This window comes from Haemaphysalis longicornis, unplaced genomic scaffold, assembly GCF_048455015.1.
Source record: "Haemaphysalis longicornis isolate Haplotype H1 unplaced genomic scaffold, Haemaphysalis longicornis Haplotype H1 scaffold_1, whole genome shotgun sequence".
Taxonomy (NCBI): Eukaryota; Metazoa; Arthropoda; class Arachnida; order Ixodida; family Ixodidae; genus Haemaphysalis; species Haemaphysalis longicornis.
This window is the reverse complement of record NW_027526203.1, coordinates 153,999,932-154,576,647: the sequence shown is the minus strand read 5'-3', so window position 1 is coordinate 154,576,647 and position 576,716 is coordinate 153,999,932. Positions and strand designations below refer to the sequence as shown.

The following is a 576,716-nucleotide window of genomic DNA, read 5'->3' as shown; positions in this document are numbered from 1 at the left end:
GCGCGGAGCTCGAAGACGGTGGGCCGAGCTCTCCTGCGCCCGGACCGCGTCTCCCCGTCTTCATCTTCCCTTCCTCCTGACGCTGACGGCCGGGGAAGAAGGAAAAGCCAGTTGTCTCCGTCGGTGGCCATCGCATGTGGTGGTGGTTAAGAGATCCGGTGCGCTCAGGCGTTCGAATTGCGCGGCGTCTCAAGGCGCCGCGCGACACGTGCATTTCATTTGTGCGCTGCTCGCCCCAGGGCCCCCGCCAGTTCGTGCGTCGAAGCGCCCGACACCTCCACCACCACTGTGAAACATAACTTCAGGAATGTTTCACATACGAAACACACACCACACACACTTTTGGCACGTGCACCATCGTTCCTTCAGTTTGACGACACAACAATCAGCACGGCCAGTGCCCCTTGACCCTGGCTGCAGGTCACCATGACAAAATAGGCACATTCCTCATCCAGCTCAATCAGAGTGAGCGGCCTCTAAGAGAAGGCGGTACGCACCGGCCGTCGTCGTCCGAATACACCCTTGCCATGCGGCGCACCCCGCCACACAGCAGTATCAGAGGCCCCTCTCCTCCTCGTTTTCTCGCTCGTGTTGGGACCGCTGCTGCCTCGTCGGCCTGCGTTGCAGCCACGCTGCACTGCGGTGAAGCTGGCTGACGCTTACTCCCCTTTTCGTCCGAACACCCCAGTTCAGCCGATCTTGGGCTCAGAGCGCCGTGCTCCACTACGCGCTGTCCGTCAGCGTAATGAGCAGACGGCTGCTTAGCGGCCACATTAAAGCTGACATGGAATGCTGGGGAGGCTATCTTTTCAGCGACTCCGGCAGCCCTCCCTGTAACTGCCTGGGGCTGCATTACTTGAGCGGCCGTGCCCTGATTTGCACTTTCCTCTCTCAAGTCGCTAAAGCTCCCCATGGCGATCACATTTTCATGATATGACATCTGGGGATCTCCAGAAGCACTGGATGCACTTTGCACGACACCGACTGCATCCGAATCCTCGCGTGATTCCCGCGCTGCTGCATCCTGCAAAGCTACTGGCCGCTCGGCCACGCTCTCGGAAGGTTCTCTGTCTCCGCACGCTGCGACGACGGGCTCACGCTCACCTGAAGCCAGCCCCAGCACCTTCGGAGCGCCCGATTTGAGAACTGCACAGTTCTTCCGCTCCTTTCTGTGCGAACCCTCGCGTTCGGCCGCCACTGAATCACCGTTCGCGCACAAAGCGCCGTTCTCCACCACACACCGTTGTGTGGCGCAAGGAGCAGAGAGGGACTTATCGGCCACGAGAATGCGAACATGCGACGCAGCTGAGGCTGTTTCTCTTGCTATCAGCTTTTTCGCGGGCATGCGCACACTCTCATTCACCTTTGACTGCCTGTCATTTCCCAATGGAGCCTCGCGCGTAACAGCCTCCTTCACCTCCATCTTCATTTCGGTGAAAGTTTCTACGCGGGATGCTTCACTATCCTGCTCCACCGTTGCAGGAAAACTGAACGCCCACGAAGAAACGTGCGCTACTATCCTATATTCGCCTGCCCCGCGTGACTCTGATCGTGCCGAATCCCGCGAAACATGACGCTCACGCACGCCCAGTGAATGGGTTCCACTTCGCACATCATACCGCGTACTGGCGCACCCCAGTCCGCTCTCTCCCTCAGTGCCGAACATTACTCGTTGAGCAATCGGTGAGGCAGAAACATTGTTAGCTCTCTTGAAACGTTCACTCTTCGAACGTTCCGCTGCTAACTCTGCCTCAGCGATCCTCAATTTCGCTAGCAATAGCGCCTTCTGCTCAGCGAACGACATGGCTGACCTGATCCTGACGCTCGCGGTCTCGTCAGCCCTCACACTCAGATCCATCTCACCATGCCTAGTTAACCGGCCTCCATTATCTCAGAGTCAGGGCTGCTCATAAAGCACCCCCTACATGTCATGGTGAGCCACGCACCCAGGATCAAGAGAGGCACTGACCTGCATAGCTTGGTGCCTGTAGAGATGCCGCATCGCTGCAGACGGGGTATCCATTTATGCACAACTCCTTCCGCCGAGGTGTCCACCAACAAATCCCGCTGACTTGTCGCCTGCCGACAGCTCGCTGCTCCGGCCGCTCCTCGTTCAGTGGGCTGCTGATGCCTCCACTGACCGCTGGTCAAGCTGCTTCTCCATCGCTCAGCAGGCCGCAGAGATTCCCTCGGTCGCCGTTGAGAAGTCCGTTGAGCGCCGATCCAGCCGCTTCTCCGACAGGCTGGCGAGCTCGCCGCTCCCGCCGATCTCGTTCAGCAGACCGCGATTTCTCCGCTAGCTCCGTCCGTCGAGGGGCCCGCCTCGCCCGCCGGCCGGCTGAGTCGTCGCTGTTGAAGATCTTGCCGACTGCGCCAGTTATCTTCGTGGTGTTCTTTTCCCCGGGGCTTCTCCTCCAAGCCGCAGCAGCGCTGAGGATCTCACCCCGGGTATCTTCAACCGACAAACTCAGCCTCCGATACAAAAACTGCACATTTATTTACAGCCCGGTGGGCGACTAAAAAACAGGACTCGCGCGGAGCTTGAAGACGGTGGGCCGAGCTCTCCTGCGCCCGGACCGCGTCTCCCCGTCTTCATCTTCCCTTCCTCCTGACGCTGACGGCCGGGGAAGAAGGAAAAGCCAGTTGTCTCCGTCGGTGGCCATCGCATGTGGTGGTGGTTAAGAGATCCGGTGCGCTCAGGCGTTCGAAATGCGCGGCGTCTCAAGGCGCCGCGCGACACGTGCATTTCATTTGTGCGCTGCTCGCCCCAGGGCCCCCGCCAGTTCGCGCGTCGAAGCGCCCGACACCATGTCTCCATAAGCTTGTGAGGAAAGTCGGAAAGCCATCGGGGAGACTTCTTTGCACCCGCAGGCAGGGGGCAGGTTGACCCGCTTTTTGGGCCCGGTCGGTGGGCCGCGGAGAAGATGATGATGATTGGTTTTTGATTCGCTAGACCAACCATGCCAAAGAACGCCAAAACACCTGTTAAGGGACACATATTGGTAGAAATATAATAAAACAAGTAATCAATACGAAAATAAAATTAGACAAACGCAATAACAATGGCTGATATAGAAGGCTAGTTAGTCACTACGCGCTTAAAGCAATGAGGTGTAAAAATTTGATATCGGCAAGAAACCTAAAGTGTGCTTTAGAGAGATTGTGGGGTCATCTAGTAAAAAGAATGCTCGGTGGAGCGGATTTTGTTGTCTGTAAATTCTGGGAAGTGTTTGTGTCATGTTGTGTAAAGTGCCCGTAATTGAATTAGAGTGTGAATAACGGATAGGCATCCACCGCACCAGCTGCACAAAGGTCTTAAAGAACCAGTGAGCAGGTAGGAGTGTGTTGCGTGTCTGTGGCTTACCCGTAGCTGTGCTATGGCTACTACCATGTGCACGTTGCTAGTCAGTTGTGTACGGTCCCAAGTACGGTTTTACAGTGTGCAATTCGTCGTTTGCTTGTGTGTCCCATGTTTTCTGCCAAGATTGTCCGAAGGGCCTTCGTACCAGTGGTTTTAGGTCAAGGTTAAGAACACATTGTTCGTCCATGCTGTCTCGGAGCGCTGCTGCAGCGGCATTCTTGTCAGCGATTTTACTCCGCAGTATGCTGGTAATTCCCAGAGCCTAGAAATCAATTACTTTTATATTCCAGTTATCGGCAGATACTAGAGCTTTAATGACGTGACTGGGGACAGCGTTCTCGGTTGGTTTAAAAAATGTAAGGCTTTCACCACACTTAGTCAGTCTTTAAAGATTTTCGGTTGTCGCGCTTTGATTTGCATAATACGTTGTACTGCCAATAAAAGGCCATATGCTTCGGCCATGAAAAATATTGCTATTTTTGTGAAATGTCTTTTAGTCGGTAAGGTTGGGGCCATGTGCAGCACATGCCCCGGCTGAAGAAGACTTGGAAGCACCAGTGTAAAAGGCAGTGTGTGGGTATTCGTGTTGTAATAGTCGGAGGTCCTGTACTGTACGTTTTCTGAGTGTTTTTTGTTTGTCATTATGTTTTTCTGTGTTATGTCATACGTGCCATGTCATGTCATGTTATGTCATACGTGCCATGTCATGTCATGTTATGTCATACGTGCTATTATGTAATGTCATACGTGCTAACTAGGAGCAGGCTGTGTATTTGTTGATCTTGCAATTTACCTATTCGTGTCCAGACTTTCTGAGTGTCGGTGTTCGAGTTTATGCATGTCAGGAAGGCGCGCCAACTCTCCCATGCACCATCAGCCAAAAAATCCCTCGCGGCTCACGCGCTTCCTCAGTACTTTTGCCCATTTGAAAGATGCAGGGTCTTTGAATGTGGGGTGCCAGTGAAGGACACCCCACGCCTTGTCCTGGCCTCTCACGCTCGCCTGCAGTTGTCGTTCCCCCAGGGCCTGCTTGTATTGCGCGGGGCACGAGACGGCTGGGTAATGGACTTTCTGGCGGCACAGAGGATATCCGGCGTGAGGAGTTGGTATGCTTCGTCCACGTGCAAGTGTGGTATCATTAAAAGGTGAAGTTTAGAAACATCTGTAAATGTACTTCAGTTTGGTTTTGCTTTGTTAAACTTGCTATGGGAAGGTGAACTGTTAGGGCTTTTCTCTATGTATGTTAATGCGGTTGGGGAGTGGTCAGTACCATATTCGTGTGCGCCGAAATACCGCTGTAGTGATGGAAACAGAGCTGCGGAGCTTACTGCCAAGTGAAGGTATGAATATGTTTTCTGTTTTAAATTATGGTATGTAGGCTGTTTTTTTTTCTGTTGAAAACGCATGCTACCGATGATGTTAGGAATTTCGAACTAGCCGCTTTCTGACATCTGTGCGGGAAGAGCCCCAGAATGGGATAGGAACATTGACAGCTCCTAAAAAATAAATGGTTCGGTAACTCGTCTACCACAGCCTCCAAACCTGAAATCTATAGCCCGTACTCAGGAGGAATGTAGAGTGAGTCCACGTTCACAACCTCTTAAATATAATTGTGCTAACTGTGGCAGCCTCAAGGACAGTGTTCAGATTGATGAGGTAATACGCTAAATATTTCCCGACGACGATGGCCACACCTAATGAAGATGTATCACCACCATCCATGTCCTTCCTAAATAGCATGTAAGTATTCAAGAAATTTGCGTGTTTGGAGTTTGAATGTTTCTTCTGGACACATACACCTGGCTGATAGGAATGCAATACCTTGTAGGCATCATCAAGATTTTCATGGAAGCCTCTACAGTTGCATGGGATGATATTTTCTCGGCTAGTTATGGACAAAAATACCTACTGCCGTGTGTGCGTTTGTCTGTTCATGTTTTCTCTTTCGGGGCTTGTGCACTCAGAGGGGGCTTTTTGGGCTCCTCTGTTACCTTAAGCGCCGCCGCCTGTTTCTTTCGCTGCGCTGTAGGCAGGAATGGACAAACGTTCATCTCGTCGTCAGATGTTCAGCGGGTAGCCGGTGGACGCCGCTCAGGACACCGGCGAGCTGCGTGTCAGTTGCACGCTGGTCAGTTGCAGCGTGTGGTGAATTGAACCAACTGCCCTTCTGTTGGCAATCCACCCCATGCATGCATCATTGGCCAAAGGGCAGAGGGATCCGCGCCAGTGATTGCCCAGAGTGCAGTGCTCACAAGTGGTGTACCCAAAAAAGTTCTGCGTGATGCAATTTATGATCTATCCTAAGGCAGAGGGGTCAGTATTGCCTTGTACTGATTGCAATCAACTGGCCTTCTTTCCGTAGGTCACGCCACGCATCCATCATCCAGCCAAGGAACACTGGGGCCACGCCAGCAAAGTCCAGATTGCAGCGCTCACAAGTGGTAGCGCACAACTGTTTCTCTGCATGGTGCATTTTCTGATCTACCCAGCCTTCGGGGTCAGTTCTGCCTTTAACCGACAGAGCAACTGCACAGCAACTGTGCTGGGAAAATCATAAAATGCATCATGTAGGAAAGCTGTTGTGCCTTACCACTTGTGAGTGGTAAGAAACAAGCCCATTGCACGAGGCCATCTGATGCTTCAATCATCAAGCCAAGAAGTACCACCATCTGCACCAGCGACTTACTGAGTGCAGCGTTTGCAAGTTGTAAGCTCCAACACCGTTTCTCTGAATGATACATTTTCATATACTCAAATATTGTGGGGTCAGTTCTGCCTTGTTCTATAAGCAACCCCTGCCATTCTGCAAACAGGCCATTGCGTGCATCCACCATCCAGCAAGGAGGACAGGTGTCCCCAAGTTGGACTGTTGAGAGAGCAGCGCTCACAGTGGTAAGTTACAAGACCGTGGCTCTGTGATGCATTTCATCTACCCAACTCCGGTGGGATCAGTTCTGCCTTGCACTGACTGCAACCATCTTTCCTTCTGTCAGCAGGCCATCCCATGCATTCGTCTTCCAACCAAGCAGCAACGTGGTCCGCACATCCAACTATCTTAAGTTCAGCGCACACAACTGGTAAGCCACAACATGGATGCTCTGCATGAGGGAATATCGGTCTACCCAAAATCCGTGGGGCCAGTTCTGCCTTGTGGTGACTGCAACCCACTGCCTTTCTATATGCCATCTACCCCATGCATCCATCATCCATTTACGCAGCACCGGTGTCCGCACCGACTGCCGAGAGTGCAGAACTCGCGAGTGGTACACCACAAAAATAGCTCAGCATGATGCCTTTTATGATCTAGTCAAATAGTGGTGGAACTTTTCTGCTTTGTACTGATTGTAACCGAATGACTTTCTCTCAGCCGGTCATTGTAAGCGTCCATCATACAGCCAACTAGCACGTGAGTATGCACGAGCTCCTGTTCAGAGTGCGGCTCTACCAAGGGGTAAGCTGGAAAACCTTTGCTCTGTGTGATGCATTTTATGGTACATGCAATAACTGCGGGAGATGTTTTGCCTTTCACTGCCTGCGGCCAACAGCCTAGTTGCAGCATGCAGTTTCATATTATGCAGATTTCTTAAGCAGGGCAGTCCATTTATTCGACATCCATCCAAGGATAACCAGGGTCCGCCTCAGCAACTGTCCGTAATGCAGCGTTTTCAAAAGGTAAGCAACAAAACAGCCTCTTTTAATGACGTATTTAATTGTATACGCGAATAATATAGGGTTACTTCTGCCCTGTTCCATTTACAAACAGTGCCTTTCTGTTATCAGGCCACCCCATGCCTGCACCTTTGAGCCGAGAAACACCACGATCCGAACCAGCGACTTCCACTGTGCAGCATTTTCAAGTGGTAAGCTGCAACACTGTTTCTCTGAATGATTCATTTAATGTTACAGCCAAATATTGTTGGGTCAGTTCTGCCTTGTTAGGTTTGCAACCATGCCATTGCTGTCCTTAGGCCACCCCATGTATCATTCATCCGGCCAAGGAGTACTGGGGTCCGTTCCAGCAACATCCCAGTGTGCAAGGTTTCCAAGATGTAAGCCGCAACACAGTGGCTCTGCATGATCCATTTTACAATCTACCCAATGCTGTTGGGTGCAGTTCTTCCTTGCACTGACAGCAATTAACTGGCCTGTCACAGGCCACCCCAGGCATTTCTCTTCAAGGAGCACCGTGGTCTGCGCCAGAGATTCCTTAGAGTGCAAGCGCTCCCACGCGGTAAGCGACAACAGGGATGCTGTGCAGGAGGTAGAGGAAATACTGATCTACCCATGGACTCCTTGGTCAGTTTCAGCGTGTGGTGAATTGAACCAACTGCCTTTCTGTTGGCAATCCACCCCATGCATGCATCATCTAGCCAAGGGGCAGAGGGATCCGCGCCAGTGATTGCCCAGAGTGCAGCGCTCACAAGTGGTGTACCCAAAAAAGTTCTGCGTGATGCAATTTATGATCTATCCTAAGGCAGAGGGGTCAGTATTGCCTTCTACTGATTGCAATCAACTGGCCTTCTTTCCGTAGGTCACGCCACGCATCCATCATCCAGCCAAGGAACACTGGGGCCACACCAGCAAAGTCCAGATTGCAGCGCTCACAAGTGGTAGCGCACAATTGTTTCTCTGCATGGTGCATTTTCTGATCTACCCAGCCTTCGGGGTCAGTTCTGCCTTTAACTGACAGAGCAACTGCACAGCAACTGTGCTGGGAAAATCATAAAATGCATCATGTAGGAAAGCTGTTGTGCCTTACCACTTGTGAGTGGTAAGAAACAAGGCCATTGCACGAGGCCATCTGATGCTTCAATCATCAAGCCAAGAAGTACCACCATCTGCACCAGCGACTTACTGAGTACAGCGTTTGCAAGTTGTAAGCTCCAACACCGTTTCTCTGAATGATACATTTTCATATACTCAAATATTGTGGGGTCAGTTCTGCCTTGTTCTATAAGCAACCCCTGCCGTTCTGCAAACAGGCCATTGCGTGCATCCACCATCCAGCAAGGAGGACAGGTGTCCCCAAGTTGGACTGTTGAGAGAGCAGCGCTCACAGTGGTAAGTTACAAGACCGTGGCTCTGTGATGCATTTCATCTACCCAACTCCGGTGGGATCAGTTCTGCCTTGCACTGACTGCAACCATCTTTCCTTCTGTCAGCAGGCCATCCCATGCATTCGTCTTCCAACCAAGCAGCAACGTGGTCCGCACATCCAACTATCTTGAGTTCAGCGCACACAACTGGTAAGCCACAACATAGAAGCTCTGCATGAGGGAATATCGGTCTACCCAAAATCCGTGGGGCCAGTTCTGCCTTGTGGTGACTGCAACCCACTGCTTTTCTATATGCCATCTACCCCATGCATCCATCATCCATTTACGCAGCACCGGTGTCCGCACCGACTGCCGAGAGTGCAGAACTCGCGAGTGGTACACCACAAAAATAGCTCAGCATGATGCCTTTTATGATCTAGTCAAATAGTGGTGGAACTTTTCTGCTTTGTACTGATTGCAACCGAATGACTTTCTCTCAGCCGGTCATTGTAAGCGTCCATCATACAGCCAACTAGCACGTGAGTGTGCACGAGCTCCTGTTCAGAGTGCGGCTCTACCAAGGGGTAAGCTGGAAAACCTTTGTGCTGTGTGATGCATTTTATGGTACATGCAATAACTGTGGGAGATGTTTTGCCTTTCACTGACTGCAGCCAACAGCCCAGTTGCAGCATGCAGTTTCATTTTATGCAGTTTTCTTAAGCAGGGCAGCCCATTTATTCGACATCCAGCCAAGGACAACCAGGGTCCGCCTCAGCAACTGTCCGTAATGGAGCGTTTTCAAAAGGTAAGCAACAAAACAGCCTCTTTCAATGATGCATTTATTGGTATACCCGAATAATATAGGGTTACTTCTGCCCTGTTCCATTTACATACAGTGCCTTTCTGTTATCAGGCCACCCCATGTCTGCACCTTTGAGGCGAGAAACACCACGATCCGAACCAGTGACTTCCACTGCGCAACATTTTCAAGTGGTAAGCTGCAACACTGTTTCTCTGAATGATTCAGTTAATGTTACAGCCAAATATTGTTGGGTCAGTTCTGCCTTGTTAGGTTTGCAACCGTGCCATTGCTGTCCTTAGGCCACCCCATGTATCCATCATCCAGCCAAGGAGTACTGGGGTCCGTTCCAGCAACATCCCAGTGTGCAAGGTTTCCAAGAGGTAAGCCGCAACACAGTGGCTCTGCATGATCCATTTTACAATCTACCCAATGCTGTTGGGTGCAGTTCTTCCTTGCACTGACAGCAATTAACTGGCCTTCTGTCACAGGCCACCCCAGGCATTTCTCTTCAAGGAGCACCGTGGTCTGCGCCAGAGATTCCTTAGAGTGCAAGCGCTCCCACGCGGTAAGCGACAACAGGGATGCTGTGCAGGAGGTAGAGGCAATACTGATCTACCCATGGACTCCTTGATCAGTTGCAGCGTGTGGTGAATTGAACCAACTGCCTTTCTGTTGGCAATCCACCCCATGCATGCATCATCTAGCCAAAGGGCAGAGAGATCCGCGCCAGTGATTGCCCAGAGTGCAGCGCTGACAAGTGGTGTACCCAAAAAAGATCTGCGTGATGCAATTTATGATCTATCCTAAGGCAGAGGGGTCAGTATTGCCTTGTACTGATTGCAATCAACTGGCCTTCTTTCCGTAGGTCACGCCACGCATCCATCATCCAGCCAAGGAACACTGGGGCCACACCAGCAAAGTCCAGATTTCAGCGCTCACAAGTGGTAGCGCACAATTGTTTCTCTGCATGGTGCATTTTCTGATCTACCCAGCCTTCGGGGTCAGTTCTGCCTTCAACTGACAGAGCAACTGCACAGCAACTGTGCTGGGAAAATCATAAAATGCATCATGTAGGAAAGCTGTTGTGCCTTACCACTTGTGAGTGGTAAGAAACAAGGCCATTGCACGAGGCCATCTGATGCTTCAAACATCAAGCCAAGAAGTACCACCATCTCCACCAGCGACTTACTGAGTGCAGCGTTTGCAAGTTGTAAGCTCCAACACCGTTTCTCTGAATGATACATTTTCATATACTCAAATATTGTGGGGTCAGTTCTGCCTTGTTCTATAAGCAACCCTTGCCGTTCTGCAAACAGGCCATTGCGTGCATCCACCATCCAGCAAGGAGGACAGGTGTCCCCAAGTTGGACTGTTGAGAGAGCTGCGCTCACAGTGGTAAGTTACAAGATCTACCCAACTCCGGTGGGATCAGTTCTGCCTTGCACTGACTGCAACCATCTTTCCTTCTGTCAGCAGGCCATCCCATGCATTCGTCTTCCAACCAAGCAGCAACGTGGTCCGCACATCCAACTATCTTGAGTTCAGCGCACACAACTGGTAAGCCACAACATCGATGCTCTGCATGAGGGAATATCGGTCTACCCAAAATCCGTGGTGCCAGTTCTGCCTTGTGGTGACTGCAACCCACTGCCTTTCTATATGCCATCTACGCCATGCATCCATCATCCATTTACGCAGCACCGGTGTCCGCACCGACTGCCGAGAGTGCAGAACTCGCGAGTGGTACACCACAAAAATAGCTCAGCATGATGCCTTTTATGATCTAGTCAAATGGTGGAACTTTTCTGCTTTGTACTGATTGCAACCGAATGACTTTCTCTCAGCCGGTCATTGTAAGCGTCCATCATACAGCCAACTAGCACGTGAGTATGCACGAGCTCCTGTTCAGAGTGCGGCTCTACCAAGGGGTAAGCTGGAAAACCTTTGCGCTGTGATGCATTTTATGGTACATGCAATAACTGCGGGAGATGTTTTGCCTTTCAGTGACTGCAGCCAACAGCCCAGTTGCAGCATGCAGTTTCATATTATGCAGTTTTCTTAAGCAGGGCAGCCCATTTATTCGACATCCAGCCAAGGACAACCAGGGTCCGCCTCAGCAACTGTCCGTAATGGAGTGTTTTCAAAAGGTAAGCAACAAAACAGCCTCTTTTAATGATGCATATAATGGTATACCCGAATAATATAGGGTTACTTCTGCCCTGTTCCAGTTACAAATAGTGCCTTTCTGTTATCAGGCCACCCCATTCCTGCACCTTTGAGCCGAGAAACACCACGGTCCGAACCAGCGACTTCCATTGTGCAGCCTTTTCAAGTGGTAAGCTGCAACACTGTTTCTCTGAATGATTCATTTAATGATATATCCAAGTATTGTAGGGTCAGTTCTGCCTAGTTAAGTTTTCAACAATTCCCTTGCTGTCCTTAGGCCACCCATGTATCCATCATCCAGCCAAGGAGCACTGGGGTCCATTCCAGCAACTTTCCAGTGTGCAAGACTTCCAAGAGGTAAGCTGCAAAACAGTGGCTCTGCATGATCCATTTTACGATCTACGCAGTGCTGTTGGCTGTATTAAAGGGTCAGTTCTGCCTTGCTATTTTTGCAACCGCTGCCTTTCTGTCGTCAGGCCGCACCAAGCATCCATCATCCACCCATGAAGCACCACGGTCGAGACCAGCGACTTGCAATGTTCAGCGCTTTGAAGGGGCAAGCCACAACGCAGTTTCTCTGAATGATGCATTTTATCATATACCCGTATACTGTAGGGTCAGTTCTGAATTGTTCTTTTTGCAACCATTGCCTTTGTGTCTTCAGGCCACCACTTGAATTCATGATCCAGCCATGGAGCACTGGGTACGGTTCGAGCCACTCGCGAGTGGGCAAGGATTGCTAGTGGTAAGTGGCAATGCTGTTTACCTGAATGAAAAATTTGATGATCTACCCAACGATATTTGGGTCTTTTCTGCCTTGCACTGATTGCAAAAAATTGTCTGTCGGTCAGCATGGTAACCAATGGACCCTTCATACAGAAAATTAGCACCGTGGTCTGCACCAGCTACTGTCCACAGTTCACTGCTTCTAGAAGTAAGCTGCAATACACTTGCTCTGCATGATTAATGTAATGATGTACGCGATAACTTTTGGGTACTTTTTCCCTTGCATTGATTGCAGCCATCTGCCTTTCAGCTGCCAGCCCATTTGTTAAACATCCAGCCAAGGAGCCGCAGGGTTTGCTACAGCGAATGTCCAGAGTGCTGCATTTTCGGTGTAAGCTATAGCAGCACAGTTTCTATGAATGATATATCTTATTATATAGCCAAATATTACAGGCTCAGTTCTGCCTTGATATTTTTGCAAACACTGCTTTCCTGACCTCAGGCCACCCCAAGCAACCATCATCCTGCCAAGAAGCACCACGGCCAGAACAGCGACTTTCACTGCGCAGCATTTTCAAGGGGTAAGCCGCCACATAGTTTCTCTGAGTAATGCGTTTTATCATTTACCCATTTACTGTAGGGTCGGTTCTGACTTGTTCGTTTTGCAACCATTGCCTTTGCTTGTTCAGGCCACCACTTGAATTCATGATCCAGCCATGGAGCACGGGGTACGGTTCCAGCGACTCGCGAGTGGGCAAGGATGGCTAGTGGTAAGCGGTGATGCAGTTTCTCCGAATGATGAATTTTATGATCTACCCAACGATATTTGGGCCTTTTCTGCCTTGCACTGATTGCAAAGAATTGTCTGTCTGTCAGCAGGCTAACCAATAGACCCTTCATACAGCAAATTAGCACCGTGGTCTGCACCAGCTACTCTCCAGAGTTTACCGCTTCTAGAGGTAAGCTGCAATACATTTGCTCTGCATGATTTGTTTTATGATGTACGCGATAACTTTGGGGTACTTTCTCCCTTGCATTGATTGCAGCCATCTTCCCTTCTTCAGCTGCCAGCCCATTCGTTCAACATCCACCCAAGGAGCCGCAAAGTTTGCACCAGCGAATGTACAGAGTGCTGCATTTTCAGTGTAAGCTGCAACAAAGTTTCTCTGAATGATATATTCTATTATACACCCAAATAATAAAGGGTCAGTTCTGCCTTCCTATTTTTGCAAATACTGCTTTTCTGTCCTCAGGCCACCCAAAGCATCCATCATCCAGATGAGAAGCACCACGGTCAGACCAGCGAATTGCACTGCACAGCGTTTTGAAGTGGTAAGTCGCAAGAGTTCCTCCGAAAGATGCATTTTATCATATACCTATTTTGTAGAGTGTGTTCTGACTTGTTGTTTTTGCAACCATTGCCTTTGTGTCTTCAGGCCACCACTTGAATTCATGATCCAGCCATGCAGCACGGGGGACGGTTGCAGCGACTGTCGAGTGTGCAAGGATTGCTAGTGGTAAGCGGCAATGCAGTTTCCCCGAATGATGCATTTTATGTTCTGAGCAAAGACTGTGGGGTCTTCAATGTCTCGTACTGACTGCTACCAACTGCCTTTCAGCAGGGTAACCCTTGGTTCCATCACACAGCCAATAAGAACCGTCGTCTCCACCAGCTACTGTCGAGTGCAGTGCTTCTAGAGGTGAGCTACAATACATTTGCTCTACATAATTTGTTTTATGATGGACACGATGACTGTGGGGTACACTCTGCCTTGCACTGATTGCAGCCAGCCAAATCTTTTAACATGCATCCAAGGAGCACCGTGGTTCGCACCAGAGACTGTCCAGAATGCAGTGTTTTCAAGTGGTAAGCCGTAACAGAGTTCCTCTGAATGATGCGTTTTATGATATAACCAGATACTGTAGGGTCTGTTCTGACTTATTCTTTTTGCAACCAGTGCCTTTCTGTCTTCAGGCCACCACTTGCATCCATAACCGAGGCATGGAGCAAGGGGGACTGTTCAAATGAGTGTCAAGTGTGCAAGGCTTGCAAGTGGTAAGCAGCTATCCAATTTCCCTTAATGATTCATTTTATGATATTCCCAAGGACTTTGGGGTCTTTCCCGCCTTGCACTGATTGCAATCAACTGCCTTTTGGTTTCGGTCGGCAGGCCACCTTATGCATTCAACATACAGCCAATTTACACACTGGTCCGTACCAGCTAATGCTTTTAGTGCAGAACTTTGATAGGTATGCTGCAATAAATTTTCCTTGCATGATGCAGTTCATAATACACCCAAAAATTGTATGTTGAATTCTACCTTGTTTTAGTTCCAACTACTCCCTTACTGTCGCTAGGCTGCCCCATGCATGCATCGAGGCAAGTACCACTGTCTGCACAAGCGGCTTCCAGAGTGCAGCGTTTTGTAGTGGTAAGCGGAAACACAGCTTCTTTGAATGATGAATTTTATTATCTAACCAATGACTGGTGGGTCTTCTATGCCTCGTACTGATTCCTACCGATGGCCTTTCTCAGCAGGCTAAACCTTGATTAATCATACAGCAAATTAGCACCGTGGTCTGCACCAGCTACTGGCCAGAGTTCACTGCTTCTAGAGGTGAGCTGCAGTACATTTGCTCCGCATGGTTTATTTTATGATGTACGCGATAACTGTGGGGTATAATCTGCCCTGCACTGATTTCTGCCAACAGCCCTTCTCTCAGGTGCCAGCACGGTCTTTCAACATCCAGCCAAGGAGCCACAGGGTTTGCACCAGCAAATGTCCAGAGTGCTGCATTTTCAGTGTAAGCTGCAACACAGTTTCTCTGAATGATATAACTTATTATATAGCCAAATATTACAGGGTCAGTTCTGCCTTGATATTTTTGCAAACACTGCTTTCCTGACCTCAGGCCACCCCAAGCAAACATCATCCTGCCAAGAAGCACCACGGTCAGAAAAGCGACTTTCACTGCGCAGCATTTTCAAGGGGTAAGCCGCCACAGAGTTTCTCTGAGTGATGCATTTTATCATTTACACATATACTGTAGGGTCGGTTCTGACTTGTTCGTTTTGCAACCATTGCCTTTGTGTCTTCAGGCCACCACTTGAATTCATGATCCAGCCATGCAGCACTGGGTACGGTTGCAGCGACTCGCGAGTCGACAAGGATGGCTAGTGGTAAGCGGCGATGCATTTTCCCTGAAGCATTTTATGATCTACCCAACGATTTTGGGGTGTTTTCTGCCTTGCACTGACTCCAACCAACTGCTCTTCTGTTGGCAGGGCATCACATGTCGTCTTCCTCCAACCAAGCAGAACTGGGGTCCGCACCAGCGATTGTTTAGAGTTCGCCCCGCACGGGGCACCATGAGCAATCTTGGTGACAATGTTGGCGACACCGCGGAATCCGAGCCCCCAAACATAAGCAGGATCCAACCGTGGCGATGTGTTGTGATGTGAAGGGTAGAAACCTCAAACAGTGGCCGTCGGAGCCCGGGTCAAGCTCCGGCAGATGGGCTCTCTGCCTGTTTACCAGGCAGGGAGCTCCGGGACATCTGTCTGTATCAGGGTAACCCGAGCGAAGGAAGTACCCCCGTCCCCTGCTTCTATACTAAGCTATATGGCATTTTCTAAACACAAACCCAAGTGTGATCGGCCGCCGAAAAGGGGCCGCACCAAAGTTTCTTTCCCACCACTTCCTAACTTGACTCCTCCGAAACCGAACTTCCCTCGCTCTTGGTGATGTAAACTCGAACGCCAGTAAACTCGAACCATCATCATCATCATCATTATTTAGAGTTTGGTGCTCGCAAGTGGTAAGCCACAACAGTTCCTCTGTGTGATGCCTTGTATGATCTACCCAACACAGTTGCTGTGCAGTTGCTCTGTCAGTAAAAGGCAGAACTGACCCCGAAGGTTGGGTAGATAATGAAGCGCATCATGTGGAGTAACTGTTGTGTCTTTTTGTGAGCTCCTCACTATGGACAGGGCTGGTGTGGCCCCAGTGTTCCCGGTGAGGCTCCGCTGCCATTCTGTCATCAGGCCACACCACTCGTTCTTCACCCTGGCCCTTTACACCAGCCGTGCTCAGGCTTTAAATGTATCCGTGTTCCCTCCTCGTCAAATACCTTGTGTTTGGCGCTCCTTGCCCATGTCGGCCTTGCACCAGTAAACTCGAACCATCATCATCATCATCGTTTAGAGTTCGGAGCTCGCAAGTGGTAAGCCACAACAGTTCCTCTGTATGATGCCTTCTATGATCTACCCAACACAGTTGCTGTGCAGTTGCTCTGTCAGTAAAAGGCAGAACTGACCCCGAAGGTTGGGTAGATAAACAGCGGATCATGTGGAGTAACTGTTGTGTTTTTTTTGTGAGCTCTGCACTATGGACAGGGCTGGTGTGGCCCCAGTGAGGCTCCCTTGCCATTATGTCATCAAGCCACCCCTTGCAATCATCATACAGCCAAGCAGCACCGCAGTCCATTACAGGAACTGTCCAGTGTGCAAGACTAAACCGCTATGCAGTTTCTCTGAATGATGCATTTTAGGATCTACCTAAAGACTGTGGGGTGGTCTATAGCTTGTAGTGATTGCAACCAGGCTACCCCGTGGGTACATCATACAGCCAATGAGCAGCGTGGTCTCGATGATGATGATGGTTGGTGTTTAATGGCGCAAGGCCAACGAGGGCAAAGAGTGCCAAAACAGTGGTTAGGTATGAAGGATGTAAAGGTAAACTCTAAAATCGTTTAACAAAACAAAAGTAAAATCAATAAACGACAATGAGGATGGCTGATGTAAAAGGCCAGGTTGTGATGGTGCATGGCATGAAATAAGGTTTAAAAAAAATACGCGTGATAGGAAATGGGGTGTAAAAACTTGATGTCACTAAGTGAAAAGTGCTTTGTACAGGAATCACTGGATCATTCGCTAGAAAGAGTGCTGGGTGTAGTGGAATGTGTTTTCTGTAGAGTGGTTCGAGTGCTTGCGTCTTCTTGTGTGGAGTGCTTTGCATGTAATGAGGACGTGAAGTACGGATAGGCCCTCCCCACACCTGCTACGCAGGGGTCATGGAGGTCCAGTGAGCAGATGGGAGTGTGTCGCGTGTGTGTGGCCTATCAGTAATCTAGCTAGGGCACGTTCGATGAATCTGTTGTGCGAGTCACTAGTGTATTGTCCTAGGTGTGGTTTTATCATGTGTAACTTTCCATACTTTTCGTGTGTCCGTGTAGGAGTTTAGGGATGTTATGAAGGAGCGCCAACTCTCTCGTTTTGCCTCACGGAGCACGCGCTACCCGAGTGCTTTTGCCCGTATGAAGGATACAAGGTTATCAGACGTGGGGTACCAGCCAAGGACACCCCACGCCTTGTTCTGGGCCACTCGCACTCGCCTGCAGTCCTCGTTCCACCAGGGCTTCCTTGAGTTGCGTGGGGCACCGGAGGCCTGGGGAATAGACTTGTCGGCGACGTCGAGAATGTGCACCGTGAGCGGTTGGGTCGCCTCTTGTACGCGTAGGTGTTTTATGGATGTGCAGTGTAGTTTAGATGTTTCTGTGAATGTACTCCAGTTTGCTGTTCTCTCACAGAACCTTTTATGAGACGGGGAAGTGTTTGTACCTTTGCCTATGTAAGTCAGTTAGGTGGGGAGGTGGTCACTACTGTATAAGTTTGTGTCCACATGCCACTCAAGAAAGGGAAAAGAACTGCAGAGCCAAGTCAAGATGTGAATAACTGTTTTGATGATGATGGTTTGATTTTATTGGCGCAAGGCCGACATGGGCAAAGAGCGCCAAACAGAGAGTTATTTGATGGGGAGACAACACGAAATAAAATCAGTTAAAAACTATGAGTACAGCTGGTGTAAAGCGCCAGGGTGAAGAACAAGAGTGGTTAAAAAAAATAAATAAGGTGGCTGGTGTATAGGACCAGGGGTAAAGCTATGGGTGGTATGAGATGAGTTGTAAAAAGTGAACTTCTGATAGGAACTTAAAGGTGCGCTGAACAGAAAACATGGCATCATCTCCTAAGAAGTATGATGGGTGTGGTGGAATATGTCGTGTGTGTAGTTGAGGGAAGTGTTTGCGTCGTGTAGTGTCGAGTGCCTTACATTCTATGAGGATGTGGATCACGGATAGGGCCTCTCCGCACCTGCTGCACAGAGGTCTTGGAGATCCAGTGAGCAGGTGCGAGTGCGTTGCGTGAGTGTGCCCTATCCGTAATCTAGCCAAGTAGACTTCAGTGTGTCTATTGCGTGTGTCGGTGGTGTATGGTCCCAAGTGTGGTTTTATTACGTGTAACTTGTTGTCGGTTTGTTCGCTCCAATGTGTTTGCCATGTTTTGCGAAGTTGTTGTCTGATGTGTGGTTTCACGTCGGTGTAGGGTAATGTGGTTATGTCTACTGTATTCGAGAGTGTAGCAGCAGCGGCCATTCGATCCGCTGCTTCGTTCCCGGCTATACCACAGTGGCCAGGGACCCAGCAAAGGACTAGTTCAAATTTGTGGACATACACAGACATAATACCCTTGACTATTAGATTTACAACGTGATTTTTTGAAGACTTTGTTGACGACAACGCCCGCACGACACTGAGGGAGTCTGTATATATAATGGATTGTGGGATGTGACTTTGAAGGATATGATTAACAACAAGAAGTACACCATAAGCCTCTGCCGTAAAGATACTCGTATTACTGTTAAGAGTTTTAGTGACATTAAGGCCGGGCCCATGTGCCGCGCAGGACACAGAGGTGGCAGTTTTAGAGGCGTCCGTATAAAATTCGGAAAATTGATACTTCTGCTGCAAATAGAAGAAATGCTGCAGAATTGCACATGTGGAAGCTCGGTTTTTATCTACATGTGTGAAGGATGTGTCGCATGATACAGGGCGGAGATGCCATGGTGCTATAAAATCTGTTTGAGAACTTTGTATGGTGTCTAAAAAGGAGACAGAAAGCTCTGACGCTTCCTCTCTAACTCTGTAAGAGAAGGGCGCAGAGAACGATGGTCGGTTTACGAGTAGTGCAGTCATAGACGTATCATAAAAAGCTGATGTAAAAGGATGGTGAGGCATTGATGAGATTTTAAAAGCATAAAGCAGGTCTGTGTAGGCTCGCTGACGTTCTAGGCTCCATTTGTTGCACTCTACATACAGACTTTCGACTGGACTAGTCCGAAAGGCACCACATGACAAGCGGAGCCCTAGATGAAGCACAGGGTCCAGCATTCTGAGGGATGTTTTAGTGGCTGACCCATAGACAACGCTACCATAGTCCAGTCGTGAGCCTATCAAGCTGGTAAAAACACGTAAAAGAAGTTGTTTGTCAGCACCAAAAGAAATGTGCGACAGAACCTTCAGGATAGTCAGTGTTTTTAAGCATTTACGTTTTAGTTGTTTTATGTGTGGGATAAATGTGAGCTTTTCGTCAAAGATTATACCTAAAAACTTGTGTTCTTTCTTGACAGGAATCGAGACACCATTGAGATGAATGTCTGGATCCGGCCGGATGCCACGCCTCTTGGAAAACAAGACACAAGTGCACTTCCCTGGATTAAATTTAAAACCGTTGCTGTCTGCCCAACCAGCTAGCTTGTTAACACCAAGCTGGACTTGGCGCTCGCAGACAGACAGGTTACAAGACTTAAAGGATAATTGAACGTCGTCTACGTAAATGGAGCAGGAAATCGATGGTGGTAGCGCCTTCCGAAGGGAATTCATTTTTACAATAAACAAAGTGCAACTCAAAACTCCACCTTGCGGCACGCCGTTTTCCTGCACATGAACCCTAGAAAGTGCAGTTCCAACTCGCACGCGAAACGTTCTTTCAGACAGGTAACTGGCAAGCTTGTTCATCATGTTACCCGACATGCCAAAGGACTTGAGGTCGCTTAGGATGCCATACCGCCACGCGGTATCGTACGCTTTTTCTAGATCAAAGAATACTGTCATACAGTACTGCTTATGGAGAAAAGCATCTTTTATATACGCCTCTAATGCAACGAGTTGATCGTTGGTAGATCGCCCCGCCCTGAAGCCCGCCTGGCAGCTCTCGAGAAGACCATTGTACTCTAAGAAGTACACAAGTCTCCTGTTTATCATCTTCTCGAAGAGCTTACACAGGCAGCTTGTCAGGGCAATGGGGCGGTAACTGGCAGGAGAGGAAGGGTCCTTCCCTTCCTTTAGGACAGCCACTACTATGGCCTCCCTCCAAGAGCGTGGAATGTGCCCCGAAAGCCATATTTTATTGTATAGGTGTAAGAGTGTTTCAAGAGTGTCTGGGTGTAGGTGCTGTATCATGGTGTATGTAATCTTATCTGCGCCTGGAGCTGAAGGTTTGCACGTGCTCAGGGTAGCCCTCAACTCATAGAGAGTGAATTCAGAGTTGTAAGAAGTTTTTGATTTGTCTTTGTCGTGTAAGGGCTTTTGTTCTGCAGATGTTTTGTGTTTCATGAAAGTGTTTGTGTAGTGTGCTGAACTAGACACGTGTTCGAAGTGTTGTGCAAGAGTGTTAGCCTGGTCTTCTAGTGTGTCCCCTGTTGTGCTAACCAGGGGCAGGCTGTGTGTCTGTTGTCCTTTGAGCTTGCGTATACGTGTCCAGACTTTGTGTGTGTCTGTGTATGAATTAATGGATGTCAAGAAGGTGTGCCAATTCTCTCGTTTTGCCTCACGGCGCACACGTTTTCCAAACGCCTTGGCCCGTTTGAACAAAATAAGGTTACCCGGCGTGGGGTACCGACGAAGGATACCCCATGCCTTGTTCTGGGCCTCTCGCGCCCGCCTACAGTCCTCATTCCACCACGGCCTCCTCTGGTTGCACGGGGCACCAGAGGCGTGGGGAATGGACTTTTCGGCGGCGTCGAGGATGTGTGCCGTGAGGAGTTGGGTAGCTTCTTCAACGTGTAGGTGTCCTATGGATGTGTGGTGTAGTTTCGATGTCTCTGTAAATGTGTTCCAGTCAGCTCGTGCTTCATTGAACCTACTATGGGAAGATGAACTGCTGGGGCCTTTACCTATATATGTTAGTGATGTGGGGAAGTGGTCACTGCCATATGGGTCCGTGTCCACACCCCACTCAAGACATGGTAAGAGAATTGCCGAACCAATAGCCAAGTCAAGATTTGAGTATGTATTGTGTCCTATGTTATGATATGTAGGCTGTTTATTATTGAAAAGGCATGCTCCAGAGGATGTAAGAAACCTCTCTATCAGGCGACCCCGGGCATCCGTACGAGAAGAGCCCCAAAGAGAATTGTGAGCATTAAAGTCGCCTGTTAGAATGTACGGCTCCGGCAGCTGGTCGACCAGCGCCTCAAAGTCAGAGCTCGAAAGTGCAAGATCAGGAGGGATGTAAATGGAGCATACCGTTATCAGCCTATTAAATATTATTGTGCGGATGGCTACAGCCTCAAGGATAGTGTTCAAGGTGACAGGGTGGCATGCTAAGGATTTGCGGGCGATTATGGCCACACCACCAGAAGAGTGGGTGCAGCCATCCCTGTCTTTCCTGTATACCAGGTAACTATTCAAGACATTTGTGTTTTTGGAATTCAGATGTGTTTCCTGGACACACATTAAACTTGGCTGGTTGGCATGCAGAATCTCATGCACGTCGTCAAGATTATTCAGAAGGCCTCTGCAGTTCCATTGAACTATGTTTTCTCTTCCCATTATTATGTGTTCAGAGCTACTGGAGTGTGATTATTTATGTAGGGTCTTTCGGGGCTTGGACTCTTGGGAGGGGCTTTCTGGCCTTCTCTACTGACCTGGACGTCGCAGCCCGTTCCTTCCGCTGCGATGAAAGCCGGAAGGGCTCCACGTCCATGTCGTCATCTGAAGGCAAGGGGGTCCTCAGCGGACTAGGCCCCCTTGACGTGGTACCCTTTCGGGCATTCTTTGCCTGCGCAGCCAGTGCCGAAGGCGTGGGAAGCACGACAGGTGGCACAGGCAGTGAGGCAGAGGAGGGGGTCGCTGCGACTGCCTCCGTCTCCATCTCCGTGCCCTTGCGTGTGCTTTGGGCCGGTGGGGAGGATGCAGTGGATGCAGCGGCATCCCCAACAGACGTTGCAACCACAGCCGCTGCTGGGTGAGCGAGCGGTGCAGAGGCTGGTTGGGCTGCCTGGGGCAACCCTGGGGGGGGCGGGGGCGGGACCAAGTCCGACTCGCGGTACTGGGTCCCTGCCGAAACCAGACGCCGCTCCGCCCCCCGGCGAGCTGCGTCGGCGTACCTGCCCAGAGGGAAGGAGGCGAACCTCTTTCGCGCCTCGGGGAAGGTGATGTTCTCGTTTACTTTCAAGGCAATAATCTGTTTCTCTTGTTTAAACTTCTCACAACTTCTGGAATAGGCAGCATGCGGTCCCTGGCAGTTCGGACAGGTGAAGTGCTCAGATTCACAGTTATCGGTTGGATGATCTTGTGCACATTTGGCGCACGTCAGTTTCCCACGACAAGAGTTTGTGCCGTGGCCAAACCGCTGACACTTATAGCAGCGGCGTGGATTAGGCACGTAGGGTCGGACCGGACATCTAACGAAGCCTGCGTTGACCGACTCAGGAAGCGTTGAGCGGTCAAACGTCAAGATGATGTGTTTGGTAGGAATGATTTGATCGTTTCGGCGTATGGTTATTCGCCTCACTGCCGTCACGCCCTGATCATGGAGGCCCTCGAGCAGATTGGCTTCAGTTTCACTTATAAGATCTGGATCAGAGATCACGCCTTGGCAGCTATTAAGGCTGCGATGAGGTGTGATCTTGATGTCAACATTGACCATGCGCGTTTGTGAAAGGAGGTTTGCGGACTGCTGCTTGTTGTCTACCTCAATCAAAAGTTCTCCCGTTTTCAGTTTCTTAGCCTTGTACGACTTCCCAACAAGGCTTTCAAGATACTTGGAGATAAGAAAGACGGACTGGGAAGTGATTGGTTTTGTTTTGTCAACAGATTCCATGATCAGAAAGCGGGAGAAATTATCGGGCTTTGGGAGCGAGATTGATTGCAACGCAGGAAAAGGTACTTCGGTGCGGCCCCTTTTCGGGGGCCGATCACGTCTGGGGGGGGGTTTGGAAAATGCCATATGATACATTGGAAAGCAGGGAGACGGGGGTACTTTCTCCTTTGACCTTATTCTGGTAGTCAAAGAGGTCCCGGAGCTCCCTGCCTGGTAGACAGGCAGGGAGCCCATCGGCCGGAGCTTGACCAAGGCTCCGACGGCCACCGTTCGTGGTTTCTAACCCTCCACCTATAAACACATCGCCACGGTTGGATCCAGCTTATGTTTGGTGGCTCGGGGTCCGCGGTATCGCCAGTACCGTCACCAAGATTGCTCAAGGTGCCCCGTGCGGGGGAATAACTGTTTTGTCCTACGATATACGTAGCTTGATTTTTGTTAAAAAGCCATGTTCCCAATGATGTTAGAAATTTTTAAATAAGGCGACCTCGGGCATCCGTGCGGGAAGAGCCCCAGATTGAATTATGTGCATTCAGGTCGCCTAAGACTAAGTACGGTTCAGGTAGTTGACCTATCAAGGCCTCAAAATCAGTTTTCGATAGCTGATAATCCGGAGGGATGTAGAGGGAGCATACCGTTATTAACCTATCAAAAATAATTGTTCGAATCGCAACAGCTTCCAGCATGGTGTTTAGGTGGATGGAGTGACACGCTAAGGATTTTCGGGCTACTATGGCACCACCACCTGAAGAATAAGTGCAAGTGTGCCTGTCTTTTCGAAATACCAAGTAGCTATTCAAGAAGTTAGTATGTTTACTATTTAGGTGTGTTTTCTGAAGACACATGAGACTAGGTTGATGTGAATGAAGTATCTCGTACACATCATCTATATTGTTGATAAGGCCTCTACAGTTCCATTGAATGATGTTGTCTGTTCCAATTATTTACATTTAAGAATGACTGGAGTGTGTGTGTGTTCATGTGTCGTCTTTCGGGGCTGTTACTCTGGGATTAGGCTTTTTAGGCCTTTCTGTAGGCGTGGAAGTCGGTGGCCGCTCCTTGCGGTGGGATTGAAACTTCGGTGTGGCCCCTTTTCAGGGACCGAACACGGTTTGGGGGGGGGGGGGGGTTTGAAAATACCATACGCAGGGTTCGTACAGGTTTCAAAAGCAAAAATTCAAGGGTTTTCAAGGACTTTCAAGGACCAGAAAACACATTTTCAAGGTCCCCATCTAATGTTTTATCAGGGATTATCTATAACTCTTCCAACACAATGCAAAAGTTTTTATTGCGCAATACCTAAGCACATTAGTGCACATTTAGATAGGTGCTAAAGGGTTCGTAAATGCTCCCCCAGCTTTATTTTTTTTTATTTCATGGCTGGTATTTAAAGTTTTTTCTTTTTTCTTTGCCCCCGCACGGGGCACCTTGAGCAATCTTGGTGACGGTACTGGCGATACCGCGGACCCCGAGCCCCCAAACATAAGCTGGATCCAACCGTGGTGATGTGTTTTTAAGGTGAAGGGTAGAAACCTCTAACGGTGGCCGTCGGAGCCCAGGTCAAGCTCCGGCGGATGGGCTCCCTGTCTGTTTACCAGGCAGGGAGCTCCGGGACCTCCTCAGCTATCAGGGTAAGGTTGTGGAAGAAAGTACCCCCGTCTCCCTGCTTTTATACTATGCTTTATGGTATTGTCTAAAACCCCCCCCAACCGTGATCGGTCCCTGAAAAGGGGCCGCACCGAAGTATCCTTTCCTCCGTTGCCGTCGTTAACCTTTCCTGAACCGGACCATTTTTCTCGATTTCTTGTGATGGAATCCCTCAATCCAACCCACCCTCTTGCATCTCAGTCAGTCTTCTTGATCGCCAAGTATCTTGAAGCCATAGTATGAAAATCGTATAAATGCAAAAAACAAAGGTCTGGTGAACTCTTAATTGAAATAAATGACAAGCAGCAGTCTGCAAAGCTTCTAGCTCAGACTAGACTGGTTGATCTTGACATCCGGGTCACACCCCATCGGAGCCTCAACAGCTCGCAGGGTGTGATATCCGAGACAGACCTCCTGAACGAAACCGATGCGGATCTCCTTGCCGGCTTGAAGGATCAGGGCGTCACTGCCGTGAGACGCATCACCATCCGCAGAGACGACAAGGAGATTCCCACCAAACACATTATCTTGACTTTCGACCGCGCAATTCTTCCACAATACATAAATGCAGGTTTTATCCGTTGCTCCATCCGTCCGTACATCCCGAACCCGCGGCGCTGTTTTAAGTGCCAGCGGTTCGGGCATGGTACGAACTCTTGCCGTGGCCGAACGACGTGTGCAAAGTGCGCGGCGCACGATCATCCGAGCGAGAACTGCTCAGCCGAAACTCTCACTTGTGTAAACTGCGGGGGGCCGGATGCGGCATACTCCCGCAAGTGCGAAAAATTTCAACTAGAAAAGAAAATCATCAACATCAAAGTCACTGAAAACATCACCTTCCCAGAGGCGCGAAAGAGGTTCGCCTCTTTCCCCCTGGGGAGGTACGCCGACGCGGCTCGCCGGGGGGCGGAGCGGCGTCTCGTTTCCACAGGGACCCAGTTCAGCGAGTCTGACCTGGTCCCTCCCCCGCCCCCCCCTGGGTTGCCTCAGGCAGCCCAATCCGTTGCCACGCCGCTTGCTGAGGCAGCAGCGGTTGTGGTGACAACCTCTTCTGTGGGAACCGGTGCGGCTCCCGCCTCTGCCTCCCCGTCCTCCAGTGCGTTGGAGGTTGCCGACCGGATGGACACCGGGGGCCCCGCATCGGCTCCCGCCGCCACCGCCCTTCCCGTGCCACCTCTGGTGCCCCGGACGCCCTCGGCGGTGGCAGCTCAAACAAAGGGCTCCCGAAAGGGGGCCAAGTCCGGGGGGCCTGGTCCGCCGGGCACCCTTCTGGCATCCGACGAGGAGATGGATGTCACGCCGTTCCTGCCTGCTACGCAGCGCAAGGAGCGGCCTCCGATGTCCAAGCAGACAGAAAAGCCTAAAAATCCTAGAATAACAGCCCCGAAAGACGACACATGAACAAACACACACACACACTCCAGTTATTCTTAAACTTAAATAATGGGAACAGAAAACATCACCCAATGGAACTGCAGAGGCCTCCTTAAAAATCTTGACGATGTGTATGAAATTCTGCATGCCAGTCAGCCAAGTGTCATGTGTCTCCAGGAAACCCACCTCAATTCTAAACAAACAAATTTCTTAAATAGGTACATGGTTTTCAGAAAGGACAGGGTTGGCTGCACACACTCTTCAGGAGGTGTGGCAATTGTCGCCCGAAAATCCTTAGCCTGCCACCCTGTCACTCTGAACACTGTCCTTGAGGCTGTAGCAATCCGTACGATAATATTTAATAGGTTAATAACGGTATGCTCCATTTACATTCGTCCTGATTTTGCACTTCTGAGCTCTGATTTCGAGGCGCTGGTTGACCAGCTGCCCGAACCATACATACTAACAGGCGACCTTAATGCGCACAACTCTCTTTGGGGCTCCTCCAGAACGGATGCCCGAGGTCGCCTGATAGAGAAGTTTCTTACATCCTCCGGAGCATGCCTTTTCAACAAAAAGCAGCCCACATACCATAACTTAGGACACAATACATACTCTCATCTTGACTTGGCCATTGGTTCCGCAGTTCTTTTTCCATGTCTTGAGTGGGGTGTGGGCACGGACCCATATGGTAGTGACCATTTCCCCACTTCATTAACGTATATAGGTATAGGCCCGAGCAGTCCATCTTCCCATAACAGGTTTAATGAATCCAAAGCAAACTGGAGTACATTCACAGAAACATCTAAACTACACCACACAACCATAAAACACCTACACGTGGAGGAAGCCGCCCAACTCGTCACGGCACACATCCTCGACGCCGCCGAAAAGTCCATTCCCCAGGCCTCCAGTGGGTCCCGCAGCCCAAGGAGGCCCTGGTGGAACGAGGACTGCAGGCGGGCGCGAGAGGCCCAGAACAAGGCGTGGGGTGTCCTTCGCCGGTACCCCACGTCAGATAACCTCATTTCTTTTAAACGGGCAAAGGCTTTAGGGAAGCGAGTGCGTCGTGAGGCGAAAAGGGAGAGTTGGCGCACCTTCCTCACCTCCATCAACTCATACACTGATACACACATAGTCTGGACACGAATACGCAAGCTGAAAGGACAACAAAAAAACAGCCTGCCCCTGGTTAGCACAACAGGGGACACACTCGAAGACCAGGCCAACACACTTGCACAACACTTCGAACACGTGTCCAGCTCATCACACTACACAAACACTTTCATGAAGCACAAAACGTCTGCGGAAAAGAAGTCCCTGCGTGATAGCAAGAAGTCGCACACTTCTTACAATTCTCCTTTTTCAATTCATGAGCTGAAGGTTGCTCTGAGCACATGTAAGCCTTCAGCTCCAGGTGCAGACAAAATCACATACACCATGATACAACACCTACACCCAAACACTCTTGAAACACTCCTACATCTATACAACAACATATGGCTTTCGGGGCACATTCCTCGCTCTTGGAGGGAGGCCATAGTAGTGGCTTTCCTGAAGGAAGGAAAGGACCCTTCCTCTCCTGCTAGCTATCGGCTCATCGCCCTTACAAGCTGCCTTTGCAAGCTCTTCGAGAAGATGATAAACAGGAGACTTGTGTACTTCCTTGAGTACAACGGTCTTCTCGAGGGCTGCCAGGCAGGCTTCAGGGCGGGGCGATCTACAAATGACCAACTTGTCGCCCTTGAATCATACATAAAGGACGCTTTCATCCACAAACAGTTTTGCACAACGGTATTTTTTGACCTTGAGAAGGCCTATGACACCGCTTGGCGTTACGGGATCCTAAGTGACCTAAAGTCTTTCGGTGTTTCGGGCCATATGCTCAACACCCTTGCTAGTTATTTGTCCGAAAGAACGTTTCGCGTGAGAGTAGGTAGCGCACTCTCAAGAGTTCATGTGCAAGAAAACGGCGTTCCGCAAGGTGGAGTGCTAAGCTGCACTCTGTTCATAGTTAAAATGAACTCCCTTGGGAAGGCATTGCCACCTACAATTTCTTATTCAATGTATGTAGACGACATCCAGCTATCTTTTAAATCATGTAATATGTCCATCTGTGAGCGTCAAGTCCAACGGTTTTAAAGTTAACCCAGAAAAAAGCACCTGTGTTGTCTTTTCCAGGAGGCGTGGGATCCATCTGGACCCAGACATTATCCTTAATGGCGTATCGATTCCTGTGAGGAAGGAACACAAGTTTTTAGGTGTGGTGCTGGATGAAAGGCTTACGTTCATCCCTCACATTAAACAATTGAAACATAAATGTCTAAAGGCTCTCAACATTCTTAAAATCTTGTCCCACCAGTCGTATGGAACGGATAAGAAACTCCTGTTACGTATTTTCACAAGTCTAGTGGGGTCTAGATTGGACTATGGGAGTGTTGTGTATGGGTCAGCCACTAAAACAGCACTTAAAATGCTCGACCCAGTGCTTCACTTGGGGCTTCGCCTCTCTTGTGGCGCATTCCGTACGAGCCCTGTACAGAGTCTTTACGCAGAGTGTGACAAATGGTGCTTATCACACCAGCGAACCTATGTTGACTTGTTATATGCCTCTAAAATTTCATCAATGGACAACCATCCTTTTAAACCGGTTTTTAATGATACATCCACATCAAAACTCTTTTTAAATCGCCCATCCATTCCTGTTCCCTTCTCGCTCAGAGTAAGGGACGAGGTCACTATTCATGAAGTCTCCTTTGTAGACACATTCAAGTCATCTATCACTGATCTTGTAGCACCATGGCATCTTCGTCCTGTTGCATGTGACTTGTCTTTCTTAAAATACAATAAGAACAGGACACCGAAAAGTGGGATTCTGCAGCATTTCATGTATGTGCAGGATAAATACAAGGCTGCAGAGTTTTTCAGCGATGCATCGAAAACGTTCACTGCAGTGTCTTGTGCGGCGCATGGGCCGAATTTTGAAGCATATAGAACCATGAATGTAAAGACAAGTATTTTTACGGCAGAAGCATATGGCATTTTTCTTGTTGTAAGTCACATAGTTGAACATCATATTCCTAAATCCATCATCTATACAGATTCACTGAGTGTCGTCCGTACAGTGTCATCCGGAGAGTCCTCGAAAAACCATGTAGTTAACCTTGTCTTGAAATCAATTGTGCTGGCATATTCTTCAAACCTTGAGGTGACTGTGTGTTGGGTGCCAGGCCACTCTGGCATCGGCGGAAATGAACTGGCGGATGAAATGGCCGCCAATGCTGCACTCCGAAACACAGTAGACATAATAACACTACCTTACACAGACCTCAAGCCACACATAAGACAACACTTGCGCAGAACATGGCAAACACACTGGAATGAACAGACAGACAACAAACTACATGTAATAAAGCCACACTTGGGACGGTACACATCTGACTCGCACAACAGACACACGGAAGTCGCCTTGGGTAGGCTGCGGATAGGGCACACCCATGCAACCCACTCGTATCTGCTGACGGGATCTCCTAGACCCCAGTGCGGCAGGTGCGGAGAGGCCCTATCCGTAGTGCACATACTAATCACATGCAAGGCACTTCACACAACACGACACAAACACTTCAGAGAACTCTACAGACAACATATTCCCCTACATCCATCTTTTTTCCTAGGTGACGGTGCCATTGTTTCCGTCAAACGTGTGTTTGAGTATTTGTCAGAAGTCAAGTTTTTAAACCTCATTTCCTATCACGCATCATGAAATCTGGCTCTTTACACCAGCCATCCTCACTGTCTTTTATTGATTTTACTTTTGTTCTTGCTTATTGATTTCAGTATCTAAGTTCTCACCTCTGATATTTAACCACTGTTTTGGCGCTCTTTGCCCTAGTTGGCCTTGCGCCATTAACATCCAACCATCATCATCAACCGTTCCTGCCTGCAACGCAGCGCAAGGAACGCGTCCCGACGCCAAAGCCTCCCGACAAGCCAAAAAAGGCGAGAGTCACAGCCCCGAAAGACGACACATAAACAAACACACACACTCCAGTAGCTCTCACACTAAATAATGGGAAGAGAAAACATAATTCAATGGAACTGTAGAGGACTTCTTAAAAATCTTGACGATGTATACGAAATACTGCATGCTAATCAGCCAAGTGTGATGTGTCTTCAGGAGACGCATTTGAATTCCAAGCACACAAATTTCTTAAATAGGTACATGGTCTTCAGAAAGGACAGGGATGGCTGCACACACTCTTCGGGCGGTGTAGCCATAATAGCCCGGAAATCCCTAGCATGCCACCCTGTCGCTCTCAACACCGTCCTTGAGGCTGTAGCAATACGCACAATAATTTTTAATAGGTTGATAACGGTATGCTTCATACACATTCCTCCTGATGTCACACTTTTGAGCTCTGACTTCGAGGCGCTGGTCGACCAGCTGCCCGAACCGTACATCCTAACAGGCGACCTTAATGCACACAACTCTCTTTGGGGCTCCTCCAGAACGGATGCCCCCCCGCACGGGGCACCTTGAGTAATCTTGGTGACGGTACTGGCGATACCGCGGATCCCGAGCCCCCAAACATAAGCTGGATCCAACCGTGGCGATGTGTTTATAGGTGAAGGGTTAGAAACCATGAACGGTGGCCGTCGGAGCCCAGGTCAAGCTCCGGCGGATGGGCTCCCTGTCTGTTCACCAGGCAGGGAGCTCCGGGACCTCTTTGGCTACCAGGGTAAGGTCAAAGGAGAAAGTACCCCCGTCTCCCTGCTTTCCAATGTATCACATGGCATTTTCCAAACCCCCCCCCAAACGTGATCGGCCCCCGAAAAGGGGCCGCACCGAAGCTTCATTCCCACCCTTGCCAACAATTGCATCCCAAAAGCCAGATAACTATCCGCGCTTCTTGATTGTTGAATCTCTTGACAAGTCAAATCCCATCTCCTCCCAGTCAGTGTTCCTTATCACCAAATTCCTTGAAGGCATCCTTGGCAAGTCTTTCCAAGCCAAGAAACTGAGAACCGGCGAAGTTCTGGTCGAGGTGAACACTCACCAGCAAGCCACAAGCCTCCTTACCCAGAATCGCATGGCAGATCTGGACATCAGAGTCACACCCCACCGTAGCCTCAATAGCTCTCAGGGTGTGATTTCTGAGCCAGATCTGATAAATGAGACAGAAGCCGATCTGCTCGAAGGTCTGAAAGGCGAGGGTGTGACGGCAGTGAGGCGCATCTCCATGCGGCGAGATGATAAGCAAACCATGACAAAGCATATAATCTTAACATTTGACCGTTCCACACTCCCCGAATCCATCAAAGCAGGTTTCATTCACTGTTCTGTCCGGCCTTACATCCCGAACCCGCGGCGCTGTTTCAAGTGCCAACGGTTCGGGCATGGCACCACCTCCTGTCGCGGCAAAACAACGTGTGCAAAATGTTCATCCCAAGATCATGATACAGATAACTGCCAGGCTCAACAATTAATGTGCAGCAACTGTCGTGGACCTCATGCTGCGTACTCCCGGACGTGTGAAAGGTTCCAGATGGAAAAGAAAATAATAAATCTCAAAATCACTGAAAACATCACCTTCCCAGAGGCGCGGAAGAGGTTCGACTCTTTTCCGATGGGGAGGTACGCCGACGCAGCTCGCCGGGGGGCGGAGCGGCGTCTTGTTTCGGCGGGGACCCAGTACCGAGAGTCGGACTTGGTCCCGCCCCTGCCCCCCCCTGGGTTGCCTCTTGCAGCCCAACCAGCCTCCGCACCGCTCGCTGAGCCAGCAGCGGCTGTGGTGGCATCCGCGTCCGGTGGGGATGCTGCTGCACCCACCGTTTTCCCCTCTCCACCGGCCCGAAGCACACGCGAGGGCCCGGACGAGATGGAGACGGAGGCAGTCGCAGCGACCCCCTCCCCCTCCTCACTGCCTGTGCCATCTGTGGTGCTCCCCACCCCTTCGGCACTGGCACCGCAGGCAAAGAACGCCCGAAAGGGTACCACGTCAAGGGGGCACAGTCCGCTGGGCACGCCCTTGCCATCAGATGACGACATGGACGTCGAGCCCTTCCGGCTTCCATCGCAGCGGAAGGAACGGGCTGCGACGTCCAGGTCAGTAGAGAAGGCCAGAAAGCCCCTCCCAAGAGTGCAAGCCCCGAAAGACCCTACATAATCACTCTCCAGTACCTCTATCACATCATAATGGGAAGAGAAAACATAGTTCAATGGAACTGCAGAGGCCTTCTGAATAATCTTGACGACGTGCATGAGATTCTGCATGCCAACCAGCCAAGTTTAATGTGTGTCCAGGAAACACATCTGAACTCCAAACACACAAATTTCTTGAATAGTTACCTGGTATACAGGAAAGACAGGGATGGCTGCACACACTCTTCTGGCGGTGTGGCCATAATCGCCCGAAAATCCTTAGCATGCCACCCTGTCACCTTGAATACCGTCCTTGAGGCTGTAGCAATACGCTTAATAATATTTAATAGGTTGATAACGGTATGCTCCATCTACATTCCTCCTGATGTTACACTTTTGAGCTCTGACTTCGAGGCGCTGGTTGACCAGCTGCCCGAACCGTACATTCTAACAGGCGACCTTAATGCTCACAATTCTCTTTGGGGCTCTTCTCGTACGGATGCCCGGGGTCGCCTGATAGAGAGGTTTCTTACATCCTCTGGAGCATGCCTTTTCAACAATAAACAGCCTACATATCATAACATAGGACACAACACATACTCATGTCTTGACTTGGCTATTGGTTCGGCAATTCTCTTTCCATGTCTTGAGTGGGGTGTGGCCACGGACCCATATGGTAGTGACCATTTCCCTACTTCATTAACGTACATAGGTACAGGCCCGAGCAGTCCATCTTCCCATAAAAGGTTTAATGAAGCAAGAGCTACCTGGAATACATTTACAGAGACATCCCAACTACACCACACATCCATAGGACACCTAGACGTTGAAGAAGCTACCCAACTGCTCACGGCGCACATCCTCGACGCCGCCGAAAAGTCCATTCCCCACGCCTCTGGTGCCCCGCGCAACGAGCGGAGGCCGTGGTGGAATGAGGACTGTAGGCGGGCGCGAGAGGCCCAGAACAAGGCGTGGGGTGTCCTTCGTCCGTACCCCACGTCGGGTAACTTCATTTTGTTCAAACGGGCCAAGGCGTTAGGAAAACGCGTGCGCCGTGAGTCAAAACGAGAGAGTTGGCGTTCCTTCATAACATCCATCAACTCCTACACAGACACACGGAAAGTATGGACGAGAATACGCAAACTCAAAGGACAACAAACTCACAGCCTGCGTCTGGTCAGCACTACAGGGGACACACTCGAAGACCAGGCTGACACACTCGCACAACACTTCCAACACGTGTCCAGTTCAGCACACTACACGAACACTTTCCTGAGGTATAAAGACTCCAGTGAAAAGAAGTCACTACACGACAACAACAAATCACAGACTTCCTACAACTCCCTGTTTTCACTACATGAGCTGAGGGCTGCCCTGAGCACGTGTAAACCCTCAGCTCCAGGCCCAGACAACATTACATATACAATGATACAACACCTGCACGCACACACGCTTCTAACACTCTTACACCTATATAACAAGATATGGCTTTCGGGGCACATTCCAAACTCTTGGAAGGAGGCTATAGTTGTAGCTTTCCTGAAGGAGGGAAAGGACCCGTCATCCCCCTCAAGTTACCGTCCTATTGCCCTGACAAGCTGCCTGTGCAAGCTCTTTGAGAAGATGATAAATCGCAGGCTCGTGTACTTCCTTGAGTACAACGGTCTTCTCGAGAGCTGCCAGGCAGGCTTCAGGGTGGGGCGATCGACGAACGATCAACTGTTAGGTCTTGACTCGTACATCAAGGATGCCTTCGCGCACAAGCAGTATTGTTTAACTGTGTTTTTCGACCTTGAGAAGGCATACGACACCGCTTGGCGTTATGGGATCCTTAGGGACCTCAAGTCATTCGGTGTTTCGGGTAACATGTTGAACGCTCTTGTCAGTTACTTGTCAGACAGAACGTTCCGAGTAAGAGTCGGTGGTGCACTCTCAAAGGTTCACGTGCAAGAAAATGGCGTGCCACAAGGTGGCGTGTTGAGCTGCACTCTCTTCATAGTAAAAATTAACTCTCTTGGTAAGGCACTGCCACCTACAATCTCTTATTCCATGTATGTAGATGACGTCCAGATATCCTATAAATCATGCAATATGTCAATCTGCGAACGTCAAGTCCAGCTTGGTGTAAAGAAACTTGCCGGCTGGGCAGACAAGAATGGTTTTAAATTGAATCCGGTAAAAAGCTCTTGCGTTGTGTTCTCCAGGAAGCGCGGTGTCCATCCGGACCCAGACATTCATCTTAATGGCGTGTCGCTTCCTGTGAACAAGGAGCACAAGTTCTTGGGTGTGGTGTTTGATCACAAACTCACATTCATTCCCCACATCAAGGAACTTAAAAATAAATGTCTCAAAACAATGAATATACTTAAGGTTCTCTCCCACCAATCCTATGGTTCCGACAGAGAACTCTTGCTTCGCTTGTATACTGCTTTGGTTGGATCTCGTTTGGACTATGGCAGTGTGGTATATGGGTCGGCGACTAAGACAGCCTTGCGAATTCTTGACCCAGTGCTACACTTGGGCCTTCGTCTTTCGTCGGGTGCTTTTCGCACTAGCCCTGCTGAGAGTCTTTATGTCGAATGTAATAAGTGGAGCCTTGAGAAGCAACGAACATACATGGACTTGCTTTATGCTTTTAAAATTTCATCGCTGAATAATCATCCTTTTTATCCTGTCTTTAATGATACATCAACATCTCTGCTATTTGTAAATCGCCCATCCGTTCCTCTGCCCTTTTCACTTAGAGTGAGAGAACGAGCCGCGGATCTCAGTGCTTCGTTTTTAGACGTGTACAGGTCATCCTTTTCTAACAGTTTACCGCCTTGGCAAGTTCGCCCTGTGTCGTGTGACCTTTCTTTTATGAGACTTGATAAAAATCGTGTTCACGAGCTGCAATACTGCAGCACTTTCTGTCTTTGCAGTTTAAATACACATGTGCGGAATTTTATAGTGACGCTTCTAAAACCTCCACTATGGTGTCGTGCGCTGCTCATGGTCCATATTTTAATGCAGCCAGAACCATGAGCGTGCACACAACAGTTTTTTCAGCAGAAGCGTATGGAATTTTACTGATTGTACGACACATTCTGGAAAATCAAATTCCCAATTCCATCATCTATACAGATTCTTTGAGTGTTGTTCGCGCACTGTCATCGCATACACCCCCCAAAAACCACATAGTTAATCTTGTATTTAACACTATCATGTCCGTGTATGCACAAAAGCATAAGCTGGTCCTCTGCTGGGTCCCAGGACACGCAGGGATCGCTGGGAATGAGTTGGCAGACGAGAGGGCCGCTGCTGCTGCACTCAGGAACACTGTAGACATTACAGCGATACCCTACACAGACCTCAAGCCACACATAAGACAACACCTGCGCAGAACATGGCAAACACACTGGGACGAACAGACAGACAACAAACTACATGTAATAAAGCCACACTTGGGACGGTACACATCTGACTCACACAACAGACACACGGAAGTCGCCTTGGGTAGGCTGCGGATAGGGCACACCCATGCGACGCACTCGTATCTGCTGACGGGATCTTCTAGACCCCAGTGCAGCAGGTGCGGAGAGGCCCTATCCGTAGTGCACATACTAATCACATGCAAGGCACTTCACACAACACGACGCAAACACTTCAGAGAACTCTACAGACAACATATTCCCCTACATCCATCGTTTTTTCTAGGTGACGATGCCATTGTTTCTGTGAAACGCGTTTTTAAATATTTGTCAGACGTCAAGTTTTTAAACCTCATTTCCTATCACGCATCATGAAATCTGGCCCTATACACCAGCCATCACCATCATCTTTATTGATCTTACTATGTCCAGTTTACACGTTTTATACCTACCTTTTGTGGTAATCACTTCTTTTCATTAAATAACTGCTCTGGCGCTCTTTGCCCTCGTCGGCCTTGCGCCATTAAACAAAAACCATCATCATCATCAGAACGGATGCCCGAGGTCGCCTGTTGGAGAAGTTTCTTACATCCTCCGGAGCATGCCTTTTCAACAAAAAACAGCCTACATATCATAACTTAGGACACAATACATACTCTCATCTTGACTTGGCTATTGGTTCCGCAGTTCTCTTTCCATGTCTTGAGTGGGGTGTGGGCACGGACCCATATGGTAGTGACCATTTCCCCACTTCATTAACGTATATAGGTATAGGCCCGAGCAGTCCATCTTCCCATAACAGGTTTAATGAATCCAAAGCAAACTGGAGTACATTCACAGAAACATCTAAACTACACCACACAACCATAAAACACCTACACGTGGAGGAAGCCGCCCAACTCGTCACGGCGCACATCCTCGACGCCGCCGAAAAGTCCATTCCCCAGGCCTCCAGTGGGTCCCGCAGCCCAAGGAGGCCCTGGTGGAACGAGGACTGCAGGCGGGCGCGAGAGGCCCAGAACAAGGCGTGGGGTATCCTTCGCCGGTACCCCACGTCAGATAACATCATTTCTTTTAAACGGGCAAAGGCTTTTGGAAAGCGAGTGCGTCGTGAGGCGAAAAGAGAGAGTTGGCGCACCTTCCTCACTTCCATCAACTCGTACACTGACACACATAAAGTCTGGACACGAATACGAAAACTAAAAGGACAGCAGACACACAGCCTGCCCCTGGTTAGTACAACAGGGGACACACTGGAAGACCAGGCTAACACACTTGCACAACACTTCGAACACGTGTCCAGTTCAGCACACTACACAAACACTTTCATGAAACACAAAACATCTGTAGAAAAGAAGTCCCTGCGTGATAACAACAAGTCGCACACTTCTTACAATTCTCCTTTTTCAATTCATGAGCTGAAGGTTGCTCTGAGCACATGTAAGCCTTCAGCTCCAGGTGCAGACAAAATCACATACACCATGATACAACACCTACACCCAGACACTCTTGAAACACTCCTACATCTATACAACAACATATGGCTTTCGGGGCACATTCCTCGCTCTTGGAGGGAGGCGATAGTAGTGGCTTTCCTGAAGGAAGGAAAGGACCCTTCCTCTCCCGCCAGTTATCGCCCCATTGCCCTGACAAGCTGCCTGTGCAAGCTCCTCGAGAAGATGATAAACAGGAGACTCGTGTACTTCTTAGAGTACAACGGTCTTCTCGAGAGCTGCCAGGCGGGCTTTAGGGCGGGGCGATCTACGAATGATCATGATGATGATCGTTGGATGTTTATGGCGCAAGGCCAACTGGGGCAAAGAGCGCCAAAACAATAGTCGATGATAGGGGTGAAACCTTAAACACTAACTAAAATCAGCAAAAACAAAAGTAAAATCACAACACGACAATGAGCATGGCTGGTGTATAGGGTGTACGAATCATCAACTCGTTGCGATAGAGTCATATATTAAAGATGCTTTCCTGCATAAGCAGTACTGTATGACAGTATTCTTTGATCTTGAAAAGGCGTACGACACTGCTTGGCGGTACGGCATCCTCAGCGATTTGAAGTCCTTTGGTATGTCTGGTAACATGTGGAACACGCTTGCCAGTTACCTCTCTGAAAGAACGTTTCGCGTGCGAGTTGGAACTGCACTCTCTAGAGTTCATGTGCAGGAAAACGGTGTTCCGCAAGGTTGAGTTTTGAGTTGCACGTTGTTTATTGTAAAAATGAACTCTCTTCGGAAGGCTCTGCCACCAACCATTTCCTGCTCAATCTATGTAGACGACGTGCAGTTATCCTTTAAGTCTTGCAACCTGTCTATCTGCGAGCGCCAAGTCCAGCTTGGTGTTAACAAGCTAGCTGGCTGGGCAGATAGCAACGGTTTTAAATTTAATCCAGTGAAGTGTACTTGTGTTTTGTTTTCGAAAAGGCGCGGCATTCGGCCGGATCCAGACATCAAACTCAATGGTGTCTCAATTCCAGTATGAAATGAACACAAGTTTTTAGGTGTAGTCCTTGACGAAAAGCTCTCGTTCATTCAACACATAAAACAACTTAAACATAAATGCTTAAAGGCCATGAATATACTCAAGGTTCTCTCCCACTCTTCATATGGGGCTGACAAACAACTTCTTTTACGTGTTTTTACCAGCCTGTTAGGTTCACGATTAGACTATGGAAGCGTTGTTTATGGGTCAGCAAGTAAGACATCCCTCAAAATGCTGGATCCAGTGCTTCATCTGGGGTTCCGGTTGGCATGTGGCGCCTTCCGGACTAGCCCGGTCGAAAGCCTCTATGTGGAGTGTAATAAGTGGAACCTACAACGTCAGCGAGCATACACAGATCTTCTTTTTGCTTTTAAAATTTCATCTATGCCACACCATCCTTTTAAATCGGCTTTTTATGATACGTCTCAGACTGCACTACTCCTAAACCGACCATCGTTCTCTGCGCCCTTCTCTTACAGAGTTAGAGAGGAAGCGTCAGAGCTTTCTGTCTCCTTTTTAGACACCATACAAAGTTCGCAAACAGATTTTATAGCACCATGGCATCTCCGCCCTGTATCATGCGACACATGCTTCACACATGTAGATAAAAACCGAGCTCCCACATGTGCAATTCTGCAGCACTTCTTGTATTTGCAGCAGAAGTATCAATTTTCTGAATTTTATACGGACGCCTCTAAAACTGCCACCTCTGTGTCCTGCGCGGCGCATGGGCCCGGCCTTAATGTCACTAGAACTCTTAACAGTAATACCAGTATCTTTACGGCAGAGGCTAATGGTGTACTTCTTGTTGTTAATCATATCCTTGAAAGTCACATCCCACAATCCATTATATATACAGACTCCCTCAGTGTCGTGCGGGCGTTGTCGTCATCAACGTCTTCAAAAAATCACGTGGTAAATCTAATAGTCAAGGGTATTATGTCGGTGTATGTACGCAAATTTGAACTGGTTCTTTGCTGGGTCCCTGGCCACAGTGGTATAGCCGGGAACGAAGCAGCGGACCGAATGGCTGCTGCTGCTACACTCTCGAATACAGTAGACATAACCACATTACCCTACACCGACGTGAAACCACACATCAGACAACAACTTCGCAAAACATGGCAAACACACTGGAGTGAACAAACAGACAACAAGTTACACGTAATAAAACCACACTTGGGACCACACACCACCGACACACGCAATAGATACACTGAAGTCGCCTTGGCTAGATTACGGATAGGGCACACTCATGCAACGCATTCGCACCTTCTCACGGGGTCTGCAAGACCTCTGTGCAGCAGGTGCGGAGAGGCCCTATCCGTGATCCACATCCTCATACAATGTAAGGCACTCGACATTACACGACACAAACACTTCCCACAACTACACACGCGACATATTCCACCACAGCCGTCATACTTGATGATGATCGTTGGATGTTTATGGCGCAAGGCCAACTGGGGCAAAGAGCGCCAAAACAATAGTCGATGATAGGGGTGAAACCTTAAACACTAAGTAAAATCAGCAAAAACAAAAGTAAAATCACAACACGACAATGAGCATGGCTGGTGTATAGGGCCAGATTTCATGATGCGTGATAGGAAATGAGGTTTAAAAACTTGACGTCGGACAAATACTCAAACACACGTTTCACGGAAACAATGGCTTCGTCACCTAGGAAAAACGATGGATGTAGGGGAATATGTTGTCTGTAGAGTTCTCTGAAGTGTTTGTGTCGTGTTGTGTGAAGTGCCTTGCATGTGATTAGTATGTGCACTACGGATAGGGCCTCTCCGCACCTGCTGCAGTGGGGTCTAGAAGATCCCGTCAGCAGATACGAGTGCGTCGCATGGGTGTGCCCTATCCGCAGCCTACCCAAGGCGACTTCCGTGTGTCTGTTGTGTGAGTCAGATGTGTACCGTCCCAAGTGTGGCTTTATTACATGTAGTTTGTTGTCTGTCTGTTCGTCCCAGTGTGTTTGCCATGTTCTACGCAAGTGTTGTCTTATGTGTGGCTTGAGGTCTGTATATGGTACGGTTGTTATGTCTACAGTGTTCCTGAGTGCAGCAGCGGCTGCCCTCTCGTCTGCCAACTCGTTTCCAGCGATCCCAGCGTGTCCTGGGACCCAGCAGAGGAGCAGCTGATGCTTCTGCGCATACACAGACATGATAGATTGAAATACAAGATTAACTATGTGGTTTTTGGGGGGTGTATGCGATGACAGTGCGCGAACACTCAAGGAATCTGTGTAGATGATAGAATTGGGAATTTGATTTTCAAGGATATGTCGTACAATCAGTAAAATTCCATACGCTTCTGCTGAAAAAATTGTTGTGTGCATGCTCATGGTTCAGGATGCACTGAAATCCGGACCATGAGCAGCGCACGACACCATAATGGAGGTTTTAGAAGCGTCACTGTAGAATTCAGCACGTGGGTATTTGAACTGCAAAGAAAGAAAGTGCTGAAGTATTGCAGCTCGCGGTACCCGATTTTTGTCAAGTTTCATAAAAGAAAGGTCACAGGACACAGGGCGAACTTGCCAAGGCGGTAAAATGTTTAAAGAGGATGACCTGTACACGTCTAAAAACGAAGCGCTCAGATCCGAGGCTCGCTCTTTCACTCGAAGTGAAAAGGGCAGAGGAACGGATGGGCGATTTACAAAGAGCAGAGATTTGGATGTATCGTTAAAGACAGGATAAAAAGGATGATTATTCAGCGATGAAATTTTAAAAGCATAAAGTAAGTCCATGTACGTCCGTTGGTTCTCAAGGCTCCACTTATTACACTCGGCATACAGACTCTCAGCAGGGCTAGTGCGGAAAGCGCCCGTCGAAAGACGAAGGCCCAAGTGTAGCACTGGGTCAAGAATTCGCAAGGCTGTCTTAGTCGCCGACCCATACACAACACTGCCATAGTCTAAACGAGACACAACCATAGCAGTATACAAGCGAAGCAAGAGTTCTTTGTCGGAACCATAGGATTGGTGGGAGAGAACCTTAAGTATATTCATTGTTTTAGACATTTATTTTTAAGTTCCTTGATGTGGGGAATGAATGAGAGTTTGTGATCAAACACCACACCTAAGAACTTGTGCTCCTTATTCACAGGAAGCGACACGCCATTAAGAGTAATGTCTGGGTCCGGATGGACCCCGCGCTTCCTGGAGTACACAACGCAGGAGCTTTTTGCAGGATTCAATTTAAAACCATTCTTGTCTGCCCAGCCTGCAAGTTTCTTTGATGATGATGGTTTGATTTTATTGGCGCAAGGCCGACATGGGCAAAGAGCGCCAAACACAAAGTGATTTGATGAGGAGAGAACAAGAAATAAAATCAGTTAAAAGCTATGAGCATGGCTGGTGTAAAGGGCCAGGGTGAAGAACAAGAGTGGTTAAAAATAAATAAGGTGGCTGGTGTATAGGACCAGGAGTAAAAGCTATGGGTGGTATGAGATGAGTTGTAAAAAGTGAACTTCTGATAGGAACTGAAAAGTGCGTTGAACAGAAAACATGGCATCGTCTCCTAAGAAGTATGATGGGTGTGGTGGAATATGTCGTGTGTGTAGTTGAGGGAAGTGTTTGCGTCGTGTAGTGTCGAGTGCCTTACATTGTATGAGAATGTGCATCACGGATAGGGCCTCTCCGCACCTGCTGCAAAGAGGTCTTGGAGATCCAGTGAGCAGGTGCGAGTGCGTTGCATGAGTGTGCCCTATCCGTAATCTAGCCAAGGCGACTTCTGTGTATCTATTGCGTGTATCGGAGGTGTACGGTCCCAAGTGTGGTTTTATTACGTGTAACTTGTTGTCTGTCTGTTCGCTCCAATGTGTTTGCCATGTTTTGCGAAGTTGTTGTTTGATGTGTGGTTTCACGTCGGTGTAGGGTAATGTGGTTATGTCTACTGTATTCGTGAGTGTAGCAGCAGCAGCCATTCGGTCCGCTGCTTCGTTCCCGGCTATACCACAGTAGCCAGGGACCCAGCAAAGAACTAGTTCAAATTTGTGGACATACACAGACATAATACCCTTGACTATTAGATTTACAACGTGATTTCTTGAAGACTTTGTAGAAGACAATGCCCGCACAACACTGAGGGAGTCTGTATAGATAATGGATCGTGGGATGTGACTTTGAAGAACATGATTAACAACAAGAAGTACACCATAAGCCTCTGCCGTAAAGATACTAGTATGACTATTCAGAGTTCTAGTGACACTAAGGCCGGGCCCATGCGCCGCGCAGGACACAGAGGTGGAAGTCTTAGAGGCATCCGTATAAAATTCAGAATAATGATACTTCTCCTGCAAATACAAGAAGTGCTGCTGAATTGCACATGTGGGAGCTCGGTTTTTATCAACATGTGTGAAAGATGTGTCGCATGACACAGGGCGGAGATGCCATGGTGCTATGAAATCTGTTACAGAACTTTGGATGGTGTCTAAAAAGGAGACAGCAAGCTCTGACGCTTCCTCTCTAACTCTGTAAGAGAAGGGCGCAGAGAACGATGGTCGATTTAAAAGGAGTACAGTCATGGATGTATCATAAAAAACTGATTTAAAAGGATGGTGTGGCATGGATGAAATTTTAAAGGCATAAAGGAGGTCTGTGTATGCTCGTTGACGTTGAAGGTTCCATGTGTTGCACTCTACATACAGGCTTTCGACCGGACTAGTTCGGAAGGCGCCACACGCCAAGCGGAGCCCTAGATGAAGGACAGGGTCCAGCATTCTGAGAGATGTTTTAGTGGCTGACCCATAGACAACGCTACCATAGTCCAGTCGTGAACCTATTAGGCTGGTAAAAACACGTAAAAGAAGTTGTTTGTCAGCACCAAAAGAGATGTGCGACAGAACCTTCAAGATATTCATTGTTTTTAAGCATTTATGTTTTAGTTGTTTTATGTGTGGGATGAATGTGAGCTTTTCGTCAAAGATTATACCTAAAAACTTGTGTTCCTTTTTGACAGGAATAGAGGCACCGTGGAGTCGAATGTCTGGATCTGGCCGCATGCCACGCCTCTTAGAAAACAGAACACAAGTGCACTTTCCTGGATTAAATTTAAAACCGTTGCGATCTGCCCAGACGGCTAGCTTGTTCACACCAAGCTGCACTTGGCGCTCGCAGATAGACAAGTTACACGATTTGAAGGACAGTTGAATATCGTCTACATAGATTTGACAGGAGATCGATGGTGGCAGTGCCTTCTGAAGAGAATTCATTTTTACAATAAACAAAGTGCAACTCAAAACACCACCCTGCGGCACGCCGTTTTCCTGCACATGAACCCTAGAGAGTGCAGCTCCAACTCGCACGCGAAACGTTCTTTCAGACAGGTAACTAACAAGCGTATTCATCATGTTACCCGACATGCCAAAGGACTTCAAATCGCTGAGGATGCCGTACCGCCAAGCAGTGTCGTACGCCGTTTCAAGATCAAAGAATACTGTCATACAGTACTGCTTATGCAGGAAAGCATCTTTAATATACGACTCTAACGCAACGAGTTGATCGTTCGTAGATCGCCCCACCCTAAATCCCGCCTGGCAGCTCTCGAGAAGACCGTTGTACTCTAAGAAGTACACGAGTCTCCTGTTTATCATCTTCTCGAGGAGCTTGCACAGGCAGCTTGTGAGGGCGATGGGCCGGTAGCTAGCGGGAGAGGAAGGGTCCTTTCCTTCCTTTAGGAAAGCAGCCACTACTATGGCCTCCCTCCAAGAGCGAGGAATGTGCCCCGAAAGCCATATGTTGTTGTATAGATGTAGGAGTGTTTCAAGAGTGTCTGGGTGTAGGTGTTGTATCATGGTGTATGTGATTTTGTCTGCACCAGGAGCTGAAGGCTTACATGTGCTCAAAGCAACCTTTAGCTCATGAAGTGAAAAAGGAGAATTGTAAGAAGTGTGCGACTTGTTGTTATCACGCAGGGACTTCTTTTCTACAGATGTTTTGTGTTTCATGAAAGTGTTTGTGTAGTCTGCTGAACTGGACACGTGTTCGAAGTGTTGTGCAAGTGTGTTAGCCTGGTCTTCCAGTGTGTCCCCTGTTGTACTAACCAGGGGCAGGCTGTGTGTCTGTTGTCCTTTTAGTTTTCGTATTCGTGTCCAGACTTTATGTGTGTCAGTGTATGAGTTGATGGAAGTGAGGAAGGTGCGCCAACTCTCCCTTTTCGCCTCACGACGCACTCGTTTTCCAAAAGCCTTTGCCCGTTTAAAAGAAATGAGGTTATCTGACGTGGGGTACTGGCGAAGGACACCCCACGCCTTGTTCTGGGCCTCTCGCGCCCGCCTGCAGTCCTCGTTCCACCAGGGCCTCCTTGGGCTGCGGGACCCACTGGAGGCCTGGGGAATGGACTTTTCGGCGGCGTCGAGGATGTGCGCCGTGACGAGTTGGGCGGCTTCCTCCACGTGTAGGTGTTTTATGGTTGTGTGGTGTAGTTTAGATGTTTCTGTGAATGTACTCCAGTTTGCTTTGGATTCATTAAACCTGTTATGGGAAGATGGACTGCTCGGGCCTATACCTATATACATTAATGAAGTGGGGAAGTGGTCACTACCATATGGGTCCGTGCCCACACCCCACTCAAGACATGGAAAGAGAACTGCGGAACCAATAGCCAAGTCAAGATGCGAGTATGTATTGTGTCCTAAGTTATGGTATGTAGGCTGTTTTTTGTTGAAAAGGCATGTTCCTGAAGATGTAAGAAACTTCTCTATCAGGCGACCTCGGGCATCCGTTCTAGAGGAGCCCCAAAGAGAGTTGTGTGCGTTAAGGTCGCCTGTTATGATGTATGGCTCGGGCAGCTGGTCGACCAGCGCCTCGAAGTCAGAGCTCAGAAGTGCATCATCAGGACGAATGTAAATGGAGCATACCGTTATCAACCTATTAAAAATTATTGTGCGTATTGCTACAGCCTCGAGGACGGTGTTGAGAGCGACAGGGTGGCATGCTAGGGATTTCCGGGCTATTATGGCTACACCGCCCGAAGAGTGTGTGCAGCCGTCCCTGTCCTTTCTGAAGACCATGTACCTATTTAAGAAATTTGTGTGCTTGGAATTCAAATGCGTCTCCTGAAGACACATCACACTTGGCTGATTAGCATGCAGTATTTCGTATACATCGTCAAGATTTTTAAGAAGGCCTCTACAGTTCCATTGAATTATGTTTTTTCTTCCCATTATTTAGTGTTGGAGCTACTGGAGTGTGTGTGTTTGTTTATGTGTCGTCTTTCGGGGCTGTGACTCTCGTCTTTTTTGGCTTGTCGGGAGGCTTTGGCGTCGGGACGCGTTCCTTGCGCTGCGTTGCAGGCAGGAACGGCCCGACATCCATGTCGTCGTCGGATGTCCGAGGGGTGCCCGACGGACCGGGCCCCCCAGACTTGGCCCCCCCTCGGGAGCCCTTCGTTTGAGCCGCCACCGCCGAGGGCGTCCGGGGCGCCAGAGGTGGCATGGGCGGTGCGGTGGCGGTGGGAACCGGTGCGGGGCCCGTGGTGTCCATCACCTCGGTACCCTCCAACGCACTGGAGGATGGGGAGACAGAGGCGGGAGCGGCACCGGTCCCGACGGAAGAGGTTGCCACCACAACCGCTGCTACCTCAGCAAGCGGCGTGGTGGCGGGTTGGGCTGCCAGAGGCAACCCAGGGGGGGGCGGGGGAGGGACCAGGTCAGACTCGCTGAACTGGGTCCCTGTGGAAACGAGACGCCGCTCCGCCCCCCGGCGAGCTGCGTCGGCGTACCTCCCCAGGGGGAAAGAGGCGAACCTCTTTCGCGCCTCTGGGAAGGTAAGGTTCTCAGTGACTTTCACCTTGATGATCTCCTTCTCCTGTTTTAATTTCTCGCATGTTCTAGAGTAGGCCCCGTGGGGCCCCTGGCAGTTAGCACACATGAGGGTTTGCGATGGGCAGTTGTCTGATGGATGATCGTGTTGTGCGCACTTGGCGCATGTCAGTCGACCACGGCAGGCGGTAGTGCCATGCCCAAACCGCTGGCATTTAAAACACCGGCGGGGGTTGGGGATGTATGGCCTGACGGGGCAATGAATGAAACCTGCATGTACTGATTCAGGAACTGTGGAATGGTCAAAAGTCAATATTACATGTTTTGTTAGGATTTCCTTGTTATCTCTACGAATCATGATACGCCTCACTGCTGTCACACCTTGGTCCTTAAGGCCTTCCAACAGATCGGTGTCAGTTTCATTCATTAGATCTGACTCAGAGATCACACCCTGGGAGCTATTAAGGCTGCGGTGGGGTGTGACCCTGATGTCGAGATCTGCGATGCGAGTTTGAGTCAAGAGATTTGTAGCTTGTTGCTTGTTATTCACTTCTACAAGAACTTCTCCTGTTCTGAGTTTTTTGGCTTTGTAGGACTGACCAACAATGCCCTCAAGAAATTTGGAGATCAGGAAGACAGACTTTGTGGCAAGGGGGTTCGACGGATCAACAGATTCGATTACCAAAAACCTAGCATAGTTGTCCGGCTTTCGGAAACTCGTCGTTGGCAACGGAGGAAAGGATACTTCGGTGCGGCCCCTTTTAGGGGGCCGATCTTTGGATTTGGAAAATTTGGAAGCCATATATCATAGTATAAAAGCAGGGAGACGGGGGTACTTTCTCCTTTGACCTTACCCTGGTAGTCAAAGAGGTCCCGGAGCTCCCTGCCTGGTAGACAGGCAGGGAGCCCATCGGCCGGAGCTTGACCAAGGCTCCGACGGCCACCGTTCATGGTTTCTAACCCTCCACCTATAAACACATTGCCACGGTTGGATCCAGCGTATGTTTGGGGGCTCGGGGTCCGCGGTATCGCCAGTACCGTCACCAAGATTGCTCAAGGTGCCCCGTGCGGGGTGCAAGTTTCTTTACACCAAGCTGGACTTGACGTTCGCAGATTGATATATTACATGATTTATAGGATATCTGGACGTCATCTACATACATGGAATAAGAGATTGTGGGTGGCAGTGCCTTACCAAGAGAGTTCATTTTTACTATGAAGAGAGTGCAGCTTAACACACCACCTTGTGGCACGCCATTTTCTTGCACATGAACCCTTGAGAGTGCACCACCGACTCTCACTCGAAACGTTCTTTCTGACAGGTAACTGACAAGAGTGTTTAACATGTTACCCGAGACACCGAATGACTTTAGGTCACTGAGGATCCCGTACCGCCAAGCGGTGTCGTAGGCCTTCTCGAGGTCGAAAAACACAGTTACACAATACTGTTTATGAACGAAGGCATCCTTTATATACGATTCAAGAGATACGAGTTGATCGTTTGTGGATCGCCCCGCCCTGAAGCCTGCCTGGCAGCTCTCGAGAAGACCATTGTACTCGAGGAAGTACACGAGCCTGCGATTGATCATCTTCTCGAGAAGCTTGCACAGGCAGCTCGTCAGGGCAATAGGACGGTAACTTGAGGGAGACGACGGGTCCTTTCCCTCCTTCAGGAAAGCTACAACTATAGCCTCCTTCCAAGAGTTTGGAATGTGCCCCGAAAGCCATATCTTGTTATATAGGTGTAAGAGTGTTAGAAGAGTGTCTGCGTGCAGGTATTGTATCATTGTATATGTGATGTTGTCTGGGCCTGGAGCTGAGGGTTTACACGTGCTCAGAGCAGCCCTCAGCTCATACAGTGAAAACTCTGAGTTATAAGAAGATGTTGACCTATTGTTATCTAGTATAGGCTTCTTTTCGGCCGTTTGTTTGTGTTTCATGAAAGTGTTTGTGTAGTGTGCTGAACTGGACACGTGTTGGAAGTGTTGTGCGAGTGTGTCAGCCTGGCCTTCCAGTGTGTCCCCTGTTGTACTGACCAGGGGCAGGCTGTGTGTATGTTGTCCTTTGAGTTTACGTATTCTCGTCCATACTTTCCGTGTGTCTGTGTAGGAGTTAATTGATGTTATGAATGTACGCCAACTATCGCGTTTTGCCTCACGGCGCACACGTTTTCCAAACGCCTTGGCCCGCTTGAGCAAGAAGAGGTTACTCGACGTGGGGTACCGACGAAGGATACCCCACGCCTTGTTCTGGGCCTCTCGCGCCCGCCTACAGTTCTCATTCCACCACGGCCTCCGCTGGTTGCGCGGGGCACCAGAGGTGTGGGGAATGGCCCTTTCGGCGGCGTCGAGGATGTGCGCCGTGAGCAGTTGGGTAGCTTCTTCAACGTGTAGGTGTCCTATGGATGTGTGGTGTAGTTTGGATGTCTCTGTAAATGTATTCCAGTTAGCTCTTGCTTCATTAAACCTTTTATGGGAAGATGGACTGCTCGGGCCTGTACCTATATGCGTTAATGAAGTGGGGAAATGGTCACTACCATATGGGTCTGTGCCCACGCCCCATTCAAGACATGGAAAGAGAATTGCAGAACCAATAGCCAAGTCAAGACATGAGTATGTGTTATGTCCTATGTTATGGTATGTAGGCTGTTTATTGTTGAAAAGGCATGCTCCAGAAGATGTAAGGAATTTCTCTATCAGGCGACCTCGGGCATCCGTTCTGGAAGAGCCCCAAAGAGAGTTGTGAGCATTAAGGTCGCCTGTAAGGATGTATGGTTCGGGCAGTTGGTCAACCAGCGCCTCGAAGTCAGAGCTCGAGAGTGAGACATCAGGAGGAATGTATATGGAGCATACCGTTATCAACCTATTAAATATTATTGTTCGAATTGCTACAGCCTCAAGGACAGTGTTCAAGGTGACAGGGTGGCATGCTAAGGATTTGCGGACAATTATGGCCACACCGCCAGAAGAGTGTGTGCAGCCATCCCTGTATTTCCTGTATACCAGGTAACTATTCAAGAAATTTGTGTGTTTGGAATTAAGATGTGTTTCCTGGACACACATTAAACTTGGCTGATTGGCATGCAGAATCTCATGCACGTCGTCAAGATTATTCAGAAGGCCTCTGCAGCTCCATTGAACAATGTTTTCTCTTCCCATTATGATGTGTTAGAGCTACTGGAGTGTGATTATTTATGTAGGGTCTTTCGGGGCTTGCACTCTTGCAAGGGGTTTTCTGACCTTCTCTACTGACCTGGACGTCGCAGCCCGCTCCTTCCGCTGCGATGAAAGCCGGAAGGGCTCGACGTCCATGTCGTCATCTGATGGCAAGGGGGTGGCCAGCGGACTGGGCCCCCTTGACGTGGTACCCTTTCGGGTGTTCCTTGCCTGCGCTGCCAGTGCCGAAGGCGTGGGGAGCACCACAGGTGGCACAGGCAGTGAGGCGGGAGAGGGGGTCGCTGCGACTGCCTCCGTCTCCATCTCCGTGCCCTTGCGTGTGCTTTGGGCCGGTGGAGAGGAGGAAACAGAGGGTGCAACGGCATCCCCAACGGACGTGGATGCCACCACAGCCGCTGCTGACTTAGCAGGCGGTACGGTGGCGGTTTGGGCCGCCAGAGGCAACCCAGGGGCGGGCGGGGGCGGGACCAAGTCCGACTCGCGGTACTGGGTCCCCGCCGAAACCAGACGCCGCTCCGCCCCCCGGCGAGCTGCGTCGGCGTACCTCCCCAGGGGAAAAGAGGCGAACCTCTTTCGCGCCTCGGGGAAAGTGATGTTTTCAGTGACCTTGATGTTAATGATTTTCTTTTCTAATTGAAACTTTTCGCATTTTCTGGAGTAGGCCGCATGTGGACCCTGGCAGTTTACACAAAGAAGTTGTTGCACGTTGCAGTTTTCGGCCGGGTGATCGTGCTGGGCGCATTTTGCGCAGGTAAGTCGGCTGCGACAGGTGTTTGTGCCGTGCCCGAACCGTTGGCACTTGAAGCAGCGCCGTGGGTTCGGGATGTAAGGCCGGACTGAACAAAGAATGTAACCTGCGTTGATGAATTCAGGAAGGGTCGCCTTGTCGAAGGTTAGGATGAGGTGCTTTGTCGGTATTTGTTTATCGTCTCTGCGGATGGTTATGCGCCTGACCGCTGTTACGCCCTGAGTACGAAGGCCCTCCAGCAGGTCGGGCGCGAGAGGCCCAGAACAAGTCGTGGGGTATCCTGCGCAGGTACCCCACGTCGGGAAACCTTTTATTGTTCAAAAGGGCTAAGGCGATGGGAAAACGTGTGCGCCGTGAGGCAAAACGAGAGAGTTGGCGCTCATTCGTAACATCCATAAACTCTTACACTGACTCTCGCAAAGTCTGGACACGAATACGCAAACTAAAAGGACAACAGACACACAGCCTGCCCCTGGTCAGTACAACAGGGGACAAACTGGAAGACCAGGCTAACACACTCGCACAACACTTCCAACACGTGTCCAGTTCAGCACACTACACTAGCACTTTCATGAAACACAAACAATTGGCCGAAAAGAAGTCTTTACGTGATAATGATAAGTCAACCTCCTCTTATAACTCGGAGTTTTCACTTCATGAGCTGAGGACCGCTCTGAGCACTTGTAAACCCTCAGCTCCAGGACCAGACAACATCACATATACAATGATACAGCACCTACACTCAGACACTCTTCTAACACTCCTCCACCTATATAACAAGATTTGGCTTTCGGGGCACATTCCTCGCTCTTGGAGGGAGGCCATAGTAGTGGCTTTCCTAAAAGAAGGGAAGGACTCTTCCTCTCCTTCTAGTTACCGGCCCATTGCTTTGACAAGCTGCCTGTGCAAGCTCCTCGAGAAGATGATAAACCGTAGGCTCGTGTACTTCCTTGAGTACAACGGTCTTCTCGAGAGCTGCCAGGCAGGCTTCCGGGCAGGGCGGTCCACAAATGATCAATTAGTTGCACTGGAATCTTACATTAAGGATGCCTTTATACACAGACAGTACTGCATGACCGTATTTTTTGATATCGAGAAAGCTTATGATACGGCATGGCGTCATGGCATTCTTACAGACCTAAAATCCTATGGTGTGACAGGTAACATGCTTAATACTCTTTCAAGTTACCTGTCCGAACGAACATTTCGTGTCAGGGTCGGTTCGGCACTTTCAAACGTTCACGTGCAGGAGAATGGCGTGCCTCAAGGTGGCGTATTGAGCTGCACCTTGTTTATAGTTAAGATGAACTCTCTCCGAAAGGCACTGCCGCCAACCATATCCTGCTTGATGTATGTAGATGACTTTCAAATATCTTTCAAATCATGTAACATAACCATTTGTGAACGTCAGGTCCAGCTTGGGGTAAATAAACTTTCTCGCTGGGCAGATGAAAATGGGTTTAAACTTAATCCTTCTAAAAGTACCTGCGTTGTATTCTCAAAAAGGCGGGGCATCCTGCCCGATCCCGACTTAAAACTCTTTGGTGACTCGATTCCAGTAAAAAGAGAGCACAAGTTTTTGGGTGTGGTGTTTGACGAGAAACTCTCATTCATACCCCACATAAAACGACTCAAACAAAAATGCCTAAAAACAATGAATATTCTAAAAGTCCTGTCTCACCAATCGTACGGTGCAGACAAACAACTCCTGCTTCGACTTTATGCCGCGTTGGTGGGGTCACGGTTGGACTACGGAAGCGTTGTGTATGGGTCAGCCACAAAAACAGCACTTAAAATGCTCGACCCAGTGCTTCACTTGGGGCTTCGCCTGTCTTGTGGGGCATTCCGTACCAGTCCTGTCCACAGTCTTTATGCAGAGTGTGACAAATGGTGCTTAGCGTACCAGCGAACTTATGTTGACCTCCTATATGCCTCCAAAATCTCATCAATGAATAACCATCCCTTTAAACCGGTTTTTAATGATACATCCACAACTAAACTCTTTTTAAACCGCCCATCAATTTCCGTTCCCTTCTCGCAGAGAGTGAGGGACGAGGTGACTATTCATGAGGTCTCCCTCTTAGACACATTCAAATCATCTCACACTGATCTTGTAGCACCATGGCATCTTCGTCCTGTAGCATGTGACTTGTCTTTTGTACAATACAATAAGAACAGGACACCAAGAAGTGGGATTTTGCAGCATTTCATGCATCTGCAGAATAAATACAGGGCAGCAGAGTTCTTCAGTGATGCATCTAAAACGTCCACTGCGGTGTCGTGTGCTGCGCATGGTCCCAATTTCGAAGCATGTAGGACAATGAATGTCAATACAAGTATTTTTACGGCAGAGGCATATGGCATATTTCTGGTTGTAAGTCACATAGTTGAACATCATATTCCTACATCCGTCATTTATACAGATTCGTTGAGCGTCGTCCGTGCATTATCATCCGGAAAGTGATCAAAAAACCATGTCATTAATCTTGTCTTCAAAACGATTATGGTAGCTTATTCTTCAAACCTTGGGGTGACTGTGTGTTGGGTGCCAGGCCACTCTGGCATTGGCGGTAATGAAGTGGCGGATGAAATGGCCGCTAATGCTGCACTCCGAAACACAGTCAACATGGCAACACTACCTTACACAGACCTCAAGCCACACATTAGACAACAACTCCGTAAAACTTGGCAAGCAGACTGGAGCGAACAGACAGACAACAAACTACACGTAATAAAACCACACTTGGGACAATACACTACTGACTCACACAACAGGCACATTGAAGTTACCTTAGCTAGATTACGGATAGGCCATACACATGTGACGCACTCGCACCTGCTCACGGGATCTCCAAGACCCCTGTGTAGCAGGTGTGGGGAGGGCCTATCCGTAGTCCACATACTCATACAATGGAAGGCACTTGACACAACACGACACAAACACTTCAGAGAACTCTACAGACAACATATTCCCCTACACCCATGGATGTTTTTAGGTGACGATGCCATGGTTTCTGTGAAACGCGTTTTTAAATATTTGTCAGATGTTAAGTTTTTAAACCTCATTTCCTATCATGCATAATCAAATCTGGCATTATACACCAGCCATCACCATTATCTTTATTGATCTTACTATGTCCAGTTTACAGATTTTATACCTACCTTTTGTGGTAATCACTTCTTTTCATTAAATAACTTCTCTGGCGCTCTTTGCCCTCGTCGGCCTTGCGCCATTAAACACCAACTATCATCATCATCAAGCGCAAATGCTCACGAGTACATCGTCTGCTCCTGCCGGAGCGCTCCTGGCCTTCCGCCCGGCAGCGGCTTTCACGAGCGTGTGTGCGCGTTGTTTGCCTGTTGCCACTGAAACAAAACGCTCAAACAATGCGCCTTCAACGATAACTACGATGGATGCTACCAGGGGCGTCTCTGAAAGGTAACAACTTTGTGACAAATACACAATACGCACACACGCGCGTGAAAGCCGCCGGCGGACGGGATGCCAGCGCAGCTCTAGAACCGGAAGTCGCAAGGAGCAGACGACGTGCCCCGTCAGCCTTTGCGCTCCTCTATCCCTTCTGGGCGACGCGATTTTTTGTTTTGTTTTTTTGGCAGGCCAAAACCGAGCGATACGCCAAAGTTAGCGACAGAGAATCGCTGCGACAGCCCGATCTTGCCGCTTGTCGCTGTCGCCGGTCACATCGCTTGCAAAAAAACGCTTCATGTGGTTATGCTGGCGACAAGCGATTTTTCTTTCACCATGTTAGAATCACGCGTTGCGACTAAGATTAGCGACGGAGGGTCGCGGCGAAAACCAGATTTTGTCGCTTGTCGCTGTCGCATCGCTAGCAAAAATCGCTCCATGTGGTTACGCCTTGATGGATGCCATCGACGTTCTGCGGAGGCACGCAGTCGAACGCGAATGTGTAAGAGCAAGCTTTGTTAGCGCTGTCAGCATACGAGGTCAAGAAACGCTAAGCACTGCTGACGGACTTCTTTACTACGGCTTAAACATCGAGTGCTGGTGGCAATAAATTGCTCTCGTTGAACATGGTCGTCTTCGTTTCACCCGTGTTCATTAGACAGCTGCGGTGCGGAGAAATCGGTTTCTTTAGTGCTCAGCGGGCATAAAACTAATTGCTTAATCGAATTTTGCCGGAAGATACCTAATGTAAGCTTTCCGCTTTAGCGGGAGCACGTAAGTGCTGCTACACACAGTCCGTCCACGTGTACTCCGCTCGACTCACAATCATGGCTATCTGTAGTGTCGTGGTTGCATCCCGCGCCCATACTGCAGAGTTTTTGTACATGAAAAAAGTCTAGAAAGTTCCATAGCACCCTTCCGCTGTTGGCCCGCCGCACCCCTCAACGCCGCGCCTAATGCTACCACTGAACGGACGAAAAGAGGCGTAACTTCGAACCAGCGCCTCGCCGGGGTGATGTTCACGGGGCATAGACGCAGGTTCAATTGTCTAACAGCGGCGTTTAGTATTGACTGAAATGAAAAAAAATAAAAAGTGGAAACCTAGTCTGCTATCACATTTAATGAGGCGTTGCGGAAAAAGCACCGGTTTTACGATGACACATGAACTACCGTCGGCTATACGAATTACATAGCCTAAGTGTTGAAACTCTCAATTCACACAATTTTCGCGGCCAATTTTAGTAGAAATTTCGCTTTAAGTGGAGAGGTAACTACATAGCAGTTGTTTCTGGGCGATGGGGAAGGCTTCGAAACCTCAATAACTGAAATGAACTGTAAAATCGAAACCTCGATTTTACGAAATTTTCGATTTAACGAAATTTCCGCCCGCAAGTACGACTTCGTTATATCGAGGTTTAACTGTACCCATACTGTAGGGTCAGTTCTGACTTGTTTTTTTTTTGCAACCATTGCCTTTTTGTCTTCAGGCCAACACGTGAATTCATGATCCAGCCATGGAGCACGGGTTACGCTCCCGGCCACTCGCGAGTGGGCAAGGATTGCTACTGGTAAGCGGTGATGCAGTTTCCCCGAATGATGAATTTTATATGATCTACCCAACGATTTTGGGGTCTTTTCTGCCTTGCACTGATTGCAACCCATTGTACGTCTGTCAGCAGGGGTAGGAATCGACCCTTCATACAGCAAATTAGCACCGTTGTCTGCACTACCTACTGTTCAGAGTTCACCACTTCTAGAGGTAAGCTACAATACATTTGCCCAGCATGATTCGTTTAAAGAAGTACGCAATACCTGTGGGGTGGTTTCTGCCTTTCACTGATTGCAGCCATCTGCCCTTCTTCAGCTGCCAGCCCATTCGTTCAGCATCCAACCAAGGAGCCGCAGGGTTTCCACCAGCGAATGTCCAGAGTGCTGCATTTTCAAGTGTAAGCTGCAAAAGTTTATCTGAATGATACACTGTATGATCCACCCAAAAATTAGGTAACCTGTCAGCCTCGTTCTGTTCGAAACCACTGCGTTTTTGTCATCAGGCCACCATCTGCATCCATCATTCAGCCAAGCGGCATTGGGGTCTGCGTCAGTAACTCCAGAGTGCAGCAGTCCCTAGTGGTAAGCCGCAACGTCGTTGCTCTGCATTACGCTTTGCATGATCTACCCAACGTCGGTAGGTTCACTTCTGCCTTGCACTGACTGCAACCAACTGCTCTTCTGTTGGCAGGGCATCCCATGTCCTCTTCGTCCAACCAAGCAGCACTGGGGTCCGCACCGGGGTCCGCACCAGCGATTGTTTAGTTCGGCGCTCACAAGTGGTAAGCCACAACAGTTCCTCTGTATTATGCCTTTTATGATCTACCCAACACAGTTGCGCTGCAGTTGCTCTGTCAGTAAAAGGCAGAACTGACCCCGAAGGTTGGGTAGATAAGAAAGCGCATCATGTGGAGAAAGAAACTGTTGTCTTTTTACTTCTTACCTCTGCACTATGGACAGTGCTGGAGTGGCCCCAGTGTTCCCGGTGAGGCTCCGGTACCACTGCCATCAGCCCACCCCCTGCAATCACCAAACAGCCAAGGAGCACCGCAGTCCATTACAGCAATTGTCCAGTGTGGAAGACTTGGAAGTGGTAAACCGCTAAGCAGTATCTCAGAATGCTGCATTTTAGGATCTACATTACGACTGCGGGTTTGTCTATGCCTTGTAATGATTGCAACCAACTGCCTTCTTGTCTCCAGGCTACCCCATGGATACATCATACAATTACCACAGTGGTCTGCACCAGCTACTGTCCAGAGTTCACTTCTCTCGAAGTAAGCTGCAATACATTTGCTCTGCTTGATTCGTTTTATGATGTACGCTATAACTGTGCGGTACTTTCTGCCTTGCATTGATTGCAGCCATCTGCCCTTCTTCAGCGACCAGCCCATTCGTTCAACATCCAGCCAAGGAGCTGCAAGGTTTGCTCCAGCAAACATCCAGAGTGCTGCATTTTCAGTGTAACCTGCAACACAGTTTCTTTGAATGATATATTTTATATACCTAAATATTAAAGGGTCAGTTCTGCATTGCTATTTTTGCAAACACTGCTTTCCTATCCTCAGACCACCCCAAGCATCCATCATTCAGCCAAGAAGCACCACGGTCAGACCAGCGACTTGCAATGTGCCGCGTATTCAAGTGGTAAGCCACAACAGAGTTTCTCTGATTGATGCATTTTATCATTTACCCATTTACTGTAGGGTCAGTTCTGACTTGGTCTTTTTGCAACCATTGCCTTTGTGTCTTCAGGCCACCACTTGAATTCATGATCCAGCCATGCAGCACGGGGGACGGTTGCAGCGACTGTCGAGTGTGCAAGGATTGCTAGTGGTAAGCGGCAATGCAGTTTCCCCGAATGATGCATTTTATGTTCTAAGCAAAGACTGTGGGGTCTTCAATGTCTCGTACTGACTGCTACCAACTGCCTTTCAGCAGGGTAACCCTTGGTTACATCACACAGCCAATAAGCACCGTCGTCTCCACCAGCTACTGTCGAGTGCAATGCTTCTAGAGGTGAGCTACAATACATTTGCTCTACATAATTTGTTTTATGATGGACACGACGACTGTGGGGTACACTCTGCCTTGCACTGATTGCAGCCAGCCAAATCTTTTAACATGAATCCAAGGAGCACCGTGGTTCGCACCAGAGACTGTCCAGAATGCAGTGTTTTCAAGTGGTAAGCCGTAACAGAGTTCCTCTGAATGATGCATTTTATGATATAACCAGATACTGTAGGGTCTGTTCTGACTTATTCTTTTTGCAACCAGTGCCTTTCTGTCTTCAGGCCACCACTTGCATCCATAACCGAGGCATGGAGCATGGGGGACTGTTCAAATGAGTGTCAAGTGTGCAAGGCTTGCAAGTGGTAAGCAGCAATCCAATTTCCCTTAATGATTCATTTTATGATATACCCAAGGACTTTGGGGTCTTTCCCGCCTTGCACTGATTGCAATCAACTGCCTTTTGGTTTCGGTCGGCAGGCCACCTCATGCATTCAACATACAGCCAATTTACACACTGGTCCGCACGAGCTAATGCTTTGAGTGCAGCACTTTGATAGGTATGCTGCAATAAATTTTCCTTGTATGATGCAGTTCATAATGCACCCAAAAATTGTATGTTGAATTCTACCTTGTTTTATTTCCAACTACTCCCTAACTGTCACTAGGCTGCCCCATGCATGCATGGAGCAAGTACCACTGTCTGCACAAGCGGCTTCCAGAGTGCAGCGTTTTCAAGTGGTAAGCGGCAACACAGCTTCTTTGAATGATGAATTTTATTATCTTATCAATGACTGGTGGGTCTTCTATGCCTCGCACTGATTCCTACCGACGGCCTTTCTCAGCAGGCTAAACTTTGGATTAATCATACAGCAAATTAGCACCGTGGTCTCCACCAGCTACTAGCCAGATTTCACTGCTTCTAGAGGTGAGCTGCAGTACATTTGCTCCGCATGGTTTATTTTATGATGTACGCGATAACTGTGGGGTATAATCTGCCCTGCACTGATTTCTGCCAACAGCCCTTCTCTCAGGTGCCAGCACGGTCTTTCAACATCCAGCCAAGGAGCCACAGGGTTTGCACCAGCAAATGTCCAGAGTGCTGCATTTTCAGTGTAAGCTGCAACACAGTTTCTCTGAATGATATAACTTATTATATAGCCAAATATTACAGGGTCAGTTCTGCCTTGATATTTTTGCAAACACTGCTTTCCCGACCTCAGGCCACCCCAAGCAACCATCATCCTGCCAAGAAGCACCACGGTCAGAAAAGCGACTTTCACTGCACAGCATTTTCAAGGGGTAAGCCGCCACAGAGTTTCTCTGAGTGATGCATTTTATCATTTACCCATATACTGTAGGGTCGGTTCTGACTTGTTCGTTTTGCAACCATTGCCTTTGTGTCTTCAGGCCACCACTTGAATTGATGATCCAGCCATGCAGCACTGGGGACGGTTGCAGCGATTGTCGAGTATGCAAGGATTGCTAGTGGTAAGCGGCAATGCAGTTTCCCCGAATGATGCATTTTATGGTCTACCTAAAGATTGTGGGGTCTTCAATGCCTCGTACTGATTGCTACCAACTGCCTTTCTTTTAGCAGGGTAACCCTTGGTTCCATCATACAGCCAATAAGCACCGTCGCCTTCACCAGCTACTGTCGAGAGTGCAGTGCTTCTCGAGGTGAGCTGCAACACATTTGCTCTACATGATTTATTTTATGATGGACACGATGACTGTGGGGTACACTCTGCCTTGCACTGATTGCAGCCAGCCCAGTGTTTCAACATGCAGGCAAGGAGGACCAGGGTTTGCACCAGCGACTGTCCAGAGTGCAGCAGTTTTGAGGGGTAGGCTGCAACAGTTTCTTTGAATGATACATGTTATGATATGCTCAAATATTAAAGGGTAAGTTCTGCCTGGCTATTTTTGCAACCACTGCCTTCTTGTCCTCAGGCCACCAATTGAATTCATGACCCTGCCATATAGCACGGGGTATGGTTCCAGCGACTCACGAGTTGGCAAGGATTGCTAGTGGTAAGCAGCGATGCAGTTTCCCCAAATGATGCATTTTATGATCTACCCAACAATTTTGGGGTCTTTTCTGCCTTGCACTGATTGCAACCCATTGTCTGTCTGTCAGCAGGCTAACGAATCAACCCTTCGTACAGCAAATTAGCACCGCTGTCTGCACCAGCTACTGTTCAGAGTTCACTGCTTCTAGAGGTAAGCTGCAATACATTTGCCCTGCATGATTAGTTTAAGGAAGTACCCAATAACTGCGGGGTGGTTACTACCTTTCACGGATTGCAGCCATCTGCCCTTCTTCAGCTGCCAGCCCATACGTTCAATATCCAGCCAAGGAGCCGCAGGGTTTGCACCAGTGAATGTCCATATTGCTCCATTTTCAAGTGTAAGCTGCAAAACAGTTTCTCTGAATGATATACTACCTTATTATATACCCAAATATTAAAGGGTCAGTTCTGCCTTGCTATTTTTGCAACCACTGCCTTCCTGTCCTCAGGCCACCCCAAGCATCCATCATCCTGGGAAGAAGCACCACGGCCAGAAAAGCGACTTTCACTGCGCAGCATTTTCAACTGGTAAGCCGCAGCAGAGTTTCTCTGAATGATGCATTTTATCATATACCCAGATACTGTAGGGTCAGTTCTGACTTGTTCTTTTGCAACCATTGCCTTTGTGTCTTCAGGCCACCGCTTGAATTCATGATCCAGCCATGGAGCACGGGGTACGGTTCCAGCGACTCACGGGTGGGCAAGGATTGCTAGAGGTAAGCGGTGATGCACTGTCCCTGAATGATGAATTTTATGATCTACGCAACGATTTTGGGGTCTTTTATGCCTTGCACTGATTGCAACCAATCGTCTGTCTGTCAGCAGGCTAACCAATGGACCCTTCATACAGTAAATACACCAGGGTTCGCACCAGCGACTGTCCAGAATGCAGTGTTTTCAAGTGGTAAGCTGCAACAGAGTTCCTGGAAGCCGCAAACCCAAGTGAAAATAGGCACCAAGCTAGCAAACTTAGAAAATGTGCGGGCACCAAAATCGACGTAACATGAAGTGTTTCTGTCGAGTTGTGTCGAGTGCCTTGCCTTGAATGAGTATGTGAACTACAGATAGGGCCTCTCCGCACCTGCTACACACAGGTCTTGAAAACCCTTTGAGCAGATACGAGTGTGTGACGTGTGTGCCCTAACCGTAGCATAGCAAGTGCAACTTCTGTGTATCTGCTGCGTGTGTCAATGGTGTATGGTCCCAAAAATGGCTTTATTACGTGTAACTTGTCTGTATTTTCACTCCAGTGTGTTTGCCATGTTTTGCGAAGCTGTTTTCTGATGTGTGGCTCCATGTCGGTGTAGGGTAAAGTTTAAAGTACTCAAGAGTGTAGCAGCAGCAGCCATTTCATCTGCGGTTTCGTTCCCGGCTATCCCACAGTGGCCGGGAACCCAGCTTACTGTTATCTCGAGACCTGAGGTGTATGCCGACATAAGGGCCTTAAACACAAGATTGATTACATAATTTTTGGAACGTCTTCTGGACAAAAGTGTACGTACAACCTTAAGAGAATCTGTAAACACTATGTACTTTTAAATTTGATGTTGAACGATGTGATGTAAAACATGTAAAATGCCATGTGCTTCAGCCATAAAAATGCTGTTGTGGGAGTTCATTCTTTTACACACGTTGAGGTTCGGCCCATGCGCAGCACAAGACACAGCCGTAGCTGTCTTTGATGCGTCGCAGTAATACTCTGCGCACTGATACTTCTCCTTCAGGAACAGGGAATGCTGCATAATGGCTACCCTTGGTGCCCTGTTTTTGTCAAACTGCAGGAAGGACAAGTCATAACAAACTGCCCAGAGTGGCCACGGTGCAATAGAATCAATGATGGGTGTCTTGTGGATGTGTGAAAATGACAGCCAGTTTAGAAGCTTCTGCTCTCACTCCGAGATGGAACGGCATGGATATAGATGGACGGTTTGAAAAGAGCTGCTGTGAGGATGCATCAAGAATGGTTGAATTAAAAGGCTGATTTGTCATAGACATGACTTTAGAAGCATACAACATGTCGGTGTATGTCCTCGGGTGATACAGGGACCATTTGTGACACTCTTCATAGAGGCTTTCAACAGGGCTAGTGCGAAAGGCGCCACACACGACGAAGCCCCAAAGTCAAGCATTTTTAGCGCTGTTTTCGTCGCCGACCCATACACGACGCTACCGCAGTCCAAGGCTTGTCAGCGCCGTAGGATTGATGTGACGGAACTTTAAGAATGTTCATTGTTTTTAGGCATTTGTTTTAACTGCTTTGGGTGAGGGATAAATGTGAGTTTACTATCAAATATTAAGCCCAAAAACTTCTGTACCCCTTTAACATGAATTACTACACCATTAATAGAGATATCAGGGTCCGCATGAATCCCACGCTTCCGGGAGAACACAACTCAAGTACTTTTTACAGGGTTCAGTTTAAAACCGTTTGTGTCCGCCCAGCCAGCAAATTTGTTCACACCACGCTGGACTTGGCGTTCGCAAATTGAGAACTTACAAGACTTAAGGGGGGACACGGGTCTTAGCAGCCGAAAAATTGCAAAAAAAGTCTTTTTTTATTTTTTGGAAAAGATTTTTTGGAAACAAGATTTTAAGATTCTGCAACTGTGTTCGAAATTTTGTGCCTCGTAAACCAGTATTTACAACGTGATATTGATGTATAGCGCGCATGGGAGCCGAATTTTCATTGAAGCCGGTGCGAAAACGCCGAATTTTTCACCTGGTGTGGCGGTCGACCTGCATGGCGGATCGCGGCAACATTGGTACCGTTTAAAAGAGCGCCTTTTCTTTATTTTCTTACCCCAAACGCCTCCGTGCAGCCATTGGTTGAATAAATAAACGGCGCCAAAATAACACCACAACTGGCAATTCTATTCGCTGAACGAAGGCACGTGACCAAATGCTTCCTGATTGGTAGAGTCTGGTACGTGCGTCGTCTGCTGTGGTAGCGAGTGCGTCCGAGGCGGCTCCATCTTGCTTATCGTGTTTGCACAACAGCCAATAGCGATGCCAAACCCCGTGCAAAAGTTTGCTACGAGGCACAAGTTCGGAAAAAAAAGGAAGCGTCAGTGTACAACTTCCAAAAGTGCCCTGCAGTTGTAGAGGAAAGCACCGGGCGTGACGCGCTGCCCGCGCCGAGCTGCGCAGAAGCCATCGCCGACGAGGTAGGCCTAACGGCTCCACGAGCCGGCGGAAATGCGTCGGAAAGCGGCCGTATTCGACGCGACACAGTGATGCTGCAACCCGAAGATGTGCTGCAGACAGAGGTGTTTGCCCGAGAGCAGTTTAAAGCACTCTCTCCAACTGCTGCAACTGAACGGAAATCAAACTTGGTCACTAGCGCCGACGACGCTCCTCCCGGCCCAACTGACGAGAGCAGCTTCGTGATTGCAAATTTGGACTGCATCAACGTGTTGCTGTCGGTTGTGAAGTGCAGAGTTTGCGGTGACAGCGTGACATTTACAACAGGCGAGCGGGCATACGGCCTTTCCATAAAGATGGTAATCGCGTGTGCGACGTGCGGTGATATTGCCTCGGAGTGGAGCTCTCCTTGCGTGAAGAGTGATAAGAAGGTGAATCCGTTTGTCGTGAACATTCTCGCCGCGTGAGCGATGCAGACGACAGGAAATCGCCAAACCGCGCTGAACGATGTGTTCGCTTCAATGAACATTTCTCACCGCGGGCTGCACACCAAAACGTGGCAAGGCTACGTGAAGGAGAAGCTTGCGCCCGCTGCGACTCGTGCTGCCGACAATCTGATGGCCACAAGTGCGCGGTCAGTGAGAAAGCTGTACGACGACCTGAAACTGGGGAACCTCGGTAACATTTCTGTTACATATGACGGGTCCTGGATGACGCGAGGCCACTCGTCTCACATCGGCGTCGGCGTGGTCATCGAACCCTTTACGGGATTATTTCTGGACTTCGTCACCTTCAGCAACTTTTGTGCTTACCAGGCTTGGAAAGGCTTGGCTTACCAGGCTTGGACCCCGCTTACCAGGCTTGGAAAGAATCACGTCTGTCAAAAAAACACTGAAAAGAAGGCTGGTGAGATGGAGGTGGAGGTGGAGGCCAGTCTCAACCTCTTTGAGAGGTCACTGCAGCGGCACAACCTGAGGTACACAATTCTGTCAGACGGCGGCAGCCGCACTTACTTGGCGTTGGTGGATGCCAAAGTGTACGGTTTTGTTCCAATTACCAAAGAAGACTGTGTCAATCATGTGAAGAAGAGGATGGGAACCTCCCTGCGCAACGACAAATTTTAAACTGCCATAAAATCGCTACTGGTGGCCTGATCAAAAAAGTACTCTTACCGTTGTGTTCCTTGAGCTTTCTAGTCCCTTTTAGGGTGCAGAATGCAACATTCAGTTAGTTGGGCTTTTTCCTACTGATCACGTAAGTAAGTTGTGGTTTTTTGGCACAGCAACCTTTCGGTTATAATGCGCCAGACGGAGGGTAGAATACCTAGTTAAGCCACGGTTAAACGATGTTATTCAAGGTGTTGTGAGGATTAAAAACTTTTTAAAAGGACTCAAAGAGGCACATAGCTAAAACCGGTGTAGAAGGCCGGTGTCCTCAAAAAATTTGAAAACGTTACTAATATCCACCAACGGTTCATCACTAAGTAAAAGCGCAGGGTGTAAAGGGATGCAAAAGGTGTATAATGCTTTGAAATGTCTGATGCGTGCTGCTTCAAGGTGTGGGCAGCTTATTAAAACATGAAGTACAGTAAGAGGATCTCCACAGTGGTCACACATGGGTTTCTGTTCTTTCTGGATCTGGAAGCCGTGTGTGAGCACAGTGTGACCTATTCGCAGTCGGCATAAAATAACCTCATAAAAGCAATTTCTGTGTCTGCAACTTTTCCATTCAGATAGGTATGGCTTCACTAGGTGTAACTTATTTTCAGTCTGTCTGTCCCATTGAGTTTGCCAGTACTTTGTAATTGACTTTCGTATGGTGTTCCGGAGGTCCTGGTAAGGAACCTTGGACTTCGTTATTGCACAATGCTTAGTATGGTATGCTGCTCCATCGACAGTTTCATTTTCTGGAATGTTAATGTGGCTTGGTACCCAACAAAAGACGACACTAACCCCTGCCGATATGAGGCAGCACAGTCGATTTTTTAGCATACCTACAGCCGCATTCTTTGAAGGGACAAGGGAGGTCAAAGCACGTATGGCGCTTAAGGAATCTGTAAAAATTGCCACTTTTTGTAGTCCATTTGCTATTACGTCTTCAATAGCTGAGGTTATAACAAAAACCTCTGCAGTGAAGACACTGCCCTCATCAGCTATATTCTCAGCTACAGTAACTGCCGACGAGTTTGCAAAAGCATAACCAGTGTGACCAGCAGTTTTTGAACCATCAGTAAAGTAGTGGCAATAGCTACTGTATTTATCCTTAAGTGCAAGAAATTCTTGGCGCAAAAGCTGGTGTGGAAAAGCTTTCTTGTCGTATTTTAACAGCGACAGGTCATATTTGACAGCACTATAGTCCCAAGGGGCTAAAGCGTCCGAGAAACTCTGAAGAGTTGGCGGGCATATCTTGAAAGAGTACAGAGTCATGTGCTCCTCCAAACGGAGGGCAAGAGGGCGTCTTGTACTTATTTTCAAACAATTCTCCAGCACAAGGATGGTCATTTATGCATGCTATTTTGGCTGCATATACTCCACTTAGGTACGCTCGACGGTACTGCAAAGGCCACTCATTGCACTCAACGTAAAGACTATCAACGGGGGAGGTACGATATGCACCTGACGCAAGTCTAAGGCCCAAGTTGTGCACTGGATCGAGTGAGGTGAGAACAGATTGGCGAGCTGACCCATAAACAATATAGCCATAATCAAGACGAGACCGTACAAGTGAGCCATAAATTCGGAGCAAACATGCACGGTCGGCCCCCCATGACTTGTGCGACAAAATTTTCAATATGTTAAGTGTCCTCATGCAGGTCATTTTGAGTGTCTTTATGTGAGCCCCAAACGTTAATTTGGAGTCATAAATGATGCCCAAGAATTTGTGCTCACTGTGTACTGGAACGAGCATATCCCTGATTTTTATTTCAGGCTTGGCATGAATACCTCGTTTCCGCGTGAAACACACACATGCACACTTCTCAGGGGAAAAGCGAAAACCATTTTCTGCTGCCCATCGTTGCAACCGATTGACCGCAGTCTGGATTTGTCTTTCACAGACTGATTGGTTACATGACGAAAAGGCAATCTGCAGGTCATCGACGTAAAGGGAGTACATAACCGGTCGAGGAATAACCTTTGCCAAGGAATTTATTTTAATGGCGAAGAGTGTCACACTTAGCACACTGCCCTGAGGTACTCCATTTTCCTGGCTGAAAGAACGGGAGACTGAATTGCCCAGTCTCACAGTAAAGGTTCGTTCTTGAAGAAAATCTTGTACACATGAAAACATTCGCCCTCTGATTCCCATTGCTGCCATATCCTGCAGAATTGCATACCGCCAAGTGGTATCATAAGCCTTAGCCATATCAAAAAAAGACAGCAAGACAAAACTGGTTAACGAAAGCATCTCGTATCATTGTTTCATGCCGAACAAGGTGGTCAGTTGTAGACCGAAACTGCCGAAAACCACATTGAAACCTATCTAAGTAACCTGAACGTTCGAGAACAAAGACCAATCTAAAATTGACTATCCGCTCAAATGTCTTGCACAGACAACTGGTCAACGTTATGGGTCGGTAGCTTGATGGACAGTCGGGTGGCTTGCCATCTTTCAGTAACGGAATTACGACAGCCTTTTTCCATGCTTTGGGCAGCCTACCCGTTTTCCAGATTTTATCAGAGTTTTTGTCAGAAGTCAAGTTTTTAAACCTCATTTCCTATCACGCATCATGAAATCTGGCCCTATACACCAGCCATCCTCACTGTCTTTTATTGATTTTACTTTTGTTCTTGCTTACTGATTTCAGTGTCTAAGTTCTCACCTCTCATATTTAACCACTGTTTTGGCGCTCTTTGCCCTAGTTGGCCTTGCGCCATTAACATCCAACCATCATCATCAGATTTTATTAAAGAACTTCAGAAGCACTTCTAAGCAGCTATCATTTAGGTGTTGTAGAAAAGCGTAGTGAATAAGGTCAGGGCCAACAGAAGTAGCCTTGCACTGAGCTAGTGCTCTTTTAAGTTCGTACAATGTAAATTCTTGGTTATAGTCTTCAGTGTTGTTACTAGTATTTTTAATCCTGAGCTTTTCAGCACTAGCCTTATGTCTCATGAACTCTTGTGTGTAATTTGTATCGCTAGAAACATCTGAAAAGTGGGCACCTAAAACATCCTCTTGCGTTTGCAACAAATCGTTCCTACCGTTGGTAGAAAAAAATGGTACCGTAAACCGTCTGTAGATGCCTTTGACTTTGCGTACATGGTCCCAGACTTTTTTTGCGGGAGTGGTAGTGTTTATTGTGCTTACAAAGTTTTGCCACGAGTTTCTTTTTGCTTCTTTTCTAATTTTTCTGGCAGCAGCTCGGGCAGCCTTAAAGCTCAGGCAGTTGTCCATGGTAGGGTACCGTCTGAACACACCCCAGGCCTTGTTTTGCTTTTTCCGGGCTTCGCGACAGGCACCAAAGCAGCCACGGCTTTGGCTGCTTAGGGATTCGGCCAGATGATTGTGGGACGGCTACTTTAATGGCTTTGACAAGTTCCTCGCAAATGTAGGCATTTGCTTCGTCTATGGACATACTGCTCATGTCAACTCCCTCAAAACTGACCAGATCCTTAAAGTTTCCCCAGTCTGCTCTCTCGAGCCTCCATCAGGGTGGACAGTTTTTGAGGGCTGGAAGTGGCTGCACGTCTCGCAACAAGGCGGGAAAGTGGTCACTTCCGTGTGGATCATTCACTACACTCCACTCAAAGTCCATCTCGAGCTCTGGCGACCCAACACAAAGGTATAGCGCAGAAAAGTTTCCCGTACCCGCAGAAAAATATGTCTTGTCTCCATTATTGAACACAAAACGGCTGTTATTCGTCAACCATTGTTCGATTTGTTTTCCCCGAATGTCGATTTTGTCACCTCCCCATAGGCAGTGATGGGCATTAAAGTCCCCCATAATAACAAATGGTGCAGGCAGTTGCTCAACAAGGTCATTAAGTTCCTGTAATGACACATTATCAGATGGTGGCAGATAAAGTGAGACAACAGTGATCAGTTTGTTGACATAAACTTGTGCTGCAATGGCCTCCAGTGTAGTGTCAAGTTGTATTGACTTTAGAATTGTGCCCTGAGCCACAACCAAAGCCACACCACCTGAAGCGCGGGTGCTCTCTTCTGTCCTTTCTGAGGAGGTGATAACTGCGCAGAATTTTATCATGTCTTTTGTTAAATTTGTCTCCTGCAACCGTCACCTGCATGAGCCACTTGGGGCTCATATTCGTCTATCAACTTGTGTATATCATCAATGTTATGAATTAAACCTCTACAGTTCCAGTGTATGAAGGGAACCCGCATTTTAGTTTTTTGGATAAGATACAATTAAACTTTTTAAAATAAAAAAAATTTTTTTACTTTTTGTCAGGTGGTTTCCTTGCAGGGGTCTTGGATGCGTTCTTCCCAGTACCTTTAGAAGGCCCGGGTAGGAGAGGTGTTGAGTGTTTTCCAGTGCCCCTTTGGCGCCCTGAAAGGGACGAGGTGGAGGGAACAGCCTCCATGGCCTCCTCAGCCGGAGCAGAGAGGGCCGGTGGTTGCACAGCCTCGGGGGCCGGAGCGCGTGCAGTCGGCTGTGCTGGCTGCTGCACGAGGGGAGACTGGGCAAGGGCAAGGTCAGCAGAGCTAAACTGCGTCCCTACCGATGCCCGAGGCGGCCCGGCTCCCCGGCGCGCCACCTCAGCGAAAGTGCCTTTTTGCACAAACGAGAAGCGCCTTCGTGCTTCTTGAATTGACAGACCTTCTTTTACCTTGATAGACATTATTTCTTTTTCATTTTGGAATTTCTGCCATTTCCGTGAGTACGCAGGGTGTGGCCCTGCACAATTGATACACTTTGCTTCCTGCGCCGTGCAGGAGTTCGCGTGATGATCAGTACTCGCGCACTTGGCGCACGTCTCTTTGCCCCGACAGCTCTGCAGTGTGTGACCAAACCTCTGGCACATAAAGCACCAGCGTGGGTTTGGGATGTATGGACAGACTCGATGGACTACATAGCCAAGTTTCAGGGATTCAGGAAGCTTGGTGGAGTTGAAAGTCAAGACAAGGTGATTAGTAGGGATGTCAATATCGTTACGTCGGATCATGATACGCCTGACAGCAGTAACATTTTCCTCTTGCAGGCCCTCTAGGATTTCATCCTCCAAGAGATCTGCGAGGTCAGGATCTGAAATCACTCCTTGGCATGAGTTTAGGCTTCGGTGAGCTGTTACTTTTATAGTTAGGTTTGCTAACCTTTGCATTGCGAACAGTGCATCAGCCTGGGCTTTGTTTTCGCATTCAATGAGGATACCTCCAGAGGACATCTTTGTAGCTTTGCATTTACCGCCGAGGACAGCTTCCAGTTCTTTAGCGACTATGAATGGCGAGGCCTTTCGTAGGGGGTACTGGCTGTCGGTGGATTCGATAACAAGAAATCTTGGAAAGCTTTGTTCTTTTAGTTGGAATGGGACCCTTGATACAGGGTAGCTTACTGCGGTGCGAACTCGTTTCCGAGCCCGATCATGAGGTGGTTTTGTTGTAGCCATAAACTAGCAAATAAACATTCAGCAGCCATGCTGGCCACCCACCTCGGAGTACAACACGGGAATGCAAACTTGCGTTAGCCATACGTGGCCACTATAACCCTGCATAAAGAAATCTAGGGTGGCCATTCACACAGGGCTAACCCTTGCCACCTCGGAGAGGAGATCGGAAAGCAGAAAAAATAGAGGACAGGAAAGATGGAGAAAGAACAGGAAAGCGAAAGAGTGGAGAGGGGGACAGGAAAGGGCGACTGGCTGATTCCCCCTCGGCCGGGTCAGTCAGGGGGTGCCGTCTACAAGAAGCGAGGGCCAAAGTGGCATGTTGCCTCCACCCAGGGGCCCTAAGGTCCACAACAACCTCGGTGTCGGCTCAGCCACCAGGATCCCCTTTTCCCTGGACATGGCTAAGCCACGCACAGCCTAAAGCGTGGGTGGGTCCAACCCACATGGGCTCGGGGTCCGCAGTGTCGCCACTACCGTCACCTTGAACGCACAAGGTGCCCCTGCGGGGCTACTGATTACGCAAAAAATCCCTAATTAATGTTAATTATACTAGAAACTAATTGGCACAGAAACAAAATATGTGCAGATTTGAGAGCAGCACACCAAACTACATCAGAGAGCCAAGTTTCATTGCAGTTGGTGAAAAAACAAAGAAAATAGGTTTAAGACCAGTGTCCCCCCTTAAAATATTTGGATGTCATCTACATATACCGAACCGGAAATGGTTGGTGGCAATGCCTTCCGGAGCGAGTTCATCTTAACGATAAATAGTGTACAACTCAACACACTGCCTTGAGGGACGCCATTTTCCTGCACGTATACATTCGAAAGCCCTGCCAGCCCTCACTCGAAAGGTCCTTTCGGACATGTAGCTAGCAAGGGTGTTCAGCATGTTGCCATAGACACCAAATGACTTGAGGTCATTCAAGATGGCATACCGCGAGGCCGTGTCGTAGGCCTTTTCCATATCGAAGAAGACTGTTATGCAATACTGTGGTTATGGATGAAGGCATCTTTTACATATGATTCCAACGCAACCAGTTGATCGTTGGTGGATCTCCCCGCCCTGAAGCCGGCCGGGCAGCTCTCGAGAAGACCATTGTACACTAAAGCCCGTTCTACATGGGGCGAATTTCGCTTGCGAATTCGCAGCTGCGGCACCCCTCGTGCACCAAAACGATCTATTCTCGTTGCTGTGGTGAATTTCCAAATTTTTGAAAGAGTCGAACTTCTCTTGTGAACGCCGCTTAGCATTTGGCAATATGTCGCAGCAGTGAAAATAGGAAAATAAATCGCTTCGCCGCACGCGGCGCCGCAACTGCGAATTTGCAGGCGAAATTCGCAGGCGAAATTCGCAGGCGAAATTCGCAGGCAGCTGGTCAGGGCAATGGGTCGGTAGCTAGCTAGAGAGGAAGGGTCCTTCCCTTCTTTTAACAATGCTACAACTATCGCCTCCCTCCAAGACTTTGGAATGTGCCCCGAAAGCCATATTTTGTTGTATAGGTATAGAAGTGTTTCAAGCCCCGCACGGGGCACCTTGAGCAATCTTGGTGACGGTACTGGCGATACCGCGGACCCCGAGCCCCCAAACATACGCTGGATCCAACCGTGGCAATGTGTTTATAGGTGGAGGGTTAGAAACCATGAACGGTGGCCGTCGGAGCCCAGGTCAAGCTCCGGCGGATGGGCTCCCTGTCTGTTCACCAGGCAGGGAGCTCCGGGACCTCTTTGGCTACCAGGGTAAAGTCAAACAAGAAAGTACCCCCGTCTCCCTGCTTCCCAATGTATCATATGGCATTTTCCAAACCCCCCCCCCAAACGTGATCGGCCCCCGAAAAGGGGCCGCACCGAAGTTTCGTTCAAACCACTTCCCAACTTGAGTATTCCGAAACCGAACAACTACTCTCGCTTCTTAGTAATAGAATCGGTTGACCAGTTGAACCCTCTTGCTTCAAAGTCAGTATTTCTCGTCTCCAAATTTCTTGAAGGTGTCATCGGCGAATCATATAAAGCCAAAAAACAAAGAACCGGTGAAATCCTTGTTGAAGTCAGCAGCCAGGATCAGGCTGATAAACTACTTGCACAAACCCGCATCGCCGATCTGGCCATCCGAGTCACGCCCCACCGCAGCCTAAACAGCTCCCAGGGTGTGATTTCCGAATATGACCTAATCAATGAATCTGAAGCTGACCTGCTGGAGGGCCTTCGTAGTCAGGGCGTAACAGCGGTCAGGCGCATAACCATCCGCAGAGACGATAGACAAATACCGACAAAGCACCTCATCCTAACCTTCGACAAGGCGACCCTTCCTGAATTCATCAACGCAGGTTACATCCGTTGTTCAGTCCGGCCCTACATCCCGAACCCACGGCGCTGCTTCAAGTGCCAACGGTTCGGGCACGGCACAAACACCTGTCGCGCCGACTTACCTGCGCAAAATGCGCCCAGCACGATCACCTGGCCGAAAACTGCAACGTGCAACAACTTCTTTGTGTAAACTGCCAGGGTCCACATGCGGCCTACTCCAGAAAATGCGAAAACTTTCACTTAGAAAAGAAAATCATTAACATCAAGGTCACTGAAAACATCACTTTCCCAGAGACGCGGAAGAGGTTCGCCTCTTTCCCTCTGGGGAGGTACGCCGACGCAGCTCGCCGGGGGGCGGAGCGGCGTCTGGTTTCGGCGGGGACCCAGTACCGCGAGTCGGACTTGGTCCCGCCCCCGCCCCCCCCCCTGGGTTGCCTCTGGCAGCCCAACCCGCCTCCGCACCGCTCGCTGAGCCAGCAGCGGCTGTGGTGGCATCCACGTCCGGTGGGGATGCTGCTGCACCCACCGTTTCCCCCTCTCTACCGGCCCGAAGCACACGCGAGGGCCCGGACGAGATGGAGACGGAGACAGTCGCAGCGACCCCCTCCCCCGCCTCACTGCCTTTGCCGTCTGTCGTGCTCCCCACGCCTTCGGCACTGGCAGCGCAGGCAAAGAACACCCGAAAGGGTACCACGCCAAGGGGGCCCAGTCCGCTGGGCACCCCCTTGCCTTCAGATGACGACATGGACGTCGAGCCCTTCCGGCTTTCATCGCAGCGGAAGGAACGGGCTGCGACGTCCAGGTCAGTAGAGAAGGTCAGAAAACCCCTCCCAAGAGTCCAAGCCCCGAAAGACCCTACATAAACATTCACACTCCAGTAGCTCTGAACACATAATAATGGGAAGAGAAAACATAGTTCAATGGAACTGCAGAGGCCTTCTGAATAATCTTGAGGACGTTTATGAGATTCTGCATGCCAATCAGCGAAGTATAATGTGTGTCCAGGAAACACATCTGAATTCCAAACACACAAATTTCTTGAATAGTTACATGGTATACAGGAAAGACAGGGATGGCTGCACACACTCTTCAGGCGGTGTTGCCATAATCACCCGCAAATCCTTAGCATGCCACCCTGTCAACTTGAAAACCGTCCTCGAGGCTGTAGCCGTCCGCACAATAATATTTAATAGATTGATAACGGTATGCTCCATATACATTCCTCCTGATGTTGCACTTACGAGCACCGACTTCGAGGCGCTGGTTGACCAGCTGCCCGAACCATACATACTTACAGGCGACCTTAATGCTCACAACTCTCTTTGGGGCTCTTCCAGAACGGATGCCCGAGGTCGCCTGATAGAGAAATTCCTTACATCTTCTGGAGCATGCCTTTTCAACAATACACAGCCTACATACCATAACATAGGACACAATACATACTCAAATCTTGACTTGGCTATTGGTTCGGCAATTCTCTTTCCATGTCTTGAGTGGGGAGTGGGCACTGAACCATATGGCAGTGACCACTTCCCCACTTCACTAACATATATAGGTAACGGCCCAAGCAGTTCTTCTTCCCATAATAGGTTCAATGAAGCACGAGCTAACTGGAACACATTTACAGAGACATCGAAACTACACCACACATCAATAGCACACCTACACGTCGAAGAAGCCACCCAACTCCTCACGGCGCACATCCTCGACTCCGCCGAAAAGTCCATTCCCCACGCCTCTGGTGCCCCGCGAAACCAGCGGAGGCCGTGGTGGAATGAGGACTGCAGGCGGGCGCGAGAGGCCCAGAACAAGGCGTGGGGTATCCTTCGTCGGTACCCCACGTCGGGTAACCTCATTTTGTTCAAACGGGCCAAGGCGTTAGGAAAACGTGTGCGCCGTGAGGCGAAACGAGAGAGTTGGCACACCTTCTTGACATCCATTAATTCATACACAGACACACACAAAGTCTGGACACGTATACGCAAGCTCAAAGGACAACAGACACACAGCCTGCCCCTGGTTACTACAACAGGGGACAAACTGGAAGACCAGGCTAACACACTCGCACAACACTTCCAACACGTGTCCAGCTCAGCACACTACACTAGCACTTTCATGAAACACAAACAATTGGCTGAAAAGAAGTCTTTACTTGATAATGATAAGGCAACCTCCTCTTATAACTCGGAGTTTTCACTTCATGAGCTGAGGACCGCTTTGAGCACTTGTAATCCCTCAGCTCCAGGCCCAGACAACATCACATATACAATGATACAGAACCTACACTCAGACACTCTTCTAACACTCCTCCACCTATATAACAAGATATGGCTTTCGGGGCACATTCCTCGCTCTTGGAGGGAGGCCATAGTAGTGGCTTTCCTAAAAGAAGGGAAGGACTCTTCCTCTCCTTCCAGTTACCGGCCCATTGCTTTGACAAGCTGCCTGTGCAAGCTCCTCGAGAAGATGATAAACCGTAGGCTCGTGTACTTTCTTGAGTACAATGGTCTTCTCGAGAGCTGCCAGGCAGGCTTCCGGGCAGGGCGATCCACAAACGATCAATTAGTTGCACTGGAATCTTACATTAAGGATGCCTTTATACACAGACAGTACTGCATGACCGTATTTTTTGATATCGAGAAAGCTTATGATACGGCATGGCGTTATGGCATTCTTGCAGACTTAAAATCCTATGGTGTGACAGGTAACATGCTTAATACTCTTTCAAGTTACCCGTCTGAACGAACATTTCGTGTCAGGGTCGGTTCGGCACTTTCAAATGTTCACGTGCAGGAGAATGGCGTGCCTCAAGGTGGCGTATTGAGCTGCACCTTGTTTATAGTTAAGATGAACTCTCTCCGAAAGGCACTGCCGCCAACCATATCCTGCTTAATGTATGTAGATGACGTTCAAATATCTTTCAAATCATGTAACATATCCATTTGTGAACGTCAGGTCCAGCTTGGGGTAAATAAACTTTCTCGCTGGGCAGATGAAAATGGATTTAAACTTAATCCTTCTAAAAGTACCTGCGTTGTATTCTCAAAAAGGCTGGGCATCCTGCCCGATCCCGACGTAAAACTCTTTGGTGACTCGATCCCAGTAAAAAGAGAACACAAGTTTTTGGGTGTGGTGTTTGACGAGAAACTCTCATTCATACCCCACATAAAACGACTTAAACAAAAATGCCTAAAAACAATGAATATTCTAAAAGTCCTATCTCACCAATCGTACGGCGCAGACAAACAACTCCTGCTTCGACTTTATGCCGCGTTGGTAGGGTCACGGCTGGACTACGGAAGCGTTGTGTATGGGTCAGCCACAAAAACAGCACTTAAAATGCTCGACCCAGTGCTTCACTTAGGGCTTCGCCTGTCTTGTGGGGCATTCCGTACCAGTCCTGTTCACAGTCTTTATGCAGAGTGCGACAAATGGTGCTTAGCGTACCAGCGAACTTATGTTGACCTCCTATATGCCTCTAAAATCTCATCAATGAATAACCATCCCTTTAAACCGGTTTTTAATGATACGTCCACAACTAAACTCTTTTTAAACCGCCCATCCATTGCTGTTCCTTTCTCGCAGAGAGTGAGGGACGAGATGACTATTCATGACGTCTCCCTCTTAGACACATTCAAATCATCTCACACTGATCTTGTAGCACCATGGCATCTTCGTCCTGTGGCATGTGACTTGTCTTTCATACAATACAATAAGAACAGGACACCAAAAAGTGGGATTTTGCAGCATTTCATGCATCTACAGAATAAATACAGGGCTGCAGAGTTTTTCAGCGATGCATCTAAAACGTCCACTGCGGTGTCTTGTGCTGCGCATGGGCCCAATTTTGATGCATGTAAAACAATGAATATTAATACAAGTATTTTTACAGCAGAGGCGTATGGCATATTTCTAGTTCTAAGTCACATAGTTGAACATCATATTCCTACATCCGTCATTTATACAGATTCGTTGAGCGTCGTCCGTGCATTATCATCCGGAAAGTCATCAAAAAACCATGTCATTAATCTTATCTTCAAAACGATTATGGTAGCTTATTCTTCGAACCTTGGGGTGACTGTGTGTTGGGTGCCAGGCCACTCTGGCATTGGCGGTAATGAAGTGGCGGATGAAATGGCCGCCAATGCTGCACTCCGAAACACAGTCGACATGGCAACACTACCTTACACAGACCTCAAGCCACACATTAGACAACAACTCCGTAAAACTTGGCAAGCAGACTGGAGCGAACAGACAGACAACAAACTTCAGTAAAGTACGTTGTTGGGCTAGTTGGTGCATGTCTCTACTTGAAAAAGGCGCTAAAAAATACACAACACGAGCACGAAGAAGGACGGGACGGATGCGCACTAACAACTGATTTATTGGAAAGGAAAAACAGGAGTATAAGTAGGTTGTCAATAAGCCACACACATAAAAAATAAAATCAGCGATAAAAGAACCAACAAGGCCACGGCAGCAGAAAATTCCACACATCATTACTGCGTGTTGTCGAGGAAGCGAAACTCATTCAAAAACAGTGATAGCGAGGGCTCGCTGATACAATCAGCGCGGAATTTTTGGATTAAATAGGCTTCACGCAGTTCTCTCGCCACAGTGTCACGACTTTTTCCTACTATCTGCGTATCTTGTAGTCGTGGTGCACATTCCTTGCCACACTCCCGGCAGTGATGGGGCAAGTGCGACCCAGTGCCGTTCTTCATTGAGAGGTCATGCTCACGTAGGCGTTCATTAACGCATCGGCCAGTTTGGCCGATGTAAAATTTTCCGCATGTCAGTGGAATCTTGTAAACGACGCCTACTCGGCAGTGGACGTATTGCACACCGTGCTTCTTTTCGCAACAACTAGTTTTTCTTTTTCCGTTGATGCGTTTGCACAGGCTCGCCAACTTGCATGGCGCTGAGAACACAATCGGCACGTTAAACCTCGAGGCCACTCGCTTCAGATTGTGGGTCACTTTGTGCATATAAGGCACTACCAGGGGTCTCTTTTTCTTTTCACTGTTAACCACAGGATTCGAGTGCCGATGCTTAATCTTCTTGAGTATCGACTCTGATACGACTGACAAAAGTGGGCGAGGATAACCCGCTTCCTCAAGTCGTGACAACTGGGCATCGAAACTTGCTTCCATGCGGTGAACGCATGATTTAACAAGAGCGCCCTCAAGACACAAGACACAAGACACTTCTCGAATTCTATTTAAGTGCCACCGTTGTGAAGTTTTCCGGAGATCTATACACGCAAAAAAAGGGAATTTGCATTGGCTCGTGTGTCGCCCCCATTTTATCCACTATTTTTTTGTCTAGTTTTGACCGGAGGTTGCAAGAGGAGGTGAGCAAAGACGCGGTCCTTAGGATTTTTAGATACGTAGAAGACTACTTAATTTGTTTAAGTAAGCAGGATTTGCTAACCTACCACGAAAGCGTGGAGCAGGTATTGGGGTCCTTTCGCGAAGTGGGAGGCAGCCTGAGCTTCACTCATGAACTTCAGACAGGGCAGAAGCTTAGATTCTTGGATTTAGACCTCTGCATAGCAAAAAATCATGTTTGTTGGATGTACTGCCCTCGTGCCACAAAAGGTCTCCTTCCGTTTGAGTCCGCCCATTCAAAGACAGTGAAGCGAGCGATTGCCATCTTGTGTCTTGAGGGCGCTCTTGTTAAATCATGCGTTCACCGCATGGAAGCAAGTTTCGATGCCCAGTTGTCACGACTTGAGGAAGCGGGTTATCCTCGCCCACTTTTGTCAGTCGTATCAGAGTCGATACTCAAGAAGATTAAGCATCGGCACTCGAATCCTGTGGTTAACAGTGAAAAGAAAAAGAGACCCCTGGTAGTGCCTTATATGCACAAAGTGACCCACAATCTGAAGCGAGTGGCCTCGAGGTTTAACGTGCCGATTGTGTTCTCAGCGCCATGCAAGTTGGCGAGCCTGTGCAAACGCATCAACGGAAAAAGAAAAACTAGTTGTTGCGAAAAGAAGCACGGTGTGCAATACGTCCACTGCCGAGTAGGCGTCGTTTACAAGATTCCACTGACATGCGGAAAATTTTACATCGGCCAAACTGGCCGATGCGTTAATGAACGCCTACGTGAGCATGACCTCTCAATGAAGAACTGCTCTGGGTCGCACTTGCCCCATCACTGCCGGGAGTGTGGCAAGGAATGTGCACCACGACTAGAAGATACGCAGATAGTAGGAAAAAGTCGTGACACTGTGGCGAGAGAACTGCGTGAAGCCTATTTAATCCAAAAATTCCGCGCTGATTGTATCAGCGAGCCCTCGCTATCACTGTTTTTGAATGAGTTTCGCTTCCTCGACAACACGCAGTAATGATGTGTGGAATTTTCTGCTGCCGTGGCCTTGTTGGTTCTTTTATCGCTGATTTTATTTTTTATGTGTGTGGCTTATTGACAACCTACTTATACTCCTGTTTTTCCTTTCCAATAAATCAGTTGTTAGTGCGCATCCGTCCCGTCCTTCTTCGTGCTCGTGTTGTGTATTTTTTTAGCGCCTTTTTCAAGTAGAGACAACAAACTACACGTAATAAAACCACACTTGGGACAATACACTACTGACTCACACAACAGGCACATTGAAGTTACCTTAGCTAGGTTACGGATAGGCCATACGCATGTAACGCACTCGCACCTGCTCACGGGATCTCCAAGACCCCTGTGTAGCAGGTGTGGGGAGGGCCTATCCGTAGTCCACATACTCATACAATGCAAGGCACTTGACACAACACGACACAAACACTTCAGAGAACTCTACAGACAACATATTCCCCTACACCCATCTCTGTTTCTAGGTGACGATGCCATGGTTTCTGTGAAACGCGTTTTTAAATATTTGTCAGATGTTAAGTTTTTAAACCTCATTTCCTATCATGCGTAATCACATCTGGCCCTATACACCAGCCATCACCATTATCTTTATTGATCTTACTATGTCCAGTTTACACATTTTATACCTAGCTTTTGTGGTAATCACTTGTTTTCATTAAATAACTTCTCTGGCGCTCTTTGCCCTCGTCGGCCTTGCGCCATTAAACACCAACCATCATCATTATATTTAAAGGGCTTTTCCCATGCAATGCTTACAACCAAACTTACATTTGTACTTCTTATGATACCTTTACACGCACACAAGATACCCGTGAAGGAAAGTTTGACATCCATCTAAATGCAGCCATACGGCTACAAAGGAAAGCTATACAGCTTTCTCAGAAACTTCGCAGTTGAAGAAAAATTCGTCCTGGTCCAGGATTCGAACCCGGGACCACTGCTTAACCGGAGCAGTCGCTCTACCAACTGAGCTAACCAGCTTTCCTGTGTAGCCGTATGGCTGCATTTAGGTGGATGTCAAACTTTCCTTCACAGAAACTTACTCCACCTTGGGGATTTCCCCTAAATCTGGTCGATTAACACAGGATACCTCCATTCATAAGCAGCACTGCATTACATTACTTTTTGATGCAGTACTTTAAGCTTCAGCAGGTGGCCAGCACAAAACAGAAAACTGTGCCGTCACGGTGATCTGGCCTACCATATGCCACAATCAGGGGTGAGACAGCTGGATCTGATTTGGGAGCAGTTTTTGGAGCAGCGAAATCTCGATTTTGGAGCAGAATAACCTTGATTTGGAGCAGAAAAACATTTATTATGTCCCCTTAGGAGCCTAAAAAATCAAAGTTTTGGCAACTCACGGGCGAAAAGTGCACTTTTTAGTCGGTTTTGAATTTACATAACACTGAAACAGCCTTTCAATATAGTTTTTTTCTACCCGAGTATCACAAGGTGCAAACTGCACTACCTTTTTACTATTATATCCATTTTTTAAATTCTTAGGCTCTATGCACAGACAGCGTGGAGTTCCATTGAAAATATCGAATCGAAGACGGAGGCAGTCGCAGCGACCCCCTCCCCCGCCTCACTGCCTGTGCCATCTGGGGTGCTCCCCACGCCTTCGGCACTGGCAGCGCAGGCAAAGAACACCCGAAAGGGTACCATGTCAAGGGGGCCCAGTCCGCTGGGCACCCCCTTGCCTTCAGATGACGACATGGACGTCGAGCCCTTCCGGCTTTCATCGCAGCGGAAGGAACGGGCTGCGACGTCCAGGTCAGTAGAGAAGGCCAGAAAACCCCTTCCAAGAGTCCAAGCCCCGAAAGACCCTACATAAATAGTCACACTCCAGTAGCTCTGAACACATAATAATGGGAAGAGAAAATATTGTTCAATGGAACTGCAGAGGCCTTCTGAATAATCTTGACGACGTTTATGAGATTCTGCATGCCAATCAGCCAAGTATAATGTGTGTCCAGGAAACACATCTGAATTCCAAACACACAAATTTCTTGAATAGTTACATGGTATACAGGAAAGACAGGGATGGCTGCACACACTCTTCTGGCGGTGTTGCCATAATCACCCGCAAATCCTTAGCATGCCACCCTGTCACCTTGAACACCGTCCTTGAGGCTGTAGCAATACGCTTAATAATATTTAATAGGTTGATAACGGTATGCTCCTTATACATTCCTCCTGATGTTGCACTTACGAGCTCCGACTTCGAGGCGCTGGTTGACCAGCTGCCCGAACCGTACATCCTTACAGGCGACCTTAATGCTCACAACACTCTTTGGGGCTCTTCTCGCACGGATGCCCGAGGTCGCCTTATAGAGAAATTCCTTACATCTTCAGGAGCATGCCTTTTCAACAATAAGCAGCCTACATACCATAACATAGGACACAACACATACTCTTGTCTTGACTTGGCGATTGGCTCCGCAGTTCTCTTTCCTCTTCTCGAGTGGGGTGTGGGACCTGACCCATATGGCAGTGACCATTTCCCCACTTCATTAACGTATATAGGTAAAGGCCCGAGCAGTCCATCTTCCCATAATAGGTTCAATGAAGCACGAGCTAACTGGAACACATTTACAGAGACATCCAAACTACACCACACATCCATAGGACACCTACACGTTGAAGAAGCTACGCAACTCCTCACGGCGCACATCCTCGACGCCGCCGAAAAGTCCATTCCCCACGCCTCTGGTGCCCCGCGCAACCAGCGGAGGCCGTGGTGGAATGAGGACTGTAGGCGGGCGCGAGAGGCCCAGAACAAGGCGTGGGGTGTCCTTCGTCGTACCCCACGTCGGGTAACCTCATTTTGTTCAAACGGGCCAAGGCGTTAGGAAAACGTGTGCGCCGTGAGGCGAAACGAGAGAGTTGGCACACCTTCCTCACTTCCATCAATTCATACACTGATACACACAAAGTCTGGACACGAATACGAAAACTAAAAGGACAACAGACACACAGCCTGCCCCTGGTTAGTACAACAGGGGACACACTGGAAGACCAGGCTAACACGCTTGCACAACACTTGGAACACGTGTCCAGTTCAGCACACTACACAAACACTTTCATGAAACACAAAATAATTGTAGAAAAGAAGTCCTTGCGTGATAACAACAAGTCGCACAGTTCTTACAATTCTTGTTTTTCAATTCATGAGCTGAAGGTTGCTCTGAGCACATGTAAGACGTCAGCTCCAGGTGCAGACAAAATCACATACACCATGATACAACACCTACACCCAGACACTCTTGAAACACTCTTACACCTATACAATAAAATATGGCTTTCGGGGCACATTCCTCGCTCTTGGAGGGAGGCCATAGTAGTGGCTGTCCTAAAGGAAGGGAAGGACCCTTCCTCTCCTGCCAGTTATCGCCCCATTGCCCTGACAAGCTGCCTGTGTAAGCTCTTCGAGAAGATGATAAACAGGAGACTTGTGTACTTCTTAGAGTACAATGGTCTTCTCGAGAGCTGCCAGGCGGGCTTCAGGGCGGGGCGATCTACCAACGATCAACTCGTTGCGTTAGAGTCTTATATCAAAGATGCTTTCCTCCACAAGCAGTACTGCATGACGGTCTTCTTTGATCTTGAAAAGGCGTACGATACTGCTTGGCGGTACGGCATCCTTAGCGACTTGAAGTCCTTTGGCATGTCGGGTAACATGATGAACACGCTTGCCAGTTACCTGTCTGAAAGAACGTTTCGCGTGCGAGTTGGAACTGCACTCTCTAGGGTTCATGTGCAGGAAAACGGCGTGCCGCAAGGTGGAGTTTTAAGTTGCACCCTTTTTATTGTAAAAATGAATTCTCTTCGTAAGGCGCTGCCACCGTCGATTTCCTGTTCAGTCTATGTAGACGACATTCAACTCTCTTTTAAATCCTGTAACCTGTCTGTCTGTGAGCGCCAGGTCCAGCTTGGTGTTAACAAGCTAGCTGGCTGGGCAGATGGCAATGGTTTTAAATTTAATCCCGGGAAGTGCACTTGTATTTTGTTTTCCAAGAGGCGTGGTATCCGGCCGGATTTAGACATTCAACTCCACGGTGTCTCTATTCCTGTAAAAAAGGAACACAAGTTCTTGGGTATTATCTTTGACGAAAAGCTGACATTCATCCCACAGATAAAACAACTAAAACATAAATGCTTAAAAACAATGAATATCCTGAAGGTTCTGTCGCACATCTCTTTTGGTGCTGACAAACAACTTCTCTTACGTGTTTTTACCAGCTTGATAGGTTCACGATTGGACTATGGTAGCGTTGTTTATGGGTCAGCAAGTAAAACATCCCTCAAAATGCTGGACCCAGTGCTCCATCTCGGGCTCCGCCTGGCGTGTGGCGCCTTCCGCACTAGCCCGGTCGAAAGCCTCTATGTGGAGTGCAACAAATGGAACCTACAACGTCAGCGAGCTTACACAGATCTTCTTTATGCTTTTAAAATTTCATCCATGCCTCACCATCCTTTTAAATCAGTTTTTCATGATACGTCCATGACTGAACTCCTTTTAAATCGACCATCGATCTCTGCGCCCTTCTCTTACAGAGTTAGAGAGGAGGCGTCAGAGCTTGCTGTCTCCTTTATAGATACAATCCAAAGTTCTCTAACGGATTTTATAGCCCCATGGCATCTCCGCCCTGTATCATGCGACACATCTTTTACACATCTAGACAAAAAGCGAGCTCCCACATGTGCAATTCTGCAACATTTCTTGTATTTGCAGCAGAAGTATGAGTTCTCTGAATTTTATACGGACGCTTCTAGATCTGCCACCTCTGTGTCCTGCGCGGCGCATGGGCCCGGCCTTAGTGTCACTCGAACTCTGAATAGTCATACTAGTATCTTTACGGCAGAGGCTTACGGTGTACTTCTTGTTGTCAATCATATACTTCAAAACCACATCCCACAATCCATTATCTATACAGATTCCCTCAGTGTTGTGCGGGCACTGTCGTCAACAGTGCCTTCGAAAAACCACGTTGTCAATCTGATTGTCAAGGGTATTATGTCTGTGTATGTACGCAAATTTGAACTGGTTCTTGGCTGGGTCCCTGGCCACTGTGGTATTGCCGGGAACGAAGCAGCGGACCGAATGGCTGCTGCTGCTACACTCTCGAATACAGTAGACATAACCACAGTACCCTACACCGACGTTAAACCACACATCAGACAACAACTTCGCAAAACATGGCAAACACACTGGAGCGAACAAACCGACAACAAGTTACACGTAATAAAACCACACTTGGGACCATACACCACCGACACACGCAATAGATACACTGAAGTCGCCTTGGCTAGATTACGGATAGGGCACACTCACGCAACGCACTCGCACCTGCTCACTGGATCTCCAAGACCTCTGTGCAGCAGGTGCGGAGAGGCCCTATCCGTGATCCACATCCTCATAGAATGTAAGGCACTCGACACTACACGACGCAAACACTTCCCTCAACTACACACACGACATATTCCACCACACCCATCATACTTCTTAGGAGATGATGCCATGTTTTCTGTTCAGCGCACGTTTAAGTTCCTATCAGAAGTTCACTTTTCACAACTCATCTCATACCACCCATAGCTTTACCCCTGGTCCTTTACACCAACCACCTTATTTATTTTTTAACCACTCTTGTTCTTCACCCTGGCCCTTTACACCAGCCGTACTCATAGTTTTTAACTGATTTTATTTCGTGTTGTCTCCTCATCAAATAACTTTCTGTTTGGCGCTCTTTGCCCGTGTCGACCTTGCGCCAATAAAATCAAACCATCATCATCATCACATAGATGAACCATTATTACTAGCGTGCAATACTAGCCCATCCAGCTATCGGGCCGCCCCTTCTGCAGCGTCGATCGTCCCATTCCCGTCGCTCGCAAGTTCGCTGTGAAAGGCAGCAATAACTCAGTGTTTTATAAGACCGCAATGAGTCCGAAATTTCACTTCAAGCACGCACAGCGCCTCACACTCAAGGCCGAAACATGGCGAATTCGCGGGCGCTATGTTGTTTTCGATTAACTTCCCGTCTTTTGAGCCGTGCAACTTCCCGCAACAGATCAAACGACTAAATGTAAACCCAGCCACCCCCATAACTAAAACCAAGGTACAAATTAACGAAGAGTGCTCTGCCCGAACCGCAAGGAACAGCTTTGCCTAGCGGCCATGTTTTCACATCTTCACACCAAGATGGCGGCGGCCAGTAATGTCGTTCCGGAGATACGGCGCTCCAAAAATTCCAGTTTTTTTCATCAACTTGCACAAGCGGTTTGACGCCTCAGTACACAAAATTATTTTTTCTACAGGACTTTGCAGTGGGTTTTGATGGGAAAATTTTAAAACCGCACGGAATGTAACATGTGGAACCCGACATTGTGACTTTCAAAAAAACTATCTCGGGGACAATTTTATGACTGTTTTTTTATAGAATAATCAATCAATTAAACCAGGAGGTGGACTCTTAGCCTTCAACCCAGCGTCTGGGCTAATTGTGACTCATGCGGCATATTCTCCCCTGGTGAGCCTGGGGAAACTTTACTGCGTTGTTGTTGCCCTAGCAACGCCACCGCCATGTTGGCCTTGAAGGCGTTATATTTGCCATGGCAACAATGCGAGGGCGCGCAGCTTGTATGAGGGAGAGGTAACGCTCTCCCCTCTCATGCCGGTTGGATTCCTTCCCCCCTCCCCGTGTCCCCCCCCATTCCCACCCGGCCACCGCCGCTGCCGCCGCCGGCAACCCGCTGCCTCCAACGGGCAAGCCTCGCTCCGACGGCATGACGCCACGCCGCTTGAGCAGTGACGACGCCAGCTCGAATATCACTTGAACACTTTATTCGTGTTACGTGCGCGAACGCGACGTGCGGCGAGAAACACCGATGACCAATACAACACAGACAAGGTTGTCTGTCTTCAAACACAGCACACGCACTACACAAGTCCTATCCTTCAGCTCAGCTTCACGTACGGCATACGAACGACGTTCTCACCTTTTGCTAACAGCACTCAAAGAGTCTTCGCGTTACGATTCATCCTGGTGTTCTTGGTGTCCATTTTGCAGCCCCGTAATGTCCGAGGGAGCACATACGAGAAATCGCCCACTACATGAGACGCGCGTCGGCCTCGCTGCTCGCCGTGCGGAAGCACCAACTGCGGTGACCGTTATCGCGCATGCGTGCCCACAGTCACGCCGGAGAGAAGCGGAAGGAAAAAAAAATGAGAGGAGGAGTGTTTCCCCAGTGCCACTGCCTCTAGGCGCACAATAATAGAACCGTAACTAGAAAACGTAGCATTGGCCTGATTAAACCTCTCAAACAGCATCGCCTTGGCGGTGTTGGAAAATTATGCTACCAGTAAGCATTTTCCCCCAGTGAAACTGACGGGAGCATTAAATTCCTTGGCTCTCAGACTGTTTGGAAGCAGTTTGGCGCAATTTTTGCAATTTTCAAGCTTTTGGAGCAGCCTGGTGCAGGAAAACAAATTTGTATCAAATCTGCGCAATATGCGCAGCTGTCTCACCCCTGCACAATGCTGATACAACCACATGGTGTGGCCCGCATAACTGAACTGCTGCAGGCATTTAGGTAGAAGAGCCAAGTGTGCCAAGCTCAGGAAATGGGCCGTACACTGTGGGCACTAAAAGGCACCGCAACCTCTGCAAGAAGCAATGTGCCAGACGGCACATGCAGCCATCACGGTCACTCGCACCAGTGGCGGATCCAAGGGGGGGGGCGGTTGGGCGATCGGCCCTCCCAAAGCCATCAACTAACCCACCCCATGAACTAACCCCCCATCAACTAACCCCCCATCAACTAACCCCCCTTGTTATACACCAGCCACCTTATTTATTTTTAACCACTCTTGTTCTTCACCCTGGCCCTTTACACCAGCCATGCTCATAGCTTCTAACTGATTTTATTTCTTGTTCTCTCCTCATCAAATCACTTTGTGTTTGGCGCTCTTTGCCCATGTCGGCCTTGCGCCAATAAAATCAAACCATCATCATCATCATCAGCCCCCTTGTTACACCCCTATGGACACCAATTTTTCGGCACGTCTAATTTTTTAGACCATGGAGGGGGACGCAAGGGCCATCGCTGTCCGTGGCGAGCAAAGCACCCCTCGCTTCTAACGTTTTGTTGGGCATATTGGCCAGGAGATCGTCCTATAGGTGGCGCCGCTTAAGTTAGGGGGCACCACGGTCAAATTTCTATGGAGGGGAAACAAACGACAAAAATACATGGGTTTCTATAGGGCACTGGTCAGTCAAACACGATTCATTTAATGTACGGGGAAATTATGCGCAGTGGGGCAGTGGAAATCTACGAAATACCCATCAGGCATTAGCCTGCAATGCTTTCTGCAGGCGGAAACCCAACGCGAGCTCTGGATATCAAATCTGAAATTTTGAAGGAACGTTGGACTCCGTCTGTAGTACACTTCAGCGCAGAGTGTTTCAGGCACATCTCAGACGGAAATGATAATAACAGCGCAGAAATCGCCACACACACGAAAAGCCGACACAAAAGGCTTTACAATCATTCGCGGCGGTGAGAAGACAGTGCCTTTTCGTCGGACAATTTACCCATGGTGAACACGACAAGCCGCCGAAAGTTGCAAGTTTTTCGAGAATTCCCATTGAACGTTCCTTACCGGGCACAAAAGAAGTTTATCTCTAGGTCACTTTTGAAGAACCCTGTGTACGAGTAAGTCCCATACCTACGAATTGAGTCGCGAGTCAGTGCGGGAATTTATAAAGGCCCCGCTTGCGAAGACGATTGATACCCCACACTCCACGCTACGCCGAAATGAAACTTGAACATGCTAAAAGATGCTCTGAAAATGTTTTTTTTTTTGCTAACAACCTTCACTTCAAAACAACGCCCACGAGAGTGGTCTAAAGACGCGTTCATTTTATTAAAAACGCGTACAAGTAACATCAGCGCCAGTCACCTGCAACGCTCACGCCCCAGGCCACCGTTAAAACAAGCTGATGCCCCTGCACGGGGCATCTTGAGTAATCTTGGTGACGGTACTGGCAATACCGCAGACCCCGAGCCCCCCAACATAAGCTGTGACCTACCGTGGTGATGTATTTTTAAGGTGAAGAGTAGAAACCTCTAATGGTGGCCGTCGGAGCCTTGGTCAAGCTCCGGCCGATGGGCTCCCTGCCTGTCTACCAGGCAGGGAGCTCCGGAACCTCTTTGACTACCAGGGTAAGGTCAAAGGAGAAAGTACCCCCGTCTCCCTGCTTTCCAATGTATCATATGGCATTTTCAAACCCCCCCCCCCCGACGTGATCGGTCCCCGAAAAGGGGCCGCACCGAAGTTTCCTTTCCACCCCTACCAACTATTAACGTTCCCAAACATGACAACTATCCCCGTTTTTCGGTCCTTGAATCAATAGACAAATCCAAACCCGTCTCCTCCCAATCTGTATTCCTCGTCTCCAAGTTCCTTGAAGGAATCATTGGGAAATCTTTCGAGGCAAAAAAACTACGAACAGGCGAAGTGTTGGTCGAAGTCAAGACGCAGCAGCAAGCCACAAATCTCCTGACCCAAACCTGCATGGCAGATCTGGACATCACTGTCACACCCCACCGCAGCCTCAACAGCTCGCAGGGGGTGATATCTCAGACAGATCTGCTAGGTGAAACAGAGACCGACCTTCTGGAAGGCCTGAACGATCAGGGCGTAACAGCTGTCAGGAGAATCGCCATCCGTCGCGACAATGTAGAAATACCAACAAAGCACGTAATCTAAACATTCAGCAGTTCAAAACTTTCTGAATTTATCAATGCTGGTTTCATTAGGTGTGGTGTAGGTCCGTACATACCTAACCCGTGCCGCTGCTACAAGTGCCAGCAGTTCGGGCATGCTACGACTTCTTGCCGCAGCAAACAGACCTGCGTAAAATGCGCCACACACGACCACCCCACTGAAAAGTGTGACTCCACCACCTTCACATACGCAAACTGTCAGGGGCCGCATGCGGCATGGTCCCGCAGCTGTGAGAAGTTTCAACAGGAGAAGAAGATAATCCACGTGAAAGTAACCGAGAACATCTCCTTCCCTCAGGCGCGAAAGAGGTTCGCCTGTTTCCCTCCGGGGAGGTACGCCGACGCAGCTCGCCGAGGGGCGGAGCGGCGTCTTGTTTCGGCGGGGACCCAGTACCGCGAGTCGAACTTGGTCCCGCCCCCGCAACCCTCTGGGTTGCCTCAGGCAGCCCAACCCGCCTCCGCACCGCTCGCTGGGCCAGCAGCGGCTGTGGTGGCATCCACGTCCGTTGGGGATGCTGCACTCTCTTTTTCGTCCTCTCCACCTGCCCAAAGCACACGCGAGGGCCCGGAGGAGATGGAGACGGAGGAAACCGCAGCAGTTCCCACCTCCGCCGCACCGCCTGTGCCACCCGGGGCGCTCCTGACGCCCTCGGCGGTCGTGGCCAAAACGAAGGGCACCGCAAAGGGTGCCAAGTCCGGGGGGGTCCGGTACGCCGGGTACCCCTTCCAAATCAGATGAGGTGGATGTGAGACCCTTCCTGTCTGCTTTGCAGCGGAAGGAGCGGGTCCCTCCATCTAAACCTCCAGAGGAGGTAAAGAAAACCCATCCAAGAGTCCAAGCCCCGAAAGACCCTACATAAATAGTAACACTCCAGTAGCTCTAATACATCATAATGGGAAGAGAAAATTCCAGGAAACACATCTGAATTCCAAACACACAAACTTCTTGAATAGTTACCGGTTTTCAGGAAAGACAGGGATGGCTGCACACACTCTTCTGGCGGGGTGGCCATAATCGCCCGCAAATCCTTAGCGTGCCACCCTGTCAACTTGAACACCGTCCTTGAGGCTGTAGCCGTTCGCACAATAATATTTAATAGGTTGATAACGGTATGCTCCATATACATTCCTCCTGATGTTGCACTTACGAGCAGAGTGTTTCAGGCACATCTCAGACGGAATAATAATAACCCCCGCACGGGGCACCTTGAGCAATCTTGGTGACGGTACTGGCGATACCGCGGACCCCGAGCCCCCAAACATAAGCTGGATCCAACCGTGGTGATGTGTTTTTAAGGTGAGGGGTAGAAACCTCTAACGGTGGCCGTCGGAGCCCAGGTCAAGCTCCGGCGGATGGGCTCCCTGTCTGTCTACCAGGCAGGGAGCTCCGGGACCTCTTTGGCTACCAGGGTAAGGTCAAAGAAGAAAGTACCCCCGTCTCCCTGCTTTTATACTATGCTATATGGCATTTTCTAAACCCCCCCCCCAAACGTGATCGGCCCCCGAAAAGGGGCCGCACCGAAGTTTCTTTTCCACCACTTCCTAACTTGAGTCCTCCGAAACCGAACAACTATCCTCGCTTCATCGTGATGGAATCTGTAGACCAATCAAAACCTCTTGCTTCACAGTCTGTATTTCTCATTTCAAAGTTTCTTGACGGTATTGTTGGAGGGTCGTATAAGGCCAAAAAACAACGAACCGGTGAAATTCTTGTCGAGGTCAGTAGCCAGGATCAGGCCAATAAACTTCTTGCTCAAACCAGCATCGCCGATCTGCCAATCCGAGTCACGCCCCACCGCAGCTTAAACAGCTCCCAGGGCGTGATTTCCGAGTATGACCTGCTAAATGAATCTGAAGCTGACCTGCTGGAGGGCCTTCGTAGTCAGGGCGTAACAGCAGTCAGGCGGATAACCATCCGCAGAGACGATAAACAAATACCGACAAAGCACCTCATCCTAACCTTTGACAAGTCCATCCTTCCAGAATTCATCAACGCAGGTTACATCCGATGTTCAGTCCGGCCGTACATCCCGAACCCGCGGCGCTGTTTCAAGTGCCAACGGTTCGGGCACGGCACAAACTCCTGTCGCGGCCGACTTACCTGCGCAAAATGCGCCCAGCACGACCACCCGTCTGACAACTGTAACGTTCAACAACTTCTTTGCGTAAACTGCCAGGGCCCACATGCGGCCTACTCCAGAAAATGTGAAAAGTTCCAATTAGAAAAGAAAATCATTAACATCAAGGTCACTGAAAACATCACCTTCCCAGAGGCGCGGAAGAGGTTCGCCTCTTTCCCTCTGGGGAGGTACGCCGACGCAGCTCGCCGGGGGGCGGAGCGGCGTCTGGTTTCGGCGGGGACCCAGTACCGCGAGTCGGACTTGGTCCCGCCCCCACCCCCCCTGGGTTGCCTCTGGCAGCCCAACCCGCCTCCGCACCACTCGCTGAGCCAGCAGCGGCTGTGGTGGCATCCACGTCCGGTGGGGATGCTACTGCACCCACCGTTTCCCCCTCTCCACCGGCCCGAAGCACACGCGAGGGCCCGGACGAGATGGAGACGGAGGCAGTCACAGCGACCCCCTCTCTCTCCTCACTGCCTGTGCCATCTGGGGTGCTCCCCACGCCTTCGGCACTGGCAGTGCAGGCAAAGAACACCCGAAAGGGTGCCATGTCAAGGGGGCCCAGTCCGCTGGGCACCCCCTTGCCTTCAGATGACGACATGGACGTCGAGCCCTTCCGGCTTTCATCGCAGCGGAAGGAACGGGCTGCGACGGCCAGGTCAGTAGAGAAGGTCAGAAAACCCCTTCCAAGAGTGCAAGCCCCGAAAGACCCTACATAAATAGTCACACTCCAGTAGCTCTGAACACATAATAATGGGAAGAGAAAATATTCTTCAATGGAACTGCAGAGGCCTTCTGAATAATCTTGACGACGTTTATGAGATTCTGCATGCCAATTAGCCAAGTATAATGTGTGTCCAGGAAACACATCTGAATTTCAAACACACAAATTTCTTGAATAGTTACATGGTATACAGAAAAGACAGGGATGGCTGCACACACTCTTCTGGCGGTGTTGCCATAATCACCCGCAAATCCTTAGCATGCCACCCTGTCACCTTGAACACCGTCCTTGAGGCTGTAGCCGTCCGCACAATAATATTTAATAGATTGATAACGGTATGCTCCATATACATTCCTCCTGATGTTTCACTTTTAAGCTCTGACTTCGAGGCGCTGGTTGACCAGCTGCCCGAACCATACATCCTGACAGGCGACCTTAATGCTCACAACGCTCTTTGGGGCTGTTCTCGCACGGATGCCCGCGGTCGCCTTATAGAAAAATTTCTTACATCTTCAGGAGCATGCCTTTTCAATACTAAACAACCTACATACCATAATATAGGACACAACACATACTCATGTCTTGACTTGGCGATTGGCTCCGAAGTTCTCTTTCCATGTCTTGAGTGGGGTGTGGGCACTGACCCATATGGCAGTGACCACTTCCCCACCTCACTTACATATATAGGTAAAGGCCCAAGCAGTTCATCTTCCCATAATAGGTTCAATGAAGCACGAGCTAACTGGAACACATTTACAGAGACATCCAAACTACACCACACATCCATAGGACACCTACACGTTGAAGAAGCCACCCAACTTGTCACGGCGCACATCCTCGACGCCACCGAAAAGTCCATTCCCCACGCCTCTGGTGCCCCGCGCAACCAGCGGAGGCCGTGGTGGAATGAGGACTGCAGGCGGGCGCGACAGGCCCAGAACAAGGCGTCGGGTGTCCTTCGTCGGTACCCCATGTCGGGTAACCTCATTTTGTTCAAACGGGCCAAGGCGTTAGGTAAACGTGTGCGCCGTGAGGCAAAACGAGAGAGTTGGCGCTCATTCATAACATCTATAAACTCATACACAGACACACGCAAGGTATGGACACGTATACGCAAACTCAAAGGACAACATACACACAGCCTGCCCCTGGTCAGTACAACAGGGGACACACTGGAAGACCAGGCTGACACACTCGCACAACACTTCCAACACGTGTCCAGTTCAGCACACTACACGAACACTTTCCTGAAGTATAAAGCCTCTTGTGAAAAGAAGTCCCTACACGACAATAACAAATCACAGACTTCTTACAACTCCCTGTTTTCACTACATGAGCTGAGGGCTGCTCTGAACACGTGTAAACCCTCAGCTCCAGGCCCAGACAACATTACATACACAATGATACAACACCTACACGCAGACACACTTGAAGCACTTCTACATCTATATAATAAAATATGGCTTTCGGGGCACATTCCACACTCTTGGAGGGAGGCCATTGTAGTGGCTTTCTTGCAGGAGGGAAAGGACCCGTCGTCCCCCTCAAGTTACCGTCCAATAGCCCTGACGAGCTGCCTGTGCAAGCTCTTCGAGAAGATGATCAATCGCAGGCTTGTGTACTTCCTCGAGTACAATGGTCTTCTCGAGAGCTGCCAGGCAAGCTTTAGGGTGGGGCGATCGACGAACGATCAACTGGTTGCACTTGACTCATACATCAAGGATGCCTTCGTGCATAAGCAGTACTGCTTAACTGTATTTTTCGACCTCGAGAAGGCCTACGACACCGCTTGGCGTTATGGGATCCTTAGTGACCTCAGGTCATTCGGTGTTTCGGGTAATATGTTGAACACCCTTGTTAGTTATTTGTCGGAGAGAGCGTTCAGAGTAAGAGTTGGTTGTGCACTTTCAAAGGTTCACGTCCAAGAAAATGGCGTGCCACAAGGTGGCGTCTTGAGTTGCACTCTCTTCATAGTAAAGATGAACTCTCTTGGAAAGGCACTGCCACCAACAATCTCTTATTCTATGTATGTAGACGACGTGCAAATATCTTTTAAATCATGTAATATGTCAATATGCGAACGTCAAGTCCAGCTTGGTGTCAAGAAGCTTGCCGGCTGGGCAGACAAGAATGGGTTTAAATTGAATCCTGCAAAAAGCTCCTGCGTTGTGTTCTCCAGAAAGCGCGGGGTCCATCCGGACCCAGACATTACTCTGAATGGCGTGTCGCTTCCTGTGAACAAGGAGCACAAGTTCTTAGGTGTTGTGTTTGACCAGAAACTCACATTCATTCCACACATCAAGAAACTTAAACATAAATGTCTGAAAACAATGCATATACATAAGGTTCTCTCCCACCAATCCTATGGTTCCGACAAAGAACTCCTACTACGGCTCTATACTGCTTTGGTTGGGTCTCGTTTAGACTATGGCAGTGTGGTATATGGGTCGGCGACTAAAACAGCGTTGCGAATGCTTGACCCAGTGCTACACTTGGGGCTACGGCTTGCGTCGGGTGCTTTTCGCACTAGCCCTGTCGAGAGCCTGTATGCCGAGTGTAATAAGTGGAGCCTTGAGAACCAACGGACGTATATGGACTTACTTTATGCTTTTAAAATATCATCTCTGAATAACCATCCTTTTTATCCTGTCTTTAACGACACATCAACATCACTGCTTTTTGTAAATCGCCCATCCGTTCCTCTGCCCTTTTCACTTAGAGTGAGAGAGCGAGCCTCGGATCTGAGCGCTTCGTTTTTAGACGTGTACAGATCATCCTTTTCAGACATTTTACCTCCTTGGAAAGTTCGTCCTGTGTCCTCCGACCTTTCTTTTATGAAACTTGACAAAAATCGGGTACCGCGAGCTGCAATACTGCAGCACTTTCTGTCTCTGCAGTTAAATACCCACTTGCAGAATTTTACAGTGACGCGTCTAAAACCTCCACTATGGTCTCCTGCGCTGCTCATGGTCCGAATTTCAGTGCAGCCAGAACCATGAGCGTCCACACGACAATTTTTTCAGCAGAAGCGTACGGGATTTTGCTGGTTGTACGACACATACTTGAAAATCAAATTCCGAAGTCTATCATCTACACAGATTCCTTGAGTGTTGTTCGCGCACTGTCATCGCATACACCCCCCAAAAACCACATAGTTAATCTTGTATTTAACACTATCATGTCTGTGTATGCGCAGAAGCATCAGCTGCTCCTCTGCTGGGTTCCAGGACACGCTGGGATCGCTGGAAACGAGTTGGCAGACGAGAGGGCTGCTGCTGCTGCACTCAGGAACACTGTAGACATAACAACCGTACCCTACACAGACATCAAACCACACATAAGACAACACCTGCGCAGAACATGGCAAACACACTGGGACGAACAGACAGACAACAAACTACATGTAATAAAGCCACACTTGGGACGGTACACAGCTGACTCACGCAACAGACACACGGAAGTCGCCTTGGGTAGGCTGCGGATAGGGCACACCCATGCGACGCACTCGTATCTGCTGACGGGATCTTCTAGACCCCAGTGCAGCAGGTGCGGAGAGGCCCTATCCGTAGTGCACATACTAATCACATGCAAGGCACTTCACACAACACGACACAAACACTTCAGAGAACTCTACAGACAACATATTCCCCTACATCCATCGTTTTTCCTAGGTGATGATGCCATTGTTTCTGTGAAACGTGTGTTTGAGTATTTGTCCGACGTCAAGTTTTTAAACCTCATTTCCTATCACGCATCATGAAATCTGGCCCTATACACCAGCCATGCTCATTGTCGTGTTGTGATTTTACTTTTGTTTTTGCTGATTTTAGTTAGTGTTTAAGGTTTCACCCCTATCATCGACTATTGTTTTGGCGCTCTTTGCCCCAGTTGGCCTTGCGCCATAAACATCCAACGATGATGATGATGAATAATAATAACAGCGCAGAAATCACCACAGACACGAAAATCCGACTCAAAAGGCTTTGAAATCATTCGCGGCGGTGAGAAGACAGTGGCTTTTTTTAAAAGAACAGCTGTTCCGTCGGACAATTTACCCGTGGTGAACACGACAAGCCGCCGAAAGTTGCAAGTTTTTCGAGAATTCCCATTGAACGTTCCGCCCTACCGGTCACAAAAGAAGTTTGGCTCTAGGTCACTTTTGATGAACCCTGTGTGTACGTAGTAAGTCGCGAGTCAGTGCGGCAATTTATAAAGCCCCGCTTCCGAAGACGATTGATACCCCACACTCCACGCTACGCCGAAATGAACCGTGAACATGCTAAAAGCTGCTCTAAAAATATTTTTATTTGCTAGCGACCTTCACTTCAAAACAACGCCCGCGAGAGTGGTCTAAAAACGCGTTCATTTTATTAAAAGCGCGTACACGTAACATCAGCGCAGGTCACCTGCAACGCTCACGTCGCAGGCCACCGTTAAAACAACCTGATGTTTCCAAGATGAAAGCGCTCATGAAGAAATGCCAGGATATGGCTCCGCGAACGAACAACAACAACAACAAAAAAAACGAGCATAGCACAATAACACAGAACGATTTCTTTTCAATTTTTCACCTGTTGCGCAACAGTCAGGACCGCGGTACTTACAGGTAGCAACGGAAAACACGCTCCTAGCGCGCACGACCCGTAATCCGCACAAAATAGGCAGCGCTACACGTACCACACACTGTGTTGTGTGAGTCGGTACCCACTGGTCATTAGACGTCGTCGCACGGAGTGCCGGCAGCGCATATAAGACGGGCAAGCTGACACGCAGACATTGATGGAACAAGCACAGGTAATTGAAGGCAAACCACAAGATGTACACAGTTTCACAACTCTATGGGACACACCGCACACCGACACAGACGAGCTAACTCAACGAGCGATAAGCGCACATTTCCCGCGCAGCCTTAGCACATCGAAAAAACCAGTACGTTTGAAACAAAACCTATCGCCGCGACACCAACACTCATTGGTCTAAACAAACACACGACCCGTGGCTGTCTGCAAATAAATGCCTACAAAGAAAGACGTTTAGGCAGGGAACGATACGGAGGGGGAATCTAGCCGCCGCCTCCACCACCCCCCTCTATTCTTTCCCCAGCACTCTGCACTTATTGGGCGGTTCGAATCAATACAAACCATGGAGGAAAAAAAAGCTTAGGAGAGGCCCCCAGCTATCCCCGTGCATTGGCAAAAGTGTGGAGGAAGTCACGTGTTTTCGGCGGCCATTGGAAGTCGCGTTAGCAACGGCGTCCTAGCAACAGCCCACCCGCCGTCCGCCAGTCATGGAGGAAAGGCAGCGCCCGCCTTGTCGTCCGATTGCGAAGATTGCTGCTTCGCTTTGGTGCGCTGTGGTCTTGCGGAACTCGAAAAGGATGCTGCGAGTTGCGACAGCTGCGCCGATGTGAATGTCATTTAATTTCTACTTGCAAGTGCACATTGTACCGCGTCAAGCTTTTGCTCCGGTCGCGATCACGACGCGCCTATTGAAGTGCAGATATCGTGAACGCGCCGTCCCGTCGTACGCGCGGACACCCGTGAGGTAGATTTTAGGGAAGTGATACACGGTGTGCAGTACGTAGGCGACTTGCAACCGAACGATTCGCAACTCAATTTTTTGGTTATCGCCGCTGCATGTACCTAGTTCGCTCTGGATTTCGCTTTTCAACGCTTCATACTACGAGGTTAGTGTATGAACGTTTTCAACTGATATCACCTTGAATTTATTGACACTGAGACAAGTTGAAACTTGGCAAAAAAAAGTTTATTGACGCCACCCACCCTCTCCTTTTTTTTACTCAATAAAGCGTTTTGCCTCCTCCTGCTCCTCCTCCTCCTCCTCCTTCGCAAAAAATTCTATCGAAGGCACGCGAACAACGGTAAAAACATTCCACAATTTTTTTAGCTTGAAATCTGCATGACGTGCTGCTTACCTATGTATATAGAACGGCCGTTTAATTGACTAGTCATCGCAGGGATTGCCAGTGAAACTGCAACGCAAACTTGGGCACTTTCCAGTCCGGTAGCCGCACGGCGTTCGCCCACTGTTTGCGGCGTTCTCCATCGCTTGGGAACCTATAAACGGCGGCGATTGCAAACAAAGGATGAATGCACACCAATATACAGAAACACTTGTCAGCGGAATGATGCACTAACCGGTGGAAAGTGACGCCCAATTCCTTGGGTACCGATCGCGACTTGCAGCCTGACACCGAGCATTGCGGCATTGTTAGAGCGAGCCGCTTCGCAAAACTGCTGCGGCCACACTGAAGACGTGTAACGGTGTAACTGTACCTTGGTAACTGCGCGTTTAGGTTCACGGTCACGCGCTGCAAAACGGCCTTCTACCTGCCTATCAGCTGATTTCCGCCGGCTCGGCGCTGGCAGAAGCAGACGAGAGAGGAAAGGTGGGGGCGTGGGCATGTTGATTAGGCGAGGAGGGAATTGGCAAAGGGAGAATCAGTGCTGTAAGGAGCACTTATGGGTTTGTGGAACGGTGGGTGGAAAAAAGACACGGTTGGGAGTGGCCTATCTGTGGACAGGGAATGACGCCAGAGAACAAAATAAAGAGTTGGTGTACTGCCTCAGGAAGGACATAAGGAAATTTAAAGAATCTGGCGAGGTGATATTAGTAGGCGACTTAAATGCCCACATTGAGGATCTAGATGGATATACGGACTATAACGGCTCGATGGTTCTAGATATGTGTGAAGAACAGCAACTAGTAATAGTTAACCGGGAGCATAAATGCGACGGGCAGATAACGTGGCAAAGCGGCAATAGACAGTCTTGCATAGACTACGGCCTGGTCTCGGAGCACACGTACGAGCGGTTAAACCAAATGACGATAGATGAAGAAGGAGAAAACAGCCTGGGCAGCGACCACAGGCGTATAATCCTGAAATTTGACAGTGGAGGGGCTAGGCAGGAAACACCGGAGGTTGGGCTCCCGAAATTGAGCGAAAAGCAGGTAGCAGACATTGTCAATAGCATCGAAAGAGAATTAGAGGCCGAGCCCACGAAGGTGTGGGAATATGACGAGGTTGTGAGTTGTATACAGAAGGAAATATATAACGTAAGGAAACAAAACCGCTGGAGGGGTAAAAGGAAACCACAAAGCTGGTGGGACAAGGAAATTAAACTGGCTATTGAAGAGCGACAACGGGCTTCTAGATTGCACAGAAAGGCAAAACAAATGGGATATCAGGATGAAGAGGTGCAGTTACGGTGGAGCCGGTACCGAGAAAAGAAATTTGAGGTGCAAGAACTAGTACAAGCAAAGATTAAAACTGCGAGTGAGAAATGGGTATCAGGTATATGTAAGAAGGATAAGACCGCCCCCCAAAAATTCTGGAATCATTTAAAAGCATTGGGAACAACGACTAAAGAGGTGCAGACTCAGATACAGGACGGGGACGGTAACGTTCTTCTGGGGGACAGCGCTTTAAAATACCTACATGGAGTCATAGCAAATACTTTCGGCCAAACACGCGAGATATCGGCTACCCGGACAAATGTGGCCAATAGAAGAGCGACAGATAAAGAATTTAATATCGAATTTTTGGACTGGAAAAAGGCAGAACACAGTGTTCCCAAAAGTACGGCAACAGGACCGGATGGTATCCTAATAGAGATTATCAACCATTTGGGACCAGCGGGAAAGACGCACTTGTATAGAGCCATCGAGCGCGCTATAAAATCCGAGAGGCTTCCCACGCAATGGCGCGAAAGGAGAATGAGTTTGATTTATAAAGGCAAGGGAGAGAAGGACAAGGCGAGCTCTTACAGGCCGATTAGAGTCACGTCAGTGCTCTATAGATTAGCTATACAAGCCATCAAAGTCGAGTTGTTGAAGTGGGTAGAAAGTAACGGTATTTTAGGGGAACTGCAAAATGGATTTAGGCCGGGTCGACGCTTAGAAGACAATATTTTCATAATAACCCAGACCATCGAAATTTCGGCAGCACAGGGCAGACCAACATGGCTACTGTTTCTGGACATAAAGGGAGCCTATGACAACGTAGATAGGGGATTGCTGTGGCATATACTGGAAGAAGAGGGGATTGGGTCAGATTTTGTGGGGCTGCTAAGGGCAATATATGAGGATAACAAGGCGCATATTACATGGGAAGGGCGTACAGGCACAGAGCCCGTATACATTAGAAGAGGTTTAAAGCAGGGGTGCCCCCTTTCGCCATTGCTGTTCACACTGTACATTAGAGGAATGGAAAGACGATTAGAGGAGAGTGGATTAGGCTTTGACTTGTTGTACCGAAGAAATGGAGAGTTGGTGGAGCAACGGATTCCGGGATTGATGTACGCGGACGATATAGTGTTGCTGGCAGATAATGCGGAAGACCTTCAAAAACTGGCCGACATTTGTGGTGATGAGGCAACGTACCTAGACCTACATTTTAACCCACAGAAATCTGCAGTCATGGTGTTCAACGAGGAAGATCATACAGCACCAATAAGAATTCAACAGGAGGCCATACCATTAGTAAATAAGTACAAATACTTGGGGATCTGGCTTAATGACGGAAAAAGCTACCTGAATGCCCATGAAGAACACCTCAAACTGAAAGGGAGACGAAATGCAGCAGTAATGAAACATAGAGCACTTTGGGGTTACAATAAGTACGAGGTAGTGCGAGGCATCTGGAAAGGGGTAATGGTGCCGGCGCTCACATTCTCTAATGCCGTATTATGCCTAAAGTCCGATATCCTGTCGGGACTGGAGGTTAACCAAAAGGCAGTCGGCAGATTAGCACTGGGAGCTCACAGTAAGACTACAAATGAGGCGGTACAAGGCGATATGGGTTGGGCTTCATTTGAGGCGAGGGAAGCGCAAAGTAAGATACGTTTTGAGGAGCGGCTTAGACATTTAGATGAGAAGAACTGGGCAGCCAGAGTGCACAGGTACGTGTACCTTAAAAGTGTGGACACCCAATGGCGGAAGAGGACGCGAAAGCTGGCGACTAAATATACCTTGACCGCGGCAAATAAACAAGGGGGGGCAGTTAAAAAGCAAGTGAAGGAAACAGAGACGCTCATGTGGAAAGAGAGGATGGAAAAGAAGGGATCGCTGGGAATCTACAAAGCAAGCAAAAAAGAGATCCGGAAAGAGAACTTTTATGACAACAATAAAGGTAGTGCGTTGCTCTTTGAGGCGCGGGCTGGCTGCTTGAGAACTCGAACTTACATGAGAGAGAGAGAGAAGCTCTTTATTAAAGGAGGAAAGGCAGAGAGGTTTGCCAACATGGGTACGTCGACATGCTACTCTGCAGGAAGGGGAACGGGGAAAAGACAGATGAGTAGTAAAAAGAAGAGTAGTAGGTGAAAGAGGGAAAAAAAAGAGAGGGTCATATAAAGGGACATGCGGCGTAGCATAGACTGACCGCTTAAGGGGGGCTATAAAGTCTCGGTGATGCCAATATCTTCAAGATACCCAAATAGAGCATCCAGGACTTTCCGTTGAGATGACGGAGAATGCCATGGTCCAAGTAGCAGGCTCAGCGTAATTGGTCCAGGGTGAAGACATGTGATCCTTTGCTCTAACCGACTCCTTGCGTCAATGTAGGCGGAGCACTCTAGCAGGACATGCTCGACGGTTTCGGGGGCGCCACAGTTGTCGCAATGTGGGCTTGTACTTTGGCCTATGCGATGTAAGTAGGCATTAGTGAACGCCACATTAAGTCGCAGTCTATGAAACAGTGTTTCCCGCCGGCGAGGTAGTCGTTCTGGCAGCCTCAGTCTTATCTGTGGGTCAATTGAGTACAGAAAATCATGATGATGTTCCGGAAGGGTCCATAAGCGGTTTCTTTCTGCTAGAGCTAGGGCCTTGGTCATAGCTGAGGCATCATTTTTTGTAAAGAAAATCTTTCTTTTGTTTTTCATTTCTAGGCCCCGGCGTGCAGCCTCATCTGCTCTCTGATTTCCTAGGACACCACAGTGTCCAGGGAGCCACTGAAAGGTTACGCGATGGCCAGCAGCGTAAGCGAGATGGTGTAGGTATTTTACTTCGCGCTGGATGTGGTCGTGGATGCTGAAGCAGCTAGCACGTCGGAGGCTTTGTAGGGCGGCTTTCGAGTCTGTGAATATGGTCCAGTGTGTCGGTGGCTGAGGAAGTATGTACCGGATGGCTTCTTTAATTCCATAAAGTTCAGCTAGCGTGGACGAAGTCGCTCGCTCAAGCCGGCATGACAGTGATTTGTTAGCTGACGGAATAAAAACTCCTGAAGAACTGCGCTCAGATGTTGCCGATCCATCTGTAAAAATATGGGTCGTTGCGGAGTAAAATTTTTGAATATGGGCAAGTGTAACCTGAAGTAGGACAGTTTGGGGTATGCGCTTTTTTGAATCAATTCCAGGTATAGAATGTTTTATGGTAACAGGGGACAAAGTCCATGGCGGAAAACCCAGTGGCATGGTCTGCGGTGCTTGATTTGGCACGGAGGCATCAATTGCCCTTATTGTTCGTCCAAAGCTTGAAGCGTCTTGATCCGCACTGCGAGCCAGGAAATGGGTTGTGGCATGTAGTCTGTACCTCAAGTAATTTCGTAGCGTCTCTTGAAGCCGTAACACATCCATGGGCAGGCAGCCAGCTCCTGCAAGGGTCCCACAACATGACGAGCCTGCAGGGAGGCCAAGGCACTTCCTCAGACAGTTGTTCCTTGCCGCTTCCAGCTGTTTTCTGCTTGTCGGGGACAGTGTCTGCAGGACGGGCAGGCTATATCGCAAGATACCATCAACATATGCCTTGAAGAGGAGCACCGCAGAGCGACAATCACTGCCCCAGCGAGTGCCACAAAGATATCCAATAATTTGGGATGCTGCTAAAATTCGCGAGCGTAATCTTTGTACTTCTGGGGACCAGGAGAGGTTTCTGTCTATGACAATGCCAAGGTATCTTTGGGTGCGTACGTACTGCAGAGGCCGGCCACTGAGGATTAGAGGGTATCGGTCCATTCTCTTGCGGGTGAACGCCATTGCGACACTTTTTTCGGAGGAAAGATGGAGTCCTCTCGGCGACAGGTATGCTGCTATTCTTGAAAGAGCCTTCTGCAGCTTCTGCTGTGTGATCCGACGCGATCTTGAAGCACTCCAAACACAGATATCATCCGCGTAGAGTGTGACTTTGACACCCCGGGGAAGAACGCGTTTAAGGTGAATAAGCGTAAGATTAAACAGCAGCGGGCTTAAAACTGCTCCTTGAGGGACGCCTCTATTTACGTCGTAGCATGGTGTGGGGCCTTCTTCTGTGCACATGAAAAGTTTCCGTCCGTCGAGATAGTTCGCAATCCATGCATATAGCCTCCCTCCTAAGCCGAGTGCAATAAGAGATGCTAGGATAGCATCATGGTAAACTGAGTCAAATGCTGACTTGATGTCTAAAAACACTGCAGTTGGGATATGGCCAGAATTTAGTTCTTCTTCTAAAGATGATACGAGTGCAATTATGTTGTCAATGGCCGATCGATTCTGTCGAAAGCCGTTCATTTCAGGGGGGTAAAGTTTCCTGGTTTCGACATACCAATTCATCCTTTTGAATATCATTTTTTCCATTAATTTTCCAATGCAACTGAGTAGGGCAATCGGCCGAAAAGAGTCATAACGTGTCGGTGGCTTTCCAGGCTTCAGAACGGAAGTAATCTTCGCTAGCTTCCAATCAGGAGGAACGATTCCATGCAGCCACGTAGCGTTATAGTACTCCAAGAGACGCAAGCGAGAGTGGTGTGATAAATGCGAAATAGCTTCATAAGTAATTTCATCGTAACCAGGAGAAGAGCGTTTTTTGACATCGGAAATAGCCGCATTAAGTTCTTGTATCGAGAACGGGTGATCTAACGCAGGCACAGCAGCTGGAGGGGGACGGAAATAATTGCTCGCTGCCTGCGGGAATCATCGCGTGTTATGAAAAGGCCTACAAATGTCAGAAATGATGAGGAGTATGAGAGGCTACGAGCCATTCGCAGGCGTGCAGAGCGCAAGGCTCGACGTACCAAAACTTTGGAAGACATGCAGCACGCACGTAGGGCGCAGAGACACGTGAGGCGCCATTTAGAGAGGTTAAACAGGCAGCGATGGCAAGAGTTTTGCGCGAAATTGGATGTTCGCAAGCCTTTGTCGCACATCTGGCGTGTAGTAAAGGGCATGCGTAACAACATCTCGCAACTACGCCCATTCAGCGCGCTGTCATTGCATGAGAATATTTCTCAGAGAGAAGCCGCTGAAGAATATTGCAAGCTGCTGTCTGCCACCACATCCGCAAGGACGCGCCCACAGCTCAATTATTTCCGAACTTACATGAGCAAATATTCGTCCCAGGATGAGACATGTGTTGTATGTGGCAGGGATAAAGAAACAATCGACCACATAGTAATAGGATGCCAAAAGATTCAGCCGGATAGAATTGGGGGAAAAGTCCTACTTCCTGAGGCACTGGGCTTCGCAATAGATGGAAACATTAACTGGTCAGCAGTAGGTATTACTAAGCAGCGGCTAGAGTATTGGTGGAAAAAAAGCAGGGAAGTCGATAAAATAATATCGCAGCCAGGGGTAGCGGCAGGGCAGAAGTAAAAAGAAATCCGAGTTGAGGGGCTAAATTTAAATTCAAACTACTAAGATAGGCTAGATGGCGCACGCCATCACCCCGATTCAAAGGGGAGGCCTTTAATCATCATCATCATCGACAAGAGAGGCGATACAGGACGGAGGAGGCGGAGAAGGTGCACCGAGAGAGAGAAAAAAAGAGTCCGCCATTCGACTTACAGAAATGGCGTTTCCGGCTGCGCTGGGTGTGACGTCAGGGCCTCTCCTAAGCTTTTTTTTCCTCCATGATACAAACACACGAAAATGCAGGCGGTCACTGCTCTTTTTGTTCCCCTCTCCTAAACGACAGCACGCGAAGAAAACGCGGGCAGCCGTTAGGGCAGTTCGGTCATTCGGTGGCTGTTACGTCCGCGCGCGATCAGCGAACTTAGCGGATCTTTTCATGCGAATATAACCAGATCAGTGTCGCGCGTATTGGCACGTGTATAGTGTGCGAAAGCCTGTGAAGGTATTATAACCCTGCCGCCTTCAGCGTCTACTGTGTGGGACTATGTTCAGTGGGGGAGACAAATTTTTGCATTTGTCGGGGGATCAGTACACCGACGCGAATGCCGTTTCATTCCAAACTGGAATTTCATTCGAACGCCGAGAACTAAACAACGTTGGAGACTTCTCCCCTCTGTTTCTTCATTTAGTAACTGTTCTCGTGCAACAGTTGTACGGATTCGCATAGCCATGGTAAGAATGACTGAGTGTGGCAGCTCTCATAGAGGGACGGCTGAATTTTAGGTAAGTAAGGTTTTAGTTCGGACTAAACGCTGTAAAACAGCGAGCAAAATCTTCTCGGGAAATGTGTACAGTTGGAGTAATTCTTTCCGATCAACATATACTCAAAAATGCTCCCTAGAATCGGATAAATGGCTAAATATCGTTCTCCAGAAATACACGGTACGTCTTCGGCCATGTGAAAAAGCCTGTGTCCTCTGCTTTGTTTCCCCTCTATTCAGTTTCTCGTTGGCGCCGCTAGGGTCGCCACTCTAAAATCTCCTCCCCACGTGTGCCCCCGACTGCGATTTGCCTTGCGCGAGCGAGCTCAAAGGGTGTGGAGAGCAAGCTGGTTCCCCGACAGGGAGCGTGTGCCGACGGCGTTTTGCTGCGCCGAAATTAGTGTTTTCTTGTTTGTCCGTTGTTGCCCCCTCAAAGGGGAATCGTGACGGGGCTGCGGCGTTCCGGCTCGCCCGGGAAGCTCGCTTTCGCGAAGGCGATGCCAGCGGGCCAGGAGGAACCGCAAATATCCAGCACGGGCCGCCGCCTGCTTGATTCCGGGAAGGCGACGTCAGCGGGAGACAGGAGTGGGGGAACAGCAGCTGTCCCGGCCGCACGCGCGCGTTGTTTTGAGGGGTGGCGTCGAGAGTGAGAAGAGAAAAGGTCCAATGGGGTCAAAGTAAACGAGAATCGAGTAGCCACGCCCGGACCTCTGAGGAAGTTGTACCACCACCACGGTGGCACCACCACCTCTGAGGGGTCTTCTTAAGAAAGCGCGAGCAGTAGCTATGGGCAGTCGGTTTGAGATCGTATAATGTGCAAGTCGCTTCCTGATGTCCGATGCTAGGTTCCTGTTGTCCGATGCTAGGTTAGCGGCGGCGTGTTAAGCCTAGTCTCCGGGATCGTGTGTGTCGTCGTGGACTTCAAGGCCACATTGGACTCCACACCCCGGACCCCGAAAAACGTAAGCGAATGCCCCGGCGAGGCCGTTGTCGTTGAACTTACGGTTAAGGCTAGCCACGCCTAGGGTTAGGATGTTCGCCTACTCCTACAGTACGATTTTTAAATGCAGAGCATTTCAGTAACTCATGATGTCACCCGCGTTGTCACGTCGTAGTCCACACCGTCGTTGTCCGCACCCCTCCCCCTACACTATATAAAAGAAAATACTATCCGGAGCCATTCGTTTACTATACTGCTATCGGGGCATTTCGATGGGTAAGCAAATGCCATGGGGTTCAACTGCGCCAGAGATTCTGCGTCTATCAAAAGCAGCAATCTTTATAAGCCGTGGTACGAGTGGTGTGGCATCCGCTAGTCCGTTAGTGCAGCATTCTCCACAGCCGTTCTCTGCTTACGTTGTCATATGCCCTTTTAATGTCCAAGAACGTAATCCATAGTGGTCTATTCCCCGCACGGGGCACCTTGAGCAATCTTGGTGACGGTACTGGCGATACCGCGGACCCCGAGCCCCCAAACATAAGCTGGATCCAACCGTGGCGATGTGTTTATAGGTGGAGGGTTAGAAACCACGAACGGTGGCCGTCGGAGCCCAGGTCAAGCTCCGGCGGATGGGCTCCCTGTCTGTTCACCAGGCAGGGAGCTCCGGGACCTCTTTGGCTACCAGGGTAAGGTCAAAGAAGAAAGTACCCCAGTCTCCCTGCTTTTATACTATGCTATATGGCATTTTCAAAACCCCCCTCCAAACGTGATCGGTCCCTGAAAAGGGGCCGCACCGAAGTATCTTTTCCCCAATTGCCATCTTTAACATTTCCTGAACCGGATAATTTTTCTCGATTTTTTGTGATGGAATCGCTCAATCCAACTCACCCTCTAGCATCTCAGTCAGTCTTCTTAATCGCCAAGTATCTTGAAGCCATAGTAGGAAAATCATATAAGTGCAAAAAACAAAGGTCCGGTGAACTCCTCATCGAAATAAATGACAAGCAGCAGTCCACGAAGCTTCTAGCTCAGACTAGACTGGCTGATCTAGACATCCGGGTCACACCCCATCGGAGCCTCAACAGCTCGCAGGGTGTGATATCCGAGACAGACCTCCTGAACGAAACGGATGCGGATCTCCCTGCCGGCTTGAAGGATCAGGGCGTCACTGCCGTGAGACGCATCACTATCCGCAGAGACGACAAGGAGATTCCCACCAAACACATTATCTTGACTTTCGACCGCGCAGTTCTTCCACAACACATCAATGCAGGTTTTATCCGTTGCTCCATCCGTCCGTACATCCCGAATCCGCGGCGCTGTTTTAAGTGCCAGCGGTTCGGGCACGGCACAACCTCTTGCCGTGGCCGAACGACGTGTGCGAAATGCGCGGCGCACGATCATCCGACTGACAACTGTCCATCCGAAACCCTCACTTGTGTGAACTGCGGCGGTCCGCATGCAGCGTACTCCCGCAAGTGCGAAAAATTTCAAATGGAAAAAAAGATAATTAACATCAAGGTCACGGAGAACATCACCTTCCCAGAGGCGCGAAAGAGGTTCGCCTCTTTCCCTCTGGGGAGGTACGCCGACGCGGCTCGCCGGGGGGCGGAGCGGCGTCTGGTTTCCACAGGGACCCAGTTCAGCGAGTCTGACCTGGTCCCTCCGCCGCCCCCCTCTGGGTTGCCTTTGGCAGCCCAACCCGCCACCACGCCGCTTGCTGAGGCAGCAGCGGTTGTGGTAACAACCTCTTCCGTCGGGACCGGTGCCGCTCCCGTCTCTGTCTCCCCGTCCTCCAGTGCGTTGGAGGGTACCGAGGTGATGGACACCACGGGCCCCGCACCGGTTCCCACCGCCACCGCACCGCCCGTGCCACCTCTGGCGCCCCGGACAATCTCAGCGGTGGCGGCTCAAACGAAGGGCTCCCGAGGGGGGGCCAAGTCCGGGGGGCCCGGTCCGTCGGGCACCCCTCGGACATCCGACGACGACATGGATGTCGGGCCGTTCCTGCCTGCAACGCAGCGCAAGGAACGCGTCCCGACGCCAAAGCCTCCCGACAAGCCAAAAAAGGCGAGAGTCACAGCCCCGAAAGACAACACATAAACAAACACACACACTCCAGTAGCTCTCACACTAAATAATGGGAAGAGACAACATAATTCAATGGAACTGTAGAGGCCTTCTTAAAAATCTTGGCGATGTATACGAACTACTGCATGCTAATCAGCCAAGTGTAATGTGTGTTCAGGAAACACATTTGAATTCCAAGCACACAAATTTCTTGAATAGTTACATGGTCTTCAGAAAGGACAGGGATGGCTGCACACACTCTTCTGGTGGTGTGGCCATAATTGTCCGGAAATCCTTAGCCTGCCACCCTGTCACTCTGAACACTATCCTTGAGGCTGTAGCAATACGCTTGATAATATTTAATAGGTTGATAACGGTATGCTCCATATACATCCCTTCCTGATGTTTCACTTTTAAGCTCTGACTTCGAGGCGCTGGTTGACCAGCTGCCCGAACCATACATCCTGACAGGCGACCTTAATGCTCACAACACTCTTTGGGGCTCTTCTCGCATGGATGCCCGAGGTCGCCTTATAGAGAAATTCCTTACATCTTCAGGAGCATGCCTTTTCAACAATAAACAGCCTACATACCATAGCATAGGACACAACACATACTCATGTCTTGACTTGGCGATTGGCTCCGCAGTTCTCTTTCCTCTCCTCGAGTGGGCTGTGGGCACTGACCCACTTCCCCACCTCACTCACATACATAGGTAAAGGCCCATGCAGTCCATCTTCCCATAATAGGTTCAATGAAGCACGAGGTAACTGGAATACATTTACAGAGACAACCAAACTACACCACACATCCATAGGACACCTGCACGTCGAAGAAGCTACCCAACTCCTCACGGCGCACATCCTCGACGCCGCCGAAAGGTCCATTCCCCACGTCTCTGGTGCCCCGCGCAACCAGCGGAGGCCGTGGTGGAATGAGGACTGTAGGCGGGCGCGAGAGGCCCAGAACAAGGCGTGGGGTATCCTGCGCAGGTACCCCACGTCGGGAAACCTTTTATTGTTCAAAAGGGCTAAGGCGATGGGAAAACGTGTGCGCCGTGAGGCAAAACGAGAGAGTTGGCGCTCATTCGTAACATCCATAAACTCTTACACTGACTCTCGCAAAGTCTGGACACCAATACGCAAACTAAAAGGACAACAGACACACAGCCTGCCCCTGGTCAGTACAACAGGGGACAAACTAGAAGACCAGGCTAACACACTCGCACAACACTTCCAACACGTGTCCAGTTCAGCACACTACACTAGCACTTTCATGAAACACAAACAATTGGCCGAAAAGAAGTCTTTACGTGATAATGATAAGTCAACCTCCTCTTATAACTCGGAGTTTTCACTTCATGAGCTGAGGACCGCTCTGAGCACTTGTAAACCCTCAGCTCCTGGCCCAGACAACATCCCATATACAATGATACAGCAACTACACTCAGACACTCTTCTAACACTCCTCCACCTATATAACAAGATTTGGCTTTCGGGGCACATTCCTCGCTCTTGGAGGGAGGCCATAGTAGTGGCTTTCCTAAAAGAAGGGAAGGACTCTTCCTCTCCTTCCAGTTACCGGCCCATTGCTTTGACAAGCTGCCTGTGCAAGCTCCTCGAGAAGATGATAAACCGTAGGCTCGTGTACTTCCTTGAGTACAACGGTCTTCTCGAGAGCTGCCAGGCAGGCTTCCGGGCAGGGCGATCCACAAATGATCAATTAGTTGCACTGGAATCTTACATTAAGGATGCCTTTATACACAGACAGTACTGCATGACCGTATTTTTTGATATCGAGAAAGCTTATGATACGGCATGGCGTTATGGCATTCTTGCAGACCTAAAATCCTATGGTGTGACAGGTAACATGCTTAATACTCTTTCAAGTTACCTGTCCGAACGAACATTTCGTGTCAGGGTCGGTTCGGCACTTTCAAGCGTTCACGTGCAGGAGAATGGCGTGCCTCAAGGTGGCGTATTGAGCTGCACCTTGTTTATAGTTAAGATGAACTCTCTCCGAAAGGCACTGCCGCCAACCATATCCTGCTTGATCTATGTAGATGACGTTCAAATATCTTTCAAATCATGTAACATATCCATTTGTGAACGTCAGGTTCAGCTTGGGGTAAATAAACTTTCTCGCTGGGCAGATGAAAATGGGTTTAAACTTAATCCTTCTAAAAGTACCTGCGTTGTATTCTCAAAAAGGCGGGGCATCCTGCCCGATCCCGACTTAAAACTCTTTGGTGACTCGATTCCAGTAAAAAGAGAGCACAAGTTTTTGGGTGTGGTGTTTGACGAGAAACTCTCATTCATACCCCACATAAAACGACTCAAACAAAAATGCCTAAAAACAATGAATATTCTAAAAGTCCTGTCTCACCAATCGTACGGTGCAGACAAACAACTCCTGCTTCGACTTTATGCCGCGTTGGTGGGGTCACGGTTGGACTACGGAAGCGTTGTGTATGGGTCAGCCACAAAAACAGCACCTAAAATGCTCGACCCAGTGCTTCACTTGGGGCTTCGCCTGTCTTGTGGGGCATTCCGTACCAGTCCTGTCCACAGTCTTTATGCAGATTGTGACAAATGGTGCTTAGCGTACCAGCGAACTTATGTTGACCTCCTATATGCCTCCAAAATCTCATCAATGAATAACCATCCCTTTAAACCGGTTTTTAATGATACATCCACAACTAAACTCTTTTTAAACCGCCCATCAATTTCCGTTCCCTTCTCGCAGAGAGTGAGGGACGAGGTGACTATTCATGAGGTCTCCCTCTTAGACACATTCAAATCATCTCACACTGATCTTGTAGCACCATGGCATCTTCGTCCTGTAGCATGTGACTTGTCTTTCGTACAATACAATAAGAACAGGACACCAAAAAGTGGGATTTTGCAGCATTTCATGCATCTGCAGAATAAATACAGGGCTGCAGAGTTTTTCAGCGATGCATCTAAAACATCCACTGCGGTGTCTTGTGCTGCGCATGGGCCCAATTTTTAAGCATGTAGAACAATGAATGTTAATACAAGTATTTTTACGGCAGAGGCATATGGCATATTTCTAGTTGTAAGTCACATAGTTGAACATCATATTCCTACATCCGTCATTTATACAGATTCGTTGAGCGTCGTCCGTGCATTATCATCCGGAAAGTCATCAAAAAACCATGTCATTAATCTTGTCTTCAGAACGATTATGGTAGCTTATTCTTCAAACCTTGGGGTGACTGTGTGTTGGGTGCCAGGCCACTCTGGCATTGGCGGTAATGAAGTGGCGGATGAAATGGCCGCCAATGCTGCACTCCGAAACACAGTCGACATGTCAACACTACCTTACACAGACCTCAAGCCACACATTAGACAACAACTCCGTAAAACTTGGCAAGCAGACTGGAGCGAACAGACAGACAACAAACTACACGTAATAAAACCACACTTGGGACAATACACAACTGACTCACACAACAGGCACATTGAAGTTACCTTAGCCAGATTACGGATAGGCCATACACATGTGACGCACTCGCACCTGCTCACGGGATCTCCAAGACCCCTGTGTAGCAGGTGTGGGGAGGGCCTATCCGTAGTCCACATACTCATACAATGCAAGGCACTTGACACAACACGACACAAACACTTCAGACAACTGTACAGACAACATATTCCCCTACACCCATCCCTGTTTCTAGGTGACGATGCCTAGGTTTCTGTGAAACGCGTTTTTAAATATTTGTCAGACGCCAAGTTTTTAAACCTCATTTCCTATCACGCATCATGAAATCTGGCCCTATACACCAGCCATCACCATCATATTTATTGATCTTACTATGTCCAGTTTACACGTTTTATACCTACCTTTTGTGGTAATCACTTCTTTTCATTAAATAACTTCTCTGGCGCTCTTTGCCCTCGTCGGCCTTGCGCCATTAAACAAAAACCATCATCATCAAAACTTGGCAAGCAGACTGGAGCGAACAGACAGACAACAAACTACACGTAATAAAACCACACTTGGGGCAATACACTACTGACTCACACAACAGGCACATTGAAGTTACCTTAGCTAGATTACGGATAGGCCATACACATGTGACGCACTCGCACCTGCTCACGGGATCTCCAAGACCCCTGTGTAGCAGGTGTGGGGAGGGCCTATCCGTAGTCCACATACTCATACAATGGAAGGCACTTGACACAACACGACACAAACACTTCAGAGAACTCTACAGACAACATATTCCCCTACACCCATGGATGTTTTTAGGTGACGATGCCATGGTTTCTGTGAAACGCGTGTTTAAGTATTTGTCTGATGTTAAGTTTTTAAACCTCATCTTCTATCATGCATAATCAAATCTGGCCCTATACACCAGCCATCACCATTATCTTTATCGATCTTACTATGTCCAGTTTACTCTTTTTATACCTATCCTTTGTGGTAATCGCTTCTTTTCATTAAATAACTTCTCTGGCGCTCTTTGCCCTCGTCGGCCTTGCGCCATTAAACACGAACCATCATCATCATCATAGTGGTCTATTCTGTGCTTTCGCAATTTCAATGCATTGCGTTATCACGAACAAATTGTCATCCAGTCACCTGTCTTTCACCCTAAACAGTTACCTATACCACAGCGCACAAGCGAGTCCAGGGGCCACGTGGCTTTTTTTACATCATCACTGCGGAAGCATTCAATACTCAATTACGCAAAAATATGGAGTTGGGGGTCAGTGCGAGCGAGATATGGTTCCAAAAATTTCACAGAAACACTTAAAACTTTATTATGGATCCTTTATTAGCCAAAAACCGGGGAGCTTGGCGCCGTTTCTGCTGCTCTTCCGGAGGTAAAGTGCAGTATTTACATGCTAAAACAGGATTTCCAAAATCTCTCCCATGACATCGCCTGTACAAAACGTTTCTGAAAAATCGGTTTGAGGAAGTTAGTCTCTGATGTCATTTTAGAAGCGACACATCTCTTTCACGCGCCTTGCCCCTCCGGCGTAGTCCTGCGCCGTCCGCATCCCTCCCCCATTCTCCTCGCCGCGCCGGCTTGGTTTGAGCAAATTCTCCTAAATCGGTGGGCTTGGCTGTAAGGTATTGCTGTCTTGCAGTGTCTGACATGGCTACTTCGGAAGTGCAAATACTGCCGCGTGTCTGTCTGTTTTCTATACAATTTAGTTTGAAGCCGACCTTGCGAGGGTCTGGACCCATATTTTAAATGCAGAGCATTTCAGTAACTCACGATGTCACCCGCGTTGTCCCGTCGTAGTCCGCACCGTCGTTGTCCGCACCCCTCCCCCTACACTATATAAAAGAAAATACTGTCCGGCGCCTGGTTTCGATCCCTCGACCCTGCGGGCGGAACCCAATGTACATGGTGCTCTACCCACTGCGCCACAAAGCCGACACAGCACGGGACGCTACAAACGCGCCTTATATCGTTAACTCATTCAAATTACTGCTGACGAGCGCTCTCTCGTCAGCAGTTGCCACAAGTGCAACAACATTAACGTAACGCAAAACTACTTAACGTCGTGCGCCCCCGGAAATGCTCTGCATTTGATCGTGCCCCTCGCGAGGGGGATGTTTCACTGCGTCGCCATGCGAACAGTTTGCCACGCTTTAGTTTCAGTTCTTTCTTTGCTGGGGTGCTGACGAGCGGCGCCACCTCCTCGCACTTCGCCGCGGGAGGATCCGCAGCGGGGGTGAGAGATGGCACTGGCGTCTCCGCGGCCGCGTCTGCGGCCTCCGCGGGCACCGGCGCGGGGTCATCGCCCTTCTTTAATTTTAGGAACTGCTTCGGGACCAGTCCTGACCTTGCCGTCGTACGCACAGCAACCAACTCAGCTGTCGGGCGACTGCTAGTTGGAACAAGTTGGGGGGGGGGGGGTTCACAAGAAAGGAATCATTCCGCTGCAGACGACTGCTACCGTTGCTGAGTCTGTCCCTCATCAAAACTGGGACGGCACGAAAGAAGTCCAGAATGTTAACCAAATGTTAAAAAGCTCCGTATTTTTTCGTAGTTCCCCTTTTGTGTATTTGTGGTATTTTTTGCTTGTGTAGTTATTGCCTTGCGTTAGCCGCCTATCGCGCACGTGCTCCCATTGCACTGCGTCCCGCGCGTAGCACCTGCGCACGTGTACCTATGTCCGCGCCAGTTTTTATTAAGTGTTGTCTGTCCCTCTGTAGTCTGGTCTGGTGTCAAGCTTCTGTAGTAAATCCCCGTGTTTAAACCGCGGCCGGCTTTGTAGATAGCGTACTGCCCACGCTCATCGATTCCGCGGGCCGACTTTTGTATTGCTTGTCTGGCTTTTTTAAATTTTTTTCTGACGCCAGTGCACGGGCTGAAGCTAAATTTAATCCCAATTTCTCCACTGTGTGCGCGCTGGATCTTCCTGCCATTGTTGTTATTTCGTCTTTTTCTCGGCTCGTTGTGCCTAACGACAATCATCTTTCTAGCGTCTTTTTCGAGTTCGGCACGAAATAAAAAAATAAAGGAATATAGCTGCGTGCACCGTTTTTACTCAGCGCAGCGACGGAGCTAAATAACGCTTGTGTGAGAGGTCGGCGCACGCAGAGGGAAGACAAACCAAAATGGTCACACGCCGACCGACGACCTTTCATACCAAGGGTGCACACGTATAACTTGTTCGTAGTACTTCGTACTGCGCATACACCGCTTTTCGCCCGGATGTGCGGCATGTACTGAAAGCCACGCGATCCGTTGTACGTATTTCCATGTACCACGATAGTACATGTGAGAATTCTGAGTAGCTCCAGCGACTTCGGCGCACGTGCATACGCGCGGGACAACCTCCCTGCAAAAATAAATGCCTACGTCGCGTTTTGTTTGCGCGAGCGGGCAAGGGGGTTGTGACAGTCATCCTCGCAAATGTGCTTGCAACAAACGACTGCGTAGATGTTCCTAGTCACTATTTCTCAGCGGGTCGCCGCTTTTTCACTGTAGTGATAACAAGCTCATTGCTGCTTTTATGAGGTATATTGAACACTGAGGAACAATAGCGCACCCCTCTAGTCTGCGCATTTCATCTGCACTTCACGTGTGAAATAGACACGACGCGAGCCCATAGCCATTCGCGCGCTTCCGTCAGCGGAGCACCCGAACTAGTAGTCTCGCGGCGAAGACTAGGAGAGATGCTAATGCGCGACAACTTCCGCGCCATCGTAACACGTCAGAAAGAGCTTCTCAAATTTTTTGTAGGTGTTTTGATCATTGATAGCGATAAAGCTGTGCAAACTGCCCAAACGTGGGTACAATGGTGCATGCTGGTACCTGTCTGCTGCGAGCCATACTGAAACTGCACCCGTAAATCGCGTTTTCAAATTGTCTTAATTTTTTTTTGTACCCATTGCTTGCTCAAATTTTGTAGCGTTGTGTGCGAGCAGACTTCGGATAGAAAGCCTTTTTGTGCTACATGAGTAATGTCTACGTTTGCTGAGACTCATGAGTACCGTTTTTCTAAGCTTCTGAAACCATTTCGAACTAAACGTTGATTGGATTCGTACCTCTTTTAAGCGCAATTCATACCTCTTTTTTCTGCCTCGTTACACCTACTGTGAAGCATGAAGCGAACGAGTTCTAGAACTATCGACAGTTTTTTCAGTCCAGTCACCAAGAAGGCCTTCCAAGTTGCCGTTCAAGACAGCCAACCCGAGACATCATTTCCAGCCCCTTCTTTGTTACACCTCGATGAGAATGACGGAAATTCCGAGTGCGCGCGGAATGCCGAACATGAAAGGGAAATACTGCGCGCCACGCTGTTAACAGACAGTGCAAGCAGAGGCACTTCATTAGTGGCGGGTTCATTGGACATTGGATACTTTGCAGACAAGCAAGTTGACGACTTCTCTAAGAGGCGTTTGCTAGAGTCCCATTGGCAGCCGCCAGAAAATTATAGTTTCCCACACTCCGTCCACAATAAAGGCGGCAAAGAAGAGAAGAGATACTTGAGCCACTCACACTTGTTAAAATTCGATTGGCTTGTTCTGTCGGACAGTCAGAGAGGTCTCTACTGCAAATACTGCGCATTGTTCACAACGGGAAGCGTAGGAGGCTACCAAAAAAACGTTCGTCTTCAAAAACTCGTGACGGGGTTGCTCACAAAATTTGCGAGGCTACTAGGCAAAGCTGGGGATCTTCCTCTGCATGAGGCCACAAGATGCCACCACAAGGAAACAGTGGAGGCCGGAAAAAACTTTCTTGAGTGTGCTGATGCACCAGAAAAAAATGTCGCCAACCAGGTTTCCAACCAGCGACTTCTCCAAGTGGCTGAGAACAGAAGCCGCCTGCTACCATATAATGCGGAATATAGGTCGAGGTGGAATATAGGTCGACCCCCTTACCTTGTAGCCGAAAAATGCAAAAAACATAATTGGGTACAAACCGTTGTTTTATTGAGACTATAACTTGTTTCGTCTCAGATTACTCATTTAAAACTGTCTGAAGTATCGTCGGACGACTGCTTCTGGCTCGCCGTCGCCCACACAGCAGGTCGTCCTCGGTGCAGTCCAGAGAATTGCTTATGCAGCACTTCTTAAACACTCGCAAGACCATGTCATCGTGAAGCGAGCGCAAAGCATGGGACACTCGTGTGCAGACCGTAGCGACCGCCAGTCTGTGCAGGCGGTCAGCAAACATCTTGAGGTATCCATTCATAGAGACATCGCACGACGCCAGCGGACAAAATTTGCCCCTTTGTACAGCAGCACAGGTGCACAGAGCAGCGCCCATGAAACGAGGCCTTCCGAGCGTTGCATACCGCGCTGCCCCTTCAGCTAACGCCGCTAGCAACACTTCTTTTGGTGATACCGAACTGGCGCAAGGCGGACACGTCATTGGCCTTGGAAAACCCCCAACTTTTCTTTTAAATGCTGCTGTGAACTGGCACCAAGTGCCTAAACTCATTTTGAGCAAGAAGAAAATAGCACGCACACATTCGCCGACAGCGAGAGAAGCAACAAAACAAAGATGGCGTCGCATCCGATTGATGGTGGCGATGGTGCCTTTGGAGTTTGGATGGGCTCGATGGGCTGCCCGGTCGCCAGATGACAACTGCCAAATGACTGGTGACTTTTAGGGTGACTTTTAGGCAAATTTGTCTGTAAAAAATCTCGACCTATATTCCGCATTATACGGTACCTATCGTGGAATCCATCATATTTCTGGGCGTCAAGGCATACCGCTGCGTGGACACAGAGACGATGGCATGCTCCTCGACAGCTCACAAGAGGCTTCGCCAGTCGCTAACGGGGGCAATTTTCGTGAACTTTTGCGCTTTCGGGTCTCCAGTAGCATTCCGATCGGTAGGCTACAGAACGGAACACCGTGACACGTGACAGAATGTACTGAGTGCATTTTACGTAAAAGCTTCTAGCACGCAGCCTAATTAAATGTCTGTTTCTCTCCCGGTTCCCAAGACCAAATCGCATGCTACATGTCCTCTCCGACTTCTACACTCGCTTTCCAATTTGCAGGGGACTAGGTTTGCAACAACAGCAACTCTGGCCTTTATGGGCGGTAAGACTCTGTCTTCATGAAGCGTCCACCCAGCTTGTGAAAGAGGGTCACCTATGATGATCATTGAGTAGGTGGACCAATGGCTAACTTATTTGAAACGAGGACAAAAAAAATAAGTGAAACCGTCGACCACATTCTTCACGAAGAGTAGCTTTGCAAAGAAAGTGTTACCATAAAATGTTTTCCTGAAGCGCTCCTGTAGTGTTCCTCCGGAACGACATGTTGAGTCGGGCAAGATCACTCTCTCCGAAGCTCAAAACTGTTTAATCAACCGGTTTACAGCCGGTCCCACATTAAGCCATCTGAACTCTCGTCCCTTTCCCCTTTCCCGCTAGCTACCATTGCAATTCCCTCTCCATCTCGACCTCTTGGAGTTAGTCACGTGAACTCCTGGCAAGATCATCATCATCACCACCAGCCTATCTACGCCCACTGCAGGGCAAAGGCCTCTCCCATTAATCTCCAATTATCCTGGTCCTGTGCTAACTCGCCCAGATTTATCGCAAAGAAGGTAGTAAAGCGTGAACCTCATGGCGCGTTTTTACACGCGATTCCTGCGTGTCCGTGTTGCGAGCGCGATACGCCCGCATCGACGATATCGCGACCACGGCACCTTCTACCTCGGTCAGAAACTGACGCGCGACAGGAGCGACAGTGGGTGGAGCTTGCCGACTTGCCCCAATGGGGAGGCGCGCGCCTCATGGCGGAAGTTTCGAACCACTCGAGACATCCAGCTGGCTCAGACAGATGTTTAGGCTTAGTACCCCGGCAGATATTGAATGGGCACTTTCACTAGCGGCGCGGAGGATGGTTTATAGTACCATTTTCGCCGCCATTATAGGCTCCTTTACCACACAAGCAACTTCGTGTGTGCTTTGAGCAGCGTTTTAGAGAGCTGTTGGACGCAGCCGAGACTTCGCGGCCAAAGCCGCCATAGAGTTTCTCACAATACTTACTAAGAAACTCTATGGAAGCCGCCGCCGGCCACGCAGCGTCGCGCTCCTGTGGCGTGCGTGGCGTGTTTTCGCGAGCAGCAAACTCAAGGATTCCCTCCTCTTCAACGCTCGTGGCGTTTTTAAAGAGCACGCCACATCAAGGAAGCCCGGCGAAACAAAGCTTCGGCGCAAGATTGGCACAGATTGCTTGAAATCAGAGTCGTTGTAGCAGGATGTAGCAGGATTTACCTCTCGGCGCAGTTAGGCGCAATTGGCACAGCTATCATATCACTGGGAGTGGAGGTGTGCGCCCAAGAGGCACCAGAACTCGCGCAACGCCAGGGGCGTGCTCCGGGACATAGACTTGCCCGGAACGCGGCTGACATTATGGGGCTAACAGAGACCCCCATCCCCATCCTCAGGACCACCCTAAAGGGCACCTCGATGTTTTTGACTTTCGAAGGCCCGCATGCGCCCGACGCCATTTACATCTGCGGCGTACGAGTCCGTGTGCAGCGCCTGGACCCCCACCTACGGCAGTGCAAAAAATGCGGCCGCTTCAATCACCTCACATCCGCATGCCGCAGCGCACCGAGGTGCGGGAATTGCAGCGGCCAACACCTAACATCCGCCTGCATGGAGCACACACAAAAGTGTGCCAATTGCAGGAAAAACCACCATTACTCGCCCCCCACGTGAAGGTTTTGGAGACGAGAAGAAAGCATCATTGTGCAGGCCACCTCAAAATGGCTGCCGCTCGGCGAGGCAAGGCGGCAATACTTCGCCTCAAACTGCCACGCCGCTTGGGACGGCAGAAGCTTCAGTCAGGTCCTCCAGGCCTCTCGCCAGGACACCCAAGCCCCCCTTCCCCGGGACTCGCTGTAGTCCAATTCCTGTCAAACGCCGCGGACGCGCTGAAAGCGGCGATAGCGATGCTGAAGCATGGCAGTCACTAAAACACGCATCGCCCCCAAGAGGCTGCCCCGGCCCAACATCCTGCAGTGGAATTGCCGGTCCCTGCGGAGGCGTCACGCAGACCTCCACTCCTTCCTGCTGGCCAACCGCCAGTTTGATATCATATGCCTACAGGAGACACACTGCCTCCCCAGTGAGCACAGGCTGCTGGGTACATCACGTACCACAGCGCAACAGCCTGTGCAGAGGCTTTCTGCTCCGCCGCTAATTTCCGCGAAGCAGCGCACAGGCCGGGCCGCTCCAAAGCGGCTGTGCACGTACGGAGCGGCTGTGCGGAGGTGGATCTGACGGGCTTCTCCAGCCCGCACATGGAGTGCACGGGGGCCACGATGAGATACGCCCGCACTGATACGACTGTCGTATCCATCTACGTCCCCCCCTCCCGCGCCTGGGACCCGTCAGAACTGCGCACCCTGCGCAACCTCTGCGGAAGAGATGTCGTCCTCTGCGGGGACCTAAATGCACACCACCACTGCTGGGGCAGCCGCTCAGTCACCACCCGGGGCCGACGAGTGGCAGAGCAATTGATGTCGACCGGCCTAAACCCTCTAAACACCGGGGTGCACACATTCGTGTGGAAAGGTGGTGTGTGGACTTGCATAGACGTCACCCTGGCCAGCGAATGGTGCCTGTACGACTGGGATCCCGAGCTGGACACCTGGGGCTTGGATCACAACCCCATTAAAGTCACGGCTCGCGCCAGGGGTAAACCGCGACGCCACACATACAGCATCGTTCGCTGGCGAAGAGAGCGAAGAACCCATTCTAGAAAGCATCTCGTCCGGACTCGCCGCCTCCACCTTCCAACATCAGGTGACCGAGGGCCAGCCGGTCCCCGATATAAAGCTTTTAAACCTGCGTGCTTCACGGCGAAAGGCGCAACGCCGCGCCATAAAGTGCGAGTCCGCGCAGGACAGGACCGTCCTCCGCCAGCACGCGAAGCAAATGAAGAAGAAGAAGGAATTGGGAGGGGATATGCGCCACACTGACAGGAGCGGCAGGCCAGCGGAAGGTGTGGCGCCTGCTACGCGCCCTCTCCCACCCGCCGGTCAACCCCAACCCCCTTTCCGCCATCTCCATCGAGCAGCAAAAAAGCACGGTAGAACTGGCCGAAGAGTTCGCCATCTTCTACATGCAGAGCGACCCCCAGACAGCCACAGCGTCAACAAGTGACGTCACGCCCGCTCCGGAGCCACGCGCGCCGTCCCCCCTCCTCCACTGGGAACACGCCAACAACGTCACGGCGGCCTTCGAAGCGCCCTTCACGCCGGCCGAGCTGGCGCGCGCTAAACAACACGCGAAACGCTAAAGCGCCCCGGGAGCCGACAGAATCACAACCTTGACGACAGGCAGCGCTCACGCCTCCTTGAATTCGATAACCACCATTGGACATCTGGAACTCTCCCTGAACAATTTGGCCTCCAACTCATTGCACCCATCTTGAAGAAAAACAAGCCGCCAAATCTTTTTTCCTCTTTCCGACCCATCTCCCTCACGAGCACTGACTCCAAAATTCTGGAGTCCATGGAGCTCGCTCGCCTACAATGGTATGCGCGGAAATATAATCTCAACCCTGAGCAACAGACGGGTTTCCGCAGCCAACGCAGCGCCATGGACTCCATCGCAGACCTGGACTCTGCACTTGAAAACGCCAAAGCGACGAAACCTGTCATCTTCCTTGTGCTCCTGGACATCTGGAGAGCCTTCGACTGCCTCCCGCATGAAACTATTCATGCTGCGATAGACCACTGCAGGATCACCGGCCAGATGCGTGCATACCTGGAGGCGTTCCTCCGAGGCAGGCAACTGCGTGTGCGGCTCTCCGGATGCACCAGCTCAGCCTGGCTCGTCGCCACAGGGGTTCCCCAGGGGAGCGTACTTTCGCCCTTCTTATTTAGTCTAGAGCTCGCCTCGCTACCAGCCGACGTCCTTAACGTCGCCAACACGCCCGTACACATGAGCATCTACGCGGACGATGTCGCCATATGGTGCACGGCCGCAACCAAACACCACCAGCGCCCCCGTGACACCACCCAGCTGACCCCGACTACCCTAGTCAACCGCCTGGGCCAACTCGGGTTGGAAGACTCATGCGAGAAAACCGCAGCGCTCGTATTCCATCCCACTCCCAGAAATGTGCGCCGGACACCACTGCTTCTTATCAGCAACACTCCCCTCCCCTGGCAAAAAGAAGCGAAATACCTGGGAATCATAATCCAACACCGAGTCTCATGGCAGCCGCTTGTGCAGAAGCTCCGCGGCCAGCTTATCACCGTGCAACGGGCCATCCGCTCCCTAGTTGCGAGGGGCAGGGGATGCTCACAGGAGTGAGAGTGAGCGCTGTGCGTCTACGACGCCGCCGCGGGCGTGTTACACATTCTGTACGAAAGAAAACAAAAGTTGTGGTTTTTTGGCACAGCAACCTTTCGGTTATAATGCGCCAAACGCAGGATAGAATAGTTATGCGACGGTTAAACGATGTTATTGAAGGTGTTGTGAAGATTAAAAACATTTTAAAAAGACTCAAAGATGCACATAGCTAAAACCGGTGTAGAAGGCCGGTGTCCTCAAAAAATTTGAAAACATTACTAAAATCCACCAACGGTTCATCACTAAGTAAAAGCATAGGGTGTATACGGATGCAAAAGGTGTATAATGCTTTGAAATGTCTGATGCGTGCTGCTTCAAGGTGTGGGCAGCTCATTAAAACATGAAGTACAGTAAGAGGATCTCCACAGTGGTCACACACGGGTTTGTTCTTTCTGGATCAGGAAGCCATGTGTGAGCACAGTGTGACCTATTCGCAGTCGGCATAAAATAACCTCATAAAAACGATTTCTGTGTCTGCAACTTTTCCATTCAGATAGGTATGGTTTCACTAGGTGTAACTTATTTTGAGTCTGTCTGTCCCATTGAGTTTGCCAGTACTTTGTAATTGACTTTCGTATGGTGTTCCGGAGGTCCTGGTAAGGAACCTTGGACTTCGTTATTGCACAATGCTTAGTATCGTATGCTGCTCTATTGACAATTTAATTTTATGGAATGCCAATGTGGCTTAGTATCCAACAAAAGACGACACTAACCCCTGCCGATGTAAGGCAGCACAGTCGATTTTTTAGCATACCTACAGCCACATTCTTTGAAGGGACAAGGGAGGTCAAAGCACGTATGGCGCTTAAGGAATGTGTAAAAATTGCCACTTTTTGTAGTCCATTTGCTATTACGTCTTCAATAGCTGAGGTTATACCAAAGACCTCTGCAGTGAAGCCACTGCCCTCATCAGCTATCCTCTCAGCTGCAGTAACTGCGGACGAGTTTACAAAAGCATAACCAGTGTGACCAGCAGTTTTTGAACCATCAGTAAAGTAGTGGCAACAGCTACTGTATTATCCTTAAGTGCAAGAAATTCTTGGCGCAAAAACTGGCGTGGAAAAACTTTCTTGTCGTATTTTAACAGTGACAGGTCACATTTGACAGCACTATAGTCCCAAGGGGGTAAAGCGGTCGATGCATATCTTGAAAGAGTAGGGAGTCATGTGCTCCTCCAAACCGAGGGCAAGAGGGCAGACCACTCTTGGTTTGTATTATCAAACAATTCGGCGGCACAAGGATGGTCATTTATGCATGCTATTTTGGCTGCATATACTCCACTTTTGGCTGCATATAGTCTGGAACATAATCGTAATTCATAACCAAGGTGACATGAAGGACTTGAAAAATTACAGGCCGATCAGCTTACTGTCAGTCGTCTACAAGGCACTTACCAAGGTAATCGCTAACAGAATCTCTGCAACCTTAGATTTCAGTCAACGTAAAGAACAAGCAGGGTTCCGTAAAGCTTATTCAACAATGGACCATATTCACACGATCAATCAGGGGATAGAGAAGTGCACTGAATATACTGAACCCCTATATATAGCCTTTATAGATTATGAGAAAGCATTCGCCTTGGTCGAAAACCTAGCAGTCATTCAGGCATTACGGAACCACGGGGTAAATGAGCATTATGTAAGAATACTAGAGGATATCTTACAATGGGTCCACAGCTACCATCATCCTCCATTAGGAGAGCAGTAAAATACCTATAAGGAAGGGCGTCAGACAAGGAGACACAATCTCTCCAATGTTATTCACAGCATGTTTACAAGAAGTATTCAGAACGTTGGATTGGGAACAGGTGGGAGTAAGGGTTAATGGAGAATACCTCAGTAACCTCAGATTTGCTGATGACGTTGCCTTGCTAAGTAACTCGGGGGACGAATTGCAAAGCATGCTTTCCGCACTAGACGAACAGAGTAGAACCGTGGGCCTGAAAATTAATATGCAGAAAACCAAAGTAATGATCAATAACGTCGGGACAGCACAGCAGTTTGGGATAGGGGGCGAGGGAGTGGAAGTGGTAAGCGAATATGTCTACTTAGGCCAACTTGTGATCCCAGATCCTAACCATGAGGCAGAGATAATTAGAATGATCAGAATGGGGTGGAGTGCATACGGCAGACATTCTCAGATAATGAATAGCAGCCTACCATTGTCGCTGAAGAAGAAAGTGTATGACAGCTGAATCTTACCGGTACTCACCTACGGGGCAGAAACTTGGAGGCTCACTAAGAGGGTTCAACTTAAATTGAGAACGACTCAGCGGGATATGGAGCGGAAAATGATAGGTGTAACATTAAAGGGGCACTGACACAAAATTTTGAAGGCGAGATAACTTCGGAGATAGATTGGTGGGAACACATTTACATCATCTGCAAAATATCAGCAGTGAACACAGCCTAGAACATATTTAAAATCAATTTTAAAGTGTGCGAAACGCAACCGAGCAGCCAGCAGGGGACCACGCGCAATCGACATCCTGAGAATATTGTGTAAATAAACAGCATCCAAACACGTCACGAGTTTGTGTTTGCTGCTTCCGCACTGCCGGCATTTTTCACCAGCTCGCCCGGCTCGCCGCTCCAATCGGAGGGCTGGAGGGCGGAGCTTCTGCTCTCGAGAACGAACGACCCGATCATTGGCGGCGGAGGCGCCGTGATTTCGTCAGCTCATCGGGCAGCTGGCCGCGACCAAAGTTCTACAGCTATTCCAAGCACTCTGTTTCTATTACTGTTTATTACCATTGGATGTGAAAACACGCCGGAGGCACGAAAAGCCCACTGAGCTAGCCGCACAGTCGCTGTGCAGGCGGCGGCCACGGCCGCGAAGTGGCCCAGGCCGCGAAGTGGCCCAGGCCAGCGCAGGTAGCTCGAGTGATACCTTGTTACCGCTGCACGAAATTGTCCCCAAGTCCCGACCATGGTGGCTTACATGAGAAAGGAGTTAATGATGCGATGGCGGGTTGCATTAAAAATTGTCATCTGCACCGCTTTCGAGAGCGGCACTCGAATATCCGCCGCAGTGCTAAGCCGAACACATCTGTAGACGGACCTGTAGGCAGACCGGCCGGCTGCTCCCAGCGCGCGTCTTGCCACCCACCGTCTCGAGCGTCGCGCGTCGTTTTTTAGCCGCGGTAGCAGTTGCACTCGCAGCGCCTGCGTCACATCCACGGTCGCTTTTTAATTAAGCGCCTCACAAGATCAGTACGTGGGGGCATTCGCAGAAACTGCCGTCAATGCGGATTCGACAGTGCTACGGCGGCTCTGCTCTCTGATATCCCTCCGACGGTCACGTGGTCAGCTTCATCCACGGAGCAACCCGCAGCACAGTCACCGCATCAAGTTTCATCGCACCACTTGTGCGGTGGTGCGAGGCGTGGTTTTGTGTCTGGCTGTTACGATGACCCGCCGCGGTGGCTCAGTGGCTAAGGCGTTGCGCTGCTGAGCACGAGGTCGCGGGTTCGATTCTTGGCCGCAGCGGCCGCTTTTCTGATGGAGGCGAAATGCAAAAACGCCCGTGTGTACGAGATTTCGGCGCACGGTAAAGATCCCCAGGTGGTCAAAATTAATCCGGAGCCCTCAACTACGGCGCGCCTCATCGCCTGCGTTGCATCGGCGCGTTAAACCCTACAATCAATCAATACTTATCGCAACAAAAAAAAACAAGATGCAAAATTTTTGTGTCAGTGCCCCTTTAAGGGACAAGAAGAGAGCGGAGTGGGTCAGGGAACAAACGCGTGTTAAGGACATATTAGTAGAGATTAAGAGGAAGAAATGGACGTGGGCAGGCCATGTAATGCGAAGGCAAGATAACCGCTGGTCATTAAAGGGACACTGAAGTGATTTGTAAACAATGCGGGATTACGAGCGCAAATTGTAGTACGGAGTCCATAGGCCGTGTTTCGACCACTCTGAGCGCGTTTACGCGAATTTATTTAGTAGAAAAATCAATTCGAAAATGCTGTCCTCCTCTCTGCACTCTCGCCCATTTTCTTTGGCATTTTCGTGTGACGTCAGCAGGAGAGGAGCTGGCAATTGGCTGCGCTACTGCACGGCTCGCCGACCTTCCGCGACCGAGTCAGTCGGCCAAGCGTTTAGTCCGCCGGCCGCCGACGGGTCATGCTAATTCGCTCGATCAGTTGAAACTAAGCCACAACACGTTTGGGAATGGAAGAATGCGCCTTTATTTACTTCGTTAGTTTGTACACTGTATCTAGCTCCAAGTCAAGGTCGCTTCACACAAGCGCTGCACAAGCGCACATGCGACGCTTCGCTGACTGGTACGCCAGTAGGAAAATATAAGGCCTCTTGAAGGGGGAGGAGAGTGAGCGAAGTCAATATAGGTACTAAGGAAATAAAATCAACTGATATTTTTACCGTACAGCGTAAAACTAGGGTGCGGGAAGCACTTTTTTGCGCTGGGCGAACAAGCAGAGCGGTCAGCAGCACGTCTGCGCATCTGCGAACACTTTCCCGTCTACGAAATGCAATTGCTAGACGTGAGCTATTGTGGAAACTCGGGGGACGCTTACGGCACGAGCGCAATACCACAAATAGTCACCTAAGCTGCTTGAAATACTAAAACTAAATAAAAGTGTAAACTGGTTATACAATATATACCTTATCTTTTCCTTCGCCGCCAGCGGCCCCCTGTGGCCTTGTTGTCTGGGGTGCTAGGTATGTCATCGCAAGTGTTTTGCCAGTCACAAGTTCGAATGGCCGCGGGTACATGGTTTTTTTTTTTATGAGTTAACTTTTTTGTTTTTCGCCGATGTTTTCTATACTGAGTTCACCTTTTTTTTGCGCCGCAACGTTCATTGCTCCACGAACTAGTCCACAGAACTCGCGCAGGCTGGCACTGCCGCGCTAGCGAGTTCTCGTTGGCGTGCTGTTGCCATAAGCACCGACTGCTTGCGGGCAGTGGGCACAGGCCAGAATCAACAGACCCTTGGCCTGGTGCGAACACGCTTGTTACGATACAGGCATGAGTGAGGCAAGCTCGAAATATGGGGGAAAAGCGCATGCATTTGTGCGTCTGCGGGGACGCGGAGGGCGTTCATGCACTGCATAGGCCTCGGCTAGTGAATGCTACGATTCCAAGCCGTCCTGGGAGGCTTATCTTATGCATTTTACAGCCGACAACATGGCAGAAGCGCGGTACTACGATTACTGGGATATTGAGAATGCCCATCCAACGACGCCATCGGATGTCAAACACGTTGCTTTACAGAACCGAAACCGAAACCGAAACTTGTTTGATTGCTAACCTTGGGAATCGTCCAACCACGGTGCCCCCTCCTCCCAACGTCACAGCTTAGTTGGTGCGGCCGCCGCAAACCGCGCATGGTAGTTCTTCTTCTTGCGCGCTTTGTAAAATAATTACCTATTTGTCAACCGGATAAACGATGAAAAGTGTGCTAATTTGAGCCAGTCTACGCAGTGCAAGCAAAAACGGGAGCTTGACAAATTCACTTCAGTGTCCCTTTAAGGGTAACAGAGTGGATCCCTAGAGAAGGCAAGCACTGCAGGGGGCAGCAGAAAGTTAGATGGGCAGATGAGATCACGAAGTTTGCGGGGATAAATTGGTCACAGTTGGCACAGGACCGGGGTAATTGGAGAATATTGGGAGAAGCCTTTGCCCTGCAGTGGGCGTAGATAGGCTGGTGATAATGATGATGACTCCACTTAGGTACGCTCGACGGTACTGCAGAGGCCACTCATTGCAGTCAACGTAAAGACTATCAACGGGGGAGGTACGATATGCACCTGAGGCAAGTCTAAGGCCCAAGTTGTGCAGTGGATCCGGTGAGCTGAGAACAGATTGGCAAGCTGACCCATAAACAATACAGCCATAATCAAGACGAGACCGTACAAGTGAGCCATAAATTCGGAGCAAACATGCACGGTCGGCCCCCCATGACTTGTGCGAAAAAATTTTTAATATGTTAAGTGTCCTCCTGCAGGTCTGTTTGAGTGTCTTTATGTGTGCCCCAAATGTTAATTTGAAGTCATAAATGATGCCCAAGAATTTGTGCTCACTGTGTACTGGAACGAGCAGATCCCTGATTTTGATTTCAGGCTTGGCATGAATACCTCGTTTCCGCGTGAAACACACATGCACACTTCTCAGGAGAAAAGCGAAAACCGTTTTCATCTGCCCATAGTTGCAACCGATTGATAGTCTGGATTTGTCTTTCACAGACTGATTGGTTACATGACGAAAAGGCAATCTGCTGGTCATCGACGTAAAGGGAGTACATAACCTGTCGAGGAATAGCCTTTGCCAAGGAATTTATTTTAATGGCGAAGAGTGTCACAGTTAGCACACTGCCCTGAGGTACTCCATTTTCCTGGCTGAAAGAACGGGAGACTGCATTGCCCAGTCTCACAGTAAAGGTACGTTCTTGAAGAAAATCTTGTACACATGAAAGCATTCGCCCTCTGATTCCCATTGCTGCCATATCCTGCAGAATTCCATACCTCCAAGTGGTATCATAAGCATTAGCCATATCAAAAAAGACAGCAAGGAAAAACTGATTGTTAACAAAAGCATCTCGTATCATTGTTTCAAGCCAAACAAGGTGGTCAGTTGTAGACCGAAACTGCCGAAAACCACATTGAAGCCCATCTAGGCAACTTGAACGTTCGAGAACGAAGACCAATCTAGAATTGACTATCCGCTCAAATGTCTTGCACAGACAACTGGTCAACGTTATGGGTCGGTAGCTTGATGGACAGTCGGGTAGCTTGCCATCTTTCAGTAACGGAATCATGACAGCCTTTTTCCATACTTTGGGCAGCCTACCCGTTTTCCAGTTTTTATTAAAGAACTTCAGAAGCACTTCTAAGCAGCTAACATTTAGGTGCTGCAGAAAAGGGTAGTGAATAAGGTCAGGGCCAACAGAAGTAGCCTTGCACTGAGCTAGTGCTCCTTTAAGTTCGTACAATGTAAAGTCTTAGTTATAGTCTTCAGTGTTGTCGCTAGTATTTTATCATGAGCTTTTCAGCACTAGCCTTATGTCTCATGAACTCTTGTGTGTAATTTTTATCGCTAGAAACATCTGTAAAGTGGGCACCTAAAATATCTGCTTGCATTTGCAACAAATCGTTCCCATCATCGGTAGAAAAAAGTGGTACCGTAAACAGTCTGTAGATGCCTTTGACTTTGCGCACATGGTCCCAGACTTTTTTTGAGGAAGTGGTAGTGTTTATTGTGCTTACAAAGTTTTGCCACGAGTTTCTTTTTGCTTCTTTTCCGATTTTTCTGGCCGCAGCTCGGGCAGCCTTAAAGCTCAGGCCGGAACACACACCAGGCCTTGTTTTGCTTTTTTTGGGCTTCGCGACAGGCATCATCCCACCACGGCTTTGGCTGCCTAAAGATTCGATTCGCCAGATGTTTGTGGCATGGCCACTCTAGCAGCTTTAAGAAGTTCCTCGCTTCATCTATGGACATACTGCTGATGTCAAGTCCCTCAAAACTGACCAGATCCTTAAATTTTCCCCAGTCTGCTCTCTCGAGCCTCCATCGAGGTGGACAGCTTTTTTAGGGCTGGAAGAGGATGCACATTTCGCAACAAGGCGGGAAAGTGGTCACTTCCATGTGCATCGTTCACTACACTAGACTCAAAGTCCATCTCGAGCTCTGGTGACCCAAAGGTCTAGCACAGAAAAGTTTCCCGTACCCGCAGAAAAATGTCTTGTCTCCATTATCAGGGGTGAGACAGCTGAATCAGATTTGGGAGCAGTTTTTGGAGCAGCAAAATCTCGATTTTGGAGCAGAATAACAACGTTTATCTTATGTTACCTTGGAAGCCTCAAAAATCAAATTTTTGGCTACTTGGGGTGGGGAGTGCACTTTTTATTCAGTTTTGAACGTACATAACACTGGAACAGCCTTTCAAAAACGATTTTCTACGAAAGTATCACAAGGTACAAACTGCAATAACTTTTTACAAACCATTTTTAAATTCCTAGGCTCTATGCATAGATAGCGTGGAGCTCCATTGAAAATATCAAATTAAAAAACTAAGCAATCGTGCCGAAATTATTATTTTTGTAATCCCAGACTCGGCTTTAAGCACAAGTGTAGAGCCAAGGCAAAGCTTGCGCAAAGTGACGTGACAGTCGGCGCACCATCCACCACCCCCTCCATTCCCCCTCCCCCTCCCCAGCCCTCCCATTTCAATTCCCACAGTGCACGTTCACTACGATCGTAATTTGAGTAACGTTGGTATGTTTAGCTACCTCCCTTTCGGCATTAAATTTCACTTCAGATAGATGAACCATTGCAATATTACTAGCTTGCAATAATAGCCTGTCCCGCACACACATAAGCCACACATAAGACAACACCTGCGCAGAACATGGCAAACACACTGGGACGAACAGACAGACAACAAACTACATGTAATAAAGCCACACTGGGACGGTACACATCTGACTCACACAACAGACACACTGAAGTCGCCTTGGGTAGGCTGCGGATAGGGCACGCCCATGCGACGCACTCGTATCTGCTGACGGGATCTTCTAGACCCCAGTGCGGCAGGTGCGGAGAGGCCCTATCCGTAGTGCACATACTAATCACATGCAAGGCACTTCACACAACACGACACAAACACTTCAGAGAACTCTACAGACAACATATTCCCCTACATCCATCGTTTTTCCTAGGTGATGATGACATTGTTTCCGTGAAACGTGTGTTTGAGTATTTGTCCGACGTCAAGTTTTTAAACCTCATTTCCTATCACGCATCATGAAATCTGGCCCTATACACCAGCCATGCTCATTGTCGTTTTGTGATTTTACTTTTGTTTTTGCTGATTTTACTTAGTGTTTAAGGTTTCACCGCTATCATCGACTATTGTTTTGGCGCTCTTTGCCCTAGTTGGCCTTGCGCCATAAACATCCAACGATCATCATCATCTGTCCCGCAATCGGCCACTGCTTGAACATTTTGTGGCGATGTAGCCTGCGCCGCCACTTCTGCATTGTCGATCATCCCATTCCCGCCACTCGCAAGGCAGCAATAACTGAGCGTTTTATAACACCGCAATGAGTCCGAAATTTCACTTCAAGCACGCACTGCACATCACACTCAAGGCCGAAACACGGCGAATTCACGGGCACCACGTTGTTTTTTATGAACTCCCGTCTTTCGAGTCACGCAGCTTTCCGCAACAGATCAAACGATTGAATGTAGAACCAGCCACCCCCATAACCACAACCACAGTAGAAATCGGCAAACAGCACTCTGCCTGAACCACGACCAACTGCTTCGCCAGGAGGCCATACTTCAAAATCTTCACCACACAAAGATGGCGGCGCCCACTAACGTCATTCCGGAGATACGGCGCTCCAAAAATTGTCGTTTTTTCATCCACTTGCACAAGTAGTTTGTCGCCTCAGTACATATTTTTTCTACAGGACTTTTCAATGTTTTTCGATGGGAAAATTTTGAAAACGCACAGAATATAACATGTGCAAACCCACATTGTGACTTTCAAAAGAACTATCTCGGAGACAATGTGGGTTTTTTTATTGAATGATCAATCAATTAAACCTATACGAACAGCACCATTTCGGGAAAATTATGTCGTCAGTAAGCATTTTTCTCCACTGAAACTGAAGAAGAGTTAAAAGCCTCGGCTCTTAGACTGTTTTGGAGCAGTTTGGCGCAATTTTTGCAATTTTCAAGCTTTTGGAGCAGTCCGGCGCAGGAAAACCAATTTGTATCAAAACTGCGCAATATGCGCAGATGTCTCAACCCTGCATTATTGAACACAAAAAGACTGTTATTCATCAACCACTGTTCAATTTGTTTTCCCCAGCTGTCGATTGTGTCACCTCCCCACAGGCACTGATGGGCATTACAGTCCCCCATAATAACCAATGGTGCAGGCAGTTGCTCAACAAGGTCATTAAAAAAGCCATGAAGAGAAAACACATGTTTGGTTCATTCAAAAGATTGCCTCGTTAGTATCATACTGAAGCCACTTTTAACGCAAACTTCGCTCAAATAGGCTTCAAAATTAGGAAAAAAGGGAATGGCCATGCGACCCACCAGCTCATTTCCCGCAACAGGACCTATGATGTCATTCGAGCCAGCTCTGCGATTGGCGGAATCCGACACAAGCAGACGCAAATAAGGTAGAGCTTAGAAGCTAGCCGAGCTTAAATTTAGGGCACATTCTTTACAAAGCAATAAGAATGGTGGAACAAACAGTGGAAGTTACATGTACACATAGAAGTACTGATGCGTACTGCTGTTGGTACTGCGCGCACTATGCTTGGTTTAGCTGCACAGCACTGCGGGGCTTGGGGTTGTCTCAGACGACACTGGCCGATTGACGCAAGCAACGGTGTCTTACGTGACCATATTTGTCGAGCGAGCACTGTTTGAGGGAACGATTATTTTCTCCCAGAACAAAAACAAGCCAGGTTTAAATACGGTCAAAAACAAACCAAAGGCTTGCCACGGTATGGCGACGCCATCTAGGTTCACGTAACGTAAAGAAACACGGGAACGCCACCGTAGGGTACCTGGAGGCCAGCACCGCCATACAGGGTGGAGACACCCTTTGAACGGTCCCGTGCCGCCGCAATTGGGCCAGCGTGCTCAACGCGTTGTTCTATTTGTTTCCCACGAGACCTAGCAACGCGAAACAGATAAGATGATTCAAACTTCGCCAGTAGACCACGTTGCGGTGATGATTTTAGCGTGGTTTTGACGCAATGACTTGCTTCGGCGGCGAGCGAGTGACCCAAAATGGCGACGCAAGCGTATACATGTCTCTACCCTGTACGACGGACGCGTCAATTAAGGTATTCTAGGCTGCAAAGCGGTCGGTTCCTGTGATGTCATTGCAGACCCCGAAAACAAACGATTTAGCGGGAAAATCAAAATTTTAACTTAGATTGATTAATGTCTCAGTGAATAAAGCATCATTTGCATCCGGACAAGCGCTGGGGGCACTATAAAACACGAAATCTTTCGAATAAAACAAACTCTTCATGGCTGGCTCCTTTAAGTTCCTGTAATGACACATTATCAGATGGTGGCAGATGAAGTGAGACAACTCAACCAAACACCATTCATGAATGATGCATTGCTTCAACCTTAGCAAAGAAAATCTCTTTGAAGTAATAAAGGCTGTGGTTAAGAGCAGTTCACTTGTCTCCGGTTTCACTCTTTGTAGAGCCACGTGTGCGAGTGCAAGTGACGTCGCATGTGTAATTGTTGTGGCTGTCGTGTGCAGCTCCGCTTTCCAACCACCTTCACAGGGTTGATTGGCGCGCATTTTTTGGGGCTGGGAATAGCTTTTCATTGCCAAGCACTATCAAATTTGCGTCCACGCTTGTGGGCATCACGGCCGAGTTAATATTTTCCATGCATGTTGACTCTCTCATTACAAGAAGCTTACTTCAAGGCTGTTTTGTTCTACAGACACAGCATTGCATTTCAGGCCACCAGAATCATGCAATTGAGAGGAAAAAGCATACCTGCCAGGTTTGCCGGGATGGCATTAGGGAGATCTGACCGGGGAGGGGTTGTAGCAACAACAGAATGGGTAACCTTACAGACCTTTTTTTATTTACTTACAACATAGCAGGAAATGAATGGTTTCTTTGTCCAAACTACAAACAAGCTACACCACTTAAGTGTTCGACGTGGCTGCCGCCACCCCTTTCAGAAAGGTTTGGAAATAGTAGTGCAAGCGCAATACAAAACAGCAGGAACTGAACTGTTTTGTTCTTTCGTCTAAACTAACAACAAGCTACACCACTGGAGACTGGCTAAATCTTCAGAACTGCCGTCCAGAATGGCCGTGCTTGTGCGTAAATGAAAGCGGCGGTTGGCACTGCGCTTCCATCAACAGTAAACTAACAATGGGACGAACAGGTTCACCGTCTGTGCATGGCCGACTGCGCTTTTTAAGCACTTCACTGATAACGATGCTGATTGGTGTCGGGTTCAGGTATACCTCCGGCGCATTGTGGCCAGACTGGGAAAAAGATTTGGCCAAAGACGGGTACGTTTTCGGGAGATTTTTGTTTCGGTCATACAATCGTACAAAACCATGAAAATTCGGGAGCCTCCTGGAAAATTCGGGAAACCTGGCAGGTATGGAAAAAGGATGAATAAAAGGCGGCCGAGACGCTCTTAAAAAAGATGGCTTACAGCAACGTTTCAGACTGAGATTTCCCAGATAAAGAGGGTGCAGACAATGACCTGCCCATCATGCACATAACTGTCTGCTTATTTTTTCGCAACTCATTGTTGGGCACTCATTTCCAGTAAAAAAGAAATGTGCGGAAGGAGGCAAGAAAACGTTAATCGCCAAAGGCAAAAAAAATGTGAGCGACACCAACACAGCAAAGGCTTCGAATTTTCTTTGTCATTCTGTTCCACGCGTCCAAAAAACTATTACGAGACGCATACTAGAGGGATGTATTTTTAATAATGAAGAAATGAATTCTTGGTATCAAGGCAGTGCTTAACAGATTGTTAGTTGATACCTGTCACGAGGTGAAGTGAAGTGAAAACGATAATGAAGACGCGCTCCACGGGGTATGCTCCAAACACCCCGAACATCATCGTTGTCTCCAAACATCGTCGTCTTGCCAAGCATCACAGATAACAGCTGCAGCAACGACGAAGGGATGCAATCACGGGGGGGAAGAGGAAGAAGACGTGTGTGGAATGCTGGGTGATCGCTGTCCGGCGTTCAGACACGAGCACATAGCAGCGGTCTTCGACAGGTGACGCCCACACCTACAGTCAGCCAGTGATCAACTCGAGCTTTGGGAGCCCGGAACACAGTTCACCCCAGGGAACCTCCATGCCGTGCCGCGACTGGCCCATACCGCCACCGTCACGCCATAACCGGACTGACGGTGCAACGGGACTGGACTCTGAAACTGTAAGCCGTGCGCTGTATTCTTTCTGGTAGTTGAACTTTTGTTGTAGTCTTTACCGAATTGTTAAGCTGTCCTCTTTTTGGTTATACGTGTCTTTGTTCCGTGTGTCTGTCGTGGGTTGACCGGTGTATAAATGTAGTTATCCCGGGTGGTTTTCTCTATTCGCTTCGACTAAGAACCTGACATAACACACAGACTAATCACTAGTCACACAGCCCTGCCCACAAAAACCACGATCAGACAAAACCAAAAAACCTTAAGGATGAATGCAGTGCTTGACTCTTTTCCCTTGCCAGACCCATACCTTGTAGCAAATCTTGTGTAGGGTCTAGGCAGCCAAGCTGGACATGGTGGCGGGACAAGCTGGCAAGGCTGGCTGGAAGCAGGCTGGCCACAGGGTGCATTGAACATTGATGCCCTGCAAGACAGGGTGCCGGCATGTGAAGTGGTGCTGTAGGCTTGCTTGTGGTATGTTTGCAGTGTTCTGTGTCCAGCCCATTTCTTTCCTGTCTGGATCCAGCAAGCACAGTCATTGAAAGGTGAGTCGTGAGAGTTCTTTGTTTGCCAGGCGCGTTTCTGGAAGGAGTTTATTCTCTGTGCCTACGCGATCAGCATGGGAGCCCAGGACATGCGGCTCAGGCCTTTTATGTTTACACTCGGCTCGGGAAGGGGGTGACAAACGGAGAACTTGCGAAGATTCTCGTGCAGGTGTTTTTGAGGCAAGAACTCGCCAGTATTCAGGATTTTGGAACGGGCCATTTCGAAATCTTCTTCAAGACTAAGAGTGCAGTCAAACACTTTTTGAACAACCCTGTAGTCACCCATGTTGAAGGGTTACCACTCCGGAATTGGAACGACTCCAAATTCATTCCACCTTTTCGAGATGCCAGAATGTAATGGGAATGAGAATAGAATGGAATGAGAATAGAATTAAGCGCCTCTTGCCTAGTATGGAATGGGGATATTTAGACGACGACGGCACATTTGCTGGCGCCTTCCGGCTACTTCTTCAGTCTGTGGCGATGACTGCGTCGGTAGATCTCAAAAGGAGCATCGGCTACGAGAACGAGAATGCATACCCGGCATCGCAAGTAACTGAAAGTGAACTTCGAGTAGCACAAGCGTGTCTGGCCGGTAACGCCATTAGGTCAGCTCTCCAAGCTTTAGCAGGCTTTTTGAGGTACAGCTTTCTCTGCACAACTGTCCCTGGCACCAATAGCTGACCGGCGTGTCTAGCATAGTACCGAGAATCGAAGGGGGGAGATACGAACGGTGCACATCCGAAGCTGTGGTGTTTCTCAGCACAAGCTGATGCTGCGAAATCTTGGAGCTAACGATACAAAGCGTTCGTGCATGCAACATGAACCAACGAGTCTGCTTGGCGTCCTCCTCCCTTCCTCCGCACCCGGCGTGCAATGAATGGCCCTGTAAGCCGCCCTGGTAGGCACCTCCCGGGAATACAACGCCAACCTGTCGACCGTCTGTCCATGTGTAACACCAAAACCAAGGCAGCAAAAAGAAAATTGCGGGTGAGGGATTTGCGTACTTGGCACCTGCCATAAATGAGCTTGGGATATGTTGCTGAGCTTTGTACCTCCCCACTATGCTACGGCAGCTACAGTAGGAGGCAGCTGGGATGTACGATCACACTAGATGACAATGCAGAACACACAGCTGCTGAAAGGCATTTGTTTCTAACAGCGCTCTCTTTTGCGAGTGGTTTGCTTCGATCCAAATGTGTGGCCCTCTCCTCCAGTTGCACCAAGCTTGTTCGTGGTTTGGTTGCTGTGCCTGTGTCCACGCGGCCTTTGCGCAAGCCTGGGTACAGAAGTACCTGATTACTGAAGCGTTAGTCATTGGCTTGAAAGTTGGAGCATAATCACTATTCAGGAAGAAAGGTCTCCCATCAAAATTTGGATGAGGTCCTCGTGCATATTGGGTGCGCGTTCATAGAAACAAACTGCCTGGCCATACTTCTTAATTTTGACAGGGCTCCCGTCACGATATGGTTCTGTCCCTTTAAATGAATTCATAAATTATGTTCTGCATTGAAGGGATCGGATTGGACTGAGGTAGTGCAGGGCAATAAACAAGTGCAATGGAGGTCTTACTTTACTTTGTGCATTTACTTTGTGCATTGTAGCAGTTTCTTACCAAGATCCAAAGACTCGCTAAAAAAAATTTCACATCACGAATGGTAAAAAAAAATTATCTCTGTAAATTATGTGGAAGCAATGCCCATCTCTTCATTGTTGACACTTTCTAGTTTATCAGAGCTGCTGCAGCCAAGCGTCACGTTACATTTGTAAACTAGAAAATACAGGAAAGAGGCCATTTCTAGGCAGAAGGAATTATATTCATTAGCATCTGCGTTGTTTGTATTGTGTTTTCCAACTGGCAGGGCAACTGCTATTATTTCTGTGCACATAAGATGTCCACGATTTTGCTCCAGTATGTGACTCTTAGGTGGTTACATGCTCATAAAAGAATTCTGTGCTATCTTCATTCATACACTGCAACTCGTCCGTGCTCATGGTGAGCATGCAGGGTGCACGTGTGACGCTTAGCATGGTAAACGTCAGGCGACGTCTGCTCAGTTGTAACGAGAATGTCTACTCCAGAATGCTTAAATAACTGAATCAATCGTGAAAAACAGTCAACTCAAAACAACCTGAAAAAAAAGAAGCACCCTCCACCCTAAACGAAAAAGAAGACAAGAAGAAACGAGTTAACTATTTTACATTGTTTTCAGGTTATCCAAAAATAAGTCTCCATGCAGAAGGTCCAAGAAAGACTATAGTTTCTTACACTTTCAAGAACACATCAACACTGCCATTGTTTTACAATATAAAGTAAATTTTTATTACACCATATCCTCAGCTTCAGGTGGTGTTGTCCTTTCTGGGTGACCTGTAAAACCAAAGGTGCAATATAATTAGCAATACGGCTGTGCTCCTTATATACATGATAGAAATAGAGCAAAAAAAAACATACATGGCAAAACCCAGGAACTTTGTTGCGTTGTTTCTTCATTTTGTGTTATTTTTTCTCCTACTGGCCCAATTTCAATTCTTGAAACCAACTTTCGTGAAAAACCTATTGAGCAAGGTTTTCCATACCAACTCTTATTACATGAAATGGCTGCACAATACTTTTTGCCTGAATGTAAATGTGGCTAAGAAATTTCTTCATTATTATTTTGAAGCAGCCAGTTTTTACTGACAGTCACAAAAAATCGGGGCAGATGGTGCAGAACTGTATGCGACGTACCACACAGTGTGAAGTGGTGTCCAATTTTTTTGCAAATCACTTGTTAGCCCAACTGGAACCACACCACCTACAGAAGCTGTAGTCGTCTTTGACATAGCCTTATAAATTGACGTGAACCTTTATCCCTCAGTTAGAACTGATATCCTTTTTTTGCTCCTTGGTGCTGTTTACAGTAAGAACCACATTTTTTTAGGAAAAAGGAATTGCCACCCAAAGAAAACCATTTCTGATTCAAAATAGCAATGTACAAGATTAGAATCATACTGCAGAATAAGAACGTATACATGTCCCCCCCCCCCAAGCTACCCCAGCACTTGCACCCTCCCCCATGCCCTCTGCCTCTTCCTTCGTGAAACTGGATTTGCCGGCCCCGTCAAGATAAAATCCTGCTGACGCCCATGCTTATACATAAGGAACCAATGAAGTGTGCCGCTGGCCGAATTGGTTCTCAATGCATAAATACGAGGCTGATTCAAAGAGAAACGATAAGAAAAAAGGGCACGGGTGCCTTCATGGTCTGTCCCACAACTTTCACTACAACTTGGAACGATATTTTGGCCCTGAGAAAGATATACGCCTCCATGCCTATTCGGCACTAGGCATGGAGCATCCAAGCATCAGCACTGACTCCCCCCATCTCCTATCCTTACTAATAGCTTGACACTTGTTGATTAAAAAAGTGCTTGTCCTTATGCGTCATCCCACTTGTAACAATGCATGCAACGACATTTAACGAGGCGAGGGGAACGCGCTGAAGGCATACAATACGCGTTCGCACCGTTCGGTTGTACGGGCAGGCTGAAGGACCCACGCGACGTGCATGCATGCTCACGCATCGGCTGGAAAGGCTGGTGAAGGAAACGTAAGCTCGGTGATCGATGCGGGTCTCCTACTAAAACATCAGTAAAGCAAGCGTTACGGGACAAACCAACGAGGCCAGAAATACCTACCTTCAGATTGGCCAAGCCGTCTTCGAACCACTGCGGTGTGTTGACGGCGCGATCGGGAAGTTGCCACGCCAGCTTGACGGCCCTGGCGCGAATCGTGTATTGAATCGTGGCGCCCGGCCCACGACTCAATACTTGCGCTTTATTACCGTGATTCGCCGCAACAAGATTGGTGGCACCGATCCATCCATGGATCGGTCAAAAGCGACGAAAAGCAGCCATGTCGACCGTCCGAACGCTTGAGACCACGTACGTTAAAAAACATAAAAAAAGTGTTTCTGACAGCACCCATAGATGGCGCTATATGGGTAGTGCGTATAGCAATTTCCGGTGGGACTTCACTACGTAGTACATATAGCATCGTCCCCAAAAGAAAGCACACCCGAGTCCCGACACTATTCGTGGGCAGCCTCAGTTGGTACACCGAATTCTTCACACCTCCTCGTCTGCTCCCGTGGTCGAGCGGTTGAGAGCCGGGCTTCTGTTTGGAAAGTTCATGGTTCGAATCCTAGCAAAAGTCTTTTTTTTTTTCTCTTTCGGCGAGGGTTTGATCAGTTTTTTTACAGGGTACAGACAGGGTGCCAGAGTACCCTGCCTTTCAACCTACAAATGACGTTCGACGGTAACCTCACTATCAAGGCAGCGCTTAAATTTGTTTTGCTTACAACTTGAATTCATGAACGTGCAGTCGGTACGCAACATGTTAAATCAAGTAGCAACTAAAGCAGTTGTGCGAGTTGCGTCTTCGTTTATCATTCTATCTTATTTTGTTCTGATTTGACCGTGATGGCTCGAGATACATTTCGCAGCATTTCAATATTTGCCCGCCAACATACTTCGCAATAAATAAAAACGCCAAGGTTTGTGTTTTTTTGTTTTTTTTTGTTTTTTTGCTAAAGCTAAAGTCTTGACAATTGCAGTTCAAGAAGCGATAATAACTGCTCATAAACGACTTCAACAGGATGGCATACGTGTCCAGCAACGTCCGCCGACGCAGCGACTGGCGCGCGACCTCGCCGGTCTCCTGCGGGCCCGCGCGTTGACGTCGAACGACGCCGACGCTCGCCCGACGCGTGATTTCGCGTCCAATGTGGTTAGGGCTTTAAACAGAAACATATGAGGGAAAAAAAAGAAAGAAAGATACTCGCGTCTCACATGATTTTGTTTCCCTCTTGCGAGAACCCGTAGTGGTCCGCATTCGATCTCTGACCTCCCCTTCAAGGTCCAACTAGACAACACGAGGAAAAAAATACATTCTGCGTCAGGTTAGGCATCGTTAGATTCTTGCCTTATATACATCAAAGGCGTGATGGTTTTGCCGTCGATGGTTCGAGATAACCACGCTAGTTTCGAGCAACGCCGCTTTCGAGCCACTCTGGGCCCTGTACGTCCGACGTATCTTTAAGAAATCTTGCGGGTACGTCCGACGTATCTTTAAGAAATTTTGCGGGTACGTCCGACGTATCTTTAAGAAATATTGCGGGTACGTCCGACGTATCTTTAAGAAATTTTGCGGGTACGTCCGACGTACCTTTAGACACAGCGTTCTTACTATCACATTTAGCCCCGGTGACTTTCTTGCACAGCTTAACCGCCATGCGGAAAAGCCAACTTTAACAGCTCGAGGCAAGGTGCGGTGGTCGTGGTTTGCGACGGGAAAAAAAAAAAAAAAGGAAATTCACTGGGGATATTTTGAGCGCGACAGAGAGGTCACCTGCATACAACCCAGTGCAGGGGAGGGGAAGTAGAGGGGGAGTGATAGGATAACGTAGAAAGAGAGAGAGCTGTCAGTCCTACAAACACATATGAGCACAGGTGCACGTTCTCCCGTTTGTACTGAGGAGTTCCTGTAGAACATGCTTTAGTTGACTGCTGCGTAGTCAATTAAAACTGGATTTTTGTGCGCCGCCGAACCCACAACGCGCTAAGATGGCACGGGGCAGCGTTGTAGACATCTTACTCGGGGATCTTTAGTGTTGATCGAAACATCGGGTACGCACAGTAATTTTTCGCCTTCATCGTAAATTCAACGCAGCCTTGGCTGCCGGGAATCGAACCCGAGACATTGTACCCCCTGCAGTCATGAGAGACCATGCGAGATCTGAGCTATCTGGCGCCTGAGAAATCTTATTAAGGCGATATAAAGCCGCCGTGGGTTATTATTTAGAGAGTTGGCAATACCCAGGAATGAACAGCTTCGGGCTACACATACTTGCTTATACAAAACTCAAAAATAAAATAAACAAAAAATGACTCGGCCGGCCCGACCCAACATACGATATGTTGATCAACACCGTATCAGCCGTATGTTGTGCACTAGCTGCACGCGTAATTTCTGTTCCTGCCTCGATGAAAAGCTCAAACGCGTCGTAAACGACCCTGTGGGCAGCCATAATCTATTTCACGCCCATGACTACAGCGCAAACTTTGCCGTGACCGAAAAGGTACAGTCAGGCTCAATTTGAAGGTTATCGCGGGAGCACCGAGCAAGCAAGACCAGAGCGCCGTTCCGTGGCACTTTTTTTCATTCGCGAATAGGAGATTATGCGGCCCCCCTTCACCCCTTGGCTGTTGCATAGAATTCGCTAACCCCCTTCTGCAAAGGCCGACTGCCGCAGTTTTTTTATTCATTCCTTTTTGGGTGACGTATCCGCGTTTTGTTCCTCGGTAACCTGATAATACCGAAGATAGCTCGGCATTGCAGAAGCAAATTACAATTTTTTTACACAACAATGCCCCAGCATGCCGGCATAGTTACCCTGAGAAGGCTGCGTATCAATGTGAAGTATGTCGATGACAAGAGAAAAGGATAAAGAAAAAAGAAACGAGCGTGTCCTTTATCGTTTTTGGCGGCAGTGCGCGCACTGCCTGAAACAGCCATGGGAGAAGTAAACCTAGCATAATCTCGTTGTGGCTGATGCTAAAAAGTGTCACGCTAAGGCGCTGTCGTCGCGCTGGGTCGATGCTCCCGCGATAACCTTCAAATTGATCCCGACTGTACGTTGCCGTTCGTACGGAGGTCGCGTCAGCCCGCCACCAAGCAAGCTCGGGAGCATGGAGGAAAAAAAAGCTTAGGAGAGGCCCCCAGCTATCCCCGTGCATTGGCAAAAGTGTGGAGGAAGTCACGTGTTTTCGGCGGCCATTGGAAGTCGCGTTAACAACGGCGTCCTAGCAACAGCCCGCCCGCCGTCCGCCAGTCATGGAGGAAAGGCAGCGCCCGCCTTGTCGTCCGATTGCGAAGATTGCTGCTTCGCTTTGGTGCGCTGTGGTCTTGCGGAACTCGAAAAGGATGCTGCGAGTTGCGACAGCTGCGCCGATGTGAATGTCATTTAATTTCTACTTGCAAGTGCACATTGTACCGCGTCAAGCTTTTGCTCCGGTCGCGATCACGACGCGCCTATTGAAGTGCAGATATCGTGAACGCGCCGTCCCGTCGTACGAGCGGACACCCGTGAGGTAGATTTTAGGGAAGTGATACACGGTGTGCAGTACGTAGGCGACTTGCAACCGAACGATTCGCAACTCAATTTTTTGGTTATCGCCGCTGCATGTACCTAGTTCGCTCTGAATTTCGCTTTTCAACGCTTCATACTACGAGGTTAGTGTATGAACGTTTTCAACTGATATCACCTTGAATTTATTGACACTGAGACAAGTTGAAACTTGGCAAAAAAAAGTTTATTGACGCCACCCACCCTCTCCTTTTTTTTACTCAATAAAACGTTTTGCCTCCTCCTGCTCCTCCTCCTCCTCCTCCTTCGCAAAAAATTCTATCGAAGGCACGCGAACAACGGTAAAAACATTCCACAATTTTTTTAGCTTGAAATCTGCATGAAGTGCTGCTTACCTATGTATATAGAACGGCCGTTTAATTGACTAGTCATCGCAGGGATTGCCAGTGAAACTGCAACGCAAACTTGGGCACTTTCCAGTCCGGTAGCCGCACGGCGTTCGCCCACTGTTTGCGGCGTTCTCCATCGCTTGGGAACCTATAAACGGCGGCGATTGCAAACAAAGGATGAATGCACACCAATATACAGAAACACTTGTCAGTGGAATGATGCACTAACCGGTGGAAAGTGACGCCCAATTCCTTGGGTACCGATCGCGACTTGCAGCCTGACACCGAGCATTGCGGCATTGTTAGAGCGAGCCGCTTCGCAAAACTGCTGCGGCCACACTGAAGACGTGTAACGGTGTAACTGCACCTTGGTAACTGCGCGTTTAGGTTCACGGTCACGCGCTGCAAAACGGCCTATCAGCTGATTTCCGCCGGCTCGGCGCTGGCAGATGCAGACGAGAGAGGAAAGGTGGGGGCGTGGGCATGTTGATTAGGCGAGGAGGGAATTGGCAAAGGGAGAATCAGTGCTGTAAGGAGCACTTATGGGTTTGTGGAACGGTGGGTGGAAAAAAGACACGGTTGGGAGTGGCCTATCTGTGGACAGGGAATGACGCCAGAGAACAAAATAAAGAGTTGGTGGACTGCCTCAGGAAGGACATAAAGAAATTTAAAGAATCTGGCGAGGTGATATTAGTAGGCGACTTAAATGCCCACATTGATGATCTAGATGGATATACGGACTATAACGGCTCGATGGTTCTAGATATGTGTGAAGAACAGCAACTAGTAATAGTTAACCGGGAGCATAAATGCGACGGGCAGATAACGTGGCAAAGCGGCAATAGACAGTCTTGCATAGACTACGGCCTGGTCTCGGAGCACACGTACGAGCGGTTAAACCAAATGACGATAGATGAAGAAGGAGAAAACAGCCTGGGCAGCGACCACAGGCGTATAATCCTGAAATTTGACAGTGGAGGGGCTAGGCAGGAAACACCGGAGGTTGGGCTCCCGAAATTGAGCGAAAAGCAGGTAGCAGACATTGTCAATAGCATCGAAAGAGAATTAGAGGCCGAGCCCACGAAGGTGTGGGAATATGACGAGGTTGTGAGTTGTATACAGAAGGAAATATATAACGTAAGGAAACAAAACCGCTGGAGGGGTAAAAGGAAACCACAAAGCTGGTGGGACAAGGAAATTAAACTGGCTATTGAAGAGCGACAACGGGCTTCTAGATTGCACAGAAAGGCAAAACAAATGGGATATCAGGATGAAGAGGTGCAGTTACGGTGGAGCCGGTACCGAGAAAAGAAATTTGAGTTGCAAAAACTAGTACAAGCAAAGATTAAAACTGCGAGTGAGAAATGGGTATCAGGTATATGTAAGAAGGATAAGACCGCCCCCCAAAAATTCTGGAATCATTTAAAAGCATTGGGAACAACGACTAAAGAGGTGCAGACTCAGATACAGGACGGGGACGGTAACGTTCTTCTGGGGGACAGCGCTTTAAAATACCTACATGGAGTCATAGCAAATACTTTCGGCCAAACACGCGAGATATCGGCTACCCGGACACATGTGGCCAATAGAAGAGCGACAGATAAAGAATTTAATATCGAATTTTTGGACTGGAAAAAGGCAGAACACAGTGTTCCCAAAAGTACGGCAACAGGACCGGATGGTATCCCACTAGAGATTATCAACCATTTGGGACCAGCGGGAAAGACGCACTTGTATAGAGCCATCGAGCGCGCTATAAAATCCGAGAGGATTCCCACGCAATGGCGCGAAAGCAGAATGAGTTTGATTTATAAAGGCAAGGGAGAGAAGGACCAGGCGAGCTCTTACAGGCCGATTACAGTCACGTCAGTGCTCTATAGATTAGCTATACAAGCCATCAAAGTCGAGTTGTTGAAGTGGGTAGAAAGTAACGGTATTTTAGGGGAACTGCAAAATGGATTTAGGCCGGGTCGACGCTTAGAAGACAATATTTTCATAATAACCCAGACCATCGAAATTTCGGCAGCACAGGGCAGACCAACATGGCTACTGTTTCTGGACATAAAGGGAGCCTATGACAACGTAGATAGGGGATTGCTGTGGCATATACTGGAAGAAGATGGGATTGGGTCAGATTTTGTGGGGCTGCTAAGGGCAATATATGAGGATAACAAGGCGCATATTACATGGGAAGGGCGTACAGGCACAGAGCCCGTATACATTAGAAGAGGTTTAAAGCAGGGGTGCCCCCTTTCGCCATTGCTGTTCACACTGTACATTAGAGGAATGGAAAGACGATTAGAGGAGAGTGGATTAGGCTTTGACTTGTCGTACCGAAGAAATGGAGAGTTGGTGGAGCAACGGATTCCGGGATTGATGTACGCGGACGATATAGTGTTGCTGGCAGATAATGCGGAAGACCTTCAAAAACTGGCCGACATTTGTGGTGATGAGGCAACGTACCTAGACCTACATTTTAACCCACAGAAATCTGCAGTCATGGTGTTCAACGAGGAAGATCATACAGCACCAATAAGAATTCAACAGGAGGCCATACCATTAGTAAATAAGCACAAATACTTGGGGATCTGGCTTAATGACGGAAAAAGCTACCTGAATGCCCATGAAGAACACCTCAAACTGAAAGGGAGACGAAATGCAGCAGTAATGAAACATAGAGCACTTTGGGGTTACAATAAGTACGAGGTAGTGCGAGGCATCTGGAAAGGGGTAATGGTGCCGGCGCTCACATTCTCTAATGCCGTATTATGCCTAAACTCCGATATCCTGTCGGGACTGGAGGTTAACCAAAAGGCAGTCGGCAGATTAGCACTGGGAGCTCACAGTAAGACTACAAATGAGGCGGTACAAGGCGATATCCCCGCACGGCGCACCTTGAGTATTCATGGTGACGGTACTGGCGATACCGCGGACCCCGAGCCCCCAAACATAAGCTGGATCCAACCGTGGCGATGTGTTTATAGGTGGAGGGTTAGAAACCACGAACGGTGGCCGTCGGAGCCCAGGTCAAGCTCCGGCGGATGGGCTCCCTGTCTGTTTACCAGGCAGGGAGCTCCGGGACCTCTCAGGCTATCAGGGTAAGGTTTGAGAAGAAAGAACCCCCGTCCCCTGCTTCTATACTATGATGTATGGCATTCTCTAAACCCCCCCCCAAACGTGATCGGTCCCTGAAAAGGGGCCGCACCGAAGTATCTTTTCCATCCCTTCCAACAATCCACAGTCCGAAACCTGACAACTATCCTCGATTCTTGGTTATCGAGGCAGTTGACAAAACAAACCCTGTTTCTTCAATGTCCGTATTCCTGATCACTAAGTTCCTGGAAGGCATCCTCGGAAAATCGTTCGATGCTAAGAAACTCCGTACCGGAGAAGTCCTTGTCAATGTCAAGACGCAGCAACAAGCCACTAACCTCCTGTCGCAAACCTGCATGGCAGATCTGGCCATCCGAGTCACTCCCCATCGTAGCCTCAACAGCTCTCAGGGTGTGATCTCGGAGACCGATTTGTTGAATGAGACCGAAGCTGATCTGTTGGAAGGCCTGAAAGATCAGGGTGTAACTGCAGTGAGGCGTATCACCATCAGACGGGACAATAAGGAAATCCCCACAAAGCATATAATCCTGACATTCAACAAATCAAAACTTCCTGAGCACATCAATGCTGGCTTCATTAGGTGTGGTGTACGTCCGTACATACCTAACCCGCGCCGCTGCTACAAGTGCCAGCGATTCGGGCACGCTACAACTTCTTGTCGCGGCAAAACGACCTGCGCGAAATGCGCCGCACATGACCACCCTACTGAAAACTGTGACTCTACTACCTTCACCTGTGCAAACTGTCAGGGGCCGCACGCAGCATGGTCCCGCAGCTGTGAAAAGTTTCAATTAGAAAAGAAAATCATTAACATCAAGGTCACTGAAAACATCACCTTCCCAGAGGCGCGGAAGAGGTTCGCCTCTTTCCCTCTGGGGAGGTACGCCGACGCAGCTCGCCGGGGGGCGGAGCGGCGCCTGGTTTCTGCGGGGACCCAGTACCGCGAGTCGGACTTGGTCCCACCCCCGCCCCCCCCTGGGTTGCCTCAGGCAGCCCAACCCGCCTCCGCACCGCTCGCTGAGTCAGCAGCGGCTGTGGTGGCATCCACGTCCAGTGGGGATGCTGCTGCACCCACCGTTTCCCCCTCTCCACCGGCCCGAAGCACGCGCGTGGGCCCAAACAAGATGGAGGCGGAGGCAATCGCAGCGACCCCCTCCCACGCCTCACTGCCTGTGCCATCTGGGGTGCTCCCCACGCCTTCGGCACTGGCAGCGCAGGCAAAGAACACCCGAAAGGGTACCATGTCAAGGGGGCCCAGTCCGCTGGGCACCCCCTTGCCTTCAGATGACGACATGGACGTCGAGCCCTTCCGGCTTCCATCGCAGCGGAAGGAACGGGCTGCGACGTCCAGGTCAGTAGAGAAGGTCAGAAAACCCCTTCCAAGAGTGCAAGCCCCGAAAGACCCTACATAAATAGTCACACTCCAGTAGCTCTGAACACATAATAATGGGAAGAGAAAATATTGTTCAATGGAACTGCAGAGGCCTTCTGAATAATCTTGACGACATTTATGAGATTCTGCATGCCAATCAGCCAAGTATAATGTGTGTCCAGGAAACACATCTGAATTCCAAACACACAAATTTCTTGAATAGTTACCTGGTATACAGGAAAGACAGGGATGGCTGCACACACTCTTCTGGGGGTGTGGCCATAATCACCCGGAAATCTTTAGCATGCCACCCTGTCACTTTAAACACTATCCTTGAGGCTGTAGCAATACGCTTAATAATATTTAATAGGTTGATAACGGTATGCTCCATATACATTCCTCCTGATGTTACACTTTTGAGCTCTGACTTCGAAGCGCTGGTTGACCAGCTGCCTGAACCATACATTCTAACAGGCGACCTTAATGCTCACAATTCTCTTTGGGGCTCTTCTCGAACGGATGCCCGAGGTCGCCTGATAGAGAGGTTTCTTACATCCTCTGGAGCATGCCTTTTCAACAATAAGCAGCCTACATATCATAACATAGCACACAACACATACTCATGTCTTGACTTGGCTATTGGCTCCGCAGTTCTCTTTCCTCTTCTCGAGTGGGGTGTGGGACCTGACCCATATGGCAGTGACCATTTCCCCACTTCATTAACGTATATAGGTAAAGGCCCGAGCAGTCCATCTTCCCATAATAGGTTCAATGAAGCACGAGCTAACTGGAACACATTTACAGAGACATCCAAACTACACCACACATCCATAGGACACCTACACGTTGAAGAAGCCACTCAACTCCTCACGGCGCACATCCTCGACGCCGCCGAAAAGTCCATTCCCCACGCCTCTGGTGCCCCGCGCAACCAGCGGAGGCCGTGGTGGAATGAGGACTGCAGGCGGGCGCGAGAGGCCCAGAACAAGGCGTGGGGTGTCCTTCGTCGGTACCCCACGTCGGGTAACCTCATTTTGTTCAAATGGGCCAAGGCGTTAGGAAAACGTGTGCGCCGTGAGGCGAAACGAGAGAGTTGGCACACCTTCTTGACATCCATTAATTCATACACGGACACACACAAAGTCTGGACACGTATACGCAAGCTCAAAGGACAAAAGACACACAGCCTGCCCCTGGTTAGCACAACAGGGGACACACTTGAAGACCAGGCTAACACGCTTGCACAACACTTCGAACACGTGTCCAGTTCAGCACACTACACGAACACTTTCATGAAACACAAAACATCTGCAGAAAAAAAGCCCTTACACGACAAAGACAGATCAAAAACTTCTTACAACTCTGAATTCACTCTCTATGAGTTGAGGGCTGCCCTGAGCTCGTGCAAACCTTCAGCTCCAGGCGCAGATAAGATTACATACAACATGATGCAGCACCTACACCCGGACACTCTTGAAACACTCTTACACCTATACAATAAAATATGGCGTTCGGGGCACATTCCACGCTCTTGGAGGGAGGCCATAGTAGTGGCTTTCCTAAAGGAAGGGAAGGACCCTTCCTCTCCCGCCAGTTATCGTCCCATTGCCCTGACAAGCTGCCTGTGTAAGCTCTTCGAGAAGATGATAAACAGGAGACTTGTGTACTTCTTAGAGTACAATGGCCTTCTCGAGAGCTGCCAGGCGGGCTTTAGGGCGGGGCGATCTACCAACGATCAACTCGTTGCATTAGAGTCTTATATCAAAGATGCTTTCCTCCACAAGCAGTACTGTATGACAGTCTTCTTTGATCTTGAAAAGGCGTACGATACTGCGTGGCGGTACGGCATCCTTAGCGACTTGAAGTCCTTTGGCATGTCGGGTAACATGATAAACACGCTTTCCAGTTACATGTCCGAAAGGACGTTTCGCGTGCGACTTGGAACTGCACTCTCTAGGGTGCATGTGCAGGAAAATGGAGTGCCACAAGGTGGAGTTTTAAGTTGCACCCTTTTTATTGTGAAAATGAATTCCCTGAGGAAGGCATTGCCACCGTCGATTTCCTGCTCAATTTATGTAGACGACGTACAATTATCCTTTAAGTCTTGTAACCTGTCTGTCTGCGAGCGCCAAGTCCAGCTTGGTGTTAACAAGCTAGCTGGTTGGGCAGACAGGAACGGTTTTAAATTTAATCCCGGGAAGTGCACTTGTGTCTTGTTTTCCAAGAGGCGTGGCATCCGGCCGGATCCAGACATTCAACTCCACGGTGTCTCGATTCCTGTCAAAAAGGAACACAAGTTTTTAGGTATAATCTTTGACGAAAAGCTCACATTCATCCCACACATAAAACAACTAAAACATAAATGCTTAAAAACAATGAATATCCTGAAGGTTCTCTCGCACATCTCTTTTGGTGCTGACAAACAGCTTCTGTTGCGTGTTTTTGCCAGCCTGATAGGCTCACGATTGGACTATGGCAGCGTTGTCTATGGGTCAGCCACTTAAACATCCCTCAGAATGCTGGACCCTGTGCTTCATCTAGGGCTCCGCTTGTCCTGTGGTGCCTTTCGGACTAGTCCAGTCGAAAGCCTGTATGTAGAGTGCAATAAATGGAACCTGCAACGTCAGCGAGCATACACAGACCTTCTTTATGCTTTTAAAATTTCATCCATGCCTCACCATCCTTTTAAATCAGTTTTTCATGATACCTCCATGACTGAACTCCTTTTAAATCGACCATCTTTCTCTGCGCCCTTCTCTTACAGAGTTAGAGAGGAAGCGTCAGAGCTTGCTGTCTCCTTTTTAGATACCATCCAAAGTTCTGTAACAGATCTCATAGCACCATGGCATCTCCGCCCTGTCTCATGCGACACATCATTCACACATGTAGATAAAAACCGAGCTCCCACATGTGCAATTCTGCAACATTTCTTGTATTTGCAGCAGAAGTATGAGTGCTCTGAATTTTATACGGATGCCTCTAAGACTTCCACCTCTGTGTCCTGCGCGGCGCATGGGCCCGGCCTTAGTGTCACCAAAACTCTGAATAGTCATACTAGTATATTTACGGCAGAGGCTTACGGTGTACTTCTTGTTGTCAATCATATCCTTCAATGTCACAAACCAAGATCCATTATATATACAGACTCACTCAGTGTCGTGCGGGCGTTGTCGGCAACAAAGTCTTCAAGAAATCACGTTGTAAACCTAATAGTCAAGGGTATTATGTCTGTGTATGTCCACAAATTTGAACTAGTTCTTTGCTGGGTCCCTGGCCACTGTGGTATAGCCGGGAACGAAGCAGCGGACCGAATGGCTGCTGCTGCTACACTCAGGAATACAGTAGACATAACCACATTACCCTACACCGACGTGAAACCACACATCAGACAACAACTTCGCAAAACATGGCAAACACACTGGAGTGAACAGACAGACAACAAGTTACACGTAATAAAACCACACTTGGGACAATACACCACCGACACACGCAATAGATACACTGAAGTCGCCTTGGCCAGATTACGGATAGGGCATACTCATGCAACACACTCGCACCTTCTCACTGGGTCTCGAAGACCTCTGTGCAGTAGGTGCGGAGAGGCCCTATCCGTGATGCACATCCTCATACAATGTAAGGCACTCGACACTACACGCCGCAAACACTTCCCTCAACTACACACACGACATATTCCACCACACCCGTCACACTTCTTAGGAGACGAAGCCCTGTTTCCCGTCAAACGCGTTTTCGAGTTTCTCACCGACGTAAAATTTTTACATCTCATTTCTTATCATGCATGTTGACAACCTGGCCCTTTACACCAGTCATCTTCATTACGTTGTGTTTTACTTTGTTTATTTTTACTAAAGTGTTCTTTTACTTCCATGTCACTTTCATGTAATCACTTTTGTTTGGCGCTCTTTGCCCTTAGTCGGCCTTGCGCCATTAAACTCTAAACATCATCATTATCATCGGTACAAGGCGATATGGGTTGGGCTTCATTTGAGGCGAGGGAAGCGCAAAGTAAGATACGTTTTGAGGAGCGGCTTAGACATTTAGATGAGAAGAACTGGGCAGCCAGAGTGCACAGGTACGTGTACCTTAAAAGTGTGGACACCCAATGGCGGAAGAGGACGCGAAAGCTGGCGACTAAATATACCTTGACCGCGGCAAATAAACAAGGGGGGGCAGTTAAAAAGCAAGTGAAGGAAACAGAGACGCTCATGGGGAAAGAGAGGATGGAAAAGAAGGGATCGCTGGGAATCTACAAAGCAAGCAAAAAAGAGATCCGGAAAGAGAACTTTTATGACAACAATAAAGGTAGTGCGTTGCTCTTTGAGGCGCGGGCTGGCTGCTTGAGAACTCGAACTTACATGAGCAAATATTCGTCCCAGGATGAGACATGTGTTGTATGTGGCAGGGATAAAGAAACAATCGACCACATAGTAATAGGATGCCAAAAGATTCAGCCGGATAGAATTGGGGGAAAAGTCCTACTTCCTGAGGCACTGGGCTTCGCAATAGATGGAAACATTAACTGGTCAGCAGTAGGTATTACTAAGCAGCGGCTAGAGTATTGGTGGAAAAAAAGCAGGGAAGTCGATAAAATAACATCGCAGCCAGGGGTAGCGGCAGGGCAGAAGTAAAAAGAAATCCGAGTTGAGGGGCTAAATTTAAATTCAAACTACTAAGATAGGCTAGATGGCGCACGCCATCACCCCGATTCAAAGGGGAGGCCTTTAATCATCATCATCATCGACAAGAGAGGCGATACAGGACGGAGGAGGCGGAGAAGGTGCACCGAGAGAGAGAAAAAAAGAGTCCGCCATTCGACTTACAGAAATGGCATTTCCGGCTGCGCTGGGTGTGACGTCAGGGCCTCTCCTAAGCTTTTTTTTCCTCTATGCTCGGGAGCGTTTCTGACAACGCCTCATAGATGGCGCTATATAGGTAGTGCGTATAGCGATTTCCGGTGGGACTTCATTACGTAGTACATATAGCATCGTCCTTCTTTTTTTGTGTATTTGTCCAGCCGCGCCGGTTCGCCAAAATGTTTGAGCAACTCGCCAAACTTTCCACCCTTCAGCCGAGCTGCAAAACGAAATGTTATTAGCAGCATGCTGCCCTTTTGGATAAACGGCACACAAGCACAGCTAGTTTTCTTGCCACGAGGCGTAGCAATACGAATGCAATGCCGGCACGAGTGCCGACAAGCACCAAACGTTCCCCACAGTCGCTGCGCAGAGTTTGAACACGGCCACTCCATGACATCTCTTTCATCCAGCGGCCGTGGTTTGAACCATGGCGCATTCAATGTTACGACCAGGCAGTCAGGCAAATTTAGCATGCCAGCTCGCGCATATCAACGGGCAACACAACCGCTGCGCAACATTGCACGGGCAGACTCGACCCGCAGCCACGGCCACAAACTAAAAGAAGGTACCATGCACAACGCGCAAAGTTGCGAGTGACTGCGTCTTGTAGAGAAACAAACAATCAGATATGCACGTGCTGACAAGGCCGTGCAGAGTCGCGGTTTGCAAACCGTAACAGCCCCGATTTGCAAACCATAACAGCCCCGTTTCACAGTATAAAGTGCACGCACCTGAACTACGCAGCACTTTTTCCTCCGCCCTAGTTACTTTTTGGTGGCACAGCCCAGAGCTCGAACACAACACCACAATGAACAGATACACGTGACGCACTGCCTCCAAAACGCTCCGCGCTTGGGTGCCGCCGATTGTTTCAAGAAGCCAAAACTTTTTGGCTGCGTCTGCTGCAACCCGGGGCTTCCGAGCCGATTCCCCCCGAACTGGCTGCTGCGCCCCACGGAAGTGACGTACGTCAACAAAAAAATTGCGTAATTGCATTACATTGCAATTACTTCAATAGTATTGCATATATTTTTGGCAGTGATACACTAATATTACAGTATCAAGATTTATTTTTAGCCTGAGCTTCTTGTCTTTTAATAAGACGTCACCTAGTCACCGTGACGTCATGAACATGCTTTGTAGATGTTTGCATTATATTTTTCTCTGCGAAACTCGAGTTTGTTATTGTTTTTGACACTCGCGTAGAAGAAGTGTAAACAAAGCACTTTTTATAGATTTACCACGGGTCTTACGGATGACCTACGGACGAGCGGCACGGAGAAGAGGCCGAATTCCATCGAAGAGCGAATTTTGGCCCCGTATTGGCATACGTACGGGTAGAGTTCACTCTAGTACGGGCTTGTCTGTTCTGAGTTTGTTCCGTTCCGGCTTCGCGCGGTGCCGAGGCAAGCAAGAATGTTACGAGCGTCGGCGTTGTGTGGAGTCGCTCACGAGTGGTGCGGTGCTGCGCTGTGTTTTCGTTTCATATGAGGTGTTCAGCTCCAAGCCTGTGTCACCGCGCTTGTATCTTCTGCAGTAATTCACAGTCTTCAAAGTCCGATGACTATTCGTGGCAGCAACGCGAAGTGCTGGTCAACGCTTGCGCAGAGCGCAATGTTTTTATATCAAATACATACGTATCAGAACCAAATGTTGCCCCAAAATGTTGCCCCAAGTACGAAGCATCGTGTTGCCTTCAAAACGTGACCGATGTGTGTGGTGCGTCATAGTTTTCCAGAGGTTTGTTTGTGTGAAGCTGCTGGCGCCGCAGTCATCGATGCTATCATCACAGTTATTGTTATACACGGTGTTGTGTCGGTATCACAACGCGAGGCAAATTTGATACTGCTCCGTACTCGACTTGCAAGTGTCCAGATTCGTGTCGCTGCAGGAGTGTATACGTGAATAATCAGAGCCCCATCAGCTAGCAATGGTGCGTCGCATTGACAGCGAGTTTTCGTTCGTTCGCTTCAACTTGCCGTGATCCCTGTCGTTACAAGCGTGGCCAAAAAATGCGCCGGATATCTGTCGTGAGTTACTGTGGCATTTTCCGTGTGTGTTGTGTTCGTGTGCTCCAAAATTTACGATGTCGCCAAACGTACGTGATCGTGCCCATTTATGACAGGCTAGGTGATGCGTCAGTGGCTTCAGCAATAACAGATGCTACGTGCTGTGTTGAACTGTTATATCTACATTCTAAGCATACCATCTATGTGACTCTGCGTAGTTGTTGTTTCTATTTGCTCTAACCTCAGTTGCCTTGTTCATCTTTTTTGCAGGGTATTTTTATTTACGTGTGCACGCAGCATATTAGCACAAAATCAACCTTACACACTTACCTGTACATGTCATAACCCTCTTTGTAATCACGTGTGCATGTGCTACTGTTACCCTGCAGTATTTCGTCAGCTACTGTGCATGCTAGCAAAGATTGTTTGCATGTCGTTCTGAACCATTGCTAATAGCCTGAATTTCCTTTAGTATTACTAGCATACCTTTTTCTTTCTCACCTGCTGGCTTCGTGTTGCTTTTAAAAGGAATGAATGATTTAACGCATATGTCGGACAAACTTGTAAAAAACAATACACGGGATATACCTGCTAAATTTCTCAATGGCACAAAGCACGTACACTGATCGCACAGGCTAAAAGTATGTCTAACGTGCTCCACACTCTTCGTCTGCCCCTCAACGCAGTCATGCTTGATTTTTACCCAACCGGCAAAACCACTTCTGCTCACTGACGAGCCAGGGTCACTGTCACGCCCACTTCACAACATATAGTGAAAGCAGTCTGTTCTGATTTTTACCCAACAAACCAAACCACTTCCACTCACTGACTAGCCATGTAGAGTCACTGTTAATAATTAAAAAAATCCAGATGTAACTGTAGCGATGGTGAAGGCGGTAGTGAAAGTCCGGGGTGGGCGACTTTGACAGCGCTTGTGGGTTTCAGTGCATTTGACTAAGAACGGCTCTCACGGGGTGGAAGCCCTAACATCCTTCTGCTCGCAAATCCATAAAATATTTCTCTGTCTCGTTGTTTAATGCAATGCAAAGTTGAGGCCATTGAAAAGCACCATCAGAGAAACATGAGAAAGCGTTGCTTTTGCCTCCGTGGAATGAACCAAGGTGGACCCGCTAGGTATATCTGCATCTAAGCATACATTGGGTGCTACTGCGCAGCCGACTGGTACCCGTTGGCAAACCTGCTTCCCACACAACAACACAAACACATGCCTGTTGCATGCGGCCTGTGCGCATTTTGTTTGTCTGCGTGGAATGGAATGGCTGTGCCAGCAGGAAATAATTCATGAAGCACTGCAGGGCAGTGCAACAGTCGCCAGAAAAAATTTCCATCAGCAGACTCGCATACTTGAATGGCAACTGGCAGGCTCCATGGTTCAACACAGTGCTGGCATTTAATAAAGTCTTTCTCTCTCTCTCTCTGGTAATTCCAGTGTGCCACCAATGCAACAAGTCTCTCCATAGTATCAGGAGATTCGAATATAGGTTAACAAGGACGGTGTGACAACTGTCGCCGTGCTGAAAAATGCCACAACAGGGCTGTATTGTGCACAGATTTTTGGTGCCACTCCCATCCCACCTAGTTGTGCCAGCTTCCAAGTTTACCTCGTATCATTTCAAATTAACTGACGTTTGCTGGTGTTTGATTGATAGATGCTAGCACCAGTAAAGTGTGTCTGCCATCTTTAGCACTAAAATCATGTTCTCAAGGGGAAACCGAGTTTAACGAGGTTGCGGACATGAAAACTGGCAGTGCTCATGGAGGTTTTAGCAGAAAAGTTGCAGCATGGCGTCGTGCTGTTTATGCTATGTTGATGTTACAAATCGCATGGTATTTATATGGGTCATACGTTTCAAACAAGGCACTAGCTGGAAGTCGTTGCTGTACCTTCCCTTTGTTACACTTTGTAGTCGTGCTCTTTGTTTGAAAAAATTATTAGAAATTAGCTAGTGTAATTACAATTATAGAACTAATTTTCTGTGAAGGAAATGCTGCCTTGTGCCGGCTAAAGGATATACACTGTTTTGGCTACACACATCATAAGACAAGATAGCAATGCAATACTCTACAGAGCCCGTGCACAAGCTGCTGCCTTGCATTGGTCTGACCCACAGAATTGACAGGAACAGCTCCCCAGGACTGATCCCGAGCAAAGGTTCTGGCTCGCTCATGCCCCTCAACTTCACAGAAGTCAATGAAACCTTGTTACACAGGCTGCGGTTTAAAGTAGCATTGACCTGAAAGTATCTGCACACAATCGGACGCGAGGACAGCCCAGACTGCCTTCTGTGTAAGGCTGTACAGAGACAATTGATCATTTGCATAGTGTTTGACCAAGGTATACTAGTGGGTGAAAAGACCTTGAAGCAGCCTTACTACGCTTGAATGCTTACGAAAGATTTTGGGCATGTGGGCTGACACGAAGAAGCAAGATCGAGCTGTCAAATCGCTGCTTGTCCTGTCTGGACTTTTGGGTCTAGGTGGTGAAATTTCACGAACTGCGAAACTTTTTTTTTATGGTCGGTAAATATCTTATGCGAATTATACAGTGATTTAGTCTGTCTCTGCGCCCCATTGCATGTTATACATGCTTTAAGTGTACAAAGTTCATTGGTTGATTTCACTGTCATTTCTCATACCCTCAGTATTCAGTACCTTCCTTGCCCCAGCGGGATTTAAGTAGCAGGCCCAAGTTCAGTTTCTCAGGCTGGCCTCTTCTCCTTTCAAAAATCTTTTACTCTCTCTACCTCTCTCTTGCCAGCATGCCAGGTGCTTGTAACGGTTTACTAGGATTCGCAACGATCAACATACGATAAAAATTACTTATGACTACTTTCATTGCTGAAGTTCACTGCGCTCAGTGTACTAGGGTGTTTGGCGCAGAATAGTAATTATGGCTGCAGACAGCCTATAGACAACCTACAGTTCTTAAAGCCCACATTGAAATCTTGCCACACACTCGTACTTGCCTTCACTTCGATAAGGCTGTCACAAATTGGTTGATCAGCTGAACATGCTGGAAGGGATGTTTCTCTACACTCTGAATTAATGTTTGATCAACGTGCATACATTAAAGGGGCCCTGAAAGGCGTTTTGAGCACACTGAATTGACTAGCGCAATCGTTAGATTGGGTCGTCAACATCATCTGTGCCAAGTATTACTCTTTTACGCGCAGCGGAAAGCTCACACTTTTGTTGCAAAGTTTGTCGCTTTTTTCTCACCCTTCCCTTCGTGTTTTTGGACGCCGCCATCTTCACATGTCTACGTCATCAATTCCCAGATGTTCGTCATGAGCTAGACATCCTGCTATTGGGCGGCTTTTTCACGCACTTCCGGCAAAGAGATGAGTCGTCTGCTCAGCGTCGGCTCGCCGGCTGATCTGCCAGCGGAGTGCCGGAGTGCTTGGACATTTTACGACAAACGAAACAAGTGTAAACAAACGCTTAACCGTTTGTATTGAATGCAACAGGGACATAACACGACATGGATATTCTCTTACTTGAGTACGTTCCATAAATAAAGCGTTGAAGCCCCGTGGCACTTCTTTCTTGCAATCGCAGAGAACGCCCTGAGCCGAATGCCCGGGTTTGACGCATACATTTTATTCAACTTCCAAACAATCCAGAGATGCGTTTCGAACGAACACAACGTCACAACATGCGTTGCAAGTCCGAACCGCGATTGACAGACGATGGGTTGCCTCCTCCTGCCCCTCGTTAATTCGGCACTCACCTCGCGCGCGGTTTGCGGGGACGAACAGAAAATCACTTTACTCTGGCGCACAAGCCGAGATGGCTTTTAGCCACGCACACTGCACATACCCCATGCAAGGTTGAGTGGTACGCCGCTTGAGAAAGATAATCCAGACCATGGGAAGCACTATCCACCCGCAGAAGCACAACGTCGCATTTCATCGCGAAACAAAGGCGTCCACAACACACACACCATCGCCTCCTGTAATGCCAAACGCATCTCGCACTTCCAAATGGGAGTGAGTAGTATGCCTGCAGTGCCCATATGCCGCGAGGTGGGGCCCCAAGCTGAACCGGTATCCCGCAACCGTAACTGACTTCCAGAGCGGTTCGTGCCTTGTTGCCAGGGCAACCGATATTTGATATTGTCAAAGAAATGGTGCTCGCTCCATCGCTAGAAAGCTCAGAGCCGTGGCAGAGCATGTTTTGCCAACGTTGCCGCTCTCCACCACGCGTCGCCCCAAGCTGAACTGGCGTTTTGTGCACGGGTTCTGTATCGGTTTAAAATGTCTCTTTCACATGCCGATTATTTGTCACGTGAACGGATGGTGGGGTGGTCTTAACCAGCTCGGAGCAATGGACACGGGGAGGCCGTTGGTGAGTTTGACATAACACACATTTAATGCACACACAAAAAAAACCCGGGCGGGGCGATGCACAAATGATCAACTGGTTTCTCTAGAGGCCTACATAAAGGATGCATTCATTCATAAGCAATACTGTATGACAGTATTTTTTGACATTGAAAAGGCATATGATACAGCATGGCGGTACGGCATTCTTAGAGACCTAAAAGTTTTTGGTATCTCGGGTAACATGCTGAACACTCTTTGTAGTTACATGTCTTCACGAACATTTCGTGTCAGGGTCGGTTCGGCACTTTCAAATGTTCACGTGCAGGAGAATGGCGTGCCTCAAGGTGGCGTATTGAGCTGCACCTTGTTTATAGCTAAGATGAACTCTCTCCGAAAGGCATTGCCGCCAACCATATCCTGCTTGATGTATGTAGATGACGTTTAAATATCTTTCAAATCATGTAACATATCCATTTGTGAACGTCAGGTCCAGCTTGGGGTAAATAAACTTTCTCGCTGGGCAGATGAAAATGGATTTAAACTTAATCCTTCTAAAAGTACCTGCGTTGTATTCTCAAAAAGGCGGGGCATCCTGCCCGATCCCAACGTAAAACTCTTTGGGGACTCGATTCCAGTAAAAAGAGAACACAAGTTTTTGGGTGTGGTGTTTGACGAGAAACTCTCATTCATACCCCACATAAAACGACTTAAACAAAAATGCCTAAAAACAATGAATATTCTAAAAGTCTTGTCTCACCAATCGTACGGTGCAGACAAGCAACTCCTGCTTAGACTTTATGCCGCGTTGGTAGGGTCACGGTTGGACTACGGAAGCGTTGTGTATGGTTCAGCCACAAAAACAGCACACGAGGTCGCGGGTTCGATTCCCGGCCGCGGCGGCCGCTTTTCTGATGGAGGCGAAAAGCAAAAACGCCCGTGTGTACGAGATTTCGGCGCACGATAAAGATCCCCAGGTGGTCAAAATTAATCCGGAGCCCTCCACTACGGCGCGCCTCATCGCCTGCGTTGCGTCGGCGCGTTAAACCCTACAATAAATCAATCAATCAACAAAAACAGCACTTAAAATGCTCGACCCAGTGCTTCACTTAGGGCTTCGCCTGTCTTGTGGGGCGTTCCGTACCAGTCCTGTCCACAGTCTTTATGCAGAGTGCGACAAATGGTGCTTAGCGTACCAGCGAACTTATGTTGACCTCCTATATGCCTCCAAAATCTCATCAATGAATAACCATCCCTTTAAACCGGTTTTTAATGATACGTCCACAACTAAACTCTTTTTAAACCGCCCATCGATTGCTGTTCCTTTCTCGCAGAGAGTGAGGGACGAGGTGACTATTCATGACGTCTCCCTCTTAGACACATTCAAATTATCTCACACTGATCTTGTAGCACCATGGCATCTTCGTCCTGTGGCATGTGACTTGTCTTTCGTACAATACAATAAGACCAGGACACCAAGAAGTGGGATTTTGCAGCATTTCATGCATCTGCAGAATAAATACAGGGCTGCCGAGTTTTTCAGCGATGCATCTAAAACGTCCACTGCGGTGTCTTGTGCTGCGCATGGGCCCAATTTTGAAGCATGTAGAACAATGAATGTTAATACAAGTATTTTTACGGCAGAGGCATATGGCATATTTCTGGTTGTAAGTCAGATAGTTGAACATCATATTCCTACATCAATCATTTATACAGATTCGTTGAGCGTCGTCCGTGCATTATCATCCGGAAAGTCATCAAAAAACCATGTCATTAATCTTGTCTGCAAAACGATTATGGCAGCTTATTCTTCAAACCTTGGGGTGACTGTGTGTTGGGTGCCAGGCCACTCTGGCATTGGCGGTAATGAAGTGGCGGATGAAATGGCCGCCAATGCTGCACTCCGAAACACAGTCGACATGGCAACACTACCTTACACAGACCTCAAGCCACACATTAGACAACAACTCCGTAAAACTTGGCAAGCAGACTGGAGCGAACAGACAGACAACAAACTACACGTAATAAAACCACACTTGGGACAATACACTACTGACTCACACAACAGGCACATTGAAGTTACCTTAGCTAGGTTACGGATAGGCCATACGCATGTAATGCACTCGCACCTGCTCACGGGATCTCCAAGGCCCCTGTGTAGCAGGTGTGGGGAGGGCCTATCCGTAGTCCACATACTCATACAATGCAAGGCACTTGACACAACACGACACAAACACTTCACAGAACTCTACAGACAACATATTCCCCTACACCCATCTCTGTTTCTAGGCGACGATGCCATGGTTTCTGTGAAACGCGTTTTTAAATATTTGTCAGATGTTAAGTTTTTAAACCTCATTTCCTATCATGCGTAATCACATCTGGCCCTATACACCAGCCATCACCATTGCCGTTAATTGATTTTATTGTTGTTTTGGCTTTAGTAGCCACTATTTTATTTTAGATACTTTTGTTTGGCGCTCTTTGCCCCAGCTGGCCTTGCGCCAAAAAAAAAAAAAAAAACTTTAACCATCATCATCTCCCCGCACGGGGCACCTTGAGTATTCATGGTGACGGTGAGCAGCGACACCGCGGACCCCGAGCTCCCAACATAAGCCGTGTCCAACCGTGGCGAGGTGTTTTTAAGGTGAAGGGTAGAAGCCGTAAACGGTGGCCGTCGGAACCTTGGTCAAGCTCCGGCCGATGGGCTCCCTGCCTGTCTACCAGGCAGGGAGCTCCGGGACCTCTTTGACTACCAGGGTAAGGTCAAAGGAGAAAGTACCCCCGTCTCCCTGCTTTCCAATGTATCATATGGAATTTTCAAAACCCCCCCCAGACGTGATCGGCCCCCGAAAAGGGGCCGCACCGAAGTTTCCTTTCCACCCCTACCAACTATCAACGTTCCGAAACATGACAATTATCCCCGTTTTTTGGTCCTTGAATCAATAGACAAATCCAAACCCGTCTCCTCCCAATCTGTATTCCTCGTCTCCAAGTTCCTTGAAGGAATTGTTGGCAAATCTTTCGAGGCAAAAAAACTACGAACAGGCGAAGTGTTGGTTGAAGTCAAGACGCAGCAGCAAGCCACAAATCTCCTGACCCAAACCCGCATGGCAGATCTGGACATCACTGTCACACCCCACCGCAGCCTCAACAGCTCGCAGGGGGTGATATCTCAACCAGATCTGCTAAGTGAAACAGAGGCCGACCTTCTAGAAGGTCTGAAGGATCAGGGCGTAACAGCTGTCAGGAGAATCACCATCCGTCGCGACAATGTAGAAATACCCACAAAGCACATAATCTTAACATTCAGCACTTCAAAACTTCCTGATCACATCAATGCTGGTTTCATTAGGTGTGGTGTACGTCCGTACATACCTAACCCGCGCCGCTGCTACAAGTGCCAGCGGTTCGGGCACGCTACGACTTCTTGCCGCGGCAAACAGACCTGCGCAAAATGCGCCGCACACGACCACCCCACTGAAAAATGTGATTCCACCACCTTCACCTGCGCAAACTGTCAGGGGCCGCACGCGGAATACTCCCGTAGCTGTGAGAAGTTTCACTAAGAAAAAAAGATCATCCACGTGAAAGTAACTGAGAACATCTCCTTCCCCGAGGCGCGAAAGAGGTTCGCCTCTTTCCCCTTGGGGAGGTACGCCGACGCAGCTCGCCGGGGGGCGGAGCGGCGTCTTGTTTCGGCGGGGACCCAGTACCACGAGTCGGACTTGGTCCCGCCTCCGCCCCCCCCTGGGTTGCCTCTGGCGACCCAACCCGCCACCGCACCGCCTGCTAAGTCAGCAGCGGCTGTGGTGGCATCCACGTCCGTTGGGGATGCTGCTGCACCCTCTGTTTCCTCCTCTCCACCGGCCCGAAGCACATGCGAGGGCCCGGAGGAGATGGAGCTGGAGGAAACCGCAGCAGTTCCCACCTCCGCCGCACCGCCTGTGCCACCCGGGGCGCTCCTGACGCCCTCGGCGGTCGCAGCCAAAACGAAGGGCACCGCGAAGGGTGCCAGGTCCGGGGGGTCCGGTACGCCGGGTACCCCTTCCAAATCAGATGATGACTTGGATGTGGGACCCTTCCTGTCTGCTTCGCAGCGGAAGGAACGGGTCCCTCCATCTAAACCTCCAGAGGAGGTAAAGAAACCCCGTCCAAGAGTCCAAGCCCCGAAAGACCCTACATAAATAGTCACACTCCAGTAGCTCTAATACATAATAATGGGAAGAGAAAATATCGTTCAATGGAACTGCAGAGGCCTTCTAAATAATCTTGACAACGTCTATGAGATTCTGCATGCTAATCAGCCAAGTGTAATGTGTGTTCAGGAAACACACCTGAATTCCAAGAACACAAATTTCTTGAATAGTTACCTGGTATACAGAAAGGACAGGGTTGGCTGCACACACTCTTCTGGCGGTGTGGCCATAATCGCCCGCAAATCCTTAGCATGCCACCCTGTCACCTTGAACACTATCCTTGAGGCTGTGGCAATTCGAACGATAATATTTAATAGGTTGATAACGGTATGCTCCATATACATTCCTCCTGATGTTTCACTTTTAAACTCTGACTTCGAGGCGCTGGTTGACCAGCTGCCCGAACCATACATCCTGACAGGCGACCTTAATGCTCACAACACTCTTTAGGGCTCTTCTCGCACGGATGCCCGAGGTCGCCTTATAGAGAAATTCCTAACATCTTCAGGAGCATGCCTTTTCAACAGTAAACAGCCTACATACCATAACATAGGACACAACACATACTCATGTCTTGACTTGGCGACTGGCTCCGCAGTTCTCTTTCCTCTCCTCGAGTGGGGTGTGGGCACTGACCCATACGGTAGTGACCACTTCCCCACCTCACTCACATACATAGGTAAAGGCCCATGCAGTCCATCTTCCCATAATAGGTTCAATGAAGCACGAGCTAAGTGGAATACATTTACAGAGACATCCAAACTACACCATACATCCATAGGACACCTACACGTCGAAGAAGCTACCCAACTCCTCACGGCGCACATCCTCGACGCCGCCGAAAAGTCCATTCCCCACGCCTCTGGTGCCCCGCGGAACCAGCGGAGGCCGTGGTGGAATGAGGACTGTAGGCGGGCGCGAGAGGCCCAGAACAAGGCGTGGGGTATCCTTCGTCGGTACCCCACGTCGGGAAACCTCCTCTTGTTCAAACGGGCCAAGGCATTAGGAAAACGTGTGCGCCGTGAGGCAAAACGAGAGAGTTGGCGCTCATTCGTAACATCCATAAACTCTTACACTGACTCCCACAAAGTCTGGACACGAATACGCAAACTAAAAGGACAACAGACACACAGCCTGCCCCTGGTTAGTACAATAGGGGACAAACTGGAAGACCAGGCTAACACACTCGCACAACACTTCCAACACGTGTCCAGCTCAGCACACTACACTAGCACTTTCATGAAACACAAACAATTGGCCGAAAAGAAGTCTTTACGTGATAATGATAAGTCAACCTCCTCTTATAACTCGGAGTTTTCACTTCATGAGCTGAGGACCGCTTTGAGCACTTGTAATCCCTCAGCTCCAGGCCCAGACCACATCACATATACAATGATACAGAACCTACACTCAGACACTCTTCTAACACTCCTCCACCTATATAACAAGATATGGCTTTCGGGGCACATTCCTCGCTCTTGGAGGGAGGCCATAGTAGTGGCTTTCCTAAAAGAAGGGAAGGACTCTTCCTCTCCTTCCAGTTACCGGCCCATTGCTTTGACAAGCTGCCTGTGCAAGCTCCTCGAGAAGATGATAAACCGTAGGCTCGTGTACTTTCTTGAGTACAATGGTCTTCTCGAGAGCTGCCAGGCAGGCTTCCGGGCAGGGCGATCCACAAACGATCAATTAGTTGCACTGGAATCTTACATTAAGGATGCCTTTATACACAGACAGTACTGCATGACCGTATTTTTTGATATCGAGAAAGCTTATGATACGGCATGGCGTTATGGCATTCTTGCAGACTTAAAATCCTATGGTGTGACAGGTAACATGCTTAATACTCTTTCAAGTTACCTGTCTAAACGAACATTTCGTGTCAGGGTCGGTTCGGCATTGTCAAATGTTCACGTGCAGGAGAATGGCGTGCCTCAAGGTGGCGTATTGAGCTGCACCTTGTTTATAGTTAAGATGAACTCTCTCCGAAAGGCACTGCCGCCAACCATATCCTGCTTGATGTATGTAGATGACGTTCAAATATCTTTCAAATCATGTAACATATCCATTTGTGAACGTCAGGTCCAGCTTGGGGTAAATAAACTTTCTCGCTGGGCAGATGAAAATGGATTTAAACTTAATCCTTCTAAAAGTACCTGCGTTGTATTCTCAAAAAGGCGGGGCATCCTGCCCGATCCCGACGTAAAACTCTTTCGTGACTCGATTCCAGTAAAAAGAGAACACAAGTTTTTGGGTGTGGTGTTTGACGAGAAACTCTCATTCATACCCCACATAAAACGACTTAAACAAAAATGCCTAAAAACAATGAATATTCTAAAAGTCCTGTCTCACCAATCGTACGGTGGAGACAAACAACTCCTGCTTCGACTTTATGCCGCGTTGGTAGGGTCACGGCTGGACTACGGAAGCGTTGTGTATGGGTCAGCCACAAAAACAGCACTTAAAATGCTCGACCCAGTGCTTCACTTAGGGCTTCGCCTGTCTTGTGGGGCGTTCCGTACCAGTCCTGTCCACAGTCTTTATGCAGAGTGCGACAAATGGTGCTTAGCGTACCAGCGAACTTATGTTGACCTCCTATATGCCTCCAAAATCTCATCAATGAATAACCATCCCTTTAAACCGGTTTTTAATGATACGTCCACAACTAAACTCTTTTTAAACCGCCCATCCATTGCTGTTCCTTTCTCGCAGAGAGTGAGGGACGAGATGACTATTCATGACGTCTCCCTCTTAGACACATTCAAATCATCTCACAATGATCTTGTAGCACCATGGCATCTTCGTCCTGTGGCATGCGACTTGTCTTTCATACAATACAATAAGAACAGGACACCAAGAAGTGGGATTTTGCAGCATTTCATGCATCTACAGAATAAATACAGGGCTGCAGAGTTTTTCAGCGATGCATCTAAAACGTCCACTGCGGTGTCTTGTGCTGCGCATGGGCCCAATTTTGATGCATGTAAAACAATGAATGTTAATACAAGTATTTTTACAGCAGAGGCATATGGCATATTTCTAGTTGTAAGTCACATAGTTGAACATCATATTCCTACATCCGTCATTTATTCAGATTCGTTGAGCGTCGTCCGTGCATTATCATCCGGAAAGTCATCAAAAAACCATGTCATTAATCTTATCCTCAAAACGATTATGGTAGCTTATTCTTTAAACCTTGGGGTGACTGTGTGTTGGGTGCCAGGCCACTCTGGCATTGGCGGTAATGAAGTGGCGGATGAAATGGCCGCCAATGCTGCACTCCGAAACACAGTCGACATGGCAACACTACCTTACACAGACCTCAAGCCACACATTAGACAAAAACTCCGTAAAACTTGGCAAGCAGACTGGAGCGAACAGACAGACAACAAACTACACGTAATAAAACCACACTTGGGACAATACACTACTGACTCACACAACAGGCACATTGAAGTTACCTTAGCTAGGTTACGGATAGGCCATACGCATGTAACGCACTCGCACCTGCTCACGGGATCTCCAAGACCCCTGTGTAGCAGGTGTGGGGAGGGCCTATCCGTAGTCCACATACTCATACAATGCAAGGCACTTGACACAACACGACACAAACACTTCAGAGAACTCTACAGACAACATATTCCCCTCCACCCATCTCTGTTTCTAGGTGACGATGCCATGGTTTCTGTGAAACGCGTTTTTAAATATTTGTCAGATGTTAAGTTTTTAAACCTCATTTCCTATCATGCGTAATCACATCTGGCCCTATACACCAGCCATCGCCATTATCTTTATTGATCTTACTATGTCCAGTTCACACATTTTATACCTAGCTTTTGTGGTAATCACTTGTTTTCATTAAATAACTTCTCTGGCGCTCTTTGCCCTCGTCGGCCTTGCGCCATTAAACACCAACCATCATCATCAACCATCATCATCTCAGGCAAAGCACTCAATATTTACACTACACACAACCGATAAACACTCAAACCTCTACAATCCAAAAAAATACAACTCACACACAAACCCCTAACTTAACAGGTCAATGTACAATTTAAATCAAAACCCAAAAAATTTACCATAAAGTCCTGCACTCTCAGTTCAAATACACTCCTTAATCGAGTTCTAGCTCATTTCTCTCGTATCACAACTCCCTAGTTATGTCCCGTACAACTACGTCCCTACTGGACGGGCCTACCCCGCTGTCGTCGGCGCTGACGAGTCGCACCCGTTGCGTGGCCGCGACCCGGTGGTAGCCGTCCTCCTCTCGCTTCGGTGCCGGAGTTCGATGCGCGCGGTCACTACGTGGACGGCGTGGGCTCCGCGCGTCCTGACGTTCCTCTGCGGCTACTTCCTGGTAGCCGCTCCCGCTGGATGTCCTTGATGCTGGCGTTCGATGCGCGCGGTCATCCCTTCGGCGGCGCGCTTCCTCGGTGGCTACCCCCTGGTAGCCGCTGCCGCTGGAGGTCTCAGGTAGGCTTGGCACGAACGTCGCCTTTCGGGGCCGTCGAGACGAACGTCGACGGAGCGTGGACGCTGGCCGCTGGTGCCCGACCGATGCCGCTGGGGCCACGAAGACACAGGTTCGTGGTGCACCGAGGATGACGGTGCCGATGCGCAGTCGGCCCGCTCCCGCCCAGGCTCAGATGACGTGGTCGATGGCCTGGCCGCGTCCCCCTGGCTCGTTCGTTGAAGCGCACGTTCTCCGGCCGCCTCCTGGTTTCTTCCGTTTCTTGCTTCCCGTTTCTCCTTGTGCGCACCGCTTTTATACCCTCTGGGCTCTCTCGTGGCGCACTCCCATTGGCTTCTCGCCTCTGCTATGTCCTTATATGGCCATCTCGCCACTTGTCCCCTGCGTGGCCTTCCCCGATTGGCCGACCAGTGTGCTGCCACCTTTTCCCAGGATTCCTTGGTGCGTCGGCGCTGGCGCTTGCTAATTGGCACGCTTCTGGCGCGCACTTTAAAATTCTCGTTCCTTTGTTCTTTTCTTCCATTTTTTCGGGGGTTTGATGCGTTCCCCTCTCAGGGGGTACCCTGACACATGTCACATGCCGCCGGCAGGAATTACCACCGCCACAAAATAAGACCCGGCACCAGCGGGGCCACATCTGATACGGCGCTTTTTGGATAAACAGCAATAAACAGTGCGCTGTGCATCCAAGGGAGCGAGCGCAGGATCCTCCCCGTGCGGCTGCGAGTTCGCCGCCGATAAAAAGTCGCGTGCCGCCGATAGCAAAGTTCTGCAGCAACGTAAGTACACCGCGAAAGGGCAAGGCCAGGCCGCCGCACACATGGGACCAGATTTTTCATTCGCTTTTCCAGCCTTGAGCGGAGTGCGGGCTTCATGGTGTCAACAAAGCTTGCCCGTAGCAGACGGCTGTGTGAGCAGCGCAATAGCGGAAGTACGTCACCGCGGAGGAGCGCAGCATCATGGGAGGGAAGGCTCGCTCGCCGTCAACAGCGGAGAGTAAGTTGAAAGGAGGAGGAAACGCTGCGCGACGATAATGCGCGGTTTTTGATTTACGATTTCTCAGCTAATACGAATCGCTTCAACAAAATTCTTGCAGGAGGAGATTGCTAATACATTGCTTTATTTGGTTACATGTACATCCACGCATCGGCGGAAGGTATTTCAGGACCCCTTTAAAGCATTTGGCATGGTTCTTCCTTTTTATCCCTTGACACCCAGTGCAACCAATGGGCTGGTCAAAGCTGTGGCTTGTCATATGTGTTTCCAGTACATAATGGTGCATTCTGCTTGTTGCCAAAGCCAACTGCAGAAGAGTTCTTAAGCCCTAATGCAGTGCTGGCAATGGTCTTTTGTGGGCCATAAAAGCAAACTGTACCGGTTGTCGATCAAATAAAGTGAGTCAATTTTAAATGTTTCTTCCCAATGCCTGATGTGTTTTCTTTTATGTTGTGTGTTTGCTTAGTCCTGTTGGGAACAGAAGGGCATGTATGGCTCATGTGTTGGCCATGAGACTAATCAGCATTTGAAGGTTCATGGGACAGGTACAAGTTGTACAGCTTTTGAGCAAACGGATATAACTATTACATTTTCGATTTTCTTGCAACATGTTACTAGCATACAACAATTACGATTTATAATTTAGCTGCAGTTTTTTTTACGACAACACTGCTATTGTGCTCATTATAAAATTAATAATTATTCAAGAACAGTTATACAATGTCACAGGTATTTCATTTAAATGTTGCTGGTGTTAAGACCCAAAAGATAAGTTTGTAATATAGTGTTCTGAAGCAGCACCATGAATATGAGGCATGCCATGGTGGAGGGCAATGAATAAACTTATACCACCTGGAAGTGTTCAATCAACAACAAGATCACTTGCTCACGGACAGCTGTGTTTTCCGCCTCCTTCACAAAAACTGGTATGCCCGGGAAACCTGCTGCCTCGTGTTCAGTAGTGCAACACCTCAGCCCATGGGCTGCTACTTTGAATTGGTGTTTGTGTTGACATTAAATACATTTAATGCTCTTAAATTCCGCATAAGTTTTTACGAGTGCCCTTCCGTGCGCATAGATTGACGGCCAGCAACAACAGCAGAGCTGTTGTTGCTGGCCGTAATGAGTGAAGTGAAGTGAAAGAGTCTTTAATGATCGCCGTAATGTGTGCGGCATTATCAGAAAACATCGTGTCATAGTTACTCGCGCAGTTTACCGCGCACGCGTTTTGCGATGAGCGTCCGGCATCGTCCTGGCTTGCGCGTGGCACTCGCAAAAATACCAAGGAAACAGTCACGTGCGTCCGCGGCACAAGGAAGAGCACAAGACAGCTCGCAGACGCCCAGCTCGCGAAGCCGGTTCTAGCGCGTGCCGACGCGTTCCACTCTTGGAGGAATGGGAAAGGCTGCGGACAAACGATCCGGGTCAGCCAGTCATGCATGGGGAAGATAGATGGATATGACGATGACTACTATACTGCCACAGTGAGAAGCGACGTCGCAACACATCATAGAGATAATATATAAACTGGTGTGTCATTCAGTGCTTACATAAAAAGAAATCCTCCAGCTTCGCCTTGTGTCACAAGTTTCACCAATTTTAAAGACGAAGCTTGTGTAACATCAAACGCGAAAAGTGACCGTATATATACGTGGCCGTCGGCGGGGCCACCGCTGTATGGACTATAATGTACGACTTGAACTCATTTCGCCAGAGCAGCAGCCAAATCCTCTCACCACGGCGCTAAACCGGCACCTTGGCAGAATGGAACCTTGCTGCCACGTGCTGCCATGTGCACGTGGCAGCACGTATACGCGTAAACGGATGCGCACACATAGCTTTACTGCTGGGGAACTTCAGCGTGATGAGCATACAGTCTAGCTACTTGTCAGAAAACGAAGGCCTGAGTGCTTCTTTCTTTTTGGGCAACAAACGTCACATGGTTGGCCGGTTCTTCAGCACTTGCAGTGGTGGGCTGTTGGATAGCTGCTGCTATGACCCGAAGCTACACACTTACAGGACGTTTGTATACGTAATTATGTGCAACAACGCTGTTATCAATTTGGTGTTGACAGGAGCTGTGGGCACAGTTTATGTGAAAGACCATTGTTGGCGCTACATTTGCTGCCCTTACCAGCGTGTGGTACAGAGCTGTGCTCTCGCTGTTTATTGATTACGAGCACAATTTTTACAACGGTGTGTGAAGTTGGTGAAATGAAGTACAGGGTATCTCCTAGATTGGTCGGTGCTTCCTGCTTTGGCGTGGTTCTTCCCAGGCCATCACTAACAAGGGTGGCAATGGGAAGCCAAAAGCCAAATTTTTTGACACTTTATGATCAGTACTTGTAGCACTGCAGTGTATCCCTTGCAACTTTGGAAGCTCGTAAAAGTTGGTACAACACGACCAAATATACAGAGTTGTAGGCATGACGAAAAGAGGCATTAACAGTGTTTACTCCAGACATCTTTTTGTCACATCCAATAAACTTTAATTCAGGCCTCTTTTGTACCAGCTGTGCTGATTTCACCCCCAAAATAAGGCACCTGCTGGTCTTTCTATGCACAGAAAGATATGGTGAGGTTGCAAAACATTTCAGGCTGCTGCGCCAGAACTATACGGACAAAAACGCTGGTGTTCATCGGCGCGTACTAGAGTGCACAAGAGCCACTAAATAAGCTTATTTAGTGGAAGATCCAGTGAGCACCAGTAATCTAGGCCCAAGAGAACTCTTGTCAAATGAGGGCCTTTAAAGGTGTATTCCTTCCGCCTATTCTTCTCCCCACAAAAGCCACAGATTCTATGATCTAAATGGGAGCGCAAGCAGCCTTCGTGCAACACTATTTAGACCTTTGCCGGCAGCCTCTTCAGCCAGTGACCACGTTTGAGGACACAGACCCATTCTTCTCGAGCCACAGCAGATCAAACCTAATGGCGTGAAATGACGCGCGCACACACCTTTCAAAATAAATATAAAGAAAGAAGTGCGGACAAAAGCCGGCGAACTTGAACGCGCAACGCAATCCTCCGAATCATCCACTCGCAGTGGTTTTGCCTTGCCCGCAGGTGCGCCGTAGATAACACAACACCGAACGACAGCCGATGTACCAAGGAGGAGAGTTATCAGCCTGCACTTACGGCGCGTAAACAATGAAAAGCGCAGCCGACCTAAACATGAGTGCCGGCACGGCCACTTTGCACGGCCGGCGTGGTATTTGGTACTAGTTTCGGCGATCAACAAGAACGACCAAATCTAAGAAATAATAACAAAAAACAGGTGACGTCACTTCCGTGGGGCGCTCCAGCCAGCTCCGATAGGGAGAGGCTGGAGCGCCCCGGGGGAAAGGATCCCCGGGGTGCAGCAGCCTTTACCAATTGTAGCACTCTCACGCACAGCGTTCCAAGTCAGCATAAACAAATACATTACTGGCGTACTCAAAACAAACAAAATATTCTTAATTGTGGGACTTTCTTTACTTCGCGTTCACTTAAATCGTGATATCAAAATGTAATAATGCCGTGCTCTCAGCACCAGAGTGCGAGCAAGCGACAAACCAGTGTGGCCAGACGGCACAAAAAACCTCGATTGCGATTCAGAATTAAGCAAAAACCATGTCAAAGCTTATGTTATTTATAATTAGATATCATTTTAATGCCAAAAGCTGCCGCTAAATTTGATTGTTGCATTATTGGGTAAAAACATACTCCACAGCAGCAGCGCCTTGCGGCACGACGAGCGATTCTTAAAGCTTTCAAATGCCATCTAAATGTTAGTAAAGCACGGCGGATTCTCAATGGCATTCGAAGCACCCCATTTCAGTCAAATGACATTTAGTTTAAATGACATTCGGACCCTAGTGTAGCCGGGGTTTTTAATGGCAGCTGCCCGTAATCACGTTGCTATTGCATCGAAGAGTCCAACTATACGCAGCTGCGATGTCTGGTTCCTGAATGTTCCTGAAAAAAAAAAAAAAAAAAACAAAGACGGCCTTGTAAAACACGCCGGAGACTACCCGAAGCTTTCCACCTTCAATTTTTATTTGAAATTGTTTCCTTTTTCCTGTTCTTTTTTAGATTTTTGCTCTTCCAATTTCGTCCTTTCTCTTTTTAGGAGGGAGGTGAATCCCTCCTCTCCCCTTCACATCAAAAGGAAATCCTTCGGGCGCCACTGTTCACACTCCTACACTGAATAAATGTCTTGACCAATTATGCATTTTCGTGCATTTACAAGGCGTTACATGGTTGGTCTTCTGGTAGTTTTGTTGTTTCTGTGCGTTTGTTATTTTAATTTTTGCGTTAATCACGTGAGGGGGGGGGGTTAAACACACCTCTGTGATTTCGATAGTTCATTTTATTGAATTACCTTACTTACAATGCTGACTAACCTTGCAAACACTGAAGAGCTGGACAAACATAGACACGCACGCGGAAGCGCGCGCACACATGAAGCGCTTCCTAGAGAGAGAGGAGAGAGAGATCAAACTTTATTTAAAGCGGCTAATGACCGGGCTGCCGAAAATGGGGTTCTGGTGGGCCTGGAATGCGTTCAGGCGGAAATTTCGCAGGTGTCAGAGCCCCGCACGTGGGCAATGTGCCGGAGGAGGCGAGGCCAAAGGATGGGGCAAAGATCAGGCGGAGGAGCGGCCCAGTTTTTCCATGAGTATGGAATGTGCCAATGTGGGATGGTAAAAAGTGTGGATGAAGAAAGTGAGGTGATCGCCTGGCGCGAGAACAAGTCCAAAAAGTGTGTTTCACGTCGGGGTAGGCACCACATACCTGACAGTGGGGCGTGTCATGGCTTTATATATGGCAACAAGATGGGAAGAGCTTAGTATGGACCAAAAGTATTATCAATACGATCAATTTAATCAATAACACACACACAGATATATATATATATATATATATATATATATATATAGATATATATATATATATATATATATATATATATATATATCAGGGTGTCGAACCGAAAAAAATACCGGTTCGGTTACGGTTCGGGTTCGGGTGAAATAATTTCGTTCCGGTTCGACAAAATCACGTACCGAACCGGTTCGCGAACCGGTTCGGGAGCTTGAACCGGTTCGCGAACCGGTTCGATGAGTTGAATTTTCACTACAATTAGAAAAAAAAACATTTACTAGTTTAAAACGACCGTAAAATCAAAACACAAACTAACATTCAAAATGGTGCTGCTCCCCAAGGGCAGTGGCGCAATTGCAAAGGAAACTTTAAACAATTAGGAGATATTAGAAAAACACATAAAGTGGCGACGATTTACCACCTTCTTTATCGCTCAGACTTTCTGTTGTCCTAGAAACTATTCATAAAGCCAACGCCAAGAGATATGATGGTGGGATATATTTTCTCTCCTTTCCTTTTTTGTTGAAATCGCAATTGTCGCTATACAATCGCCCATCACGCTAACCTTGAGGCCTTAAATTTAGTCTTGCGTACTGGCGTGTTCAAATACCAGCGCTTAATAACAATGGCGCACATTTTTTTATATTTGTAACAAAACAGAAAAATTCTACAACAGGCACATAAATACTACCAATGAATTAGATTATTTGGTAACCCTGAATAATTTGTTAGCTGGCACCTTATCGAATGTGTTAGCCACACTTTTGTTAAAAGTAAGCTTTAGTTACGCTCAGTCACTGCATTATTGCTCTGACCACTGCAATTCCTTTTGCGATACCGAAAGTGTGCATTACAATCAGTATGTCATCGTACCGCCTGAACCCCTACCATCGTTCCGTGTGCTACATTGCGGAATCTTATAACAGATAATGCGGTTACAAAATGAAAGGGAAATTTGACACGTGGAGCATGAGATGGGACTTTTTGGGTAGACGCTCTTTAATTCGTCCACAGCAGTACTCCCCTCCGGAACGAGTAGCAGTAGAAGCAATGTAGCGAGTTGGGCAAACGGCTTAGCAAACAGCTTAGCCACTGAGCAGCTCCTGCGGTCACACTTGTCAAGTATTAATAATTTGCAGGTGTCGGACCTTTAAAACAAATTATGAAATGCAAAAAGTTTGCACACATCGGGTGTGAGCTTTCGCTGTTGCGCAGTGGAGCACTCCTGCAGCCTGATTTCTCCAATGAAGTCGCAGCTAGGGAAGGGCAAAGTCGTTTTATATCACCTGCAAGCTGCCGAGAATGACATTTCGTTTGGTCAGCTTGCACTACGCTCGCGCCTCCAGCAGCAACAGACCAATGCTACATTGGTGCTCATTCATTTCCCCTGTTGTTACATAGAGCGTGATAGTGTTCAATTGTCTGGAGGGTAAAGTGCGCGAGCAAGTACGAAGTTGATGGTACGGGAAAGAAAAAAAGGCCTGAATTGCATTGACTGTGCAATATCAACAACAGAGGGTCGAACCGTTTCGGCATGAACCGGTAACCGTTATTTCTTTTTCCGGTTCAGTTCCGGTTCGGGTTCAGCGTGCTCAAAAAATAACGGTTCGGGTTCGGGTTCAGTTCCGGAAAAAATACCGGTTCGGTTCCGGTTTTCGGTTCGGTTCGGTTCCGGTTCGACACCCTGATATATATATATATATATATATATATATATATATATATATATATATATACATATAATGGTTGGCAGTCAAGAAATCCTCGGAAAGCAAAGGGGAGGATGTGGTAGGTCATTGAAACAGATACAGAATTTGGAAAGCAAGTGGAGAAAAAATGCCCGCCGGGTGGGATACGAACTCACGACCTCCTGAATACCGGTCTGCTGCGATGACCACTACGCTACCGGCGGGGCCATTTTCCCCTCCACTTTCTGGGGTATTTATGTTAAGGTATTTTTGTTCCCTGCGCTTGGGGGTGGTAGCCAGCGCCACTCGGACTACTCGGGGTGAAGGGGACCTTCTTTTTAACCCCCGGGCAGTGACTCGAGTGTCTACATGTCCAGAGTGGTCGACCAGCGTTGAACCCTCTTAAGCTCTTTATGGCCCCAAGACTGCCAGAACAGAGGCCCTCGCTATGCATGTAGCGAATCACAATATATATATATATATATATATATATATATATATATATATATATATATATATATATATAGCGGGAAACAATTTCTTGGACACCGGTAAGTATAATGAAGAAAATGAAACACGTCGAAAGAGGATAGGTTTTACCGTTTCGACCGGGGACCGGCCTTCGAAACGTTAAAACGTTAGTCACGTTACATTATTTTTTTAATAATTACATGAGAAAGAAAGAAAGAAAAACACGCGCCCAGAGTGGGGACCGAACCCACGCCTTTCGATTAGATCTCGAATGCCTTACCAATTCGGCTATCTGGGCGACTGCGTTGTCCTACAATTTCTGGGGTGTTTATATTTACTACAACTGTATCTGACGCTTGAGGGTGGTAGCCAGCGCCACTCAGACTATATATATATATATATATATATATATATTTATAAAAGTGCACCCTGTTTAAAAAACAGCATTTGTGGGGTAATGTTCATCATTTTGTGTTCGCACTTCATGTGACCATGACTGTACATGATTGTCAAAAATGCACGCAAGCAGCAGACATTTCGGACATCTGGGGCCCTATTCTCGACTGCACAAATTGCCGGCAATTCAGGCAATTTTCCGGAAGTCTTTTCTGATTGGCTTTCAATTTTGGTCACGTGCTTCCGGTTGACAAAGCGGTTGTGTGTGCTGTCGTCATTTTGACGTTTCATGTCGTGTACGGACACCAGTTCTAAAGTTTGCCTTATTTCTCGTTACTAAAGGCGCATAATTATTGGCCGGCAATGAAAAACCAGACTAAATGTAGCGGACATGACAACGTAAGCCTGTCTTTGCTATTCAATAACAATACTGCTTGTAATACACACCCCCTCTGTGATTGGCTGAGAAGGCGTGACGTATTTAAGCAGTTGGCGGGAACGATTACGTCATGCATTGGCAACTTCAGCCTGCGTAAAAGTGACGTAATGCTACGTAACAGCTTGAAAATGGCGGCTGTTTTTGTCGCAAAATACAAGCAAAATAGGGCACAATATTGCCCCGGCTTACGGCGCCGCGAAATGTGCGGCAATTTGCAGCAGGCGCAGTTTCGCATGCGCGCTGTTTAAAGCATGTTTCCTACCGAAACAAATTATAGTTTCAACTGCTTCCAAGTCAGCGATCATGGAACATACAAATAACATGCAGTATTTTGCTTTTATGTTTGGCAATGAAATAAAAATTATTTGTTTGGCGTAACCGCAACATAAGAGGGCAGTACAAGCCTCTCCATGACAAAGAGAACCCAATGCATGGCATTTGTCCATACTTGTCCTAGTAAGCTGTTGGGTCACATGATTGAACTCAAGAGAAAAATAACAATGAAAAGTGACAATTTAGTTCATTACAGCGCTGCTTGCAGTCGAGCTTGACGAATGAGTGAATCGGCCACATCGGTGCGCTCCGCGGTTCTCAGGCGTAGCGCTTCGCTGCTCTCACATGTCATAGAAGCGATGGTCGCGGTCGTTTTTTTCTCTGATAACGGCATAAACTTGTAACTTAGCAGCAGACGATGGCGTGGCGGCGGTGGCGGCAGGGAAGGTGATAACGCAACAAAGCTTGCATTGAAGCAGAGAGCCCAGCTATGTTAATAAAAGGGATTGAAACAAATAAATATATACGGTAAAAAAATTGTGTGATGTTCTTTAGCTCGGCATCCGCCTTTCGCTCGCTTTTGGATCAACGTTACTCGATCGCCTTGTGGTGTTGGCGCCAAATTTGACCTCCAGAAATGTGTTTTTCTCTTCAGCCTCAGCTACCGTCTTAATTTTTATAGTACATGTCAATTGTTTTTATATCTTTCTTGCACATTATTTGATACCTTGGTATCGATCTTTATGAGTGACTCGTCAAATTACACTGCATGTCGTCATAGCTATAGGTGCAGCACGTCACTGATTGCTTACGTCGTGCTTACGCAAAAAAACATGGACGAAATGCCGGCAATTTGTGCAGTCGAGAATAGGGCCCCTAGACGGGATTAAAGGTTGCTAGACGCTCCGCTGTTCTACTCACAAATTCTTTGATGATGTCCTCTAACCTGAGGGCCGGCGTTCTTTCCCTATGCATGTGCAAAATCAGGAGGTGCGACCATCTGTTTTGGGTCATTCGGTTGCGGAAATAAGTTGTTACTCAGCGCAGAGCACTAAAATAGTGCTCCCCAGAAGCGACCGACGCAGGTACGCACAACAACAGCTGTACATGTCGCACCACCTGCTCCATCAGCTCCCGAATGTTTTTCGGTTTGCTTTGCAGCATCTTCAAAATGCCCAGGAATGTAATGCAATAGGCATCATGTAGAAGAGTTGGTAGAAGCATAAACTGCGCCGAGAGTCTGCACAGGTCAATGTATGCACTCCCAAAGCCGCCCAAAGCAGCCTTTAGCCTTTAGCCCATCAGCTGTAAACTGACTTCCTATTCCATCCTATTTTGTCGCATGCAGCTCCTGCTAGCCTGCTGCAGTACAAGATCTAAACAGGGATTATACACTGCAGTGGACATACAAAGAGCGGGGCTCGCCATCGCTAATTCTTTTTTGTACACCCGAAAAACGACCGGACATGTTTGGCGCGCCATCAAAGCAGTGGCCACGGACGCAGTGAAACTCTAGGCCGGGGCGCAAAATCATGTCCTTGATGGCAGAGTATAGGGTTGGTTTCAGCTCTGCTGTCGGGCGCGTTGTACATTCCGACATACTCTTCCAGAAGTTCAAGGGTCTTGCTATGCACCCACCGCACGCAAAAGGTGAACTGCTGGTCACCATTCACATCCGTCGTTCCATCAGCGATGATACCGTAGAACGGGCTCCCCAATCTCCAAAATTCTCCACAATCTCTGGTTGTACGTTATGAGCCATAATTTCTATACGCTCATTCTGCACGTCCCAGCTCACCCATTTGTCTCTCTTAGCCATCCATGTCTTAAGGACCGGGACATCTTCCGATCTTTCGTAAAGCAAATCGTTGAAATCGAGAAAATTTCCATTCAGTTTATCTTGACCTCTAAGAGCTTGCCCTGTGCGACAGAGATAGCGCGCAGAGCTTACTATGGCGCGAAGTACTGCTCTGGCACGCTCCTGATGTTTGTTGCATTGCTGCGAAAGGAGACAAGTTTGACAAGTGTGGTGTGACAAGTTCAGGCTCACGGAGTCAACGTGAAATTGGGTCTTTTCGTGCGATTTGAACCTTTCGTAGCCGTTTTCCAATTGTTAAAACAAATCTTAACAAAAGCTCCTTCCATATTTCTAGCATTGTCCCCTCTTTTTCTTAAAATGTCTACGGCACTCGTGTCAAAAGACTGAGTCGCTCTTGTTTTGGTAGGACAGCCAAGAAAATCGCTCAAACAAGCCACGTTTGATCTACCTCCTTGGTGTTTTGGGAATCTGTAATTTTTCTGCCGGAAGTGACGGATGGTCGTTCAGCGCTGATTTGTCCTCGCTTGAACTCTCTCTCGAATTCTTGAAGGCGAGCTAATGCAGATCGCTCATTTCGTCCGAGCGGGTTGCTTCTGCCATCCGGCCAGCAGGCCGCGATGTTTGAGCTTCTACAAATGAAATAAAAGGCACTCATTGCTTCTTTCAAAGGCATTCATTGCTATTCAGCTTTTAAAATGTGCGAAATCAAGTTTACACTATTTTCCCGAGCCAATGTCTAACAAAAAAGGTATTATTGGCATAACTGATAGCCAAGACTTTTAGTTTGGATATACTGAAACCACTTACCTGCCGAGCAATCAGTTGACGGTGTTGACAGGTCCGGAGGACGGGCGCTGTCGTCAGGTAATGGTTGTGCATCATCGGCGTTCGGCTTGTCGGTACAGGATGAACCAATTTCTGAAAATTCGTGCCGTCCTCAACTGTATCAAAATGCTACTTCTAGAACGCAAAAAATTGTCAATGAAATATCAGTGATTACCATCATCGCCTGTGCCTTGCTCTGCGCGATGACACTGCAGTCCGGGGCTCAGAAGAAGCATCTTGTAGCGACAGACGAAAGCGTAGAAGCGAAGAGAATTGTTGAACGGAGGCATTCACCCAAAGGAACTCGTGCTGAAATAGAAAGAGCTGTGGTATATTCTGCCTTGACAATCTCAGCTTCCTGGGCATCTACGCTTTGGAGTTGGAACAAAGAAACCACTGATCTTTCTTCGGAAGCCGGACATTGCGTGAGGGCTGGGATCAAATAAGAGATCCATTAGTTTTTATACGCTGCCCACACCAAACACACGTCGGTATGATCATTGACTCAGTTCGTTTGGTTTATTTGCACTAACAGTGCAACATGGATGGAGCTATTCTGAACAAAACTCAGCGGTGAGAAAGCTCGGTCCTGCCCCCCTTTTCTTTTCCTGCTTATGTTTGTTCCTTCCTATGTTTGTTTCTGTTCCCTCTACGAAGGATAATATAGAAGCCAAAATATTTTATCGTTTAGAAAAGCGGTGACCCGTAATCCGGGGGCTATATCAATTTGAATAATGGGAACGTAAATGACATTTGTATTAGGAAATGTCGAGCAGCATGTGGCTCTTATAATATGAAAGCTATGGAGTATATTTAATTTGGTAATTCGGGTTCGGGATAGTTTATGGTCCACTTAAAAATTTGGAAGACAGCTCAAAGGCCCCGAGACCCCCAAAGTGGTGGCTGCCATAGACGTCGACATAGAAACGTTATTTAATGTTTGCAAAAAGAAACATTCGTAGCTTGACTTTGCTCCCCCCCCACTCCGCCTATTATAAGGTCAGCAGCTACAGAGTTGTAATACCACATGAATAAACGTATGCAAAAACAAGGCATAAGGACACATGTGAGAAAATGATGGGGTGCTTCTGTGACAAACTAAAGTACTAAAGTTCTCACACGAAGAGAGAGAGAAAAATGGCGTACAAGGGTGATAGCTATTCACGTCAAGGAAAAACCAAAATTTGCATGCTACAAACTCCTATACAACACTTATATGGGGTAAGTACAAATTGGAAACAATGGACATAAAAAAATAAGAAAGCTGGTACAGGTAAAAACAAATGCTACATTATTAGCGAAAATGGCGCCCAAACACTACGCTATACATATAAATGAAGCCCATCTTCGGGTGTAAGTCGATTTCCACTGCTCATCAAGATATCCAAAGTTTCGGGAGACTGTTTTGCATCAAGTGGTCGCCATAATTTGTTCTGTTGGATGGCGAGTTCAATAATCAGGTCATCTCATGTTGTAGGAATGCTCTTTAATCGTTAGGTTGGATATAGTACAAATAGCAAATGATCGACTTAATCCTTTAGCAACCCGCGGCTTCGATAAATTTAATTATAGTAGTTGTTCCTGCTGACTAAGCAAAACGAATCAACAAAGATCTAGTTCGCTGGTGTCCTGCAAGGTCGGATACAAATCGAAAAGCTTTATTTGGCAACCTAGATATTTTAGGAATATCTGTAACCGTCATTAGGCCCAAAACAAGACAACAATAGTTTACGTACGACAGGAACAGCCAATAAGAAATGAGTAGCTTTGTTTTCATCCGAAATAGGTCACTATTTGTGTAAAGCAATCCGGTTACTCTCGACAGTTGGTTGACAACTTGGTCAACGAGGAATTCCCAAAGCATATGTTCGGTAAACACCATTCCCAAGGTTTTAAAAGTGGATACAATTTCTACAGGACACCCACTCAAAACTAAATATGGGTTTTTATTGACATCTTTACATTTTGCCCGAAAAATAATTGCCTTAGAATTTTTAGTGTTGTTCAAAAGCCCATTGCAACAAGCTCATACGGCTTTCCGAGAACCTCATTTACCTCGTTGGAGTAATCTCCCACCAGCCTCTTCTGCGACAAACTCGTGGCGTATGCGTTAATTACGAACTTCAATGACGGGTCACTCTGCCCAATGTCTTTATTTTAATATTGAATAAGCCCCGCACGGAGCACCTTGAGCAATCTTGGTGACGGTGTTGGCGACACCGCGGACCCCGAGCCCCCAAAAATAAGCTGGATCCAACCGTGGCGATGTGTTTATAGGTGGAGGGTTAGAAACCACGAACGGTGGCCGTCGGAGCCCAGGTCAAGCTCCGGCAGATGGGCTCCCTCTCTGACTACCAGGCAGGGAGCTCCGGGACCTCTTTGACTACCAGGGTAAGGTCAAAGAAGAAAGTACCCCGTCTCCCTGCTTTCCAATGTATCATATGGCATTTTCCAACCCCCCCCTAAACGTGATCGGCCCCCGAAAAGGGGCCGCACCGAAGTTTCGTTCCCATCTCTTTCAACAACTATCATTGTCAACAACCGTGAATAACTATGCTCGTTTTCTTGTGATTGAGTCGGCAAGACCTGTCACTTCCATGTCCGTATTCTTGATCTCTAAATTTATGCAAGGCACCATAGGCGGCAAATATCAAGCTCAAAAGCTCAGGACTGGAGAAATCCTTGTTGAACTGAATGCCGAACAACAAGCCCACACTCTTCTTGCACAAACCCGCATCCATGATCTGGACATCAGGGTCACGCCCCACAGGAGCCTAAACAGCTCCCAGGGTGTGATTTCTGAGACAGATCTCCTGACGGAAACAGATGCCGACCTTCTCGAAGGTTTAAAGGATCAGGGCGTCACAGCTGTGCGGCGCATCACGATGCGCAGGGACGACAAGATAATCCCCACCAAACACATTATCCTGACCTTTGACCGCTCGGCACTTCCACAATACATAAATGCAGGCTTCATTCGATGCTCCATTCGTCCTTACATTCCGAACCCGCGCCGCTGCTTCAAGTGCCAGCGGTTCGGGCACGGTACAAACTCTTGCCGTGGCCGAACGACTTGTGCAAAATGCGCCGCGTACGATCACCCCAGCGACAGCTGCCCATCCGACACCCTCACGTGTGTGAACTGCGGGGGGCCGCATGCAGCGTACTCCCGCAAATGTGGAAAATTTCAAACAGAGAAAAAGATCATCAACATCAAGATAACTGAGAACATCACCTTCCCAGAGGCGCGGAAGAGGTTCGCCTCTTTTCCCCTCGGGAGGTACGCTGACGCGGCTCGCCGGGGGGCGGAGCGGCGTCTGGTGTCTACAGGGACCCAGTTCAGCGAGTCTGACCTGGTCCCTCCCCCGCCCCCCCCCCCCCCTGGGGTGCCACAGGCAGCCCAATCCGTCACCACACCGCTTGCTGAGGCAGCAGCGGTTGTGGTGACAACCTCTTCTGTAGGGACCGGTGCCGCTCCCACCTCTACCTCCCCGTCCTCCAGTGCGTTGGAGGGTGCCGACCGGATGGACACCGGGGGCCCCGCATCGGCTCCCACCGCCACCGCACCTCCCGTGCCACTTCTGGTGCCCCGGACGCCCTCGGTGGTGGCGGCTCAAACGAAGGGCTCCCGAAAGGGGGCCAAGTCCGGGGAGCCTGGTCCGCCGGGCACCCTTCTGGCATCCGACGAGGAGATGGATGTCGCGCCGCTCCTGCCTGCAACGCAGCGCAAGGAGCGGCCTCCGATGTCCAAGCCGACAGAAAAGCCTAAAAATCTTAGAATAACAGCCCCGAAAGACGACACATGAACAAACACACACACACACACACTCCAGTTATTCTTAAATTTAAATAATGGGAACAGAAAACATCATTCAATGGAATTGCAGAGGCCTCCTTAAAAATCTTGACGATGTGTATGAGATTCTACATGCCAATCAGCCAAGTATCATGTGCCTCCAGGAAACCCACCTCAATTCTAAACAAACAAATTTCTTAAATAGGTACATGGTATTCAGAAAGGACAGGGTTGGCTGCACACACTCTTCAGGAGGTGTGGCAATTGTCGCCCGGAAACCCTTAGCCTGCCACCCTGTCACTCTGAACACTGTCCTTGAGGCTGTAGCAATCCGTACGATAATATTTAATAGGTTGATAACGGTATGCTCCATTTACATTCCTCCTGATCATGCACTTTCGAGCTCTGATTTCGAGGCGCTGGTCGACCAGCTGCCCGAACCATACATCCTAACAGGCGACCTTAATGCGCACAACCCCCTTTGGGGCTCCTCTAGAACGAATGCCCGAGGTCGCCTGATAGAGAAGTTTCTTACATCCTCCGGAGCATGCCTTTTCAACAAAAAAGAGCCTACATACCATAACTTAGGACACAATACATACTCGCATCTTGACTTGGCTATTGGTTCGGGAATTCCCTTTCCATGTCTTGAGTGGGGCGTGGGCATGGACCCATATGGTAGTGACCATTTCCCGACTTCATTAACGTATATAGGCATAGGCCCGAGCAGTCCATCTTCCCATAAAACGTTTAATGAATCAAAAGCAAACTGGAGCACATTCACACAAACATCTCAACTACACCACACATCCATAAAACACCTACACATGGAGGAAGCCGCCCAACTCGTCACGGCGCACATGCTTGACGCCGCCGAAAAGTCCATTCCCCAGGCCTCCAGTGGGTCCCGCACCCCAAGGAGGCCCTGGTGGAACGAGGACTGCAGGCGGGCGCGAGAGGCCCAGAACAAGGCGTGGGGTGTCCTTCGCCGGTACCCCACATCAGATAATCTCATTTCGTTTAAACGGGCCAAGGCTTTTGGGAGGCGAGTGCGCCGTGAGGCGAAGAGGGAGAGTTGGCGCACCTTCCTCACTTCCATCAATTCATACACAGACACACACAAAGTCTGGACACGTATAGGAAAACTAAAAGGACAACAGACACACAGCCTGCCCCTGGTTAGTACAACAGGGGACACACTGGAAGACCAGGCTAACACACTCGCACAACACTTCCAACACGTGTCCAGCTCAGCACACTACACTAATACTTTCATGCAACACAAAACATCTGCAGAAAAGAAGCCCTTACGAGACAAGAACAAGTCGAATTCTGCTTACAACTCTGAATTCACACTTCAATGGCTGAAGGTTGCTCTTGCCACTTGTAAGCACTCAGCTCCAGGGGCAGACAGCATTACATACACCATGGTACAACACCTACATGCAGACACTCTTGAGACACTCCTATACCTCCACAACAGAATATGGCTTTCGGGGCAGTTTCCAAGGTCTTGGAAGGAGGCCAAAGTTGTGGCCTTTCTGAAGGAGGGGAAGGACCCCTCCTCTCCAGCAAGTTATCGTCCCATCGCCCTGACAAGCTGCCTGTGTAAGCTCCTCGAGGAGATGATAAACCGTAGGCTCGTGTACTTTCTGGAGTACAATGGTCTTCTCGAGGGCTGCCAGGCAGGCTTCCGGGCAGGGCGATCCACAAATGATCAGCTTGTTGCATTAGAATCATACATAAAAGATGCCTTTATACACCAACAGTATTGCATGACCGTATTTTTTGACATCGAAAAAGCGTATGATATGGCATGGCGTTACGGCATCCTTGCAGACTTAAAGGAGCCATGAAGACAAAATACAAGTTTGGTTTAATAAAAAGACGGCTTAGTCCTGATAACAATGATACCCATGTCATCGCAATCTTCGAACAAATAACGGAGATATTAAAGAAAACGTGTGAAGCAGTCGCGACCCCCTAGCCGATTTCCCGCAACTTTTCTATGACGTCACGGAACCTTGTTTGTGCGATTGGCGGCCGCCTAACTGACCTGTCGCGACGACACATGACTGGACGTCTGTAATTGGGCCTCTAGTTTCATTAGACCGCATCACTTGAATGCTAACGTGCAGTTAACGCACTGAAAATTATGTTTTATTGTTGGCCCATGTGACGTCATTCTTGCTCATAACACGTCACTGTGGCGCAAAATTTGAAAGTTTTTAAATACTTCTTGCTTTTTTTCGTTAAAAAAACATCTTTTGTGGCTGTAAGGGGGCTGAGTGAGATACTGAATCCTAGTTCTTTCAAATTAAACAAAGTTGTATTTTCTCTTCATGGCTCCTTTAAAATCGTATGGTGTAACAGGTAATATGTTGAACACTCTTGATAGTTACCTGTCCAAACGAATATTTCGTGTGAGAGTCGGGTCAGCACTGTCCAGAGTTCACATTCAAGAAAATGGCGTGCCTTAAGGCGGAGTTTTGAGCTGCACGCTTTTTATCGTCAAAATGAATTCTCTTCGGAAAGCATTGCCTCCATCGATCTCCTGTTTAGTATATGTGGATGATGTACAAATATCTTTTAAATCTTGTAACATATCCATATGTGAACGTCAGGTCCAGCTTGGGGTAAAGAAACTCTCTCGCTGGGCAGACGAAAATGGTTTCAAAGTTAATCCCACAAAAAGTACCTGTGTTGTATTCTCAAGGAGACGTGGAGTAAGGCCCGATCCTGAAATAAACCTCAATGGTGACCCAATCCCTGTTAAAAAGGAACATAAGTTTTTGGGTGTGGTGATTTGGTGAAAAACTCACATTCATATCTCACATCAAACAACTCAAACAAAAATGTCTAAAAACAATGAATATTTTGAAAGTCCTGTCTCACCAATCATACGGTGCAGATAAACAACTCCTGCTGCGCCTTTATACCGCTTCGGTAGGGTCTCGTTTGGATTACGGTAGTGTTGTATACGGGTCGGCAACAAAAACAGCGCTAAAAATGCTCGACCCAGTGCTGCACCTGGGGCTTCGCCTCTCGTGTGGTGCTTTCCGTACAAGCCCTGTCCAAAGCCTGTATGTGGAGTGTGACAAGTGGTGCCTGGAGTACCAGCGAATTTATGTTGATCTTTTATATGCTTGTAAAATATCATCAATCGACAACCATCCTTTTAAACCTGTTTTTATGGATACATCCACGTCACAGCTGTTTTTAAATCATCCATCTCTGTCTTTACCTTTCTCACTTAGGGTGAGAAGGGAAGCTTCTGAACTGTCAATCTCCTTTTTGGACACGTTAAGAACATCTACCATTGGCTTTATAGCCCCCTGGCAATTTCGCCCTGTATCGTGTGACCTGTCGTTTACACAATTACAGAAAAGCAGGGTACCACAAATCGCGATTTCACAACATTTTCAGTATCTGCAGCAAAAATACCAGGCTGCAGAATTTTTTAGTGATGCATCGAAAACTTCCATCGCGGTGTCTTGTGCTGCGCACGGACCCAACTTTACGGCCTCTACATCGATGCATGTAAATTCGAGCATCTTCACGGCGGAAGCGTATGGCATTTTTCTTGTTGCTGGTCATATTGTTCAACATCACATTGAAAAGTCCATCATCTACACAGATTCACTCAGCGTTGTACGAGCATTACCATCCCAAAAGTGTTCTAAAATCGCGTTATAAATCTAGTTTTTAAGACTTTAATGTCAGCGTATGCCAAAAATCTCGAAGTGATTGTATGTTGGGTACCGGGTCACTGTGGGATTGCAGGATATGAGACCGCAGACCAAATGGCCGCCGCTGCGGCACATACAAACACAGTGGACATTACAAAAGTACCATACACCGACCTCAAGCCATAATAAGAGAACACCTTCGCAGAACCTGGCAAGCCGACTGGAGCACACAGACATACAACAAGTTACACCTAATTAAACCACACCTAGGACCACACACTACTCACTCACACAACAGATTCATTGAAGGTGCACTAGCTAGATTGCGGATAGGCCACACACACGCAACACACTCCCATCTGCTCACTGGTTCTCCAAGACCTTTGTGTAGCAGGTGTGGGGAGGGCCTATCCGTAATTCACATTCTCATTACATGCAGAGCACTCCACAGAACAAGACGCAAATATTTCCCACCACTGTACAGACAACACATCCTACTACATCCAGCACTGTTTTTAGCGGATGATCCCATGGTCCCTCTACAACGTACTTTCAGGTTTCTTAGCGAAATCAAATTTTTACAGCTTATTTCCTATCACGCGTTATTCTTGCACATAGTTTCATGCCCTGCACTATCACACCCTGGCCTTTTACACCAGCCATCCTCATTGTCTCACTGATTTTACTATTTTAATCTCTGCTTTTATTGAGCAATCTTAGGGGTTACATCTTCAACCGTCATACATAACCATTGCTTTGTCGCTCTTTGCCCTAGTTGGCCTTGCGCCATAAACATGCAGTCATCATCATTAATATTGAATAAGAACGGTCCTAGAATACGGCCCTGGGGAACACCAGAAAATGTTTTCTGAATATTCGACTCGCAATTCTATAATTGCCACAAATTGGGAATGATGACTAAAATATTATTTCATAAGACTCAAAGCCGTACCTCGAATACCGTAGAATTCCAGCTCATGTGCAAGAAGATTGCGGTCAAAAGTTACGATTCAAAGGAAACAAAGTCTTCCTTTTTACACCAAGCGTAAATATCAAATCGTCAAGACAAACGAAAAAAAATATCATGTAAAATTCGTAACCTTGTGAAACAACCTTCGACTCCTTTACCGGATACCAGCCAGGCTTTCTAAGAAGAACTTTGTCAACTTTTCTCTATTCCTTCTCTGTTACCTTACATCAAGGTATTAGCGCAGATGAATCTTTCTTCTAAAAGTCTACAGCATCTCACAGATATTTATGTTGTAAATTCTATCTAAAAGTACTTGCCAAAGGCGTTACATGCTGATTTGAGTAAGAAGAACACACTCTAAACTTTTTTCCCTCCTATATACTCCCTAGAGGTTCTTTTTCGCCTGTCCTCTAGTGGTCCTCCTTGTAGGAGTTTTTTTACTACATGGAACAGGGAGGTTTTGTTTACCTCCTCAAAACAAGGCGTTTTTAGGTTATAGAAAGGAGGTATTTAGGGAGTGTTAAGAAATGTTCGGGAGAATTTAAGGAGGTCAAAATGGAGCATTCTTTACTTCCTGAAGGGCGTTTTTAAGTGATGTTTATGGAATTTTTAGGCGGTTGAATAGGAGCCTATTATGGCTCCCTTTGGAAGTACTTATGTTAGTTTAGGGGCGTTTTTAGGAGGTTCAAGGGAAGCATTTACTTCTTTTGAATGGAGTTTGGCGAAAGCGTGGGGAGTTTTGTAGGTCTTCCGAATGGAGGTGTTTAAGGCCACAAGGGAGAATTTCTAGTTCCCTGCGGGAGTACTGATTTCACACGGTTTTTCTCGATTTCAGGTTTATTTCAAACGAACTTTCGCAGACAAGTTTACATGGTACAAGGTGTACACAAGGAGGTTCCGAAATAAATACTTATGGCGACCTCATATTGGAAATCACAAACGATACATTGCTAAATAACACGCCAGTTAGGAATTGAAGACAGCAATACGATGCTAGTTGAACAAACCGTAGAAACCATATTACTACAAGAACTGGAAATACGCGAAAAACAAAGATAGGCACAAACACAACCGCATGGTAAGTGAAATCATTATAGAATACTAGCGGATCGAGAACGCGTCAGTACTTATCAGAACTTATCAGTACGCATCAGCGCTCAGTACACAGTGAAAAAAAATGGTTGCAGTGGTTTACAACAACAAAAAAATTCAGTAGGTGGTGAAATGAGCGAGAACTGTGTGCTGCTTGAACAAATTGTAGAAACAATAATAATACAAGAACTGGAAATACTTGAAAAACAGATAGGCACAAACACAACCGCATGGTAAGTGAAATCATTATATAATACTAGAGGATCGAGAACGCGCCAGTATTTATCAGAAGTTATCAGTACGCATTAGTACTAAGTACACAAAGTGAAGAAAAAATGGTGGCAGTGGTTTACAACAACAAAACTATTTTTCAATTTGTGGTGAAATGAGCGAGAGCTATGCAACGATTTGATATTGAAAGGTAACAAGCATTTCGTAGGTGGTAAAAGCACAAGAGATAAATGATGTAGGAGACAGACTGCAGTGAGATGGCTAAATGAGTAATATAAAGAACGAAAAATATGCTGCGGAAAATACCAGTGCGTTTTGATAAAGACACAAATGCGCCAAGAAAAGTGGCCGAGTCTGACGGGTTAATTGCAATGACATAGAACAGAATGGGTGGTATCGCTGCAGCTTCTTTAGAATGAGAACAAAAAGCCATGAAATTCGTGTTTTTCGGGTAATTTTTAGTTGATTCATTTCGCACCAGTTGCCAATATTATTTAGATAATTGTTTCAAGTTAAATTAGTTTGTTACTATTATTGCTTCACTGAAAGATAGCTGTATTATCAGCATACAGAACGGCCCATCAAATATCCCCTTTTCAGTAAAAAAAAGAAAAAAGAAAAAGTCAGAAATCTAATACGGAATTCTTTTTCACTACTATCCAATGATTACAGGATTGAAAACAAATATTAGTGAGCGATATTGATGCGATAAAAGTTAATTAGTTCTAAATCCTTCACACGTGGTTTGGTGCTGGCAAGGTCCAAAAAGGCATGTTCCACAAGCGTTAGAGCTCTGTATGCCTTCTTGGGATATTGAATGTTGAAAACCCAGAACGATGCAAACAGACTACACAGTCCTCCCAGTAAAGATGATGCAGTCAAGACACGCTGGCCATCGATGTGGAGGCTAACTTCCCCGTTCACGGAATGCAGGCAGGGAGTCAGAGGAACATCTGCCTGAAAAAGCAAAAAAAAAAAAAATGCCCCACACGTAAAATTCAAAACAGACGCTATGGTTAAATGAACCTAATAATTCGGTACAGTAATAAAATTGTAAGGCCAGGTTCCCTGCGAATTCCAGTACCTAAATTAGGAATGCAAAGGCTTCATAAAACCAAGTGCCAGTACATTAACCGTCGTGGCTTTGGCAGCGATAAAAAAGATATTACTTCCGCACAATATACTCGAGCACAACTTTAAATGACAGTGAAGATAAAATGCAAGTCTCTGTAGGTTGATAGATTAGTTTTTGTTTTTGACTGAAAAACACTTTGGTATTGCATGATTTTGTTAACTGCTGTCTCTTGCTTTAAGATGCCAGCTTGCATCTATTCAAGCGAATGGGCACACAGTTAAAGATGCAAACCCTTACACTGCCTCTCCCCTACCATGGTGGCTCACTTTCATAGAAAAAGTGCAGCTTTTTCGAGCTGGACGGCTGTTGCAAGCCGTGGCAATACTCACTTCTGCTAGAGGGGTCAACTTGGTTTCCGAATGCAGCCGTGCCTTGTACAGCACAGCCTATCCTGCCTTAAGATCTATGAAGTCATTCAACTCGATCATGTATCAGGATCTGCAGAAGAAAATAGTGTCAGCAAATAATGAATTCATGCCGGACAGGCGCCCACTGTTTCAGTTATACTTGCAGATACCTCCACCTATTTCCCTCCTGGTGTTACATCCAAAGCTAAGTTGTTACGGCTTGTCTCATCAAGTATGGTCATCTGTCACAACACAGCTAGTCACACAGGAAAGTCCTTCACTGGGTGGGTCAGAAAACACTTTCTTTTTTACAGTAGTGATAAACTAGGCGACTCAGTCATCCGTATTCTGACACCTTAATATTCTGTGTCACCGTGCTGACAAGCACGATTGGTGCATAAGGTCATTTGTAGCCGCAACCGTTACTACAGCCTTGTTAGCTAACGTAAACCTCGTTCATGGCACCAAATTACTTGCGATTGCATGGCAACCAAAAAAAAACAGCTGAAATGGAAACGCTATTCTCGCAAACTTACCAACGCGGCATGCCACACACACCTGCCTTAGTTAATTTACCGTGATTGTAGAAGTTTCCGTCACGCAAAACCCCACTGCACTTTTTGGAGCTGCAAGCTCCGTGTCAAAATCGAGTGTCAGATGAATCGAGTAATTGTTGTGTATGGTCTTACTATTGATTATGACAAAGTTATTACCAACAAAAGAAGAGTGTGTGCATTGTTCTTCTAAAAAATGATATCCTTTTTTATGCCCGGCAGACTTGTGTCATGCTACGGCAAACTCGGTTCTTTTCCATAAGGGCATGAATTTGTGTTTTTAATTACGTGGCCTTAGCTGGCGACTGACGGGCCCCGATTGTATACAGACCCCTCATTATCATCCGAAAGGGAATAAAAACATTTCGGTTTCGAACCACGTCGCCGTCGTGGTCCACACTAAATGCATTTAATCGTTCGATAGGCTCATAGCATCTTTTACGCATGTCACCGTTCCCTTAATAGGGTACGCTGTTAGATGTGAATAGTCGACTCAAGCGAGCCAACAACCCCACCGAATCTACACGGCACAGTTTTCGAAGGGGGTGGCCGGCTTGATCTGCGGCTTTCGCCGACCAGAGCGATAAGAATGAGTCAGAGCCTTGAACGAAAACAACACAAAGACCTATATTTGGACAGGCAAGCCATCAGGAGCGTTAACAAATAGATATTACAAAGTAGAGAAGTTAACTAAAAAGAGCACGAGCAGTTCGATGCATATGAGAGACAGAGTCCACAATATTCACCGACCGGGCCCGACGATGCACCGCTGTCGGAGGCGATTCGGCTACCTGAGTAACCGTCACGTTGCTTTGAAACGACTCCGCGCGCGACAAACGATTTCATCTCGAATGCCCTGTTACAAACCGGCCTACAAAATAATGCGAATGCATACCCCAAAAGCCACAAACAAGTACAAACAAGTACAATAAAACGAGTGTGCGCTTTTTTCTTTACCCGTGCGTGTACGTGCTGTGTGCGGCACGGGTACTTCGCAGTTAACCCTATCCAAACGTTTGACAAACGCATCGTCTGATAACAGACCACTTACCAGCGAGCTGTCCACAGCTGTCGCCGTATCCAAATGGTGTTAGCGGCCGTTCCTCGTGTGACAGGGGCACATAAAAATCTTTCCACCAAATGGCACTACTTGTCCTTCTCAAATAAGAAAAAACGATGGCCCAAGGCGAGGCTTTTTGGAGCTGCAAGCTCCGTGTCAAAATCGAGTGTCAGATGAATCGAGTAATTGTTGTGTATGGTCTTACTATTGATTATGACAAAGTTATTACCAACAAAAGAAGAGTGTGTGCATTGTTCTTCTAAAAAATGATATCCTTTTTTATGCCCGGCAGACTTGTGTCATGCTACGGCAAACTCGGTTCTTTTCCATAAGGGCATGAATTTGTGTTTTTAATTACGTGGCCTTAGCTGGCGACTGACGGGCCCCGATTGTATACAGACCCCTCATTATCATCCGAAAGGGAATAAAAACATTTCGGTTTCGAACCACGTCGCCGTCGTGGTCCACACTAAATGCATTTAATCGTTCGATAGGCTCATAGCATCTTTTACGCATGTCACCGTTCCCTTAATAGGGTACGCTGTTAGATGTGAATAGTCGACTCAAGCGAGCCAACAACCCCACCGAATCTACACGGCACAGTTTTCGAAGGGGGTGGCCGGCTTGATCTGCGGCTTTCGCCGACCAGAGCGATAAGAATGAGTCAGAGCCTTGAACGAAAACAACACAAAGACCTATATTTGGACAGGCAAGCCATCAGGAGCGTTAACAAATAGATATTACAAAGTAGAGAAGTTAACTAAAAAGAGCACGAGCAGTTCGATGCATATGAGAGACAGAGTCCACAATATTCACCGACCGGGCCCGACGATGCACCGCTGTCGGAGGCGATTCGGCTACCTGAGTAACCGTCACGTTGCTTTGAAACGACTCCGCGCGCGACAAACGATTTCATCTCGAATGCCCTGTTACAAACCGGCCTACAAAATAATGCGAATGCATACCCCAAAAGCCACAAACAAGTACAAACAAGTACAATAAAACGAGTGTGCGCTTTTTTCTTTACCCGTGCGTGTACGTGCTGTGTGCGGCACGGGTACTTCGCAGTTAACCCTATCCAAACGTTTGACAAACGCATCGTCTGATAACAGACCACTTACCAGCGAGCTGTCCACAGCTGTCGCCGTATCCAAATGGTGTTAGCGGCCGTTCCTCGTGTGACAGGGGCACATAAAAATCTTTCCACCAAATGGCACTACTTGTCCTTCTCAAATAAGAAAAAACGATGGCCCAAGGCGAGGCTTTTTGGAGCTGCAAGCTCCGTGTCAAAATCGAGTGTCAGATGAATCGAGTAATTGTTGTGTATGGTCTTACTATTGATTATGACAAAGTTATTACCAACAAAAGAAGAGTGTGTGCATTGTTCTTCTAAAAAATGATATCCTTTTTTATGCCCGGCAGACTTGTGTCATGCTACGGCAAACTCGGTTCTTTTCCATAAGGGCATGAATTTGTGTTTTTAATTACGTGGCCTTAGCTGGCGACTGACGGGCCCCGATTGTATACAGACCCCTCATTATCATCCGAAAGGGAATAAAAACATTTCGGTTTCGAACCACGTCGCCGTCGTGGTCCACACTAAATGCATTTAATCGTTCGATAGGCTCATAGCATCTTTTACGCATGTCACCGTTCCCTTAATAGGGTACGCTGTTAGATGTGAATAGTCGACTCAAGCGAGCCAACAACCCCACCGAATCTACACGGCACAGTTTTCGAAGGGGGTGGCCGGCTTGATCTGCGGCTTTCGCCGACCAGAGCGATAAGAATGAGTCAGAGCCTTGAACGAAAACAACACAAAGACCTATATTTGGACAGGCAAGCCATCAGGAGCGTTAACAAATAGATATTACAAAGTAGAGAAGTTAACTAAAAAGAGCACGAGCAGTTCGATGCATATGAGAGACAGAGTCCACAATATTCACCGACCGGGCCCGACGATGCACCGCTGTCGGAGGCGATTCGGCTACCTGAGTAACCGTCACGTTGCTTTGAAACGACTCCGCGCGCGACAAACGATTTCATCTCGAATGCCCTGTTACAAACCGGCCTACAAAATAATGCGAATGCATACCCCAAAAGCCACAAACAAGTACAAACAAGTACAATAAAACGAGTGTGCGCTTTTTTCTTTACCCGTGCGTGTACGTGCTGTGTGCGGCACGGGTACTTCGCAGTTAACCCTATCCAAACGTTTGACAAACGCATCGTCTGATAACAGACCACTTACCAGCGAGCTGCCCACAGCTGTCGCCGTATCCAAATGGTGTTAGCGGCCGTTCCTCGTGTGACAGGGGCACATAAAAATCTTTCCACCAAATGGCACTACTTGTCCTTCTCAAATAAGAAAAAACGATGGCCCAAGGCGAGGCTTGAAGCTCCGGCCACACCGAGCCACCGGCCGCTGCGCTGCGTCGATAGCACGGAGCATGGAAAAAAGAATGGCACGGAGGTTGTTTACATCCGGGCAGCCAGTCGTGCCGCCAGGGCAAGTTGAGTCGCTGCAGTCGGGTGCGTTGGCGCGCTGGCAGGAGAATTTCAATCGTCTATATATGCGCAAGCAAGCGAAGCAGATAAGCAGATGAACATTGCAATTGTTTGCAACGGCGAGAACTGTCTCTTTGTTATCAGCAGAGTTTGACAACACCTATCGCCAAAATAAACAGATTGAAACAACACGGCCGCGCCGTCTGCCTGTGATCGCGCTGGCTGAAGCATCTATACGGGTATACGTACGGTATGGGGTTTGTAGCTGCATGCAACCGTCGCGTCCTGCTTACTCGTTCTAATTAGCATTAGGCCACGGTTGAAGTGCTGATACACGGAAACAACAGAAGACTAACATGGCGACCGCCCGCTTGAGATGATTATCCCAGATGGGGAGTTTATTTTGGACGTGGTACTATACAAGGAACCGAACGCCATCTCACAAATGGTGCTAAGTGGTTCTAAATCCTCCCTTTTGCTACACGGATGGGCAACGGTACTACCATGGAGGTTCGTCCACATTTTTGGACCATGCCTAGGGAGTACATTTTTTTCTATAAGTACTTTTCAGGGCACATTACTTGATTAAAACTCCATTTCCGGCTAGTTTTAAGATCAGAACAGGCCTGAGGAACTCAAGAATTAAGGGCAACGTGTGGATAAATTGATAAGAGCGTCCTTTCCAACAACCAAATGGGAAATGGTGGCTACTTAAGCTCTCCACCTGCGTCAACGGACCCAGTGCATTTGTAGTTTAGCGTGTATAAGTGACTGATTGTCTATGTCCAAAAGAGGAACGCTAAACAGGCCTACAGGACAGATAATAATTGTAGAAAATGGTACATACCGAAGTTTACGCTGTGTGCCGGTCCGGTAGCAGAACCGGTCGCCGTCGTGCCTCCTGTGCGAAGGAATAGTGCAGCTTCGTACAAGCTGAAGTTGCTTATTTGTAACATACGTGTAGGTCATATTCTGCGACCCGCCGCAGGGCCGTTTTATCTGCCCGTCGTTTCGTGGTTTCCAGCCTCAGAAAGTCTCCACAAACTATGCTGCTCCATCGAAAAAACTGAAAGTTCCCCTCTCTGCAGCACCACCCTCAAAAGGAGACACGCCTTTGGCGCACTTCAAGACTCCATACCCAAAACAAACACACACACATACACAATGCCCTTGCCGGTTCGACAAAACGCAGGAAATAGGTGAGGAAGGCAGGACACACTGCAACAGCTGTACCTTAAGGATGTTTAACGCAGCCGCGGCATCGCTAAGTCTATTCTTCAAAGCTCAAGCACCTGGCTCACGTGCGAACCCTTCCACCATGCCGCTGGATGCGCTTCGCCGCCATACACGTTTTACGTGGAAACACCCCGTTCCTCGCCCCCTTCGGAGAGCTAACACGCCGCGCGCGAACTGCACATCTATAGGACTGCACACCTACTAAGTGCACACAACGCTCTTCTGGGTTCTAATAAGGGCCTATAAACGGTACCTCCGGCAAGGTTGTTGTTGTTGGTGACGGCTGGTGATGGCTGGTCTGTCCTTCGTTTTGGGTGTGCGTGAGCGTGTTTGAAGAAATTGACATCGTCATTTGTGCTCGCCATCTTCCAAAATGGACAAAGGAGTGACAAACCCGCAAACGGACAGTTCTGTGTGCGTCCGTGAAAGTTCGCGGTGCGGCAACGACTACGGCCAGGGTCTCGCACCGATGCGCTGTGTACGGGCGACTTTTGTGTGCCACTGGTTTATAAAAGTTGCGACCGTGATACACCGTGAAGCGAGCCAAAAAAATCATTGCGGCGGGACGTAGTATGTAATGTGTTGCCGTGAGGCAGTTCACCGCATTGACCGCTGCAATTCGTGTAAGCACCCGCACGATTTTAGATTTTATTGCAGTAAGCTAGACACCCACGAAAATTGCTGCAGACAGCGGCCAGAAGCATTTATTTAGGGCTGTGTTGCTTATTTTAACTGCACGCATCATAGTTTGCACCTATATTCGTGGTACTGTTTCGTGGTACTATATTCGTGGTACTATATTCGTGGTACAGTGTTTGTAAGCAGAGTGACTTAACAGTAATGCCTCTTTCCAAAAGTGGCCCCAGTGAGTGGCTGAATTTGCAGTTGCTATATGTGTGCGCATTAATTGTCATCTGTGTTTTTGTTCTTAATTGTTACTGCGCCTTCTGTCATCGTTGCGCTTCCTATACAATCTGGGACTCAAGAGTAAAATAATGGCCTTGTTTGAATGAAGCATGTCGTGTGCTTGCGTTCGGGTTAAGGAGTAACAAGAGCGGCCCACTGGTTCAGCACATCATTCTACGCTAATTACATCGTTCATCATTGCTCAGCGAGAACACTTAGGAAAGGTGGGACACATGGGCAACCGAAGCGAAACAGCTCAGTCCTTTTTCGTACCAAGAGCGTATCAACTGAGGCGAGCCAACAAAGATGCATGCAGTTAAAATGGGACGCACAATCAGTTTGTCGACAGCAGGAACTCTTTCGCATGATGGCACTGCAATACATTTTGGCGGCACTTGTGTGAACTTCGTACTTTCGCTCCCGACATTAATGAAGTGGAAAAAGTTAGCTTGTTGCCATTTAGGAATTGGCATAGCACAGCTGCACCCTCGTGTAGTCTTCAGTGTTCCAGCTTCGTGTCTGCCTTGGGATTTCTGTGCTTAATTGAAGGAGTGGGCACTTTGGCTTCTTTCTGTGACTTCAAATGAGGGGAACGTCCGTTGTATACACTTAACTAGGATCATGATTGCTCGGCTACCTTCTGGCCGTCATCCGTCTTAACACACGTCTACTAAGAAACATTTCTCGGCAAAATTAGTTTCCTTCTCGGTTGCCACCTGGACATGAATGAGCGTTACAAGTGTGTAAGGAGTGCCGACAGCCTGCTGAAAGCAGACTTGAATTTTGAGTTGTCAGCTTTCCATGTGATGTGAGGGGTGGTGGCGCAATGCACTTCTGACAGACGTAACGGCAATAGCTGTGCTACCTTTGCTCATGCGTAAAGTTTGAATATAAAGCTCTGGTTTGTCAATCAAACACTGCTGATTGCACTTGGCAGTTGCATGGTCAATTGCGATAATGCAGCTTGATTCAGCATTTACTGTTTAAACTCGGTGAGTGATATGTTGAGAATGGCCCTCACAGCCACTGTTGTACCTAGCTGTTCGAGGTGAAACAATTATCGTTTTCAGCATAACTGTTAAGAGTGTAATGCTGTCTCGGCTAGTGCTTGGTGCGAAGCTGGATCAGTCTTGCTTGCCCAAGACCACTTATCAAAGCCTGCTTAAGCCACCATGATTTCATTACGATGAAAAACTCATTTATTTACAAAGGGGGTGGCGAGCCAAGATGGCGGACTGGGCTACCAGCTAGCTTCATCGTCTTCCTCCTTGACTAGCTCTCAGTATTGTAAGGTGACATCTTCTTCCTCGCTGCTGTCAAAATATAAGGCGGCCAATATCGCAAGGCTCTGGAGGCCATATCATTTCCCTCTGTCGAAGATGCAGCCCTCTCTGCAAGTCAGTGAGCGTCACGTGTTTTAAAGCGTTTCAAGAAAGGTACGCGGGCCTCTTTAGTTCGGCGACTACGCCGTTTACAAGCAGTAAGCTGAACATGACATGGTTCAGACAACTAAGTCGGTCAAGTACCACGAATGGGCTGACTTAATGTGACAGCAGTTTCTTGCACAGTCTATGCTGTCGCTGAGGTGTCCAAAGCAAAACCAGGTCTCCTCGCGAGTACGAATTTCCTGATGTCGGCTGTAGTAGCGGAGTTTCGAGCGGTCCTGTGACGGCAGTATGTGGATACTAGTGAGTTTCCGAGCTTCTTCAGCAAAGCATAGGGTGTTTGATAGGCTGGCCTCGTCGTGAAAGAAGGGGAAGATGGTGTTGAGGTAGCTGGGGGAAAACGTACGTCAAGTGGTTAGAATGGGCTATAACCCATTGTCTCATGCTTGGCAGTGTGGTAAGCGCGGGTAATAAACGGCAAGATGTCGTCCCAGTTGTGGTCAGAAGAAACATACATGGCGTTCATGTTAGTGAGTGTCCGGTTGGTCCGCTCAGTGAGACCGTTTGTTTGTTTCTGATATGGCACTGAATGGAAGAATTGAGAATCGGACAGATGAAGTAGCCTTTCAACGACCTCAGCAGTGAACTGGCGCCCACGGTGACTAATGAGGACATGAGGTGGGCCATGTTGAAGTATACGGCGACTGAGAATGAAGTTCGTCACTTTGGCAGCCGTTGCAGATGACAATGGAGCTGTCTCACTATGGCGTGAAAGGTAGTCGACGCGCACGATCATCCAATGGCTCCCATTTTTTGATCGAGGAAAAGGGACCATCAAATCTATGCCCACTTTTTCAAGGAGTAAAGGGGGAGGGAATTCACAGGGTGGAGTCGTCCCGGCTGAACAGTCGTAGGGCATCTGTTGCGTTGACACTGGGGGCAACTCGCCACGTATAGCTCGGTCGACTGTCACATTTTCGGGCAAAAATAACAACGCTGTTGCGTGCGGTGAATAGTGCACGCACAGCCCCCATGCGCAGCTGTGGCGTAGTCATGCATAGCATGAAATACAGAAGAACACAATTTTTATCGCACCACTACGAGGGGCCGGGATCCCGTCGGCGAGTAGCTCTTCTTTTGTAGCAGGTCATTGTGAACACAGGAGGATTGGGTCTTACCATACAGCAGTAAACACTGCTTTCACTGAACCCAACCCAAACTTTTTTCCAGCATGCCAAACCCAAACTGGAACTAAACCAAGAAAAGAGAATAACATTTACTGGCTCACGACAAAGGAGTTAGAACATTTGTTCTTGGTAATCCGCAGTCAATGTCATTTGGTGCCCTCAATTTGGTAATCACCCATGCACTTTCCCCCTCAGACCAATCACAACACTACAAGCACGCTATCCATGGTCGCTAATTGTTACATTTTGGGTCTTAGTTCTTGTGTGTGACACTTAAACATGAAGCCGAATGACGTCTTTGAATAGTGATACATACATTTGCTTCTCCTAAGCAAGTGCAGTATATTTTTTCCCCATTTTTTAAATTTTTGTTGTAGATCTGTGGTAAAGAATGTAACAACTTATCTGCTGTTCTACTGCGTACTTTTCTAGCTTGCCTTGATCAGTGCTGAGAATTGATAATACCTTGTCAGGAAAATAAGGCCTACAAAGAAGGTAGCACTAGCAGAAAAATATCCCAAGTTTGCCTCCAGTGTATATTGCACATCCCATTCCGGCTTTCCTGTCGGCAAAACATCATGTAGAAAGCTTCTACTGTTGACAGCCCTGTGCGACAGATATAAACATAAAGCTGCCTCCCCATACTGAATGCAGACGTCATTCAAACAGCTTCAACTTCCACAACTGAGCTAATTGTCAAATGTGTTCATCATAAGAGTTCTGTCAGAGAAGTACCTATTTGAAAAGAGCTACAGTTATGTCCACTGATAAGCTAAAATAGCTTCTTCATTGAAATTATTTGCCACAAAAGTGATGAAACAATCCATCAGTTTGAATGGTTTGATTGTCAGCCGCACACCACAAAATATAGGCCTGTGATTTTCCCCAAAAGTAGTACCCTGGGGTAAACTTGTATGCGCACATAGCACTGTTACTAGTAGTGATGCCACAGGTTACCTACACTTAGTCCTGTAAGTGTATGTCAATGACCAAAAATTTTGTTTCGCCTAAATGTGCTATATGTTGTGTTACACGTGTTGTGTAAGTGAGGGAAGAAAAAGTTTGAGGACACCGAAGCATTTCTTATGTATGGAATGCAAAAGCACTAGTGTCCAATTGAACGCATGATCCTCTCCACAAGAAGCAGTTGGAATTTCTTGCCGAGAGTGGCTTATACACTTTCTGTAGTGCATGAAGCCGCTTGCATCCCGTTTCTTTCCTTTTTTTATCCCTCAGTTACTTTGATGCCCTGTGGTAACATTGTGCAATAAATAAATAAAAAGAATGCCACAGAGTGTTCCTTCAAGTGGGTATGTTCACATCACAGTCAATAGGAACTGGCGAATTGACTGTGAACTTTGACAGTTCATTTCATCGTCATTCGCCAGTCTCACTCTGTCGGTATGTGAGAATTTGGTTTGTTATGAGAGTAAAAGAATTGTCCATGAGCTTCTAACAGCGGTCATCATCATTGTCACCCTTTCAGAGTGAGAGTAAATGTTTATTGAAAGGGGGAAGAGGCCGGCCTGAGAAACTGTACTTGGGCCTGCTATTTCCAACTGGGGTGATATAACTGGGGACAAAACGAGAAAGGAATGAATATGGAAGGTAGGAGGAATGGCCATGAAATCGACAAATGAACTATATACAAGCAGTAAAACCAATAAACCTCACATACAATGGGGCGCTAAATCAGGTTATTAGACTACACTTTTCACCATATAATTATCCTCCATAAAAAAATTGAGACATTATTCTGCAGTCAAATTTTGTAGCAACCTAGAGACGAGAATCCAGAGAGGAGCAACTAAGAAATATAACCAGGGCTTTAACAGCTAGGCTTTGTTTCCTGTTGTCAGCCCACGTGCCCAAAATCTTTTGTTCGGATGGAGGGCGAGTGTCCACGCGTAGTAATGCTGCCTCAAGGTCCTTTTGTTCACTAGAGTAGTTTGACAAGCGCTAAGCAAATGTTCAATAGTTTCAGGACAACCACAACAACAGGCGGTCCTGGCGTCCGATTGTGTGGAGATCCTTCCAGGTCAGTGCTCCTTCAAGACGCAGCCGGTGTAGCAATGTCTCTTGATTTCTGCGAAGTCCAGGAGCATGAGCGAGCTAGAACGCTTGCTCTGGATCGAGCCTGTGACGCCGTTCATGTCGATTCTGTGGGCCAGACGAATGCAAGGCTGCAGCTTGTTTACGTGCTCGGTAGAGTATCGCGTTAGCATCTTGCCGTGTGATGGGTATAGCCAAGAGAGTTCCATTGTGGTGTATCTGCTGTGCTTCTGCACCTTCCAATGGGTTCGTGAGAATTTAGGGTGGGTATGTGAAGATGCAGCCAAATGCGATATGGTGAAACAGCCAATTGTTTCTGATTCAAGCTGTAGTCGTTGCTGGCTAATCCACCTGAGTTGCTATGTCGTCATGCCAATATTCATTTTACCGTGTCGTTACTACCGTAATGTCGGCCCTCTTTACGTGCCAAGCAATGTCGAAATCACTGTTCATTGAGCTGCATGTACCAGTTGTCCACGTTTTCTAAGTAAAAGCGACAATGCATTTACAAGGCCCACCTTCACCTGGAACCATAAAACATACTGTTGGCGGGGATCCGTACTGGGATTACACTCCAGACACTTGTGTATTATTCCCATCCAATCCCAAATTTTATTTAAAAAATCTGAGAGCTCACACTATAGCTGATTAGCGATCGCAGTGACATAGTTTGTCTCGGATGATAGATAGAAGTCAATCTGGCATAAAGCATGCACAGACCTACAGATGTGCATTTAATGTTAAGTTTAAGTGCAAGGAAAATCAACATTTGTCAGCCTGCTACCTTCAGTTGTTAAAATTATGCGAAATATGAACGCCTGAAATTGTTAAGTTGAATGAAAAGCATTAGAACTTACAATGATTGTTGTCTTGAAAAGTGTTTTTTCTCCTCTTGCTAGTTTCTACCTTTAATTTTATGCGTGGTTAAGAAAACTTCATCTAAAGTTTATTTAAATAGCCAACACGCCCCTTCACCATGTGTGTAATCGTTTCCTGAGTCGGTGCAGTATTTCATTCTGGGTCAATTTCCTGCTTGGAACTTCTGGTTATGCTAGGTGGCAAGTTGAAGGTGAACTTGAGTGCGTTTGGGTTGTGGGTGCCCAAGAGTTTTTGTGAGGGTGTAAAGGTGGGCAGGTGAAGGGCCATTTTGTAGTCTTCCATTTAATTAACATATCAGATTATCTGAATTCAGGAGGTTCGACTGGAGTATAAGTCGTCCCGTAGGTGATGCGACTAAGCAGCAGGGCCTGTTTGAGCTTGCAAGATTCATCCTCTCTGAGTACTGCGTGTTGGTGTCTTAGACGTTGAGTGAGACAAGCAAGTTGCGAACATGCTTTGGTGAGTTGGAGGCTAAGGGCAGCACTCGGGCCATCATGGTGCAAAGGAACGCCAAGATTACACAGAGCAGAAACTTGGAGGATAGGAGTGTCTTGAATCACCAGAGTAGAATTTGATGGGGTTTCGGCAGGTCTATCTCGCGTGCGTAAGCGAAACATGAGTAGTGTAGGCTTGGAAGCGTAGCCCTTTTGGTATGCGACATGTGTTGATAGTATCTATAGCTTGCTATATCTATAGCTGTTGGCTCCAACTGACCTTGAATTGTCTACAGTATGATGTTGTCGGCATAGAAAGTGTAATGAAGGTCTGATATTTGGTGAAGTCTTATGGGTGAGTGGAGTAATTAGCATTGCAAAGGAGAGGTGATATAACGGAACCTCCAGAATTTTTTTTCGCCTTTTTTGGATGTAACAGCGCGTGTTGAGTGAACAGTCCGCTACAAAAGCCAAACATGGCATAGGGATGCTGTCCGCTTGTTTAAGGTGCGTCGTGATTTGTGTATGTACCAAGTGTTCAAATATTTTGCCAACAGAAGAGGTACAGGCGTAGTCCTTAGAGGTTTGTGGATCTTCGGTGTGAGGGTGATATTTGCTCGCCCACTGTGCAGGCAATTCAAACAGTGCTTGTGCGGGCTGTTGAGTTAGATAACAAAGGTGTTTTTCTTTGTAATGAATTACTTGCTCTGGCTTGTTTTTTTTTTACACTTTCATCCTTTCATGCTCTTCCATTACCTTTTTTGGCCCCAATCCTCCCCCGAAATGAAATCCTGGATACGTAACTGGGGGCTGATAATGCCGCACCAAGAAATGTTTTTTTTGCACCCCCATGCTCACGTGTCTTTCCCTTACCACTATAAACTTGGGGTCCCTGTTTCGCAAACAATGCTGGGTGCATTTGTAGAATTCCCATCTTCAAAGGCCGTCATCAGTGGTACAACTGACAGCGGGGCATTTGGGCACACGTGGACATAAAATTGGGGTTTTGTAAATTCTCTCATGGTGAATTTATTTAGGATGTTCTATTATCCTTCTCTGCCACTGAAGTTTTCTGAAATATGCCCAATTACCAATTAGCTCATGATATTTTGCAGCAATAAATTCACTTCAAGTAAATCCTATGGCTAGCTTAGAAAATTTAGGACTCCGATCGGTCTGGAGGAGGAGAAAATAACTTTATTCGGTCGAAAGGGGGGGTGGGGGGGGGGTATTCAGTCCTGTGGTGTTCTAGACGACAGCCAAGATGCCTTGGCTCCTGGCTATGTCTTCCTTTGGATGGCCCACTGTTGGATTTCAGGCTTTTCGCTGTGAGGCACGGTTTCCCATTGCTCCTTACTAGTGATAATAAATGTTCCTTTCAAATTTTCGAACCCATCTCTGTGTATACTGGGGCGTTCCCATAGCACGTGAGCCAAGGTCGCAACCTTAGGGCAGTGTTTACATCCAGCGTTGTGCATTTCCAAATGGAAGGGCCAGTAGAGCCTTGGGTTGGGATAAGTGATCATCTGGAGACGTCTACACGCCACTTCTTGCTTCTTGGTGAGCGAGGGGTCAGCAGCCGGGTGGCTTCGTCTATCCCTTTTGTAGTTAACAAGCACGTCTCGGCAAGTACAGACGCGATCTTTGGAGTTGTCTGTGGAATGTGCGCTGGGGCTCTCGGTGGGTGAGATCTCGAGCAGCCTCTTTGGCCCGTTCGTTGCCTTGTAGTGCCGCATGTGTGGGGGTATACATCAAGGTGGTTCTGGTGTTTTGGTTCGTCTCGTGGCGGGTAAAGACCCTGCGCCTTGCTCTGAAAATTCTTCCTTTTGCAGATCGGTTGATGGGAATCGTTAATCATCTTCTGCACTTGGGTAGCTGCTATATAGGGCTAAGGCAAAGACCAGTTCTTCGTCCTCCTTCGGGTGTTTGGTTAGGATGGAGCAAGGGCCAAGAACTTTGCTCGAGCAGCCGGTGGCCGCTGAAACCATAGCTCCACGTGGCTGTGTAAATACAAAAAACATGCAGATTTCCTCAAGTTCCTGGACTCACAGCTCTCTCCGCCGGGGTGGAGATCTTGTCGCCGACGGTCTTCTCATATAAAATGCGCAGGCTGTCTAATATGTGTCTGCCGGCAGCCATCTTGGTGAGGTGCTCTAAGTGCACAGTGTGTTGCACGGCTTGCTCCTTGATTAGTTCATCGAAAGCGTTGCGCGCACCCAACGTGTCGTATTTTTCGTTTGGAGCGTACATGGGTATACCTAGGGCACGGAGCAAGAATTATTCAGGAGGCGCAACTGGGCTTGCTCCGGCGGCGCGATAAAGTCACGGCGCGGGGCACTGCACCGACGCGCCCTCTGTCTAGAGGCGCCAAAGGGAAAAAGGCTCGCCGGTTCAAGGTGAGTCAGTGCATAGCTGGCTGCCGCCGTGGGCTTTCATTAGAGTCGGTTTGCGGCGGATGAAATTATCGCGTTTCAAACATTTTTCGTAGGACGAAGGGGGCTTTGATTTTTTTTAGAACACGAACCTACAATAAAAAAAACATGTGGTTGAAAATCTAGATATGATTAGTGCCAGTGAATGATGATTCTTATCTTCAATGTCATTAGTTCATATTTAGACTGCCCTAACTTCGCCGCCCTGCCTGTGCAACATGACAAGCGCGCGCAAATCTGATAATCCGCCCGCGAGAGGAGAGAACAGCGAGAGTGAACCACTCGTGGCGGAAAGGCGGCGTCGGCAGACGTCGTCTGCTCCGGGATTCCTTCCAGTGCTTCTTTTCAAGCGCGGTACGGCTTGTAACTAGGGCAGCATTTATTAATAACTGCTTTTAAAATGTCCATCACTTCTATTATTTATCTTACAGGGAGAAATCTGGCAATTTTCACAATATTTTCTATGATATTACGATTTTTGTGAGTCGCACCCGTAGAAGAATATGTACACTATGGCAACTAGGGTGCCTCGATGCGCGCCCGCTCCGCGGAGGGTGGCGCCACTCTTTGAAGGGGTCGCCGCCGCCAAGACCGGTTCTCGGGAGGCGCCGCCGCCATTTTCTTGCATCCCGCCCCCGCCGACTGCCGCGCTAGGCGCGCGAAAAGCGGCGCTCTTCACAAAATCTCTTTGCAGAATGCCTGGGTGCTGCGTTCCCTTGTGTTCTAGCAGCGCTAAAAATCTCTGGAGCATGTTTCGTTTCCTAGAGACCCAAAAAGGCGGCTTCTGTTGGCGGTGAAGATCAAGCGGGACAAGTGGCAGCCGACGAAGCACTCCTGCATATGCAGTGCAAGTACCCGGCTTCTCAGCAGCGCCAAATCCATTTGAAGCTATTATAAGCTTGTCTGTATGGCTGCTTCTTGATACCAGACGCAAGGTTTTACGCGTTTATGTTGGAGGTTTCATCATGCTTTTGCGGCCTTTTTATATTTTGATTGATGCAAACGGACGTGGCCTCTTAAAGCGGGAGGCCGATATAAAACCTGTGGCGCTTTGCATCTTCAGTCATTTCACTTTGTATCACGAAATAAGGCGCTCGTTGTAAAAAGGTGTGCGACCTTTCTCAGTCCCGAAGCGTCACCCCGCCGCATCACGCTTACTTCAAAGCCCATTTTTTGGCAGTGTGAATGATATATCCCAAAGCGTAAAACTGATGATGATGATGGTTGTGTTTTTATGGCGCAAGGCCGACTAACGGCAAAGAGCGCCAGAGAAAAGTTTATTTAATGAAGTGACGTGGTTACCACCAAAAAAAAACCATGTCAATTGAACAGAGTAAAATCACTTAAAGATAATGGTGATGGCTGGTGTATAGGGCCAGATTTGATTATGCGTGATAGGAAATGAGGTTTAAAAAACTTAACGTCTGACAAATATTCAAACACACGTTTTACAGAAACAATGGCATCGTCACCTAGAAACAGCGATGGATGTAGTGGGATATGTTGTCTGTAGAGTTCTCTGAAGTGTTTGTGTCGTGTTGTGTGAAGTGCCTTGCATGTGACTAGTATGTGCACTACGGATAGGGCCTCTCCGCACCTGCCGCACAGAGGTCTTGGAGATCCAGTGAGCAGGTGCGAGTGCGTCGCATGTGTGTGCCCTATCCGTAATCTGGCCAAGGCGACTTCTGTGTGTCTGTTGTGTGAGTCAGTTGTGTACCGTCCCAAGTGTGGCTTTATTACGTGTAGTTTGTTGTCTGTCTGTTCGTCCCAGTGTGTTTGCCATGTTCTGCGCAGGTGTTGTTTTATGTGAGGCTTGAGGTCTGTATATGGTACGCTTGTTATGTCGACAGTGTTCCTGAGTGCAGCAGCACCGGCCCTCTCGTCCGCCAACTCGTTCCCAGCGATCCCAGCGTGTCCTGGGACCCAGCAGAGGAGCAGCCGATGCTTCTCCGCATACACCGACATGATAGTGTTGAATACAAGATTAATTATGTGGTTTTTGGGAGGTTTATGCGATGATAATGCGCGAACAACACTCAAAGAATCTGTGTAGATGATAGAATTGGGAATTTGATTTTCAAGGATATGTCGTACAATCAGTAAAATTCCGTACGCTTCTGCTGAAAAAATTGTTGTGTGCACGCTCATGGTTCTGGCTGCATTGAAATTTGGACCATGAGCAGCGCACGACACCATAGTGGAGGTTTTAGAAGCGTCACTGTAGAATTCAGCACGTGGGTATTTGAACTGCAAAGAAAGAAAGTGCTGAAGTATTGCAGCTCGCGGTACCCGATTTTTGTCAAGCTTTATAAAAGAAAGGTCACAGGACACAGGGCGAACTTGCCAAGGTGGTAAAATGTTTAAAGAGGATGACCTGTACACGTCTAAAAACGAAGCACTCAGATCCGAGGCTCGCTCTCTCGCTCGAAGTGAAAAAGGCGGAGTAACGGACGGGCGATTTACAAACAGCACAGATGTGGATGTATCATTAAGGACAGGATAAAAAGGGTGGTTATTCTGAGATGAAATTTTAAAAGCATAAAGTAAGTCCATGTACGTTCGCTGGTTCTGAAGGCTCCACTTATTACATTCAACATATAGACTCTCGACAGGGCTAGTGCGAAAAGCACCCGACGCAAGACGTAGCCCCAAGTGTAGTACTGGGTCAAGCATTCGCAATGCTGTTTTACTCGCCGACCCATATACCACACTGCCATAGTCCAAACGAGACCCAACCAAAGCAGTATAGAGCCGTAGTAGGAGTTGTTTGTCGGAACCATATGAATGGTGGGAGAGAACCTTAAGGATATTCATTGTTTTAAGACATTTGTGTTTTAGTTGTTTCATATGAGGGATAAAGGAAAGTTTTTCATCAAGAATTATACCGAGGAATCTGTGTTCTTTTTCGACCGGAATCGAGACACCGTTCAGTTTGATGTCTGGACCTGGCCTGATCCCACGCCTTTTGGAAAACACAACACAAGTGCTCTTGACTGGGTTCAGCTTAAAACCGTTCTGATCTGCCCAGCCTACTAGTTTGTTGACACCAAGCTGGACTTGGCGTTCGCAGATTGACATATTGCATGATTTAAAAGATATTTGCACATCACCTACATATATTGTACAGGAAATGGTTTGTGGCAACGCCTTTCGAAGTGAGTTCATCTTGACAATGAACAATGTGCAGCTCAAAACGCCGCCTTGAGGCACGCCGTTTTCCTGCAGGAAAACATTTGAAAGGGCAGTGCCAACTCTCACACGAAAGGTTCGCTCCGCCAGGTAGCTACGAAGTGTATTAAACATATTTCCCGAGACACCGAAGGCTTTTAGGTCGCAAAGTATCCCGTATCGCCAAGCGGTATCGTAGGCTTTCTCAAGATCAAAAAACACCGTAGCACAAAACTGTTTATGGACAAACGCATCCTTGATATACGACTCAAGGGCGACGAGTTGGTCGTTTGTGGATCGCCCCACCCTGAAGCCGGCCTGGCAGCTCTCGAGAAGACCATTGAACTCTAAGAGGTACACAAGTATCCTGTTGATCATCTTCTCGAGAAGCTTGCCCAGGCAGCTTGTGAGGGCGATGGGTCGATAACTGGCGGGAGAAGAAGGGTCCTTACCCTCCTTCAGGAACGCCACTACAATAGCCTCCCTCCAAGATTTTGGGATGTGCCCCGAAAGCCATATGTTGTTGTATAGGTGTAGGAGTGTTTCAAGAGTGTCCGGGTGTAGGTGTTGTATCATGGTGTATGTAATCTTATCTGCGCCGGGAGCTGAAGGTTTACACGTGCTCAGTGCAGCCCTCAACTAATAGAGTGTAAATTCAGAATTGTAACCAGATTTTGACCTGTTATTGTCATGTAGGGACTTCTTTTCACAAGTATTTTTATGTTTTAGGAAAGTGTTTGTGTAGTGTGCAGAGCTGGAAACGTGTTGGAAGTGTTGTGCAAGAGTGTTAGCCTGGTCTTCGAGTGTGTCCCCTGTTGTACTGACCAGGGGCAGGCTATGTGTATGTTGTCCTTTAAGTTTGCGTATTCTTGTCCATACCTTGTGTGCATCTGTGTATGAGTTAATGGATGTAAGGAAGGTGCGCCAACTATCTCGTTTTGCCTCACGGCGCACACGTTTTCCGAACGCCTTGGCCCGTTTGAACAAGATGAGGTTACCCGACGTGGGGTACCGACGAAGGATACGCCACGCCTTCTTCTGGGCCTCTCGCGCCCGCCTACAGTCCTCATTCCACCACGGCCTCCGCTGGTTGCGCGGGGCTCCAGAGGCGTGGGGAATGGACTTTTCGGCGGCGTCGAGGATGTGCGCCGTGAGGAGTTGGGTAGCTTCTTCAACGTGTAGGTGTCCTATGGATGTGTGGTGTAGTTTGGATGTCTCTGTAAATGTATTCCAGTTAGCTCGTACTTCATTGAACCTATTATGGGAAGATGGACTGCTTGGGCCTTTACCTATGTATGTGAGTGAGGTGGGGAAGTGGTCACTGCCAAATGGGTCAGTTCCCACTGCCCACTCGACAAGAGGAAAGAGAACTGCGGAGGCAATAGCCAAGTCAAGACAGGAGTATGTGTTGTGACCTATGTTATGGTATGTAGGCTGTTTATTGTTGAAAAGGCATGCTCCAGAAGATGTAAGGAATTTTTCTATCAGGCGACCTCGGGCATCCGTTCTGGAAGAGCCCCAAAGAGAGTTGTGAGCATTAAGGTCGCCTGTAAGGATGTATGGTTCGGGCAGCTGGTCAACCAGCGCCTCGAAGTCGGAGCTCGTAAGTGAAACATCAGGAGGAATGTATATGGAGCATACCGTTATCAACCTATTAAATATTATTAAGCGTATTGCTACAGCCTCAAGGATAGTGTTCAAGGTGACAGGGTGGCATGCTAAGGATTTCCGGACGATTATGGCCACACCGCCAGAAGAGTGTGTGCAGCCATCCCTGTCTTTCCTGTATACCAGGTAACTATTCAAGAAATTTGTGTGTTTAGAATTCAAATGTGTTTCCTGAACACACATTACACTTGGCTGATTGGTATGCAGAATCTCATACACGTCGTCAAGATTATTCAGAAGGCCTCTGCAGTTCCATTGAACAATATTTTCTCTTCCCATTATTTAGTGTGAGAGCTACTGGAGTGTGTATGTTTATGTGTCGTCTTTCGGGGCTGTGACTCTTGGATTGGGCTTTTTGGGCGGCCTGTCTGAAGGCTTGGACGTCGAAGGCCGCTCCTTGCGCTGCGTTGCAGGCAAGAACGGCACGACGTGCATGTCGTCGTCCGATGTCCTGGGTGTGCCCGTCGAACCGGGCCCCCCGGACTTGGCCCCCCTTGGGGGGCCCTTCGTTTGACCCGCCACCGCCGGTGGTGTCGGAGGCACCAGAAGTGGCACGGGCGGTGCGGTGGCGGTGGGAGCCGGTGCGGGGCTCGTGGTGTCCATGGCACACTCCAACGCACTGGACGATGGGGAGGCACGGACGGGAGCGGCACCGGTCCCGACGGAAGAGGTTGCCACCACAACCGCTGCTGCCTCAGCAAGCGGCGTGGTGGCGGGTTGGGCTGCCAGAGGCAACCCAGGGGGGGGCGGGGGCGGGACCAGGTCCGACTCGCGGTACTGGGTCCCCGCCGAAACTAGACGCCGCTCCGCCCCCCGGCGAGCTGCATCGGCATACCTCCCCAGGGGGAAAGAGGCGAACCTCTTTCGCGCCTCCGGGAAGGTAAGATTCTCAGTCACTTTAACCTTGATGATCTCCTTCTCCTGTTTGAATTTCTCGCATGTTCTAGAGTAGGCCCCGTGGGGTCCCTTGCAGTTAGCACAGATGAGAGTTTGCGATGGGCAGTTGTCAGATGCATGATCATGTTGTGCACACTTGGCGCATGTTAGTCGACCACGACAAGCATTAGTGCCATGTCCAAACCGCTGACACTTGTAGCAGCGGCGTGGGTTCGGCACGTAGGGTCGGACCGGACATCTCAGGAAACCTGCGCTAACCGACTCAGGAAGTGTTGAGCGCTCAAATGTCAAGATTATGTGTTTAGTAGCTATTATTTGGTCGTTTCGGCGTATCGTGATTCGCCGCACTGCTGTCACGCCCTGATCGCGAAGGCCGTCAAGCAGATCTGCTTCAGTCTCATTTATTAGATCTCTATCAGAGATGACGCCCTGGCAGCTATTCAGACTGCGATGGGGCGTGATCTTGATGTCAACATCGACCATGCGCGTTTGCTTCAAGAGGTTACAGGACTGTTGTTTGTTTTGGACTTCAATTAGAACTTCTCCGGTTGTGAGCTTTTTAGCCTTGTACGATTTGCCTACAAGGCTTTCAAGAAACTTGGAAATGAGAAAGACAGACTGGGAAGTGACGGGTTTTGATTTATCTAGGGATTCCATTACCAGGAAGCGCGAGAAATTATCGGGCTTTGGAATGGAGTTCGAAGACAAAGGTGGAAAAGATACTTCGGTGCGGCCCCTTTTCAGGGACCGATCACGTTTGGAGGGGGGGGTTTGAAAATGCCATATGATACATTGGAAAGCAGGGAGACGGGGGTACTTTCTTCCACAACCTTACCCTGATAGCTGAGGAGGTCCCGGAGCTCCCTGCCTGGTAAACAGACAGGGAGCCCATCCGCCGGAGCTTGACCTGGGCTCCGACGGCCACCGTTCGTGGTTTCTAACCCTCCACCTATAAACACATTGCCACGGTTGGATCCAGCGTATGTTTGGGGGCTCGGGGTCCGCGGTATCGCCAGTACCGTCACCAAGATTGCTCAAGGTGCCCCGTGCGGGGAAAGCGTAAAACTGCATGCGACGCGTTATGCTCGTGTTTCGCCGTGTTGTCTCAACTTAAGGCATGTTATAAATCTTGTTGTGCTCAAAAATTATAACATTTAAGACATTTATTTCGCTTATCATGCCATAAAAGTAGCGCATCGAGGTGAAAAGAAATGTGTCAATTACACCTCTATTTTGTCAGTCATGTGCGGATGTGAGCCGATACGCGTGGATGCCGGTTTGTTCGATTTGCTTGATTTCACGCCATGTATTCTTATTTCTCTGGAGAAAAAGGCACCTCTATTGACAATTTATCGTGCAGGCTCACTTTGAAGGATCCTGTGTTGAACAAAACCGTGCAGATGGATGGAAGGAGCTGAAGCCAAATGCTTTGCCAACGCCTTTCCCAATCAGAGGTCGGCATTTACCATTTTATTCACTGCGTGTTTTCGTATAAGTGCGTACATTACTTAAGAAATCGGTCCGAAGCAGCGAAAGCCACCCGGAGACAGAACGCAGCCTGAGCCCACATCCAACAATGACGAGGTGGACAACCCCGCTGAAGAACTTCACGCATCATCAGACAGCGGAAATCCTCCCCGAGTCAACTCACAAGAGACGTCATCGGTATCACAAGAGACGGTATCACAAGAGACGTCATCGGAAAACCTCCAACTCAACAGCCCAGGTGTCGAAGCTTTGAATGTCGGAATTCCAAACTCGGCAATTGAAACTCTCACAGCTAGTGAGACACAAAGGGATTGTGCTGAGTTGAAAAAGCAGTTGGCAGACCTGGAAAGAAGATACACCGTACTTCAAGAACATCACACACATGCTAAGAACGCAGTTCAAAACCCCAAAAAGCCAGTTCGAAAACATTCGAGTGTAATCATCATTACTTGTATTATAACTGCAGTGAAATGTGTTTGTACCATTTTGTATACATAATGTATTATGTATCAGCAGTGGAGGATGTCGTTCATCACTTTGTACATAGTGTATTTTTGCTTCAAGGTATTAAATGATTATTCCTACATCCGTGTAAGCCTTCGTGTTTAGATTGCAGCCCAAGGACGCTGGTTCGATTCTCGGCCGCGGCGGCCGCTTTTCTGATGGAGACGAAAATACAAATCGCCCGTTTGTTCGAGATTTCGGCGCAGGTTAAAGATTCCTAGGTGGTCAAAATTAATCCGTAGCCCTCCACTACGGCACCTCATCGCCTATGTAGCGTAGGCGCTTTAAACCTCACCAATCAATCAATCACGTTCAGATTGCACAGTGCATGCATGACACACTTTGCCGCCAGGCAATCCTATATATGTAAGTACCGAATAATAGTTTCAGTGGCTGTAAGCGTGCCGGACATTCGCACTTGAATATGCAGCAGTTCCCTGATGATGATGATAATTGGATGTTTATGGCGCAAGGCCAACTGGGGCAAAGAGCGCCAAAACAATAGTCGATGATAGGGGTGAAACCTTAAACACTAAGTAAAATCAGCAAAAGCAAAAGTAAAATCACAAAACGACAATGAGCATGGCTGGTGTATAGGGCCAGATTTCATGATGCGTGATAGGAAATGAGGTTTAAAAACTTGACGTCGGACAAATACTCAAACACACGTTTCACGGAAACAATGTCATCATCACCTAGGAAAAACGATGGATGTAGGGGAATATGTTGTCTGTAGAGTTCTCTGAAGTGTTTGTGTCGTGTTGTGTGAAGTGCCTTGCATGTGATTAGTATGTGCACTACGGATAGGGCCTCTCCGCACCTGCCGCACTGGGGTCTAGAAGATCCCGTCAGCAGATACGAGTGCGTCGCATGGGCGTGCCCTATCCGCAGCCTACCCAAGGCGACTTCCGTGTGTCTGTTGTGTGAGTCAGATGTGTACCGTCCCAAGTGTGGCTTTATTACATGTAGTTTGTTGTCTGTCTGTTCGTCCCAGTGTGTTTGCCATGTTCTGCGCAGGTGTTGTCTTATGTGTGGCTTGAGGTCTGTGTAGGGTACAGATGTAATGTCCACAGTGTTCCTGAGTGCAGCAGCACCGGCCCTCTCGTCTGCCAACTCGTTCCCAGCGATCCCTGCGTGTCCTGGGACCCAGCAGAGGACCAGCTCATGCTTCTTTGCATACAAAGACATGATACTGTTAAATACAAGATTAACTATGTGGTTTTTCGCGGGTGTATGCGATGACAGTGCGCGAACGACACTCAAGGAATCTGTGTAGATGATAGACTTTGGAATATGATTTTCAAGTATGTGTCGTACAATCAGTAAAATTCCATACGCTTCTGCTGAAAAAATTGATGTGTGCACGTTCATGGCTCTGGCTGCATTGAAATTACGACCATGAGCAGCGCACGACACCATACTGGAGGTTTTAGAAGCGTCACTATAAAATTCTGCACATGTGTATTTAAACTGCAAAGCCAGAAAGTGCTGCAGTATTGCAGCTCGTGGTACACGATTTTTGTCAAGTCTCATAAAAGAAAGGTCGCACGACACAGGGCGAGCTTGCCAAGGTCGTAAACTGTTTGAAAAGGATGACCTGTACACATCTAAAAACAAAGCACTGAGATCCGAGGCTCGCTCTCTCACTCTAAGTGAAAAGGGCAGAGGAACGGATGGGCGATTTACAAAGAGCAGAGATATTGATGTATCGTTAAAGACAGGATAAAAAGGATGATTACTCAGCGATGAAATCTTAAAAGCATAAAGCAAGTCCATGTATGTTCGTTGGTTCTCAAGGCTCCACTTATTACACTCGACATAAAGACTCTCAGCAGGGCTAGTGCGAAAAGCACCCGACGCAAGCCGCAGCCCCAAGTGTAGCACTGGGTCAAGCATTCGCAACGCTGTTTTAGTCGCCGACCCATATACCACACTGCCATAGTCTAAAGGAGACCCAACCAACGCAGTATAGAGCCGTAGTAGGAGTTCTTTGTCGGAACCATACGATTGATGGGAGAGAACCTTAAGTATATTCATTGTTTTCAGACATTTATGTTTAAGTTTCTTGATGTGTGGAATGAATGTGAGTTTGTGGTCAAACATAACACCTAAGAACTTGTGCTCCTTGTTCACAGGAAGCGACACACCATTCAGAGTAATGTCTGGGTCCGGATGGACCCCGCGCTTCCTGGAGAACACAACGCAGGAGCTTTTTGCAGGATTCAATTTAAACCCATTCTTGTCTGCCCAGCCGGCAAGCTTCTTGACACCAAGCTGGACTTGACGTTCGCATATTGACATATTACATGATTTAAAAGATATTTGCACGTCGTCTACATACATAGAATAAGAGATTGTTGGTGGAAGTGCCTTTCCCAGAGAGTTCATCTTTACGAGAAAGAGATTTCAACTCCACACGCCACCTTGCGGCACGCCATTTTATTGGACGTGAACCTTTGAAAGTGCGCAACCAACTCTTACTCTGAACGCTCTCTCCGACAAATAACTAACAAGGGTGTTCAACATATTACCCGAAACACCGAATGACCTGAGGTCACTAAGGATCCCATAACGCCAAGCGGTGTCGTAGGCCTTCTCGAGGTCGAAAAAGACAGTTAAGCAGTACTGCTTATGCACGAAGGCATCCTTGATGTATGAGTCAAGTGCAACCAGTTGATCGTTCGTCGATCGCCCCACCCTAAAGCCTGCCTGGCAGCTCTCGAGAAGACCATTGTACTCGAGGAAGTACACGAGCCTGCGATTGATCATCTTCTCGAAGAGCTTGCACAGGCAGCTCGTCAGGGCTATTGGACGGTAACTTGAGGGGGACGACGGGTCCTTTCCCTCCTTCAAGAAAGCCACTACAATGGCCTCCCTCCAAGAGTGTGGAATGTGCCCCGAAAGCCATATTTTATTATATAGATGTAGAAGTGCTTCAAGTGTGTCTGCGTGTAGGTGTTGTATCATTGTGTATGTAATGTTGTCTGGGCCTGGAGCTGAGGGTTTACACGTGCTCAGAGCAGCCCTCAGCTCATGTAGTGAAAACAGGGAGTTGTAAGAAGTCTGTGATTTGTTGTTGTCGTGTAGGGACTTCTTTTCACAAGAGGCTTTATACTTCAAGAAAGTGTTCGTGTAGTGTGCTGAACTGGACACGTGTTGGAAGTGTTGTGCGAGTGTGTCAGCCTGGTCTTCCAGTGTGTCCCCTGTTGTACTGACCAGGGGCAGGCTGTGTGTATGTTGTCCTTTGAGTTTGCGTATACGTGTCCATACCTTGCGTGTGTCTGTGTACGAGTTTATAGATGTTATGAACGAGCGCCAACTCTCTCGTTTTGCCTCACGGCGCACACGTTTTCCTAACGCCTTGGCCCGTTTCCCTTCCTTCGTGTACTCCGCTTACTTTACTTTCTGCTATGTTTACATGTAAACGCAACGACAGCAAGTTCACGGCGCCGGTATGACACGACGGCGAGAAGTTCCCGCCGTGTCACCTATCGTAAAAAAAGAAAGGCATTCACCATACCTTCACTAATCACCTCAAAATAGAGAATCCTTCCCCAAAACCTTACTATTCTGTTCATCGACCCTAGAAAAAATTCCCCCGCATTTCCCCGAGGGGGAGAATGTGAAAGTGCGAATGCACGGTTGTCGGCCCGCTTGCGGCGCTTGCCCTCGGCCCCCGCAGCCCACCGCCTCGCCGCCTTCTCTTCCATCTCTTCCATCGGGTTTGTAGTATCACGTGTACACCACGCAGTTATCAAGCCGCTATAACGCCGCTGAGTCGCCAACGCACGCCGCTGACGACGTAGTTTGAATGCGTTAAAGATATAAGGCGCGTCACTAACTCTGATATCAGCGTCGTGTCCGTGGCTTGGTCGGTAGAGCGTCGCGCTGCGGCCGCAAAGTCCTCGGATCGAAACCTGGCGCCGGATGCTGTTTCTTTTTTAAATATAGAGGAGCACTGCGGACGCCGACGCCGCCGACGCCGCCGCCGCCGCCGCCGGCGGTGGATGGTTTGGGGTCGCTTATAAAGTGCATTCGCACTTAAAAAGAATGTATGTCAAAAGTAAAGCCAAATCAAGCCCACACTGTTAGCGAGACCAGCACTATCAAGGCGCGTCACGCAGCAAACGCGCGCTCCGCGCCTAGCGGATGCAAGACAATGGCGGTCACGCTAGCAGACGACGCGGTTGTCCTCACCCTCAGCGGAGTGGGCGTGCATCGAGGCACCGTAATGGCAACGCGCTTGACGCGCCATCTGTTGTGCTTCTCCGCAGGCGGCATTTCCCCCTCGTCAGACAGTGACATTAACGCGCCACCCGCCCGGGCTGTCCCAGCCCAGGGGATTCCCCTCCTTGCGCGGTGGGCCGGAGTTGCGCGGTGGGCCGGGGAGACAGTATAAACCCCTTCCGCCATCCGCCGTGCGTTCCGCCCGGTGGAATGATTTTGGCCGGAACGGAACGACCGGAGGTACCGTTTATAGGCCTTAAGACGTGGAATATACGGGAGAAAGGAGTGGCACAATACAACTACAACAATTATCTTGCGCTGCTGCACGGCAGGACGGCATCGTTAGGCAGCGCCAAACCGCCACGCACGTCGGTGGGTGGGCTTACATATCGTCATCCACGCTGCTTTTACGTTGACGCGCCGTATTCTCCGTACTTTCGAGAGCTAATTGGTGATCTATCGCGAGAATGGTCGTCTGTCTGCCGCCGCGGCTTCTGGGGGGACCATTGCCCGCTCCGTCGCCCCTTCCGGTAAAACGCAAGCACGAAATCCTGATCGCGCCTTTCTCGTCAGTTCCACCCATAAATAGCACGCTAAGCAGGTGTATCTCATAAGACCGACAAAGCTGGCTGTAGCCTTTCAGCCTCGGTAGCACTCCTCACGGATCAAAGCAGTCATTTCTAGTTTGTTGACTCCACCGACTCTCAAGCGTTGCTTCACCCATTTACAATTGTAACCCTGCACAAGAAAAGTCTGGGACTGCAGTCGTAGGGAGACGAAAAAACAGCTCCCGCGTTCCTTTACCTCAGTGCAAGTTGCCGCCAACCAGACCAGCGTCAGCGTGTCAGTTCGGCAATCCGTGACTGTTGTCATATCTGTGAGTGTTATAAACGCAAAATTGTGTACTTCCACTACAGGGATAAGCCAAATTTATAGAAACTTGGAGATCCAAAGCTGCGCAACAAAGTGCCATTGAGGCAGGAAGTAGGCGGCCGAGCTGGGGGCTGTGGTCCCTCTGCCACACCGGTTCCAGCGTCCCTGGCCGCTTCAGTGGGGACGAGGGAAAGAACACTTTTAAAATGGTGTCAGCGGTGGGGAAGAGGAGCGCCGCAGCGGCGCAGGTTAAATCGGCTTCCCAGGAATGAAAACTGGGGGGTAGGGTTACACATATACTGCTTCGCATATATTGCACGTGTTATAGCACCGGTTGCTGTGATGCCTAGAATGGGGTATCGTTTTGATGCTGTAGTTTCCGTATTTCTGGTTTCTTTTGTTGTTCTTAGTTGAGCCCCATTGGTGTGGGCAATCATTCGTGAATTGCTGAACCGTCACTGAAGAATGTACCAGAGATTTCTGACGTAGAAAAGCCGCTTGGAAGCAGTTCCTCCGCCATCAGAGTCCGGCTAACTGGGTTAATTTTAAATTTTAAATTTACGTGCAAAGGAATCCTTTAACATTGGCTGATTTTCAGCCCTATCAGAACCACATCGTAAAAAAGCATTATTCAAGTTTATGAGGTCTAGAAAATTCTGTCCCCCCTCTCTGAACGCACCCTCACCGGCTCGTTCGCCGGAAGAAATCGTAGACTTCTTAGAGAATATTGCTAGTGACCTACCAGCTGCGATTTGCGACGAGGATTCCTCCTACAAGCCGTCGTAATGCAGGCTGAGCTGATTTTGAAGAGGTCACTAAAGGCGAACTGGATAGAGTGATTTCTTGCCTCTCAGCGTCTGCGCCATGATCGGATGGTATTACCACCGCAATGATAAAATTGTTGTATATTGAAGCTCCGGGAGATTTACTAAATGTAGTTTACATTTCACTTGGAAACGCATGGATACTACCTGAATGACGTTTGGCTTGCAGGATTTTGCCTTTTCTCAAGAAGCCGGAGCTCGGTTTTACTATTGATAACATTAGGCCGATAGCGCTAGCATCTACTCTAGTTAAAGTGATTGAGCGCGTTTTGCTTCCACGGAATAACAAGTTTCTGATTGCTAAGGACATCCTAAACTGGAGGCAAATTGGTTTTAGGGAAGGATGCTCCATTTGGTGGGCGCATATAGATTTAGAAAGTCGCATCCAGTGGGCACGACGGAATAAGCAGGTTGCAGTGTTGGTCACTGGATATCTCAAAAGCTTTCGACAGCGTTGGATATGGCATCCTCCTAGATCTCCTGGCTGATTATTCGTTCCCGTAGTACATCACCGCATGGATAGCGGCTTTTCTAGAAAATAGAGTTCTTTTGTTACCAACATGGCTACGCCTCTTCTCGTTATAAGCAGACGCGGGGAAGTCCCCCAGGGGTCTGTCATCTCCCCAGTGTTAGTTAATGTGCTCTTGAGCTCCATACCTATTCAACCTGATGCACAAACATATGTTTATGCAGATGATATTGCCTTTTTTTCTTCTTCGCTGAATATTCATTCCCTGTTTCATTCGCTTCATTTGTATCTGAACGGCCTCGAATTATGGCTGGATACTTTGAAATTTTCGTTAACTCTTAATAAGTGCGCCATTCTCGTGTTCCCCCTTACAGACCCAATATCGATTTCGTCATCCTATCGTCAACAATCCATTCGGCAGGTTGATTCACTAAAATACCTTGGAGTCATATACGACAGTAAATTGAATTGGCGCCTTCACATTGACCACATTGCAGCGAAAGGCTCCCGCGCTGTCGCTCTTTTGAGGGGTCTTAGTCACGAGCGAACGGTCTGAGAGCAGATACGCTCTCGATGATTTACCGCATGTATGTTCGTCCAGTCTTATAATTTGGGTGCGCTTGGTTCTCTGGCTCTGCGACCTATAAGCTCTCGCCTTTGGTGAAGCTTGAACGTCAATCATTGCGCTGCTGCTTTGGTCTGCCCGGTTATGTCCCGATTCGGGTGTTGTACTTACAAGCCGCAGTCCCAACGCTGATATCCAGGTTCAAATACCTAACAGTCAATGCATTCGCAAAGTTCCTTGAGTCCCCGTTGGCCAGACCACAGGCTGTTTTCCTCCAGCGTGCGATGTCGTTTTTTTGGTCCTATTGTTCTAGTCTCCGGCGTCCACAAGCCATTTTTGCCAATTCGTTGCTTACTCCATTAAACACCACCCTCCTTTCAGGTCCCGCCTTGCAGTTACCATCCACCCTAGTCAGGATTTCGCTTAATAATATTTTCCCGAAAAACGCTAAATTTCTCCCACCTAACATAATCATTAACATTCTCCTGGCTCACCAGTCCGAATACCCATCCCACGTGGTCATCGCAACTGACGCTTCAGAAAAAGACGAGAAGTTTGGGGTGGGTATATTCTCTCCAGCATTGAACTGGTCTTTTTCATTGCGATTACCAGATTTCATCCCCATTTTTTTTTTGCAGAATTCCTTGCCCTTCTTGCAATCCTGAAATTTGATTCGGCGAAATCTCCGTGATGTTACTCACCGACTCCCTGTCCGTGTACATGGCTCTCTCCTCAGAAACTTTACATTCTGTTCTTAAAACTTTTTATTCCTGCATCCCCGTCACGTGCGGGAGATTCGGCTCGTTTGGCTGCCCGGACACTGTGGGTTAACCCTCAATGAAACCGCTGACGTATTAGCTAAAACAGCCTTGGCTTACCGATCGTAGAGGTTCTTCCCCCGTTTTCTTGCGTGTTGTTGGCATGTTATCGCCAATACGTGTTGAATCAAGATGCCTCTGATCATGGTCTAAACACTTCTCCTGAACTTGAACATCTCAGGTACCGCTGGAAGAGAAGTATCGGCCAAACTCGCTTGTGCGAACTATCGCTGATTTCTTTTCGCTGTGGTGTGCGTCCACTTAATCGGTATCTACATAGGGCAAATCTGACAACCTCCCCCTTGTGCCACTTTTGTCAAGAATTCGAGTCCCAAGAGCGTTTCTTTCTTTTTTGCCGCCGATTTTCCAACCATCGGAGAAGGCTGTTGGAGATTCCCCTGCTACGTCTTGGACTGCCTTTGACTGTACCGGTGCTTTGGTCGTTTGGGGAGACTAGGCTGGGTCGATACCATAAGGACGTGTGCAACGCCATCCACTCCTTCATTTCGGAGACAGCTCGTCTGCAGTGTTAAAAATATTCCGATTAGGCTGACTTTTACCTAGTTTTCCTACTCTTCTCTTTGCTGTTTTTTAGTGTTTTTTCTCTCTCTCATGAACTTAAACCAAATTCTTCCTTCTGCTCCATGATTCTGCATCGCATGATTGATTACAATGGAAACATAACTCTTCTTGGCCAATCCCCCTAAGTGGGTATGCTTCATTTTTCGGGCCACCACCACCACCACTTCTTCCGGTGCCACTACCACGGGCAGGGGGCGAAAGCCATTCAAAGCAGTCACGCCATGCCCGTCTAGAGGTCGGCGCTCGCATTCAGGCCCCCACCCTGTAAACGGACTCTTTGAAGGCAGCTGAAGCCATGTTCGGGAGCAAGCCTTCGATCTCGCGGCTCCTGCCGCACGATGAAGACCCGACCGAAGAGATGAGCGCTCTCTTCGTGCGCCGGCGAAGCAAGAAACACATGGTACTCGTGGCCGCTGTTTGTTGCCTTCTCGTGGTCGCCGCGGTGGTGGCCCACGTGGCGGCGTTCAAGGTGCGGACCCCGCGTGAAGAGAACAGAGTGATGGCCCGGCTCAGGGACGCCGACATCAAATTCAAAGGGGCCAGCACACCTGGGGGCCGCCATCCAGGTGCTCCTGGAGAAGTGCCTACGCCTGACTTTCTGAACCTCAACTACAACAAGGCGCGCAGGTGACCGATGCCTACGGGGAACTGAACAAGATCTGAGGACACTAGCATAATGAGGCATGCATCCAACCAAAGCCCAGGAAAGGGCTTTCGGTCTTTCTCTTTTCGACTCTGGAGTAACTTGGACTAATTACTTTTTTTATTGGCTTTGGACGTGACGATGCTTCAGAAAGTCTTTCACCCAAAATCGGGGCCATTTCTCCAACCTCTCCTTGAGTTGCATTGGAAAGAACTTCTCGAAGTTAATAAATGTCTCTACCTACGGCGCTACTCTACTGAAAAGTTGCAGTGGAAATAACCGCTCAACCGGAAAAACAGCGCCAGTGCGCCACATTTTCAATTTTTATGGATATCATCTAGGCGCGAATTACTGAGCAAATTGTCTCGCTGACTGGCGGGTACACGTACCGATTTTGTTACTCATGTCTCTGCGTGCGCATTCAGGATAGTTTATTTATTTTTGTTTCACCATACATATGCGAGGCACAAATAATGGCGCTCATTTCGCCCAGGTTCATGAAGAATATCATATATCATATGTAGAACATCGCTAAAATTCACCCCGTAAATCTCCTGACATCAACGTCAGAGGCAAATATTTTATTAACCAGGATGCTGTTGTACTCTTTTATTGAGGAAACTCTAAATTTAAAGGGGTCCTGAAATATCTTCCGCCGATGCATGGATGTACATGTAACCAAATAAAGCTATGTATTAGCAATCTCCTCCCGCAAGAATTTTGTTAAAGCGATGAGTATTAGCTGAGAAATCATAAATAAAAAACCGCGCATTATCGTCGCACCGCGTTTCCTCCTCCTTCAATGTTATTCTTCGCTGTTGACGGCGCGCGAGCACTCCCTCCCATGATGCTTCGCTCCTCAGCGGTGACGTACTTCCGCTATTATGCTCCTCCGACTGCCGTCTGCTACGGGCAAGCTTTGTTGGCACCATGAATCCCGCACTCCGCTCAAGGCTGGAAAAGCGGACGAAAAATCTGGCCGCATATGTGCAGTGGCCTGGCCTTGCCCTTTCGCGGTGTACGTTTCTGCAGTTGCTATCGGCGGCACGTGACTTTTTATCGGCGGCGAACTCGCAGCCGCACGGGGAGGATCGTGCGCTCGTTCCCTTTTATGCACCGACACTGTTTATACAAAAAGCGCCGTATCAGATGTGGCCCCGCTGGTGCCGGGTCTTATTTTGCGGCGGTGATAGTTCCTGCCGGCGGCATGTGAAAAAGACATTTTGAACCGATACAGAACCCGTGCACAAAACGCTTCAATCATGTGACCAGTTCAGCTTGGGGCGACGCGTGGTGGAGAGCGGCAACGTCGGTAAAACATGCTCCGGCGTGGCTCTTAGCTTTCTTTCACAATCTCAAACGTCGGTTGCCTTGGCAACAAGGCGCAAACCGCTCCAGAAGTCAGTTACGGTTGGGTGATCCCGGTTCAGCTCGTGGCCCCACCTCGCGACATGTGGGCACAGCAGGCGTACCACTCACTCCCATTGGGAAGTGCGAGATGCGTTTGACTTTACAGGAGGCGATGGTGGGTGTGTTGTGGACGCCTTTGTTTGTGCTTCTGAGGGTGGATAGTGCTTCCCATGGTCTGGATTATCTTTCTCGAGTGACGTACGAATCAACCTCGCATGGGGGATGTGCAGTGTGCGTGGCTAAAAGCCATCTCGGCTTGTGCGCCAGAGTTAAGTGACTTGCTGTTCGTCCCCGCAAACCGCGCGCTAGGTGAGTGCCGAATTTACGACGGGCAGGAGGAGGCAACCCATCGTCTGTCAATCGCGGTTCAGAATTGCAACGCATGTTGTGACGTTGTGTTCGTTCGAAACGCATCTCTGGATTGTTTTAAGTTGAATAAAATGTATGCGTCAAACCCGGGCATTCGGCTCAGGGCGTTCTCTGCGATTGCACGAAAGAGGTGCCACGGGGCTTCAACGCTTTCTTTATGGAACGTACTCAGGTAAGAGAATATTCATGTCGTGTTATGGCCGTGTTGCATTCAATACAAACGGTTAAGCGTTTATTTACACTTGTTTCGTTTGTCGTAAAATGTCCAAGCACTCCGGCACTCCGCTGGCAGATCAGCCGGCGAGCCGACTCTTAGCAGACGACTCATCTCTTTGCCGGAAGTGCGTGAAAAAGCCGCCCAATAGCAGGATGTCTAGCTCATGACGAACATCTGGGAATCGATGACGCAGACATGTGAAGATGGCGGCGTCCAAAAACACGAAGGGAAGGGTAAGAAAAAAGTGACAAACTTTGCAACAAAAGTGTGAGCTTTCCGCTGCGCGTAAAAGAGTAATACTTGGCACAGATGACGTTGACGACCCAATCTAACGATTGCGCTAGTTCATTTAGTGTGCTCAGAACGCCTTTCAGGGCCCCTTTAACTGTTATCAGCAAATTAAGTATTTATGTGTCTCACATAGGCACTATCGCAAAACCACCCAAACCCCATTTCCCCAAACATGCGTTTACAGCAGAAGTCCGCGACTGTATATTCGGCTCACTATCGGCCACGGTCAGTCCTAGTTGTGGGCATTAGGTGAAAGTGGTTTTCACTTGTAAACGTGACCGTCCCGTCGGCAGAGTCCGAATGACCACGCCTTAAGCCTACTGCATTTTTAAGTTTATAACAATTCTTGCGCAGAGCTTGCTGGGCAGTATAGAGGGACATATACACAGATATAAGACGGCTTAGTGTTAGCCTACCATCACGCTTTGAGGTCTAACTCCGCCAGCAGGTGCCCCCCAGCTAAACATACAGTGAGTATAACGTTGCTGGCATGTACTAAAGATAACATTGAAGGCTGGGTGAAGGCATAGGACCTTAGGCCTAACATCACTGGCACCCACTCCAAAAATGCCTGATGATTACGATAATCCCTAATGCGAAATTCGTACGCAGCGCGAACTGCAGTTTTCTCAGTCACGCCGCATAGCTGTTGTGTCTCAGAAAGCGGTAGCGGGATAAGCGAGTGGACGGCGGCGCGCGCTACTCTGCCGTTATCTCACGGTGCGTCGGCGCCGCCGAGAATGTTGTATATCGTGTGTCAAGCTCCCAGGCAAATGTCACGTGCTTTCGGATGAGCCACGCAATGAGGACGACGACGAAGGACCCGAAGAACCAATGAACGTACAGCATGCAGCGCCTGCTGGGCTCATGTGCTCTTTGTGAACTTGAAAGAAGAACCATGCTTTCGTGGATGCGTGGTTTCGCGTTTTCTTCCTCGGGCGCCACTGCACGCGAGGGCGGTTTTCACACACGTGACTGGCGCGGGCTCCGAAACTGCCTTCCAGACTCATATGAAGCCCTCCAAGAACTTTGTCATCCCATGTCCACCCACCCTTCTGTCCACCACATTATTCACCAAATAACTGCGCTCCAAACATCAGGCTGCCAAGTCCGAATCGAGGATACCAGCCGCTCCTGGGAACCAAGCAGCTCACGTGGCTGCACAGGAGGCCCTTCTCACAATAGCCTCCGATGGACCCCCGGCGCCGCCCTTCTCGGACCACCCCTGGCCCAACTGGCCTGACGATGACCCCACTCTCGCTCCCGCAATCAGGCTCCGTAGATTCAAGCAGCTAAAACAACAACGCCTCAAGTCACTCACCCCTTCAGGCCACCTCACCTCCTTCCCCACCCTGACCCGAGCACAAGAGATCTTCTTGAACAAGTTCCTGACCAACACCTGTACGGAACCAGAGACCATTCGACAATGGTATTATCCCCAGCACGCCCCCATGTGTCCCTACTGCCACCACTCCATCGCAGCCGATCTTCATCACCTCATCTGGCACTGCCCCAAGTTTTCTCGATATCGTACATTCACTCCCCCGCACCACGACACCTCAACCTACATCGACCCAACATCCCTCTCACACGACACACTCTTCGAAATCGCCATTTATGCTACAAAAAGCGGCCTAGTCCGGGCAATTTAGCAGTGGTCTGCACGACTTCTGAAGAGAACCCTTGAAGCCGGCATCATAAGAACAGTGCTCCGTCCTCCCTTCCCTTCCCCCCCGCCCCACCTGGCCTTTGGCCTTCCTTTCAAATAAAGTTTACAACAACAACAACCTGAGAAATTCGCGACACTTCGCTCCTTCGTTTTCTTTCAGTCTTTGGTCTTCCCATCATTCGCTCGGTTACAACAACGTCCCCGTCGTCGCCGCCACGCCACAGCAGCGGCCGCCAAAGTGCTGCGCGCTAAAAATACCCATTGCACTCAACGTACCCCAACCAGCGGGTGCCGGTGGACGCCGTAAAAGCTCAAAGCGTGACGTTAGGACTGAGCTCCTTCACTCTGGCATATTCCCCTCAGTAGCTACCCTTCAACAACGGAATTGACAGGTGCCAGCAGAGACGCGCACACCGTCGTTGGAATTGGACCACGTTATATAAAAAGGAATGCTGCTGCTGCTTCGGGTGTTGCTGAGACGTTGCTGCGGGCTGAACCAATCAATCAATTCTGCCAATGAATTAATTGTACCTCAAGCACTGGGAATGTTTTCCACAAAAACCTGTGACCGTATTAGGAATTTACGGCGTACTCTGAAGCACTGCAATAGTGTTTACAAAAAGGGACAGAATAGCCCATACTTCAATGCCGTATTGGGGAACGGTTTAAAAACAAAGCTATGCTCGGTTCCGAAATATGACGTGGTTAGCGCCAGTCATCGATTTAACGGCTCTTTAAATCGCTAAACGCTAGCGCGCAATCCACGTGCGCTATATTTTTGCTGGAATTTTGTTGGGCGGGGAAGCAAAAGCAATTAATGGGGAAGCTTAGAAATTTGCAGGCATGTATAGACGAAAGCTTACTTCGACCCTGTGTCGATCTGCTCTTCACCATTTGGCTCAACTTTCTGACCGCTGTCGTTGCCACTTGATAAGCCACCAAGTGCAGCAATCACCTTAGCTCGTTCCGCTCGCTAGCCATCGCTAAGAGCATCCTGTCTGCCACCGGTCGGTACTTTCACCTGCGTGTGTACTGGAAGCCCACTCACGGCTACTCCGCCTGTGGACAATGCGTAGACAATGAATCAAAACTTGGAAAAAACACAAGAATGCACGACTGGGATGTGGATATTTAACATCACGAGGCTAGCAAAATATCATTCAAACAAACTACATTATAACCAACAGTACAATATCTGCGATAAAATTAAAGGATGCTTTGGTCTCCACAAAACATGGAACCTCCTGAACTACCTGATTGATCCCAGCTCAGGTAGGGCGGTCACCGATCGGAATATGTCCAGAATTTTAAACATGTATACAGGCCGCAGCAAGACCTCTTCGCGGAGCTAACACCACCCTATCTAAACACGGCACGAGGACCGTTCACCCTTCTTATACCGGCCAACCAAACGCCACGTTGGATGCCGTTATTGAAATGGACGAGCTGGGGGCCCCACCTAATGAGAGTCTGAAAAGAAGTGCTCCCGGCCGCGATCAAATCCCGTATAGTATGCTATTTTGATTTGCATGACAGGTTTCTGGAAATTCTTGTTGTTAAATTCAAAGAATATTGGTAAACAAGCAAACTTACAGCTGAATGGAAGAAGCTGAAGTGCGGTGTAATCCTAAACTGAACAAACCGCTCAATATAAGCCAAATTCGTCCCATCTTGCTCACGTCCTTTATAGGCAAACTATTGGAGATGATTGTATTGAGAAGCTACATTGAGAAACTTCCTCGAAGCTACAGCCCAACACGATGTATGGCTTCCTAAGACATCTTTCTAACGAAGACTTCTTAATCCAACTAAAGCGCAAAGTGATTGATGTGTATTATAAAGAAAACCCACAGGCAATTGACTTTAGACCTCAAAGGAGCCTTTGATAATGTCGTGCATAGCACGATCCTTGAGAACCTCAACGGACCCGGGTGTGGGGCACGCGTGTGCGAATGCGTACAGGGCTTTCTCACAAACAGACCACGGGAAATTAAGATCGGGAACGTCAGTTTCGTCGCAATCCAGTTCGGGAAGAAAGGAACGCCTCAGGGAGCAGTGCTGTTGCTACTGTTTAATTTGGCACTTATCGAAGCGTCCGGCCAACTCCATACAGTAGGAGGCGCGGAGCATGTGCTCTACGCTGATGACACCGCACTCTGGACCACCGGGAAGCAATCAAGCATCATCACCACAACCCAAAAACTACAAGAGGCGGCATCCATTCTAGACTATATTGCCGTAGCTGCGGTTAGGATTGTTCCCTACAAGTCACCGGTCATCTGATCCCTAAAGTTGTGAACATTTGCATGCTCTGGCTGTAGCTTCAAAATTCAGGAACTAACACTATAACGATTCGAAAAGTAAATTCCGCATGCAAACGAGTAATTACCTTAATAAAAAGGGGCGGAAGCTGAAACCGTGGTATGAAAGAGGCGGAGATAAAGATTATTTTCTAGGCCTTCATAACTTCTCGAATCATTTATACGACATCATACCTCCGTTTTTCGGCTCGTGAAACTGACATTAACATCATTGTGCGGAAAGGGTATAAACAGGCACTGAGCATACCACAATGTACCAATACGAACAGACCTGAATAACTAGGTCGCTATAACACGATGGAAAAACTAACGCAGACCTGCCCATCCGGGGCACCAACCAAGATCAAAGCCTCTGGTTGCGGTAGAGGTCGATGGGAATGGAAACACCGTCTGCGCAATGGCAATCCTGCCGTAGGTCTCCGTTTTAGAAGCCGAAGAAGAGGCTATCGACTTGGCCATTGCCCAGGTACCAACAATGTCCCCATCATCTACGTAGTCTCTGACTCGGTGAAGGCTAGCAGAAACATCACAACCGGGATCGTCCCCAAGAAAGCCCAAGAGATTCTGCTCACCCCCTCAACGAGGCATAGCCACGCAAGTACCATTTTCCACCTGCTTTGAAACCCGGAACACTCAGGCAACAGGGGCAATGAACAAGGTCACGCGGCGGCCAGCGCTCTACCCCACTTTGGCCCCAAGCGTCGAGCCCCTAAGAATCACCCTCTACCGCTCTGTTTCAGAAACACAAATTTCAATCAAGATGGAGCGTTGGAATGCATACCCGATAGCCTGATATCTTTCGCCGAAATCACTGAGCATTTTCGAGCTAGGAGGTGACGACTACCAGATTTTCATCCCAATCTCCCAAAACCGCAGGAGGTAACACTGAGGAGAGTCCGAACGAGCACACTCATGTGTCCAACCAGACTGCAACAGTTTTACCCGACCAAGTTCGTGAACTCCAAGTGGTAGTTCTGTGGCACCGACGGTACCGTCAGTCACATGGTACGGCTCTGCAGTCGTATTCTGGGCGTCCCGACCTCCCCTCCCACGGTTCCTCAGCCCGGCTCTCATCCTCCCTTGATTTCAGGACAGTCCAGACAGCCGACACCACAACAACCAACCACAATTCCACCAGAATCTCATTTCCCTTCCCTTTCCATCCCCTTTACCGTCCCGCTCCTAGGCTTTGTAGGCTTATCCTGGACAGCCTCTCCATCGAGGACCAGCTCCTGTTGGTCGACAGAGCCCAGGCCGCGTCTATGGCAGTCAGAATCCCCTGAGTCCTCTCTTCTCTCCCCATTCCCCTCTCCCCATCCCCACCCACTTCTAAAGGCCAATAAATTGCCGCTACCACCTCAATACGGCTTGTATTGCTCGTGCGGCAGATTCTAACCTTCCTTCGGCGGAACGGTTTCTTCCCGGAGTGCGCTGCGACACAATTTCAAAGAGCCCTCGTACGGCCCTCCTGCGGCACTGCTGCTTTCCCATTACGGGGAATTATCCGGGGCTCTTGCTCCACAAAGCACTTCCCTGGCGCGCGATCCCCGGCTTCCTCTCCACGGCTTGCGAAACTTCAATCTTTTGGCTGACTCGTGTCGCCGTCGGCATTGCTGTTGCCGTCGAGCGCCAAAGCTCCACCATTTTCCTGCCCTCCCTCCTTACGCGCAGCTGCCGGTCGGATCGTGCCAAACTCCCTGCCAATCACAGGCGCTCCCTCCCTCCGGAGAATGGAAACGGAGGTTAGCGCGTACCGTTTTTGACAGAAAAATGGGGCAGCTAGGCACACGAGGCCAGTTTGCCCAGCGTGTTAGCCTTCTATTTCTAGGTCTTCTTTCAAAATAACAGTGCTGCTTTCGGTTTCACTCGGGTCGGCAGTGTTTTCGACAGGCAGTTCTCCAGCAGCCTCGGGAATACGTTCGTCTAGGGCGTTCGGATCAGACTTGGTTGTTTCCCCGGTCAGTTTGTGTATGCGAACTAAGTCCTCTTGCACGATTACTGTGCTACTACTATTCGCTTCTGGAGTTACGACGGCCACAGCTTCGTCTCCAACCGAGACATCGGGGCGTGGCTCCTCGATAACTGGCTCTTCGACCGCCAAAGGCGTTGGTTCTTCTTGATCTGTTAAAGTTATTGAATCGTCGGGATCCGTAACTCCGCCGAAGTTGCCGAGGATGAGGTCGTGCAGTGGCCTCTCCATACAGGGCAGTTACACTTTCACTGTAATAGATACTCTCCACCTCAATCTGAACGACCGGCAACTGTCGCATTGGGCCCTCCACAAAGTAGACTGGGTTTGTTCTCATGATCACGGACTATGTCCCTTCGCACAATAACTGGGATGGTACTGGTGGATTGCAGAACGTAATGCTTTACCTCGTAGCAGAATTGATGAAGACGAAGACGACGAAGCACCACTCTGAGGCTCACTGCGCGAGCCTCGTGGCGAGCGGTCAGTGCTCCCAGGAACTCCGATCGTTCGGCCAGGCATAGCTGCCGCTGACCCGTCAGCTGATGACTTGTGTTCTAAATATATGTGTTTCAGTGGCTCGGCGTTTTCATTGCCTCGTGCTGCCACAGAATTGGCGACCATGGAGATCGGACATGGCTGACGACAATCACAACGCTTTGGATGCCCAGCTCGGATGCACCGCTGCAGATGACAGACATCGAACATCCTCCAGGGTGACGTGGCTGTAAAAATTAAATCACCTCGTGTCTGCGCTGCCTCCAGAGATCGCAAACGAGCTTCGCGAACTGATTGTTTCACCACCGGCGACCGCCCCGTTTGGCACCCTTACGAGTGAACTAATCAAGCGGACGACAATGTCAGAAAAGCGACGGTTGCAGCTTCTGCAATCTGAAGAACTCGGTGATCGCAAACCCTCACAGCTACTGCGTCGCCTTCAACAACTCCTTGGAGAAAAGGAAGCCACGTTCGATCAAGATTTGCTTCTAGAGCTTTCTCTTCAGCACCTGCCCACCTCCGTCTGCATGGTGCTGGCGTCAGCCAGCAGTTTATCCATTTCCCAGCTGGCCCAACTTGCCGACTCCGTCACGGACGTATCAACTGTTGTCGAACGTCCCGTGTTCTACTCATCACTTCCGGAACGTTCCGGGTCCACTAAATAAGCACCCACAACGCCGTCTCCACCTGTGCTGCAGAGCCTGCACGAGGAATTCCATGGTGAGATCACCAAAATATCAGATCAAATCGCCGCTCTCTCAGCCCAGCGCCAGTCCTCTCCCTCGCGCGGCCGCTCCTCCTCGCGCCGCCGTATGCTGGTATCATCGCAACTTTGGAAAAGCAGCGCGGAAGTGTACGGCACCCTGCGCTTTTCAGGGAACCTCCCCGGCGCACCACTTGAGGCGGTGAGTGATGTCAGTTGCAAAGAAGCTTGTTTTTTGTGATAGAAAAAACCACTGGACTACGTTTCCTCGTCGACACCGGTGCGGAGGTCAGCGTCATACCGTACTCAGCCGTGTTCCGCAAGAGCAGGCGAGCCACAAGCAGCTTACATGCCGCCAACAAGACTCCCATCGCCAACTACGGAGAGCAATCGCTGTCCCTCAACAAAGACCTCCGAAGAAGAAGTTCGATGGATTTTTCTTATAGCTGATGTGGCCTACCCTATTCTGGGCGCAGTCTTTCTGCGTCACTACAACTTGTTAGTTGACATTCACCGAAAGCGCATCATTGATGCTACAACGCACCTCTCTGTGCTTGGTATAGCATCGGAGTCGCTGAATGAGTCACATGTCCGTGATGACATGCAATCGGTACGTTTCTGGGGAGGGGGGGATTGCTGTCTTCCATACGATAAGCCAGCCTTATTTTGTTTTCTGAGCCAGACCCTTGGTGCCAGGAAAGCGGTTTCTATGATTTGTCTAGAGGGTTTTAAAGACACAATTGCAAGACCGATCTATCATTATTGTCATAAACCAAGTCAGGTCCACTTCACGACGAAGGTTTCTCCCATTGACGTTCACCCTCTCCCGTTCTGCGATTCCCGAGTCATTCTTTGCCTCCGAATTTTCCTTTCTCTCTCACAGAGTTAAAGGCCCTCCCCTTTTTCTAGACCCGTCTCTGGATGTCCATTCTGGTACCCTGGTGGTCCTCTGGTTGTCAGTTTGTCTCATGATGAAAATTGAACGTTGACGGCTGACTTATACGCTGTCCTGATCATGGCCTTCACTTAATTTTCTTCGGTGCGTGTATATTTGTAAAAAGGCAGGCTCTGAGATGTTAGGCTCATAATGTGTGACTGCATGCGGTTTACCATTTGTTCTCTCACTCCTGCTCTTCTTTTGGCTAGGCGTGTAATATTGCGGGAATTGTTTACCGATTTTTTTTTTAGGGGGGGGGGGGGGGCGACGGTGAGATCGGTTCAGCCGCTTAACTCTAGGGCCACGCCGAGCATTCTTACGTAACTTCTCTGGACAGACATCCGTGCCTATTGTAGGGGTTATTTCAAACGTGGCCGCGCCCGCCATGCTTCGTTTACTAAACACAGCTTGCGGCGGAAACAGACCCGCGGCAGTATCGAAAAGTAGTTCGAAAATTTATGCATTAGGCGCTATATGCAACGTTTTTTTTATTTAGTTTCTGCCCATTATTGCCGTCCTTTATTTTTGAGATACTGGCGTTAATCCTTTGCCTCCTGTTTTAGTTTGGTGGCACAATACACATGCCGGCATCGGTTCCGACGGAAAGCACGCCACAGAAAAGGTCAAACACGTGGCAAGTGACATAGGCCGAATTGAGGATGCTGTAGGTAGAGCCGAGGAGCGCAACCTTTTAGAAACCCTCCGCGGCCTCATCGAGGCTAAGGTGGAACAGCCAGGAGGACTTCATATAAGGACATACAATACGTGAAACAAGCATTCAGGAACGAGCTGGAGCGGAGTTACTGGGGAGCACTGGTCCGTAGTCGGGAGTTGCAGGTTGAGCACGAGGAACAACCTTCGAAACTTTTTCGGGACTTTGAGAGGGAGCGCGGTGCTCAAAAAAAGCTTTACCGAGGTTACATACAAAGGCGTTCTTGCCTCCGGGAGTGGGAAAGTAGCCTCCGTCTTCTCCGAATGCCGTTCCAGACTTTTCAGCGACGGCAAAGAGTCGGAACCCCTTCCGGAGTAAATACTGCGCCATATCCCGAAAGTGTCTGCGGATATTAGGGAGGCAATAAGCACACCCATAACACCCTCGGAGGTAGAGCAGACAATTAAAAAGCTGCAACAAAAAACAAATCCCCAGGACCACATGAAATTGTCGCAGAGTTCTACTTAACTTCCCGCAAAGAACGTAGCCCCATCCTAGCTGGTGTCTTTGAAGGCATACGGAAAGAGCAACTTGCGCCATCGCCCTTGCGGGGCAGTCATCTTGTCCTTATACCAAAAAAAAAACCGTTAACAGAATCCACCCTATAGATGTTAATTACTTCCGTCCAATTAACCTACTATCAGCTGGCTACAAAATACTCGCTAATATCCTGGCTAAGCGGTTGGAGTTGGCACTCGGGGGCGTGGTAGGAAACCATCAGACCTGTGGTTCCAAAGGCCGCTTTATCATCACCAACTTAAATCGGATGAGGAGCGCCTGCGAGGTGACAGAACTAGGCGTTACCCTGTTGGCAGTGTTCCAACTGGACTTTCGATCCAGCTTTCGATCAAGGAAAGTTTTCGACCAAGTAAACCTCCCCTATCATGTAGCGCTCCTATGATGATGATGTTTAGAGTTTAATGGCGCAAGGCCGACTAAGGGCAAAGAGCGCCAAACAAAAGTGATTACATGAAAGTGACATGGAAGTAAAAGAACACTTTAGTAAAAATAAACAAAGTAAAACACAACATAATGAAGATGACTGGTGTAAAGGGCCAGGTTGTCAACATGCATGATAAGAAATGAGATGTAAAAATTTAACGTCGGTGAGAAACTCGAAAACGCGTTGGATTGAAAACAGGGCTTCGTCTCCTAAGAAGTGTGACGGGTGTGGTGGAATATGTCGTGTGTGTAGTTGAGGGAAGTGTTTGCGTCGTGTAGTGTCGAGTGCCTTACATTGTACGAGGATGTGCATCACGGATAGGGCCTCTCCGCACCTACTGCACAGAGGTCTTGGAGACCCAGTGAGAAGGTGCGAGTGTGTTGCATGAGTATGCCCTATCCGTAATCTGGCCAAGGCGACTTCAGTGTATCTATTGCGTGTGTCGGTGGTGTATGGTCCCAAGTGTGGTTTTATTACGTGTAACTTGTTGTCTGTCTGTTCACTCCAGTGTGTTTGCCATGTTTTGCGAAGTTGTTGTCTGATGTGTGGTTTCACGTCAGTGTAGGGTAATGTGGTTATGTCTACTGCATTCGAGAGTGTAGCAGCAGCGGCCATTCGATCCGCTGCTTCGTTCCCGGCTATACCACAGTGGCCAGGGACCCAGCAAAGGACTAGTTCAAATTTGTGGACATACACAGACATAATACCCTTGACTATTAGATTTACAACGTGATTTTTTGAAGACTTTGTTGACGACAACGCCCGCACGACACTGAGGGAGTCTGTATATATAATGGATTGTGGGATGTGACTTTCAAGGATATGATTAACAACAAGAAGTACACCATAAGCCTCTGCCGTAAAGATACTAGTATGACTATTCAGAGTTCTAGTGACGCTAAGGCCGGGCCCATGCGCCGCGCAGGACACAGAGGTGGAAGTCTTAGAGGCATCCGTATAAAATTCAGAATAATGATACTTCTCCTGCAAATACAAGAAGTGCTGCTGAATTGCACATGTGGGAGCTCGGTTTTTATCAACATGTGTGAAAGATGTGTCGCATGACACAGGGCGAAGATGCCATGGTGCTATGAAATCTGTTACAGAACTTTGGATGGTGTCTAAAAAGGAGACAGCAAGCTCTGACGCTTCCTCGCTAACTCTGTAAGAGAAGGGCGCAGAGAATGATGGTCGATTTAAAAGGAGTACAGTCATGGATGTATCATAAAAAACTGATTTAAAAGGATGGTGTGGCATGGATGAAATTTTAAAGGCATAAAGGAGGTCTGTGTATGCTCTTTGACGTTGAAGGTTCCATGTGTTGCACTCTACATACAGGCTTTCGACCGGACTAGTTCGGAAGGCGCCACACGCCAAGCGGAGCCCTAGATGAAGGACAGGGTCCAGCATTCTGAGAGATGTTTTAGTGGCTGACCCATAGACAACGCTACCATAGTCCAGTCGTGAACCTATTAGGCTGGTAAAAACACGTAAAAGAAGTTGTTTGTCAGCACCAAAAGAGATGTGCGACAGAACCTTCAAGATATTCATTGTTTTTAAGCATTTATGTTTTAGTTGTTTTATGTGTGGGATGAATGTGAGCTTTTCGTCAAAGATTATACCTAAAAACTTGTGTTCCTTTTTGACAGGAATAGAGGCACCGTGGAGTCGAATGTCTGGATCTGGCCGCATGCCACGCCTCTTAGAAAACAGAACACAAGTGCACTTTCCTGGATTAAATTTAAAACCGTTGCGATCTGCCCAGACGGCTAGCTTGTTCACACCAAGCTGCACTTGGCGCTCGCAGATAGACAAGTTACACGATTTGAAGGACAGTTGAATATCGTCTACATAGATTGAACAGGAGATCGATGGTGGCAGTGCCTTCTGAAGAGAATTCATTTTTACAATAAACAAAGTCAAACTCAAAACACCACCCTGCGGCACGCCGTTTTCCTGCACATGAACCCTAGAGAGTGCAGCTCCAACTCGCACGCGAAACGTTCTTTCAGACAGGTAACTAACAAGCGTATTCATCATGTTACCCGACATGCCAAAGGACTTCAAATCGCTGAGGATGCCGTACCGCCAAGCAGTGTCGTACGCCTTTTCAAGATCAAAGAATACTGTCATACAGTACTGCTTATGCAGGAAAGCATCTTTAATATACGACTCTAACGCAACGAGTTGATCGTTCGTAGATCGCCCCACCCTAAAGCCCGCCTGGCAGCTCTCGAGAAGACCGTTGTACTCTAAGAAGTACACGAGTCTCCTGTTTATCATCTTCTCGAGGAGCTTGCACAGGCAGCTTGTGAGGGCGATGGGCCGGTAGCTAGCGGGAGAGGAAGGGTCCTTTCCTTCCTTCAGGAAAGCCACTACTATGGCCTCCCTCCAAGAGCGAGGAATGTGCCCCGAAAGCCATATGTTGTTGTATAGATGTAGGAGTGTTTCAAGAGTGTTGGGTGTAGGTGTTGTATCATGGTGTATGTGATTTTGTCTGCACCAGGAGCTGAAGGCTTACATGTGCTCAAAGCAACCTTTAGCTCATGAAGTGAAAAAGGAGAATTGTAAGAAGTGTGCGACTTGTTGTTATCACGCAGGGACTTCTTTTCTACAGATGTTTTGTGTTTCATGAAAGTGTTTGTGTAGTGTGCTGAACTGGACACGTGTTCGAAGTGTTGTGCAAGTGTGTTAGCCTGGTCTTCCAGTGTGTCCCCTGTTGTACTAACCAGGGGCAGGCTGTGTGTCTGTTGTCCTTTTAGTTTTCGTATTCGTGTCCAGACTTTATGTGTGTCAGTGTATGAGTTGATGGAAGTGAGGAAGGTGCGCCAACTCTCCCTTTTCGCCTCACGACGCACTCGTTTTCCAAAAGCCTTTGCCCGTTTAAAAGAAATGAGGTTATCTGACGTGGGGTACCGGCGAAGGACACCCCACGCCTTGTTCTGGGCCTCTCGCGCCCGCCTGCAGTCCTCGTTCCACCAGGGCCTCCTTGGGCTGCGGGACCCACTGGAGGCCTGGGGAATGGACTTTTCGGCGGCGTCGAGGATGTGCGCCGTGACGAGTTGGGCGGCTTCCTCCACGTGTAGGTGTTTTATGGTTGTGTGGTGTAGTTTAGATGTTTCTGTGAATGTACTCCAGTTTGCTTTGGATTCCTTAAACCTGTTATGGGAAGATGGACTGCTCGGGCCTATACCTATATACGTTAATGAAGTGGGGAAGTGGTCACTACCATATGGGTCCGTGCCCACACCCCACTCAAGACATGGAAAGAGAACTGCAGAACCAATAGCCAAGTCAAGATGCGAGTATGTATTGTGTCCTAAGTTATGGTATGTAGGCTGTTTTTTGTTGAAAAGGCATGCTCCTGAAGATGTAAGAAACTTCTCTATCAGGCGACCTCGGGCATCCGTTCTAGAGGAGCCCCAAAGAGAGTTGTGTGCGTTAAGGTCGCCTGTTATGATGTATGGCTCGGGCAGCTGGTCGACCAGCGCCTCGAAGTCAGAGCTCAGAAGTGCATCATCAGGACGAATGTAAATGGAGCATACCGTTATCAACCTATTAAAAATATTGTGCGTATTGCTACAGCCTCGAGGACGGTGTTGAGAGCGACAGGGTGGCATGCTAGGGATTTCCGGGCTATTATGGCTACACCGCCCGAAGAGTGTGTGCAGCCATCCCTGTCCTTTCTGAAGACCATGTACCTATTTAAGAAATTTGTGTGCTTGGAATTCAAATGCGTCTCCTGAAGACACATCACACTTGGCTGATTAGCATGCAGTATTTCGTATACATCGTCAAGATTTTTAAGAAGGCCTCTACAGTTCCATTGAATTATGTTTTCTCTTCCCATTATTTAGTGTTGGACCTACTGGAGTGTGTGTGTTTGTTTATGTGTCGTCTTTCGGGGCTGTGACTCTCGTCTTTTTTGGCTTGTCGGGAGGCTTTGGCGTCGGGACGCGTTCCTTGCGCTGCGTTGCAGGCAGGAACGGCCCGACATCCATGTCGTCGTCGGATGTCCGAGGGGTGCCCGACGGACCGGGCCCCCCAGACTTGGCCCCCCCTCGGGAGCCCTTCGTTTGAGCCGCCACCGCCGAGGGCGTCCGGGGCGCCAGAGGTGGCACGGGCGGTGCGGTGGCGGTGGGAACCGGTGCGGGGCCCGTGGTGTCCATCACCTCGGTACCCTCCAACGCACTGGAGGATGGGGAGACAGAGGCGGGAGCGGCACCGGTCCCGACGGAAGAGGTTGCCACCACAACCGCTGCTGCCTCAGCAAGCGGCGTGGTGGCGGGTTGGGCTGCCAGAGGCAACCCAGGGGGGGGCGGGGAAGGGACCAGGTCAGACTCGCTGAACTGGGTCCCTGTGGAAACGAGACGCCGCTCCGCCCCCCGGCGAGCTGCGTCGGCGTACCTCCCCAGGGGGAAAGAGGCGAACCTCTTTCGCGCCTCTGGGAAGGTAAGGTTCTCAGTGACTTTCACCTTGATGATCTCCTTCTCCTGTTTGAATTTCTCGCATGTTCTAGAGTAGGCCCCGTGGGGCCCCTGGCAGTTAGCACACATGAGGGTTTGCGATGGGCAGTTGTCTGATGGATGATCGTGTTGTGCGCACTTGGCGCATGTTAGTCGACCACGGCAGGCGGTAGTGCCATGCCCAAACCGCTGGCATTTAAAACACCGGCGGGGGTTGGGGATGTATGGCCTGACGGGGCAATGAATGAAACCTGCATGTACTGATTCAGGAACTGTGGAATGGTCAAAAGTCAATATTACATGTTTTGTTAGGATTTCCTTGTTATCTCTACGAATCATGATACGCCTCACTGCTGTCACACCTTGGTCCTTAAGGCCTTCCAACAGATCGGTGTCAGTTTCATTCATTAGATCTGACTCAGAGATCACACCCTGGGAGCTATTAAGGCTGCGGTGGGGTGTGACCCTGATGTCGAGATCTGCGATGCGAGTTTGAGTCAAGAGATTTGTAGCTTGTTGCTTGTTATTCACTTCTACAAGAACTTCTCCTGTTCTGAGTTTTTTGGCTTTGTAGGACTGACCAACAATGCCCTCAAGAAATTTGGAGATCAGGAAGACAGACTTTGTGGCAAGGGGGTTCGACGGATCAACAGATTCGATTACCAAAAACCTAGCATAGTTGTCCGGCTTTCGGAAACTCGTCGTTGGCAACGGAGGAAAGGATACTTCGGTGCGGCCCCTTTTAGGGGGCCGATCTTTGGATTTGAAAAATTTGGAAGCCATATATCATAGTATAAAAGCAGGGAGACGGGGGTACTTTCTCCTTTGACCTTACCCTGGTAGTCAAAGAGGTCCCGGAGCTCCCTGCCTGGTAGACAGGCAGGGAGCCCATCGGCCGGAGCTTGACCAAGGCTCCGACGGCCACCGTTCATGGTTTCTAACCCTCCACCTATAAACACATTGCCACGGTTGGATCCAGCGTATGTTTGGGGGCTCGGGGTCCGCGGTATCGCCAGTACCGTCACCAAGATTGCTCAAGGTGCCCCGTGCGGGGTGTAGCGCTCCTATGTCACTGGGATTGGGGGCATTATGCCAGACTGGATGGAGACTTGTTACAAATGCTACAAAGACATTACCACCACTCTGGTCTTAAATTGTCTGCCGGGAGTTCTCATGTCCATTCATAGATCGGTGCGCCAGGGATGCCGATGTCACCCGTGCTTTTCGCCCTGTACCTCGAGCTACTCTGCCGGATGATCACCGCGTCCGACACAATCACAGGCCTTGTTCTATAGGGGACGAGGAATTGCGAGTCCTGTCATACACCAGCGATGTGCCCTTTTTTTGCTCATCCGCGGCGCAGGCGGGGGCGGGGGGGGGGGGGGGGGTGTAGCCCGAAACAACCCTTTCCCGTTTGAGCCCGCCCCGCTTGAACCCATTCCCGAAACGCCCTTCCTATTTGGCCCGTCCCGTGTGCGCCCGTTCCCAAAACGCCCTTCCCGTTTGACAGCTTTCTGTTTCAACCCGTTCCCAAAACACCCTTCCCGTTTCAACCCGCTCCCAAAACGCCCGCCTCAAATGATTCGGATAAGTTTCTGAGCTCACTGTGCACTTTTAGGCCCCCAGAATCGTGGTGGGCAAGCTAGTGTAGGTTACTGAGAAATTACTACGACATATTTTACTAATTTCTTGACTAAATATTTAGCGCGGGGCAAATTCTATTTTATATTGTCTCTAACTCTACTAGGATAGATAGCGCCACCGACACGTTTTCTTTTTAAAGCTCTACAGGTGACGGCTACAGTATTCTCAAAACAACTAGAGTTATTGTGAACGCTTCACCCGAAAAGCGAAATATTCGAGCTACTTTAAGCGAAAGAAAATAGATATGAGCAACAAAATTATGCGTGATTTGCTTCGAGACATTAATCAGATGTCGCTATTGCTCCGCGGCGGCCGGAATACGCAAACCGCAAACGGACCGTTTTCAGCGGCAAACGGAAACTCCGGCTCCCGGTAACACGGTAAACGGTGACGCGAACACGATAACGATACGCTAAAACTCTCTATTTTATAAACGGATAACTACCTTAATTCTTGGTTTTGCTTTTCCACGTACTGCGTGCCCGCCTATGTGTTATCCGTAAAAAGTACACGCAAGAGAATACAGCTTGGGGTACGTGTTCTTAACGCCTGGATGGTGTGCGAACCGTTTCCTCCAAGCAAACATTTCAGCTTTAGACTTCAATGGCCATTCTTTTACAGACATGTGCACATAAAGTGACCGTTAGCCGCCCATTAAAATGGATCGTACGACTGGCTTGGCCCATAATAGTACCGCTTTCATAACATACATTTTTTCTGTAGTTAGTTAGATTTGGTTATTATATCTCGCGAGGTCTTTTTCCTGCGTAGAAATAAAACAGTAGCCCTGTACAACCCCTAATACATTAAAAATTGCATTTGTTAAAATACCCAACTTAATTCTCGGCAAGAGCTACGGACGCTACTAACTGGCACTGCGACCGCGGAAAGGTTCTACTTTCTAATTCTCGCCCTTTCTTTTTTGTGTGTGTGTTGCGTATAAGTGCATATGCATTCGTATATGCAACCGTACGGACGGGCACCATCACCGCTGCCGTGGAGTACGCATTCGAGAAGCACGTTCCAGACCGCTCGGCCGACGCAGAAGCAGACGGAAGGGTGTGGTTTCAGCTGAAATTCACATACGCTGTACCGGGTCGGACGTAACGCAGCAACCTACGTGTTATTTTCTAATTGGCGCCCCGTATCGTAAAACGGACCATTGCAAAAAGGTTGCATGTTAATAGGGCGTCTGCATACTTCGGCTCCACAAGCCGTAACGTTTTTTTACGGTGAAATACGTTTGACGTAACTTCCATTCAATTTTCAGGTTACGGCGGACGCAAGTAATTTTTGACTTTCGGTTACGTCGGACATAACTCAAAACATGAGGTTAAAATACAGTCGGTCGCAACTTGAATTTCAAAAATCGCGGGCCTCGGTACGAGTCACCCGAGTCGAAATTGGGTTCTCGTTATTCCGGGAAGGGGCTAAATGGGAAAATACGAAACGGGAAGGGCGTTTTGTACCGGGTTGAAGCGGCTGGGAACAAACGAGAAGGTTCAAATGGGAACGGGTTCAAATGGGAACAGGCTAAATGGGAAAGGGCGAAAAGGGAAGGTCGTTTTGCGCCGGGTTGAAACGGGAGGGAACAAGCGGGAAGGATGAAATGGGAATGGATTCAAACGGGAACCTCCCGGCCGGAGGGAGGTTGTTGAGCTGGCTGGTCGCTTCTGCCGCTTCTCGGGGGCAGAAATATACATGGCCAAGTCAGGGGGCGCCTGGCTTGGTGAGTGGGTTTGCACGCCTCGACACCTTTTCGGCATCGATTGGAAGGACAGTTTGAGAAGTTACCTAGGAGTAAATCTTGACCTTCTTGGGGCGTGCGTACCAAGATGGCGGAGGAAACGGGCGGCTACTGAGAGAAAATTTCAGCCATGGAGGATGAGGCACAGCGCCTCATGCCCTCACAGCGCCAGGGCATACGTCTGCCATGCCCTCGTGTACGCTGCCATGCTGTACGGAGCACGCATCACCACGATAGACGCCAGCAGAATTCACAAACGGGCTATGGGCCGTCTTCCTCTGGCGTTCAACATATGAACCCATGCGTCGCTCCAACCTGTTTTAGAGCGTGGAGAAAAGATGCGTAGGCCTTGTGAACGTACATCTCAAGCTGATCGTACAGCGCTAATTGTATCTCTACGACCAGCCGGACTCTTTCCTCCGCACACCTCGCCAGGTGGGTCGCCACGTCAGAGGGCCTTAATTACGAATTAGTCACACTGTTTTCTACAAAGAGGCAGCCGTTGCACTCGTGACCTTGGAGGGGCAGTTTTCCTGGGAATACCTCCCCGTCGCTAGAGTACGAGGGCTTTATTGAGACCTCCTGGCGGACGTATCTCGCCTCCCCTTTATCGGCAGCCTTCCGAGAGCGCGTCAGGCAAGAATATTGAGGCGTGTGGGAGCTCGATCCTCCTGTGCCCTAAAGATGTCTTCTTTCGTTTTCACGTCCGAGTGCTGCCCGTTGGGGCGGGGCAGGAGTCTCAGGGGCTTCTTTATGCCTTACGGCGCAGAATGCATCGTGTGCGGACAAACCGAGACGTCTTTCATGCAACACGGCCCACTCACTACTTTTGGGACGAAATACAGACTTTCTTTGGCACACGATGAGAGATAACCGGGTCTAGCCTCAGGTATGAAAGTGTGGAGACGGAATGTCCGCTCCTTCGCGCTTATGATCTCGTCCTGGGCCTCCCCTCTCTGGAGTGCACGGGTGGACGTGGTTGAGTGCGGGGTGAGCCCAAAACCCGCCTGGCGCCACTTGTTCGAAAAAGTAAACTGGACGACGGGTGCCCTAGAGGGACCCGAGTCGGACGACACACTGCGCGAGGCACTGGCGAAAGGTGGTAAGGCGGCGAGTTCTTTTAAAACAAAGGAAGCCATCCGCCGAGACCAACGCCTGTCTGTCTCGACTACTTATCCCGTGAAGCACATACGCTGCACGGGGTGCGTGGCATTAAAGCCATGCACTCCAGAACTGAAAACGGCAGTACTTACCTTATCCATCTCTTTATTTCATTTTCTTTTCTTGTGATTTCTCTCGTGATGTCTGATTCATTCATACATTGTATATATATCGCAGACTTCGCAATTTGTTATTGGGGTGTTCTTTCTTGATTCATTGTGAAATTTGTTTTTTAGTGCTAAAAGCGTTGTTATTGCCTGTAACCGAGACCTTTTTTTCCTATATCAATGCGCCTGTGTGTCCATGTGTAATATTAAGCCTTGTAGGTGCTTTGTACTTTCACGTAATACTTCCTGCCCCCACGTCACCTGTAGTCATATTTATTTCTGTAAATAAAGTTATTGTTGGAAACAAAAACGCCACGGTGGCTCAGTGGGTAAGGCGTTGCGCTTCTGAGCCCAAGGACGCGGATAGATTCCGGGCCGCGGCGGTATTTTCCTGATGGAGGAAGAACACAGCTGCACTAGTGTGTCGAGACTTGAGCGCACGTTAAAGATTCCCATGGCGTCAGTTGCGGGCACGGCTGGCGACCGATCGTGCCTGCCAAGCATGGTACCACCGAAAGGGCGTAGAACTAACTTCACTGCGCAGGCGTGACACCGGTTGAAAATGCGTGTCGTTTCTGTCGTCCCCGATGGAGTGTCATTGTCCTCCCTTCCACGCTTTTTCCGCTGCGCCGTATTCCATCTGATTCCAGCGAGATGCGAGATGCTTTCCCTCGAATCTTGCTGTCTCAGTCGTAGCTTCCGGGTGGCGGCAATTGCTTGATGAGCACGGCAGCGACGCTGGATAAGCACGGCTGAGAGCAGACGGCTAGCAGCCGCGTGTAAATCGAAAAATGTGCCTAATAACGCTATCGCGTTAAAACCTACCAACGAATTTAGGCGCCCATAGCGTGCAAAAACATTCCATCCCGCCTTACCAGACCACCTAATTACGAGACCGGGAGGCAAATGCACATATGGGTTTTGGAGGTTTGAAATAAATAATAAAAGAACAAAAAAAGCGATCATGTAACCCCTCAAATTAGGCACAACAGAAAACAATTAAACGACCACCGCCGCATGAAACAAAAAGAAACAAACAAAAGGAAAAAAACACTTCCCTTGGTAGAAATCTAACCTCGGACCCTCGCGTTATGAAACGGGCTTTTATGTGATTGCGTTCGGGGCGTGATGTCTCACGGGCTGTTCTCCTGGCCAGTTCACGTGCGTTCGCGAATGAACTGGGGAGCACACATGTCGACTTCGCGCTACAGACGACAAGTTCGCAAGCCGGTTGACGCGGGTTCTAGCGCGTGTTAACGTGGTCCAGTTTGGGAGAGATGTCTGTGAGGTGAGGCGCTCGTGGTGGTGGTGGCCCGAAAAATGGCGCATACCCACTTAGGGAGATTGGCCAAGAAGAGTTATGTTACAATCAATTATGCGAGGCAAAATAATGGAGCAGAAGAAAGAATGTGGTCTAGGTTAATGGGTGAGAGAGAAAAAACACGAACAAATGAAAACAATGGACAGAAGAGTAGGAAAACTATAGTAAAAGTCAGCCTAATCGGAATGTGTTTAACACTGCAGACGAGCTGTCTCCGAAATGAAGGAGTGGATGGCGTTGCACACGTCCTTATGACATCGACCCAGCCTAGTCTCCCCAAACGACAAAAGCACCGGTGCAGTCAAAGGCAGCCCAAGACGTAGCAGAGGAATCTCCAGCAGCCTTCTCCGATGGTTAGAAAATCGGCGGCAAAAAAGAAAGAAACGCTCTTCCGATTCAATTTCCCGGCAAAAGTGGCACAAGGGGGAGGTTATCAGATTTGCCCTATATAAATACCGATTAAGTGGCGGCACACCACAACGAAAAGAAGTCAGCAATACTTCGCACAAGCGAGTTTGGTATAAACTTCTCTTCCAGCGGTACCTGAGGTGTTCCAGTTCAGGAGAAGTGTTCAGACCACGATCGGAGGCATCTTGATTAAACAAGTATTGGCGATAACGTGCCAACAACACGCAAGAAAATGGGGGGATAACCTCGACGATCAGTAAAGCCAAGGCTGTTTTAGCTAATATGTCAGCGGTTTCATTGAGGGTTAACCCGCAGTGACCGGGCAGCCAAACAAGCCGGATCTCCCGCACGTGAGTGGTGACGCAGGAATAAAACGTTTTGAGAATAGGATGTAAAGTTTCTGAGGAGCGAGCCATGCACACGCACTACGAGTCGGTGAGCAACATCACTGAAGAATACGCCGAATCAAGTTTTAGGATTGAAAGGAGTAGAGCAAGAAATTCCGCATAAAAAATGGGGATGAAATCTGCTAATCGCAATGAAAAAGACCAGTTCAATGTCGGAGAGAAAATACCCACCCCAACCTTTTCGTCTTTTTTCGAAGCGTCAGTTGCAATGACCAAGTGGGATGGGTATTCGGACTGGTGAGCCAGGAGAATGTTATTGATTATGTTAGGCGGGAGAAGCTTAGCGTTTTGGGGGAAAATATTGTCAAACGACCTCCTTACTACTGTGGATGGTAACTGCAAGGTGGGAACTGAAAGGAGGGTGGTGTTTAATGTAGTAAGCAACGAATTGGCAAAAATGACCTGTGGGCGCCAGAGACGAGACCAATATGAACCAAAAAACGACATTGCATGCTGGAGAAAAACAGCCTGTGTCCTGGCCAGCGGGGACTCAAAGAACTTTGCGAATGCATTGACTGTTAGGTATTTGAACCTGGAGTTCAGCGTTGGGACTCCGGCTTCTCAGTACAACACCCTAATCGGGACGTAAGCGGGCAGGCCTAAGCACAAGCTTCACCAACGGCGAGAGCTTATAGGTCGCAGAGCGAGAGAACAAAACGCACCCAAAATCTAAGACTGGGCGAACATACATGCAGTAAATCATCAAGAGTGTATCTGCTCTCAGACCTCATCACTTGTGACTGAGACCCCTCAAAAGAGCGACAGCGCCGGAGCCTTTCGCTGCAATGTGCTCAATGAGGAGGCGCCAATTCAATTTACTGTGATATATGATTCCAAGGTATTTTAGTGAATCAACCTGCCGAATGGATTGTTGACTACAGGACAAAGAAATCGATATTGGGTCCGTAAGGGGGAACACGAGAATTGCACACTTATTAATGTTTAACGAAAATTTCAGAGTTTCCAGCCATGATTCCAGAGCGTTCAGATACGACTGAAGAGACTGAAACAGGGAATGAATATCCTGCGAAGAAGAGAAAAAGGCAATGTCATCTGCATAAAAGTATGTTTGTACATCAGGTTGACTAGGTATGGAGCTCAAGAGCACATTAAATAACACTGGGGAGATGACAGACCCCTGGGGTACTCCACGCGTCTGCTTATAACGAGAAGAGGCGTAGCCATGTTGGTAACAAAAGAACTCTCTGTTTTCTAGAACAGCCGCTATCGACGCAGTGATGTACTCCGGGAACGAATAATAAGCCAGCAGATCAAAGAGGATGCCATATTCCACGCTGTCATAAGCTTTTGAGATATTCAGAGTGACCAATGCTGCAACCTGCTTATTCCGTCGTTCCCACTGGATGCGACTTTCTAAGTCTATATGTGCCCACCAAATGGTGCATTCTTCTCTAAAACCAATTTGTCGGCAGTTTAGAATGTTCTTGTCAATCAGAAACTTGTTAATCCGGGGAAGCAAAACGCGCTCAATCACTTTAACCAGAGTAGATGTTAGAGCTATCGGCCTAATGTTATCAATCGAATATCCTAGCTCCGGCTTCTTGGGGAAAGGCAAAATCTTGGCCAAACGGCATTCAGGTAGAATCCATGCGTTCCTAAGTGAAACGTTAACTACACTTAACAAATCTGCAGGAGCTTCATTATACAACAATTTGATCATTGCGGTGGTAATACCATCTGGGCCTGGCGCAGACGCTGGGAGGCAAGAAATCACTTTACCTAGTTCGCCCATAGTGACCTCTTCAAAATTAGCTGAGCCTACAGTACGATGGCTTGTAGGAAGAATCCTCGTCGCAAATCGCTGCTGTAGGTCACCAGCAATATTCTCTAGGAAGTCCACGATTTCTTCCGGCGTACGAACCAGTGAGGGTGCGTTCAGAGAGGGGGGACAGGATTTCCTAGACCTCAGAAACTTGAATAGTGCTTTTTTACGATGTGGTTCTGATAGGGCTGAAAATCGACCAATGTTAAAAGATTTCTTTGCACGTAATACAGTTCGCTTGAAAGTTGCGCGGTAAAATTTAAGATTAACCCAGTTAGCCGGACTCTGTAGAGAAACTGCTTTCAAGCGGCTTTTCTACGTTGGAAATCTCTGGTACATTCTTCGTTCCACCAAGGACTACACGAGTTATTATGAACTGATGCAACAGTAAATTTTGCTTTACGTATGGAATCATTAAGAGCTGTGATCACGCTTTCAGCCCTGCAGGTTTGTTCCATAGGTGGAAAAGTAGAGAGTGCATTGCCCAACGCCAAGGAAAATGAGTTATATTGATGAATTGAATGTACTCTGGGGCTAGGTATTTTCGCGGAGCAAACTATTTCGAAAAGAATAGGGATATGATCACTGTTCGTGTCGCAATCAACTGTTGACCACGAGGACACCAGCCCTGATGTTGAAAAAGTGAGGTCAAGGACAGACCGCGGCTGACCACTAATAAAAGTGGCATTGCCCATATTTCGACAGTGAAGGACATTATCGCCTGCCCATTCCCACAGGCGTTTCCCTGAGGTCTCTGTCCTAAATCCCCAAGATACATGATGCGAGTCGGAGTCTCCCGCCACTACCACAGCTTTCTGGCACACCGCAATAGCCGAATCTAAAGGTCTCACTTCGAAAACTCCATGGGGGAAATACACGTTTACCAATGAAAAAGGCTTGCAACCCGGCATAAGCAAATCAATACCGAGAATCTCACATTGAGAGGACAAGAAGTCAAAAGTCTTAAAGGCATGATGATGATGATATCTGGATTTTAATGGCGCAAGGCCAGCTAAGGGCAAAGAGCGCCAAACAAAAGCAAAACCTGTGCGGATTGGCTTTCAAAATAGTGAGATACGTGGATGACTTTCTTGTGTTTGTGGAGAACTGTAATGTTTCGCGCCAAGCCGTTGATGTGCTTAAATTGTTTAAAGAGCACAGTCAGGGACTTAATTTCACGTGTGATCTTCCGACCAAGGGATGCCTACAATTCCTTGATTTGCGCTTACATTTGGAAACACGGCATGTCTGCTGGGAGTAATGCCCTAGATCTGCGAAACCACTTCTAAATTTCAGTTCAGGGCACTCCAAATTGGTGAAAAGTGGAATAGCCTTTTCTGTGTTAAGGTCTGCGGTGTTTAAGTCCTGTTTGCATAAAACTGAAAATAGTTTCCAGGCGCAAATTACCAGGCTGGACGCCTCCGGTTTTCCGGAGCACATAATGCAAAAGACTGCCCAGAAGTAATTAAAGTAGTGGGTGCGACAGCGCAATCTAGGAAAGATGGGCTTGGGGCAGAAAAAGTGAAAACTGCTGTGATTTCGTATATCCACTGTTTATCACATGGTTTGAAGAATGTTGCCGGGCGTTTCGGGGTTAGAGTCCTGTTTTCCGCTTCGAATAAGCTTGGTAAATTGTGTAACATGGTGGAAAGAAGGTTGTCCGGCCAGAAGTCTGACAGAGATTGCAACGTTAAGCATGCTTCGCCTTTTGTCCCGTGCAAGACAGGAATTGTGTACTCATTGCAATTATCATGTGACAACGTTTATATCGGCCAATCAGGCATCAATGTTCGTCTGATGGAACACCGAAGTTCGCTCAAAAACAACCCTCATGCACATATCACTCGACATTGCGCGACCCACAAAGATAAGGCCCAGGCGAAATGCTGTCCAATTTTTGAAAACACCAGCGTGTTGTGGCGACATAAGCACCAATTGACACGCGAGGTAATCGAAGCTTTTTATATAAGAAAGCACGATGATAAGTGTGTCAGCCACGCGTCGGTGGCACTTCATGAAAAGGAATTTCTGTTCTTGTCAAATGCATTAACTTAGATGTTTTGCGGTTTGGTTGTTGACTATGTACAGTGTAACCTTGAGTGTTTTTTTAATCGTAATCCTGTGACCTTTGTGTTTATCAAACTGCATTTTCGGGGTTGACCTGGGCACGTGTTCTTTCTTTCTGAGTATAAATTTGTGTTTACGCCTAATAAAGTCAGTTGCGAGTTAGCGCCGTCGTGTGTGTCGTCTCTTCTGTGTCCCGTTTCAAGCGCTACTTACGATGAATCAAAACCAACTAGCCCAACTGTCAATTTTATTGAAGAAAACTTCGTCCTGGTCCAGTATTCGAACCCGGGACCACCACTTAACCGGAGCATTTGCTCTATCAACTGAGCTAACCAGGAGGCTAGTCGTTTGTTGCGCGAGAGCGAATTGATCAGCAACTCGATGTGAAGGACTGGTGTTAATCTAACATGTTTAGGGGAAATCCCCAAGGTGGAGTAAGTTTCTTCGAGGGAAAGTTTGACAACCACCATGTCAAACTTTCCTTCGGTGGATGTCAAACTTTCCTTCGCAGAAACTTACTCCACCTTGGGGATTTCCCCTAAATCTGTTCGATTAATAAAGGAAGAGTGTACAAGGCGTAGTTTTCCTCCAGATTTATGCTTCTGCTGTGCGGGATTAAAAACAAAAAAGCCCTTTTGTTGTTGCGAGTATAAGTGGTTACAGGACAAAAACATCATAAAGCACAGACTCAAAGGACGCCAAATGCCAAAATGAGAACTGGATCAGGGACATTAAATTCCCACGCGCACCAAATTCTAGTCGAGTTCAACTGAAATTCCAAATGTGACACTAGCTAAGCGTATTCCGCTGAATTGCGTTACGATTCATATTAGACACCGGTGATTTTGCGCGTTTTGAACAGCCATTGGTTAGCTCTCGGTGTCGGCTGTTGAGGACAAATAGTGGTGCCTTTTCTGTTTTAGGGACGTAGTCGTTTTGGTTGATCTAGGGAAGCAGCTAGGCCTCTTTTTCCCCTGTTAGGAGAGAAACTAACCCGCATGAATGTGGCTTCAACAGAAAGGCGAGAGTTTGACCCCATTGTATTACTTATTTGCCACATAACGAAATACGCTACCAGAGAGTGGTGGTCAGAGGAGCGTTGGAAGATGGCCTTGTATTGTTAGCCTTAGCCGCTGGCGGCAGCCGAAATAAAAAAAAGTGCGCCTGGAGTATCCCTCCCCGCCCCCCCCCCCCCCCCCCCCTCTCGTTTCACTCGCATCGCGCACGAGATCGAGCGCCGGCGAGACAAGGGCTGATGGGAAACGCCGCGGACGGAGGCGGCGCCGTCCAGTCTTCGGTTCCCATGGAGACGGCACGCTGGGGAGAAAAGCCAAGCTCTGGAGCCGTGCTGGGGAGATTTGGAAAGGGAGGTAAAGGGGGCAGCCCAGGAAGAACAGAAAAGAGTTCTTTCCTATCCTGGAAGCAGCGGCGAGGATCAGGCCAGCGCACAAAAACACACCTCTGCCGGCTGACCCCGAAACCCAATTACATGGTTGGCTCATCTCTGTGATCCGTTTTTGTTTCCTCGCCATGTTGTCGTCTTCCTCGATTCGGCGCGCGCATTGTGAACGGCCAGTTTGAGCAGCGTCCTCGGCGCCGTGCTGTCGGCCGCAGCCCGTTCGAATTTGCCGTGATGTCGCAAGGTCCGACCGTGCGCCTCTCCGTGCAGTGTTGTTAGGAGGACAAGGTTGGACATATAGGGAGTCTCCAAATATCACCGCGTCAGCTACGAAAATAGTTCGGGACAATTGTATTTGCTAACATGCTTTTACCCGACCAGGTGTCGTTCACTTTAAGCACTGTATTTTGAAGGTCGCTCTCAAAGTACCATTTCAAGGGCCAAAAGAACAGCATTTGTGTGCCAGTAGAGTTTGTAAAATCAAGGTTGTTCGCCATTTCGTCTTACCCCTTCAATTCCAGTCATGCGCTACTAAATTTAGGCCCCCATCGGACTTCATGGATCGGGAAAGGGACTCTTTATTGCACCAATGTCTATTACACTAAAACGTAATCGCGAAAAAAAAGTGGGGACCAAAAATTAACACACATACTGGCAGCACTGATGCTGATTTTCCGGAAGTTTCAATCCAAGGATCACCGCCTGATGCAGGATAATTGACTTCAACCAGGTTACGAGCCCACCCTCCCCGCTACATCAGGCTATCCTCATTCAAGTCCACAACTTTTCGCGCAAATATTACAAAGTAATAATAGCGCACTTTTCTAGATGAATGTATTTTTATTCAAGTCCTCTGCAAATTCTGAAAAAAAAAAAACTGGCAGCGTGGGGTCAGAAGGCGGGCAGACATCAGCTGGCTGTGCGCAGAAAATGTCGAGGATGCACATTACCTGTTCGCTGCCTCAGATAAGGCGAAATTATTAAGTCCTGCGGGGGCATAACTAGAACGGTAAATCAGTAAATCCCAAGAATAAACAAGAAGTCCACGTTCGAATGGCTCGGCTGTTTCCCGAGAGAAGACACTACCTTTCACACAGCCATCTCTAGTATACAGGGTGATCAAAATTAAATCGACATGTTTTTTTTTGTAAATTAGGCGCTTAGATTTACGTGAAGACCACCCCTACAGTGAGGTTATGCGCCCAGGGGGATACAGAATTACGTGGTAATTATTGATGTCGGTAGCTTGATTAACTAAAATTGAATAATTAACTTTTTAGTGGCTGCAGTGACCAGGCATGTTTGCATAGAAAAGTTAGACGCAATCGTGTTTCTAGGCAGTTTCATCTGGCAGATTGTTTCTAGCGCGTCCGTACTCTGAGATATCTAACTTGGAAGCTTAATTGCCGCTCGCATGATTACGCATGCACGACAGTGGGGACCGGCGCAAAGCTCCTTCCTTTTGTTCGGTGTTTCGATAGCGGTTCCGCCTGCTCCAGATTGCGATAACGCCAGACACGACAGAAAGGGTGCCAGTTATCACTTTTGCCCATGCCTTCACCCCGTAGTCGAACTAAACACAACAGGCACGTCACAAAAGGTAGGAGCTTTGCGCCAGTCTTCACTGTCTAGCATGCGTAATCATGCGAACGGCAATTAAACTTCGCCGTTCGATATCTTGGAGTAGGAATGCGCTAGAAGAATTCTGCCAAATGAAACTGCGTAGAAACACGATCGCGTCTAACTCTTCAATACAGACATGCCTGCTTACTGCAGCCGCTGCAAAGTTAATTGTTCAATTTTAGTTAATTATTCCACCGACATCAATAGTTACCAAATCATTGTGTGTCCCCCTTGGCGCATAACCTCACGGCAGCGGTGGTCTTCACGTACAGGTAATGGCCTAATTTTAAAAAAACATCTGTCGACTTAACTTAGATCACCCTGTATAAAGACATTTTTTGTTCCTTTTCGTTTATGTGCGCAGCTGATAAGTATCGTATACCGTGCTATTTGGGCTTCGTGTGAGCGGCATTGCATGCAGCTCATGGGTATTATCATTCTTTTTCATGCTTAAAAAAAAAACAATTACGAGTACAAAACAGCGTCTAAAACTCTGGGCTAACAATGGGATGTATTACAGAATAACATTATGATGATGATGATTGTGGGGGTTTAACGCGCCGACGCAACGAAGGCGATGAGGCGCGCCGTAGTGGAGGGCTCCGGATTAATTTTGACCACCTGGGGATCTTTATCGTGCGCCGAAATCTCGTACACACGGGCGTTTTTGCTTTTCGCCTCCATCAGAAAAGCGACCGCCGCGGCCGGGAATCGAACCCGCGACCTCGTGCTCAGCAGCACAACGCCTTAGCCACTGAGCCACCGCGGCGGGTAGAATAACATTATGTCCTTCTTGAAAAACAAAAGGGATGACTGCTTCACCCAGCCTCGTGGGCTTCAGAACCCTGTGCGACGGTGCATGTCATCCGAGTTACACGTGCTTGCATCCGGTTTAAGCATCACGGGGAAATATTGCTCGGGGACAGTAAAGGGGCCATCAAGACAACTTTGTCCAGTTTGACAAAACTAGCCTCTGGTAACTCATTCAGCTCCATCCCAGCCCTGTCTGACGTTTTTGAACTGAAATCGCGCAAGATATAAAGTAATTCCTCGTTAAATATGTCAAAAAATCGGCTAAGTCGAAATTTTCTGCGGTACCGAACCGTTTCCTGTACGTCCCATGTATTTGTTGCCCTTTATTTCGAAGTATTTTTGGTCCGAACTGCGGATACCTCGAAATCTTGACTGAAAGTGGAACGAAAATTTCGCCGCCGCGGATCGTTCACAAGATTCGCGCGATGCTGCCGCGCCTAAGACCCTCGATTTTTTTCTCGTTTAGCCGCGCCCACCACAAAGCCGATGTTTTCCCCGAACGTGGAGTCTGAGCCTAGAGGCATATCAACTTCGTCAAGCAACCCTGTGGCACGTCATGGGACGGTAGAGACATTCGCAGAGGTACAGGGTACTAGAAGATTGAGGTGTATCATGTGAGAAAAAACCTAATGGAGAGCGCGGGCCGCAGCCGGTGAACGTATCGTGTCTATTTTTTTTTCTGTTTAAAACCTTTATGAAAATAATGATTGGGAGCTGCTGTTGAAGAGCTGGTAAGTAGTCGCGCCTTTTTTTGAAAAGAAATCCATATTTCATGGCAATTCGCGCAACTTTGCTGATCTCGAAAATCCGCTTATCTCGAAATATTTCCCGGTTTTTATTACTTCGAGTTAACGAGGTATTAATGTATTACAAAAGGTTGAAATTTCGCGCTACCGTGACGAAATATGTTTACGAGTGGCGTAATATGGGCAGCACAAAAAGCACAGTTCTCAGTGGGTAAACTGCTCGTTAGCATTGAAGTGATGCGATCGCACTGAAGCAGCGGCCTCACCCCAACCGGCAAGGCAAGTTTCCTGACCGAGGATTAGGTCGACGTCCGCCAGTCACACAAACAAGGTTCTGTGACGTCATAGATAAATCTGCGGAATGCGGCTGGGGAGTCGCCACTGCTTGATACGTTTTTTAAGTGCAATGCACTTTATAAGCGACCCCAAACCTTCCACCGCCGGCGGCGCCGTCCGTCCGCAGTCCTCCTATCCCCTAGCAACGGCGTGGAGCGGAGAGGAGCGTCAGTAGCAACGGCGCAGTGACGTCACTCACCACGTGACGACACGCCCCTCACCGCTCCTCGCGGCGCGACGGCGTGGGCCGCGCGCGTCCCTCTCCCTTCCCCGCGCCGTGACGTCACATACTCCACCTCCTCTCACCGGCAGCTGCCGTGCGCCGCTGTGTGTCACTCTCCCTCCCCGCGCCGTGACGTCACGCACCCGCACCTCCTCTCCCCTCGCTCGGCTGCAGCTGCCGTGCGCCGCTGTCCCTCTCCCCTTGCGCTCGCCTCCTCTCTCAGCCACCTGGCTCGGCGCGGCGTACCCCCCTATATATGCAGCGATAAACCGCCAGACCTCCGTGGGTCGGCTCGCGCGCGCTCTCTCGCTACAGTCTCCTGCTCGCTCTGCTCCAGTTTAGACCGTTCGCTGGCTGGGCGCCTCTCAAGGCGATGTCAGAATTACTACGCCGTGTACTCTCGGCGCAAGAAATGCATTCGCACTTCCTCACGATTCCCTTCGGGGAGGTGGGGGCAATTTTTTTTTTATATCTCTGTTACTTGTTCGAAGTTTGCGATCGTATTGATGTCATTGTTACCGGGAGAAAGCAGAAAGCAATGAAGCAAACTTGTATTTTGTGCTTATGGCCCCTTGAAGTCACCTTTCACTTTGAGTTAAATAGCCTCATCCCTCCCCGCTACGATAGTTCCCAAAGACTGCTCTCTTCTTCCATCGTTTTTGCCCTTCTTTGTTCGCTCTCCTTCCTTCGGGTTCATTGGTTAGAAGATCGCAGACTATTTGGAACTCGGTACTGAGCAGCTAAGAATATGTATTATAGTACCTTCACTGTACCAGCACCACACACATGAGATGTAGGAGCAGAAGTCGTTGATAATTGGGGCCATTGGAAGTAATAATGCTTTCGCATTCAAATCACGGAACCAGACTCAAGTGCTCGGAGGAATGTTTTATGAAGTACGGGCTATAGAATTGTACTGATCGAACGCAAATAGCATGCAAATAGCGCCCTTTCTCTCCATAGAAATCAATTGATTGATTGCGGCGCGCCGACGCAACGCAGGCGATGAGGCGCGCCGTAGTGGAGGGCTCCGGATTAATTTTGACCACCTGGGGATCTTTAACGTGCGCCGAAATCTCGTACACACGGGCGTTTTTGCTTTTCGCCTCCATCAGAAAAGCGGCCGCCGCGGCCGGGAATAGAACCCGCGACCTCGTGCTCAGCAGTGCGACGCCTTAGCCACTGAGCCACCGCGGCGGGTGCCATACGAATCAAAATGACGCGTGCTTTGTTTACAAAAACAAAGTCCAAAATGGTGACTTTCCGAATATACCAATAGCGTGCCATTATTAGACCTCAATGAACAGTATTTTTCAATTTTGCGTGTTCAGATTCATATTTTCGTGTTCGCGTTTCATTTGCCACGTATCGTACCTCGGCAACTTTTTTTTTCTGCGTATTATCGGAGTACAGTAGTGATTAAAGGGGCCCTAAACAAGTCACGATTTTAAGCGCGCTGCCGCTAGACAAACGTTGTTCTCTTTCCTTGTTCACAAGTGAAGTCTTGTCACCATTCAACAGGGCTTTGGCGTAACTTTTTTGCCTGTGACGTAGCCTCTATGACGCAGCTAGCACTAAAGACAACGTCGGCGCTATTGGCGGGTGCCATTACATGCTGCAGCCAATCATCGTTTCTGGCTTTGGAGGAGCCGTAAATAGTTTTGGTGGCTCGGGCGGCGCCCACGAGAGTTACACTCTGGCACGGCGTATCTTTGTAGGGACGAATGTCGGTCGTCGCCATCCGTCACACGAGCTTGGCTGATCTTGTTGATACGCGAGCTCAGAAGCGGTCGGGGTTTTCTGTCGAAGCCGGGCGGATCTGCGTAGGCCTAGACAGCTCTGCTGCTAATAAACGGTAGGGTACGGTACATTATAAAGGTAAGGCGCTAAGGTAAACGTTCACCAGAAGAGACTGGAGAGGTGCCATATCCATATCCTGTCAAGATACTGTACAGCAGATTTTGGACAATGTGGATGGTTGCCGGCGGGAGAGTAAAAATGGCGTAAATATAAAAGTCACAGCGTATACCGCGCTTGTGTTGGTTTAAATGTTAGCACCAGCACTTAAGTAAGCAATAATTTGTAAGTGACGAGCGGATAGGCTGGTGTTATGGGCGCCGATGATGATGATGATGATGATTGCTTTTGGTTTCCCCTTTGTAGCGGGGTCATGACATGTCATCTTACCAAAAAGGACTAATATACCCATGTTTTACACTCTTGGTCTAGTACTAGCGCTGCTTAGGGCAGGCACAAAAGCTTATTAGGCACAAAATACTTTTTTTTTCATGTTACAGGTGGTAACTGTCCTAGGCAATATTACCCTCTCTGCGTTTCGTCCACCAGCATTATAATCTTCTTTTCGTCCCCTCGACTGCCTTGAAGTTAACTTCCTCTGTGATACCCTTAAATCATAGGGCTTCTGGAAGCCCAATATTCCCTTCATGTAGATTTGGATGGATGCCCTCACATTCTAACACTATGTGCCGCATAGTTTCTGTTTCTTTTCCGCAGACCACGCATACCCCATCATTTTGTGAATACTTCCCCACAAAACTCTTAGTTCCCAGGCAACCTGCTCTAGCCTCAAAAAGCAAAGCACTGCCCTGGGGATTATCGTAGAAATTTTCTTTTCCGATGTTCATTTTCTCAGCCCTGTACATCTCTAACGACGTTTTAGCTTCCCTTTTTTCCCTCCATTTATTCGTTTCAATCTGCCGTGCCCCTTTTTAGATGCGACGCTTCTCTTGCTCTGAGGCATGTCCCTCCTGGGTCGCGTTGTCGCGCCGTCCGTCCGCATCCCTCCTCCATTCTTCTCTCCGACAGTCGTGCGCAACAGCTGTGCGTAACATTCTCCCTCCGTCTCATTATCATACACAACAGCTGCGTGCGCGCGCTTTGCTCGCTTCGCTCCGCTCCCGTCGCGCGGCGATGCGCGGTGTGCGCAAGAGCGCGCATGCGCGACTCTCTTCCGTTGTCTCCTCTCCTTCAAGCGCTGTGAATATAAAGCGGGTATCGCGCTGCGGCGGTTCAGTCAAGCGCTCGCTCTCGTTCGACTCGGTGGTGGCCAGTGCCGGTAAAACACGCGTACACTTTCATTTCGCGTATGCATGTGCATGAAAAGTAAAATTACGCCCATTTTCCCGCGTATGACAACACTCGCATGTGATGGAAATGCATCACACGCGTTCACAACACGTTTCACCCGACTTAGATAATCAACCCAACGGAAACACCAATTGAACCCCCGATGCGTCGCATCACACCAGGGTTCCCTCGCGGAAGATGGGCGTAATTTTTTGGTTACCTTGGCTGTTTTGGATTCGCCACTGTTCTTTCCGTATTTCATCGTTAGCCTTCTAGTGTTTCTTAACCACTGCGTGTCCACGCTTTTCAAGTATAGGTACCTAAAAACCTTAGCTGCCCACCTTCGTTGTTCCATTGCCCTCAACCTCATCTCAAAGCATATTTTACTCTGTGCTTCTCTAACTTCAAACGACGCGCAGCCCATATCTCCCTGAACTGCTTCGTTAGTTGTTTTTCCATGCGCACCCAAGGCCAAACGTCCTACCGTTCTCTGGTTTACTTCAAGGCCTGATAGAACGTCTGATTTCGCCAGTTACAGAACGCCAGTTACAGATGCCCCCCCCCCCCAAAAAAAAAATAATAATAATAATAAATCATGGGCCATCTCCACTAACGTAAAACGTGGGGAGGGACGAAGAATGCACTGTATAAGTGCATTCTTGGAGTCTTGGCGTTTTTGCCCATGGATATGAAACCGTTGGCGGGTAGAGGTGTACAGGTTTGCTGTAAAAGTCCCGTCTATTTCAAGCATGGCGTTCTAGCGCGAGGCGTTAGAACGCTTAGTGCTTCAGCCCTCTTGTGTGTCTATACCTCTTCCTTTATGTCCGCGTCCCAGCTGCGCTGTCGCCCCCTAATTTTGTTCTTTTAGAACGGGTTTTTGCTCACTTATATGAAATGTTCTAGCGCGACGCGTTGGGAAACGAGTGTCCCGGCGTTAGATCGCGTGACTACATGAAACAACGACGACGACAGGAGTCGCCGACAGTACGGGCCTCAAGGGGCTTCGCCCCTAAAATTAAAACACGGCAGCGATTGCTGAACTCGGCTGTAGCGCCATGTAAAGCGCCAGACGTAACGGAAGAGGATAACAGCGATTGCGCGCGTGACTAAACGATACCCCACCATTTCTCGGAGCGCCTTCTTTTACCTTGGTGGTGGTTACACCATATTCCTGTTTGCAGGGTGTCCGAAGACGCCGTGTTATGCTTTGGGAAATTTTGGCGTGTAGGGGAAAGGGGGTATAGGTCATGGGAATTTGGGAAAAATAAAAGAATGTCTCTAATGGGATAGAGAGCTAAAAGGTGGGGGAGGCCGGATGTCTGAAGGAGGTTCCGTAGAGCACGGAGCACACGACGCTCTTCGCGAGGATTAGGAAAACCTGGGTAAAGGCAATCGTTAAGACTCGGTGAGCTTGGCAACCCTACGGTTTTTAAGGCTTGCTGTCGACAGTCGGCAGAGCGGGGATAGTCCACAGAATGTGTGCCGTGTCGTTATTGGCTGGGCCACGTGAACAATCGCGATCATCTAAACTATCGTATCTTGTAGCGCGAACATGTGGTGTACTAATCCTGTGGATGACAGTGTGGCATTTCCTGGGCCAGTGCTGAGGAATGTCTGGAAACTTCACACCTAGAGCCGCTCTTAGCTGCAACTTCGTTTCCACTTTGAGACGCTCCAACCACCCTCTGCTGCATTTGAGCGCGGAACCTGCACTTCGGCGCAAAAATTCGCTGATGAAGGCTCAGCGCCAGCAGGTAATGTGGCGGTCCGCCCCGGAGAGCACCCGGACCCTTCGGTCACTGCTCCGGCGCTTGGTGAGGCATCCGGAGGTGCGCCACGTGCTGGAATCTCGTGATCTCCCAATCACATCAATACCCCTGTTTTCTTCGCTATTCTGCCCTTCGTATCACCCAAATGATTAAACAATCTCTCTTGTTAGGCTATGTTTCGCCTTAGCCTTTGCAGCTCCACACATAATCCTCACGGCAATATTGAGGACTAACGACGTGCCAAGCACCGTAACGCATTGCAGTCTATGTCACCATGGCCAAAAGCATTCTTCAATAAACTTGTTGGGCCTACGCTCAGGTTCAGTGTACAGGGACCCTAGGGCGGGCTTAGCGACGTGTGAAGCAACTTTAAACTCAAGGTACGTCAAGCTACAGGTGGCGGTTGGTGACCCCGTCAAAGCTCAAAGCGTAACCTTCGGTTTAACACCCGTCGGATAATGCGCGGTTGGTGCTGTACTAGTCGCTTCCGCTTTTTTGGTGGGTTCTCATCAGTTTCGTGCTGGCCTTCATGGTTGTCCAGGGGCTGTAATCGGGAAAATGAGCGTAGGTACTCTCTGTGGTTCACAACAAACAGTTTAGAAACTAGCGGTGGACACAAGGTAACGCGTTATACGCTTGAAGAGCCGCAGGCTGACACGGCAACTGCGACGGCGTCCTATGTTGTGAGAGTTTTCTGCGCGGTAGCATCGCGAAACTCGAATAGTCACCAATGATGGCTGTCAGCATTAAATAAACTGATCTTCGGGCCATCTGGCTCTAATGGGTGAAACGGCGTTGAGCACGGGTACAGTGAATGCCCTTACGAGAATCACGGCACTTGGCAGCTGTTCCAGAAAAGATATTTCCTTCTGCCACCTACTGCTTCATTCGAAGCAGAGTGTTCTCTGTTCCTTATGGGGAAGGACGGCGCAGGGTTTCTGTACGTGACTGGCATGGCAGAACAGGAACCACGCCCGAAAATGCCGCGAAGAAAAAAATCAACGGAGCTGTCCTTCCCCCAATCTCCGGTCGTACGCCTTTATGAACCCTCCGCAGAACACAGCAACAGGCTTGGTGAGATGTGTTTCCTTGAAGCGCATCCGCAGTCGTGAAGCGGAAGTGGGCCCACAGCAGCGGATGTTTCCCTTCAAGTTCCGGTCAACTGTCTATATTTTTAAGTGGGCGGAGGTGGGGGGTCGTTTTCTGCATTATTTATTTTAGTCTCAAGGCATATATAATTATGAAGTGGAAGGACATACAAAGAAGAGAAAATGTGCAATGTAAGTGACAGGTTTATGAGGCAACGTACACAACCATGAAACATTCAATGTTTGTGAACAAACGCAGTACACTACAGGGAGTACACAGCAATAAATGCAATCATATATGGCAAAACCAAGAGATGGCATACGTGGCCTGAAAAGACACTAAATAATACGCGTACCCGTACCCGAATTTATATATATATATATATATATATATATATATATATATATATATATATATATATATATATATATATATATATATATATATATATATATAGGTCAACACCCAGCAGGTCAACACCCATCTCGGACTGAAACAGGAATGCTCTTTAAGCCCAATACTTTTTATGGTTTAGTTGGCAGGGTTAAAAAATAAACTGAAAGGAAGTGAATTAGGGTTAAACATATCGCACATGTTTGAAGGCGAAGTGGTAGAACAGCGTATTCCGGAGATGTTACTCGCAGACAACGTTGTTCTTTTACCTGATAACAAGAGAGATATGCAAGGAGCTTAAACTTTACCCATGAAAAAACGGGAGTAATGGTTTTCAATGACACTAGCACTGACGCAGCCTCAATCCAGCATTGCGAATTACCCACAGTGGAGGAATATAAATATTTGATGGTGTAGATAAACGAACAGGAAAACCACTTAAGAACGCACAAGGAACAACGTAGGAATAAAGAAAACCGCAACGCAGATACAATGAAGTACAGAGCTCTGTGGGGGTATAACAAATATGAAGTAGTGACAGGAATGAGGAAAGGAGGAATGGTTAAGGGCCCAGTCTTTTCGAATGTAGTACACTACGTAAAACCAGACGCTTTGTCATGCCTTGAAGTGAACCGGGGAACGGTAGGCCGTTTGGCCTTAGGCGCCCATGGGAAAACAACCAACGAAGCAGTGCAGGGAGATATGGGCTGGGCGTCGTTTGGAGTTCGAGAAGCACAGAGTAAAATATGCTTTGAGATGAGTGTAAGGTGCACTTATGAGATCAGCGGCCAGGCGCCCGGGCTGCGCGTGAGAACCCGCCACTCTGTCTGGGGGCTCAGCACTGTGGACTCTACGCCGCAGCCGTCGCCAATTCGTCACGGCGCGGACGGGAGACGGATTGTCTGGCCCACCGAATACCACGGGGATAATCCCCCATTGAGAAAGCTGACGGCGCCGCCGGATTCCGAGAGCCGTCGACGTGACGCGCGGAGGTGATGGAATTAGCGGCGTCGAAGCGCGCGCCGCGCGAGACACCATTGTTAACGCGCCCCGGCCGGCACAGTGCACTGTCGCCGCCTTTCGCTCTCACCCCGTGGGGTCGCGCGCACCTGCTCGTCCGCGAGCGTGCCGTTGACCCAAAGATGGCGGCGCCTCATTGAGTATTCCGTAGCGCGCTGAGTGACAGCTGTCTACGTGAATTTGGGCACTCCCTTACGCGTGTACGAACGCTACAGGGGCGTTCCCGAGAGAGTGTGATCTCGAGGTGTTATAAGGCCGAACTTGGCCGTTAGAAATCGTTCTTGTCTGGGCGCTGAGCTGGGCACTTCCCGGCGGGACAAGGAGTCTCGACCGTTAAAGTTAGGTTGGGATTTGTGAGCCCCCTAGGCTAGAGGTTAAGATCGCGTCGGAAGTTTAGGGTACATCGCCGTACCGGGCAACTAGACGGATCTTGCGGCGAGACAGAGTCTCGGTCGTCGTTTCTCGAGCGGTTTGTGTACGCTCCGAGCATAGGAGAGTTAGACGAAGTTGAGAAGCTCAAGAGATTTGTGCGCACTTGGAGCTAGCGTCTAGCGGAAGTTTGAAGTTTTTCCTTTTACCACTCACGTACCCAGTTATTCTACTGTAAATAGCTGTATATAAACTTCCGTTTCACCTAATCAACCTCAACGCCTCGAGTTCGTCATTTCGACCGCCATCTCCAAGAACTTCAACACCATCGCCCTGCCAGCCTCCTGCCAAATCAACCGGAGACCGGGCGATTGGGTTGCTGATCGACACCGGACTTCGGGGTAACGAACCAGAACCATCTTTACTATGAGGTTGAAGGCAATGGATCAACGAAGGTGGGCAGCTGAGGTTTGTAGGCGGCCACAGAATAAACCAGACCAAGCGAGCGGTGCGCGAAAACTGTCGGCGCGACACCTTCCGGCCCAGCGCCTGCTGTCGGGATAGTGGAGGGCGCATGCGTGTCCCTCCCTATAGTTTGTGCATGTCGGTTTTCTTGATTGCGGCTGCAGCACTTCGTTTCTCTCGAATGCGACGCGCGGCGGCGCCTTAAGAGGCGTGCCTACCGAGCGGCGTGATGCTTGGCAGCAGCCGGCAGATTGCGCCATGCGCTGATGCCGCGTAACTGTGCGTTCATCTGAGAATATTTGTTCGGTGCTCTTTTTATCACTTTATTGACTTGAACGCAAACTGGCGTTGAAGAAAGGCTACGATAAAGATTCCCACGTGACTGAACTAGTGCTGGTCGTTATGCGACGAACACACAGTTGATAGCAAGAACTGAAAATAGCGATGGTTTATTCGCTTCGGAAGAATATAGAGTGAAATACACAATTGTGCGTTGTGAGTGAATTGCTATCGAAAAGAAATGAGGCGCTTCCTTCCATGTCACTCACTGGACAGTGATAGCTATGAAGCGCATAAAGCAAGTAACTCGTCTTGCATGGCCAGATTCATGAAGAATGCCGTCCCGCGTCCCCATCGAGCAACGGAGGCATATCGTGCGACTTTTCATCGAAGGGACTACTCAGCGGGAAATTTGCCGCCTCACCGGGAGGTCTAGGACTTCTGTAAGCCGCATTATTCAAGCTTCCCGCGATTATCAGGGCAGACTCATTGACGCAGAGCGCAGCGGGTGGCCTAAAGTCACCAGTGAGGAGCAGGAACTACTCATTGTCGCAGCCGCTGTGGCAGATCCCTTCCTGCCTACAAAAGAAATTCGACAGGAGCTGTCATTGAATGTCTCTTCGGAGACCATTGGAAGACGACTGAAGGAGGCGGGACTCGGGAGTTGCGTGGCAGCGCAGAAACCGCACCTGACGGACCGCCAGAGGCTGGAAAAGCTGGAGTTCGCCCAGGCGGTGGAGCAGTGGACAACGAACGAGTGGAAGGAAGTTATATTCACAGACGAATCGACTTTCTCCACTCGCTGGGATCAACAGCGGCGTGTTTGGCGTCCGATGAGCTGCAGGTACGAAACTGAACTGTGAAACGTAGCTGGTAATGTGCATTCTAGACGATACATAAACCACTATAGCGCAAGAGGTCAAATTGGGAGCACGTATAATGTGACAATTGCTGAGCATTCCTTGGGGGATCCTGAATTGCAACGCTAAGCGTAATTGTTAAGGCTAGCAATTCATAACTGCCTGTTAATACCTATATTTCGGAGCGACCGATATACAATGTCCCTGTAAATTTTATTCAGCTGGGTTCATTTTAATCGTAGTTTTATAAGCACCGTTTGTGAAGCGTTTCTTGTCGCTGTTTTTTTACGGAACACTTCAGGTGACCCGCATCAGCTAACGGGGCATTTTTTTTAATTCCCGCAATAGAAAGTGGATGAAATTGAATCACAGTTTTATACAGGATACTGTTCGCCTACGTGGCAGTGGGGGTTCAGCCTCCCGATAAAAAAGTGTGCCTTTAATTTCAATCGATATAAACTATCAAACACGGCGAGTGTCCTTTCATTGATTTAGCTAGTGTACCCTCCGAATATCTTCGGGGATATCTTTCCTCGGAGATATCCTTCTTGAATTATTTCTGTATTTAGAATACGGATTCGCTTTATTCATTTTTCAGATATCAGCCAAGCTACATCCAAAGCGTCCTTTCCAGTGGGCGGTGCTCCGTCAGCGTATGGGCGCAATGAGTGCGAACGGCCTGGGACCCCTCGTCAGAATTTCTGGGCCATTCAATGCTTCCCAGTACTGTGACATTATTACCACAAGTCTGCTCCCCTACATCCTGGACGGCCCTTTCATGGACGGGTGCTTCATCCTGCAACAGGACCGAAGCCCTGTCCACACAGCACGAGTTGTGAGCTCACTGCTTGAGGACCACGCGGTGCGACAGCTGCGGTGGCCTCCGTGCGGGGCAGACGTAAATCCGATAGAAAATGTGTGTGGGATTATAAAGATGGATCTCGCTAAATGAAATGACTGCGGTCGCACGGCGGACGAGTTGTGGCAGGCAGTGGAAGATGAATGGGGACGCCTGCGCTCCCGTCCCGAAATCATAAAGTCGCTTTATGAGTCTCTCACCCGACGCATTCCTGAAGTTATCGAAAACGACGGAAACTTCACACACAATTAATCAGGGGAACCACTCGGACAATCACCGATGTTTTTTTTTTTTTTTTTTTTTTGTTCCGAAGCGAATAAACCATCGCTGTTTTCAGTTCTTGCTATCAACTGTGTTCGTCGCATAACGACTACCACTGGCTCAGTCACGTGGGAATCTTTATCGTAGTCCTTCTTCAAGGCCAGTTTGCATTCCAGTCAATAAAATGATAAAAAGAGCGCCGAACAAACATTCTCAGATGAACGCACAGTTACGCGGCATTAGCGCATGGCGCACGCTGCCGGCAGCTGCCAAGCATCACGCCGCTCGGTAGGCGCGCCTGTCAAGGCGCCGCCGCGCGTCGCATTCGAGAGGAATGAAGTGCTGCAGCCACAATCAAGGAAACCTACATGCACGAACTATAAGGAGGGGCACGCATGCGCACTCCGCTATCTCGACAGCAGGCGCTGGGCCGGAAGGTGTCGCACCGATAGTTTTCGCGCACCGCTCGCTCGGTCCGGTTTATTCTGTGGCCGCCTGTACCTATACTTGAAAAGCGTGGACACGCAGTGGTTAAGAAAGACTAGAAGGCTAACGATAAAATACGGAAAGTACAGTGGAGAATCCGAAACAGCCAAGGTAATCGAAAAAGAGGCAAGGCAGATTAATACGAATAAATGGAGAGAAAAAGTGGAAGCTAAAACGTCGTTAGAGATATACAGGGCAGAGAAATGGGACATCAGAAAGGAAAATTTCTACGATAATTTTAAAGGGCAGTGCTTTGCTTTTTGCGGCCAGAGAAGGTTGCTTGAGAACTTAGAGCTTTGTAGGGAAGTATACACAAAATGAGGGGGTATGCGGTGTCTGCGGAAAAGAAACAGAAATTATGCGGCAAATATTGTTGGAATGATAGTGTATCCATTGAAATCTATGTGAGGATAATATTCCGCTTCCCGAAGCTCTAGGATATAAGGGTAATGCAAAGGGAGTAAACGTCAAGGCTGTCGAGGGGACAAAAAGATTAAATGCTGGTGAGACAAGAGCAGATAGGGGAATATTCCCTAGGGCAACTCCACCTGTAATGGACAAAATGAACTTTGAGCCTGCCCTAAGAGCAGCACTAGAATTAAACCAATATTACATCATAGATATATTAGATTCTTTGGTGAGAAGACATGTCATCCCCCCCATTACAAAGGGGATACCATTAACAATCAACGAGTCATTCAATCAGTCAATCAATCGGCTTCCACGTTGCCATTTTCGCATAGGCGCAAATTGTGTTTATTTATTTTCTGAATGAATAGGTAAGTACCGTAGGTTTACCGGAGTCAAACAAAATACACAACAAAATGCGACCGTCCTTTGTAGATTGAGCATGATAGGAGTAGCGGTTTAGTCAGGGAAAAAATTTGCAAGTATTCCGAGAATTATGTGCTGAAAAAATTGTCCTCTAATGCGTAGCATTCTTATGCCGCTTGCCAAGAGTGTGAGTTCTTTTCAGCGAAATATGGCAATTGGTAGCTAAATACCTGGTGTTATTTTAGTCTTTTGAAGTTTTTTTTTACCAATAAAACCCAACCATCATCATCATCATCATCATCTTTTCGCAAATGATGTAAATTTGTACGATTATTGCTATGGAGTGCCTTTTTCTTATTTATTGTAGCCTCAGGGCCAGGGGCGTTATTATTTCGCTAATTATGTTGTTTTTCCCGAAGATGCAAGGCGAACTGGAGAGTTGGTTTGTTTACGCTATTTTTAGGGCGCAGCCCTTTGTCGCCCGTCTCTGGGCTGAGCCGCGTCGCTATCGTTGTTACCGAGTAAACGATGGCAAGACCGACGAGTGAAACAAAAAGCGAACGATGAAACAAAGCAAAGGAGGAGAGTGTCGCGAAATCGGGAGGGGAGGGCGGTTCGCCGTGGCAGCGCGAGCCAGCGCTCTCCGAAAGTGTGTGGTGGGGGAGAGGAGGGGGCAGTATGCTGTGCCCGCACGAGGCGCTCGACGTCGCTACGCTAGGGAAAAACGTGAGGGGGGCGTGCGCGTGACGATAATGTGCGTTGGCTTCCTAGACGCAGTTCGCGGTCCTTTAGTGTGACGCACTTCGCGCCGCCGACGCAGAGGCTCATCATCTCTTCCGTCGAGAGAACCCACGAGTGAGTGCTGCCTTAGCGCACTGCTGCTGCTGCGCCCAAATATCGCATTAGGGAGTATCGTAATCGCCAGCCAATTTTTTATTCGTCTTTGTCTTTTGCTGACTTTTTAACACGAAAGCGTTTTATTCTGGGATTCACGAAGATTTCGCTGACGTCATATCCGTCAGGGAAATGACGCTGGTACAACGAAGCAAGCGGCCTGGTAAGGGTGCACCCCTCCACACAGAGTGTTCTTGCGGGGAAGCAACCTTAGTAATAAAGAGTACGTTATTCTTAGGGTTGTTCGTTTTCGACTTTTATATTTTAACACGAAAGTCTTTTATGTCCGGAGACACCAAAATTTCGCTGACGTCATATCCATCACAGAAATGACGCCAGTACACCTTTGCCGAAGCGACCCGCCAGCAGGACGTCGCTCGCCAAGCACACCCGCAAGACAGCCGCCGACCTGCAATTTATGCTGAGCTTCATATTTCGCGGCACATTTCACTTTCGTGTTTTACCGATTCCTACGACAGAGGAATCAGCCGCAGTTTTTTGTTTATTCTTTGGTTTGGGGGGAGATGGGTGAGGTGCATATGTTTGATTTTGTCAGATCATTTTTGTATTTATTTGGTTTCTAATTTTTCGTGTTTTTTGCCGTTTGGAAAATCGGCCCGACATATCATCCCCGTTTCCGCTATTATAACGATTAAAGGTAAAACTTCCGCCAAATCTGCATTATTATGGATATGCAAGGCTTTACAGGGTTTTTCCAACTTCGCGCTATTTTTATTTCGTATTTTGAACGTTTTTCTGCAGGCTTTTTCTCGTTTAATTAGTTTCCGGATTTGGGGAGAGATGTATAAGGTGAATATATTTCATTTTGTCAGATATGTTTGTTAGCACTTTATTTTTTCTATTTTCTTAATTTTTTTATTTTAAGAATTCTGCCCGACAAATTATCTTTTTTTTACGCCACAACGATTAAAGGTGCAACTTCCGGCAAATTTACCTTTTTGTAGAAATGAAGTGCGTTACACGTCAAGCAATTTCGCCATTTCTATTTCGTATTTTGAGTGTTCCTTTGAGGAATTTGTTTTGTTTATTCTTCGGTTTTTGCGGGAGATGTATAAGTTGCATATTTCTGGCGTTTAAAGATCATTTTCGATCAAATTTTTTTTGTAATTTTCTTATTTGTTTGTTTTTCAGAATTCTGTCCGACCGATCATCTCCATTCATGCTATTATAACGACTAAAAGTGGAACTTCCACAAAATGTGCATTGTTGTGGAAATGCAGGGCGATATACGGTCGCTGCTGTGGGTGTACTAGACAAAGAATATTACGTATTAAAATTTGAAAGATGTTCTTTTATCGATCTAACACACACAGCCCGCCGCATGCAGGCAACGCTCGTCCACCGGAAGCGGAAAGCACACCGGCCACCGAGAGAACTGGTTTGCGGGTATTTCCCACCTTTCCCGGTTCTTGGGGAAACGGTGTATACTGCGCATCAATGGGAGCCAATCAGCATCGTTGCTAACATTACGCCGCATCGCCGGTGCTGTCGCTCGCTCTCGCCGGGCAGATCACCTTGTAGCGCTGCATGGGTAAGCCACGCGTGGTTTGCTCCGCGGAAGAGCGAGCGTCCATTGGTGCACCTAAACGTTCTAGATAATCGCCGATTAATAATAAACAATGAGATAAACCAAACATTCGCATTCGGATAAAGCTCATCCAAAGGATGGGGATTTGTTCTGGTCGATCGATGGTTGTGCGTTTCCTGTTCGGTCGGTGGGCTTTGAAATTAGCGGAAGTGTTTTCGTTTTCGTTTGGCGTTCACTGCGTCCAGATTTTGGTTGTTGTTCTTTTCATTGAGGGCAGGCCTCACGTGCACCCCTCTTTCCAGAGGGAAAGAGTTCGTTAAAATTTGCAAAAATGAATTCTTTACTGAGGGCCTCCCCCCCACCATATATTTCTCCATTCAATATACGCAGACAACGTTCGGATACCGAAACGCCTAAGCAGACAGTATGCATTTATGGAGAAGGCTTGACTTCAACTTTTCGTAACCTTCTGCGTCCTGTATGGGCAAGCGAGCAATCACGTTGGACGCCTCGCCCGGCAAAAGCGTAAGCAATCTTCCAGGCTATGTTTCGCGACAAAACTGGGACTCCTATAAGATAAGCTCGAAATTGACCAGAAGAAGACCAATGTCTTCTCCTACACTGTAGGGTCGCATGGGATCACCCAGTCGCCGCGTAAGGAACTCAGTCGCCGCTGCCTGCACGCTGCTGTCACTCTTACACCTACGGCAACACATTTCTACCCCGAGACGCTTTATCTCGATTTTGTGCTGTCGGTTTCTCTCCTCATCCTGCAGTCTGAGTTTTTCACGCTCGAGTTCCTGTTCGCGCTTCTTGTCTTCCAGCTGAAGCTTGTCTCGCTCCAGCTGGTTTTCGCTGTCTCGCTTTTCTCGCTGGCGCTCAGCTTCTGCAGCCTGACGTTTAGCGGTGTCCAGTTCATTGATCAGCTCAATGCCCTCCGACAGCTACTCATCACATCACCCCGCACATCAAGTATAGCCCCTATAAGCTCTCGCTTTCTCAGCGCGTCCTAGACATCCAAGCGCAACTTTTTTGCAAGCTTGACAACTGCGGTTTTTCAACTCTTTCAACTTCACGGTTGTGCAATGTAGTCCTTTTTCACTGTACGCACGTAGTTCTGTGCGAAACACCTACGCGACAAAGACACACGCTCTACCAGCTATCATCTGAGGCCTGGTAAAACTCAGGGAAGAAAGGTCCCGCACTCACCACTGACCGCCGTGAATTCTGCGTAATCCGAAGCCGCCGTGACATCTGTGAATTTGGATCCGCACAGCTCGCACCAGTTGTTACTGCAAAGTTTGCTAGGCACGAGAGACGTACAACCGACACTTCTGGCGTTAAGTGCGAGAGTGCCTTTGCTTTTCAGTTCACCTCACGTGGTCGCGCCCTCATTATTCCTTCGTCGGACAGGGCCGAGCCGCCGGCTGCCCGCCGACGGCTCAGCTTTCTTTTTTACGTCTCAGCAGTAAACACACGGCACATCTCCCGCTCCTCACAGTCCCCCCTTTTGAAGCGCTGGGCAGGGTTGAGAACGCGTCCATTCCGTGCCATGTAGCCTTGTTTGGCGGGTGAGCTTTCTTAGGGTTCATTTCTTATTGGCGGCGTGTGGTCGTCCTGACCAGGCGCTTCTCCCTACTCACTTCTCCCGGCGAGGGTCGCGGTCAATTCCCACGTGTTGACTGATGCGACGAGTGTTAAACTTCATCTTCAGGGAATGGGGACAAATGTATTTTTTTCCTTCTCGGTTGGTCTGCGTCAGTCTACACATTATAAGGCCTAGGAGACCCTGATTAAAGCACCGTTCCAACCTTACTTTGGTTTCTTATCCCTCTAAATATCGGAGGATCCGGGCCCCCGTGCTTTCCGTCATTGTTTCTCTTCTGCTCGGCTGCTCGGCGCAGTTCCCACGACTGGAGTGCTTGCTTCTTGACCACTGCGGCGTCTCGCGAACTAGACGCTGCTGGTAGAGACGTTCTCAGACGCCACCCCAATTAATAACTCGGCTAAAGCTACTTCTAAGTGTCGTGGCTCTGTGCACCTGAAGAACAACATAACTGCCATCCGTTTTCTGCAGGCTCTTCTTTATAATCCTCACGACTGCCTCAACGAAGCCATTGATTTGCGGAAACCTGGGGATTTATGTTGCGTGTTCGAAGCCCGATACTTCCGCGAACTGGTGGAAAGCAGAGCCGCGAAGTTTTTTGAACTGCGGTTTATTATCGCTGAAAGCTGTTTCAGGCGTGCCGTGCCTTGTGAAAATGGGCTTTACGTGCGTGATGACTTCTGGCGCAGTCATACCCGCGTAAGCAGCGCGATCTCAGGATCCCTTGAATAATAACCGGTCACAAGCAAGTAGTTCTTATCGCCACAGGGAAACAGGTTCATGGAAACTTTACAACTTATTGCCATGGTCGATCAGAAACATCAGACGGCATCAACGGTTCATGTCTGTGTGCATGTTCTTAAACGCACTGCGTACATTGGCGAACACGTTCTTCGAATTTTGTTGATACACCTGGCCACTATACTGACTCCCGGGCTCTTGCTCGACACTTTAGAATTCCTTAATGTTCCTGCTGCATCGTCGCGAGTGTTTCTTTGCGCATAGGCCCAGGAATTATAATCTTTGATCCTTCTATCAAAAGGCCATCTTCAAAAGCTATGTTTGGCCTGTGCTGCCAAAAATCTTTACATTCGAAAGGAAGCTCTTTGCGGTCTGGCCATCCATCATGGCAGCAGGTGTTCAGCTTGCTGTAAATTCGATCTTCCTCTTGCTTTTGTTGAATTTCCGCAAGTCTCTTGCGAGTTGACAGAAGGTTGGCAACTACGCTTCTAATGTAGCACGTAACTTCATCAAGCTCAGTGCTAGCTCAGTGAGGTAGCGGCTGTCGAGACAGAGCGTCAGCAGCCACAAGGTGCTTGCCTGGCAGATGTGCCTTTTATAAGAAAAACGTATCAACCGCATTTTTAGCTTTTGTAGCTTGGGCGTTACAGCCGACAAATTTTTCGACATGAAAATCATAACGGCTTGTGTTCAGTCAATAGTAAATTGTAAGCCAGTGCCATACTCCTGAAACTTCTCATATGTCCAGGTCGCAGTATGACCTTCTTTCTCAATCTGAGCGCATTTACTCTCGTTTTCTGACAGGTCATGGGATGTATATGGCACAGGTCGATAGACCTTATATTTCTGCTTTTGTCGCAGAGCTGCACCCAACCCGAACGATGAGGCATCCGCTGAAACTACGGCCTTCTTCTGTCGGTTGAATACTGATAGAACAAGGCCTTCAGATAGCATTTTCTTCAACAGTTCCAGCTTTTCTGCTAGACTTAGGTCCATATGCCCTTCCTTTTTTGCGTTTAGAAGAGCGTTCATGGCGTGGGCTATTTGTAACAGGTTCGGGACAAACTTCACCAGTTAGTTTGCCGTTCCTAGAAACCTCCTCAGCTCCTGAGTGTTTGGCAGGGATCATAACCTGAGCTTTTAAAATGTCAGCCAAAATTCCTTGGTTATCAATGATGTGTCCCAAGAACTTTACCCTTTGTGCATTGAAATCGCACTTTTCACGGTTCAAAGTGACGCCACATTTCTGTAATATCTCCATGGCCGCTCTGAAATGGGCGCTGTGTTCTGCTTGCGTCCTGGCGTAGATCAGGATATCACCCACGTTAGCCACGATCTCGTCCAGGTTATCCAGAAACTCTGACATCTTCCTTTGGAAGAATTCAGGCGCTGAACTGATTCCGAAAGGGGGCTTGTTGAACCGGTATCTGCAAAATAGTGTTCTGTACGTGGTCAGGCTTCGACACTCTTGCACGGGCTCTTACTGCCACAACCTTGAATTGGCCTTGACTTTAAAGAAGTATTGACCTCCGGCACGTTGCGCAAGGAAATGTTCACTGAGAGGCAGAGTGTGACCCTCTCGTTATACAAACTTGTTTAGCTCAGTCAGGTCTACGCATATGCGTTCTTCTCGTTCAGGTTTTTGAGCAATAACCATTCCAGAACACCATTGCGTTGGCTCCCCAACTGGCTCAATATCGTCAACGTGAACCATGTGTTGAAGTTATAGCCAGGCCTTCGAGGTTGATGGTATGGGCACTTTTCGGGGAATGGCAAACGCTAACGGTACAGCATCTTCTTTAAGCTTGATCTTGTATGCGAGCTCAAACAAACCCTCTGGGTTGATAGCTTCGCTTTTGTGAATGATGACTTGATTAAGACGTTTTACAATGCCTTATTTTTTGCTACTTTCATTGACAGCAGAGGAATCTGGAGACGATCCACGAGGTAGTTTCCTTTCGACGAAGTGTCACGGTATGATACGTCTGGCGTTATCATCCGAGAAACGGCAGACTCATTGGGTGTCTTAAAAACCTTTTCTGGCTTCTGGAAATGCAGATCCCTGTTATATCTCCGTAACGTATGCAGAAAAAGCACGCACGGTCTTCCAATACTTGTGAAGGAGTCCTTCCGGGCTGATGGGCCCACCATTGACGGTGATTGCCTCCATGTTGGTAGTACTGCGCTGAGGCTCGGGAAGGCAAGGTCGGGCGAGGCCTTGGCGTTAAGCGTAACCCCGGCGTGGCCTTCGGTCAATCGGCAATTTTGGCACGAGAGATGTAGCGAACCTTTAAAAAGGGTGGTCCTGACGTCTTCCAACATCTCTGAATGCTGAAGTGAGGTGGATGAGCAATTACGGCTCCGCGCCTGGAAATCGGCGTAGGCCATACGAGGCACGTCCGAACCGATTGAGCGATCAGAGGGCCTCTCCGCACGATTTCAGAGTCACACGTAACCGTACAGCATGTATGCTCTCGTAGCAGAGCTAAGAGCCCCCCAAGCGTGACGTTTTACGGTTAATTTTGCTTCAGTGCCCAATACGGGGCACCTAGAGTATTCGTGGTGACGGTATTGGAGACACCGCGGATCCCGAGCCCCCAAACGTAAGCTGTACCCAATGTTTATAGGTGGAGGGTAAGAAACCACGAACGGTGGTAGTCGGAGACTTGGTCAAGCTCCGGCTGATGGGCTTCCTGTCTGTTTACCAGGAATGTAGCTCCGGGACCTCTCAAGCTATCATATTAATGTTTGAGTGAAAAGCATCCCTTCCCCTACTTTTATTACATGCCGTATGGTACTTTCTAAACCCCGCCACAAACATGATCGGCCCTTAAGAAGGTACTGCACCGAGGTGTTCTTTTGCACCGCCCTCAACAACCATATTTTTCAAGCCCGACAACTATTCTCGTTTTCCAGTGATTGGGTAGGGCTGACTCAGCAAGACCTGCAGCGTCAACGTTGGTATTGCTGCTATCAAAATTCTTCCAGAGCATCTTAGGCGAAAGTTAGCAGACAAAAACTCAAGACGACAGAAATCCTTATCGGAGTCAACACCGAAAACCAAGCTGTCAACCTCCTTGCCCAAACCCGCATTTTCAATCTAAACATCAAGGTTTCACCTCACCCCGCCGCGGTGGCTCAGTGGCTAAGGCGTTGCGCTGCTGAGCACGAGGTCGCGGGTTCGATTCCCGGCCGCGGCGGCCGCTTTTCTGATGGAGGCGAAAAGCAAAAACGCCCGTGTGTACGAGATTTCGGCGCACGATAAAGATCCCCAGGTGGTCAAAATTAATCCGGAGCCGTCCACTACGGCGCGCCTCATCGCCTGCGTTGCGTCGGCGCGTTAAACCCCACAATCAATCAATTTCACCTCACCGGAGCCTGAACACCTCCCTGGGCGTGCTCCCTGAGCCAGACCTGCTGTACGAAACTGATGCCTACCAGCTTGAAGGCATAAAGAAGCCGGACGTTACGGTCGTCATGCGCATCACTATCCGAACAGACAATGAGGAAATCACCCCGAAACACATCATTTTGACAATCAAACGATTCAAACTTCCGAAACATATCAATGCAGGTTTTATTCGATGTGCACTCCGTCCCTACATCACTAACCAGCGGCGATGCTTTAAGTACCAGCGGTTCGGGCATGGTACAAACTCTCGCCGCAGCAAAACGGCATGTGCTAAATGCGCCGCGCAGGCCACACCACCGACAACTGTGAGTCCACCCCCCCCCCCCCGTCTCACTTGTGCAACCTACCAGGTGCCACACGGCGCGTACTCCCGGACCGACGAGAAATTACAACACGAAAAGATATTGGTTAACGCCAAGGTCACTGAAAACATCTTCCCATCGGCGCGGAAGAGGTTCGGCTCTTTCCCTCTAAGGGAAGTAGGCCGACGCAACTCGCTGGGGGCCGGTGCGGAGTCTGGTTTCGGCAGGACTCAGCACCGCGAGTCGGACTTTGTCGCCTCCCTCCCGTCGGACTGTCAAATGCAGCCCAACCAGTCACTGCACCGCTTGCTGAGTCACCAGCGGTTGCGGTGGCAACCATCTCTGTTGGTACTGATGCTGCATCCACAGTTATCCCTCCACCGGCAGACAAGCCCACGTGAGGGCACGGAGAAGATGGAGACGGGGGAACTCACGGCGGCCCCCACTCCCGCTGCACCGCCTCTGCCACTTCTAGCACTGCCGACGCCACCGGTGGTGGCGGTTGCAGCAAAGAGAACTCACAAGAGTGTCAGGTCCAAGGAGCCTGATGCGTTGGGTACTCTGAAGACATCCGACGAGGACACGAACGTAAGACCATTCATGTCTGCATCTCAGCGGAAGGCACGGGTTCTGTCGTCCAAACATCCAGACAAGCAAAGAAAGACAAGCAAGTCAGTGCCCCCAAAGACCATGCTTAAACAAACAAACAAAACAAACACAAACACACACCCACACGCACGCACGCACGCGCACGCACACAAACACACACGCACACGCGCATGCACGCACGCGCACACACAAGCACGCACGCACACGCACACGCACACGCGCACACGCACGCACGCACGCGCACGCACGCACACCCACACGCACGCACGCCGCACGCACACGCACCCGCAAACACACCCACACCCACGCACACGCACACACATACACGCACGCGCGCACGCACACGCGCATGCGCGCACACGCACACACGCACGCGCACGCGCACAAATACGCTAGCACACGCACACGCACCACACACGCACACGCGCACGCACACGGGCACGCACACGCGCACGCGCACAAACACATACACACCCACTCGCGCACGCACGCGCGCACGTACACGGCCACGCACATGCGCACGCACGCACGCACGCACTCACACACACGCACGCACCACACACGGACACACATTTCCAGTCTCTCCAATGTGCAAAATAATGGGAAGAGAAAAAACAGTACAATGGAATTGTAGAGGCCTTGTAAAAAATCTTGACGATGTATATGAGATACTGCATGCCACTCAACCGAGTTTAATGTGTCTACTGGAAACGCATCTAAATATTACACACACACAAACTTCGTGAATAATTATACGGTATTTAGAAAGGACAGAGGTGGCGGTGCACACTCCTCGGGCCGTATGCCCATGGTTGCCCGGACATCCATAGCATGTAATACTTTCAATTAAACAGTGTCCTTGAGACTGTTTGAGTCAGAAAAATAATATTTGACAGGTTAATAACACTTTGACAATCTACATCTCTCCTGATTCCCAGCTATCCAGCTCTGATTTGGAGGCGCTGCTAGATCAGTTACCTGAACCATACATACTTATAGGCGACCTAAATACACGTGATCCTATTTGGGGCTCTTCCCGTACGGATGCACGCGGTCACCTCATTGAAAAATTCTTAACATCCTCTGGAGCATGTCGTTTTAATAAGAAACAGCCACCATACCACAATATAGGACACAATGCTTCGTCATCACCAGCCTATCTACGCCCACTGCAGGGCAAAGGCCTCGCCCATTACTCTCCAATTATCCCGTTCCTGCGCTAACTGCGACCAATTTATCCCCGCAAACGTCTTGATCTCATCTGCCCATCTAACTTTCTGCTGCCCCCTGCCACGCTTGCCTTCTCTAGGGATCCACTCTGTTACCCTTAATGACCAACGGTTATCTTGCCTTCGTGTTACATGCCCTGCCCACGCCCATTTCTTCTTCTTAATTTCTACTAATATCTCCTTAACACGCGTTTGTTCGTTACCCACTCCGCTCTCTTCTTGTCCCTTAATGTTACACTATCATCTCCGTTCCATCTTCCGTTCCATCCTCCCTGCCTTTCCTGTACTATTCCTTCCTTCCTTCCTTCCTTCCGTTCCATTGCTCGCAGAGTCGACCTTAATTTAAGTTGAACCCTCTGAGTGAGCCTCCAAGTTTCTGGCCCGTAGATAAGTACTGGTAAGATGCAGCTGCCATACACTTTGTTCTTCAGGGCGAATGGTAGGCTGCCATTCATTATCTGAGAATGTCTCCCATGAGGACACAATAGTTATTCTCACCTAAATGTAACGATTGGCTCTTCAGCTCTCTTTCCATCTCTTGAGTGGGACGTGGGGACGAACCCGTACGGTAGTGACCACTTCCCTACCTCAGTAACATATATAGATAGGCCCCAGTAGTTCTACACCCCATAAGAGTTCAATGAAGCCCCAGAGAACTGGAGTTCATTCACAGAAACATCAAAACTACACAACACATCCACAGCACACCTACACGTGGAGGGAGCAGCCCAACTCATCACGGCGCACACCTTAACCGCGCCTAAAAATCCGCTCCCTAGGTCTCCGTTGCGCCGAGCAATCCTAGGATTACGGGGTGGAGCGAGGACTGCAGGCGGGCGCGAGATTTTCATAACAACGCGTGGGGTGTACTTCGTCGGTACCCCAGGTTGAGTAACCTCATATCCTTAAGAGGGTTGAGCAGTTGGACGCTAACTCAGATTCTCATTTTTTTGCTTCACAGATGACATCACAACTCGCCCCCAAAACCCAAAAAGCCGCGTCAGGTAGCAGCACTCTAGCCGTGTAAAAAGAACCAGGACACCGAAGGACGCTTTATTCCGCCGCACGAAAGGAAAATAGCTCCGATGACGGCATGCTTCGGTCGTGCGCGGACACGAGCGTTCTCTGATATTACCGAAGAGGTTCGCCAAGCATATCAGATATCAGTACGGAATGAATACTGGCATGACTTGGCCCAGATATTGTTTCTTTTCTGTGTTTTTGCATGGTCTTTTTTTTTCAGGAGAACACGACGTCGGCAACTTGCAAAGAGGGCGAGGAGGGGGCAGGAGGGGGCTTTCGTGGTCTGAATAAAAAGCTCGATTCATTTCCTGCGACCCACAGGTAAGGTTACTGCGTCTAAAAAGGCGAAAAAAATGTATTTCTCTATTTCGTAAACCTTTGGTATCAGTCTACGCACGGAGATAAAAACGCAGAATTACAACATCGCGTACATACAGTTCATATTCGTGCCAGAATATAGAGCGGCGGTTGCATGTTTGCGACAGATGAGCATTGGAGTGAGCTACTGCAGCGACTAGGGAGCGCGTGTCAGCCTATTGGGCTACAGACTTCCCTGAGCATTCGTTGCGAATCCTGCCATTTACGTGACGTTTACGTGATAGAGGCTTGGTTGTCTGCGCTTCTGTGGAAGCCACGAAACGTGACTTCTCAAAGGAGAAATCGCTGCCACTTATGCGCGTTAAATTCCTGCAGCAACGATTGGAACTGTTATGCATCAAGAAAATCGCACCAATGTCAGAGCAGAAACTGGAAAACACACCTCTTGCGGCCGAGGAAATCACGCTGTGCGGCGTTTTGCTGGTGATGACTAGAGATTTATCAGCACTTCTTGCTGAAGAAGGGTGCCTAAGGTTGTCACCCACCTCACTTTTAACATGCAAACATATTTGTACTCCGAACAAATTTCTTGCTAGGTATTTTCCGCGTTCGAGATAACATGGTTTATTACGTTTTTCGAATAGTTCGACAGCTTCGTTGGAATTTATTACCGCTGTATTGCTATTGAAACGTTTTGTACATGCGACATAAGATTTGAACTAAAAGTACACGATTGTACGTAGTATCGACGAGATAACATTTCGTCATACAAAATCACCAAACAAAAAGATCTATCCCTTTCTCGATCACACTATGCGGTTGGGCCCAGTCTAAGCTAGGCACAAAGTGGTTGTAGCGGAAATAGCTGTGGTCATTGCTGCAAAGACTTGTGAGTTCTTGGACAATTCAATTTGGCTAACTGCCCGGTGTTTTCAGCATGAGAAGGAAAATGTGAAACGGGGAGTTGCGGATAGGATCCAGGCCATGGCTCTGCTGAGAATGCTCTTTTATGATCTCTTCTTGCTCTACCTAACAATGGTGATTTCTCTATTAGCACGTTCATTTTGTTATTTTCCGCAAAATGTGTTTGCTGTACCAGAAGATTCTATATACACTGCTGGCTGCACTTAGTCCAAGCTGGGTGCTGGACTAGATTGCTGGCTGCTGGAGTGCACGTGCGTTTGTAAAGAAATATAAGAAATGATTTTGACCATAAATATTACGGAACGACGAAAACGTATGCCTACAAGTGCAATGCGTTGGTCAGATCTTAGGTAAACGTTACCATAACGCTGGCCAGTATGTAGGTATGTGTGTATGTATGTATGTATGTATGTATGTATGTATGTATGTATGTATGTATGTATGTATGTATGTATGTATGTATGTATGTATGTATGTATGTATGTATGTATGTATGTATGTATGTATGTATGTATGTGTGTGTATGTATGTATGTATGTATGTATGTATGTATGTATGTATGTATGTATGTATGTATGTATGTATGTATGTATTATGTATGTATGTATGTATGTATGTATGTATGTATGTATGTATGTATGTACGCATGTATGTATGTATCGTCAGCCTATCAATTTTCGCAGTGAATTTTCTCAGTGGTGCAGGATTGCTGAGAGGACAACCGAAGCCCTTTGGTCGTCTTCCACTCTTCCTAACGTACCCCGCAAGAAAAGAACGGCCCCTCCTGAAGGGGAGGTGATCGTCCTCGGTGATCAACCAGTCTCGCCAAAGGTCATCGACGTTCTCCGCAAAGGTCCGAAGTACGCCTTACAGCCTAAGTTCTCACCTGTGGAAAAACTGATGTTCTCAAGGGATATCGCTTGTAAAGTGCCCGATGAATGCCGCCCAAGTTGCCTGCAAGAGTGCGTGGACGTAGTGGCGAGGACCGGCAGCGATAAGCGTGAGTCTGTGTCGGTGTCTCGGGTTGTTGAATGTTTGGTTGGTCAGGAGTTGAGGCTAATGGAAGCGGATAAGGAGGGTGTGTTCGTTGTTATACCGGAAGGTATGTTCAATGAAAAGGCTGAGGCAACCATGCAAAAAAACTTTGTTCGTGTCAAAGATAAGCAGAAAAAAATTAGGCAGAGGGCAGTGACCTTGCTCATTGACCCTAGTCTTGAAAGGCTGGCAGCTGATGTTAAGAAGTCCCAGAAGGGTAGTCTTGACATCTTTTTCTTCGCTAAGACACACAAGTGCGGTGTACCGTTTCGTGCCGTCGTTACGGAAAGGAATACGTGGCAGCATGTGGTCTCGGGCTTCCTTCAAACACACTTGAACACTTTAAAGGTGGAAGACCCGTTCCGCATTACGAATTCGGAAGCGCTGGTGCACATACTTCAGGCTAATAATCCAGGAAGCTCCCAGGCTATTAGTGTCGATGTGACTGACCTTTTCTACTCATTGCCCCAAGATGAACTTATGGAAAGTGTTAAATTATTCATTGTTCACTACAATGATGAGCTGGAGGCTGGAATTGCACAGGCCTGCCCGTTCCGCCCTTCTTTGAACTTCTTTCCTTCTACCTTAAGTCCACTGTTGCATGCTTTGAGCGAGGCCTGTTCATACAAAAGAAGGGTGTTTGTATAGGGTCCAGAGTAGCGCCCATACTAAGTTAAATTTACCTGAGCCGAGTGGATAGGAAGCTTGCGGCCAACCTTGATCAAAAGGTCTTTCATGTGTGGAGGTATGTTGATGACTTTCTTGTACTGTGTGGTCTGTCTACCTCACAATATGCATAACCCTAGCATTGCAAAAGGCAGGCATTCATGCACACTGCGAGGAACCACCGTGGGTTCGAGCTAGTTGAGCGCGCTCACGAAACTGAAATGCCATCGCGCCAAATCAACACCGCCTCTGTTGGGCAGGTGGAGAAAGAGGCGACAAAGGATAATGCCCAGGTTCGGAGGGAAGACGTTTATTTTACATTAACGTCCCGGTTACATAATTTACAGTACAAGTATGCACTTCCCTTGAGGTGAAAGAGGCGATGGGGCGCCACGCGCAAGTGTGCGCGTCGTCGGCGCGAAGCCAGTAGGCTCTTCGTTCAGGACAAATTCGGAGGTGCACGCGCGCGCGCATCGCTGTGCTGGCCAGATCGGCTCGCAGAAGCGAGGGAGACGGGGCCCATTCGCTCACAGGCGCGTACCGCACGGCGTGTTCGTCGAGTGGTAGGTACGGCCTTACTATATGCAAGCGGAGGGACAACAGGAGCAGCCTTAGGCACGGGCCGCAGCCGGAACGGCTGGTCACGGGCTGGTCACGGGCCGCAGCCGGAAGGCCTTGTCATCACCGCGCAGAGCCACTGTGCTCTAGCGCCAAATAGTCAGCCCGTGCCACCATATCCATATAAGTATAGCTCTGCTTGCTTCTCTGCAAAGGTCCCTTCAAGTCGCAAGCGACTACCTGCCAAGGACGCACACTGCCAATTGGTTTCATCATTCCAGGCGGATTTCCACCTCGCGCCTCCACCGTTTGACAGACATGGCAAGATCGGCAACAGCAAAAATGTCTCGCTTCGTCCCGGGCAAGGTCACGGAGCGACTCAGTTTACCATAAACTTTGGAGCTAAATGACCGGCCAATGGTTCGTCATGAGCGTAGCGCGGCAGTGCGCACCTCAGACTTAGAGGGTTACCACATTGAATGGTTCAATTGCCTCATCATCGTTGGCTACGTAGTTAAGCACGAGTCCTTCACCGTCCAGCAGAAATGAATCCCCCCGGGGCGTCGGCGACACACGCTGACTTCAGCCCCCCTCCCGCGCCTGCTACAAGACAAGTAGCATCTCGGCGCACGCCCGCAGCACGACAAGCTACGTCTCGGCGTCTAAAAAAAATCAAATTAAAAAAGGGCCCATCTACCCGCGAGGGGGACTCGAGTAAATGCGTCGCATAGGGGGTGGGTGTATTGCGTTAACGTTTAGTGTTTGGGGAGTTGGTGGCAGTGAATGCGTTGTATCAGCAGCTTATTGACGTAGTTTGAATGAGTCAGGGATATAAGGCGCGTTCGTAGCCTTTCATTCTGTGTCGGTTTTGTGGCGCAGTGGGAAGAGCACCATGTACCTCGCGTTCCGCCCACAGGTAGTGAATGCGTTGTATCAGCAGCTTCTTGACGTAGTTTGAATGAGTCAAGGATATAAGGCGCGTTCGCAGCCTTCCATTCTGTGTCGGCTTTGTGGCGCAGTGGGTAGAGCACCATGTACTTTGCGTTCCGCCCGCAGGGTCGTGGGATCGAAACCAGGCGCCGGTATTATTTTTTTATATAGTGTAGGGGGAGGGGTGCGGACCTGTTGTTGAGAGCGAGGAGGGTAGCGTGATGCGGGAGAGGAGGAGTGGGGGAGAGGGCGCACCTGGAACGGCTGTTGCGGACGCCGAGGCACGCCAACGCCGACAACGCCGGGTGACATCGTGAGGTAAAGAAATGCTCTGCATTTAAAAAAAGGTTAAATGAGGCCAAGAAACACGGTATTTTGCTTTGTTTGGGCGACCAAGTACAGATTCTTATGTTTCCTTTAGGTTGAAGTTTTGGTTTACAGGCGCACGCGAAACGACCAGTCACGCGAATCATTTCCCGTCGAAGGAGATACGGTTATCGCTTAGCTAAAAGCCTTTCGGCTGCTGACGCTCCGGTTGTGCTGAGCGGGACGTCGGGAGCATAGCGGAGCGTCAAAAACGGTCAGGTAAAATTCTCTAGTGCAACAAAGCTTGCATTGAAGCAGAAAGCTCAACGATGTTAGTAAAAGCGAGTGAAAGAAATAAATAGATACGGTAAAAAAGATTGTGATATGTTCTTTAGCGTTACGCCCGCCTTTAGCTCGCTTTTGGATCAACGTTACTTGATCGCCTTATGGTGTTGACGCCAATTTTATCCCGAAGGCATGTGTTTCTTTTGTCAACTTGAGCTGCCATCCTAATTTTTATAAAACATTCCAAGTGTTTTTATATCTTTTGTGCGCAATATTGGATAGCTGGGTTAAGATGTTTATTAGTAAAGCGGTAAATTACACTGCAAGTCGTCATAGCAATGCGTGCATCACGTCACTGACTGCTTACGTTTTGCTTACGCAAAAAACATGGCGAATTCACTGCGAATTTGTGCAGTCGAGAATAGGGCCCCAAATAAAAAAAAAAACCTCTGAAGAATCCAGTTGTCATGCCAAGCCCAAGCCGGAAGTGGGGGTATTCCCACAAGCTCCACGGCGACATGGACTCCCAGCTGCAGTTTCCTCTCTAGTATACTTACGAAGAAACTCTATGGTCGGGCCAACACGAAACAATGGGTTCGCTCTTCGTTTTCGATTTGTGTCTTTGAAGGGTTAACGATCGATTCCACGAACTTTCAGCAAAGGTTGGGCGCACCTTTGAGGGAGTTTTGAACTTAGGAAGCTTTCTCGCTTCTCTCTACTTTTTTATGAAGGGATGATAAATTTTTCCTTGTAACTTAAAATCCATACGAAAACATCCAGCGGCCCTCATTCCAAACCCTTATCACAGAAAGGTTGGGTTTCTAAATACTTATGTTGATATTTACAAAAATCATTACAAACTATAGCCAAGTCCCACAAGAGGGTTAAATTTCTGAAATTTTTCAATATACAAATCAGGTTGTGCGGCAAATCTTAAATTTAGTCCGATTTTGGTCACTTGTAAAGTGGAAACATTTTTTGAGCACTTTACACTGAAACACATCGTATCATTCGTTGAAAGAAATTTTATAATTACCCTCAACAAACACGGATTCAAGAGTTGTTTGTAGACGGTGACTCTGTCAGTAGAGACCGTCACGAAGAAACTAAAACGGGTCTTGCAGAAATCAAACCGCATGTCAGAAGCATCGGCACTCGTGTTAGCGCTATCGAACAAAGTGTCAAGAATGTGTCTGATTGTAAGGCGAACATTGATGCTGCCGCTGATTCAGTTAAACAAGTGAAAGTTCACATTAACAAGGCCAATGAAGTGCTCGTAGGTGTTGTTGATATGAATAACGGCATGCGCAGAAACAACCTTATCATCAAGGGTCTTGATAAAGTCGAACATGAAGACTTCGTAGAAACGGAACGTTCTGTAAGGGACTTTTTTGTAAGCATCTTCAGCATGAAGTTGGCGACACTGAACGGGCTCATCGCGTAGGTCGCAGTCGACCTAACTTTCACAGGCCACTAATTGTAAAATTTCTGAACTTCAAATCAAAAACAGAGGTTCTGAGTCTTGGACATAAATTAAAAAACCTCGAATCACCCGAAGTATGGCTTGAGGAAGATTTTACCCAAAGTTCAGTTCGCTAGAATGAAACTGCGTGAATTCGGAAAGGCAAACAGAACTGACGGATAAAAATACTACACGCGCTTTAACAAGCTTCACGCGGAACACGGCATTTACCGTTAGAATTCATCCACAAACCAATTCGTTCAAGCTCAAAAATCAGCCTTCCTCTAAGTGACACACTGCCAGCCACTCACGTAGCTTCCAAACAATAGCCCCAGTTTCCTTACTCCTGGCGAACTTCCGCAGCATTCTTCCAAAGCTTGATGCCGTTAAAGTTATTATGCGCGCGTGTTCAGCCGATATTATTATCGACATTGAAACCTGGCTTTACGATGATATAGCAAATGAAGATCTTACCCTTCCTTCAACCTTTGAAATTTTCCGCAAGGACTCACTGGTGCTGCTATCGCGGGGGCGGAGTACGAATCGCAGTTAAAAAAGAGTATCACCCATCACAAATAGACGTCGATTCACCATTAGAAATATCTGGGTCAGTGCGCACATTGGCCACACACCCTGTGTTTTAGGCGCCTGTTACCGTCCTCCCGATGGTCGCGCAGATTTTGTCGACAGTTTAAACGATACAACAGGCAGTATCTTGTACCAATTTCCAAGTAGCGCATTAATCATCGGTGGTGATTTTAACTACCCGGGGATCGATTGGCCAACAAACTCCTTCACTGCGCAAAATAATTGCCTCGAATGCCTTAGCTCTCTTCGCTGTATTGACTACCACCCACCTACGCAAACTGTGCACGAACCACCGCGGCGCGATCGCTTACTTCACATCATTCTAACAAATCAACCTGAAATTACTAACACACACGTTATCGACGAAATAAGGAATCACAAGGCCATACATTGCTCGTTGTCAGTGGCACGCGTTGCCAAAACTAACACAGAAAAGCAAATCTTCAACTACACATGCGCGGACATAAAAAAAAATGAACCATATGCTGAAAACGTTAACTTTTGATCTTGACATTGGGTTTCAGGATGATAATGCCGCGAACCATACATTGGGTTTGTTTATTTGTGTTTTGCTTTTACCGCCCGGCTGCGCCGGTCTGCGTTATCTCTGCGCCAAGGAAAGCGCGTGTTCCATTCTTTCTTTCTGTGCCGCATGTGTTATCTGTTGTGATAGGGAGAGCATTCCGATCTAACGTGAGCGGCCCAGAATAATCTTCTTGGATCTACTATGTTCTCGATGCGAATCGATGTTTCGAGAACCACGCGCGCCGAAAGATAAAAAGCCTGCAGTGCGGACGCCGGGGCATTCGATTCGACGCCACTCGCCTGTGCAAGTCACTTTGTTGACCGCTGCTTCGCCGCCTCTGTATTCTTTTGAGTTGTTAGGGGAGCACAAGTTCGCTCCAATAAACGTATTTCTCATTCAAGACAACTGCTTCGTCCTTGTCTTCGTGACATCTGGTGGAGGTGCTGGGTATGAAGGGTGCGTTTCGTCGGCGCTTCGTCGCAAACTTCGCACGCATTGCAGAGCCACTCACGCGCTTGACGAAAGACAGCACCCCTTTCAGCTGGGAAAACGACCAAGAAAAAGCATTCTGCGAGCTGCAAACACGCCTGCAAAGCCCGCCCGTGCTCGCTCATTTCGACGAAAATGCCGAAACGGAAATGCACACGGACGCCAGTGATATTCGCCGCGAGCTCGACATGTAGGTGGCGACAGCGTCGCGCTGCTAGTGTGGATGCTCCGCTGAGCGGCCCGTAAGAATGCACACTGTGGGCGCGCTTCGTGCCTTTTTCTCACCGTATGTGCGCACGACAGGTGCAAACAAGAGTGGTATGCTGTAGTTCGGTTACTCAACGTTCAATGTATAGCATGGAAGCGGCAGTCAGTTTTCATTATTACGCCAAAAAACGCGACGACTCATCGGGAATCTCAGAATGGCCATAATTGTGACAATGAACTTGTACGCTGTGGCTCGTAGCAAGCTCGATCTTTCCAGACTATGGCTTTGAGCCTTCAATAAAAGCATAAATAGAAACAAATCAGGAAGCCTCGATCTCTGCAATTCAGTTTCCAACGGCAATCTCAATCGCTTTCACTGGTAGCATGACGCATTCTTGCATTTGTGGGATGCTCTGAAATGGTAACACTACTTAACTGCCCCGAAATTCATTCTAAGAGCTTACGATATTTTTGTCTGTTCAAAAGGCAACATAAAATTACTGAATTTTGATCAGCGCAGAGATATAAATGTAACCGCTCTAACGGGTCTTTTAAATGAAATTTTAGCGACTCTGAAGGAAGGTTTCATGAATAACGGTGTCGGATCACTTATTTACGGCTTTCGTCGCAAGTGAACTTGCGAATTGAATTGTCAACGCACGCAGTACAATCAGTATCTCATGTTTAGCTAGGTTTTCGCAAAGTGACAAGCAGGCTTACAGTGTGCAAACCAAGCTTCTGGTACCTCACAGTGAGCACAAATTTTCTGTGACGGCTGCTCTGTTGACGATTTGCGTTCCTTTTAAAATCTAACAGGTGCCTGCAACAACGAGATGTGTTTGCATTCTTGCGTATAAGGTCGCTTACGAACCCTAAAGACGAATGAAGTTGCGCTGTTGCAGATGTAGTAAAACATTTCCTTTTTATTTCTCGTTGCAAATGAGCGTAACGGGTTCCCGGTAACTACTTTGTTTTGTAAACTGAATATCGCCTTTGTCTTGGCATTTAATTCTTGAGGATTGGTTAATAAATGAAATTCTGCGATTTCATTTTTTTTTCGGAAAGGGGGAAGGGGGGGGGGTCCTGCCAACGTTGCAAGAGCAGCGAGAAGAGAATAACGCGCGCGAAAAGTCAAACTATGGTTATCAGTATTATTTACTATCGAAACTACACTAGGCGTCGTGTTCTGTAGCGGTGAAAAAGCAGTACACGTATTTTCCAAAATGATTAACCCCCCTTTGGTCCGAGAATGTCCAGAAATTGTGGGACGCCTTTTTTCAAAATTGTATTGAAAGCAAGCATTGCGGGAAGAAATTAAAAAAAAAAAAACAGCGAGTCATGGCACACACCCTACACACATGTGGGCAACAACGTGCATTATATATTACGCGTTTTCTCCTCTTTCTTTAAACTTAGGTCCACCTTAAGAGGTTAAGACGTGACCAAATTAGGCATTTGGTTATGCTGAGTGAGACACGTTTCTGGACAAGGTGATTCATGTCGGATTTGAAAATGATATATATGAAAATGACACACAAAATGCCACATGACTGACGCAAACTCACAACTGCTTAATTTTACCGAAACATTCCCCCTAAATACTCTTGGGCATCCATAGAAACGTATTTTAAATAATACGTAAAATTGGCAACTCGATACAGTTGAATAAATCTTTATTCCTCCTCCTGAGTATAACCAACGACTGTCCAAAAATGGTATTTATTTTAGAAAAGGTACGGGAAGGACACGATCACACAGACGCTTGCGGGTGTAAAATACGTGTCCGGTAATGTATGGGCGATAGCGCACGGGTCGTGTGCAGTGTAAATGTTTTTGTTTGTTTCTTCTTTCTGTAAGGACACAGCGCAATTTTACAAGGGTGTAGAATTTGCACGCGTATGCACAGGTCTTGTCGCTTCTTACCCGTTTCGCGTACTAAACTTTTATCCTTTAAATAATCGCCACGCCACCTTCAAAAAGCACCCTTCGACGTTCCCGAAACGGCAGACGACTGCACTCAACAATACGAAAAGTGCGATGTGTGGACGCAATGTTTATAACACGTTTCACACTCAAGCGGTGACCACAGCGAAGATGTTTCGTGGAATTAAACCAGCGCATTAACCCGCAACGGCCGCTGATTATTGCGTTTCTAGAGGAAATGCGCAAACAGAGGTAACTATGTCATTGCTTACTGCCAAACGAGCACACATATTGGTTGTTTTGTCGTGTGCAGCACTCGTCTTGCGCCGCACGCAACGTGAAAAAGCAGACGACGCGAGAGCGCCATCCACACTAGGTGCGGTTCGTCCCGCCGCCGCCAGGGGCCGACTGTGTTCGCGCTCGGGGCGAATAGGCTTGGGTGCCGTCCTTGTCCAAAAGCAAAGCGGCTGCGAAAGGGTAATCGCCTACGCCAGCCGTGGTCTGTCGAAGGAGGAGAAAAACTATTCTGCCTCTGAGAAGGAGTGCCTGGCTATTATATGGGCGATTTCAAAATTTCGCCCATACGTGTATGGAAGGCCATTCAAGGTTGTAACAGACCACCATGCGCTGTGTTGGCTCGCCAATTTGAAGGACCCCTCTGGCCGTCTTGGGCGGTGGAGCTTGCGCCTGCAGGAGTTCGACGTTACAGTCGTTTATAAATCCGGCAGGAAACACTCCGACGCCGACTGCCTGTCCCGCGCCCCCGTCGACCCACCACCACAAGACTCTGATGAAGACAGCGTGTTCTTCGGGATCGTGACGGAGAGCGACCTAGCCGCCCAGCAGCGTGCCGACCCCGACTTACGCGTCATAATCGAGTACCTCGAGGGATGCAACGTTGCCGTTCCTAGGACCTTCAAACGCAGCTTACCAGCATTCAGCCTGAGAAACTCCGTCCTCGTGAAGAAGAATTTCAGCCCCGGAACAAGAGCGAATTACCTTCTCGTCATCCCCGCGGACCTTCGTGACGAAATTTTGGAAGCGTGCCACGACGACCCGTCTTCCGGACATCTCGGCACAGCCCGCACTATTGGAAAAATCAAGGCGAGGTACTACTGGCCCGGCCTTACCTCTGACGTCACCCACTACGTCCGGAGCTGCCGTGACTGCCAGCGACGAAAAACGCCGCCGACAAGACCCGCCGGACTTCTACAACCGATCGCCGTCCCATCGAGACCATTTCAACAGATTGGAATGGACCTTTTAGGCCCGTTCCCTACGTCACGATCACAGAACAAGTGGATTGTCGTAGCGACAGACTACATGACGCGCTACGCAGAGACCGCCGCTCTTCCGAGGGGGACTGCACAAGAAGTGGCAAAGTTCTTTATAAGCCAAGTTGTGCTGCGACATGGAGCCCCGGAAGTCCTAATCACAGACCGCGGAACGGCATTTACTGCGGAGCTGATGCAAGGAGTATTACGCTACAGCAACACGGATCACCGAAGAACGACGGCGTACCACCCCCAAACGAACGGACTAACAGAACGTCTGAACAAGACAATCGCAGATATGCTGTCAATGTACGTTGACGTTGAACATAAGACTTGGGACGAAGTGCTCCCGTATGTCACGTTTGCGTACAACACGGCTATCCAGGAGACGACGCAGCTGACGCCGTTCGAGCTTGTCTACGGTAGAAGGCCGACTACGATGCTCGACGCCATGCTTCCGCACGTAGAAGACGACGACCTCAACGCCGACGTCCACGGATATCTTCAACGTGCGGAGGAGGCCCGCCAGCTCGCTCGAGTTCGTATAACGGACCAGCAGCTGGTGGATGCGGGCCGCTACAACCTCCGACGCCGAGACGCCGAGTACCAACCAGGCGATCGTGTGTGGGTTTGGACTCCCATCCGACGGCGCGGACTCAGTGAGAAGCTCCTGCGACGCTATTTCGGACCCTATCAGATTCTACGACGTGTTGGCCAACTTACCTACGAAGTGATCCCTGATGGTGACTCCGGCACATCACGACAACGCAGGCGGCCTGAAGTCGTCCACGTGGTTCGCCTAAAACCTTTCTACGGACGATGACGAACTTTTATTTTCATTTGTTCGGACTGTCGCTTATAGCATCGGGTCGATGCACTCTTAGAGGGGGGGTAATGCCGCGAACCATACATTGGGTTTGTTTATTTGTGTTTTGCTTTTACCGCCCGGCTGCGCCGGTCTGCGTTATCTCTGCGCCAAGGAAAGCGCGTGTTCCATTCTTTCTTTCTGTGCCGCATGTGTTATCTGTTGTGATAAGGAGAGCATTCCGATCTAACGTGAGCGGCCCAGAATAATCTTCTTAGATCTACTATGTTCTCGATGCGAATCGATGTTTCGAGAACCACGCGCGCCGAAAGATAAAAAGCCTGCAGTGCGGACGCCGGGGCATTCGATTCGACGCCACTCGCCTGTGCAAGTCACTTTGTTGACCGCTGCTTCGCCGCCTCTGTATTCTTTTGAGTTGTTAGGGGAGCACAAGTTCGCTCCAATAAACGTATTTCTCATTCAAGACAACTGCTTCGTCCTTGTCTTCGTGACAATATGATGGATGAAAACTGGAGTATATTTCATGACAACCTAAGGGAAATATAGGAATCTTGTGTGCCAAAAACAGTGATAAGCTCTAAGACGAGCGACCCATGTTCACGGTGATGACAAACGGCTTTTAAACAGGAAAAAAAAATGATCGTGATGACTGGGAAAATTACAAACAGATTTCTACTTTAAATGAAAAAACAATACGTGAGGCAAAACACAAGTATTCTAATGTTCCGCTCCCAAGTATTATGAAAACGGACCCAAGCAAATTATGGAAAATAATAAACCGGAGAACAAAAACACGGCACCCATTCTAATCAATGGAACCGGGGATACGTTATCATTGCAAGAATGTGCCGAACAATTTAACATAGCCTTTAGCGAGTTTTAGCTGACCGTCCGATACCAAGCGCGAGCGCCATTGCGCATGCGCGGCGTGCCTGGGCGCGAACAACATTGGCTCCGGTTTCGCTGAGAGCGACACCGGTACCGGGGCGGATGGTCGAAAACGGTCAGCTAAAACTCTCTTTTGCCGAAATTCTCACAACGGAGCTGCCGTTCAGTGACTCTAAGTGCTGCCGTTCAGTGAACGAAACATAGCTTGTAGTCTAAAGCCCATTGTAATTAAAGCCCATGACGTGGCTCGCGCTATCGACCACCTAGCTTCCAAGACTAGCCTCGGGTCTGACGGCGTAACAGCGAAGCTCTTGAAAATAAATTCTCTTTACTCAGCTTACCTGCTTTCGTTGTTATTTCAGCAATCCCTACATCCAGGTTGTTTGAGGGATCCTAACTCCGCTGGACTGTCACTCTACCTACAGCTCCCTCCTCGCGCACTACACACACATCAGAAGAACATACCCTCCTCCACACCACAGTCTCTCCAACCACCAAGCTCACATATATCGACGTCTACAAACAGAAACCTTCTACAACCCCAATGTCCTCTCCCACATATCTCCGTTCATTTCCCCCCACAACTGCCCACAATGTGACATCCCTCTCACAACCTACCACCTTGTGTATTCATGTCCCCACCACCCCCACCCCATTCACTCCCCCTCCCTTGAGCAGTGGGAGTCTGCGCTGACCAGCTCGGCGCCGGAGCATCAAATCGCCCTGGTGCAACGAGCCCTGTATTCGGCGCAGGCTCGCGGCCTCCTGGACGTAGGAGGCTGACCACGTCCCTTTCCAGCTCCCTTGGCTGCTCAATAAAAAAAAATGTTTTTTACCACCCACCCTACGATTTTTGAAATCTCGCGACCGGTCTGATCCCCTTAACTATAGGCCTAAACTACATATCGTGTACCATTTCCTCCTCAATTTGTCTCTTTGCCGACGACTGCGTAATTTACAGGGGAATAGTAACTTCCGATGACGTTTCTGCACTGCAGCACGGTTTATTTACTCTAACTGAATGGTACAAAAATGGCTGATGAAAATAAACAGAAAAAAACTAAGCATGTGCGATTTTCTTCCATGACAACATCGGAAACTTATAGTTACTTAACAGATACTTCAAAAATTGAATAAGTTTCATCCTTTAAATACCTTGTAGTTACATTCACCTCCGAATTAAACTGGGCACCCATATAGAAAAAAATTACATCAAAGGCGTATAAAAAGTTCGGCCTGCTCAAGCTTCGCCTTTACTTAGCTAATTCCGAGACACGGCTTCACGCGTATAATACGCTTATCCGTTCTTCACTGGAATATGCGCAAGTGATCTGGCATCCACCTCAAATGTGTCTGACTAACATGCTTTAATACGTACAGAACAAGGCCGCGCGCTTCATCTATCGTCGTACTCAAGCCTAACAGATTGTATCTGCTTTTAAGGACCAACTCAATCTCCCGCTCTCACCCAACGCAGGCAGTTTTCAAGATTAACTTTTTTTCACACCCTGTACCATGATCCAACACCATTCGCTCACAAATTTATCCTTCCGGCACCCTATATGTTCGAACGCGCCGACCAGGCTCACAAAGTTAGCGCAATTTTCGCCCTAACAAACAAATATCAGAACTCACCCCTTGCATTGGCAATCAATGAACGGAATTCTTTACCAAATCACCTAGTGGCCTAGTGTAATTCTAGACGAAGTGTTTAACTGGAGGTCCCACATTGACAATCTTAGAAAGAAACTGTCTTATGCTTGTTTTGCCCTGACCAAAAGTCGTCGCCACTTCGATTTTCAGACAATGCGCGCTATATACTATTCCGTATTTCACTCGAACTTGTCTTACTGCATAGAAGCATGGGGATTTACTTACAGCACGTACATTCAACCCATTTTGCACCTCAAAAAAGAGCGTCAAGGATAATTAATTCCGTAGCTCCCTGCTCTCCGTCAAAACCTTCGCTCATTCACAGTCAGATAATGCCGGTGATACTGCTACGTGATTACCGTTCAGTTGTGCTATTTCATCAAATAATACACAACAACTCGCCTTTTCCAGCTACCATTCCTAAAAAATCTAGTGTAAATAGTCGTTCTGCCTCTCAAGGCAAATATTTAATTCCGCCATTCACCAACGTATGAGGTCAGCGGCGATTGCAGTAGGTGTGAAGATATGAAACAAGCTTCCTTGTAGAGTTGTTTTGTCTTTAAATCAACGTGCTTCCAATCTCACGGTAAATTTCAAAGCTTATTTTTTTATATTCCCTGTCCTGAAATAACTCTTTTTCATGGTACAGATCGCTGATCATATTTATGTATTGCTACGCAAGCGATAATCAGGTATTATTCCCTGTATTTCCTTGTCTTGTTTCCTGGCTAGTCAAATATCTTAATCAAGTGTTTTCGAATGGTCATGCTTTAACTATTCATTCTGAATCTTTCTGGTTGAATTGTTGTCATATTTTTTGTGCTGTGCTGCTCACAGGCTGCCCTTATCATCATACCTTTTTTGCCTTGAATTTTGTATGCTTGCCGATACTCCCCTATGTCAATCTCTATGTTTTGAATGGGTTCAGAACTAGCCGAAGGCTAAGGACCCAGACGTTGTTGTTTGTATTTTGTACCTGTGGAAGCTTCACAGTAAACAACTTTGAAAATTTCAAAAAATAAAAAAAACGACAGACGTCTCTTTTCAAAGCGCACTCCTCGCATTTTTACCGATTCAAAGTACTCTTTCTCTTATCATGCTTATGTTTTCTTTAATGAAAATGTGGTGTTCCTGCTTTTGAAATACCAGATTTTCTGCAACTTTTACACTTCTTGTTTTCGGATACAATGTTTTACGCTGTATTTTGCAATTGTTGATTGATTGATTGTAGGGTTTTAACGCGCCGACGCAACGGAGGCGATGAGGCGCGCCGTAGTGGAGGGCTCCGGATTAATTTTGAGCACCTGGGGATCTTTAACGTGCGCCGAAATCTCGTACACACGGGCGTTTTTGCTTTTCGCCTCCATCAGAAAAGCGGCCGCCGCGGCCGGGAATCGAACCCGCGACCTCGTGCTCAGCAGCGCAACGCCTTAGCCACTGAGCCACCGCGGCGGGTATTTTGCAATTGTATTGTATACTTCTCGTGCTTTTATGGTATTCCAATGCCATTTTTTTTGTGTTGATTCTTTTCTTTTGCAACATCGTATGTTTCACCGGATTTAAACTCACCCCCACCCTCCCCTATGTAATGCCCATTTGGGCCCTTAGCGTACCTAAAGAAATAAATAAAATAAAAATACACGACAACACTAAGCCTTTGATCGCGTGTTGCGCCCAAAACTCGTTCATATGTTGCAAAGCATTCTTCGATACGGCATTCCTACGAAATGGTTAAAAGCCTATTGGTCGGGATTTATAGAATTCCCTCCTTTCGAAGGGCGACAATCCTCATACTATGTTGATGCGTTCCTGCGTTCCTCAGGGCATAGTTTTGGCTCCTAGTTTCATCCTGCTTTTCATCAACGACATACCAAACTCTATAGACTCAACAGGACACATGTTCGCAGACGACGGCATCGTTTACAAAGAAGTTCAGACTATGGATGATCACATAGTTTTGAACGATGCACCCAAAAAAATTGAGAAATGGGGCCAGGACTGGCAGATAACGACAAATATAGAAAAAAACTGTCTGCATGACTGTCACCAGAAATAAAATTAGCAGTGGCTTAACTCGGCTATGCCAGGATATACGTAGCGTGAGCTGAAATTCAGCTGCTGGTCATTCTCAGCTTTCCTGGTTGTCTAAAATTAGCTTGATTATGATGCTTACTGCTGCTTCAACGACACACACACGGTATACGCATTATGTGACACAAGTATATTTATCAAGCGGCACCGGAGCAGCGTCACCAATCGCCCCATAGCTAAGCTGGTTCTACAGGAGCACGCCGGTGTTGCTGCGACGCACGAGCCATATCTGTTCCACACCCGGCCACCCCTCGCGTGATCATCAAGTGGATCGGGCCGCCAAGTGCCGCGATTGCGCAGCATGGCTCTCCAGGAGCCACGCGAAACTGCTCAACCTCGGCCAGTGTAGCTCACGCTACAAAAAACATTTGTCTTGTCCGTACCACATCCATCTTTAGACATAAAATGGAACAAGCAAGTGTAATACGATATTAGTTACTGGTTTGGAGTAACAGCAAACACACGAAGGTTCTATTCATTACATAGCTCTCCATTGCAAAGAACCCAAGGCATTGCATTTGTCCACACTCCTTCTAGTAATGTTGGGTCCCATGATCGCATTCAAAAGGAAAATAACAAAGACAACTTACTGTTTTAATCATTACAGTGCTGATTGAGTTGAAGCTTGACGAATTAGTGAATCGGCTTCATCGGTACGCTCTGCCAATATCCGCCGTGCGTTTCGCGCTCATTACCGCGTCATATAACCGATGTTCACGGCCGTCTTTTTCTGTGGGCACGCCATCAACTTAATCTAGCGGCATACGATAGCGCGGCGGCGGAGACCGCCGGGAAGGTGATAACGCAAGAAGCAGCTGTCGTGTTAACATTAGAACAGACAGCTCAATTCTGCTACTAGAAGAGATTGAAAAAAAATAATAATAAATTGGTACGAAAACCGAAAACTGTGTTATGTTGTTTAGTTTAACACACGCCTTTCACTCGCATTTTCATCAACGTAACTTCATCGCCTTGCAGGGTTGACGGTAATATTAGCTTTAAAAATGTGTTCACTTTGGCCGTCTTAATTTTCACAATGCGCAGCAAGTCTCCTTGTGTCCTTTGTGTGCAATATCTGATAGCTTCGCAGTGATCTTTGTAAGCTATGCTTCAAAGTACCCTACATGTATTCAGAGCTATGCTTGTTTTGCCTACACAAAAAAATGGCGAATTCACGGAGAATTTAAGGAGTCAAGAATAAGGCATAAACTGGAGTCCTAAATTGTTTAAAACACTACGCGAACTGTCTGACATGTACAGGGCCGTCCACTCTTGGTGCGAACACGGCGCAGCGTGGCCGCGCTCTGGGGAGCGGCAACGCACAAGCCGCGGCCGCGCATCGAAGCTAAGCGGCGCAGGCACGTAGGGACTTGGAGGCGGGTCTTCGGGTCGTCTGCTAGCGCGGTAGCGTTGCTTAGCTGTGAAGCACGCTTAACTCTCGGCATGCTTGTAGCGTCTTAGCGCGCCGCGACCGCGTTGCGGGAAGGCGCACTTTCCTCACAGTGTCGCGTTGTGTAGCTTCTGCGCACGACAACCGAGCGCTTCCTCTTTTCAGTTCCACGGCACCACTTAAATGCATGTATTGTTGAAGGCAGTACCGTCTTGGAGGTGGGCGACCAGGGACGTCGCCCAGGGCGCCGGAGAAAAGGGGGTGCCGATGATGATGATCTGATGATCGCTATTGGTTTCCCCTTTGTAGCGGGGTGATGACATGTCATCTTACCAAACAGGACTAATATACTTATGTTGTATACTCTTGGTTTAATACTAGCGCTGCTTAGGGCTGGCACAAAAAGCTTATTAGGCCGAAAATGCTTTTTTTTTTTCTGTTACAGGTGGTAACTGTCTTAGGCAATATTCCCCGCTGCTTTTCTTCCACCACCATTCTAATTTGCTTTTTGTCGCCTCGACAGCCTTGAAGTTAACTTCCTCTGTGCTACCCTTAAATCATAGGGCTTCTGGAAGCCGAATATGTCCCTCATGTAGATTTGGATGGACACCCTCACATTATAACACTATGTGCCGCATAGTTTCTGTTTCCTTTCCGCATACCCTAGCATACCCCATCATTTTGTGTATACTTCCCAACAAAGCTCTTAGTGCGCAAGCAACCTGCTATAGCCTCAAAAAGCAACGCACGGCCCTGGGAATTATCGTAGAAATTTTCCTTTCTGATGTTCAATTTCTCAGTCCTGTAAATCTCTAACGACGTTTTAGATTCCATTTTTTCTCTTTATTTATTCGTTTCAATCTGCCTTGCCTCTTTTTTGGTTGCCTTGGCTGTTTTGGATTCTCCACTGTTCATTCCGTATTTCATCGTTAGCCTTCTAGTCTTCCTTAACCACTGCGTGTCCACGATTTTCAACTATAGGTACCTAAAAACCTTAGCTGACCACCTTCGCTGATCCATGGCCCTCACCCTCATCTCAAAACATATTTTACTCTGTGCTTCTCGAACTTCAAACGACGCCCAGCCCATATCTCCCTGCACTGCTTCGTTGGTGGTTTTCCCATGGGCGCCTAAAGCCAAACGGCCTACCGTTCCCTGGTCCACTTCAAGGCCTGATAGAACATCTGATTAAGCAGAGTCCAGCTTTAGCAAATGTGAGACCCGGAACCATTACTCTTTTCTACATTCCTCTCACTACTTCATATTTGTTATACCACCACAGAACTCTATGCTTCATTATAGCTGCGTTTAGCTTTCTCTTACCCTTAAGTTGCTCCTCGTGAGATCTCAAGTATTTATTTCCTTTGTTGATCCACACTCCCAAATATTTATATTCCTTCACTCTGGGTAATTCGCCTTGCTGGATAGACACTGCGTCAGTAGTAACGTCACTGAAAACCATTATTCCCGATTTTTCTGCGCTAAAATTTAACCCGAGGTCGCTGGCTTCCCGGCCGATAATATTTTCCTGGCCGCCGACCTGCACTGAACGCCCCCCCCCCCCCCCCCCCCTCACCCCCCTGTTTCTTTCTCCCGGCTCTGTCTTCCGTCCATCAAAGGAGAGACTTCGGCGGTGCACCTTGAAGTGAGGAAGAAAACGCCTATGTCCAAATAATCCCAAATTTTCATGCCCATATCGAGAAACATGGGCTCACAATTTCACACCCAGAACAAGTGTGCGAAGGTGTAATTGGCCTTCCGAATAACCGCCTGAGGAGACTTTGGGAGACGGTATTAACAAAACTAAATCAAGTGTAACTGTTTGCCTCCGACACTTATGCTGAAAGAAAAAGCTGGAACAAGAACAAAACGTACGCTGAAAGGGCGAGGTCATCGGCCCTAAACGTAAGCTATACTTAAGGGAGAAAAAATTCACGCTTAAAATTAAATTGATCTTATTTTTTAATAACTATAGATTTTGTGCTACTATTGCTACTGTGTGCATGGATATGGAGAAAAATTCTGACAATCATCTAGCTACTTCGGAAAGGGAGGTTGCGTTTCCGGGGTCTGACGTTGTTTTAAAGCCCGGGTTGAATTTATTTTACGAGAGAAAAAGATAATAAATATTTATTTATCGAGAAGAGGCTGATATTACGGGCTTCGCGACGTGGAAGTCTTCCCTGGAATTTCTAAATTTCGATTTAAATCTCCTCCCTCACGTGTTGCAAACAAACTGATGGAAAACTTAATACGCCAACTCCTGGTTACAGCTGTCTTATATTACGCACATTTCTGAGCAGGGATGTTTGTTAAAGGAAACCAAGACAGAAATTCTTAAATTATTGGCGCGTGTTGAAAGCTTTAAAGAGAAACAAAAAAGAGTGAAGTACAAGTACAAGTCCCTTCAAAGTACAAGAAAAAGCCTAATTCTCGTATTGGGCTGAATAACCTGATCTATCCTGACAAACCTCGCGCAGTCTACAACATTACTGGAAGATGTTGTACTCACATTGACAGCAATCATTTGGCCCCGCTAGACATTTGCCCTCATGTGTGTGAGGAATAGTGGTGCGGAAACCCCAGAACGCAGCCGAGACACTTTTATACAGAACCGAATATATTCATGATTACAAAAATATTAGATGTGCATTTTCAATGCAAAAGGCCCCCCAAAAAAGCAAAAGCCCCTCCACTGTCACTAAATTTAACGCTGAAACTTTGTCCTTCTGTCAATATGTTACCTGAAGTGTCTACCTCGAGCTAGAGCACCTATTGTTTTATTTACTTAGTACTATAAGACCACCACTTCCACATTTCGACGATGTTTCCTTGTCTGTCGGGTCCTCTGCGCTGCACGCTATCCAATGAGGAGACACATGTCCATAATTTTAAGGGCGCATTCTACGAAAAAAAGACGCTTTATCGGGCACTTGGAGATCTTATTCCTGCTCCTGCTATTTGAGAGTAGCTATGGCACAACTCGCTTCGATTTAAGGTCCGCCGTATCCGTTCCTCTAACACCGGTGGGTTGCTTAAGTTAAGATCAGACAGTCAACAGTAGGTTTAAAATCAGACGTACAAACTCAGACAATCACTCAGTCAATATCGGGGCTTCGCTAGTGCGCTCAGGCTTCTTTATGAGTAACTGCAGTTGTCTGGCATTTTGGTTAATGCAACTAATCTTTTTTTTTTCAGGGAAGCCTCGTTTTATTTGTGCATTTTCAGCAGCATGGTCTGCTTGCAATGTACATGGTCTGTGGCCTGGTCGGACCTTTAGGCGGTGTCATGCATGACTACCTAATTCTGGCTGGGCATTGATTCGCGGCCCCCGTTACAGGCTTCAGCCACCAAAACACACAGCTGGCGGGAATGAACTCTCAAATACACTTTTGTTTTACGATTAGACATCTTCCTCAAAAACAAAATTAATCATAAAAAGAAAAACAAGCAATCGCAAAAAGGTAATTATAAAAAAATCTAGCATCCCTTCCCAAAGAATGTTGAGAGAACCGCAAAAGCGACGCTGTTTTGTGCCCTAAGTAAACGCATTTACGAACAATCTAAATGCATACCGATATTGGATTTATGAGATTTATACTATTGCACTCCATCTTCGTGATCGCTACATGTATTGTCTTATCCAGAACCGTTCCCTTTTCGCAATTTTGAACTGACCGGTTTAACACAACAGAAGCCACGTTTCACGCATGAAGAGTCTCCTAAGCGGGCAATTGTCATGAAATTGTTTTCGGTATACTTTTGACAACACAATAGTTACAGCCGTTTTCTGCAATAATACTTCCTTCGTAGATGGCCAGGCTTCACTCCAGAATACGCAATGCAGAACAGGCCATCTTACAGAAACCAAACTTATACCGATACCGTGAGAGTTGGCTTCACCTCTAAACACAAATGCGTTGCTGGGAAGACATTTTTTTCTGGTCCAGTTGACTGATTTTTTTTTATGTTTTCTATGCGTGCTTATCGCTTGGCCAACCAGTATATGGGGAAATGCATTAGATTTTTGACAGGACGCCATCGCTCCCACTATACAGCGAAGTTTTCGCTTTAAAAAAAGTTTCGTGTCCTTCTGCTCTGTGAAGAAGGATGTCCAGCGAAGCTGTGGTGCCGAGCCTCAATGTGAGAGACAATATGCCTTTACCGTGGCACACTCCAAGGCGTGCACAAAACAATACACGTTTTTTCGCAATTTGCGATTGGGCACACTTCCTAGTTAACTACCTAAATGAAACTTTGACGGACCAGAGTTTTTTTCCAGCGGACAAGAATGAGCTGCCCGTTTCCTACCCGTAGAAACCCATGTGTTGACAGCAGACGGGAATTCCCTAATATTTACAACTTTACTATGAAGTATGTAATTTTGACACGCAAATGAAATTTTGCGTGATGGTATGGCCGTCTTAGCGGCTACTTGTCCCATAATTGAGTTCGGGATAGTTTCAATGAAACAGGAGTTATAGCCATTGCTGTAATCATGCTCTCTCCGTAGACGGACGTGCTTCACTGTACAACGCACAATGAGGGATAGCCAGGTTACAATTAAACGCCAAATAAAGCTGTCTTCCCCACTAAGCGCAATGTATTGCCGAGAAGACATCTCTTCAGGGGCAACATAAGCAGTGTTATATCAAAATATGAAGGCCCTCGGCTGTTTTTATTATTTCTATGGTCGTTTCCATACGCTGAAGGTGTGGCGCCCAGTTTTACAATTCCACGATTTCAGTCGGCCCCGTAAATTGGCGCTACGCTCGCTTAGTATTCTCGTCTACATGTCGCTCTGTGATCGGAGACGGCCTTCAGGATGCTAGACATAGACAGCTTCACTGTCAAAATGAGTTTCATGGGCGGGGAGGGAGGGGAGGGGGGCGTCTTGGCAGCAGTTCACGCAGGGCGCCGAATGAGGTACGGGCGACCCTGTGCACAGACACCCATGTGCTGCGCAATGCCAGTGCACATCAAATAAATCCTGGTGGCTGAAATTACACGGAGCCCTCCTCTACAGCATCTCTCATTAAACCAAACCAAACCAGACGTGAAAAATTCGCAACAATACATGCAACTGGGACCGCGGAAGTGAAAAGAAAAAGCGCTCACTTATCGTACGCAGAAACTACACAACCTGCGCAGTGAGGAAAGTGAGCTTTCCCGCAACGCGGTCGCGGCGCGCTAAGACGCTACAAGCATGCGGAGTGCTAGGCGTGCTTCACAGCAAAGCAAGCACGGCGCGCTTATAAGCGCGCCGTGCTTGCTTTGCTGCTTGCTTCGTGTCGTCTGCTAGTGCGCGCACTAGCAGACGACACGAAGACCCTCCTCCAAGCCCCATGCGCCTGCGCCGCTTAGCTTCGATGCGCGGCCGCGGCTTGTGCGGCGCTCCGCAGAGCGCGGCCACGCTGCGCCGTGTTCGTTTCCAAGAGTGGACGGCCCTGTACATAAGACTAAGCATAAGGTACAGTCGTATTAGTGGGCCATTACAAAATGGTATCAGAAATAGCAGGGATAACAAACAGAGAACTAGGGAAATTGATTGCTTGATTGATTGATTGATCGCTTGATTACTTGATTGATTGCTTGCTTAATTGATTGATTGCTTGCTTGCTTGCTTGCTTGCTTGCTTGATTGATTGATTGATTGATTGATTGATTGATTGATTGATTGATTGATTGATTGATTGATTGATTGATTGATTGATTGATTCTGCAATTCCTTTTGTATCGATGTGATGGCGTGTGCAATCTCACTAAAGGTGCCAAGTATCTACGTTGTACTACTCTTCATTTTGGCGCTATTAGAGTATTCGCTAGAAAGCTGGCTTTGGTACAGAATGCTTTCTGCAGGCGGACCCGATTTAAGTACTGAGGTGTAAAGCGTCGTCCTAACGAAAACGCCCTCCGACTGCTTCGACGAATTGAATATAAACTAGGGGTGTGCGAATACCAAATTTTTCGAATACGAATTGAATACGAATATCTAGCTTCGAGTATCGAATCGAATATCGAATAATTAAGAAGGGACGCGGCTTTCAAAATCACTTTTTTATTTCTTTGTGGATTTTGATAAAAAGTAGCACGGTATTGCTTGTGTGATAACACCATAAAAATTTCGTATTATTATTTCGCAAACTTTATATATAAAATTTTCTTTCTTTTCACCTTGTAGCAAGCTTGAGTGGCCTATAAAACCAGATAGAAAACTTGTTCAAAATGCTTTGCATTCCCAAATGATGGATGAGGTCGTGACAATCTTACACCTTTTTATTAGAACACTTCTTCTTAGTTTGCAGTTTTTTAGAGGGGAATGGTTAACGGGCATATAGACCATGGACGACTATTTGCATACAAAATTAAAAAAAAGTAGACCTGAAAATCCAAGAGTGTCAGACCTGAACTGTTCATCAGGGGTTGTAACGGGAAGAACGGAATCAAAAATAGGCCAAGCGGTCACAAAGAAATCACTGGAACAAGAGACGTAGGTGGCAAGAAAAACTGTTTTGAGAAAACGGCTTCCGAAGTTGCAACATAGGTTTCATTCTGAAGTCACTGTGGTAGTAGTCTTTCGTGTCCTTTCGAACACGGGAAACTGAGTTTCGACTTCTTTTATGCTTTATAACCTTGTTTGGAGCAGCAGCTTACGTGCAGGTGTTCATTGCTAAAGGTTTACATACCACACGGGTACAAATGAGCTACTTTGAAGCTTGGTATAATATTATGCATAAGCCGGACTTCTATACATGGTGTTTTCATCTTTCAATACATGTTTCTATACATGTTTTCAATACATTTTTAAGTACTCTTGAAATTCAGGGCATCATATATCCCTCGCAGCACAGCCAACCAGCACTAAACTATAGATGTATGCATTGGTATTAATTTCCCTTAAAATTCAATTCGTCAAATTCAACAGCAGTAAGGTACATTTTTAACGCCGTCAACACGTTTTTATTCCCAACTCAGACCTGCTTGCATGATTTTTTGAAGTGCACGGCAAGCGTTGCGCAAAAAAGCTATATGGCTCGCGCGCATCGAGGCGCTCGTACACCGCAACATGTCATGCTTTGTTTATCCCTGACATGGCCCGTCAGGTCACTCTTAAGATCCAATCTAATGCCACAGGCATTAATTACAAATACTGGCGTTCAATCGTACCTGGTTGCGCAGTCAGGCGATACTTCAACGCGCAGCGGCTACGCCGTGCGCGTCGTAGCTTTTGATGCGTCGGCCGTTCCTTTCCCATGGCTAGCGAGCCTACTGCCAAAAATATCAATAACTAAACGTGTAAACATAGCAAATAATGCGAAAAGTTCACATCGCGAACCGCTATCAGAAGCGCGCGCCCCGCGTTTCACCCTCCAGGGTAAAGTCACGCTCCGCACGAAGCGTTCGATGACCTCCAACTTTCGAGTCACGCAACGTTCCGTAATCTGGCTTGTGATCTCAGGCATTCCCATAGCGATCAGGTCCGTGTTGAATACCAAAGCAGATAAAATAAAAATGACTGAACAGAAACTTAGCCCAGCGAAGAAGCGCAAATGAACTGAGAAATGCGCGCTACGCAGTTCAGGCGTTCAGGCGGCAGCAATCTTGCATTGCCGCAGCGACGCCCAGTCAGGCAGGCCGTTTCAACGCGCGCCGACCGGAAGGCCAATCGCGCTTCAGCATCTATTTCTGGCTTCGTTTGTGCGCCTTCACTTTTCTGTCGATAGTGCGTTTGTGAGTGCACGAAGGTAAAAGAGACGGCCAACACGGGAAAGAAGATCGCTCGGCCGATCCATTGCTACCAAAATGGCCGCGCCCGGTGGCACCGTTGCGGAGATACAGCGCTCCGAAAATTGCCGTTGTTTTCGCCTTTTTGCACTGACATTTGGTGACCGGGGTGACAAAAGTTTTTATGCCACTTTGCGATGGTTTTCGGAGGAAAAACAGGATAGCAAACATAGAAGCCGAAGATGTGGCTTTCAAAAAAACGATGTTTTGGTCATTTTTCAGAAGGCGAAAGCCGCGTCCCCCCTTCATCATCATCACCAGCCTATCTACGCCCACTGCAGGGCAAAGGCCTCTCCCATTAATCTCCAATTACCCCGGTCCTGTGCTAACTGTGACCAATTTATCCCCGCAAACTTCTTGATCTCATGTGCCCATCTAACTTTCTGCCGCCCTCTGCAACGCTTTCCTTCTCTAGGGATCCACTCTGTTACCCTTAATGACCAACGGTTATCTTGCCTTCACATTACATGCCCTGCCCACGTACATTTATTCACCTTAATTTCTACTAAAATGTCCATAACACGCGTCTGTTCCCTGACCCACTCTGCTCTCTTCTTGTCCCTTAATGTTACACCTATCATCTACCGCTCCATTACCCGCTGAGTCGTTCTCAATTTAAGTTAAACCCTATTAGTGAGCCTCCAAGTTTCTGCCCCGTAGGTGAGTGCCGGTAAGATGTAGCTGTCATACACTTTCTTCTTCAGGGACAATGGTAGGCTGCCATTCATTATCTGAGAATGTCTGCCGTATGCACTCCATCCCATTCTTACCCTTCTAATTATCTCTGCCTCATGGTTGGTATCCAGGGTCACAAATTTGCCTAAGTAGATATATTCGCTTACCACTTCCACTGCCTCGCCACCTATCTGAAACTGCTGTGCTGCCCCGAGGTTATTGAGCATTACTTTAGTTTTCTGCATGATAATTTTCAGGCCCACGGTTCTACTCTGTTCGCCCAGTGCGGAAAGCATGCTTTGCAATTCGTCCCCCGACTTACTTAGCAAGGCAACGTCATCAGCAAATATGAGGTTACTGAGGTGTTCTCCATTAACCCTTACTCCCCCCTTTTCCCAATCCAACATTCTGAATACTTCGTGTAAACATGCTGTGAATAACATTGGAGAGAATGTGTCTCCTTGTCTGACGCCCTTGCTTATGGGTATTTTACTGCTCTCCCTATGGAGGATGATGGTAGTGGTGGACCCATTGTAGATATCCTCTAGTATTCTTACGTAGTGCTCATCTAGCCCTGGTTCCCTAATGCCTGAATGACTGCTGAGGTTTCGACCGAGTCAAATGCTTTCTCATAATCTATGAAGGCTACATATAGAGGTTCAGTATGCTCAGCGCACTTCTCTATCACCTGATTGATCGTGTGAATATGGTCCATTGTTGAATAGCCTTTACGGAACCCTGCTTGTTCTTTAGGTTGACTGAAATCCAAGGGTGCAGATATTCTCTTAGCGATTATCTTGGTAAGCACCATCTAGACGACTGACAGTAAGCTGATCGGCCTGTTTTTTTTTTTTTCAAGTCCTTCATGTCACCTTTCTTATGGATTAGGATGATGTTCGCGTTCTTCCAAGATTCCGGTACACTTGCGGTCATTAGGCATTGCGTATACAGGTTTGCCAGTTTTTCAAGTACGATTTCTCCGCCATCCTTCAAAAGGTCTGCTGTTATCTGAACCTCACCAGGTGCTTGCCCCCTTTTATTTCTTTCAAAGCCTTCCTTACTTCTTCGGTCGTTACTGGTGGGATTTCTATTTCCTCTGAACTACTTTCTCGTTCGGCATTATCCTGGATGTCCAGGCTACTGTACAGATCCCTATAGAACTCCTCGGCTACTGTGACTATTTTATCCCAATTTGTGATGACATTGCCTTGCTTGTCTTTAAGTGCATGTATCTGATTCAGGCTACCTCCGTTCTTTATAGCGTATTCGATCCCCTGCATATTATACTTCCGTATGTCAGCTGTCTTACGCTTACTGATTAACTTCGAAAGCTCCGCTAGTTCTGTTCTCTCAGCTGGGGTGGAGATTGTCATGGTTTGCCGTTTTCTAATTAGATCTTTCGTCTCCTGGGAAAGTTTACCAGTATCCTGTCTAGCAATCGTTCCCCCGACTTCTACTGCACACTCCGCGATAATGAGTGTAAGGTTGTCGCTGGCTTCCTGTGTCGTAAATTCTGCTTCCTCGGTAAGAGCGTCCCCCCCTTAAACTAAAATCAGTGTTGTACGGAACGGCGTTACAAGGAACGGCGTTCCTGGAACTAGTTCCTTTTTGGAGGAACGGAGGAACGCCACCGTTCTATTAAGGGTCGGTGGAACTGTAACGGTAACTCGTTACGTTTTTAAAGGAACGGCAGGAACGGCGTTCCTGCCGTTACATCGCTGATTTGGCTGTTTTTGATGCCAAGGCTCGAGTACAAAAATCCACAAGTCGCTACTGCGTTTCTCTTCCTATAAGGTGGTCAATTTGCCCGCCCTTCAGCCGTACGTGCTTCCTCGAAGGTCAAAGGCAGAAGAATAACCACGCAGCAGGCCGCAGCTTGTGCTTGCTTTCATGTTGGCCGCTTAGCACGGCGTTCGACGGGTGAATAGCGTAGCCGCGAGAATGCTTTTCACCCTTCATCGTTTGTCTGGGGAGGCCAGAATGCGCGTCTGGCCGATAGAATTGTTCCCTGGCGGGCATAGGCGTGCGCAGAGTTATCGTTTAGGGGGGGGCAAAGTCCTACCGCTGCCCCCCCCCCCCCCCCTTACAGCAACTTCCGACCTCTTCCCACTGAAGGCCTAGCGGTCCGAATGCAGTGCAAAGAGGGATGGTTATAAAATTTTTATTTCAATGCGATGGAATTGTAACACACAAAACCTGAGCAGGAATTTTTACTTTCATGTGTTACATCGGCAAGGTATGGGGCAAATTTGGCGCCCCCCTTCAGATGATTAGGGGGGGGGGGGGGGCGGCCGCCCCTCTTGCCCCCCTTGTGCGCACGCCTATGCTGGCGGGGAAAGAATAGAGAGTTTTAGCAGTCCGTCCGATCTGTCGTATGCGTTGTTACTGGGTTGACCGGGACCCGGCTGGGCACTTGGGCATTCGTCGCTGTAGGGGGATTAGTTCCGCGGGCCTGCCTTCGCCATGTCCGTGCCTCCGCATCCTTCCTACTCGCCCTTCCGCGCGCTCAGGAGCAGACCGGTCCCGGTCAACCCGGTAACAACGTTGCCAAAGAAACGGACGGACTGCTAAACGGGATCGGGACATTTCGGTTTTCGGTGTCGGACATTTCGGTCCAGGACGTTTCGGTGTGGACATTTCTGTGCATGAAAATTTTGGTGCACGACGTCTTGGCCCAGACATTTTGAGTGAGGGGATGTCCCAGGCATTCTTTGAACATTTTAGCTTTAATATTGTAATTTCGTGACTTGATATGATTTTACGTTCGAGACTAGTGCTTGTACTGCCGTTCGTGGAAACGAACGCTAAACCCTGGAGGAGCATTGCCACGTGAAACCCAATTTCTGTAGTAGATGGTAAAAATTAACGTTGTTAATTTGGATCCGTTCAAACATTTTTTGTTATTTTAACATTCATGTGAACAACCCTAATACTTTAAGTGTTACCAAAGCGCTTTCCTTTCACTTCACAAAACGGTTGAAGACGCTACTGCTTTTAGTCTATTCCTTCCCCAGCAAAACTTCCGCGAAAAAAAAAAACAGAAAAACGAGGTTGATTAGGCGCGTGTGCATTTCGTTTTATTATTCTCCCAATCAATCTCGCCTTCGCTGCATTCGATGTCAGTTCTACTTAAAACTAACAAACCAACGATCGCACTTACGGTGGCGTTACTTAGGGGAGGGAAAGCTGAGCGCCGCCGGGAATCATCCCCCTAAGTAGAGAGAGAGAGGGGTGTCACTTGTGCTTCACCATTGCGTCGACTGGACTTCGAAACCTTGAAGACGACTGTTGCCGCTCTCGTCACACTAGCCTATTCATTTTTTTTTCTCCTTATAATGGGAGGAAGCGATGCATACCTGGGGTGTCCATGATATGCGCGACTTGATGAGTTAATTCCCAAGGGGGCGACTGAAGGCGCAGAAAGAGCGATTCCTGGAGTGGGGGCGCCGTCGATATGACCGCGACGCGCGGAAGGGCGTAGCCAGCAAACAATAGTGGCCATTGTGTTATCAGTGGCTTTTTGGGTGGCTTTTTGTGTCACATTATAGAGGTTTCGTGCGTCCATGGTGAATGTAAAGCTTTTTATCTGTTTTAAACGCGAAGTGTGCTATGCCATTGTTCTGAATGTATCACCCAATTCCTGCAAGAGCCTCCACTAAGAGGCTAGCAGCATGTTATAAATAAAAAATCACTGGGGTGACGCTTCGGAGACCGTGAACTCCATCACGCCAGTAGGATTTTCAGGGGAAACCAAAAATAATATGGCTGAAAAAGAAATCTGGTCGAGATTCGAGCGTACAGGAGGGAAGTGGGAAAGGGGGGGGGGGGAGCTAGAACAAAGAATTAAAATGTGGTAAATGTAAACTTGTAAACATTAAACGAAGCTTGGTTGTCCCGAACACAATGGGTGGAATTTGTATGCACAACCGGTACGCGCTTAATCATCAATTAGGACATTAAAACCTGCGGCTGTTTTCCAAAAGGCCCGTTTCTCCTCCCCGACAATATCCTAGACCAGTGTTCGCGGATTCATTTTAGCAAGGCAGCCCAGCCTACGTACTACTCTTCATAAGGTTTTCTTCATTCTGGGGCGCTAGCTAATGTTTGTTACTTTTTGGATATTGAGAGTGTGCATGTGATTTATGTAATTTGAGGGTGTGTAATTTAAAAAAAAATACAAAAGAGGTGGCAGACCATCGTAAACACGGGTAATTGACTTAGCTAAAAAAGAGCGAATATAAATGAACAACCTGTCATAAATGAAAAAAAAAAACGTGTGCTAAAGAATTCAATCGGCTGCATAACAGGTGTCCCCAGGAAGAGCTATTAAACAAAAATATATACATGTAGAATTGCTAAATATACCTGGCAAAGATCAAACATGGCATAAATAAAAAAAAATAAATTCACTGCTCCAGATTGTTGTCCATAACCCACATTAAGCGGAAATAAAAAATATAACGGCTGTCGCAAACAGGCAAGCACCGGATAATTTGGTCGCCGAAATGTTCGTACACCGAAATGTCCGTACACCGAAATGTGCGTGCACCGAAACGCCCGCACACCGATATGTCCGTACACCGATATGTCCGTACACCGATATGTCCGTACATCGATATGTCCGTACACCGAAATTTCTGCACCGAAATATCCTGCACCGAAATGTCCTCGAGCCGTCTGGAGTTTGTCCGGTGCTCCCTGAAAAAAATCGCCTAGGAGCGTTTCTTTTAATTATCTTTATCTCCAGATATTCTGCTGCCCGTGGTGTTAATATTCGTATAATATACGTAGTTCGATGCGAGTTTTAAATGTCTCACTTAATTTCGACCCAGGATTATCCGACACTATATTTTAATTTAAAAACCTAACTGTAACGTTAATGTAACGACTCGTTCCAATTTTCGAAGTGGAACTGGAACGCGTTCCTTTCGCAATAAAGGAACTTGTAACGGGAACTCGTTTCAAAATTGACAAGTAACGAGGAACGAGCTTTCGTTCCTATTTTGGAGGAACGTGTACAACACTGACTAAAATAAAGAATCCAAATATTCGATAATCGACGATTATTCGAACCCTTCCGAATATTCAAAATCTTTCGAATACAAAGTTTTCGAAGAGAATACGAATATAACATATTTAATATTCGAGTAATAATCGAAATTTTCCAATATTCGCACACCGCTAATATAAACCTTTGTGCAAGTCAACAGCCTGCCGCCGCTCCCTGCCTTGCCGAATTGCAAAAGACAGGCAACACATAGGTGTTCAGAAGTAAGCGCGCAGAGAATGGGCCCTCGGGAAAATGTTACGAGCGAGGAGGAACCGCGCGCCAGAGACGGGACGCCATCCACGCTCAAGCGCCTCCACGCGCATGTCTCTTGTTGACACCATCGCCTCTTCCGATCCCACCTTCTATCAATACCACCTCTAGCGCCACCGCTCCCGCCGTGAAGCAGGAAACCGGGCAAGGGTTCAGTCCTCTCTTTCTGCGAAGTCCGGTGCGAAAGAAGGAGAACGATTGACGTCAGGACCTCCGTCGACCAATCGGAGCGCTGAGCGCGGGTTCTGCCTTGCGGCCGCGGCTTCTTTCGCGGCCGCCTCCCCAACGTCAGTGCGGCTTCATGTTGCTGTCTCTGCTGCTCCTCCATGCTGCTGGTAGTGGGACAGGAGTCTGTGTTTCCTCTCGCATCAGTGAGCGGCGCGGTCATCATGGTGCCGGCGCCGTCAGCGCTTGCGCCGGAGTGGTGACTGCCGCCGCTCTGCGGCCGACTGCGGCAACACTGGGCGCAGGGAGGGTTTCCTCTGGAGGCGCAAGCGACGGCAGCGCCAGCAAGGCGGTCGAAAAGCGACGAGGTCTTTCTACAAATTTAGGACCCCGGGTCGGAAACTGCGCGCTCGAGCCGCAGCGCCTCCTGGGCTACATTCTTCGGAGAGCTGAATGTTTTGTCATTTTTTCCGCCTCGTCGTCTACTCTCTCCTCCCTTCAGTCGTCTGCTGCATCGGACGTGGTCCGACCCCTTTGCTAGGCGGAGCAGCGGACCCGTGTTCGTGTGACGGTGATTGTTCGCGGTGGTCGCTGCTGCCGAGTTCGGTGTCTCGTTAACGCAGGACCGGGTCTTGCACGGCTGTGTTCAGGCTCCGGGTGCTTAGACCGGATGATCGACGACGCCGGAGAGCGCGGCGACAGCGGCGGCAAGATGCGGATAGCGGAGCTGGCATCAGCCACGTAGCTGCTCGTCAATCGCCACCGTTCGATACGAGCCTCCCGTTCTCGCTGCATCAAAGACTTCGAGGCGCTGGGCCGAGCGACGCCCTGCCTCCCCTCTGCATCCCGAACGAGTCGGCCCCGGCTGAGGACGGAGCGTTCGTAAGATGCGCCGGAGAGGTGCTTTCGTGCGCAACAAGCGACTTTGTCGCCATCGGTCGATCGGGACCTAGACTTGCGCCGCTGGCCGGAGAGGTGTCGTCGCCACCAGCGCACGTCTTCAAACTAGTCTTCTTCGTGTCTCGCTCCTTCCCCACCAATGGACGACGTCAGTGGTGCACTGCGCTGCAAGATCAACGAAAAGGTTGGTGTGCATCCTTTTCCTCTTCGCCTTTTTTCTGTTTGTTGAAGCGATCGAGTTGACGTAGTAATTCTTTCGTATTTCAGAGCTCAGAGAGATTCGCGGCTAGTTCTCCTGTAGCCACTTGGTGGTGTATTCTGCAGTGAAATATCTGACCTCCATTTAGGTGGCCATGACAAAGCGTAAGAAAAAAGCTATCGTGTGAGCTAAAACAAAACCAAGCCAGCCAGCAGGGTCCTTGGATCTTCTCTGGGGGAATCGCTCTTTTCAGTTTCTCGAGTTGAAAGTATATTTCTTGGTTCTGTACCACGAAGTATACTTACCTCGGGCGGCATTGGGGCGGAGCGTTGCAATCTTCAGCGTTATAGGCCGCAAAGTAGGACGCCCCTGGCGCCATTTCAGCACAGTCTCCAATTATCATGTTTCTGCGAACAGCAACTGGTGGGCTTTGGCGCGCCGTTGCGTCCGCCAACAATGTGGATGCGCCACAGAGTGTGCGCGCTGCTCCGCCGAGGCCGGGGCCATGTCCTTGACCCGGAGTCTCTGCAGTTCGCTGCTTGCTGTCTCAAGCAGGCCTGACGGGGTCGCGCTGAGACATGCGAGATTTCCGATTTTTTACTGCACAAAAGAGCGGGTCTTAGAAGGTTGATAAAAAAACAGCTACGACAAAAGGCTGCAAGACCGTGTCGTTTGCTTTCGCCGGATTTACCAGGTGCAGCTTTCCGGCTCATCGCAGTTCTTTCAAAAGTGATTGCTTCGGAGTTATTCAGCCTACTGCAATGAATTCTCGCGTAGCTAATATTGAGGGCGAACGCTTGCTGTATTCATAGTTTCAAGATAAGAACCTTGCTTTAACAGGTTTGAGGGCCGTCGAAACTACCCAATTGATATATAAGGGCAGTAACTTTGGAGAACCAATAACACAACAAGGTTTTTTTATAGTTCTGCAATACATTTGAAGTGTACACTTTCAAGTCGAATTCTTGCTCAGTGCGGAGTATCACCTTTCTGTTATGGTTTCACTAGGTTCCTGAGCTGTTGGCTTTTTAGCGGAAAATGTGGGCATGAATGCAAGCTATGGAAGCTAGCTAAAATTGAAAGCTAGCTAATGCAAGCTACCTCAATGCAAGCTAGCTAGTATTGAGGGCGAACGCTTGCTGTATTCATAGTTTCAAGGTAATAACCTTGCTTTAACAGGTTCCAAAGCCGTCAAACCTACCTCATTGATATACACCGGCAGTAACTTTGGAGAACCAATTACACAAATAGTTTTTTTATAGTTCTGCACATTTTAAGTGTTCATTTCCCATCCGACTTCTTGCTCAGTGCGGAGTATCACCTTCCTGTTATGGTTTTACTAAATTCCTGAGCTGATGGTTTTCTGAGCGGGAAATGTGGGCATTAACGCAAAATATGTGGGCGCAAAGCGTTTCAAGCGGCGATTTTCCAAGGAGTAATTTCAGGTCATTGCTAGTGCAGCCACAGTGGGAAGCCGGTACTGAACTTTGCATCACCTTCAGCGCGAGGGCAGAACGCCCTCTTTGGTAGTGCAGACGAAAGTTTGAACTCGGGAAGCTCTCGCCTGCACCGCCGGCAAATTTCAGAAGCCACTTTTTGCACAGTCCACACCTGTTGTTCGCGCCCTCCAATACTAACTTAGCGGATACTCATAAAAGTGGCTGGTTCGAATGCTAAGGTTCCAGGTTCTTTCCCTGTTTTGTGCTAAAAATAGTACGCGAACACAGATGCCCGTGGTGGGGAAATTATGTTTCATGCTAGTCCATAAAACACTGAGAAACCCTTTTTTCTCCATTTCCCGTTCTGTTTTTCCAAGCCTCAAACCAGCCATCACAGATTGGCCATAGGGCCATGTGTGGCCGCTTTTTGCTTTATTTCGCGTCCGTAATGCGGACGGTCCTCACGAAGCATTCCGTTCCCCTGACACCGCGCCGTCGGTCGCTTATGTGCGGTTTCCATCTTCACATTTTATTTATTTATTTATTTATTTATTTATTTATTTATTTATTTATTTATTTATTTATTTATTTATTTATTTATTTATTTATTTATTTTCTGACACTGCTAGCCCTCACGGGCTGTTACAGCGGTGGGCAAGTACATCCTAGACAACACTCATACGCACAAAATGTGCATAAGTCACAGTGCAAGGAACAGGAACAAAACATACCTCATGGTTGTTTAGAAATATTTCCGCTTTTTACAAAGCTATCAGTGGTATTTAGTTCCACAAACACTCGCGGGTCAAGGTTATTCCAGTCAAAAATAGCTTTGATCATAAAGGAATGCTTAAAAACACCTACCCTTGGAGAATAAGGCAAAACAGCATATTACATCTTACATCCATCTTTATTTCCTTTTATACAGGAGGAGGCAAGAAAAAAAGCTGTTTAAACAGCCTTGGAGACACTGGTTCGGGAGATCACACATATAACTTAGGACGTGAGGTCAGTTTGCCGTTGAAATAATTTAAGAATCGCGAGAGAATTTCAGCCCGGCCGTTTTTCTACACGAGTACCGGAAGTTCAGCTTTGGCAAGTTATGCAGTCACCAACTGATTCTTGCGATATGCTGCATAAATAAACCTAGCAGCTCGCTCAAGCTTATTTTATACTTTTGATGCGGGTCCCAGATTATGACCACCTGTACTAGAGATCGGCCGCACGAATGTTGTGTATGCCGACAGCTTACCTTCCACAGTTGCATCTCTGAGCGTTCGTAGCAAAAAACCTGGTATTTGTTTTGGACAGCGCCGCATATATTATCAATGTATTCAATCCAATTCAAAGTTGTGGCAGTCGTGAGACGAAGTTATTTTATCTTATGGATCGCTTAATTTCTACGTCATTTATAGTATAGTTGAAATGAAAAGGAGACTTCGTCTGTGTAACTGTTATACAAACACTTTTAATTTATCTGCATATTTCACTGCACACACCAATAATGCTCGATTTCAAAAAAACATGTTTCAGCCGTTCCTGATACCGAATGCTGTTAATGCAATGAATCAAAAACAGTTGTCAGCGAACGCCAGGCTCTTCGCTGCTGTTTAGGGCTACCTAAAAATGCATCTAATGCGTTACTTTATTTGGAAGCCTGAGTTCCGCCTCTGATACACCGATTTCGAATACTCACTATGGATACTTTCCTGAGAGCCTATGGCACGTGGGTTAACAGGGCACAATTTATCTTTGTAGCTCAGCCAGCTGTGTTTCTGACGGCCCAGTGGCCCAGGTCCTATCGACCGCAAGTTACTCTAGCACAAAGCTTGGCGTCTCCATTAGGGGTTGCGCTCAATAACGTACTTCCATCTCTAGATAGGGGTCATACGATAACGGTCAACTTCCGGAACATCTTTCCCCAAAATGCTAAAATGCTACCTGCCCGACTGCTCAATGGTATCCTACAAGATCATTTGGCCTCAATTCAGCCAAGTACTATCATATATACAGATGCTTCTCAACGAGATGAAAAATCCGGAATAGGTATAGTTTCCCCTTCCCTAAATTGGTACTTTTTGGTTCTTCTGGTGGATTTTATCCCTATATTCTATGCGGAATTCTTGGCAATTGTCTTGGCACTACAAAAGGTTCACATATCGGTATCGTCTCCACTTATAATTACAGATTCACTATCCGTAGGCTTACCCCTTTATTTTCCTAACGTCTCACCTCTTCTACGGACGTTTCGATCACTTCTGCCACCTCATATTACTGAAGTCGACCTTCTTTGGGTCCCTGGGCATGCGGGAATCACCTTTAATGAAACCGCAGATTCATTGGCAAGGGTAGCACTCTCCAGGCCTGTTGTAGATGTCATTGAGACAACGCCTTTATTAGCCGCCGTAAGATTCCGTAGATTGTTGAAGCTGCAAGGGCAGCACGAATCAGTCTTATTGTCGTTGCAAGATTTTTGTCATCTAAAATTCTCCTGGAAACCGAATCGGTGCCCCTCACGCGACCTGGAGGTGATTGTAACGAGCCTTCGATGTCGTGTGCCCCAGTTGAATAGATACCTCCGCAGGTCTCGTCTGGCGCAGTCTGCCATGTGCAGTTACTGTAACGAAGAAGAGTCTGTCAACCATTTACTTTTGTCCTGTCGACGATTTTCAAGCCTGAGACGTCAGCTCCTTGAAGTGCCGCTTCATCGCCTGGGGTTGGCATTATCAGTGCTAGCTCTTTTATCATTTGGGGCTTCAGAAACGGGATATTGCCGCGGGATGTTTGTTCTGCTCTTCTGCGCTTCATAGAAAATTCCAAAAGATTTACAACCTAAATTCGCATCTTATTCTGGCACCTCACCTGAGCCCTCCAAAAGCATCAATTTCTGAATATTTTTATTATTCTCCTTCTCCTCCTTCTCCTCCTCCTCCTCCTTCTTCCTCCTCCTCAGAAAAAAAAGCTTCCATATTTTTCTAATTTTCCTTGAATCATCCACCTAGGCAGTAATCTCATTCGAATTAACGACTGATGTTTGGCCGACCCCCTGATTGGGTATGCGCCAATAATGTTAAGGAACAACAACAACAACAACGACAAGAAGTTTATTTGGCCGAGGACATATTTACGTAACCAAATATACACATGGAGGGCCTAGCGCACGGGGCTGGAGGGAGACATCCTTTTACAGATAAACATAAAAAATAAATAAATGCAGCAGCAAGAACATCATAGGAATACATCTCCACGTAGAATACAATTCACGGTTTTAGGGGCGAAGCTCCTCTTACTCGGGCCCTGTCCCGGCCGTACGCGGCACATTGTACACGGCACATTGATGATGATTGTCGCAGGATCCCCGTAGGGATTGGCCAACCAAAGATTGGCCGAAGAGGTCAAAACGTTCAACGCGTTCGTTGCTACCCAACAAGGAGGAGAGGAAGAAGAAGAAGAGGTTGTCGTTCGTCGCCTGGGAGCTAAAGACACGTACCGACACAAGACGCTCTGCAGAAGGCGACCGCCAAGGTGGCTAAAATGTCACACACCGAATTCGCCAACTTACCCATGGAGATTCTCATCGTCCCAAACAAGCGCTACATAATCACCCCAAACATCGACGTCGTCGACGGGCTTGTCAACGGAGCGGTGGAAAGCTTGACGTGTCGAGTCTTTATATGATGTGTGGGCGAGTGTTTCACGGTTTTACCGATAAGCATTTTAGCTCCGCCCCTCTCATCATCATTCACTTCGTGGAGATGGCGGGATTTTTTTGCGCATTTTTTCTCATTATCATCGCGTAAAATGTGCAGAAATTGTGATAGATAATGTCACAAAAATAATGAGATCATTAGCAGGTGAGGGGTGTAATAAGTTTAAGGTGAAAAAATAGGATTGAAGAAATTAATTATTGCTGGAAGTTCAAAAATGATCACGTCGATTTTTCTTAAAGCTTGATAAGGATGGTGATTGTTTTGTTCCTATCGGGAGAGACTTCCAGTTACTGACACCCACAAAAGTAGCATTCAGATGGCCGTAATTGGCTCGTATTTCAGGTAGAAGTTGCCGAAGCGAATCTGGTGGAATTGAAATTTTTAATGAAATCGCTGTTGAATATCTTAAATCAAGTAAGGTTATTCACAGATTTATGCACTGCGTTCTATAAGTAACCGCGAAGCGTTTGTCCGGTATGGGCTGAAAGTAATATTTTCAAGCTTGGTTTTGCAGATGTTGTAGAGGAATTAAATTGGTTGTGTATGCATTACCAGAAGATGCGGTGCAGTAGGTGAAGTGGCTGCGAACAAATGCAAAAAGGTGAAGTTAGTCTGGGCGTTTTAAAGAATGCTGCGCTTTTTATAGGATGCGGATGCCAAAGGCAGCTTTCTGTCTCACATAGGCAATATTCAATTGAGCATGGTCAATTGATCATGATTGTACGGTATTCAATTTATGATTCAATGTTCAATTCAACATTAAATTGATATGGGCAATATTCACATGGACAATATTGGATTGATCATGATTCAATTTATCAGGACTGTACGATATTCAATTGATATGATTCAATGTTCAAATCATAATTGAATTGACACCGGCAATATTCATATGGGCAATACTTAATTGATCATGACTGTACAAGAAACCCCGAAAAGTAGGCCTAACAAATTTATTATAGCAGCAAATGACACTAGGCGTGAAAAAAGCGTCAGCATTCGGAAGTATTCATAGAACGGTATAATGGTATATCTCTGTGCCGCCAAGTATAAGGCATAAGGCCGGGTTCAGGCTCTTGCTGCAACTGTCGTAATAACTTTAAAGAATGACGTCATTTCCCGCCTCAGCCAACCGAACTGCGTGACACGCCGTTTTTTTTTTTTACGTCTATAGATCGCGATTTGGCTTTTTCGTCGGCAGTCTGAATATGGCATAAAGGCGAAATACAAGTTTGCACACATTCATTGTTCACATTCCTTTCTTCAAACAACAAGAATACGCACTTTAGGGCAAAGTGCAGCACAAATTAACATTGACGTTAAAGACACCAGGCGGCGTGGTGGTTGCGGCCGCAGACTCTCGTTTGTGCGACCGAGGCCAAGTGTCGTCTCGAAGCACGACTGCGCTAGAGTTACTGTAGCGGAGCCTCAGGTTTCCTTCGCTCTCACCTCTTGGCTGCCCAGGCAGATGTAAGCACGTTTTTTATTATTATAGCCTCAATGAGTCACTGCTGCTGCAGGATAGCCCAGAATTTAAAACTTTTTCAACGCCTCTTTTGTTTAAGTACGTCTTTACAGGGGCCAACTGGGGTTGCCTCAGTTACCAAAGGCCAATTCTTTCAATTTGAAAAGGCTTGAGTTTCGTCTGGATGGTCCTCTTAACAGAAAGACGATAACTTAAATATGCCAGTATTTGCGTTATGCCATCTAGAGATCAAACAAGTGGCCATATCTCAACGTACCTCATATTTATCATATCAGATGTCAAACCACGCTTATGCTAAAGAAAACTGAATAAGCAAATAGGTGAAAAAAAATAAATCACGCCTAGTTTTACCTCTGGGGATGGCAAATAAAGCAATTGAATGCCGGCGAAAATTATTTGAAACAAGGGCTTCTGCCTTTTTATAACTGTGACGAATGGTGGACAGGTTATGCTACAGCCGCGGCTATGTGCAGCTTATACGAAAACAAGGAATCGCTCAGTGTCTCCATTGCAAATGTTAACTACAATGTGGAAGTGTTTCTAAGTGCGGTGGACATTAAAAATTATATGCTGAAGTTTCTTTTATAATGTCATCTAAGTAGCCGTCCCAACTTAGGCACGCGGAAAGGTCATACCTAGAATATTGATTGCGGCATTTTAAGTTCATCATTGAAATTTTTAACAATACATTCTCGTTGACGCTTTCATGCTTTTGGGAAAAACATTACTTTTGTTTTTTTGTTGGGTTCGCTTCCATTCCGTTATAATCGAATCACTAGTTGACCTTCTACGGACCTAAGGATAGCACAAATGTAGGGGCGAGCGGCTTTGGTGACAACACTAATAAATGAGATAGAAAGGACTTGTCCCAACAATGCGGAATGCAGTTTTGGTCTATCGGGTTAGCGTTAGTTAAACGAATAGATCATAATTGTTAAGAACTGGTTTCTGCGCCTATGAATTGAATTGGCAAAATGTGATCGGGCTGGTGACATATTCTTGTCAATCTGAAATTACTTTTTTTCTTAAAATGAGCTAATGGTGGTTGGCTGCCCGAATTATCTAAAATCTGAGAAGTATCGTAGAAACATGTTGAGGTAATGGAGGAAGCAATGCCATAGCAGTCGCGCCACTCTTGCCGTCTCAGTATGGGCCGTCTTGATTCTTTGGGAACGGCGGTCGAAGTCTAGGCAGAAAGGATGCTCTGCCGTAGAACGTTTGTAACGTCAAATAGTAGTTTCTATGACGTTAAATATTGGATTCGTGCTGTGAGCGCGGTGGGGACTTGTTTATTAGCTGTGGGCTTGAAAGTGCCGAGACGAAAAAATAAAATTTTGGTTCATTAAAAAGAGCACTTCCTCCCGAAAAGGGTAATACCAATTTCACCGCAAACTCCCAGTCGAAAATTACAAGAAAAATTTCTGTAGTCTGACGTATTTTCGCGTGTCGTAGTGTCGTCTTGTCGTATTCTTGTCGTGTCGGGATTCTGATATTCCTTCAATAGTTGCACGTGGTTTGGATATTATTGCCCGTTGTGAAGAGTATCGTAAATGGCAGTTCTTTTGACACCACGAGAATTTTTGTCGTTGACAAAATTGACTTTGTTTACGAGAGAAATGTGTGTCGTAACAACAGATGGCTTTTGTCGTAACAACAGCACTTGTGTTGTCACAACAAAGTTTTTTGTCGTACGACAGAAATTCTTGTTAGGTTTTTGCGGTATCCGTGTTGTGATTTTAGACTGGGATACAGATATCAAAGAAAAGAGATGAAGCAGTGGCGACTGCCCGGCCACTTTCCGGCGATTCCGCTACGGCGTCACCAAACCTTGTGTGTGCGATTGACGGCTGCCGAGCGAAGCCACCGTCCAGGAAGCGCGACCGGGCGGTCATAGTGGGTGTCTAGTTCTGTTCGGTCGCATGATTTGAACGCTAACGTACGCGCAGTTAGCCCACTCGTAACTATGCTTCAGTGATGTCCCATGTCACGTCACCCCTGTCCATATTACGTCACTGCGCGCGAAAATTTGAGTATCCCAATATTTTTTCGCCTTTTCTGGAGCTTATTGAGTTAACACCGGCTGTTTCTTTCAAACTAAATGAAGTGTGTATTTTGTCTTCATGGACACCACGCAAGGGAAGCTAAATGACTTCACACTGGGTGAGTTACCAGTTATTCGTTAACATTATGCGCGTTTTAAAAAACTCCAGTTTTTTTTCCTTGACTATTCTCGTTGAAATATAAGGTTGAGGTTTTCTCACGTATTATTTGAAGCATTCGGACAAGCAGAGAGGCACATCAGGTGTCTTAGAATTCCATTGCTGGTGCCACGTTTGGAATGGCGCTGAAGTGACTGCAAGAGAGGCAATGGAGGGCCACACTAATGCAGAAGCTCATGAGCTGACTATCAGGTGTACATCGTACAGCGCCGCTGGGAAGCTTCTCTGGGGAGCATTTAATACCAGCCACGGGAAGAACTGAACTTCTCGTAATTTAAAGTAGCGAGTTCGATAAGCGTCTGTGTTTTCCGTGGAAACAAAAAACAAATATCCGTGCCTGTAGTAAGATTTATGCTTAAGATTAAAAAAAATGACGGAAGCTCCACTAATGCGTAAGACTTGAAGGTAGCGAAGCTGTACGCAACCTTCACGACCATCACGACGGTTTAAGTCCACGATTGCAGCCAATTTGTTTCTTCTTCGCTGCCGCAACGACCTTTACTCTATCTCTGTTGCTATAACGGCGAATAAGCAAATCGAAGAAGCAGAAAGAATGACGGAGCGCGCAAACTTAAACTAGGCGCCCGCAGGAGCAACGTGTACCCTGTCACGTGCTCTGTGTCGAGCACGTGGCGTGATTCCTCTCCCGATAGTCACAGCCCAGTGAGTAAGGCCGGGTTCAGACTGCATGTTGCTGCAACTGTCGTAATAACTTTAAAGAATGACGTCACTTCACGTCTCAGCCAACCGAACTGCGTGACACGCAGATTTTTTACGTCTATAGATCACGACATGGCTTTTGCGTCGCTAGACTGAACATAGCCTAGGCCGTTTGACCCTCGGGTAGTAACCCGTGGGCGTAACCGAATATCAAAAAAATAAAAAAGTGGGCGTAACCGAGTGGGTGAGGTGACTCACTCTAATTCCATTTATCTACGCGACGCAGGTTCGAATCCTGCCGTTGCCGATGATTTTTTCTGTATACTGCTATAGTGACTTTTGTGAAACGCCAGAATCAACGAATTGCTAAACAGCTTCGCTGTTCGAGAATACTGGGGTTGTTAAAATTAATCACTAGCCATCCGCCAAGTTCACGTCATGGCTGAGGTCTGGTAGCTTTCCCGCAAATCTATTTGAACCCTAGAGTGTGTAGCTCGACTGCTGTACTCGCTTTTCTTTTGCGAGATAAGTTCGTTTAGGCGTGGCTCATTTGTTGAGGGCAGTTTGTGGCACGATCGGCTTTATACATAGCGACCTGCCCATCGCAGCCGGCGACAATGGAAGCCAGCGTGCCACCCCCCCCTTCCCCCCCCTCCCCTCCCCCTCCCCCCCCCCCCCCCCCTCCCCCAAAAAAAAAATGCCGCGTAGGGGCGGCGCGCTCCGTGAAGTGGGGCTAAGTTTGATCCCTGAACTGGCCAGCTTAGTTTCGCTCGCAGTGGGGCCTCCAACTGCTCGCATAAAAACTTGCGGTCGTACCAATCAATGCCGATTGTACAGATCACTACTTACAATACCGGCCAGCAAAGAGAATTCACGGTTAAGTCTGGAACCGGTTCTTAGTTATGGAAACGTCAAAATGCACAAGTAAACCACACTGCTACCATACCAGCCTGCTCATCTTGTAATCTTTATTTTCAGTATTTTCATTCCTTTAAACATGCGGAAACTTTGTCGACTTTCGCTTTTTGTCGAGGAGCTTTTTTTTTTTTTTACTAGAAGCTCGTCCATGTACGTGCAAACGGTCACAGGGAATGCTCGAATTTGTATAAAACGCCCAGAAAGGGCCATTCTGTTCTTGGAGGCGCCGTCATTCTTTTGGGAAAACATAATGTTTTTTTCCAGTAAAGGGAGCACTAATCGACGGCAACCTTTTCAGCCGCTGCGGCGTTTTCACCGTAACGGAGCGTCACATTTGTAGGAGCTCCGTCGGGGTGGCTTACAAGCCCAACAAAAGGGAAAATTGGGTATGAGAGCCGTCCCCGCGGTGAACGCTTGCGGTGAGAACCGCAGTTATCTTCGGGATATCTTTTTCAGCCACAGACCCTGTACAGAAGCGATCGGAACATGGGGAAAACAAATTACCTTTACCCAACGCCTGCCGGGTTAGCTCAGCTGTACGCAACGAATACCATCACGCACGAGAGAGAGAGAGAGAGAGAGAGAGAGAGAGAGAGAGAGAGAGAGAGAGAGAGAGAGAGAGAGAGAGAGAGAGAGAGAGAGAGAGAGAGCAATCTTTAATGTGACTGGCGATGTCAGCCGAGCTAAGCCGCGTGGGTTGCTACGCCGGACGAGTGCGTTGACAATGATGATTATAATGATGACGAGGAACACATATGATGCTAAGTATTTGCAAAGTCTGATCGAGACTCGTGTCTTTTAGGTAGGCCAATAAGGCTTTTGCAGCACGAGAGGAACGTTTGGAACAATTCTAGGGACCTAATACGTCCATCAGTTCTAGTCCTATGGAGAGCGGCCGGCCCAAAGACACTGCGAGAGACACTCTTTGCGCACTAAATCGTGCGCAATCACAAATGAGGTGATGCAGATGTTCACGCACATCACACTTTGGGCGCAGTGGCAAAGTGGATTGATTGATTTGTAACAGTAGTATCCCGTGTTGGCGACTTTCAACCGCATACGGTGGAGTACTGCGTCATCATGCTTGGATATTCCAGGTGGCGTGCGAAAATTACAATGCAGCTAGATAGAATAGAGGGGCTCGTAATGTCGGCATGCGTCTACCCAAGTCGATCGCTGCATGCTCCATGCCACACTGGATGCAAGTGCTGAATCATCTTTCAGAGAAAATTATATTCACAGAAAGTATGATGCAAAAATACTGCAGGATCTTTCAGCACATTCTTTCAGGAAAGCGTTTCTTTTGGCCAGGTTTGGCACCGAGCCTCCTGCCTAAGTCGACTGTAACTTACAACCACGTCATCGGGCTCACTGCAGCCATTTTTTCAAGGATCACTATTCATGCTGCTGTTACAGTGCGTCTAAATAAGCTGAAGACCCACCAAGACTACACGGAAAATTTCTGACGCACGCTCGTTTTTTTCTTTTTGTTATAATCGTGGTATGCGCCGTAAGCCACTGGGAATTGACCGAGCGCCGAGTGTTTGTTCCTGTTTTTCCTTCCTCTTTTGATGCACTTTATAAAATATTGCGTGCAAACAGCTTCTGCCTGTTGATTTTTTTCTTTTGAAACGTACTGAATATGTGGGGGTTGGGGCGGGGAGGTATGCTTTTTACGGATGCACGCGCATCATCGAACGCGTGGAACGCCATTGAATGCGTTAGCAAAGTGTTAGCAACTGTGGACATTTTTTTGCGGGCGATATCCGGGTGGTTGTGCGTTCGGGGGACACTGACCGGGTGCGTGCTTTTGCAAGCCTAGCCAAGTAAGAATTTCGCGTTAAAAAAGTCTTTTATTTGAGCTGACCATCAAGACCACTCAAGGTGTTCCCTTCCCCCAGTGTGATTCGGCAAAGACTGAGCACATCAGACCAGAAAAAGACGAAAAAGCAACGATGGCAGACCGAGCAAACACGTATACCGTGGAGAAATGGGGATTAACTGCAGCGCCAGCTGGTGCATTGGCTTCGAAAAGAACTAAAAAAAACAAAAACACGCAATAACAAAACCGGCACTGTGAATCGCCGCTCATGGGCAGATCGAAATCTATAAAGCCGGTCGTCGTTTGTGGCTCTAGGAGCTTGGGCCGGAGGCGTTGCTGAATGGCCGCGCATAGCTGAATTCTCACGCGGGCCTCAACGATTGGGCACCCATCTGAACAGCTTGGGCTCGACGAGTGACGAGGCAGGGACAGATGCTTCACGAGTGTCTTGAGGGCTTCAGGAGATGATGATGATGATGATTATTATTATTATTTTGAGTCAGCTCTGCACAACGTTCTTGCTGCCTGCGCCAAGAACGTTCTGATACCAAATCAGCACGGCTTTTTCTCGGGTCGATCGACGGTTACAAATCTTGCAAGCTTCATGACTCAGGCTTCGGCTGCAGTTTGTGAAAACGGCCAGTTGGATGTAATTTATTTTGACCTCAGTAAGGCGTTTGATGTAGTGAACCATAAATTATTAATTAACAAGCTTACTATGTCCGGTGTTGATGCAAGTCTTGTTGCCTTGTTGTCCAACTATCTCCTTGACCGGTCCTTTTACGTAGATGTAAACTTCAAATGGTCTAGTGTTTACACTGCAACGAGTGGTGTACCTCAGGGTTCTGTGCTGGGTCCACTATTGTTTTCTATCTTTATCAATGATGTGTCAACAGTGTTAACAAAATCTTCATTTCTTCTCTATGCTGATGATGTCAAACTATTTAGGCACATTAGCAGTTTTCAGGACTGCTGTGCCTTGCAGAGGGATGTGTCGGAATTATCGGTCTGGTGCAGCAAAAACTGTCTAATTTTAAATCCAGCTAAAACAAAGGTTGTCACGTACAGCCGGAAAACCCATCGTCTACTGTTTTCCTACAGTATAGCGGGAGCTCCGTTGCAAAGGGTTGAGGAGATTAGGGACCTCGGGGTTCTTTTCGACAGTACCCTCTCTTTTTCTTCTCATATTAGGCTCATCACCCGGCGAGCGCTCCGAAGTCTTGGAAATGTGTGTCGGATTACAAAGGAATTCTCTTCTCCAGATCCATTTCTAATGCTATACAATGCAATATGTATCCCCCAGTTAGAATATGCTTCTGTTGCCTGGAACGGCATCTCCAAATCTAGTAGTGAATTAATAGAACGTGTGCAGAAGAAGTTTTTATCCATATTTAAGCACCGTCATCACAATCACAGTTCGGGTCCTGATTCTGACTTACCCATAGTTCCTTCCATTCCTTCGTTGACCTGCAGACGTATGCGTGCAGACCTTACATTTCTTCACAAAATTGTTCATGGTGACCTTTCTTGTGCAGACCTGCTTAACTGTTTAGAGTTTAGTGTTCCACAGAGGCCCACCAGGTCGCATCGCCCTTTCTTGACCGCTGCGCGCAACTCCAATCATTCTCCTGTGCGCAGAATACAGAATTGCTACAACCGCTTCTCTGAACGCCTTGACATCTTTCAAAGCTCCTTTACAATTTACCGTACTGCTTTGTTGAACACAGTATGTTAAACATCTATGATATCTCTGTCGTTCGTTTTTCTTTTTTTTATTGCTGAAATTTGGTTTCTCTGTGGTTCTGTTTAACCAATATAGTTGCCTGTTTTTGAAACTGTTTACTTATCATGGTTGTCTTATCATTTGTCTCTATACTTTGTCATTGTTCTTGTCGTCTTACTGTTAAACTTTGTTCTCTGCTTGTTGTGTATTCATTACAATAAGCTGAGCCACAAAGGCATCTTCTTTTTCTTTTTTACCTGTACCCAGGCTCCGCCTGTGCTTTATTTATGTAATTTTCGCTACTTCAATTTGTGTGTGTGTTGTCGCTTGTTTGTTTCTTTCTATATGTTTCTTGTATTTTGTTTTCATGTAACTATCCGTGCGCCAGCACCCAGGCCTCTGGCTGTTCCTGGGCACGTAAATAAACATGATTGATTGATTGATTGATTGATTGATTGATTATTATTATTATTATTATTATTATTATTATTATTATTATTATTATTATGATAGATAGATAGATAGATAGATAGATAGATAGATAGATAGATAGATAGATAGATAGATAGATAGATAGATAGATAGATAGATAGATAGATAGATAGATAGATAGATAGATAGATAGATAGATAGATAGATAGATAGATAGATAGAAGATTGATTGATTGATTGATTGATTGATTGATTGATTGTAGGGTTTAAGGCGCCGATGCAACGCAGGCGATGAGGGCCGCCGTAGTGGAGGGCTCCGGATTAATTTTGACCCCCTGGGGATCTTTACCGTGCGCCGAAATCTCGTAAAAAGGGGCGCGTTTGCTTTTCTCTTCCATCAGAAAAGCGGCCGCCGCAGCCGGGAATACAACCCGCGCCCTCGTGCTCAGCAGCACAGTGATGATGATTTTGTGGTCATACAAACCAGTGTTTGATTTCTTTCGGCGTCTCAATAGTTTTTGTTTTTCACAGAGGTCAGCCCTCGCTGTTAAAGCACCCGCTCTTGTCGTTTCGCTATCCGTCGGCCTGGTTATACCCGAGCGAACGAAAGAGACACCGTAGATGACGAGACAGCGCAAGAAAGAAAGCGTAGGAGGAAAGTATGGCGAAAATGTGAGGGGGAGGGCGACATGCCGAGGTCACGCGAGACATGCTCGGCGGCGGCGACGCGCTGCGAAATAAAGCCAATGTAGCGCGCGCCGTCATGCGTTCGCTGATGACGCGATCACGCCCTGAAACGCAGTAGCTATGCGCCATCCCCGAGAAGGCTGCAGTCCGCGCTGCGCTCAGACTTTGCCTTACGAAATATCGTAATCGTCTGCAAATTTTTTCAACTTCTTCCTAATTGAATGAAATTTTAATTAATAGCTCCTTGTATGCTTCAAACATTCTTCACATTGCAATGGCTGAGGCTATTATTTGCTTGCTTAGGGAAGAGGAATCGTATCGGCTGCGTAAAACTGGAAATGCACTTGCAAGCGCATTCAGGCGAGATACAATGGGCATCCTGAATAAAATTGTGGCAAGGAAATGATGTACTCCCCATTACAGTAACGGCAAAACTCAAATATGGTAGTGTGTCAGTAAGAAATTATCAGAAGAAAAGAAACAAAGTAGACGGGGGAATTAAAGCGATTAGCTTTGGTCGACGGAACGCGTGTATTCTAGAGCATACTGACTGTCGTATGGAGCCTCGGGCTTTGGACCACTCCCGGCACGTGTTTTGGTGTTGCAGCCATGACTTGCCTCTTTTTCTTCGCCGAGGGCACGGGGTGCGAGCCTGGCCTGACCTCCCCTCCCGGAGGGCGGGGATTGTGTGCAGCGCCTGCGCGGCGCCCGGGTGCCCGCCAAGGGCATTTGCCGGGCTTCTGCGCGCGGAGCTAACGCAAAGAAATTGTGTAATTATCAACGATTATTTAATGACAAAACGAGGACGGCATGCACACTTGCGCCTCTAGAAGTGAACAGAGGTTTGGAGAAAGCCAGGCACAGGCCTGCAATGGAGAGACCTGATTTGCCTCGCTTGAATAGCGCAAAACGACGACAGAGAGAGAGAGAGAGAGAGAGGCAGAGAGGAAAGACGCAAGATGAGCGCATTTCTCGCTGTTCAACGGATGAACCAACGAGCCGAATTATACCTTCCTCCTATCATGCGGCGGGGTAATCAGGGCAAGGTGTCGGGCGGTTCCCTGGCGCGGCAACTTTTCTTTCGGCGTTGCAAGTCAATCGCAAGGCAGTAGGGGTGCGCGCATCGTTGGTGCCCATGCATGTCCTGGCTTGCTGATCCGACACACCACACATGAGCTGGAAGACGCCTTCGCGTGCTCCGTGGTGTCAGTCGTTTAAACGTTCGGCCGCTGGCGTTTTCATTAGCTCCACGAAGAGGCTGCCAGCGAAGCAAGACGAGGGGACCGAGTGACGGGCACTGCGGAACACCAGTCGAGCTTAATTAGATCAATGGGCAGGCATAGTTTACATGCGCAAGGCAGGATGTGCCTAAAATATTTATAAAGGAAAGTAACCGACGCCAGAGTTGTGCTTCGTTTTTCATTTCAGCCCACCGCTCTCCTTGTTGAAGGCGGAAAGGAGCGCCATCTCAAGCACTGTTGCCGACCGTGACGGAGGGGATCGGTGCAGAAGAGACGGCGGCCGTTGGGCGGAAGCACACCGAGCGTGCGCCGCCGTATCGACCCGTGTCGCAGCTTCCCTCGTGGGGCGTCCCTCCCTCGCGAAGCCCCGTAATTTCGCGGACTCCTTGTCTTGCGCTCGGCCGAAGCTTCCCTCCGCTCACATGGTAAAGGAGGAGATAAGTCGACGGCGAGACGAGGTGACTCTCGAGACGCTGCCGATGTCGGTGATGAATGCTGCTGTTTCCCTTTGCTCGCGTCTTGCCGGCAAACGTCCGTGTAGAAATGTTCTGCGTCAACGTTTTAGGTGCGGAGTGCCTTAGGACCGCACAACGTCCGTCCGCGTCCGTGCGCATAGCATTTACAATTGCAAAAAATCAGAGAGGCACCGGCAGGATTCGAGCCTGTGTCTGATTGACCAGACATAGCTAGTGTCAGTCGTCTTACCCATAGGGCTACGACCGCGAGTTAGCACGCGACAGTCAAACGGCTTACTCCCTCGCCTGTAACGGTGAGGAGTACCTTAGGACCTCCCGATGTCCGTCCGCGTCCATCCGTGCGCACAGCACCATCATGCCAAAATCAAACGAAATTCGATTTGAGCCGTGAGTTGCAGTTTCATTTAATGAATAATCAAGGCGCAACTCACGGCTCAAATCGAATGATGGTCGAGGCGCAAATTGGATGCCATTTCTAGTCCCCGTACTCCGCACCCTCGCCATCAGCCACGGAGTGGAGATGCTGCCGTTTTTTTAAGTCACTCCCCGCCGTCCTTGCGGCTGAGCCTTCTGTCTTCGCTTCGGTTGTTTTCTAAGCGTTTTCTTTGCGGAAAGGCTTAAGAAGCACTGTCGGCCTTGAAGCTACATACCGACTGCACTGCTTGCTTCTGCGGCTTGTTAAGCGCATACGAAAGAGAGAAAGCGCTAAAGCCATTTTGCACTTTTTCACGGCCGCATTAAGATGCCTCAAATTTCTCGAAACGTGTATTGTTTTGCACAACAGGGCCTCTCAATGTTCAGGTGCCGTTATCGTTCTAATTTGTGTGCCTATGTTACTATTGCTTTGATGGTTGGTGGAGTGTTTAGGTGGCGAGGTCGCGCTGACACTGCACGTGCGGGTACCCAGCCGCCCACAGCTTTCATTACCAATGGCCCGTTCTGTCTGGGCAGTGGCTGCTTATGCCATCACCGCGGGGTGAAGAAAAACAAAGCACGAAGTACGCGCCCTAGATTTGCGTTTTTATCACACCGGTGCTACCGTGCTTTGCTGAATACGCCGTTTCTGGGTGGTAGCAGAAACACAGTGCTCTACAAGGCGTGCAGTTTTGTATTTTTAGGCTTTAGTTCCCGCACCAGTTTTGAAGCAATCGCGGAAAACATCCTCAACTAACGGTGGAGAAAACTCAGCGCCTACTGACCTTCCTCTCTGACATTCCTCCCCCGTGACAGGTAATGTGCTTGCCGAGAAAAATGAGCAACGTACTCGTAGCAAAAGGGAAATTCGGGCCAGGTAGTTTGGAATCAGGATTTAACAGCGCAGGGAACGAGACGAAAAGCAGAAAGACACGCTGAGCGCTCGTCCCGCGTCTTTCTGCTCCTCGTCTCGTTCCCTGCGCTGTGAAATCATGAGAACGTCCTCGTAGTATAGATTTGCAGCATTTGTGTGCGTAAGTGTTCTGCCAACCGCGACATTGTTTAACTGAGTGTATTCGCGAATTTTCTGTACCGTGTGCGTGACGAACACGCGCTATTTTGTGGCCCTTAATGCGGCATCCACCGCGCTAACCATTGTCGCCATTTGAAAGAACGAATAATATAGCCTTCTTTCATGAGTACGAATATCAGGACGCGTAGTTTTTGGAATTGGTAAATAATGTTTGAGATGTTGTCGAAACACTCCTGTTTCAATATCAAGGAAGCGATGAAAACTCGATGTGATTATAAGCAATGCGTTTGGTGTTGTACATAAATGTGTCTGCAGCCGCAGAAGTGATTTGCTCGATTAACAAAAATTCATGGGTTCCCCGAAAACACGCGGTTTCCTTTGCGTCGTCTCGTTCTCCCGAAAACAGGTCGACACTCTTTTCAGTAGAAGGGCGGCAAGTTGGGTTAGTTGGTCTATCTATTTTTATTGAGTAGAAAAATTCCCGGGCCATCCCCACTAACGGGAAACCTGTGGAGGGGCGAAGCATCCAGTGTATAAGTGTAGTCAAAGATTGTAAGTCTCTCCCTTGCTACACAGCGCGCGCTGATTGGGCGCCGGAGAAGCGCCGGTGGGAGAAGCGATTGCGCACTTGCTGACGCGGTGGCGCGCTCTCTGACTTTGAACCGGATTTAAGAAATTAAATGAGACAGACTGGCCGTAAGTTGTCTTCGTGTCACACGCCGCAGCATGCTAACAAATATGCTTTACAGGAGAAAACCTGGCGTGTGATACGAATTTCGAGACGGAGGGAATGAAAGGCTTTTAATCGTCTAGGTGGGCTCGTCGCTTGCGCTGGGCTAGTGTCACTGCCTAGCGTTCACAGATAATCTGCAGACTTAATCTTTATTAGGAACACATTGTGGTGGGTCTCATTGTTCACAGGCGCCTTATCACCCATAATGCGGTTTCGATGCTGAGCGCTTACCATCTTAGGACTTGGAGCCTTAGTGTTTTTGCCCATGGAGATGAAACCGTTGGGGATAGAGGTATACAGCTTGGCCGTAAAATTTTCGTGTCTTTGAAGCACGAAACGTTCTAGCGCGATGCGTTGGAAAACGAGTGTCCCGGTGTGTTCTTTTAGTACATATTTTTGCCCAGAGAGAGAGAGAGAGAGAGAGAGAGAGAGAGAGAGAGAGAGAGAGAGAGAGAGAGAGAGAGAGAGAGAGAGAGAGAGAGAGAGAGAGAGAGAGAGAGAGAGGGAGGGAAATATTTATTGACCATTCACCGACCTAAGTCTAGGTCAGCTAAACGATGGAAGCTGAGGCGTCACGGTCTTCTTAGTGGTGCAGAATGTCCTCGGAGATCTTCTGGATATGAAGGCAGAGAGCCTCCTGGGTGGCCCGAACGTCTGTTCTGGGTGGGGGAGCCAGCCAAGTGTCCAATGAGGTGATGCGAGAGAGGGGGGGGGGGGAACGTTCGGGGGGTGGCGGTCCCAGTAGGAGTGTGGAATAAAGGGGTATGCGCCTCAAGAAGGGCAGGTCGGGGTACCGTAGCACTTACGTATTCGATGCAGAATGTGATGAGGTGGGAGGGAGCGGGTGTGAACCTAGCGGAGAACATTTTGGGCGTGAGTGATGCACGGGTCTGGAGAAGGGTAGGGTTGGCGGGTGAGGCGATAGGAAAGTAAAGTGGATTTACGGGTCGAGCGATCGCGAAGACGAGTGGAAGGAGGATGGTAGAGGTTGGCCAGAACATAGACGGACCCGTAGATAGACCCAGGAAAGTTTATTTACTCTTGCGTTGCCGTCCATGTTAGCGTGTCCAGGCACCCATACGAGGACAAACAGGTGACAAGGATGGCTGTCGCGAGTGTCAGTCGCTAGATTAGAAGAAAGGGGGTTGATGGTATAGCGTAAACAATTTTCAATGGCGGATTGCAAATCTGTGAAGATGTAAGTGGGGTGTTCAGTGGAGGTTGTGAGAGCAGCAGGATCTATGGTAAGAGCGATGGATTTCTCCTCTAGGCAGGTGGCATCTGGCGGGTAGAGAAAGGGCGTTTGGGCGGGAGCCAGCGAAGGGTGGCGTAGAAAGGCTGCAATTCCTGTTTGCGTAGAGGAAGAATGACTGGGGTCTGTGAAACGATCCGCCGATCCCTGCTCTTCAAGGAAGAATACACGTTTGGTGAGGGCTTTACAGCGTAGAAGGCGGCGGGTGGCATGTCTTGAGGGGTTCGTACTCTTACGTAGGGGTTGTATGCGGAGATGAGGGAACGTGGTCCAAGGAGGGGGAGTTGTGGGAATTGGGGGAAGTGATGCAGTTGGGTAGGTCATCGTCTGCAAGAGTGCCCGACCCTGGTGAGATGTCTGAAGGCGCTGAAGTTGGGCTTGTTTGCGTATCAGAACACTTTCTTCGATAGTGTTATATGTTCCGGTCTCGATAAGATTTGTAGTAGGGGTGTAGTGGGGCACGCCGACGGCTATGCGGTAAAGCCTACGAAGAGCTGCCTCTAATTTGGTCAGTTGAGTGGGTGTGTGATGCAGTAATGGCAGTGTACACAGTATGCGGGACATGGTAAAAGCATCTATAATACGTAGGATGTGTTGCCCGTGCAAACCAGACTGGCTATTTGTGCCGCTCATGATTGAAAAAGCGCTACTTAAACACGAAGACGAATGAAGAGACACAAGGCGATTGGTGACGTGGTGCAGGAGCTGATTCATTTGCTCGATTTGAGAGTGTATAGTTCGAAGTGCAGCGTAAGAACTATCGGAGTAGTGATAAGACCGAGAATTTTTAGTGAGTCTTGGAGTCTGTTTTGGGGAATTGGGGTATTTTCGATGAAAATGTTGATGAGGTCACGGTCAGGGGCTCTGCCTTTCTTGTTCGTTATTATCATGAGCTATGATTTGGGAGGGGTGATAGAAAGACCTATGGTGTGAACATGGTTGTTAATTACAACCCATGCTTGTTGAAGAGTTTCTTCGAGTTGGGCTGGGCTATCATGGCAGGACCTGAGTGAAATATCATCGGCATATGTGGAGTAGGATAGGTTGGGGATAGAGTGAAGGAGGGGATGCAGTTGAGATAGCGCGAGGTTGAAAAGGGTTGGAGGCAGGATTGGTCCATGTGGAGTTCCAGAGGTTAGATAATGAGATAGAGCCGACGATCCCGGGATGCTTAAAGAGGCTGTGCTTCTGAGAGAAAGGATTTGGTATAGTTGTACATTCGGCTCCCGCAGTTAGTTCGGGCAAGGTAAAAGAGAATGGCCTCGTGTGAAACGGTATCAAATGCTTTGTGAAGGTCGAGGGCGAGGAGGCCGCGAAGTTGGGAGGAGTTCGGGAACTCGTAAAGATTGGGGTAGATGCGGAGCAGTGTGTCCGGTGTCGAAATGTCCTGACGGAAGCCGGTTTGGGTGAAGGGGAAGGTGCAGTGGGGTTCCATGTGCCATTCTAGGCGTTGAAGCACTATGCGTTCTAGGAGTTTGCCTTCGCATGAGGTTATAGAAATGGGTCTAACATTGTCTTTAGATACTTGTTTTGCAGGTTTCGTGGTAAGAACGATGTCAGAATGTTTCCAGGATGAGGGAATCGTGCCAGTGCCCCAGACATGGCCAAAAAGAGTGAGAAGAGATAGTTGAGAGTCTGAGCTGAGATTTCTCAGGATCTTGTGCGTGATTTTATCCTCTCCGGGCGTGGCGTTGCGGTACAGAGAGTCTAATGCTCGTTGTAACTCCTGAAAGTGAAGGCGGTGTCCATGGGCGACGCTGGAAACGACTGCTCGAGAAGTTTGCTTGTATAGGGTGGTCTGCACTATTGTGGAACAGTAAGCTGCGGGTAGAGTTGGCGTGATCGGTAGGGGACTCCTATGGGGTACGTAAGAGCTTCGGAATCGGGTTCATACGTTGTGTTGGCTGAATGAGAGTTTTAAGGAGGGACCAAACGTGCTTTGCTCTCATATGACCGTTTAGTGAATCGCACAGTGTCCAGCAGTTCGTGCTGGCCAATCAATTAGCATATTCCTCTGCCTCCTGAGTAATTAGGTTTATGCGGCGCCGAAGATGACGGATAGAGTTATTTCGGCGCCAGCGCTGCATAAGAGATCGGTGAGCGTCCCATATGTGAAGTAAATGTGGGACTTCGTAGGGGGATGCGAGTGTGGGGGCAATGAGTTTGGTGTGTTTTTTAAAGTTTTCATGAAGGAAGGACAGCCAAACGTCAGGATTTCTGGGGTCCAGAGTGGGAGTGTCTTCGTCGCGAAAACTTGTCCAGTCCGTGAGCGAAATGCGGGCTTGTGATCGCGGGGCTGACTTATGAGAGGTGACGGTGATTGGAATTATTGCGTGGTCACTCCCGATGTTTTCATGTAAGTGCCCCCATAGGGGTGTGAGAGTGCCCTGGTAAAATGCAAGGTCAGGGTTCGTATCTCGCTCGACAGAGTTGCCTATACGCGTAGGATAGGAAGTGTCGTTGAGGAGAGAGTAACGGCCTTGGAGAAATGTGTCTACGAGTTTTCGACCCTGGGGGAGTGTGGATGAGTGTGGATGTGAGCATAGTATGATGACAGTTGAAGTCGGCAATGATGAGAGAGTCCTGGGGGGTGGGGGGGGGGATGGGGACTGCGAGAGCTAGTGAAGAGGAATTTAAGAGGAGGTGTTGGTCTCTGAGAATGGCGGTGTACGTTGATAAATCTGAGGGTGGCGGGTGAGTGAAGGTTGGGTTTCACAAGAATGCCATGAGTGTGTAAATAGACGTGTTAAAATTTTAAGTATCAAGGGCCGTGTACGTGAGGTGTTTGGTTATTAAAGTGACACGATTAATGGAATGCGGGTCTTCAGGGTCACCTGTGTGATACGTGTTGTAGCCCGATACAGCTGGGGCGTGAAAGGTTTCCTGAAGGAGGATGATTTCAGGGGCTTATCGTGAGCTTTGATATACGCTTTGAGAGAGTTAAGTTTCTTGCGGACGCCTCGACAGTTCCATTGCCATACTATATAAGGTTTCCGTGGGTTCATAGTTTGTGTGATACACAGGAGGAGCTTGCATTGAGAGAGCGGGGCCTCGCTGACAGGGACCGGGCGGGATTGTTAGGGTTGCGGAAGGAGTGCCCGAGTGCTTCTTCTGGCGGCAACTCGCCGTTCGAGAACATCGTATTTGGCACTTATATAAAGGAAGAGGTCTTGGATGGTGGTGGGGATGCATGCAATGGGTTGGTTAGTATTGTTTGTAGCTAAAGCGGAAGCAAGCGCATCACGGTATGAAGCTGGTGCACTGATAGGAGCAGAGCAGGCTTCAGGTTTCGGAAGAGGGGAGGGGAGGGGGAGAATGGCTGGCTGACGGCTTGAGGTCGCGGGGCCTGTGCTGCTGGTGAGCGCGCTGCGTCTTTGCGTTCGGCAGGCCTGGTCTCGTTGTTTTTCAAATTTTGTCTCTGATGGTGTATTCTGTCTGCGGTGCTTGGATGGCGATGGCGAGACCGGGATCTGAAACAGTGGTTGTGTGGTGCTTGCGAAGCAGGAGATGATTGGTTGTCTTTTGCGGATAGTGAGTCGGAGGCGGTAGGCTTGTTCGACGACCATGGCGTCGGCTTTACGTTTCTCGGGGCACTCTATCCAGGTGCTAGGATGAGAGCCTTTGCAGTTGCGGCGGGTGGCGTAGCAATCATGCTCTTGGCCGGGCAGAAGCTTGGTAAGGTCTTGGGAGCAAGTCTGGCATAGCTCCTTAGAAGAGGGAGAAGTGCACACATCCTTGTGGTGGCCTATCTTATGGCACCGTTGGCAGAATTGAGCTTTGGGGCGGTCTGGGTGGCATCAGTATTTTGCCTGGTAGTACAGGACGTAGCGGGAGACGAAGGATCCTTCGAAAGTGATAAGGCCTTTTTCCGTGCTGCCCATAATGCGAGTCTCGATTATGGGAGCCCCAGGGGAGATTAGATGAGATAGTAGTTCATGTGAGGAGGTTTCAGCTGGGACGCCGTGAAGGACATCCCCGCAGGAGTCTGTGGGAGCCGCTTCGTACGTTGTTACAAGGACTTCTGTTGAGGCAAGGAGAAAGGAGTGAATGGCTAGGAGTTTATGTTGAACTGATGGGCGGTAGGTTTTGACGGCGATCAAATTTTGCTGTGGTCTTGGTTGTGGAATTGAGTCGGTAATTTCACTTGGGGTAAGGCGGGCGGTGGCCGCAAAGGCTTGCAGGAGTTCAGTGGGTTTGATCTTCGCAAGTGGGATTCCAGAATGACAGATTATAATTGTTGCGTGGTCTTGGCTGCGTCGGCGGGAGTGGTATGTGGTTCGCCAGCGGGAATCGGTCTCGGACGACATGGCTGGTTGTTGGGGGAGGGCTGGGTGATCAACTCAGGGGCACGCTACCGTTGCCATGGCGCTCAAGATCGCCGAACCGCCAGTTAAGCTTAGCAAGCCGCGCCGGCGTGGTCGATGTTTGGGGTGGCGCTCATGAAAAACGGGGCTCACCGGAGGTGGAAACTTGGACTGGAAAGCTCCCGCGTGTTTCGGCGTCGCTGGCTGTGCCTCTATTGCTGCTGAGGGGTGCAGTGATGGTTGTAGAAGGAAAGAACGCCAGAGCTTAGCGGAGGTGCGGTCGTCGGCGTTCCAGGAAGCATTAGCTCTGCCCATGTAGATAAAACGTTGTAGCGCGAGGTGTTGGAAAACGAGTGTCTGGATGTTTTAGTTCCGTGACTACTTGAGACTACAGGAGACGCCGACAGCCCGAGCCCCTAAGGTGGTTCGCCCATAAAACTGCGCAAGATGAAAGGAACAAAAGAACGGATTCAGCGCTGTTCCGCCGTTCATCCTCTTCTTCTTCTTGTTTATCGGTCGGTGTTCGTTTACATCATAAAGCTTTTTTCAGAGCCTACATCGTAGTGTAGTGCTCTCTCTGCAAAGGCTCTACACCTCGTGTGAATTGTAATCGATCGCTTTGCGCAAACGGAAGCGAATTTGGGGGCAGTGCTGGTGGCGCATGACGCTGCACAACGCTAAACGAGAGCCAAAAAGACTGTCGGAGCAGGATGGGCCTGAGGGCGCCCGCTTGCACGTCCAGCAACTGCTTCTTAGCCACTTCGCTGAGCTGGCATGTTTCAGCAGCCTAGAACGCGTGCGTGTTGTTTCGTGCGCACTAATGATCCACTCTCAGCCTCCTTACCGCAAAGGTATTTCGGAGAATGTTGCTGAATTCTTGCGTAACTTGTTCGCCAGAAGTTGTCTACAATCGTAATGCTCGCGATAGCTTCTCTCTTTCTTGATGCTGGTAGTTGCATTAAAAAAAAAAACTTGAAATTGCACATAAGTCTCTGTGTCGCCCTTTACAATAACTGTGCCAAAATATTCCGCATCACGCGGTGGCCGGACAAAATGTCCAGCTCCCCAGTTTATAACTCCACACAAAATAACTTGGGCATATAACATAAAATGTAGTCCAAAAGATGCGGAAGCAAAACTCTCATCAATGCGCTCTATACCACCGTGTAATCTAAACTTTAGGGTACTCTCCGCGTGTATGTTGTTGCTGTGCTCGGGCGCATAGTGCCAGCTGCATGAGTTTAAACGCAGTTTATACAAAACCAGGTAGCAGGGGATCTGCCCCGATGATGTCCGTCGAGACGTCCTCAGCTCAACAGGGTCCTTCCTGTCAAGGCGGAATGAAACAATGCTTTCGTGAAAGTAAATCTGTTTTATGAAAGACAGCCGAATAATTTTGCTAGGAGAGAACAACTGGTTTCTCTTGAATTACTTCGGTGTGGTCGGTTTAGTGCGCCGACCCTGGGCAGTCATACGCAGCTTTGGACAAGTGGTGCAGCAACACTATACCTAGGGATAGTAGACGTCTCAAACATGTTGTAGAAACGAGGTTTAAAAAGAAAGCCAGTCATACAGTTATCGTGCTCGCAGAGCATCAGTACTAGTGCAAGTATGGCGCTCAGGCGCGTCGTAGATGGACAGGGTGGGAATTGGTCCGAGATTCATTGGAACCTGAAGACGTCAGCAGGGTTCCTTGTGACTCTGGGCGCTTACCGTTAATATCCTATACAAAACACAAGAGCAGGCGCGCAAGTTAAATGTAGTCATCAGGCATCTCACGTCGCCCTAGGTGCTTGTACTGTGCAAAAAGTTCGCGAGGAGACCTCAACTTGCGGACGTTTTGCACAATCCAAGCTTCTATATTTCGACGGTGCAGCTCGGATGTTGCGGTGGGCGACGGTTGAATGAATGCGGACAATACCACATTGGTATTGTCCGCAATACTCGTTTACATGTGGCGTGCCTGCTTTTTGTTGCCTCGCACCAGCTTGCGGAAACGAGCGTGGGCCCTTTCACAAGAAAGTGCCACTCATCTGATGGTGCTGTGGTGGAACTCCAACGCAGTTGTGCGCGTGTGTAACCGCAGTTGCCGCTGGTTTGGGATTGGGCCATCTGGAGTCACAGTTCCTGCAGCTTTGACCGAGACAACCGTGCGGGTATTATGGGCAATGTCTTTTGTCTGCATTGCCGAACTCGCCCTTCGGTATTTCACTCACTCTGGATCGCTGTGTAACCAAGCCAACAGGGGCTCTTTAGCGAGGCGCACGCACGCGCCGTCGGGTGCAGTATCATGCGAGGGTGCAGTAGCCCCTGGTGTGAGGCCATCTGCAGTGATAGCTGAGTGTTTAAAGAGTGATTACGCTCGAGGGCTGTGTCTTGTGCTGAGAGGCGAAGATGGCGGACACAAGTTTTCGGGGTGGCTGCCACTAGCTATTTCGGTAACACTCTGAGGACGTTCACGCACAGCTGATGCGACATTCAACGCCCGATGTTGTCACCCATTCACTACTACTCAGAACGGGGAGCAAGTGGGTCGGTTGGTCCATGCGAAAAGCGAGAGAAACAGCTCGAACTAATGGGACGCAGAGTAGGAGACACACAACACACGGCGCTGACCAACATCTAACAAAATCACTTGCATCGCGGAATTCTGTAGTGCTTTCCTGTAAAGCGTGCACCACCCATTGCTCCAGTGCATTGGGAGAAGAAATGAAGTTGATTGATTGAAGAGTTTTAACGCGCCGACGCAACGCAGGCGATGAGGCGCGCCGTACTGGAGGGTTCCGGATTAATTTTGACCACTTAGGGATCTTTATCCTGCGCCGAAATCTCGCACACAGGGGCGTTTTTGCTTTTCGCCTCCATCGAAAAAGCGGCCGCCGCGGCCGGGAATCGAACCCGCGACCTCATACTTAGCATCGCAACGCCTTAGCCACTGAGCCACGGCGGCGGGTGAAGACACGAAGTCAATAATTGGCATGACCCTTCAGATAACTTTTGATTCCTGGTCGGATTACAATAGCAGGAACCGTACCAACGTTGAAAATAAAAAAAATAAAATGTGATTTCATTTTATGTACATTTTTTATCTTCACCTAGTGTGCATTGATGAAGTGGCTTTTATATAATTATTTCAATTACGCTTCACGTGGGTGGGTGGAAAATGAGTGCGGAGTAGGAAAAAAAATTCACAGAAGCTTGCAGTCACGCACAAGACTTTAATGGCGAAGCTGTTGTTAGTTGAGCATTTCCGGACGCATATTTAATTTTCAGTATCATTGTCTATTTGCATAGTTGTGGGGCTAGTAATCGCCGTCATATGCACCGAACAGCTCGTCGTCTTCTTCGCTGCGAGTGGGGGATGCAAAGTCATCCTTAGCATTGTAGACTTCCGCCAGGTTTTCGTCATCGACTCGAGGCAGCGGTGACGGGATCTGCAACTTGTCTCGGGAAGGATAAATTGGCTTTCAGATAGATTGGCTTTCACGCGATGCTTTTAATTTAGTACCATAAGTTAACGGCTGAGTGCTAAGTTAAACTTGGCGACAGGAAGTACATGGCGCATAAGATTGTACTCCTTACCATCGCATTCGACAGTGCTTCAATGCATGGCTTGATTTCCTCTTATTCAGTTTCGTAATTATTGTGCCTTTTTAAAGTGTGCAAGCACTGTGCGACGTACTGGAATGGGTCATCCACCACAACACACGGTACATTTTACCTTCAGTCAATACCGTATATGCTAAAGCGGATTTTAACAGTACCAACTTCAACGTTGGTATTTTCGGAAGGTATTTCCAGGCGCACTCTATCAACGAGGATTAAGGGCAGTACACACCAAAGAGCCCAACAGCGCACTGCTTCTGCACGGCGTCCACAGGTGTCAAGCGGCTGGCGTAGATGGTACAGGTTGTGTGATTATTATTGTCGGAGTAACCGCTTTTTTTTTGCGTTCGCAACCTATTGCTCTAGTTGCAGTGTTCAACCGATTTTGGAGCGCACTTTCAGTAACCGGACAATCGACCTGTCATTAGTGTTTTAGTCATGTGGGAAAATCAGCTGCATTCAAATGAGGATTGTAACATGCACTACACCTGGTGCCATGTGGTGCGCCTAAAGGGTTGGCTAGCGTTCCATAGGGCTCCATAGCGTGCGCCAACGCGTCGTACTAAACAATGTTGTGTTTTTTTTTTCGTTGAGCTCTCATTAAAAAAAAATGTAGTTCTGACGGCAGGCATATGAACTGGCGATCCCTCATTCAGCAGCTTCATCATTGGCAAAGCCCTCCATTGCCACTGCATGACCGCAGCAGCGGCAGTGTCGGCGGCCTCTTTTGGGGGACCAGTAACTGCTGATGTAGGCACCTTTAGAAACATTTTTTTTTCTGAAGCCAGAAAAAAGAATCGCTCCTGATTATCCCAATTTTCGGGACACGTAACGCTGATTGATGTGTTTACACCGCTTTTCCTGGAAGTGGTCAGCGCAAACCACTTTGCGCATTTTTCTTCTTCGGTGTAGTCGCGTTCACGCAGAGCATGCTAAACCGTATGGTGAGCGCGAGAATCGCGCTTCTCCGTCGCGCTGCTCCCATAAATTATGAATTCTTTAACTGGCGTGTTTGTGGCCACAATAAATCACCGCTAAAGTTTACGAAACAAATGACTGGGGATAAATTGCGCGCACTCGAGGCGCGCGCCCTACATCGCCTTAATGCAAAACCTTCAGAAAACTACGCATTCAGCACTACACTTTCTTCGCTCTGAGAAACGCGTTAAAAACATAACTGGGAAACGTTGAGCTTGGTTAGCCGTGGCCGGAATTTTCCAGCTCAATATTCTAAAGAATAATGACTTTATCGGAAATGACTCAACTTCCGCGATACGAAACAATTAGGGTGCCACGGGGCTAATTTTGGCCCTTTTGCCGATCTCCTTTTAGGTCGTTCATTTGCATATTTGCTCGGTGGGCCGTGCTCTTCCGCGCCGTTGCTTCACGACGCGCAAATTTCGCTGCCTTCAGTCGAGGCATGGCAGAAGTTAGCGGAAACCGAGCGGTCCTTTCACTTACGCCAGAGGAAAGTAATCAGCGCCGATCGGTACGTGCCGCGTGCTCTGCATACCAACGCCGCCGCCCCCACGCAGAGCTTGCTGCACTTCGGACCCTTCGCCGCATGGACACCGAGACTTGCAGCGCCTTTTCATCTGCCACGTGAGCCCAAGTTGCTTTAGACGTCGACAACGTAGTACACACGTCCACAATCATCACCCATAGTGTGAAATACTATTATATACTATATGAAAATCTGGGGCTGGTGTTTTGGCGAGCCGCGCTTCATCCACCGTGACGTCAGTACCGGGTAGGAACGCTCCACTTATCCATGGCACGCCTTACGAAAAAGCTGAAAGCTTGCTTGTGGCTGCACAAGAATAGCAACACTATTGTAGAAGATTATGTTCAGTTGTCTCATTAATTGAAAGCTAATAAAGCTGCACAGGGTTTATTTTACAGGGATTATTGAGAAGCACCATGCAAAACAAACAGGAAAAGAAAATGTTCACATTCTCACCGTCCACATTCTTCTCTGGTGTCGGCATCTTCACTTTGACGCTAGGAAACATGCCTCAGTGATCCCAGTACCAACTTTCCCAACTCTGTCCACTAGTTTCCTTTTTTCTTTCTTCATTTTTGCTTCGAAGTTAAAAATAAGCGATGTGGCCACCCAAGGACACTATTCTCGGGTACGAGAACGGCAACGATGATGATGATAATTGATGGTTGCTATTGGTTTCGCCTTTGTAGCGGGGTGATGACGTGTCATCTTACCAAAAAGGACTAATACACCTATGTTTTACGCTCTTGGTTTAATACTAGCGCTGCTTAGGGCAGGCACTAAAGCTTATTACGCCCGAAATACTTTTTTCCCCTGTTACAGGTTTCCGCTGTGCCTCATCACTGCATCCGAATGTTACTCCGCGCGGCGCAAGTAGTGCGTTAGTGGGAATATTTTGAACATGGCATGAGGCGTTTTCGTGATTTTTTAAACTTAGCGTGCTTATAAACTACTGCAGCGACGACAAACAAGCGACGTGAGAAAAGGCAGAGGATATCACGCATTCATAGCAATCTCCCTTTAAAACGCGCGCGCCCGTCGACATCCGGGTCATCGCGTAGGCGGAGTGATACCGCACGCGAGCTATTGCCGTTCTTAACTTGTTCCCGAGTATAGGAGAGGAACGTTGCTAGGTGCCTACGACGGCGCGCTAAGGCAGCGACCGATGTCTCTCCAGTAAGTGCTATCATCGCCCGAACGTAGGGGCAGCGACAGCGCCAAAAACGTCTTTACTCACGAAGCCGCCATTTTAAAAACGCAGATCTTGGCGGTGGTGTTTGAAAAAAAAAAAAAACAGTGTATCACGCGCCAGGACTGTCGCTTTTTCAGTGAGCTTCTGGGACTGCTTGGCTGGACGGGAGGGCTCATCATTGAGGCACGAAATACCTCCATTGGTAGACGACCGATCTTCAAGTTTTCGCGCGTGTGCACGTATACCCATTTAGCCATTGTCTAATAAACAATGAAAAGAAAAATGACAAAAAAAGGACAATCTGCAGAAATTCAGAGAATTGTCTATTCATGCGTAGCATTCTTAAACCGCTTGCCTAGTGTGTGAGTTCTATACAGTCGATTTTTTTTTTGGTTTCTCTAAATTCTGTCCGACCAATTATTTCCATTTACGCTATTACAAGGATTACAGGTGTTACTTCCGCCAAATCTGCATTTTTGTGAAAGTGCAGGGCGGTACATGGTTCGTCCTTTTCCCTATTTTGGTATTTTTCCTAATTTTTGGGATTTTCTAAATTTTGCTCGACCAGTTATCTCCGTTTAAGACATTATAACGATTAAACGTGGGACTACCGTGGCATCTGCATTTTTATGGAAATGCAGGGCGTTACCCCGTTCGCTGCTTCGGCTAGTTTTTTTTTTTTTTTTACTTTTGGGTTTCTCAAAATTCAGTTCGGCCACTTATTTCCATTTACGCTATTATATGGATTACAGGTGTTACTTCCGCCAAATCTGAGTTTTTGTGACAGTGCAGGGTGACAGTGCTATTTTTTTATATTTTCCTTATTTGTTTTTCAAAATTCTGTTCGACCACTTATCTTTATTTACGCTGTTACAAGGATTAAAGGTGTTACTTCCCCTAAATCTGCATTATCGTGGGAAAGCAGGGCGTTACAAGGTCCAGGCTTTGGGGGTACTCGGCAACGAATGCTACACATTAAAATTCAAGTTACCTGAGGAATGGGAAAGTAACACTTATTAGCCTAAACTAACCGTTGGCAGTTTATTAAGGAGTTACATAACCAATTAAAAATCGAGGTATTAGAGTTGAGCCACGAAAGCCTTAAATGCTCTCTTCTAAAAAACTTAATTCAAGTTTTTTTAGTCCTTCATAAAAAAACCTTGTCGAATGCTTTCTTTGCGAAGGTAAGCGGCGCCAAGGTACGGCGTTGTCGATACTGGAACTCAAGGCGTTACTAAGTAGTGTAAGTGGGGAGTCACGTGGAAGCCCTTCGTGGAATGAGCTGGAGCTTAAACTTTTACGATTCGAGCATATATGATGGGTATCATTAATTTAAAGCATGCGCGTGTGGCGGAGATAGGGCGATAATTACTCGGCGAAGGGGAAAAGTTTTTTTTTTTTTTTTTTTTAGGTAGGAACGTTGCTGCCGCGCTTCCAGTCCACCGGCACGCTCCCCATGAAAGGGACTGCTGAATTATGTATGAAGGAGTAATGCTTCGTATTGACTTAGTACTTTTAAGTACTTTAGAATTGACGCAACTAGTTCTGGCGGAGGATACTAGCTTCGGTGGATCAGTTAGCTTCCCAGTACTGTTAGCATTATTTATTTATTTTATTTATTCAGAATACCCCTAAGGGCCCTCTCACAGGAGGGTATTCCATAGGGGAAGGGGGGGGGGGGCTATAACACCTATAGGTACAGGAAAAGGATTAATAAGACCAGAAAACACGCAAATTGAAAAACTATACAACTACTAAATAGATTACAGTAAAATATAGGGTAAATATTTTTGCCGCATAACCTGAAATAATCAGAATAAATAATATTAATCAGAAGTAAATAAACTACATTAAAATATATTTAAAAACAAACTAAACAAGGAGGAATTAGAGTCACAAGAGTACAATAAAGCGCAATTAAACTAGCTTACAACAAGCACACGCGCCATTAAAGCATAAAGAAACGACAACATCACAAAAAAGACCTGCGAATAAAAGAATTAGGCAAACACGGCAATAAATAACACGAACCATGAAACATACGCATTTTGTATAGAAGCAAAAAAAATCCGTTATTTCACGGTTTGCAGTGAAAACAAGGGGTTGAAAACAAGAGTGAAAACAAGCAAAAGGCTCACACATTCGCACCGATGTTTAGTAGCTTCTGAAATTCAGTGATATCGGTGACGGTTGCAATGTTTGATGGTACGTCATTCCACTCGGTTATTGTTCGGGGTATGAACGATCTAGCATAATGAAATGTGCGACAAGGGAAGCGTTCGATTTTAAAGGGATGATCGCGGCGCAGAAAGATAGCAGGGGTGGCCTAAAGAAGTCCTCGTGAAGTGATGTGTGATGGTAGAACTTATGAAGTAGTGATAAGCGAGCGATTTTGCGGCGACTTGATAAGACTTCCAGTTGGGCACGAAGCTTCAATGAAGTGACGCTGGTGTGACGTGAGTAATCAGAAAAAATAAAACGTACAGCACGGAATTAAATGTGATATAACGCATAACTAGGGTATAAAGCAATGGAGACTTCGGAAGCGCGTCATTGGGCTCACAAGTAAATACAGAGCAGATAGCTTAATTCAACATTTGTGTGGAAATATGTTCAAGTATGGCGACACTCTGCCCGTCAAGCAACGGTAAGCTCTTTTGGGGGCTGGGGTTAATGGCCCTCCCAAATTTCTGCGAAGAGTAGTGGGCAACTAAGACGAAAAATGATCACGCTGAGGCATCGTAGAAAGTGCTTCGAATGCTTTCGCTGTACCGCGGTATCTGTCCCAAGCGCCGGCGCTGTTCGATAGTTTACCCGAGCCATATAAACTTCATTGCAATTATTCAGACGCTTTAAAGACGCATTAAACAAAGTAGTGGTAACCGTACGTTACTTTCATGGTTTCAATTGAGTAATGCATTTATGTTATTTTTGAACAACAAACAATAAGGTTGAAGGGGTCGTTTAGAAGCCTGTTTAAACACCAGTCGTTCAATATGAATAGCTCATTCTTAAGGCCCCTGTAGTTCCTGTTATCCTAGAGAGCCACGCTTTTCTGTGAAGGTGTACTGAGACAGGATTGAGAGGAAAACATTGCGGGACGTACACAATTATCACTGATCCCGAGAGGGGAATCAGCGCTGCAAGACTGTCTCGATGTGCACGTCAAAACGAGGTCGCAGAAATCGTAGGAATGCCATGTAACTCACGTGTGAAGGGAAGCAGGTTCAGAGAAACCACATCTTAGGCACATTATGAAAAATTCGCTTTACACAGTGTGTTTTTATATTGCTAGTGTGAGGAGTGACAAGTTTACTATAATATAATTAAAGTCGGACATTGTTTTCAGACGAACTAGCCCAGTAAGGCATCCTAGTTGGACATTATAACCGGTACGTTGCGTTAGGAAATATTACGAAGTAAAAAACACGGTGCAAATTTAGTGAATAATGAACCGTCTTCGTGAGGTGTGCATTAACAGAGCAAAGTAATATTTCGTGGATACTATCTTTTTTGTAGATCGCCAGCGCCAGTTGTGGACAAGATGGAAGGGCCAACGGAACGCAGATTAAACGGCTGTGAGCAGCCGCTGTATGCGAAAGCCGCCGCAACGTTGGCCATTACGGTCTCGCCGAAAAGTAGTGAAGCTGGCAAAACACGATCCTGATTCAGCAATGTCATCCGGAAGTTGCGGTTAGTTAGGAATATCATTCCATTAGATTGTGACGTTAGTCGTGTTTCGGCAGTAAGCTCTTAATGCTGGCTGATATAATCAACAAAATATCTGTATTCCAGTTAGATCACCAAGCAGCTACACGCGATTGCCATAGCGGAGTCAGATTTTCGCAAGAGTGATTGAGAACCTAACTCGTGGTATCACCACTGCTCGTTCGTCGCTGCGACGATTACAGCCTTCGCACGTTACATAGGCAAATTCACCAGGCCTTGTTTATTTATTTATTATTTATTGCAAAGCTCTCAGGGTCTCTAGGGTGTTGCAGAGAGCAGTGGCCGGGTAATACACGATTTAAAAAAAGTTTGATATTGCCGTCGCGAATGATGAAAGGTCAGTGATGCTGGCGGTCGAAGAGGGGAGGTGGTTCCATTCTGACGCAGTTTTCGGTACGAAGGAATTGAAGCACAAGTTTGTGCCGCAGGATGGCATACCAACATTGAACTTGTGATCAATGCGTGGGGAAACATGAAGGAATTGGAAAAGGTCGCGCTTTATGTCAGGGTTAGTGAAGTAGATTTTATGAAAAAGGCACAAGCGGGCTATTTTTCTTCTTACTGAAAGGTCAGGAAGGTGTAAATGCATTTTGGTTGAAGATACACTGGATGTTCGAGAGTAGTAGCACACAATAAATCGGGCAACACGGTTCTAAATAGATTCAATTGAGTTAGAAAGGAATAATAAATGCGGGTTCTAAATAGAAAAGGCGTATTCTAGTTTAGACCTGACGAGGGTTTTGTATAACAGTAGCTATAAAGAAATAGGGGCTAGAGAAAAGTTACGGCGCAGGAAGCCGAGCATGCGGTTTGCGTTACTTGTTACGTAATCAGCATGTGTTTGCCACGAGTGGCTATTTCTTATGTGAACACCAATGCATTAGTACGTATTAACAGCCTCAAGAGAGCTATTGTTTAGTAGCTATGGGTAGGGAATACTGTTGTTGCGGCTAGGTATTTTTCACATAGCTTTGCATTCACGCTCATTAAGTGTCGTTAACAAATCCTCACACCAAGAAGAAACGCTGTTTAGGTCAGTTTGAACTGCTGAGCAGTCATTAGGATTAGTTATTTCTCGGTAAATTACGCAATAGTCTGCGAATAGTTTGATTCAGGGAGTGACGTTGTTAGATAGATCGTTAATGTATATTAGGAATACAAGGGGACCTAACACAGAGCCTCGTGGAACACCGGAAGATACAGGGCATGCAGGTGAGTTGTAGTTAGTATATACGTACTGGGTTCTATTGAGCAAGTTCTCAATCCATTTCAGTATGTTATAATCATTATTAGGTTGCTCAATTTTAATAATAGAAGATGGTGCGAGACGGCATGAAATACTTTTTGGAAGTCAAGAAAAATACAGTCAACGAAAGAGCACCGGTCCGAGACAGAAAATAGGTCATTTGGAAACAGTAGGAGTTGGGTTTCACAGAAGTAATTCTGCCTAAAGCCATGCTGATATTTGTTGAAGAAGTTATTTTATTTAAGAAACGTGATATTGAAATGAATCACCGGCTGGAAGAGATTGCAAGGGATACTAGTTAGCGTGATTGGTCAGTAGTTGGTGGGCTATGTAGAGTTACCTTGCTTCATGGATCCACTCTCCCCGCCTTCCAATCACCGGATCTCACCGAACATTCCAGAGACTGAGTGAAAATTTTCGGCAATAATACTGACGAATAGGTTGCGGTATGTTTCAGACACTGCGAGTTTCATCGATACTAGGGGAGGAGGATGATTTCAAGTTTTGAATGAGCTTTACCATCCCTTCCCAATCGGCAAAGACCGGGTCCATTAGAGGAAAGCATACATCATCGTTAATACTTGGTGTTTTGTAGGCAACATCCTTGGAAAAAGTCTGCATAAAAAATGGCAGCATCTCCACTCCGTGGATGATGGCGAGGGTGCGGAGTACGGGGACTCGAAACGACATCCGATTTGCGCCCCGACCGTCATTCGATTTGAGCCGTGAGTTGCACCTTGATCATTTCCTAAATGAAACTGAAACTCACGGCTCAAACGGAATTTCGCTCGATTTTCGCTTGATGGTGGTGTGAGCACGGATTGACGCGGACGGACATTGGGAGTTCCTAATGTACTCCGCACCGTTACAGGTGAGGGAGTAAGCCTTTTGACTCTCGGGTACAAACTTACGGTCGTAGCCCAATACGAAAATGACGTTAAAATTCTATTGTATGCTGACGACATACCAGTCATCTGCAGTGACAAAGAAGGTGTCAGCAGAACGGTCAAACAAGCTTCACGGTTCTGCGAGCTTACGGCAAGTGCGATAAATTGGAACAAATCTATAGGTATTTGGCGCGGTACCTGGGATACTACACCCGAGTATTTTGAGAACTTACATTGGACCACCACACCTGCCAAGTACCTGGGTGTACCACTGGATCAATACAGGGAACCGACGGAGTACTGGGCCAAAGAAACCGAGGAAACTCGAAATAAAGCACAGAAATGGGGTGGGAGGGACTTGTAAATGTTCGCCCGAGCCACCGTCTGCAACATCTTTTTAGTTGCTAAGATTTTGTATGTGCTCCAAGCCCTGTGCATGTCAAGGAAAGTGTGCAGAAACTGCGCCGAGTATTTGCGGTATTTATTTGGCATTCTGAATGGGAATGAACAAGCCGCACTAATTTAGTTCTTTCTCTTAAGCACGGAGGATTGGGTTTGACTTATTTATTTTTGAGACAGGTCGTTTCGCGGTTTCTTTTTCTGAGAGATCAAGCTGATCCCACTTTACGTGCATTAATTCAGATAAGGTTGCGAGATGCCCTACCTAATTTTGTTATTTCGACTGTTGCTGTAAAGCCGGTGGCTATACGCGGATTCCTTTGGGAAGTAGGGTGGGCATTTAAATTTCTGAATGCCCGTTTTTCTCTGGAGTATTTAAGTGTTGTTCCACGTAGAACATTGTATAAAGATATTACTGATGTTTCTTTGCCTGTTCCCCTTTATCGCTGTATATATGACGGAGGAAACGCCAAGGATGTTTTCAAAAGGATCAAAAAGATGCCGATTAAGGCATCGAGCAAGAGCTTCTTTTTTCAACTACATAGTGGCACACTCCCTGTCAAACCATGGCTTCAGGATAAAGGAATATTTGTAGGCGGGAACATCAACTGCAGAATATTTAATAAGCCAGAAACAACAGAACACATCTTTCTTGATTGCACTGATGCTCGCTTTCACTGGGACATACTTCAGCGGACACTTAAAAAGACTTGCCTGTCACTTATTATGGTATCCGCTTCCTACCCGTGGACAAGACCGAAAGTGTGCCCTGTGACATGCTTAAGGTACTGAGCCTTCATAGTTTATGGAGGACTAGAATGGCGGACAGACATGCTGATGTGGATGCTCGGCCAGCGAGAGAGTATTTTGTGGAAAATATTTCGCACATACGAGAAGTGTACAGGGCTTTAAACGAGCGTCCTGAGTGGCTTCCCGTGCTCGATGATCTGGCCACGCTAAAGCGATTTTAAAAATACCATTGCCGCTAATTAGTGGCTGGTATTTTACCCCTTTTGTGTGTATTATGTTTGTATTATGACTTGTGTAATGTGACCGTTTCAGGCAAAACGGCAATAAAGAAACAAAAACGGTCGTAGCCCATGATGGGTAAGACGACTGACAATAACTCTGCCTGGTCTACCATACAGACGCTCGAATCCTGCCGGTGCGTGTGTGATTTCTTTTTTCGATTGTAAATGCCATGCGCACAGACGCGGACGGACATTGTGCGGTCCTAAGGTACTCCGCCCCTAAAACACTTTGTAACGTTATATACAGCATTCATTAGACGGCATAACATTTCCTTGGTCATAGCAAAGAGGAATCGCTTTTTCTTTTGATCCATTGATTACCTCCTGAAATTTCCGCGGGTTTGTTTGAAGCAGTGAAGGAAGTGTTGTTTGGCATGTTTCAATGCTTGTTTATATTCCAAAACCATGGTGTGATAAAGCGGCCACCTTTCGCTGTTAGCTGACAACGCCTTCGTGTTGAACCTCTCCTTTTTATTTCGAAGCCTAATCAAGACGATGTAAACCACGGGGAGCGGTAGGCACAACGCAGGGTACGGAGAGGGACAAAACTATCTATAATCGATATTACCGTATTTTCAAACATGGTCCAGTTTTGATGGACTGGGCGTGGAGAGAAACGCCGTAAATATGAATCAGTGAAAACTGCAAGTTCATTATTAACGGACTCAAAGTCAGCCATTTTGTAATCGCGTATGACCTTAGTACGGTACGAATGACGGGGAACCGTAAACTGGCAGATAAAAGGCAGGATGCAGTGGTCGTTTAGTCAGGGCAGATGTTCGAGCGATGATATACTAGCAGGCGTGGTGATTGGAATCAAATCTGAGAGATTAGGACGAACCAGAGTAACGTGCGTCGATGCGCTGTCTGTGCTAGTTTAAAGTACAGCACACTCAGATGAGCGCGACACAGATGGGGTAAGGTCGGAACCGCAACATATATCAGCAAAGTTGAAATCGCCAAGAAGAAAAATCGGGGAAGCTTCATAGCGTGCTTTCAGGTTGTTTAGGGCATCGGGTAAGGAATCACAAAACGTTGCGGCAGAATTGGGAGGGCGATAGCGCACGCACAAAACGACAGCCTGATGATCAAGTCTAACGCATGCGCACACAAGTTCGAGGGGGCAAACAATGGGTATAACGTGAGATTGTATTTCAGGCGAGACAGCAATCAACACACCGCCACCCGTTCTTGACTGACGATCCCATTGGTGTCGTTTAAATTCATTAGCACAGTGAAAAATTTCAGAATCGCGATTTTTTTCCCGATAGTCATGTTTCGGTTAGCGCAACTATATCAGCGGTGCAGTCGTCAATAATTGAAGATAAATCTTCGAGCTTGTTACTTACACTACGGATGTTCGCAAAAAGGAAAGAAACTTCATTCTTAGCACAAGGTGTGTTTTTAGACTGGGATTGCTACTGCGAGCTGGTGGCGTTACGAAGGCACGCAGGGGGCGGGGGCGGCTTAAAGACAGTTGCACCAGGCGATTCGAATTCGGAGCTATCGGCTACTTCGGAAATAAAATCTGTTTGTGCACAGTACACGAAGCATTTTTGTTAATGATTAGTTTGTTGCAGTGGGCAGTATATTTCTGCCCACTTGCTTTCCCGTAATAAATTAGCTTTTTCGTGGAATTACGAGTAGCTTTGCAAAAATCTTCGCCGATGCCTATTGACGCCATAGCGATATTAAGCTAATTTCTCGGTTTCCCCATGGCTTCAAACCGTCCGCTATTAGCCGTGCTCACCAAGTGTCCGCTGAAATGCGTCATCGCTGCCACCAGGAAGCTACGACTCAGGCAGATAGATTCGAGGGCTGGCCTGTATCTGGAATATGGCGCAGAGGCAACTGAAGTGTGAAAAATAGGACAGTGATACTACGGTGGAGACAAAAGAAAGGACACGCATTTTTAGCAGGTGCCGCGCCTGCGCAGTGAAGTTCGTTCTACGCACAGTCGGCGGGAGCATACACGACAGACACGGTCGCCAGCCGTACTCGCAACTGACGCCGTCACACCAAAGGATTTTTCTCCTGTAAGATAGAAAAAGTAATTTACCGTAATTCACGTGCCGAAGCCACACCTGTGCTATCAGGCGCGCCGTAGTGGAAGACGCCGGAATAAGACGCCGTGGATCTCTAACGTGCGCGGAAATCTCGACACACGGGCGTTTCAGTTTTCTGCTTCGATCAGGAAAACTGCCGCCGTGGCCCGGAATTGAACCCACGTCCTTGGGCTCAGCCGCGAAACGCCTTACCTTTCACCCACCCCGGCGTCTTTACCTTCGGAACTGATGCCGGCAGTAACATTCGGTCACCTAATAAAAACAAGGGGCAAAGGATTAAGCCTGTCGGTCACAAATCAAGGAAGGCATTGATTATGGGGAGAAACTGAACTGAAGCCCAGTCATCATCATCATCATTAGCCAGTTCGGCTCACTGCAGGAGGAAGGCCTCTCCCAAAGATCTCCAGCCACGTTTATCCAGTTCTAGCTGGGTCCACCATTTTCCCCCAGATTAGCCCTTCCCCTCCACCTCTCCTCCCTTTCCCTACCAACAGACCGTAGACGCAGTAGGGGTCGCGATGGAGGAGTGAATTACGAATACCCAGTATACACGAATTTCCAAACTACTTTTCAATATTCCCGTGGTTCTGTATCGGCTGCAGGCCCCGTTTGGTGAACGACGGAGGGCGCCACGCGGCAGACCTAAAAATCACCCTAGTATAGGTACAGATGTCCTTCCACAGAACAGTCACGTAATATTGCTCGGTGTGCCTCTCGAGTCAAGCGGCAGAGCAGACTCGCAATCTCCCAAAAAGAAAAAAATCGAATCAATTGCCCAGATTATAAAACGCTTAACCAAGAGAAGAGCAGGAAAGAAAGAATAAACGGTGAGACTCATTCAGCCGCAGATCATGAGCCAGATATAGCGAAGCCCGCCATACCACAAATTTACCCGCTCCGAAGAAAATCAACACCCTCATCAGGACAGCGTATAAGGCAGTCCTCAACCTCGCAATTCTGACCGTGAGACGGACTGACGACCGGTGGACCACCAGGGAAACAGAACGGACAGCCAGAGAAGGGCTCGAAGAAGGGGAAGTCCTTTACCTCAATGGACGGATGAAATAACAACATTCCGAGACAGAGAATGTACTCGGGCAGCGCAGGACAAGGGCGATGAAGGTCAATAGGAGAGAGCTTCGTTCTGCAGTCGACCTAAATAGGATGTTTCTTGATTGTGGCGTTTAACGCGCCGACGCATCGTAAGTAGACGCGCCGTAGTGGAGCGCTCCGGATTAATTTTGACCGCCTGGGGATCTGTAACGTGCGCCGAAATCTCGTACCCGCGGGCATTTTTGCTTTTCGCCTCAATCGGAAAAGCGGCCGCTGCGGCCGTGAATCGAACCTAAATAGGATGTTGATGATGATGACGAAGAATAGGCCCTCAAATTGTGTCTTCATAACGATTTTGAAAAATCAGAGAAACCACTCTCCTAGCACCAAGAGGCTCGGAGAGTGGCTAGGAAAACAAAATTGGGACAAAATCGAGACAAACTGAGAGGGTAGGAAAACAAAATCGGAACGAGCCATCGTATGGAACACAGGCTGCCCGTCTGAAAGAAGCGACTGTGCACCACGATAGACATGCCACCAATCCATCGACTCAGCCTAATAGCTCTCCTCTACCAAAAACATGGATCCGAACGTACAAAAGGAAGAGGCGATATAGCAGGATCAAGTTTCTCCGAGGAAAGTTCCGAAATCATGCGACTGTAGTATACACCTACTCCGGCATGTACGAAAGTACGAAAGAGAAATTGTCGTGACTACTTACGCAATCTTTGTGTCCGCATGGCCCTTCTACGTACAGGAACGAAGACACGGAAGTTGGAGACATCCTCATGGCAACCCGACTAGTGGCAGTATCTAATAGAAGCGTAAAAACAATTACAGAGCCTCAAAGGGAGTTGCACTTTTTTCGTCAGGCAGAATACTTAAATGCTTAGGTAAGATGCCCCACTATACCCAGTGCAGAAAGTCAATAACGCTACCTGGACACCCGGACACAAGGGTCTCGGAGAGAGTGCGAGGCACCAGCCAAGAGGCCCGCGATGTCGTATACCGTGCTTCTTGTTACCATGACTACCGCACTCCGCTCCAAAACCAAGGCTAAGAACGTCTCCTCATGCTCTTGCGTAGGAACGCGATCCTTCCTCTTGCTTCGAGGGGGTCTCAATGCCGAAGAATAGCAAACTCTGTGGAGGATAAGCAAACACAACTATGTACAAATATACGTGGGCAAAGATGAGAACATATCACACATCAACTTACAACACTGCTAAAGTCGGGGAAGTACCCACCCACTTTCACGCAACCTAGCCATCTAAAAGGTTATTCTCAAGGGAGAACACCTCGGACATTACATATTCCGCTTCTGTCGAGACATGAGAGGCAGCTTTGACCAGCTCGTTACCTCAAGATGAGCGCGAGATGATGAGAGGGCAAGCGAAGTAGCTGCTGTATCTGGCGCACTAGACTTTAGGTTCCATCATTGAGCTCCCTACCGGTTCTTTCCCTTTTTTCCTAAGCCCTAACTATTTCTTGAGTAACAAAGACCATCACTCCATCTCTCTCTCTCTATCTCTCTCTCTCTGAAAAAAAAAAAAACCGAAAATATTCAGTCGAGCTTAGACATGAGAGAATAAACACTTGGAAACACTGACACAGACACCTTCTCGTTCAAACTGGCCAACACCCTGCATTTGCAAACCTTTCACGCTCATATTTTATGCCACATAAGAGCAGAGGGTCTTTGTCTCTCGTTGGAAATGGTGATTAAAAATCCCCGCTGTTAGTATTTCTCTCTGTGCCGACTATCAGCGCTATTTTTTATATTCTTCTTATTGCGTGGTTTTTCGCAATTCTTTTTTCAAAATTATCTCCGTTTTGGTGGAACTAAAGGTGGACTAAAGCTGGAACTTCCGCAAAATCTGCATTATTGTGGAAATACCGGGCGTTAGAGGATAGGCCATTTTCGCTAGTTTTTATATTTTCTTGTTTGTGCCTTTTCAAAATTTTGTTTTCAAAATTATCTCCATTTACGCCATGTAACGATTGAAGTGGACCTTCGGGAAATCTGCATTATTGTGGAAATGAAGGACATTACACGGTTCACGATTTTCGCAATTTTCGCAATTTTTGTTATTTTTGGTTTTCAAAATTCTGTCGGACCCATTAACGCTAAACGCTATTATAACGATTGAACGTGGAACTTCCGAGATATCTGCATATTAATTGAAATTCAGGGATAGAAGGTTCGCTATTTTCGCTATGTTTTCAAGTTTTTCTTACTTTTTGGTTTTTCAAAATTTTGTTCGACCCATTATGTCAATTTACGTTATATAATGATTAACGGTGAAACTTCCGCAAAATCTGCATTATTCCTTCTGGAAATGCGAAGCGTTACACGGCTCGTAATTTTCGCGCATTTTCTCTTGGTTTTTAAGTCTGTTTTCAGAATTATGTCCAATTGCGCTATATAACGATTGAAGGTAGAACTTCCGCGAAATCGTCATTATTGTGGAAATGCATGACTGTTGGATGTTTATATATTTTTCTCATATTTTGGTTTTTCAAAATTCTGTTCGACTCATCTCCATTTACGCTTTATAACGATTAAGGGTGGAACTTCCGCAAAATCTGCATTATAGTGGAAATGCAGGGCGTTACACGGTCCCGGCTTTGGGAGTATACTGCAAAGAAGGCTACGGATTGAAATTCAGAGGGTGACGCCAGAAACATTTGCCGCCGTTGTCCACGCCAGCTTGATGCAAATTTAGGTATAAGGTAAGGCACGGACGTTTCAATAAGAGCTGGAGCTGTGACGTATCTGATGTTATTTGGTTTTCCTCATTTTACTTCAGATTGCCAGTTATACCGAAAGAGATGCGTCTAAAGCGCATTCGTTTTGCATGAGGCTCGCATGAGAATTGGCACTTGTTTCCGAAGCCCGCAAAGCTGAAAACCGCTGTGTACATATTTAGGTACGATGGGCTTTCTTCAGCTCCGTGCACACTAGAAATTACACCCTCTTTTCTTCATTCGAGCACCACGGAGAGAATTTTTTCCACGTTGAGCAGAAGCGTGAACAGAGGGGCTGGAGAGGATAGAGCCGATAGTTTCGCTGATCCCCCATCCAATCCTCATGGCCCTCGAAAAGTAGTCTCGTCGACATATCCCGCCTAAGAAATGGATTTGGACAGCGTTGCGCAATGCCTCGACGGGGCAATGGGTAGAGAAGGAAAGATTTAAAATACTCTTGGAAATTAAAGCTCTTGGGCGAGCTCCAATTTTACTTTGTATGATGCTGTAAGACATGACCAGCTTCATATCGATGCGTAGAACAGTGCATTTCTTTACAAACGGTCGGGATGCGTTATTAGCTAACATTTTACGGTTTGATTGAGTGTATTTTCCTTTGGTCAAATTTGTTACCATTGCGATGGCAGACACGAAGGCGCCAACATTAGCAAGCGTGAATACCGTATTGTTTCAGAGGCTACGTGCCAAACTTTGCCGTCTATGTAAAGGCAAAAAAAAAATCGAATGTTTTAGTGCCTATTAGGTGATTTTGGGGGTATAATTGTGCCTGTGAAGAAGTGCAGTCACTAAAACTTAACTCATTAAAAAAAAAAATCAAGGACTCCTTCTTAAGATGGTTGAACGCGAATATTTCTCGCTTGCAAACTGAATAAAAGTCCAAAGCCAGCTACCAGGCAACGAACCCAAGAATAGCTGAGTGACCCGATGCGATGTTTTGGTACTATTACGTGATTTGATTCGGGTCACTCGGGACTTCCTTGGTTCGCTGCGTGGTCGATGGATTTGGACTTTCACTTTGATTCCGCTTGCATGGGAGAAAGCTCCGCGTTAAACCGTCTTTCTTTCATACAGGGGCTTTGATATTTTTTTGATGCCCTGAAAGAAAGCTAAGTGGACACGAATCATGTTTTCCAAATGTTTGGAATTTACATCATCATAAACGAGTTGGCTTCCTCCAGTACGTTTTCGGAGATGCACTCGCCACCACTGGGGCTAAAAAAGCCCTGCTTTCTGTGCGTGTCCGGCTGGCGGAATCGGATATACGTCGGCTCCATAACGCGAGGGATAAGCGCTTGTCCTTGTCTAACTCTTGTCCTTGTCTCGTTCGTCTTCTGTCTAAATTTTTTGCGCTTTAAATTTGCACGAGGGACGCAGGTTCCATTCTGGCCACGGGAAGCTTTTTTTTTTCTTGAGGCCCTGTTCTCGAAACGTTTGCATTTTCACGTGTTCTCGAAACGTTTTGCATTTTCACCATCATCAACGAGTTGGCTTTCCTGCAGTGCATTTTCGTGGCTCACGGACATAGAAAGCATCGCTTTAAAAAAAATGAGACGTTCCCGCAGATCAAGCTAGTTTCTCTTTTTAAAAAGTCATGGGGTCACAGTATAACAGCGCCAGGTCTTCGGCGACGTGTCCTGGATCTCTACAAAAATATGTACAGTCTCTGTAAAAAATTTCCAGACAAGCCGAAAGTGCGCAGGCCACAAAAAATTCAATGTACAAGCTTACGTCGCTAGCGAGGCTGAGACGTTTTATTCTGGAAAGCTAGAAAAAACACCTCTCCTTATTATGCCGCAAAATATTTTTGTCGTAATTAGAGGTGAAGCTTATTTTTTCCGAATTCTTTGTGGTCGAGGAGGCTTGGGATTGTCCTAGAAAATTTTCGACAAAGGGTGCACGTTGCCATTAACGGCTGTTCTATTATAGTTGGAATGACTTATCGTGAAGCCAGCGCACTGGCGACCCGTGCAGCGGATGAACGACTCAGAGGGGACCGGGGCCACAGCTCCTCGAAACGGGGTTGATAGATTTATTCACCACGATGATGATGCGTATGATCAGCGGATACACAGCGGAAGGTTTAACACCTGAAGCGTGAAGTTGGGCGAGCTGGTTACTAGCTAGGGAATTCCTCCTACTAGCGAACATTAACAGAGGAACAGAGCTAAGGAAGAGACGAAACACGCGCTAGAACCTCAACTCAGACACACGGAAAACACCTATATGTACATGATACGTGGAAATGGTAATCTTAAAAAGACAATATAAACCAAAGAAAAACAGTATCGCAAACGTCACACTTGTTCATATCATAAAGCCGCACCAGAGCGCTGACTCGTATCACAAGGCTTAAATTATTCTGACACGTGTGTACGGCGATCACCCGTCCACCAGGGATGAATTCCCTACAAATTAACAACCCTTAGAAAAAGACATCGCTGAAACAAGGAGTTTCAGTTCAATTTTGGATTACCGTTCTACGCTATTTGTCCTCAATCCGACATCGCTGGAATTCCTTCATTACACAGATGCGGTGCATGTATTCACACAAAGCTTGAACGCTCACGGTCGGCGGGGCAGACAGCCAGAGCTCCCGGCAAGCGATCGAGGCGGGGAACTGGGGAGGAGGGGGCGAGGTGCATTCCCAGTAAGAATGATGGATGGTTGGGCAGCACGAACAGGTGGTACAGGAGGGGTGACCAGGGTGGGAGCAGCGGTGAAGAATGTTGTAGTGAAGATGTTTACGCCCGCCGATTGAGCCACGCAGGCTCGCGAGTTGAGCGGTGTGCGTGAGAGGCGCTGGGCGCGCAAGCGAGAGCGGCTGGAAGCGCGGTGCAGAGTGCAAACAGTCAATGGGTGGTAAGGTGATGATGCTGAGTCAAGATTGCCTAATAGCTTCAATATCTGGGGTCAAAAATACAAACAGGCAGCCAATGCTCAGTTCACGGTTCTATTAAGTCGCAAACGGTATTTCTCCATGAGTCGTTCTTTACTCGTACTGTCGTCGCTCACGTACTAGTGGCTTTTATCTCCGTGGGCTGTGTGTGCGGAATTTTTTTTCTTGCTGTTATTGTAGATACATGGGCTTTTATGTGTCAACCAAATAACTCTGCTTCTAAGGACACGTTTGCTTGTCGACAGCTGGTGTTTTCGAACGTACTCACAGAGTGAAACCGCCAAATTACCCATACAACCCAGTGACGCTGCAAACCTTCACTGCGTAAATTATCCAAGCCTTAGGAGGGCACAGGTGAGCGCAGTGCTTTCTTCTCTTGGTTACTTCGCGCGTTGAAATTTTGAAACACGAACAAAGTCAATTCTAATTCTCACTGCCAGAAACTTGCTTAACACTCGATCATACTAAAGGCTAGCAATAACCATAGCTCATAGAGATAGAAAAAAAAAAAGTTTTTATTTCGCATTTCGGTTGATTTGCCTGATAGCCATGTTCGCTATTGCAGTGGGGTCTGGGCATTGTGCATATCGCGGTTGTGTAGCCTCAAGTCGGCTACTTTTGCGTGCCTATCAAAATAAACATACACTGGGCATCTTCTCCGAGTCATCCCCGTCCTTGCTAGTAAAACCAATGGATGCATTCGCCAAGGGAGCACAAAAGATGTTGGAAATGCATATACCGACGCGGATCCAAAAGTCAATATGTAAAGGTTATGTGAACGACCTTCTGGACCAGGGGATCGGAGATAATGGAAATGTAAAAAGCCATGTTCGCCACTTTATGTTGACCATAGCCCTGCAGGCACGCGTTGGCAAAATAATTTGCGTCACAGGGACGCTTAGCAACTTAGCGCGGCAGAGCCACAGCCAAGCCGTGGCAAAGCTTTATGATGCTCCACCAGGCTGACTGAAAGTATTTTTGCTTTGTTTCCATCGGTCTCACTTGCTCATAAGGCTCACGCAAAGCGGTCTCACTGAGGCAACTTTTACTCGCACTCACCACTCCCATTTTCTGTCCCACTTACTGCTTTCATTTGATTTGATTTGATTTGATTTGATTTTTTATTTCTTGGCAAAAACCAAGGGGAGGCTGAGACTAAAGGCGAACGTGGCCTGACAGAGGCCTCAGCCACCCGATTTAGGGCGTACATAACAATACGTCTGTTCACAAATTTAAGCATGATAGCACAATCGTTTTACAGAAATAGCACAAAGCAAAGTCATTACTACATTTCTTATGTATTATACAAAGCATAGGTCTCAAATTCACAAAGGAATTGACCACTGGAAGCCGCCCTCGTAGTTGTCATTCTCGACACGAAACAATTGGTTTTCTTAGTAGCTGCACTTTGTTCAAACGCTGTAGCTGAGCTCTTCGTAATTCGCCTAAAAAGAGCGAGTATTCAAGGTTTGCGGGCTGCGGCCGGAACTGACCAAAGAGGCGCGCCGTGGGGAAGGGCTTGCGAACAAGTTAGGACACTTGCGGATGCTTAACGAGTGTCAGAATCTGAACTCACATACGTCTTTGTTTGTCTCCTATACCAGAAAAGTGGACGCCGGTGGCGGCATTAGCGCGACGCGCATAGACCGGCGATTTAACACACTGGTTTGAGTTGGAGGAAGTCCCGCTAGCTAAGTCGGGCATTCAAACAATCCATTCGCAGTTTACCTAGCATGACACGTATACCATCAGGGAAGGAAACTAGAAGCCAACCGATGACGATCAACACTAGGCAGAAGTAAAAAGTACGCGAACTCTGTCTGGCCAGTCGGCACTCCACGCTATAGAGCTCGTGCAGGTTTGCTGGAGCATCATACTCCGCTTTAGCTAAAGCATTCTCACGTAAAATGGTTCAAATCAGGCTGGAGGGCGTGACAGCACCACCTGTAACTTCAGAGCAGAAACGAAGTTGCGACTACGAAATCAGAAGACGGTAAGTGCGGAAAGCGTGGCTGCAGCAAAGACGGTGGATGACTGTACGTGTAGTGGAATCTGCAACTTCCGAACAGGCACTGCTTCGTGGGCTTATTGTGCGCTGGCATTTTCTCGCTAATGTTCTGTCCCCTTTCTCCAAACCGGTTACGCCAGCCTCGTCTTTATATTATGAAAGAGTCCCGCTTCGCGCCAAAGCCCCGTACACCGGCGACGCTCCACAGCGTTGGTACGGGCGCAGGCTGCATTTTTTTTTTTACCACGAAGAATTTTTCGCTCCACTCTGACGTGTGTTTTCATCAACGGCTGAAATTTCGCTTCGCGACTTCTTCCGGCATGCCTTTCACTGACTCGGTTGCTTTGCGCCACAGAGGACGGCGTCGAGATTTCGCGGTTGTTTTTGATATGGCGGGCATAAACAACAACGCCTGTGTGCGTCTGAGACTTGGGCGCAAGTCAGACGTCCCGAGGTGTTCCGATTTAGTCCGTAGCCTTCCACGACATAGTGCGCCCCATTACCGAGGTATATCCGTGGCCCGTATAACGTTCAAGCGCCAGCAGCTAAAATGGGCCTTCGGCGCGGCATTTGCACAGAGCCAGCTCAGTTCTGTGCCGCGGTCTCGTTGTTTGCCGGCTCGAAGGGGCGCGGTCTGACTTGGCATTTCTTGCTTCCCGCGTCTTTCAGGTGACCTAGCTGGTCGTTTTTTCCGGCGGCCTGCCCCGTTTCAGTCACGTGCAGTGCGCGCTTGCATCGCGTAGCGGCGTCGTGGCTGTTTATGTTTCATAAGACAACTTTATTGAACACATCTGTGAAAAAATACAAAAGATTCTTGGTGCATCAGCGTAAATTCTCAACAGCGGTCAACGGTGTTTTGTACAAGCTGCGGCTAGTTACCCTTATGCTGTGTCGAGCAGGATGATGCTGGGGTAGAGGGATTAAGTGGAGAACGTAGGGGCGTTTCCCTGGAACCCCGAATACATAAGTAATGAGTTTCGTGTAATCTCCACAGCGTATGATATATACTGTTGCTACGGGGTCTTGCTAAAGTTCCCCCGCGATGCCTGCCGACAGTACCACGCATTCGCTTATTCCAACTAACACAACATGGCGCAACATCGCGCAAAGCGCGTAATTTTTCTTGCGCAGAAGAGAGCAACGCGAGACGTGCATATTTACGCGCGCCTTAAACAGGCGCGCGCGCTGGTCGTTATAAATGCATAACGCCGGGCCCCTGCGGCCGCTGCCGAGCGAGTACTTATCCGCGACACACGGCGGGGATCACGAGTGTTCGCTGGTCCCGGGGCTCTGCTCTCGCGTGTTCAGCGAGACGCTTGCGCGAGGGAAGAGCGCGTCTAAAAGCGGCGCTATTTTTGTCAAAAAAAAAATGGCGCTGCGTGCAGAAATAGCGAAGCACTTGCGCGGCGACGAGAGCACAAGTCACAGCGGGGCTGTCGCCAACGCGACATTTGTCCTTTTTTGGGACGGCGGTGGCTTCGTCTGACGGGACTCGCGCGACTCATTCCTTTTTGAAACAAACATGGCTGCCAGCTGTTTCGAACAACCCGTGAGAGCGGAACATTTGGCGCCGCTACTTGTCTGATAGTTTAGGGGCTCGCTAGTAATTTTAACAAACAACTTGTCAGGCTCAATTTCACATGTCTACACATCCATCGGTGGTCGTTGGAAAATAATTAAAAATTACTGGAGCGCTTAGGGCTGCTTACGTGCATCTATTGCGAAAGTACTGGTGCAATGGGAATGGGCACATCCTATGAGATTGTGACCGTAGTTGCCATCCTGAATGGCCAGTCCCCCTGAGGGTATTTGTGGATATGTTTGGTCGTTATCTTGACGTCGCATCCAAACGGGAATTGGTGAAGCGGCTTTTAGCTTCTGACAGCGGATGTATGATACGTGATACGTGACCACTGGGAAAACCATTTTTAACTGCGTACTGTGAGCCTTGGCATCTGCATAATGGTAGCTTGACGCAACCACCACGGCTCACGCGTGATGTAGCGGTACGGTATCGCCGGGGGAAGGCATAGAGTCAAACCCGGTTATAGCGAACTGCAATATGCGCCACGATTAGTTCGATATATCCAATAGTTCGAAATAGCCAAACTCGCCCTTAACGAGGTTTTTGTTACATGTTCGCAGTACGCGGGACCCCCCTACTCCACCCCCCTCCACCTGCCATCCCCGCATGCAGAAATGAACATAATAAAGTATGCCATTTCCATACAGAAAACTATCTTTATTTCAAGCAATGAAGCTAATTTTCACTGTAACTACCTACTTTCCCAAAAAGCGGTGATTCTTGTTTTCACTTCGTTTTGGCGGCGTCAACGAGCATAGCATTCTCTACATGAGACATCATTTCCATCGGTTGCAGTTCGTGTCCTTCAATATCCAAGCAATATTGGTGGAGCACATTGACTGCCGTAAGCACTTCATTAAGCATCGGACGGCTTCCGCTCGCGACATCCCCCGCCTCTTCGGTGCTTCCAGCAGCGCCAGCAGCCATGAAATCGGCGACGGTATCGGCGTCCGAGGGGCTCACAGTTAGGGCATTGCAACGTCGTCGTCGGCACTCAGGCAATCCTCGAAGGGCACTCCTTTCAGCACAACATCAAGAACGTTGGCGGGCTCTTCCCACAGCTCTACGATGGTTCCATCTTGGTCTGAACTCGCTGACTGGGAGGGTTTAATCGTGAGTCAGTCGCGTCGTTAACAGTTACGGAAAGTGCCGGGAGTCACGTCACTCCATGCGAGGCTCAACATCTCAACAGATGTGAACTTGGTTATAAGGAATATGTTTCGCTTGTATTTTCGTAACTGAGCGTTCTTTGTTCGATATATGGCATAAATCGTTCTACCCGGGTTCGTTATAATCGGGTTTGACTGTAGTACTTTCGCATTCAGAGTACGCAAGCAGACTTGATCAAGTACACTCGAAAACCGTAGCAGTGAATTAATGGTTACGTTACTAGCCTGCCGCTTCTCGTTCCTCAGTTTGAGTTACATTTCGTCCACTGTTTCACTGTTTTTCAGTTGAAGGCCCGTTCATTTTTTTTTCGTTTCCTGTTACTGTGGTAATAAACGTTTCGCATTGCATCCGTCAAAATGTATAGTATCATGATCGCTGTACCACGTCTCAGTCGGCGTTATAACATAGATGAAGAAAACTCAAATTCGTTTGGAAAACTACAACACTCTTCATATTTGCGGCGTACTGTCTGCATATTCATATGTACAAAAGTTAAGGGCGAGTCACATTTTTCAACGATATCGGGCCTCAGTGGGGTTGGACTAATACAGGATATATTCATTGCTACTTTTCATGGTTCAATATAGAAATGCATACAGTTTGCGAACAAAATTAATGGCGACATACTGCCAAGTAGTGATCGGACGAAGAATATTACTACGGCAACAGGTTTCATCAGCAGGCGCCGAAAATGCAGCCATGATTTTTCCCGACTCATGTCGCGGTACAGATAGAAACGCAAAGCACCAAGAAAATAGAAGAAAGGCCATTCACGAAATAGTACTTCGAAAGTTATGACATTGGAAATTAAAAAAATCACGCACCCCTCCGTCTAACGACCACGATGGTTGAAGGCGAAGGCTTTCGGTGAGGGATTCCTTTCCCGTGTGGGATACCGGGCCAAACTCACGAACTACACCAGCCCTGCGTGCAAGATTTCTAGAGGTTGAGTCCAGTGAACTTCGATGCCGCCTCTACGGCCAAGTCGACGACGACGAGTACGGGTGCTGACAAATACACTACCGAGGTTTGCAGTGGTTCGCATAAAACAAGGTATGTAATGGCGGGACTATTGCAGCTGGTGGCTGTTAATCAAGCAGACACAAATCCATGGAGGAGGGCTGCTGGCAAGGGAAGTTTATTGCCTAAAAGCGGCGCTTATGAGTATTCTGCAACGCTACGCATGCGCAGCTCCCCTGGAAGCAACATGTGTTCACTGCGTGATCAAAGTTTGCATGAAAGACCTCAGTGGAACCCATTGAACGGAATGTTTCCAACACGCGAAAAGAAAAAGAACGGCCGAAGACGCGGGTTCGATTCTTGGCCGCCGCGGCCGCTTCTCTGATCAAGGCGAAAAGCTAAAACGTCCGTGAGTTCGAGTTTCCGGCGCGCGTTAACGATTATCAGGTGGCGAAAATTAATCGGTATGCTTTAAACTGCGTTAGGCAGTGTGCCGCCTATCACCGTGTTGAATTGGTGCCTGCGCCGTGCAGAAGGGCCGCGTTTGCATGGCAGACGAAATGGAAGGTCGCCGGCGACCTTTCTTCGTCCGTAGGTCCTTTCTTTTTTCCGCGTTGTAAACATTTGGCTCAACGGAATGCCAACTAGCCAGAACTTTCACAATAATCAGTGTTGAACCCACCCCATATCCTATCCTATCGGTATCACGACGCCGCTAGCGGCCTGTTCTTTTGTCAGCGCCTTGTCGTCAGTGTTGTGTGCAAGTCAGAGAATGTTTGTGCATAGCTGTGAAGCGTGATATAATGCACCACATAAGCGAATTTTCCAAATAAACTTCAGAGAGAGGTCCCTCTCGGATCTTGCCCTCCTCCTCCTCCTCCTCCTCCTGCTCCTACCCCATTCTTCACCAGCTTCTTCTTCTCTTCTTCTTATTCTTTTTTTTTTCTCCCGCACCCCCTTGTTCTCCTCCTTCGTTTCTTCTTATTATTCTTCCATGTTTGCCTTCGTAGTCGTTCTTTTCTGTGCTTATTTCTGTATAGACCAACCTGTATAGACCAACCAGTTTCCCACTTTGGTTACAGACCTTAATAGCCTAGCTGAGGTTTTTTAATCGGCGGCATTCACACACGCACAATATGAGCGCAAATAAAGCGGAACCAGTTCTAACTCGTGCATGCTAGTATGACTGGCCTTGGTTCCTTGCTTCTTACGCAGTGCCGAAATTACCTGGAATGGGAGCAGTGGCGTCTTCGCTCATAAAAGGTAGTAACGTTTACTACGGCACAGCGTAGGGGTACGCACAGACGTTGAATTGGATACGCAAAAACGGCGCTGTCGGTTTAGTATAGCTAGCTTGCTGCTCGGCTTTGTTGTTATAACTGGAGCACCAAATGCCCTATCGAATCAAGGTACAAGTGACGTATGGAGGAGGGAAAGTGCAGTAGCACTTTCGCTCGGTATTGCTCGAATAATCAGTTCGCACGAGCATCGCTTCTTGATGTGGTGGACGTCTCTGCCAACGCGCCAGGTTTCCTATTTCGAAGAAAGACTCCGCCGTGTGGCACACGGCAGTGGATCTCGTTTCGAGAAGACAAACTTCCCTGGCGGCGCGATCAGACGGCCAGAAACATGCCAGATCTGAATTGCCATCGGGCCCCGTGTATTTTCGAAACGCTATTAGGCGGGTTGGCCCGTGCCCGTCGGCAGGGAAACAAGCTTCGAGGGTTTCTTCTTGCCCGCTCTTGGCTCCTCATCTGGAGCAGTCAAAAGGGCGCGAGGGGCTCGTGATAAGTTTGAGTCATTGCATGTGCGCCTGGGCCCTTTCTCCGACCCTCGCTTCCTGGAGAGTCCGGTATACCTCCGGGATGAGCGCCTCATTAGGAGACGCCTCGGTGATGGTTAAAGATGACTTCACTCAACGTTCCTTCTCAGTCTCTCTTTTTCATGAAGGTGATCTTCACGAATGGTTGAGCAAAAGGGCGGCAGTGCTCGACACTGCTACATTACGCTTCTGTCTAGAACTACATTTACCATTATTTCCACGCTACTACGGTATCCGTTTGTGTTTTTCCTGCTAGTATTAAAGCCTGGAGCACTGAAGGAAACGTTGTCTGAAAAACGTCGTGCGGAGGACAAATATTTAAAGCATGCTACTTTGAATAGGAGGCGCCCTGTTACACAATCGCAGGATGTTTTGGCGCGAATGATCTTGCGATCCACAGTGACGCAGCCAGCGCTGGAGAAAGGCCGCTGGGAGGGATCGTTTGAATGAGAGATAGAGGTTTGTAAAAAAAATCATTAAATGACCCACTCAGCTCAAAAGACACCATCCGGCGCCTGCACTAGCGAAACGGCTATGGAATCGCCTACGTGGCAACGAGGTTAAAAGTGAAGCAATTGAATTGGAATCAAAACAGGAAAATTTGCGACATTCTGGGAATCGAAGCCAGGACACACAGACTTCGAATGGCTGTAGCCGACTAACGGTTCATCTTCTGAATGCGCTGTGGCTTTCGACTCTGAAAACACCGGCAACCGCTACACGCATCTCGACGGTACAAGGGCTTTTACGTCTGTTGGCTCGTGGCTGGGCTGGTAACAACGTACTAAGGATGAACATAGGTGGTTCGGTGGATTGGCCAGTGGTGATGAGGTCTGCCGTCATCAGAGTCTCACGACTGATTCCCAATGACTGTGAGGTCAGCACACACTCTAAGTCAGGGGCGTTCAGTTGTATTTCTGATTGATTGATTATGAGGTTTAACGCGCCGACGCTACACAGGCGATGAGGCGCGCCGTAATGGAGGGCTCTTCCGGAATAATTTTGACCAAATGGTGATTCTTAACGTGCGCCGAAATCTCGAACACAAGGGCGTTTTCGCTTTCAGCCTCCTTCGGAGAAGCGGTCGCCGCGGCCGGGAATCGAACCCGCGTCTTTGGGCTCTAACGCATTATTCACTGCTCGAGCCACTGCGGCGGGTGTTCAGTTGTACTGCGCGTTCAGAACCCGTAAGAAGGGCTTAAGTAACCTCGGAACGTTTAATTGCGGTGAGACGTATGAATAGAAACGCCGACAATGACGTGAACACAAGTTGTGCAACATGTTTTATGAAACAAGCTAAGGCCACGAAATTCGTACGCTCGAGAATCGCCCTGTCAGCCCCGTTGCTTTCCCACTTCACTGATTTACTGTTTTGGCTACACAAAATAACGGGGTTGTTACGGGCTAAAGATGTAAAACGCGCAGTACTTTTACCGCTTCTCTTTAACTGTGGTAAAAGAACCGAAGCATGTTAGCCCTTTTTGTATGTCCGTCTCAACAGAGCACCACAGCCTAACACGTCTTTGCCTCCAAGGGAACGCGGCGGAACACGCCGGTGCCCGTGCTCATACACACCGGGCCGTTACCTCAGAGGGAGAAAACAACTACCGAACTGCCTCAAAGCCAGCACCAATCTACACATACACCGAAATCTTATACCACCACAAAAACAACCGCCGTCGCTTCCCGCCACCTCATTCATTAACACGCGATGAAGAAACCACTTTCCGGCGCCTACAAACCAATTCGTATCCCCGTAACACCCTAGTAAACGCTATGTACGCCACCCAATATCCTGCCACCTGTAACTTCTGCCCTGTTGCTGGCACCCCATACTACGTGGTATGGGATTGCCAACGGACCCCCACTCTAACCACCAATCCCAACCCTACCTATGAGCAGTGGGTGGAGCAGCTGACCAGCTCCGAGCTCTCTGACCAGCGCCGACTGGTGGAACGGGCCCGGACGGCCAGCCAGCTCCAAGGCATCTTGGAGTAAGGATGCCTCTCACTGGGTGGAAGCCCTAAGAACATGCTCCTGCTCATTACTACAATAAATGTTTGTCTCTCTCTCTCTCTCTCTTTACAACATGATATTGTCACGTGGCCAAAGACGACGAAGGTTGCTTCAAGAAACAAAAGTTTATTGGAGTGGACTTGTGATCTGCCAAGAACTCTAAGAATACACAAGCGGCGAAGGAGAAGTCAACAAAGTGACGTGCACAGACTAGCATCGGCGCATCGAATGACGCGGCGTTTGCCCGACGAGCACTTATCCTTCCCCGTGCTTCCTTATGGAATAGTTGAATTAGGTCGAGAACACTGGCGATCAAACTCTCCAATGTTATTCACAGCATGTTTGCAAGAAGTATTCAGAACATTAGATTGGGAGCAGGTGGGAGTAAGGGTTAATGGAGAATATCTCCTCAGATTTACTGATGGCGTTGCCTTGCTAAGTAACCCGGGGGACGAATTGCAAAGAATGCTTACCGCAAAGGACAAACAGAGTAGAGCCGTGGGCCTGAAAATTGATATGCTGAAAACTAAAGTAATGATCAGTAATCTCGGGACAGCACAGCGATTTGAGATAGGTGGCGAGGCAGTGGAAGTGGTAAGCGGATATATCTACTTAGGCAAATTTGTGACCCTGGATACCAACCATGAGGCATAGATAATTAGAAGGGTAAGAATGGGGTGGAATGCATTCGGCAAGCATTCTCAGATAATGAATGGCAGCCTACCATTGTCCCTGAAGAAGAAAGTGTATAACTGCTTCTTCTTGCCGATACTCACCTACGGGGCAGAAACTTGGAGGCTCACTAAGAGGGTTCAACTTAAGACTCAACGAGCAATGGAACGGAAGATGATAGGTGTAACATTAAGGGACAAGAAAAGAGCGGAGTGGGTCAGGGAACAAACGCGAGTTAAGGACATATTAGTAGAAATTACGAAGAAGAAGTGGACGTGGGCAGGGCATGTAACGCGAAGGCAAGATAACCGTTGGTCATTAAGGGCAACAGAGTGGATCTCTAGAGAACACAAGCGTGGCAGGGGGCGGCAGAAAGTTAGATGGGCAGATGAGATCAAGAAGTTTACGGGGATAAATTGGTCGCAGTTAGAACAGGACCGGGATAATTGGAGATTAAGGGGAGAGGCCTTTGCCGTGCAGCGGGCGTAGATAGGCTGGTGGTGGTGGTGATGATGATGATGATGATGATGATGATGATAGGAGCTTCCCCTGAAGTGTGACGTCATTCGGAACGTTCTGTCACCTATTTTTTTTTGTTTGAGCCCCTGGGATTTCTGTGTGCGATTTTCATCGGCCATTTTTTTCGACAACCTCTTGGCCGCGACGCCGAACGTTCGGGCTGCACAGTTGACTGATGCTGTTGCGTGAAAAAATAGTGCCCAATACAAAGGGCTTAATCTGTACTGAGGTGAAGCAGGACCGCAAATTTTTTGTGTAGTAATTTCACGCTTGCTTGGAGTGTTGCTTCGGCATCTGCTGTTTCGTTGTCGTCCACACAATCGCTACCCGTTTCATTGCAAAAAAAATGGCATGGGTAATATACGGGCACAAAAAATGGAACCCTCAATGAGGACTTTTAGATGACTAGTTCTGAACCAAGAGCATTTAGGCCGGTCTGTGGATTTTGTAATTGCCGGAAGGGGCTGAGCAGCCTAATGTTTCTGTACAGCAGCTCAATGAGCAAACAGGAACCAGCAAAGGCATTGAGTGTCGGCCGAAACGAACTGAAACAAAAAAATTAGGAACACCCATTTTTTCTCACTGCTAAAAATGGGAAGCTACGAGATGGATTCGTTAATAAGTCTGCCCAGAGATGCAGGTGGACGGTTTTAAATACCAATTTTTTATTTAGGAATGTAGTCTCCCCTTCCACTCATATCCTTCATTCATTTTTCCTCCAGTGAGTTTAACCCACCTGAGAAAATCTTCAAATTGACTCTAAAACCGCGACGTCGCATTCGACTTGACCTCTTCACCATTTGAAACCCGGTGTGTACGGAGAGATTTTTTCGGAAGTCAGAATTTTAAATAATACTAGGGAGCTAAGTCAGAAGTGCAAGGGGAATCATTCAGCTGGTTGAGTGCGCATTCTTGAATGGCGGCCTGCGAGTGACGTGTGATCCATCGTAAGGGGGCAGCAGCACACCAGCTCTGGACTTTTCTTGTCGGTTCAATTCAGTTATTTAAAGTGGTCATGACGGTGTGGTGGCTTTTCGCAGTGCATAAGGCCTCCTGTGGAATGAACTCTAGGAAGACGAACTTTTCCACATCCCAGAAGACGATCGCCACGGCTATTGCATCCACTCAATTTTGAATTTCGGACCTCCCTTGTCTCGGCTGCAGTGACTAAACAAAAAAACCTTTTTTTTGTTCTCTCGAAGCAACTTTAAATTCTCCATACAGTGTTGCAGTCGTGCGCATTCATGGCCAGCAGCCTTCTGACGTGGCATCAGCGTTTGGAGGAATCGTGTTACACTAATCTTTGACAACCCTCACTTTTAGGTAAATATTCAGCAAAGTGAGCCTTCCAAATTGCCAAACCTTCAGCTATGCGGTGAACCTTTAGTTTTTTGGCCCGCCAAACCTGAACAGTCAATATGTTTGCACATTTCTGTGCAAGTCTCTTCCACAGGCCAACAAGTCTGTGGGTAATATACCACAGACTAGCTGTCGCCCTTGAACTGCTGGCTGGAAAATTTGACTTTGCTGATTGAAGTGGGATATATCGTAACCATGCAGTTCATGAACTGGCTTCGCCTTTTTTTTTTACTTTTGCGAGCTATTTAATTACGCGGCCGTGCCCCAAAGGAAGAAATATCTCGCTGGATTCGCACGATGGTTCTTCCGACATCCTTCCCTTTCGAGTGACTGGCTCCCGCAGCCATTGGAGCTAAACATTCGTAGCGCGGCAAAAACGAAGAGCTGACAGACAAGGCTGACACGGACAGGCGCTCTCCGTGTCACCTGTTTATTAGTACCTGCATGCGTCACTCCTGTCTATCCGCCGTTCCTTTTTTACGTGCCATGAATGCTTTGTTTGAATAGAGCACCAGATTATCCGAACATTCAAGTTATAGTCTCGCACCTAGGTGGAAGCGCGCATGTACAACACGGGATCATGTCGGAGCTAAAGCCTTTTTATATGTTTTTATCGTGAACGGGCTTTAGTCGGAGCATGCCGTAACTTACATGGCCCATCTTGGTGCTGCCTTTTATACTCACGGGAATAAATTGGTCAACGGCCCTCGCGTAGCGGGGCTAGGAGGCGCTGAGTCTGTGGATTCAGTTATGCGTGTGCTGATTTACAAAGCGAGCCGAAATCTCGTCCAGGTGACAGCTTTCATATTTCGGCTCCACCGGGAAGACAGATTCCGCGAATGGCAATATAAGGCTCTACCTTGGTCTCGGTAAAGGTCCAAATGACCTTAGATCGAATCCAAGGCAAAATTGATTGGTGATAAATTTGCTCGCTCTGTTTTATCGCGTTAGCGGCACGCAGCTCACATGGCGGTATTTTTTGTTTCGTCCGTGCGACTGCCAAATGGACCGTCACCAAGGGTCAGAATACTCGCAAAGATGGATTGGTCGACTCCACTATTTTTCGCTTCGTGTTTGCTTTGTTTGGGTTCTGGAGAGGTTGACCTAACGCACAAATACATGAGTACAACATCGCACCTGTTCCGCGCATGAATGGGAGCAGAGGCCCGCCCCCTCTGGGATGTGGGGTTTTTTCACGCGATGGGGACCTGTGCTGCGGAGGTGTTTCATGCGCGCAGTTTGGAGTGCTATGCAGATTCACAACCGCCGTATTATGAAGCCGGCGTTCCGGGTTCATAACCGGGTTCATAGTTATGATCGCATTCCGGGCGCACAGACAGCATTTCCTTTTGGTTCGTATAGCGCGGGCGTTGGCTCGGGACTTTATTGCGGGTTCTAGCGCGTGCTAACGCGGTCCACTCTGAGATGTGAAAGCCTGCGGACGAAGCGGTCCGGGCCTGGCAGTCATGGAGAACTTCCAGCGGCATTTCATATATAAATGTGAGGTGCAGGGTCCGTGACAAAAGCAGAGGTGCCGCCAGCTCTGCTGTTTCTCCAGCGTTACACCAATAGCGCACGCTGCGCCAATTTCTTCAGTTGCGCTGTTTTAGATGCGAACGCATCTCATTCACTCGCCTTGTCCCTGCATCCATCCGGCGTCGTCGGCGTCCGCCCCTCCCCCATTCTCCTCGCCCCGCCAGCTGCGCTCTCCGCTGCTCACCCCCTCTCCTCTCCGATAGCGAACACTCTCTCGCGAGGGGCATTGGATTGGCGTCGATTGGATTGGCTTGGCTTGGCTTGGCTTGGCTTGGCTTGGATTGGCTTGGCTTGGCTTGGCTTGGCTTGGCTTGGATTGGATTGGATTTGGATTGGATTGGATTAAGGTGGATTCTGTTGGATTGTGTTGCGTCATAGCCGCGGCAGACGCACTGGCGCCGGCGCGTCCCCTCACCGTTATGCGCGCTATAAAACGCTGTGCCTGCGCCGCTCCGCTCCATCGTTCCAGCGCCGTTCCTCCGCTGTCCAACGCTGCAACGTGAACCCCTTATGCGTCGCATCTACACAGGGGTTCCCACGAGGGGAGGTGGGAGTTTTTTATTGCCTTTCTTAACTGTGAATAAAGCTTTACCTGAGCGAGTACACGCTATTGCGCACTTTTTTATACTTCGGAGTTTACAATTGTATTGTGGGTTTGAGTTATATAACAAGGGGCTCTGTTACATTTTCAAAATGTAGCCCATTTCTGCAACGTTTTTAAGCACTCTTCGCTTTCCCAGAACTTCCGGAAGAAAAAAGTGGAAGCTTATTTTCTGTAAATCAATCCCGTAGTCATACACTACACGGCGTACCTGATATCCCAAAGATAGCCTCGACGCATATGCTGCAATTTGATTGAAAGGCGTTTTTTTTTTTACATTTAGGACGAGCTACTGCGTGAAAATACTAGCGAATACGCCCCCGGAATTCGCTCCAGCATTGTGTGTTGATTTGCAGAAAGCCTTAGTGGCGTTCCTGATCGTAATGACCGTGCTCGAAAAAAAGGTACATATCAGCAAACAAAAGACACCCCATGGTTACGGTGCAATGCGATGTTTCAGTACAGCTGTTAGGCTTCTTTTCTTTATTTTCGCGGATGGTGAGGCAAAGCATTTGAGACAGACATGCTTGTATGTACAGTTATTGACCACTGTTTTTATTTCTACCGGTTATACGAGAACACCGTGAATAGTGCGGCACACTGCAAACTGAGCAGATTTTGTCCCGACTGCGTACGCCAGTGCACTTGGGGGACCGTGGGAAGTAACTCGTCGGTGATGCTCGTGCGCGTTTCACGGCAGTCGCCCCAGACAGATCTCTCCTCTTCGAACCTGCGTTAGCGCGCGTCTCTGTCGCTGCAGTAGTAGTAGTGGTTGTTGCGGTTCGAAGGAACGGAAAAGGAGTGGAAGTGCACTGGTACATTACTGAGCTCGGCAGGGAGCTCAACTGCATCCAAGTAGAGGGTGCCGTGCTGCCTCGTTCGCTACTCTCGTGCTCACGTTTCTGCTGTCCTTTCCTGCGTGCTCCTTCTCGCTTTCCCGTCGCTATCACCGCCATTGAACCTCCGCTGCGCTCGTGCACTTCCATCCTACTCTGTGGCGTTCTTTGTTCTGCGCGTGTCTTTCCTGCCGCTGTTCCTGGAAAACTGGCGCTTAAACCGCGGTCACACCAGGCCAACACGACGGTGACGCCGACGGCCGACTCCTGAGTTTTCAGACCGCGTTGTTACATTGTACACGGGCGACACAAACGCGTCGGCCTACCGAACGTCGGGGTATGTGTGGCAGTCTTGCCGACGGAAGGCGCGGACAAAAATCAAGCGTCCATGTTGTTTTAATCAAAAGAACAACGCAAATACCACTTATGTATTGGTGTTTTGCCAAAATATGCCTAATGTTTTTTTTTTGTTTTGATGAGCAATGTTGATAAGTATAAAGTGTGTTTCAAGATTTAGTGGTTTCGAAAAGTTTTGCCTACATAAACGTCTCGTTATGACAAGTTCTGGCCGGGTGGCTGAATCGAGGGGCAGACAGACGGACAGTTGTTCAGCCATGCGGAGAGATCGAAATTTTCGGGTGTGAGTAGTCGAAGGAAGAGCATCGTCGTTAAAAATTGCCGGTTCCCCCACCCTGAGGTGGGAATGGACGTAGCGCGAAGCTTTCATCGTGGCATACCGGTGTTGAAATGAACTGACGTAGGGCATTTTTAAGGGAGTACTATTGTATTTGGCGTAGTCTCTGAGTATTCAGAAGGGTACACGAGATGCGGCGAGTGCTTGGAGAAACACAAGACGTTAGGAGAAACCCTCCAAGTTGCCGTCGCCCTGGCAAAGACTCCACTAGCTGCAAGCGCAGAGAACGCAGGATTTCAGTGATTGCATTTCTTGTTCGTATTCTGTTATGCCGACAACTCACGCCTGTTTTTTTTCTACGCCGCGCTCTCCTTCACGAGCCTTGCGCTGGTTGAGGCATCAAATTGTTGCTGCTGGCACAGCGCCTCTCTTGAAGCACGATTCACTCAGCCGTGCTTGCAACTAACCAAACGCAGCGCGGTCGCTACCGGCATGAATCGCAATGCGCCCCTCGGTTTTTAACGTCGGAGCCGTCAGCCTCCGTTCGGCGGAGTGAATCTGGTTTACCCCATCGTGTCGTGACGGCATCTCGGGGCCCAGCGGAGAGTGACAAAAGCGCGGGCCCACGCAATCCCCGAATCTAAAATTAAAGCGGGGACGCCGCACTAGCGTGCACTCGAAGCTGGGAGGCGACCGCGCACGGCGCCACCCCGGGAGATCTCGCGTTCCTTTTTTTATCGCGCAACGAAAAATAGCGGAGCAGAGGGAAAAGAGACAAGCGGCTGTTGTCGTTTTGTGTTCACATCATGAATTGGGCACTGTGCTTTGGAACCGAAATGCCTATACGATTTGACATTTCCACGGACAGCGGCTCGAAAAAGTACCTTTCGCAACTCGTTCATCTCGGAAGTATCCGAAGTGGTACTATAAAGTTCATGTTCCGGCCGCGTGTGTAGACAAATGCTAGTGAACCGCCACTACCTGCAGTTTGCGATTACGCAAGACTACACGGGAATTTAAAACCGTAACTGTCAAAGCTTGACCGGATCCAGTTGCACTAAGAGGAATGTTACCCCGTGCCCGTCCTTTGGAAGGACTCGGTGTTTGAGCCGAGCAGCGCTGAAGAACAGAGGATTTACACAGGGGTCTCTGACAGGGGTCTCATTACTCCGAGCTCACTGTTTCAGACATGTCGCACTCGCCGAAGCTTCTCTGCGCCCCACAGAGAAGCGCTTACTCCAATGTTTCCCAACCGTCGCTTCGAATTGCGTTTCATCCGGGGTGCAGGACGACAGGGTGAGTTCACTTATTTCAGTCCCGCTTGGCAAGGAATGTTTGCCATCACTCTGGTTATGCAAGCTTTATTCCGGCAGTTTCTGGGGAAACGAATTTTGTTGACGTTCGTGCTTACGAGGTATTTTCGATGGCGGCTTCTTTCATTTAGTGCTGGCTAATGGGGATGAAAGGCTTTTGAAGGTATGAGCCTTAAAGCTTCTAATTACCGCTCCAGACTGTTTTTGAAATTTGGTGTCACTGGAAGTAGCTTTTTCTTCGCGACAGGAGTAGATTGTGCAGGTTTTAAAAGCCACTGTCCCCGATTTGCAATGTCATCTATCCCGCGGGATTTCTGAGCTCTCTCGAGCGACAAAAATAACACGCCAAGGAGAAAGCGGTGGCAGCTACGCGACGACGCGTATACATGTAACCTTCGTATACCCTCAACCAAGGAACGAAAGTGCGCTTGGCAGTATACACGACTGCATCACCTAAACGGCACCTGCCACAGCCGTACTTAGTGAGACACAACGTGGTATGCTGGCGGCTAACTTCAACCTTGTACTTGACAATCGACAAAAATGTACAGAAATGACTTGTAAAAAATGGAGGACACCTTATCTTCACCTTCAGGCGCCGAGAACAATGGCGTTATCATGCCCCGCCCGCACCACATGAAACCTTTACGAGCAGTCGCAACTTGAATTCCCGCCATCATTCCAGCCATCTCTTGGGGCAGCCCCTTACGAACGACCCCGAAGGGTTCAGTAGATCCTCGAGGGGGCGCGAAGTGTGTTTTAGCTCACGGTCGACGGCGACGGGGCTTTTCTGGAGAATGGTTCGCATTAGAAAATGAATAACACGATAAAGTTGGAATGATAGCATTTCCTTTTACTGCAAAGCAGTACATGTCTAACCCCCCGTTTTCATTCCGGTGTCACTGATTTACTCGGCGCCGCTCCGAGGCTCCTCCTTCCCACCACTGAAACTTATTTCACAACTATTTTCCCCCTCGCCTCTACCGATGCCCCTTTGGCAAGTTGCGCAGTGGGCAGCTAACGGTGGTAGTGCGGTTATCAGGTGATATCGAAAAATAAACAGAAGCACGGGTGGGCGTAAAAGAATACACTGACGATTACGACAATCCCAAATATAAAATTTGTGCGCAGCGGCAGCTGCAGTCTGCTCGGCCACGGCGCATTTCTGCTGCGCCTCAGCAAGTGTTCGCGTGATCAGCGAACGCACGGCGGCGTGCGCTACTCTACTGCTATCTCACAGGGCGCCGCCGCGCCGCCGCCGCCTGCCAGCATGTTGCAAATCGTGTTTGAACCTCACGCTCAAATGTCATGTGGTTCGGATTAGCCCCGCGCAAGAGGCAGTGAGCATCTTGTTGCATATCGTGTTTCAACCTCCCGCGCAAACGTCTCGGAATTTGGATTAGCGTAAAATGGAACAGCGTCTAGGGAAAGGGTCAGGGGGAGGGCGCTTCTTGGTGGCGACGAATGAGACATGTGTGAGGGAAAGGCAGTGAGAGAGATGAAGCCGTAGCCGCACGTGTCGTACTCCACGTCACCCTTAGCTAGACGCTCCTCTCCATTTTCTTTCTTTCGTCGCTGCTGCGTTCGCTCATTCGGTTACGCGAACATGAACAGACGCCGCTCCCGCGAAATCCAGGTAACGGCTGCCAAAGGGCTTCCGCCTAAAACGATCGATACCCGCCGTCGCCGTTTCGGCTCAAATTCCACTTCGCCAAGTAGCTGCGAATCCTTCTCTGGGGAAGAGAAACTTCCCCAGTTGGAATGGCAGCTTGAGCCAATATTTCTTTTTCAGCTTGGAAGACCTTCCGAGCGACATTTTCGCCGGCTTCTTTAACACCTACGTATGCGCCACCACCGGTTGCCGGTGTATGCGTGCATGATTTGCGGGTAGAAAAAGGGGGGCGTGCACGAACAGCTCGGCTTCATGCCGCTACCGATGAAATGTCGGTTGTGCTGGTGGGAGAAAAACGCGAGAATAGAGCTGAAAGGCTTCCAGGATTTACATCTTTATGGGACGGATGCATGCCGTTCGTTTGGAGGAAGGAGAGCAAGAATTGAAGCGTTGTCCATAACACAAGCGCGAATGGGCGCAAAAATAACGGAAAGCAACTGCTCGTCTGAGTTCAGCTCGTCCAGTAGCGGCGAATCCCTTTACGACGAACAGCAACTGGCCCGCTTGGAACGCCGGCGTGAGCCAATGTCACTTCTTCCGAGGGCTTTTAGGGGATATTTTCGACCGGGTCTGCCACTTGTGAGCCGCGCACACGACCGGTTGCCGGTTTATGCGTGCGCAGGTTTGTAGTGGAGAATACGTGCAGGGAGGAGAGGAGGCATGCACGCCCAGCTATAGGCTTTGTGCCCATACCGTAGCCTCCTGTATAACTGACTGTGCCTGCTCTGTCGCCCCGTAACCCATTGGAGCAGCGCGTTCACCGAGGGGGCGCAGTTGCATCCGGGAAGGCCGACCCGAGCCGAGCTCCGTCGTCTCCGACATACGTTTGGTAGCGTGGTGAAGCGAGCGGACAGCCAATGTTGCTGCCTCGAAGAAGACCAGAACCCGAAGGCAAACGTAACTTGTTTACTTCACAGCGATAGATCCCGGCGGGCGAGGTTAAAGTACAGGACACGAGCAGAGTGACAGCATTGATTCACTGCTCAAACATGAATGAACTACAGTGCTTGGAGGAGTCTTATTTATACCCAAAGCGCCAACGGTCAAAACAAGCGTTCCCTCTACATTCTGCACACGACACGAACGGTACAGACACACACAACGCTCTTTCCAGAGTTCGTAAGCGGCCGGTAGTAGCGGCGCACGCTGAGTCCGAGAGAGGGGAGAAAAGAGGTCTCCGCAGCGGACGCGGGGCTTCCGCGTCCTTGGACAAGTTGAAGCCTGCCTTGTCTGCCAACGTCGGTTTGAATCGCGCCGATAGAGCGAGGCGCTTGATATCCAGGCCTGTCGCAGCTTGTTGTCCATCGGCTGCAAGTGTGAGTCACCGACAAGAGGGGCCTGCTTGAAAGGCGCACGTAGTGGAGGCTTCGCCGCACAGCCGAGGAGTATTGAACGAAGCACAGCGGTGGGATGATTCGCAACAGTGCCAAGTTCCCAGGTTTTTTTATGGTCATGCCAATGCGAACTGCTGTTTGAAGCGGAGGTGAACTGAAACGCACCTTGGCGTCGTCTGCAACGCGAGTGCTTCTTCCAGTTACAAAAGTCCGCAAAACGGCGAGATTGGACTTCATGAGCCAATATTAAAGACCGAAGCTTTATGCGTGGCGGTGCAGAACTACTAAACGGCGTTCAGTGTACTGTTCCCGCCTGCACGCTCGCCTTTTTGGGTTCACTACGGGAGTTTCACAACAACAACGAAAATTGGGCCCATCTCCCCGCGAGGGGGACTCGAGTAAATGCGTCGCATAGGGGGTGGGTGTATTGCGGTAACGTTTAGTGTTTGGGGAGTTGGTGGTAGTGAATGCGTTGTATCAGCAGCTTCTTGACGTAGTTTGAATGAGTCAAGGATATAAGGCGCGTTCGTAGCCTCCCATTCTGTGTCGGCTTTGTGGCGCAGTGGGTAGAGCACCATGTACATTGCGTTCCGCCCGCATGTTCGAGGGATCGAAACCAGGCGCCGGATGGTATTTTTTTTATATAGTGTAGGGGGAGGGGTGCGGACTACGACTACGGACGTCAACGTGGGTGACATCGTGAGTTACTGAAATGCTCTGCATTTAAAATGTGTACATGTCCTTACGGTTATCTTTGCGATAAGAGCCAATTAACTTTTCTCCCGCTCTATAGGAGTTGATAAGTGAAAAATAATAATTCTTGATTCGGTGTTTAGTGATAATTGAGTCAGAGCTGGAATCGATTTTATACAACACGTATTTTTTTTTGTTTGCAAAGGGCCTTGACAACTTTTTAAACCACTCATTGTTGCCAGGTGTGTAGACTAATGTTGACCGTGCCCTCACCAACACAGGAGAACCTGTGATTAGGGCGCCACCAGAGAGAACTGCGGAATTTATGGCACTGAGCAGGCACAAGGCGTTATACACGAGGCTACGCCAGTACTGATGGATGGCATGTCCGTTGTGCTGGTGCGAGGTTTAAACGCGTACGTTGAACGGCCCAATTCGACTTGTCCGGTGTCTTGAGGGGTAAAGCGGATTGGGTTTGTGTGTTAGGTTATGTTGAGATATCGACGCAAAAGCCGTATCGTGATCTATGGACGTAAAAAAACCGCATGAATGGCAGTTCGGTTGGCTGAGACGTGAAATGAGGTCATTCTTTAAAGTTATTACGACAGTTGAGGCAACAGTCTGAACCCAGCCTTACACAAACAGTAAGTTGCTTATGATGCGGGAGGGACACAGGTAGCTCCATTTTTGTCTGCCCGAACAAAGCTTGGATCCTACAGAGGTTCATTCTGCTAATTGGCTAGGAAGTATGCTCCATAGCAAATTAAGATAAATGTGTTTTGTTTCGTGCACTCCGTGGACTGCGTCCAGCTTTGCAGGTCATCCTTCTTCACGGAGTGGAAGAGCACTAATTTTTTTATCTTACGGTCAAAAGACGCTTTGGTGTGATGGCGTCAGTTGCGGGCACGACTGGTGACCGTGTCTGTCCAGTATGTTCCCACTGACTGTGCGTTGAACGATCTTCACTGCGGAGGCGCGTCACGTGCTGAAAATGCGGGTCCTTTCTTACGTCTCCACCGTAGTATTATTGTCCTCCTTTACACACGTAAGTTGCCCCTGCACCATATTATCGATTCAGGCGAGCCCTCTGATCTTGCTGCCGCAGTCGTAGCTTCCGGGTGGCAGCGATGATGTATTTGAGCGGACGCTTGATGAGCACGGCTGATAGCGGATGGCTTGAAGGCATAGGGAAAACGAAAAATGACCCTAATAACGATATCGCGTTAATAAGAATATTTTTCGCGATGAATCCCATGTAAGCCAGGCCCGGTTACTTTTGCTGTGTTAGAATGTACTCAACTTCCTGCGTACAGGTGGGGTTCAAGAAACAAATGCAAATTGCTTTTGACAGGCGGCGTGTAATGCGGAGCCATGGCGATATGAACATTACGGAAAGAATATTTACAGAAGGCATTGACAATTACTGCGCGGTTGGTGATAGCGGATTCTCTTCTGCGTAGAGTAATTGCTCGCTCGGGTTGTTGCACACTATAAAAGATATTATTAAATATCTGTCATTTTTTGTTTACGTCTATACGACACTGTGAAGGCTAGTTTCATGATAGTTACGTTTAGCTCTTTTGAGTACCAGGTGAAGGGTTTTAGCATAATTATTTAGGCGTGTTCCAAGTTTGTCATTGAAGTTAGTTCTCCTAAATAGGTTATCCTTCGCACGCAAGAAACGTAACGTACAACTTGTAAGCCACGGGGAGGGTGGACTAGAGTATTTTCCATTGGACTGAATTGCGGTATTTCAGGCATTAACAACACAAATAATGGCTCTGCAAAAGCGGTCTTAAGCAAGTTAAGTGTCCGGACAGTTAATGATATGGGACTAGTAAGTGTTCAAAATTAAGTCAAGGTATTTTTCGCGGTCGAACAAGCTTCAAGTTCGGTTGTGGGTCTAGTATCGAAATAAAAAAATATACAGGGAAATCGTTTGTAATCAAAGACTCGATTACACCAGCAGTAGGGGAAGCGAAAAAGTTTCACAGATTGTAATCAAGTAGCGACCCAGACCCCCTATTCCTACCCCTTGTGGAACAGACATTATGCGATTGAAAACCGTAGCTATCAACACAACTCATGCACTCAGAACAAACCAAACAGAATTGCAACTGTCGATATTGGCAGTGGTAATGTAGCTCGGAATTATAACGCTTTTGTTTTCAAGCGGAACGAGTGAAAAGGCGCTAAAGAAAGCCGAAAAACTGAATGCGGGGGACCGAGAAATTGTGCCTGAAACAGTTTTACAGCGGTTATATAACACAAGTTAGGAAAGTACCAAGTTCTTCGCAAACGGATTCGCATTTCGATACGTCCAGTGATAAGTCATGTTGGCGTTTGTAAGAAATGTTTTCATGAATGTAAACACCAGAACCACCGTAAGGATCCTCAGAACGATGGCAATATTCGGATGAATAACCGGGAATGTTGAAAAGGCGGGTGCTGGCCAAGTCTCAGAAAAGCATAACAGTGAAAGGTTGTGATCAAGAAACTCAATAAAAGTGAACATATTATCGTAGTGTTTTCTCAAGCTCTAAGCATTAATATGTATTTCGGATAGCCCTTCCGAGTTACTCAAGGCTTCTTTCACGTGCTCAGGCGAAACGGAAGACATAGAAAATGTAGAAGATTATGGAAGTGGGCGACCCAGACTTTACATGCCAAAACACCTTAGATTGCTTTCGCATTTGAGCCGGAACATTGTTCCAACCAGTGTATTCTGGTCTTGATGGTACAACGATACTGCGTCCATGAGAACATCAACTTACGTTGCTTTTTGAGGTCAAATTCCCTTGAGAAGTCCTTGAGAAACCAAACAGTTTTATTTTCATGGTAGCCGTGAATTCTTCAGATTATTTAGATATATATCTTAGCATCAATGGGACCCATAACACACAGGGCGACTCGAGAAACGCAGTCCAAGCGGTTGTCGCGGAATTGCGAACAAAAATATAGTCACCCGCGTGCGTAGATTTAGTTGCGCCGTCGAGCGTTGCGAGAACACTAAGCCCCGCCGAGTGCACATAAGCGTGCGCCTCGTGAGGAGCGCCCGGCGTCGTCCAGCCTTTCGCGTGGGCTGTAGCCGCGTGAGGAGCTCGTAAGAAATACGAAGAAAAAATACCGAGTGCACGGGAGCGTGCGCCTCGCGAGCAGTGCCCGACGTCGGCCAGCTCGACTTTTGAGAACACTCCGCCCAGCGTTCGTGGCGTGATCTCGCGGGCTGTTCTCCTCGCCAGTTCACGTGCGTTCATGCCTGAATTGGTGAGCACAGACGCCGAGTTCGCGCTACGGGCGCCAAGTTTGTAGAAGCCGGTTGCCGGAGATTCCAGCGCGTTCTAACGCAGTCCACTTTGGGAGAGATATGTGAAAGCCTGCGGACAAAACGAACCGGGCCTGCCAGACTTTCAGCGGCAAGTTTGGAAATCCGCGTGATCTGCAACAGCCGACGAAGGGAGAGGCACTGACAGCTCTGATGTTTCTCCAGCCTTGTACCACTAGTGCAAACTGCGCCAGTTTTCTTGTTTTTGTTTTTTTTATGAGTCGATGGCCGAGGGGACTGCTGCCTCGAACCACTCGATGAGTAGTAGTCAGTGAGTGGATGCAGCGCGCTTATGTCCTCCTGGAGAGGGCCTGTTGACGCAGCGACGCCTGGTGCCCGGCAGAAATGACTGCAGCTGATGACTCCGCAGATGCCCAGTCGCTGCAGATCCGTGACCAGACAAGCGCAGCTCGGACCGACTTTCCAAGCAGTAGACACGTTAGGGAACCCTGCGTGCGCAGATTATTTTTGTGGCGACTCGATAACTAGGACTCCTACTAAACGACCCGTATGCATTCACTTGAATGCGCTCGGTTTATTTGAGGTCAACCCGCTTCCTCGACTCAAACAGCCTGTGTACAATAAGCGCACAGTTTGAATGGGGAGTCCCTCTAAGTGATCCCGGTCGGCCCCGCGGCAGGGTGTGGGCTTACTGTGACGGTAACCCTTCCCTATCTACCTATCTATCTATTATCTACCACTCTATCTGCTTGGAGACTGGCTCCTGCCTCCAAACTTTTGCCTGCACCTTTACCCTTCCACGCAGCTGAGATCGCGGTGGCTCGTACCTTGTATACCCGGGAGATTAGAGCTTCCCTCGTAAGGCTCATGGATGCTGCAAGGCTACAAAAGCGAAACTCACGGTAATCTTTTCATTTGTGCAAAATATTGTGCAAATGCAAATTGTGAAAATACAAAATTGTGCAAAATAACCGGGATACTAAATAGAACCCGCCACATATTGCCTGAAGGAATAAAGCTTTTAATCTATAATTCCTTGTTTCTTCCAAACCTAACTTATGCCCAGCTAGTTTGGGGCACAACAACAAAAACGAATTTGAATAAGTTGCTCCTATTACAAAAGAAAGCCATCAGAATTGTGGCAAATGCTTCGTTTGCCTCTCACACGAAAGAACTGTTTGATAACTATAAAATCATTAATATTAATCGCTTATATGATTTTAGACTAACGCAAATATATACAACTGCAGTTACAAACAATAGCCCATTTTATGCCGAGTTATCCTAATTAAGAAGAAATCCTATTATGTACCACACGCGCTTCACTAATGCCTGGCACACGCCCACTCCCAAAAACAATTATGGCCTGCAGTCATTGACAGTTAACCTTCCAATCCTTTTAAATAAAAGGAATGCGGCAGGAATAGATATGTCACGCCTCTCTAAACGAAACTTGCGGGAATTATTTCTTTAATTCTATTTAATATGTTTTACTGTTGCATTTGAATTTGTATACGGTACTTCCTGTGTTTCTGTGGTGTTGTAATACGCAAACATTTAATGTTCTGTTAAGCGCTTGTGTTGTTCACATGTAATATTTTTCCCTCATGCTTGCTCAATGTAAATATACTTACGACGTGTTTTTGACTGTTTCCGCTATCAGATTTCACGCTTGTTTAAACTATTTCTTTGATTTTTATTGTATAAATCTACACTGATATTTTTCTTGAACTGTAACAGATTCTTGAACTGTAAGTGACACCGCATCTTCTTCAAGGGCAATGTGTTGACCCGAGAGACTCGTGCCCCTAGTTGCTGTCCAATGTGGGGCAGTCGTCCCGTCAAGCTGCCTTTCAGTGCCTTTTAAGGAAAATAAAGTTTGAATTTGAATTTGAATTTAGCCCTGTTCTTTGTTCCAATTTGTTTCGGCCTACACTATCACCACAGCGAGAAAAGTAACGCTCAAAATGTTAACGCTTCTGCTTTGTAAAACAACGAGCACTGACACCAAAGTTGCATTGCTACAAAGTGATATGATTCGTTTCATAAGATGCCAAGAAGCCGCCCTGCAATGGCACGCGCAAAACTTTGTTGGGTAACAATTTCAAACTGAAATTAGAGCCGCAGTGTCGAGAGGGCGGAAAACGGCTGGCTAAGCTGCTGTGACGTCACACTGGCCTCGGAAGGTGTGCGGCTCGGTCAGACTCCAGGTGCGCCGTCCCTTCCGGTCGGCGAAATCCGTCTAGTCGGTTACGAAGCCGATGAGGCCATGCACGGTAACAATGCAGAGCTAACATTTTGGTGGGGTTTATGCTGTCTTTTGTCCCCTTTCGCTACACCACATTCACCACCGTGCAGTCACAGACGTGATGAATGCGCCGGGTAGGAATCTTTAACTGATCTAGGGGAGGAAGCTGGGTATTAGCGGTTGTACAACGGAACCACAGGTGCTTCTGAAGCCAACAACAAGGCGGAAGCCTTTCTTGGGCAGAATAATTTATTGATGTTTCAGTGGTTGATGTTCAAAAATGTGTGAGCATCTCGCCTCTCACGTTATCAGCAGTCAAGATCGAAACTGATGCCCTGTATGGTGCTGTAATTCATTATCGGCAGAACACTAGCCGGGATAATTTTTTCGTTAAAATTTATGAGATACATGGAACTCGTAAAAGGAAAAACCGATAAAACGTTAATTGGGTGTCTGTACTCCTTTAACCCGTACACGTTCTATGGATATACTCGCTTGGAAAAATTGTGCGCTCGTCCATATACACTACGCGTTGTGCTCCCTTGGGGTACATGGCCTCTTAGGTGGGTGATAAGGACAACTGTTTGTGCTTACGCATGACTACTGAGACGTATGATGCGGTACGTTATGGCGAACTGGTGAATAGTTAGAAGTTACCAAGAGTCCTTAAGCATAAGTAGGCCAATTAATGTCACGTTAAAGTAACTTATGCCGACGAGTAACGGAGAAAATTGTTCGAGTTGGTAGAAAAGACACACAAACGCTGGCTATCAACATTTCATAGCTTAAGAATAATAATTCATAATAGGGACAACCTAGGAATCAGAATCAAGAATAATTAATCTTATTGATTGATTGTAGGGTCTAACGCGCCGACGTAACGCAGGCGATGAGGCGCGCCGTAGTGGAGGGCTCCGGATTAATTTTGACCACCTTGGGATCTTTACCGTACGCCGAAATCTCGTACACACGGGCGTTTTTGCTTTTCGCCTCCATCAGAAAAGCGGCCGCCGCGGCCGGGAATCGAACCCGCGTCCTCGTGCAATAATTAAGCTTAACTGATCAGGTAAGGGTACCGATGAATAAGAAGTATTAAATGTAATTGAAATAATTAGGCTTGACTATTACCTATAAAACTTAATATGCCTCATTGAATTAACAGCACTCATTACAGCGAGGTAATGAAATACCAATCAATATCATAATTGGTTGAATTCTGTAATCACAGTACCCAGAGAAGGTTGCATCATCCTCTCACATTGATTCTAGTGCACGCTATTCAGCCGATAGTCACTGAACAGAATGGTAGGCCTCATAAGTGGGCTGGGGTGGCATTAATTGCCAGGTGAATTTCGTTGTGCACGTCATACATGCGTTCACAACACATTTAGGGAATTCCTCATCGGAGTTTTCTGAAGATCTATTACGGAGCCGATTTTAGAAGAAACGAGTGCGCTCACTGCACAAACCCCCACGCCCCACTGATTTAGCATCTTCCTCACTCTCTCTGGAATGGCGCAGTGCGGTTGCGCAAAGGTTTCAGATACGACTTTTTGTGCTCAGAACATACCTTGACGAAGCGTTTAGGTAGTGCGAGGTGTGTGTTTGAAGCCCAATTTAGGTTGCGAGGATAGTTGCAAGAACCGAGTGGTTACAATGACTGAGTGACCGAACAGCCCTTAATATAGCCGAGAACCATGCATTGGATATGTTTATTTATGTTTTTGATTTTACCGCCCGGCTGCGCCGGGCTGTGTTGTCTGTGTCCCGAGTGAAGCGCATGTTCCCTTCTTTCTTTCTTATGCTGCAGGGATGATCTCATTTGATAGGGAGAACGTTTCGCCCTAACGTCACCAGCATAGAATAATCTTGTTTGATCTGCAATGTTCTCGATGTAATTCGCCGGTTCGAGAAACACCCGCGCTGAGGGATAAATGCCCGCAGAGCACACGCCGCAGCATTTCCTTTTCCTACCCTCGCCTGCGCACGTCACTTCGTTGACTGCTGCTTCGCCGCCTGTGTATTCTTTGAGTTGTTAGGGGAGCACAAGGTAGCTACAATAAACTTGTTTTTCTTTCAAGACAACTGCATCATCTTTGTCTTCGTGACAATATAGTGCAAGTCGGGGCCCGTTGAAAGTCCATCACTTCTTCCACCGCGCTAGGCGACTGGTGGGAATAAAGCAACACAGAAACTGCATGGGCTTGAGCAAACCTGTCAGACAATGACTAACGCGTCCCCTGACCAACATTGCCTGCGAGTTCATTGATGTTTCACGTGAGCCTCTTGTCCGCGATGCTGCGTGGTTCTCAGAGCGTCCCGCGTTGGGTTACCGGCCTTGCGAAGGCTAAGCAAAGCGGTCTCCGTGCTGCCGCACCGTCCGGCACAAGATCGTGTGGACGTGACCCGCCTCTAACGGGACCGCGAGGAAAGGGACGGGCAAGGGCCCGAGGGGCTAGTAACAGCAACATCGCTCTTCTCGGCTGGCACGGCAGGCCATCACACTGTATGCAGGTGGCGTTGAAATAGGGGGCGCTGATGGACTACGCCTCCGTACCCCTATGTTACACAAGCTTCGGCAGGCTTGTTCTGGCATGTCAACTTGTTGCTTCGCAGAAGATAGCTCAGGCACATTTGGAGAGCAGCTTAACGACGCAGTGGTGTTATCGAAGATCTGCTCGTTTTAACGTTCGCGTTGCATCCCCACTTTGAAGGGAAACAAGCCTACCGCGTCCAGCCTGAAACTTCCCGGGGCGAGGGCGTCGCTGGATTGAGCGGCGACCGGGGGGACTTGCGCATTTTTGGGGATGCCGTCGCTGGCCTTGAGACCAAGCAAGAAAAGTAGCGCGTACTTCACAGGAAATACGCGCCAACTCGCCTTGCAATGGAGTTTATTAGGCTCAGCACACGCGAAGAGCTTTGCCTGTCTGCCAGCCGAATGGGACAGGCCATGTTGCCGTTGGGTCTGCACATCACTTGTGGGCCACTGCTTTCTCGCCAGTGGCGATGACCTGCGGGTCACGGTTGAGGGAGCGGGAAGTGGGTCACGCCACCCATGACTAGATCACGTGCACCGGGGGAGGGAACGAAGGTCGAGGGGCATTGTGTATGGGGAGAAGAGGGAAATTAAGGGAATAGAGCGGAGTCGGCGGGAGGGGGAATGAAATGGAAGGAGGAAGAAGGGTAGGCAGTAACGCTATCGTCTTCCGAACTCACTGCGGTGAAGACAGTATGCAAGCGGAAATTTATTTAAACACACACTGCCCCACATCTTGCCGTCAGAAATATTCGTTAAGAGCGAAAAAAGTAATTGCGCTTACGACGTTAGAAAATGCGCACTTTTATTCTGACTTTGAGAACTGTGACGGCTGTATTCGTACTTTATCCCCTCGACATGCTTATACAGCGCTGGGTTGCACACAGTGTATTATTCCGTTGCGTGAAACAGCAAAAAACAGTGCTCTCTTACGGCGGGTACTTTTGTTCGGGTGGTTCAGGCGCTATATTCTTCTCATCCCTTGGCGAAGAACCCTGAGAGGTGTCTGTCCTACGTTAGCTCGCAAACAGCTTTTCATGGACGCTGGCACAATAACACACACGCACACAAACGCAAGCAGAGACACGTGCGCAGACAGTCATAGAGCCACGCATGCCTTAAAAATTTCAACCGCCATTCGCCAAGAAAAGCGGGCGCTTTCAGCCTACGCTTTTAATAAAAGCGCGCCCTCTTTAGCTTTAGCTCAAAAAAAAAAAAAAGAAACACCTTTCTCGTGCACTGTTCGCTTCACAGATTTTGAAAACAGGGCTTCGCGCCTGCTTAAATAATAAACATACGAATACCAGCACTTGAGAACAGCATCAAAGTTCCTGTTCAAGTACTGCGTCGTTGGAGCTTGATGTCACGAACAACCGGGCATGAAATGTTTGTCATTTTTGAAGCTATAGGGCGGGATTATCTCCCAAAGAATGCCGCGTCGTAAAAGCATTCCACTAAACTTGCGTTTTGTGTGCTTGCTTACCGAAAATAGAGCGTACTTTTTTCGCCTGAAAGTGCTGGGCTCAGAAGTTGACCAAACTTTTGTTTTATAGTGCACGTTCTTCATTTGGTGCAAAAATTCCAGGACTTCAACGAAGAAGCCAAGGGGGCTGAAACTCGTTCGCGCAGGGCCGACGAAATATTCCCGGAATGGCGCGGTGCGATCGGACGGAGAGACAGAGAGGGGAGACCCGGATTGTTTTTAATCGCGCATGGCAATATCACAAGGGCGCACCAAGGGGGGTGACATCGCACAGCACGAGCGCTAGTTTGCTGGGGGAACCTGTTGCGCAGTGCGGCTAACACAGGTTCGTTACCGCGCTTTCTCCACCGCTGTCGAACAGCGCCGTGAGCTGAACTTGATCAAAGCTTCGTGCCGGGCTAGTAGGGGTGCGCTAGGAACTTTGCACAGAAACTGACATAACAAAAAACGCACAATTTGTTGCGAAGACTGACAATTGATGTTATTCTGAGCAGAAACATATATACTACCAAAAAAAATTACAAAAAAATTCACCATCTTCCCGTAGGGGAACCCTGAGTAGTATGCGAAGCAGCCATGGGGTCGACTCAAGTTCCCATTAGTTTTCAGTTCGATCGCGGCGTTGCGGGAGGAGAATGAGGGGAGCGGAGCGCGCGCGCGTCATTTTTACCGCGGAGCTACAGTGGCGCCCCCAGCGGAGTATGCAGCAGCTACCGTCGCGTCTCTAACCCTAAGCTGCTTCGCATTATCGCGCGCGGAGCCAAAGGTGTTGCCATTCGTTGCGCGATCCCGAAGAGGAGAGGAGCTTCGGAGAGGAGAGGAGGAATGCCGGAGAGGAGACGAGGAGTGCCTCGCATTTTACTCAGAGTTCCCCTACGGGATGATGACGACGGTGGTTGAACGCGATGCTCTCTCGTGATGGATTCTTTGGTGCGCCAACCCCTAGGGGCATCCTGCCACAATCATCATCAGTGGTGCCTGGCCAGGCATGCGCAGTGGAGGTGTAAACGCCGCACAACGGCGCCCACACAACAGCGGAGGGAACAGGCTCGACCATAAGCTGCTTCGCATCTAAAAACAAATTCTGGAAAGAGGAGAAGAGGAAGCGACAAGGGTTAATTGTGAAAATAACCATTACTGGGGCACGGCCCGTAATTAAAGCGATTGCTGTAAAGACTGCGAGAGGGAAGGAGGGAGGGAGAGAAAATGGTCTTCAATGGTACTGGTGACTGTATTTCACGTTGTGTGAGCGCGACAGAAGGGAGGCGTCACGCCCTAAAATCAGGGCAAATGCTTCGCAGACCTCACATGAAACTTTATCCTTCGAATGAAACAAAATGGTGGTTGTGTTGCTGTGCAGCCCGATGAGGTCGCGGTAAGTCCAAACGCATGCTTGTTATGCTCTTAGTAGTCCTCTGCTTCTTCAGTGCACCTTAGAATGAACCCTGTGGGGTGCGCGGTAGCAAATACGTTGTCTGAACAGCGTGCTTCACGATGTGTGGCTCAGTGGCTGCACGCCACCCACGGACGATGGTGCCCCCGGTGAGTGCTCATCTCGCAAGCCCTCCAGCTCGGTTTTCATCTCCTTCCTTCCGCGTACAGGCATCACTGCTTCGCTGGCGGCCCCTGACGCCTTGAAGGCCTCAAGTGTCACGTTCTGCGAAAAACCGGGGCTGTTCTCAGGTGCAGAAAATGGCCGCCGCTGCAGAAGGCCAAAAGCCCGCATGGGATTTGAATCCGGGTCCTTACAGTAGGTGCGTTTCTAGCACCTTTGTACACCCGCCAAATTTTTTACCAATATCACGGGAGCGTCGACCGTTCGTTCGATCAGCGCCGTATGATGGAGCGATACGACTAACACGGCGAGGGTATCCGCATGCGCATTAAGCAAAGGCCGCTGCTGTCGTCGTCCGCTAAGCTGCTCCAAGAGCAGACGGCCGCACCCGATTTTTTTATTCGCTTATCACACTGCCCTCCAACCAGACGTTAACGGTACGAAGAGGGCAAGTGAAAGCGATTGGTAACAGCAGTGCGGGGTGGCTGTGTGCTGTTGGAACAGCCTAGCAGACGACGGCAGTAGCGGCCTTCGCTTAAAGCGCATGCGTCTACTCTCGCCGACTTCGTCGTATCGCCCCATCATACGGCGCTGATCGACGGAACAGTCGACGGTCCCGTGATATTGGTAAAAAATTGGGCGGCTGTACATGCAGTCAAGTCGTCAGTGTTTGATCAAGAACCGCCTTGCAAACTTTGGCGGGAGAAAGCCATTAAACACACCTAAACCGGACAAATCCTCAAACACTGTCAACAACTCGAGTTGGGGGAATTTTTTTTTCCATTTATTTTTCTTAGACAGTGCCTAAGAAAGCACGGAGGCTAAAGGCAAAAAATGCCTGACGGGGCCTGGGTGCCTTTATACGATTCGATACATACATTCAGAACATAATGAACAGTTCAGCTTTCCGGTCCTTTACATCAAAAGTAACCTCACAAAATGCAATAATAGGCAAATGCGATGCATATACAGTACAGATTGTACATGAACTCAGAAATCATGAACTCAGAACTCAGAACATGAACTCAGAACTCAGAAATAAATAAAGAAACACGTATTCAGAAGCAGCATTTTCATCATCAGAGTCCATAGCCCACTCATCAAATTGGGACATACAACACAAGCATAGAAAGGTGCAGATGTTGTAAATACTGCAGAGTAATCAGTTGTTGGAGCGTGTGATCACATTATCCAGGAGGGGCCTGAATGGATGAGAAATGTTCTGGATTTCTTTTTAGAGCAAGGGAAGGATTGGTCAAAATTTACGTTTACATCTAAGGTATTTAGCAGTTTATTGGTTTGATACTGTATTGTTTGCCGCCCGTAGTTTGTTTGTATTGATGGTAGCTTTCTTTTTTGATGACGAATTTACAGTTGGCATTTTGCGAGTCTTAGTGTTGTTAATCCATTGCGGCAGTTTAAAAAAATAGACTTGGTCTGCTTTCAATAAAAGGTAACACTTTCTTAAAAAGTGGCCCCGTTCTTAGATTACGTCGGTCGTCCCCTTTGTAATTCTCAAGTATACGCAGCATTTCCTTTTGCAGGATAACAAGGTTGTTATAATTATAAGCTGTAGTAGTGCCCCAAACCAACATTCCGTTACTTAATTTGAAATAAAAAAGGGAGTAATATAGTATCCATTTAAGCCGGGTAGGTACCAGGTTCTGTATTTTATAAATACACCCAATTACACGGGATAAATCAGATTTAAGCTTGTTAAAGTGAACAGTCCATGATAGGTCTGAAGAAAACCACACGCCTAAAAATTTTAACTGCGTAACCTGTGTAAGTGAAATGTTCTTCATATTTACATCAATGTCCGTGCAGTCTCGTTTATTTACTGGTTTAAAAATAATATAGTTGGTTTTGGCTGTATTAAGGCTCGAGTGATTTTGCTGCAGCCAATACGATAATTTCAGAAGATATTCGTTAGCGGTTTTTTCCATGCATTATTTTGTTTTCCCGAGAAAAAAAAACGTTTGTGTCGTCAGCATGCATTATTGCATTACAACAACCTGTTATTGTCGCAACATCATCAATATAAACGAGAAATAACAGTGGTCCCAGAATGGAGCCCCGCGGAATGCCGTAGTGTATTTTCATTTTGGACGTTTGATTGCCTATCTGAACATACTGGCACCGGTTTATGATGTAATTTCTATAGCTATTCCTCGTACGCCTATTGTCTGAAGTTTTCTTAATAAAATGTCATGTTGTACAGTATCGAAGGCTTTTCGCCAATCCAGAAAAAGTTCGAGCGTGAGTAATTTATTTTCAATATTTTCGATTGTTTTTCTTTAATGTGCACGAGAGCTAGTTCAGTAGACTTATTTTTCCGAAAGCCGTATTGAGATTGGCTTATTATTTGATGTTTTTCGAAGAAGTGACTCAACCTATCATTAATAACCCTTTCAAATATTTTTGACAAAATGTGAAAAACTGAATTAGGCCTACAATTATTAATGTCGGCTCCTCCGCCGCCTTTGTAAACGGGGGTGACTTTGGCTATCTTTAATTCATTAGGTAAGACGCCTGTCTCAAGCATCCTGCTTATTATGTGGGTTAATACTAGACTAATGGTATGGGAGGTATACTTTAATGGCATGGATTTTATTGCGTGATCTCCAGCGGCTGCATCGTTATCAGTTGGCTGTAAATTTGTGCTATCAATTTGAACAAATGTAGCTGGTGAAAGAAAAATTGAGTCTTGAAGTTTATTGTATTCGATAGGGTAATCTGTGCTTTGAATTTGTCCATTATATTTCCCAACGCTTGCAAAGCGCTTCTGTTCATTGTTTCAGCGAGTTCTTCCCCAGTGACATGCTGGGAACTTATATTTATTTCTTGCACAGAGCCATGCGGTTCCTTCCTATTCAGTAAGTCGTTAACGCTATCCCACAATTTCTTATTGTCCCCTCGTACATTAAAAAATTTGCTCTGATAGTAATCGCTCTTCGCCTCTCGTAAATCAGAATTTACCTTATTCCGTACATTTCTAACTCAGAGAATAGTTCAGAACCACGCTTCTGAAGGAAATTACGAAACATTCTATCCTTTTCTTTGATTCTTTTATACAGTTCCAATGTTACCCACGGCTTCATAATCTTTTTTCGTTGTGTTTTGCGTTCTTTAAGAGGGAAAGCACAGTTATAACATTCCTGAAACTTCGTAAAAAAATTTTTGGCCACTCCTCTGCAAATACATAGCTCCAATTTACTTGTTCTATGAGGCAATGGAAATGCCTTAATGATTCCTCCTTTATACGTCTACCCAAAATTTAGCGGATTATTTTTAGCAATTATTTTTGATTGTCAAGTACCCGAGGCAGAAAATAGGTAGGTGGTCGCTAATATCATTTAGTAGAACACCTGCTGAAACATTCTCAATATCTATATTAGTTATGCAAATATCAAGACATGTGACAGTGTTAGTGATGATTCTAGTTGGTATGTTGATGACGTTATTACAGGCATGTGCGTTGATAATATCTCTAAATTGCCTTGCAGAACGACTTTCCGGCATGACAACAATGTTTAAATCTCCAAGAATCATAAACAGGGATGAAGACAATAAAATGCGCTTTCAAGAAATGTAATAAATTCACACACATTGCCCGAGGGTGGCCTATACAAGGCGACAACAACAACATTAGATGTTATAATAAATAGACTTTCGACATTTTCATTGGTTTTGGTTATATCATCAATTACCCGAATTGTACATTACTTTTGAGATGTATCATTACACCGCCACCTCTTTTATTTCATCTGTTTAGGGTTACACTGCTGTAGCCTTTGAGGTGGGGCATGACGTCTCCATCTGTCAGCCAACTCTCCGTAAGGACGATTGCATCAAAATCTGTAGTGAAAAAACTCAAGCATATTCCTTGATCATCCTTCTCATTTTTTATACTTCGCATGTTTAAATGCAGTCCCCGGTAACCTCCCCTTTTGTCACCAATTTTTTCGTTGAAAGCCTCACGATTATAATAGCAACATCCTGTCTCTACAGTGGCCATTTCAGGGGTAGAACGCTATCGGGGAATTTATTCTTGCTCAGTTTGTCATCTTTTCAATGTCGCCCACGCGTGCGATCCTGAGAGCACGTAATTCCACATCCTATCTAGCAAAGACCTTCCCCCCAGTGGTCCCGACGAACTTCCAGCCGACAGTTCTTTTTCGGGCAACCGCTGCGCCGAGCAGTTTCTTATTCGATGGGGTAAGGTGCTCGTTCACGTACGCTGCTGCCATGCTGTTACCGACATAGTCAAGGTCGGTCGTTGTGGTTTTCTGCTTCCTACATTTCTGAAGGAAGCTATCTCCCGTCGATCGCTGAACTAAGCGCACTATTATATTCTTTTTATGCGACGAATTGCATGAAAAGTGCATTTGTTCAACCGATCACACTTTCTCCGAAATACTTGTTTGCTGTTTCGGCAGCGACATCAAAGTGGCGCACCTCCATAAGACACAGCACGTTGGTACCGGTGAGACAAGTTGTCGCGTTCTTATAGGTGCAGAGCCCTTTATGGGCTCGCCTTGTCGTCTTAGCTCGCTAACGGTCGATGAGACTGCCGGAATCGGGCGGCGCAGCGAGACAACGGACCCAAGTAGAGCCTTCTGTACCGACGTCAGGGAGTCACGCTGAGGCTTCGAAAACCACGCGGTTTTAATAGTCATAACCGTTCAAACGTCGTGAACCGCTGGCCCTTGTCATACATCTTCCCGTTATTTAGCTCAAAGAAAACTGCATGTACATTTCAGGCAAAATCTGCGTATAGAAATGGCAGCCTCCGTGTTCATTTAGTTATGAACGCTCGTTGGGTTGGTTTTTGCGATAGTAAGCGAAAAAAGCGGCAACGCAAGGAATGGCGCGTTCGAAATCACGCAGAAAGGCCCCAGCCGCGCAAGAAAAAAATGGTGGGTTCGAAATTCCGCAGAAAGGCTCCAGCCACGCAAGAAAAAAATTACGCGTTCGAAATGACGCAATACAGCTCCAGCATACGAAATTAAAGCAAGCGCAAAAAGAACAAAACTCTCACTGGCGCAGTTTCAGGCAGGGGGCGCGAGCACTGTGGTGTCAGTAGTGAGCAAACAACGGCGCTGCAGCCCATTATGGCGAATGACTGCTCTGCAATTCCGACAGCTTTCACATTTACTGGAATGGCTTTAATTTTTTCTCCGAAACACATACCCACCCACTCGGTAGATCGGCCAGGAATCGGAAGCTTTGACGGGCTTATGTGCCAGTTTCGCAAAAATCTGAATTGTAAACAAAAGTTATGGCACTTTTGTACGATTGTACCATATTATCTAATGATTCAAAACAATAAAACCGCAAGGTTATATTTTACTAATTCATTGATAGGTAATATACTCAATTGCCGAAGCAGTGTAGAAGCAAGGGCGCGGAATGGGCTGAAAGTTAATACGCGAATGGCCTGATTTCAAATGTGTTGTAATGTCCCCAGAATGAGTGGGGTACGTGTTACCCCATGAGGATAAGCAATACGTAAAATGGCTATGAATAAAATCACAGTAAAGGAAAAGTAGGGTAGTAAGCTAAAAAAATGCGCGCTTTGAGTGATATTCTGATGTGATAAGCAGCTATTTTCCTTAAATATTAACTGTGCTTACTATTTTTTCCAAGACATGCAATACCTCAAGCGAGCCTGAAAGCGGGCCCTAAACGAAAGAAAAAAAAAAAGGGGGGGGGGGGGGGGTGCCTACAGCAACAAAAAACTACGCCTGTCCAGGGACACAAGACCAAGTTGAGGTGGTTCTCTAAAGACAAAAAATCTTCCTGCGCTCGCCACATAAGACAAAAACAAGCGACCCGAAAAAGAGAAAGGGACATAACGAAATGAAACAGTTGCGACATGGCCTGCTTTTCGAGTTTTCGTACGCCTTTCCTTTTGTGCCCTTCCAGGCTTTGAAGCGCTGATAATACGTGCACATGGGCTACAACAAGAAGCGTTTAAAGGGAGGTAAAACACAAAATTGAACAATCCGTACGCACCGCATAAACAGCAAAAACGGCGTAACCAACAAAACGGCAAACCCGCCGCGGTGGATGCTTTTCTGATGGCGGCGAAACGCGAAAAGGGCCTAGTTACGAGATTTCGGCGTGCGTTAAGGATCCCGAGGGGGTCAAAATTAATTCCCAGCCGTCCACTACGGCGCGCCTCATAGCCGAGGTGCATGTTACTTCGGGACGTTAACCCCCAAAATCAATAAACAAAACGGCAAAATACAAAACGTTCGAACGGCGCCAAAGAAACGCAAGAAATAAACGTGTCCACAACAAAACAACGCGAAAGGACCTACCAGCCCAAAGAACACAGCATGACAAGAAAAAAAAAAACGCGTCAAAATGCTGCAAACAACTAGGCAATGAGTTTAGAACCGACCGTAAGCAAGAGCAAAACAATAAGTACCTGAAGCAAAGACACCAAGATTACACGGATATTCACTGTAGCCTAAGGGAAATAAAAACAGAACATTAAGGGAAAAGCTAAACGAAATCTCGCAGGGCTCCAGGCAACAACAAAAGTTTGTTGCACGAGCTGTTCCTGTTTCAAGACAAAAATCTGTTGTCTTGAAACAAGAACAGCTCGTGCAACAAACCGGAAAAGGTAAAATGGTGTTTGACTATTTACAAACGTGATACGAGTGTAAATAATCTCGAACAAATTAAATATAAAGCGCTACAACAGCTTTGACACAACTCCACAAAAGTCAGCTGCAGCAAACGAACGATGTTAATAGCAGAAAGCCAATGCAAGGCGGGTTCGAACAAAGAAAAAGAGAAGTAATGTTGGGGGAAAAAATATTTTGGGGCGACTGTTGAGAAAACTAACCGGCAGAATCAGTGATGTAAAAATAACAACAGCGAGGCTCCTGTTTTCCCATTATAACCGAGACGATAATGCCGCCGTGTGGATGTTGAAAGAGTGATTCCAAGCACGAAGGAAGCAGCTGAAGATTCGATTTGAAGGGTATGCGAGGTGAATGCGAATACTGCACTGAGCGCACCAATTAACGTTCAGTACAAGCGAAGTTGCCAAACACAAGTGAGGAGTCCGGTAGTTCAGTTTTACTGAAAGCAACGCGCTCCCGTGAATACGGCAAGAAAGAACAATTTGGGTTATTTCTAGTATCGCGGGCTCATTGTCGGGTTTTCTTCGGTGTGATGCTTCTGTGGGGTCTCCGTTCCGAGAATCTCACTCACTCAGATGAAGCAGAACTGCTGTGTGTTGGACGGTAAAAGTCTCTGGTTCACACCAAGTAGCGTAGTCTTCCGGTTCCCAACATCCAATATCCTTTATTAATGCAGAGACGTGCTCAGCGGTTCAGCTAGTTCCGTCTCTCGTGCTCCAACGGTCAAATTTAGCGTTCGCTCGCTCTCCGCTCCATCAGTTTCTCAGCGGGTCCACGGCTGAGTAATTAAAAGTTGACGGCCGCGATCCAAGTTGGCCGTCAGTGCGGGCGCCCTGCAGCAGGAGCCGTCTTGATGCAATTTCGCTTCCTACGCAGATCCGGCACCCGTACGACCGCTCGGGCTGCCTTCATTACGGAGCTTTGGCCTTCGCCTTTGCGCCTGATGTGCTGCGCAAAGTGTGCTTCAAGGCCGCCAGGAACCGCTCACTGGGAAGGTCTCCATTGCCTTTTTCGCTAGCACAGAAGGCTTGTAGTCACGAGGGATTTTAAATACGGAAATACTTTAAAATAGCGTACCTGCACTGAATGCGACAACCTTATGCTAAATAACATGAGGAAGAAAGCAATCCTCGTCGCGACATCAAATAGGCGGTATTCGCCACCGGCACTTTCCTGCTTCCTTATTATTTTTTTGGACAAAAATATTTAAAATTGCGCACTCATGCATCCGTGTCACCCCTGGCCTATGAAGCCCGCCACTGTGAAGGGCTAGGGATTAATTTGACCTGCGCTGAAATCATCTTTCTTCAATGCTCCAAAAAACGTCGCTGCAAATTTAACCCGCCATTTCTAATCCCACGGGCACTAAGCCGCCGAGGCTGCTGCTTCTTTTTCATATTTTGCATGTGTGTATATGTTGTACCCCCGTTTCTGAAAGGTCTGAACAGCTTAATGTCGTCGTGAAGATCTGATGCCCACCTTAGGAAGAGTTAAGACAGGGGCGCCTCGTCGCTGCAATTTAGACTAGTTACTTTCCAGATGTCTTGCAGTGCCCATTTCACCTTTTGTCCGTTTTGTCCATTTTCCCCCTAAGACGATACTTTTTGTTACGCCCGGTTTTTAAGGCGAAAGGCCAAACAGCCTCTTTGCGAGAAAACGGCCGGTCGAGAAAATGGCCGCGGCTTCGGGCTTAAAGAGTAAAGAAGGAGTATTTGTGGTCCGATGGATTTGGACCCGCATCACAACAAGCAACAAAGTAAACACTTTACAACAAAACTCCAGCGACAAGAAAATTCGTAAGCATCCCAATCACTTACATTAAACGTTAGGCATTGGCACTGCAGGTAGCGATCGAAACACTAAAACGAGTCCAGAGCATCGTTGAGGCTTCATATAGACAGAGGTCGGCGAACTCACTCATGAGTCCACTCACTCAGACTCATTTGTACTCAAACTCACGCGTGAGTTTGAGTTTGAGTGAGCGCGAGGCTAGTGTTGCATGGTGAGTTTGAGCTTGAGTGAGTTTGAGCCGAGTGAGCCCGACTGAGTTCGAGTACGATTGAGTTTGAGTACGCCTGAGACCTAGTGAATTCTGAGTCTATTTTGAGTTCTGAGTACATTTTTAGTTTGAGTCAATTTTGAGTTCTGAGTACATTTTGAGTTTGAGTACATTTTGAGTTCTGAGGCCATTTTGAGTTTGAGTCCATTTTGAGTTTGAGTCCATTTTGAGTGCTGAGTACATTTTGAGTTTGAGTACATTTTGAGTTTGAGTACATATTGAGTTTTGAGTACATTTTGAGTTCTGAGTAGATATCAGTTTTGAGTCTATTTTGAGTTTGAGTACATATGAGTAGCCTAGCAGGCAGCTATGGTTGGCTGTTAAGTTTCATGCGTCGCTGTGGGCTCGGAATTCAGGTTACCTGCGGGTACGGCACCATTCGCGATCCGCGTGATCGGTTGGGCGGGAGGGGCTGTCTGATTTTTTTTATTTCTTGTTGAATTTTCATGACCCTAAGCACTTGCTGTATACCAAGTTTTCGCGGCTGGCGCGTGAGTGATAATTGACTGGTGAGGTCATAAAAAAGGGTTGTCTTAAATTTTCTTCCTGATGGATCCACTAAGAGGGTAGGAAAGGGTGGTGGGGAAGCACACTGCGGCGCTTGCTGGCTTGTTGTTCGCCTGTTACTGTTAACGGCTTGATATACTGGGGGTCACAAAGGAAGAGGTGAGAGCCGGGGGGAAAAAGGGGCGGGGGCTGTCCCTTCTGCTGTTAAAAATGAATTAGCTGAATTGACTGGGCAACGCCCGTTCAGACAGAATAATGACCGCATTAGATTGGGTGAAATGTCAAACTGATGACGCTAAGGAGTGTAAGGTATCAAATGAAAGGCCCCGATTAACGGAATCACGCGGGGTAAATAAAAAAAAATGCTTCCTGATTGTAGTCATCAGGCAGTCATAATCAGTGATAGATTGAGTTAAAATTCAAAATGACGCTGTGAGGGCATCTGGGGAATCAAATTCAAGGTCTCGATGTGGGGAATCATTCGGAACAAAATGAGTTATGGTTATATAATGACATAGTCATGGTTAGTCTTAGATTGGGTTAAAATTTAAGTTCGTTGTGCTAGGGCGTGTGGCGTATCAAATTAAAGGTCCCGATGAGGGTAATCACGTGCTTCCTGGTTATTATCATGACATACTCAAGGTGGGTCATAAATTAGGTTAAAATTCCAGAATGACACCATCAAATTGAAGGTTCCGATGAGGGAAATCACGTGGGACAAAAATGCGGTATGGCTATATCATGAGATAGTCATGGTTAGTCATTGATTGGTTTAACATTCAAATTGATTCCGCTAGGATGTGATGGATATCAAATTAATGGTCTTGATGAGTGGAATCACGTGGGAGGAATACAAAAATGCTTCCTGGTTATAACCATGAGATAGTCATGGCGGGTCTTATATTGGGTTAAAATTCGAAGTGACCCCTAGGGCATGTAGGGTATCAAATTTACGGTCTTGACGAGGGGAATCACGTGGTACAAATAAAAAAGGCTTCGTGGTTCTAATCATGAGATAGTCATTATGAGTCATAGATTGGGTTAAATTCAAGGTGAGGCCGCTAAAGCATGTGGGGTGTCAAATTGAAGGTGTCAGTTAGGGGAATCACGTCGGACATTTAAATAGTGCGTCCTGGTTACAGTCATAAGAGTCATGGTTAGTTTGACTGGTATGAATTCCATATGATCCTGCTAGGGTGTGTGGGGTATCAAATTAAAGGTCTCGTCGAGGGGGATCACGTGGGACAACTATAAAAATGCTTTCTGATTATAGTTATGAGGATATATCAAATGGTATCTTTCTTTAATTGCTGGGTAGGGTTTAACCAAAATTCCCTGCCAACCCGTAAGGTAGTTGTGCTATATACATGCGAGGGCTTCTCCAGAGATGTCCATCAATGCGGTATATAGTAATAAAAATTTTGGCGTCTAATGGCTGAATCATCGAGGCAGGATGGCATGGGGTAAGAACAAAAGCCATGCCAAGCTCTCGAACTTAAATCACCAGACTCAAAAACTCTCTGCTAATAGCTGCCATTCAAACGTTACTTCCTCCATTTCCCCATGTCCCAACAAACAAGCAAATCCTTCGACACATATGGTGTTGTGGAAACTGTGGACGACCATAGGTAACAGGGGCATCAGAGCTCATCAGAAAGGCGAATTTCACATTTGTTTATGAATAAGCCTTGAGGCCGCGTTTCGTGTCCGTAATTTCCTTCCCACAGTGTACCAACGTACACTCGAATCCAGAATTGGCCAATTACATGTCAGACATTAACTCATTGCTAGAGTGTAGGAGATAGAGAGGCAACAGAGCCACCAAGACATAAACAGACATTGCGACAGAAGAAAAACACTTCAGAAAAATAACCAAGCGCAGTTTGTGTGTGCGTTCCAACTGATTTTATTATATGAGAAATCAGCGCAAGATATCAAAACTAGCACATGATGACAATGTAAAGGAAAAGAATTAACTCGGGCTCTTCACTTCTCCAACGACTAAATCTCAAACACAATGAAAGAACAGATGACTGACGCAACACACACACACACACACACACACACACACACACACACACACACACACACACACACACTCACACAGGCACACACCATACACACGCACACGTACACACATGCTCACGTACATGTACCCGCACACGCGCACGCACACACGCACGCACGCACGCACGCGCACACGAACGCACACACGCACGCACGCGCGCACACGCACGCGCACACACGCACACACGCACGCACATACGCACACGCACACGCACGCACGCACACACACACACACACACACACACACACACGCAAACGCACGCGCACTCGCACTCGCACTGGCACACGCGTGCATGCTGGAAATTAACAGCTGGGTACGGTGGTGGTAATTGCATACAACGATAGCGTGGTGCTGAGCCGAGCTACGAGAGCTCATCCCACCTAGCAAATGCTAACAAAAACTAATACAAGTGCCTCAGCAAACAACGAGGTACTTTTTTGTTTGTCCCACGTGACTTCCCTCCTCGAGACCCTCAATTTGATACCCCACATTCTTTAGCGCCACATATCTCTGAATTTTAACCCAATCTGAGACTATCCATGACTCCCGTGTTACACGGTTCGCCATTTTCCATATTTTTTTCTTCTTATTTTTTTTTAGTTTTTAACATTTAGTTTGATCAATTGTCTACATTTACGCTTTTATAATTATTACCGGCTGAACTTCCGTGATATCTGCACTTTTGTGTAAATGCAGGGCGTTACACGATCCTGGTGGGGGTAGGGAGAGGGGAGTACTCGGCAAAGAATGCTACGCATTAAAACAGCAAAGGCATATCCATGAACGCCTCGCGCTTCAGAGATTCGCGGGGACAGTTTGCTTTGACGCAAGGTGTTTTTTCAGGATGCAGAGCAAGAATGCACGGAACCGTAACCCGAAACAGCTTCGACATAAATGAACGGAGCAGTGAGCGCACATCCCCTCGCCCAATCTTGGTTGTCTCGACCCAGAGACCCAGCACACCATCGAGTCTGGACAGCCTCTGTCATAAACACGAACACGGCGCCTACATCAATAGTTTGGTATCCAATATATACGTACAATTACTTGCAACCAGCGCTAGTCATCATGGGCAGCAGGTATAGCTGTATTAAATCTGCAACGAAAATTGTTTCCGACCTCACAGCAGCTACGGTGTCATGTCATGCCGAATGCAAGAGTTTGAGCTCACGAATTTGCACCCGTAATATTTTTACCACGCGTGAATTTGACAACACTTCATGCTAATGAAATCAGAGCCCATCTGAGCCACAGTAAATTCCTAGCACGAGAGAGTTGTGAGGCCATTTGAGTTTCGAATTCATTTTTGAGTTCTCAGCCCATTGCGAGTTCTGAGTTCATTTTGAGTTTTGAGTACATTTTGAGTTTTGAGTCCAGTTTGAGTTTGAGTACGTTTTGAGTTTGAGTACATTTTGAGTTTGAGTCCATTTTGAGTTCTGAGTACATTTTGAGTTTGAGTACATTTTGAGTTCTGAGTACATTTTGAGTTTGAGTATATTTTGAGTTTGAGTACATATTGAGTTTTCAGTACATTTTGAGTTCTGAGTACATTTTGAGTTTGAGTCCATTTTGAGTTCCAAGTGCATTTTGAATTTGAGTACATTTTGAGGTCTCAGTACATTTTGAGTTTTGAGTCGGAGTGAGTTCTGAGTTTTTGCGCTCAATGTGAGTTTGAGTGAGCGCAGATGTGCTGCTCAGCACTGAGTCTGAGTTTGAGTGAGTGGTAATTCGAAAAAAAATTGTGAGTGAGTTTGAGTGAGCCGCGCCAACTTTGCGGAGGTATGCATATAGACACTGCACACTTGAGCAGTCTCCTCTTGAAACAGGCCTTTCGTTGCGCGCACAGGCTCAGCGTGACGGTCAATCATCCTAGCTCATCATAGACTATGAAGTCGAATAAAAAGGAGTTATCTTAGGGAGGCTGTTGTCACTTCGAATGGTAGCAGGGTTGAGATCAAAATCTTTACTTGATCTACGCTGCAACACATTAATTTTAACTAATGTGTTGCGGATTAAATTTGACCACCTGGGGATCTTTAACGTGCGCCGAAATCTCGAGCACATGGGCGTTTTTGCTTTTCGCCTTCATCAGAAAAGCGGCTGCCGCGGCCGGTAATCGAACCCGCGTCCTAACCACGAAAAGAGCCATCAAAATTACGATTGGCTGGGATCGCTGGTATGAGCTGGCCTTAAGTGCCCACTGGCTGCGACGTGTGACGCCTCTGAAGGAGATAGAGTGGTGATGGAAAGCCGGAAAGAAACCAGCTGATCCGCTTGCTCAGCAGAGTCAGGGGTGACGCAGGAGAGGGACGGCGCGTTGTTAGGCCTAAAGTTACGCCTAAAGTTTGTTTTATTCGAAATATTTCGTGTTTTATAGTGCCCCCAGGGCTGGTCCGGCAGCAAACTATGCCGTATTCACTGGGAAATTCGTAACGCCTGCTATGAAGTCACAGGGGCGGGTATTCAAGCGAACTTCCAGTGCGTCATTAGGCTGTGCAGCATTGCTTACCGTCAGTCCTCTCAGATGGAGGTACCATACTGAGCCGCGGACCATTGTCCGCTGTTGCTTTGTTTTTGACCGGATTTGCACCTGGCTTCTTTTTGTTACGGTAGAAAGTAATCGTTTCGTGGAACATGGAATATGTTCGACAAACAGGGCCACGGAAGACGATGTCGTGTACGCCAATCGGCCAGTGTCGTGTAAGACAACTCCAAAGCGCCGCACTGCTGTGCAGCTAAAACAAGCATAGTGCGCCCAGTACCAATAGCTCTGCGCATCCGAACTTGTATGTTTCCGCGTATTTTCGTAACTGTCATTGTTTACCCCACATTCTTACTGCTGTAAAATGAATATGCATTACACCTAAGCGAATATAGCTCGTTCGGGAAGATTATAATCCCCGCCTAATTTGTGTTTGCTTTGGACGGCCAATCGCACAGCTGGGCATATGACATCATACGTTCTGTTGCGGGAAATGAGCTTGTGGGTCGCATGGCCATTCCTTTTCTTCCTAATTATATAGCTTATTTGAGCGAAGTCTGCGTTAATGGTGGTGTCAGTGTTATTCTGATGAGGCAATCTTTCGAACGAACAAAACGTGTGTTTTGTCTGAATGGCCCCTTTAAGTGCGCTCAGAATTTACGAGGGAACATAATACTTCCTACTTAATTAGGTGAATGACACTTGAAAGACTAGAGCTTTAAGCGTGGCATTGTTTTTTTTTCCCGTCCGTAGAAGCCCACGCGTTGACTGCAGACGCGAGTTACATAGCTACAACTTCACTGTGAATAAAATAACCATGACAAGTAAATGAAACTCGGCGTAACGACGGATTCGTCCTAGAAAACAATTTCTGCATAATTTAGATCAATATGCCTACATCAGAGTAAGGGCTATGAAGGATTCACACACAAAAAAAATTGAAGCCCCTTTCCGAAGAGAATGATTGTTGAGACGTGAAGCTTTCTCACATGCAACCTGAGTCAAAGTCAAAGTCGGAAATCCAAACTTCTTCGGCAGTGTCGGAATGTAGCATTCGGATAGACGTCGGCTTCATAACCCGGAGGACTCAGCTTCGCTTCCGACTACGGAAAGAGTATTTTTTTTTTTTTTGAGGTGCTTGATGGGCCTTGTGGAAACCCATTGTGCAGTGCGTTTGCTCAAAGAAAGCTTTGCGTTTCATCATCATCATAATCGTAATCACCATCATCATCATCATCATGATATGGTCTTCCATTGTGTAAAGTTGGCTTCCCTGGAGTGCGCTTTCGCGTCCAACGCCACCCGTGAGGCACAACGAGCTTCGCTTTAAAAATTTGGCTTAGCCACAAGATTCAAAATTTTTTATCGCCTTGTCTGCGGGCGCGAAAATTTTCATAAACCATTCATAAACAGCTTCGCTGTAAAAATAAAATAAAAGTAAAAGTCAGTATTTTGGCGCTCTACGCCTTCACAGCCTGCGCCATGGCAGGTCAGTCAAGCATAGCGGCTCTCGAGGACCTGTTCTTCGTGGGCCGTATTACAAAGCGGAAGCGATGAGGGGCCCTTCAAGAGCCGCGTAGGTCGGCGTGCACCTTGAGTACACCGCCGAGAGCAGCCAGTGTGGCAGCGGCGTCGGAGATGACGGAGAGGGAGGAGCGAGACGGAGGAGCGGGTCGTGTGCAGAGCGGCGGGGGTGCTGGGCACACAGAAGGCGCAGCGGTGTCCGAAGAAAGGATGTGACGGTAGGGACGGCGTAGCAAGAAAATTGGACTTGCCAATCAGGTTACGCTTACCGAAAAGAGAGTTGAAAAAAGTCTCATGTTTGTATTTCGTCTTTTTTTTCCCCCCATTCTGCTCCGGCGACGACACAAATCGAGTTACGCAGATTTGCGAGGGCTGAACGGACCACTACGCTTGCGGCTTACCGCGGGATACTTTAGCGGAGGGGGCGGAAACGTAAATGCCAACGTTGCCCTTTTGCTCAAAGCTTCGTGTTTATATTCTAAGCGTACATTATGGTTATAATAAGTAACCGAATTATTAAAATAACCCGCCGCGGTGGCTCAGTGGCTAAGGTGTTGCGCTGCTGAGCACGAGGTCGCGGGTTCGATTCCCGGCCGCGGCGGCCGCTTTTCTGATGGAGGCGAAAAGCAAAAACGCTCGTGTGTACGAGATCTCGGCGCACGTTAAAGATCCCCAGGTGGTCAAAATTAGTCCGGAGCCCTCCACTACGGCGCGCCTCATCGCCTGCGTTGCGTCGGCGCGTTAAACCCTACAATCAGTCAATCAATAAAATACCAGTGTCGCACGCGGTTCTGGAGCCTGATTCAAAATGGGTGTTTTAACCAAGCATGGCCTATTCCTACCGAAAAGTCCTGTTTAGCGTGTTCTATTGCTTAGCGTGGCTGGCTGCTGTCAGAAGCAGTTTAACCCCTTCTCTAAAGCATTAGCTTCAAGTTCCTACGTACCTTGTCCCCGCCCATTGTATACTATATCATGAGACATCATTTATTTCAGCCTACACACACTACGGAAGGTACGAACTTTCAAAAAGCGAGAAGCCATGTTTCAGATGTTTCTTCTTTTCGCAATTAGGTTCTCATGCAGTGAGCCAAAAGATACAAAGTTTTGACACCTTATTTCCTCCTTCTGCTTGTGCTCATTTCATAAAATGCGCAGTGTGCGAAGAAGCCATCTTGGGTCTCAAGCGCAATGGATTGTGTCCTCGTTATTGTGCCGGTGCGTTGAAAAGTATCAAGCATTCAAAATGAAACCTAACGCTCAGTGATTTTTAGCAGCGGAGCTGTTTAAGCTTGAGCTTGGTCCGGTGGCATTGCAAAAGAATACCAAGAAGAAAAAAAAAACTCCACCGGTGCGAGGCGCATGCCACAACCTTCTCGCAGCTGCGTAGGTGGAGCCAAGCCTCGCTGAGTTATGACGTCACTGGCCTCGTGACTCCGCTCCGAACACATCGTTTAGGCTTCCGCAAAACACCGGTCGTCGGCCGAAGCAGTAACACCCAAGGAAGAAAACGCGCAGCGTGAGCGCCGCCGCTCGAGCACATATGAGACGGCTACGATCCTACCCAGAGTAACACCACCGTGCCTTAATGGCAGTGAATATCCCAGTATCGCGCTCTTTATACGGAGCGCAAGCGGAATCGCAGGGAAAAGCTAGGTCGACCCCCAGCTGCGCTGTTTCTCCAGACTTGCACCAGTAGTGCGAGCTGCGCCAATTTTTTATTTTAGCTGGAAGATCACATCTTTCGAAGCTCTTTCGATCGACTCTCGTTCGACGGCAGGCCATTCTTTGTTTAGACAAATTTCTCGGAGCACTTTAGTCTGCTGACAGGGCTTGAAGCCGAAAGCCTGGCCTACTATTCTGACAGGTACCCTCTATTCCCAGCGGCACCGTCGACACAACAGCCACGCTATTGTACCGGCGCTAGTATATCTTAATACATGCCTATCCACTTTAACGCATCCTAATTCACAGTAATCCATCCTATCCGCATCCTCATTTGCAATAATCCATCCTAATTAACTCACTTTAATCCACTTTTAATATATGTTGATTGATTGATTGTAGCGCTTAACGCGCCGACGCTACAAAGGGGCTAAGTCGCGCCGTAGTGGAGGGCTCCGGATTAATTTTGACCACCTGGTGATCTTTAACGCGCGCCGAAATCTCGAACACACGGGTGTTTTTACTTTTCGCCTGCATCAGAAAAGCACATTTATTATATATCCGATTTCACATAAACTGATAGTAATTTTTCCTAATTCACCCTAATCTATCTTATTACAGCTTATCCCGACATTAAAAATTACTTCTATCATTCACTAACCAATCATTAATCCATGTTAATTTTTGTTATTTCCCCTGAATTTATCCTTCTTAATCCTAATTCTCCTGAACTTTATAAATCGAAACTTACTGAACCTACCTGATCATTTTTATCGATAACGAATCATTAATAATGATTTGAGTTAATATTAATCGCCAGTCATACACGACGGGCACGGTTTGGTTCGCTTCTGGCCTTCCTTGGGTTTTTGTACTTTTTGTGTCGATGCCGGGGTCGCTCAAGGTCACCTCCCAATGAGCCCCCTGTAAGTCGGTCGCCATAACTTAACCGGGCCATTTGCTCTATTTCCTTTACCTTCCATGGTGAGCAAAATATCGCACCGCACATCGTGAAGAGGGACGGCCTACAAAGTCATTCCAGAAAAGCAGGCGCTGGGGCCTAAGAGGACTAGTAGAAACTACAAGCGCGATTCTCCAGCATGGTGGCTGACGGGCGGACAGGTGGCCTAGATATCTGACTGCACCTGTAATTTGAGACTTCTGGGCTAGTGGTATATAACGATACATCGACAGTAACAAGAGGCAACCGTTCTCGGGTTCATCCGCAGCAATCTTCGGACTTCAGATGTACGCAAACGCGGATAGTGACCGAAAACGAAACTGAAAATTGTTACCACCAGCTGCATTCAGACTACCCGTTTAACAATGTTTCTGGGCTTAATTGCTTCTTTTACAAAACAACGCGGGCTCAGAAAATTTTTTCGCGCCCGTTTTCTTTACATTTACATGCCCCTGCTAACGTTTGTCTAAGAAAAAACGCATAGACACGTTTCGCAAATCCGTTTCGCCATCCATGTATTTGCAACGTCACAAATCATAGTTCGGGAAAGTGTACGGGCCGGCGATACCCCTTCTCACTCTTTTCGGGTATTCCGCGTTAATAAGGAACTCTGGAGGCCAGGACTCAACTGTCCTGGCCTCTTTTCACAGAGTTCAAAGGACCTGTGAGGTAACAAGCCGTGCTCAGAAGCCGTAGCAGAGAGCAATGCGAATATAAGGAGCGGGTGGTGACAGTTGGATGATGTTGGTCTGGAGTAGTGTCGACGGAGTTGGTACCTAGCTGTCCGCATAATGGAAGGCGATGGCGAACACTCGGATGGTATGTACGCGCGGTTTGTGGGCGCCAGACTTGAGGGAGAGAGCCGTCCGTCGCAGCTTCACGCCCGTTGCGGACTGCGCAAAGAGCGGATAGGAAGGAGAAATAGAGACGCAGACAGATGTTGCGCAGTACTGGCGGACATCACATGCTCGCTGGAAAGTGTCTTGCAGTCACACTAAGCTTCCGTTTGTTGACCAGAGCGTGGGCATGGTGTCGTCCGCATGTGCAGAGTAGGAGGGAACGGGAGGGGCGTCTAATAGGGAAGGAAGCGAGGCTAAAGCAAGGTTAAAATTGGCTGGCTGACAATATGGAGCCCAGAGGGGCATCAGCTGTCAGACAAAACGCGATAGAACTGAATCAATTGGTAGAGAAAGCAGCGGTACGGTTAGCGAGAAAAGAACTGATGTAGGCACAAATGCGAGATCCGTTGTTCGTTTTGGCCAGATTGGTGGAAGTGGCGGGGTGTTGAACGTTGTCGAAAGCCTTACGAATGTCCAGGGCAAAAATGCCAGGGAGCTGAGAAGAGCCAGGAAAGCCGTAGACGTCGTGGGAAGTACGGAGGAGGTTATTCGAAGGCCAGATGTGCGGGAGATGTGTCATTCAAGGCACGTCAATGCCATGCGTCCAAGCAGTTTATCAACGCAAGGCGTAAGAGAGATTGGTCGAAGGTTTGGAAAAGTGTGGAAATTTGCCTGGTGTTGATGACAATCATTTTGGAAAGTTTTTAAGACTGCGTAATTGGTCGAAGGTTTGGAAAAGTGTGGTTTGCCTGGTGTTGATGACAATCATTTTGGAAAGTTTTTAAGACTGCGTAAGTTCTCCACTGAGCCGGTCGTGTTCTGAGCCCGGAGCTAAGAAAGTGCGCTATCGGGAAAGTAGCCGAGTAGTATAGAAGTTACTTGATCTTCCTCGGGCGTGGTATTGCGACGGAAAGGGTTCAGTAGGGGGACCGCTGGTCCCGCCACTCGCGGGGCTGTCCCGCCTTTAGGGCTATTGTCCCGCGCCCCGCAAAAGATCCGAAAATCTTCAGGAATTTTCTGCGTAATGCTAACTTTACTCGTGGGGTGGGCCGGTAGAACCGCACGCTTTTAGGGTGAATATCTGGAGGAGTCCGCATGGCCCAAAATGGGCAACGACGCTTTCGATGCGACATGGCACGCAAAATCTTCTGCAAGTCTAGGCTCAGTAAGCGAACGGCCCATCCGCATTGGCCCACGGGGTGACTGGAGCTACGGGAGCACGTGGGAGCGGGTTGAGAAGGGAGCTAATTATTTGCATCAGTAGCCGCACCGCTGAAGGCGATGCTCCAAACGCTGCGCGGACTGTTTCTTACCGAGCATTGGACGGCCAGTCGGAGTTCCACCTTTGTTGTTCACGGCAATCACCAGATGACAAATTATTGGCAGAAGAAATTTCTCGCCAAAAACTAAAAATGCGTTCGAGTAATTTATTTATAATCGTGATGTGTCAATGCCCCCCGCCCGGTCATCGCGAAGGTGGTGACCCTAGTGTTTAGTGTTCGTTGAAGTTCGGTTATTCTAACCGGCTTATCCAGGTGGGAAGGCAGCGGGATCTTCTTAATTATCTCGGTACTGCGGAGCGGGATGACCATCCTTGAGGAACGGGATCTTCCTGTTTCGCCTCGGTGTGTTCGTCCCGTTAGGAAAAAAGCAGGACAAAGTGGCAGCGCCCACACATTCCTGCCGAAGGCCTACCGTGTAGTATTTCGTCACCATATATGTATATTGCTGGCCAGCCATTATTGCTGAAAGGAATGCTAAGGCCTGGCATTTTTTTCTCCCTCCTTGTTGAGGCTCCCGAGGTGCATCTGTGAGAGAAACAACGGCAGGACAGCTAGGCGGCCACGCAACCTGCCTTATTGCCTTTGCCTGCGCGGACGTGCACTGCTTTGCTTCTGGCATTTCATTCGCTGGGTGTTTACTGGTCTGGATTGTCTGGTCGTTTCTACCTTAATGGTCGCTAGGTTTGCTGAGAAGCTGCGCAGTTATTTTCTTTGATCACCCTCACGGGACGTTGAGTCGTAGGGGTGAAGTGCTTACGGACGACCCGCCTCCGAGTTTTAGTTGGAGTCTCTTACAGACGTGCTGTTTTCGTATGGCTTTGCTGCAGCGCATAGCGCTTACGTCACTGACTGCCGTAAAAGGGCATCGCGCGCGTAACATTCGCTACATGATTTCTGCTGCACCCGACTAGTTAACGCTCTCGCCGTGTCAGTGACACGATAACGAGAGGCTGAATGTTCCACGGATCGAAACAAGAAAACGAATCGTACGTTTTGCGCGAGGAAAGCCTTACTCGAAAGCGCTACAGTCTTATAAACGTTTGCCGGGGTGCCTTTCCGGGGAACATTTACCACTTTTTAAATGCGATTGTGAGCATGTACGGTATCGAACACGCGTGAAATCCTTGCCATGCTGCCACTAGATGCTTTCAGAGCGACAACGGCAAATAGTTGAATAGCTTATTACAGGGGGTGCTTCTTTTCGGCATGAGTTGGTTGCCTCTGAAAAGTCGCATGACGAGCTGAGCACGTATGTGAAAAACCAAACGCTTTTCGCATATTGGAATTTTTAGGGACCGACATTGGAACATCTAGTTATTCCGCGATGTTCAGAATCACGAGGCCAACAAATTTGCCTTCTGGCTTTTTGATGCATGCCATTTATTCCACGCGAAGGTAACAATTTCACCAAAAACTGTTGGCAGTTATGGATGAGCTGAGAATGATAACACTAGGGGGGATTATTAGTAGTCATATGTGATAAGTTACAACAGAAGTTTTGTGTTTATGTTTAATGGCCCGATTAAAGATGTGCAGGCGGAGGAGAATAAAGAATTAATCGCGGTGATTAAATTTTGCCACAGGTACAAATAACAACACTCAAAGAGGTGGAGTTACAACTTCACGCGTCACGCGGATCGCCTGTCGCCTAGTTAGGCCGCTGGGTTTGTGGCGTTTTTTTTAGTGTTGACAAGTTTGTGATGTCATGAAAACGTAAGGCGACAAGACGGCGTTTTTCCGATCTTTTAGCTGACTTTTCTTCGCAGCTTTTCACCTCAAAGTAGGGATACAGCAATAGTCCGTAGTGCTTCGTTTTGCAAAGAGAACATCAACGCCTCCCCTGTAGCATTGCCTGCCAAGTCGCTCGATTTACAGTACGGAAAGTAGCGACGCCTCAAAGCATGTCCACCGGCCCGCGCCACACCACAAGTGAGTGGCCAAACTAGCCGTCCGAGGGGCCTTAAACATGCAAGCGTAAAGCGCGTTTTGAGAAGGCCGTGCAATTTCTACAAATGATTTCATATAGTTTCCGTGAAGTGGCGATGGCCGGCGGACACTGTCCAGGCCGGGCAAGCATAGCCATCGGGGAAGGGCACGAGAGAGCAACAAGAAGGTGGCTGTTTCGCAATTTCGGCTGGCGCGGCAGGCAATGGTAGGCAGGCAACGCTGACAATACTTTACCAGCGACTTCACCTCTTACCTGAAGAGTGCTCTTCGGCAGCCATGTGGACGCATTGCTGTTGCTGCGCTTCTACAGCTCAGCACAAACTTGAGCCCTATTGCCCCGCGAGGTAACGTTCCGGCCTCGGCTGCTTCGGCGCTCGCGGGTGGGTCAGTAGACATTTTTCTACTGCTGGAGACGCCGTCTTTCGCTAGCTTGGCCAGGTAAGGCGCGAGGGATGGCCATGCACCGTAGATGAGTCTGGAAGTGTGCACGTGCGTTTGTCGCCGCCTGCGGCAGGCTTTCAAGGCAGCGCCTGCATTGCTGCTAGATTTATTTCAGTTCAAACCTCCGGTATAAAAGAGCGCGAGAACGAACGTGGTCCGTTTCAATTTAGGCCCTTAAAACCAGCCTGGTTAGCCGGATAATCGGATGCTTCGTAATGCAGCATTCTGCCGTAAACACAGCGCAAATGGGGTTGTTTTACAGCCTGCCGCGGCACTCATTCTAAATATGCTTTCATTCGCGGCTTTGGAACGGCTTTGTCTGATTTGCCTGACGTTGGAACATTTTTGTTTTGAAGCTGATGTGCTCGGCTGGCTCGCATGCAATGGCATCATAGCAAGAAAAGCGCCCATTTCAACTCGCTGCTTGACCCTTCCAGTCCTGCACGTCCTTACGAGCGTTTCATGAAGGGCATTGACTTTGCGGCGGTTTGCTGCCTTCCAATTCTGCTCGGGTTCTACATTAACCTTGCTACCGGATAAACGCTTGCCTGCGGGGGATAAGTCTAATACTTTGAACAATTCGTTTCTTTCCAAGGAAAATGATCAGACTGGTTTCAAGTTTTACCCGGTGTGTTTCGAGGCGCTGTTCTAGCTTTCATTCGCTTTCTACTCAGAATCAAGGATCAAGCAAATTACATGCGCACCGGTATTCATGCCCGCAAATTACTACATTAATTACACATAAATTCAGTGACTCTTCTCATTTCGAACCGCGAGGGAAAGCCATCAAATTCGAATTGATGAAACTTCGAAGTAACCAATGTGGAGAAGAATGGGCCGGGAGCAGTAGGACGCATGAAATGGTCGGAAATTGTGTGATTGTAGTCTGCCGTTTGTCCTTGAACGCAGCACTTTTCGGTCTAACGAGCCAACGTTGAGAAATGGCGAGATTCTGTACCCTAGCGGGTACAAGCCGGCATTTCCTGTTCGCACCCAGCGCCTTCTACTGCTTTGCTTGGAACACGGCTTCGTCTGTTTTATGCAACTGTTAAAAGTTGCATAAAAGTTGCATAAACCCCTGTTCGGCCTCAGTAACGTAGAGTTTTCGATCCCCAGCAATGTTAATATTTTTCCAAGACTCGGGATGTTTTCGTTGTTAATTCTTCTCTAAGCTCACTTGCGCGCACTCTTTTCGTAAATAAAGAGTTTTTGTTATCTTTTATAGGTCAATTTAGAGGCGGCTTATCAGCGTGTTTAATAAAAGTCGGGCGCCGCATCGGAAGTGCCCGGCTTGTACCAGACATCGCGGAACGGAATATACACCTCTTCAACGGAGAAGGAGAGACGGGTGGTACTATTCCAGCCATGACATCCGCAGGGAACAGCCGTACCGGTGCCTCGTATCGTCGCTGGCAGCGACCGTTTCTGCGCTTCGGACATGTTCTCATCTGCCAATGCCCCGGCACACGCCGTTGCTCCTGTATCCGTATCGACGCACTTCGCAAAGAAGCGTCTCTTCCAAAACGCCATTTTTGAGCGCAGGTGGCCGGCTTTCTGGCACAGCTTCTGTTCTGAAGCCGCAGTGGCGATTGTATTGTAACCGCGGTCGCTTGCTCCCAAGCACACAGTATAGTCTATAGCGGGTGCGTTTCTATGGCCGCGTGCTAGGCCCCAAGCATCCGGGATCGGTGTCGCGTAGTTGGAATTATCCGTGCCGGAACCCATTCGCATTTGTGTGCTTTTTTATGCATAAACTTCTATGCAGCTTGTCCGGACCAAATTTTGAATGATTTTGAATTAATTTGAATGATTGAATTTGTAATTAACGAACATACACACTACTTCTCACTACGGACCAAAAGGTGATAAAATAGCTCTGAATAAGGAACTCAAAGGGATGGCAATATGATACCGGGGGTGTCAGACGACATTAAATGTTGAAAAAGACGGTCAAGAGGAGAAAGACAGCACCATTTACTTTTCCGTACTTGATTCAGCAAGGGGAACTCTAAAGGCGCGAAGAACACATGCCGTATGTATCATTATTTTCCCCCATTTAAAATAGAACGAACACGAGCCGTGCATAACGAGAAAATCACTCTAAGCGATCCCTGCTCTCAGGTGGACTCAATTGACGACACGCTTCACCCGGCTGCTCGCATACACGCCGCCCGTTCGCTCCGTCATTGAATACGGCCCCACATGCTGGCTCCTTTACACAAGGTGTATCATAGCGAATGTTCGACAGCGTCCGAAGAACGACAGCCATGCTTACTGGTGATGAATTCCGTCGTAACCATTCCCCATCCGAACTTGTACGGTGTCTAGACTACCTGTAGCTACCGATCGCGAATATTATCTAACAGAGTGATGCCTTAAAAATAGGCGGGAGTGGGTTTATAGTACATTCTAATCCTAGGAAATCAGAACGATACAAAATAAACAAACATCTCAGTGCCGAAAATCGACACGTTCAGGTTTTCACATTCTTCTGTAGCCATCAGTGAATGGAATCTGTTACCACTACAGGTTAACATGTTAGCACGGGTTACCACTTCCCTTGACTCATTTCTAAGTTTAAAGGCCAAATCTTTAGCCAGCCCAATACCAATTCCTGCACCAGATTTCAGCCCAGCTACTGTTCAAATCCACTGAATCTGGTCATTGTATTTGAGCTTCGCATTACTTGCACGAATTACGGAGTTGATGGAACTTGCACGCGGCGAATCCCCGAACCCACGCGCTGCCTGCGGTCGGCGGAACCCACCGTCCGCACGCAGCACCGCTACGCCACGGCCCCCATTACGGGGAAAACGAGACAACCTTATCGGCCCACGCGGGTAGAGGCGCGCCATCGCCTTTCCAGGCACGTCCGGCAGGTTGCGTTGGCAGGCGGCCGCACTTCATCACTCGCCCCTACCCGAAGCATCGAGGTCCCCGCTGCGTTGCATTAGTATGACAATGGCCGGTTCTTCCGGGCCCGCGAGATAAAATGACGTGAGCAACCTGTGGGGAAAGTAGGCGTGTGAGGGCGGAAGTTAACAAAGAAAGAAACACCGGCAAGATAGCGCTGAGGTGTGGTTGTTTTGTATGTGGCGGCTCGCCTGTACTGCCGGCCGTGCCGCAGTGTTGTTCCCTCGTCGGGCGGCCTTTGTTGCACGCCGTCCGGCGTGTCAACCAACAACTATACTCCGTCGCCCGAAGGGTGCAGGCAGGAGCAAATCAGCGAGTGCTGCTGGCGGAGCACGACCACGTATTTGATGCGGGCCACGCTCGCCCGTATAACTGCGTGAGCGCAACAACCCTGCCCGAACTACCTCCTCGTCTGGCTTTATTAACAGCGGCGCCGTTTAAACCGAGCAGTATCCGTTGGTCGCACAAAAAAAAAAAAAAAAAAAAAAAAACTCGAAGTGTGAGAAACAGTGGCGAGGAGGCAAGGAGCCCATGAAATGTGCTAGGGAGGTCCGGGTAATCGCACCCGGGACCTTTACGCCGTGAAACAGGCAATCTATCCACTGGCCCGGGACACCCCAAAGGCCCAAGGGGTACCCAAGGGTTCCCCGCCGCTGCCCAAGGTTGGCAGCGGCGGGGAACAATAACATCTGCTGCAAATTGGGAAGAAATAAAAACGCCTGCCGTGGCCGAAATCGAGTCTAGGTCCCTCGCCTTACCAAACCGGCGTCTATGAGATTGAGCTATGATCGCATTCCGGGTGCACAGCATTTCCTTTGGGTTCGTAGCGCGGGCGTTTACCTTCGGCTTTGCCGCCGGTTCTAGCGCGTGTTAACGCGGTCCACTTTGGGAGACATGTGAAAGCCTGCTGATGAAACGATTCTGGCCTGCCAGGTATGGAGAACTTTCAGCGGCAAGTTGGGAAAGTAATGTGAGGTGCAATAGCCTGGTCTCCGACGAAGGAGAGGGGCCGCCAGCTCTGCTGGTTCTCTAGGCTTGCATAACTAGTGAGAGCTGCGCCAATTTTTTTTTCTACGTATCGAGTAACGCAACTGTTAGGAAAAATTTCTGTAATGAATTCGAGCATACAAATTTTTTGTTGGTGTCTTACGGGCTGAAGCTACACTTCGATCTATGCGACGCGCCGCAGTGAGTGCCAACTGAATCAATTAAACCACCTAGGGACCTTTATCGTGCGTCGAAATCTTGACACACCGGGTTTTCCATTTCCATCGATTCAATACTTTGAGTGCACATACCGTATACCCCAGAGTTGACGAGCATGCTTTTAGAGAAAAAAAATATTCATTTCAACTGCCTGAGTTCCATTACTTAAGAATTCCTCAATCCATCGAGTGTTGTTAGCGTGCAGCTGTAGATCACCAGTTTTGGGCAACAATGGCTTATGGGGAACATCATCGAACGCTTTCGCTTTGTATATGAAAATAGCACCGACGTAGGAAGAATGCAGAGAAGGACGAAGGTCAGTTACTGGTTTAAATGGTTGCGTCTGACATGTTACATTGCGTCTGAAGCCACGCTGTATCTCTAGAAGAAGATTATTCAGCTTCACAGGAGTCATTATTTGAGAATACGGCCTGTGTTTTTGTACCTTGCAACAAGCTGATCGATTAATTATGGGGTTTAACGCGCCGAAACTACACAGGTTATCAGGCGCGCTGTAGTGGAGGGCTCCGGATTAATTCTGACTCCCTGAGAATCTTGAACGTGCGCGGCAATCTCGAACGCACGGACGTTTTTTGGTTTTCGCAGGCAACAAACTGACGTAATAATAATGGGTCTGTAATTGCTAAGGTTAGAGATATCACCAAATTTAAAAATGCAATTTACTTCTACTATCATACAATTGTCTCGAGTGCATTTGCTGAACGTTTAGAGTCGAAATGAATAATTATTTTCAATGGTGAGCGTGAATAGTTTGGTGGCGATGTCATCAGTTCGAGGATAGTGCTTGCTGAAAGACAATCGATTGCGCAGGCTACGCCATTTGCTGTGTTGTTCTGCCCGGGGTAATGAATTACAAATTGGTAGTTTTTGAATAAATCCATCACCAACATGCTTGTGTAGAATCTCGGCGCACTCGTTGAGTGACAGTAAACTACAATCAGCGCGTTTTAAATGCAGGGACTGAGTAATGGGCTGCGGGTTCACCGCGTACCAGAACTTCTTTCGGTCGGTTTTAGGTAGAGTAGGTAAAGTTGAAATAAAGTGTTTATCTTTAGCCTCTACAGCGGCTGTCTGTGCGAGTTGAGCAAGCATTTTGTACTTCAGCCAGTCTGAAACTACATTGGTTCCCGTAGCCTTCCTGTACGTTCTTTTTTTCTTGTTTAGGCGAACCCTGTAAGATCCCGCGTCAACCGAGGATCATTGCTTTATGTTTTAACATCAGTGTAGGAATGACGGTAGAGCAGCCGGTTTATATTATTGGTTGATCTGATATCCGTTTTATACAGAAAATCTCGACATTTGTTGTCCAGCGCGCGTTCGATCTTGGAATCCTTCGCTCAAATATCTCAGGTAAAGGTCTCAGGTAACCCGACCTCCGCCGCACTTTCTGAAGGGGGTTACAGTAAAAACTCGCTAATTCGAACTCGAAAGGGACCAAAGAATTGTTCATATTAAGTGGAGTTCGAATTAGCGGGTGGGCGCTAGAACGAATGGACATTGCTCCATTCTGCGCGGGCAGGCCACAAAGAAGCCACCTCTGGACTCGTTATCGCGAGCTAAGCGCTGCTACTCGTTTGTGGCAGGTGATTTCGTACATAATATTCATGGAGCTCGAACAGCAAACGAAGTAGCGTAGCGTGCGCACTACGTTGTTTTTTTTTGTTTGTTTGTTTCGTTCTTTTGCATCTGTAGCAAATTTGGTTTGCTTTGGATTGGAAACACGTTGTAATCACTGTGGGCTGACTACTTCTGCGAGGAGCAATGAAAACCGGGGGATCCCAGTTGGAATTAACCGTTTCGGACACCGACGCGTTCGAATTATCCGCAGCTTTTCCCCCTGCAATATACAGGGCTGTGCCGGGACCAGCGCGTCACATCGAATGAACTGTGAAGTTCGACTTAACCGAGTTCGAATTAAGGAGCTTTTACTGTATTTATAACCACTGCACAATTACTGTTCAGGGTTTGGAGGTAGGCGCACGGATGTGAATTTTTTGGGGTGATAAAAATTAAAGGAGGTGGAATTGTTCAGATATTTGTTCTGAAGCGCAAACACCGCTTTCTATTGATCACGATGGTAAAAAAAATGTGCGCAGAACTGCAACAACGTGATGCGCCAATTGAAGCGTGAAGGCTGCTGTCTCACCGCGCGCTCTCGGCTACCGTTCGATAAATGGCTTCCTTGGAGGGAGTTCCTTGCGAACCTTGTTAGCAACCCCCGTCACGCCGCTATGTCAGCAACTGGACACGCTGTTTAGCACTGACGCTCTGAAGCTGGCTCATGGTTCGGCGCTCATCCCAAAGGAAGACACGCACTTTTATTTGGACTCTACTGATCTTAAAAAGGATCACTAATGATGATAACTAATTCCCTCCAAATCCATATCCAAATGGTGACACGTGTAAGCTTTAGTGCCAAAACCACGTTTTGAACTGCGTGCGACTTTGGCGGTGGCCCCGTTCTAGAAACAAACACACCGGGACGTTATTTGGTCATCTTATCGCTGTGCTGCTGAGCCCAAGGACGCGGGGTCGATCCAGGCCATGGTGGCTGCTGTTCTGATGGAGGCGAAAACCGAAAACGCCCGTGTGTCGAGATTTCGGCGCGCGTTAAAGATCTCCAGCGGGTTGAAATAATCTGTTCTTTCGGCGTGCTATACGCCACAACCAATCGTTGGTCGCCGTTTCAGGCGGCACACCTCCCGAGGGCGGTGATACGCGATTGCTGTTCACTCTCCTACCCGAGCGGCGATATACGTTTGCTTTGGAGATAAGCCTGGTCTACGTAAGCTATCTTTCCCTCATTGCGCTTTCTCGCGCTTGCGAGGACGCCATAAAATCCCGGATCTTAGCCATACAAGCTCCGCCTACAACAGCCGGAAGGACAGTTATAAGAATCATAGCGCGCAGCTCTATTCCCTGGCGCGTTCACAACACGTGCACCACAGTGCGAGCATGTAGTGCCAGCGGTCTCCGCCGCTTCCGTATTCCACGCACCGCCTTCCGACGCTGTTCCTGCTCTGCTGGAGGCCGCGCGGTGTTTGTGCGTTTTTCATATGAAACTTTTATTTCGGATTTTTTGTGCCATGATGTCACTATATCCAGAGAACACGCATATATGGCAAAGTTACTTTTGAAGAGCAATTGAGATACATTGCTACTTATTTTTTGCTGAACCAAACTAACAAACTACGGGTATTCAGGAGTAATTGATTTCGCATAAAAATATATTTCGATAAGTAATGAAACTTCCTGCCATGTGCTGTTAAATTTGACACACACAAAAAACATACTATTTACACTACACATACATTGTAGGTACTTTTTTGCAAATAATCCTATTACAGTAAAAGAGCAACTGAGCAGCGAAGTTGATTTGTGAAAGCTCCGACTGACTTATAAAGTCTCGTTCACCACGCGGAAGAGCCACCCCACCAACGGGGTTGAAAGAAGGAGGAGGAGGAAAAAGTTTTATTGAACGTGGTGCTAGGCGGGAGTGGCTCCTCAGTTCAGGGGTCTATATGTGCCGTCTTCGCCAGTGCAGATCTCTCCACCAGAAAAGCCTTGGCCGCGTTCTGACGGGGGGATTTTTCATAAGCTTCCAAGACGCCAAAATCGCTGACATCTTCATACCTTCAGCGCTTGAGTTATTCGCGGACGTATCGTTTAGAAGAATCGTTAAGGAAGTTCGTGACATGGCGCTGTCGGCAGGTGCTTGGCCGTGAAGGTGAAATTTTACACCGCTATGCCCTTCTAAATACGCTCCGAGGTGGGACCGTGGAAATTCCTGCTCACTGATAGCAGCGCCAGACTCCCTGCGCACGGGCTGTCACAAACGGATGCATCGTATGAACCAAACCTTGGCGTCTGGCGACATTAGCCCTTTTTGGAAACCCTGACAAGGCTATCGACGAGCAGTCCTTAAGAAAGCGGGCGTTCTTCTGTACAAACTTGACTTCCTGTTTATAATTTCTCGGCATTAACCTCTTTTTGCGGGTTTAAGGCGTAGGAAGAAACAGTGGAGGGACGGATATTAATAACTGCGGGCGCAAGGGCAACAACAAAGACAATGAAGTCGAGGACTCAAGGCACACGCTGTTTACCTCACCGTTTTGCCCTTCCATATCTTGACAAGCATCTGGAGCACCGAGGAAGACGGGCAGCAGTGTGGGGAATGTTTCCGCGTTTCTGCGTGGACTAAACAAGCAAGCCCGTCTCTCCATCTGTAATGCTCGCAGTGACACTCTGTGGCCGCGTACGAAAAGGCTATTAACAAAAGGCACTGGGGCACATTTTTGAACCGGACTCCTTATATCGCTTCTAAAAATGTCTTCATCGCAGTACACCCCTGCATACGAGTGAAGCAGACTTTAAGGAGGCTCAGTGTAAAGCCGAACGGGGGAAGCATTTATTCCGCACTTCCTCCTTTGGAGTACCTCAAACATTTTGACAATGTATTTGACATTCGCGGCTGGCAAAGCTTCGACTGGGTGCTCGCTGTTAAAAAGCGTGTGTACAATATCTGCACATGGCAACAAGACGTCAGTGGGCTTTCCAGATTAGAAAATAGTGGGAGGCCCGCCTCAACAGGGCAGCATGCCAAAGGAAACAAGAAGGTAATTCGCTCAGAAGACATATATGCACCTTCAAAGTTGTGCTTTGTTCAGTTGCAGCCTGCGTACCAGCGACCGAGTGTGAGAAGCCGTCGGAGAACGCTTTCAGTGGAAGTGCGGGCCGCCTGCGTTCGGCCCTGTGTTGCCCTGGTTCTCTGAAACCGTAACAGCACCTGACACTTGTGACCGCGCGTGGGAATAGGCCTACGCGTTGCAAGGGGCCCGAGTAGGCTGATAGAAACCACCCACACGGGGGTGGGGGAGCATGCGCTGTACGGGACAGCCGTGGTCGACATGGCCCTACTGCACTAGTGAAATAACGCGCTACTGACGGTACTCAACTCTGTCGTTGTAATGCGTATAAGCCTCGACTTTTCACCTTACGCGGAGAGACATTTCTGTCTTCGGCTGGCCAAGTTTCGTCACGCCCGATCTTATTTCCCGATAGTGCCTTTTGGCAGTTGCAACGTGTCGATTGATTTGATTGATTGATTGTAGGGTTTAACGCGCCGACGCAACGCAGGCGATGAGGCGCGCCGTAGTGGAGGGCTCCGGATTAATTTTGACCACGCGTGGGGATCTTTAACGTGCGCCGAAATCTCGTACACACGGGCGTTTTTGCTTTTCGCCTCCATCAGAAAAGCGGCCGCCGCGGCCGGGAATCGAACCCGCGACCTCGTGCTCAGCAGCGCAACGCCTTAGCCACTGAGCCACCGCGGCGGGTAGTTGCAACGTGTCAGAACCGCAAACACATGGTAGACCTTTGCGGCTAATCGTGAGAAGACCTGCTTTTATGATGGAGGCGAGAAGTGAAAACGCCCGTGTGTTCGAGATTTCGGCGCACGTTAAAGATCTCCAGGTGGTCAAAATTAGTCCGGAGCCCTCCACTACGGCGCGCCACATCGCTTATGTAGCGTCGGCGCGTTAAAACCCCATCCAATCAAATCAAAATGAAAAGACGCTGGTGCCCGCCGGCAACGCAGCCGGCTGCGTTCGCCGGGCGCAGCCGCCAGGGCTCCTACCCGGCAGCGGCCGCGCCCATCGCGACTAGCGGAAGTGGGTCAGCGTCGCCTTTCATTGGTCCTCGGCCGGTAAGCAGCTTCCAGCGCGCGTCCGAATATCCGGCACTGCCATATTCTGGAAACGGGAATTCATTGTTGGGACTGGGGGAAGGGCGAGTTGCGTACATACCGCACAACTCAACAGGCTGAAAGAAAAGAAGGTGAGGTTGAAGAGGAAAGGAAGTTAAGAAGAGAAAGAGAGCAGTGAAGCTGGAGGGGGCGCCTCGCTTGAAGAGAGGTCACAAAGGGAGTATCGTTGCGAGCAGCAGCAGATCAGATTACGGGCGAGATGCGTGCCTTGGTCGTGTGGGGGGGAACGCGACGCGTCATATTACCTCGCGCACCACGTCTGGTTGGCGCAGAGGTGCCGTATGGGCGCGTACGCGGGATAAAGTGAGAGCGGAAGCGCGTGCGTGCGTAGGAAACTCGCTGGCGACCAGGGGGCATTCACCAGTAAGCCCCCCTCTCATGTGGTGATGGGTCCGGGAAAGACACTGGCAGGGTACGTGTAAATGAGTGTCGCAGGAAGGGCCATGTTGAATGTCAACAGTCGGCGAAAGCTGTACTGTTGGGCCGGACACATGCAGTCCCTACAAAGGTTTATACTTTGCGCTTGCGCATTGCCGTCCGTCCCCGTAGCTGAGACGACCTAGCAAAGTGGGAAATGTCGTAGTTGATGAGGATTAGGTGCACTCTAAGAGAAAAAAAGGTGGAAAAAGGGATGAAATCGTGGATTTTCTCCCCGAGCCCAGAAAGTTTCTCCCTTTACCGCTTTACATGTAACGCCATCTATACTGCCTCTACCAAACACGGAAACGGGGGAGAATATATTCTGCCCTACCATCTGCGATCTGCCGACGGCGCCTACGCCGATAGCGAAACCGTTCTTGGTTGAACAGTGGCTTTCGCCGATCGGGCGGGCACGACGACTGTGTGCAAAACGGCACCTGCAGTGTGCTGGTTCTTTGTCCTCTTACTGTCTTTTTATATAACACCATGGGCTCGCCACGCAGACACACGGCTCGCCAGCCCTGTGTTTGGCACACCTTCTGCGGGCGCCGCCTGCCCCCTTTTCAACGTTACCACCGCATTTGTGGACGCTTTCTACCGACGACGAATGGTAAAAGACGGCAGCGATGATACTAAACTGCCCCTTTCTTCATTCACGAGCACGGACCTCAGCCTATTGATGAATCATTTACCAACAATACAAGGCCCACGATCGGTGGTGTTTCGGCAGGCCTACCCACATGGTTGCCAGACCAGGAGTGTGCTCTCTGCTAAAAGAGCGAATGCAAGGCAATGGGTTATTACTCAAACATACGGGCCGTACTGTTTCTTTCCGCGTGCCATTTTTCTTCTTTGAGCTATTCCACTGCTTCTTACGAAGCTTGAAGCTAATAAAAAGTTGTACTTACACGGGTTACATGTTACGAAATAACAAAACACCGGTCAGGCTCACGCATCCAAACAAATGACGAGCTCATTTTACCTATTTGCATGCTCTCCGATCAGTGTTGTAAATACTTTGTAGCCGTCTAAAATTTTGTGGTGCACTCGTGATCACGCAAATGTTAAGGCGAATGTCAGTTATGTGTACATGTATTATGCTTGCACTGTTGTCTATTGCATCTATGGTGCATTGGCAGTGCTGTTTTGTGCTGTTTGTTCCCAGTCTGGGCTCGCCAATGTGCGGCCTTTGTAATGTTGCCTACATTAGGCATAGATGAAATGCCTTGATTTAAGCGCCAACTGACAGTGATGCTCAGTAGGTCCTCCCCCGCCCCCTATTTTTTCTTAGTGTCACTGGCCATTATTTTTAAATTTACGATTGCTTTAATTCTAGCTCGCCAGATGGCCAGCAGTGTCAGCTGTGTATTTTATTGCGCAGCAGTGTCCTGTCCGGGTCCTAGCCCCGGCGGATGTGACGGGTCCGTCCTTCGCGCCGCATGCCCCGCCTTTGCGCTAAGATACGAGATTGCAGACGATCTGCGTGTCGAAGCGCCGCCAGCTCCGCATTTCACGGGAGAACCAGTCCGAGCAAACCGGGCGGAATATTTCTCGCCAAATCACTGTTCGGCTTCTATTGCAGTAGCCTCGGAAAGCAGGAGGCCTAAAGTAGAGTGCAGGAAAACAAGTACAAATGGAAACAAAGAACACTCGCGACAGCGTCTGCAAATTAACCCCGGAGAGAAAGTAGACGGCGCAGACAATATTTCGTCACACGCCCCGAGGGAAAATGGGGCACACACCACGGATTTCCCTCCCTTCATTTATAATCTCCAGCTTCTTTTTTCTTCTCTCCTCCTTTGTCTTGTGCGTGCGACACGACCGTCGTCATTTGCAGGGAAGCCTGCCGCCAGCTAGAGCGCCTCATTTCCTTATAAATGTGCTCAGTGCACTGGGGAGAAAAGCAGGGACCACAGGGGAAAAAAAAGAACGGGATGGCGAACCAAGGAGCCCGCGGCGGGTGAGAAATTCGCCAACCTAGGTGGCAAAGGGGAACCGGAGGAGCTAGTTCCCTCGGCCGCTCTTACAAGTGTGCGAACAATGTACCCAAAGTTGAAGGCGGTTACGGGGAAAAAAAAAAAGGAAAGAGCGGCAGGCGCGACGGCCCGGGGTATTAAGGCGTCATGCGGAAAGAGGCGCCGCGAAATCAGCGCCCGTCCCCGACTCCTTCTTTCCCGCTCGTCGTCTTCTTTTACGGGCAACGCATACCCGAAGAGTGCGGTTGGAGAATGCTTGGAAGGCGGCTAATGGGAAGTGTGTAGTTCTTCGACTGTTTTATGAGTATCTACTAAGCGATAAGCGGAAATACAAACTTGCTTTTTTGTAAAACATCTTTGCTTCAGTTTTTTCCGTTACTTGGAAAAAGTGTTTGCCCCTATAGCCGTTGAGCGGTTCGCATAGAGCACAGGATAACGGGGTGCGCGTCTATTATAATTACGGGCGCTGAAACAGGGACCAGTAATGAATGCGACAGGCTATAAGAGGAAATGGCTGACGGGGAAAGGGTACATAAGGAGACAACTGACGAAGTAGCCAAAAAAAACACCGGCCCTCTCAATTCAATAACGTACAGCCATTGAATTCGCCAGAGTTGCAGAGGCAGCGATAATGATTAATGGTTTTCCGTCTCACGGCCAGCTTCCAATTCTGGTTACGAGCGAGACTTTTGCGAAGCGTGAATGATGACTTCCACCTAATGCAGAATTCAACGACCCACGAGGTATGGCTGCAGCTAATTTAGATCACCGCTTTCGCTTTCCCGAGAGTCTGGGCAACTAATGGACGACCCTCAAGTTTCGTCGCCATGATGGGAGCTGTCTGCATCGAAAAGAAATGTGCGTAAGCATTGCGTGGCCAGTATCGGTTCGAGAGAGCCTGAATATGCCACGTAGGCAAGGGTGGATAAAAACAAGACCAAACTCTCAATAACCGTTCGGGCACATTCTGGAAGCTTAGCAGGCCCGCGAGTGTAACACGCCCTGGAAATGTTATTAACGGCGGATCTGCTGTAGGCCGAGCCTTTTCGTAAGTCTGCTGTTTGTCGGGCGTCACGCAGGGACACGTTCCGGAAGCCACCGATTGAGACGGCGCACAGTGGTTTCGCCGCCGATTGATGCAGGCGCTCTCCACCGATATGTTCAGGGTGGAGGCAAGTGCGTCATCGGCTACGACGTTCGCCAAGAAAATAGCGTAATCGCCTAATAGCTATCGTTTCCATACTGAACGACGCAGCTGGATTGGACGACATCAAAGAGGTCGTTAAGTTGAACAAGGGGGGGGGGGGGGGTTCAAAATAGTACCCTGCGGGATACCACTCATTAGTTTAGTGTTTTTGCTTTTAATGCTGCCTATTGCAACGACTCGGGTTCGGTCGCACAAATAGTTTCTAAAAAAGGACAAGAAAGGGCCACGAATACCATAATCACACACACAGTGTGCAAAGGACAACAAGAGACAAAAGGACAAAGGAAAGGTCGGCTAGGCCTGCCTGTCGGCGTGTAGTCGGGCGTCTCCACTGCTATCTGTGGTGTCGGATTGTTAGTGATGAGTTGTGGTGCCAGAAAATGAAAAGCTTTGTTTTTTCAAGACACGCTCGCAATTTTAAATGCCGTGTCCGCCTGCGAGGAAGAAGAACGTCGCCGCCCGGTACAGTATCCCAGCTATAGCACCCTCTCAACATGTTAGAAGTGCGGCAAAGAGCATCAAGTTCGCGAAAAGCTAGGCGCCCTTTCAGCACAAGTTTGGCCCTTGAAACGGGTTAAGGCTCAGAAAAGTGTAAAAGGCAAAAGTGATAATTTATTTTTCATTTAATTATTTATGTTACGTTTAGGTTGATAAGTTGTAATTAAGTTACATTTGTTAATACGGGGGTAATAAGTGACCTTGCTTCTTCCGAGTGCCGTGTAGTGAGTAAGTTCGTTGGAAAGCGGCAGGCGCTAATCACGCAGGTTTTCACTGTGATATAAATCTTTTAAGGTAGTCATGTTTGCCGTTTTGCTTTCGGTGACTCATTTATTCACGCGAGCCATAATACGAAACCTACATGTAACGAAAACCTGCATGTAATGACGAATTGCGAATTTTTTGTGAACTTCGTTATATCCAGGTTTAGCTGTATGTTGCTTGGGCAAGGTTCAGTGACGTCAGAGGACATGGAAAGAGGAGAGAGAAAGCCTCCTAGTAATCGAGGTGACACGCCGCGACCGGGGAACAACGAGCGATAGTACACCGTAGGAGAAAGAGCACGCGTGATATCAGCACCGCCGCTTTTGCGCAGCGGGCGAGCTTTTAAGAGCGAATCTTTATAAGCGACCCCAAACGATCCACCGCCGGCGTCGGCGGCGGCGTCCGCAGTGCTCTTTAAAGAAAAAACAGCATCCGGCGCCAGGTTTCGATCCGAGGACTTTGCGGCCGCAGCGCGACGCTCTACCGACCAAGCCACGGACGCGACGGTGATATCAATGTTAGTGACGCGCCTTATATCTTTAACGCATTCAAACTACGTCGTCAGCGGCGTGCGTTGGCGACTCAGCGGCGTTATAGCGGCTTGATAACTGCGTGGTGTACACGTGATACTACAAACCCGATGGAAGAGATGGAAGAGAAGGCGGCGAGGGGGTGGGCTGCGGGGGCCGAGCGCAAGCGCCGCAAGCGGGCCGACAACCGTGCATTCGCACTTTCACATTCTCCCCCTCGGGAAAATGCGGGGGAATTTTTTTTTTTTTTTTGCCTTGCGCGCAGGTACCACGATCGGCAAGGGCGCGGCGACGAAGCTGATCGCGGAGGCCGTGGACCGCGCGTATGTATGTGTTTGTGTGTACACGCGCATGCACCCGGCCTGGTGTCCGACAGTTGAAAAAGGGGACAAAAACGCACTTACGCACCTTTATCGGATCCGCGACAGACCTCCCTTTCGCCTTTTCCTTCGAATCCTGCACTAGAGGCCTAGCGCGGAATGTCCTGTTGTGGTTTCTGTCATATGTGCATGTTTGAGTGCGTTGATGGTCTGTAGACTAGTGTATCATGCACGATGCGCAAACGCTGTACAGTCGGAGCTTCTTGTTAGAAGAAAAAAAGGTAGTCAAGAGAAGCTTGCTGCTGGGCGAGTTGGTGTGAACTTTGCGACATGATTGAAGGGCTAAAAATTAGACGAACACAAGAAACATGACCGGACCGGCGCTTCCTGTCATTTGTTTTCTTGTTTCCTCTTTCCTGTTTTATTGCTTTCGTATATTTTTTAGCGCTTCAACCATGACGCAAAGATAAAAGTTAGATGTATCGAATGAGTTTTTCAAGATATTTTCCTGGGGCCGTCAAGGCAGGAAAGCGGGAACACGTTCTATACGTGTAAAAACACCGCGGTATTTGCATTTACACACACTTTTCGTAAAAGGCGAAGATGAAAACTTCAGAATGGGGCTTCTTGCATAATGTCGCTAATTTGAGTTACGTCTTTTCTAAGACGCTATGCGCAAAAGGCTCTGCGAGAGTCGATTTTGTTCTTTAGAATCCGGAATTAATTTTGACAGTTGTCCTGCTGAAAAGGTGATGGCAGCGGCGAACGCCGTTATATTTTCTGGCGCAAAACAATCCGTTTGGTTTGCACTGCATTGAAGAACATTCAAGCCTGAAAAGTCAGATACTAAAGTAGTTTGCCACCAAATCTCCTGACGTAGCGTCAACCTACTTTCAGATCGCGCGGCGCGCGCAGATAGATAGATTAATAGTTCTCTGAGCATTTGTAAAGGGTCGCGCAGTCGGCTCGCAGCAAAAGAACTCCAGAACACGGGACATTTCTTTCTGCTTAGAGTGATGGATTGAGCTAGCAAAGAGCTGCCGACAGCCGTTCTCTGAGTGAAAAAAATTCTGGCTTGAATAGAGTATTGTTGCGGGACTAACGGCACTGCTTTTCGAGCGTCCGCAGATACAGTCATATCAGCCAGATGTTCGATGTAAGCCATCCTTTTACTACGGAAAATGTACGCGACAAGGGGGAACCTCCCCACCCCAGCGCTATGTTCGGCGGCACTGTGTCATTCTTACGATTACGGTGGAACTCCACGTGGTGCGTGTCATGATATGCTGGCGAAGAACGCTTGAGGTGGACTTTCCGCCGGGCACATCGATCGCAAATAATGTGGTTGAGGCAGCGTTACAACTCCTCTCTTATCCGCGAAAGCTCAGTTTGCTTTTCGAGGTTTGCGGCTCAGAAAAGTACGTGGACAAGCAGATTTGGCGAAAGAAGCCACTCACCCGCTGTCGGCATCGCCGGGAGTCCTGCCATTTTTAACTTCATATGCATTCAAGCGCAAAAATGGGCGCGGACGGTGAAGAGACAGGACACCAGGGCGCTTTTCACCTTGTCTTTTGACCGTCCCTGTTCATTTTTGCACTGCACTTTACGGAGTACGAAATACACACTAGGCCACTCAATCGCTGTAGTCCGCCATTTTCTCACATATTTCTTACGCGTGTGAGCCCACCGCCAAGAGCTCATTAATGGGTTACGAGTAAATCGCAACAGCTGCTAACCGTTCGTCAGTATCAGGTAACGGAAGCGTGTTTTCTTGCTACAGTGAAATCTCGATATAACGAACTTCAGGGGACCGCGGAAAATTGCTCGTTATTCTGAAAGACCGTCGTAGCGCAAATCGCAAAATTTAAGTAAAAAAATAATCTTTTAATGCCTAAACCTACCTGTACAGCAGTGCAGCTTTGAAGTCATTTTTCACAAAAAATGCAGAAGTCATCATGCAATAATGCACGCTTATTTAAAGTAGTCGGCAATTTTCTTCTGGTGCGTGAAGAACAAGCTTCCTAGGACGATGGACTCCAACTCTTCCACATTCCTGTGGACTGACTGAGCGGCCGTGCGGTTTTTCTCCGGAAATGTGCGGAGTTTTCATATGCTTCGCAGCACATCTGCAGTCGTCACGTACTCGTCACAGTCTTCGAGTGCTGCCGCGGCTTCCTCAGAGGCACCGTCGTTCATGCCGTCCTCGCTGCCTTCTTCATCCTGAAAGCTGGCGCTCTGGAGAATGTCCTTTGTTTTCAGGTCCTGTGATGTCCGTGAAGATTCAGCAAGCCACCCAAGCAGCGGCGGAACGTAGAAAAACTCGGGGTGGGACGCGAACAGCGCGACCGCAACTTTATGGACAGAGGAGGCCACCCATGCTTCATTTTTTCCCTCCTCACCTTCTTTTTTTCTCTCTCTCGCATCGGCTCGCGCATTCCGCGGAGCAAGTTGCAAGTCGTCCTCTTCTGCGCTGCGCTTTGCCGTGTCGCCTGCTAGCATGCGGCTCCGGTTGCCGCGATTGTTTAAAGGAAATCTAAGAATCTCCGGCCTTGAAAATATGAGTTCGTAGTACTGAGGCGTTGTTAACATGGCAGGGAACTAAATAAAACGATCGTTATTTTGAAAAGTTTGCTATCCTGAAGTACGTAGTAGTGAAATAATTTTAGATTAAAACTATAAGCAGACGGCCTGGGATTTCTTAAATGCTCGTTAATCTGAAACGTTCGCTAATGTGGTGTTCGTTGTACCGATCTTTGACTGTATACACTTCATTTTATTGCGTAATCTTTTGCAAGCCCTCATTCAGCCAGGCCAAACATCTTTATAAAATGTTACAGGTAACATCTACGTTTAGGTCGTAACATGTACGACGCGGTAGCGTCACTTCAGCGTGGAGGGAGCGTTGTGGAACGAAGTTTGCGCACTTAGCATTTATGCTTTCCAAGCACCGAAGTTCAGTGACGAGGGCTAAGCTAGGCACAACTGTTTTTAATCACCGCGTCACAGGAGAGGCATAGGCCATCTACGCTCCTGTGACTTAAGATGTGGGCGTGGAACGTTCTGTCTACGGTATGTTTGTGATATCTACAAGGAAAAAACCACCTACAAGGTAAAAACGCCAGATAGAAATTGACCCAAGTACTACAGCCAAATGTGTTAATTTTGAGACGGAAGAAATAAATAAACCTAACAAGCCATTTAGTAGCCCATAGCGCGCAAAACTATTCCATCTCACCTCCTTAGGCTGCCTCATTACAAGACGGGAAGGCAAATGCACACATTGGTTTGACACGTTGGAAATATATCATAGAAGAGTGGAAAAAGCGATCACATAACCCCCCAAATAAAGCACAACAAAATAGAATTAGAAGACCGCAGCAGCTTAAGATCAAGAGACGAACCAGAGATAAAAATGCTTCCCGTGGTCGGAATATAACCTTGGTCAATCGCGTTATGAAATCGGCTTCTATGCGATCTCTAGCGCGCCGTTCTCCTCGCCAGTTCACGTGCGCTCGCTCCTGAAGTGGGGAGCACAGACGGCGAGTTCGTAAAACCGTTTGTTGCGGGTTCTGGCACGTGCTCACGCGGTGCACTTTGGGATAGATGTGAAAGGCTGCGGACAAAACTATTCGGGCCTACCAGACATGGAGAACTTGCAGCGACAAGTTTAGATATCCATGTGAGTACAACAGCCGGGTCTCCGACGAAGGGAGAGGGGCCGCCGGCTCTGCTCTTTCTCCATCCTTGCACCAGTAGTGCAAGCTGCGCCATTTTTTGATAAAGTGGCGATAAGGTTCTGTCCCCTTTTTAATTGGGTGACACAATGTTGGGGGTGGCATTACTTACAGTGTGCGAGCCACTTTGATGTGATGGCGTCAGTTGCGGGCACGGCCGGAGACGGCCTGCTGGGCATTCTACCGAGGATAGCGCATAGAACACTCTTAATACAAAGGTCGTAAAAAGGTAGTAACGGCCGTATTTACTAACTCCTTACGAGCCTTACTACCCCGCGGTTTTGTACGTAGGCTCTGCCACTAACAACTGCATGGTTAGTAAATTAACTGAGTGTAGGAAGTAGTGTGCACTAGATTAAGGTCGTGCTTATGACTAGGTCATGCATGGCCAGTTAGTAAACGCATGTAGCTCAGAACAGTGCTATCGCTGGGACTTTACTAGTGGGGGTAGTGGTGCTTACTGCCTGCTTCAGTTAGTAACCCTGACCAGTGCTAAATTTACTACCTCCAGTTACTAAGTACCTAGTGTATACTGGGACAAGTAACTTGTTAGTATTTCATTAGTGAATGCCCCGACTTTTTTTTTAAGAGTGAACGAACTTGACTGCGCATGCACGGCGTCTGCTGAATTCACGTATCTTTTCTTTCGTCTCGGCCGTACTATCATTGTCACTCTTTCCACTTTTCAGTTTCTGCTGCGCGTAGTCAGGATTCAGGCGAGCCTTCGCAACTGCCTGTCTTAGGCGTATATAGCTTCCGGTTGGCAGCGACGACGTGTTTCCGCGGACGCTTGATGAGCATGGCTGATGGCGGACGGATAACAGCCACGGGAAAATGTAAAAAGAAGCCTAATGGCGCTGTCGCGTTAAAAATAAAGTCACTGTATTTCATTACTGTTTATTTGCGCTTCGTAGCGAATGAACAAAGAGGGAGAAGCGCTGTGTACACGCGGCAACTTAGCTGCCTCTGGGCCTTGCCTTCATTGTCATCGGCGCTATTATGCTCGCAGAGTGCTGCTTTGCTCGGTCCGGAAATTGCGGGTAAATCCGTAAGGCCATGTTCAACTGACGCCCTCGCAGAACGCACTTCACACAGAGACCCGGGGCTAAGCGTCTCTCTGGCCTGTTTAAATTAACGACGGCGGAGCCCGTGACGGTGAGGCGGAGCGAAGGGAGGAAAATATCGAATTGACAAAAAAACGGATTTGTGCAGGGCAGTGCCGAGCGGGGAGGTAAACAAGGGCCGCCTTTGAGGCGAGAGCTGCCTTCGTGTACTCAATCTAAACCCGACTGGACGTAATTCGCAGGAGCCCATCCCCGAAGCCAATCCGCTAATGGTGCCATCGCCAACGGTCCCTGTTAATTGTCAGCGTCCGCCCCCTAAGATGTGCTGCGGGCACTAACCCTTCCCCCGCCCGCTGTGCACTCCATTGAAGCGTCCATTATCGGTGCGCTCTTCCGATGCAGGCGTCCTCATCGCGATGAATTCGCGGCCGACAGATCACAGTGAGCCGCGTTCGCGTCCAAAGGGTTCGCGGAGCTTTTCGGTAATTGAAATTTGATGCTTTTTTTTTGAGGATGTATGCCCCTTGGCCATAGTGCCTCTGGCTAGTTTGAATTAAAGATGCGGGATGACGTGACGCTGAGCCGGATGGACGAAGTTCGACCCAAGGTAAATACCATTGGGATGAAAATATTAAAAAAAAAATTCGGAATTATGTGTGGTACTAGTTCCGACCGGGGAAGATAACAAGGTCACCCATTGAGGCGGAATTGCCGCGCTGGCTTAGCCTATATCTTGACGAGAAGCCAAGCCTTTTTGGCGGCGTTATCTAGCGATTAGCTTTTGCAAACCGGGCCAAGTGATGCCTTCTGGCAGCAAACGGCAATCCGGGATCTTAAGTTTCGGAACGAGGTACTGAAGTTCGTGTAATATGCGAACTTCAAAATACCAATTTGTATTGCAGCAGCACATGCCTTAAAAAATGGGCCATGCCGAAAAAGCGAAGGCTGATTAAACTCCAGAGCTGATAAAGCATTAAGTGGGAACGTGTCTGGAATCGAGCGCATGCGTCAACTACCGATCGAGCACGGTAGCTCACACACCTCATTTCCGGGCGGCTGTTTCAAAAGCCGAATGAAAGATGGAAGGGAACGGGCCAATTCCACCCCGTCCGAGCTGGCCACCTTTGTTGACTGCTATCAGGTCCACGGCCGGCAGTTGAAGACGGGGTGAAGCCATTGGAGGGCCTCCTGCCAAGCAGCAAGCATAAGAAAAAGGAGAAGGAGCAACGGGCTGTCTCTCGTCTGTGGCCGACCGCTGCCGCGATAAGGAACGTAGTGCACTTCAAAAAGCGCAAAGTCGACTACTGCTCTCCCGAAGAAGCACAGAGTATTCGTGCAGTTCGCTTCACTTTTTCGAACCACTTCTTCAGTTGACGTTCACTTGAATGGCCGGTGTGTGTGGACACAAAGCCGTGCCACCTCACCACATCAGAACAGTGGCCGGCGGAGGTTGCAACAGAGACAGCACGTAGACAAAGGGACCGTCGACCGTATTCGGTGAAATCTTGTTAGTAAAAAGTGCCGCCACTGCTTCCGAGGGGACCCGGAAATTATTACGTTGGTGAACTATGGTCTGCTGAATTGATGCTCCTCAACAAATATTGCAATAGATTTAAGTCACAAAACAACTGAATACGGTTTCGCAGTGTGTCGCCCCCCTCAAAAGAATAGAGGTATGCAGCAAAAGGTCCAACACGCCCGCACATGTCCGCGTTATAATAGTCGAACGCGCACGAAGCTATTTCCCAGCCCATGGCTTGCGGCCAAAATTTGGTGAAGGCATCCCCGTGCGAATTGCAGTGCGTAAAATCAGTTGATTTTTTTATGTGGTATGCTAAAGCACAACACGCGCGGAGGAAGCATACACCTCAACTTCAACACCCGAACGTTCTGACACGTCGGTGGTCTGACAAGAGCGGTGAAGGTCAATGGGAGAGCGCTTCGCCCTGCAGTCGACCTAAATAGAATCTTGATTATGATGACGGAGAATAAGACCTTAAATTGGGTCTCTATAACGCTTTTGAAGAAATCAGCGAAACCACTCTCCTAGCACCAAGATAGGGGCTACGAAAACCAAACCGGGACGGGCGATCGTGTGGAACACAGGCTACCTCTTTGAAAAGAAAAGAGGGCGCACCGCGATAGACATGCCACCGATCCAGTGACTAGGCTTATAACTCAGTCTCCTCTACCAAAAACATGGATCCGAACCTACACACGACTAGGTGATATGGTAGGATCAGGTTTATTTGAGGAAAGCTCCAAAATCATGCGACTGCAGTATACACCGACTCCGGCATGTACGAAAGTACGAAAGTAAGTAAGCAATTGTCATAGCTGACTACTTACACGATCTGTGAGTGCATGGACCTTCTACGTACAGGATCAAAGATACGGGAATTGGAGATTTCCTCATGCCAATCCGACTAGCGGCAGTATCGAATAGAAGCGTATACAACCATCATCACTGACCCTCTAAGGGCGTTGGACTGTTTTCTTCAGGCAGGATACTTGAACGCTTGTGGTAATATACACGACTCCACAATTCAGAAAGTTAATAACACCACCTGGACACCCGGACACAAGGGTCTCGAACAGAGAGCGAGGCACCAACCAAGAGGCACGCGAACTCGTATACCGTGCTTGTGACAACGACTACCGCACTCCGATCCAAGAGCAATTCTAAGAACGTCTCCTCCTCCTATGCGTAGGAACGCGATTCTTCCCCTTGCTTCGAGGAGTCTCAATGCCAAAGAATCGCAGTCTGTGCAGGATAAACCAACACAACATCTACAAATATATGTGGGCGAAGACGTTCTGTATAAACATATCACACGTTGACTTACAACAACTAAAATCGGGGGAACATCCACCCACTTCCACGCAACCTATCCACGTCTAAGGGTATTCTCAAGAGAGAACTTTTTTAGCGTGTCTACACTATCTTCGTTCTCCTCGTTTAGCAGCGCAAGTTTCTTTTGCAGAGTTATTTTAAACTCCTCCGTTCTGGCGTTGACTGGCTCGATGGAGGGTTTCTGTCTTTTCACGAGTTTCCTTCTTTCTCTTTTAAGATTCAGGCTTAATTTGGATCTAACCATCCCATGATCGCTACTCGGAACCTAACTGAGAACCTCTACGTCTTGCACCATACCTGGGCTCTCACTTAAAAGGAAGTCGAGTTCGTTTTTTGTTGTACCATCAGGACTTTTCCATGTTCATTTCCTATTCTTTCGTTTGTAGAAGAAGTTGCTCATCAACCTTTGGTTATTTCTCTCTGCAAATCCCACCAGTGTATCTCCCCAACCGTTGCCGTTGTCTATTCCAAAATTTCCCACTGACCTTTCTCACATTTGCTACTTACCGACTTTCGCGTTAAAGTCGGTAAGAAGTAAATCGGCATCTGTGTTGTGTTCTTCTGTATAGCTGATTCCATGTCCTTGGATGAAATGTGTACCGCTCCATCATCATAGCTAGTTGGTGCATAGGCCTCTACTATCTTTAACCTGTAACGCTTGTTTAGCTTGATCACAACGGCTGCGACTATTTCGTTGATGCTCAAGGATCCTCCCACGTTCCCTGCTATGTATCTGCGCATTAGGAATGCCACCCCATGTTCTTTCTTCTCTTGGAGACCTATGTAGCACAAAATATGTCCGCTAGTCAGCTCCATCAAGCCCTCTCCTGTTCTTCCAACTTCGCTTAACCCTATGATATCCAATATCCGAGAGCTCCTCTAGTAGTTCAGCTACGCTTCTCTCACTAGACAATGTGTGTGCGTTGAACGCCGCCAGGGTCAATTTTCAAAGGTGGCCTGTCCGGACTCAGAGATTCTTAGCACCTTCTGCTGTATCGCGGGCTTGACCACCGCCGTGGTCGGGTGCTCTGCAGCTGCTGCTGACTGAGCGCCGAGAGTTAAGTTGGTTAGTCATAGGAGGTGTCGGCTAACTACTACACCAGGGTGGCCAGATCATCTTCTGGTGAAGGAGTGCTGTTTGGGTACCGAAGAGCCTTCCCAGCATGCCTGAACCTCTGTGGTTTAGCTTGTCAGGTATCCGGGTTATTCTACATCTTGAGCAGGCAGCACTCCATATTTGCGTGGGTTGGGCTCCGAGAGCCAGACGAAGAGCGAAGGAAGTGTGGAGAGAGAGAAAAAAAAAACTGGCCTCGTATCTCCTTCTTTCGTTGCAAATGCCGTCAAAAGACGATAGTCTTTATCGGCTTTTGCGAAGTAAATGCCTCCCTTTGCTTTCCCGCTCACCTCTCATGTTGTCCCTCTTGCGTCGCGCTCCTCCCAAGGTAAATACGCCAAAGGTTTGCTTAAATCATTTTAAATTTCCCGCGTTCCACTGCTCCAAACCGGGTGTCTCGATGCGAACGCTGCCGTACGGCGAAGACCCGCGTTAATTGAGGCGCCCTACTTCAACGTTTATAGAACCGCGTTTCCCTACTCCACGTGCGTTGCAAGCAGAACGTGGAGCCTATCTAGTGGAACCTTGCGTAACTGTTGCCGGTTGATTTCTTAAAATGGCGCCAGAAGCTATAGTGGCGCGGGCGACAGCAGGCGACGGCGGAGTGAATTCTTTTTCTGCAGTTTATGAAGTATTTAATTTCGCAAAAGTCAAGCATGTTTGATTTATTATAAAGGAACACTGTAAATATCACTTCTGTATTGACCTGTTGTCTCATATTTGCGTAATGTCTGGTTCTTCTTCAACAATGTTGACAAGTATGAACATTACACCGGACATAGACGGGTAGATTTAGCTGTGACTATATAAGACTATTGCGCAGGCATTGTTTTACTTTGGCCGGGTGGCTGAATCGAGTCACAGACAGACAGACGGACAGACAGACATACAGACATACAGGCAGACCAAAATTTCTGGGTTTAAGTAGCCCAAGAAAGACTATCGTCTTTAATAGGTAGAGAAAAGCGTCTCGCGTGTGACGTTGTGCCACACACGGGCAGTAAGACTTCGCCAGCTTTTGCTCGATTACCTTTTTTATGCGCGCGGTTCCCAGGGGATAAGCGGAGACGATGGCTTTAGAAGAGAGCGGCGCATGCCTGGCGGTTGGAAAACTTAGCAACTGATTGATTGATTGATTGATTGATTGATTGATTGATTGATTGATTGATTGATTGATTGATTGATTGATTGATTGATTGATTGATTGATTGTAGGGTTTAACGCGCCGACGCAACATAGGCGATGAGGCGCGCCGTAGTGGAGGGCTGCGGATTAATTTTGGCCACCTGGGGATCTTTAACGTGCGCCGAAATCTCGTACACACGGGCGTTTTTGCTTTTAGCCTCCATCAGAAAAGCGGCCGCCGCGGCCGGGAATCGAGCCCGCGACCTCGTGCACAGCAGCGCAACGCCTTAGCCACTGAGCCACCGCGGCGGATAAAACTGAGCAACTGCTGTTCGAATAAAATACTACGCAAACGATTCAGAGGCGTCCTGTTTATAATGCTGCGTATGAAGTTGAACATGATGTTGCGTATGACGTTGCGTACGACGTTGCACATTGGACGAATAAATAAATTCGCAAAGCCTATAAACACATCTACGGTAATGCGAGGCTCTATTGCCCGGTGTGCTGTCCGCAGACTGGCCGGTGCCGCTTCTTCTTACCCGAACGGTTTCCATCTCTGACGAAAAGTCTAGAAGGTAACGAGGCAGCCGACGAATATCCTCCGCGCAAACTCGTACACCGTGCTCCATTTTGAAAACGACTGCCGCACTTCCCTCCCAGAAAAAAAACATTAATGACGTCCCGTCATCCCGCGCCTTGGAATACCATCCTTCCCCGTGCCACACGGTGATCTCATGACGCCAACAATCGCAAACTCTGCGCAGGATACAAACCAACACATACATCCGCAAGTCTACAGGAGCGAAGATGTTATGCAGGAAACGTGGGGAATAAAGATTAAACTGTACTAAATCGGGGAAGCACCCACTCTCTCTACGCAACCTGCTCATATTGAAGGATATGCTCAGGCGGTGCACAACTAACATCGCACATTACACATACATCGATACATATGAGATTGTCCTGGCCAGCGTGTCACCTCGAGATCCGCGTCAACTGGTGCTGGGGCCCGAGTGATTCGGTTCTACCCTAGGGGTCTACCTACTCTTTACCACATTTTCCGAAACTTCCATTAAATCTATCTCAATAAAAGAGTGAACACTTCGAACCGCTAACACAGTCACCTTATTGCTTAAACTGGCCAACATATCGCAGCCGCCACCTTTCACGCCCACATCTTAAGCCACAGAAGCGTAAACGGCCTCTGCCTTGCCTGTATCGCAGTGATTAAAAAAATTGGTGCTGCTGCTCTAGCTCTCCTCGCTGAACTGCGATTCCTGGAAAGCATAAATGGAAAATGCACGAACTCCAATCCAACATACTCCCTCCACGCCGACGTAACGTCATCGCGTCATACATCGCCAGACCTAGACGTAGATGTCACCTGCAACTTTTGTTTACTGAAATATTACACGTTCCCGAGTTCTCCACGTTTTTGTCCCACGACCGACTGTGCCCTGCTGGCGGAGAAGGGAATGGGGGAAGATGGAATTTTTCGCTTCCGCTTCCCTTGCATTTTTCATGTGCTTAAGACAAAGGACTCGACCATCATTATCTTTCTTCTTGCCTGGTCTTATCGGCTTTCACTTTCGGCGTAATTATTACAAGTCAACCTGGGAAAATGGGTTCTTGACACCGCTTTGGAAAGGCAAAGTCGAGTATATTGGACACTCGGGTCGGGTGGCCATCGAGCTCTGCCCCCGTATTCTGCCGCCCGTGGCCAAGCGATCCCGTGAGGTACTGCCACCAGGGAGGTGTTAAAAAGACGTGCGCAAGTGGCCATCATTAAGGGGACGGTGGTCACGTCTCAGCAGCATGACTGAGTGCGCAATAATCTCTCGCTTTTGCTGGTGGATTTTTTTATATACTTCACCGGTAGTGGTGAAAAACCATGCACTCCTCCGTCTAACGACGACTATGGTTGAACAGGAAGCTTCCTCAAGAAGGTTTCTTCGGTTGTCGTCTTAGTTTGGATTTTGGCTCGCAGACAGTTTAGACTTGGACTCGGTGAGCTTTGACTTAGATTCTCACGCAATTTGGACTTTTGACCGCGTGGCCTTCACGTTGACCCTCCGCCGTTTGATTTCGAACGAGGAAATATTCGCGTTCAACCATCGTCGTCGTTACACGAAGGTGTGCACAATTTTTCTGTCTAATTTTGCATGTCCATGCACCTTTCTCCAAGTCTAAACTGCTTTGGCTGTGTCGGAACGAGGCAATAGGATAGACGTCGGCTTCATAACGCGAGGGACCCAGGTTCGATTCCGACCACGGGAAGAGTTTTTCTCTTGAGGCTCTTCTATGGCCATTGTGATTGTCAAACAAACTTGGCTTTCCTGCTGTGTGTTTTTCTGCAGACAAAACAGTGAGCCATAGAAAGCTTCGCTTTATAGAATTAAACCCAGTTCCACCCAGTGTGGAATGTGCAGAAACAGCGGAGCTGTTGTGTTGTGTGTCGGCTTGAACGTCAACGGGCACTCGTACGATAACGGCAGCGCCGCTGCCCCGCAAATTCTGTGGGTCGCGCGAAAGAATCGGCAGCTAAACGTCAAAAGCGGAAGGGAGAGAGAGGAACCCGCCTCCGCTAGCGTTCCTGTATAAGCTTCGCCAGAGTTGCGCGTCTGATTTCCACGAGCCGCCACGCCTCCGGTTCCAACGTGACAGGAAAACGCACTTTCAGTGCTCTGCAAGGAACTCCTTCTTCAGTAGTACGCAGGTCAGCGACTGCGGCTGTCAGGCCGGAACAGCCGAAAGCGCACGCACGTAACGACTTCGCCCTGCCGCTGTAACGCGGCATCGAAGTACAGTGGCTAGAATAGCCACTGTACCCGAAGTGCGTGACGGGTGGCTTTCTCGTACAACTTTAGAACTCAAGATGGCGGGTGGAGACGCAACTCTGCTCCCCTAGGGGAGCTATATACAGGAACGCTAGCCGATGATGATGATGATGATGATTGGTGGCCCTCCCTTTGAATCGGGACGTGGGTCGTCAGCATTCAGCAACCGATTTGCCTGTTTTGTTCCTTTGGTTTCTAATGTTATGCAATTATGTAACAAGCTTATGACGTGTCATCTCACCAAAGAAACTAATCTGTGTTTTACACTCTTCGTTTAATTCTAGCGCTGCTCTTAGGGCAGGCTCAAAATACTTTTTTCTGTGAGAGGTGGTAGCTCTCCAAGGCCATATCTCCGCCGGTGCTTTTCGTCCAGCACAATTCTAATATTCTTTTAGTGGTATCGACAGCCTTGAAGTTAACTCCCCGTGTGCTACCCTGAAATCATAGGGCTACTGGGAGTCGGATATTACCGTCATGTAGATATGGATGGATACACTATCATTCCAACACTATTTCACGGATAGTTTCTGTTTCTTTCCCGCAGACCACCGATACCCCACCATTTTGTGGATACTTCCCTACAAAGCTCTTAGTTCTTAAACATCCTGCTCTAGCCTCAAAAAGCAAAGCACTGTCCTTGGAATTATCCTAGAAATTTTCCTTTATTTGTCTTCCCTGTACATCTCGAACGACGTGTTAGCTGCCATTTTTTCTCTCCATTTATTTGTTTCTATCTTCCTTGCTTCTTTTTTTGTTACTTTGGCTGTCTTTGATTCCACACTGTTCTTACCGTATTTCATCGCCAGACTTTTAGTCTTCCTTAGCCGCTGTGTGTCCACGCTTTTCATGTATAGGTACCTCAAAACTTTAGCTGTCCACCTACGTTGATCCATTGCTCTCAACCTCCCTTCAAAACATTTTACTCTGAGCTTCTGGAACTTCAAACGACGGCCAGACCATATCTCCCTGCACGGCTTCGTTAGGTGTTTTGCCATGCGCTCCTAAGGCCAAACGGCCTAACGTTCTCTGGTTCACTTCAAGGCATGATAGAGCGTCTTTGAAGCCCGGAAGCATTACCCTTTCCACATTCCTCTCACTACTTCATATTTGCAATACCCCCACAGTGCTCTATGCTCCATTACAGCTACGTTTCGCCTTCTTTTCTTCTTAGGTTGCTCTTCGTGAGTTCTTAAGTAGTTGTCCCCTTCATTTATCCACACTCCCAAATATTTATATTCCTTTACTCTGGGTACTTCGTCATGCTTGATTGACACTGCGTCAGTGCTAGTGTCATTGAAAACAGTTATTCCCGATTTTTCAGTGCTAAAATTTAACCCAAGGTCTGTGGCTTTGTGGCCACTAATATTTATGAGCCGTTGAATACCGCTCTGGTTATCAGCTAAAATGTCGTCTGCGTATAGCAAATCCGGAATACGCAGTTGTACCACTTTGCTTTGCCACTTATGCGTTAGGTTGAACCTTAATTGAATTTCTTCCAGTTTCTTTTCTAACCCCGCCATGTAAAGCACAAAGAGTATTGGGCTAAAAGGGCATCCCTGTTTCAATCTTGGATGGGGCTGGCGTGCTGTGCTCATTTCGGTCCTTCTCATGTAAGGTTCACTCTGGTAAGGAGCGGTATTACCTCGTAATCTAAGCCCTGGAGTTTCAGCACCCTCCACAGCAGTTCTCTGTTTACGTTGTCATATGTCCCTTTAATGTACAGGAACGTAATCGATAATAATCTATTCAGAGCTTTCGCAATTTCAATGCACTCTGTTATCACAAACAGATTATCATCCAAACGCCTGTCTTGTCCAAATCCATTGTGCAGCTCCCCAAGGATTTCATTTTCTTCCATCCATGCTTGAATTTCTGATTTTATCGCCTGCAATACGAATGTATGCACCACTGACATTACTGTTAGTGGTCTGTATGAATCAATACTGGCTTGGTTGCCTCTGCCTTTATATATTAAATTCATCCTACTTTCTAGTTAGTCCTCTAGTATTTGTTTGGTTTCTATCACCTTATCTATTGCCCTTATAAACGATTCCTTACTTTTAGGTCCAAGCAGGTTTATCAGTTGCATTGGTATTCCGTCTGGGCCCACTGCTGTCTGGAGGGAAACCTTTTGCTCTGCTTTTTTGCAATCAAGGTTGCTCAAACTTATTTCCTTTTCCGCAGTCTTCTGTGGCGCCGATGGTATCGGTGTAGGCTTCACTTCCCCTATTTCTCTAAACTACTCACTAACAACTCGATAAATATGCGCCAACGCCTGCTCTCCTTCAAAATGTTTCCCCTCCTCATCAATAAAGAATTTTTGATGGAAATAGTTTTTTGAGTGTAGTGATTTTACATGGCTCCAAAACTTCTTGGGTGCGCTTTTGTCCTTCTTCCGTATTTCTGCCATCCATTGTTCGTTTTTTTGCATGATCTTTGCTTGCACCATTTTCTGCACTTCTAGTTTTTCCCCACGGGAGATATCCCATTTCTCCTTCACTACCTCCGGTTCCATACCAGTTCTTTTTGCTTCTCTATGTTCTCTCGACGCCTTTCTTCGCTGGTCAATAGCCTCTTTTATTTCCTTATTCCACCAGCTTCTCGGCTTTCTCTTCCCTTTCAATCGGTTTCGTTGCTTTGCTTCATTCATCTTACCCTTTATGAACGCAATCATTTCATCGTAATCCCAATTTTTGCCTGGGTATTTATTGATTTCATCTTCCAATCTATCAGCGACGATCTTTAACTGCTCATTGTTCAAATTAGTTCCTCCAGTTGTACCTATTTCTACATTTGTCCGGGTTGCGCCTCCAAAGTGCAAGCTAAGCCGCTTGTGGTCGCTTCCTAAGCTGTCTGTTCCATTTTCAATTACCCTAATTCCCAACGCCCTTTCGTATACTGTCTCGCAGACTTGACTATTGCCTATGCTGGACTGTCTGTTACCGCTTTCCCACATTATTTGTCCGTCACACTTGTTTTCCTTGTTTACTATTACAAGCCGGTTTTCCTGACATAGATCTATCACTAGAGAACCGTTGTGGTCTCTGTACACATCCAAATCTTCTATGTGGGCATTCATATCTCCAACTAAGATTGTTTCACCCGAATGTTTGAACTCGTTTATATCTATTCTCAAACATTTTACCATTTCCTCATTTTCCTCCCTAGCACTGCTTCTGGTCCGCAGATACACCACTCCTAACCATGTATTTTTGCCCGCTATCGTGCCTTTAACACATAGGTGCTCTTTACAGATTTCATGCACTCTCTACCAGTCGGTCCCTTGTGCAATAAGCATGCCAACGCCTCCCCCTCTCCCCATTCCTGCGGTCCTGTTGCATCCTTCCCAGACATGATTGTCTATGGCAGGTGGGGCTTCTAGGTCTCGGACCTCAGTCTCGGCTAAGGCGTACACGTTTATTTCTTCCCGTTCGAGTTGGTTTTGAATTTCCGCTTGCTTATCAGGCTTTCTGCTGCCCTGCATATTTATGTAGCTGATTGAGTATTTCTTGCATTTGTTTTTTTCTCTCGCTTTCCAATTACGGGGTTCATTTTTTTTCTCTAGGTACACTGCTCGCTCTATTGTTTCCACTTAGACCGCCTTTGTCTACGTTCTCAGCTATGTCAACGCAGCCCTTGCAATACCACTCCGCCATCTATCGGCGATTCTGGGAACCTGTTTTGGCGAGGCCGCCGGCTTCATGCACGACGTAGAACAGACTTACGAAAAGCGTCGACCTCCAGCAGCACTGCTGTTAAAAGGCATGGGTAGGTTCCCAAATTCACCCGCATACCCCTAGTGACTGCGCTTGTAACGTAAGGCGAAGCCTTGGAGCGAAATCTAAACCGAAACAGAGTCTGCCGCCTCTGCTGAGGCATCCTATTTCATTATGTTGGCTAGGTTGTGTGTGCGCGTTTGTCTGTTCTTTTACGCACACGCATATGTAAGCTGCACCAATCCCGTTTAACCATCCACTGATGTGAAATTGTATACCGCGGTATTGGACGGTGCTATCGGTTTTCACGTTTTTGGAATTACCAGCTTTTATAATTAAAGCAACTGCTGTTTCTGGCAGCGTTACATTTGTATTCATGACGCTCTAGCGTATCCATAAAGGCTATCAATGCAGCAGCCAATCACAGAGTTCCCACGATTTCGTTTTTTCGTCTCATTATGCCGCATCGTCTGTTCGCGGTGACGCAGCGTGTACGAGGAAAAACGGCTTAGGTTAGGCTATTTGGTGTTCCATTACTTGAAGCGTCAGCGCACGAAAAGAGAAGACGAACAAAGCGGTGGACAAGCGCGCTACTTCCAGCTGCATTTTATTGCACGATGGTGAAATATATATGGCCAATATATCTCTAATGGATGTCTAATATATATATATATCAGGGTGTCGAACCGAAAACCGGAACCGAACCGGTATTTTTGCCGGAACTGAACCCGAACCCGGACCATTATTTTTTGAGCCGGCTGAACCCGAACCGGAACTGAACCGAAAAAAGAAATAACGGTTTCCGGTTCTCGACAAAACGGTTCGACCATCCCGTTATTGATAACGGGTGGTAAGTGTCATTAGGGGCTTCTTTCTTTCACGCGCCATCAACTTCGCAATCTCTCGCTCACTTTTACCCGTTCAATGAATCAAAACGCTCCGAACACTCTCATCACGGTCACAACATGGTGAAAATTTGATTACTTGATTGATTGTGAGGTTTGTTAATGCGCCGACGCAAGGCAGGCGATGAGGCGCACCGCAGTGGAGGGCTCAGGATTAATTTTGACCACCTGGGGATCTTTAATGTGCGCTGAAATCTCGTACACACGGGCGTTTTCGCTTTTCGCCTCCATCAGAAAAGCGGCCGCCGCGGCCGGAAATCAAACCCGCGTCTTTCGGCTCAGCAGCACAACGCCATAGCCACAACATGGTGAAACGACTGCACACCAGTATAGCAATTAAGGCTCCTAATTGCAATGGTATGTTGCTAATGGTCGAGCAAGCAGGGTGCAAAGCTGGGAAGAAGAAATGTCAAACTCTTGGCAGCCTGCACGATGTTTGAAGCACCGAATTCACCCTTCCCGCGGTCGCCGGTGCGCCTGTCACCACGCCCCCACAAGGGGCCTTAAAAGGCTCAATAAAACGTTTGTCGCTCTCTCTTTCTCCCTCATTGGGACAGTGCAAGTGCAATCAGTCCACGAGATTGTTGCACTGTGTACCAGCCAAGGTTCAAGCCCTACATTTGCCTATGCCTATTTACAGCAGCTAAAGAGTGTTGAAATTTTGGCTTTTAGGTACATGCATAATCACAAGAATTAAAACAGCGCCACTAACGGGACGCACGAAGAAAGGGACGCACATATGTTTGTTATTGGTTCGAGACATCGGCTTTATACAAGCGAGGCGAACCTCACGAAACGAGGAAGAGGGGAAAATAGGGCGAAGGGGCCGGAGAAATAAGATTCTTAAACGTACTGCACGGGGAAAGAGAACATTGATTGACTATGAGGTTTAACGCGCCGACGCTACACAGGTGATGAGGCGCGGCCCAGTGGAAGGCTCCGGATGAATTTTGAACACCTGGGGATCTTTAGCGAGCGCCGAAACCTCGAACACACGGGCGTTTTCGCTTTTCGCGTCCATCAGAAAAGCGGCCGCCACGGCCGGGAATGGAAACCGCGTTTTTGAGGCTTAGCAGCACGACGTCTTAGCCACTGAGCCACCGCGGCGGGTGAGGTAAGCGAAGATACGTGTCTATTCGAAATTCTAGAGACTGTGTTCTTTCGAATTGACAGGTGTGCCCAGCGTTGGGCACTGTACGTTTGGTTTCGCTGATTTCCACTAGCGTCTTTGGTAGTCTCTTGTACAGGTAAAGCTGCTCTTCACAGGCGAATAAAACGCCATGTTGTGTGCGCGGGCGTGTGTTTGCGCGCTTTACGTGGAAGGTTTCTTTGTTGATTGTTTTGCAGGCGGCATTCGCTCTTGATTGTCGCAGTAAGCCCGATAACGAAGGGGCCGCAGCCCCTGGTCGGCGATATTTTTCCGCCGCGTCATCTTACATTCTTGGCCAAGGATCCTAAATGGACCATGAAAACAAAGCCCTACCTTGCCTTATTTGAAAGATCTGCCTTTGGTGACTCGTTAAGGAAGTTGTTTTTACAAGAAGTGGTGAGAAACACCGAAAAAACTTTCAAATTTTCTGCCAACCAGCATCAGCAGTGACGTAACAAGGAAGTAATTCAAGCAAAATGGGCAATGTCTTAAGTCATTATTAGCATCTAAGCAGTACAATAAAAAGAAGAAAGGGGCACCAATAAATAACACACTCATGTCTCTTGGCGGCGGCTTTGTGTAGTCTCTAGGATGACAGTAGGGGGGGTGAAAAAGAGGCTGGTACATTTTCTGTTACACCTGGCCAATATTTTCAAATTTGACAGTAGTATTGCAGCTCATTTTCAAAAAACCACTAGTTCGAGTGAAGAAAAAAAGTACTTCAGTTTTGATGAATTTAAAGTATACAAAACTGATTTTTCACGCCTTGCTAATAATTCAGTTCTGAACCGGTTCACGAACCGGTTCAACACTCCGAACCGGTTCGCGAACCGGTTCGTGGATAGAATTAGTCGAACCGGAACTGAACCGGAACAAAATAAATTCGGAGTAGCGCGCATGTCCTCGACTTCTCTGTCCGGGTCCTCTTTTCGTGCGAGTTACAAAGAAGGCCGCCTTCACATGCACACTGTGAACTTGAAACTGCTGGAGGTGCTTTTTTTCAAATAACTTAATGGTAATAATAAAAAAAGTGTCAGAGAAACGCCCTTGGCATTTCTACGCGCTTTGTACTTCGGCTGTTCATATCAGTGGCTTTAAACTATTCGGTTATGAAAGAGGATTAAACAATGTGGCAACTCAATTGGCTGAGCAAGTTGTCTGATGAATGCGATACAGAACCATAGCGGTGCTTTTTTGTCTGCATGTGGGTGCGTGCCGTAAGCGCAAGCGAGAGAGAGAGGCGAACATGTACTTCCCAGTGCGCCAAAAAACTCGGGACCGCAGAACTGGCTTCAGCATGCCATGGGATCGGAACCGGGTGTGCCATTAGTTAAACACCCTTACCGCACTGTTGGGAAAGCAGCTGTGTGAAATGGTTGGAAGCTGCATGAAGTTAGGACCTGGTTAGGCCGGTTGTAACCTCAAATAGAACCAAACATCACTATAGGTCGAAGGCTGCTACTTGCTGAGTGAATGACGCCGAGGTTTTTACCTCAACCTAAAGTGACGAGTCTCAGGCTAGGGCACGAGCATGGGACTGATTGGAGGGGACAAAATTAGGGCATTTACTTTTCCTCGTGGGCAGAGCCCTCTCAGGTTATACCGTTAAATACGATGCGCGCCAAGCGAAGATTTGCCCGTAACCCGCAATTATGCGCAGCTATGTTGTACGTTATGGCATCCACAACATTCCCAAAGTAATTGCCGCAATTAGAGGGCCTTGGAAAAACCTTCTAGTGTAATGTTAGCTTTGCAAGGCAGGGCTTACCCTGCCGCTCCGCAGGCTTTTTAGTTTGGTTTCCAAGGCTGTGAACAGAGGCGGAATTTTGTGGAGAGGCAGTGTGATCATCTTTTGCCGTTGAGAACAGTAGGAGCGGCAGTGACATCCTAAAAGGAAAGTGACGTTCGAAGCATACCTGCTCGTAGCCTATATCTATGGATGGTCTGAATTTTAAATATGTTGTATACATATTGGCTATAATATATGCACGTGGCATGAATATATCGTTCATCATGTTCGCTGTTTTCTCCTCTACGTTTTAAACTGACATTTTTATGTTGTGCCGAAAACAATGAAGCGTATTTTTTTCAAGCACACAACTCCAGAGTTGCATAAGAAGCTTTGCTATATATAGCTACCATTAACGATTCGCATCCGACTTGGATGGCCGCATGAATGCGATTTCCGTTCACACTGCAGGGCCGTGGGCAGATGTCGTTTCGGGGCGCGCCCCCTTCCAGAGGAGGAGGGGCGAGCATGAACAGAGACGCAAGTGGAAAAGCGCCAAGAGGGCTGAGTTTTAAATTTAAGAATGGAAAGCTTCTGTATGCAGTGGGAATCCTCGAAGGTTTTTGTTCCCTCTTTCTGTTTCCGGCAACACCATTGTGAATTGGTTCATCGTCGTACGTAATGAACGTAGACGTCGAGGCTGGTGTAACATTTGTGCATCGTGCTAGAGGTAGCAAAGCTTTTATCAGCGATCGTTCTTTGAAGAGCGGGCCAGCGCCCTCGTCTCTTGCCACGTCTTCCCAACGAAACCTGAGGTTTCGTTAGTGTGGGCGACCCCTTCTCCACCGCCTCCGCGCCTGCTTACGCCATTGCCACATCGTCTTGGGAGAAACCGTCGAGGAAACCGTGAGACATCTTATTTATGATGATTGAAAATTGAATTGTTCAGTATCATAATGTTCTGCGTATCAATTACTGTCGATATTACCATAGGCGCTGAGCTTCTAGTCGTTTTTACCAATGTTTGTTTCAGATGTTCTGGGCAATCATGTTTTCTCTGTGAGTTGAATACGTTTCACACTTGCTTGGTACGGAAAAGGGAATGCTATTTGAATAAATTGTAAGATAAATGTGTCAATCATGTGCTTGAAGTTGAGGGGAGCTCGAGAACTGCTTCGGAAGGCATCAGGTTTTCTTGAGTTGTGGCCTAGGGGGCTTAACGCGTGATGACGTGAGTTCACCCGCCGGTTCTTCAACCTCCAAGGTGAGATTGGCGTCAGGTGGAAAAGGTGGAGAATAGGCGGAGAACAAAAGTCGAAGCTGGTGAGGTCGTTTTTCTAAGTTTCCCAATGAATGAAGATAACACCCTTAAAGGGGCCATGCAGACAAACTACAAGTTTGTTTTAGTTTTTTATTTTGTGTTTTATAGTGCCCCCAGCGCTTGTTCGAAAGCAAACGATGGTTTATTCACTGAGAAATTAATCAAACTGAGTTAAAATTTTGATTCTCCCGCCAAATCGTGTGTTTTTGCGAAGTCTGCAATGACATCACAAGAACCGCTCTGCAGCCGATTGCGGAGCCTTGTTTACCGTTAGTTAACCTAGGTGCTCCACCATACCGCGAATAGTCGATTTCTGCCTTTGGTTTGTTTTTGACCGTATTTGTACCTGGTTCGTTTTTGTTAAGGCAGAAAATAATCGCTTCGTGAAACATTGTGTTCGCTTGACAAATATGGTCGCGCAAGACAAGCAATCGGCCAGGTCACGCAATCGGCCAGTGTTGTCTGAGACAACCCTAAAGTGGCGCAGTACTGTGCAGCTAAAACAATCATCGTGCGCGCAGTACGAACACCAGTACGCATCGGTACTTCTATGTTTACGTGGACTTTCGCAACTTCCCCTATTTGCACACCATTCTTACTGCTATAAAAAGAACGGGCCCTTAATTTAAGCGCCAATAGCTCGTTCGCCAAGCTTGTTAGAACTGCCTAAATTGCGTTTGCTTTTGGCGGCCTGAGCCAATCGCCGAGCTGCCACATATGACATCATAGGTCCTGTTGCGGGAAATGAGCTAGCGGGTCGCATGGCCATTCCCATTTTTCCCAATTATATACCTTACTTGAGGAAAGTTTACTTTAAATGTGGTGTAAGTATGGTTCTAACGAGCCAATCTTTCAAATGAACCAAACGTGTTTTGTCTGCATGATCCCTTTAAAACGACACTGAAGAGAATTTGCCAAGCTCCGGTGTTTTCTTGCAGCGCGTAGGCTGGCTCAAATAAATACGTTTTATTGTTTATCTGGGCGATAAGGGGGTATTTATTTTATAAGGCCCCAAAGAAGAAAAACTGCCATGCGCGATCTGCGGCGGCCGCACCAACTAAAGCAGTGACGACCATACAAGGTTCTACGTGATTGGGCGATGCCCTAGGTTAGGATTAAAACTAGTGTCGTATTCGATTCTGTAAAACAGCATGCTTTGCATCCGACGTTATCTTTGGCTAGGCATTATCCATATCTCAGTAATCGGCCCACCGTGCTTCTGCCATGTTGTCAACTGTAAAATTCACCAGATATGCCAACCAGCACGGCTTGGAAGGCTAACAATCAATAGCCGAGGCGTTCGCAGGGGATGAACGACCTCCACGTCACCGCAGACGCTGAAATGTGATGCGTTTTCCCCCACCTTTGGAGCTTTCTTGGCACGTGCCTGTATCGTAAGAGGCGTGTTCGCACGAGGACAAGGGTTGGCTGAAACTGTACTGCGCCCGCAAGCGGTCGGTGCTTATGGCAACACCACGCGAACGAGAACTCGCCAGCGCGTTAGTGTCAGTTTGCACGCTTTCTGCGAGCTCTCTCGTGGAGCAATGAGCATTACAGCGTAAAATGGTGAATTAAGTATAGAAAATATTGCACAAAAACAAATAACTCAACTTAAATACAAAAAAAAGGAACATGCACTATCGGGGTTTCGAACTTGCTGACTGCAAAACAATAAACCTAATGTTCCAGACCGCTCGGCCGTAAGCCAGCGCTGCCAGGGTCGGAGATATCAAGTATATAATGTCCAGCCAGTTTAAATTTTTATTTAGTTTCAGCATTCGAAGCAGCTTAGATGACTATTCCTTGCATAGCACTCCTGCAGTAAGCATCCCCGAAATTTCCACAAATATCTCATCTCTAGAGACTCCATTCCTTAGGTAGTAAGGCGTTCGCAGTTGTGTGGTTGTGCTGCTGACCGCTGTTCTAGTTCACCTAGCCAAAATGATCTTCTCGCGCCTTGGTACGACAAAAGTTTCGGTTGATTTTAATTTCTCACTACCTAGCGTCACATGTGCGTTTATTTGCAGTTAACTTGAACTTAGAGCTCGATAAATTCCACAAATTAACAAACTAAAAGCACATTGTTCAAGCCACAAACGTGCCGTGGCTTAGTTTCAACTCAGCGAACGAATTGCAACGACCGGCAGACGAAACGCTGGGTTGACTGATTTTGTCGGAGGGTCGGCGAACCGTGCGGTATCGCAGTCAAGCCAAGCCATCTTATTTTGGCGTCTCATGGAACGTCATAGGAGATTGGCAAGGGGGGTGCACAGAGGAAGACAGCATTTTGGAATTAATTTTTCTACTGAATAAAGTCGCGTAAACGCCGTGAGAGTGGTCGCAAAACTGATTTGATTGATTGATTGATTGATTGATTGTTTGATTGTTTGATTGATTGATTGATTGATTGATTGATTGATTGATTGATTGTTTGATTGATTGATTGATTGATTGATTGATTGATTGATTGATTGATTGATTGATTGATTGATTGATTGATTGATTGATTGATTGATTGATTGATTGATTGATTGATTGTAGGGCTTCACGCGCTGACGTTACACAGACGCTGAGGCGCACCGCAGTGCAGGGCTCCGGATTAATTTTGACCACCTGGGGATCTGTAACGTGCGCCCGAAATCTCGAACACACAGGCGTTTTCGCGTTTGGCCTCCATCAGAAAAGCGGCCTCCGCGGCCGGGAATCAAACCCGCTTCCTTGGGCTTAGTGGCACAGCGCCATGGCGACTGCGCCACCGCGGCGGGTGGAGTCGAAACATGGCGTAGAGGCTCCACACTACAATTTCCGCTCCTGCACTGTTTAGAAATCACTTCTGTGTCGACGTAAGCCTTGTTAGAGGCTTTGAAGTAGAGGTGTACAATAACTCGGGCCAACCAGAAAGCCTGGGTGTAGCCCAGCCCAGGGCCCGAGCTTCGAGCGCCCGACTAAGTTTTCACTCAAGGGCCGGCCCGGATCCATGCCGAAATAATAATGCTACGGTCTGGTTCGGCCGGGCCGAACCAGACCGTAGCATTATTATTACCAGACCAGACAGTGAAGATACTTGGTTTACTATAATAGCACAGAACCTACGCGTTGGAGACGTGGCCTGAACAAGGACCAGGTTTTTCTTACATTCCACGGGGCTTACCGCTCTGCTCCGAGACACTAAACATACATGGGCTGGCTGGTCTCGAGGTACAGGACTTCCTTTTCTGGGTGGCAGTTACGTGAACCAGGTTTAAATCACGCCTGAGTCAGTCTTTTTTGTTTTGACTGTTTGTTTTACTTCAAGTGCGTGGGTTTTTACCGAGCATGATTAGTATTTACGGCACATTTGTTCATTTTAAACAAAATTCTGGATGGTTTAGTGTCCCTTGGATGAGTTTCAGATTTTCGCATGTAGTTTTCAGTGGCTGTGTTGTCCGCTTGGGGTGTGTTGCCCGTCTTAGATTTGCTTTGTCTTTGTTTCACTTAGGACGCTCTTTATTTGCTTTAGGTAGATTTCTGTTGCCAAACGTGCCCCAAGCAGGCGCGGGGGGCCAGGACGGGGCGGCCCGGCTCATTCGTCTTCCTTGTCGGGACAGGCCGGGACTGTTGCGATAAACAACAGGGCCCGGGCGCAAATTTATATCCTGTGCACAGCTCTAGCTTGAAGGCAAAAGCCTGGCGCACTATTGTGAATGGTACTCTTCGATTCTTAAAGGGACCCTGCAACACTTTCGATAAGCGCTTTCACTCTTTCCTTCGCGTCTGGAACCACTGCGAAAGCTATAGTTATCGCCAGCACGGAGCGGTACTGCGTGATTTGCTCTTCGCAACAGATACGACTTCCATTTCTGCTTTGTTTTTATGGCCTTTTTTTTAATTTGCTATCGAAAAGCGTTCATTGCTGCAACTGAAGGAAAACCGGCCAATAGCCGCTACATGGCCTTAGAACCGTATTTCAAGCCGTCGAAGAACGTCAACACCGGGAAAAAAAGAAAAATCTTTTGTTTGATTGATTGTAGGGTTTAACGCGCCGACGCAACGCAGGTGATGAGGCGCGCCGTAGGGAAGGGCTCCGGAATAATTTTGACCTCCTGGGGATCTTTAACGTGCGCCGAAATCTCGTACACACGCGCGTTTTTGCTTTTCGCCGCCATCAGAAAAGCGGCCGCCGCGGCCGGGAATCGAACCCGTGACCTTGTCCTCAGCAGCGCAACGCCTTAGCCACTGAGCCACCGCGGCGGGTAAAAAGAATCTTTCGAGCGAGTTTACAAGTTATCTGACGGGCACAAAGCAGTAATTTTTGGCTGAGGTATTTGGCGACCCCCTAATCTAAGTACTGGGTGTGTTGGGTGACTACGTTCGTCAAGAATTTAAGATTTCAAAAAAAGTTGAAGAAGGTGTTGCAAGGTCTTTAAGCCATAGTAATCCACCTTAATACATTTTAATTCATTTTAATCTACCTTAATTTCTGATAATTTATGCTTATACGCAAAATACTCCCAAATACGTTTTAATCTACATTGAATACGCTACTATATCTTAAGCTTACTCCCTACCTAAATACACCTTCATCCATCTCAATCCACCTGACTCCATCTCACCCTGATCCCACTTTATGAGTCCTTCGTATCAATCACTACTCAAACATTGTACCATCCTAGGCCGTTGTAATCCATTGTAATCCACAGTAATCCATCGTAACTCATTACAATTCATCTTAATGCCATCTTAATAATCAATCACTAATCAATCATAATTGCATGTTTTGGCTCGCTCCTGGCTTCGTTAGGGGTTTTAAATCCTTTGCATGGACTCGAGCTAGATCGAGCTCAACGATGCACACTATAAGGCTGTAAAAGAAGCAAAAGGCAGGGCTGGCCTTCCCAATAGCCTGTAGCAGTACGTTTGTTAAAAGGCCACGTATACGTTCTTCCAGTTTATTCGGTACTTTCAGCAGGCTTTGCTGCTGGAAGGTGTGATCCTCGACACACAGCCGAGTTCACTTTTATGAGGGGAAAGCAAAATTACTGGGCGGCGAGCAGCGACTTTAGAACACAAGCGCTGTCCTGCCTCCGGCAACTGGTCAAACAAAAGGGCCGGTATATCATCCAAAACCAAGCAAGTACGCCCCCGAATGTTCGCCAGGTTGTTCCGAATTCTACGTTCTTCAGAGGTCCTTCCAGCGGTAAGAATAAAACGAAAGCATCTCGAGAAAATCACCTCTGAAAGCTTAGCCGCCTGCAAATAAACTCGTGCCATCGCTTCAGTCGTTCGCGGCACTTAGGCAGCCCTACTTTAGTAGGCAGTGACGACCCCTCGGCCACTGCCTCAAGGGCCCCATCAGAGCACATCCAGCACCTCGTTCCTGCGCTATTCCCGACTCTCGGCAGACGCGTTTACTTACCGAATGTGTGGCGCAACCTGCAGTGGTAACCTGAAGGCGTACAAAAAAAACGAGGTGAACTGCCGGGCGATGCATTAAATATTCAGGTGCTATCGTAGGGATTTTTTTACGTTGAACGCTGAGGGCTTAGAGCACGCAGCAAGAAAGTGCAGTACGGCCGCTCCCGCCGCCACGGATATATGGAAGGAAGGCGGTGGTGCGTTGGTTACCGAAAAAAAGTGCCTGAACTGTGGTTGACAGGCTGCCAGGCCGCTGAATATAATGTCTAAGAAAGCAGCCTCCTTGAACTTACTACGTTAGAGCAGGTTTAGTAGCAGTTTGAATGCCACGTGAATGTCGCTTTGGACACTTGGGCTGGGGTGGACGTCGATGGTCTGCGGACACAACAGGGAATAAGACTGCGTGACATACGACGACGAAGAGGAGAGTGTGATCTCGAATGGCGCTGGCTACCACCCTCAAGCGTCAGATACAGTTGTAGTAAATATAAATACCCCAGAAAGTGAAGGAGAACACAGTCGCCCAGATAGCCGAATTGGTAAGGCATTCGAGATCTAATCGAAAGGCGTGGGTTCGGTCCCCACTCTGGGCGTGTGTTTTTCTTTCTTTCTTTCTCACGTAATTGATAAAAAAATAATGTAACGTCACTAACGGTAAAAAATAGTCTAACCATTCCCCTATGTCTTCTTTGGCGTTGTAGACTGCCAGAATTTCTTTCTGTATTTCCTAACGAGCCCCTCATTTCCAAACCTATATATATATATATATATATATATATATATATATATATATATATATATATATATATATATATATATATATATATATATATATATATATATATATATATATATATATATATATATATATATATATATATATATATATATATATATATATATATATATATATATATATATATATACATATACATATACATATGTATGTGTGTGTGTGTGTGTGAAATTCTTCATTTCTTTCTATGACGTCACGCATTCCCCCCTTTGCTTTCCGAGGTTTTCTTGACTGCCAACCCTTATTCTATCTTAATTCACTGAGCCCCTCATTTCCCATTTCTGATTCGCTACATGCATAGCGAGGGCCTCTGTTCTAGCAGTCTTGGTGCCAAAGGTAGCTTAAGAGGGTTCAACGCTGGTCGACCACTCTCGACATGTCGTAGACACTCGAGTCACGGCCCGGGGGTTAAAAAGAAGGTCCCCTTCACCCCGAGTAGTCCGAGTGGCGCTGGCTACCACCCCCAAGTGCAGGAAACAAAATATACCTTAACATAAATACCCGATAAAGTGGTGGGGAAACAGCCGTGCCGGTAGCGTAGCAGCCCCGCCGGTAGCGTAGTGGTTACCGCACCAGGCTGGTATTCTGGAGGTCGTGGGTTCGCATCCCACCCGGCGGGCATTTTTTCATCACTTTCTTTCTGACTCAAACAATTCTTCATCTGTTTCTATGACATACCGCATTCCCCCCTTTGCTTTCTGAGGTTTTCTTGACTGCCAACCCTTATTCTGTCTTAAAGGGACACTGAAGTGAATTTGTCAAGCTCCCGTTTTTGCTTGCACTGTGTAGACTGGCTCAAATTAGCACACTTTTCATCGTTTATCCGGTTGACAAATCGGTAATTATTTTACAAAGCGCGAAAGAAGAAAAACTACCATGCGCGGTTTGCGGCGGCCGCACAAACTAAGCTGTGACGTTGGGAGGAGGGGGCGCCGTGATTGGACGATGCCCAAGGTTAGCAATCAAACAAGTTTCGGTTTCGGTCTGTAAAACAACATCTTTGACATTCGATGGCGTCGTTGGATGGGCATTCTCAATATCCCAGTTATCGTAGTACCGCGCTTCTGCCATGTTGTCGGCTGTAAAATGCTTAAGATAAGCCTCCCAGGACGGCTTGGAATCGTAGCATTCACTATCTGAGGCCTACACAGTGCATGAACGCCCTCCGCGTCCCCGCAGACGCTCAAATGCATGCGCTTTTCCCCCATATTTGGAGCTTGCCTCGCTCATGCCTGTATCGTAAAAAGCGTGTTCGCACCAGGCCAAGGGTCTGTTGATTCTGGCCTGTGCCCACTGCCCGCAAGCAGTCGGTGCTTATGGCAACAGCACGCCAACGAGAACTCGCTAGCGCGGCAGTGCCAGCCTGCGCGAGTTCTGTGGACTAGTTCGTGGAGCAATGAACGTTGCGGCCCAAAAAAAGGGGAACTCAGTATAGAAAACATCGGCGAAAAACAAAAAAGTTAACTCATAAAAAAAAAGCATGTACCCGCGGCGATTCGAACTTGTGACTGGCAAAACACTTGCGATGACATACCTAGCACCCCAGACGACTAGGCCTAGGCGGCCGCTGGCTGAAATGGAAAAGATAAGGTATATAATGTATAACCAGTTTACACTTTTATTTAGTTTTAGTATTTCAAGCAGCTTAGGTGATTATTTGTTGTATTGCGCTCGTGCAATAAGCGTCCCCCGAGTTTCCACAATAGCTCTCGTCTAGCAATTGCATTTCTTAGACGGGAAAGCGTTCGCAGATGCGTAGTCGTGCTGCTGACCGCTCTGCTTGTTCGCCCAGCGCAAAAAAGTGCTTCCCGCACCCTAGTTTTACGCTGTACGGTAAAAATATCAGTTGATTTTATTTCCTTAGTACCTATATTGACTTTGCTCACTCTTCTCCCCCTTCAGGAGGCCTTATATTTTCCTACTGGCGTACCAGTCAGCGAAGCGTCGCATGTGGGCTTGTGCAGCGCTTGTGTGAAGCGACCTTGACTTGGAGCTAGATACAGTGTACAAACTAACGAAGTAAATAAGGGCGCATTCGATCCATTCCCAAACGTGTTGTGGCTTAGTATCAACTGATCGAGCGAATTGCGACGACCCGTTGGCGGCCGGCGGACTAAACGGTGGGCCGACTGACTCGGTCGCGGAAGGTCGGCGAGCCGTGCAGTAGCGCAGCCAATTGTCACCTCCTCTCCTGCGGACGTCACACGAAAACGCCACAGAAAATGGGCGAGCGTAAAGAGAGGAGGACAGCATTTCCGAATTGATTTTTCTACCAAATAAATTCGCGTAAACGCGCACAGAGTGGTTGAAACAGGGCCCAGGGACTCCGGACTACAGTTTGCGCTCGTAATCCCGCATTGTTTACAAATCACTTCAGTGTCCCTTTAATTCACCGAGCCCCTCATTTCCAATTTCTGATTCGCTCCATATATATATATATATATATATATATATATATATATATATATATATATATATATATATATATATATATATATATATATATATATATATATATATATATATATATATATATATATATATATAAGAGCAGAAAAACTTCGAACAAGGTAAAAGCACGATTGTGGCCTACGTTTCAGCAAAGAGAACTTGCTTTCCTCAGGGAAGCGAATCAGAATGGGAAATGAGGGGCTCGTTGAAATAATACAGAAATAAGATACAGAAGTGGTGCCGTGGAGCTTCGGTCTGCACCGCATTCATATTCTCAGTGATAATGATTCCAATGCCTTGTTGACTGCAATGCGGCGACACCTTTCGCAATGCCTTTTGTTCTCTCCTCTCCTTCTTGATTTCTTGCGCCTTACCACACCCGCGTCCTTGGGCTCTGCAGCAACATTCAGCCCTAGGCACTGAGACACCACGGCGGGCGTGTCATGAACCAACTGGCCAGCAACCAAGTTCCATTAGGTCTGCGGACATTGAAATTCTCATACATATCACTGGTCCTACACTGCCCGTCGTGTCGAGCCGACAGTTCGTTTATAAAGATGCTCGTAATACCACACGTTGGAACTGATGTCGCGTGTGAGCCAGTATATGCGTCACATTCATACAGAGAATGCCCCTGACTAATTCCTCCTCGCCCTGTATCGTCCAACCAGCCTGAAATTGTGTTCGTAATGGCACAGCGGCTCTCCAACAAAGCACTTTGTAATGACACTACATTCTTGTGCTTTAATGTGACTGTAGGATGGGAAATAGGCAAATGAGTCGCAAATTCTTACAAAAACTCTTGCAAATTCGGTACATTTAAGTGTGGACGGCGTCGCTAAAGAGAATCGAGGAATGGCTTCATGTTGCCGGCTTACATCATTAGCACGATCCCCACACGCTGGCAGTTTGCACGTGTTTTGGCATCGTCTGTAATGAATTGATGCGCATGCCGCGGTTGCTTCACGGTGTTCTGGAGGACAGTGAATCCTGCTGTTTGTATCAATACTGTATTACTTGTCCAGGGCATGGCGGATGATCCAACGCAGGAGCATATATATATATATATATATATATATATATATATATATATATATATATATATATATATATATATATATATATATATATATATATATATATATATATATATATATATATATATATATGTGTGTGTGTGTGTGTGTGTGTGTGTGTGTGTGTGTGTGTGTGCGCGTTTGTGTCCTTGCTGTTAGTTGACAGTGTAAAAAATAAATCTACTCAGGGCACTTATTACGCAAGCAGCGGGAATGCTAGTGTGCAAACATTCGTGAGCCAGTGATGCTTGCGATAGCAGCTCCGCGGCTTTTTTGGCCAACTTACGTGAGCGACATTGTGCACAAGGCACTTTATACTTTGCGGCGGTTATAAAAAAAGGCCCCCATGCGCTCCGTACAGATGGTTAATTAGTGAAGCTGTAACGTCCGGCAGGTGTCTTACGTATGACGCATGTCTTGCCCATTCCGAAGTAACGTGCGGCCGGCGTTTGCCATTGCTACGTTCACGCTGCTCCGCCCGCACCGCCGCCGCCCCTGTCCGCCGTTATTGCTTAATTGTCAAGCGCTGCAAGCCAGGCAAGGTGCAAACAATTCTGGTTTACTACAAAACCGTTACACTGTAGTTTCTTGTATAAATGGCTACAATTGTTGGACGTTTGGTGCAGAAACATGCTAATCATTTAGTACTGAGGAATACGACTTCGGTCAGATTAATAAGTTGATTTCACGAAAGCTTTCATGCGATTCTTGCTTAAACTGCTCACACAATGTTTTTCATGCGTGCTCAACGTGCGTTTCGTTGTACCCTTCTTGCAGGTACGTGCAGCCTTGGCAACATGTGTACGGCGCAACAAAGGCGGATTGATGCATCCCTAAAATCAAGGTCGCCTGGGTCGTCACTGGTCAGTTTGCACGTGTTAGAAGCGCCGTTGTTGTTTTTTATGTCGAGTGCCGACACAGTGCGAAAAAAATTTCTTTTCAAGCTTGAAATTTATTCAAATGGGAATAATATTACTGCAACAAACAACGAATTCGCTGCTACAGTGCGTTCTCAGATAGGGGTGTTGCTTTGAAATAAACGTTTCACGCTGGAGCAACAAAACGATCTCCTCACTAGCACATTCCAACGCGGTTCTTTTGTTAGCATGTAAGTGACTACATTTGATTTCGATATAATTGTAGAAGCTGCTTAAGTATAGCAAACAAACATTTGCTAAGCACGTTTATGTTCAGTACCCGTGGCTTGTGGCATTCGTACAGAAAATATCCGTTTATGCCTTTTCGTGACAATTGGGTGTCCTGTAAAGCGATCAGAACACTGATAGCAGTATTCTGAGTGTCTCCTCCACTCTATGTGTTTTGTGGACCCGGATCAGTGGAGGATACTGCAATGCATTTATATGCGCCAATCACTTCCAAGGACCTCTTCGTCTGGAGGCTCGCGTGGAGGAGGGATTCAGAATGCAGGGGTAAGCCTGTTGTCACATACGATAAGAGCTGAAAAAGCCGCGGCTTGTATATTTCTCCATTTTCGTGCGCTTTACATTTGTGAACTTATTGTGAGACATATGCCTGGCTGGTTCCTGCCTTTTATTTAAACCTTACTGCGGTCACGAACGAATTTTGTAGGTTTCACGCGTGAGCTGACTAAGCGGTTCATTTGGGGCACACTTCTATAAATGCAAGCAGCAAAGAAAATATTTGTCGCCAACCTTATTCCTGCGCAAAACCCATGCAAGAGTGTGAAAATAGGGACATAATTAGCCTACCCTCTACCCGTAAAAAATCTCCTCTTTTCTAGTAAAAGGTGGTAAAGAAGGCCGCCTGAAAAACGGAAGCTGTCATACGCGGGTTGTAATGCAGCACTCTTCTTGAAGGCTGTTCATAAATTCACACAACCTGACTTCTGCAGCCGGGTTGCATTTTATGCATTTACCATGATGCTAGCACGACTGTTTTTCAAAAAGTTCTTACCCTTTTGCTGCATGTTCAAGAAGTTAGACCATTTTGTTGAAAATCTCTTCTATTTGTTAAAAAAGAATGCCTTCGGCTGCACGGTTTTGGAAGAGAGTTTTCCTGCTTGTTTCACGGTAATGGTATGTTCTACGCAAAAAGGAAATATGTTTGCATTTGACGTTAAAGGGGCCATGCAGACAAAATGCAAGTTTGTTTTATTCCAAAGATTTCGTGTTTTATAGTGCCCCAGGACTTGTCCGGCAGCAAATGATGCCGTATTCACTGAGAAATAAGTCAATGTAGGTTAAAATTTTGATTTTCCTGCCAGATCGTGTGTTTGCGTAACGTCAGCAATGAAGTCATAAGTGCCCGTCCTCAAACGAACTTCCACTGCGTCATTCGGCTCTGCAGCCTCCCTTACCGGCAGCCCTCCCAGATGACGCTACTATACTCATCCACGAACCGTTGTCCGCCGTTGCTTTGTTTTTGACCGTGTTTGCACCTGACTTGTTTTTGTTACGGTAGAAAGTAATCGTTTGGTGAAACATGGGGTATCCTCGACAAACAGGGTCACGTAAGGCAACGTCGTTTACGCCAATCGGCCAGTGTGGTGAAAGAACTTTAAAGCGGTGGAATGTTGTGCAGCTAAAACAAGCATAGTGCCTCCAGTGCGGATCGGTACTTCTATGCTTACGTGTATTTTCGTAACTTTCATTGTTTACGGCAGGATTCGTACTGCTGTAAAATGAATATGCATTATGTTTAAGCGCAACTAGTTCGGTTCGGCAAGCTTATAAGCCGTGTCTAATTTGCGTTTGATTTTGCCGGCCTCAGCCAATCGAACAGCTGGGCACATATGACATCATAGGTTCTGTTGCGGGAAATGAGCTTTGTGGGTCGCATGACCATTCTCTGTTTTCCTAATTATATAGTTCATTTCAGCATAGTGTGCGTTAAGAGTAGTCTCAGTATGATTCTGACCAGGCAATCTTTCGAATGAACCAAACTTGTGTTTTTTTCCACACGGCCCCTTTAAGGTCTGTTATCCTCATAGACTGAACATTGCTTTACTAAGGGGAGCCTGTTGGGAGGTTTCTATATGGCAAGGCATTGGTCATTGGAGGTTGCATAGTTCATAATTAATTAATTGATTCTGAAAAGGAGTTCCAAAAACCATGAACATTCTTAAGTTTCAGAAACATTGAATTTAGTTGACAAGTATATAACAAGACAATCATGATAAATCTGCCGTGAACTAACGGTGTCCACTGTTAATCGCGCCCCTCTACTGCATGTTTACTATGTCCTTAATAAATACGTTCTTTGCCTTTCGTAGGTTACCAGTGGCAGCCCGTATAGGCGGCGAAACGTACCATGCATTGTTATACCCCGTTGGATACAGGCAGTCTGTGGAAATTTAAGGCTAAGGTGATTAATAGGAAATTAATATAACACGGGCTGAACTGCTGCCAGAAGCTGTAGAAGCTTTTCAGAAAAAGGTGCTGATACTTGCCGCTCTGGGCACAATGGCAAACCATCGCCATCGGCGTAGATGGCGATGTAACGAAGAAATAAATACTTCTAGGTTTTCCGCCTTCTTGCAGCCTGTGTGACTTGCGCATCTGGTTGTGAAAACGCTGCCTCAGTCATTATTGAATACCGCGTTTTTGGGTTGCTTCATAGTGCAACATTAACCGTAGTTGCACTAACTGCATGCAGTTGCAGTTGCAGGGAGTTTTCGCATTTTGATACCATTCACGCCGGAATGAATCCGTGCGTTGTACGAAAACGCAGCGTACGTTACAAGTATTCGTTACAAGTACGTTACAAGTGTGAATCGAGGTTTCATTGGAGGGCAAGTTGCATCGCTTTGTCTAAGCACATGTAATGTTCTCATGTCAATTAGCGATATTAGCAACGAATGGCATGTCTTTCGCAACTGTCTTTCTCTTTCAATTCCTGCCACCTGCTTGGTTCCGCACATGACGGATGGTCACACTTGGAAGTCTTGAACGGTAACGAATGAAAGCACTAGGGACAATGTTTCATGCGTAAGCGCACTGAGACTACTTCCCTCGGAAGAGCGGGAGTCGGTAACGTAACGCGTAGCGCTTTATAAGGATACGGGGTGCTAATGAGGTATAATAGCAAACATCCAAGCTCTTCATATTTCGATATAAGACTTCTTGTATTGCCCATGCAAAAAATACCTTTCTTACGAAGCTTTTGAATGGTCCATAGATTAAATAATAGCACAAAACAAATAAAAAAAATATGTTAACGGGACCCTGCAACACTTATGAAAAACGCTTTCACTCTTCCCTTTCGCGCCTGAAAGCACTGCGAAGGCTACAGTAATCGCCAGAAGAGCGCGGCACTGCGTGCTTCGCTCGTTGCAGAGATACTCCGTCCCGCTACTCCGCTGATATTGTGGCGACTTTCTTTAAAGTCGTCCAAGGCGTTCATTGCTGTCACTGAACGGAAGCTGGCCTATGCCGCGACATCGCTCGAATGACGTCATTCGAGCGCTTCATTCGAGCGTGCAAACAACGCCAAGACCAGGAAAGCGGGAAGAACCTTTTGGCCGATCGAGTTTCTAAGTTATCATGTGGGCCTAGGACAGTGATTTGGTCATTATATGTTGATCCGAAAACCCGGCACGCCAATTGCTCCGGTATACTTGGAGCAATTTTTCTGACATCCTGTGTTGAAAAATTGTTGGAGCACATGGTACAAAATCGTCTTTCACCTTACATCGAAGATAAACCGACAATTTCCGTCCACCATATTCCTCCCTCATCTTTCCACGAAGGATATCCTATTGCAACACAAAGAAGAGATAATTGACAGTCTCACCACTTCACAAAAGAGAGGTACACTGGCCCTAGATGTTAAAGGTGTTTTCGATAATGTCAGTCACAAAGCCATTCTCCAAGGGCTGGCATCAATGGACTGTGGACACAGGTTATTTTTTATTTATTTATTTATTTATTTATTCATTTATTTATTTATTCCAAACGTTGGAGTGTTGGGTGTCCTCAAGGCGAAAAAGCGGTCAGAGACCTCTTGAAGGGTGCCGGGCGGCCGGCATAGAAATCACGTGTTTGGCAACTTAAAAAGCAAAATTTCGCGTGTATGCATACATATATAGCTACACATGTATATAATAAAATACTTGTACGAACATACACGCGCTAATATATGCCTAAAATTAACAAACGCATGCACATGTATGCATACACCTATGTACGTACAACATGTATTGGAGGAAGCATTCTTACATATATTGCGGCCTTCATCACTAGTCTCACAGCAACCGTTGGAATAGCGAACCTTCCTACAACCACATTTTAGACAATACTGGAGGGCGTTCCGCAAGGATCGGTGATATCAAGGCTCCTCTTGAATGTTGCGATGAATGACCTTCACAAAATATTGCAAGACATCCCCCGTTTACCGCATGAGCTTTATACGACCCACATCACTCTATCGAACCCCAAGGGTTCTATGGGAGAACAGCAAGATGCTCTGCAGACAGCCATCGATAAAACACACGGATACCTTCGCCTAGAGTGCTCATCGGCAAAATAAGCACTACTTGCATTACGGCTGGAAACTATACCCAAAGGAAGGAAAGCATGTCTGATCCAGAACTCACCATACAAGTAAAACCAGTTCCCAACGTAGCGGACCTCCATGTCCTAGGCCTTGTGATCCCTAAATATGGCTAAATGCGGCATGCAGCACCACCTTTTAAACCAACTAATGCATCTTATTAATCGCGTATCGAATATAAGATCTGGCGTGCAAGAATCAGACACCCTAAGCATCATACACGCAATACTGGTCGGTTGGATAGCATATGGCCCGCAATATTTGACCATTAATGCAACATAGTGAGCAGGATTGAACGTTAGAATTCGGCAAGCTTATTAGACCGCTCTACAACTGCCACCAAATACATCAACAAAGAAGTTACGGCAACTAGGATTGCATAATACTTGGAGTAAATAGTGGAAGCCCATCCCACTTCTCAACTAGAGTCACTAAAGCTGAGGTCCACGGGAAGAGCTTCCCTAATAAAGCTGAGGTATGCAACCCGACCCATGAAACACCACGAAATAGGCGTTCCAGTGCAAGATTGGCAGCACGTTCTTGTACTGCCCATTCCCCGAAATATGCACCAAGTTTATAACAAGGGTCACCGAATCACAAGAGTCAAGACCATTAACTCCAAATACGGCAATGACGAAATTACCCGAAGCAGTGACGCAGCCTAATGTCCACATCACTTATCCAACGTCGTCTGCGTAGTTAACGCAGCTTTGCGCAGAGGCAGTGTCGCATGCGATGACGTCTAGCGGAGCAGCGACTATTGCTAGTTGAAAAAAAAAAAAAAAAAAAGCGGCAGGAGAAACAATGACCGCACTGACAGTCCGTACAAACTCTGGAGAATTAGCAGAAGAGGTTGCCAACGCCATGGCCACGACGACCAGCAAGGATGCCATCACAGTATTGACTGACTCGCCAGCGTCATGCGAAATTATCAACGTGGACGCATGAGTAAATCACCATTTAACATCCTTCAAGCCGTCGAAGGCCTCTCCGAGTTGTACATCGACTTTGTACCCGGACATGAACCTCTCGACGGTAGTGAGGTGGTTCACGCTGCAGCGGGTCATCACCCGAGAGGGGCATCACCCGAGAGGGGCATTCAACATCCACTGCCACCATGAAAACAGAACCCTTCATGAATACAGAGATATCCTGGTACACTAGAAGCATAGCAGACAAAAATTCCCGTCGCCTCAGCCTGGCCTATCCAGAAAAGAAGCCACCACTCTCAGGACACTGCAGACGAATGCATATCCACACAGCACACTCGTCCATGCTATCTACCGGTATCAATATCCCCTCCATTTGCAACTTCAGCCCCACGTTGTACAGCCCGTACCATCAGGTATGGGAGTGCAAAGAAACCCCTAACCCACCCCCATCCTTTCCCTCTCCTCTGAGCAATCTGGCGCACCCGGACCTTGGATTCCAAGAAACCTTGGTGAAAACTAAATCAGAGATCAGCAAACATCCGAAGACCTCTCGTAGCGGGGGTATTTAGAGAGCTGGACGGAACAGTTAATTAGGGGTGCTAAAGCAGCCAGTAGCAATATCGATTCCGACGTACCTTCAGGAAAAGTGGATTCCCGCCTCCAGCATCTATAGATGGCCTACTACAGGATGCAAAAGAGATGGCGGTGCAACAAACGCAACAGAGTCCTCTGCCGAAAGATCGCTGAATTGGAAATTACAATACAAAATCATACCCAACAATTGGCCAGAGTGCAATGGCACCACACCTGTGACTAGCTCACAGGCGCGCTATGTATGAGAAGAACCTGGACTTCCCTCCGACACCTCCGCAACCCCCAAAATAATAAGAACGATAAGACTCATACCATCCAAAATCTCGTCCATCAAACCCCTAGCACAATCTCAGAGCTCATGGATCGCCTTAGGTCAACCTACATCCCAGATGGTGCGCGAGTGGCCCTCCCGGACTACAAGGGAGATGAAAATGAAGCCCTAGATGCGGACATAGCGGAAAGGGGAAGCCAGAGGCGCCCTGCAAAATGTCAGAACAGACTCTGCTCCCGGTCCAGATGTACTCACTAATAAAACGCTGAGGAATGTAGGCCATCGATCCGTCGCCAAATTAACTAAGTATTACAATCACTATTGGGGAATGGGCCCCCTACTTAAGCAGTGGCGCACAGCCAAAATATTCTTTATTCCCAAGCCGGTAAGCCGATGGCTCTAGAACATCTCAGACCAGTTTTCCTTATGTCCTGCGTTGGCAATGTACTCAAGCATATTATCCTAGCTCGGCTTACCTGGCACATCAACCAAACGGATGGTGGAATGGTAGGCTGTCACCTAAAGTTGTCGATGCAAGACCTATTGCTGCTATTCTCGAGTTAAGTCATTCGGGCGACCAGTCAAGTTCACAACACAATGCTTCTTGCATTAGAGTACAAAACGCCTTTGACCCGGTAGACCACATGGCCATCATGATCGGTCTAACCTCCATCAACACGGATTGCAGGGTCTACAATTATGTAGGGGCCCTTCCGGCCGATCGCACCGCTATTATCCGTATGGGCCAAAACGAGGGTAAACCGTTGGACCTGGCTAGTTAGGTCACTCCTTGAAGGGGCCATGAAGGCAAAATACAGGTTTGTTTTATTCGAAAGATTTCGTTTTCTCTAGTGCCCCCAGCGCTTGTTCGGAAGCAAACGATGCTTATTGACTGCGAAATCAATTAATTTAAGCTAAAATGTTGATTCTCGCGCCAAAACATGCGTTTGAACGACGTTTGCAATGATATTGGAACAACAAGTTTTTCGGTTAAACTTGGTGTGGAGCGGAGACTTCTATACTGTTAGTCAACCTAGATGGCGCCACCACACCGCGGCAAGCCGTTTTTTGCCTTTGGTTTGTTTGTGACCACATTTAAACCTGACTTGTTTTTGTCCATCGAAAAAATAATCGCTTCGGTGCTCGGTCACGTAATACGGTCACGTAAGACGCCGTCGCTTTCGTCAGTCGGCCAGTGTCGTCTGAGACAACCCCAAAGCCCCGAAGTGCCGTGCATCTTAACCAATCATAGTGCGCGCACTACCAACAGCAGTACGCATCGGTACTTCTATGTCTACGTATGCTTTCGCCGCTTCCAATGTTTGTCCCGCCATTTTTACTTATATCAGAGTCCTTCAATGCCTTTCTGGTCATGAAACTTCGCCATCAGGCTATGGGAGAGCTTCGTACGCTGCCGCGCTGCGGCGCTGGTGTTGATCGGAGGGCAGCCGGGGGCGTGGTCAGAGCGCGTTTGGCAGGAAACGGACCACGGAATAAGATAAAACAGACGCTCGCCGCCTTGTCAGCAGTGCGCCTTCGCTTTACGTGTCGTGGGCCACTCAAATGGACTTGTCATTTTGTGAGTGGCGAAAAAATTTGGTGCGAACGGGCATGCGGCTACTGCGTTCCTGCCTGCCGGTCTGGCTACAGAGCAGCGGCGGCCGCCCGATGCCCTCCGATCTGCGGTGGCGCCACTCGCGGTAGCTTTTGTCCCCGTACAAAACTTGGCCGGGAGTTTCATGACAAGAGAAGAATTGAAGGACTCTGCTTATATTACGAGAATGTGCTCTACATTTAAGCGCAAATAGCTTGTTCGGCAAGCTTATAAGCTCTGCCTAATTTGCGTTTGCTTTTTCTGGCCTCCGCCAATCGCAGAGCTGGCTGCTATGACATCATAGACAAAAGCGGCAAGACAAAATGCAAGTTTGGTTCATTCAAAAGATTGCCTCGTTAGAGTCATGCTGACACCACTTTTAACGTAAACTTCGCTCAAATAAGCTGTATAATTAGGCAAAAAGGGAATGGCCATACGACCCACTAGCTCATTTACTGCAACAGAACCTATGATGTAATACCAGTCAACGCATAAATGTGGGCTAGTTGGTTTGAAATGCGAAACATGGTTAAGTAGCGCGGTAAAGACGGGACAATAAGTAGCGACCACACAGGACTAGCGCTGGACATCAACTGAAATTTTTACTACACATAGGAAGATATACAGGAACGGCGCATGCGTGAACATGGCCAAAGCACCTAGAAAAAATGACGACAAACTCAAGTCGTGCATTTTGTTACGAACGTGGCAAGTTCGCATTTAGATAATCTATTTCTTTTTTGACAAACTAATAGATGCCGTGCTTACACAGTTATCACGATCTTTCATGGTGCACCACGCTTCAAAAATTCACGCCTGGCTTGGTCCTCGAAACAGCGCAATATCGTAATCAAATAACAGCGCAATATCAAATAATCGTAAACCTCTGCCATGGCACATGCATCCTATTCATAATTCGGCACGACATCAAGGAGGAGCCCGGTCTCTCGCCAGGCAGCTCAGAAATATTTCAAAGGTAGTATACTCTGACGCAGCGGTGTATAGACATCACCTGGCGTACGCTATAGCGATCACCGATCAAAAAAGTACACTCTAAGAAAAAAGGGTAGAAAAAGGGGGAAATCGAGGGTTCTCTCCCCCGGACCAGCGAGCTTCTCCCTTTAGCTAATTACACGTAGCGCTCCCTGTACGGCCTCTACGAAACACCGAAACGGGGGAGGAAATATTCTCCCCTGTCGTCTGCAATCTGCTGTCGGCGCCGACGCCGAAAACGAAACCGTTCATCGTTGCACTGTGGCCTTTCGCCGGTCGGGCGCATAAGACGATTATGAGCAACACCTCCCCTGCGATGTGCTGCTTGCTTGTTTTCTCGCTGTCTTTTTTTTATCATTACCATGTGCCCACCACGCTAACGCACGGCTCGACAGCCGTGTGTGTGAAGCACATTCTGTGGGTACCGCTGCATGCTTGCTGTGGGCGACTCGCCTCCGCCCTGTTAAACGTTACCACTGCATGCATGTGTGGACGTTTTATACTGACGCCCAAGGGTAAAAGAGGTCAGAGATGATAGCAAACTGCCCCTTTTTTCGTCAACGAGCACGGACCGCAGCATACTGACGCATCAGTTACCAACAACAATAGGCCCCCATTCGGTAACACCTTGGCTGAATGGTTGCCAGACCAGCGGTGGGCTCTACGCTAAAAGAGCGAAGGCGAGGCAATGAGTGTCATTACCCGAACATAGCTGCCGTACTGTTTCGTGAAACGTTTTTTCTTCTTTGAGATATTTTACTGCTTCTTACAAAACGACAAATTACTAAAAGTTTGCAATTGCACGGGTTACATTTGATGAAATAACAAAACCCACCTAAGGCTCACGCACTGCTGTGGGTTATCGAAACAAGCAACAAGCTCATTGTTCCTACCTGCATTCTCGGCGATCAGGGTTATAAATACTTTGTGGCCGTTTCAATGTTTAGTTGTGGCTTGTGATCATGCGGACCTGTCAAAAGTGTACTATATGTGGTGGTGTATACGTGTATTATACTTGCGATTTTGTGTGTTGCGTGTATTTTTCGTTGGCAGTGCCTTTATGAAGTGTATGTCGCTGTGTTGTGCTATGTTTCTTCCCAATATGTGCCCGCCCACATGCGGCCTCCGTTATGTTGGCTATAATAATATACCTTATCCATAAAGGAAACCAAGAAACGCTTTGATGTAAGTGCCCACTGATGGTGATGCTTAGTAGCTGCCCCTCCCCACCCCTACTTTTTTGCGTCATCTATCGGTCATTTTAAAACGTTTAAGATTGCTTTACTTCGAGCACGCTAGAGAGCGAGCATTGTCATCTCCTTGCTCGGACGGGTGCGACAGCGACGGATACGTTTTTCGTGTTGCCTGCATTGCCTTCGCGCTGAGATTTACGATTGCAGACGATCCGCGTTTTGATGCATCGGTCGTAGCAAGGTAAGGCGACTTAAAACAACTGGTTGTTCTCAAACGGCCGCATTGGATGCTTGTGATCTCGCGTGCGGTGAACGGCTTGGTTACGAGCCTTTCGGAAATAAAGGCGGCATTTTGAAAGCAATCGGTATGACTTCTACTATGTTTACGGCGGCGCGTTCGCTCTGAACGAGTAGGCGGGGCGCGCAGCGAGACGAATCCAAGAAGTCGCACATATACGATTGGCGACATCACTTGCTAACCGCGGTTGTGGTGCTCGGTAGGTGATTTCTTGGTTATTTTAGCGCATTTTAAGCGCACACAACCACAGTAACTTATGTATTTGTACTTCCTCGATCCTCAAACCGATCAGCTCGCTAGGCCTTTCTCGCATGACAAGCCTTGCTCGGGTGACGCTGCCAGGGGACGAACGCTCCCCCATTAGCTCACGAAAAGGGAAATCTTCCTCCACTCCTAGGGGGAGAAACGCGCTCCTCCCTCTTAAAGGGAGAATCTTTCTACCTCTTAGGGAGCAATATATGATACATTCCTGTTTCACCCTTGTAACCAGAGCGGGCTGACAGATCCGCGGCCTTTACGGATGATGCGAGCTAATCAACAGAGGGTAGTCCTGGTCTGGCAACCATGGTAGCCCCGCGAAAAAATGGCGGGAAAATTTGCGGGTACGCCAGCCGAAATGCTACCGAAACTACCACACCTTTTTTTCTTAGAGTGTACTGCTCCACTCTACACCCTAACAGTCATAGCCACCTCCCCTACTGCGGCAGAAGAGGCGGCAGTTGCCTTATCCCTCACGCATAGGCCACACCCCGTAATTATGATTCCAAATTCGAAAACATCCGTTAAAAATTTTCCCAGGTACATATCTCACCCACGGCGCTCAAAATGCTCAAGCAAAATCCCCCAGAGGACTTAGAGGATCTCATATGGACCCCAACCCACGCTGGCATGGAGGGGAATGAAACCGCACACGCTATGTCTCGCGACCTCAGACACCGAGCCGGCGTCAGTATCGTTCTTCACCACGAACCGCGCTCCGCCAGAGACCGACTAATCACATTTAATGACGTAGCAGAGCACTACCGCCTCTCACGTCAACAATTTCGCCCGCCTCATCCATACCTTACGATAAGCCAAAGTGAGTGAGTGCTTTATTGATATAGAAAGTGGAAAAGAAGTGGACTGGGGATATTTTTAACTCATTTGGAAGTTCACCAGCATACAACCCAGTCCGGGGGAATGGGAGAAGGGGAATGAAAGTGATAGGTGAGAAAAAATGGGGACAGAGAAAGAGGGAGGTGGAGAAAGAAAGATAAGGAATACGTAAGGCTGGCCGGCAGGCATTGGGCTACAGCCGTTGTGTGAGGTTGGTCTCCTCGAGGAAGGCCAGGACAAGTCGGAATGCTTCCCGCCGGATGGAGTTGGGGCCCGTCGGGAAAAGCAGGTCCATCAGGGTGTGGCTGGGCAACCCGGGACGCTGAAGTGCGGCCCGAAGCTCTGCCCGCGGGGCATCGTGCTGGCGGCAGGAGCAGAGCAGGTGCTCCAGGGTATCGGGCTCTGGGCAGCCAGTACATGTGGGCGACGACCGGCGGCGATAAGCCAGGAGCGTATTTGGCGGCTCTTGCAAACGGACGTCTTCCCAAGCGGAGCTCGCCTCCACCATACCCATCCAACAGAATTCCCTTCGTCAGCATGCCTCCTGTGTGGGGAGCACACCTCACAAAGTCATTCCATATGGGAGTGCCCTCAAGACCCCTTCCCTAGAATCATCAGCAGCGAGCAGTGGAGGAAAGCGTAGGGTAGCTCTTATCGGAGTAAACAACAAGCCGTGGTCGAAAGAGCCACCGAAGTCGCCGCCATCCTTAGGCCGGTGGCCACCGCGCTTCTCTAACCACTTGCTGGAATTACGTTTTATTCTCTCTATATATATCTAGATTTCTGCGACCATTAACGATCCTCACAATCCAAAACGGCGCCCCTCACCTCCCAGGTGCAGCTTCGGCGCGCGAGACACCGACATGTGTTCTGCGAGAGCTGGTACATGTCTGAATTGCTACGGTCATGTGCGCCGCCGGTTTCGCTATTTAATATTCAGGCAGAAAGGAACCTGACACGCCTCAATGGAGGCAATCCGCGCCGTGGAAATTGCTTCGTTCGCCGTCAACCCCTCGGTTTTTACTGCTGGTGAGCCGGCCGTTCGATAACCGCTGAGAGTGCCCGAGCGGCCGAGGTGGAGGGCCGGCCGCGCTGCGCTCAGAGCAGCCGCGTTATCGTATCCGTAAAGCAGGCGGACCGCTCCTGCGAAACAGCGCCGCTGCAGCCGCGGTGCGCGGGCTCCTTCCCCGATCGCTTAATCACCTTCGTTCCTGCTTGGTTTGCCTTCTCCTCTACCTCCGCTTCCGATGTCTGCGAGAGCACTTGTGTGCAGCCCACTGGCCTGGTGAGATCGCCGGCGGCACAGCAAAATTCTCGCTGGTGCCCTTCGATGGAAAACGTACGAATAAAATTTTATGTCCTTGCCCTCCCCAAATCCAGAGAAAGACAAGCTGTGCTGCGCGAGAGTCTACTTTAGCATTCACCACGTACGTAACCAGGCTCGCAATTAACGAGGCTCGCAAGAGAAAAAGTGTTGTGCCATCGAATCTAATAAAGGGCAAAATGGGACTGTTGACGGAGTTTTAAAGGCATATTGAGAAAGGTAAATGATTGGCGTTTCGTAATCAAATGTCACAAAATGGCATTGACACAAAAAAATTGTGGCGCAAGCGCAGAAGAGAGGAAACAGTGAGAACACAAAGCGCTACTTTGCTTGCGTTTTGACTTGACATATTAGAGCACCCAGGTATTTGAAATTTAGAGAAAAACTGAGCCAACGAAGAACATGCAAAATCTAGGTGCCGCGCATTGCGTTCTTTGCTGCAAATAGTCGCCGAAAGACTACAATTTTCTGCCGCCCATGCCAAGTCACTGCCTCTCCTCTTTGCTCTGCCACACTTCCTGCTATTCGCTTCCCGTCTCGCTCCGCCCGTAATGAAAGCTGAGGAGGTTGAATCAAATAAACTCAGTTTTCTCGCGTTCGCGCTGCTCCTGCGCCATCTGTTACGGCCTTTGTTTGTGTTGTGCTTGGGACACCTCTAGCCGAGATCTCCAGTTTTGGTGTTTTCTTCCATCTCGCCTCTCTACGAGGTCGTTTCATCTGCACCTCGTATTGTAAAAATCATTCCAAATATTCTCAAATAAAAAAAAATCTAGTACGCTCGCTTCTGCACAACACTGGATTGAAATATAATAATCATAATCGTTTAATAAATAAATAAATAAATCAGTCAATCAATAAGTATTTATTATATTGCCCAGATGGTCTATACTCCAGCACCTTTTGGCACAATAAAAAGCCGTAAGCAACAAACGGGCGATGAAACGAGAAACACAAAAGCAAAGATACAAACCCACAAAAATATTAAAGGTGTGGCAAAATAAAGTTGACCAACGTGAAAAAATTGGCAGAAGCAAAACACTGAGGACTACAAATTGAAAGAGAACACGGGAGGATCTAAAACACTGTGCACTGAGAACATATGAACTATAAAAGTTACAGCTAACAATCACGCCTCAGTGAAGGCAACGAGCTTACATAAGTGAAGCAAAGAAACACAGAGACAATAGGCTGACACTGACATATCTACAGAAACCTAATCCCGTCAGCATAGTGTTCGTCAATAGAAGCTCTGTACTAGGACAAGCACACAGCTCATGGTTTCTCAAGCTACGAGTTCCTTACAAAACGCTAGTAAAGGACGATGGAATACGTCTAATCTTTCTGTGAGAGTGTCGTAGAGGTGCTAGAGCAAAAGGCGGAGAAAGTAAAGGACGTTTTGAAAACAGGCTCATAATGGATGTGTCTTTGATAATAGTATTACACGGATTCTTTATGTTTGAAGACGTCTTAAGATCATACGTTAGGGCGGTAAACCTGCACTGGTACTCCAAACACCACCGGTCGCAGTCTACATACAAGCTGTAAACGGGGCTTGTTCGGAAAGCGCCAGACGGAAGACGGAGCCCGAGGTGTAGAACTGGGTCTAGCATTTCTTAAAGCAGTTTTGCTGGCTGAACCGTATACCTCGCTTCCATAGTCCATGCGGCATCCAACCAAGGTGGTAAAAAGATGCAAGAGGCACTCCTTTTATCTGCACCATAGGACTGATGAGACAGGACTTTCAGTATGCTTAATGTTTTTAAGCATTCTAGTTTAGTTTTCTTTATATGTGATATGAACGTCAGTCTTACGTCAAGAACAAGGGCAGAAACTTGTGTTCTTTTGTGACAGCTAATGGTAGTCCACTTAAAGTAAGGTCAGGTTCAAGGCAGAGCCCACGACGTTTTGAGAACAAGATAGACGCACTTTTTTCTTGGTTTAATTTAAAGCCATTCTCTTCTGTTCATTCAGAGAGTTTATTTACACCTAGTTGAATCTGCCTTTCACACGTTGACAGGTTGCACGACTTGTAACTAATCTGGACATCGTTAACATACATGAAGCATGATATTGAAGGTGGCAACGACTTTCTGAGCATGTTCATTTTGATAATGGATAGAGTACAGCTCAATACTCCACCCTGAGGTACCCCATTTTCTTGTACAGACACTGGAGAGTGCCGTCCCAACCCTTACACGAAATGTCCGTTCCGACAAGTAGCTTTCTATTGTGTTAAGTATATTTCCTGATATACCAATAGATTTGAGGTCACGAAGAATGCCGTAGCGCCAAGTAGTGTTGTATGCCTTCTCTAGGTCAAAAAATAGAGAGGCAATATTGTATATGTGTGAAGGCATCTTTGACATACGACTCAAACGCTACCAGCTGGTCTGTTGAGCATCTACCTTAACGAAATACTGCCTGGCAGTTATCCAGGATGCCATTACGCTCAAGGAAATATGTCAGTCTTCTATTTATCATTTTTCAAATACCTTACTTAGACAACTGGTGTGGGCAATGCGCCGGTAGCTTGTTGGGAGCGAAGCTTCTTTTCCTTCCTTCGGTACAGCCACTATAATTGCCTCTCTACAAGAGGTGGGGAAGCGTCCTGCCAGCCATATTTTGTTGTAAAAATAAAGGAGTGTTTCGAGGGTGTCTGGGTGAAGATTCTTGATCACGATGTACGTGATGCTGTCTGGCCCTCGTGAAAAAGCCCTACACGTGGCGAGAGCAAACAGAAGGTCCTGCATAGTGAGTTCAGAGTTGTATCGCTCTTCTGATTGTCTGTTATCCCGAATCGGCCCGCGTTCCACACATTTCTTCTATTGGATGAATGTATTTGTGTAATGGGCAGAGCTCGATATGTATTCAAAATGTTGTGCAAGAGCATTTGCTTGGTCTCGAAACGTCTCACCAGTAGCACAACCAAAGGCACGTTGTGTGTTTTCTGCCCTTAGAACTTTCGAATTCTATTCCGTACTTTCCGTGCATCTGTATACGAATTTATTGAAGTTAAAAAAGACCGCCAGCTATCTCTTTTGGCCTGCCGGCGAGTACGCCTACCCTGTGCCTTTGATCGCTTGACGGCTGCTAAGTTTTCGGCCGTTGGATATCTGCGTAGGACACCCCACGCCTTATTTTGAGCCTTTCGCGCAAGTCTGCATTCTTCGTTCCACCAAGGCCTCCGAAGATTACAAGTACCACTCGAGGTCGGCGGAATGGCGCTTTGGGCAGTCTCAAGAGTATGCGATGTAAGGAAGCTAAAAGATTCATCAATGCCTAAATGGCTGATGGTAGTTGTTAAGTTCGGGCTCCTCATTTAATTAATGAAAACTGCCCGTGCCTCATGCATCGGCGTTGCCTCCGCTTGTAACAGCCATGCTGGGTTCCTTTCATGCAGCCGCAGGGACGCGAAGTTGGGGTCCGCCGAGTGCATGCTTTTTGTCACTTCCTTTTGTGTGGCAAAAGACGGGGTGCTTAGCCCCAGTATCTTTGTTGCGTTGGTATGTGGTCAGCTCGACCGGGCAGTCTCAGTGAATGGCGCATGGGTGCACAGCAGTGAAAACAGCTCCGGGGAGGGGTTCCCTCTCGGACAGCACGCATGCCGCTATTTTGGCTTGCCGATATTGGTTAGTGGCTCAGTCGTTCGTCAAGGTGGACGAGCTGAGGGGAAGCGAAAGGATGCCGTCTCTTGTCGAAAAGGCGTGCGGCGCAGGCTTTGAGGATTTGCGAAGCCGGCGTAGGTGCTGTTCGTTTATGGGTCATTCGCCTCGAGAATGCTCACCTAGGTTTGAAACAGCTCTTGCCGCCAGTTACGCGGCGGGCAGCGGCGTCCCTTAGTCTGGGGAAGGGATTAGCCACGACTCCCTCATTGTGCCGGCGCGCGCGCGGACAAGTGTGAGGCGGCAAGACGAGGACACTTTAAGATGGTAGCCACGCAAAGACCACTCTAAGCGTTCGGCTTTGGCTTTGAGCAGGTGCCGCCCGCTCAGCGTAATGGGTAGACCACTCCGCCAGGTCAGTGACTTTGGCTGGCAGATCTCTTGTCTTTGCATGTCGGTTGCAATATCGTACGCGGGAGACGTACTAGGAGTTGCATGAGAGAGGGTGTTGGGTGATGTGACCACAGGTGGGGACATGTTTAGGATTTGTTGGTTCTTGTGGCCAATCTGTGCTCCATATGAATCGTGTTGAAAAAGGTTTTCGCTTTTTCTTGAACGCCCCTTTTTGGAGGCGTGGTTTTTGGGATCAAAACCAGAGTGTTGGGTTTTGTCCGGGGTCGGTCGGTCAAGAGGAGATCTAGTTCAGTATAGATCTTGGCCGAACAGGATGCTGCGGGCAGAGTGACAATGTAACCGTTACTCTGTCCTGATGTATATACTTGGAGTAATGTAAATAGTGTAAATAAACCTAATATCCAGCAAGAAAGGCAGTCCTCATCCCTCACCTGCTTCAAGCATCGGACGTCGGTCATCGTACCGAGTAGAAATCGTCCTCTCGGCTCGAGCATCAAAAGAACTTCATTATTTCGTCTTTATCATTCACCAAGAAGACGGAGAGGAGAAATCTAACTGTAGTGTAGGGGTGTTTTCATTTTTCCCTAAACTTTCCCCAGTCGGAATCACATTCTCTGAATTTTTTATGTGGAATGGAACTGTGGAGGGCAGATTCTCGACATTTTAGGCTGACTGATAGTGGTCTCTTCGCCGTATGGGTTAGTGTCCACTCCCCATGCAACATGCGGAAAAAGAATGGAAGAGCCTATAGCCAGATCGATGTGCGACTATGTGTGGTGTGTTGTACTGTAATATGTTGGCTGTTTTTTTATTGAATAGGCAGGCTCCGGATGATAAAAGAAACTTTTCCAGCAAGCGACCTCGGGCATCTGTGCGTTCCGACCCCCACAGTTCACAGTCAGCATTAAGGTCGCCTACTAGTAAAAAAGGTTCCGGAAGCTCGCCAATTAGGGATTCGAATTCTCAACTTGGCAGGTGGTAGTCAGGAGGAATGTATAAGCAGCAGACTGTAGCTAACTTATTAAAAATTATTACCCGGACAGCCACTGCTTCGAGGGCAGTAAGTATCTGAAGAGATTGACAGGGAACAGATTTTTGCACGACAATTGCTACACCACCAGACGAGTGAATCCAGCGGTCTGTCTTTCCTGAATACCGCGTATTGAGGGAGGAAGTTGGTTTGTGTGGGTTTTAAATGCGTTTATTGTAGGCACACAATATTTGGCTGGTGTTTGTGCAGGATTTCATAGGCGTCATAGAGGTTTCTCATTAGACCCCTACAGTTTCATTGGACAATGCTTTGAACTGGCATAAAAGTCTACAAAGAAGATTGATACTGCTATTAGAGTAGTTCCATTATTCAAGGGGTCCTTTATGTGCGTATTATGTGTTCTGTGTAGGAGCTGTTACCATGGGAAGTGGCTTGTTTTGCCGCTCAACAGAGTGCCGTCTCTCCTTGGGCGTCTGTGATGCCTGTGAGTATGGTGGTACATCCATTTCATCTTCTGATGCCCTTGGAGTTGCCATTGGGTCACGTTCCTTCGCACGGGCGCCCCGAGGGACGCTTGGTGGCCGAGGTCTATGGGGAGGCCGCGGTGGCGCGGATGACGCAGGAGCAGCCGTTGCTACCATGTCAGTGTCTGCAGCACCCCCAGAGCCACAGAGGGGCTTTGGAACAGGCACAGGAGAGGCGACACCGCCTCCAGGTGTGTTTGTCGCCACTGTGACTGCGGAGTCCGCAGGCAGTGTGGCGGCGTGGGCTGCCGAAGGCAGAACGGTGGGGGGCGGTGACGGGACCAAGTCGGCAGTGCTGTAATGGGTTCCCAGCGAAACCTGACGCCGCCCCACCCCCCGGCGAGCCGCTTCAGCGTAGCTTCCTGATGGAAGCATTTCGTGTCTTTTCCGAGCCTCTGGGTATGAGAGGTTTTCAGTTACTTTGAGATTTATTATTTCCTTCTCGTTTTTAACTTCTGACAGGACCGAGAGTAAGCGGCGTGAGCTGCATCACAGTTACAACATTTGAACTGGGTGCTGCGGCAATCGTCCGTCTTGTGATCATGCTCCGAGCATTTTTCCATCTTTCTTGGCCTCGACAGCTGTTTATACCATGACCCTACCGTTGACACTTAAAGGAGCTTCGCGGGTTCGGGATGTATGGTCTTGTCTGGCAGTGGAGGAAACCTGCTTTTACGGACCCTGGTAGGGTGCTACGGTCCAACGTCAGGATTATATGTTTGTTCTTATCTCTTTCCCGTCACGCCTCATTGTTATGCGTCTGACTGCCGTAAAACCTTGCTCACGCAAACCTTCGGGGACATCAGCGTCACTTTCATTGAGAAGTTCAATTTCCGACATAACTCCTTGCCAGCTATTGAGAGTACGGTGGGGTGTCACAGTGATGGGTAGATCTCCGACGCTTGTTTGCTTTAGTAAGTTACAAGACTGTTATTTACTTTTAACTTCAATCAGCATGTCACCAGAGGTTAGGTTTTTTGCCTCGTAGTTTTTTCCAACGGCACTTTCGATAAATTTTGCGATCAGGAACACGGACTTGGTGGTGGTGGGTGTTTCTTTGTGCACTGATTGCATGACCAAAAGTCGCGGGAAGTTTTCTGGGTTTGCGAACACAAGGTTTGAGACTGGCTTGAAGATGGCTTCGGTGCGGGTCCTCTTCGCAGCGCGATCAGGTTTAGAATAGGGTTTAGAAAATACCATGCGAAATAGTATAGAGCAGGGAACAGGGATACTTTTTTCTCTAGCCTTACCTTGATAACTACAGGGGTCCCGGAGCTCCCCGCCCGCTAAACAGGACAGGGAGCCCATCGGCCGGAGCTTGACTTGGGCTCCGACGGCCGCCGTTAAGGGCTTCTGTCCCTCCGCCTTTCGACTCATTGCACGGTTGGTCACAGCGTGAGTGTGGGTGCTCGGGGTCCGAGGTATCGCCAATACCGTCACCAAGATCTCTCAAGGTGCCCCGTGCGGGAGCGAACAGTTTGATAAAACACGCTAAGTGTCCTGTCCGTTTTGCTGGTTTCATGTTCTATCTAAGATGCGTGTTCGTTTAGAGTTCCCTGGAAAGGTTTGAAGGGACAGTTGGTCGGTCGAGACCTGCAGTTTCCGGAAAGTTTTATCGTCAACTGCAACGTCAAACCAGGCGCACGATGCACACTTTATTTTCAGTCGTTTGCATACTATCGGTGCGATGGCCACACTTGAAACATATGCCGCACGCTGAGAAGACGATATTTCAGGGAAAGGTTTTGACACGAACAGGGTCATCGGGCTTCGAGATTGTCTGGCGACCGACAACGTCGAACTCGTTCCCAATCCAAAGCACACCGGAGATCGTTCCTTGGTTTTCCGGCGAGCGTCTGTAAGAGTGGCGGCCTCTCACCTGTGGTAAACGACTGCGGGGGCGTGTTAGCGGCAGCATTTCCGGGTGCTCTCGGCGGCGCAGGCCACATGGACCGCAATGCGGACGGCGCCAGTGCCGTAAACGGCGTCGAACCGTCGCCACAGGGCCTTGCCGGATAGTGCCAGGTGCTGCCGGCTGCGCTGTCCACACGGGCATAATTATATAAGCCCCCAGCGTAGGAAATGCAGTCGATTCGCTGCGTTGACGAGCCAACTCACTGCGAAACGTGTGCACTTCATGCCCATTTGTTCGTTCACCACCTTCAGTTAAGAGACTGACGGAGATTTCCTCGAGCACGCGGACGAGAAGGGTACGCAGGGGAACCTGCTCAAAGTCGGCCGGTCGGGGCACTGATATCGAAAAAGGGGACGGCGTTGGCGCCGCCGTCGCCGCGCCCGGCTGCGTATACGGGAATTCGGGGAGGCTCCGGCGGCTCCGTCAGTCAAGCCGATGTCGCGGGTAGTCTTAAGCCCGTTCTACATGGGCGAATTTCGCTTGCGAATTCGCAGCTGCGGCGCCGCTCGTGCACCAAAACGATCTATTCTCGTTGCTGTGGCGAATTTCCAAATTTTTGGAAGAGCCGAACTTCCCTTGTGAACGCCGCTTAGCATTTGGCAATATGTCGCACCAGTGAAAATAGGAAAACAAACCGTTTTGCTGCACGGGCAGCGCCGCAACTGTGAATTCGCAGGCGAAATTCGCCCCATGTAGAACGGGCTTTAGTCGAAGTGGCGGCACACACACACACACCCACTGCAGGCAAACTGCCGATCTCCAGACCAGCATGTTTAGCTCCTTATCCGGCCACGTGACACACTTCAAATGAACACGTTTTTGACATTCGACACATCGGCAGTAGCAGATGCGGCAACAATGTCCATTCACTAAGTGCTCAATGCTCTACCCGCAGGTAGTTTGGCTGCCGTCTCGGCACCCCCGAGTTTCTTCGTCATCACTCGCCACCGTGCTCAAATCCACGCGCACATGCGCCGCTGCTCTGCGTGTGTGCGTCAAGTGTTGATCCCCAAGAAGCCCTGCTGCGCCTGCACCGTCTGCAGCCTGCTGCGTCTGCGCCGTTGACTCGTCGTCATCACGGAAGATATTCAAAAGGCATTCTTAAGGCACCACCAGTAGCAGTTGCGGCAACAGGGACCATTCGCTAAGTTCTCTCTTCTCTACCCGCAGGTAGTTTGGCTGCCAGCTCAGCACTCCTGCGTTCCTGCGTTATCACTTGCCACCGTGGTGTCCTTTTTGCTTCTGATGGTATCCTGCAATCATTTTACTCATACCAAAGCGAGTACTACTATCTCGCAACAGATAGCCACGGGGGAACAGCAATTATCATTTCGCGTGACGTCTGGTACATGCGCAGGCATAAGCTTTCACTAAATGGCCGCCTCTGCGAAACAGTCTGAGTCGAAATGGACCGGTACTTCTTATCACATAACAATAAAAGCTGTATCCTCCGTTGCTACTATAGTTCGCCGTCATTCCCCCCCCCCCCCCCCAGATTTTCAGCTTGGGCTTATGCTTGGCCTCCTCAACAAATTAACTGTTGAAAATAATGATATTCTTTTAGTAGGAGGTATTAATATAGACTTGCTCGACACTCATTCCAACTTGTACACTGCTTACATTGATTGCTTTCAGGGCTTGGCCGTGAATCCTTGATTATTGGGTCGACTACATGCGCGCCACAACGTTCGGGCACGCTCATAGATCGCGCATTATGTAATATGTCGCCTTTTCCTCTGCCTGCGTTGTGGGTGTTGATAACACTGATCATTTTGCCATTTCTCTTACCTTTGACACTGAAGCGCCGTGTAGAAACACTATGTACAGTCATTGACAAATGAAACGCGATCACGAAAATATCAGCCGGAACACCCAAATAGTGTAATTTCTTCTCATGCAGGTCAAATAGAAGCATGTAATAATTGCAGCAGCAAATTTGGGAAATGTGGCTTTCCAAATATACCAATAGCGCGCCGTTATTTCGGCCCCACGAACAGTATTTCTCCATTTTGCGCGTCCTGATTCATATTTTTGTTCCGATTTCATTTGTCCATGACTGTACTGCACATTCCTATTGTACTGCACATACTGCACATTCCTAAGCCATCTGCGAAACTTACTGGTTGACAGATAATTCTCTATGTGATGCTGAGGAAGCTCTGCAGCAGTTTTTTTTTCATTAATTGGAGGGGCTGTATCTTTAAGCATGAATATGGCAAAATGTAAGAGGAAATTTAAACACCCTTTGATGACTAGTAGACTTTTAGAAGGTATCACAACAAAAGATAACCATAACAGAAAAACAAACAGACAGCCCTTTAATTTTAAGCTTGCGCAGCGTTATAAAAGGTACTTGCCTTTTAAGTAGTGTACTAAAACAGGCGAAAAAGCTTTACCACGAATGCGAAATTGCTAAAAATAAGTAAAAACTCCTACAAAAACTGCGCAATTGCCTGAAAAACTTTCTTAACAGATCCACAACTAGCGCTGCTGTATCCAAAATTATCCGTAATTGCATAAATCTGAATTTACCCAATGACATCGCTAATGCTATTACTGAACGCTTTCTATGTTCTTACATACACACCCGTCTGAATATAAATGTGGGTCATAACATCCGGCGTGCTAGCCAGTCATTCTTCCTTTCACCTGTTAGTGCCGAAATGTTTGCCACGCTCTCTTCTATGAAAAAATCAAGTCCTAGCTTGGATAAGATTTCCATACGTAATTTGAAATTGGTTGCTCATCTCATTTCCGGCACGCTGAGTAACATAATCAACCTTATCTATAAAACCAGTTTTTTTCTTCCTCCATAAAAAAGCGAAGGTCATAACCATCTCCCATCTTTAAAAAAGGCGACTGGCTGTTAATTTTTCATTATCGCCCATTTCCATTCTCGCCACCATTACTAAATTAATTGAACATTTATTTGCCAAACCTCTTAATAGCTACTTATGTAACTTTCACCTCCTGAGTGATTGCCAGTTTGTTTTCCGATTCGGCGTTCCACTAACATATATCCTTGCTTTCTTTAACAGACTATATAACAAGTCAACCGGAACCGGACATTTTGTGGGTTCAATTTTTTTAGATTTCAGTAAAGCGCTTGATAGAATTATTCACGATATCTTGTTCCAAAAATTACCAGCCTATGCGGTACCAGGGCCAGCTCTCAGATTATTAAAAAGTTTTATTTATTTATGACATACTACACACACCGCAAGGAGTCAAAGTCAGAGGTGCACAATCACTGCAGTGTAACAAACCAATAACACGGGGTGAAATACAGCAACAGAGGAGAATACCCACACACACACGCACACGCTCGCCCACGCGCGCGAGTGCGCACGCACACACGCACGCACACACGCACACACACGCACACACATAACTTCAGCTTGGGAAATGATCAATTGCATCTATGCAGCTGGTAACAGATATGGAGAGATCATTCCAGTCATATATGGTGCCCGCAAAGAAAGAAAATTTGAACGTGCTTGTCCTCGCGCTGTACAGGATCAGTGATGCGCTGTGCCGATGCCGTGTACGTCGAGCCGTCAATGGTTGAATATACTGATCGGGATTAATTCCAAGTTTATTGCTCTTCAGTTGGTGAAGAAATTATATTCTCTCTATTTTACGACGTGCTTACAATGCATGAATGCCATGTTCCTCCATCAGATTAGTGTGCGAGTCCGTCATGCGATATTTTGAGTAGATGAATCAAACCTTGTCATTTCAAGAGCCTGAATGTTTTTTTTTTATTTGCTTGTACAGGTCCCAGAGTGAGCATGCGTATTCAAGTTTAGGTCTGATAATAGCGGTGTATGCAAGTAGTTTAATACTTCGAGGAGCCAATTTCAGTTTATGACTAAGAAGACAAAACTTGCGAAATGAGGAAGCACAGATGTTGGAAACATGTCAGTCTCAGTTTAATTTGTTTGTAATCGTGACACCAAGGTACTTGTAAGCACTGACATCGCAAAGCGGCTGTGCTGGGAGTGCGTAGGTATTTGATTGATTATGAGGTTTAACGCGCTGACGCTACACAGGCGATGAGGCGCGCCGTAGTGGAAGGCGCCCGATTAATTTGACCACCTGAGGATGTTTAACGTGCGACGAAATCTCGAACACACGGACGTTCGTTTTCACCTTTCGCCTCCATCAGAAAAGCGGCCGCCGCGGCCGAGAATCAAATCCGCGTACTTGGGCTCAGCACTACGCATAACTATTTTTCTTGTTAGTAATTTACATAAATACGACTTTCTCGGTATTTACTTTCATATTCTACTTTGTGCACCATGTATGAACGTTAAAGGAGCCATGAAGAGAAAACACAAGTTTGGTTCATTCGAAAGATTGCCTCGTTAGAACCATAACGACACCACTTATAACGCAAACTTCGTTCAAATAAGCTACATAATTAGGAAAAAGGGAAATGACCATGCGACCCACCAGCCCATTTTCCGCAACAGAACCTATGATGTCACTCGAGAATGCGCTGCGATTGGCGGAGGCCGGCAAAAGCAAACGCCTGTTAGGCAGGGCTTACAGTTTGCATAGTGAGCTATATGCCCGTTAAACATACTGCACATTCCTTTTATGACACTAAGAACGGTGGAGTAAACGGTTGAAGTTCCGAATAAACACGCAAGCGTGTACACCAATGCGTACGAAACTACCGCCAGCCGAACTCGACATCTCGCCGTCGCCACCGTCGCGCAGACGAATTTTCGGGTTCGAGGCTCTTCGGGGCCAACGAACCGTCCCAGCACGCACAGCCGCGACTTTGCTTGGTATCGTAATCCCTTCACAGGAGGTTGACCGTCATATCGCCAACCAGCAAAGGTAAAAATAGAAACAAGGGGAGTAAGGAACAGCCAGCAGCGACGAGATAGTGACAGTCGTCGCAGTTTCGGAATGGTGTTGGCTTGCTGCTATTGTTAGGAGCTCGTTTCCAGTTTACAACCACTGAAAACTTCAGTTTGTTCGAGTACTTTACAATGAAATTTCGTTGCTACGTTTTGAAATGCCCATGTAGTACGGGCAAATCGTCGAGGGAGTGCGACATCCCCGCCGGTGAGGAGATCTCCTTTCATGTGCTGCCCAACGACGAACCTCGGCGAAGCAAGTGGCTACGTTTTGTGAACTTTGCAAACGGAGGAGAAAGAGAGCTAAAGGAAGTACGCGTGTGCTCGCTTCATTTCCGAGGAAGTGATTACGGCAGGCACCCTTACGTTAGCTCACTCCTGGGACATGCTGGCGCTCGTCGCCGACTTCGTCAAATCGCCGTTAAAGCGCTCTGACCTTGGGGCAAAAAATGCCGTACACACCGCGCATTGACGCTCGTATCTTTCTCGTCGAAGCAGAGAGCTCGCGCTAACGGCTTTCCATACACGACACCGGCCAACTGGCATAAGCGATGCTGCTACTGAAATTGAACTATTATTAACCGCAATAAAAATACGGCACATACGTACCAGTCTGTATTCGTCCGTCGCGACGGGGCTGACGAGGCAGCGGTGCCGACGGCTGGGTGTTCGTCTGTTGTCGCTTTCCGGTCCATCCGCGTATCCCACAACTCATGCCGCTCGTGCACTTAGAAGCATTGAGCGTTCAAGTGGTGTGACGTTGTTAAATGCAAGCCCGAGCTTCTCGGCGAGAGTTTTGTTCTCCGGATCAGACGATTCCATGACTAGGGCTGCGGGTGCACTAGGTTTTACTAGTATTTTTAAAATGGCCGCCGTCTCGGTTTCGGCACGAGTTCCGGTTTCTGTTTGATTCCCACGTGTGGGTGCTATATGGAGTCGACATACTAAGTATCTGTTTCATGGACCGGCTCGTATGACGCCATTTTTCACGTCACGAAATGTGCAATTTAGCGGGAGATTTAAAATTTTGGCTTAAATTGCCTTATTTCTCTGTGAATAAAGCATCATTTGCTTCCGGGAAAGCGCTTAGGGTACTATGAAACACCTAATCTTTCGAATAAAACAAACTTTTGTTTTCTCTTCATGGCTCCTTTAAGAAGGTTCAGATTTATTTTTATTTGGTCCTCGGGGCAAGTCACTTCGTTAAAGAAAACACAATCGTCCGCGAACAATATGATTTCTTCTGGGTGAGTATTTGCAATAACAATGTCCATTATATACATATAAAAAACAGTAAGGGACCTAGTACGCTGCCTTGCGGCACGTCAGATGCCTTGGGTAGAGATTTGGAACAGTTGTTTTCAATACTGATGTATTGCATGCGGTTCGATAGATAGGAAAAAATCGAGTTTGTTATGAATGCAGGAAGAGGGCCGATTGGCTGTATTTTGTGCACGAGGTGTGCGTGGGAAAGAAGTTCAAAAGCTTTACGTATATCTAAAAAAGTTACTTATGTGGCTGGTACTTTCCCGGAAACCAAAATACATAACCAACCCGTACCTCACGGTTCCATTTTGGGTCCGCTGCTGTTTAATTTATATATCGATGACCCGCCTAATTTACCTTATTTCTTTCATTGTCTCCTATATGCAGATGATACAACAATATCTTCATCCGTAAATCGATAACTTCTCTGACCTCGAAGTTTTCACTGCACCACTTAGCTTAACCCTACATGTCGCTACACCAGTTAACGACGTAATAACGTCGTGAGCTGCTGTAATGACATTAATTAGTTATTAACCCAGAAAAAACTAAATTTTTGATTTTCAGAACTTTTAATAAGCAGACCACCATTCTCCCCACCGTAATGCAGGGGTCTTACACCATTGCTCCATCTGAACATGCAACATTTCTTGGCATTTGACTCGACCCTAGCCTTACGTTTTGTTTTCTTTTTTTTTTTTCAAATTGAGCAGAAAACGGCATCCTGCATCCGAGCATCATTGAAGGCACGACCTTTTTTTCTGGTCATGCTCTGCTATCATTTTATTTCGCTTTCATTCGCAGTAATATCAATAATGCTATTGCCTCCTGGGGTAACGCATATTATCATATCTCATCAATCCAACACATCCAGAATAGATTCGTTCGCATTATCACACGTAATTCATGTCGTTCTTCAGTTCCACCTTTCATGCATGAAAACAAGATATTATCCGTAAATCAATTATTTACTTCACTGTTACATTTCCTAGTATGCCATCGATCTCGCTGGCTTAAGGACTTAACATTTTCACCAGGTTTGCAGCCAACAACTTTTAATACCTACTGTGCATAATAATTACGGCAAGAAAACTTCTTGCTTCGCTGCAATTTCACCGTGTAATGGCCTCCTTCTAACCATAAATGCATCATCATCGATAACAAGCTTTAAAAAATGCCTCAAGGATTTTTTTTTTGTTTAACATAGAACATCACACTTGTACTCAATGGTTATCAGGAATGTTTGTTCTTGTATGCCTCTATGCTGTGTTGTTGAAGCTCATTTAATTATTGTTTCCTATTCTGCGTGTTCAAGTACTTTAGTTTAATTCAGTGTTCACTGATTCTGAAAACTATGTATTTTGTCATTTTGATTTTTCTTTCTATTAAGCGTGGTCATGAGTGTTTGTTTTGTTTTGCTGCTTTATAAAGTCTCGATTTGTATTTCTCATCAAAGATCCCAGTGCAGTATCCGGACTTTGGGACCCACGCCTGTATAATAATTTGTCAGTATCTTTTGGTACCAAAATAAAAATATATAATAATTTTGATTTTGAGTTTGAATATACTTTTGTTAACCGTAGAAACACTTCGAGCAGCAAGAACATGCATGCGTGCTGGCTGCCATCTTGCGAACCATAACGATAATGTTGACAATAAATTTTATTTGGTGGCGGAAAATGCCTCAAAGGCGTTTAGATCGGCATACATAGGCAAAAATTTAAAAGGGTATTCAAAAAGACACCACTAAAAACTGCAACTTAGTCTGCATGCGTTAAATATGTAAAGTAGCCGGCCTTCCAGAGACAGTAAAATTTCAGGCCCGTTTTCAAAGGACAGAAGCTCTTTGACCACTTTCAGCATTGTACGAATTGTACACGGCTGACATTCTTGCCGATGTACATTAGATTGGTTCCCTGGGGATGTTTGGTCTGCTTCTGTTATCCCTGTCCTCGTCCTATGAAATTAAAACAGAAATTGCATTGCAGTTAACACAGATGCGAGGTCCATCCACCTTCAGTCTCTCCTTGAGGATGAGTTCTTGGTAGGATATTTCGATCTGAACGCACTGATTTATAGCGTACTACGAGGGCAGTTTAAATTGTATCGGACAAAAATGTATAGCTACCGCATGTTATATTGTGTCGGGAATTTGCCCAGGATTCGCCAGAGAGCGCTCCCTTCGAGTCGGGTACTTTCATTACTCCAGCTCTCTGGCAGGACAATGGTGGCTTCCGCACCACTGCACGGAACTGCGTTACGATGTTCGGTATGCAGCTGGCGAAGCGATGAGTGGCTCTCTTGATCGAGCAAGTCATTTCCGCGAACAATTGTGTGTCATCTGCTGGCTTCTGTTTTGCTCTTCACCGAGGAAATCACGCGCACAGAAAGAAGGAGAAGAAGAAGAAGCAATTGGGCTGCTTTCTTACTTTCCGATGAAATCCCCGGGCGCCGAGCGCACTCACCGCAACAACGTAAAGAGCACGCCGCTAGAAGACTCGCTAGTAGCACCGTGCTGACGGTGATTGGGAAAGATTCTAAGAACAAGAAAACCTAAAAACGCAGAACTTCCCAGCAAACGGTAAAATTTTTTCGGGATGTAAAATCAACCTCGAGTGGAGTTAAAAATAAACTTAAACGTCCTGAAAGCTGGCGTGTTCCTATTGAGTGGCTATTCCTACTCACTAGGGGTTTAGCTTAGCCTTTCTGTCCGCTCGATGAACTAACTGATGCAATGCAGCACTTTCTTCGATCAGCAAGTACAGCTCGTGCGCTCGCTCCTTCAAATCACCAGTAGTGCTGGCTTGTGCAGACCCAGCCATTTGATGGCCTCCCTTGTAATCGCACAACATAGGAAAGAGCCCTTGTGCAGGAGCAGGTGATAGGTGGGGGGACGGTTGCGCACTGTGGCGGCAATTTCGCCCGATAATGGATGTGTCGCTTTTGGCGTCCTCAATTGTTTTAAATCTATCTAATCAAAAAAGATAAAGCTCATTAAACTGCTGTCGCGTTTTATTCCATATGCACCAACTTGCGCGCTATATAAAGGGCTACAATTGTGTATTTTGAAGAGTTTGTCTCTCAAAAACAGGGTTACGAATTTTATTTTCTGTGGGAAGTTCGAGATTCCAGAAATTTGTGTCTGTAACCTTAAGTTCTGGACAGAAATACGTGGCGTAGGGAACACGGTGCGTTATAGGACGATTCGGTACGGATTCGAATCACGAACGAGCGCGAAGAACACCGCGAGCAAAGCGGCGGGCACGTACTTGCCGCCGTCTCTTTGTTCACGCGTTGGTTTTAGCGCCCAGCGCTTTGCCGCCCAGTGCAGGGCTTTCGCGGCGGCAGCGGCGGCGGCGAAGGCTTCCGCATAACAAAGCGAGCAAACGAGCCAGCCCAGCAAAAAGAAGACGGAGCATCAGCTGCTGGCCAAAGTGTGAGGGGGAGGGCGGCACGCGCTGCTAAGGCGTCATCTCCCGGCGCGTCGCCTCGTTTCAGTATCTCTCGCTGCCTCCTACTTACACTTTTGCGGAGCGCCTTTCCGCTCACACCTTCGCCAGCAGCTCCTCCGTTTTTTGCTCATTCTAGCCACGTGCCCTTTGCGCGGGAGGTTCAAACACCATTTGCAACATGCTCGGCGGAAGCGAAGCGCTGCTAGATAACGGCTTGTAGCGCGCGCCGCTGTGCGTTCGAGTTTTTCGATCGCTTCCTGACACAAAGCAGGTATGCGCCGCGACCTAAAAGACAACAGATGGCGCTGCGCAAAAATTTCGCATTAGGGAGTATAGTAATGATCATGAAATTTTTTGCTTGGAAATGACGTAGTGCGGTTCCGTACATTTGTGCTGTCTTAAGTGCTAGAATATATCTGAACTCGTGAATGCACGGCCGTTTCACGATGTGGAGGCTCAACACCATGGCTAACGCAGTCAGGCAATGCGTCACGCTGAATTTGCCTAATCAAAGCACACTCTCAGTGCGTACGCATTGACGCAAGCGGCTTCCTCTTTCGTGCCTACGGCGCAGAAGGGATGCGGTAGCGGACGTTATGGGAAGGCACAACTAGGAGTTCGCGTTGAGATAAAAAAGAAACTGGTTCAGAACTTTCATACACATTTTCGGTCGCCTATAGGCGTTCATGAAGCCTGTGAACCGGTAGCGGTACCTATCTTTGACGCTTCCAAAAACGTAATTACTGAGACCTCAAGCACTACACTTAAAGACGGGGAGTCCCTTGTGTAATGAGAAGTCAGACCCATGCGACAGACTCAGAACAAGGCCCGAGGCGTCCTTCGAAGGTACCGAACTGGGCAAAACGCTAACCCGCCTTCGCCGCGAGGGAAATAAACACAGCTGGCGTCAATTCGTAACCTCAGTAAATTAGTAAAAATCATGGACAAATAGAAAGCCCAATGTAGAAAAATACACAACATACTCGTGGTCGATACCACCGGCGACAACAGTGATGTTCAAGCTAACGCACTAACACAATACTTTGAGCAGATGTCCAGCAATACCAATGCCCAACACTTTCAGGCTACACAATAAGATACGAGGAGAGATAAAACCATTCGAGACCACAAATGATCTGAGCAGACGCACAACACTCACTTATCTTTAACAGGTAAATTGATTCTGCTCCTAAGTATAGGGCTTTAGCGCCAGGGAATTGTAGTTACCACATTCTTGAAAGTATATAACCATACCTTTCCTAAATACAAGCTTATTTTGATGCCTGCGCACTACTGACTTCGTATAGGTCACCCATATACTGTAACAACAACACAATGTCGAACAGATATCTTCTTCTTAACGCCATAACGTCATTAGGCTCATTTTTCGATTCTGCCATGGCCTGCCAGCCGTCCGCTATCAGCCGTGCTCATCAAGCATCCGCGGAAGTACGTCATCGGTGCTAGCAGGAAACTAAAACTGAGGCCGCCAGATACGAGGACTCGCCGTGAGTGCAGAGCAGCGGCACGTTGCGGAAATAAGGACAGTGATATTACGACCGAGTCCAAAGAAAAGATACGCGACTTCAGCAGGCGCCGCGAGTGTGCAGTGATGTCCGTTCTGCACGACGTGTGTAGCCATGTTCAGCAGTAACGGGGCAAATCGTACTGCGTGCCGCAAAATTTGTGGTGCCCTCCATTTCTGGTGCGATCTCGCGTGATTGGCTGGGCACCCGAAAATGTCATGAAAAATGAAAAATCACGCTACACGGCCGGAGAAAGCCAGCGCACCGGACGTTTTCCGGCACCCACTAGGATTTTCTCCATCGACGCCAGCCGTGCCCGCAACTTATGAAACAACCAAAGTGCCTGTCCAATGACCGAAAATAACGCCGGCGCCAGCATTATGTCATGTAGCTAAAAAGGGGGACAAAAGACCAACGCCAGGCTCTCAAAAAACTAAGTAAAGTCGGAATTATATCGAGAAACGAAATAAAAAGTGTCCATAATAATATAAAAGTGAGTATACATGTCTAATTAAACAAATTAATTTTTCTTGGCCCTGTCACCGATGCAAGCTATGTCTGGAAATCTATGAATGGCGCCACACGGCCAATTAAAAAAAATAGGTCAGCATGTTATCCCAAAGAACAACCACGTGAGAATGCTGACATGGCTCTACAGAGAAGCGGCAGAGCAGATTTAACAATCGCTAAAATACCGGAAATCTTTGACCATTCGGACATTGTAAAGCGCCTGTACAACGAAAGAGCGGGAATGAAAGAAAGGACAAAACTTATGCAGGCACTGAAGAATCAGATACCCGCACTGAAGAATCAGATCAGCTAATACCGCAGCTCTCGACCTCCAAATTTTCGCGATCACCGCAAGAGTCTTTAAATGATGTCATATATTACGTTTGAAGAAATCAGAGAGTTCCTTCCCTAGACCAAAATGAACGTCTGAGAAAAAGCAATAATACGACTGGCCATAATATGCTGTACAGGCCCAACTTCAGAGAAGAAACATTTGGACGCCATGATTCATATGTCGCTAATCCAGCACCATTCCAAAACGGCCCTCCCTTTACCGAAAAACATAAATCCGTGACAGGCGAGGGCAGGCGACAAGCGAGTATCGAATCCCATCGAGGAAAGTTCCGAAACCATGAAAACACAGCATGCGCCGAAGCAGGGACTTTCGAAAGTACTAAGGCAACAATTTTCATAGTGGACTACCGTGACAATCGCTGTGAAGTTATTACCATCCTACACACAGGAACAGAAAAAAAGCGGAAACCGGATCTATTCTTGCGGTGACCCGTTTTTCAGAATTATCAAATAGCTGCTTAGCCATCATTACAAACGCTCAAGAAGCAATTTGTGTTTTGGCTGCAGGCAGATTCTCCTAACCACAATGATGAAAGTTGACATCAAATTGCACACGGGCGCAAAAGTCTGAAAAAGAACACCGCATCTGACCAAGATATGTGCAGTTTGTTGATCTAGGGTTGTCCGCCCTGTTGTGATTGCTCCTATATTGCTTTTGAAAAATGTATATTAATGGCGTTTCCTGCATTGACTTCGTAAAGCACGTTCTCATTTTTTTGCATCTTTTCTTTTGTTTCCCACCGTTTCTGTACAATGTCGCATCTACGGAGGAGATGGCTGCCGACAGGCAGAGTTAAACTGCCTTTGGCCTGTACGCTTGAGACATCGTTTGTATGAATAAAACGAAAAGAAATGAAATGAAATGAAATATACGCGTACTCGCATACCGCGCTCCGTGTTGACCAAGGCTACCACAATCTCCTCCCGGAAAAAAAATAGAATTGTCTACTCATCCTACGCATGTAGGAGCACCATCCTTCCCCCTGCCACACGGGGATTTCAACGCTGAAGAATCGCAAACTCTGCGGACGATACAAACCAAAACATATATGCACAAATCTAGATGAGCCATGATGTTTCCTAGGAAACGTTCGGCATTAACTTACAACTGTGCTGAAATCGGTGAAACACCCACTCTCTTCTACGCAACCTCTTCCTATCCAAGACTATGCTCATCGTTGACCAATTAAAACATTACATATTCCAGTTATGTCGATCTATGGCAGGCTGCCCTCTCCAGCTTGTTAACTCAAGATCTGCATGAGCTAATTCTGGGGCCCCAGACTTCGGGCTCAACACTTCGGAGATTTTTCTAATTTACAATAAATTGCACTAAACAAATGTCTTCTCTCTGTGTGTCTAACAAGAAACCTAAACGTGCAGTCAGGCCGCAACGCTTCAGAATAAACACTTTTAAGCACTGGCACCCTCGCCTTCTCGCTCAAATTGGCCAACTCCCCGCAGCCGGAACTTTTCACGCCCACATCTTAAGCCACACAAGCGCAGTTGAAGCTCTCGTCACTAAACTTGAGTGCTTGGATAGCATAAATGGTAAAGGCGGGAACTCCGTTCCACAACGCTCCCTGGACGCGAAGTAACGCTATCACGTCATATATCTTAACACATAAACGTAGCTGTTACCCCATTTTCGCAAAACACAACTGTTTCTTCCTGAACAAAGATCTTTACTCTCTCTCTCTCCATCTCTCGCTCTTTGAAAAAAAAAACAAAGTTGTTCATACTGAGCTGGACATTACAGAATAAACATTTTGATACACTGACACTGACTCCCCCGCGCTCAAACTGACCAACACTTCGCATTTGAAAGCTTTCACGATCACATTTTAAGCCCCAGAAGCGCAGAGAGCCTTTGTCTCTCCTGGGACACGGGGATTAAAAACCCTGGTTGCTAGCCTTTCTCTTTTCGATAACTTTTGGTGCTCTGAAGCACAGATGAGAAATGCAGCAGGTGCGTAGGAACACGCACCGTATGAGTTGAAGTATCGTTATCGCGCCTTACATCTTAGGATACAAACATAGATGTCTCTGAACTTTTTTGTCAAACGTTATGGGCTTTCTCTCTGGGTGACACCTCATTATTCATAGTCTGGTTGACATATGTTTATGTGTGACTGTGTGTAGTTTTTGCTATCACTGTTAGCATATTTTTTCAATACTACGTTTCTCCGCATATTTCTGATATCAGTACGATATGTCAGTCAAGAGTTTCTGGTGTTGTTGTGCCACATTTATGGCAACTGCTTTTGCTGTCTTTTTCTATCTAATCCATTCTCACCAACAATTCTTCAGAGCCTTACGGTATGTGAGAAAAATAAAGAAAATGGGAAAGATGCCACACTACCTGCAAGTTACTGCCAAACAGCTCTGACCTCTCTAAGCTGTTCGAACAAAATAATAAACAGAATATTAATGTATTGCCTTGAATGCAATGCCATTGTAGTACCTTATCAGACGGGATTCCGATGAGACTGATGCAAAACTGACCGTCTAGTCAGTTGTACATCAATTTCATAGAAACTTTTACAACAAAACGTCTCTGATCTTTCCTTCGTAAAACACGATATGTATCATATATTGCCAAGAGAAGAAAAAGACGCGGACCGTGTCGCGTAGCGAAACGCGCATCGGGGAATGACCACTCTGAAACGGTGGGGGGAACGTAGAGAGAGAGAGAGAGAGAGAGAGAGATAAAAACTTTTATTGACGCCACTGGCCTAAGGGGCCGCCATGGCTGCCCGAAGGGCCGCCACCACGGCTTGTGCTCGGGTGACCAGTGGGCGCTGGGGCGGGAACGTAGCGTTCTGGGCGCTCGTGGCCGATTAGTAAGTATATCGCGTAACGTTCAACCATGGATCGTGTCACTTTTCCTCCAGCTACGTGACAATGTGAGACCATAAGCCTCATCACATTACTGCAGCATCTACACGGGGCGAGTGCTTATCAGCCAGTGGGTGTTAGTATCCGGAATCTCAAAAAACGGTACTAATGCCGAACCATAGCCACTTTGTTTAGAATGCTGTTGAAGATAAAATGCGCACAAGTGTCGCTCCTATGGACTGACTAGACATCGTTACAAAAAGAAAAGCAAAAAAAAATTGGCGTAGGCCCTTCTCCACATCAGTGGGGACCGCAACAGGTGCGACTTTAAGAGCCGCTATATAGTGACCTCAACTTCGTGTGGAATCTTCGGATAGAATTTCAATTACGATGACCTGGAAACCTCGCCTTGCGATGCGTTTGCAGTGGAGCGTGAGGTTCTCCCTTTTGATGCTGTGGCACATCCTTCGGCTCCACGTGACCAGAAAGAGACGGGTAATTTGCATATTTGTGGACAGTTGCTAAAAGAATTGCATTCCTGCCTGCCCTTCATCGTGGTCGTGTGTGTCGTTTACTGTATTCTTTTCTTGCTCGATGGCTGGGCGGGCTGTCTCAGGGGACCGAAAAGGGAGCAAAATACCTGCTGGAATAAGCGAGAGTGAGTCGACTACTGACCAAAGGTTGGATAGAGTGTGGGCATCATCAGAGCGACCTTGCGGTTCTTTACCGCGCGACGGCGCAGAGCAAAGTTTGAAAAATGTGCGTCATTTCTGGCGGAAAAAATTCGCTTAAAAGGCCAAGCTCCCCTCTTTTCCAGAGTGTTCAGTGTTCTGTTCCTTGCAGCAATGTCCAGACACCCTCACCCGGCCTATTTACTGTCCGGTGCTGTCGCACTATCAATCATGGCTGTCACCAAGAAAAGCCACGATGGGAAATCAATCTAGTTTGTGGTGGAACTTAAATTTTTTCATCATAGGTTGGCACAGGCACTTATCGCCAACAAATTGCTGCCCGCGTGTGCGTACGGGATATAATAGTTGCACTTTGTCGTCATCATCTTTGTGGATTTATTTCTAGTTTTACATCAAACGGGGAAAGCAAGGCGAAATGTGTTGGAACACCTGACGGAGGCCAACACTCACTCAGAATATTGTGTTTTAAAAACACAAAGTGTAAACATCGTTATACTATTAACATTTACTAAGCAACGAATAAAATTTGTATAGTGCACTAGCAAGTGTGATTTCTATACACGTCAACATCTAAGTGGAAGTATCAAAGCAAGTAAAAAAATAAAAAGAAACCCGCACCTGGGAAAAAGTGCAGAGAAGGTAATGAAAACAGAAAAATAATTTAAAATAATGAAAGTGGAACAGAAACTTTTTACTCATTAGGTTTATGAACTTGAAAGAAAAAGTATAAGGCCAAGCCTTCCCTTTATTGAAAATAAAGGTAACGGTACAATCCAGAGCCACTTGGCATTTCAGGACAATTCATGAAATTGATTATCCTATAGGTTTCTTTGCGTAAGCTAGCATTTCCTGAACACACTTTTTGAAGTTCTGATTTGATATTTTTTTAACTAATGAGGAAATGGTGGGGTATGAATTTAGAGTGTGTAGTATTCCAAATACTAAAATCTAAAAAACATAATTGGTAGGAGCTTTAGAACATTGATAATGTCGACGCTAAAAGTATTTCTTTTCAGATTTTGCTGCCCCAATTTTATTTGAATATTTACGTGCACGGCTACTTTCCTTGTGTGCATTTTTATATCGTGAGCAAGCAATCTTTGTGCAAAAGCGCTCGCGTGGTGTAAGTATAGTGCACGTTCTTGGTCACATGAATGCTTCTCTTTTGTAGTGTAAAAAATTTGGTTTAATTTGTAATTGTGTCGCACCCAGTACAAATAATGCGTAGTGCACGTGGGAATAAAGAATTGGAAAGTGTATACCGATGGACTTGGAAGTTTTCGCAGATATGTAATCGTTTTGGTGTGATAAAAGTAGGTACTCCCCAAAAATGAGTCCGAGAAGTTTTACTGATGATTGACGAGTTAATGTATATCCTTTAAATGTTAAAAAATTACTTTCGCCAGATTTATTTTTGGCTGTAAAGATGACGAAGTTAGTTTTAGTGTAATTAATCTTAAGCTTAATTGTGCTGAGCCGATCGTCAAGGTGGGATACAACAATATTGGCTCTGTTTCGAATTACCCCAAGATTTTTGCCTGAACAAATACGTTTGTGTAACCATCACCGTCGATAATAATATATTCATACAACGTACATTGACAATATGATTTATGTGCAGAAAGAGAACAGGACCTAATACTCAACCTTGAGGTACGTTGGTACTAATTAATTGTTCCTTCTTCAGGTTCGGCGCTGTTGATTAGTGTATATTTGTGTTCATTATCAAGGTATGACTTTATTTTTGGATCTTGGATTGCAGCTTGCTTAACAAACCGCCGACACTTCGTTGATGTAGGCGGAGAGCACTCCGCTTGTCTTCCAGTTACTTCTGGAGTGCCACAGAGAAATGTATTGGGTCCCACGCTTTTCTTCTTGTACAGTAACGACATGGTCTATGCAGTTACTCCCGTGTTTAGATTCGACTCTTTTGCCGACTATTGTATCCTGTAAAAAGATGTAATTCTACCACTGATCTAAACGACCCTAACAATAGCCTAAATAACATTCTAAAATGGTGGGATGAACAAGATGTGACCTTTAATCCTAACAAGTAAGTGTATCTTCCCGTAATTCGTAAACAACCAACACTCAGCGCATGTGTACAAACTATGTCCGTTCCCGCTGGAAGAGTTTAATTACTCTAAATATTTAGGCGTGCCTCTAACGAATAACTTTTTTTGTAACTTTCAAATCAATGTTTGCTCACCCGCATTCTGGAAGCTTCGTTTCCTAAAACATAATCTTAAAGGCTTAACGTAAGCCTAAAGTTAAACTTCTATGTTTTTTAGCATTAATAAGGCCTAAACTCTGGATTATCCATGCATAGTTTGGGATCCCTATGGAAAATATAACATTGATAGTCCTGAATTAATTCAGCCGAATTTGTGTGTGGTTTATTCATAGCAAATTTGCCCGATCTGAGTCGCCCACTAAACTAATGACAATTAACGACATAACTTTGCTAGAATTTCAGAGAAGGCTATTGAGATTAGATTTTCTTTGCCTACTCGTGGTTAGCAAACTAGCACTTGACCCCTCACTGTTTGTATCGCCCTTAGTAACAAGAGTTGCCCGCACCGTCAACCTCAGGCGCTTACTCCCTACTTTGCACAAACTGACATTTCTAACTTTTCTTTATTTACACGCAGCATTATTCGGTGGCACAACATATCCGCCACAAGGGTGTTGTCTTAAAGGGGTGTAGCATCATTGTATTGTATTAACTTGAATCGCCCACCCTGCTTGAACGCAGCGTCCTCAATATGAAATAAATAAATAAATAAATAAATAAATAAATAAATAAATAAATAAATAAATAAATAAATAAATAAATAAATAAAAAATCCAGTGCGATGCCGCTGATGCCAAAGTTTGAAGCAATATATGATGTTTTGCGGAGTCGTAGGCTTTTTTAAACGCCAAAAAGATTCCTAGAGTTAACTATTTATTTTCAATGTTTTTGGATGATGTTTTAGTTTCGATTTAGTAGAGCAGATTCAGTTGTTTTGTCCTTTTGGAAAAATAATTTTTGCTTAACAATGATAATAATGCCTTTATTTTCCATCCACAGTGATGTAGGAAGAGAGGGAAAAAAAGCTAATCTGGTTAGCTTGACGGCGCTCCCTCCTCCTCGAATAATATATAGATAATTCAAGAGGCACGCAGCACAGCACAAAGCGCAAAAAAAAAGGATGTAACAAAAAAAGCAATTGGCGCTGTATTTACAGGCGTTCCGAAAAAAAAAAAGAAACAGAAAAGTAAAGGAAAATGGAAATGGGCCGCAAAATTCACAAACGCTTTCTTCAACACTGGAAGAACTAGCAGGCTAGTAAAACAGCAAAGCAAAATATAAAAAGAAACAAACAACAAAAAACACCTTCAGAAAAAAACTTATCCATTTCACACCGCAACGTAGGGCTGACACGAACAGTTCAAAACTAGAACTAAACATAAACAAGAAAACACTGTTTGCTTGACAACGCAGCGTTGATAGTAGGCCAGCGTACAGTTCAGAAATATACAAACAACATTTGCAACATTAAAAACGCTTTTCACACAGAAAACCACTTTTCACAGTGAGATAGCGAAAAGGAACAAACCATCGATTGCACTCAATACAACAAAAACACAAATAAAGAACAGCCACGATTAGTTTTCGTTACGGCTGCAAATAAACACTCGTAAATCCCTTTTCTTCACAGTATTCAAATTTATATTTGAATTTATGCAAAAGTTTAACATCTCCGGAATTTTATGTCTCAACATTTCTTGTCCGTAGTTTGTTCTAAATTAGGGAATGTTCCAAACACCACGGCTGCGTGTTGCGTGTATCGCGGGTCGTTTCTGTAAAGCGGCTAAACTGTGAAAGAAATTACTTGGGCTTTTTATTGCCATTTTATAGCTCATGCGCATACGGTAGGCATAAATATTATAGACAGTCATTATTTCGTATTTTCGAAATAACAAATGCGAAGGGTAATCATACGAGACGTTTGCTACGTTTCTTAGCATTTTTTTCTGTAAGACATGTAATTTGTGTAGATTGACAGCCCCCGTATGTCCCCAAATTAAGCAGCAGTAATTTAGGTGCGAAGCAAACAGGGAGTTATAAATAAGAAGCTTCACTCGAGTAGGGAGGATCTGTTTGTTAACGAAAGTAAGGCCAGTAATGCGAGATTAACGAAAGTAAGGCCAGTAATGCGAGATAACTTCGATGCGACATACTCTACGTGCTCGTTGCATTTCATGCTCTCTGAGAAAATTACACCCAGTGTTTTAAATGATCTGACTATTTGTACGTTCGCGCCACATAGCTCAAAATTCATAACGTGGTTAATTTGCGTATTCTTAGTGCGAAACACAATAGATTTAGTTTAATTATTGTTTATTTTCAGTCCATTGAAATCTGCCCATTTTCCTAGTTCTACAAGACTTTTATTAGCTTTCAATTCTAGTTCATTTGCCGATGAAGCGGAAAATAGCAAATTGGTGTCCTCCTCATAAATGACAAATTTCGCTTGGTTATCAATCTGTGGGATATCGTTAACAAAAATATTAAATAAAAATGGGCCTAATATGCTGCCTTGTGGCACACCTGATAGGATAGGTTTCACGGCGGACGTGTGCTCATTTATCTGAACGAACTGCATTCGGCTGCTTAAATAGGACTTCAGAAGCATCAAAGGCGTTCCCCGGAAGCCGTAGTATTCTAGCTTTTTCAGTAAGAGTGAGTGATCCAGATAGTCGAAAGCTTTGGTAAAATCCACGTGTATACCAACAGCCAACTTTCTTTCTTCGAAAGCGTTCAAAATAAATTCTTTTTGCTCTAAGAGTGCAAGCTGTGTTGAGCGGTGCTTCCTGAAACCGAATTGAGCGTCGGTCAGCAACTTCAGCTTATCACAGAAGTGAGACATTCTAGATAAAATTACCTTTTCCAGTCCTTTTGAAAATACAGGCAGTATTGACACTGGCCTGTAGTTTCCGATATCATTCCTGTCGCCTTTCTTGAACAAAACACTGACCCTGACGAGTTGCATATGTTGCGGGAAAACACCTTGGGATAGGCAAAGGTTAAATATATGTGTTAGGATCGGTAGTATAAGATCTAACACAAACTTTACGGGTTTTACTTTAATACCATAGGCATCGCAGCTTCCGCTGTTCAATTCTAGAAAAACTGATTTCACCTCGTTATCGGCTACCGGGCGCAAAAAAAATGTCTCATCACTCCTGAATTTAAAAGTATTCAGTGCATTGCTACTAATACCTCCTTTTACTAAATTAACAAAATATTCATTGAAAGCGTTGGCCAGACAACCACCTGACAGCTCGTTTCCATCTTTATTAATCTTTTTTACCGAATTGAAATTTGGAGCACGGTTTAAAACTGCGTTCAGTTTTTTCCTTGTAACATCCGTCCTTTTTGAAGTAGCGTTAAAGTATTCGCAAAAATAATTGTTTCTTGCAGTTTTCAGTTCTTTCGTGACTTTGTTACGGAAAGACTTTTACATCTTAAACTCTTTGGGATCGCGAGATTTAATAAACTTTTTATACAGTTTATCTTTTGTTTTAATTTTATTAAGCAGCTCAGGAGTGATCCCGGGTTTGCGGATCTTACAGGATTGCCGAATGGTTTTGAATGGAAAACACTCCTTGTACAGAGCTAAAAAAGTATCAAAGAAGGAAGTGTAGGCGCGTTCCGCGTCCCCTATATTAAACGCATGTCGCCAGTCACAAGTACGCACCTTATCTCGAAAAGTGCACAGATTAGTATCCGTTACTACTTGATACAATATTGGTGGCACAGTCTCTTTCTTTTTTAAACTGGTTTTATAAAGGCATAAGTAGATGCCATTGTGATCACTTATGTCGCTGATAATTACACCCGATTTTAGTTTTGTTGTATTCACATTTGTAACGAACAAGTCAAGTAAGGTAGCGGTTGTACCGGTTACACGTGCAGGAGCCACAATTACGTTTCTGCATCCAAGCGACTGTATACGTTGTTCGAACTCATTTTTCATTGGAGTATCAGCAAGCATATTGATAATAAAATCACCCCCTGAAACAACATCACATTTCATTTCGTTTGCATAGGCTAGCAAGGATTCGACAAAAATGCAAAAATTACGCAGGTTGCCATCAGGGCAACCTGCGTAATTGTCCAGGTTCTGGAATCCACAGCTGTTAATGACATATATTCTGAAATTTTAGCAAAATCTCAAAGGACAGAAATATCGCTGTAATTGTTTATGTACGTCACCACCTTTTTCCAAAGCTGTTATACGAGATGTTTTAATTTTATTGAGAAAACAACCAGATAACAGGACGAGATTGACGATATGTGCTAGTGGGGGTGCAATAACATGCGCAGTAAACTTTACAGGCTTCGTTGAGAAATCGTCAGCGCCAGGGGCACTGGAGGGATGCAAAGAACGTATTTACTTAACTATTTCATTTCCTGAGCATGGGGATAGCAAGTTTCAGTCTGGACATGAATTTTTTAGATGCATTGAGGGGTCATTGTAAAAATAACTGGCGGTTTTACATATACCTGCAGTTCGAAAGGGATCGTTTAACTTTTTCCCCAGTTCTTCCCTTTCATAATTACGATTGTCAGTGAAGTGTAACGAGAGAATCAGCATTTTTACTAAGACCTTGAAGTTCACTTAAAAAGAACAAATTTCTTTATTGGATTGAGATGTTGTGAATTGGTTTGTGTCACATTCGAATCTGGCGTTCTTTATATCCGGTGCTAACTTACTTTCAATGAACTTTATTTTTTTCAGTAGAATAAAATTTGAAAACATGCGGTTATTTTCTTCGTGCGTTCTATAGCGCTTTGTAAATCCATGATTTCCTCATTTTCTTGATTTTCCGAAATGTCGAATTGCAAACGCCTCTGTGTTGATATTGGCAAACGTATTTGGAACAGCATCAAAGGAATTGCGCGGATCCTCCGTGTCGAAAAGAGTACTACAGTCGGCGTTCACAGCAAGCATTCCTAGTCATGTACACATTTTCCTACCAGTATAGGACACTGCTGTCGCAGGACAAATTTTAACGAAGCAACGCAGCATTGTTCACTTACAGGCTTATTGACGGCGGAGCTGCTTAAGCTCGTGATTGCGCCGTCAATGAACAGAAAAAAAAAATACCAAGAAAATGCCGTGCGCACGTGAGCGTGCGTCTCGTAATGTTCCTTGTATCATGCCACGCACCCACGTGTGTGATTGGCGAGGAATCGGGAGTAAGGAGGGATAATGGGCCCGCTACACAAAACTGTAAATTATAAACTTAAGCATGTGAAAGAAGAGCATATAATCACAAGCGAGGATTGGTTGCGCCGTCAATGAACAGAAACGCGCGCGCCACCTGTCATCTGCTTCTGACGTCACATGCAAAACTAAAATGCCTAGACTTCGCCAGTTGGTACCACCGCCAAGCATATTTCTCTATTTAAAATGCGAGTGGCTCAGCCGGATTCGTTGTGTGGACTTCTTCTTCTTCCTTCTAAGCCGCCTTCTGAGAAGAAAAATAGTGCAGGCCTTCAACGGCGAGGTAGCACTCGACGAAGACTTTTCCGCGGCGCGCGATAAAGTATACGAGGACTGAAGAGGGCCCTATACAAATAAAGCGCTTGTATACTTTGCGTTGGATTTGGTCTTCTGCTGACTAGAGCGATATATATATATATCCAGGGTAAATGGTACTTAGTGACTTATATAGCGCTCGCTGAGTTGCGCTTTCTGTGACGAACACAGCTCTGCTGTGACGTCAGACTTGCACCGTGGTGCAAGCTAGCTTGGATTATTTAGTTTATTTCGGAACTGAATGTTTAGGAACTGTTTGATACGCCCATAAATGATATAAATTACAGCAAAAACTGCTCACTTGCACTGCGATTTCTAGCTGCGCAAGGGGTCACATAAACCGTTGACACTGGTTGCGAAATGTTCTTTTTCTTCGCATCTGCTTTTTCATGGACAATGCACTGAAATGTCAGATAGCATGCGCAAGTGTTTCCTTCTGACATGTATGTTCCAGCTCTGGTGGCCTAACTGAGCTAGTAATGCCACGGTGGAAATCCAGTATTATGGCTCTTCGGCTTTCCTTTCAGCGTCCAACCTTAAAGAATTCAGTCCTGCCGTGAGTGATTAGTTTCGAACTCTAATTCAGTTTCTGAGCGAGCAGAACAAGTGGTACACAAGTTTAGCAGTGACTCAAACGTGTAACAGCATTGAACGAACGAAATAATCAGAAATGCTTCAACCATGTACGTAACCCTTTCAGTGCGTTTGGTATCGCAAAAATCTTTAGCCACACGTAGGCTCTGGAGCACACCACAGTTGAAAAAGGAGCCGAATGTCCGCGTTTTGTTTCTTGGCTCTTTTTTCTACCGGTAGGTGGATAGGTGGAAGCATCATTGGAGCCACTAACTCGTAATGAAAGAATCGCCGATGGTACCACTGTTGTCGTCGGCAATTCGTGTTTTGCTACACCGAGCTGGCCAGAAGACGGAGGGGGCAAATGCGGATAAGTTGTTTCGGGGGAGGAGGGTGAGCTGAGCGAGCAGGGGCCAAATCAATCTGCCGGAAGCTGCCGTCGAGATATGATTGCGACGGGAGACGGCGCGCCCGATGATGAACGGACAGGGCGGACGATCGGCCGTAGACCGCGGCCAGCTCTCGCCCTCCGCCCACGCCCCCTCCGAGAGGTGGCCGGAGAGGAGGAATTGGCGAAACCGCCGGAGGAACGGAAACAATGAGCTGGAGGCCACTTAAGACACCCATTGTGCGATGCAGTATCAACGCCCCCGAGTTCCCTAACGATCACTGCAATACCGCAGAAGTTTGGAAAGAAAGCGTCTCGCAAGAGTTGACGAATGATGGGGCCGTTTTGATTTCCCGAAATGGACTGCGGCGATCGTAATGGGTTTACGGCCTTGATTCCACCGCGGCGCCGTAATCACAGCGCCGCAGGGAGAAATGGAATTAGTCCCCGCAAACGGGAAAGAAGGGTATACGAATAGGACAGTCTACGGCACGGGGGATTTCTGCCGTAGTGAGGAAGGTGTCCTTGAAAAGAACGACTTCATGCGCTTTGGTAGTCACGCATTTTGGTACATCGCTCTTGCATTCTTCCATTTACTCACGCAACTTCTCTGACTAAGAATTTATTAAAGCCTCCTACTGCATGGAAGGCGAACTCTGCGAAGTCATCTTATTTATTACCAGCAGAGGTGGAATGAAGTACCAGGCTGCTACACGCGAAGTCTAGTTTGAAGGTTCGAAATGCGCCGTCGTAATGATTTTTCGGTAAATTAAAGGGACACTCAAGGCAAAACCCAAGTTTGTCTAAATAAATAGATTGGCATCCGCAGAAAACAAATATACCAGTCTCTGGGTCAGTAACTTAACAAAAATAGTGCCCTTCCACTCTGTGAAGAAGTAGACGCAGACCACGGAGTACACGAAACAAAACACGCTTATCTTAATTTGCGATGGAGCATACTTCCTAGACCATTAGCAGAAGGAAACTCTGAAGGATCCAAGCTTTCGTCTTGCCGATAAACATGAAGCTGCCTGTGTCTATCCCGTGTCATAAGCATCTTACTAGTTGTGTAATGCCGAGGTCAGACTGTTGCCTCAACTGTCGCAATAACTTTAAAGAATGACGTCATTTCACGTCTCAGCCAACCGAACTACGGTACATGCCGTTTTTTTACGTCTGGACATAGATCACGATACCGCTTCTGCGTCGATAGTCTCAACATAGCTTAACACACAAACCCAATCCGCTCAACCACTACGGACTCTGGACGAGTCGCATTGGGCCGTTTAGCGTCCGCGTTTAAGCCTCCAACCAGCACAACGGACATGCCGTCCATCAGTACGGACATAAAACATAGGTGCGCGTGCGTGACCCCCCTTCTCCACTACAAACCTGCGCACGCATAAACCGGCAACCGGTCCTGTGCGCGTGCTCAGAAGTGACAGACGCGGTCTAAAATATCCCCGGAAAGCCCTCGGAAGAAGTGATATTGGCTCACGCCGGCGTACCAAGCGGGCAAGTTGCTGTTCATCCGAAAGGGATTCGCGGCTACTAGACGAGCTGAACATGAGGCGGTAACGGCGGCGCCAGCACCTTTCCGTTGTTTTAGGGGCGAAGCTCCTTAAGGCGTGGGTCTGTCCATCCTCGACGTATGTATGTAGCCACCTCTAGTTTAGTTCTTGGATTGTTTACTAGATGGCGTGGCTACCTCTAGTTTAGTTCTTGGATTGTTTACTAGATGGCGGTACTTGTATATGATGAAAAGATGCGCTTGGATTGTTTACTAGATGGCGTGGCTACCTTTAGTTTAGTTCTTGGATTGTTTACTAGATGGCGGGGAGCGTTGTAATAAAATCCGTTCGCTGTTGGCGCGCGCTCGGAGTCGCCCGATGGATAAGGCTGCAGAGCGGCGAGCGCGCAAGGCGGCCGCCGCCAAGATCCTGCCGTACGAGAGCGGGAGGCCGAAGCGTGTCGTCTGGCTGCGCGACGACGCCGCCAAGATCCCAGCGTTCGAGAACGAGAGGCCCAAGCGTCACGGCAACGACGCGAGGACCCTGCCGTACGCGAAGCGGCACGGCTGCGGCGCGAAGAGGATCTCCAAAACGTCAGAGAACGGGAAGCGGCGAAAAAGCGCGCGTATCGGCAGGCAGACCCCGATGCAGTGAGAGCTCGTGAGGCGTCTGCAAAACGCATCAGGCGAGCTCAGCCCCAAGGTGCCGACGCGCGGTTTAAGCGAGACTTTCTAGACGTTACGTTCGGACACAGATGTAGTGGGCGAACTTTCACTGAAGAGTCACGGTTTTACCGATGATTTCCCCTCAGGAGCTTCGCCCACTCATCATCATTCACCCCGTGGATATGCTGTGAATTTTGTTATGAAGCATTGTTAAAAACATATACGGCTTATGAAAAGTACAAACAATATCCTGATACCCCCAAATGATCACCGTCGCTAACACCGAATATGTAACGAAGGGTAAGGGAATTAATCTCGCGCAAGGAATCGTTTGTTATGAATAGTAAACGCAATATTTATGAAATAACGGTAGTAGATGTTACTGTTTCTGGGGAATTGAGCTTCCTTAACCAAAAAAAGATAGATTTCGGATCTACGAATAGGATCGGAAATATTTCCACCCATTCGCGCTTCTGTTCGGGACAACGCTTCCATTCTTGCTCTTCTTTCTCCAAAAGAACGGCATGCATCCGTCCCATAAAGACTTAAAACCTGGAAGCCCTTGAGCTCTACTCTCACGTACAAACATGAGGCTGTCCGTTTCCTTCCCCCTCGTATGCATCTTACTGTTTGTGGAAGATGTCTGTGTAACACACCAGCTTAAGCCCACACCAGTCAGTTGAGGAGGACAGCCTACTAACCGCATTGAGCTATTAAATTTCGACATCTAAATCTCCCACCAGCACATTTGGCATTTCATCGGTAGCGGCATGAAACCTAGCTGTGCGTGCACGCCCCCTTTTTCTACCCGCAAACCATGCACGCATAAACCGGCAGCCGGTGATGGCGCATACGAAGGCGTGAAACACACCGGCGAAAATGTCGCTCGGAAGGCTTTCCAAGCTGAAAAAAATATGGGCTCAAGCCGGCGTTCCAACGGGGGAAGTTTTTCTTCTACCGGTAGGGATTCGCAGCTACTTGGCGAAGTGGAATTTGAGCAAAAAAAGGCGACGACGGGTTTCGGTCGTTTTATGGGGCATCCCTTTGACAGCCGTTACCTGGGCTTCGCGGAAGCGGCGTCTGTTTATGTCCGCGTAACCGAGTGAGCGAACGCAGCAGCGACGAAAGAATGAAAACGGAGATGAGAGTCTAGCGAAGTATGACGTGGAGTACGACACGTGCCGCTACGGCTTCATCTCTCTCACTGCCTTGCCCTCACACGTCTCATGCGTCGCCACCAAGGAGCGCCCTCCCCCTGACACTTTCCCCAGATGATGTTCCATTCTCCGCTAATCCAAACGACGTGACGTTTGCGCGGGAGGTTCAAACACGATATGCAACAACATGCTCTCTGCTTCCTTGTGCGGGGCTAAACCGAACCACGTGGCATTTGAGCGGGAGGTTCGAACACGATTTGCAACATGCTAGCCGGCGGCGGCGGCGCACTGCGAGATAGCAGCAGAGTAGCGCACGCCGCCGTGCGTTGGTTGATCACGCGAACACATCCTGAGACGCAGCAGAAATGCACCGTGACCGAGAAGACTGCAGCTCGCGCTGCGCACAAATTTCATATTAAGAAGTGTAGTAATCGACAGTGCATTTTTTTACGCCCACCCGTGCATCTCTTTATTTTTCGCAATCATCTGATAACCGAACTACCGCCGTTAGCTGCCGACAGCGCAACTTGCCAAAATGGCGTCGGTGGAGGTGATGGGGAAAAATAGTTTTACTATTTTCCCCCCGAAAAACCGATTTACTCGGCGCCGCTCCGGGGCTCCTCCTCATCACCGCCGACACCTCTTTCACAACCTTTTTCACAACCTCTTTTCACAACCTCTTTCACAACCTCTTTTTCACAACCTCCTACTAGACGAGACTGGCAATCTTTAGGAAAGGCTTTCGTCCTGTAGTGGGCACAACCAGGCTAACGATGATGATGATGATGAATACTGGTGCGTCTTATCGCATCTCGGTATACAACTCATGCGCTCTTCTGGCAATGACATATGGGGCAGAAAGTTGGGGTCTCCCTGGGCGCCCCGTCAGCACCTTGAAAGTAAGCTTAGATGGACTAAACAGGTCATGGAAAACAGCGCTAGCTTAGAGATAAGAAAACAGCTGCTTGGATTAGGAAGTGAACTTGTGTGGAAGCGATCGTAGGGAAATTAGGCTAAATAACATAGATTTGTCAGGACACGTCGTGCGTATACGAGGTCAATAGGCAGACCATCCCTTTTACGAAGTGGCTGCCAAGTGACCGCAAACGAAATGAGTGGAGACCAATGCCTTGGTGGGTGAATGAACTACGAAAGTTCGGGACAAATAAATAGTCTCGCCTAGCTCGCGATAGACATTGGTGGAAATCTTTCGGAGAGACATTCGTCCCGCAGGGGACATGGACAGTATGGTGATGACGGTTCTGAATGCTAATGCAACGGTTTTGCTCCATTACGCCAACACCGGCCCGAGATGCCGTCAACAGACATGGCTCGACTCGGCATGAACAGCGTGAAGCACTCTATCAACCTGCGGTACACATTCATCGCACGACGGATCCCACAAGCAACTATTCATTTGGCAATGTCTTCCTATTCCAGTATGAGGTGCGACAAGTGGGTCGACGCGTCAGTGCAGGAGAATTTCCCAAATAGGATGGCATTTTATAAGGTGCCCTCCAATTTGGGAAATTCCACAAGCTCGCTATAATTTTACTCCGCTTCTGATCACGTGGGAAAAAGCAAACTATCCCAATCGACCCCGCGACTCAAGAACATCGGATCCCTGTGTCCAAGTATTTCATCGCCCCTGTGTACCTGTGTCCATCGGATCCCTGTGTCCGTTCTGCTGGCACACTGATCGAAAAGCTCGTCGACAACAGGCCGCGCGTCACACTGTTCACGCGCCATTTTGTCATTAGGGCTTCGTGCAAGGAGCGTCGTGAGCGTAGATCTGACAATGTATTTCGTCCCCACGCAGTGTCCCAAAGTTTTCTTGCATCCATTCAAGCCCACCGACACGATAATCTGGAGAGGGCAATATTCAGTGAACATTTATTGTGGACAGCTGTCCTGTGGTTTGCTCCTGGGAAAGGGAAAAATAGCTTCGGTAAGTATTGTGACAGCCTAGAACTTGCAATGATGCCAAGCTGAGGTCGTCGCATGATCTGGTTTGCGGATGTGCTGGCATTTGGAAGCACCGCACTGCCCTGTTGGAAGATCCTCGATAGTCGTCGCCATGACCATAATTTAAAACGAGACCGTTCCTGGCTTGTCCATCACAGGCATCCTCGGAGCTTTGGCCAGGCCCAGAATTTCAGCGCACGTGTCAACGGGAGTGCTCGAATGGCCTAGAATCAGCACCTTTCGCCCTATGAAGGAAATTGGGCAAAGGAAAAGTTTCCTCGAATTTCAAATTGTGGCGGTTTAATTCGCCCAAGCTACACCTGGCCTATGAGGTGCGCCGTAGTGGAGGCCTCCAGATTCATCTTCCCACCTGGGGACACTTAAGGTGGGCCGAAATCTTGACGCCGGGGCGTTTTTGCATTTCGCCGAAGAAATTTGGGTTGGTTGGCGAAACGAATTCGACATGGTAAAGAGCGCGGCACGGAGGGGACAACGGGAGGACCACTTACACAGGACGAGCGCTCGCCCTGTGTAAGTGTCCTTCCCTGTGTCTCTGTCTTGCGCGCCTTTTACCATGCTTTTTGCTTCCATCATAAAGGTGGTCACCGCAGCTCCGATCAAACCCCGTCTGTGAGTTCAGCAGCACATCGCCTTAGCCACTGGTCCGTCGCGCGACTTGGGAAACATTTTTGCCAGTCGAATAATATTTAGGGCCAGGCTGTGTAGGAAATGGGACATAAAGTGGGTTCTTCACTAAGCACCCGAACTCTTAACGTTCCCGACAGCAACATTATTCCGATAGAGGCGATCGCTAATTGATCTCTATTGGTCTGTGGTAGCAATGCCCGACAGCATCGGCAGTAAAACCCTGCCCTACTTCTGAAAGGTATTTTCTTTATAGTAATTTACCAGCACATGTACTCTCAGTTCTCAGGGGAATATGTAGAGCCACACGGAGAGAGAATCAAAATTTGAAACACTTGCCAGGCTTGTTAAGTGTCAACTGGGAGAGAACACACCAGCGGCCTCAGAAACGATTTGTGGGAGAACGCTCTTTTCCATGCACGCCTTGTTTTTTTTTTTTTTTTTTGCAAACCTGTAACCACGACCATCCCTGTTTATGTAACTCTGCTTCGCTCGTTTCCTGACCCCCCGAGTGAAGCGTGTCCTCCGTCAAATACAATGCAGGTGGTATGTAAACATAAAACACCGCCGTCATACCTGGTTCTTTCAGATGATGATGGTAACGTTCGAATGTAATGATGCAAGGCCAACTAGGGCAAATAGCGCCAAGAAAGCGTTTCGATGAATAGGTGACTACTAAAATTTGTAAGAGAGCACAGACGTAAAATCAATTAAAGACGATGAGTACGGCCGCCTTACAGAGTCAGGATGAAAACCAAGAGTTGTTAAAAGATAAATAAAGTTAAAACGGAAGACTGGGCGAGTTGGTACATGTTCACAGTAACAGCGCGCTAAACGACACAGGACAAAAAGAAGAGGGCACAAACAGCGCCGTGTTTGTGCCCTCTTCTTTTTGTCTCGTGTCGTTAGCGCTGTTACTATGAATAAATAAGGTGACTGGTGTATAGGACCACAGGTAAAACTATGGGTGGTATGAGATGAGGTGTAAGAAGTGAACCTCTGACAGAAGCTTAAAGGTGCGCTTAACAGAAAACATGGCATCGCCTCCTAAAAAGTATAACGGATGTAATGGAATTTGTTGTCTGTAGAGTTCTGAAGTGTTTGCGTCGTGTAATGTCGAATACCTTGCATTGAATGAGGATGTGTATCACGGATAGGCCCTCCCCACACCTGTTACACAGGGGTCTTGGAGATCCAGTGAGCAAGTGCGAGTGTATTAAATCAGCGTGGCCTATGGTAACTAAGGTAACTAAGGTACCTAGGTACCTGGGCCAGGTACCTAGGTACCTGGCCTATGGTAACTCGGTAACTAAGGTACCTAGCTAAGGTAACCTAGCTATGGTAACTTCAATGTGTATGTGGTGTGAGTCAGTAGTGTATTGTTCCAAGTGTGGTTTTATTACGTGTAGTTTGTTGTCTGTCTGTTCGCTCGATTCTGCTTGCCATGTTTTACGGAGTTGTTGTCTGATGTGCGGGTTGAGGTCTGTGTAAGGTGGCGGTGTTATGTTGACTGTGCTTTGGAGTGCAGCGCTGGCGACCATTTCATCAGCCAGCTCATTTTCGGCGATGACAGAGTGGCCTGGCGCCCAGCACACTGTCACCTCAATTAAGGTTTGCAGAATAGGCTAGAGTAATTAATTTGAAAACAAGATTAACGACATGGTTTTTCGATTACTTTCCGGATGACAATGCACGGACGACGCTCAGCGAATTTGTATAAATGATGGGCTTAGGAATATGATGTTCAACTATGTGACTTACAATAGGAAAAATGCCATATGCTTTGCTGTAAAAATACTTGTCTTTACATGTATGGTTCTCCCTGCTTTAAAATTAGGTCCATGAATACAACGCAGTGAAATGTTTTGGTGCATCACTGAAAAACTACTCTGCAGCCCCGTATTAATTGTGCAGATACATGAAATGCTGCAAAATACCAGTTTTTAGTGTCATGTTTTATTTAATTTGGAGAAAGGCAAGTCGCATGATGCACGGCGAAGGTGCCATGATGCTTTAATATCAGTGTGAGATGATTTGAATGTGTCTAAAAATGAGACCTCATGAATAATACCTCGTCCCTCACTCTCTGAGAGAAGGGAACAGAAATTGATAGGCGGTTTAAAAAGAGTTGAGTTGTGGTTGTATTGTAAAAACCTCTTTAAAGGGTTGGTTCTCCATTGATGAGATTTTAGAGGCATATAGAAGGTAAACATAAGTTCGCTGGTTCGCTAAGCACCATTGGTCGCACTTAGCATAGACTATGGACAGGACTAGTACGTAATGCGCCACGCGAGTGGTGAAGCCCAAAGTGCAGCGCCGGGTTGAGAATTTTTAGCGCTGTTTTCGTGGCTGACCCATCCACAACACTTCCGTAGTCCAACCAAGACCCTAACAACGCTGCATAAATGCGCACCAGGAGTTGTTTGTCTGAACCGTATGATTGATGATATAGGATTTTGAGAATATTCATTGTTTTTAGGCATTTTTCTTAGAGTTTGATGTGAGGGATGAAACACCACACCAAAACATTTGCTTTTTTTTAAAGGAATCGAGTCGCCATTGACTTTTATGTCAGGATTGGGCCGGATGCCCCGCTTCTTTGATAATACAACACAGGTACTTTTCGCAGGATTAAGTTTGAAACCATTTTCGTCTGCCCAGCGAGAAAGTTTGTTTACCCCAAGCTGGACCTGACGTTCACATATGAACATGTTACATGCTTTAAAAGATATTTGAACGTCATCCACAAAAACCAGGCAAGAAACGGAGGGCGCAGTGCCTTTCGGAGCGACTTCATGTTAACGGCAAACAATGTGCAGCAGAAAACGCCACCTTGAGGCACGCCATTCTCGTGCACGTAAACGTCTAATAGTGCCGACCCAACTTGGACACGGAATGTTCGTGTAGAAGTGTAACTAGAAAGACTGTTCAGCATGTTGCCTGAAATTCGGTTCTTTCAGATGATATAAATTGTAATGTAAAGGTTCTGAACATACATTTACATTGACTCACAGCACGAACTTTTCAATCATTCCGCCGGGATTATTAAAGCTGCAGATTTTCTTCTCTTCGATTTTTTTGTCATCGTGCGCATGTGTTTTGTTGGATGGCAGTACGTAACATCGGTCATATTTACGGGCCGTACTGTCTTCCCTCCGGTTTCTCACTACACCTTTAAACTTTCCGACCGTCAGGAGCGAAAAAGAAATTACTTTCTACGACTCACTTGCCGCGAGTGATTCGTTTGCCACTGCCAAGTTTTTTCTCCTGTTTGTTCCTTGATTTCAGCCTGTGTCGTGGCTCAAGTGTACTTTATCATACCTTGGAGTAGAAAATGCATTTCAACATACAAAGTAAACTCCTTCATTCTTTTCGTTGCCGGAATTTTGTTGGCCCGAGGATAACGGGACACCTTGCCGTAATGTGTTGATTTATGCCGCCTCGTACTCGGTGTACCAAACCGCTCAGGTTTCGTGGAGCGGGCCAATATTTTCTTCCGTAGTTCGAGCACTCTGTCGGTATTTCAGTGGCAACCCTTATGCGACGGCTCATTGGGTATCGACGGTTGGCCACGTCTCTCGTATACATTGATGAGAGAGTTCCTTGGCGCCGTTCTCAGTCCGAAGCATGTTTTATCCTTCCACTGGCTTTTATTTCTTTTCGTGGTTTTGTGCGGTGTGTTAGAGATTGCGCTACAGTGCCACCGATAACTGACGCGAGAAAGTAAAATACGCGCCCGCACGGTACAAGCGACAATTCTATAAGGTATTCGTTAATGGTGGTGGCCCGGCACATTTTGCAGTTGGATGCACGCAATTCATACGTGGTCATGTGATCGTATGGTCATGCCACTAATTCATCTTAAATCAAGGAAACACGCTTTAGTAGGCTGCATGTTCATACCTAATATTCCACTTTCATTTTTCTGTGTCTAGCTCTTGCGCATTGTCCTCCGCAGTACTTGACTTGCCCAGCTCTACACTCTCGTCGTATAATGAGTAAGCAGCGACGCTGATGGCGATCTCAAAAATCTCTAAAAGCGGTTCCGCAAACCTCACTTTGGAGAGAGCTTTGAGCCCTTTTAGAAAAACAGTTAACCTTTCTCGCAAGCATGCAAACTTGCTATGCCAAGACCGTATCAAATCGTTCGCTGCAAATATCGCTGATCTCGCAGCTGTCTTGAACTACGCCAGTTGTGTTAGGAGACAATCCGCCTCCTAGCTGTAGTGTAGCGAATCAGGGCGGAGACTGCATTGGCCGCTACCTATTTTGCAAGATCAACTCCTTGTTGAGAAAATGTGACCGCCTCCTCTGCAATGGGAGACAGGTGTCGTTAAACACTGCTGTGGGCCTCTAAATATAGCATCCGGGGTAAGCACACATACAAACACAAACGGAGCGTCCGATGTTCTCCACACAGTACCGTGGTGGTCGTTACAGGTGCACAAACTCTCGGCGGCGTGAGGGGAGCGCCATTAGGGGCCGCGCACTCAATTTGAACACCAGTTCGCGACAGGCGCGAGGAGGCGAGAGCGAGCCAATGGAGCGGCAACCGCCAAGGCTGGCACGGCGGTCCTCCGGAGCCTTCGTCTCCCGCTCACCCACTCCTCAGCAGCTACACCGAGAGGTCAGGCACCTGTGCCACTTTACTCAATGTTCTAGAAGTGGAGTTTCGAACTAACGGCGTTACGTCCAGGCCAAAATTACGCCCCCATATCAACGCGTAAGCGCGATGTTCGCTAACGCACTGGTGAATTCGGTATTGACGCGTTTACCCTCACTCATTACAAGGAGTGTTTGTAATTTCCCAGCGCTGTGAAAACGTCCATCCTACCACGAGTATCAAAACAGCAAAAGAGCTTGAAGGCTCTTGTTTCCATCATATTGTTTCCATCGTCGAGCTGTCTAATCGCACCAAACGAGTCAAAGTAAAAGTAATGGGGTCGTGTTTCTCTCGTACAGGCTACTTTTCTACTGACCTAATGGTAGGAAATATGGCTTCCTTACAGGGCTGTGAAGTTCGGCCCCATATTTTGTTATTGGTTTATTATGTAGCATTGAGACTTGTTTGTATTTACAGCGCTTCAAGTTTTCCGAGTATCGTAGCCGACCCATTTTTCGGCGGACGTAAAGAGAACGATAAATAATCCCAATAAAATAGCAGTCTGAAAAATGCACGAGTCGCGAAAACGCACTTTATTTCATTTAAGTAGGTCTGAAAAGTCACGAATGGTTTCTTGCCTTAAATTCCTCCTTCGTGTGAGAACTTCTGCTTGCATCTCTGCGAGCGTCACGTTTTCTTCGTAAACATTGGACAACAACGCCAAAGCGTTGGCAATGTCTTGCGTTGACTGTTGCGACAGGTCGGGAGTGTAGGGCCACATATGAACCGTTTCCGGCTGTCGAGATTGCTTCCGCCGTAGACTCCATGCAAAATTATTTCCTGTAAGATAAAAGTTTTTTACCCCGGCGAAAGTCAAGCCATTCCCCATAAAATCAGAAGCTAGCCAAGTGGCTTAGCATTCAAAATGGCGTCGCCCTGGAGGCCCACCGTGGCTTTGTCGCGGAAACGTTTGACCGGGAAATCGAACTTCTGGCTTTATTTTGTCCGAAATATCCGTTGTTCATATACATTACTCCTATGAGACAACTGGCGGTTTCTCGGGAAAATCCGGAATATCCAAGAAGTCCGAATTTTTGGAGCCCACAAAAACGGTCGATTACTGTATCCTCTTCGACGTTCTAATCTTCTGCGGGTGTTGAATAGTACGATTGTGTTGCACTTTTAGGGTGCACCGTTCGCCCTGTGCAATTTGAAAAGACGCAGCTCTGTAGACGAGCACTTCTAAGTATTAACTGTGCACCAACAACAAAGAAGCACTAGTTTCTATTTTCAGTGAGTAGCACAGAGGTAGATTCGTAAGAACAGCGTGTTTCATTATTACAGGCATTGTTCAGGAATTGAACTATTGAACGTAATCCAAAAACGTACCCCTTTCATATGCCATCCCATCGCGCGTGACAGTGACGGTGGCAGTTTTGGTGACAATTTGATTATGCCCTGTTTGCGCAGGCGGACGTCGATAAAGACCTCCTCAAATAGGACCACGAGACGCTGTCGTAATTTAGCTTGACCACGAAGAGACGCGGCGAGCATTAATGGAGGCGCGTTAACCTTGTGTGAAGAGGTGTTTTTCGTTTATTCTTGGATGCACCCGAGTCTGCTTACGCGCTTCGACTGCGAAAAGCTTGCGGTACCTATTTACAACTTCTTTATTGCTACATGGTATTTTCACCGCATTCTTCCCTGTTGTTTCTGTATCTTTTTGGCGCGAATACTTCAATCGTCTTCGTCTCCGTTACACGGTGTTCGCGTCTCTTCCTTGGTTTCGTTTCTTCGTCTTCCGGCGTGAATTACTTCAGCAAACAGAGTGGCACCCGCAGGGTACCGTAGAATCAGGGTTTGGCGCGGCTGGTGAGCACGTGTTCTACTCGCGTGCCATCATGTTCAGGGGTCGCGCGGCAGCCACTATTCTACAATTTTTACGCTTCCGATTCGCTGTTTTATGAATTTTGTAAAGCGGACACATAGCTCCTCAAAGCTCCCGATTCCTGGCTAATTCTTCGTGTCTGTGTGTGCTTTCCTTCGTGCAAATTTTTCTTACACAATTTTAGTTCGTTTCATATTCACGGCTGGCAACATCTGCGGGACGACGGAGTCTTCAGCTCACTGTTGGCGATGCTTCTCACTCAACGCGTTGAGCGTTAACGTCCTGGCCGTGTTTCAGTGCTCTTGGGTAGCACCGCCGGCATCTCGGATGCCTTTCGGCTTTCCTTACAACTGCTCCATTCTAGTGACCCTCCTTCTTTTTCAAGGAACTCATGGAGCCCGAAATTTTAATTTGTCTTTATTGGTGAAGGCAAGTTGAAGTGGTTTCGAACACAAAAAATAGCTGAGACACGGGATTATACAGTTTTTCAAATGCTGAATCCGAATATCACGCTGAAGTTTGTTAGGCGAGTCAAGGTCGCTTATCTCGCAAAACGCGGCTCCCCGACGGAGGCGCGTGCTTCCTGTCATTGCTTGGACGGTCTGATTGATTGATTGATTGATTGATTGATTGATTGATTGATTGATTGATTGATTGATTGATTGATTGATTGATTGATTGATTGATTGATTGATTGATTGGGGGGTTTAACGCGCCTACGCTACCCAGGCAATGACGCGCGCCGTAGTGGAGGGCTCCGGAATAATTTTGACCACCTGGGGATCTTTAACGTGCGTGGAAATCTCGAACACACGGGCGTTTTTGCTTTTCGCCTCCATTAGAAAGGCGGCCGCCGCGGCAGGGTCTTTCCTTGCGCGGCCCTTTCATGGAGACTGTCACTTCGGCTTTGCACCTTGACTTAAAAGCCACGGCGAGCATTACATTACGTGTCTGTTCTCTGGAAGGACATCCGTACCTATTTTGTGGTGGTTTTTAGGTTGGCCGCCTGGCACCCTCCGTCGTTTGCCAAACGGAGCTTCCAGAGGAGACAGAACCACGGGAATATTGGAAAGTACTTTGGAAATTCATGTGATTACGCCCTGTATGCTCGGTTGTCGTAGCTCATACCTGCATCTAGTCCTTGCCAGACCCTTGTTGCGTTTACGGTGTGTTGGCGGGGAAAGGGGGAGACGGGGAGCGGAAAGGGGTAATTTGGGTGAAATGGGTGGACTTAGCTAGAAATAGATAAACGTGGCTAGAGATATTTGAGAGAACCTTCCTCATGCAGTGGGCAGGGCACAACTAGGCTGGGGATGATGATGATGATGACTGGGTTTTATTTTAGTGCGTTTCCACTCATGATCAATGCCTTCGTTGATTTCTGAGGGACAGCCGTTAATCCTTTGCCCATGTTTAAGTTAGGTAACCCGATGCTGGCGCCGGCATTAGTTCCGGTGGTAAATACTCCGGGGTTACCCAGTGGGAGAGGCGTTGCGCTGCTGAGCCCAAGGGCGCCGGTTCGATTGCCGGCCTCGGCGGCCGTTTTCCTGATGGAAGCAGAAAACTGAAACGCCTGTGTGTCGAGATGTTGGTGCGCGTTAAATAACCCCAGGTGGTGGAGATTATTCCGGCGCCCTACACTATGGCGCTACTGGTAGCCCAGGAATAGCTGCGGCACGTCAAGTGCAGGTAACTAGTATTTTTTATCTTATGGTAGAAAGACGCTTTGGTGTGATGGCATCAGCGGCGGGCACGGCTGGCGACCGTGTCTGTCGAGTGTGCTGCTACCGACTGTGCGTAGAACGGACTTCACTGCTCGCGTGCGGCTCCTGCTCAAAAAGCGTGTCCTTTTTTCGCCTCCACCGTGGTATCACTGTCCTCTTTTTCACACTTCAGTTGCCGCTGAGGCATATTCCAGATACAGGCCAGCCCTCTGATCTTGCTGCCTCAGTCGTAGCTTCCGGGTGGCCGCGATGACGTATTTCCGCGGACGCTTCATGAGCACGGCTGATAGCGGACGACCTGAAACGACGGGGAAAACAAAAAATTAGCCTAATAACGATACCGCGTTAATAAAGTACACTGGTGTGTTTCCGCTATGTCGCCTCCACCAGAGAGACAGCACGGTCACCTGTGCATTGGACCCGCTACCGTAGTCGTGGCTGCACTGTGCCTTCGCATGGTAACCCATACGAGCGCAGGCTCTTTTTGTGCGCCTCGTCGCTTCTGAAACTTCTAAACTCACCCAGACTGTGACTGCAGATCTTAACTTCGGCGCTTTGCAGAAGCCGAAGTTCGTTTTCTCTGTCCCTGTTGAACACAGGGACGCCTCAATTGCCTGCAAGACATTTCAAGGAAACAACGAGAAGAATCTTCTCGTAAAAAATCATCAGTGGGAAAAGAAAGGAAATCTCTCGCGGGCTGTATACACTGCACGTTTGAGACGGAGTTTTGGGGGATAAAAGCGTCTGGCTGATCCTTTTTTTGTTTTACTGTGAACTGAGACAACTTCGTGCGGAAACCCTCCTCAAATGCCTATGAGCAAAATCGAAAGCCGCGCTAGCTGCCTATCAAGGTGAATCTGCGGGCTGCCTGTCGACCAAATAGCATGAGTAGGGCGTAAGTTTACTCACCGAGTTTGCTCCCTCCGATGTGACGCCCCTCTGATTCTGTATGCCCTTCTGACGTGGGTTCAGTAGCTAACCGCGAGACGCACTCCTTTTTAGACACACTCTCGGCCAGACATCGAATTGCCAAAGCCCGACAATACTAAAGGTTCTTTCGAGTGAAAGGTGGCTACGTTAGTGCGACGGTACGAACGGCCGTGCATCGAACGCCACATTTTGGAGCACATTCCGAGCAACGGAAAACGGCCATCGACCACCTGACCCGGTCGGAAGCTCCCACAATTGGAGGCTCGGGAGACTCCAAAAGAAATCACCGAGCGGGAAGCTCGGCAATTCTTCTCTCTACACGATGCGCCGCACACGATTTTCCAAGATCTGCCGCCTCCGGCCGCCGACACCGACGGCTTGGAGACTGTTTACGCTTCCGGAACTGATTGCCACTATTGAATGTTCCAAAACTATCACCACACCAGGCCCGGATGTTATACCGTACGAGGCTTACCAAAACCTCAAGGGAGATGCCTTAATAATAATCCAGAAATATTTAATGGTACGTGTACGACGTTTACAATTCCATCGGAATGTAAGCACTCTATTAGGTATCCGGATGGCTAAGCCTAGAAAACTTCTAATTGGAGAAAATATCCGCCCCATTTCCCTGGCGCCCACCATGACTGGAAAATTACAAAACTAGCAGAAAATGCTGGTGACATGTTTCCTGCAGTTGGAAAAGCATCGCAACTATTATCCAGTCCAGATCGGGTTTCGTCCTGGTTTCGGGAAGGAGGATGGTTTGGAAATGTTGCTGAAGACATCCTGAACGTCTCTTCCACAGCCATGCCACTCGTGCTATTCTTGCAACCGACGTTTCAAAGGCGTGTGATAACCTATTTGGTGACGCTTTCATTCGTGCTACAATGGAGTTGGGCTTGCCGCGTCGTGTGGTTGATTATGACTGCGCCTTTTTGAAGAACCGCACAATCTCTCTCCGTGTAGAGGAACAGCCAGTAGGACTATTTTACTTGGTGCGTGCACGCTTCCCCCAGGGAGCAGTGCTGTCCCGTATACGTTTCAACGTAGTATTTGCAGCTTGGCAGCTCGACAATGCGCAGCGCACACGCTTCCTCGTCTATGAGGATGATGTCACAGTATGGGACACAAAAACGTACAGACGCAGTATTCAGCGCGGCAGAATGCTCTGCAAGTTATCCAGGAATTTGCAGCGAAGGTTGGTTTCACTGTCTCCACCGAAAAGACGAAGTACATAACAACAAAGCTGACCGTAAGAAGCTTGCCGTCCAACTTCCATCTAAACGCAGAGGCACTCATCAGCTGGTACAAGCAACACAGCTTCGTATCCTTGGTCTGCATATTCACCAAGCTGGTACCGCTACAGGATGGCTGAAAGCAGGCAGGCAAATAACGGCAAATAGGATTTGTCTTATCCGCCGCATTGCACCAAAAGCGGTTGGTGCAAGCACTGAGGTCGTCGGAGGCTGTTGTGCGCTGTGGTCCAACCACGACTGGTTTATGAAGTCCAGTTTCAGCGCTTCGCCTTTCCCAACGTGCAGGCCATAAATCGGGAAGCCATGCGAGCCATCACCGGTCTCCGTCGCATCACCCCGATACCGGTCCTCCAAGAACAAGCTCAGCTCAATACAATTGACGAGTTCATTACTCAGCGCCGAGTGGTGGGACTGCCAAGTAGTTATGTCTGCGAAACAGCCATGTACTCTACGATCATTTCAATACGGGAATCGTGGCTCCTCCGGAAACTGCGGATGACCTTCCACCCTGGGGTTATGTGATTATAACCCCCAAAAGACAAACGATGTGCAGAAAACGTGTACCGAGGGGGGTGAAGTACAGCTCTCTCCCCTCCCAAGTAACCCGAAACTAAACCATAAATGTCTCTTACACATCCACGCTGCATGCTCAGGAGAATGTGAAGCTGCGGCGTGGATCAGCCCCACTCGCGTCAACATAGAAGGCCTCATTTCCTATGGCTCTTCAACATGCACCGCAATCCTGCTGGAATTACAGGCTATACACGACGCCCTTCATGTTGCGCGCATCCGCTTCTAATCCCTCCTCGCCAACCATAAATATTCGCACATACTATGTGCATGTTATCTAGTATCTGAAGCAGGTTGCGGAGACTCCCATCACTCGCCAACGAATCCACCACCTCTACACCAAATGTCATCAAAGGTGCCTGTGTCATGGGTGCCTGGCCACGCCAACATTGCTGGAAATGGACAGGCTGACGTCCTGTCGCATAACTGCCCGGCTCCGTCGTCACCCGCCCGGCTCTGAAGTGACCCATGCGCCACACGAATGGCTGCAAAGGAATGCCTTCGACGCCAAACGCTTGCTCTTATTTGCGGTGAACGCGTCCACGCGCGGCTTTTCAAAGCGCCTCTCCGTGACGTCGGCTTAGGGATTCTCGCATTTGTCGTCTGCTTCACACGGGATCGCTCTTCCTGCTGTTTTTTTGCGCTCGGTTGACTTTTGATGATCGTCCGCACCAGATTTTGCGTGTTCGTAACTTTTTATCATAATTAAAGACTTAAAATCGCCTACACTAGCTCCTGGCATGATTTTAAGTACAGTTTTTAATACCGCTCCAGAATAAACATTCCCGGCGTCGCCCCATTCCTTGTGAAGCCGATCGCATGCGGAGCGCGAGGAACCGGAACAAGGCGCCAGTTCCTGTATCGAGCAATCTTGAACAAAGAGAACAGCCAGCTGCTAATAACCAACAACAGCGAAAATGCAAGGCGAAAACAAATTCCATACCTTGGAGGCTGTCAGCGGCTTTGGCAGAAGGCATTGCGATTACCGGTAATCGTATGTAAGAAGATGGTAAAACAGTTTTTGCAACCTTGCCGAATGGTCGAAAGTATTGTATCACATCACTTGATGTTTTCATGGCGTGAACGTATGCCGACATGCACTAGGGACAGCAAAAAATGTAGGTAGAGTTCCAAATAACCTACTGTGTGTATGGGCGCGCGCTGGTTTTATACCAGGCTTATAACGAGTATGAAAACCAGTATGGAGTCTTATTCAGCAAAACGTAAGCAATTGAGCACGATACTAAATAACGTGGTCGGTTCAAGCTTGGAGGCTGCAGGTACTCGTATACAAGGCACAGCGTCATAACCGCTTCATCGCCAAAGTAAACGTGATTTCAACCGCGTCTGAAATTTGTAAGTGTAAACCAAATCATAGAGGCTCAGAAATGACACACATTTTTTATTACTTATTTTCTGTCCTTATGAAGTCACTACGGAGTGTAAAAAGTCAGTACGGAGAGAAGCTAGATCTAGCGGGTTTCCATCATTTCTGCAGGTGCGCCTCCATAACAAGTTTCCGCCATACCAGACACGCACGCGCGCACGCGCGCGCGCACGCACACAAGAACGCATACACACGCGCGCGCACATAAGCACGTACGCAGGCACATGCACCCACGCGCACGCACACGCTTGCACGCATGGTATTCACCCGTACGGTAAAAATACAGTAACACTATGTCTGTTCAGACCTGCAGGGGTATTTAGGGTACATTTCCCTCAGCCATATCTTCTCAATATTCAGATATGCATTATAGCAAAACTGCACTCAAGAGGAGGAGACGGAGCAGGAGCAGAAAGCTAACAGTAAAATCGAGCTGGTTAGGGGGCGGGGTCCTTAGTGCCGGACAAGAGAGTAAGAGTAATTTTCTTTAATTCATGGAACGCCATATATACAATTTACTGTGTTCGTTAGCGAATACTCGTATATGAAGCCTTCAACACAGTGATCATGTCATAACCATTCGGGGTGAGAGTCAGTTCGTTAGGATAAGGATGGTTACGATAGACATTCGGGGCACAAAAGCCGCCTTCGAGCACTCCGGACAATGCTGTCTTCACCGTTGCGCGGTGGCTTAGCACAAACCTTCTCACTGTATTTACGTGCGAATAAACAATGCGTGCTGCGGATATGCACACTTTACACTCAGCCATAACGAAAGCCTATTTGTGAAGAACAGAAATACAGCCTGAAGAAAATATCCACATGAACTTCGTGAGCCTACCAAACATCCCCAAACATCCTAATTAGACGCTTGTGACGGTGCACAAAAATCAATGCGTTGGGCACATAAAAAACATCCATTTGATACAAGTCAACAATAACGAAAGAAATAAAATACAGCCGTTTTTTTTTTTTTCCTGCTGTGAGATTCGCGTGTAGGGGCCCGCTAATTGGTGCGTAGCAGTAGACTGTTGAATCGTCATAGGAGCATCTCAAGAATACTTTAGGGAAGCCTACGCATTCTGAATACTTATCAAGGAGCTCTGCGCACTAAACATCGCAAATACGCTAGAAAAGACGAGTTGCAGACGATCTTCTTACCGATGCTCTGAAAAAAGTTGTTCTCCCTCGCCTCGTGTAGCAAACTTGTGTGGGATACAGCTTGAACTTATTCAGAGGGGTCACATGCCTGAAAAATAACTGAATTCCTGGAAATACGCTTTTTAATGTACTAATGCATCACTGCGGGCGATTTCTAGCACAGGCACTGCTGTCCCTTACATGCAGAGAGTAGCAGACGACAGCGGCGCCAGTCCCAAAGCTGACGTCAGGAGCCAGGGGGCGGCACTCAAACACCTCATCGCCAATACCTCCGTGTTCGGCTTTTCTCCCCCTCGGCCTCGCCAGGATGGAGGAGTTTGTCATGCGAAAAAGCGAAAAATCCAGTCAGGAGTGGCGCTTACTCCTTCCCGCGCTCATGGACGGAAAGGGGACTACCGCTGACATGTGAAACGCACAACCTGCTCAAATGCAGCGACTCCGGCAGACATTTCCTATCTATTACGGACATGCCCTGTAACCAAGGGCATTTGAAGAAAACATGTAATGGTGGCAGGCCTAAATTTGCGGCAAGACACTCATTACCACCGGTGGCTCCATGGTCATGTCTACCGTTCCTTGCTAGGCTATATCCTGGATGCTAAACTAGGTTCACGGATACAGCTCGAACTTGATGAAGCTTCAAGGCGACGAAATAAATGAAAACGCAACAATTACAATTCTTTATTCGCCGTGTCGATCGAAAGGGACCTACTCAGAGATATTTCTTTTGTTGCAGTAATGGAGAATTCGCAAGCTTGAAATGCCGTTTTAAATGTTATGTTTGCTTAGGTTTTAGCTTAGCAAAATGTTTTCTTATTTTCTCGTTTTTAATCAATGTACGGCGCGTAGAAAGTCGCTATTTGTCCCTTTTTTGTCACGAGAGATGGAGTTTGAGTCTGCCATTATTTCTTGTATTGAACATGACATTGATTCAAGAGTTAAATTACTCTATTTGTTTCGTCTGGCCAGCTTGTCTTTGGAGTCTTACTTGCAGGCCTGAAATGCTTCGATGTGAGCCTTGCCTGATTAAGAAATCTCGAACGTTGAAAACTTGGGGTGGTAAATTTTATGTGTATGTATTTGAAGCTTGAAGGCTTTTTAAAATTTTTCTTCTTTTGAAGAAAATGCTCTTTTTATTCACCTGTGCTGCCTGCGGCTGCGGCACTATGAATAATTGTGAATCCGCGATGGACTTATTATTAAAACATACCAATGTGTACATCAGACAAAAACGGTTACATAATAGCAAGAACGAAGCCAAGAAATTATATTCCAGAATCCATAAAATTAGCTGTATGTTATTGCTCATCAGTGAGCGTAACATGTGGCCTTTGAAAAACTCCGCTTTTAAAAAGTCGTCGCTATTATCATCGTCATCGATCATCGTCGTCCTTAGGGCCCCAAGAAGGTGGTTAGCCTCGGTCCCCGAAATTTCTTAATCAGGCAGGGCTCACATTGAAGTCTTTGAAGCCTGCAAGCAAGGATCGAAAGACAAGCAGGCCCCCCTGACTCGTGTCAGTGCGCAGCCGAAGCAACGAAATAATGTCGGAACGAGCGCTGCTTACGGATGAAAGCGATCGATGGCTGCCTCCTTCGCCCTCGGAGTAACGTGCAAACGAGAATCCATCGCAAGGCTCGTAGGGCGGCTGCGTCCCGGTTAAGTTAATTGGAACGCCTTCCGCTGGGCGCCTCACGCCGATGGGGCCCTTGCGCACAGCGGGAACACGCTCCTCCTCGTCCTCTTCCCTCCCTCCTCCGCCGCTCTTGCGTGATCGATGGCCACGCCGCATTTCCTACGGTGCGGCGGCCCGTAAAGTTTCATACTTAAAACTAAAGGGGACACTGGCGCTGCAATCGTTCAACCACATTGCAGCTGATTGTATGACGTAGACCTGTGATTTTCGACCTTTAGCTTCACTTGAGGCTTGGCGGTTGTTGTGTGTACTTGGCTTGAGATTTTTCTGTGCCATTTGTGCTTCATCTTGACGCGGCCGCGGCGGCCGCTTTTCTGATGGAGGCGAAAAGCGAAAACGCCCGTGGGTACGAGATTTCGGTGCACGATAAAGATCCCCAGGTGGTCAAAATTAATCCGGAGCCCTCCACTACGGCGCGCCTCATCGTCTGCGTTGCGTCGGCGCGTTAGACCCTACAATCAATCAATCAATTCTCTGCCATCAGCGCCGTGTGTCGTCGTTTCTTGTCCTGTGCCCCAAAAAAGTATACGCTGAGCTGTCTAGCTGGATGTCCTGTCTGCAATCCCAGGACCCTGAGAACGCTGAGGTCACGGAGTGGTTAGCTACTGAAGGAATGTTCCACCCTCCGAGTTGTCTGGGAAGGCCCAGTTTTCCAGTTTTTACCAAAGCTGCTTTGGTAAATATACTTAATTCTTCAGATGTGATTTTAACGCTATGCACCGAGGCTGAGCGACCGTTCCTGCTATGTACCATGTCTTCCCTGCGAACACGTTCAATGCCAAGTACCGTCTGACTGTATATGGGAAGTCGTACGCCAGAGCTTCATTAACATCTTCTTTAAGTTGTTTAAGTGCTTGATGCCATGTCCTAAGTAATACCCCGTTTGAAGTGTAAGTTACACCTAGGATTTCTACATGTGTGACTCTGGAATACCATATATGTCTGCTTCTCTTGGTGGACTTAAATTTAAAGCTTTACTCTTCGTGCAAACCAGTTTTGCGCCAGCTATCTCAGAGTACTGCTCCAAGCTGTTAAGTACGTGCACGAGGCTGTCTTCGTCTCCTAGGTACAGAGGCAGCCGTCATCGCCATACGCTCTTAGTTTAACTGTTTGACTTCCTGGTCGCTGTAGACCTAGGATGTTCGTGTTCCCTTCGACGCTTTCTAAGAACGATTCTATTGCTAAGACAAAGAGTAATGGGGAAAGTGGGCACCCTTGCCGGACACCTCCTGTTACACTCAAGCTAGATACTACCTGTTTGTTGATGACTACATCATTCTGCATGTCTTCATAAAGAATTGACAAAACGTTGATGAACTGTTGTGGGTATCCAAAAGCTGTTAGTGCTGCAAAAATGTAATGCTGCTCCACTCTATCGAAAGCCTGTGCTGGATCTAAGGAAGCGAGCCAGCATTTAGCCTGTCTACATTTGTATACCCTATTATGTCTCAATTTAGCATGTTTAAGGTTTGGCAATCTCTGTCTGCAACTGAGCAGACTTGCCATGATGTTATTCCTTCCGGTAGCGTAAGTTGTAGACGCCTTGTTAGTACTGACGCAAGTAGTTTGTAGTCTGCCCCCAGCAGAGTAATGGGGCGCCAACTCGTGGGTTTATTAAGATTATTCTGTCTCGTTTAAAAGAGCGGGGGACTGTGTGACTTGCAAAAATGTTGTTCAAGACTGCACATAAGCAAGGTCCAAGGAGGTCCCAGAATATACCGTAAAACTCAACTGGCAGTCCATCTACTCCTGGCGCTTTACCCTTGTGAAGTTTCTTCATTGCTTCTGTTAGCTGTTTTAGTGTGATTGGGGCTACTAAGTGTAGAAAGACTTCGTATGGTAGTTGTGGGAGACTTGCTAGGAAAGAACTAGAAATAGTGCTGTCAATATTTTTGGTTGTTTCACTGAAGGTCATTTCCCGGAAATGGGAAATGAACCTGTCCATGTCTCTTGGTGTGAAGTTTGCTTGATTACACCTGTTTGTTTCTGTTTTCAGCTGCCTGTTTCGTTCGTGCATCAAGAGTTCTGGATTAGCGCCGGGAGATTGTCTGGTTTTGTACGTGTTTGCAGTAGTGGAGTAGAGCCTGCTTAGCATGGCATGTCTCTGCTTCAAGTCTTTGTAAAACGTTTGCATGAGTAAGGCTTGGGGTTGCCTCGTTATACTATTCTTATTCTTTTCAGGATGTTTGTGAGCACATATGACTGTCTGTGTCTGAGTTTCTTACCCTCGTCGATACAGATGGTTTTCCATTCTGTTTTTATAAAGTCAAAGTCGTTAACTTGCCTGCCTTCTAACGATGCTGCTATTCTGTTTCTTAAGCTGGCTTTACACGTTCTGTCATGCAATATGCGCGGGTTTTACTGCCAAGCTTGGTTATTGCGTCGGTTTCTTTTACTGGCTATTTTAATTCCTACTGCACTGTGATCTAAAATTGGTGTGGGCAACGATGCGGTGTTCACTATTTCGCATTTGGTAACGGTGTCCGCCAGAGCCGGGCCGACGTAGATTCCATCTAGCCTACTTCGCGTGTGGCCCTTTTTCCATGTGTGCTGGACTGCCGTACCGTGGAGAAGCACGTGTGCGTCGATTAAGTTGAAGTGGAGGATTAGTTTATTTAATTCACTCCCTTGGTAATCTCCACGCTGTGAGGGCCCTATTCTAGAAGTATTGGTTTATTCACAATTAAAATCTCCTAGGCATATGATATGCCGGTTGTCTAGGAACAGGTTTTCTATGTTTTTGAACAAACGTTTTCAATTGGAGCAGCGTGGGGCAGCGTAAAGATTGATTACGCGATATCGATCGCCATTCCACTTGAAATCCAGAACTACTGTTCTGCCTCCTGTGTCGAAGGTGAAATGACTGCGTGCCAGCTGGGATATGTTAAAGACAATTACACCGACTCCAGACGTTTTGCAGCGTAAATGAAAAGATTCCCTTCTGTCGAAACTGCTGCTCGAATTTCTGGACATCCTGAAAGGATCTTATGTTTGTTTCCTGTAAGCAGAGTATGTCACATCGTTCCTGTAGCGCAAGATCTACTATTTTCTGTTGTTTGGTCTGCGATCTAAAGCCCCGGGCATTGCATGTCCAGATGTCCAGCATTGTTTTATGGACAAGTCGTTGAGTTCTTTCAAATGTTCACACTCTGACAGCGGCATCAATGGTATTTGAAAGGAAGACAGCATTGACAGTTCGTGCCTCGGCAGACTACCATGCCTTCGGCAAACGAACACACTGAGTGCACAATACGCCCCGTAACACATTTCCAACGATACCACTTTCCCGTATCCCAGTCCTGTCTTTAGGCATGGTTTGTCTTTGAAAAAAAAAACCCGCAGAGAACACAGCATTACGGTTTTCTGCACTCGGTAGGCAAGCTCCACTTTCGGCCAAGGAACGCCCGGCGGGTAGACAAAAAAAGGAAAAAAAGAAAAAAACCAAACACCAACTCTGAACAAAAAACCATTCTGCACCTGCTGCGATGCCGGTGCCGAAGCCTCTGTCTGTGACTCGATTCAGCCACCCGGCCAAAGTGAAACAGAAGCTCCGTACCTACTCACAGCGAAATGTAAGTCCGGGGTTATTGTTCATACTTGTCGACATTGTTGAACAAGAACAAGACATTATGCAAATATGAAGGAGAAAATCAATACATAAGACATATTTTCAGTGTTCCCTTATTAAAAATTCATGGATGCTCGGTTTTTGTGATAGCAAATGAAATACTACTTCAACTGCAGAAAACCGTCACCGGCTGTTGCCCGCGTCACTATAGCTCCTGGCGGCATCTTAAGAAATCAAACGGCAACTGTAACGAAAGCTTCCACTACATAGGTTCCACGTTCCGCTTGGAACGCTCGTGGAGTAGGGCAACGTGCTTCCATAAACTTTGTCGTAGGGTGCCTCGATTCGCGCGCGTCTCAGATGTCGGCAGCGCTGACATCGAGGCACCTATACCTGGAGCAGTGGAACGCGGTAAATTTAAATTGAGTTGAGCAAACCTCTAGCGTGTTATCTTGGGAGGAACGAGACGGGAGAGGAACAGCATGAGAGGGGAGCGGGAAAGAGAAGGGAGGCATTTACTTGGCAGGGGCGACAGTCGGCTATCGTCTTTCGTCGACAAATGGCTGCACATGTTATTCTTTCCCTCCCCTGCTAACCCCGTACAGCTCAGGCTTTTAGGGTGGCCTAGTGGTTATGTTGCCGGTTTCACGCAGTAAAGGTCCCGGGTTCGACTCCTGGGGCCTCCCTTACCGCATTTGTTTTCTTGAGGCGTGCACTCCCAACGCCTCCTCGTGGGCTCCTGGCCTCGTAGCTTCTTGCCTCCTCGCGACTTTCCCTCACACCTCTTGGCCTGACATTTTCCCTCCTTCCACTTCACAGATGTAATAGTTTTCTGTTAACATTCGGCATGGAAAGTGCTCACGCTTAAACAGCTCCGCTGTTGAAAACGACGGAACAAAAACCAGTCTGTTGACTGAACGATATGCTAATCACTGCAGCAGGCATAAGAGAACAATGCACACTTTCTTGAACGAATAATTCAACGAAACATAAACGTGCCGATGTCAGCGAGATGCGCTCAAAACAAAAATGCCTCCTCTTGGTTATTGTAAATGCCCTAAGTACTGCAGCAACAAGACTGAACTTATAGAAACTGCCTTACTTCAACACGATTGTCGTGTAACAGTTCTGGTTGGGACATGGTTGCGCCCTGAAATAGCCGGTGGTGATGTATGCCCACCCCCTTCCGGTATAAAGTGTTTAGGAATATTAGAACTACAAGTGGCGGGGGAATAGCTGTCCTTGTGAAAGGAACAGTCCAGGCTTCATTAATTGATCTCATTGACGACCTAGACCTGTCCTGTCCTGTTGCAGCCACAAATTAATTTTATACGCACTTAACAGACCCTCCGAGGCTTTATTTTAATTCATAGCAAAATTAGCTGAACATAAGACCAAACTTAGCAAGAACGAAATTCTGTTAGAGGGTGATTTTAATTAATTTTAATTTTAAGCTTCTTTCTTTTTAATCACAGCGTTTCACGACAGGGCCTTCTTACAAAAAAGGACAGAAATAATGCCTCTTCTCTATGTCTTGTCGCTCACTCGTAACTTGGTGGAAGCGGCGAGTTTGAGCCGTCTCGTGTACATGGGTCCTCTTGTTCGATTTTAGATTTAGTATAAATAAGTCGCGAACTCAAGCAGTTCGCTGTGTCAGTTGAACAGGGCCTATCCGATCATATCTTGGTTAGTGTTCCTGGTCCTGGTATCAAATTCATAAGTGTTAAAAAATTCCCCCGCATTTCCCCGAGGGGGAGAATGTGAAAGTGCGAATACACGGTTGTCGGCCCGCTTGCGGCGCTTGCGCTCGGCCCCCGCAGCCCATCGCCTCGCCGCCTTCTCTTCCATCTCTTCCATCGGGTTTGTAGTATCACGTGTACACCACGCAGTTATCAAGCCGCTATAACGCCGCTGAGTCGCCAACGCACGCCGCTGACGACGTAGTTTGAATGCGTTAAAGATACAGTGTGTTGCGACGATAACTGGAACACTTTAAAAATTTTTCCTGAGCGATCGGCCGCTCTGTTCGCGCTCAAACTTCACACAAAGGTCGCATTTTGTGGTCTATTTTGTTTGACACCGGGAACAACAACTGTAGTTACCTGTTTATTCTGAAAATAAATAAAAACGATTTTCGCCTATGGGAAAATGGCGGCGATTTGGACGTGCGAGCCCGAAAACCGAGTTTTCTGATCGTCTGTTAGCTCATTTCTAGGTGCATTTTCTGATCGTCTGCTGCACCATTTGGCTCCGTACGTGAATCCCAAACATGCGTTTCACTCTGCAGGTGGTTCCATCGTTCCAACATCAACTTGCGCTGGCTCGCACGTCCAAATCAGCGGCCATTTTCCCATAGGCGATAATCGTTTTTATTTATTTTCAGAATAAACAGGTAAGTACCGTTGTTGTTCCCGGTGTCAAACAAAATAGACCACAAAATGCGACCTTTGTGTGAAGTTTGAGCGCGAACAGAGCGGCGGATCGCTCAGGAAAAATTTTTAAAGTGTTCCAGTTATCGCCGCAACACCCTGTATAAGGCGCGTCAACACTGATATCACCGTCGCGTCCGTGGCTTGATCGGTAGAGCGTCGCGCTGCGGCCGCAACGTCCGCGGATCGAAACCTGGCGGCGGATGCTGTTTTTCTTTATAGAGGAGCACTGTGGACGCCGCCGACGCCGGCGGTGGATGGTTTGGGGTCGCTTATAAAGTGTATTCACACTTAATATCTTCAGTGTGTTTTTAAAGGTTAATCATGAGCAGATGATATATCTGTGATAGAATACACGGAATGTTCTTTTGCTATATTTGAGGCTGGCGATGTCGCGACAATGTCGAATCAAGGGAAAGTAATCTGTTAATATTGCAAAGATAGATTTATAGTGAATAAACGGAAAAAAGCGCACAAACTAACACCATGATGACCCGCGATATAATTTATTTAAAGCAAGCACTGAAACCATTAGGAAGAAGCATGCGCTACCTGGTTCTGTTTCAGTTGTCCAAGACAGCCTTGCATGGGCTACACGCTCCTGAAAAGATTGCTTCGTATAGCTGCGATTGAATTCTGCATGTCAGCCACGTTGTGCTCAGCTTTGCATTCTCTTCGAAGCTGTCCTTCAAGGACTCTACGTTCCTGACCGCATTTATGGTTCTTTACTCTATGATTTCCTTCTTCATTTTCAGGTCTACGGTAGAGGCGCCATACACCCTCATTTCCTCTTTCATGGTGTGAAACACCTCGTACACATCTGACATGGTATTTTTTACCTGGCCGCGCAGGCCTAAATGACTGTCACATTGGCGCTGCAGTTTCCTTTCTCGTTCTTTATTTCCTGAGGGTTCTTCTTGAAGAGCTCCAGCTCCCGTGCTCTCTCGTCCTTGAGTGCCTGCACCTTGGCCGGCATCTCGCGCACTTCTTCGTACATCTTGCGGACGTTCTGTTTCATCACACAAACCTCCTCGAACCGCGGTACCTGCTGCGTCCTCACTGGATGGGGTCCCCAAACATTCCTATTCATCATCTGTATTGGTGCCAAGTGCAGCTGTTACATGATGGTCGGTGTCGGTGTCGTTGGGGGCACGTTCTGCACAACTGGGCCGCACTGCAATTCGGTAGACACGTTGACACGCCATTGACACGCAATCGACATGTTGACACGTTGACACTGTGGACACACAATTCGGTGGACACTGTTGACAACACGGGAAGTATCCCCGGGGACAATCCATCCGACGGCGGTGTTTACATCCGTTAGTGAGTCGTTCAGAGGCCCGATGTCGCCGGTGGCGAATTTCCAGTAAAAGGTCGCTCCAGTGAGAATGCTTATGCCTGGGTCGGCTTCGATGTCAAAGGTAGAAACGTGAGCTGAGGGAAGCTGGTCATTTGACACTTATTGAAGTGCGTGGCGCTCTGTTGGCCGAGAATGTTCCTTACATATTTCTGTCATTTCAGGTGCTTCTATTTACAACGGTCGGTTGTCGTACTGACTGTAAATAGTGACTCGCGCTTTCCGGTATCTTTTTCGATGAAACGTTGTGTTTTCGAACCCAGAAAGAGTTAGCAGTTTGGGTCCGATTGATGGAGTTCCTAGTCTTTTGGATAGGGCTTCGGTAATAATACTATTGCGCTGGATGCCTCAATCAAAAAGAATGCTAACGAAAGGTTTAGTGTCTGTGCCTTTTGCCCAAACATGTGTTGTATGCCGAAAAACTGTACGTTCTGTCAGTCGTCGCGCTAGAAACGGTGGTTGTCATCCCCGCATGTCACGTTTCCAGTTCGGGTCGCACGTCGATGATATGGGGTGTCAAGTGCAGTTTACGTGACGCAATTGTAGTGCCGCCCTACAATCCCTGGCGTGATGAAATAGTTTAACGCAGCGGAAGCACCATACCACTCTCTGCTGCCTGTCTCTTTTTTTCTTAGATTTTCAGCTGAGCCGTGCAGGCATGTCATATGATCGCGTCCTTCACAAAGAAGGCCGAAATCATTATTCTTATCTGCAGCCAAAATAGACGCTGAGCCTTAAAAGTGGCCGCTGTTTTGTCTTCTCTCTGTTGGCTTGTGCGGAGGGAGCTTATCAATTGCGGTCATCATCTGCACAAATTTTGGTTCCGCACTTCCATATTCAAGATGCGGAGGACGAAACTCCCCTGTCGGTCCGCTTGCCCTTGCATAGATGCTTTCGTGAGTTGGACTCAGTAACAGCGGCTAGATGGCCGTGAGCAAACAAACGCACAAAAATTAGGAGCCATTCGAAGTGGATGACTAGCAATGTTTTTTAACACGTGACGTAGAGGTTGCGCCAATTTTAGGCGAAACGTATGGGCAGATTTCATTTCTCTCGAGCGTTGGTGGCGACCATCCTTAAAGAAGAGTTTTCCGTCTCGAATACGATACATGCATCCAGCCGTAGGCCTAAGTTTTTCGGTGGTTGAAGGTGCTTAACTTCTGGACTCGGTTTTTGCACTCTGAGCGCATGGTAACACGCACACGCTTGTACCCCAGGGCAAGGCTGGTGTGCTGAACAGTTTGGCACATCGGTTAGGGGTTTTACCCACTCCATGCGTTTTTGCGTGGTAAATGCGGACAAAGAGATGCTTATGTGCGGCTAAAGTCGACCGTCAGACATCTCGTAGTGGCGGTAAAAGAGAGGTGCGAGCATATAGGATATTCTGTGGGAATCTCCTCTCAGTGTTGTCAGCGTGCTGCGCAGGATCCAGAAGCACCTTTTCTTGGTCTTGGAAGTGAAGCGAGCTGTGGTAGAGCAGCGACTTCGAGTGGAGGCTCGCTAAGGTGTGGCGTTTATGTTAGCGGCTCTCTTTATTGCTTGTCCGTCCGCCGTCCGTCCTGCACCCTTGTGGTCTGGAAACGGGAGTTCTCTGCTTGGGAAATAAAATCTCAGTTGTGCTCATCTTGTCGGGTAGGCAACATATGAGGCTGCATTTCTTCCGCTGAGACGCTTCCTTTCGGCACAAAAGCTCTCTTTTGAACGTGACCTTTGCAAGACATTCATAGTCGCAGCAAACGTAGTCTTTTTGAACCTCTCAGACAGCTGCATTCTGGCTTTTAAAAGATCAAGTGAGGGACAGCTGGGGTCAAAATTCTGCGCAGCAACCGGGCAGTTTCCAGCCTCACTGGAGTTTAAGAGGCTGTTCAGTGAAAAGGGCCCTTCTAGTTTAATTTACGCTTGGGATACTCGACGGCACATGTGTATGAAGACATCGTCGCCTAAATCTCGGGAGATAGATTAAAACCACTTTTCTGTGCGTGAAGTGGGTGAGTGGCTAGTAACGAGGCTGCCGCTATTTCTTCACTTTCTCCGGCAATGCGTGGTTTATATCGAGATTAGCTTTCCTCCTTGATAGAGTTGATTACTGCCAAATTAATAAAGCTCAGTTTGTTATTTAGTTCATGTTCAGATGAGACATCTTTTACACTGGACATTTCGGCTGGAAAATCGATTATGACTTTGAGCAAAAAAGCACAGCGACAATTTCTAAGAGTAGCGCTTAAAACGAACTTCCAATTGTATTATTATTGATACTTACACTCAGATGACTTCTGTACGCTGCCTGATGAAAATTCATGTCTCACTGTTCATATCTTACAATACCGGAATTCATTCTCTAACTGTAACGCGTAATCGTAGACTCTAACAATAGACTTGCAACAGTAACGCGAAAGGCCCAACGGTGTCAGATCACCGAAATGCATGTCCGGGTCTACTGTACTTCTTTCTCCTACTCAGCGGTAGGTTGTCTGTATTTTCCTCCTTGTTTTTGCAACGCGGGATATGGAAGGAGGTTTAAAAATTGGAAGAAAGAAGAAAGTAGGAAAACGCTAAAGAAGGAGGCTACATCAATCACAACCAGGAAACCGAAAGCAGTGGTCGAGTCTACAGGTAGGCATGCCGTCCAGTTACGTGCAGAAAGTTCATTAGCGACCTGCAGTATTTGTTTGCTCGTACCCAGCTGTTGTAGCCATCCGGTTTATCTCACCGGAGACCAGCCCCTTTGAGCGCGTTGTCCCGAACTGTCCTTCTTCCTGTTCACATCCACAGAAGATGCTTGGCACAATTCCAACTTCCGGTGCCGGGCACTTGGGGCAAGTTCATCGATCTTTTGGTGAGGGTCCCGAAGTCTATTTGACTGAAGGGGTGAGGACCACCCCATCCCGAAGCCTTCTGAAAGAAACTTCCTCCACTCCGGAAATGTTAGGGTGGAGGGAGCAGACACACGGGACTATTGGGGACCGTGTGTCCCTTATCACACAGCTTAGTGAAGCCATGCTGTGATTATTACGCTGCTTAGTACAGTGTTCTGTATTTAAAATCTGCCAACTTATCACACCACTGTTAGAAGGGGCACCAAAATCTACAAGCACCAGCAGGAAAGAATATTAGAGAAACCAGTTGCCAGAACTGCATTTCGTTGGTTGACGCATTCAACAAGCAGGGCGATAAAATTAGCATAACCCCATTTATTAAGCTTTGTACATATACAACACATGGATAAATTCTACCCGAAGAAAAGCGTATGTTATTAAGGCGAAAGCTTTCTTAGTGGGACCGATGGTGTTCTATCAAAAAACTAATACATTTTCCTATAGACAGGTGGGTCAATCGAAAAACTGCAATACGATCTCTCGACACATAGCGCGTGCATGAAACCGGGCTTCCGTTATGTCAAAATGGTTACTTGTAAACCGCGAAAAAGGAACGGTTGTGGATAAGACAACACACGCCTCGGCCGTAACAAAGGACTACAATATATACATTTATCTCATAAACCCCCTGTCGCTCTACATTTCGATCGTATGTAGATGCGCTGACATAGGGATCGAAAAATCCTCGCATGGGTTCGTTCTTCGTTTCCCATTTCGGTCTTGGAAGGTTTGATGATCGATTGGACGAACTTTCAGCATAGGTTGGACGCACGTTTACCATTCGCGCTCCTCTCAACTTCGTCGGCAAGGGATAGTAATTTTTTTGCGTGTTTTCCAAGACAAATTTGTCATAATGAACTGTTGAAAATACTCAGAGAAAAATGAGCTGGTGTTTATTTCTGCTCGCAACTTATGTACGGCCAACCTCTTCGCCCTACTGCTGGTTACATTTTTAACGGGCTAAAAACAAACCTGCGTTGAACAAATATCTGTGCTAAGGATACACAGTGACGCTCAGGAAACAATTTTGACTTGGTACGTAAGCTTAGCGTGGTACAAGTTTTGTGCTACTTAATGCGTGTTTTGAGAACTGATACACTGCATCCACTGCCTAATAACGTTAATGCACGGGGCATCGGCTCAAAACAAGCTAATTATTCTGTTCCACAAGCAGTAAAACAAATGCTTCCGTGGTAACCTAAACTCAGTCACATTGTGGGGAATAAAGTTCGTGTTGTGTGTCGCTATGAAAAAGATAAACCGATTTCGCATCCCTTAAAGTGATCCAAAAATTATAGTGAATTTTTATATTTTATTACTACCGCAAGAAATGCAGACGACTGCAATTTTTCATTGTTGTCCTCTTGCCTTTCAATGCAATTGTCTCGGTGCTTCACTGGCAAGCACTTAATTTAAAAATACAAGTTTTGCTTCTTCTGCAGATATTGCACATACCCCTCCTTGCACGCGTAGTTTTATGTCAAGTCAACACCTGCAATTCACAAGGGCGAGCTTGTAGAAACAGGCTCAAGTCTAAGCAGTGTATCTTACAGAAGGACAGTGTTACGTAAAAAATTCCTAATGGTAAATCATCATTATTCATTATTATTATCATTATTATCCCGCGCGCTCACAGCAACAAGGATGATGACGAAGTTGGGCAACCAGAGCTGGCCGCCTGCAATGCTGTAGCTGGTTACGGAAGCCTCTGCTAAAGCTCATTCAGTAAAGGTCCCCAGCATTCTTATGTTCATCAAAAATAGGGGGGGGGGCATCATAACTCGATCACCCCGTCTGTATCACGCACCTGAGACCGCATAACATATTCTTCGTTGCAGTTCCAGCAATGAGAGCAAAGACAAGTTTCACACGGAGAGCCTTGCCCTCTCTTCCTTCCGCCAGTTCAGTTTGACACATCAGAAGTCATTTGGGCAAAATGACCCCATAAGGAAAAATCTGTGCATGTACATTACCACACTACGTTTCATACATACAGCCCAAACAGTACATTGCACTTTGGCAGCGAGAACAACCAAAAAGAAACACAGAAAAGGCACGAGGCTCATATCTACGGGCAATGCTGGATTCCTTAGGTGCTTTTATTGCCTAGGTTCGCAAAACAAAAAGTAGAACAAGGAGTTATTGTTTTTTGTTCCTTTTTATATTGTCAGCAAAAGAACAAAATGAAGGGCAGTTCTGCCTACGCTGCACAGATATTCCACGCATAATCACCACTCCTTTTGTTTCGCCACTGGTCGTTTGGTCCGATTTTAGTTTCAGAACCACTCCCTAAAAACCTGTGTTATTCCCGCATGCAGTGCATAGACTTCGCTTTATTATTTTTAAGATGCATACTAAAAAGAGAATGGGCGTGATCTTAATGGAGTCCTGCCATATCACATACTATTGTACCTGTTTCAGATAAATGCAACACGTATTTTGAAGTACACTTTAAAACGACCCGGCTCCAGTCCTTCTCAGTCCATTAAAATCGATGCATTGTTCATTAAAACGCAGTCTATTAAAACGATTTTACAGGAAACAAGGTCACTGACGTATACAGCCTGTGCACGCATTTCTTGGTAGCATTGTCCTGTTCAAACTACCATTCGCCAGAAGAGCAAGCGGTTTTAAAAAGCTCCTTTACGTAGCGTGAAGAGACTATCAGCTGATGCATCCGCAAAAGCTACTTCCGAGCGTACGAAGAAAGCGAGCTTCTAAATTGAGCTACCCTACAGACAGAGAATTCAACACTGCATCAAACGCATTAACGAGGCACAAAAGTTGGCTACATACCACAGGAAAAATTGTAGACAACGTTTTGACTCATGAAAGTTGTCTCTGCGGATTCGCCGCAGCCGCGGCTGCCATGATGAAACTCGCAAGTTGCCGGGTCAATACCCATTACTGCAGACAACTTTACAAAGGCAGCGGGCAACGCTCTAATGGTGGCATCGTGGCTGCGCCCTTGTTTAGCCCTGTTCAATACACGGACAGGCCGGGCAGTTTTTTCTCTAGAGTTGGCAGTAGTAACTCTATGGGAGCAGAGCTGTGCGTACGTCCACTATCTTGAGTTTCAAAGTCGTGCGGGAAAGCCATGCGTCATCCAAGTCGGAGCCGCCGCACCGGTTGCAGCGGTGGGGTGAAGTCGGCGCGTGCGTGTGCTGCCGGCCGTGCTAGCCCCTGCCCGTGACAGCCACAGCCGCTGATCTGCTCACATCTCGAGAAGGAGTTCGGTGCGCAGCACTCAAAGCGGGCTTTCCTGTCATGGTGGAACCGCAGGTGCGACGGCCCGTGAAAATCAGACGCGCAACTTTGTTGAGCTTATACAGGAACACTAGTTGAACGTGTTTTCTCCCGCGGCAGGGGCAAACCAGGGATCGCTAGTTGATACGTTGGACCTAACGGGAGTTTTGTGTTTTCATATATCAAATGACTCTTAATTATCCACACGGTTTAGCCCTACCCCATCCATTGGTCTAGCCACGCATTTTTGCAGATTGGGCAATTCAAATCATACGTTGTTGACGTGTTTGTACAGTCTGCTGGAAAACTGCGGTAAATTAATGGCGCGAAGAGTGGTTCTGTGAAAAAATGGGAACTCGCTGAGTGTACACGTTCTTCAGAAAAGTTGTCTGTGGCTCCTCTCGGAGCCAAAAATAGTGGACTAATTTATGTTGCCTACTCTGCCAGGGTTCTTGCAAGGGCCCTACCCGTTGAGTTCTGAGTTCGCTTGCTTCGTGTACCCGCGGTCTGCGGAATAGCCTCCTGCTTCCGGTCCTGGAAGCAGGAGGCTAAGGGTGGTTGCTAAGGATGCAGCCGGGTCGAAGCTGCAGTACAGCGGCGCTCTCGTTCCTCACGCAGCGCTGCTCGGAGAGCGGCGTTCCGGGGACGTGAAGTGAGGCCAAGCGTGGGAGGGCCATGCTTCCGTCGGACGGCCTGGAGGAGCTGCTGGGCGACGAGCCGCTCCCCAGCTCGGCGCGGCTGGCCGAGGCACTCATCCTGCTGGTGATCTGCGTGAGCGTGGTGGCCGCCAACGTGCTGGTGATCGCCACACTGCTGCACAGCACGCGCGAGGTGCTCGACTACTACCTGCTCTCGCTGGCCGTGGCCGACCTGCTGTGCGGCGTGCTCGTGGTGCCGCTCTCGGTGTACCCGGCCATCGCGCAGGACTGGGTGTACGGCGACTTTGTGTGCCGCCTCAGTGGCTACGTGGCGCTCACCCTGTGGAGCGTGTCCATCTACAGCTTCATGTGGCTCTCGGTCGACCGCTACCTGGCCATACGGAAGCCGCTCAGGTACGCCCCTCTTCGGTGAAAATGACAACAGGGCGACCTCACTTTTGTGCCTTCGAATCAGTTGATGTTTATGCGCGACACGAAGGAACACTATATCAGGGCAAACGTTCAGAACGGGAGTAATTCGTCATGTCCGCCGAAGCGACGGGCCCGGACATCTAGGTTCGCACGTTTTGAAAGGAGATTGCGCCCAATTCCTGACATCATCTGCTTTTTCTCATGTAGTTTGGACGTCGTAGCTGCAGTATTTTATAAGCGACTTCAGTGTGAAAAATTCAGAAGGCTATAGTATACTCTTGTCACGTTCAGAATAATCGCGGTGACACGTTCTCTTTGCGCCATGGGGAGGGACAGCCGACTGCGGTGATGGCGCGCAGTGGCAACTTCCGTTGTCGTTCTTCAGTTGCACCTATACGTGTGCGCATGCCAGCCAGATCGCGTGCGCTGGTTGCATTTAATTACGGTGTTTGGAGCATTAAATCATCCATTGTAGTGGATGCGAGATCTGAACGCTCAGGTTTTCACGATAGCTACAGTGGGTAGAAATCAGAAACGTTTTGTTCTTAGTGTTCCTTCTTCTCTCTATCGTAAAAACGATAGTATCATTGTTGACTCTTGTCTCGAATTGTTGCACAACATGGACTGAAACGACGGGACGCGTGGAACCTGAAATTCGGTGAAAGCCATGTAGCCCTGTGTCGTCACTGTCCCGTGATGTGGCGATGATTAATACTTCGCATTAAAAGGACACTGAAGTGAATTTTACAAGCTTCTGTTTTGGCATGCACTGCACGGACTCGCCCAAATAAGCACGCTTTTCATCGTTTATCCTGGTGATAGGGCGGTATTTATTTTATAATGCCTCAACGAAGAAAAACTACCAGGCGCGTTTTGCGGCGGCCGCATCAACTAACAGCAGTGACGTGAATACAAGGTGTTACGTTATTGGATGATGGGCGAGGTTAGTATTCACAAGGTTACACTTGGACGATAGGACGAGGTTAGAATTCAAACCAGTTTCGGTTTCGGTTCTGTGAAACAACATGCTTGGTATCCGACGTTACCGTTATGGGCATTTCTCGATATCTCAGCAATCGGCATACCGCGCTTCTGCTATGTTTTCGGCTGTAAAATGCGTCAGATAAGCCTACCAGCACGGCTTGCATTCGTAGCAATCACTAGCCGTGGCCTACGCAGTAGATGGACGCCCTCTGTGTCACCGCAGACGCTCAAATACGATGCCCTTTTCCCCCATCTTTGGTGCTTGCCTGGCTCGTGCCTGTATCGGAAGAGGCGTGTTCGCACCAGGCCAAGGGTCAGATGATTCGGGACTGTGCCCGAAAGCTGTCGGTGCTTACGGCGACACCACGCCAACGAGAATTCGCTAGCGCGCCAGTGTCATTCTGCACGCGTTCTGCGAACTCGCTCATAGAGCAATGAACGTCACAGCACAAAAATGGTGAATTCAGTATAGAAAACATTGTTCAAGAACAAATAAACCAACTTTAAAAACCTTCCTCTATAAGGGATTCGAACTTGCTACTTGCAAAGCAATATGCCTAGTGCTCCAGACCACTCGGCAATAAGCCAGCTACACCAGGGGTGAAAATACGAAGTATACAGGGTGATCAAATTTAATTCGACAGGTTTTTTAAAAATTAGGCGCTTAGATGTACGTGAAGACCACCACTACAGTGAGGCCATGCGTTGCGGGGGACACTCAATGAGGTGGTAAATATTGCGGTCGGTGGCCTAATTAACTAAAATTGAATAAATCACTTTTTAGCGGCTGCAGTAAGCAGGCATGTTTGTATTGAAAAGTTAGATACAATCTTGTTTCTACGCAGTTTCATTTGGCAGAATTTTTCTATCGCATTCTTACTCCGCGATATCGAGCTGCGAAGTTTCATTGCCGTTCACATGATTACGCATGCTAGACAGCGAAGAACGGCGCAAAGCTCCTCCCTTTTTGTGACGTGCCTGCTGTTTCTAGTTTGACAACGGCGTATAGGCATAGGCAGAAGTGATAACTGGCACCCTTTCAGCATCGCCTCCTGTCGATGCTTTCAGTCTTGGCTGGCGTTATTGCGATCTGCAGTAGGCGCAACCGCTGTCCAAACACAAAACAAAAAGGAGGAGCTTTGCGCCCGTCTTCGCTGCCTGGCATGCGTAATCATGCGAACTGTAATTAAACTTCGCAGTTCGATATCTCGGAGTACGGATGCGTTAGAAGAATTCTGCCAAATTAAACTGCGTAGAAACACGGCTGCGTCTTATTTTTCAATACAAACATGCCTGCTTACTGCAGCCGCTAAAAGTAAATTATCCAATTTTAGTTAATTAAGCCACCGGCACAAATAAATGCCATCTAATTCTGTGACCGCCTGGGCGCCTAACGTCACTGTAGAGGTGGTCTTCATGTACATCTAAGCGCCCAGTTTTAAAGAAACCTGTCGACTTAACTTTGATCACCCTGTATAATGCATAGCCAGTTTACATTTTTATTTAGTTTTATCATTCAAGCAGCTTAGATGACTATTTCTTGTATAGCGCTCGTGGAGAAAGTGTCTCCCAAATTCCCAGAATATCTCATGTCTCGCGACTGCATTCCCTATGCGGAACAGCGTTCGCAGATGTGGGCTGACCGCTGTGCTTGTTCACCCAGCGCAAAAAAAGTGCTTGTCGCACCCTGGTTTTACACTGTACGATAAAAGTTTCAGTTTATCTTAATTCCTTAGCACCTATGTGTACTTCACTGACTCTTCTCCCACATTCAATTGGCCTTAGATCTCTCTACTAGCGTACCAGTCAGCGAAGCGACGCAAGTGCGCTTGTGTGGAGTGACTTGGACTTCGAGCGATTTCCCCATGCATAAGCATTGCGGAATCCTTCCCTCAACCGAATCGAGGAAACACACGGAGTGGAGGACATACTCGGAATACGGCCATAAGTGTGTCGCAGTCTAAATTGCAATAGCGCGATGTGTCGCGAAAGTTTCAGGCATCGCTATTCGATAAAAATCTGTTCTGCAAAGGGGTCTTTTCCAGGACACATTTTAAGGATATATTCAAATACGGGGAATTTTACTACTTCTGAATAAAAATTGGTCTAAGTAATCGAGGGCTACGCAAAGAGTAAGAGAAGACCACATTTTAAAATATGACCTTGATGTTTACAAAGGACACAAAATACGTCTCGGAAACGAAGAAGGTTTTCTTTAGTTTGCTTTCTGACCAGGTGAACTTTCAACTACTGCCCGCGACCACTTCCTCACAACGCAAGTATGCCCGACTACTTCTAAAGAACACGTCCAACAAGTCAGAAACATCCCCCAAATGTTACAGCAAATTACAGAATTTGGTTTAAAAGCAGGTCTCTATAAAGTAGTATGATGGCGGATCGTCACCCCATCTCTAAATGACCCCTCAAGAACACCCTTTGTGGCTCCCGAACGGCTCCTTTTGGATAGCCGGATGATCGTCGCATCAGAGTGTACTCGCCACAACTTCAACTGTGCGCATGGTAGCTCTATGGGCGTACCCCGACATAACGTGCTAAGTGGACGTTCACAGCGCAGGGAAAAGATTCATATGAACCATTTTCCGCTACTGTTTTTCTCATATCCCACAACAGGGCCTATTGGCCTCCTTCTAATGAAGTCCTCCATTCCGTTCCTCGGAGAAGTGTCTTGCAACAAGAACCAGCAGCTGAATTGCTCCATTGTTGAAATTTAGCTTGCTGTAAACACTTCTACAGTTAAAGCTTGCGCCGGGTTCATAGGGCAGTATTGTCACACTACCACGGAGATGTGGAAATACACGCAAGATGGACGCAAGCAAACGCGACAGCCTGGGAGTGTTAAATAGCAATATTGCTATGAGTGTGGCGTTACTGAGCCTAGCGAAGTTGCCGTCGTGAGCCTTAGTGTGAGCAAGGACCAGTTGAGCAAAATTTCTTAAGCGAGCCAAACTCTACTACATCAAATAGGCAATGGTTGACTGGTTGACTATGAGGTTTAACGCGCCGACGCTATGAGGCGCGCCGTTGTGAAGGGCTCCGGGATAATTTTGACCACCTGGGTATCTTTAACGTACGCCCAAATCTCCACGCGAAAGGGCACCGGCGTCAGTTCAGCTCAATGGTGACCCAGAGGGCCGACCTGAATTTGTGCGCAATATTGCTCTTATAGTCTTTGAAAGTCACCGGGTCAAGTGGTGGCCAGACGAAGTACAGGAAAATCGCTCTTTGGCACTCCTGAGGGTGTCGGCTTGCGCTGTATAATGAGCGCTCGCAGAAAATTTAGCATGTCAGACAGAAACTTTGACACAGGCAGCCCACGTCGAAAAGAGAAAACGCGGTTTTTTTATTGTGAAAAGTATCGGAACCTAAATGCTTGTTCTTCTCGTGTTCTTCCTGCCAGGTACGACGCCATCCAGACTCGGACAAGGTGCCAGTGCTGGATGCTGTTTACCTGGATGACGTCCATGTTCATGTACTGCCCGCCCCTGTTCGGCTTCTCCAACGGCCACTTCTACCGGGACGCGTACATCTGCATGCTGGACCTGTCCAGCATCCTCCCATACACGCTCACTCTTGCGCTGCTCGTGCTGGTGCCGAGCGTGCTCACCGTCATGTACACGTACTACTTCATCTTCAACACTATGCGCAAGATGCGCAAGTGCCTGAGCAAGGAGGAGAAGGAGTACGCTACCGCCATCGGCGAGCACCTGTCCAACCCGGACCACGTCATGTCCTTCGTGATCATCGTGCTCTTCTGGATCTCGTGGATGCCCTGGATAGGCCTTCAGATCTACGAGAAGGTGGGTGGCGTCAAGCTGAGGTTTCACGCGCTCCACTTCGGCCTTCTGTGGTTGGGGGTCCTGGACTGCCTGTGGAAGCCGCTCATCTACGTGGCCATGAGCCCAAAGTTTCGGCTCGGCCTGCAGCTACTGTTTGTGTCCGTGTGCTGTCGCCACAAGAACCCACAGCACCTGGTCGTCTAGCGCCCGCCCTTTCACTCAGGATCAACAAGGTGCATCAAGAGTTCGTCTGCCTCGTTCATGTCGCCGTGTCGGCGTTGACTGTCCCTACAGCGAAGCGCAAAGGAACGCCGATTAAGTACGAAGGACGATACTAAAGCACACTGCTGCGTGCACTTTCTACCTGGAACAGGTTCTACTTTCAGTGTCAGTATTTACGAATTGCCTGCACGTGTATTATGTGGAATGACGCAAAGTGCAGTAAAGTATTAAAACTCCTCGTGTAGCACTCTGGCAGCGCACGTAGCCACGCACTGGGGTGTCCTGTCTTCGGTAGCCTGCTTGGCGTTAGGTTCTGATAAATTGCCTTCCATGTGTTCAGGACAGGCTTGCAGGTCGGCTCAATGGCGACGCTGTATGCATGCACGGTCGCGGGTACTTCGCTGGGGCCGAACTGTTTCGAGACGATGGCTGTCTGCATATTTGCTCATCGGAGTCCCCGCTTGCCAGGGCTTTTGGAACAACAAGGTTGATATAGCGGCGTCCTTTCAGATTCTCAAAAATATTTCCCCCTTTGCAAAATAGCAGTGATGGATAGAAAGAGGGGCCTACCGAAAGCTAATAATTTTTGGCGCGGTATAATTGTCGTCAAGTCGAACATCCTGATCAGAGATGGAGATGCAATGATCAGCTAAAAATAAAAAAGAGCGCAGTATAGCTCGGTCACAGAAAGGTTTGCACGTACACGGGACAAGCCCTCACTGGACAGTGAAGCATTCTCTTAAGAAATAATCCACTCCCCAAGTCACATTTATTTTTACCTGTTGGCACAGGTGCCGCAATGTCAGCTGATCACATCGTGGTCGTTTCATTCGCTGTAACCACACAAAGTTTCCCATTAATGTCAGGATACTCAAATAATGCGTGTTCAGCGGCCTATAACTATGAAATACAAAGAAACCCTTGATTATTGTAGTCACTGAGCTCATAGGAAAACAATAGGTAATAATGTGAACTAGGTGCTTTGAAATGCCTATGCGATCTGGGCGCCCTCTCTCGCGTCGACGTTTCACTAGGCTCGGCATGCGCCCACAAGTACAGCTTTTAACTTAATTTCGCTTTATACGTTCCTACTACCCATTGTGAAATACCTTGAATTGAGTTTGGAAAACTCGTTGCTTTTATACCCGTAATAAATTTAGGTATGATGTCAGTTTCACTTTTCGTGGGCCAATTGTAATGTGCATAAAAATGATATGTCTTTGTCATAACCACGTCAATTCACGATATTTCGTTTGCTGCGAACGTGTCGGGTGCTTTAATTCTAGCTTTTAAATATCTCAAAAAGGCAATTGTAAAGTTTTTTGTAGGGTATTTAAGGCGTTGTAGTTCACGGTATAGTTCAGTAAACAAAAAATCTCGTGTCCTATTCATTGAAAGCCAGCACATTTGCCTACAATACAATTGTATAGTTGTTGCCGTGTTATTAATGCTGTTTTCGACGCAGCTTTTCCCCCTTTTTATTTATAGTTGTTCATATACGTCGCCCGTGAACTAGCCTAACAACCTGCGATGGAAGTTCTCGACGTTGTATCCGAGCGTCTTATAAAAATTAAGAAGAAGCAGAGGCAATGTGTGACGGAAACAAAATATCGCTATAGCTTAAACGACGCAATCACAAAGCAGCACCTTATATCAACATCAGGCTGACTATCGCATAACACTTGCACTTCTTCGGTAGAATATTGCTTTCTTCGCCTGCATTTGTTGCTGGCTGTAAACAAAGACCATTCGGTAGTTGACGGGGTTTATAGCCATATAAATTATATTCTTCATGAACCTGCGCTTTAAACAGACATCGACATGCGCCCGTTGCCTGTAAGTACAAAAGAGTCCGAAGTACTGCAGAGCTCACGAATTATAAACAATTTGTTACAAAAATGCTATACTCACTCCAGAAGCACCTTTGTTCAGGAGCACTTCAAACGGCACCGTGCTTTTTTTCCGGCCGGGCTAGTGAACCGTTTGTATACCTGCCGAAATATGACACCACATAAGACAGGACGAACAAACAAAGGTTAAAGGTTAAAGGCCTCACCCGTTGGCTGCAAATGAATACAATCCGCAATGAATTGAGAGGACGTAGGACGTAAGGGCAAAATGCAATACTCTTTTGAAAAGTTTGATGACAGGCGACCAGGAAGACGAAGCTAGTGTACAAGCCAAACGCATGAAAAACCAAAAATGGCTAGCCTGATTTAGCGCAAAGCTACGTGGTGTTCCATGAGTTTGGCTTATGCGCTGGCTTCATCTTCCTCGTCGCATGCCCCCAAACTCCTCGGAAAAATACATTAACTCAAATCATGAGTAACGTTTGTATTGTCTGGTAAGATGAGAACTCTTGTTCTCCGGATTGGTAAAGCCTTTTTGGTTTTTCGGCAGTGGCAATGCATAAAACATGCAGCCATAATTACTCTTGCGGCGTCTGCATGTGCAGCAGTATGGTTCAAAGTGGCCTCTTAGCTGAGTCTCAATGCCCAGTAAAAAAAATTGCCAGTTTTTCTGTATCGAATCCAGGCCAGTGAGGAAAAATTTAGTGTGGCAAACTGTGGTCGTTACGGAGGCAACCGAACAACATCAGCGAAACACGGGCTTTAGGACCGAGAGAAAATGGGTTTAGTTAGCCACTTGTTTAGCCCTGAGCAGCTTTAGAATTTTGTATGCTTTTATAGCACTGGATACAGACGAACGTTGCGCCCTGCCGCGAGGCTCTGTGTTTAGCTGAATAGTTGGTCGCAGTTGGCCACGATAAGTGTCCTTTTCAATTCATAATGACTGGCCAATTAAATAATGTAATCAGGGTGTCATCTTTGGCGCAAGGAATATGGGTATGTCGCATCTTTATACTTGAAACACGAGCTGATTTTCCGATCTGTCCCTGCCCCTTCATAAATTTGAAATCTAGCTTCAGGCGTTAAGCCACACTTAAGCATACGTGGATTGTTAGATTTTTCGATGGCCTTCAAAAACACAAAATGTGTGTACGAATGTCTTGCCAGTCTTAGTTATGCGCCATGAAATGAACACACATAGTTCGTGCTTGGTGTTTTAAAGGTAATGAAAAACGTAGCCCGTGGCGGCGCTGCGACATACAGAAGGAAACCAAATGTCGCGTGCTTCAACTGTTTCTGTCCTAATTGATGTTTTCTGGATGGTTGTACCTCGGGTAGAATGTCGCTGTGCAGGAAACGTGCGTCACTATTGAAGTGTAGCGAGCGAAAGACCTTAACTGATATGACGTTTGCGTCAGTCACAATCGTCTACAGTGTTTTTCTGTAACTTCATATATACATATATATATATATACATATATAAATAAGTATACATATATACACATACAACGTTCACTTATCCGGTTGTGACACCTGTAGATAGCCATAGATGTGTGTACAAAGCCTAAAGAACAACTCTGGAAGTAGAAGGGATGGATGCAGACCTATGTGATACTCAACCGAAGGCGCAAGACCGCCGCTTAACTCTTTCGTTACCACGCCTATTCAAATCGATCACCGGTGATCGATAATTTATATTGCCTATTTCGACATGTTGTAGTCGTTTCTCGTACACCTAATGCAGCCAGTGATTAGTCTAGGCATTGCCCTTTTAGAATCAGTTTAAATTTTCCCACTCCGGCGACATTGAGATTTTTGGCGGCGTTTTTTGCGAGCTGAGGTGCGCGTGTTTTTGACGAAGGGGGCGTGGCTGCTGCACTTGAGAAAAAAGGATGCAGGTCGTGGTTAGGCTGCATTACCATAATATTTTTTTTGTCAAAAGGCTCCTGGCAGGTCAAATACCAAATAATGGGGTCAGCTTTGTAATCCGACAGCGTTGAGAGGTGATAATTACTTGAAAATGGCCCCAGCTATTCACTAATGATCTTTGGTTCGGACAAAGGGCAGCTTTATTCTACCAAAGCTTATTTCTGATGGTCCCCCGCATGTCTAGCAAGTGTGCCTGACATTTTCAACCAGTTTCCAGCCGTTTCGGTTTCGTTTTCACATTGCGAAATTCATATTTGGCGCTACTACGCAGTTACCCAACTACAAGCTCATTTGCCATGGCGCCTCCGTTGCCCGCTACTGCTCCTCAAAACAAGCATGCCGCTCGTGCTTCCACTTTATCTACGCCTTGCTTCTGCGATAAGAGCTTCCGCTGAAAGTCAAACGATAAAACCAAGTCGTCGGGCATCAGTTCAGACGAGGAGAACGCTTGCAATTGGCCTTGAACACCGCCAGCTGTACACCGGCCAGTTTCGGTTTCATACGAGGGTATTTCCGGAAGACTAGTGTCGCTTCTGAGTAGTACTGCTTATTCTGACAAACTCTCCAACAGCCTTGTATTTGTTTCTTTTCGAAATTGTTAGGTGGCGCTGCAATGTAGTAGGCTCGTAGTGCTGAACTCGCTTCACAGCCCGACGGCGGCTTGGTGAAAGCTTGCTGGGCATGATTCTAGCGCATCGTACCTTATTCCTGCAAGCAGGGCTACCATAGTGAGTCAGAACATGATAATAAAACGCAAATGAAAGTTCTAACTGATGAGCGATCATCAGAACGTCAACAAGCATCCACCAAAGAGTTTGGTTCTGAACTTCAAGCGGATCGCTTGCTTGCCTTCAATATTGTGCCGGTCATAATCATTGACAAGGTGTTTTTACATCACGTGGAGGCTAATTTGGGCCTTTAATAATGTCAAACCACCAGATTTCTTCTAGGGAACTATCCAAAATAGCAAAACTTGAAATAGAGGTTGGGCTTCACCACATGGCGTGGGCACCACGTGGGCTAACATTTTCTTTTATGTCTGACAAATTGTACTGCGCAACTCAATTTTTTTTCTAGGACGGGTTTTTGGAATGTCTACCTACAAAATGTATATTCTAAATTTTTTCTACTACACGTGGTTTATTAAACACAACTTACTTTTTTCTTTTTTCTTCGACGCGCGGACAAAAATTTCGAATTCGATAAATTTTTTCGGAATCATAGTTTATGAAAACATTAATAAAACTGGTGTTGTTGGAAAGCGCGTGGAATAATCTGCATTGTATGTCACTGCAATGTGCGCCTAACTAATATGTATAGCACAAAAAAATGTTTTGTTAGACCCTTCAAAATTGGTCAATTTCCCGCGGTAACGAAAGAGTTAAGCACTGTCGCCCGCCGGCGCCCTCACCGGTAATACGTTTTTCGCTCTCACGTACGGAGCGATATTTCGGTGTATTGCAAGTGCTGGCTTTTTAGAAGCCTGTCTGTTGAAGCCTAAAATGTAAAAACACACTTAAAGGCAACCAAACGACGTTACTTCAAACGATTAAAAACACTATATTTTTATAAACTGGAAACATTCCGTTACTTGAGGGATGAAGAAAAATGGGATGGGTGAACAGGAGAAAACTGGGTGAACAGGATGTATGAACAGGATGTGAACATATATTTCTGCGAAGTTGCAAGTGACTTCGAAGAGGAAGAACGTGGTTGAAACTATTTCGGAAAAGGCGCGTCCATCAACGAGAGGTAGCTATTATTGCTAATGTTCTCAGCACTAATACCGTCCCACAGCAGTATGCGGCAGTTTCGGTGAACTGTAGAATTGCGTGATCTGGAAAGCATATCTCCACTTAGTAGAGTAGCACGCACCATGCCCGGCTCGGTGCAGACGTCGGTATTCGTTTTCGGATGTTCATTGAATTCAGTTGAGGCAGTCGGTCCTTCTAAATCAAGCGATGTCAACATACTATTGGCGTTAATTTTTAGATACATGAAGCGACTGAATGACACAAATTGCCTACGGGTGTGTTTAATATCAACGGCTGGCAGTCTGTTACAATGCGCAAAGAAAGTTCACAAAATGTGTCCAAGCAAAATGTGAAGATGAAAGCTCTTCCGAAGGGAAAGCTTCCGAAGAGCTTGTCCTGTCCACGCCCCGTCCTCTGTTTATTACTGCGTTTGTGTTCTGTGTGAAGATGAAATAGCTGTTGCCGAGTAATATTTGCCGTTTTATTTAAAATCTAGAGGGTAAGGTCAGTCAACATGTGCGTTTTATTTTTATTTTGTGGTTGTAATCAGGACGCGGAATTAAAGCGGACGAACCACAACTGGAATACGGATAACGCTTGGTGAGAAAAGCACCGCTGGAGGGGATGTGGAGATAATCGTTCTTGCTGTTCCGCTTAGATTTTTTAAGAAATGCCTGGTGCAAACCAGGTGATGCTTTTATGAGAAGTTAAAGAAAACTACTTGAGCACCGAAAAGCTGACTCGAGTTTGATTAGGCTTTCTTTTTCATTAGAGCCGCTGTGCAAGATTTTCGAAGCACCCGTGTGCTACAAGAGAATAGTGATAAACTCAACCATGAAGCTACAGAAGGGAGGAAAATGACCATAATCCCAGAAAAATTTTTAAACACGGCATTAGCGTTATTGCGTTGGAAACAGATCCTCCATCATTCTGACGCACAGTGTGTTGAACTACAGTTTTTTTTCTTCCTCTTCTACTTAGGCGGATGAGCACATGCACTTGCAGGACAAAGAAGAACCAAATCACTGTTAGTATGACGATTTTTTGGCCGGTTCTTGCCGTTCATATTGCATTGAAAGGCAAATACTTACCTTTCAGCCGTGTTTTTTGGTTCCTTGTGCAAAATTCCTTACACCACTCACGTCCAGCAGGCATAAATTTACGTGCTCTAAGCAACGTCTATACAACGAACGCGTTGAGGGACACGTAAGGAAAGATGGCGTGGCGTAATGTTTATTTTTGAAGACAGCGTGGTACTAAGTTTTCAGGTTTGTTATGATGATCGACGTTCACCACTGTGCCCGCATGATATCCCTTGTTATTCCGTACTATTACGCTAGCGACGAAAAGTCGCTCATGTGCTCCACGATTCCGAACGGGGGTGAGCCCAATATACCACAGTCACGCCGTTTTCTTGCAGCTAACGTGGCAACTGTTGAAATTATTTTACAAAACTGGCAATCAGATTGAAGCTTTAGGCCTAGCAGCCGGCGTAAAGCAGGAATGGTAATTCTGTGTGTGGTAAAGTGATTGCTAAAGGGACTGGCTTCGCACAATTCTAATTAGTGTTAAAAGCATTCCAACGTTGAACGTGCAGGTATTTATTTAACAGTGCGGCTTACCCAAAACGTAACATCGGTATAAATTCGGCGTTAATATCTCAGTGGGGGCATATATAAATATGTTTGTATGCTAAAAAGTAAAAAGCGCCACTTCAATGCCTTAAACACCAATCTGCATCAAATATACAATTGGGAGAGATCCATTTCAGTGACTAGCACTGTTATACATTTGCAAGTGTGCTATAGCAGCATTCATGCACTAAGCGGTTTTGTAGCGTTGATGCTCACTTACTCACGAGACAGAGAAATGTGGCTTCCAAGGACACTCGCCGGGTTTCACAGGTCAATATTTCTAAAATTTACTGATGCATTACAAGCTTTCGAATACCATCCGATGTGATCCATAATAATGTGTTGTGCCATAGTCTCACCTTTAGAGAATGTTCAGTGACGCTAGCCCACCTAAATATTCGCGTTCACAAGTGACCTTGAAAAGCTCTACCGCATTCAGTAGTTATAAATCATTTATCTGAACTTCAACTGTTGCGCCAAGCAATATCTTTATTGCAAAAGGCATGTTCCGTTTCATTCGTGAAATTTGCGCCTAATAGGTTTTGGGCAAGAATAACAAAAGCGCTTGCTCCTAGAAAAAGGTTATGCGTGGGCAACGTTTTTCACCTACAAAAAATTGTCAAACAGCTTTTTTTGCTAATTTACAGAGGCTTTTGCAATCGCACCCCTAATGCACAGTTTGATTCACCGCTGTTCAAATCTAAGTACGCAATGCCGAATTTCGCCTTGTGATTCTTTCCACGTAGCCAGTTAAGGGCGTCCACTTCGCAAAAGTCACATCAGATCTGGTATCATCCACTACCCATGTCTACGTAGCATTAGTTCCACTTTAGCGTCCTACCTACCTTCCATCTCTTCGGGTCGCTCAATGAATATACGTTAGAACGCAAGCAGACAAAGATCAAATGCCCCATTATTAATGTTTGCAAAGCAGACACTGATGCCTAAGCGCAGAGCCGTCATCAAAGTACGCAAGATGAGGTTATTGTTTGTGCACGCAGATTAAATAAGAAGGAAATCACTGAGAAGCCGCAGTGCGGCCGAAGCGTTCTTCCGTAAGGGAGGGCTCTTGGTATGTGTAAAGAATGATTTTTTGCATTTTTTAGAATAACAAGAACGTGCGTACAAAAGAAGCCAAAAGCGCAATAAAAATTGTGGAATTCTATCAGATCTAGCCGCGTGTGTCGACTGAAAAGTATTTACAAAAGCGTGAGCTTCTTCTGGGCCTTGCGTTTACATAGTCCGCGCACTGCATATTGCGGTCACAGAAAAAGAATCGGCCTCGCTATGCCAGTGAAGTAGAAGTTTTTGTGGATGCATGAAAAACAAGTAGTATCAAACGCGTAATGGCTAAATGCATTTTACTTTTCTCAAAGTACAATAAAACAAGGCATCTTAGCAATTTTGTGTTGCGTGGATATATCCTGAAAATGTGTTATCCCGAACAGCCCAATAGAGCAATCCTGAAGGTTTCCACAGGGCCCCCCACGTCATAGTAGCCTTGTGCAGTTTCCGTCTGAACCGCCTGAATTTCCTCTGTCTCTTGAACATGTGGTGCGTATCTCAAGCATCAGAATAACATATGTTGCGAACGTCACTTCTAGTGCCGGTGTTTATTTCCACCTTGACAAGAAACCAGAACCCGAGGTTTGCCGCAGTGCTCTACCAACGTCAACTGTCCGCCATTTTCCGTCCATTAGAGCATGGCCTTCACAAGCCAGTTGTTAGTCATTTGCTCAGTGTTTCAAGACACTCTCAACATATTTAATTCCGTAGATGACCTAGAAATGTTCCTATAGCGATGTTGTTACGCGGAATTTTACCTTGACGAGAACGCAAAATTGTTTATCTGCACGTGTTTTTGTTTAATTGCAGGATCGTCAAGAAATGGCACTTAAGTTGTCATTAAAAGTATTTACAGTTGTTACAGAGAACGCAAACAGAAAACCTTGACGTATCTGTTAGTATAAATTCTTGTTTCTACAATATTTGGTCATAGGAAAGACGTACGCCAGTATAAGATTTGCAGTAGGGGCAAGAAAAGGAAAATTACAAATAACAGGGCCTATTTAAACGGAGTAAGTCGTGAACAAGTGTTGTGCTCGTATCTTCAACCAATTTCATGAAGAACACGTACTCTTTAGATGAAGTAGATATTTTACAATTGTGTCTTAAGTTACATTTAGTGGTATAGAAATATTGAGTTCATTTACATGAAAATTTTCGTACATCTGAATGCAAGCTATCAACATTCTCGTGGACGACAAAGCGCTACATCATGAGGGTTCTAATGTTTAGAGCGGAATAGTGTGAGAACTCATTCAAAGTAAAACGCGTTACACAGGTTGGAGGACGATTACATCGCGAATCGCGTCGTAATGTCCCCACACCGAAACGGATATGTATAGAAAATTAATCGTAGCATGTGTGATTTTAGTACATTCCATACAATTCGCATCGCTAGAGCGGCTGTAGAACGTGTATTTGGTGGAGCTTGTACAGCAGCAGGAATGACGATAAAACTCTTGTAAGCAGTATTCCTTCGGAGGGAAAATGGCGGAAGCATCCCAGCGTTTTAAGGGGTAAAAAGTATTTACGGTGATCTCAACTAAATGAATGGTCTGCAACGTATGAGCAGATGTTCTTTCCAACGGCGGCCCGATAGGCATTGTTAAAATTTGCAGGCCGTTTCGAGCCTGATTTCGACCCAAAGGCGCGTCTCCATAATAAATAATGCGCTATCTACAACACCTTTTCACCTATAACTCTCACCACGGTGTGACATTGGAAAGTGGAGCTTCCAATTCTCTACTTAAAGTGGACCATGTCCCATCAAAGGACATGCTTTTGCTTCAAAGTTATAAACAGAATTGTAAGTAACTTTTCTGTTAGCTACCTGTGTCTTCCCGTGAAAACTGACCCCTAGCGATGCAACATTTGTAGAGTTGTGCAAGCTAAGTTACTGCTTGCATTCGAAAGCCAAACTAACGGCTAATAATTTATTTTAGCCACCGGAGTATTTTATCAGTCATGCGTTGCACGCATTGCAACTTTTTCTGACCGCCTTAACATTATGTTTTACTTGTAGCCGGCTTTTATGAAAAACAAGAGCCCGAATATGTACTGGGGAAACGCGGTGGCCAGCAAAATAACGCACGGAGTTTTTTTAAGTGACAGAACTTTTCGATATTCGAAGCCAAACAAGAATGGGGAAATAAATAGCATGAATTTCCAAAATACCTAAGTTGTGGACTCAGGAACTAAAATAGCACGTGCATACGTGCGTTATATTCTAGTGGCTTAATTACGAAAACGGCCAGAAATGAAACAAATGTGTCACTACTCAATGCTATATCTCATTTGCCTCATACAGAATAAGACAATCAAACCAACGACCGCTCTGTCGACGTTCAGTCTTTTATCACGTAAAAAACTTCTGTATTGGGTTCAGCTGAGCGGAAAAGCGAATCCCTTGTTTCTTGGATGAGAAATTAAAATAAGGGGCGGACTATACACAACTAAACTTGGGATTTGATTAAGTGTGGCACTGACGCTGCCATGGTACCAACAGCATGCCGTTTCAGTAAGCACGAAAATAGGCAGTACACAATAAGCAGACGGAGGTGCACCTTGTGACACCTTTGTTGCCTCCCTCGGTTTTATGAGGGCGTAACCTGGGGAGTGGCATATCAAATCTTCACAGGCAGCTGCTCTTCCTGCATATAAATGTTTTACGCGTTTAATTATTGCGCAAAAAAAACTGCTGTGTACGAGAAGGACTGCTACCGATGAACTAATATCTTCAACTGGACCCAAATACCGCTGGTCACTTGAGGCTCGTGTGTTCTGACTCCATGCGATAAGGAATTCATGCAGCCTGCTATTTGTCATCGAGTCTGATTTCACAACAGCTTTTCTTGTGAGCATACCCCTACACAAGTGACCTGAAATTAAAGCTGTGAAATTCTTTATGCCTGAAGTATGAATCCAGGTTATGTCCTAGGAAGTGTATGGCAAAAAAATTCATTTGTAAAAGCAAAACCAATAAAAAACGAATTACAAGCAACAAGAGGCATGTCTTGAATATTGCGAGAATAAACTGCCGTGTGCATTAGAAAAATTTAGAAAAGGATTACCTCGTCAACAGCGCGAACGAACCATGGAAGTTTATTTGAGCTAAGCAGCCGTTTTTTCGTCAAACAGAGCCCAAAGCACAATTGTGCAGCTTTCTCAATGATCCTGTGTGTTCCAAATCAAGCACCTTGGAAGCTTGTCTAAATGGTAGAATTACAGTACAGTCGGCATGTCCATTTTACGGGGTATGCTGGAGCTTTGTGGTTATTAAAAGCAGTTTAAAATAAGCCCCTCTCTGAATACTTGCTGTTACAGACCTCCGAGACGATGTTATGAGAGTTCTTGTTACGCAGACAAGTGAAATACCGGCGGCTTTTCTCAGAAGGGCACAAGGAATTTGCCGCCCGTGTGTTGTGTTTATACCTATACCAGAGTTTCTGTTCGCTATCGCTCTAGGTGCGAAGACGTTGCCTACAAAACGCAGCGTTTAGATCCACTACGCTTTGCTTCGGTTTCCCTTAATAGAAATTGGAATTGAACAGCCATGGGTAGCTTTACAAGTTGACCATTAAAACACGGAAAAATATAAGCATACCTCGCAGTTAGAAACATAACATATCTAACTCTTTCAGTCAGAGTAAATTTTTTTGAACACAAGGTCACATAACTGAAACAACCTTCATCCTGTGTTCATAAACAGGCTTCACCTCATGTTTAAACTCATTAGACCGGATCACCTTAACGCATGGTGGAATTTGCGTTTTTACTTACGTCTCTCAATGTCTGCTAACTTTGTGCAATGCACGTCCTCGGTAAAGCACCAACTACATTCTGGGGAAGGGTTCGTTCACGCGGGTGTTTCGTCATCTGTAAAGGTTGCTGTGCCGCTGGCAAAAAATACATTCATCACGAAGAGGTGTCTATACTGCAAAAAACTATGTGGTAGTGTCTTCTTCGAGGTCTATGAAAATGTTCCCGCATGTTTACCGTTGACTTCACGTAAGCTGCTCTTGATGTAAATCATGTGTGTTTCCTCACCAGAAACTTCTCCCGACAAACCTGTCACATTGCGTGGTGCAAAAATAAAGGATGTTCGGGTCACTACCTGCGTGCCTTCCTGTGTGTGCGTTCCTAGGAAATATCCTTATTTCTTTTCACATTTTCAAGCCTACAAGAATGTTAGGTAGTAGTGTTCGAGTGTGACATCGGCCGAAGACCTCCATGGAAGAGCCATATCATCTGTGCACACTTTGAGGCATTGGTTGGTCTCTACCGCCTGTTGTGTTCAGCAGTCACGGCGGGGCGGATCGTTCAAGAAACTCCCGCTATGTTTCGTCCAAGTGTTTCACACTTCCTGGATAATTAGCATCTCACAAGAGCCATAGCTCACAGGAAACTTCTGTTCTTGCTAGCAGTGTGCGATACAAAAACAAACTAACGTGTCTATACACACAATGCCCGCTTTCTCAATATATTGTGTCCAGGGGCATAGGGCTCACATTTGCTCAGCCGGATGCAGCGCGAACAGCCCATTTTTTCTCGAAACTCGCTGTGTTGATACTTTATCAGTAAACACCGGATTTTTCGGCATTAAAAACGCCTTTTAGTAGCATAACAAAGCCACGCCAAACAGTGTTTTAGGCCTCCGACGTCGTAAATATAGCCAGGAGACATTTTACATAAACGTACATAATTTCTAACGAAGACGTGCGCGACCGGTACCTATGATGCCTAAACCTAAAAATGTTATTCTTTATGACGGCACAAAGACGCCAACGGTGAAACATAGCCATTCAAAATTATCCCATAAAACTGCCGGACCAGTGGCGATCCAATGGCCGAATTCGACAAGCACACTGCTCACATTCCAGTTCAATAGTCATTGTCGGTTTCTCGAGCATCGCATACAGTGGAACGGCAAGAAAATGAATACTTGAGAGCTGCAAATATTAATTTAAAAAGCGCTACTTTATGTCTGCCTGTAGCAATTCAATTCATCATCATCATCACCAGCCTGTCTACGCCCACTGCAGGGCAAACGCCTCTCACATTATTCTCCAATTACCTCGGTCCTGTGCCAACTGTGACCAATTTATCCCCGCAAACTTCTTGATCTCATCTGCCCATCTAACTTTCTGCCGCCCCCTGCAGCGCTTGCCTTCTCTAGGGATCCACTCTGTTACCCTTAATGACCAGCGGTTATCTTGCCTTCGCATTACATGCCCTGCCCAAGTCCATTTCTTCTTCTTAATTTCTACTAATATGTCTTTAACACCAGTTTGCTCCCTGACCCACTCCGCTCTCTTCTTGTCCCTTAATGTTACACCTATCATTTTCCGCTCCATTGCCCGCTGAGTCGTTCTCAATTTAAGTTGAACCCTCTTAGTGAGCCTCCAAGTTTCTGCCCCGTAGGTGAGTACCGGTAAGATGCAGCTGTCATACACTTTCTTCTTCAACGACAATGGTAGGCTGCTATTCATTATCTGATAATGTCTGCCATATGCACCCCACCCCATTCTGATCCTTCTAATTATCTCTGCCTCATGGTTGGGATCTGGGGTCACAACTTGGCCTAAGTATATATATTCGCTTACCACTTCCACTGCCTCGCCATCTATCTCAAACTGCTGTGCTGTCCCGAGGTTATTGATTATTACTTTAGTTTTCTGCATATTAATTTTCAGGCCCACGGTTCTACTCTGTTCATCCAGTGCGGAAAGCATGCTTTGCAATTCGTCCCCCGAGTTACTTAGCAAGGCAACGTCATCAGCAAATCTGAGGTTACTGAGGTATTCTCCATTAACCCTTACTCCCACCTGTTCCCAATCCAACGTTCTGAATACTTCTTGTAAGCATGCTGTGAATAACATTGGAGAGATTGTGTCTCCTTGTCTGACACCCTTCCTTATAGGTATTTTACTGCTCTCCTTATGGAGGATGATGGTAGCTGTAGACCCATTATAGATATCCTCTAGTATTCTTACATAATGCTCATCTACCCCCTGGTTCCGTAATGCCTGAATGACTGCTAGGGTTTCGACCGAGTCAAATGCTTTCTCATAATCTATGAAGGCTATATATAGGGGTTGAGTATACTCAGCGCACTTCTCTATCACCTGATTGATCGTGTGAATATGGTCCATTGTTGAATAACCTTTACGGAACCCTGCTTGTTCTCTAGGTTGACTGAAATCTAAGGTTGCAGAGATTCGGTTAGCGATTACCTTGGTAAATACCTTGTAGACGACTGACAGTAAGCTGATCGGCCTGTAGTTTTTCAAGTCCTTCATGTCGCCTTTCTTATGGATTAGGATGATGTTCGCGTTCTTCCAAGATTCCGGTACCATTGCGGTCATTAGGCATTGCGTATACAGGTTTGCCAGTTTTTCAAGTACAATTTCTCCGCCATCCTTCAAGAGGTCTGCTGTTATCTGATCCTCACCAGGTGCTTTGCCCCCTTTCATTTCTTTCAAAGCCTTCCTTACTTCTTCGGTCGTTACTGGTGGGATGTCTATCTCCTCTGAACTACTGTCTCGTTCGGCATTATCCTGGATGTCCCAGCTACTGTACAGATCCCTATAGAACTCCTCCGCCACTGTGACTATTTTATCCCTATTTGTGATGACATTGCCTTGCTTATCCTTAAGTGCATACATCTGATTTTTCCCCACGCCAAGACGTCTCTTTACTGCTTTCAGGCTACCTCCGTTCTTTACAGCGTATTCGATCCTCTCCATATTATACTTCCGTATGTCAGCTGTCTTGCGCTTATTGATTAACTTCGAGAGCTCTGCTAGTTCTATTCTGTCAGCTGCGGTAGACATTCTCATGGTTTGCCGTTTCCTGATTAGATCTTTCGTCTCCTCTGAAAGTTTACCAGTATCCTGTCTAGCCATAGTGCCCCCTACTTCTACTGCACACTCCGTGAGAATGCGTGTAAGGTTGTCGCTGGCTTCCTGTGTCGTAAGCTCGGCTTCCTCGTTAAGGGCGGAATATCGGTTCTGCAGCGCGATCCTGAATTCTTCTACTTTACGTCTTACTGTTTGCTCATTTATCGGCTTCTTTCGTACTAGCTTGTTGCGGTCCCTCCTCAACTCTAGCCTAATTCGAGATCTTACCATACGGTGGTCACTACACCTTACCCTTCCGAGCACTTCCACATCCTGCACGACGCCAGGGTTATCGCATAATATGAAGTCTATTTCATTTTTGTGCTCCCCATTCGGGCTCCTCCAGGTCCACTTCCGACTCTCCCGTTTACAGAAGAAGGTATTCATTATGCGTAGGTTATTCCGTTCTGCAAACTCAACTAGTAGGTCCCCCCTGCTATTTCTACAGCCCAGGCCATAGTTGCCAACTGCCTTGTCTCCAGCCTGATTCTTGCCTACTTTAGCATTGAAGTCCCCCATAACTACAGTATACTGCGTTTTTACTTTAGCCATTGCCGATTCCACATCTTCATAGAAGCGTTCCACTACTTGGTCGTCGTGGCTGGATGTGGGCGCGTAGCCCTGCACCACCTTGAACTTGTACCTCTTATTGAGCCTAATTATAAGAGCTGCTACCCTTTCGTTAATGCTGAAGTATTCGTCTATGTTGCCAGCTATGCTTTTATTGACTAGAAATCCCACTCCCAGTTCTCTTCTGTCCTCTAGACCACGGTAACATAAGACGTGTCCATTTTTCAGCACCGTAAAGGCTTCGCCTGCCCTCCTAACCTCGCTAAGCCCTATTACATCCCATTTAATGCCCTCTAATTCCTCGAACAACACCTCGAGACTTGCTTCGCTAGATAAGGTTCGCACGTTAAACGTTGCCAGGTTAAGATTCCATTGGCGGCCTGTCCAGATCCAGTGATTCTTAGCACCCTCTGCTGCGTCACAGGTCTGACCGCCGCCGTGGTCAGTTGCTTCGCAGCCGCTGGGGACTGAGGGCCGAGGGTTAGTTGGCGTATTCATGGGAGGTTGTGGCCGGTACTGCACCAGGGTGGCCAATCCTGCTCTGGTGAGGGAGTGCATTACCGGCAATGGTCGCCGGGGTCAGGCCGCACCCCAAGCCCCTTTGTGCAATTCCATCAATACGCGGATTTTTTTTTTTAATCCGGTGGGAATTGTCCGGCACCGGGATTCGAACCACGGTCCTTCTGCACGCGAGGCGGGTGTTCTACCTCTACGCCATCGCTGCATCTCTGCAATTCTCTAGAGATGCAGCGATGGAGAGATTCAATTACGACACAGCAAAAACAGGCACGAATAATAAACTCCAGAGACAACCATTTATCAGAAACTTAACATGCTCTTACATGAGGGCTGTTAGGTACAGCCATAGACAAATTAAATGCAAACACGAAAATATGAACCAGAACAGTATTGTTCAATTTTAGAACAATACTGTTCGTCAAGGTCTAATAATGGCTCAGTATTAATACACTTGGAAAGCCACATTTTCCAACTTTGCTTTCGTAATTAAGCCACGCGTGAATTTGACTTGAACGGATAGAGATCCCGCTTTTGGTGTGTTTTGGTCCATATTTGCGTGTTGGCACTTCATTTGTCCATGACTATACAACTATAGCAATTTTTTCATACGCATTGATATTACCCAAATTCTTCAGGGCAGATGTCCCAACGTGGCCAAATACACCTCCGCACATTTGAAGAGCATTTTCAAAAGGTGTTTAGCAGTTGAATTGTTTTTGATGAAAACGCTTCTCTTAGAGCTCGCCGGCAGTGTGAATTTTAAGGCACAAGGAAATGAAGCTGCGCAGTAATGTTTATCTGTTGGCTTTTAAATATCGGAATGCTCTGCTAACAAAGGTGTTCTCGATCCTCAACCGTTGCGTTGACAATAGAGTTGGATTTTAGTATGCGTCTAGGGAACACGCCGAACGTAGCCTAAGAATCAATGTGAAAACTGTGGAAACAATAAAAGCTACACCATCTCCACAGTTTTGGATTCAAAATTGTGCCATTTGTCACTGCTGCCCTTTACACTGTTGCTATAGGTCGTTTTCTGGGAGTTGGTTAAACTAGAGGACTAGGTTGAACCCAACTGATTTCCGAATAGTCGATGCTAGCTGCTAGGTAACATGCATAACGATCCCACACTGCACTCAAAAGCGGAAGTTGAGGCTCAATAGTGCTTATATAGTCGCTCATTTTGAAAGTAGGCATTTATAAGCACTTCTAGGCACTTAGGAACGAAGGCCAAAATTGGTATTTCTAGGCAATATCAAAACAGCGTAAAAGCCCTTCTCACCCACTAATTCATGTTCATATATGACAGCGGCGCGATAGGAACGCAAGAAACAAAGTCGGCATTTGCCTACAATCCGGTCTGTAGTGGGTGTGCTCAGATAAGGACATCGAAAGTTGTGCCAAGACCATTTTTTGTTTGAGATGAAACTTGAATATTATGCAGAACACTGTATCCTCACCATAAAAGTGGCATTATTTTATTGAGAAACACCATAGTGGTCTAGTAAAAAAATATTTCGTACTTAGGGCGCGATCTGGCAGGGCTACTTTCCATATTGCATGGTAGAAAACTTTGGGGACCCGTACAACGAAGCGGAAATTGTTATAAATCATCGTACTTTTTTGGCGCAATATTTCCAACCTTTGCTTCTGGATACACAAAAATTGAATTCGTTATACTTATATATTTTTTAGAAACTATTTCTCAAATGTAGTGCCGAGAGCGATGTCCTTTAAAGGTGGCACTTCTAAAACGTCTTTTTTTTTACACATTGGCCTAAAGGCTAAGCTATCTGGTTTTTTTTACTTGTTTACCAGGGGCTCGTCAAAACTTACTACTCTGCTCAAAGCAAATTTTTCAAAATTTTGCTTGGTAATCTGTGCCAAACATGAGCTTCTGTAAAAAAGGGCCCCGCTTTGACGTAATTTAAACAAAATGTTTCTCAATTTTCGCGATATTTACACAAAAGGGCACTCAAGAAAGGAGTATTAACCCGCCGCGGTGGCTCAGTGGCTAAGGCGTTGCGCTGCTGAGCACAAGGTCGCGGGTTCGATTCCCGGCCGCGGCGGCCACTTTCCTGATGGAGGCGAAAAGCAAAAACGCCCGTGTGTACGAGATTTCGGCGCACGTTAAAGATCCCCAGGTGGTCAAAATTAATCCGGAGCCCTCCACTACGGTGCGCCTCATCGCCTGCGTTGCGTCGGCGCGTTAAACCCCCACAATCAATCAAGAAAGGAGTATTCTAGAAAGATAAAAATGTATTGTATTGTTTTTGTTTTAACTTAAAAAAATAAGGCCACATTCAACACATTGTTCTCCGATCAACGGTTGAATAGCAGCTTTCAGAGAACAAAGACATAGTTATGGCTCGTTTTCCAGATTTTATAAAAATAAAGCGTCTAAATAAGGAGAACTGATCAGACTAGTCATATTCCGAACGTCCCGAATCAGCTGCACCGGCATCTGGAGTGGTAAGTGTAGACATCACCAACCATTATCCCAGATTTCTTACGTTTAGCGCTGCAGCGGCAAAAAGCATCCCGTGTTTTTCAACTTCTGTGTTCAACAGACATAAATTTGTAGAAATCGTTACTTCCACTGACTGGTCCCGTATCGACACCTTACAGGATGCAGATAAAGCTATAGAAGAATTTTGTAACATTATCCATAATGCCGTATCCGCTAGCACCTCTACAGTGAAATGTAAAAAAAGGTACAAGTACCCTGCCAACCCTTGGGTTACACAGGGGCTAGTACGAAGCATGCCCCAGAAAGAAAATTTATACCGCAAAACTAAAAAGAAACCTTTTAATTTACCACTTGCTAGGCGCTACCAGAATTATTCGAAGGTTTTGAATAATTTGTTGAGGGCAGCTAAAGAACGTTACCACGTAGGTGAATTTGATAAAAATAAAAATAATTCTAAAAAACAATGGAAGTTATTGAATAATTTTCTAAACAGGTCCGCATGCAATGTGCCTGTATCGGAAGTAAACTATAACGGCGTCATTCACACATCTGGTGACGTTGCCAATGCATTTTGTGAATATTTTTTTTTCGCTTCCGAAACCACAGCTTTCTTCGTCATATTCCGATATATATTGCCGCGAACCATGTACCGGTTTGTTTATTTATTGTTTTTAATGTCCGGCCGCGCCCGGCTCTGTCTGTGTCCCATGCGAAGCGCGTGTTCCATTCTTTATTTTTATGCCGCACGGGCTATCTCATTCAGATAAGCAGAGTGTTTCGCCCTAACGCCGCTAGCCCAGAATAATCTTCTGTGATCTACAATGTTCTGGATGTGAATCGACGGTTCCAGAAACTCTCGCGCCGAAAGATAAAAGCCCGCACAGCAGACGCCGCGGCATTCGATTCTGCGACGCTCGCCGACGCACGTACGTCACGTTGTTGACCGCTGCTTCGCCGCCTTTGTATTCTTTTCAGTTGTTAGGGGAGCACAAGTTCGCTCCAATAAACTTGTTTCTTTTCCAAACAACTGCGTCGTCCTTGGCTTCGTGACAATATACCGTTCTTGTCATACATTTTACCAGTCTCCTGTGTCACCTGAAGAGGTATACTTAACAATTTTGGGATTGAAAGATACTAGTGCAGGACTAGACAATATCCGTGCAAGTCATTTAAAAACTTTTGCTGATGTTATTTCTAGTACGCTATGCATAATAATCAATCGCAGTTTTGAAGGTGGCATTTTTCCGCAAATTTTAAAAAAGGCGAAAATTATTCCTGTGTTTAAAAAGGGAGATAGGTTAGTATTTTCTAACTACAGGCCGATCTCTGTTCTATCAAGTATCAGTAAGATTATTGAGCGGTTATTTGTACAGCGTTTGAATGATTTCCTCGCGAAATTTGACCTCCGTAAGCCCAATCAATTTGGTTTTCGCGGTGGTAGCTCCACTAATCTCGCACTCCTATCCCTAACAGATTATATTAAAAAATCAATGGACTCCGGCATGCTAGTAGGCTCAGTGTTTATAGATTTCACGAAGGCTTTCGACACAATTAAATTTCGTAAACTCGATATGTACGACATAAGGGGCCCTGCACTTTCTTTTTTGAGGAGCTATTTAATTATAGGGAAGGCAAGATTTACAATGGCGAACACTCTTCTGATACCAAAATTATAAATCAAGGGGTCGCTCAAGGGTCAATTATTGGCCCCTTATTGTTTGTAATTTATATTAATGACATCGTGGATCATCTTCAATCAGATCATTGTTCTTTACGCCGACGACAGCACATTATCTTGTGCCCCCAAATCGCTACCGCCGCTTGTTTCATTGCTAAATGGTGTTTTAACAAAAGCCATGGATTGGTGTCACAAGAACCAGCTAATTATAAACCACTCAAAAACTAAATTTATGTTATTTAGATTGGAACAGAAGCGCGTCCCTTTAAACCGGCGATAAATCTGTGTACCGACACTATTCATGTCTCTGACCATGTCATTTTTCTTGGCGTTCACCTTGATTCTCATCTCAAATTTCGCAATCACTTCAATTACTTAAGACGAAAAACTGCATGTGGCATTAAAGCCCTCATTAAGGCTCGTCAGTTTTTTCCACGTCACGCGCTTCTCTCTTTGTATTTTGCCTTTATTCACAGTCATTTGACATATGGAATTGTTGCGTGGGGTAATACGTATAAATCTCACATTTCATACGTCCAACATGTCCAGAACCAAGCCATCCGCATAATCACAAATGGCTCATTCTATTCCAGCGCTAGCACACTTCTTGCTCAAAATAACGTGTTGTCAGTTCGCAAACTATTCCAATATAACATTAATTCTGAATTGTTCAAACTGCTCACTAATCAACTTCTTTTCCACTTTATTGAGTTAAGTTGTCTCACTAATACCAACCCAACCAGATTCGCTGCAAACTACAATTACTTGCTCCCTTCAGTTTCAACAAATTATAGAAAAATGACTTCGCATTTTTCCGCTATTTCAAGCTGGAATAGTGTGCCGGATGCAATTAGGTCACTTTCTGTTTATCGCCATTTAAAAAGCACCCTAAAGAGTTTCATTTGCAGTTTTGATTCGTTCACAGTAGTTGTACGAATGTGTAATTTTGCGTGTGTTTATTTTTTTGTTGTTGTTGTTGCATGGTTGTTTGTTCTCGGTTTTATTGAATATGTGTGTGTTTGTGGTTTTGTACTGCTACTGGGATACAATTTTTTTCTTTAGTGTCAGCTACATTCCAATTCACTTTGGTCATTTTATTTTCCACTTTTTTTTCAACGTTCGCAATACTCGTCCCTTGAACTGCGTTAGTTTTTGTCCTCTCCTGGCATAAATTCTCTAGTTATTTCGCTTAAATGCACTGTTTCGTCTATTCGTTTTTCTTGCACATTCTGAATTGTTGTTTTGCTTAAAATTGTGATTTGACATGCAATACAGTGCAGTGTGTCCAGTTTTTCCTATTTTCCTTTCTTTTTTCTTTTTTTTCTTTTTTCATTTTTCTTCGTTCCATCTGTTTTTTTCTTCTCGTTCTTTTCTTTTAATTTAGTCTTTCTGGTAATGTTACGACATGAGTTCTTGGTTCGCATTGCTCTGTTGTTACTTTGGCTCTGTAAGTGTAATTGTGAGACTTGTGACTATTTAATTGTCTTTCGCAGCTTTCATTGTATTTTTTCTATGTAATTACATATCGAGGGTCCCGGTACAGTATCAACTATGAGACCCTCGTCTGGATGTATCTTCACATGTAACCTTCTTTTTTATTTACCAATTGCTCAACTTGTTAGGGCGGAAGGCATTAAAATAATTGTGCCGTTATCAGGATGTGTCTTATACCAGAGCAATGTTGCTATTTGCTATTTTAACAATCATTAGTCATCGCCTTGCCTTAGCTGTGTCAGCCCTGCCGGATCGCGTCCTAAATATTTTTTACTAAACCAACTGTGCTGTGTCTCACTAAAATAATGCCAGTTTCATGGTGAGGATACATTGTTCGACGCAATATTAAAGTTTCATCTTAATCAAAAATGGTTATGGCACCACTTTGGCTGTCCTTATCTGAACACACCATTTCTGCTGATAAGTATCGTGATAAGGCAGTTCAGTGAGCACGGGCTGAAAGGAACGCATTGTGGCTACAGAGATTTTTTCCCCCTAGTTGCATAAGGTTCGGTGTTACCGACCGGCACCCACTGAGGCAGTTGCGGATTGTGCCCCTTCGGCTGCCCCAATTGATTTACTCTCGACGTTCCCTTGAAAATGATGCAGTAGGAGAATAGGCGCCCACTCTGCGCTACTGTATGGCCGCCACATTTGTTGTCCACTAACGTCCTGGCTTCACCATGTTCCCGGTTGCAAAAAGAACGCTAGCTTTTTTTCAGTGGCTTCTCGAGGAGAAAGGTAAGCATGCAACAAAAAGTTTTCTCGCAGCAGCTTGGTTTCCCACGCCTTTCCTGCATTGAAAACGCATACCGAAGGGATGCTGTCCTCTCCTTCCCCATGTGTTTCTAAAGTTAATGCTTCGCAGGACGCTGATAACGGCCGTGAAGTGTATTTCTTAATAGTAACGCGGAAGCTGCGGTAGCGTACAGAGACTGGCAAAGCCCGTTTTTTGCGTAATTCGTACTCCACAGTTTTGTGTGGGGGCTTGTAGCAATTTTGTATATGCAAGAACTGTGCCACTCCCTAAAAAAGCTTAACCACACTGCGGAGCTTCGGTGTCTTTTTAGAACAGGGCTCACAGTAACGCATGTGTAACTTCGTCCGTGGCCTTATCAAAACTAGGTGCGGGAAAAGCAACTGGCCCATTCCGTTGCCTTAAATACGGCCGCAGAGCACATTATTCTTCTATCTTACCAATGTACTGCGTGGTGTTGTGCCAGAGCGCCCGGCCCAAATACGTTCCACGGGGCGACACGCCGACAGGGCCGATGCACGCCTCGTCCAAACCAGACCAAACCGCCCGCGGTGGACAAACTGAAACACGCATCGCCACAGAGGCGCTTCTCCTTTTGCGTCGCGGCGGCGCGGCCAAATCCTACCTCGGTGAACGACCCGCAACGGGCTTGTCCCTACTCGCCTGGAGGCGAGGTCACGGAGACGGCGTGGGCGTCGCCTTCTCTTTCCCCATCGTGCCGGCGCGGCTGACTGACCGCTTCGCTACCATTGGTGGGATTTCAAACTTCAGCCAGCGATAGCCCTGATTGGAGCGATTTAAACTTCTCGGGTCTCCAACGGCCTTCCGGGGGTATAAAAAGCCACCCGGATCACGTATCGGTGGCATTCTCCAGCGGCGTTCTCCAGCGGAATTCCCCGGCAGCACTCTTCGGCAGCACCGAGTGGTGAGGTGATGTCGCCTTTGCGCGACTCATGTAACGTTTGCTTACCCTTGTACATACTGTATATAAATGTTACTTCAACTTTTTGTCGGCTCGAGGACTTCATCGCTCTGCTCCACGCCGCGTCGATGGCGGACCGCACAAGGCAACGCCGCTACACCGGTGGCTGCGGTGAGTGGGCCCAGTCCCAACAGCGGAGACAGCGTCGAGATGGCTGATTCCCAGCATCGGTGACAAGCTTGGATGCGAGTCACAACCTTGGAACTGCGCTGGGAAGGTCATTCCCAACAGTGGAAGGCAGCTGCGGGATCGACCGGCAACGGCTACTACCTAGTGTGGCAAGGGCTCAACGTTTTCTCTCAGTTCACCAGACTTCTCTAGCACAGGTTATGGTAGTTTATAGAAGGGCTGTGTGAAGCACTTTGAAAGCTTTGATTGTTTCAAGCCTAGAGAAAGTGTGTTGAAACCAGAGCTAGTGCCGAGAGGGTAAACAAAAGAGCGTAGGGAATTACTTGTGCGTACCTTACTAGTAACTCAGTAGTATAGGAACGGCAAGTAAATTGTAGCGTGGGTAAGCAGCAAGAGGCCACTGCAAACGATGGAGGACCTTAAAGTGAAGGAACTCACCGAAATTTGCGAGGAGCTGGGCCTTGACTTAGGCCGTGCGAAACGGAAGCATGCGATCCTTGAGATCATGCGGAAGGAAAACGTAATGGCTGAGGAAGTCAATGATGCCAGGGCTGATACCAAATAACGCCGTGAGCGCGAGGGAACGAAAGAGCGAGAGCGCCGTGAGCGCGAGGAGGCCGAAGAAAAAGGGCCCCGTGACCGCGAAGAGGCGGAGTGGCAGACGTGGAAGCCGAAAGGCGGAAACGGAGGGAAGATGCCGAAAGGCAGAAACGGAGAGAGGAAGCCGAAAGGCAGCAAAGGGAAGCCAGTTCGAGCTCGAGGTGATTATGCTAGAGTCGAAGCTGCGGCAGTGCTCGCCGGCGCCGAGCGTGACTTGTCCAACGGTTCAGGCGAGCGGTCCGAGAAGTCGGGACCAACAGCCTCCGTTCCTTGTTGAGAGGTCAGGGCCGGAAGACGGATCGTGCCAGGACAAACGCGAAGCGACCGCACTCGTATTCTTGGACAGAGAAACGAGCCAGGAAAGCGAGAACGGCGCAGAGGAGAGAAGCCGCTTCGAAATAAAGATTTCGAAACGCGCGCACAGTCCGCGAGCAGTGGCCAGTACATGGCACTTACGAATTAGCAAGCGGGGAAGCTCTCGCAGAAACTTGACTCTTCCCCAGCGAGCGAGACGCGAAAAGACGCCGACCAGCGTAGCCCGAACTACGAGCCGACCGAAAACCCTCGCGGTAGGTTAGTCGAACCGCCAGCAGCTGAGCGGGGTTGCGTGAAACCCTTCGGTGGAGAAACGCAGCCGGGCGAGACGGACAGTACGTTGCCAGTTTCCGATCAGCTGTTACGCGAAAACGAGTTCAAGCAGTTCAAGGCCGAAGCGCTGCCGGGAGAGAAATCCAGTGAGCTCGTAGCGAATGACGTTTACAGAGACCGTACCGCCGTCTCGGAGAGCAATGGGGTACCTACACGAGACGTGGCCTCCGCGATTTGCTGCCGGCGGCGACGGCGCGCCTCCGGTAGTCGATCGCCGAGGCCACGCACGAGATAACGCACTTGCTGAGACGTCCGATAGAGGGCCGGACGGGTTTACTGATCGCGTTCATGTGTCGGCCTCGGGTTCAACGATCTCGGCAGAATGCTCAGAATCGGGGGAGGCCTTGGAGACGGATTCCAAACGGGGTGCGCACAGTGCGCGAGATAACAAAGTTTTGGGGAAAAGTGCGAACAGTGAGGCTTGCCAGACGAAGCCGCACGAGCCCCCTGAAACAGAAGGTGTTCCTTCGGGGCCGAGCTTAACTCGGGCGACGTTGTGGCAAAGCCTGCGAACGGGACACGAAAAAAATTGGCCGCGTATCTGCTCCTTTCGTTGCAAATGCCGTCAAAAGACGATAGTCTTTATCGGCTTTTGCGAAGTAAATGCCTCCCTTCGCTTTCCCGCTCACCTCTCAGGTTGTTCCTCTTGCGTCGCGCTCCTCCCAAGGTAAAGACGCCAAAGGTCTCCTTAAATCATTTTAAATTTCCCGCGTTCCACTGCTCCAAACCGGGTGTCTCGATGCGAACGCTGCCGTACGGCGAAGACGCACGTTAATCGAGACGCCCTACTTCAACGTTTATAGAACCGCGTTTCCCTACTCCACGTGCGTTGCAAGCAGAACGTGGAACCTATCTAGTGGAACCTTGTGTAACTGTTGCCGGTTGATTTCTTAAAATGGCGCCAGAAGCTATAGTGGCGCGGGCGACAGCAGGCGACGGCGGAGTGAATTCTTTTTCTGCAGTTCATGAAGTATTTAATTTCGCAAAATTCAAGCATGTTTGATTTTTTTATAAAGGAACACTGCAAATATCACTTCTGTATTGATTTGTTGTCTCATATTTGCGTAATGTCTTGTTCTTATTCAACAATGTTGACAAGTCTGAACATTACACCGGACATAGACGGGTAGATTTAGGTGTGACTATATAAGACTATTGCGCAGGCATTGTTTTGCTTTGGCCGGGTGGCTGAATCGAGTCCCAGACAGACAGACGGACAGACAGACATACAGACAGACCAAAATTTCTGGGTTTAAGTAGCCCAAGAAAGACTATCGTCTTTAAAACGAGCGAGCAACGAAGCCCGTGCGGCGAGCGGTCTGAAAGCTCTAGCGGTAGCTTAGTGGAGCCGCCAACGGCCAAAGCGGGTGACGTCATCCCCAATCGACGGGTAAACCCAGCTGGCTGCGCCGTGTGAGGTGAACTCGACGCTGTACTCAGTCCTTGATAGCTGGCACGCAATCAAGGTGGTGCACAGTTCTGACTTCCGCCCGCATTCTAACCCAGTGGAGCGAAGGCATTCAATGCGAAACCGAAAGTTGAGAGCCTTCTGTTTTGAGCGAAACCGCGATTGGGAGGCATGCGTGCCGGCCCGGGCTATGTTGGCCTTGAAGTCATCTCCGCGCGAGATTACGGGCGTCAGCTTTGCGAGGCTTGTATATGACGGGGGAAAGATCACGCGTTTCGAATGACGAAACTAGCCTGTGGGGAAGAGCTAGTTGTAACGATGAGCCTATTGTTTTAAATGCAGAGCATTTCTTTAACTCACGATGTCACCCGTTCTTGGCGTCCGTAGTTGTCCTCATCGTTCGCCTCGACATGCCCGGCTCAGACTTTTCGCTATCGGCGCGATCAACATTCGATAGCGCGCCCAGGCACGTTTCAAGGACACTCTCTCCCCTCTCTCGGACTCAACGTGCGCCGAGGCTGCCAATTTTAATGCTGACGAGCGCTCTCTCGTCAGCAGTTGCCACAAGTGCAACAACATTAACGTAACGCAAACTACTTAACGTCGTGCGCCCCCGGAAATGCTCTGCATTTGATCGTGCTCCTCGCGAGGGGGATGTTTCACTGCGTCGCCATGCGAACAGTTTGCCACGCTTTAGTTTCAGTTCCGTATCTCCCCGCCGCGGCCGTGGAGAGAAGGCGGCCGGCCGCGACTCTCGCCACCGCTTCGCTGCGGTTGCGAGTTGCGCTAGGAAAGCGAGCGTCGTCTGCTAGCGGGGAGCGGAATGCGTTCCGCTCGGCATCTCCGGTCTTCGCCACTTCTGGCTGCGCACTGCAAAAGAAATAACTTTTCTTAATCGACGCATCGCCTCTGGCCGAGCGAGCCGACAACGCTTGCCGCACGAGTTTTGGATCTGCCGCGGAATATCACCGGTACCAATGAATGCCTTCGCTGCTATATCTCACCAAAAAGAAGACTCGTTGTGCACATCAGTTGCATGATTAAGAGTTTTTTTTTAATCCTTCGCAAAGAGAAACGTTTCACTCACGGTGTGAAGCACGTGGTTTCACTTAAGGGGGAACACTGGTCTTGAGGACATTTTTGAGAGTGTAACCCAACGTGCGTTAGACTCGTTCGAGTATGGCATTATGAACTGCGACTGGTCTTCCGTGTGTTCAGTAAAACAAATGTGAACGATGCCTACACCGAGTTTATTGAAACATTTATCCGTATTTAGTCAGCCCACTTTCCACTGAAATCGCGAACACCTTCTAAGAAAATTCGAAAACTTTGGGTTACGCCAGAACGCGTTCGTTTGATAAAAAACAAAAATCGCCGTTTCCACTTATTCCTTCGCACGCGGTCGGAAAAAGTACTGAAGGAATTCAAAAAGCTGCGCAGTCAGTTGAATTCGGAACTTCGGCATGCGAAGGTCGCTTACTATCAGCAGTATTTGGAGATACAGCACGACAACGCCCCGATGCTACGTGGAAGGCAATAAACAGGGTTCTTGGCTGACAAAGAACAACAGATGTTCCAAAAATTATAACTGCTAACAACGCAGAAATAAAAGGCCCTGAGCTTGCTCAGTACTTCAATAACTACTTGTTGGGCAGTATTTCGGCGCACCAAAATTTTCTGTCGCATTCATCAACTGGATTGCGTTGCCTTCCTGAAGCCTTTTCCTTGCCCCGACGGATGAACGTGAGGTATTCCAGACATTTATGGCCTTACGGAATAGCAGAGCGCTGGATATTGAAAATGTTCAAGTAAAACCCGGGAAGTATGTTATAGATTTTATTGTGCCTGTTCTAGTACACATTTTAACTTGGCAATTGAATCTCGTGTCTTCCCTGAATTGCGCGGGTTTCTTTGATTTTTAAAGGCGGAGACCGAATATCTGTGTTGCACGTGTTGCACGTGTTCTCAAAGGGTCTCAAGAAATTATTTTCTAGAATAACAACGTTCTTCGATAAAAATAGTATAATAAGGACTTCCCAATTTGCTTTTACGGCCGGGCGATCCACTGAAACGGCATTACTAGCGCTTAAAGAACACATTGTCCAGAAGATAGAGCAAACTATGCTTACCACTGGAATTTTTATTGATTTTTCAAAAGCATTTGATTGCCTCGATCATAAAGTTCTTATTGAAAAACTCCAGTGTTATGGCATCCGCGGCAACCCTTCGGAATTACTACAGTCATATTTGCAAGGTAGAACGCAATCTGTTCACATAAATAGGGTTAAATCACCTTCTTTGCCAATATCATGCGGAGTGACGCGGGGTAGTATTCTAGGCCCGCTTCTTTTCAATGCGGATATAAACGACATAGTAAATATAGACTCTGCTGTAAAATTTATCATATATGCTGATGACAGCACTATCCTTGTATCTGGAAAAGATGTAAACGCTGCAGTACTTAAAGGAGCCATGAAGAGAAAATACAACTTCGTTTAATTTGAAAGAACTAGGATTGAGTATCTTACTCAGCTCGATTACAGCCACAAAAGATGTTTTTTAACGAAAAAAAAGCAAGAAGAATTTAAAAACTTTCAAATTTTGCGCCCCAGTGACGTGTTATGAGCAAGAATGACGTCATACGGGCCAACAATAAAACATAATTTTCAGTGCGTTAACTGCACGCTAGCATTCAAGTGATGCGGTCAAATGGAACTAGAGGCCCCATTACAGACGTCCAGTCATGTGTCGTCGCGACAGGTCAGTTAGGCGGCCGCCAATCGCACAAATAAGGTTCTGTGACGTCATAGAAAAGTTGCGGGAAATTGGCTAGGGGGTCGCGACTGCTTCACACGTTTTCTTTAATATCTCCGTTATTTCTTCGAAGGTTGCGATGATATCGGTATTATTGTTATCGGGACTAAGCAGCATTTCTAATAAACCCAACTTGTATTTTGTCTTCATGGCTCCTTTAAATGTAATGATGTTCTTACTCAGTTATCTACCTGGTGCTATAGAAGTAAACTAAAAGTCAATCTAAGTAAAACGAAGGCCATTATATTCCGCTCTAGAAATAAAACTGTTCCACACCATGACGCTATAACTTTTGAGCAGCAGATTATAGAAATAGTACCAGAACATGAAATATTAGGAGCATACTTTTCTTACAATTTAAATTGGAATGCCCATGTTGATTACCTTTGCAAAAAGCTCTCCTCAGTCACGGGAATTTTATCGCGCTGCCACTCATTATTGCCTCGAACAATTCAGCTTCAAATATATTATGCCTTATTCATGTCCCATGTAAATTACTGCTGCCTAGTTTGGGCAACGACAACCAAAACCAATATAAACAGACTTCTTTCAAAGCAAAAAAAAAGTTATCCGTACAATTGGCAATCTAGACCGCATGTGCAGCACAAAGGAGGTATTTTCCGCCTTTAACATTATCCGCCTGGACCACACCTATGACTACATACTTTTATAAACAATGAATTTTTCGCCTCCTAGTGTCACCACATTCATAAAGCAACTTGCTTCTCTAAATTGTCGCGAAGTTTCTATACACACCAGAAACAGGGACATATGGCTTGTGCCGTATTTTCATAACAATGATAAATTACAGTCCCTTACCCATAATGTACCGAGCATATTGAACAGATACAATCACACAATCGGACACAGCAAACGTGAGCTTACTGCGCTGTTCTGTAAAATATAAATACCGCATTTTTTTTATGTGTACATCCATCTATTTCTTTGCAAAAAAAAAACCTTTCACATCAGCGTTTTATGGCGTTATATAATGCCATGATAATATGATCACACGTCGTTGTGTATGTTCTCTAGCATTGTGCTAAGATGTATTGCTATTGCGAATAACGCTGTGTATTATTATTATGCCATTACAGGCGCGCTTATATATGTGTCCATGTGTGTGGATATATATGCATGTATATATATGGGTACATATATATATGTATGTGTATATATGTATACGTGTACATATTTTAACGCATGTTTAAACTACGTTTACTCAGTGATTTTACTTTTAGTTTTGTTTTTATTAGAAATTCAACTTTTTTTCTTTCCTGTGTGTCTCTGCCGGCCGGCTATCCAGCACCGTACACTTGTGTGCTTAAGCTATTTACACTGGCGGCTATATAATGGAACGGTTCCCTGTCCTTCGTCAAGCTGATTCACAGCTTTTAGTCAGGGAACCGTCCAGAATTCATTCTGGAAATAAAAAGATTTGATTTGATTTGTAACGCAGCATTCGTTTTCCCGTTCGGAACATTCCGTCCCGTCATGTCGAGCTTCGGGCTCAAACACGCGCCGTATTGCTTCTCGAAAAGAAGGGATCGGTGTTTCGTGGCCGGTCTGAGAGGCACTCCTTTACCTCGGCGATGTCGCCAGCTTTTCTAGCACATGGCAGGAGCACGTAGAGCACTAACGAGTCTTGTTGAGCAGGGTCAAAGAAGCAGGCCTACCAATCAAACAGTGGAAGTGTCACATAGGATGCACCGAAGTGACGTATCTAGCGCATGTGGTGGGGAGCGGCCGACGGAGACCGTCGGAAATCAAAGTAGCCGCGGTCGTCAACTATCGCCGACCAACCACGAAGTCCGAGATCAGGGCTTTTTTGGGTTTGGCTGGGTCTTACCAGCATTATGTGAAAGATTACTCCACACTTGCTAGTCCTTTAACTGATGCTCTTAGAAAGACGGCGCCAGTTAAGGTAGAATGGGACGCAAAGAAGGAGGACGCGTTCCAAACACTGAAACGAGCCTTGAGCGAGGAGCCAGTTCTAATGGCCCCCAACTTTTCAAAGGATTTCGGGATTCAGTGCGATACCAGCGATCGGGGCATGGGAGCTGTACTATACCAAGGGGATGCGAATGGCCGGGAGCGACCAGTTTTGTACTTAAGCCGCAAGTTTACTTGCAGAGAAGAGGCGTACAGTACATCCGAAAAGGAATGTGGCTGTGTCGTGTGGGCAGGACGTTAGCGTGCACTGTAGCCGGTTCTCAGTTTTTTGTGGAAACTGATCATTGCCCGCTAACCTGGCTAAATAACATGTCATCAAAAAGCGGTCGTTTGCTTAGGTGGAGTATGATACTCCAGCAGCACAATCTTGTCGTTCGCTATTGTTGTTCGGGGATCGCGACCACGGGCGGCGCTGCGGAACGCGCCTCCGTGACGTCGGCTTAAGGATTCTAGCATCTGTCGCCTGCTTCAATCGGGCTTGCTCTCTTAGCTGTTTCTTTGCGCTCGTTTGAGCTTTGATGCTTGTCCGCACCAGATTTTGCGTATGCGCAACTTTTTATCGCTATAAAAGACTTAAAATCGCATACACTAGCTCACGACGTGATTTAAAGTATAGTATTGGATACCGCTACGGGAGAAACATTGCCGGCGTCACCCGTTCCTGGCGAAGCTGGGCCTGTGCGGAGCGCGAAGAGTCCGACCTAGGCGTCAGTTTCTGTATTCAGCAATGTTTCGAACAAAGAAAACAGTATAATAACTGACAACAGCGAAGTGCAAGTCCAAAACAAATTTTATGCGTTAAGGGCTGTCGGCTTTGGCTGAAGGCATTACGATTCCCGGTAACCGTATGTAAGGTAAAACAGTTTTTGCAACCTTGCCGAACTCTCGAAAGTATTGTATCACATCACTTTACGTTGTCATTGCATGAAAGTATGCCAACATGCCCTATGGGGCGCAAAAATGTAGGTTGAGTACCGAATAACCTACTGTGTGTATAGGCGCGTCCTGGTGTTAACCGGTATGGCAGCCTATTGAGCAAAACGAGTAATATGTACGGTAAAATACAATAGCACTATTTTTGCTCAGAATTGGAGGGATACTTCCGTACGTGTCGTACAGCGATATCTTCCCAATATTGAGATATGCGTTAGAGTAAAACTGCACTCAAGAGGAAGAGGCAGGGAAGGAGCGAAAAACTTTATTTCACAGTAAAGTCGAGCTGGCTAGTGGGCGGGCTCCTCAGTCCAGGACAAGAGAGTAAGAATAATTTCCTTCAATTCATCGAACGTCATCCCGAGTTGGCCAGGATTTGTTCTTTACGCCTGAAGGGGTTGGAAAACAATAAAGAGCTGCTTGGGCTATTCTTCTGTTTCCATTCTTGTGATGCTGAAAACCGGCACGTATACTATTTATTGCGTTCGTTAGCGATTATATCAAGCCTATAACACCATACGATGGTTACGATAGAAATTCGGGTCACAAAAGCCGCCTTCGAGTACTGTAAACAACGTTGTCTACGCCGTTTCGTGGGGTTTAGCACAAATCTCCCCATTGCATCTGCATCTGAATAAACAACACACACTGGGGATATGCCCGTTCTAGCATGTAGCATTAGGGAAAGCCAATTTTTGAAGTACTGTATGCCTTACAGCCTGAAGAAAATATCCACACGAACTTTGTGAACCTCCCAAACATCCCGAAGCCTCCTAATAAGGCGTTCGTGACGCTTCAGACTAATTAACGCGTTTGGCAGAGAAAAAAACATTCATCCGATACAAGTCAACTACAATGAAAGAAATAGAAGACGGGCGTTTTATTTTCTACTGTGCGATGCCCGTGTAGGGGACCGCTGCTTGGTGCGTAGCATTAGACTGTTGACTCTTCATAAGATCACCTCAAAAATACTGTAGGGAAGCCTCCCCATTTCGAATATTTACCGAGGAGCTCTGACCAGTGAACCTTGCAAACAAGCTAGAAAGGACGAATTACACACGATCATCTGAATAAATTTGGTCTCTCGCTCCTCGTGTGTTGCCAACTTGAGCGGGATACAGCTTGGAATTATTTAGAGGTGTCAGAAGCTGCCATTGAAAACCAACAGTTTCGCATAACGTTAGTAACATTGTTACTTCAGGAACCACATAGACCTGTTATACACTACCTTTTTGCTGCATTGTATTATCTGTTCTTTTGTGTTTGTAACCCAATCCCCTCTGTAATGCCTCTGGCCTTGAGGGTAACTGAAATGAAAGGAAATGAAAATACCTGAATTATTGGAAATGCGCTTTTTAATGCACTAGAGCATCAAAGTGGCCGGTTCTGGCACAGCCACTGCTGCCCCTCACAAGCGGACGACCGCGGCGCGAGTCCCTAAGCCGACGTCAGAGCCAGGGGGCGCCACTCAAACATCTCACCGCCAATAAGAAAGGAAAGTTGAACGCTAACGCAGACGCACTAAGTCGTGCGACCTAAGTAGTGCTGCCTTCGTCCTCCCCGTGTCTTTCGTTTCGCCTCTTCGTGTACAGCTTTTAGCTTAGCAGGTAGATTGGAGCAAAATTATTGCCCTCATTTGCTGCCTCAGTTGATTATTTCCGCACCGCGTGGTTTCAAGTAATCAATCTTAGTTATGATCATTTCATGTCGTCTGTTATCTTTGACACGTAGTGTGAGTTCCTATTTTAGAGTCTTGCGTCCCGTACATGGGCCTCTTGATGTAGAGGGCCCGAATTGGGGATACACTTAGCTCGGAGAGTTGATCACGTTTTTTGAAGTCTGGTGTTCTGACGGAGGACAGAGGGTGCTTGCTTGCGCTGGGTGTTGCCTGTTGTCGGCCGGTTCTTTGCAAGCTTCAGAACGATGAGCGATCGGTGCTGAGGAACGAGATCGGAAGAGCCGCGCGTGGCTGGTCGAGACACCTGGGCAATACGGCGATGTACCTGTGATCCGGACGTGGCAGGTGGTACCTATTCGTGAGAGGAGCGTGGTAGAGCCGCCCTTTTCCTGCAGCACTGGAGGTGAACCTGGATGAGCCTGGCGAACGAGCGCGCTCAGCATCCGAGCCACGTGGAAGGCAGCTCGTCTTCATGGCGCGTTGTCTGGCGGCGGGGGTGCTGTTGTGCCAGAGCGCCCGGCCCGAATGCTTTGCACGGGGCGACGCGCCGACAGCGGGGCCGATTCACGCCTCGTCCAAAGCAGACCAAACCGCCCGCGGGTGGACAAGCTGCAACACGCACCGCCACAGAGGCGCCCCTCCTTTTGCGTCGCGGCGGCGCGGCCAAATCCTGCCTCGGGTGAAAGACCCGCAACGGTCTTGTCGCTACTCGCCTGGAGGCGAGGTCACGGAGACGGCGTGGGCGTCGCCCTCCCGTTCCCCATCGTGGCGGCGCGGCTGACCCACCGCT

At 47.7% G+C, this 576,716-nt stretch overlaps 1 protein-coding gene, 2 long non-coding RNA genes and 1 pseudogene across 5 annotated transcripts; all 4 read left to right on the top strand.

Moving 5' to 3' along the window:
• Nucleotides 1–13,344: 13,344 nt before the first annotated feature.
• LOC144166679 (uncharacterized) lies at nucleotides 13,345–13,791 on the top strand. Its single transcript, XR_013321724.1, has 3 exons — nucleotides 13,345–13,423; nucleotides 13,528–13,608; nucleotides 13,711–13,791. It is a non-coding gene; the product is annotated as an uncharacterized LOC144166679 (long non-coding RNA).
• Nucleotides 13,792–55,074: 41,283 nt separating this feature from the next.
• On the top strand, nucleotides 55,075–55,866 carry LOC144166671 (uncharacterized). Its single transcript, XR_013321723.1, has 3 exons — nucleotides 55,075–55,170; nucleotides 55,276–55,354; nucleotides 55,733–55,866. It is a non-coding gene; the product is annotated as an uncharacterized LOC144166671 (long non-coding RNA).
• A 251,717-nt stretch (nucleotides 55,867–307,583) lies between these two features.
• LOC144138095 (melatonin receptor pdcr-1-like) lies at nucleotides 307,584–545,653 on the top strand. 3 transcript variants are annotated; one of them, XM_077670198.1, is made up of 4 exons: nucleotides 307,584–308,517; nucleotides 456,895–456,980; nucleotides 536,711–537,144; nucleotides 541,565–545,653. In XM_077670198.1, the coding sequence occupies exons 3-4, from the start codon at nucleotides 536,768–536,770 to the stop codon at nucleotides 542,145–542,147; spliced, it is 960 nt and encodes a 319-aa protein (XP_077526324.1). In that variant the 5' UTR covers nucleotides 307,584–308,517; nucleotides 456,895–456,980; nucleotides 536,711–536,767; the 3' UTR covers nucleotides 542,148–545,653. The 3 variants fall into 3 exon arrangements, with proteins under 3 accessions (XP_077526324.1, XP_077526316.1, XP_077526333.1); XM_077670190.1 differs by lacking the exon at nucleotides 456,895–456,980; XM_077670207.1 differs by lacking the exons at nucleotides 307,584–308,517; nucleotides 456,895–456,980 and adding an exon at nucleotides 531,824–531,958.
• Nucleotides 462,356–462,438, top strand: LOC144156400 (U4 spliceosomal RNA; annotated as a pseudogene).
• Nucleotides 545,654–576,716: the final 31,063 nt, after the last annotated feature.

Excerpts from the sequence above, each read along its gene's own strand:
- LOC144138095 (XM_077670190.1), top strand. The coding sequence starts at position 536,768 with ATGCTTCCGTCGGACGGCCTGGAGGAGCTGCTGGGCGACGAGCCGCTC. Across the intron at positions 537,145-541,564 it reads GCCATACGGAAGCCGCTCAG|GTACGACGCCATCCAGACTC; the intron begins GTACGCCCCTCT and ends TCTTCCTGCCAG.